General features: G+C 40.1%; 16 protein-coding genes and 4 long non-coding RNA genes across 29 annotated transcripts; 9 read left to right on the top strand and 11 right to left on the bottom strand.

Annotated features, from left to right (window-relative positions):
* Window positions 1-11,607: 11,607 nt before the first annotated feature.
* Window positions 11,608-16,928, top strand: LOC133152066 (ATP-dependent DNA helicase PIF1-like). The gene is made up of 5 exons (XM_061275596.1): window positions 11,608-14,936; window positions 15,021-15,609; window positions 15,697-15,786; window positions 16,065-16,162; window positions 16,246-16,928. The coding sequence occupies exon 1, from the start codon at window positions 11,738-11,740 to the stop codon at window positions 13,454-13,456; it is 1,719 nt and encodes a 572-aa protein (XP_061131580.1). The 5' UTR covers window positions 11,608-11,737; the 3' UTR covers window positions 13,457-14,936; window positions 15,021-15,609; window positions 15,697-15,786; window positions 16,065-16,162; window positions 16,246-16,928.
* A 24,243-nt stretch (window positions 16,929-41,171) lies between these two features.
* Window positions 41,172-46,630, top strand: LOC133152061 (uncharacterized). Its single transcript, XM_061275591.1, has 6 exons — window positions 41,172-41,988; window positions 42,229-45,378; window positions 45,466-45,555; window positions 45,646-45,743; window positions 45,834-45,931; window positions 46,015-46,630. Exons 1-2 carry the CDS (start codon window positions 41,507-41,509, stop codon window positions 43,223-43,225), a joined length of 1,479 nt encoding a protein of 492 aa, XP_061131575.1. The 5' UTR covers window positions 41,172-41,506; the 3' UTR covers window positions 43,226-45,378; window positions 45,466-45,555; window positions 45,646-45,743; window positions 45,834-45,931; window positions 46,015-46,630.
* A 43,743-nt stretch (window positions 46,631-90,373) lies between these two features.
* Window positions 90,374-92,818, top strand: LOC133152072 (uncharacterized). 2 transcript variants are annotated; one of them, XM_061275604.1, is made up of 3 exons: window positions 90,374-90,431; window positions 90,493-90,596; window positions 90,837-92,818. In XM_061275604.1, the coding sequence occupies exons 2-3, from the start codon at window positions 90,514-90,516 to the stop codon at window positions 91,831-91,833; spliced, it is 1,080 nt and encodes a 359-aa protein (XP_061131588.1). In that variant the 5' UTR covers window positions 90,374-90,431; window positions 90,493-90,513; the 3' UTR covers window positions 91,834-92,818. The 2 variants fall into 2 exon arrangements, with proteins under 2 accessions (XP_061131588.1, XP_061131587.1); XM_061275603.1 differs by lacking the exon at window positions 90,374-90,431 and having other exon boundaries at window positions 90,447-90,596.
* Window positions 92,819-93,957: 1,139 nt separating this feature from the next.
* On the top strand, window positions 93,958-94,723 carry LOC133152073 (uncharacterized). 2 transcript variants are annotated; one of them, XR_009714051.1, is made up of 4 exons: window positions 93,958-93,986; window positions 94,074-94,163; window positions 94,447-94,539; window positions 94,623-94,723. It is a non-coding gene; the product is annotated as an uncharacterized LOC133152073 (long non-coding RNA). The 2 variants fall into 2 exon arrangements; XR_009714050.1 differs by lacking the exons at window positions 93,958-93,986; window positions 94,074-94,163 and adding an exon at window positions 94,268-94,351 and having other exon boundaries at window positions 94,442-94,539.
* Window positions 94,724-98,110: 3,387 nt separating this feature from the next.
* LOC133151184 (oocyte zinc finger protein XlCOF8.4-like) lies at window positions 98,111-133,226 on the bottom strand. Its single transcript, XM_061273988.1, has 3 exons — window positions 133,030-133,226; window positions 131,959-132,886; window positions 98,111-98,246 (listed from the first exon to the last, which is right to left on the bottom strand). The coding sequence occupies exons 1-3, from the start codon at window positions 133,133-133,135 to the stop codon at window positions 98,111-98,113; spliced, it is 1,170 nt and encodes a 389-aa protein (XP_061129972.1). The 5' UTR covers window positions 133,136-133,226.
* Window positions 133,227-208,510: 75,284 nt separating this feature from the next.
* On the top strand, window positions 208,511-209,826 carry LOC133151670 (stimulated by retinoic acid gene 6 protein-like). The gene is made up of 3 exons (XM_061274888.1): window positions 208,511-208,670; window positions 208,798-208,941; window positions 209,033-209,826. Exons 1-3 carry the CDS (start codon window positions 208,556-208,558, stop codon window positions 209,281-209,283), a joined length of 510 nt encoding a protein of 169 aa, XP_061130872.1. The 5' UTR covers window positions 208,511-208,555; the 3' UTR covers window positions 209,284-209,826.
* Window positions 209,827-249,849: 40,023 nt separating this feature from the next.
* On the top strand, window positions 249,850-261,742 carry LOC133151176 (multidrug and toxin extrusion protein 1-like). The gene is made up of 10 exons (XM_061273972.1): window positions 249,850-249,877; window positions 249,934-250,115; window positions 250,655-250,763; window positions 251,314-251,389; window positions 252,718-252,787; window positions 252,867-252,999; window positions 253,073-253,112; window positions 253,790-253,844; window positions 253,933-253,999; window positions 261,525-261,742. Exons 1-10 carry the CDS (start codon window positions 249,850-249,852, stop codon window positions 261,740-261,742), a joined length of 978 nt encoding a protein of 325 aa, XP_061129956.1.
* On the top strand, window positions 254,530-259,627 carry LOC133151026 (uncharacterized protein K02A2.6-like). The gene is given in 3 exon segments (XM_061273748.1): window positions 254,530-258,422; window positions 259,105-259,363; window positions 259,584-259,627. Coding segments are annotated over 3 exon segments (4,110 nt in total). The 5' UTR covers window positions 254,530-254,615.
* A 5,718-nt stretch (window positions 261,743-267,460) lies between the features above and the next one.
* LOC133151242 (multidrug and toxin extrusion protein 1-like) lies at window positions 267,461-527,312 on the top strand. Its single transcript, XM_061274104.1, has 16 exons — window positions 267,461-267,703; window positions 267,841-267,942; window positions 292,103-292,171; window positions 292,351-292,499; window positions 293,175-293,217; window positions 293,298-293,342; window positions 293,465-293,562; window positions 293,854-293,951; window positions 294,256-294,437; window positions 295,178-295,286; window positions 516,964-517,039; window positions 518,514-518,583; window positions 518,663-518,795; window positions 518,867-518,961; window positions 519,050-519,116; window positions 527,095-527,312. Exons 1-16 carry the CDS (start codon window positions 267,557-267,559, stop codon window positions 527,310-527,312), a joined length of 1,701 nt encoding a protein of 566 aa, XP_061130088.1. The 5' UTR covers window positions 267,461-267,556.
* LOC133152069 (uncharacterized) lies at window positions 418,588-420,568 on the bottom strand. Of its 3 annotated transcripts, XR_009714048.1 has the most exons (6): window positions 420,041-420,561; window positions 419,368-419,956; window positions 419,191-419,280; window positions 419,003-419,100; window positions 418,815-418,912; window positions 418,588-418,731 (listed from the first exon to the last, which is right to left on the bottom strand). It is a non-coding gene; the product is annotated as an uncharacterized LOC133152069 (long non-coding RNA). The 3 variants fall into 3 exon arrangements; XR_009714046.1 differs by having other exon boundaries at window positions 419,368-420,568; XR_009714047.1 differs by having other exon boundaries at window positions 418,815-418,907; window positions 419,368-420,568.
* LOC133152067 (uncharacterized) lies at window positions 420,599-423,490 on the bottom strand. Of its 4 annotated transcripts, none has more exons than XM_061275597.1 (3): window positions 423,230-423,490; window positions 423,065-423,168; window positions 420,599-422,824 (listed from the first exon to the last, which is right to left on the bottom strand). In XM_061275597.1, exons 2-3 carry the CDS (start codon window positions 423,145-423,147, stop codon window positions 421,828-421,830), a joined length of 1,080 nt encoding a protein of 359 aa, XP_061131581.1. In that variant the 5' UTR covers window positions 423,148-423,168; window positions 423,230-423,490; the 3' UTR covers window positions 420,599-421,827. The 4 variants fall into 4 exon arrangements, with proteins under 4 accessions (XP_061131581.1, XP_061131582.1, XP_061131583.1 ...); XM_061275598.1 differs by having other exon boundaries at window positions 420,600-422,824; window positions 423,065-423,126; window positions 423,230-423,486; XM_061275599.1 differs by having other exon boundaries at window positions 420,607-422,824; window positions 422,961-423,168; window positions 423,230-423,480.
* Window positions 443,613-445,418, bottom strand: LOC133152082 (uncharacterized). 2 transcript variants are annotated; one of them, XR_009714054.1, is made up of 5 exons: window positions 444,394-445,418; window positions 444,217-444,306; window positions 444,029-444,126; window positions 443,841-443,938; window positions 443,613-443,757 (listed from the first exon to the last, which is right to left on the bottom strand). It is a non-coding gene; the product is annotated as an uncharacterized LOC133152082 (long non-coding RNA). The 2 variants fall into 2 exon arrangements; XR_009714055.1 differs by having other exon boundaries at window positions 443,841-443,933.
* On the bottom strand, window positions 446,789-448,410 carry LOC133152081 (uncharacterized). The gene is made up of 3 exons (XM_061275622.1): window positions 447,950-448,410; window positions 447,785-447,888; window positions 446,789-447,544 (listed from the first exon to the last, which is right to left on the bottom strand). The coding sequence occupies exons 1-3, from the start codon at window positions 448,264-448,266 to the stop codon at window positions 447,528-447,530; spliced, it is 438 nt and encodes a 145-aa protein (XP_061131606.1). The 5' UTR covers window positions 448,267-448,410; the 3' UTR covers window positions 446,789-447,527.
* LOC133151025 (uncharacterized) lies at window positions 452,753-455,152 on the bottom strand. The gene is made up of 5 exons (XM_061273747.1): window positions 454,404-455,152; window positions 453,517-454,125; window positions 453,161-453,411; window positions 452,862-453,052; window positions 452,753-452,781 (listed from the first exon to the last, which is right to left on the bottom strand). Exons 2-5 carry the CDS (start codon window positions 453,946-453,948, stop codon window positions 452,753-452,755), a joined length of 903 nt encoding a protein of 300 aa, XP_061129731.1. The 5' UTR covers window positions 453,949-454,125; window positions 454,404-455,152.
* On the bottom strand, window positions 486,561-488,365 carry LOC133152085 (uncharacterized). 2 transcript variants are annotated; one of them, XR_009714056.1, is made up of 5 exons: window positions 487,341-488,365; window positions 487,164-487,253; window positions 486,976-487,073; window positions 486,788-486,885; window positions 486,561-486,704 (listed from the first exon to the last, which is right to left on the bottom strand). It is a non-coding gene; the product is annotated as an uncharacterized LOC133152085 (long non-coding RNA). The 2 variants fall into 2 exon arrangements; XR_009714057.1 differs by having other exon boundaries at window positions 486,788-486,880.
* Window positions 489,736-491,357, bottom strand: LOC133152083 (uncharacterized). The gene is made up of 3 exons (XM_061275623.1): window positions 490,897-491,357; window positions 490,732-490,835; window positions 489,736-490,491 (listed from the first exon to the last, which is right to left on the bottom strand). The coding sequence occupies exons 1-3, from the start codon at window positions 491,211-491,213 to the stop codon at window positions 490,475-490,477; spliced, it is 438 nt and encodes a 145-aa protein (XP_061131607.1). The 5' UTR covers window positions 491,214-491,357; the 3' UTR covers window positions 489,736-490,474.
* On the bottom strand, window positions 495,700-498,099 carry LOC133151024 (uncharacterized). Its single transcript, XM_061273746.1, has 5 exons — window positions 497,351-498,099; window positions 496,464-497,072; window positions 496,108-496,358; window positions 495,809-495,999; window positions 495,700-495,728 (listed from the first exon to the last, which is right to left on the bottom strand). The coding sequence occupies exons 2-5, from the start codon at window positions 496,893-496,895 to the stop codon at window positions 495,700-495,702; spliced, it is 903 nt and encodes a 300-aa protein (XP_061129730.1). The 5' UTR covers window positions 496,896-497,072; window positions 497,351-498,099.
* Window positions 527,313-534,049: 6,737 nt separating the features above from the next.
* Window positions 534,050-565,743, top strand: LOC133151175 (multidrug and toxin extrusion protein 1-like). The gene is made up of 16 exons (XM_061273971.1): window positions 534,050-534,292; window positions 534,430-534,531; window positions 558,717-558,785; window positions 558,965-559,113; window positions 559,789-559,831; window positions 559,912-559,956; window positions 560,079-560,176; window positions 560,468-560,565; window positions 560,870-561,051; window positions 561,792-561,900; window positions 562,162-562,237; window positions 562,347-562,416; window positions 562,490-562,622; window positions 562,716-562,810; window positions 563,382-563,432; window positions 565,657-565,743. Exons 1-16 carry the CDS (start codon window positions 534,146-534,148, stop codon window positions 565,741-565,743), a joined length of 1,554 nt encoding a protein of 517 aa, XP_061129955.1. The 5' UTR covers window positions 534,050-534,145.
* LOC133151023 (uncharacterized) lies at window positions 543,399-547,256 on the bottom strand. Its single transcript, XM_061273745.1, has one exon. It carries the CDS (start codon window positions 547,254-547,256, stop codon window positions 543,459-543,461), a length of 3,798 nt encoding a protein of 1,265 aa, XP_061129729.1. The 3' UTR covers window positions 543,399-543,458.
* Window positions 565,744-570,391: 4,648 nt separating the features above from the next.
* Window positions 570,392-571,066, bottom strand: LOC133151913 (uncharacterized protein K02A2.6-like; the record flags this gene model as incomplete). The annotated part of the gene is made up of 1 exon (XM_061275327.1): window positions 570,392-571,066. A coding segment is annotated over exon 1 (660 nt), but the record flags the coding sequence as incomplete, so codon positions are not given.
* Window positions 571,067-576,716: the final 5,650 nt, after the last annotated feature.

Raw genomic sequence — 576,716 nt, 5'->3', positions numbered from 1 at the left:
CGCATTCAACAAACACATTCATTACATTAACCAGATTCAACCAGCATGAAGGAAGAAGCTTCATTAGCTCAGTCGGAAACACAATGGCAATGTTAACCCGAGCCAGTGTCCTGTAGTGGGTTCGATTCCCACGTTGGGCGTCATAAATTATTTTACCCTTCATTCTTCCCCTTATCATTTTCAACGCTTATCATTTGTACATTTTTTGTAACATTTGTAACATTTCATTTTTAACGCTTATCATTTGTACCTTTTTGTAACATGTATTTGTAACATTTTCCCATTTATTTCACAATTATTTCTTGCCCTTTTCATTCTTCCCGCTCATCATTTTTAACGCTTGACGTTTGTAAATTAACATCTGCCTTCGCCTTCACACGCAATTTCTTCCGAAATTGCAATTCTAGTTGTGTGAAGGCGAAGGCCTTCACACATTGTTATTCTACTTTATTATTATTATTTTTTTTTTTATTCTTATTATTAAACAACTTATTCCTCCCACTTTTTTGACATCTAACTACTCCCACATGCTTCAACCGATTCACCTCGTTCAAACTTTCACACGTTCCAAAAATTCATGGCAAGCTTGCCACCTTTTTTCCCCTTCATAACATTTACCGCTTTTAAGTAATTAGCAAATTTGTGCCTTTTATTTCCCCATTCATTCTTAATGGCAATGTCAACCCGAGCCAGTTTCCTGTAGTGGGTTCGATTCCCACATTGGGCGTCATTAATTATTCTACTCTTTATTCTTCCCGCTTATCATTTTCAACGCTTATCATTTGTAACTAACATTCGCATTCAACATTCATTACATTAAGCAATTTCCACCACTTTGATTACGCATTCGCATTCAACAAACACATTCATTACATTAACCAAATTCAACCGTCACTGAGGTAGAAACTTGATTAGCTCAGTTGGAAACACAATGGCAATGTCAACCTGCGCCAGTTTCCTGTAGTGGGTTCGATTCCCACTTTGGGCGTCATAAATTATTTTACTCTTTATTCTTCCCCCTTATCATTTGTACCTTTTTTGTAACATTTGTAACATTTCATTTTTAACCCTTATCATTTGTACCTTTTTGTAACATGTATTTGTAACATTTTACCATTCATTTCACAATAATTTATTTTCCCTTTCTATTCTTCCCGCTCATCATTTTTAACGCTTAACGTTTGTAAATTAACATCTGCCTTCGCCTTCACACGCAATTTCTTCCGAAATTGCAATTCTAGTTATTATACAACTTATTCCGCTCACTTTTTTGGCGCTTAACTACTTCCACATACTTCAACCGATTCACTCCATTCCACTTTTCACTTATTCCAAATATTCATGGCATGGGTGCTTAGATTTTTTTCCTTCCAAAAATTTTCCGTTTTCACAAAATTCACAAATTTATGGCGAATTTTGCCCCATTCATTCTTAATGGGAGATTCAACATTTCACATTTACGTTGTTCCTGTTTGAAATTCACATAATTCAACACATTCAAATCACATTGGGGACATTCCCAAACTTGCCAAATTCAAAATTTTCACGTTTTCACTTTTAAAATTTGCATAAAATTTTGCAAAATTTCATAAAATTTCGTTTTTCACTTCTAACTTCTACATTTTTCCACCGATTCAACTCGTTCCAACTTTCAACGGTTCATCTTTTGCCTACCTATTCCACAACTTCCCACTTACCAAAAACTTCACATCTTTTATTTTGAAATTCAACAAAAATTCTCTAAAATTTCGTTTTTCTACTCTTATTTCAACATTTTTCAACCGATTCAACCCATTCCAACTTTCAACTGTTCATCATTTTTCTACCTATTCCACAACTTACCAAATACTTCACATCTTTTATTTTGAAATTCACTCCCAATTCCTTTTTCCCTTCTCATTTCTACATTTTTCAACCGATTCAACCCATTCCAACTTTCAACTGTTCATCATTTTTCTACCTATTCCACTACTTCCCACTTATTAAAAACTTCACTTCTTTTATTTTGAAATTCACACCCAATTCCTTTTTCCTTTCTCATTTCGACATTTTTCAACCAATTCGACCCATTCCAACTTTCAACTGTTCATTCTTTTTCTACCTATTCCACAACTTCCCACTTACCAAAAACTTCACATCTTTTATTTTGAAATTCACACCCAATTCCTTTTTCCCTTCTCATTTCTACATTTTTCAACCGATTCAACCCATTCCAACTTTCAACTGTTCATCATTTTTCTACCTATTCCACAACTTCCCAAAAACTTCACATCTTTTATTTTGAAATTCACAATATTCCCTTTTCCTTTCTCATTTCTACATTTTTCAACCGATTCAACCCATTCCAACTTTCAACTGTTCATCATTTTTCTACCTATTCCACAACTTACCAAATACTTCACATCTTTTATTTTGAAATTCACTCCCAATTCCTTTTTCCCTTCTCATTTCTACATTTTTCAACCGATTCAACCCATTCCAACTTTCAACTGTTCATCATTTTTCTACCTATTCCACAACTTCCCACTTATTAAAAACTTCACTTCTTTTATTTTGAAATTCACACCCAATTCCTTTTTCCTTTCTCATTTCTACATTTTTCAACCGATTCAACCCATTCCAACTTTCAACTGTTCATCATTTTTCTACCTATTCCACAACTTCCCACTTATTAAAAACTTCACTTCTTTTATTTTGAAATTCACACCCAATTCCTTTTTCCCTTCTCATTTCGACATTTTTCAACCGATTCAACCCATTCCAATTTTATTCACTTTGTTCACCTTATGCTTACCATATTCACCCCCTTCACCCCCACTTCCACTATGCTTTCCCAATTCAACCCTTGACCCCCACTTCCAGTGTGGCGGCCATCTTGCATTGACCCTGAAGTGACCCAATGAACCCAGAATGAACCAGAGTGCCCCAAATCAAACAGGAAGTGACCACAAATGCACCGGTAGTGACCTCAGCCAAACCGGAAGTGCCCTTAGGCAAACCGGAAGTGCCCCCAAATCAAACCGGAAGTGAGCCCAAATGAACTGGAAGTGGCCTTTTTCCCCGGAAGTGACCTCAGCTACACCGGAAGTCACCTATATTAAACCGGAAGTTACCAAAATAAACCGGAAGTGACCCAAATTACACCGGAAATTCACTAATTTCTACAATAAGTTCCCCAGATAGCTACATTTACGCTAGCTTTTGCCATTTTTGTCTGATTATACCCGTCGCAACATTTTAACCACAAAAGTGAACCTCCCCAAGCCGTTTGTTTTTCGTGACCTTATTTCATTACAAGGTGGCCCAAATAGCTACATTTGCGCTAACTTTTGCAACAGCGCAACAGATGCTCAATTTCATCCCTGCAGACATCTCCAGAGATGCCTGGCTGCCAGCAGCTTGGAAGCAGGAGTGGGAGGCAGCTGGCCCCTCCCTCATGCACCGTTATGTCTGGCAACCAGGGGACAGCGCCATAGGAGGAGATGAACTACCTCGCCAGCAGTGGACCACACTGAACCGCTTAAGAACTGCTGTTGGGCGCTTCAACACGTCTATGCGGCAGTGGGGACTGGCGTACAGTGCGGCATGCGAGTGTGGAGCCCCCGAGCAGACAGCCCACCACATCATCAACACCTGCCCCCTATATAGACCACCCTCAGAGGCCGGCGTCGTCCACCTGGGACCAGAGATGCTGGCGTGGCTCTACGACACCAAGTTGGAGCTCTGACGTAACACGAGAGAGAGAGTATGCCACAAATATATCGAACACAATGGTTTTCATTATTCTTAATCATACTGTAAAATAAATACATTTGTATGTTTAGTAGACAAACAACGCATCTTGACAACGGGAAGTGTTTCAGTGTCGTATGTTGAAAAATCAATGTCTATTTTGGGGTTCAATTGTCGCGTTGGAAAGTTACGTCACCACGCCAACTCTCGCGTGAGTTATAAGCGCTTATCGCGATTGTTGCAGCCCGCGCGCAGTGTTCTGTCACAGACGGCGCGGATCGAGAGAGACCGTTGCTGTGATCGTGTGCCTGTTTGCCAAAAAGTGAGTTATACATTTAAGTGTTACTCCTGTTTACTTTTGTGCCGTTTGTCTGATTCAACATTGTTTCGTGTATGCGCCGTTTGGTTGGTAGCTTCGGCAATGCTTCACATAAGAAGTCGTTTATTTGCTTTATAATCTCAGTGAAGCATCGCCGCTAGCTAGCTAGCTAGCTAGCATTAGCGAAACGTCCACTAGCAACTACCTGGGTTGCAGCTCGGCTCCGGAGTTCAATAGGCGTAAAGAGGGTCAACATAAGAGGCGGTTGCTGTGTCGAATCAAATATTTTATGTCAAACTTTGCTTCTTTAAATAATCGCAATTATATGTATGTACAAGTGTCTTTATTTCATCGGGACTTTTGCGGTGGCGCACGGCGACCCGATATGACGTCATATTGTAGTTTTTTCCCTTCGCGTTTACTTCTAGCCAACAAATCGGCGACTAAATATGACGTCACATTGTAGTTTTGACTCGCGTTTAGTTGGATGCAACAAATATATCGAACACAATGGTTTTCACTATTCTTAGGCATACTGTAATAGAAATAACTTTTTATGTTTAGTAGACAAACAACGCATCTTGACAACCTGTTGTTTCAGTGTCCTATGTTGCAAAATCAATGTACATTTTGGCGTTACATTGTTGCGTAGGACAGTGACGTCACCACGCCTAGTCTCGCGTGAGTTATATCGGCTTATCGCGATTGTTGCGTCCCGCGCGCAGTGGTCAGTCACAGACGGCGGCTATCGACAGAGACTGTTGCTGTGATTGTGTGCGTGTTTGCCAAAAAGTAAGTATAGACATTTAAGTGTTACATTGTTTACGGTTGTGCTGTTAGTGCGCAGTTTGGTTGGTAGCTTCGGCGGTGCTTCACATAGGAAGTAGTTTATTTGGGTTTTTTTCTCAGTGAAGCATCGCCGCTAGCTAGATAGCATTAGCAACTGCCTTTGTTGCAGCTCGGCTCCGGAGTTCAATAGGCGTAAAGAGGTTCAACATCAGAGGCGGTTGCTGTGTCGAATTTAATATTTTATAGCAAACTTTGATTCATTCAATAATCGCAATAATATGTATATAAATAACTTTATTTCATCGGGACTTTTACGGTGGCGCACGACGACCGGATATGACGTCACATTGTAGTCCCACCTCGCGTTTAATTGTTGGCCACACATCGGCGACCAAATATGACGACATATTGTAGTTCTTTTCCCCTCGCGTTTATTTAGATGCCACAAATATGTTTTTAAATCATGAAGGGATTAAAAGTGATCATATGGCATCATGCTGACATTTGAGGCTGTCATGACATTAAATATCATGTCTACATTTACATATAAAGTACACATGTAAATCTAGGTCTCTTTTCTCATGCCAGATGACTCAATTACTTGTACCTGATCTCGTACAAAATAACCATCCAGGAGCAAATGATTAGTTTCTCAATTGTGCGTTTTTTTGTACTGTTGAAATTTGGAATAAAGTCAAATAACATTAATTAAAAAATATGATGATGAATTATCATTATTACTACAATTGTGCATTGTGACTACTGTATCATTAAAAGCTGTTTTTGACTAGTTAGGAAATATTGACTTTCAATCTCGCCACCGTATTTCTCTCAGTATTTGTAATCGTAAAAGACATTCAAAGCATTGTGGAAATGTCACTTAATTATTTGTTTCCCACTTTCTGTTATTTCTTTCCCTGCAGTACATAACTCTACTTCCAAGGTGAGGCATGATTCAGTCAGTCAATTCTATGTTATCATCATTACAAAGTGATTGTATTTCAAGTTCCTGTGATGATAGCTTTGGAATCGTGATTAAATTTGGCTACTGTTTATGTATTTTAGTCAACGGTTTCATTAATTTTGATTACTATGCTTATGTATTATTTTAATAAATAACTTCATCAATTATAATGTAATTTTGCTTTCAGTTCGTTGTAAATCGAAAGTATGACTAATTACATTGTAGCTTATTGATATATGTTTTTTTTTTTCCTGCAGAGCTCTGTGACCTGCGGTTCTGGCACGCTCCGTGGACCTGTATTTCTGAGACGCTCCGTGGCCTGTATTTCTGTGACGCTCCAGGGACCCTGTGGCTGACCCCCTATACCCTCTCTTGTGGCTGCTCTATCTTTTGTCTTCTGTCTTCCTTCTATCTCACATCCATCATAACTTGCCATGCCGAGGAAAGGAAGGCGATCCCAGGCTGTAAAGTTGAGCTGGGAGCGACGTTTAAATCGTCGATGCTCCCCGCCGCCAGTTACATGCAGTGATCCAACCTTACCTACCCGGCATAATGACGTCACAAGTGCAGATTCTGCACGTTTTGAAACTCCTGACACATGTGCCAATACTGCACTTTTTGAACCTACTGCACTTTTTGAACATGGCCTTGAGCCACACTTTGAAACTGACCGCGGTCATGCTCCACGCTCTCAAACTTACGCACGTGGTCATGATCCGCCTTTTGAAACTGACGCACGTGGCCATGATCCACTTTGTCAAACTCCTGCACGTGCCCTTGAAGCACATTTTGAGATTGATCATCACTGTGCCAATATTGCACCATTTGAGACTGATTCCTGTGACACTGGGCCTGACATTCCCGCTGCAGCCACGGCTTCTGTGCAACCTCATTTGGTAACGTATGTGTTGGCATCTCACAGCCAAAATCATCCCAGATATGGAGAATTCAGAAACAGTCAATGTGTGGCTAACTCTGTTACATTTCTGGCTTTCTTGCAGGAGTTAAATCACCTGACCAGCTCTGATCTTGATGCTGTTCTTAATGTTGGCAATGAACTGTATACATGTACTGTTGCTGCACTGAAAGCCCAAGGATGCTTCTTGGACAGATTTCTGACGGCTGATGAACTTCCAGGGATTGTGCGTGGTTTTTCTAAGCAGCATGTCTTAATAAAGAGTCAGTCAATGGGTGGTTTGTTCACCTCGTTCTACGGAGATGAGCTGTTCCTGAACCTTCGTGACAGACTCCGGTGCTTGACCTCAGGGGTCAATTGTGCCCTTCTGATTATGCGGGTAACGTGCATTGCTGTTTTCCGAGACCACCAAGGCAGGTTTGGATTTTTTGATCCCCACTCTAGAGGACGAGATGGCCGCCTTGCTCACAACGGCACAGCGATCATGATGCTCTTCACATGTGTGTCCGACCTGATCGATAAGTTGACGGAGGTTTATACAAGCTTGAGTTGCTCTGGCGATGAGCCGTATGAGCTTGTACCGATCTGCTTTGAACCTGTTGAAGTTCCCGTAAGTAACCATGAGATGGCGCCATGTACACAGTTACCTCCCGTGATGAACATCGATGACGCTGCCGCAAGCAGACCTGTTGCTGAGATTGTCTCATGTGTTGAGACGAGCGAGACTACACCGTGTTCAGGTGAACGTCACTACCACAAAATTGGCGATAAAGACAGTGAAGTGGTTTTCCCAACAGGTAAACAGCTCCCAAATGTGTCAAAAATGACGAAATCTCGTAGGAGAAAGTTCCTACGACAAATAAAAGCACAGGAAAAGTTAAAAGAAAAATCTGAAGTGAGACGTAAAAAACAGGAACTAAAGAGAATGATGAAGAACTCTAAAGAGAAGGAACAGTACAGTCAAAATGCAGGGGTAAGACAAAGGAAATTGGGTTATATTAGGACCCGTTATCAACAGGACAAGCGTTTTTGTTCCAAACAAAAGTCCTATTTTACACAACGTTGTCAGACGGATCATGAGTTTAAGAAGAAAAACCTTTCCCGTTACTCACATCGTTACAGGACAGATGAGTGTTTTATGATGAGACGACGCGCTTACATTACAGAACGTTACCGTGACGATGTTGCGTATAAGAACCGACAGCGTTCTTACATCACAGAACGTTACCGTGATGATGTTGCGTTTCGAAACAGGCAGCGCTATTACATTACACACCGTTATTTAAACAACCCTGAATTCCGATTAAAACATCAGGAAATCATGAGGCGCATAATGAAAACAAAATCTGATTCACTGAGGACCAAAACAATGCGCAGAGTAAGTACACTTTTGAAAAAATACAAAGTCATAAACCGACTATGCAGGGAGCGAAATGACTGTGTGCTTATGAAAGCTGTTGAGCTATTCAAAGCCCAAATTAAGAATGGCCCCACATTTGTCTGCACTGTTTGCCACAGAGCATTGTTTCCCAACCAAGTACGCGCTTGTCAACGTAGATTTTATAAGAAAAACAGACATGTTGTTGCAAGTTGTCTCACGGGACAATTTGTCCATATCTGTGATGATGAATGTCACGCCTCGTGCAGCGTACCAGCTGAAAGAAAACTGGAGTGGATATGTCACACTTGCTTTAGTCACCTCAAAGATGGTAAAATGCCTGCACTTGCTGTTGCGAACAATCTCACACTCTCTGATATTCCAAAGGAACTGTGTGGATTGAACATACTGGAGAGACACCTCATTTCCAAATGCATATCATTTGCCAAAATTGTACCTCTTCCCAAAGGTCAACAACGAGCCATTCGTGGAAATGTGGTGTGCGTGCCATCTGAAGTACAAGAGACGGTCAATGTCTTGCCCAGACTAAGAAGTAAGTCACAGATGTTGAGAGTGAAACTGAAGAGACGGCTTTGCTACAAAGGCCATCAGTTTTTTCAAACCGTCACTTGGTCCAAGCTAATGAGCGCTCTGATGAAACTGCAACAAGTCCATCCACAGTACAGAGACATAACTATTCGCGACGATGCGGACCTTTGCGACCCAACCCTCACTGACGATGAGAGCAGCTCCGATGAAGCGCAAATGAGCGACAGTGAGTACAATGAGGAAGCTCTGGAGGAGATATACCGATTTGAGAGTGATGCTCTGTGTGGGATGAACAGTGACTCACAACATGACAACAGCGGTAACAAACAGCAACAAGAAAATTCGGAAGACGGTGATCAACCAAATGGTGGAGTGATACTTGAATCATGTCTCCAACCCAATGATGTGTCAGAGGAAATTATGAGTTTTACAGAGGGCATTTATTGTGTTGCTCCTGCAGAAAGAAACAACCCAGTAAGCTTTTTCAAGACTCCCAAGCTTGAGGCCATGGCTTTTCCAGTGCAGTTTCCCACTGGTCAAAACACCCTCGATGAAGAGAGAGCAATTAAACTCACACCAAGCAAATATTTCAAAACGCGTCTGTGTTGTGTGGATGAACGCTTTGCTCGAGATACCAACTACTTGTTCTTTGCCCAGTTTGTGACTGAAATTTACCAGGCAACGTCGAGCATGACAATACAGCTGCGCAAAGGTAAGCCTTTTACCAGGGATGGTCGAAGGATAAACAATGCCATGCTTCAGGACAAACGTGAAGTTGAGAAACTGGTGCGCAGCAAAGATGCTGTCCGATTCATGACACCGCTGAGAGGTACGCCGGCCTATTGGGAGAGAACCACCAAAGATCTTTTTGCTATGATCCGGCAGCTGGGCACACCCACGTTCTTTTGCACATTTTCTGCTGCCGAAATGCGTTGGGAAGAGGTCATCACCGCCATCAAAGCGCAACAAGGTGAAGTAGTGAATTTCGCCCAACTTGACTGGGCTACCAAGTGTGAGATCCTACGCAGCAATCCTGTGACGACGATGCGCATGTTTGACAAGCGTGTGGAAGCTCTGTTCAGAGATTTGATCCTCTCTCCGGCGCAACCGATTGGTGAGGTCGTCGACTACTTTTACCGACTGGAGTTTCAACACAGAGGAAGTCCTCACATTCATTGCCTCATTTGGGTTCGAGGTGCCCCTGTATTTGAGGAAGCCACAGATGAAGCCATCTGTCATTTTGTGTCTCGTTACATCTCGGCTGAGCTGCCGGACCCGCAGAAGGAACCGGAATTATACAAAAAGGTCACAGAGGTTCAGATGCACAGCAAAAGTCACTCCAAATCGTGCGTCAAACATCAAGGTGCAAATTGCCGCTTTGGATTCCCCAAACAACCGTGCCATGAAACAATGATTGTCAGACCTGCGCCCGTCGACGACGACAATCGAGATCAACGCAATGACGATCGGTTGGCGTCAAATGCCAAGCTTGTTCCCGTGCTAAGTCTGCTGAATGAGCCTGAAACGTCATCCCTGACTTTGCCGCAGCTACTGGCTAAATGTAAGCTCACCGGTGATGAGTACATGAACTGTTTGCGCATGACGGCCTCGTCCAGTTCTGTCGTGCTTAAGCGAGAACCCAAAGACTGCTGGGTCAACAACTACAACCGCCATTTGCTTCTTGCCTGGGATGGAAACCTGGACATCCAATACATCCTGAATGCCTACTCTTGCATCGCATACATCTGCAGCTACATCAGCAAGGCTGAACACGGTCTGAGCCAATACCTGAAATCGGTCATTGAAAACTCCCGCTGCGCAAATGTCAACGAGAGCGATGAAATGAAGCAAATTATGCAAGCGTACTCCAAGAAAAGAGAAGTGAGTGCTCAGGAATGCGTCGCACGTGCGTGCGGCTTGCATATGAAACAGTCCTCCCGCATGGTGGTATTTGTACAAACGAGTGACAATGCGCTGAAAATGAGTTATCCTCTCTCGCTCCTTGAGGGCAAAACGCAGGAATCTCATGAAGTGTGGATGACTGGCCTGCCGGAAAAATACAAATCCAGACCTCAAACAGAGGAATTCGAAGTCATGTGCTTGGCTGATTTTGCATCAATGTGCAGAATTGTTTATGGCAAACAAGCCAAAGGTAAGAATGTTTTGCCTCTGCTGAACGACATGGGCTTTGTCCAGAAAAGAACAGAAAAACATGCGGTCATCAAATACTGCAAATACTCTGAACAAAAGAATCCGGAGGAATATTACTGCTGCTTGCTCAAGCTGTACCTGCCTCATCGTGCTGATTGCCAATTAAAATCTGAACGCTGTCCTTCCTATCAGTTGTTTCATGATAACGCCTGTGTGCAGTTACCGTATAACGACTCTGTGGAGCGCGTGTGCCAAATTGTCAGAAGGAACAGAGAAAGGTATGAGAAATACAGTCGAGACATTGACAACGCCATCCAAGAGGTGGAGGAGAGTGGGCTCGTCATAAACGAATGGTGCCACCTGGCTCCCGAGAGTGAGTTGCAAAGACTCGAATGCGTTGAGGAAATGAACGCGAGAGATGAACCGAACGACAACGTGGAGGAAAATGTCCCGGACTATAACGTCAGGTCCAAAACAACCCAAATGTCCATCGTGACAGAGCCTGCTGCCATCGATCCCGCGGTGTTACGCGACATGTATCGTAACCTGAACCAAAAGCAAGCGTCCGTCTTCTACAAGGTCAGAGATTGGTGCATAAAACGTGTGTGTAGCTCAAAGCCCATTGAGCAGTTCTTCTACCACATCAACGGTGGCGCCGGGACCGGCAAATCTCATCTCATCAAGTGTATCCACGCTGAGGCTACCAAAATACTGCAGAGACTACCACGACTGGCTGAGGAGGCTGACATTTCCAAGCAAACGGTTGTTCTCGCAGCTTTCACTGGCACGGCGGCGTTCAACATTTCCGGGGCAACGTTGCATTGTCTACTCAAACTGCCGAGAAGTCTCAAACCCCCGTACCACGGGCTGGGCAATAAACTGGACGAAGTCCGAGCCGAGCTGTCCATCGCCGAAATACTCATCATCGATGAGATTTCCATGGTGTCGAAAGACCTCTTCGCCTACGTGAATGCCAGGTTGAAACAAATCAAAGGAATTAATTTACCTTTCGGTGGCATGTCTGTTCTTGCTGTTGGAGATTTCTTTCAGCTCCCTCCCGTGAGACAGTCCAAACCTCTGTGCGTGTACGATCCTACGCGGCTGGACCACTGGCGTGACGACTTCAAAAAGATCACGCTCACCGCCATCATGAGGCAGAAAGACGATGTCGCCTTTGCCGAACTGCTGAACCGACTCCGCGTCAAAGAAAAGTCAGATGAACTGTCGGAAATGGACAGAGCTCTCCTTGCCACGAGGTACACTTCCCCAGAAATGTGTCCAAAGCATATTCTGCATGTTTTTGCCACCAATAAACAGGTGGATGGCCATAACTCTGCGATGCTGGAACTGCTTCATAAGGACATTGTGCAGATTGACGCGGATGACTACAAGAAAGACAAAGGAACTGGCAGAATGGCAAGGCAAGCTTCCCCTGTGCAAGGCGCTAAGAATGAGCTCCCGGACTCCATCAAAGTTGCCCTGGGTGCTCGTGTTATGATCACACGGAACGTTGATGTTCAATCAGGTCTGTGCAACGGGATGTTTGCAAAAGTTGTCAAATTGGTGAACTATCCAAATGAAGCCCGTGTCCAGAAACTTGGGTTGGAACTCGATCATGTGAGTAACAATGCGCGTGCTGCTAACCCCGTGTACATTGACAGACTGGAGGAGAAGCTGAACAAGGCTGGAGTGACGCGCCGACAGTTTCCCATCAAGCTTGCTTTTGCCTGCACGATCCACAAGGTACAAGGCATGACAACGTCACAGGCTGCAGTTTCGCTGAAAGGTGTTTTCGAACACGGCATGGGGTACGTAGCTCTGAGTAGAGTGACTTCGCTCAGTGGTCTGCATATTCTGCATATGGATGAGAGAAGGCTTCATGCAAATCCACAAATCACTGCTGCTCTTGCTGAGATGGCAGAGGATTCTTTGGAGAGCGTCATGCCCCTCCTTCACGTGATGCCGTCGGTAGATCGGGCAAATCACCTGGTTGTCGTCCATCATAACACCGAAGGGCTGTCTTGTCACGTGCAAGATATCGTGTCTCATCACGAACTGCTTTTCGCTGATGTTTTGTGCTTCACAGAGACACACCTCCAAGGATCAGTGGCCGATGGACGTGCTTGCTTGGAAGGCTACACGATGTTTTGCAGGAACCGAAGTGATTCTTACACAAACTGTCCTGACTTGGCGACAAAACGTGGTGGCGGCGTAGGTATTTGTGTCAAAAGTCACATCGCGGCCCAGGAAAAGAAATACGTTCAGGGTGTGACCGACATTGAATTTGTTGTGGTGAAACTTGAAGATCCCCTCAATGTGTTGATTGCTGCCGTTTACAGGCCTCCAGGCAACAGTCTGCGCACTTTTCTGCCAAGCTTGGGAAATCTCTTGCGGTACCTTGAAGTAATGGAGCATCATCAGATCTTGGTATGTGGAGATTTTAATGAAGATATGCTATCTGCCTCATTCAAGCCCATTCTTGATTTGTTCCGCTCGAAAGGCTACACGCAACTCATAGCCACTGCTACCACTGACAAAAACACATTGCTTGACCTCATTTTTGTCTCTCGACCTCAGTGTGCCCTTCATTCAGGTGTCCTGCAAACGTACTACAGCTATCACAATCCTGTTTTCTGTGTTTTGACCAGTGAAAGGTAAGTCACAGCTAAATCAGCATTTTCTAAAACAACAAGGATGGAAATCGAAACGTCAACGGTGTCGTAAGTGTATAATAATAGTGGTGGGATGCGGTGGGTGATTTGTTGACTTGAGGAGAGATGGGATCCAGAGTGGAAGTGCTCATTACTTGACCTCTTTTTCTTTCTCTCGACCTCTGTGCTCTTTATTCAGGTTCCGTGCGAACATACAACAGCTATCACAATCCTGTTTTCTGTGTTTTGACCAGTGAAAGCTAAGTCAAATCTATATCATGTTTTTCAGTAGTTGGAAAAACAACGAGGACAGACGTCGAATGGCGTAAGTGTATAATATTAGTGGTGGGATGTGGTGGGTGATTTGTTGACTAGAGATGAAATGGGATCTGGGGCTCAGAATGGTAAACGTAATGTTGCCATTAGCCTCACAATTTCCACATAGAAAATAACTACCAACCCATGTGGATAGCGATAGCTGGAAAAGCAGCTTTATACTGATAATATAAATTGGTGGCAATGAAATCCACCCCTATTTTGGACACTGAGGTTTGTGCATGATGCTAGCAATAAACCTGTTGCCTGGCTGGCATTACAAATGGAGAAAACATCGAATTGGACAATACTTATCGATGGCAAAGGTTTGCTTGACGCGAGAAACATGCTTCAGAGTGAGTGAAGGGGAGACGGAGAGGAGTGGCCTTTTTAACTTGGATTCACTTTTATCATTTTTAAATGGTCCCAGGCAAATCATAGAAGAGTGATAAATGGAAACAAACCGTGAGTAAAGCCTTACATGAAACTGTCATTAAAAAGTATCATGAGTAAAGGTGGTCATACATGTAAAGACAAGGACAGTTGATGTAGCTGAACTCATGTCTGTGGTGGTAAGTTGAGATGGGCCTGTATGTTGAGATGGAATGGGGGTTGTTGTGGACTCAAGTTCAGTTAAGGGAAGGCCAAGGCTTTTGAAATTTTCTACAAGCCTTCCCTTAACTTGATGTAACTTTTTAAAATTTTAAACTTTTTAGACTTTTTAATTAGCTTTCAAAAAGTCTTCCCTTAACTCAAGTTGATTTAACTTTTTAACTTGTAACATTTTTAACTTTTTAAACTTTTAACTTAAAATGCTCACTTTCTAAATTTTTAACTCTTGTAACATTTTTAACTTTTTAAACTTTTAACTTAAAATGCTCACTTTCTAAATTTTTAACTCTTGTAACATTTTTAACTTTTTAAACTTTTAACTTAAAATGTTTCACTTTCCAAATTTTTAACTTTTGAAACTTTTACATTTTTTAAACTATCTTAGACGAGTTAAGGGGAGACTTTTTAACGTTTTACATGTTTTTATTTCTGATTTTAGTTATAGAAAGGCCTTTTAAACTTTTTTTTTTTAATTGTTTTTCACATTAATTACTTCATTTTTTTATGTATTATATTTTTTCTACGTCATAATCGTGAGGCGACAACAGAAAACAGACGAGGTAAGTTTCTCATCATTAGACATGTTTTATCTTTCTTTCAAAAGACACTAAATGCTGCTATTTCACTCTTCTGTATTTTAACAGTTCATTTTATGTGGCGAAAGCAGCTCATCCACAGTCCACTGACCAAAGACATCCTCTCTTCGGCCATGTACCAGCCAAATGCCGCCTTAAGTCCAGGAAAAGTTTTCTGAAAAGTGTCCCACCCCTCAGAACGCCGAACACAGGCAGTGAAAGAGTCACTCGGCGGGAAGAAAGACTTGACAATCTTCCACCAGAAACTACAATGGAGCTTAAAGCAAGCGAGGCAATGACCCCAGGAGCAGACACCAACTATGTATGCAACGTGGAAATGCCTAAATAGACTAAGATCTGGTGTTGGACGTGCAAAAGTCACTCTCGCCAAATGGGGACATCTGGAGGATCGGAACAGCGAGTGTGACTGTGGCACTGAACCACAGACCATGCAACACCTCCTCATGTGCCCCTGCTGGAACATCCCTGCACAGCATCGAATTTAGCAGAGTTTAACGAGAAGGGACAGAAATGTGTTCAGCTGTGGCTCAACCACATCTAGCCAAGCCTGTAACTAACTGCCTTGTAGCCACGATAAGAAGAAGCTCATCCCAGAATCGAGGCCAGAGGTAGCCATGACATATTACTTTATTGTAATGTAAGTGTAGAAACTCAATGTTTTTTTGATGAGAACCCACCTAACAGACCAAACAGAACTACTTTACAGGCTTTCTTGTCATCACAGAGGGCAACAGTTTCAAGAACACCTGTACAAGGGAGGCCTGCATCATGGAACACAAACTCCCAAACACACATGACTTCTCCTGCTTCTTCTGTGAGTAGCCAAGACGGTAATTTGTCAGGAAGCGCTCTTTAATTTTACCGCTTCTCCTCAACATGAATTGATTAACATATTATGTTGCAGCACAGCGAGAGCCACGCATTTCAAGAAGACTTGTACAAGGGAGGCCTGCATCATGGAACACAAACTCCAAAACACACATGACTTCTCCTGATTCTTCTGTGAGTAGGCAAAGAGGAAATTTGTCAGGAACCACTTTTTAATTTTACCGCTTCTCCTCAACATGAATTGATTATGATATTATGTTGTAGCACAGCGAGAGCCACGCATTTCAAGAAGACTTGTACAAGGGAGGCCTGCATCATGGAACACAAACTCCCAAACACACATGACTTCTCCTGCTTCATCTGTGAGTAGCCAACAAGGAAAATTGTCAGGAAGCACTCTTTAATTTTACCCCTTCTCCTCAACACCTCTTTCATGTTCCTCTAGTATGTTCCTGGGTCTTGCCTGTGGTTCTACATGCATCCAGTCATGCAGACAGAGAACACCTTAGCCTTTAACTGTCGGAAGCTGTCCCTCTGCGAGGCCTCATAGTATAGTCTGTTTTCTGTTCTCATTCATTCATTCATTCATTCATTTATTTATTTATTTATTTATTTATTTATTTATTGATTTATTGATTTATTGATTGATTGATTGATTGATTGATTTATTGGCCTTTCTATATTTCTTTGCCTTAAATTTTGTTTATTAAGTTTTGTGTTTCCAATATGTGCATGTTCATTTCATCACATACAAGTCCAGTCCAATGTATACGTTCTTGTTTGTCATTTTGTATGTTCAGTATTTATTGAGTCAGTTAAACATTTTATCTATTTTTTTTATTATTTATAAGATTTCACGCATTATATATTCCATTCTGCCCAAAACAACTAATATCATGCTGTATTTTGGTTCCAAAAAGCACCATGCAACTGTTTTTTTTCCTTCTTGTTTAGAAGGAAAAGTGTAAAGTGTATGTTGACAACTTATGTTGTGATTTGTCGTATAAAATAACCTGTTTTGAATGACATTATTCATAATTGACATTTATTTAATTCTTTCTTTAATAGAAAATAGGTCTTTTCTGTGTTGATATGAAACTGTAATTAAATACTTATTTTTGATTTTAACTCTGCATGTTCATTCATTACTTTCACACTACTCACTAAATATTTTAATGTGATGTTATCATTATTCATCAGCCAATGCATGCATCAGGGGGGAAGTGGGTTGTTTTTGGGGAAATGAGACAATTATTGAAAGTTTATTAATATATTGTCTTGTGATCATAGTTTATTGTTATGTTGTCTTGTATGTATGTTGTCTTGTATGTACATTCTATAAGTTGATATAGTGTCCATTATTTTATCTTCGCGATTGTACTGATCACGTTGCATTGAAATACTTTGAAAACAAATCGGAAACCTCATAAACCGCGGCGATTATAGTTATTACCATTACTGTAAGGCTATTTTATTACTATCATGATCATATTTTAAATATACTGAAATATCGCCACTCAATCGTATCGTCACGTATCGCGTGATTTTACAGGGACGTCTTTTTCTGTCTCTACTTAAAGTGGACGCTACCATTTTTCACCTTTTAAGGGGGGGGGGCTCTAAAAGCGTTGAGTCCACGTAAATATAAACATGCACATGTTCACTCAATTGTGTAATCATATTTCACACGAATTTAGAGCGATGTGTTCCGGTCTCAGTGTTTTTTTTCTGTATGTACTAAAGTTTTGACGGTACGACTAAAACTTACCCTCTCTTTTCAGATTTCGCTCAGACCTTTCGCGCCGACCTTTCGCGCCGCCGAAAAGTTGGGAGGGACTTTACACGGTCTCATTATCAACTTGAAGACGAGATAGGTAAGTGGAAAGCCGAGATTTCCTCAACTTTATTAAAACCCCTAAGTATATACTTACATTTTAACCAGGATTGTTGCGTTAGTGGGGAAAGTAGCACTTCCCCACTTCTAATTACGATCGTCACAGTTCTATTACTGTACTATTACATGTTATTACTCATTAACTGTACATATAGAAAAAAATAGTCTCCTGTTCTCACGACGGACTTTTGCGGAGTTGTTTCTCGGTGAATTTAGTATGGATTAATTCCATCGGTTGATGAACGTGAACATTATTCGTGACCGAGGCATCCACATCTTTGGTTTGCGTCGAGCAAAAAAAAAAAAGAAAAGAAAGGCCGCCATTACGAAATGCGCATATAGCAAATTAACTTGTAATTATTCATTAACTAGTCAGTCGAAAATACATGTTTCTTCTGCGTTCCTATTTATGACGGAGGATTCCCCATTTTATTGCTCTTGCGTTGAAGTAATGTACACTATCGTCCGCCGTGTGCATTTGCCGACATGTAACAAGATGGATGCGCCACACACATGATGCATGCACTTTGCGTTACAGAGTAAGGACATTTATGGAAAGATACACGACGCGTAATTCATTTATTTCAGACGACACCTCGTAGTCGCCACACGTAAATGGATAAAAATGCTTTACGGTGTTCTTTTATTAAAATCTTTGTTTTAGGTTAGCCCCCCAAAAAATGCACAGGCGCCATTATGAAATGTGCTTCCAAATTTATATAGCAGATGACATTGTAACTGTAAGCACTGATATGTAATGACCGAGTAAGATCAGTAGTATCGAATCATTGCCCAGTGCTACACACCCATGAACTATTGACTTTGTCACGCTGCAGTGACATCTAGTGGATGTTAATCATTGCTGGGAAACGCTTTTTTTTTCAGTATAACATTTAAATAATTGTGTGTTTTTTTTATTGTACGTGGCATTCATTTATTTTATCCTATATTAATATAGCAATGATACCTTGTGGTAGTTAATAAATTCATCGCAAAGTCAGTCAGATGTATTATAATAGTAATTATTAAATGAATAATTTGCCATTTGTCCTCTACTAACTGAACAACTCAATTTCTCTCTTTTTTTTTTTATTTTTCAGAATGGCGACAAAAATGATTCGCGCCAAAGTAGTGGCAATAAGGAGTGCGCTGCGTGCCAAGACCTGGGTTTGTGCATCTGATGGCACCTTGTCTATGCACGGCCAGCACAATAATATAACTGTTGCCCTCTGTGACGGCGAGAAAGCCTATAAAATAGTTCTCTTTGAACACTTGGCTGCCCTCGTCACAGAGGGCAGCAGTTACATTTTTTTAAACTTCGGTGTGGACCAACGGGGGCAAGGGCTCCTCACCAAACCCGCCTCAAAAATTTTCTCGGCGGCGGAAGTCCGAACCAGCCCACAGCTGGAGGAAGAGGCCAGGGCCCTGGTCTACCCCAAGTCAGTGGCATCATCTCCTCAAGAGGTAGTGAATAAACTACCTGAAGAGATGGTGTCACTGGAGGGCATAATAACTGATGTAAGTTACCTGCACCCACAAATGCACATATACACACTTGTATTTGTGTACACCTGTGAAGACATGATGCATGTGCAATAATAATGTACATGCATGCGCATGCACACACAAAATCATTGAAATCCTCTGTGTAGTACTAATGTACCAAAAGTTTTGGGTTTTTTGGCATCGTTAAGGTCGTGTACACAGACACATGACACGCTCATTGTCAAACACAATTATTGTAATTGGGATATCAATTTGGTCCACTTTAGATGCGTCCTATCCGCATGGTGCGCCAGCGAGGGAACCGCCTGGCACCATTTCGACATTTGACGCTCAAAAAAGTAAGTAGCCATTTGCACTTCCCCTGTTGTAGCACTTTGCACACATACTTATACGCATTTTCAAACTACCGCAGGATGAAGCCACTGTCAAAATTGGACTTTGGCGGGAGGCTAACCTCGTAGAGCTGAAGGTAGGGGGTTCCTTCGTGTTCACCCACCTGAGTGCCCAGGCGACCGAGTCGGGAGTCATGCTCCACTCGACAACGTACACGGATGTAAAGGTTAGTAAATGGCTTCATAGCAGTGGAATTGAAAAGGTGCTTGCTTATTGCTTATTGTTCCCTTTTCCAAGATCAACTTATTGTCCCATCGCGCAATTGCAGCGTTCTGCCCGACGCGCAGCCGACCGCGCAACTGCTCCGCGCTGGTCGCATTATTGTGACAGAGCCGTCGCTGAAATTTAGAAAATATTTGTAACGTCTTGATGTACTTTCTCAAATTGAAGTGTACCTCGCTGAGCAGGGAGCCTAATTTGGTCCGATCGCGCGACCGCCCGCAGCGCGTCGGGCGCTCACTGTCGCATTGCTTTAAGAACGTCTTTGTGTTTTAGGATGGCTTTACTGCTCCCACTTGCTTTATTTGGAGGCATGATTAGCCTTTGGGAAACGTTGTTTTCCATTCATAAAAATTAATTACATTTTGATTTTATTCAACAGGCCTGCAAATCCAGCCTCATCATTACCGTCGTTGGTATACTCTATGGGGAAGAGGTGGTGGAGGTTGTGTCGGATTCGGGGGAAGTGACAGTCATCAAACTTGATATCTGGCAAAAAACCTTCAGCCAGCCCCCCCATATCCCACAAGATGGGATGCCCATTACTGTCACCCGTGTGCAGGGTGACGTGACAAAGATTGAATGTGTGAATGAATTAATGAATGCATGAATGAATGAATGAATTGTTCAAAACAATTGAATGTTTGCAATTTATTGAATGCATGAATGAATGGTGATAAATAAATGTTACATGTTCACTTTTCGAACAACAAAGGACACTGATGTGTTTGTTTTATTTATTTGTTAACACTGACTATCTCTTTTATGTAATGCGTTTGTGCATTAGTTTGTGCCCTTCCATTTTCATATGTTTCAGATTCCATTTGGGAAGGTTAGTGGATATAGTTTAGCTTTGAGAGAGCTCTTATTTTACTCAATTAACACACTACAAATGAGCTAACAATATGATATCAAACTGGTTACTTTAAATTTGTACATATAATATTCATAACACTTCTAATTTCTACATTTTTCCACCGATTCAACTTGTTCCAACTTTCAACTGTTCATCTTTTGCCTACCTATTCCACAACTTCCCACTTACCAAAAACGTCACATCTTTTATTTTGAAATTCACACCCAATTCCTTTTCCCCTTCTCATTTCTACATTTTTCAACCGATTCAACCCATTCCAACTTTCAACTGTTCATCATTTTTCTACCTATTCCACAACTTCCCAAAAACTTCACATCTTTTATTTTTAAATTCACACAATTCCCTTTTCCCTTCTCATTTCTACATTTTTCAACCGATTCAACCCATTCCAACTTTCAACTGTTCAGCATTTTTCTACCTATTCCACAACTTCCCACTTACCAAAAAATTCACATCTTTTATTTTGAAATTCACGCCCAATTCCCTTTTCCCTTCTCATTTCTACATTTTTCAACCGATTCAACCCATTCCAACTTTCAACTGTTTATCATTTTTCTACCTATTCCACAACTTCCCACTTACCAAAAAATTCACATCTTTTATTTTGAAATTCACGCCCAATTCCCTTCTCATTTCTACATTTTTCAACCGATTCAACCCATTCCAACTTTCAACTGTTCATCGTTTTTCTACCTATTCCACAACTTCCCACTTACCATTAAGTTAACATCTTTTATTTTGAAATTCACACCCAATTCCTTTTTTCCTTCTCTTTTCTACATTTTTCAACCGATTCAACCCATTCCAACTTTCAACTGTTCATAATTTTTCTACCTATTCCACAACTTACCAAAAACTTCACATCTTTTATTTTGAAATTCACACCTAATTCCTTTTTCCCTTCTCATTTCTACATTTTTCAACCGATTCAACTTGTTTCAACATCATTCTGCAACATTCCTTAAATATTTATTCAACTTCTTCACCTTCACACGCAATTCCTTCAGGAATTGCAAATTCTAGTTAGTGTGAAGGTGAAGACCTTCACACTATTGTTATTCCTGTCCTTTATTGTGTGAAGGCGAAGGCCTTCACACATTGTTATTCTACTTTATTATTATTATTATTTTTATTAAACAACTTATTCCTCCCACTTTTTTGACATCCAACTACTCCCACATGCTTCAACCGATTCACCTCGTTCAAACTTTCACACGTTCCAAAAATTCATGGCACGCTTGCCAGTATTTTTCGCGTTCATAACATTTACCGTTTTTAAGTAATTAGCAAATTTGTGCCTTTTATTTCCCCATTCATTCTTAATGGCAATGTCAACCCGAGCCAGTTTCCTGTAGTGGGTTCGATTCCCACATTGGGCGTCATTAATTATTTTACTCTTTATTCTTCCCGCTTATCATTTTCAACGCTTATCATTTGTAACTAACATTCGCATTCAACATTCATTACATTAAGCAATTTCCACCACTTTGATTACGTATTCGCATTCAACAAACACATTCATTACATTAACCAATTTCAACCGCGAGATAGTAAGGGACTCAATTAGCTCGTGGGAAACACAAGTGATTCCAGTACACGAGCATCATTCCCGAGTGGTATCAAAACCCGCGTCAGTTCGATTCCCACATTGGGCGTCATTATTTATTTTACTCTTTATCCTTCCCGGTTATCATTTTCAACGGTTATCATTTGTAACTTTTGTCATTCGCATTCAACATTCATTACATTAAGCAATTTCCACCACTTTGATTACGCATTCGCATTCAACAAACACATTCATTACATTAACCAGATTCAACCAGCAAGAAGGAAGGATCCTCATTAGCTCAGTCGGAAACACAATGGAAATGTCAACCCGAGCCAGTTTCCTGTAGTGGGTTCAATTCCCACATTGGGAGTCATAAATTATTTTACTCTTTATTCTTCCCCCTTATCATTTTCAACGCTTATCATTTGTACCTTTTTTGTAACATTTGTAACGTTTCATTTTTAACGCTTATCATTTGTACCTTTTTGTAACATGTATTTGTAACATTTTCCCATTTATTTCACAATTATCTATTTTCCCTTTGTATTCTTCCCGCTCATCATTTTTAACGCTTAACGTTTGTAACTTAACATCTGCCTTCGCCTTCACACGCAATTTCTTCCGAAATTGCAATTCTAGTTAGTGTGAAGGTGAAGACCTTCACACTATTGTTATTCCTGTCCTTTATTAGTGTGAAGGTGAAGACCTTCACACTATTGTTATTCCTGTCCTTTATTAGTGTGAAGGTGAAGACCTTCACACTATTGTTATTCCTGTCCTTTATTATTATTATTATTATTCAACTTCCGCTCACTTTTTTGACGCTTAACTACTTCCACATACTTCAACCGATTCACTCCATTCCACTTTTCACTTATTCCAAATATTCATGACACGTCTGCTCACATTTTTCACGTTCCAAATTTTTTCCGTTTTCGCAAAATTCACAAATTTATGGCGAATTTCGCCCCATTCATTCTTAATGGCAGATTCAACATTTCACATTAACGTTGTTCCAGTTTGAAATTCACATCATTCAACACATTCAAATCACATTGGGGACATTCCCAAACTTGCCTAATTCAACATTTTCACGTTTTCATCTTTTATTTTGAAATTCACACCCAATTCCTTTTTCCCTTTTCCCTTCTCATTTCTACATTTTCCAACCGATTCAACCCATTCCAACTTTCAACTGTTCATCTTTTGCCTACCTATTCCACAACTTCCCACTTACCAAAAACTTCACATCTTTTATTTTGAAATTCAACCAAAATTCTCTAAAATTTCGTTTTTCTACTCTAATTTCCACATTTTTCAACCGATTCAACCCATTCCAACTTTCAACTGTTCATCATTTTTCTACCTATTCCACAACTTCCCAAAAACTTCACATCTTTTATTTTGAAATTCACAATATTCCCTTTTCCTTTCTCATTTCTACATTTTTCAACCGATTCAACCCATTCCAACTTTCAACTGTTCATCATTTTTCTACCTATTCCACAACTTCCCACTTACCAAAAACTTCGCGTCTTTTATTTTGAAATTCACACCCATTTCCTTTTTCCCTTCTCATTTCTACATTTTTCAACCGATTCGACCCATTCCAACTTTCAACTGTTCATCTTTTTTTTTCCTATTCCACAACTTACCAAAAACTTCACATCTTTTATTTTGAAATTCACACCCAGTTCCTTTTCCCTTCTCATTTCTACATTTTTCAACCGATTCAACTCGTTTCAACATCATTCTGCAGCATTCCTTAAATATTTATTCAACTTCTTCACCTTCACACGCAATTCCTTCAGGAATTGCAAATTCTAGTTATTATTATTATTAGTGTGAAGGTGAAGACCTTCACACTATTGTTATTCCTGTCCTTTATTATTATTATTCTACTTATTCTGCCCACTTTTTCGGCGCTTAACTACTTCCACATACTTCAACCGATTCACTCCATTCCACTTTTCACTTATTCCAAATATTCATGGCAACACTGCTTAGATTTTTTTCCTTCCAAAAATTTTCCGTTTTCGCAAAATTCACAAATTTACGGCGATTTTTGCCCCATTCATTCTTAATGGCAGATTCAACATTTCACATTTATGTTGTTCCAGTTTGAAATTCACATAATTCAACACATTCAAATCACATTGGGGACATTCCCAAACTTGCCAAATTCAACATTTTCACGTTTTCATCTTTTATTTTGAAATTCACACTCTATTCCTTTTTCCCTTTTCCCTTCTCATTTCTACATTTTTCAACCGATTCAACCCATTCCAACTTTCAACTGTTCATCTTTTCTCTACCTATTCCACAACTTCCCACTTACCAAAAACTTCACATCTTTTATTTTGAAATTCAACCAAAATTCTCTAAAATTTCCTTTTTTCTACTCTAATTTCTACATTTTTCAACCGATTCAACCCATTCCAACTTTCAACTGTTCATAATTTTTCTACCTATTCAACAACTTCCCACTTATCAAAAACTTCACTTCTTTTATTTTGAAATTCACACCCAATTCCTTTTCCCCTTCTCATTTCTACATTTTTCAACCGATCCAACCCATTCCAACTTTCAACTGTTCATCATTTTTCTACCTATTCAACAACTTCCCACTTATCAAAAACTTCACTTCTTTTATTTTGAAATTCACACCCAATTCCTTTTTCCCTTCTCATTTCTACATTTTTCAACCGATTCAACCCATTCCAACTTTCAACTGTTCATCATTTTTCTACCTATTCCACAACTTCCCACTTACCAAAAAATTCACATCTTTTATTTTGAAATTCACTCCCAATTCCTTTTTCCCTTCTCATTTCTACATTTTTCAACTGATTCAACCCATTCCAACTTTCAACTGTTCATCATTTTTCTACCTATTCCACAACTTCCCCCTTACCAAAAACTTCACATCTTTTATTTTGAAATTCACACCCACTTCCTTTTTCCCTTCTCATTTCTACATTTTTCAACCGATTCAACCCATTCCAACTTTCAACTGTTCATCATTCTTCTACCTATTCCACAACTTCCGACTTACCAAAAACTTCACATCTTTTATTTTGAAATTCACACCCAATTCCTTTTTCCCTTCTCATTTCTACATTTTTCAACCGATTCAACCCATTCCAACTTTCAACTGTTCATCATTTTTCTACCTATTCCACAAGTTCCCACTTACCAAAAAATTCACATCTTTTATTTTGAAATTCACGCCCAATTCCTTTTTCCCTTCTCATTTCTACATTTTTCAACCGATTCAACCCATTCCTACTTTCAACTGTTCATCTTTTCTCTACCTATTCAACAACTTCCCACTTACCAAAAACTTCACTTCTTTTATTTTGAAATTCACACCCAATTCCTTTTTCCCTTCTCATTTCTACATTTTTCAACCGATTCAACCCATTCCAACTTTCAACTGTTCATCTTTTTTCTACCTATTCCACAACTTACCAAAAATTTCACATCTTTTATTTTGAAATTCACACCCAATTCCTTTTTCCCTTCTCATTTCTACATTTTTCAACCGATTCAACTCGTTTCAACATCATTCTGCAACATTCCTTAAATATTTATTCAACTTCTTCACCTTCACACGCAATTCCTTCAGGAATTGCAAATTCTAGTTATTATTATTATTATTCAACTTCCGCTCACTTTTTTGACGCTTAACTACTTCCACATACTTCAACCTATTCACTCCATTCCACTTTTCACTTATTCCAAATATTCATGGCACGTCTGCTCACTTTTTTTTCCTTCCAAAAATTTTCCGTTTTCGCAAAATTCACAAATTTACGGCGAATTTTGCCCCATTCATTCTTAATGGCAGATTCAACATTTCACATTTACGTTGTTCCAGTTTGAAATTCACATCATTCAACACATTCAAATCACATTGGGCACATTCCCAAACTTGCCAAATTCAACATTTTCACGTTTTCATCTTTTATTTTGAAATTCACACCCAATTCCTTTTTCCCTTTTCCCTTCTCATTTCTACATTTTTCAACCGATTCAACCCATTCCAACTTTCAACTGTTCATCTTTTCTCTACTTATTCCACAACTTCCCGCTTACCAAAAACTTCACATCTTTTATTTTGAAATTCAACCAAAATTCTCTAAAATTTCCTTTTTTCTACTCTAATTTCTACATTTTTCAACCGATTCAACCCATTCCAACTTTCAACTGTTCATCATTTTTCTACCTATTCAACAACTTCCCACTTACCAAAAACTTCACTTCTTTTATTTTGAAATTCACACCCAATTCCTTTTTCCCTTCTAATTTCTACATTTTTTAACCGATTCAACCCATTCCAACTTTCAACTGTCCATCTTTTTTCTACCTATTCCACAACTTACCAAAAACTTCACATCTTTTATTTTGAAATTCACACCCAATTCACCAATATTTCCTTTTTCCCTTCTCATTTCTACATTTTTCAACCGATTCAACCCATTCCAACTTTCAACTGTTCATCATTTTTCTACCTATTCCACAACTTCCCACTTACCAAAAACTTCACATCTTTTATTTTGAAATTCACACCCAATTCCCTTTTCCCTTCTCATTTCTACATTTTTCAACCCATTCAACCCATTCCAACTTTCAACTGTTCATCATTTTTCTACCTATTCCACAACTTCCCACTTACCAAAAAATTCACATCTTTTATTTTGAAATTCACACCCAATTCCTTTTTCCCTTCTCATTTCTACATTTTTAAACCCATTCAACCCATTCCAACTTTCAACTGTTCATCATTTTTCTACCTATTCCACAACTTCCCACTTACCAAAAAATTCACATCTTTTATTTTGAAATTTACACCCAATTCCTTTTTCCCCTTCTCATTTCTACATTTTTCCACCGATTCAACCCATTCCAACTTTCAACTGTTCATCATTTTTTTACCTATTCCACAACTTCCCACTCACCAAAAACTTCACATCTTTTATTTTGAAATTCACACCCAATTCTCCAATATTTCCTTTTTCCTTTCTCATTTCTACATTTTTCAACCGATTCAACTCGTTTCAACATCATTCGGCTACATTCCTTAAATATTTATTCTACTTCTTCACCTTCACACGCAATTCCTTCAGGAATTGCAAATTCTAGTTATTAGTGTGAAGGTGAAGACCTTCACACTATTGTTATTCCTGTCCTTTATTAGTGTGAAGGTGAAGACCTTCACACTATTGTTATTCCTGTCCTTTATTATTATTATTATTATTCAACATCTTCTGCCCACTTTTTTGACGCTTAACTACTTCCACATACTTCAACCGATTCACTCCATTCCACTTTTCACTTATTCCAAATATTCATGGCACGACTGCTCACATTTTTCTCATTCCAAAAATTTTCCGTTTTCGCATAATTCATAAATTTATGGCGATTTTTGCCCCATTCATTCTTAATGGCAGATTCAACATTTCACATTTACGTTGTTCCAGTTTGAAATTCACATCATTCAACACATTCAAATCACATTGGGGACATTCCCAAACTTCCCAAATTCAAAATTTTCACGTTTTCACTTTTAATATTTGCATAAAATTTTGCAAAATTTCATAAAATTTCCTTTTTCACTTCTAACTTCTACATTTTTCCACCGATTCCACTCGTTCCAACTTCCAACTATTCATCTTTTGCCTACCTATTCCACAACTTCCCACTTACCAAAAACTTCACATCTTTTATTTTGAAATTCAACCAAAATTCTCTAAAATTTCGTTTTTCTACTCTAATTTCTACATTTTTCAACCGATTCAACCCATTCCAACTTTCAACTGTTCATCATTTTTATACCTATTCCACAACTTCCCAAAAACTTCACATCTTTTATTTTGAAATTCACACCCACTTCCTTTTTCCCTTCTCATTTCTACATTTTTCAACCGATTCAACCCATTCCAACTTTCAACTGTTCATCATTTTTCTACCTATTCCACAAATTCCCACTTACCAAAAACTTCACATCTTTTATTTTGAAATTCACTCCCAATTCCTTTTTTCCTTCTCATTTCTACATTTTTCAACCGATTCAACCCATTCCAACTTTCAACTGTTCATCATTTTTCGACCTATTCCACAACTTCCCACTTACCAAAAACTTCACATCTTTTATTTTGGAATTCACACCCACTTCCTTTTTCCCTTCTCATTTCTACATTTTTCAACCGATTCAACCCATTCCAACTTTCAACTGTTCATCACTTTTTCTACCTATTCCACAACTTCCCACTTACCAAAAACTTCACGTCTTTTATTTTGAAATTCACACCCATTTCCTTTTTCCCTTCTCATTTCTACATTTTTCAACCGATTCAACCCATTCCAACTTTCAACTGTTCATCATTTTTTTTCCTATTCCACAACTTACCAAAAACTTCACATCTTTTATTTTGAAATTCACACCCAGTTCCTTTTCCCTTCTCATTTCTACATTTTTCAACCGATTCAACTCGTTTCAACATCATTCTGCAACATTCCTTAAATATTTATTCAACTTCTTCACCTTCACACGCAATTCCTTCAGGAATTGCAAATTCTAGTTATTATTATTATTCAACATCTTCTGCCCACTTTTTTGACGCTTAACTACTTCCACATACTTCAACCGATTCACTCCATTCCACTTTTCACTTATTCCAAATATTCATGGCACGACTGCTCACATTTTTCTCATTCCAAAAATTTTCCGTTTTCGCATAATTCATAAATTTATGGCGATTTTTGCCCCATTCATTCTTAATGGCAGATTCAACATTTCACATTTACGTTGTTCCAGTTTGAAATTCACATCATTCAACACATTCAAATCACATTGGGGACATTCCCAAACTTCCCAAATTCAAAATTTTCACGTTTTCACTTTTAATATTTGCATAAAATTTTGCAAAATTTCATAAAATTTCCTTTTTCACTTCTAACTTCTACATTTTTCCACCGATTCCACTCGTTCCAACTTCCAACTATTCATCTTTTGCCTACCTATTCCACAACTTCCCACTTACCAAAAACTTCACATCTTTTATTTTGAAATTCAACCAAAATTCTCTAAAATTTCGTTTTTCTACTCTAATTTCTACATTTTTCAACCGATTCAACCCATTCCAACTTTCAACTGTTCATCATTTTTATACCTATTCCACAACTTCCCAAAAACTTCACATCTTTTATTTTGAAATTCACACCCACTTCCTTTTTCCCTTCTCATTTCTACATTTTTCAACCGATTCAACCCATTCCAACTTTCAACTGTTCATCATTTTTCTACCTATTCCACAAATTCCCACTTACCAAAAACTTCACATCTTTTATTTTGAAATTCACTCCCAATTCCTTTTTTCCTTCTCATTTCTACATTTTTCAACCGATTCAACCCATTCCAACTTTCAACTGTTCATCATTTTTCGACCTATTCCACAACTTCCCACTTACCAAAAACTTCACATCTTTTATTTTGAAATTCACACCCACTTCCTTTTTCCCTTCTCATTTCTACATTTTTCAACCGATTCAACCCATTCCAACTTTCAACTGTTCATCACTTTTTCTACCTATTCCACAACTTCCCACTTACCAAAAACTTCACGTCTTTTATTTTGAAATTCACACCCATTTCCTTTTTCCCTTCTCATTTCTACATTTTTCAACCGATTCAACCCATTCCAACTTTCAACTGTTCATCATTTTTTTTCCTATTCCACAACTTACCAAAAACTTCACATCTTTTATTTTGAAATTCACACCCAGTTCCTTTTCCCTTCTCATTTCTACATTTTTCAACCGATTCAACTCGTTTCAACATCATTCTGCAACATTCCTTAAATATTTATTCAACTTCTTCACCTTCACACGCAATTCCTTCAGGAATTGCAAATTCTAGTTATTATTATTATTATTATTCAACTTCCGCTCACTTTTTTGACGCTTAACTACTTCCACATACTTCAACCTATTCACTCCATTCCACTTTTCACTTATTCCAAATATTCATGGCACGTCTGCTCACTTTTTTTTCCTTCCAAAAATTTTCCGTTTTCGCAAAATTCACAAATTTACGGCGAATTTTGCCCCATTCATTCTTAATGGCAGATTCAACATTTCACATTTACGTTGTTCCAGTTTGAAATTCACATCATTCAACACATTCAAATCACATTGGGCACATTCCCAAACTTGCCAAATTCAACATTTTCACGTTTTCATCTTTTATTTTGAAATTCACACCCAATTCCTTTTTCCCTTTTCCCTTCTCATTTCTACATTTTTCAACCGATTCAACCCATTCCAACTTTCAACTGTTCATCTTTTCTCTACTTATTCCACAACTTCCCACTTACCAAAAACTTCACATCTTTTATTTTGAAATTCAACCAAAATTCTCTAAAATTTCCTTTTTTCTACTCTAATTTCTACATTTTTCAACCGATTCAACCCATTCCAACTTTCAACTGTTCATCATTTTTCTACCTATTCAACAACTTCCCACTTACCAAAAAATTCACATCTTTTATTTTGAAATTCACACCCAATTCCTTTTTCCTTTCTAATTTCTACATTTTTTAACCGATTCAACCCATTCCAACTTTCAACTGTTCATCTTTTTTCTACCTATTCCACAACTTATCAAAAACTTCACATATTTTATTTTGAAATTCACACCCAATTCCCTTTTCCCTTCTCATTTCTACATTTTTCAACCGATTCAACCCATTCCAACTTTCAACTGTTCATCATTTTTCTACCTATTCCACAACTTCCCACTTACCAAAAACTTCACATCTTTTATTTTGAAATTCACACCCAATTCCCTTTTCCCTTCTCATTTCTACATTTTTCAACCCATTCAACCCATTCCAACTTTCAACTGTTCATCATTTTTCTACCTATTCCACAACTTCCCACTTACCAAAAAATTCACATCTTTTATTTTGAAATTCACACCCAATTCCTTTTTCCCTTCTCATTTCTACATTTTTCAACCCATTCAACCCATTCCAACTTTCAACTGTTCATCATTTTTCTACCTATTCCACAACTTCCCACTTACCAAAAAATGCACATCTTTTATTTTGAAATTCACACCCAATTCCTTTTTCCTTTCTAATTTCTACATTTTTTAACCGATTCAACCCATTCCAACTTTCAACTGTTCATCTTTTTTCTACCTATTCCACAACTTATCAAAAACTTCACATATTTTATTTTGAAATTCACACCCAATTCCCTTTTCCCTTCTCATTTCTACATTTTTCAACCGATTCAACCCATTCCAACTTTCAACTGTTCATCATTTTTCTACCTATTCCACAACTTCCCACTTACCAAAAACTTCACATCTTTTATTTTGAAATTCACACCCAATTCCCTTTTCCCTTCTCATTTCTACATTTTTCAACCCATTCAACCCATTCCAACTTTCAACTGTTCATCATTTTTCTACCTATTCCACAACTTCCCACTTACCAAAAAATTCACATCTTTTATTTTGAAATTCACACCCAATTCCTTTTTCCCTTCTCATTTCTACATTTTTCAACCCATTCAACCCATTCCAACTTTCAACTGTTCATCATTTTTCTACCTATTCCACAACTTCCCACTTACCAAAAAATGCATATCTTTTATTTTGAAATTCACACCCAATTCCTTTTTCCCCTTCTCATTTCTACATTTTTCCACCGATTCAACCCATTCCAACTTTCAACTGTTCATCATTTTTTTACCTATTCCACAACTTCCCACTCACCAAAAACTTCACATCTTTTATTTTGAAATTCACACCCAATTCTCCAATATTTCCTTTTTCCCTTCTCATTTCTACATTTTTCAACCAATTCAACCCATTCCAACTTTATTCACTTTGTTCACCTTATGGTTACCATATTCACCCCCTTCACCACCACTTCCACTATGCTTTCGCAATTCAGCCCTTGACCCCCACTTCCAGTGTAGCGGCCATCTTGGATTGACCCTGAAGTGACCTAATGAACCCAGAATGAACCGAAAGTGCCCGCGGGCAAACTGCGTCCCGTGGTGCAGTTTTTATTGGCCCGCAGCAAATTCTGAAAACATAATTGCATATGGCCCGCACAAGAAGCTTGCACTTCTCGGTTTCACCACTAGATGGAGCCCGCCACCTAAATGAAATCAAGGAAAGAAAATCTTTTACCACGAGTCCCCACAATTGGCTTTCACTATTCTTAGGCATAGTGTAATAGAAATACATTTTTATGTTTAGTAGACAAACAACGCATCTTGACAAGCTTTTTTTTAAGTGTTCTATGTTGCAAAATCAATGTACATTTTGGCGTTAAATTGTTGCGTTGGAAAGTGACGTCACCACGCCTAGTCTCGCGTGAGTTGTATCCGCTTATCGCGATTGTTGCGGCCCGCGCGCAGTGGTCAGTCACAGACGGCGCGTATCGAGAGAGACCGTTGCTGTGATCGTGTGCCTGTTTGCCAAAAAGTGAGTTATACATTTAAGTGTTACTCCTGTTTACTTTTGTGCTGTTTGTCTGATTCCACATTGTTTCGTGTATGCGCCGTTGGGTTGGTAACTCCGGCGATGCTTTACATAAGTCGTTTATTTGGTTTCTTTTCTCAGTGAAGCATTGCCGCTAGCTAGCTAGCTAGCTAGCATTAGCCAAACGTCTTGGTTGCAGCTCGGCTCTGGAGTTCAATAGGCGTAGAGAGGTTCAACATAAGAGGCGGTTGCTGTGTCGAATTACATTTTCTATATCAAACTTTGATTCATTCAATAATCGGAATTATATGTATATAATAAATGGCTTTATTTCATCGGCGCGTTTACGGTGGCGCACGACGACCGGATATGACGCCACACTGTAGTTTTCCCGTGTTTTTAAATCATGAAGGGATTAAAAGTAATCATATGGGATCGTGCTGACATTTCAGGCTGTCATGAGATTAAAAATCATGTATACATTTACATATAAAGTAGACAGGTAAATCTAGGTCTCTTTTCTCATGCCAGATGACAAAATTACTTATACCTGCTCTCGTACAAAAGAAGCATCCAGGACAGGGGTGGGCAAACTACGGCCCGCGGGCCACATCCGGCCCACGGGACCGTTTAATCCGGCCCGCCAACCCTGAACAAATTGTATTATTAAACTTTTTTTTTTTGGTCATTTTGCCTGCAATGACTGCGTTTTCCCAGTAGATGGCGAAGCGCTCGCCTGCGCATTTATTACCGGAAGCCGTGTCAGAAAGCTCGGTGCACACTCACAAGTGCGTGTACGTACATGGCGCACTCGCGCTCTATTTGTATCAGTCCCGAATTTAGAGCGTGGGCTGTGACGACAGCATTCTTGTAATTTGCGCGCTGAGCTTTCAGATGCAGTTTTGCGCTAAAGCCACCCACAAACCTTCCCCTGGAATCCTTCCATTAAAATGAGTGGCCCGAAAAAAAGAAGTGAGTGCCGAATGTTAAAAAAGAGTGGCCAATTTGGCTCGACGGACGCGACGTGACGTTCAGCCACATGAACGTCAACATCAACCCGTCACAGATCAAGGTAAACGGACCAACACCTCGGATCTCGCCTAAGAATTGCCACAACAAATTTTACTCCAGACTATGACGCACTAGCAAAAAAGGGAGACCAACAACACTGTTCCCACTGAAAATGAACGGGAGGCTCTCAAGTTTATTGTAAAAAAATGCATTTTGAATATGATTTGTACACATAGCAGGGATTGAAACTAGCGACCATTCTCATTTTCAAACAATGCAGGATGCTCAAGGACATTGATGCACCACCTATTTGCGACTAATCTTAACCTGTAAAGTTCTTAAGGCTTACTTTAAGGAGGTGTTTCCCGTTTCCTCACCTCTGTTACCAGGTGTTTGCGAGTTAAAACTCTGCTCTGATTTTCAGATACCCCTCACCTTGTTGCTGTTTTGATTACTTTATTTGGATGTATGCTTTCACCGATTCTTCAATATGATATATTTGGTCAGAATGTTTGCCGTTTGATGTGATCTCATAAGATAAACATCTTTCATTAATCTGACCTGCAGGCACTGAAGTGATGGAGATTGTTATTCATAATAACAGTGTCGTATTTTATGAGAATCACTGATAGCAGTTTTTTAGTGAATTATTTTATTTTTTTAATGCTGTTAATAAATGCATTTGTTTTCAAAAAAATTGTTTGGAATATCCATGCTTTACTACCTACTAAAGGCCAAGATCTTTTATGCAATGACCTTTACAGGTCGCTTATATGACTTCACACAACGCCTACGTCCATCTGCTCCTTGTCCGGCCCTCCGGTCCAAATTTAGAACCCAGTTCGGCCCGCGAGTCCAAAAGTTTGCCCACCCCTGATCCAGGAGCAAATGATTAGTTTCTCAATTGTGCGGTTTTTGTACTGTTCAAGTTTGGGATAAAGTCAAATAGCATTCATTAAAAAATAGGATGATGAATTATCATTAGTACTACAGTTGTGCATTGTGACTACTGTATCATTAAAAGCTGTTTTTGACTAGTTAGGAAATATTGACTTTCAATCTCGCCACCGTATTTCTCTCACTATTTGTAATCATAAAAGACATTCAAAGCATTGTGGAAATGTCACTTAATTATTTGTTTCCTGCTTTCTGTTATTTCTTTCCTTGCAGTACATAACTACTTCCAAGGTGAGGCATGATTCAGTCAGTCAATTTTATGTTATCATCATTATAAAGTGATTGTATTTCAAGTTCCTGTGATGATAGCTTTGAAATCGTAATTAAATTTGGCTACTGTTTATGTATTTTAGTCAATGGTTTGTTTAATTTTGATTACTATGCTTATGTATTGTTATTGTGCTTTTGGTTAAGTAGTGAGCACTGAAGTTCAAAACCTGTGTCTTTTCCCATGCTGGATGACAAAATTACTTATACCTGATCTGATACAAAAGAATCATCCAGGAGCAAATTGTTAGTTTAGCATTCTTTTATGTTATAATTGGGGTCACTGCACCATTTACATTTTTACATTGCGGTAACATTGTATACTGTACATTAGACATGCTTCCGCCATAATCAAAGTTTCATTTTCTCCATCTCATAAACTCCAGTGCGAAGGACACCGTCACTGTACATCATTACATTGTGCCATAATATTTTCAACATGTGCTATACCACCCACAAATTCTTTAGTACCACATTCTTCTCACTAATAAGCCTCTTGTATACAAGTTAAAACTACAGTTAAAACAGTTTTGCGTCTGATTTTTCCAATGTTATGTAATGTCTTATTTTAATAAATAACTTCATCAATTATAATGTAATTTTGCTTTCAGTTCGTTGTAAATCGAAAGTATGACTAATTACATTGTATCTTATTGATATATGTTTTTTTTTTTTTTCTTGCAGAGCTCTGTGACCTGCGGTTCTGCCACGCTCCGTGGACCTGTATTTCTGCGACGCTCCGTGGCCCTGTAGTTCTGTGACGCTCCAGGGACCCTGTGGCTGACCCCCTATACCCTCTCTTGTGGCTGCTCTATCTTTTGTCTTCTGTCTTCCTTCTATCTCACATCCATCATAACTTGCTATGCCGAGGAAAGGAAGGCGATCCCAGGCTGTAAAGTTGAGCTGGGAGCGACGTTTAAATCGTCGATGCTCCCCGCCGCCAGTTACATGCAGTGATCCAACCTTACCTACCCGGCATAATGACGTCACAAGTGCAGATTCTGCACGTTTTGAAACTCCTGACACATGTGCCAATACTGCACTTTTTGAACCTACTGCACTTTTTGAACCTGAACATGGCCTTGAGCCACACTTTGAAACTGAACGCGGTCATGCTCCACGCTCTCAAACTTACGAACGTGGTCATGATCCGCCCTTTGAAACTGACGAACGTGGCCATGATCCACTTTGTCAAACTCCTGCACGTGCCCTTGATGCACATTTTGAGATTGATCATCACCGTGCCAATATTGCACAATTTGAGACTGATTCTTGTGACACTGGGCCTGACATTCCCGCTGCAGCCACGGCTTCTGTGCAACCTCATTTGGTAACGTATGTGTTGGCATCTCACAGCCAAAATCATCCCAGATATGGAGAATTCAGAAACAGTCAATGTGTGGCTAACTCTGTTACATTTCTGGCTTTCTTGCAGGAGTTCAATCACCTGACCAGCTCTGACCTTGATGCTGTTCTTAATGTTGGCAATGAACTGTATACATGTACTGTTGCTGCACTGAAAGCCCAAGGATGCTTCTTGGACAGATTTCTGACGGCTGATGAACTTCCAGGGATTGTGCGTGGTTTATCCAAGCAGCATGTCTTAATAAAGAGTCAGTCAATGGGTGGTTTGTTCACCTCTTTCTACGGAGATGAGCTGTTCCTGAACCTTCGTGACAGACTCCGGTGCTTGACCTCAGGGGTCAATTGTGCGCTTCTGATTATGCGGTTAACGTGCATTGCTGTTTTCCGAGACCACCAAGGCAGGTATGGATTTTTTGATCCCCACTCTAGAGGACGAGATGGCCTCCATGCTCTCAACGGCACAGCGATCACGATGCTCTTCACATGTGTGTCCGACCTGATCGATAAGTTGACGGAGGTTTATACAAGCTTGAGTTGCTCTGGCGATGAGCCATATGAGCTTGTACCGATCTGCTTCGAACCTGTTGAAGTTCCCGTAAGTAACCATGAGATGGCGACATGTACACAGATTCCTCCCGTGATGAGCATCGATGACGCTGCCGCAAGCAGACCTGTTGCTGAGATTGTCCCATGTGTTGAGACGAGCGAGACTACACCGTGTTCAGGTGAACGTCACTACCAAGAATTTACCGATAACGACAGTGGAGTGGTTTTCACAACAGGTAAACAGCTGCCAAATGTGGCAAAAATGACGAAATCTAGTAGGAGAAAGTTCCAACGTCGAATAAAAGCACAGGAAAAGTTAAAAGAAAAATCGGAAGTCAGAAGTAAAAAACAGGAATTAAAGAGAATGACGAAGAACTCTAGAGAGAAGGAACAGTACAGGCAAAATACAGAGGTAAGACAAAGGAAATTGGCTTATTTTACACAACGTTGTCAGACGGATCATGAGTTTCAGAAGAAAAACCTTTCCCGTTTCTCACGCCGTTATAGGACAGATGAGTGTTTTACGATGAGACGACGCGCTTACATTACAGAACGTTACCGTGACGATGTTGCGTTTAAGAACCGACAGCGTTCTTACATTAATGAACGTTACCATGACGATGTTGCGTTTAAGAACCGACAGCGTTCTTACATCACAGAACGTTACCGTGACGATGTTGCGTTTAAGAACCGACAGCGTTCTTACATCACAGAACGTTACCGTGACGATGTTGGGTTTAAGAACAGACAGCGTTCTTACATCACAGAACGTTACCGTGACGATGTTGGGTTTAAGAACAGACAGCGTTCTTACATCACAGAACGTTACCGTGATGATGTTGAGTTTCGAAACAGGCAGCGCTATTACATTACACGCCGTTATTCAAACAACCCTGAATTCCGATTAAAACATCAGGAAATCATGAGGCGCATAATGAAAAAAAAATCTGATTCACTGAGGACCAAAACAATGCGCAGAGTAAGTACGCTTTTGAAAAAATACAAAGTCATAAACCGACTATGTAGGGAGCGAAATGACTGTGTGCTTATGAAAGCTGTTGAGCTATTCAAAGCCCAAATTAAGAATGGCCCCACATTTGTCTGCACTGTTTGCCACAGAGCATTGTTTCCCAACCAAGTACGCGCTTGTCAACGTAGATTTTATAAGAAAAACAGACATGTTGTTGCAAGTTGTCTCACGGGACAATTTGTCCATATCTGTGATGATGAATGTCACGCCTCGTGCAGCGTACCAGCTGAAAGAAAACTGGAGTGGATATGTCACACTTGCTTTAGTCACCTCAAAGATGGTAAAATGCCTGCACTTGCTGTTGCGAACAATCTCACACTCTCTGATATTCCAAAGGAACTGTGTGGATTGAACATACTGGAGAGACACCTCATTTCAAAATGCATATCATTTGCCAAAATTGTACCTCTTCCCAAAGGTCAACAACGAGCCATTCGTGGAAATGTGGTGTGCGTGCCATCGGAAGTACAAGAGACGGTCAATGTCTTGCCCAGACTAAGAAGTAAGTCACAGATGTTGAGAGTGAAACTGAAGAGACGGCTTTGCTACAAAGGCCATCAGTTTTTTCAAACCGTCACTTGGTCCAAGCTAATGAGCGCTCTGATGAAACTGCAACAAGTCCATCCACAGTACAGAGACATAACTATTCGCGACGATGCGGACCTTTGCGACCCAACCCTCACTGACGATGAGAGCAGCTCCGATGAAGCGCAAATGAGCGACAGTGAGTACAATGAGGAAGCTCTGGAGGAGATCTACCGATTTGAGAGTGATGCTCTGTGTGGGATGAACAGTGACTCACAACATGACAACAGCGGTAACAAACAGCAACAAGAAAATTCGGAAGACGGTGATCAACCAAATGGTGGAGTGATACTTGAATCATGTCTCCAACCCAATGATGTGTCGGAGGAAATTATGAGTTTTACAGAGGGCATTTATTGTGTTGCTCCTGCAGAAAGAAACAACCCAGTAAGCTTTTTCAAGACTCCCAAGCTTGAGGCCATGGCTTTTCCAGTGCAGTTTCCCACTGGTCAAAACACCCTCGATGAAGAGAGAGCAATAAAACTCACACCAAGCAAATATTTCAAAACCCGTCTGTGTTGTGTGGACGAACGCTTTGCTCGAGATACCAACTACTTGTTCTTTGCCCAATTTGTGACTGAAATTTACCAGGCAACGTCGAGCATGACAATACAGCTGCGCAAAGGTAAGCCTTTTACCAGGGATGGTCGAAGGATAAACAATGCCATGCTTCAGGACAAACGTGAAGTTGAGAAACTGGTGCGCAGCAAAGATGCTGTCCGATTCATGACACCGCTGAGAGGTACGCCGGCCTATTGGGAGAGAACCACCAAAGATCTTTTTGCTATGATCCGACAGCTGGGCACACCCACGTTCTTTTGCACATTTTCTGCTGCCGAAATGCGTTGGGAAGAGGTCATCACCGCCATCAAAGCGCAACAGGGTGAAGTCGTGAATTTCGCCCAACTTGACTGGGCTACCAAGTGTGAGATCCTACGCAGCAATCCTGTGACGACGATGCGCATGTTCGACAAGCGTGTGGAAGCTCTGTTCAGAGATTTGATCCTCTCTCCGGCGCAACCGATTGGTGAGGTCGTCGACTACTTTTACCGACTGGAGTTTCAACACAGAGGAAGTCCTCACATTCATTGCCTCATTTGGGTTCGAGGTGCCCCTGTATTTGAGGAAGCCACAGATGAAGCCATCTGTCATTTTGTGTCTCGCTACATCTCGGCTGAGCTGCCGGACCCGCAGAAGGAACCGGAATTATACAAAAAGGTCACAGAGGTTCAGATGCACAGCAAAAGTCACTCCAAATCGTGCGTCAAACACCATGGTGCAAATTGCCGCTTTGGATTCCCCAAACAACCGTGCCATGAAACAATGATTGTCAGACCTGCGCCCGTCGACGACGACAATCGAGATCAACGCAATGACGATCGGTTGGCGTCGAATGCCAAGCTTGTTCCCGTGCTAAGTCTGCTGAATGAGCCTGAAACGTCATCCCTGACTTTGCCGCAGCTACTGGCTAAATGTAAGCTCACCGGTGACGAGTACATGAACTGTTTGCGCATGACGGCCTCGTCCAGTTCTGTCGTGCTTAAGCGAGAACCCAAAGACTGCTGGGTCAACAACTACAACCGCCATTTGCTTCTTGCCTGGGATGGAAACCTGGACATCCAATACATCCTGAATGCCTACTCTTGCATCGCATACATCTGCAGCTACATCAGCAAGGCTGAACACGGTCTGAGCCAATACCTGAAATCGGTCATTGAAAACTCCCGCTGCGCAAATGTCAACGAGAGCGATGAAATGAAGCAAATTATGCAAGCGTACTCCAAGAAAAGAGAAGTGAGTGCTCAGGAATGCGTCGCACGTGCGTGCGGCTTGCATATGAAACAGTCCTCCCGCATGGTGGTATTTGTACAAACGAGTGACAATGCGCTGAAAATGAGTTATCCTCTCTCGCTCCTTGAGGGCAAAACGCAGGAATCTCATGAAGTGTGGATGACTGGCCTGCCGGAAAAATACAAATCCAGACCTCAAACAGAGGAATTCGAAGTCATGTGCTTGGCTGATTTTGCATCAATGTGCAGAATTGTTTATGGCAAACAAGCCAAAGGTAAGAATGTTTTGCCTCTGCTGAACGACATGGGCTTTGTCCAGAAAAGAACAGAAAAACATGCCGTCATCAAATACTGCAAATACTCTGAACAAAAGAATCCGGAGGAATATTACTGCTGCTTGCTCAAGCTGTACCTGCCTCATCGTGCTGATTGCCAATTAAAATCTGAACGCTGTCCTTCCTATCAGTTGTTTCATGATAACGCCTGTGTGCAGTTACCGTATAACGACTCTGTGGAGCGCGTGTGCCAAATTGTCAGAAGGAACCGAGAAAGGTATGAGAAATACAGTCGAGACATTGACAACGCCATCCAAGAGGTGGAGGAGAGTGGGCTCGTCATAAACGAATGGTGCCACCTGGCTCCCGAGAGTGAGTTGCAAAGACTCGAATGCGTTGAGGAAATGAACGCGAGAGATGAACCGAACGACAACGTGGAGGAAAATGTCCCGGACTATAACGTCAGGTCCAAAACAACGCAAATGTCCATCGTGACAGAGCCTGCTGCCATCGATCCCGCGGTGTTACGCGACATGTACCGTAACCTGAACCAAAAGCAAGCGTCCGTCTTCTACAAGGTCAGAGATTGGTGCATAAAACGTGTGTGTAGCTCAAAGCCCATTGAGCAGTTCTTCTACCACATCAACGGTGGCGCCGGGACCGGCAAATCTCATCTCATCAAGTGTATCCACGCTGACGCTACCAAAATACTGCAGAGACTACCACGACTGGCTGAGGAGGCCGACATTTCCAAGCAAACGGTTGTTCTCGCAGCTTTCACTGGCACGGCGGCGTTCAACATTTCCGGGGCAACGTTGCATTGTCTACTCAAACTGCCGAGAAGTCTCAAACCCCCGTACCACGGGCTGGGCAATAAACTGGACGAAGTCCGAGCCGAGCTGTCCATCGCCGAAATACTCATCATCGATGAGATTTCCATGGTGTCGAAAGACCTCTTCGCCTACGTGAATGCCAGGTTGAAACAAATCAAAGGAATTAATTTACCTTTCGGTGGCATGTCTGTTCTTGCTGTTGGAGATTTCTTTCAGCTCCCTCCCGTGAGACAGTCCAAACCTCTGTGCGTGTACGATCCTACGCGGCTGGACCACTGGCGTGACGACTTCAAAAAGATCACGCTCACCGCCATCATGAGGCAGAAAGACGATGTCGCCTTTGCCGAACTGCTGAACCGACTCCGCGTCAAAGAAAAGTCAGATGAACTGTCGGAAATGGACAGAGCTCTCCTTGCCACGAGGTACACTTCCCCAGAAATGTGTCCAAAGCATATTCTGCATGTTTTTGCCACCAATAAACAGGTGGATGGCCATAACTCTGCGATGCTGGAACTGCTTCATAAGGACATTGTGCAGATTGACGCGGATGACTACAAGAAAGACAAAGGAACTGGCAGAATGGCAAGGCAAGCTTCCCCTGTGCAAGGCGCTAAGAATGAGCTCCCGGACTCCATCAAAGTTGCCCTGGGTGCTCGTGTTATGATCACACGGAACGTTGATGTTCAATCAGGTCTGTGCAACGGGATGTTTGCAAAAGTTGTCAAATTGGTGAACTATCCAAATGAAGCCCGTGTCCAGAAACTTGGGTTGGAACTCGATCATGTGAGTAACACAGCGCGTGCTGCTAACCCCGTGTACATTGACAGACTGGAGGAGAAGCTGAACAAGGCTGGAGTGACGCGCCGACAGTTTCCCATCAAGCTTGCTTTTGCCTGCACGATCCACAAGGTACAAGGCATGACAACGTCACAGGCTGCAGTTTCGCTGAAAGGTGTTTTCGAACACGGCATGGGGTACGTAGCTCTGAGTAGAGTGACTTCGCTCAGTGGTCTGCATATTCTGCATATGGATGAGAGAAGGCTTCATGCAAATCCACAAATCACTGCTGCTCTTGCTGAGATGGCAGAGGATTCTTTGGAGAGCGTCATGCCCCTCCTTCACGTGATGCCGTCGGTAGATCGGGCAAATCACCTGGTTGTCGTCCATCATAACACCGAAGGGCTGTCTTGTCACGTGCAAGATATCGTGTCTCATCACGAACTGCTTTTCGCTGATGTTTTGTGCTTCACAGAGACACACCTCCAAGGATCAGTGGCCGATGGACGTGCTTGCTTGGAAGGCTACACGATGTTTTGCAGGAACCGAAGTGATTCTTACACAAACTGTCCTGACTTGGCGACAAAACGTGGTGGCGGCGTAGGTATTTGTGTCAAAAGTCACATCGCGGCCCAGGAAAAGAAATATGTTCAGGGTGTGACCGACATTGAATTTGTTGTGGTGAAACTTGAAGATCCCCTCAATGTGTTGATTGCTGCCGTTTACAGGCCTCCAGGCAACAGTCTGCGCACTTTTCTGCCAAGCTTGGGAAATCTCTTGCGGTACCTTGAAGTAATGGAGCATCATCAGATCTTGGTATGTGGAGATTTTAATGAAGATATGCTATCTGCCTCATTCAAGCCCATTCTTGATTTGTTCCGCTCGAAAGGCTACACGCAACTCATAGCCACTGCTACCACTGACAAAAACACATTGCTTGACCTCATTTTTGTCTCTCGACCTCAGTGTGCCCTTCATTCAGGTGTCCTGCAAACGTACTACAGCTATCACAATCCTGTTTTCTGTGTTTTGACCAGTGAAAGGTAAGTCACAGCTAAATCAGCATTTTCTAAAACAACAAGGATGGAAATCGAAACGTCAACGGTGTCGTAAGTGTATAATAATAGTGGTGGGATGCGGTGGGTGATTTGTTGACTTGAGGAGAGATGGGATCCAGAGTGGAAGTGCTCATTACTTGACCTCTTTTTCTTTCTCTCGACCTCTGTGCTCTTTATTCAGGTTCCGTGCGAACATACAACAGCTATCACAATCCTGTTTTCTGTGTTTTGACCAGTGAAAGGTAAGTCAAATCTATATCATGTTTTTCAGTAGTTGGAAAAACAACGAGGACAGACGTCGAATGGCGTAAGTGTATAATATTAGTGGTGGGATGTGGTGGGTGATTTGTTGACTAGAGATGAAATGGGATCTGGGGCTCAGAATGGTAAACGTAATGTTGCCATTAGCCTCACAATTTCCACATAGAAAATAACTACCAACCCATGTGGATAGCGATAGCTGGAAAAGCAGCTTTATACTGATAATATAAATTGGTGGCAATGAAATCCACCCCTATTTTGGACACTGAGGTTTGTGCATGATGCTAGCAATAAACCTGTTGCCTGGCTGGCATTACAAATGGAGAAAACATCGAATTGGAAAATACTTATCGATGGCAAAGGTTTGCTTGACGCGAGAAACATGCTTCAGAGTGAGTGAAGGGGAGACGGAGAGGAGTGGCCTTTTTAACTTGGATTCACTTTTATCATTTTTAAATGGTCCCAGGCAAATCATAGAAGAGTGATAAATGGAAACAAACCGTGAGTAAAGCCTTACATGAAACTGTCATTAAAAAGTATCATGAGTAAAGGTGGTCATACATGTAAAGACAAGGACAGTTGATGTAGCTGAACTCATGTCTGTGGTGGTAAGTTGAGGATGGGCCTGTATGTTGAGATGGAATGGGGGTTGTTGTGGACTCAAGTTCAGTTAAGGGAAGGCCAAGGCTTTTGAAATTTTCTACAAGCCTTCCCTTAACTTGATGTAACTTTTTAAAATTTTAAACTTTTTAGACTTTTTAATTAGCTTTCAAAAAGTCTTCCCTTAACTCAAGTTGATTTAACTTTTTAACTTGTAACATTTTTAACTTTTTAAACTTTTAACTTAAAATGCTCACTTTCTAAATTTTTAACTCTTGTAACATTTTTAACTTTTTAAACTTTTAACTTAAAATGCTCACTTTCTAAATTTTTAACTCTTGTAACATTTTTAACTTTTTAAACTTTTAACTTAAAATGTTTCACTTTCCAAATTTTTAACTTTTGAAACTTTTACATTTTTTTAACTATCTTAGACGAGTTAAGGGGAGACTTTTTAACGTTTTACATGTTTTTATTTCTGATTTTAGTTATAGAAAGGCCTTTTAAACTTTTTTTTTAAATTGTTTTTCACATTAATTACTTCATTTTTTTATGTATTATATTTTTTCTACGTCATAATCGTGAGGCGACAACAGAAAACAGACGAGGTAAGTTTCTCATCATTAGACATGTTTTATCTTTCTTTCAAAAGACACTAAATGCTGCTATTTCACTCTTCTGTATTTTAACAGTTCATTTTATGTGGCGAAAGCAGCTCATCCACAGTCCACTGACCAAAGACATCCTCTCTTCGGCCATGTACCAGCCAAATGCCGCCTTAAGTCCAGGAAAAGTTTTCCGAAAAGTGTCCCACCCCTCAGAACGCCGAACACAGGCAGTGAAAGAGTCACTCGGCGGGAAGAAAGACTTGACAATCTTCCACCAGAAACTACAATGGAGCTTAAAGCAAGCGAGGCAATGACCCCAGGAGCAGACACCAACTATGTATGCAACGTGGAAATGCCTAAATAGACTAAGATCTGGTGTTGGACGTGCAAAAGTCACTCTCGCCAAATGGGGACATCTGGAGGATCGGAACAGCGAGTGTGACTGTGGCACTGAACCACAGACCATGCAACACCTCCTCATGTGCCCCTGCTGGAACATCCCTGCACAGCATCGAATTTAGCAGAGTTTAACGAGAAGGGACAGAAATGTGTTCAGCTGTGGCTCAACCACATCTAGCCAAGCCTGTAACTAACTGCCTTGTAGCCACCATAAGAAGAAGCTCATCCCAGAATCGAGGCCAGAGGTAGCCATGACATATTACTTTATTGTAATGTAAGTGTAGAAACTCAATGTTTTTTTGATGAGAACCCACCTAACAGACCAAACAGAACTACTTTACAGGCTTTCTTGTCGTCACAGAGGGCAACAGTTTCAAGAACACCTGTACAAGGGAGGCCTGCATCATGGAACACAAACTCCCAAACACACATGACTTCTCCTGCTTCTTCTGTGAGTAGCCAAGACGGTAATTTGTCAGGAAGCGCCCTTTAATTTTACCGCTTCTCCTCAACATGAATTGATTAACATATTATGTTGCAGCACAGCGAGAGCCACGCATTTCAAGAAGACTTGTACAAGGGAGGCCTGCATCATGGAACACAAACTCCCAAACACACATGACTTCTCCTGATTCTTCTGTGAGTAGGCAAAGAGGAAATTTGTCAGGAACCACTTTTTAATTTTACCGCTTCTCCTCAACATGAATTGATTAACATATTATGTTGTAGCACAGCGAGAGCCACGCATTTCAAGAAGACTTGTACAAGGGAGGCCTGCATCATGGAACACAAACTCCCAAACACACATGACTTCTCCTGCTTCATCTGTGAGTAGCCAACAAGGAAAATTGTCAGGAAGCACTCTTTAATTTTACCCCTTCTCCTCAACACCTCTTTCATGTTCCTCTAGTATGTTCCTGGGTCTTGCCTGTGGTTCTACATGCATCCAGTCATGCAGACAGAGAACACTTTAGCCTTTAACTGTCGGAAGCTGTCCCTCTGCGAGGCCTCATAGTATAGTCTGTTTTCTGTTCTCATTCATTCATTCATTCATTCATTTATTTATTTATTTATTTATTTATTTATTTATGGATTGATTGATTGATTGATTTATTGGCCTTTCTATATTTCTTTGCCTTCAATTTTGTTTATTACGTTTTGTGTTTCCAATATGTGCATGTTCATTTCATCACATACAAGTCCAGTCCAATGTATACGTTCTTGCTTGTCATTTTGTATGTTCAGTATTTATTGAGTCAGTTAAACATTTTATCAATTTTTTTTATTATTTATAAGATTTCACGCATTATATATTCCATTCTGCCCAAAACAACTAATATCATGCTGTATTTTGGTTCCAAAAAGCACCATGCAACTGTTTTTTTTCCTTCTTGTTTAGAAGGAAAAGTGTAAAGTGTATGTTGACAACTTATGTTGTGATTTGTCGTATAAAATAACCTGTTTTGAATGACATTATTCATAATTTACATTTATTTAATTCTTTCTTTAATAGAAAATAGGTCTTTTCTGTGATGATATGAAACTGTAATTAAATACTTCTTTTTTATTTTAACTCTGCATGTTCATTCATTACTTTCACACTACTCACTAAATATTTTAATGTCATGTTATCATTATTCATCAGCCAATGCATGCATCAGGGGGGAAGTGGGTTGTTTTTGGGGAAATGAGACAATTATTGAAAGTTTATTCATATATTGTCTTGTGATCATAGTTTATTGTTATGTTGTCTTGTATGTATGTTGTCTTGTATGTACATTCTATAAGTTGATATAGTGTCCATTATTTTATCTTCGCGATTGTACTGATCACGTTGCATTGAAATACTTTGCAAACAAATCGGAAACCTCATAAACCGTGGCGATTATAGTTATTACCATTACTGTAAGGCTATTTTATTACTATCATGATCATATTTTAAATATACTGAAATATCGCCACTCAATCGTATCGTCACGTATCGCGTGATTTTACTTTTTCTGTCTTTACTTAAAGTGGACGCTACCATTTTTCACCTTTTAAGGGGGGGTGGGGGGGGGCTCGAAAAGCGTTGAGTTCACGTAAATATAAACATGCACATGTTCACTCAATTGTGTAATCATATTTCACACGAATTTAGAGCGATGTGTTCCGGTCTCAGTGTTTTTTTTCTGTATGTACTAAAGTTTTGACGCTACGACTAAAAGTTACCCTCTCTTTTCAGACTTCGCTCAGACCTTTCGCGCCGACCTTTCGCGCCGACGAAAAGTGGGGAGGGATAATGACTTTACACCGTCTCATTATCCACTTGAAGACGAGATAGGTAAGTGGCAACATGAGATTTTGTCACAACGTTATTAAAAACCCTAAGTATATACTTACATTTTAACCAGGATTGTTGCGTTAGTGGGGAAAGTAGCACTTCCCCACTTCTAATTACGATCGTCACAGTTCTATTACTGTGCTATTACATGTTATTACTCATTAACTGTACATATAGAAAAAAATAGTCTCCTGTTCTCACGACGGACTTTTGCGGAGTTGTTTCTCGGTGAATTTAGTATGGATTAATTCCATCGGTTGATGAACGTGAACATTATTCGTGACCGAGGCATCCACATCTTTGGTTTGCGTCGAGCAAAAAAAAAAAGAAAAGAAAGGCCGCCATTAAGAAATGCGCATATAGCAAATTAACTTGTAATTATTCATTAACTAGTCAGTCGAAAATACATGTTTCTTCTGCGTTCCTATTTATGACGGAGGATTCCCCATTTTATTGCTCTTGCGTTGAAGTAATGTACACTATCGTCCGCCGTGTGCATTTGCCGACATGTAACAAGATGGATGCGCCACACACATGATGCATGCACTTTGCGTTACAGAGTAAGGACATTTATGGAAAGATACACGACGCGTAATTCATCTATTTCAGACGACACCTCGTAGTCGCCACACGTAAATGGATAAAAATGGTTTACGGTGTTCTTTTATTAAAATCTTTGTTTTAGGTTAGCCCCCCAAAAAATGCACAGGCGCCATTATGAAATGTGCTTCCAAATTTATATAGCAGATGACATTGTAACTGTAAGCACTGATATGTAATGACCGAGTAAGATCAGTAGTATCGAATCATTGCCCAGTGCTACACACCCATGAACTATTGACTTTGTCACGCTGCAGTGACATCTAGTGGATGTTAATCATTGCTGGGAAACGCTTTCTTTTCAGTATAACATTTAAATAATTGTGTGTTTTTTTTATTGTACGTGGCATTCATTTATTTTATCCTATATTAATATAGCAATGATACCTTGTGGTAGTTAATAAATTCATCGCAAAGTCAGTCAGATGTATTATAATAGTAATTATTAAATGAATAATTTGCCATTTGTCCTCTACTAACTGAACAACTCAATTTCTCTCTTTTTTTTTTATTTTTCAGAATGGCGACAAAAATGATTCGCGCCAAAGTAGTGGCAATAAGGAGTGCGCTGCGTGCCAAGACCTGGGTTTGTGCATCTGATGGCACCTTATCTATGCACGGCCAGCACAATAATGTAACTGTTGCCCTCTGTGACGGCGAGAAAGCCTATAAAATAGTTCTCTTTGAACACTTGGCTGCCCTCGTCACAGAGGGCAGCAGTTACATTTTTTTAAACTTCGGTGTGGACCAACGGGGGCAAGGGCTCCTCACCAAACCCGCCTCAAAAATTTTCTCGGCGGCGGAAGTCCGAACCAGCCCACAGCTGGAGGAAGAGGCCAGGGCCCTGGTCTACCCCAAGTCAGTGGCATCATCTCCTCAAGAGGTAGTGAATAAACTACCTGAAGAGATGGTGTCACTGGAGGGCATAATAACTGATGTAAGTTACCTGCACCCACAAATGCACATATACACACTTGTATTTGTGTACACCTGTGAAGACATGATGCATGTGCAATAATAATGTACATGTATGCGCATGCACACACAAAATCATTGAAATCCTCTGTGTAGTACTAATGTACCAAAAGTTTTGGGTTTTTTGCCATCGTTAAGGTCGTGTACACAGACACATGACACGCTCATTGTCAAACACAATTATTGTAATTGGGATATCAATTTGGTCCACTTTAGATGCGTCCTATCCGCATGGTGCGCCAGCGAGGGAACCACCTGGCACCATTTCGACATTTGACGCTCAAAAAAGTAAGTAGCCATTTGCACTTCCCCTGTTGTAGCACTTTGCACACATACTTATACGCATTTTCAAACTACCGCAGGATGAAGCCACTGTCAAAATTGGACTTTGGCGGGAGGCTAACCTCGTAGAGCTGAAGGTAGGGGGTTCCTTCGTGTTCACCCACCTGAGTGCCCAGGCGACCGAGTCGGGAGTCATGCTCCACTCGACAACGTACACGGATGTAAAGGTTAGTAAATGGCTTCATAGCAGTGGAATTGAAAAGGTGCTTGCTTATTGCTTATTGTTCCCTTTTCCAAGATCAACTTATTGTCCCATCGCGCAATTGCAGCGTTCTGCCCGACGCGCAGCCGACCGCGCAACTGCTCCGCGCTGGTCGCATTATTGTGACAGAGCCGTCGCTGAAATTTAGAAAATATTTGTAACGTCTTCATGTACTTTCTCAAATTGAAGTGTACCTCACTGAGCAGGGAGCCTAATTTGGTCCCATCGCGCGACCGCCCGCAGCGCGTCGGGCGCTCACTGTCGCATTGCTTTAAGAACGTCTTTGTGTTTTAGGATGGCTTTACTGCTCCCACTTGCTTTATTTGGAGGCATGATTAGCCTTTGGGAAACGTTGTTTTCCATTCATAAAAATTAATTACATTTTGATTTTATTCAACAGGCCTGCAAATCCAGCCTCATCATTACCGTCGTTGGTATACTCTATGGGGAAGAGGTGGTGGAGGTTGTGTCGGATTCGGGGGAAGTGACAGTCATCAAACTTGATATCTGGCAAAAAACCTTCAGCCAGCCCCCCCATATCCCACAAGATGGGATTCCCATTACTGTCACCCGTGTGCAGGGTGACGTGACAAAGATCGAATGTGTGAATGAATGCATGCATGAATGAATGTATGAATGTATGTATGTATGTATGTATGTATGTATGTATGTATGTATGTATGTATGTATGTATGTATGTATGTATGAATGTATGTATGTATGAATGAATGAATGAATGAATGAATGAATGAATGATGCATAATTGAATGAATTGTTGAAATTTATTGAATGGTTGAAATTAATTGAATGTGTGATTGAATAAATGTTACATGTTTACTTTTCTAACAACAATTGTTCATCATATTTCTACCTATTCCACAACTTCCCACTTACCAAAAACTTCACATCTTTTATTTTGAAATCCACACCCAATTCGCCAATATTTCATTTTTCCCTTCTCATTTCTACATTTTTCAACCGATTCAACCCATTCCAACTTTCAACTGTTCATCATTTTTCTACCTATTCCACAACTTCCCACTTACCAAAAACTTCACGTCTTTTATTTTGAAATTCACACCCATTTCCTTTTTCCCTTCTCATTTCTACATTTTTCAACCGATTCAACCCATTCCAACTTTCAACTGTTCATCATTTTTTTTCCTATTCCACAACTTACCAAAAATTTCACATCTTTTATTTTGAAATTCACACCCAGTTCCTTTTTCCCTTCTCATTTCTACATTTTTCAACCGATTCAACTCGTTTCAACATCATTCTGCAACATTCCTTAAATATTTATTCAACTTCTTCACCTTCACACGCAATTCCTTCAGGAATTGCAAATTCTAGTTATTATTCTACTTATTCTGCCCACTTTTTCGGCGCTTAACTACTTCCACATACTTCAACCGATTCACTCCATTCCACTTTTCACTTATTCCAAATATTCATGGCAACACTGCTTAGATTTTTTTCCTTCCAAAAATTTTCCGTTTTCACAAAATTCACAAATTTATGGCGAATTTTGCCCCATTCATTCTTAATGGGAGATTCAACATTTCACATTTACGTTGTTCCAGTTTCAAATTCACATAATTCAACACATTCAAATCACATTGGGGACATTCCCAAACTTGCCAAATTCAACATTTTCACGTTTTCATCTTTTATTTTGAAATTCACACCCAATTCCTTTTTCCCTTTTCCCTTCTCATTTCTACATTTTTCAACCGATTCAACCCATTCCAACTTTCAACTGTTCATCATTTTTCTACCTATTCCACAACTTCCCACTTACCAAAAAATTCACATCTTTTATTTTGAAATTCACGCCCAATTCCTTTTTCCCTTCTCATTTCTACATTTTTCAACCGATTCAACCCATTCCAACTTTCAACTGTTTATCATTTTTCTACCTATTCCACAACTTCCCACTTACCAAAAAATTCACATCTTTTATTTTGAAATTCACGCCCAATTCCCTTTTCCCTTCTCATTTCTACATTTTTCAACCGATTCAACCCATTCCAACTTTCAACTGTTCATCATTTTTCTACCTATTCCACAACTTCCCACTTACCAAAAAATTCATATCTTTTATTTTGAAATTCACGCCCAATTCCTTTTCCCCTTCTCATTTCTACATTTTTCAACCGATTCAACCCATTCCAACTTTCAACTGTTCATCATTTTTCTACCTATTCCCCAACTTCCCACTTACCAAAAAATTCACATCTTTTATTTTGAAATTCACGCCCAATTCCTTTTTCCCTTCTCATTTCTACATTTTTCAACCGATTCAACCCATTCCAACTTTCAACTGTTCATCATTTCTTTACCTATTCCACAACTTAACAAAAACTTCACATCTTTTATTTTGAAATTCACACCCATTTCCTTTTTCCTTTCTCATTTCCACATTTTTCAACCGATTCAACTCGTTTCAACGTCATTCTGCAACATTCCTTAAATATTTATTCAACTTCTTCACCTTCACACGCAATTCCTTCAGGAATTGCAAATTCTAGTTATTATTATTCTACTTATTCTGCCCACTTTTTCGGCGCTTAACTACTTCCACATACTTCAACCGATTCACTCCATTCCACTTTTCACTTATTCCAAATATTCATGGCAACACTGCTTAGATTTTTTTCCTTCCAAAAATTTTCCGTTTTCCCAAAATTCACAAATTTATGGCGAATTTTGCCCCATTCATTCTTAATGGCAGATTCAACATTTCACATTTACGTTGTTTCAGTTTCAAATTCACATCATTCAACACATTCAAATCACATTGGGGACATTCCCAAACTTCCCAAATTCAACATTTTCACGTTTTCATCTTTTATTTTGAAATTCACACCCAATTCCTTTTTCCCTTTTCCCTTCTCATTTCCACATTTTTCAACCGATTCAACCCATTCCAACTTTCAACTGTTCATCTTTTCTCTACCTATTCAACAACTTCCCACTTACCAAAAACTTCACTTCTTTTATTTTGAAATTCACACCCAATTCCTTTTTCCCTTCTCATTTCTACATTTTTCAACCGATTCATTCCATTCCAACTTTCAACTGTTCATCATTTTTCTACCTATTCCACAACTTCCCACTTACCAAAAACTTCACATCTTTTATTTTGAAATTCACACCCACTTCCTTTTTCCCTTCTCATTTCTACATTTTTCAACCGATTCAACCCATTTCAACTTTCAACTGTTCATCATTTCTTTACCTATTCCACAACTTAACAAAAACTTCACATCTTTTATTTTGAAATTCACACCCACTTCCTTTTTCCCTTCTCATTTCTACATTTTTCAACCGATTCAACCCATTTCAACTTTCAACTGTTCATCATTTCTTTACCTATTCCACAACTTAACAAAAACTTCACATCTTTTATTTTGAAATTCACTCCCAATTCCTTTTTCCCTTCTCATTTCTACATTTTTCAACCGATTCAACCCATTCCAACTTTCAACTGTTCATCATTTTTCTACCTATTCCACAACTTCCCACTTACCAAAAACTTCACATCTTTTATTTTGAAATTCACGCCCAATTCCTTTTTCCCTTCTCATTTCTACATTTTTCAACCGATTCAACCCATTCCAACTTTCAACTGTTCATCATTTTTCTACCTATTCCACAACTTCCCACTTACCGAAAAATTCACATCTTTTATTTTGAAATTCACGCCCAATTCCTTTTCCCTTCTCATTTCTACATTTTTTAACCGATTCAACCCATTCCAACTTTCAACTGTTCATCATTTTTCTACCTATTCCACAACTTACCAAATAATTCACATCTTTTATTTTGAAATTCACACCCAATTCTCCAATATTTCCTTTTCCCCTTCTCATTTCTACATTTTTCAACCGATTCAACTCGTTTCAACATCATTCTGCAACATTCCTTAAATATTTATTCAACTTCTTCACCTTCACACGCAATTCCTTCAGGAATTGCAAATTCTAGTTATTATTATTATTCTACTTATTCTGCCCACTTTTTCGGCGCTTAACTACTTCCACATACTTCAACCGATTCACTCCATTCCACTTTTCACTTATTCCAAATATTCATGGCAACACTGCTTAGATTTTTTTCCTTCCAAAAATTTTCCGTTTTCACAAAATTCACAAATTTATGGCGAATTTTGCCCCATTCATTCTTAATGGGAGATTCAACATTTCACATTTACGTTGTTCCAGTTTCAAATTCACATAATTCAACACATTCAAATCACATTGGGGACATTCCCAAACTTGCCAAATTCAACATTTTCACGTTTTCATCTTTTATTTTGAAATTCACACCCAATTCCTTTTTCCCTTTTCCCTTCTCATTTCTACATTTTTCAACCGATTCAACCCATTCCAACTTTCAACTGTTCATCATTTTTCTACCTATTCCACAACTTCCCACTTACCAAAAAATTCACATCTTTTATTTTGAAATTCACGCCCAATTCCTTTTTCCCTTCTCATTTCTACATTTTTCAACCGATTCAACCCATTCCAACTTTCAACTGTTTATCATTTTTCTACCTATTCCACAACTTCCCACTTACCAAAAAATTCACATCTTTTATTTTGAAATTCACGCCCAATTCCCTTTTCCCTTCTCATTTCTACATTTTTCAACCGATTCAACCCATTCCAACTTTCAACTGTTCATCATTTTTCTACCTATTCCACAACTTCCCACTTACCAAAAAATTCACATCTTTTATTTTGAAATTCACGCCCAATTCCTTTTTCCCTTCTCATTTCTACATTTTTCAACCGATTCAACCCATTCCAACTTTCAACTGTTTATCATTTTTCTACCTATTCCACAACTTCCCACTTACCAAAAAATTCACATCTTTTATTTTGAAATTCACGCCCAATTCCCTTTTCCCTTCTCATTTCTACATTTTTCAACCGATTCAACCCATTCCAACTTTCAACTGTTCATCATTTTTCTACCTATTCCACAACTTCCCACTTACCAAAAAATTCACATCTTTTATTTTGAAATTCACGCCCAATTCCTTTTTCCCTTCTCATTTCTACATTTTTCAACCGATTCAACCCATTCCAACTTTCAACTGTTCATCATTTTTCTACCTATTCCCCAACTTCCCACTTACCAAAAAATTCACATCTTTTATTTTGAAATTCACGCCCAATTCCTTTTTCCCTTCTCATTTCTACATTTTTCAACCGATTCAACCCATTTCAACTTTCAACTGTTCATCATTTCTTTACCTATTCCACAACTTAACAAAAACTTCACATCTTTTATTTTGAAATTCACACCCATTTCCTTTTTCCTTTCTCATTTCCACATTTTTCAACCGATTCAACTCGTTTCAACGTCATTCTGCAACATTCCTTAAATATTTATTCAACTTCTTCACCTTCACACGCAATTCCTTCAGGAATTGCAAATTCTAGTTAGTGTGAAGGTGAAGACCTTCACACTATTGTTATTCCTGTCCTTTATTAGTGTGAAGGTGAAGACCTTCACACTATTGTTATTCCTGTCCTTTATTATTAGTGTGAAGGTGAAGACCTTCACACTATTGTTATTCCTGTCCTTTATTATTATTAGTGTGAAGGTGAAGACCTTCACACTATTGTTATTCCTGTCCTTTATTATTATTATTATTATTATTCAACTTATTCCGCTCACTTTTTCGGCGCTTAACTACTTCCACATACTTCAACCGATTCACTCCATTCCACTTTTCACTTATTCCAAATATTCATGGCAACACTGCTTAGATTTTTTTCCTTCCAAAAATTTTCCGTTTTCGCAAAATTCCCAAATTTACGGCGAATTTTGCCCCATTCATTCTTAATGGCAGATTCAACATTTCACATTTACGTTGTTCCAGTTTGAAATTCACATCATTCAACACATTCAAATCACATTGGGGACATTCCCAAACTTGCCAAATTCAACATTTTCACGTTTTCATCTTTTATTTTGAAATTCACACCCAATTCCTTTTTCCCTTTTCCCTTCTCATTTCTACATTTTTCAACCGATTCAACCCATTCCAACTTTCAACTGTTCATCTTTTCTCTACCTATTCCACAACTTCCCACTTACCAAAAACTTCACATCTTTTATTTTGAAATTCAACCAAAATTCTCTAAAATTTCCTTTTTTCTACTCTAATTTCTACATTTTTCAACCGATTCAACCCATTCCAACTTTCAACTGTTCATCATTTTTCTACCTATTCAAGAACTTCCAACTTACCAAAAACTTCACTTCTTTTATTTTGAAATTCACACCCAATTCCTTTTTCCCTTCTCATTTCTACATTTTTCAACCGATTCAACCCATTCCAACTTTCAACTGTTCATCATTTTTCTACCTATTCCACAATTTCCCACTTACCAAAAACTTCACGTCTTTTATTTTGAAATTCACACCCATTTCCTTTTTCCCTTCTCATTTCCACATTTTTCAACCGATTCAACCCATTCCAACTTTCAACTGTTCATCATTTTTTTTCCTATTCCACAACTTCCCACTTCCCAAAAACCTCACATGTTTTATTTTGAAATTCACACCCAATTCCTTTTTCCCTTCTCATTTCTACATTTTTCAACCGATTCATCCCATTCCAACTTTCAACTGTTTGTCTTTTGCCTACCTATTCCACAACTTCCCACTTCCCAAAAACTTCACATCTTTTATTTTGAAATTCACACCCAATTCCTTTTTCCCTTCTCATTTCTACATTTTTCTACCGATTCAACCCATTCCAACTTTCAACTGTTCATCATTCTTCTACCTATTCCACAACTTCCCACTTACCAAAAACTTCAGATCTTTTATTTTGAAATTCACACCCAATTCCTTTTTCCCTTCTCATTTCTACATTTTTCAACCGATTCAACCCATTCCAACTTTCAACTGTTCATCATTTTTCTACCTATTCCACAACTTCCCAAAAACTTCACATCTTTTATTTTGAAATTCACACCCAATTCCTTTTTCCCTTCTCATTTCTACATTTTTCAACCGATTCAACTCGTTTCAACATCATTCTTCAACATTCCTTAAATATTTATTCAACTTCTTCACCTTCACACGCAATTCCTTCAGGAATTGCAAATTCTAGTTATTATTATTATTCAACTTATTCCGCTCACTTTTTCGGCGCTTAACTACTTCCACATACTTCAACCGATTCACTCCATTCCACTTTTCACTTATTCCAAATATTCATGGCAACACTGCTTAGATTTTTTTCCTTCCAAAAATTTTCCGTTTTCGCAAAATTCCCAAATTTACGGCGAATTTTGCCCCATTCATTCTTAATGGCAGATTCAACATTTCACATTTACGTTGTTCCAGTTTGAAATTCACATCATTCAACACATTCAAATCACATTGGGGACATTCCCAAACTTGCCAAATTCAACATTTTCACGTTTTCATCTTTTATTTTGAAATTCACACCCAATTCCTTTTTCCCTTTTCCCTTCTCATTTCTACATTTTTCAACCGATTCAACCCATTCCAACTTTCAACTGTTCATCTTTTCTCTACCTATTCCACAACTTCCCACTTACCAAAAACTTCACATCTTTTATTTTGAAATTCAACCAAAATTCTCTAAAATTTCCTTTTTTCTACTCTAATTTCTACATTTTTCAACCGATTCAACCCATTCCAACTTTCAACTGTTCATCATTTTTCTACCTATTCAAGAACTTCCAACTTACCAAAAACTTCACTTCTTTTATTTTGAAATTCACACCCAATTCCTTTTTCCCTTCTCATTTCTACATTTTTCAACCGATTCAACCCATTCCAACTTTCAACTCTTCATCATTTTTCTACCTATTCCACAACTTCCCACTTCCCAAAAACCTCACATCTTTTATTTTGAAATTCACACCCAATTCCTTTTTCCCTTCTCATTTCTACATTTTTCAACCGATTCATCCCATTCCAACTTTCAACTGTTTGTCTTTTGCCTACCTATTCCACAACTTCCCACTTCCCAAAAACTTCACATCTTTTATTTTGAAATTCACACCCAATTCCTTTTTCCCTTCTCATTTCTACATTTTTCAACCGATTCAACCCATTCCAACTTTCAACTGTTCATCCTTTTTCTACCTATTCCACAACTTCCCACTTACCAAAAACTTCACATCTTTTATTTTGAAATTCACACCCAATTCCTTTTTCCCTTCTCATTTCTACATTTTTCTACCGATTCAACCCATTCCAACTTTCAACTGTTCATCATTCTTCTACCTATTCCACAACTTCCCACTTACCAAAAACTTCAGATCTTTTATTTTGAAATTCACACCCAATTCCTTTTTCCCTTCTCATTTCTACATTTTTCAACCGATTCAACCCATTCCAACTTTCAACTGTTCATCATTTTTCTACCTATTCCACAACTTCCCAAAAACTTCACATCTTTTATTTTGAAATTCACACCCAATTCCTTTTTCCCTTCTCATTTCTACATTTTTCAACCGATTCAACTCGTTTCAACATCATTCTTCAACATTCCTTAAATATTTATTCAACTTCTTCACCTTCACACGCAATTCCTTCAGGAATTGCAAATTCTAGTTAGTGTGAAGGTGAAGACCTTCACACTATTGTTATTCCTGTCCTTTATTATTATTATTCTACTTATTCTGCCCACTTTTTCGGCGCTTAACTACTTCCACATTCTTCAACCGATTCACTCCATTCCACTTTTCACTTATTCCAAATATTCATGGCAACACTGCTTAAATTTTTTTCCTTCCAAAAATTATCCGTTTTCCCAAAATTCACAAATTTATGGCGATTTTTGCCCCATTCATTCTTAATGGCAGATTCAACATTTCACATTTACGTTGTTCCAGTTTGAAATTCACACAATTCAACACATTCAAATCACATTGGGGACATTCCCGAACTTGCCAAATTCAAAGTTTTCACGTTTTCACTTTTAAAATTTGCATAAAATTTTGCAAAATTTCATAAAATTTCGTTTTTCACTTCTAACTTCTACATTTTTCCACCGATTCAACTCATTCCAACTTTCAACTATTCATCTTTTGCCTACCTATTCCACAACTTCCTACTTACCAAAAACTTCACCTCTTTTATTTTGAAATTCAACCAAAATTCTCTAAAATTTCCTTTTTCTACTATAATTTCTACATTTTTCAACCGATTCAACCCATTCCAACTTTCAACTGTTCATCCTTTTTCTACCTATTCCACAACTTCCCAAAAACTTCACATCTTTTATTTTGAAATTCACACCCAATTCCTTTTTCCCTTCTCATTTCTACATTTTTCAACCGATTCAACCCATTCCAACTTTCAACTGTTCATCATTTTTCTACCTATTCCACAACTTCCCACTTACCAAAAACTTCACGTCTTTTATTTTGAAATTCACACCCATTTCCTTTTTCCCTTCTCATTTCTACATTTTTCAACCGATTCAACCCATTCCAACTTTCAACTGTTCATCATTTTTTTTCCTATTCCACAACTTACCCAAAATTTCACATCTTTTATTTTGAAATTCACACCCAGTTCCTTTTTCCCTTCTCATTTCTACATTTTTCAACCGATTCAACTCGTTTCAACATCATTCTGCAACATTCCTTAAATATTTATTCAACTTCTTCACCTTCACACGCAATTCCTTCAGGAATTGCAAATTCTAGTTATTATTATTATTCAACATCTTCTGCCCACTTTTTTGACGCTTAACTACTTCCACATACTTCAACCGATTCACTCCATTCCACTTTTCACTTATTCCAAATATTCATGGCACGACTGCTCACATTTTTCTCGTTCCAAAAATTTTCCGTTTTCGCATAATTCATAAATTTATGGCGATTTTTGCCCCATTCATTCTTAATGGCAGATTCAACATTTCACATTTACGTTGTTCCAGTTTGAAATTCACATCATTCAACACATTCAAATCACATTGGGGACATTCCCAAACTTCCCAAATTCAAAATTTTCACGTTTTTACTTTTAATATTTGCATAAAATTTTGCAAAATTTCATAAAATTTCCTTTTTCACTTCTAACTTCTACATTTTTCCACCGATTCAACTCGTTCCAACTTTCAACTATTCATCTTTTGCCTACCTATTCCACAACTTCCCACTTACCAAAAACTTCACATCTTTTATTTTGAAATTCAACCAAAATTCTCTAAAATTTCGTTTTTCTACTCTAATTTCTACATTTTTCAACCGATTCAACCCATTCCAACTTTCAACTGTTCATCATTTTTTTACCTATTCCACAACTTCCCAAAAACTTCACATCTTTTATTTTGAAATTCACACCCACTTCCTTTTTCCCTTCTCATTTCTACATTTTTCAACCGATTCAACCCATTCCAACTTTCAACTGTTCATCATTTTTCTACCTATTCCACAACTTCCCACTTACCAAAAAATTCACATCTTTTATTTTGAAATTCACACCCACTTCCTTTTTCCCTTCTCATTTCTACATTTTTCAACCGATTCAACCCATTCCAACTTTCAACTGTTCATCACTTTTTCTACCTATTCCACAACTTCCCACTTACCAAAAACTTCACGTCTTTTATTTTGAAATTCACACCCATTTCCTTTTTCCCTTCTCATTTCTACATTTTTCAACCGATTCAACCCATTCCAACTTTCAACTGTTCATCAGTTTTTTTCCTATTCCACAACTTACCAAAAACTTCACATCTTTTATTTTGAAATTCACACCCAGTTCCTTTTCCCTTCTCATTTCTACATTTTTCAACCGATTCAACTCGTTTCAACATCATTCTGCAACATTCCTTAAATATTTATTCAACTTCTTCACCTTCACACGCAATTCCTTCAGGAATTGCAAATTCTAGTTATTATTATTAGTGTGAAGGTGAAGACCTTCACACTATTGTTATTCCTGTCCTTTATTATTATTATTATTAGTGTGAAGGTGAAGACCTTCACACTATTGTTATTCCTGTCCTTTATTATTATTATTATTATTATTCAACTTATTCCGCTCACTTTTTCGGCGCTTAACTACTTCCACATACTTCAACCGATTCACTCCATTCCACTTTTCACTTATTCCAAATATTCATGGCAACACTGCTTAGATTTTTTTCCTTCCAAAAATTTTCCGTTTTCGCAAAATTCCCAAATTTACGGCGAATTTTGCCCCATTCATTCTTAATGGCAGATTCAACATTTCACATTTACGTTGTTCCAGTTTGAAATTCACATCATTCAACACATTCAAATCACATTGGGGACATTCCCAAACTTGCCAAATTCAACATTTTCACGTTTTCATCTTTTATTTTGAAATTCACACCCAATTCCTTTTTCCCTTTTCCCTTCTCATTTCTACATTTTTCAACCGATTCAACCCATTCCAACTTTCAACTGTTCATCTTTTCTCTACCTATTCCACAACTTCCCACTTACCAAAAACTTCACATCTTTTATTTTGAAATTCAACCAAAATTCTCTAAAATTTCCTTTTTTCTACTCTAATTTCTACATTTTTCAACCGATTCAACCCATTCCAACTTTCAACTGTTCATCATTTTTCTACCTATTCAAGAACTTCCAACTTACCAAAAACTTCACTTCTTTTATTTTGAAATTCACACCCAATTCCTTTTTCCCTTCTCATTTCTACATTTTTCAACCGATTCAACCCATTCCAACTTTCAACTCTTCATCATTTTTCTACCTATTCCACAACTTCCCACTTCCCAAAAACCTCACATCTTTTATTTTGAAATTCACACCCAATTCCTTTTTCCCTTCTCATTTCTACATTTTTCAACCGATTCATCCCATTCCAACTTTCAACTGTTTGTCTTTTGCCTACCTATTCCACAACTTCCCACTTCCCAAAAACTTCACATCTTTTATTTTGAAATTCACACCCAATTCCTTTTTCCCTTCTCATTTCTACATTTTTCAACCGATTCAACCCATTCCAACTTTCAACTGTTCATCCTTTTTCTACCTATTCCACAACTTCCCACTTACCAAAAACTTCACATCTTTTATTTTGAAATTCACACCCAATTCCTTTTTCCCTTCTCATTTCTACATTTTTCTACCGATTCAACCCATTCCAACTTTCAACTGTTCATCATTCTTCTACCTATTCCACAACTTCCCACTTACCAAAAACTTCAGATCTTTTATTTTGAAATTCACACCCAATTCCTTTTTCCCTTCTCATTTCTACATTTTTCAACCGATTCAACCCATTCCAACTTTCAACTGTTCATCATTTTTCTACCTATTCCACAACTTCCCAAAAACTTCACATCTTTTATTTTGAAATTCACACCCAATTCCTTTTTCCCTTCTCATTTCTACATTTTTCAACCGATTCAACTCGTTTCAACATCATTCTTCAACATTCCTTAAATATTTATTCAACTTCTTCACCTTCACACGCAATTCCTTCAGGAATTGCAAATTCTAGTTATTATTCAACTTATTCCGCTCACTTTTTCGGCGCTTAACTACTTCCACATACTTCAACCGATTCACTCCATTCCACTTTTCACTTATTCCAAATATTCATGGCAACACTGCTTAGATTTTTTTCCTTCCAAAAATTTTCCGTTTTCGCAAAATTCCCAAATTTACGGCGAATTTTGCCCCATTCATTCTTAATGGCAGATTCAACATTTCACATTTACGTTGTTCCAGTTTGAAATTCACATCATTCAACACATTCAAATCACATTGGGGACATTCCCAAACTTGCCAAATTCAACATTTTCACGTTTTCATCTTTTATTTTGAAATTCACACCCAATTCCTTTTTCCCTTTTCCCTTCTCATTTCTACATTTTTCAACCGATTCAACCCATTCCAACTTTCAACTGTTCATCTTTTCTCTACCTATTCCACAACTTCCCACTTACCAAAAACTTCACATCTTTTATTTTGAAATTCAACCAAAATTCTCTAAAATTTCCTTTTTTCTACTCTAATTTCTACATTTTTCAACCGATTCAACCCATTCCAACTTTCAACTGTTCATCATTTTTCTACCTATTCAAGAACTTCCAACTTACCAAAAACTTCACTTCTTTTATTTTGAAATTCACACCCAATTCCTTTTTCCCTTCTCATTTCTACATTTTTCAACCGATTCAACCCATTCCAACTTTCAACTCTTCATCATTTTTCTACCTATTCCACAACTTCCCACTTCCCAAAAACCTCACATCTTTTATTTTGAAATTCACACCCAATTCCTTTTTCCCTTCTCATTTCTACATTTTTCAACCGATTCATCCCATTCCAACTTTCAACTGTTTGTCTTTTGCCTACCTATTCCACAACTTCCCACTTCCCAAAAACTTCACATCTTTTATTTTGAAATTCACACCCAATTCCTTTTTCCCTTCTCATTTCTACATTTTTCAACCGATTCAACCCATTCCAACTTTCAACTGTTCATCCTTTTTCTACCTATTCCACAACTTCCCACTTACCAAAAACTTCACATCTTTTATTTTGAAATTCACACCCAATTCCTTTTTCCCTTCTCATTTCTACATTTTTCTACCGATTCAACCCATTCCAACTTTCAACTGTTCATCATTCTTCTACCTATTCCACAACTTCCCACTTACCAAAAACTTCAGATCTTTTATTTTGAAATTCACACCCAATTCCTTTTTCCCTTCTCATTTCTACATTTTTCAACCGATTCAACCCATTCCAACTTTCAACTGTTCATCATTTTTCTACCTATTCCACAACTTCCCAAAAACTTCACATCTTTTATTTTGAAATTCACACCCAATTCCTTTTTCCCTTCTCATTTCTACATTTTTCAACCGATTCAACTCGTTTCAACATCATTCTTCAACATTCCTTAAATATTTATTCAACTTCTTCACCTTCACACGCAATTCCTTCAGGAATTGCAAATTCTAGTTATTATTCAACTTATTCCGCTCACTTTTTCGGCGCTTAACTACTTCCACATACTTCAACCGATTCACTCCATTCCACTTTTCACTTATTCCAAATATTCATGGCAACACTGCTTAGATTTTTTTCCTTCCAAAAATTTTCCGTTTTCGCAAAATTCCCAAATTTACGGCGAATTTTGCCCCATTCATTCTTAATGGCAGATTCAACATTTCACATTTACGTTGTTCCAGTTTGAAATTCACATCATTCAACACATTCAAATCACATTGGGGACATTCCCAAACTTGCCAAATTCAACATTTTCACGTTTTCATCTTTTATTTTGAAATTCACACCCAATTCCTTTTTCCCTTTTCCCTTCTCATTTCTACATTTTTCAACCGATTCAACCCATTCCAACTTTCAACTGTTCATCTTTTCTCTACCTATTCCACAACTTCCCACTTACCAAAAACTTCACATCTTTTATTTTGAAATTCAACCAAAATTCTCTAAAATTTCCTTTTTTCTACTCTAATTTCTACATTTTTCAACCGATTCAACCCATTCCAACTTTCAACTGTTCATCATTTTTCTACCTATTCAAGAACTTCCAACTTACCAAAAACTTCACTTCTTTTATTTTGAAATTCACACCCAATTCCTTTTTCCCTTCTCATTTCTACATTTTTCAACCGATTCAACCCATTCCAACTTTCAACTCTTCATCATTTTTCTACCTATTCCACAACTTCCCACTTCCCAAAAACCTCACATCTTTTATTTTGAAATTCACACCCAATTCCTTTTTCCCTTCTCATTTCTACATTTTTCAACCGATTCATCCCATTCCAACTTTCAACTGTTTGTCTTTTGCCTACCTATTCCACAACTTCCCACTTCCCAAAAACTTCACATCTTTTATTTTGAAATTCACACCCAATTCCTTTTTCCCTTCTCATTTCTACATTTTTCAACCGATTCAACCCATTCCAACTTTCAACTGTTCATCCTTTTTCTACCTATTCCACAACTTCCCACTTACCAAAAACTTCACATCTTTTATTTTGAAATTCACACCCAATTCCTTTTTCCCTTCTCATTTCTACATTTTTCTACCGATTCAACCCATTCCAACTTTCAACTGTTCATCATTCTTCTACCTATTCCACAACTTCCCACTTACCAAAAACTTCAGATCTTTTATTTTGAAATTCACACCCAATTCCTTTTTCCCTTCTCATTTCTACATTTTTCAACCGATTCAACCCATTCCAACTTTCAACTGTTCATCATTTTTCTACCTATTCCACAACTTCCCAAAAACTTCACATCTTTTATTTTGAAATTCACACCCAATTCCTTTTTCCCTTCTCATTTCTACATTTTTCAACCGATTCAACTCGTTTCAACATCATTCTTCAACATTCCTTAAATATTTATTCAACTTCTTCACCTTCACACGCAATTCCTTCAGGAATTGCAAATTCTAGTTATTATTATATTTTATTCTCCTCACTTTTTTGTCCCGTTTCATCGTCCACATAATTCATCCGATTCACTCCATTCCACTTTTCACGTATTCCAAATATTCAGGAAAGGGTGGCTTCCATTTTTCTCATTCCGAATATTTTCCGATTCCGCAAAATTCCCCAAATTCCGACAAATTTTTCCCCATTCATTCTTAATGGCACATTCGACATTTCACATTTACGTCGTTCCAATTTGAAATTCACATCATTCAGCACATTCTAATCACATTCGGAAGGATTCTCGATATTCCCAAAATTCCCAAATTCGAAAATTTCACGTTTTCACGTTATAAATTCCGACAAATTTTCACAAAATTTCGTTTTTCACCTCTAACTTCTACATTTTTCAACCGATTCAACTCGTTCCAACTTTCAACTGTTCATCTTTTGCCTACCTATTCCACAACGTTCCACTTACCAAAAACTTCACATCTTTTATTTTGAAATTCAACTAAAATTCTCTTAAATTCCGTTTTTCTACTCTAATTTCTACATTTTTCAACCGATTCAACCCATTCCAACTTTCAACTGTTCATCATTTTTCTACCTATTCCACAACTTCCCACTTACCAAAAACTTCACATCTTTTATTTTGAAATTCAACCAAAATTCTCTCAAATTCCGTTTTTGTACTCTAATTTCTACATTTTTCAACCGATTCAACCCATTCCAACTTTGAACTGTTCATCATTTTTCTACCTATTCCACAACTTCCCAAATACTTCACATCTTTTATTTTGAAATTCACACCCAATTCCTTTTTCCCTTCTCATTTCTACATTTTTCAACCGATTCAACCCATTCCAACTTTCAACTGTTCATCATTTTTCTACCTATTCCACAACTTCCCACTTACCAAAAACTTCACATCTTTTATTTTGAAATTCACACCCAATTCCCTTTTCCCTTCTCGATTCTACATTTTTCAACCGATTCAACCCATTCCAACTTTCAACTGTTCATCATTTTTCTACCTATTCCACAACTTCCCAAAAACTTCACATCTTTTATTTTGAAATTCACACTCAATTCCCTTTTCCCTTCTCCTTTCTACATTTTTCAACCGATTCAACCCATTCCAACTTTCAACTGTTCATCATTTTTCTACCTATTCCACAACTTCCCACTTACCAAAAACTTCACATCTTTTATTTTGAAATTCACACCCAATTCCCTTTTCCCTTCTCATTTCTACATTTTTCAACCGATTCAACCCATTCCAACTTTCAACTGTTCATCATTTTTCTACCTATTCCACAACTTCCCACTTACCAAAAACTTCACATCTTTTATTTTGAAATTCACACCCAATTCCCTTTTCCCTTCTCATTTCTACATTTTTCAACCGATTCAACCCATTCCAACTTTCAACTGTTCATCATTTTTCGACCTATTCCACAACTTCCCAAAACCTTCACATCTTTTATTTTGAAATTCACACCCAATTCCTTTTTCCCTTCTCATTTCTACATTTTTCAACCGATTCAACCCATTCCAACTTTCAACTGTTCATCATTTTTCTACCTATTCCACAACTTCCCACTTACCAAAAACTTCACATCTTTTATTTTGAAATTCACACCCAATTCCCTTTTCCCTTCTCATTTCTACATTTTTCAACCGATTCAACCCATTCCAACTTTCAACAGTTCATCATTTGTCTACCTATTCCACAACTTCCCACTTACCAAAAACTTCACATCTTTTATTTTGAAATTCACACTCAATTCCCTTTTCCCTTCTCATTTCTACATTTTTCAACCGATTCAACCCATTCCAACTTTCAACTGTTCATCATTTTTCTACCTATTCCACAACTTCCCACTTACCAAAAACTTCACATCTTTTATTTTGAAATTCACACCCAATTCCCTTTTCCCTTCTCATTTCTACATTTTTCAACCGATTCAACCCATTCCAACTGTTCATCATTTTTCTACCTATTCCACAACTTCCCACTCCTCAAAAACTTCACATCTTTTATTTTGAAATTCACACCCAATTCCCTTTTCCCTTCTCATTTCTACATTTTTCAACCGATTCAACCCATTCCAACTTTCAACTGTTCATCATTTTTCGACCTATTCCACAACTTCCCAAAACCTTCACATCTTTTATTTTGAAATTCACACCCAATTCCTTTTTCCCTTCTCATTTCTACATTTTTCAACCGATTCAACCCATTCCAACTTTCAACTGTTCATCATTTTTCGACCTATTCCACAACTTCCCACTTACCAAAAACTTCACATCTTTTATTTTGAAATTTGCCACAAATTCTCCAAATATTCTACATTTCTCAAGTAATTCAACACGTTTCAACATCGTTCGGCAGCATTCCCCGAAGAAGTTATTCATACATTTCGCCTTCACACGCAATTTCTCCAGAAATTGCAAAATTCTAGTTAGTGTGAAGGTGAAGACCTTCACACTATTGTTATTCCTGTCCTTTATTATTATTATTCTACTTATTCTGCCCACTTTTTCGGCGCTTAACTACTTCCACATACTTCAACCGATTCACTCCATTCCACTTTTCACTTATTCCAAATATTCATGGCAACACTGCTTAGATTTTTTTCCTTCCAAAAATTTTCCGTTTTCGCAAAATTCACAAATTTACGGCGATTTTTGCCCCATTCATTCTTAATGGCAGATTCAACATTTCACATTTATGTTGTTCCAGTTTGAAATTCACATAATTCAACACATTCAAATCACATTGGGGACATTCCCAAACTTGCCAAATTCAACATTTTCACGTTTTCATCTTTTATTTTGAAATTCACACTCTATTCCTTTTTCCCTTTTCCCTTCTCATTTCTACATTTTTCAACCGATTCAACCCATTCCAACTTTCAACTGTTCATCTTTTCTCTACCTATTCCACAACTTCCCACTTACCAAAAACTTCACATCTTTTATTTTGAAATTCAACCAAAATTCTCTAAAATTTCCTTTTTTCTACTCTAATTTCTACATTTTTCAACCGATTCAACCCATTCCAACTTTCAACTGTTCATAATTTTTCTACCTATTCAACAACTTCCCACTTATCAAAAACTTCACTTCTTTTATTTTGAAATTCACACCCAATTCCTTTTCCCCTTCTCATTTCTACATTTTTCAACCGATCCAACCCATTCCAACTTTCAACTGTTCATCATTTTTCTACCTATTCAACAACTTCCCACTTATCAAAAACTTCACTTCTTTTATTTTGAAATTCACACCCAATTCCTTTTTCCCTTCTCATTTCTACATTTTTCAACCGATTCAACCCATTCCAACTTTCAACTGTTCATCATTTTTCTACCTATTCCACAACTTTCCACTTACCAAAAAATTCACATCTTTTATTTTGAAATTCACTCCCAATTCCTTTTTCCCTTCTCATTTCTACATTTTTCAACTGATTCAACCCATTCCAACTTTCAACTGTTCATCATTTTTCTACCTATTCCACAACTTCCCCCTTACCAAAAACTTCACATCTTTTATTTTGAAATTCACACCCACTTCCTTTTTCCCTTCTCATTTCTACATTTTTCAACCGATTCAACCCATTCCAACTTTCAACTGTTCATCATTCTTCTACCTATTCCACAACTTCCGACTTACCAAAAACTTCACATCTTTTATTTTGAAATTCACACCCAATTCCTTTTTCCCTTCTCATTTCTACATTTTTCAACCGATTCAACCCATTCCAACTTTCAACTGTTCATCATTTTTCTACCTATTCCACAAGTTCCCACTTACCAAAAAATTCACATCTTTTATTTTGAAATTCACGCCCAATTCCTTTTTCCCTTCTCATTTCTACATTTTTCAACCGATTCAACCCATTCCTACTTTCAACTGTTCATCTTTTCTCTACCTATTCAACAACTTCCCACTTACCAAAAACTTCACTTCTTTTATTTTGAAATTCACACCCAATTCCTTTTTCCCTTCTCATTTCTACATTTTTCAACCGATTCAACCCATTCCAACTTTCAACTGTTCATCTTTTTTCTACCTATTCCACAACTTACCAAAAATTTCACATCTTTTATTTTGAAATTCACACCCAATTCCTTTTTCCCTTCTCATTTCTACATTTTTCAACCGATTCAACTCGTTTCAACATCATTCTGCAACATTCCTTAAATATTTATTCAACTTCTTCACCTTCACACGCAATTCCTTCAGGAATTGCAAATTCTAGTTATTATTATTATTCAACTTCCGCTCACTTTTTTGACGCTTAACTACTTCCACATACTTCAACCGATTCACTCCATTCCACTTTTCACTTATTCCAAATATTCATGACACGTCTGCTCACATTTTTCACGTTCCAAATTTTTTCCGTTTTCGCAAAATTCACAAATTTATGGCGAATTTCGCCCCATTCATTCTTAATGGCAGATTCAACATTTCACATTAACGTTGTTCCAGTTTGAAATTCACATCATTCAACACATTCAAATCACATTGGGGACATTCCCAAACTTGCCTAATTCAACATTTTCACGTTTTCATCTTTTATTTTGAAATTCACACCCAATTCCTTTTTCCCTTTTCCCTTCTCATTTCTACATTTTTCAACCGATTCAACCCATTCCAACTTTCAACTGTTCATCATTTTTCTACCTATTCCACAACTTCCCAAAAACTTCACATCTTTTATTTTGAAATTCACAATATTCCCTTTTCCTTTCTCATTTCTACATTTTTCAACCGATTCAACCCATTCCAACTTTCAACTGTTCATCATTTTTCTACCTATTCCACAACTTCCCACTTACCAAAAACTTCGCGTCTTTTATTTTGAAATTCACACCCATTTCCTTTTTCCCTTCTCATTTCTACATTTTTCAACCGATTCGACCCATTCCAACTTTCAACTGTTCATCTTTTTTTTTCCTATTCCACAACTTACCAAAAACTTCACATCTTTTATTTTGAAATTCACACCCAGTTCCTTTTCCCTTCTCATTTCTACATTTTTCAACCGATTCAACTCGTTTCAACATCATTCTGCAGCATTCCTTAAATATTTATTCAACTTCTTCACCTTCACACGCAATTCCTTCAGGAATTGCAAATTCTAGTTATTATTCAACTTATTCCGCTCACTTTTTCGGCGCTTAACTACTTCCACATACTTCAACCGATTCACTCCATTCCACTTTTCACTTATTCCAAATATTCATGGCAACACTGCTTAGATTTTTTTCCTTCCAAAAATTTTCCGTTTTCGCAAAATTCCCAAATTTACGGCGAATTTTGCCCCATTCATTCTTAATGGCAGATTCAACATTTCACATTTACGTTGTTCCAGTTTGAAATTCACATCATTCAACACATTCAAATCACATTGGGGACATTCCCAAACTTGCCAAATTCAACATTTTCACGTTTCATCTTTTATTTTGAAATTCACACCCAATTCCCTTTTTCCCTTTTCCCTTCTCATTTCTACATTGTCCAACCGATTCAACCCATTCCAACTTTCAACTGTTCATCTTTTCTCTACCTATTCCACAACTTCCCACTTACCAAAAACTTCACATCTTTTATTTTGAAATTCAACCAAAATTCTCTAAAATTTCTTTTTCTACTCTAATTTCTACATTTTTCAACCAATTCAACCCATTCCAACTTTCAACTGTTCATCATTTTTCTACCTATTCAACAACTTCCCACTTACCAAAAACTTCACTTCTTTTATTTTGAAATTCACACCCAATTCCTTTTTCCCTTCTCATTTCTACATTTTTTAAACCGATTCAACCCATTCCAACTTTCAACTCTTCATCATTTTTCTACCTATTCCACAACTTCCCACTTCCCAAAAACTTCACATCTTTTATTTTGAAATTCACACCCAATTCCTTTTTTCTACTCTAATTTCTACATTTTTCAACCGATTCAACCCATTCCAACTTTCAACTGTTCATCATTTTTCTACCTATTCCACAACTTCCCAAAAACTTCACATCTTTTATTTTGAAATTCACACCCAATTCCTTTTTCCCTTCTCATTTCTATATTTTTCCACCGATTCAACCCATTCCACCTTTCAACTGTTCATCATTTTTTTTACCTATTCCACAATTTCCCAAAAACTTCACATCTTTTATTTTGAAATTCACACCACATTTATTCCCCTTATTCACCTTATGCTTACCACATTCACTCCCATTCACCCCCACTTCCACTATGCTTCCCACATTCACTCCCATTCACCCCCACTTCCACTATGCTTACACAATTCAACCCTTGACCCCCAATTCCAGTGTGGCGGCCATCTTGGATGACCCTGAAGTGCCACCAATGAACCCAGAATGAACCGGAAGTGCCCCAAATCAAACCGAAAGTGACCCCAAATAGACCGGAACTGACCTCAGGTAAACCGGAAGTGACCCCAAATCAAACCGGAAGTGACCCCAAATGTACCAGAAGTGACCTTTTTAGACCGGAAATGACCCCTAATAAACCGGAAGTGACCTCAGACGAACCGGAAGTGACCCAAATTAAACCGGAAGTGACCCAAATAAACCGGAAGTGACCCCAAATAGACCGGAAGTGACCCCAAATAGACCGGAAGTGACCCCAAATAGACCGGAAGTGACCCCAAATAGACCGGAAGTGACCCCAAATCAAACCGGAAGTGACCCCAAATGAACCGGAAGTGACCTTTTTAGACCGGAAATGACCCCTAATAAACCGGAAGTGACCTCAGACGAACCGGAAGTGACCCAAATTAAACCGGAAGTGACCCAAATAAACCGGAAGTGACCCCAAATAGACCGGAAGTGGCCCCAAATAGACCGGAAGTGACCTCTGGTAGACCGGAAGTGACCCCAAATCAAACCGGAAGTGACCCCAAATGAACCGGAAGTGACCTTTTTAGACCGGAAATGACCCCAAATAAACCGGAAGTGACCTCAGCTAAACCGGAAGTGACCTGTTTTAAACCGGAAGTGACCCAAATAAACCGGAAGTGACTCAAACTAGACCGGAAGTGACCCGAATCAAACCGGAAGTGACCTTATTTCAACACTGAGTGGCCCAAATAGCTACATTTGCGCTAACTTTTTCGTTTTTTGTCTGATTTAACCCGTTTCAACATTTTCATGTTTGTGCGTGATATATGTATTGATATGAATCAGACCCAAGACGACAGCTGTTGTTTCAGTCACTTTCTGTATTGAACTGCCGCGCCTCCCCTCATGACGTCACACAACACAGCCTGACATCCCTAACATCTCACCTTCCATAGATGGCAACTTATACATGCAGATCGAAGATAAATTCCCACAACATTTCCCTACCTATTCCTCAACTTCCCAAAAACTTCACGTCTTTTATTTTGAAATTCACACCCAATTCCTTTTTCCCTTCTCATTTCTACATTTTTCAACCGATTCAACCCATTCCAACTTTCAACTGTTCATCATTTTTCTACCTATTCCACAACTTCCCAAAAACTTCACATCTTTTATTTTGAAATTCACACCCAATTCCTTTTTCCCTTCTCATTTCTACATTTTTCCACCGATTCAACCCATTCCAACTTTCAACTGTTCATCATTTTTTTTACCTATTCCACAATTTCCCAAAAACTTCACATCTTTTATTTTGAAATTCACACCCAATTCCTTTTTCCCTTCTCATTTCTACATTTTTCAACCCATTCAACCCATTCCAACTTTATTCACTTTGTTCACCTTATGCTTACCATATTCACCCCCTTCACCACCACTTCCACTATGCTTTCGCAATTCAGCCCGTGACCCCCACTTCCAGTTTAGCGGCCATCTCGGATTGACCCTGAAGTGACCTAATGAACCCACAATGAACCGAAAGTGCCCGCGGGCAAACTGCGTCCCGTGGTGCAGTTTTTATTGGCCCGCAGCAAATTCTGAAAACATAATTGCATATGGCCCGCACAAGAAGCTTGCACTTCTCGGTTTCACCACTAGATGGAGCCCGCCACCTAAATGAAATCAAGGAAAGAAAATCTTTTACCACGAGTCTCCACAAATGGCTGCCACTCCCCCCCCCCCCCCCCGGAAGAGAAGCGAACACGCTGCGTTTGACGTCTCGCGTGAGTTATATCCGCTTATCGCGATTGTTGCAGCCCGCGCACATTCGTCAGTCACAGACGGCGGTTATCTAAACAGACTGTTGCTGTGATTGTGTGCGTGTTTGCCAAAAAGTAAGTATAGACTTTTAAGTGTTACATTGTTTACTGTTGTGCTGATGTCTGATCCCAGATTGTTTCGTGTGTGCGCCGTTTGGTTGGTAGCTTCGGCAATGCTTCACATAAGAAGTCGTTTATTTGCTTTATAATCTCAGTGAAGCATCGCCGCTAGCTAGCTAGCTAGCTAGCATTAGCGAAACGTCCACTAGCAACTACCCGGGTTGAAGCTTGACTCCGGAGTTCAATAGGCGTAAATAGGCGTTCAACATAAGAGGCGGTTGCTGTGTTGAATCAAATATTTTATGTCAAACTTTGCTTATTTAAATAATCGCAATTATATGTATGTACAAGTGTCTTTATTTCATCGGGACTTTTGCGGTGGCGCACGGCGACCCGATATGACGTCATATTGTAGTTTTTTCCCTTCGCGTTTACTTCTAGCCAACAAATCGGCGACTAAATATGACGTCACATTGTAGTTTGGACCCTCGCGTTTAGTTGGATGCAACAAATATATCGAACACAATGCTTTTCACTATTCTTAGGCATACTGTAATAGAAATAACTTTTTATGTTTAGTAGACAAACAACGCATCTTGACAACCTGTTGTTTCAGTGTCCTATGTTGCAAAATCAATGTACATTTTGCCGTTAAATTGTTGCGTAGGGCAGTGACGTCACCACGCCTAGTCTCGCGTGACTTATATCGTCTTATCGCGATTGTTGCGTCCCGCGCGCAGTGGTCAGTCACAGACGGCGGCTATCGACAGAGACTGTTGCTATGATTGTGTGCGTGTTTGTGTAACACCTATGTCGGTTTGGACAGTGCTTACAGTAATTTAGATCATGGACCAATTCTAAGTTCGGCTATATTTGCAGTGGTGATAGAATAAGCGAAATAAATGACCACAGACCAAGGTTTGAATTGAACTGCCGGCTTATTTTAGAAGAGAAAAAATAGAGGAAAATAGTTGACATACAATTTACAACAATAGACATACAATTTACATTTAAACTCAACGTTAGTTGAAGAAAATAAGTTTCCTTTCAGTAAACTTTTCAGGGTAAAGAATTTCAATTAAAACCCGGGTTGTTTTATTAATTCTAAGGTTCAATTGGTTTAGTTACCTCACTTTGTGCTGTTTGAATAATATTCAATACAAGTAAGTAATTCGAAAACAATAGTAAATCTAATTTGAGTTAAGTAAAGCCACTTTTAAATTCCCTCGATTTCACTGGTTTTGTTCACACCAATCAATATTTCAATAACACCATTTCAGCATCATCGTATATATAGTTCACAAAAAAAATTAAAGTGACGAAATGTACAAAACTCAAAACAATTCAGCAAAAGACTGAACGACTTTCGTTATCCAAATGTCTCTATATCCCTTCAGTTTGTTCTCTTGCTTTGTTCCTGAAGAGTCAATCAATCCTTTCCGAAATCCACCTCGGTGTAGCAGTGGGGAAAAAAAAATATGGATAGATCCTACCAGGTTCGATGAACCTCGTCCAGCAAGTGCTCTCCACTCCTGCGTGAGAAAAAATTCAAAGGCCTCTTTGGTGGCTCGCCATCTTGCGACTCGCACAAGAAATCAGCTTCGTTATTAGTTCAGAGGTTTCCGAACCAACTCTCGTGAATCCAGTCCTGTTCCGCACTCAGTGCATCACCAAGGTGAAAAAAGTTTGGAAACAGAAAAATAGGTCCATCAAATACAAAAACTTTATATACCATCAAATACAAAAACTTTATATAATCCTGTGTCACAGTCCCTCTCTCTCTTTAGTTTAACGGACTTACTCCCGTATTACCTTCGTCATCCTCCCTCCCCAAAAAACAACAACAAAACGGCGGGAAAAGGAAAAAAAAGTAGAGTTCGCATTTCTGGTCACATGGGTTATTTTTCCTACGTCATCATGTCCCTTCAAAATAAAAGTGAATGTTCACACTTTTGTCATTTTATCAAATACAACGTTAATAAAATAATAAATTTGTATTGTTTTAATATTTTACATGCTTTTAATCTGTGTTGGTCTGTTTAGAAGATATTTACAATGTACTTTCTTTTGACTGTTTTTATTAACAGGCTCTTATTTTACAAGGCTATGTTTAACAGGCTCTTATTTTACAAGGCTATGTTAACCTGGGTTACACCCTCCCTGCCTAAATCTATGCAAGTCCCTTTGCATAATGCATAGTTTAGAGTACTTTGATCTCATGGTTCTCCTCATGGTTCTCGATGTAATTTGTTACAGATTTGCTTAAGCTCTGGAACAAAGATTGAACTAGGCTCACAAGAGTGGTTCCTAACTGAGGGTAGGTTAACCTTTTGGGTTTCATTCTCTCTCGAGAAGATCTTCTGACAACTTGGTCAGATTCTGGGACAATTTCTTCATTGTCATCTGTCACAGGTTCAGTGTCATTTACTTGAGGTCTTCTTGTCTCCTCATGGTCAGTCTGGTTTAGATCCGGGGGATTTCCCTTTTCACTCAAGTGAGTACTTGATTCTCCTTCCCTTTCAGATGATCTTTCCAGTTCCGGCAATATTTCAGTTTCAATGGAATCCTTTGGAGCATTATCAGACAACATCAAAAGCTCTGGAATTACATCATCATCTGGTTCATTCTGTTCATCAGTAAGATTGGAATGTGGTCTGGGAAGAACTACTTTATATTCCTCAAGGGACCTTGAGATCTCCCGTGGAGGACCCGAAGAGTAGTATAAAGGGTAGTTATCCTCTTCTTCAGAGTTGTAGTCAGGTTCAGGTTCTTCAGAGTCTGGTATTGGATGTTGTCGTGTGATTGGTCGACGGGGCTTCTCTGGGACGGCAGGAGAATTTGCAGGGACAGATGGCAGAAATCCGCATGGCAACAAAAGGTCTCTGTGCAGGGTCCTAGTAGGACCATGTTGATGTTCTGGTCTTACTATATACACAGGTAAGTTGTCCTTTTGACTCACAACCACATGGACCGTGGACTCCCATCTATCAGCCAACTTGTGTTTCCCCCTTATTCTGACATTCTTCACAAGCACACGGTCACCAACAGTTAAGGCAGATTCAGTTACATGTTTGTCATATCTGCTTTTGTTTCGTTCAGCAACTTTAGCAGCATTTGTGCTAGCCAGTTGGTAACTCTCTTGGAGGTGAGATTTGAGAGCTTTGACATACTGTGAATGAGATTGTCCCTGACGTTGGTTCCGAGGAAGATTGAAGGCAAGGTCTATTGGTAGTCGAGGTTGTCTTCCAAACATTAATTCGTACGGTGTAAACCCTGTGCTATCGTGTCTGGTACAGTTATACGCATGCACGAGTGGTTTTACAAAGTCATGCCAATGCCTCTTGTCTTCATCTTTGAGTGTACCTAACATGTTCAGTAAGGTACGATTGAATCGTTCTACAGGGTTTCCCCTGGGATGATAGGGTGAAGTCCTAACCTTTTGTATTCCAGCCAAGTTACACAGTTCTTTGATAGTTTTTGATTCAAAGTCCGCTCCTTGGTCACTATGCAACTTCTCAGGAAAACCATAGTGGATGAAGAAGTTTTCCCACAGGGCCTTCGCTACAGTTCGAGCTTTTTGGTTAGGCGTTGGAGTTGCAACAGCGTACTTTGTAAAGAAGTCTGTGATTACAAGGACATCTTTTGTAGAACTGCGGTCTGGTTCGATCGACAAAAAGTCAATACATACTAATTCCAGGGGTCTGGTAACTTGTATGTTTACCAAGGGTGCGGCCTTCTCTGGCAATGTTTTCCGGCAGACGCACCTCTGACAACTTTTGATCTTTTGCTCTATGTCTGCAGCCATTTTGGGCCAGAAGAATCTGGCTCTGATGAGGTCAAGGGTGCGGTCAAACCCAAGATGGCCCATGTCGTCATGGAGACTTTTCAATGCCATGGGTCTGAGGCTTTCAGGAAGGACAAGTTGATACTGGGTTTCACCAAGTTTCCTCTTCCGGTACAAAACACCATTCTGCAGCTCAAGTTTGTTTAGTTCACGCAGAAAGATGGAAAGTTGTGGAAGTTCTTTCCGTAGCATAGGAGAAGATGTTTCACCCGTTTCAAGCTGGTGTATGATTTCATTGATAGCAGGATCATTTCTTTGACTTTGTCTTAACTCCTCTTCCGAGATGCTTGGAATTACAGGGAGAATGTCACACTGGTGGAAGCTGTCAGGAACAGCATCAGCGGACATGGACAAAGACGTTACAAGTGGATATGTAAGAGCATCGTGGTCCGAGTCGAGAGATTGGAGGACTAGATGTTTGTCACAGATTGCCCTCACTGCATGAGGAGGAACATCAGTGAAAGGATCGGCACCAGGTAAGTGATGTTGGACAAACTGGCGAATTCTCTCTTGTTCTTTTAGGGAAACACGGTCATTTATTGGCTCTGGGTGTGGACGGCGTGATAATCCGTCTGCATCAGCATTTTGATTTCCTGCTCTGTACCGGAGGTTGAACTCGAAGGTAGAGAGGGCAGACAACCAGCGATAACTCGTTGCATCTAACTTAGCGGTGGTCAAAATGTAAGTTAGAGGGTTGCTGTCAGTTATTACAGTGAAAGGACTGCCATAAAGGTAATCACAAAACTTTTCCGTGACAGCCCACTTGAGGGCAAGAAACTCAAGTTTGTGAGCGGGGTAGCGGCTTTCACTTTGTGATAGTCCTCTGCTCGCGTATGCAATTACACGCATCTCTCCACCCTGCTCTTGATAAAGGGCTGCCCCCAGCCCGGTCGTACTTGCATCTGTATGTAATACATACGGCAACCTGGGGTTGGCAAAGGCCAAGACTGGGGCAGAAGTCAGTTTGTTTATTATCGTTTCAAATGCCTGCTGGCAACAGTCTGTCCATCTTTCCCCAAAAGGAGATTTCGGCTGAAAGTACTGGACTTTATTCGACTGCGAGACATTTTTCTTCCTCAGCGGTGGATATCCTGCAGTAAGACTGGTAAGAGGTTTGACAATCTTAGAGAAGTCTTTGATAAATCGCCTGTAGTATCCTGCGAATCCTAAGAAAGAACGTAGCTCTTTCAAATTTTTGGGACTTGGCCATGTTTTTAAAGCGTTAACTTTCTCAGGGTCTGTTTCAACACCATGTTGGGAAACGATGTGGCCCAAGTACTTCACGGATGTTTGGAAAAACATGCATTTTTCAAGGGAAAGTTTTAGGCCATATTCTTTGAGACGATTGAGTACATGGAGAAGTCGGGTTTCATGTTGTTCGAGTGTTTCTGAAAACACTATGAGGTCATCTAGAAAGACAAGGACTTCTTTTAGATTGATGTCACCCATGCATTTCTCCATCAGCCTTTGGAATGTGCTGGGAGCATTTGTAACACCCTGAGGCATCCTGTTAAATTCAAAAAATCCCATCGGGCATGTAAAGGCTGTCTTGTGCTTGTCTGTCTCATCGACTTCGATTTGGTAGTATCCGCTCTTGAGATCAAGGACCGAAAACCATTTCGATCCTGTGAGTGCAGAAAAGGTTTCTTCCAAATTAGGAAGTGCATAGGCGTCTTTGATCGTGTTTAAATTCAGCTTCCGGTAATCGACACAAAGTCTTATATCCCCGTTTTTCTTCCTTACCACAACTATTGGCGAGGAAAACGGTGATTCAGACTCGCGGATTACTCCTGCTTCCATCAGCTCTTGCAAGTGCTGACGTACTGCATCGATGTCTTGTGGTCGTATTGGTCGGGGTCTGTGCTTGAAAGGGGTTTCGTCACTTAGTTTGATTTGGTGCTTGACTTTGTTTGTGCAACCGAAATCTGTGTCATGTCGTGCAAATACTTCTGGCATAGCACTCAGCTTCTGTATGATTCGCTCCTTCCATTCAGCAGAAATGGGAGAATCAGAGAAATTTAAATTTAGCTCTGTGGACTTCAAGTTAGATTTCTGCTTGGTTTGCATCACTTCTTGCACAGCATGAATCTCTGCAATGACACTTTTTGCAGGAATACTTATGTCATGTTCACTTTCATTCCTTAGGACAACTGCAAGCTTTTGTGAGCGGTTTTCTGGAAGGGTAAGTAAACAATTGGTGACTACGACACCACCAGGCAAGGAGGATGAGGAAGGTGACTCGACCACTATCCACTTCCCTGGCGTTGCAGTGTTTACATGGACTACTCCCTCCAAAACTCGACTTTGACCAGCAGGAAGTAATTCAGGTTCTTTTCCCAACAGTGTGACAAGACCAAGACTGCCGTCATCTTTCATTTTGTGTCTCTGTTGTAACACGCTCAAGACCACTCTGTAACCATGTGGGAGGACACGGAGATCTGTATCAGTCAAAGGAAGGTTTTCAAAAAGAGGGTCAAGCGTGTTAGTGCCAATCAGGAGAGAAGACTGGACACTAGAGCGTGTGTCTGGAACAATTAATGCAAGAGAGGACACAGTGAGTTCAGTTCCAAAACAGTCTTTTGGAAAAGTGATATCAACACCAATGTAGCCTGAATAGGGAACATTTTCACCATTTGCAGCTTCGACTTCCAACAGATCTTGTATTGGATGGATTGTCAGGTGTGAGAGATAGCTTTTGTAGAAAGACTGGGACACTGTGGTCACTTGCGATCCGGTATCTAGAAGACAATGGCAGGCGTGTCCATTGATTTGTACTTGAGCAGTGTATTTAGCTCCAATCAGACCTTTAGGAATTTTCACAGTGGTGAAGCGGTTGTGGAAGAATTGTCTTTTGGCTTTTTGTGAATGTTCAGTGGGACTAGTTTCCGTTTCAGCACCCATTTGTCCCGCCATGAGTGCTACTTTTAGTTTAAAGGTGGGGTCTGGTTGTTTTGCTTGTCCCACAGTGACTGTTTCTCTCTCAACTGTTTCTTTTTTTTAGCAACTAAGGATGGGTTTGGCTCACTGGTACATGCCGAGATGATGTGACCATCTTCACCGCACTGGAAGCAGTACCAAGGTTTTGGTCTTTTACTTGCAGCTTGAGGTGGCAAGGGAGCTTGTTCGGGTACTTTGTGTTCAGGGTTTGTCTTGGTATTAGCTGATGGTTGATTAAGTCTTTTCTTGCTTCTTTGTGGCTGTATCTTAGTGATGTGGCTCTGGAGTTCAGCGATTTGTGCTCTCATTTCTTTGAAGATGTCATTTTGTGGAATTTCCGTTGGTTGTCCCTTTTTAAGTTTCAGTTGTGTCAGTTGAGTTTGTAGTTCAGCTATCTGGGTTTGCATTTCAGCAAGATCAGTTTGCATTGGAGGATCTGAGAAGTTTGCGCTAGCAGCAATAGAATGTGCTGTTACTTTTGGTCTGGTTGCAGCAAAATGTTGTTTCATCCTACTCTCCTTTGCAATATGGTTGTCTTCTTCTACTCTCAACTGTAGAAGTAGATTAGTGAATGTAGGTGGTTTGTCTTTCAATTTTCCAAGCTGAAGATCTGTTAACAGGGCATTATTCCAACAGCCGCGGCAGAATTGACGCAGAAGGTGTCGGTCAGCTTCACCGGCTACTACTCCACCTCTGTTCAAGGCTTTGGATAGCGCTGTTTGCAAACGATGGAGATAGTGTGAAGGCTTTTCACCTGGGTCTTGAAATGTGTTGAGAAATTTGGCAAAGAGCTCATCGCCGTCTTCCACTGTGCCAAAAGCTGAGTTCAGCAGTTCAAGATAGGCAGATGGTAAGGCATTAGGCCCAAGAGGTTTCACCAAATTTGCCGCAGGTGATACAAGACTGTCTAAGATCTTCCGTGAACGATGCAAATCAGATAAATCAGGATCTTGCAGTATGAGCTCAACACTGTGACGCCATGTATCAAAATCAACCTCGTGACTGGGATAAGGTATTTTACCTGAAAACTGTCTGAGGCGGAAAGAAGAATTTATCGGTGAGACAGGAGCTTCACTTCGCACTATGTGTTCCACAACAACCTTTTGAACCTCTGGAGGAGTTAAAAAGCGTGCTGGTATGTGAGATGGTTGATCACTTTGTGGTTGGTTAACTGTTACAGGAGAACTGAAGCTTATATTCGGATTAATTGGTTTCGTAGTTTCATCTTGACGTTGGTCAGTGACTTCTGGTGGTCTTTCAACAGTTGTTGTTGGCTCATTCTGGTTCTCTGAGACGGAATTCATATCTTCGGGTGTTTTTGGGTTGCTTACAATCGACTGAGCACATTTGGAAAGGTGTTCATGCAAAACATCTTCGAAAGATTTGCCGCTTATTTTGGCAATTTTCTGCAGTTCACTGAAAAAGCTGTGGGTGGCGCTGTTCGTAACAGTTGATAAATACTCAGTTGACAGAGCTCTGATGTGGTAAGAGACTTCATTGGAGCATTCAAGTGTATGGGGCAGTAAAGGTTCAAGTGCGGTCAAGGCAGCGCCGCTCTCATATTCCACAATGGCATTTCTGTGGTAGGAAGACTGGGGTTCATCTATTTGAATTGTTCTAGCAATCTGCCCGTACCTACTCAGGAAGTCAGTTAATTCTTCATCAACATCAGTGTCAGTGAGCCCACTAACTATAACTGAGTTTGGGATTTTAATATTTTCTTTATCAATGACCTCCATTTTTTTTCCGGCTTGGTCTATTTTAAGGTCTGGGTCAGGTAATATTATTTGAATTAACCACCACTCCTGGCTGGCTCGCCACTTTCTGTAACACCTATGTCGGTTTGGACAGTGCTTACAGTAATTTAGATCATGCACCAATTCTAAGTTCGGCTATATTTGCAGTGGTGATAGAATAAGCGAAATAAATGACCACAGACCAAGGTTTGAATTGAACTGCCGGCTTATTTTAGAAGAGAAAAAATAGAGGAAAATAGTTGACATACAATTTACAACAATAGACATACAATTTACATTTAAACTCAACGTTAGTTGAAGAAAATAAGTTTCCTTTCAGTAAACTTTTCAGGGTAAAGAATTTCAATTAAAACCCGGGTTGTTTTATTAATTCTAAGGTTCAATTGGTTTAGTTACCTCACTTTGTGCTGTTTGAATAATATTCAATACAAGTAAGTAATTCGAAAACAATAGTAAATCTAATTTGAGTTAAGTAAAGCCACTTTTAAATTCCCTCGATTTCACTGGTTTTGTTCACACCAATCAATATTTCAATAACACCATTTCAGCATCATCGTATATATAGTTCACAAAAAAAATTAAAGTGACGAAATGTACAAAACTCAAAACAATTCAGCAAAAGACTGAACGACTTTCGTTATCCAAATGTCTCTATATCCCTTCAGTTTGTTCTCTTGCTTTGTTCCTGAAGAGTCAATCAATCCTTTCCGAAATCCACCTCGGTGTAGCAGTGGGGAAAAAAAAATATGGATAGATCCTACCAGGTTCGATGAACCTCGTCCAGCAAGTGCTCTCCACTCCTGCGTGAGAAAAAATTCAAAGGCCTCTTTGGTGGCTCGCCATCTTGCGACTCGCACAAGAAATCAGCTTCGTTATTAGTTCAGAGGTTTCCGAACCAACTCTCGTGAATCCAGTCCTGTTCCGCACTCAGTGCATCACCAAGGTGAAAAAAGTTTGGAAACAGAAAAATAGGTCCATCAAATACAAAAACTTTATATACCATCAAATACAAAAACTTTATATAATCCTGTGTCACAGTCCCTCTCTCTCTTTAGTTTAACGGACTTACTCCCGTATTACCTTCGTCATCCTCCCTCCCCAAAAAACAACAACAAAACGGCGGGAAAAGGAAAAAAAAGTAGAGTTCGCATTTCTGGTCACATGGGTTATTTTTCCTACGTCATCATGTCCCTTCAAAATAAAAGTGAATGTTCACACTTTTGTCATTTTATCAAATACAACGTTAATAAAATAATAAATTTGTATTGTTTTAATATTTTACATGCTTTTAATCTGTGTTGGTCTGTTTAGAAGATATTTACAATGTACTTTCTTTTGACTGTTTTTATTAACAGGCTCTTATTTTACAAGGCTATGTTTAACAGGCTCTTATTTTACAAGGCTATGTTAACCTGGGTTACATTTGCCAAAAAGTAAGTATAGACATTTAAGTGTTACATTGTTTACGGTTGTGCTTTTAGTGCGCCGTTTGGTTGGTAGCTTCGGCGGTGCTTCACATAGGAAGTAGTTTATTTGGGTTTTTTTCTCAATGAAGCATCGCCGCTAGCTAGATAGCATTAGCAACTGCCTTGGTTGCAGCTCGGCTCCTGAGTTCAATAGGCGTAAAGAGGTTCAACATCAGAGGCGGTTGCTGTGTCGAATTTAATATTTTATAGCAAACTTTGATTCATTCAATAATCGCAATAATATGTATATAAATAACTTTATTTCAGTGGCGCACGGCGACCGGATATGACGTCACATTGTAGTCCCCCCCTCGCGTTTACTTGTTGGCCACACATCGGCGACCAAATATGACGACATATTGTAGTTCTTTTCCCCTCGCGTTTATTTAGATGCCACAAATATGTTTTTAAATCATGAAGGGATTAAAAGTGATCATATGGCATCATGCTGACATTTGAGGCTGTCATGACATTAAATATCATGTCTACATTTACATATAAAGTACACATGTAAATCTAAGTCTCTTTTCTCATGCCAGATGACTCAATTACTTGTACCTGATCTCGTACAAAATAACCATCCAGGAGCAAATGATTAGTTTCTCAATTGTGCGTTTTTTGTACTGTTGAAGTTTGGAAGAAAGTCAAATAACATTAATTACAAAATATGATGATGAATTATCATTAGTACTACAGTTGTGCATTGTCACTACTGTATCATTAAAAGCTGTTTTTGACTAGTTAGGAAATATTGACTTTCAATCTCGCCACCGTATTTCTCTCAGTATTTGTAATCGTAAAAGACATTCAAAGCATTGTGGAAATGTCACTTAATTATTTGTTTCCCACTTTCTGTTATTTCTTTCCCTGCAGTACATAACTCGACTTCCAAGGTGAGGCATGATTCAGTCAGTCAATTCTATGTTATCATCATTACAAAGTGATTGTATTTCAAGTTCCTGTGATGATAGCTTTGGAATCGTGATTAAATTTGGCTACTGTTTATGTATTTTAGTCAACGGTTTCTTTAATTTTGATTACTATGCTTATGTATTATTTTAATAAATAACTTCATCAATTATAATGTAATTTTGCTTTCAGTTCGTTGTCAATCGAAAGTATGACTAATTACATTGTAGCTTATTGATATATGTTGTTTTTTTTCCTGCAGAGCTCTGTGACCTGCGGTTCTGGCACGCTCCGTGGACCTGTATTTCTGAGACGCTCCGTGGCCTGTAGTTCTGTGACGCTCCAGGGACCCTGTGGCTGACCCCCTATACCCTCTCTTGTGGCTGCTCTATCTTTTGTCTTCTGTCTTCCTTCTATCTCACATCCATCATAACTTGCTATGCCGAGGAAAGGAAGGCGATCCCAGGCTGTAAAGTTGAGCTGGGAGCGACGTTTAAATCGTCGATGCTCCCCGCCGCCAGTTACATGCAGTGATCCAACCTTACCTACCCGGCATAATGACGTCACAAGTGCAGATTCTGCACGTTTTGAAACTCCTGACACATGTGCCAATACTGCACTTTTTGAACCTACTGCACTTTTTGAACCTGAACATGGCCTTGAGCCACACTTTGAAACTGACCGCGGTCATGCTCCACGCTCTCAAACTTACGCACGTGGTCATGATCCGCCTTTTGAAACTGACGCACGTGGCCATGATCCACTTTGTCAAACTCCTGCACGTGCCCTTGATGCACAATTTGAGACTGATTCCTGTGACACTGGGCCTGACATTCCCGCTGCAGCCACGGCTTCTGTGCAACCTCATTTGGTAACGTATGTGTTGGCATCTCACAGCCAAAATCATCCCAGATATGGAGAATTCAGAAACAGTCAATGTGTGGCTAACTCTGTTACATTTCTGGCTTTCTTGCAGGAGTTAAATCACCTGACCAGCTCTGATCTTGATGCTGTTCTTAATGTTGGCAATGAACTGTATACATGTACTGTTGCTGCACTGAAAGCCCAAGGATGCTTCTTGGACAGATTTCTGACGGCTGATGAACTTCCAGGGGTTGTGCGTGGTTTATCCAAGCAGCATGTCTTAATAAAGAGTCAGTCAATGGGTGGTTTGTTCACCTCTTTCTACGGAGATGAGCTGTTTCTGAACCTTCGTGACAGACTCCGGTGCTTGACCTCAGGGGTCAATTGTGCGCTTCTGATTATGCGGTTAACGTGCATTGCTGTTTTCCGAGACCGCCAAGGCAGGTATGGTTTTTTTGATCCCCACTCTAGAGGACGAGATGGCCTCCATGATGACAACGGCACAGCGATCATGATGCTCTTCGCATGTGTGTCCGACCTGATCGATAAGTTGACGGGGGTTTATACAAGCTTGAGGTGCTCTGGCGATGAGCCGTATGAGCTTGTACCGATCTGCTTCGAACCTGATGAAGTTCCCGTAAGTAACCATGAGATGGCGCCATGTACACAGATTCCTCCCGTGATGAGCATCGATGACGCTGCCGCAAGCAGACCTGTTGCTGAAATTGTCCCATGTGTTGAGACGAGCGAGACTACACCGTGTTCAGGTGAACATCACTACCAAGAATTTCCCGATAACAGTAAAGTGGTTTTGACAACAGGTAAACAGCTGCCAAATGTGTCAAAAATTGCGAAATCTAGTAGGAGAAAGTTCCTACGACAAATAAAAGCACAGGAAACGTTAAAAGAAAAATCAAAAGTGAGATGTAAAAAACAGGAACTAAAGAGAATGATGAAGAACTCAAAAGAGAAAGAACAGTACAGTCAAAATGCAGAGGTAAGACAAAGGAAATTGGGTTATATTAGGAGCCGTTATCAACAGGACAAGCATTTTTGTGCCAGACAAAAGTCCTATTTTACACAACGTTGTCAGACAGATCATGAGTTTAAGAACAAAAACCTTTCCCGTTTCTCACGTCGTTATAGGACAGATGAGTGTTTTACGATGAGACGACGCGCTTACATTACAGAACGTTACCGTGACGATGTTGCGTTTAAGAACCGACAGCGTTCTTACATCACAGAACGTTATCGTGACGATGTTGGGTTTAGGAACCGACAGCGTTCTTACATCACAGAACGTTACCGTGATGATGTTGAGTTTCGAAACAGGCAGCGCTATTACATTACACGCCGTTATCTAAACAACCCTGAATTCCGATTAAAACATCAGGAAATCATGAGGCGCATAATGAAAACAAAATCTGATTCACTGAGGACCAAAACAATGCGCAGAGTAAGGAAGATTTTACACAAATACAAAGTCATAAACCGACTATGTAGGGAGCGAAATGACTGTGTGCTTATGAAAGCTGTTGAGCTATTCAAAGCCCAAATTAAGAATGGCCCCACATTTGTCTGCACTGTTTGCCACAGAGCATTGTTTCCCAACCAAGTACGCGCTTGTCAACGTAGATTTTATAAGAAAAACAGACATGTTGTTGCAAGTTGTCTCACGGGACAATTTGTCCATATCTGTGATGATGAATGTCACGCCTCGTGCAGCGTACCAGCTGAAAGAAAACTGGAGTGGATATGTCACACTTGCTTTAGTCACCTCAAAGATGGTAAAATGCCTGCACTTGCTGTTGCGAACAATCTCACACTCTCTGATATTCCAAAGGAACTGTGTGGATTGAACATACTGGAGAGACACCTCATTTCCAAATGCATATCATTTGCCAAAATTGTACCTCTTCCCAAAGGTCAACAACGAGCCATTCGTGGAAATGTGGTGTGCGTGCCATCTGAAGTACAAGAGACGGTCAATGTCTTGCCCAGACTAAGAAGTAAGTCACAGATGTTGAGAGTGAAACTGAAGAGACGGCTTTGCTACAAAGGCCATCAGTTTTTTCAAACCGTCACTTGGTCCAAGCTAATGAGCGCTCTGATGAAACTGCAACAAGTCCATCCACAGTACAGAGACATAACTATTCGCGACGATGCGGACCTTTGCGACCCAACCCTCACTGACGATGAGAGCAGCTCCGATGAAGCGCAAATGAGCGACAGTGAGTACAATGAGGAAGCTCTGGAGGAGATATACCGATTTGAGAGTGATGCTCTGTGTGGGATGAACAGTGACTCACAACATGACAACAGCGGTAACAAACAGCAACAAGAAAATTCGGAAGACGGTGATCAACCAAATGGTGGAGTGATACTTGAATCATGTCTCCAACCCAATGATGTGTCAGAGGAAATTACGAGTTTTACAGAGGGCATTTATTGTGTTGCTCCTGCAGAAAGAAACAACCCAGTAAGCTTTTTCAAGACTCCCAAGCTTGAGGCCATGGCTTTTCCAGTGCAGTTTCCCACTGGTCAAAACACCCTCGATGAAGAGAGAGCAATTAAACTCACACCAAGCAAATATTTCAAAACGCGTCTGTGTTGTGTGGATGAACGCTTTGCTCGAGATACCAACTACTTGTTCTTTGCCCAGTTTGTGACTGAAATTTACCAGGCAACGTCGAGCATGACAATACAGCTGCGCAAAGGTAAGCCTTTTACCAGGGATGGTCGAAGGATAAACAATGCCATGCTTCAGGACAAACGTGAAGTTGAGAAACTGGTGCGCAGCAAAGATGCTGTCCGATTCATGACACCGCTGAGAGGTACGCCGGCCTATTGGGAGAGAACCACCAAAGATCTTTTTGCTATGATCCGGCAGCTGGGCACACCCACGTTCTTTTGCACATTTTCTGCTGCCGAAATGCGTTGGGAAGAGGTCATCACCGCCATCAAAGCGCAACAAGGTGAAGTAGTGAATTTCGCCCAACTTGACTGGGCTACCAAGTGTGAGATCCTACGCAGCAATCCTGTGACGACGATGCGCATGTTTGACAAGCGTGTGGAAGCTCTGTTCAGAGATTTGATCCTCTCTCCGGCGCAACCGATTGGTGAGGTCGTCGACTACTTTTACCGACTGGAGTTTCAACACAGAGGAAGTCCTCACATTCATTGCCTCATTTGGGTTCGAGGTGCCCCTGTATTTGAGGAAGCCACAGATGAAGCCATCTGTCATTTTGTGTCTCGCTACATCTCGGCTGAGCTGCCGGACCCGCAGAAGGAACCGGAATTATACAAAAAGGTCACAGAGGTTCAGATGCACAGCAAAAGTCACTCCAAATCGTGCGTCAAACACCAAGGTGCAAATTGCCGCTTTGGATTCCCCAAACAACCGTGCGATGAAACAATGATCGTCAGACCTGCGCCCGTCGACGACGACAATCGAGATCAACGCAATGATGATCGCTTGGCGTCGAATGCCAAGCTTGTTCCCGTGCTAAATCTGCTGAATGAGCCTGAAACGGCATGCCTGACTTTGCCTCAGCTACTGGCTAAATGTAAGCTCACCGGTGACGAGTACATGAACTGTTTGCGCATGACGGCCTCGTCGAGTTCTGTCGTGCTTAAGCGAGAACCGAAAGACTGCTGGGTCAACAACTACAACCGCCATTTGCTTCTTGCCTGGGATGGAAACCTGGACATCCAATACATCCTGAATGCCTACTCTTGCATCGCATACATCTGCAGCTACATCAGCAAGGCTGAACACGGTCTGAGCCAATACCTGAAATCGGTCATTGAAAACTCCCGCTGCGCAAATGTCAACGAGAGCGATGAAATGAAGCAAATTATGCAAGCGTACTCCAAGAAAAGAGAAGTGAGTGCTCAGGAATGCGTCGCACGTGCGTGCGGCTTGCATATGAAACAGTCCTCCCGCATGGTGGTATTTGTACAAACGAGTGACAATGCGCTGAAAATGAGTTATCCTCTCTCGCTCCTTGAGGGCAAAACGCAGGAATCTCATGAAGTGTGGATGACTGGCCTGCCGGAAAAATACAAATCCAGACCTCAAACAGAGGAATTCGAAGTCATGTGCTTGGCTGATTTTGCATCAATGTGCAGAATTGTTTATGGCAAACAAGCCAAAGGTAAGAATGTTTTGCCTCTGCTGAACGACATGGGCTTTGTCCAGAAAAGAACAGAAAAACATGCGGTCATCAAATACTGCAAATACTCTGAACAAAAGAATCCGGAGGAATATTACTGCTGCTTGCTCAAGCTGTACCTGCCTCATCGTGCTGATTGCCAATTAAAATCTGAACGCTGTCCTTCCTATCAGTTGTTTCATGATAACGCCTGTGTGCAGTTACCGTATAACGACTCTGTGGAGCGCGTGTGCCAAATTGTCAGAAGGAACAGAGAAAGGTATGAGAAATACAGTCGAGACATTGACAACGCCATCCAAGAGGTGGAGGAGAGTGGGCTCGTCATAAACGAATGGTGCCACCTGGCTCCCGAGAGTGAGTTGCAAAGACTCGAATGCGTTGAGGAAATGAACGCGAGAGATGAACCGAACGACAACGTGGAGGAAAATGTCCCGGACTATAACGTCAGGTCCAAAACAACGCAAATGTCCATCGTGACAGAGCCTGCTGCCATCGATCCCGCGGTGTTACGCGACATGTACCGTAACCTGAACCAAAAGCAAGCGTCCGTCTTCTACAACGTCAGAGATTGGTGCATAAAACGTGTGTGTAGCTCAAAGCCCATTGAGCAGTTCTTCTACCACATCAATGGTGGCGCCGGGACCGGCAAATCTCATCTCATCAAGTGTATCCACGCTGACGCTACCAAAATACTGCAAAGACTACCACGACTGGCTGAGGAGGCCGACATTTCCAAGCAAACGGTTGTTCTCGCAGCTTTCACTGGCACGGCGGCGTTCAACATTTCCGGGGCAACGTTGCATTGTCTACTCAAACTGCCGAGAAGTCTCAAACCCCCGTACCACGGGCTGGGCAATAAACTGGACGAAGTCCGAGCCGAGCTGTCCATCGCCGAAATACTCATCATCGATGAGATTTCCATGGTGTCGAAAGACCTCTTCGCCTACGTGAATGCCAGGTTGAAACAAATCAAAGGAATTAATTTACCTTTCGGTGGCATGTCTGTTCTTGCTGTTGGAGATTTCTTTCAGCTCCCTCCCGTGAGACAGTCCAAACCTCTGTGCGTGTACGATCCTACGCGGCTGGACCACTGGCGTGACGACTTCAAAAAGATCACGCTCACCGCCATCATGAGGCAGAAAGACGATGTCGCCTTTGCCGAACTGCTGAACTGACTCCGCGTCAAAGAAAAGTCAGATGAACTGTCGGAAATGGACAGAGCTCTCCTTGCCACGAGGTACACTTCCCCAGAAATGTGTCCAAAGCATATTCTGCATGTTTTTGCCACCAATAAACAGGTGGATGGCCATAACTCTGCGATGCTGGAACTGCTTCATAAGGACATTGTGCAGATTGACGCGGATGACTACAAGAAAGACAAAGGAACTGGCAGAATGGCAAGGCAAGCTTCCCCTGTGCAAGGCGCTAAGAATGAGCTCCCGGACTCCATCAAAGTTGCCCTGGGTGCTCGTGTTATGATCACACGGAACGTTGATGTTCAATCAGGTCTGTGCAACGGGATGTTTGCAAAAGTTGTCAAATTGGTGAACTATCCAAATGAAGCCCGTGTCCAGAAACTTGGGTTGGAACTCGATCATGTGAGTAACACAGCGCGTGCTGCTAACCCCGTGTACATTGACAGACTGGAGGAGAAGCTGAACAAGGCTGGAGTGACGCGCCGACAGTTTCCCATCAAGCTTGCTTTTGCCTGCACGATCCACAAGGTACAAGGCATGACAACGTCACAGGCTGCAGTCTCGCTGAAAGGTGTTTTCGAACACGGCATGGGGTACGTAGCTCTGAGTAGAGTGACTTCGCTCAGTGGTCTGCATATTCTGCATATGGATGAGAGAAGGCTTCATGCAAATCCACAAATCACTGCTGCTCTTGCTGAGATGGCAGAGGATTCTTTGGAGAGCGTCATGCCCCTCCTTCACGTGATGCCGTCGGTAGATCGGGCAAATCACCTGGTTGTCGTCCATCATAACACCGAAGGGCTGTCTTGTCACGTGCAAGATATCGTGTCTCATCACGAACTGCTTTTCGCTGATGTTTTGTGCTTCACAGAGACACACCTCCAAGGATCAGTGGCCGATGGACGTGCTTGCTTGGAAGGCTACACGATGTTTTGCAGGAACCGAAGTGATTCTTACACAAACTGTCCTGACTTGGCGACAAAACGTGGTGGCGGCGTAGGTATTTGTGTCAAAAGTCACATCGCGGCCCAGGAAAAGAAATACGTTCAGGGTGTGACCGACATTGAATTTGTTGTGGTGAAACTTGAAGATCCCCTCAATGTGTTGATTGCTGCCGTTTACAGGCCTCCAGGCAACAGTCTGCGCACTTTTCTGCCAAGCTTGGGAAATCTCTTGCGGTACCTTGAAGTAATGGAGCATCATCAGATCTTGGTATGTGGAGATTTTAATGAAGATATGCTATCTGCCTCATTCAAGCCCATTCTTGATTTGTTCCGCTCGAAAGGCTACACGCAACTCATAGCCACTGCTACCACTGACAAAAACACATTGCTTGACCTCATTTTTGTCTCTCGACCTCAGTGTGCCCTTCATTCAGGTGTCCTGCAAACGTACTACAGCTATCACAATCCTGTTTTCTGTGTTTTGACCAGTGAAAGGTAAGTCACAGCTAAATCAGCATTTTCTAAAACAACAAGGATGGAAATCGAAACGTCAACGGTGTCGTAAGTGTATAATAATAGTGGTGGGATGCGGTGGGTGATTTGTTGACTTGAGGAGAGATGGGATCCAGAGTGGAAGTGCTCATTACTTGACCTCTTTTTCTTTCTCTCGACCTCTGTGCTCTTTATTCAGGTTCCGTGCGAACATACAACAGCTATCACAATCCTGTTTTCTGTGTTTTGACCAGTGAAAGGTAAGTCAAATCTATATCATGTTTTTCAGTAGTTGGAAAAACAACGAGGACAGACGTCGAATGGCGTAAGTGTATAATATTAGTGGTGGGATGTGGTGGGTGATTTGTTGACTAGAGATGAAATGGGATCTGGGGCTCAGAATGGTAAACGTAATGTTGCCATTAGCCTCACAATTTCCACATAGAAAATAACTACCAACCCATGTGGATAGCGATAGCTGGAAAAGCAGCTTTATACTGATAATATAAATTGGTGGCAATGAAATCCACCCCTATTTTGGACACTGAGGTTTGTGCATGATGCTAGCAATAAACCTGTTGCCTGGCTGGCATTACAAATGGAGAAAACATCGAATTGGAAAATACTTATCGATGGCAAAGGTTTGCTTGACGCGAGAAACATGCTTCAGAGTGAGTGAAGGGGAGACGGAGAGGAGTGGCCTTTTTAACTTGGATTCACTTTTATCATTTTTAAATGGTCCCAGGCAAATCATAGAAGAGTGATAAATGGAAACAAACCGTGAGTAAAGCCTTACATGAAACTGTCATTAAAAAGTATCATGAGTAAAGGTGGTCATACATGTAAAGACAAGGACAGTTGATGTAGCTGAACTCATGTCTGTGGTGGTAAGTTGAGATGGGCCTGTATGTTGAGATGGAATGGGGGTTGTTGTGGACTCAAGTTCAGTTAAGGGAAGGCCAAGGCTTTTGAAATTCTCTACAAGCCTTCCCTTAACTTGATGTAACTTTTTAAAATTTTAAACTTTTTAGACTTTTTAATTAGCTTTCAAAAAGTCTTCCCTTAACTCAAGTTGATTTAACTTTTTAACTTGTAACATTTTTAACTTTTTAAACTTTTAACTTAAAATGCTCACTTTCTAAATTTTTAACTCTTGTAACATTTTTAACTTTTTAAACTTTTAACTTAAAATGCTCACTTTCTAAATTTTTAACTCTTGTAACATTTTTAACTTTTTAAACTTTTAACTTAAAATGTTTCACTTTCCAAATTTTTAACTTTTGAAACTTTTACATTTTTTAAACTATCTTAGACGAGTTAAGGGGAGACTTTTTAACGTTTTACATGTTTTTATTTCTGATTTTAGTTATAGAAAGGCCTTTTAAACTTTTTTTTTTGAATTGTTTTTCACATTAATTACTTCATTTTTTTATGTATTATATTTTTTCTACGTCATAATCGTGAGGCGACAACAGAAAACAGACGAGGTAAGTTTCTCATCATTAGACATGTTTTATCTTTCTTTCAAAAGACACTAAATGCTGCTATTTCACTCTTCTGTATTTTAACAGTTCATTTTATGTGGCGAAAGCAGCTCATCCACAGTCCACTGACCAAAGACATCCTCTCTTCGGCCATGTACCAGCCAAATGCCGCCTTAAGTCCAGGAAAAGTTTTCTGAAAAGTGTCCCACCCCTCAGAACGCCGAACACAGGCAGTGAAAGAGTCACTCGGCGGGAAGAAAGACTTGACAATCTTCCACCAGAAACTACAATGGAGCTTAAAGCAAGCGAGGCAATGACCCCAGGAGCAGACACCAACTATGTATGCAACGTGGAAATGCCTAAATAGACTAAGATCTGGTGTTGGACGTGCAAAAGTCACTCTCGCCAAATGGGGACATCTGGAGGATCGGAACAGCGAGTGTGACTGTGGCACTGAACCACAGACCATGCAACACCTCCTCATGTGCCCCTGCTGGAACATCCCTGCACAGCATCGAATTTAGCAGAGTTTAACGAGAAGGGACAGAAATGTGTTCAGCTGTGGCTCAACCACATCTAGCCAAGCCTGTAACTAACTGCCTTGTAGCCACGATAAGAAGAAGCTCATCCCAGAATCGATGCCAGAGGTAGCCATGACATATTACTTTATTGTAATGTAAGTGTAGAAACTCAATGTTTTTTTGATGAGAACCCACCTAACAGACCAAACAGAACTACTTTACAGGCTTTCTTGTCGTCACAGAGGGCAACAGTTTCAAGAACACCTGTACAAGGGAGGCCTGCATCATGGAACACAAACTCCCAAACACACATGACTTCTCCTGCTTCTTCTGTGAGTAGCCAAGACGGTAATTTGTCAGGAAGCGCTCTTTAATTTTACCGCTTCTCCTCAACATGAATTGATTAACATATTATGTTGCAGCACAGCGAGATCCACGCATTTCAAGAAGACTTGTACAAGGGAGGCCTGCATCATGGAACACAAACTCCCAAACACACATGACTTCTCCTGATTCTTCTGTGAGTAGGCAAAGAGGAAATTTGTCAGGAACCACTTTTTAATTTTACCGCTTCTCCTCAACATGAATTGATTAACATATTATGTTGTAGCACAGCGAGAGCCACGCATTTCAAGAAGACTTGTACAAGGGAGGCCTGCATCATGGAACACAAACTCCCAAACACACATGACTTCTCCTGCTTCATCTGTGAGTAGCCAACAAGGAAAATTGTCAGGAAGCACTCTTTAATTTTACCCCTTCTCCTCAACACCTCTTTCATGTTCCTCTAGTATGTTCCTGGGTCTTGCCTGTGGTTCTACATGCATCCAGTCATGCAGACAGAGAACACCTTAGCCTTTAACTGTCGGAAGCTGTCCCTCTGCGAGGCCTCATACTATAGTCTGTTTTCTGTTCTCATTCATTCATTCATTTATTTATTTATTTATTTATTTATTTATTTATTTATTTATTTATTTATTTATTGATTGATTGATTGATTGATTGATTGATTGATTGATTGATTGATTGATTGATTGATTGATTGATTTATTGATTTATTGATTGATTGATTGATTTATTGGCCTTTCTATATTTCTTTGCCTTAAATTTTGTTTATTAAGTTTTGTGTTTCCAATATGTGCATGTTCATTTCATCACATACAAGTCCAGTCCAATGTATACGTTCTTGTTTGTCATTTTGTATGTTCAGTATTTATTGAGTCAGTTAAACATTTTATCTATTTTTTTTATTATTTATAAGATTTCACGCATTATATATTCCATTCTGCCCAAAACAACTAATCTCATGCTGTATTTTGGTTCCAAAAAGCACCATGCAACTGTTTTTTTTCCTTCTTGTTTAGAAGGAAAAGTGTAAAGTGTATGTTGACAACTTATGTTGTGATTTGTCGTATAAAATAACCTGTTTTGAATGACATTATTCATAATTGACATTTATTTAATTCTTTCTTTAATAGAAAATAGGTCTTTTCTGTGTTGATATGAAACTGTAATTAAATACTTATTTTTGATTTTAACTCTGCATGTTCATTCATTACTTTCACACTACTCACTAAATATTTTAATGTGATGTTATCATTATTCATCAGCCAATGCATGCATCAGGGGGGAAGTGGGTTGTTTTTGGGGAAATGAGACAATTATTGAAAGTTTATTAATATATTGTCTTGTGATCATAGTTTATTGTTATGTTGTCTTGTATGTATGTTGTCTTGTATGTACATTCTATAAGTTGATATAGTGTCCATTATTTTATCTTCGCGATTGTACTGATCACGTTGCATTGAAATACTTTGAAAACAAATCGGAAACCTCATAAACCGTGGCGATTATAGTTATTACCATTACTGTAAGGCTATTTTATTACTATCATGATCATATTTTAAATATACTGAAATATCGCCACTCAATCGTATCGTCACGTATCGCGTGATTTTACGGGGACGTCTTTTTCTGTCTCTACTTAAAGTGGACGCTACCATTTTTCACCTTTTAAGGGGGGGGGGGCTCTAAAAGCGTTGAGTCCACGTAAATATAAACATGCACATGTTCACTCAATTGTGTAATCATATTTCACACGAATTTAGAGCGATGTGTTCCGGTCTCAGTGTTTTTTTTCTGTATGTACTAAAGTTTTGACGCTACGACTAAAAGTTACCCTCTCTTTTCAGATTTCGCTCAGACCTTTCGCGCCGACCTTTCGCGCCGCCGAAAAGTCGGGAGGGACTTTACACGGTCTCATTATCAACTTGAAGACGAGATAGGTAAGTGGAAAGCCGAGATTTCCTCAACTTAATTTAAACCCCTAAGTATATACTTACATTTTAACCAGGATTGTTGCGTTAGTGGGGAAAGTAGCACTTCCCCACTTCTAATTACGATCGTCACAGTTCTATTACTGTACTATTACATGTTATTACTCATTAACTGTACATATAGAAAAAAATAGTCTCCTGTTCTCACGACGGACTTTTGCGGAGTTGTTTCTCGGTGAATTTAGTATGGATTAATTCCATCGGTTGATGAACGTGAACATTATTCGCGGCACAAGTATTGTATTTTCAGTGACCACATCTTTGGTTTGCGTCGAGCAAAAAAAAAAAAAAAAGGAAGGCCGCCATTACGAAATGCGCATATAGCAAATGAACTTGTAATTATTAATTAACTAGTCAGTCGAAAATACATGTTTGTTTTGCGTTCCTATTTATGACGGAGGATTCCCCATTTTATTGCTCTTGCGTTTAAGTATTATACACTATCGTCCGCCGTGTGCATTTGCCATCTAACAAGATGGACGCATGATGCTTGCACTTTGCGTTACGGAGTAACGACATTTCTGGAAAGATACACGACGCGTAATTCATTTATTTCAGACGACACCTCGTAGTCGCCACACGCAAATGGATAAAAATGGTTTACGGTGTTCTTTTATTAAAATCTTTGTTTTAGGTTAGCCCCCCCAAAAAACGCACAGGCGCCATTATGAAATGTGCTTCCAAATTTATATAGCAGATGACATTGTAACTGTAACCACTGATATGCACTGACCGAGTAAGATCAGTAGTATTCATTGCCCAGCGTTAATTTGTAGCAGTCTTGATATGCTCCACACCAATGAACTATTGACTTTGGCACTCTGCAGTGACATCTGGTGGATGTTAAAATCATTGCTGGCAAACTCTTTCTTTTTTCAGTATAACATTTAAATAATTGTTGTTTTTTTTATTATACGTGGTATCCATTTATTTTTATCCAATTTGAATATGGTAATGATATCTTGTGTCGCTAATAAAATAATCTCAAAGTCAGTCAGATGTATTATAATATTTATTATTAAATGAATAATTTGCCATTTGCCATCTACTAACTAAACAAGTCAATTTATCTCTTTTTTTTCTCTTTCAGAATGGCGACAAAAATGATTGCTGCTAAAGCCGTTGCTATAAGGAGTGCTGTTCGAGCGCGGAGCTGGATTTGTGGTGCGGATGGCACCTTGTCCATGCAAGGACAGCATAATAATGTAACTGTTGCCCTCTGTGACGGCAAGAAAGCCTATCAAGTCGTTCTGTTTGAACACTTGGCAGCCCTTGTCACAGAGGGCAACAGTTACATATTTTTAAACTTTGGTGTCGACGAACGGGGCGTTTTGCTCCTCACTAAACCCGGCTCCAAGATCTTCATCGGGGCGGAAGTGCAGACCAGCCCACAGTTGGAGGAAGAGGCCAGGGCCCTGGTCTACCCCAACTCAGTGTCATCATCTCCGCAGGAAGTAGTGAAAAAACTACCTGACGAGATGGTGTCACTGGATGGCATAATTACAGATGTAAGTCACCTGCACCCACAAATGCACATATACACACATGTATTTGTGTACACCTGTGAAGACATGATGCATGTGCAATAATGTACATGCATGCGTATGCAAAGCCAACCAACCAACCGACCCACCCACCCACCGACCCACACGCACGCACACACACACAATATCATTGAAATCCTCTGTTTAGTACTAAGGTACCAATTTTTTATTTTTTTTTTGTCATCGTTAAGGTTGTGTACACTGACACATGACACGCTCATTGTCAAACATAATTATTCTAATTGTGATATCAATTTGGTTCACTTTAGATGCGTCCAATCCGCATGGTGCGCCAAAGGGGGAACCACCTTGCGCCTTTTCGGCATTTGACACTTAAAAAGGTAAGTAGCCATTTGTACTTCCCCTGTTGTAGCACTTTGCACACATACTTTTTTTAAACTACCGCAGGATGATGCCACTGTCAAAATTGGCCTTTGGCGGGAGGCGAATCTCATGGAGTTGAAAGTAGGGGGTTCCTTCCTCTTCACCCACCTGAGTGCCCGGGTGACCGATTCTGGAGTAATGCTCCACTCCACTATATACACAGATATAACGGTTAGTAAATGGCTTCATAGCAGTGGAATTGAAAAGGTGCTTGCTTATTATTTTTTTTGCTCATTTTTGCAGTTGCAATTGCAGCCTTCCGCCCAGCGCGTAACCGTAGCCCGCTGCCGACCGCGCAACTGCTCCGCGCTGGTTGCATTATTGTGACAGAGTCGTCGCTGAAATTTAGAAATGATTTGTAACGTCCTAATGTACTTTCCAAAATTGAAGTGTACCTCAGTGCGCAGGGAGCTTAATTTGGTCCGATCGCGCAACCGCCCGCAGCGCGCCAGGCGCTCACTGTCGCATTGTCTTTGTGTTTTAGGATGGCTTTACTGCTCCCACTTGCTTTTTTTGGAGGCATGATTAGCCTTTGGTAAACGTTGTTTTCCATTCATAAAAACTAATTTGCTTTTTATTTTATTCAACAGGCCTGCAACTCCAGCCTCATCGTCACGGTCGTTGGTATCCTCTATGGGGAAGAGGTGGTGGAGGTTGTCTCGGATTTGGGAGAAGTCACAAGCATCAAGCTGGATATCTGGCTAAAAACTTTCAGCCAGCCCCCCCATATCCCACAAGATGGGATGCCCATTATTGTCACTCGTGTGCAGGGTGACGTGACTAAGATCGAATGTGTGAATGAATGCATGCATGAATGAATGTATGAATGTATGTATGTATGTATGTATGTATGTATGTATGTATGTATGTATGTATGAATGAATGAATGAATGAATGAATGAATGATGCATAATTGAATGAATTGTTGAAATTTATTGAATGGTTGAAATTAATTGAATGTGTGATTGAATAAATGTTACATGTTTACTTTTCTAACAACAATTGTTCATCATATTTCTACCTATTCCACAACTTCCCACTTACCAAAAACTTCACATCTTTTATTTTGAAATCCACACCCAATTCGCCAATATTTCATTTTTCCCTTCTCATTTCTACATTTTTCAACCGATTCAACCCATTCCAACTTTCAACTGTTCATCATTTTTCTACCTATTCCACAACTTCCCACTTACCAAAACTTCACGTCTTTTATTTTGAAATTCACACCCATTTCCTTTTTCCCTTCTCATTTCTACATTTTTCAACCGATTCAACCCATTCCAACTTTCAACTGTTCATCATTTTTTTTCCTATTCCACAACTTACCAAAAATTTCACATCTTTTATTTTGAAATTCACACCCAGTTCCTTTTTCCCTTCTCATTTCTACATTTTTCAACCGATTCAACTCGTTTCAACATCATTCTGCAACATTCCTTAAATATTTATTCAACTTCTTCACCTTCACACGCAATTCCTTCAGGAATTGCAAATTCTAGTTAGTGTGAAGGTGAAGACCTTCACACTATTGTTATTCCTGTCCTTTATTATTGTGTGAAGGCGAAGGCCTTCACACATTGTTATTCTACTTTATTGTGTGAAGGCGAAGGCCTTCACACATTGTTATTGTGTGAAGGCGAAGGCCTTCACACATTGTTATTCTACTTTATTATTGTGTGAAGGCGAAGGCCTTCACACATTGTTATTCTACTTTATTGTGTGAAGGCGAAGGCCTTCACACATTGTTATTCTACTTTATTGTGTGAAGGCGAAGGCCTTCACACATTAATATTCTACTTTATTATTATTAAACAACTTATTCCTCCCACTTTTTTGACATCCAACTACTCCCACATGCTTCAACCAATTCACCTCGTTCAAACTTTCACACGTTCCAAAAATTCATGGCAACCTTGCCACCTTTTTTTCCCTTCATAACATTTACCGTTTTTAAGTAATTAGCAAATTTGTGCATTTATTTCCCCATTCATTCTTAATGGCAATGTCAACCCGAGCCAGTTTCCTGTAGTGGGTTCGATTCCCACATTGGGCGTCATTAATTATTTTACTCTTTATTCTTCCCGCTTATCATTTTCAACGTTTATCATTTGTAACTAACATTCGCATTCAACATTCATTACATTAAGCAATTTCCACCACTTTGATTACGTATTCACATTCAACAAACACATTCATTACATTAACCAATTTCAACCAGTATGTAGACAGGGACACAATTAGCTCGTGGGAAACACAAGTGATTCCAGTACACGAGCATCTTTCCCGAGTGGTATCAAAACCCGCGTCAGTTCGATTCCCACATTGGGCGTCATTATTTATTTTACTCTTTATCCTTCCCGGTTATCATTTTCAACGGTTATCATTTGTAACTTTTGTCATTCGCATTCAACATTCATTACATTAAGCAATTTCCACCACTTTGATTACGCATTCGCATTCAACAAACACATTCATTACATTAACCAGATTCAACCAGCATGAAGGAAGAAGCCTCATTAGCTCAGTCGGAAACACAATGGCAATGTCAACCCGAGCCCGTGTCCTGTAGTGGGTTCGATTCCCACATTGGGCGTCATAAATTATTTTACCCTTCATTCTTCCCCTTATCATTTTCAACGCTTATCATTTGTACCTTTTTTGTAACATTTGTAACATTTCATTTTTAACGCTTATCATTTGTACCTTTTTGTAACATGTATTTGTAACATTTTCCCATTTATTTCACAATTATTTCTTGCCCTTTTCATTCTTCCCGCTCATCATTTTTAACGCTTGACGTTTGTAAATTAACATCTGCCTTCGCCTTCACACGCAATTTCTTCCGAAATTGCAATTCTAGTTGTGTGAAGGCGAAGGCCTTCACACATTGTTATTGTGTGAAGGCGAAGGCCTTCACACATTGTTATTCTACTTTATTATTGTGTGAAGGCGAAGGCCTTCACACATTGTTATTCTACTTTATTATTATTATTATTTTTATTAAACAACTTATTCCTCCCACTTTTTTGACATCCAACTACTCCCATATGCTTCAACCGATTCACCTCGTTCAACCTTTCACACGTTCCAAAAATTCATGGCAAGCTTGCCAGTATTTTTCGCGTTCATAACATTTACCGTTTTTAAGTAATTAGCAAATTTGTGCCTTTTATTTCCCCATTCATTCTTAATGGCAATGTCAACCCGAGCCAGTTTCCTGTAGTGGGTTCGATTCCCACATTGGGCGTCATTAATTATTTTACTCTTTATTCTTCCCGCTTATCATTTTCAACGCTTATCATTTGTAACTAACATTCGCATTCAACTTTCATTACATTAAGCAATTTCCACCACTTTGATTATGTATTCGCATTCAACAAACACATTCATTACATTAACCAATTTCAACCTCAGCATAGTAAGGGACTCAATTAGCTCGTGGGAAACACAAGTGATTCCAGTACACGAGCATCATTCCCGAGTGGTATCAAAACCCGCGTCAGTTCGATTCCCACATTGGGCGTCATTATTTATTTTACTCTTTATCCTTCCCGGTTATCATTTTCAACGGTTATCATTTGTAACTTTTGTCATTCGCATTCAACATTCATTACATTAAGCAATTTCCACCACTTTAATTACGCATTCGCATTCAACAAACACATTCATTATATTAACCACATTCAACCGTTACTGAGAAAGGAGCCTTATTAGCTCAGTTGGAAACACAATGGCAATGTCAACCCGCGCCAGTTTCCTGTAGTGGGTTCGATTCCCACTTTGGGCGTCATAAATTATTTTGCTCTTTATTCTTCCCCCTTATCATTTGTACCTTTTTTGTAACATTTGTAACATTTCATTTTTGTACATGTGCATTTGTACCTTTTTGTAACATGTGTTTGTAACATTTTCCCATTCATTTCACAATAATTTATTTTCCCTTTCTATTCTTCCCGCTCATCATTTTTAACGCTTAACGTTTGTAAATTAACATCTGCCTTCGCCTTCACACGCAATTTCTTCCGAAATTGCAATTCTAGTTATTGTGTGAAGGCGAAGGCCTTCACACATTGATATTGTACTTTATTATTAAACAACTTATTCCTCCCACTTTTTTGACATCTAACTACTCCCACATGCTTCAACCGATTCACCTCGTTTAAACTTTCACACGTTCCAAAAATTCATGGCAAGCTTGCCAGTATTTTTCGCGTTCATAACATTTACCGTTTCTAAGTAATTAGCAAATTTGTGCCTTTTATTTCCCCATTCATTCTTAATGGCAATGTCAACCCGAGCCAGTTTCCTGTAGTGGGTTCGATTCCCACATTGGGCGTCATTAATTATTTTACTCTTTATTCTTCCCGCTTATCATTTTCAACGCTTATCATTTGTAACTAACATTCGCATTCAACATTCATTACATTAAGCAATTTCCACCACTTTGATTACGTATTCGCATTCAACAAACACATTCATTACATTAACCAATTTCAACCAGTATGTAGACAGGGACACAATTAGCTCGTGGGAAACACAAGTGATTCCAGTACACGAGCATCTTTCCCGAGTGGTATCAAAACCCGCGTCAGTTCGATTCCCACATTGGGCGTCATTATTTATTTTACTCTTTATCCTTCCCGGTTATCATTTTCAACGGTTATCATTTGTAACTTTTGTCATTCGCATTCAACATTCATTACATTAAGCAATTTCCACCACTTTGATTACGCATTCGCATTCAACAAACACATTCATTACATTAACCAGATTCAACCAGCATGAAGGAAGAAGCCTCATTAGCTCAGTCGGAAACACAATGGCAATGTCAACCCGAGCCAGTGTCCTGTAGTGGGTTCGATTCCCACATTGGGCGTCATAAATTATTTTACCCTTCATTCTTCCCCTTATCATTTTCAACGCTTATCATTTGTACCTTTTTTGTAACATTTGTAACATTTCATTTTTAACGCTTATCATTTGTACCTTTTTGTAACATGTATTTGTAACATTTTCCCATTTATTTCACAATTATTTCTTGCCCTTTTCATTCTTCCCGCTCATCATTTTTAACGCTTGACGTTTGTAAATTAACATCTGCCTTCGCCTTCACACGCAATTTCTTCCGAAATTGCAATTCTAGTTATTATTTTTATTAAACAACTTATTCCTCCCACTTTTTTGACATCCAACTACTCCCATATGCTTCAACCGATTCACCTCGTTCAACCTTTCACACGTTCCAAAAATTCATGGCAAGCTTGCCAGTATTTTTCGCGTTCATAACATTTACCGTTTTTAAGTAATTAGCAAATTTGTGCCTTTTATTTCCCCATTCATTCTTAATGGCAATGTCAACCCGAGCCAGTTTCCTGTAGTGGGTTCGATTCCCACATTGGGCGTCATTAATTATTTTACTCTTTATTCTTCCCGCTTATCATTTTCAACGCTTATCATTTGTAACTAACATTCGCATTCAACATTCATTACATTAAGCAATTTCCACCACTTTGATTATGTATTCGCATTCAACAAACACATTCATTACATTAACCAATTTCAACCTCAACATAGTAAGGGACTCAATTAGCTCGTGGGAAACACAAGTGATTCCAGTACACGAGCATCATTCCCGAGTGGTATCAAAACCCGCGTCAGTTCGATTCCCACATTGGGCGTCATTATTTATTTTACTCTTTATCCTTCCCGGTTATCATTTTCAACGGTTATCATTTGTAACTTTTGTCATTCGCATTCAACATTCATTACATTAAGCAATTTCCACCACTTTGATTACGCATTCGCATTCAACAAACACATTCATTACATTAACCACATTCAACCGTTACTGAGAAAGGAGCCTTATTAGCTCAGTTGGAAACACTATGGCAATGTCAACCCGCGCCAGTTTCCTGTAGTGGGTTCGATTCCCACTTTGGGCGTCATAAATTATTTTGCTCTTTATTCTTCCCCCTTATCATTTGTACCTTTTTTGTAACATTTGTAACATTTCATTTTTGTACATGTGCATTTGTACCTTTTTGTAACATGTGTTTGTAACATTTTCCCATTCATTTCACAATAATTTATTTTCCCTTTCTATTCTTCCCGCTCATCATTTTTAACGCTTAACGTTTGTAAATTAACATCTGCCTTCGCCTTCACACGCAATTTCTTCCGAAATTGCAATTCTAGTTCTACTTTATTATTATTAAACAACTTATTCCTCCCACTTTTTTGACATCTAACTACTCCCACATGCTTCAACCGATTCACCTCGTTCAAACTTTCACACGTTCCAAAAATTCATGGCAAGCTTGCCAGTATTTTTCGCGTTCATAACATTTACCGTTTTTAAGTAATTAGCAAATTTGTGCCTTTTATTTCCCCATTCATTCTTAATGGCAATGTCAACCCGAGCCAGTTTCCTGTAGTGGGTTCGATTCCCACATTGGGCGTCAGTAATTATTTTACTCTTTATTCTTCCCGCTTATCATTTTCAACGCTTATCATTTGTAACTAACATTCGCATTCAACATTCATTACATTAAGCAATTTCCACCACTTTGATTACGTATTCGCATTCAACAAACACATTCATTACATTAACCAATTTCAACCAGTATATAGACAGGGACACAATTAGCTCGTGGGAAACACAAGTGATTCCAGTACACGAGCATCTTTCCCGAGTGGTATCAAAACCCGCGTCAGTTCGATTCCCACATTGGGCGTCATTATTTATTTTACTCTTTATCCTTCCCGGTTATCATTTTCAACGGTTATCATTTGTAACTTTTGTCATTCGCATTCAACATTCATTACATTAAGCAATTTCCACCACTTTGATTACGCATTCGCATTCAACAAACACATTCATTACATTAACCAGATTCAACCAGCATGAAGGAAGAAGCCTCATTAGCTCAGTCGGAAACACAATGGCAATGTCAACCCGAGCCAGTGTCCTGTAGTGGGTTCGATTCCCACATTGGGCGTCATAAATTATTTTACCCTTCATTCTTCCCCTTATCATTTTCAACGCTTATCATTTGTACCTTTTTTGTAACATTTGTAACATTTCATTTTTAACGCTTATCATTTGTACCTTTTTGTAACATGTATTTGTAACATTTTCCCATTTATTTCACAATTATTTCTTGCCCTTTTCATTCTTCCCGCTCATCATTTTTAACGCTTGACGTTTGTAAATTAACATCTGCCTTCGCCTTCACACGCAATTTCTTCCGAAATTGCAATTCTAGTTGTGTGAAGGCGAAGGCCTTCACACATTAATATTCTACTTTATTATTATTAAACAACTTATTCCTCCCACTTTTTTGACATCCAACTACTCCCACATGCTTCAACCAATTCACCTCGTTCAAACTTTCACACGTTCCAAAAATTCATGGCAAGCTTGCCACCTTTTTTCTCGTTCATAACATTTACCGTTTTTAAGTAATTAGCAAATTTGTGCCTTTTATTTCCCCATTCATTCTTAATGGCAATGTCAACCCGAGCCAGTTTCCTGTAGTGGGTTCGATTCCCACATTGGGCGTCATTAATTATTTTACTCTTTATTCTTCCCGCTTATCATTTTCAACGCTTATCATTTGTAACTAACATTCGCATTCAACATTCATTACATTAAGCAATTTCCACCACTTTGATTACGTATTCGCATTCAACAAACACATTCATTACATTAACCAATTTCAATCACGACATAGTAAGGGACTCAATTAGCTCGTGGGAAACACAAGTGATTCCAGTACACGAGCATCATTCCCGAGTGGTATCAAAACCCGCGTCAGTTCGATTCCCACATTGGGCGTCATTATTTATTTTACTCTTTATCCTTCCCGGTTATCATTTTCAACGGTTATCATTTGTAACTTTTGTCATTCGCATTCAACATTCATTACATTAAGCAATTTCCACCACTTTGATTACACATTCGCATTCAACAAACACATTCATTACATTAACCAAATTCAACCCCTGCTAAGGAAGGAACCTGATTAGCTCAGTCGGAAACACAATGGCAATAACATCCCGCGCCAGTTTCCTGTAGTGGGTTCGATTCCCACGTTGGGCGTCATAAACTATTTTACTCTTTATTCTTCCCCTTATCATTTTCAACGCTTATCATTTGTACCTTTTTTGTAACATTTGTAACATTTCATTTTTAACGCTTATCATTTGTACCTTTTTGTAACATGTATTTGTAACATTTTCCCATTTATTTCACAATAATTTATTTCCCTTTTATAACATTTGTAAATTAACATCTGCCTTCGCCTTCACACGCAATTTCTTCCGAAATTGCAATTCTAGTTATTATTTTTATTAAACAACTTATTCCTCCCACTTTTTTGACATCCAACTACTCCCACATGCTTCAACCGATTCACCTCGTTCAAACTTTCACACGTTCCAAAAATTCATGGCACGCTTGCCAGTATTTTTCGCGTTCATAACATTTACCGTTTTTAAGTAATTAGCAAATTTGTGCCTTTTATTTCCCCATTCATTCTTAATGGCAATGTCAACCCGAGCCAGTTTCCTGTAGTGGGTTCGATTCCCACATTGGGCGTCATTAATTATTTTACTCTTTATTCTTCCCGCTTATCATTTTCAACGCTTATCATTTGTAACTAACATTCGCATTCAACATTCATTACATTAAGCAATTTCCACCACTTTGATTACGTATTCGCATTCAACAAACACATTCATTACATTAACCAATTTCAACCGCGAGATAGTAAGGGACTCAATTAGCTCGTGGGAAACACAAGTGATTCCAGTACACGAGCATCATTCCCGAGTGGTATCAAAACCCGCGTCAGTTCGATTCCCACATTGGGCGTCATTATTTATTTTACTCTTTATCCTTCCCGGTTATCATTTTCAACGGTTATCATTTGTAACTTTTGTCATTCGCATTCAACATTCATTACATTAAGCAATTTCCACCACTTTGATTACGCATTCGCATTCAACAAACACATTCATTACATTAACCAGATTCAACCAGCAAGAAGGAAGGATCCTCATTAGCTCAGTCGGAAACACAATGGAAATGTCAACCCGAGCCAGTTTCCTGTAGTGGGTTCAATTCCCACATTGGGAGTCATAAATTATTTTACTCTTTATTCTTCCCCCTTATCATTTTCAACGCTTATCATTTGTACCTTTTTTGTAACATTTGTAACGTTTCATTTTTAACGCTTATCATTTGTACCTTTTTGTAACATGTATTTGTAACATTTTCCCATTTATTTCACAATTATCTATTTTCCCTTTGTATTCTTCCCGCTCATCATTTTTAACGCTTAACGTTTGTAACTTAACATCTGCCTTCGCCTTCACACGCAATTTCTTCCGAAATTGCAATTCTAGTTGTGTGAAGGCGAAGGCCTTCACACATTAATATTCTACTTTATTATTATTAAACAACTTATTCCTCCCAGTTTTTTGACATCCAACTACTCCCACATGCTTCAACCAATTCACCTCGTTCAAACTTTCACACGTTCCAAAAATTCATGGCAAGCTTGCCACCTTTTTTCTCGTTCATAACATTTACCGTTTTTAAGTAATTAGCAAATTTGTGCCTTTTATTTCCCCATTCATTCTTAATGGCAATGTCAACCCGAGCCAGTTTCCTGTAGTGGGTTCGATTCCCACATTGGGCGTCATTAATTATTTTACTCTTTATTCTTCCCGCTTATCATTTTCAACGGTTATCATTTGTAACTAACATTCGCATTCAACATTCATTACATTAAGCAATTTCCACCACTTTGATTACGTATTCGCATTCAACAAACACATTCATTACATTAACCAATTTCAATCACGACATAGTAAGGGACTCAATTAGCTCGTGGGAAACACAAGTGATTCCAGTACACGAGCATCATTCCCGAGTGGTATCAAAACCCGCGTCAGTTCGATTCCCACATTGGGGGTCATTATTTATTTTACTCTTTATCCTTCCCGGTTATCATTTTCAACGGTTATCATTTGTAACTTTTGTCATTCGCATTCAACATTCATTACATTAAGCAATTTCCACCACTTTGATTACACATTCGCATTCAACAAACACATTCATTACATTAACCAAATTCAACCCCTGCTAAGGAAGGAACCTGATTAGCTCAGTCGGAAACACAATGGCAATATCATCCCGCACCATTTTCCTGTAGTGGGTTCGATTCCCACGTTGGGCGTCATAAATTGTTTTACTCTTTATTCTTCCCCTTATCATTTTCAACGCTTATCATTTGTACCTTTTTTGTAACATTTGTAACATTTCATTTTTAACGGTTATCATTTGTACCTTTTTGTAACATGTATTTGTAACATTTTCCCATTTATTTCACAATAATTTATTTCCCTTTTATAACATTTGTAAATTAACATCTGCCTTCGCCTTCACACGCAATTTCTTCCGAAATTGCAATTCTAGTTATTATTATTAAACAACTTATTCCTCCCACTTTTTTGACATCTAACTACTCCCACATGCTTCAACCGATTCACCTCGTTCAAACTTTCACACGTTCCGAAAATTCATGGCAAGCTTGCCACCTTTTTTCCCCTACATAACATTTACCGTTTTTAAGTAATTAGCAAATTTGTGCCTTTTATTTCCCCATTCATTCTTAATGGCAATGTCAACCCGAGCCAGTTTCCTGTAGTGGGTTCGATTCCCACATTGGGCGTCATTAATTATTTTACTCTTTATTCTTCCCGCTTATCATTTTCAACGCTTATCATTTGTAACTAACATTCGCATTCAACATTCATTACATTAAGCAATTTTCACCACTTTGATTACGTATTCGCATTCAACAAACACATTCATTACATTAACCAATTTCAACCTCGACATAGTAAGGGACTCAATTAGCTCGTGGGAAACACAAGTGATTCCAGTACACGAGCATCATTCCCGAGTGGTATCAAAACCCGCGTCAGTTCGATTCCCACATTGGGCGTCATTAATTATTTTACTCTTTATCCTTCCCGGTTATCATTTTCAACGGTTATCATTTGTAACTTTTGTCATTCGCATTCAACATTCATTACATTAAGCAATTTCCACCACTTTGATTACGCATTCGCAATTCAACCATCACTAAGAAAGAAGCCTGATTAGCTCAGTCGGAAACACAATGGCAATGTCAACCCGCGCCAGTTTCCTGTAGTGGGTTCGATTCCCACATCGGGCGTCATAAATTATTTTACTCTTTATTCTTCCCCTTATCAATTTCAACGCTTATCATTTGTACCTTTTTTGTAACATTTGTAACATTTCATTTTTAACGTTTATCATTTGTACCTTTTTGTAACATGTATTTGTAACATTTTCCCATTTATTTCACAATAATTTATTTTCCCTTTTCATTCTTCCCGCTTATCATTTTTAACGCTTAACGTTTGTAAATTATTGTGTGAAGGCGAAGGCCTTCACACATTGTTATTCTACTTTATTATTATTGTGTGAAGGCGAAGGCCTTCACACATTGTTATTGTGTGAAGGCGAAGGCCTTCACACATTGTTATTGTGTGAAGGCGAAGGCCTTCACACATTAATATTCTACTTTATTATTATTAAACAACTTATTCCTCCCACTTTTTTGACATCCAACTACTCCCACATGCTTCAACCAATTCACCTCGTTCAAACTTTCACACGTTCCAAAAATTCATGGCAAGCTTGCCACCTTTTTTCTCGTTCATAACATTTACCGTTTTTAAGTAATTAGCAAATTTGTGCCTTTTATTTCCCCATTCATTCTTAATGGCAATGTCAACCCGAGCCAGTTTCCTGTAGTGGGTTCGATTCCCACATTGGGCGTCATTAATTATTTTACTCTTTATTCTTCCCGCTTATCATTTTCAACGCTTATCATTTGTAACTAACATTCGCATTCAACATTCATTACATTAAGCAATTTCCACCACTTTGATTACGTATTCGCATTCAACAAACACATTCATTACATTAACCAATTTCAACCAGTATGTAGACAGGGACACAATTAGCTCGTGGGAAACACAAGTGATTCCAGTACACGAGCATCATTCCCGAGTGGTATCAAAACCCGCGTCAGTTCGATTCCCACATTGGGCGTCATTATTTATTTTACTCTTTATCCTTCCCGGTTATCATTTTCAACGGTTATCATTTGTAACTTTTGTCATTCGCATTCAACATTCATTACATTAAGCAATTTCCACCACTTTGATTACGCATTCGCATTCAACAAACACATTCATTACATTAACCAATTTCAACCATGACTTAGTTAGGACCCTGATTAGCTCAGTTGGAAACACAATGGCAATGTCAACCTGCGCCAGTTTCCTGTAGTGGGTTCGATTCCCACTTTGGGCGTCATAAATTATTTTACTCTTTATTCTTCCCCCTTATCATTTGTACCTTTTTTGTAACATTTGTAACATTTCATTTTTAACGCTTATCATTTGTACCTTTTTGTAACATGTATTTGTAACATTTTACCATTTATTTCACAATAATTTATTTTCCCTTTCTATTCTTCCCGCTCATCATTTTTAACGCTTAACGTTTGTAAATTAACATCTGCCTTCGCCTTCACACGCAATTTCTTCCGAAATTGCAATTCTAGTTCTACTTTATTGTGTGAAGGCGAAGGCCTTCACACATTGTTATTCTACTTTATTATTGTGTGAAGGCGAAGGCCTTCACACATTGTTATTCTACTTTATTATTATTATTATTTTTATTAAACAACTTATTCCTCCCACTTTTTTGACATCTAACTACTCCCACATGCTTCAACCGATTCACCTCGTTCAAACTTTCACACGTTCCAAAAATTCATGGCAAGCTTGCCAGTATTTTTCGCGTTCATAACATTTACCGTTTTTAAGTAATTAGCAAATTTGTGCCTTTTATTTCCCCATTCATTCTTAATGGCAATGTCAACCCGAGCCAGTTTCCTGTAGTGGGTTCGATTCCCACATTGGGCGTCATTAATTATTTTACTCTTTATTCTTCCCGCTTATCATTTTCAACGCTTATCATTTGTAACTAACATTCGCATTCAACATTCATTACATTAAGCAATTTCCACCACTTTGATTACGTATTCGCATTCAACAAACACATTCATTACATTAACCAATTTCAACCAGTATGTAGACAGGGACACAATTAGCTCGTGGGAAACACAAGTGATTCCAGTACACGAGCATCTTTCCCGAGTGGTATCAAAACCCGCGTCAGTTCGATTCCCACATTGGGCGTCATTATTTATTTTACTCTTTATCCTTCCCGGTTATCATTTTCAACGGTTATCATTTGTAACTTTTGTCATTCGCATTCAACATTCATTACATTAAGCAATTTCCACCACTTTGATTACGCATTCGCATTCAACAAACACATTCATTACATTAACCAATTTCAACCATGACTTAGTTAGGACCCTGATTAGCTCAGTTGGAAACACAATGGCAATGTCAACCTGCGCCAGTTCCTGTAGTGGGTTCGATTCCCACTTTGGGCGTCATAAATTATTTTACTCTTTATTCTTCCCCCTTATCATTTGTACCTTTTTTGTAACATTTGTAACATTTCATTTTTAACGCTTATCATTTGTACCTTTTTGTAACATGTATTTGTTACATTTTACCATTTATTTCACAATAATTTATTTTCCCTTTCTATTCTTCCCGCTCATCATTTTTAACGCTTGACGTTTGTAAATTAACATCTGCCTTCGCCTTCACACGCAATTTCTTCCGAAATTGCAATTCTAGTTATTTTTATTAAACAACTTATTCCTCCCACTTTTTTGACATCCAACTACTCCCATATGCTTCAACCGATTCACCTCGTTCAACCTTTCACACGTTCCAAAAATTCATGGCAAGCTTGCCAGTATTTTTCGCGTTCATAACATTTACTGTTTTTAAGTAATTAGCAAATTTGTGCCTTTTATTTCCCCATTCATTCTTAATGGCAATGTCAACCCGAGCCAGTTTCCTGTAGTGGGTTCGATTCCCACATTGGGCGTCATTAATTATTTTACTCTTTATTCTTCCCGCTTATCATTTTCAACGCTTATCATTTGTAACTAACATTCGCATTCAACATTCATTACATTAAGCAATTTCCACCACTTTGATTATGTATTCGCATTCAACAAACACATTCATTACATTAACCAATTTCAACCTCAACATAGTAAGGGACTCAATTAGCTCGTGGGAAACACAAGTGATTCCAGTACACGAGCATCATTCCCGAGTGGTATCAAAACCCGCGTCAGTTCGATTCCCACATTGGGCGTCATTATTTATTTTACTCTTTATCCTTCCCGGTTATCATTTTCAACGGTTATCATTTGTAACTTTTGTCATTCGCATTCAACATTCATTACATTAAGCAATTTCCACCACTTTGATTACGCATTCGCATTCAACAAACACATTCATTACATTAACCACATTCAACCGTTACTGAGAAAGGAGCCTTATTAGCTCAGTTGGAAACACAATGGCAATGTCAACCCGCGCCAGTTTCCTGTAGTGGGTTCGATTCCCACTTTGGGCGTCATAAATTATTTTGCTCTTTATTCTTCCCCCTTATCATTTGTACCTTTTTTGTAACATTTGTAACATTTCATTTTTGTACATGTGCATTTGTACCTTTTTGTAACATGTGTTTGTAACATTTTCCCATTCATTTCACAATAATTTATTTTCCCTTTCTATTCTTCCCGCTCATCATTTTTAACGCTTAACGTTTGTAAATTAACATCTGCCTTCGCCTTCACACGCAATTTCTTCCGAAATTGCAATTCTAGTTATTATTATTTTTATTAAACAACTTATTCCTCCCACTTTTTTGACATCCAACTACTCCCACATGCTTCAACCGATTCACCTCGTTCAAACTTTCACACGTTCCAAAAATTCATGGCACGCTTGCCAGTATTTTTCGCGTTCATAACATTTACCGTTTTTAAGTAATTAGCAAATTTGTGCCTTTTATTTCCCCATTCATTCTTAATGGCAATGTCAACCCGAGCCAGTTTCCTGTAGTGGGTTCGATTCCCACATTGGGCGTCATTAATTATTTTACTCTTTATTCTTCCCGCTTATCATTTTCAACGCTTATCATTTGTAACTAACATTCGCATTCAACATTCATTACATTAAGCAATTTCCACCACTTTGATTACGTATTCGCATTCAACAAACACATTCATTACATTAACCAATTTCAACCGCGAGATAGTAAGGGACTCAATTAGCTCGTGGGAAACACAAGTGATTCCAGTACACGAGCATCATTCCCGAGTGGTATCAAAACCCGCGTCAGTTCGATTCCCACATTGGGCGTCATTATTTATTTTACTCTTTATCCTTCCCGGTTATCATTTTCAACGGTTATCATTTGTAACTTTTGTCATTCGCATTCAACATTCATTACATTAAGCAATTTCCACCACTTTGATTACGCATTCGCATTCAACAAACACATTCATTACATTAACCAGATTCAACCAGCAAGAAGGAAGGATCCTCATTAGCTCAGTCGGAAACACAATGGAAATGTCAACCCGAGCCAGTTTCCTGTAGTGGGTTCAATTCCCACATTGGGAGTCATAAATTATTTTACTCTTTATTCTTCCCCCTTATCATTTTCAACGCTTATCATTTGTACCTTTTTTGTAACATTTGTAACGTTTCATTTTTAACGCTTATCATTTGTACCTTTTTGTAACATGTATTTGTAACATTTTCCCATTTATTTCACAATTATCTATTTTCCCTTTGTATTCTTCCCGCTCATCATTTTTAACGCTTAACGTTTGTAACTTAACATCTGCCTTCGCCTTCACACGCAATTTCTTCCGAAATTGCAATTCTAGTATTCTACTTTATTATTATTAAACAACTTATTCCTCCCACTTTTTTGACATCCAACTACTCCCACATGCTTCAACCAATTCACCTCGTTCAAACTTTCACACGTTCCAAAAATTCATGGCAACCTTGCCACCTTTTTTTCCCTTCATAACATTTACCGTTTTTAAGTAATTAGCAAATTTGTGCATTTATTTCCCCATTCATTCTTAATGGCAATGTCAACCCGAGCCAGTTTCCTGTAGTGGGTTCGATTCCCACATTGGGCGTCATTAATTATTTTACTCTTTATTCTTCCCGCTTATCATTTTCAACGTTTATCATTTGTAACTAACATTCGCATTCAACATTCATTACATTAAGCAATTTCCACCACTTTGATTACGTATTCGCATTCAACAAACACATTCATTACATTAACCAATTTCAACCAGTATGTAGACAGGGACACAATTAGCTCGTGGGAAACACAAGTGATTCCAGTACACGAGCATCTTTCCCGAGTGGTATCAAAACCCGCGTCAGTTCGATTCCCACATTGGGCGTCATTATTTATTTTACTTTTACTTTACTATTTTTTATTTTTTTTGTCATTCGCATTCAACATTCATTACATTAAGCAATTTCCACCACTTTGATTACGCATTCGCATTCAACAAACACATTCATTACATTAACCAAATTCAACCAGCAAGCAGGAAGGATCCTCATTAGCTCAGTCGGAAACTCAATGGAAATGTCAACCCGAGCCAGTTTCCTGTAGTGGGTTCGATTCCCACATTGGGAGTCATAAATTATTTTACTCTTTATTCTTCCCCCTTATCATTTTCAACGCTTATCATTTGTACCTTTTTTGTAACATTTGTAACGTTTCATTTTTAACGCTTATCATTTGTACCTTTTTGTAACATGTATTTGTAACATTTTCCCATTTATTTCACAATTATCTATTTTCCCTTTGTATTCTTCCCGCTCATCATTTTTAACGCTTAACGTTTGTAACTTAACATCTGCCTTCGCCTTCACACGCAATTTCTTCCGAAATTGCAATTCTAGTTATTATTAAACAACTTATTCCTCCCACTTTTTTGACATCTAACTACTCCCACATGCTTCAACCGATTCACCTCGTTCAAACTTTCACACGTTCCAAAAATTCATGGCAAGCTTGCCAGTATTTTTCGCGTTCATAACATTTACCGTTTTTAAGTAATTAGCAAATTTGTGCCTTTTATTTCCCCATTCATTCTTAATGGCAATGTCAACCCGAGCCAGTTTCCTGTAGTGGGTTCGATTCCCACATTGGGCGTCATTAATTATTTTACTCTTTATTCTTCCCGCTTATCATTTTCAACGCTTATCATTTGTAACTAACATTCGCATCCAACATTCATTACATTAAGCAATTTCCACCACTTTGATTACGTATTCGCATTCAACAAACACATTCATTACATTAACCAATTTCAACCAGTATGTAGACAGGGACACAATTAGCTCGTGGGAAACACAAGTGATTCCAGTACACGAGCATCTTTCCCGAGTGGTATCAAAACCCGCGTCAGTTCGATTCCCACATTGGGCGTCATTATTTATTTTACTCTTTATCCTTCCCGGTTATCATTTTCAACGGTTATCATTTGTAACTTTTGTCATTCGCATTCAACATTCATTACATTAAGCAATTTCCACCACTTTGATTACGCATTCGCATTCAACAAACACATTCATTACATTAACCAGATTCAACCAGCATGAAGGAAGAAGCCTCATTAGCTCAGTCGGAAACACAATGGCAATGTCAACCCGAGCCAGTGTCCTGTAGTGGGTTCGATTCCCACATTGGGCGTCATAAATTATTTTACCCTTCATTCTTCCCCTTATCATTTTCAACGCTTATCATTTGTACCTTTTTTGTAACATTTGTAACATTTCATTTTTAACGCTTATCATTTGTACCTTTTTGTAACATGTATTTGTAACATTTTCCCATTTATTTCACAATTATTTCTTGCCCTTTTCATTCTTCCCGCTCATCATTTTTAACGCTTAACGTTTGTAACTTAACATCTGCCTTCGCCTTCACACGCAATTTCTTCCGAAATTGCAATTCTAGTTCTACTTTATTATTATTATTAAACAACTTATTCCTCCCACTTTTTTGACATCTAACTACTCCCACATGCTTCAACCGATTCACCTCGTTCAAACTTTCACACGTTCCAAAAATTCATGGCAAGCTTGCCACCTTTTTTCCCCTTCATAACATTTACCGTTTTTAAGTAATTAGCAAATTTGTGCCTTTTATTTCCCCATTCATTCTTAATGGCAATGTCAACCCGAGCCAGTTTCCTGTAGTGGGTTCGATTCCCACATTGGGCGTCATTAATTATTTTACTCTTTATTCTTCCCGCTTATCATTTTCAACGCTTATCATTTGTAACTAACATTTGCATTCAACATTCATTACATTAAGCAATTTCCACCACTTTGATTACGTATTCGCATTCAACAAACACATTCATTACATTAACCAATTTCAACCACAGCATAGCAAGGGACTCAATTAGCTCGTGGGAAACACAAGTGATTCCAGTACATGAGCATCTTTCCCGAGTGGTATCAAACCCGCGTCAGTTCGATTCCCACATTGGGCGTCATTATTTATTTTACTCTTTATCCTTCCCGGTTATCATTTTCAACGGTTATCATTTGTAACTTTTGTCATTCGCATTCAACATTCATTACATTAAGCAATTTCCACCACTTTGATTACGCATTCGCATTCAACAAACACATTCATTACATTAACCAATTTCAACCATGACTTAGGTAGGACCCTGATTAGCTCAGTTGGAAACACAATGGCAATGTCAACCTGCGCCAGTTTCCTGTAGTGGGTTCGATTCCCACTTTGGGCGTCATAAATTATTTTACTCTTTATTCTTCCCCCTTATCATTTGTAACATTTCATTTTTAACCCTTATCATTTGTACCTTTTTGTAACATGTATTCGTAACATTTTACCATTCATTTCACAATAATTTATTTTCCCTTTCTATTCTTCCCGCTCATCATTTTTAACGCTTAACGTTTGTAAATTAACATCTGCCTTCGCCTTCACACGCAATTTCTTCCGAAATTGCAATTCTAGTTATTAAACAACTTATTCCTCCCACTTTTTTGACATCTAACTACTCCCACATGCTTCAACCGATTCACCTCGTTCAAACTTTCACACGTTCCAAAAATTCATGGCAAGCTTGCCACCTTTTTTCCCCTTCATAACATTTACCGTTTTTAAGTAATTAGCAAATTTGTGCCTTTTATTTCCCCATTCATTCTTAATGGCAATGTCAACCCGAGCCAGTTTCCTGTAGTGGGTTCGATTCCCACATTGGGCGTCATTAATTATTTTACTCTTTATTCTTCCCGCTTATCATTTTCAACGCTTATCATTTGTAACTAACATTTGCATTCAACATTCATTACATTAAGCAATTTCCACCACTTTGATTACGTATTCGCATTCAACAAACACATTCATTACATTAACCAATTTCAACCACAGCATAGCAAGGGACTCAATTAGCTCGTGGGAAACACAAGTGATTCCAGTACATGAGCATCTTTCCCGAGTGGTATCAAAACCCGCGTCAGTTCGATTCCCACATTGGGCATCATTATTTATTTTACTCTTTATCCTTCCCGGTTATCATTTTCAACGGTTATCATTTGTAACTTTTGTCATTCGCATTCAACATTCATTACATTAAGCAATTTCCACCACTTTGATTACGCATTCGCATTCAACAAACACATTCATTACATTAACCAATTTCAACCATGACTTAGGTAGGACCCTGATTAGCTCAGTTGGAAACACAATGGCAATGTCAACCTGCGGCAGTTTCCTGTAGTGGGTTCGATTCCCACTTTGGGCGTCATAAATTATTTTACTCTTTATTCTTCCCCCTTATCATTTGTAACATTTCATTTTTAACCCTTATCATTTGTACCTTTTTGTAACATGTATTTGTAACATTTTACCATTCATTTCACAATAATTTATTTTCCCTTTCTATTCTTCCCGCTCATCATTTTTAACGCTTAACGTTTGTAAATTAACATCTGCCTTCGCCTTCACACGCAATTTCTTCCGAAATTGCAATTCTAGTTCTACTTTATTATTATTGTGTGAAGGCGAAGGCCTTCACACATTGATATTGTACTTTATTATTAAACAACTTATTCCTCCCACTTTTTTGACATCTAACTACTCCCACATGCTTCAACCGATTCACCTCGTTTAAACTTTCACACGTTCCAAAAATTCATGGCAAGCTTGCCAGTATTTTTCCCCTTCATAACATTTACCGTTTTTAAGTAATTAGCAAATTTGTGCCTTTTATTTCCCCATTCATTCTTAATGGCAATGTCAACCCGAGCCAGTTTCCTGTAGTGGGTTCGATTCCCACATTGGGCGTCATTAATTATTTTACTCTTTATTCTTCCCGCTTATCATTTTCAACGCTTATCATTTGTAACTAACATTCGCATTCAACATTCATTACATTAAGCAATTTCCACCACTTTGATTACGTATTCGCATTCAACAAACACATTCATTACATTAACCAATTTCAACCAGTATGTAGACAGGGACACAATTAGCTCGTGGGAAACACAAGTGATTCCAGTACACGAGCATCTTTCCCGAGTGGTATCAAAACCCGCGTCAGTTCGATTCCCACATTGGGCGTCATTATTTATTTTACTCTTTATCCTTCCCGGTTATCATTTTCAACGGTTATCATTTGTAACTTTTGTCATTCGCATTCAACATTCATTACATTAAGCAATTTCCACCACTTTGATTACGCATTCGCATTCAACAAACACATTCATTACATTAACCAGATTCAACCAGCATGAAGGAAGAAGCCTCATTAGCGCAGTCGGAAACACAATGGCAATGTCAACCCGAGCCAGTGTCCTGTAGTGGGTTCGATTCCCACATTGGGCGTCATAAATTATTTTACCCTTCATTCTTCCCCTTATCATTTTCAACGCTTATCATTTGTACCTTTTTTGTAACATTTGTAACATTTCATTTTTAACGCTTATCATTTGTACCTTTTTGTAACATGTATTTGTAACATTTTCCCATTTATTTCACAATTATTTCTTGCCCTTTTCATTCTTCCCGCTCATCATTTTTAACGCTTGACGTTTGTAAATTAACATCTGCCTTCGCCTTCACACGCAATTTCTTCGGAAATTGCAATTCTAGTTAAACAACTTATTCCTCCCACTTTTTTGACATCTAACTACTCCCACATGCTTCAACCGATTCACCTCGTTCAAACTTTCACACGTTCCAAAAATTCATGGCAAGCTTGCCAGTATTTTTCGCGTTCATAACATTTACCGTTTTTAAGTAATTAGCAAATTTGTGCCTTTTATTTCCCCATTCATTCTTAATGGCAATGTCAACCCGAGCCAGTTTCCTGTAGTGGGTTCGATTCCCACATTGGGCGTCATTAATTATTTTACTCTTTATTCTTCCCGCTTATCATTTTCAACGCTTATCATTTGTAACTAACATTCGCATTCAACATTCATTACATTAAGCAATTTCCACCACTTTGATTACGTATTCGCATTCAACAAACACATTCATTACATTAACCAATTTCAACCAGTATGTAGACAGGGACACAATTAGCTCGTGGGAAACACAAGTGATTCCAGTACACGAGCATCTTTCCCGAGTGGTATCAAAACCCGCGTCAGTTCGATTCCCACATTGGGCGTCATTATTTATTTTACTCTTTATCCTTCCCGGTTATCATTTTCAACGGTTATCATTTGTAACTTTTGTCATTCGCATTCAACATTCATTACATTAAGCAATTTCCACCACTTTGATTACGCATTCGCATTCAACAAACACATTCATTACATTAACCAGATTCAACCAGCATGAAGGAAGAAGCCTCATTAGCTCAGTCGGAAACACAATGGCAATGTCAACCCGAGCCAGTGTCCTGTAGTGGGTTCGATTCCCACATTGGGCGTCATAAATTATTTTACCCTTCATTCTTCCCCTTATCATTTTCAACGCTTATCATTTGTACCTTTTTTGTAACATTTGTAACATTTCATTTTTAACGCTTATCATTTGTACCTTTTTGTAACATGTATTTGTAACATTTTCCCATTTATTTCACAATTATTTCTTGCCCTTTTCATTCTTCCCGCTCATCATTTTTAACGCTTGACGTTTGTAAATTAACATCTGCCTTCGCCTTCACACGCAATTTCTTCCGAAATTGCAATTCTAGTTATTAAACAACTTATTCCTCCCACTTTTTTGACATCTAACTACTCCCACATGCTTCAACCGATTCACCTCGTTTAAACTTTCACACGTTCCAAAAATTCATGGCAAGCTTGCCAGTATTTTTCGCGTTCATAACATTTACCGTTTTTAAGTAATTAGCAAATTTGTGCCTTTTATTTCCCCATTCATTCTTAATGGCAATGTCAACCCGAGCCAGTTTCCTGTAGTGGGTTCGATTCCCACATTGGGCGTCATTAATTATTTTACTCTTTATTCTTCCCGCTTATCATTTTCAACGCTTATCATTTGTAACTAACATTCACATTCAACATTCATTACATTAAGCAATTTCCACCACTTTGATTACGTATTCGCATTCAACAAACACATTCATTACATTAACCAATTTCAACGAGTATGGAGACAGGGACACAATTAGCTCGTGGGAAACACAAGTGATTCCAGTACACGAGCATCTTTCCCGAGTGGTATCAAAACCCGCGTCAGTTCGATTCCCACATTGGGCGTCATTATTTATTTTACTCTTTATCCTTCCCGGTTATCATTTTCAACGGTTATCATTTGTAACTTTTGTCATTCGCATTCAACATTCATTACATTAAGCAATTTCCACCACTTTGATTACGCATTCGCATTCAACAAACACATTCATTACATTAACCAGTTTCAACCAGCATGAAGGAAGAAGCCTCATTAGCTCAGTCGGAAACACAATGGCAATGTCAACCCGAGCCAGTGTCCTGTAGTGGGTTCGATTCCCACATTGGGCGTCATAAATTATTTTACCCTTCATTCTTCCCCTTATCATTTTCAACGCTTATCATTTGTACCTTTTTTGTAACATTTGTAACATTTCATTTTTAACGCTTATCATTTGTACCTTTTTGTAACATGTATTTGTAATTATTATTATTAAACAACTTATTCCTCCCACTTTTTTGACATCTAACTACTCCCACATGCTTCAACCGATTCACCTCGTTCAAACTTTCACACGTTCCGAAAATTCATGGCAAGCTTGCCACCTTTTTTCCCCTACATAACATTTACCGTTTTTAAGTAATTAGCAAATTTGTGCCTTTTATTTCCCCATTCATTCTTAATGGCAATGTCAACCCGAGCCAGTTTCCTGTAGTGGGTTCGATTCCCACATTGGGCGTCATTAATTATTTTACTCTTTATTCTTCCCGCTTATCATTTTCAACGCTTATCATTTGTAACTAACATTCGCATTCAACATTCATTACATTAAGCAATTTTCACCACTTTGATTACGTATTCGCATTCAACAAACACATTCATTACATTAACCAATTTCAACCTCGACATAGTAAGGGACTCAATTAGCTCGTGGGAAACACAAGTGATTCCAGTACACGAGCATCATTCCCGAGTGGTATCAAAACCCGCGTCAGTTCGATTCCCACATTGGGCGTCATTAATTATTTTACTCTTTATCCTTCCCGGTTATCATTTTCAACGGTTATCATTTGTAACTTTTGTCATTCGCATTCAACATTCATTACATTAAGCAATTTCCACCACTTTGATTACGCATTCGCAATTCAACCATCACTAAGAAAGAAGCCTGATTAGCTCAGTCGGAAACACAATGGCAATGTCATCCCGCGCCAGTTTCCTGTAGTGGGTTCGATTCCCACATCGGGCGTCATAAATTATTTTACTCTTTATTCTTCCCCTTATCAATTTCAACGCTTATCATTTGTACCTTTTTTGTAACATTTGTAACATTTCATTTTTAACGTTTATCATTTGTACCTTTTTGTAACATGTATTTGTAACATTTTCCCATTTATTTCACAATAATTTATTTTCCCTTTTCATTCTTCCCGCTTATCATTTTTAACGCTTAACGTTTGTAAATTAACATCTGCCTTCGCCTTCACACGCAATTTCTTCCGAAATTGCAATTCTAGTTGTGTGAAGGCGAAGGCCTTCACACATTAATATTCTACTTTATTGTGTGAAGGCGAAGGCCTTCACACATTGTTATTGTGTGAAGGCGAAGGCCTTCACACATTGTTATTCTACTTTATTGTGTGAAGGCGAAGGCCTTCACACATTGTTATTCTACTTTATTGTGTGAAGGCGAAGGCCTTCACACATTGTTATTCTACTTTATTATTATTATTATTTTTATTAAACAACTTATTCCTCCCACTTTTTTGACATCCAACTACTCCCATATGCTTCAACCGATTCACCTCGTTCAACCTTTCACACGTTCCAAAAATTCATGGCAAGCTTGCCAGTATTTTTCGCGTTCATAACATTTACCGTTTTTAAGTAATTAGCAAATTTGTGCCTTTTATTTCCCCATTCATTCTTAATGGCAATGTCAACCCGAGCCAGTTTCCTGTAGTGGGTTCGATTCCCACATTGGGCGTCATTAATTATTTTACTCTTTATTCTTCCCGCTTATCATTTTCAACGCTTATCATTTGTAACTAACATTCGCATTCAACATTCATTACATTAAGCAATTTCCACCACTTTGATTATGTATTCGCATTCAACAAACACATTCATTACATTAACCAATTTCAACCAGTATGTAGACAGGGACACAATTAGCTCGTGGGAAACACAAGTGATTCCAGTACACGAGCATCTTTCCCGAGTGGTATCAAAACCCGCGTCAGTTCGATTCCCACATTGGGCGTCATTATTTATTTTACTCTTTATCCTTCCCGGTTATCATTTTCAACGGTTATCATTTGTAACTTTTGTCATTCGCATTCAACATTCATTACATTAAGCAATTTCCACCACTTTGATTACGCATTCGCATTCAACAAACACATTCATTACATTAACCAGATTCAACCAGCATGAAGGAAGAAGCCTCATTAGCTCAGTCGGAAACACAATGGCAATGTCAACCCGAGCCAGTGTCCTGTAGTGGGTTCGATTCCCACATTGGGCGTCATAAATTATTTTACCCTTCATTCTTCCCCTTATCATTTTCAACGCTTATCATTTGTACCTTTTTTGTAACATTTGTAACATTTCATTTTTAACGCTTATCATTTGTACCTTTTTGTAACATGTATTTGTAACATTTTCCCATTTATTTCACAATTATTTCTTGCCCTTTTCATTCTTCCCGCTCATCATTTTTAACGCTTGACGTTTGTAAATTAACATCTGCCTTCGCCTTCACACGCAATTTCTTCCGAAATTGCAATTCTAGTTATTATTATTATTTTTATTAAACAACTTATTCCTCCCACTTTTTTGACATCCAACTACTCCCACATGCTTCAACCGATTCACCTCGTTCAAACTTTCACACGTTCCAAAAATTCATGGCACGCTTGCCAGTATTTTTCGCGTTCATAACATTTACCGTTTTTAAGTAATTAGCAAATTTGTGCCTTTTATTTCCCCATTCATTCTTAATGGCAATGTCAACCCGAGCCAGTTTCCTGTAGTGGGTTCGATTCCCACATTGGGCGTCATTAATTATTTTACTCTTTATTCTTCCCGCTTATCATTTTCAACGCTTATCATTTGTAACTAACATTCGCATTCAACATTCATTACATTAAGCAATTTCCACCACTTTGATTACGTATTCGCATTCAACAAACACATTCATTACATTAACCAATTTCAACCGCGAGATAGTAAGGGACTCAATTAGCTCGTGGGAAACACAAGTGATTCCAGTACACGAGCATCATTCCCGAGTGGTATCAAAACCCGCGTCAGTTCGATTCCCACATTGGGCGTCATTATTTATTTTACTCTTTATCCTTCCCGGTTATCATTTTCAACGGTTATCATTTGTAACTTTTGTCATTCGCATTCAACATTCATTACATTAAGCAATTTCCACCACTTTGATTACGCATTCGCAATTCAACCATCACTAAGAAAGAAGCCTGATTAGCTCAGTCGGAAACACAATGGCAATGTCAACCCGCGCCAGTTTCCTGTAGTGGGTTCGATTCCCACATCGGGCGTCATCAATTATACACAATAATTTATTTTCCCTTTTCATTCTTCCCGCTTATCATTTTTAACGCTTAACGTTTGTAAATTAACATCTGCCTTCGCCTTCACACGCAATTTCTTCCGAAATTGCAATTCTAGTTATTATTCAACTTATTCCGCTCACTTTTTCGGCGCTTAACTACTTCCACATACTTCAACCGATTCACTCCATTCCACTTTTCACTTATTCCAAATATTCATGGCAACACTGCTTAGATTTTTTTCCTTCCAAAAATTTTCCGTTTTCGCAAAATTCCCAAATTTACGGCGAATTTTGCCCCATTCATTCTTAATGGCAGATTCAACATTTCACATTTACGTTGTTCCAGTTTGAAATTCACATCATTCAACACATTCAAATCACATTGGGGACATTCCCAAACTTGCCAAATTCAACATTTTCACGTTTCATCTTTTATTTTGAAATTCACACCCAATTCCCTTTTTCCCTTTTCCCTTCTCATTTCTACATTGTCCAACCGATTCAACCCATTCCAACTTTCAACTGTTCATCTTTTCTCTACCTATTCCACAACTTCCCACTTACCAAAAACTTCACATCTTTTATTTTGAAATTCAACCAAAATTCTCTAAAATTTCTTTTTCTACTCTAATTTCTACATTTTTCAACCAATTCAACCCATTCCAACTTTCAACTGTTCATCATTTTTCTACCTATTCAACAACTTCCCACTTACCAAAAACTTCACTTCTTTTATTTTGAAATTCACACCCAATTCCTTTTTCCCTTCTCATTTCTACATTTTTTAAACCGATTCAACCCATTCCAACTTTCAACTCTTCATCATTTTTCTACCTATTCCACAACTTCCCACTTCCCAAAAACTTCACATCTTTTATTTTGAAATTCACACCCAATTCCTTTTTTCTACTCTAATTTCTACATTTTTCAACCGATTCAACCCATTCCAACTTTCAACTGTTCATCATTTTTCTACCTATTCCACAACTTCCCAAAAACTTCACATCTTTTATTTTGAAATTCACACCCAATTCCTTTTTCCCTTCTCATTTCTATATTTTTCCACCGATTCAACCCATTCCACCTTTCAACTGTTCATCATTTTTTTTACCTATTCCACAATTTCCCAAAAACTTCACATCTTTTATTTTGAAATTCACACCACATTTATTCCCCTTATTCACCTTATGCTTACCACATTCACTCCCATTCACCCCCACTTCCACTATGCTTCCCACATTCACTCCCATTCACCCCCACTTCCACTATGCTTACACAATTCAACCCTTGACCCCCAATTCCAGTGTGGCGGCCATCTTGGATGACCCTGAAGTGCCACCAATGAACCCAGAATGAACCGGAAGTGCCCCAAATCAAACCGAAAGTGACCCCAAATAGACCGGAAGTGACCTCAGGTAAACCGGAAGTGACCCCAAATCAAACCGGAAGTGACCCCAAATGTACCGGAAGTGACCTTTTTAGACCGGAAATGACCCCTAATAAACCGGAAGTGACCTCAGACGAACCGGAAGTGACCCAAATTAAACCGGAAGTGACCCAAATAAACCGGAAGTGACCCCAAATAGACCGGAAGTGACCCCAAATAGACCGGAAGTGACCTCTGGTAGACCGGAAGTGACCCCAAATCAAACCGGAAGTGACCCCAAATGAACCGGAAGTGACCTTTTTAGACCGGAAATGACCCCAAATAAACCGGAAGTGACCTCAGCCAAACCGGAAGTGACCTGTTTTAAACCGGAAGTGACCCAAATAAACCGGAAGTGACCCAAACTAGACCGGAAGTGACCCGAATCAAACCGGAAGTGACCTTATTTCAACACTGAGTGGCCCAAATAGCTACATTTGCGCTAACTTTTTCGTTTTTTGTCTGATTTAACCCGTTTCAACATTTTTACCCCAAAAGTGAACCTCCTGAGGCCGTTTTTTTTTTGGTTCCAAATTTAGAAAGATTTTGGCGCAATTGCTTTTTTTTTATTTTCCCATTTATTCTCTATGGGGATTCAACATTTGCTCTAATTTCTACATTTTTTAACTGATTCAACCCGTTCCAACTTTCAACTGTACATCTTTTGCCTACCTATTCCACAACTTCCCACTTACCAAAAATTCCAAATTCGAAATTCAACCAAATTCTCCAAAATTTCGTTTTTCTACTCTAATTTCTACATTTATCAACCGATTCAACCCATTCCAACTTTCAACTGTTCATCTTTTGCCTACCTATTCCACAACTTCCCACTTACCAAATATTCCAAAGTTTCAATTTTGAAATTCACCACAAATTCTCCAAATATTCTACATTTCTCAAGTAATTCAACACGTTTCAACATCGTTCGGCAGCATTCCCCGAAAAAGTTATTCATACATTTCGCCTTCACACGCAATTTCTCCAGAAATTGCAAAATTCTAGTTATTATTATTCTCTTTTATTCTCCACACTTTTTTGTCCAGTTTCATCTTCCGCATAATTCATCCGATTCACTCCATTCCACTTTTCACGTATTCCAAATATTCACGACATGAGCGCTTGTATTTTTCTCATTCTGAAAATTTTCCGATTCCGCAAAATTCCCAAAATTCCGACAAATTTTTCCCCATCCATTCTTAATGGCACATTCGACATTTCACAAAATTTCGTGTTTCACCTCTAACTTCTACATTTTTCAACCGATTCAACCCATTCCAACTTTCAACTGTTCATCTTTTGCCTACCTATTCCACAACTTCTCACTTACCAAAAATTCCAAATTTTCAAATTTGAAATTCAACCAAAATTCTCTCAAATTCCGTTATTCCACTCTAATTTCTACATTTTTCAACCGATTCAACCCGTTCCAACTTTCAACTGTTCATCTTTTGCCTACCTATTCCACAACTTCCCACTTACCAAAAATTCCAAATTCTCAAATTTGAAATTCAACCAAAATTCTCTAAAATTTCGTTTTTCTACTCTAATTTCTACATTTTTCGACCGATTCAACCCATTCCAAATGCATTGACCTTATGCTTCCCACATTCACTCCCATTCACCCCCACTTCCACTACGCTTACACATTCAACCCTTGACCCCCAATTCCAGTGTGGCGGCCATCTTGGATTGACCCTCAAGTGCCCCCAATGAACCCAAAATGAACCGGAAGTGCCCCAAATCAAACCGAAAGTGACCCCAAATAGACCGGAAGTGACCTCAGGTAAACCGGAAGTGACCCCAAATCAAACCGGAAGTGACCCCAAATGTACCGGAAGTGACCTTTTTAGACCGGAAATGACCCTTAATAAACCGGAAGTGACCTCAGATGAACCGGAAGTGACCCAAATTAAACCGGAAGTGACCCAAATAAACCGGAAGTGACCCCAAATAGACCGGAAGTGACCTCTGGTAAACCGGAAGTGACCCAAATAAACCGGAAGTGACCCCAAATGAACCGGAAGTGACCTTTTTAGACCGGAAATGGCCCCTAATAAACCGGAAGTGACCTCAGACGAACCGGAAGTGACCCAAATCAAACCGAAAGTGACCCCAAATAGACCGGAAGTGACCTCAGGTAAACCGGAAGTGACCCCAAATCAAACCGGAAGTGACCCCAAATGTACCGGAAGTGACCTTTTTAGACCGGAAATGACCCCTAATAAACCGGAAGTGACCTTAGACGAACCGGAAGTGCCCCAAATTAAACCGGAAGTGACCCAAATAAACCGGAAGTGACCCCAAATAGACCGGAAGTGACCCCAAATAGACCGGAAGTGACCTCTGGTAAACCGGAAGTGACCCCAAATCAAACCGGAAGTGACCCCAAATGAACCGGAAGTGACCTTTTTAGACCGGAAGTGACCCCAAATAAACCGGAAGTGACCTCAGCTAAACCGGAAGTGACCTATATTAAACCGGAAGTGTCCCAAATAAACCGGAAGTGACCCAAATTAGACCGGAAATGACCCGAATCAAGCCGGAAGTGACCTTATTTCAACACTAAGTGCCCTAAATAGCTACATTTGCGCTAACGTCTTCGTTTTTTGTCCGATTTAACCCGTTTCAACATTTTTACCCCAAAAGTGAACCTCCTGAGGCCGTTTTTTTTTTTTTTTTCCAAATTTAGAAAGATTTTGGCGCAATTGCTTTTTTTTATTTTCCCATTCATTCTCTATGGGGATTCAACATTTGCTCTAACTTCTACATTTTTTAACTGATTCAACTCGTTCCAACTTTCAACTGTACATCTTTTGCCTACCTATTCCACAACTTCCCACTTACCAAAAATTCCAAATTCGAAATTCAACCAAATTCTCCAAAATTTCGTTTTTCTACTCTAATTTCTACATTTTTCAACCGATTCAACCCATTCCAACTTTCAGCTGTTCATCTTTTGCCTACCTATTCCACAACTTCCCACTTATCAAATATTCCGAACTTTCAATTTTGAAATTCTCCACAAATTCTCCAAATATTCTACATTTCTCAAGTAATTCAACACGTTTCAACATTCGGCACGTTCGGCAGCATTCCCCGAAAAAGTTATTCATACATTTCGCCTTCACACGCAATTTCTCCAGAAATTGCAAAATTCTAGTTTAATTATATTTTTCCCTCATTTTTTTCTGCTCCAATTTGACGACTTGCACTCATGCTAGCACTACTTTTCCTTCCGCCTGCTGCACCGGCGTGTCCTGCTCTGCTCCCGCCCCCTTTTCTCACAAGCCAAGCCCTCCTCCTCCGCCCCCCCCCCCCCCGTTCCAATCCAAACAAACACAAACAAGCATGGCCACGGCGGCGGCCCAGTCCGAACGCAAGAGAAGTCTGGTTTGGGGATATTATATTTTACTTAATAACAACGAGGCAAAATGTGAAATATGTCACAAAACAATTAAATATTGTGGCAACACCACAAACTTGACAAAACATTTAAGCAAAATTCACCCCACGGTTCATGAAGAGCTGCAGTTGAAACGTGCCGCAGACACTAAGGCAGCGACGGAAAACCCTGCAGCCACACCGAGGCTAAGGTACCAAAGTACCTTAGAAGCAGCGTTTCAGAAAGGCAAGACATATCCAGGTATCAGGTGCTAACCAAAAATCGTAAGCATTTGTGGTTGATGTGCTATTTGAAGCAATAATTACTACGCTTTAGTCAGTCATTTATAAATAAAGTTTTCCCCTTTTCAATTTGTGGTCGAACGCCATACGTTTTATTTGTAACTCCACTTCCTATAAACAACACTAAAGTAGGACAATATTAAATGTAAGTATCCAGTGGCTTTACAAATTGATAGTTTTGCTGCTCATGACGATTAAGCCCTGCATCTCTGTTGGTACCATGTCTCTTTTTAGATTATACTAAAAGACAAAACTTTTTCCCAACAACAGAGAGAGAGAGAGAAAAAAGTAAAGAATAGCTCCTTTTTATTAAAGTTATACTATTAATATGCATCTTCCACTAATGCACTAATGTCTAAAAAGGTTAATAATTCATGTACATGACGTAATACTTTTTTCTACAAAATTCAATAGATGACTCTCCAAGAGCAAGAATGCCACTGCATTTAAATTGTTTTTCTGGCGGGAAATTACACTTCCGGTATCGATATCGGATCGAATATCGGGTATTTTGGGTAGGAAATACTTGGTATCGGATCGATTCCAAAATCATTGGTATCGCCCATCCCTAATTTCAACCACGCGCGGTTTGGTTGTAGTCGCTTTACTTCCTGTTACGTAACGATGATGTCATTTGAGTGAGCTCCCAGACGCCCTCTAGCGGAAGACACTGGGACGTTTTTGTGTTGTTGACCAGCAAAGTTGGAGGCGAATTACACTCACGTAATTGGCTGTACTTTGCAAATATATGTCCCACTCGTACCTGCATAGATGATTTGTAAACTGTCACGCTGAATGCAATAGTTTTAGGAAAATGTTTTTATTGCACCGCCGTTGCCAAGAAAAGCTAAAGAGAAGCAAATGCACAATATTGGCAAAATTACGTTCTTCAAAAATGATTTGAATGTCTTCAAAATAATTCAAATGATCTAGCACAGTTAAATATCAAAGTATTAAATGTTCGAAATGTCCCCCTTCAACATTGCAACGTCACACAAACGTAAGAGCTGATACTATCAAGCCAGGGTTGGTTGGGTTTTAAGGTTGGGTCTGAAACCAGGAAGGAGGTGGTTAGGGTTTGTAGTTTGGGTTGTGGGTTTATGAAAGGGCTGATGCATAAACTCATAAAGTCTGCTCAAATAGAAGCTGAGAACTTCATGGATCATTGCTCATCCCTCCAAAACACCCAAAATTCTTAATAGACACTCTTTGGCAACTGACTGAGCAGGCAACAGGTTTCTCTCCAGTGTGGGCTCCTGTGTGCCTGATTAAGCTTACCCTGAGAGACTGTGTCAGGTCTAAATACCATCAGACATTTATTTACACGCTGGAAACAAAGAGGAGAAGACAACCAGTATTCTTTTGCTTGCGAGGAGAATTAGGTAGAAGGCCCAGTTCACAGTCCTCCACCAATTCTGGACTTCCCCCACCGCTATCTCCTCTTTTTATTTTGGGTTGCCCTGGTTACAAGAGGCGTTGCTACACTAAAAGGGAGGGGAGAGTGTGTCTGTAGCAACGCTGTTTCAGCTAGCTAATAATGTTGTGTGGTGCGAGGCCGCATGGCCTTGGCCGATCCGTGACCCCAGGAATGCAGAGTCTGTTCTTAGATAGTTGGCAGCCTCGTTCCAGGCTGCAATCTCCAAATCTGGATGCCGTGTCTCTGTAAAACAATGCTCTAGACTTTCTTGCTACATTTCACACAATAATAATAATAATAAGTAGATAATCAGATACCTCTCGTGCAAACACTCTAACAAACGTTAAGTAGATGTGAGATAACTTGCATGAAGTCTATTTAAACAAACATTGAGTAAATATGGGATAACTAAACACTGTCTCGGACAAAACAATTAACAGAGAGAGGACTTCTCTTGAACTAACAAGAAACAAAGAACAAAGATGTTCTGTTTCTAACTTGTTAGGGCCTCTCAAAGATAAGACAAGGAAAGGGAGTATAAGGACTCCCCAATGCTAGCCGGCACATATGTTGACTTGAGCGAAGATATGTGACCTTCGGTTCCAGGCCGACCAGCGCTTCAGCAAAATTAATTATTCTAACAGACTGTTTGGCCGAACTGAGCATTAAAAAGGTTTCTCGCCAGTGTGGATTCTTGCATGCTTTTTTAAGTGATGCTTACGACTGAATTTTTGGCCACAAACTGAGCATGAAAAAGGTTTCTCGCCAGTGTAGATTCTTGTGTGCATATTTAAATGTACCCTCTGAGAGAACATTTGGCCACAAACTGAGCATGAAAAAGGTTTCTCGCCAGTGTGGGTCAATGTGTGCCTGTTTAAATGTCCCCTCCGAGAGAACTTTTGGCCACAAACTGAGCATGAAAAAGGTTTCTCGCCAGTGTGGATTCTTGTGTGCATATTTAAATGTACCCTCTGAGAGAACATTTGGCCACAAACTGAGCATGAAAAAGGTTTCTCGCCAGTGTGGATTCTTGTGTGCACATTTAAACCTGCCCGCTGAGAGAACGTTTGGCCACAAACTGAGCATGAAAAAGGTTTCTCGCCAGTGTGGGTTCTTGTGTGCGTATTTAAATGTCCCCCTCTGAGAGAACATTTGGCCACAAACTGAGCATGAAAAAGGTTTCTCGCCAGTGTGGGTCAATGTGTGCATATTTAAATGTACCCTCTGAGAGAACATTTGGCCACAAACTGAGCATGAAAAAGGTTTCTCGCCAGTGTGGATTCTTGTGTGCACATTTAAACCTTCCCGCTGAGAGAACGTTTGGCCACAAACTGAGCATGAAAAAGGTTTCTCGCCAGTGTGGGTTCTTGTGTGCCTATTTAAATGTCCCCTCTGAGAGAACTTTTTGCCACAATCTGAACAGGAAAAGTTTTTCTTTCTTGTGTGCATTCTCATGTGTTGTTTCAAACTACTGGTATGAGCAAAACAAATTCCACAGTGAGAACATTGCCTGTGTTTGTTTTGAGAGTCATCATCATCATCATCAGCAGGAACATGTGACAACCCGTCATCACTATCTGATGGTGGAGCTGCTCGTGATGCCCCACAGTGGTCTCCATCACCTTCTCTGGTCATATGTGGACTTGAGCTGCAGCTTGGAGGCTCCGCCCCTTTGCTCACCTCACGTTGAGCCTCATCTAAACACTTCACAAGTACACCAGTCAATGGCATCTCGCAGGTATCTTCCTCCTCCTTTTTGATGTCGCAGGAGTCCTCTCCGTCCTCTTTCTGACAAGGCCGCTCCGGCTCTTCCTCCTCTTTTTTAGTGCAAAGAAACTTCTGCTCCATTTGTTCATTGAAGTGGTGGACCTCCTTGCCCACATCTTCCTCTTTAATGCGTGTGCGGTCCGGCTCCTCCTGCTTAGGACGAAAAGCTTCACTGATGTCTGCAAAACAAGACAAACACATATAAACAATGAAAGTTACAGTTGAAGAGAAACTGGCAAAAAAACGATACAGGGGCTTTTTCAATCGGCATATCACACATGATTCCGATAGAGTTCATAATAGAGACTAGACGTGTCCTGACCTGCTCTGCGCAACACAACATAAGGCTGCAGCCAAAGATGTTCCAGTCGTCGACGACAGCGGTCCTTTTCTTTCACGTACTTTGCTGCTGTGGTCGTTGCAGACATTTTCCCACTGCAATCACAAAACTGCTTCAATGACGTTTGGCTAACAAAAGTGTCTTCTGGGCAGCGGCAAGCGAGCTATTTGTTGAAGTAATTGAAAAAATAGGTTATCCCGTATTTACGCAACAGTGTTTTGTGTTGTGCTAGACAGTTTAGCAAGAAAATAAACTTAGCAAAAGACCAGTGAGTCGCTCGCATTGTTCTACAACGCCTATGTACCTCAGAATTCCTAACAAAATGAAAATAGCAGGCGCAAATCATGGTCAGGTTAGACCAGGGGTCGGGAACCTTTTTGACTAAGAGAGCCATGAAAGCAAAAAATTGGGAAATTTATTTCAGTGAGAGCCATATAATAAATTTTAAAAGTGAATTCAACTAAATGTCAGTAAAATAAGTCTCTGAATTTATTCTTTTAAATAATGTTGTTATAACACTCACCATTACAGAACAGTTCTTGCCGACAGAGGCATGTCTTGTATCCGTTTGATTATCTTGTCTTTGTTCGGAAGATCATGAAAAAGTTCATTGGCTACATCCAGCATGAACGTTTTAGCATACTCGCCATCTGTGAATGGTTTTCAGTTTCTCACTATTGCTAAAGAACCAGCAAAGCTAGCCGAATTCTAGTCACCTTGCCGGGTCCATACGTGGAGTTGCTGCTGGCTAGCTTGCACCCTGCTCAGAAGCTCTTGGCACGCTTTCTTTCTGCTGTCTCCCGTCGGGTATTTTGATGCAAAGGTAGCGTGGGGCGTGTCGAAGTGCCGCTTTTTCAAAAGGGGGCCTTTACCTGTTTTACCCAGCAACGGCAAACGTGGGCCGGTATCATCCAATTGAAATAATGGACAATTGCTCCTGCAGCCCTGAACAGGACATGCGCAGTGAAAAATCGATGGATGGATTAAAACAAGTGAGAATATTCTGTTTTATCTGCGAGCCATATGCAATCATCAAAAGATCAGCCAGATATCTGGCTCGCGAGCCATAGGTTCCCAACTCCTGGGTTAGACAAACCATATGTGTGTAAATTATATAAACATGACTGCTCAATCACCACACAGAGCTGTGTAACCTTCCAAGACAGACAGACAGACAGACAGACAGACAGACAGACAAGTTATAAATGTCATTAAAACAACTGCCGTTGGCACCGTCATTTATCACTCCGCCTCCGACTCCAGTCCTTGCACACCACACGCACACCCATTCATGAGGATCCTCTGCGCGCACACGCACACACACACCAGCACAAAAGGATGACGCACAACATATAAGAACACAGAGAACGCACTAAGAACACCTTTTGCTCGTATTACTTGTCAGATTTATTCTCTATTTTACTTTTAGAAGCTATTTGTAATTCTTTTCCATTTATTTAGCCAATTTTAACTTCAGTGCTTCTTTATCCTACTTTATCCGTTTAACACAAATATCTCCTGTATATTTAAGCTAATTTCTCTTTAATTTTGGCAGCCAGGTTCCCACTTCATTACATGGAAACCTGATTTGATTTGACTTTGGCCTAGTCATAACTGTCTTTGGTAATTTATGCAGTCACGTGCCATGTGACCGTTTTCCCCGCATTCTATTGGAGGTTGCACAACTCCTCTTCCTCGGCCTCTAAAGCCTTCTCTGTTGGGTATTGCTCACCCTCTCTGGCCTTTCTGTTTTCTGCCTGCATTTTGGTAAAAAGTGTCACTATCCTGGTCTACCAAAAAAGTGTTTTTTGAAGCTTTCATTTGTTTTCGTTTTTGCTTGTCTATTACTACTCTTTCTGCATGGAGGGCGTGATTTATGTATTCCTCCCGCTATGATCTTTAGTTTTGAATTTGTAGCATGTGTTTTCTCTACGTGCTTCTCTACTTTCTCTAGACTTCTCCCTTCTTCTCTACCTCTGTAAATTTTGTTTTTCTCTTGCCTGCCTACTGTTAGGCCCAGTCTCATCATCTTCCTACCTGCAATACAGTGCTTTCTGAGCTCTCTGTCTTTCTCTCTCCCTTTCTCTCTCTCTCCCAAAACACTACATCATCAGATGCCTTCTTTAATTTCTTTAAGATTTATTTATGTTGTTTCGTTTATGGCACCTCTAAGTCCTAATAATTTGGTTGTCCCTCAAATTTATATTTTTTAACCCATTTATCGAAATTTCTAAGTTGGTCGGGATCCTGCCTTTCAATTATTTTCCAATCGTTACATTTTAGAGTATCTCAGATACTTAGTTTTACTCTTCCCGTTCCCCATTTTAATCAATTTGGTCCCAACTGTAAAACCATAGGGGTTTCTAAAGTCGGGTGTTTCCAGTGGGATAACGAAAAGATCCTGTGGTGATTCTCACTTCTACCAGCGTTCTGGTGGCTGGTGGAGAATCCTTGCCTATTGCGTCCACAGAACCACGTTATGTGTTCCCCACTGCTTTAATATGGAATACTATATCTAGTGATGTGTATTCCCATTCACACTCTCATTCACACAGTTTTACGGAATTTTCGGCTTCACGTGGACTCCGCTGACCTTTTTAGACGGACCTCTCCGTCGGGCACTTCTGTCCTTTTATTTAAACGGACCTCTCCGTTTTGTTACCTTTAGACGGACATCTCCGTTTTGTAACTTTTCTTGGACACCTCTGTCCTTTTATTTCAACGGACCTCTCCGTTTTGGTACCTTTAGAACGGACCTCTCCGTTCTGTCCTAGGACTTTTATAGGGCACGACGAGCCCTCGGCCGCACCACTCTTTTAAACAAAAACAAACTCACCCTCTGGTTTTCTTCACCTCTGCACTTCGGATCGCCTTCAACCTCTGGATCCCAGCTGACGAGCAGACAGCCAGCCCTTGAAAAGGATTCTAGGACCTCACCTAGGGAGCCCCTAAAAGGCCATAAATGGGAAAATGTTACAAATACATGTTACAAAAAGGTACAGATGATAAGCGTTAAAAATGAAATGTTACAAATGTTCACGACAAAAGTTACAAATGATAACCGTTGAAAATGATAACCGGGAAGGATAAAGAGTAAAATAAATAATGACGCCCAATGTGGGAATCAGCTGACGCGGGGTTTGATACCACTCGGGAAAGATGCTCGTGTACTGGAATCACTTGTGTTTCCCACGAGCTAATTGAGTCCATTACTATGTAGTGGTTGAAATTTGTTAATGTAAAGAATGTGTTTGTTGAATGCGAATACGTAATCAAAGTGGTGGAAATTGCTTAATGTAATGAATGTTGAATGCGAATGTTAGTTACAAATGATAAGCGTTGAAAATGATAAGCGGGAAGAATAAAGAGTAAAATAATTAATGACGCCCAATGTGGGAATCGAACCCACTACAGGAAACTGGCTCGGGTTGACATTTCTATTAAGAATGAATGGGGAAATAAAAGGCACAAATTTGCTAATTACTTAAAAACGGTAAATGTTATGAACGCGAAAAAAACTGGCAAGCTTGCCATGAATTTTTGGAACGTGTGAAAGTTTGAACGAGGTGAATCGGTTGAAGCATGTGGGAGTAATTAGATGTTAAAAAAGTGGGAGGAATAAGTTGTTTAATAAAAATAACTAGAATTGCAATTTCGGAAGAAATTGCGTGTGAAGGCGAAGGCAGATGTTAATTTAGAAATGTTAAGCGTTAAAAAGTGATGAGAGGGAAGAATGAAAAGGGAAAGAAATAATTCTGAAATAAATGGGAAAATGTTACAAATACATGTTACAAAAAGGTACAAATGATAAGCGTTAAAAATGAAATGTTACAAATGTTACAAAAAAGGTACAAATGATAAGCGTTGAAAATGATAAGGGGAAGGATAAAGAGTAAAATATATAATGACGCCCAATGTGGGAATCGAACTGACGCGGCATTTGATACCACTCGGGAAAGATGCTCATGTACTGGAATCACTTGTGTTTCCCACGAGCTAATTGTGTCCCTGTCTACATACTGGTTGAATTTGGTTAATGTATTAAATGTGTTTGTTGAATGCGAATACGTAATCAAAGTGGTGGAAATTGCTTAATGTAATGAATGTTGAATGCGAATGTTAGTTACAAATGATAAGCGTTAAAAATGATAAGCGGGAAGAATAAAGAGGCCGCACCACTCTTTTAAACAAAAACAAACTCACCCTCTGGTTTTCTTCACCTCTGCACTTCGGATCGCCTTCAACCTCTGGATCCCAGCTGACGAGCAGACAGCCAGCCCTTGAAAAGGATTCTAGGACCTCACCTAGGGAGCCCCTAAAAGGCCATAAATGGGAAAATGTTACAAATACATGTTACAAAAAGGTACAGATGATAAGCGTTAAAAATGAAATGTTACAAATGTTCACGACAAAAGTTACAAATGATAACCGTTGAAAATGATAACCGGGAAGGATAAAGAGTAAAATAAATAATGACGCCCAATGTGGGAATCAGCTGACGCGGGGTTTGATACCACTCGGGAAAGATGCTCGTGTACTGGAATCACTTGTGTTTCCCACGAGCTAATTGAGTCCATTACTATGTAGTGGTTGAAATTTGTTAATGTAAAGAATGTGTTTGTTGAATGCGAATACGTAATCAAAGTGGTGGAAATTGCTTAATGTAATGAATGTTGAATGCGAATGTTAGTTACAAATGATAAGCGTTGAAAATGATAAGCGGGAAGAATAAAGAGTAAAATAATTAATGACGCCCAATGTGGGAATCGAACCCACTACAGGAAACTGGCTCGGGTTGACATTTCTATTAAGAATGAATGGGGAAATAAAAGGCACAAATTTGCTAATTACTTAAAAACGGTAAATGTTATGAACGCGAAAAAAACTGGCAAGCTTGCCATGAATTTTTGGAACGTGTGAAAGTTTGAACGAGGTGAATCGGTTGAAGCATGTGGGAGTAGTTAGATGTTAAAAAAGTGGGAGGAATAAGTTGTTTAATAAAAATAACTAGAATTGCAATTTCGGAAGAAATTGCGTGTGAAGGCGAAGGCAGATGTTAATTTAGAAATGTTAAGCGTTAAAAAGTGATGAGAGGGAAGAATGAAAAGGGAAAGAAATAATTCTGAAATAAATGGGAAAATGTTACAAATACATGTTACAAAAAGGTACAAATGATAAGCGTTAAAAATGAAATGTTACAAATGTTACAAAAAAGGTACAAATGATAAGCGTTGAAAATGATAAGGGGAAGGATAAAGAGTAAAATATATAATGACGCCCAATGTGGGAATCGAACTGACGCGGCATTTGATACCACTCGGGAAAGATGCTCATGTACTGGAATCACTTGTGTTTCCCACGAGCTAATTGTGTCCCTGTCTACATACTGGTTGAATTTGGTTAATGTATTAAATGTGTTTGTTGAATGCGAATACGTAATCAAAGTGGTGGAAATTGCTTAATGTAATGAATGTTGAATGCGAATGTTAGTTACAAATGATAAGCGTTAAAAATGATAAGCGGGAAGAATAAAGAGTAAAATAATCAATGACGCCCAATGTGGGAATCGAACCCACTACAGGAAACTGGCTCGGGTTGACATTGCCATTAAGAATGAATGGGGAAATAAAAGGCACAAATTTGCTAATTACTTAAAAACGGTAAATGTTATGAACGCGAAAAATACTTGCAAGCGTGCCATGAATTTTTGGAACGGGTGAAAGTTTGAACGAGGTGAATCGGTTGAAGCATGTGGGAGTAGTTAGATGTCAAAAAAGTGGGAGGAATAAGTTGTTTAATAATAATAAAGTAGAACTAGAATTGCAATTTCGGAAGAAATTGCGTGTGAAGGCGAAGGCAGATGTTAAGTTACAAACGTTAAGCGTTAAAAATGATGAGCGGGAAGAATACAAAGGGAAAATAGATAATTGTGAAATAAATGGGAAAATGTTACAAATACATGTTACAAAAAGGTACAAATGATAAGCGTTAAAAATGAAACGTTACAAATGTTACAAAAAAGGTACAAATGATAAGCGTTGAAAATGATAAGGGGGAAGAATAAAGAGTAAAATAATTTATGACTCCCAATGTGGGAATTGAACCCACTACAGGAAACTGGCTCGGGTTGACATTTCCATTGTGTTTCCGACTGAGCTAATGAGGATCCTTCCTTCTTGCTGGTTGAATCTGGTTAATGTAATGAATGTGTTTGTTGAATGCGAATGCGTAATCAAAGTGGTGGAAATTGCTTAATGTAATGAATGTTGAATGCGAATGACAAAAGTTACAAATGATAACCGTTGAAAATGATAACCGGGAAGGATAAAGAGTAAAATAAATAATGACGCCCAATGTGGGAATCGAACTGACGCGGGTTTTGATACCACTCGGGAATGATGCTCGTGTACTGGAATCACTTGTGTTTCCCACGAGCTAATTGAGTCCCTTACTATCTCGCGGTTGAAATTGGTTAATGTAATGAATGTGTTTGTTGAATGCGAATACGTAATCAAAGTGGTGGAAATTGCTTAATGTAATGAATGTTGAATGCGAATGTTAGTTACAAATGATAAGCGTTGAAAATGATAAGCGGGAAGAATAAAGAGTAAAATAATTAATGACGCCCAATGTGGGAATCGAACCCACTACAGGAAACTGGCTCGGGTTGACATTGCCATTAAGAATGAATGGGGAAATAAAAGGCACAAATTTGCTAATTACTTAAAAACGGTAAATGTTATGAACGCGAAAAATACTGGCAAGCGTGCCATGAATTTTTGGAACGTGTGAAAGTTTGAACGAGGTGAATCGGTTGAAGCATGTGGGAGTAGTTGGATGTCAAAAAAGTGGGAGGAATAAGTTGTTTAATAAAAATAATAACTAGAATTGCAATTTCGGAAGAAATTGCGTGTGAAGGCGAAGGCAGATGTTAAGTTACAAACGTTAAGCGTTAAAAATGATGAGCGGGAAGAATACAAAGGGAAAATAGATAATTGTGAAATAAATGGGAAAATGTTACAAATACATGTTACAAAAAGGTACAAATGATAAGCGTTAAAAATGAAACGTTACAAATGTTACAAAAAAGGTACAAATGATAAGCGTTGAAAATGATAAGGGGGAAGAATAAAGAGTAAAATAATTTATGACTCCCAATGTGGGAATTGAACCCACTACAGGAAACTGGCTCGGGTTGACATTTCCATTGTGTTTCCGACTGAGCTAATGAGGATCCTTCCTTCTTGCTGGTTGAATCTGGTTAATGTAATGAATGTGTTTGTTGAATGCGAATGCGTAATCAAAGTGGTGGAAATTGCTTAATGTAATGAATGTTGAATGCGAATGACAAAAGTTACAAATGATAACCGTTGAAAATGATAACCGGGAAGGATAAAGAGTAAAATAAATAATGACGCCCAATGTGGGAATCGAACTGACGCGGGTTTTGATACCACTCGGGAATGATGCTCGTGTACTGGAATCACTTGTGTTTCCCACGAGCTAATTGAGTCACTTACTATCTCGCGGTTGAAATTGGTTAATGTAATGAATGTGTTTGTTGAATGCGAATACGTAATCAAAGTGGTGGAAATTGCTTAATGTAATGAATGTTGAATGCGAATGTTAGTTACAAATGATAAGCGTTGAAAATGATAAGCGGGAAGAATAAAGAGTAAAATAATTAATGACGCCCAATGTGGGAATCGAACCCACTACAGGAAACTGGCTCGGGTTGACATTGCCATTAAGAATGAATGGGGAAATAAAAGGCACAAATTTGCTAATTACTTAAAAACGGTAAATGTTATGAACGCGAAAAATACTGGCAAGCGTGCCATGAATTTTTGGAACGTGTGAAAGTTTGAACGAGGTGAATCGGTTGAAGCATGTGGGAGTAGTTGGATGTCAAAAAAGTGGGAGGAATAAGTTGTTTAATAAAAATAATAATAACTAGAATTGCAATTTCGGAAGAAATTGCGTGTGAAGGCGAAGGCAGATGTTAATTTACAAACGTTAAGCGTTAAAAATGATGAGCGGGAAGAATAGAAAGGGAAAATAAATTATTGTGAAATGAATGGGAAAATGTTACAAACACATGTTACAAAAAGGTACAAATGCACATGTACAAAAATGAAATGTTACAAATGTTACAAAAAAGGTACAAATGATAAGGGGGAAGAATAAAGAGCAAAATAATTTATGACGCCCAAAGTGGGAATCGAACCCACTACAGGAAACTGGCGCGGGTTGACATTGCCATTGTGTTTCCAACTGAGCTAATAAGGCTCCTTTCTCAGTAACGGTTGAATGTGGTTAATGTAATGAATGTGTTTGTTGAATGCGAATGCGTAATCAAAGTGGTGGAAATTGCTTAATGTAATGAATGTTGAATGCGAATGACAAAAGTTACAAATGATAACCGTTGAAAATGATAACCGGGAAGGATAAAGAGTAAAATAAATAATGACGCCCAATGTGGGAATCGAACTGACGCGGGTTTTGATACCACTCGGAAATGATGCTCGTGTACTGGAATCACTTGTGTTTCCCACGAGCTAATTGAGTCCCTTACTATGTTGAGGTTGAAATTGGTTAATGTAATGAATGTGTTTGTTGAATGCGAATACATAATCAAAGTGGTGGAAATTGCTTAATGTAATGAATGTTGAATGCGAATGTTAGTTACAAATGATAAGCGTTGAAAATGATAAGCGGGAAGAATAAAGAGTAAAATAATTAATGACGCCCAATGTGGGAATCGAACCCACTACAGGAAACTGGCTCGGGTTGACATTGCCATTAAGAATGAATGGGGAAATAAAAGGCACAAATTTGCTAATTACTTAAAAACGGTAAATGTTATGAACGCGAAAAATACTGGCAAGCTTGCCATGAATTTTTGGAACGTGTGAAAGGTTGAACGAGGTGAATCGGTTGAAGCATATGGGAGTAGTTGGATGTCAAAAAAGTGGGAGGAATAAGTTGTTTAATAAAAACTAGAATTGCAATTTCGGAAGAAATTGCGTGTGAAGGCGAAGGCAGATGTTAATTTACAAACGTCAAGCGTTAAAAATGATGAGCGGGAAGAATGAAAAGGGCAAGAAATAATTGTGAAATAAATGGGAAAATGTTACAAATACATGTTACAAAAAGGTACAAATGATAAGCGTTAAAAATGAAATGTTACAAATGTTACAAAAAAGGTACAAATGATAAGCGTTGAAAATGATAAGGGGAAGAATGAAGGGTAAAATAATTTATGACGCCCAATGTGGGAATCGAACCCACTACAGGACACTGGCTCGGGTTGACATTGCCATTGTGTTTCCGACTGAGCTAATGAGGCTTCTGCCTTCATGCTGGTTGAATCTGGTTAATGTAATGAATGTGTTTGTTGAATGCGAATGCGTAATCAAAGTGGTGGAAATTGCTTAATGTAATGAATGTTGAATGCGAATGACAAAAGTTACAAATGATAACCGTTGAAAATGATAACCGGGAAGGATAAAGAGTAAAATAAATAATGACGCCCAATGTGGGAATCGAACTGACGCGGGTTTTGATACCACTCGGGAAAGATGCTCGTGTACTGGAATCACTTGTGTTTCCCACGAGCTAATTGTGTCCCTGTCTACATACTGGTTGAAATTGGTTAATGTAATGAATGTGTTTGTTGAATGCGAATACGTAATCAAAGTGGTGGAAATTGCTTAATGTAATGAATGTTGAATGCGAATGTTAGTTACAAATGATAAGCGTTGAAAATGATAAGCGGGAAGAATAAAGAGTAAAATAATTAATGACGCCCAATGTGGGAATCGAACCCACTACAGGAAACTGGCTCGGGTTGACATTGCCATTAAGAATGAATGGGGAAATAAAAGGCACAAATTTGCTAATTACTTAAAAACGGTAAATGTTATGAACGCGAAAAATACTGGCAAGCTTGCCATGAATTTTTGGAACGTGTGAAAGTTTAAACGAGGTGAATCGGTTGAAGCATGTGGGAGTAGTTAGATGTCAAAAAAGTGGGAGGAATAAGTTGTTTAATAATAAAGTACAATATCAATGTGTGAAGGCCTTCGCCTTCACACAATAATAATAATAATAAAGTAGAATAACAATGTGTGAAGGCCTTCGCCTTCACACAATAATAAAGTAGAATAACAATGTGTGAAGGCCTTCGCCTTCACACAATAACTAGAATTGCAATTTCGGAAGAAATTGCGTGTGAAGGCGAAGGCAGATGTTAAGTTACAAACGTTGAGCGTTAAAAATGATGAGCGGGAAGAATACAAAGGGAAAATAGATAATTGTGAAATAAATGGGAAAATGTTACAAATACATGTTACAAAAAGGTACAAATGATAAGCGTTAAAAATGAAACGTTACAAATGTTACAAAAAAGGTACAAATGATAAGGGGGAAGAATAAAGAGTAAAATAATTTATGACGCCCAAAGTGGGAATCGAACCCACTACAGGAAACGTTAATTTACAAACGTTAAGCGTTAAAAATGATGAGCGGGAAGAATAGAAAGGGAAAATAAATTATTGTGAAATGAATGGGAAAATGTTACAAACACATGTTACAAAAAGGTACAAATGCACATGTACAAAAATGAAATGTTACAAATGTTACAAAAAAGGTACAAATGATAAGGGGGAAGAATAAAGAGCAAAATAATTTATGACGCCCAAAGTGGGAATCGAACCCACTACAGGAAACTGGCGCAGGTTGACATTGCCATTGTGTTTCCAACTGAGCTAATAAGGCTCCGTTCTCAGTATCGGTTGAATGTGGTTAATGTAATGAATGTGTTTGTTGAATGCGAATGCGTAATCAAAGTGGTGGAAATTGCTTAATGTAATGAATGTTGAATGCGAATGACAAAAGTTACAAATGATAACCGTTGAAAATGATAACCGGGAAGGATAAAGAGTAAAATAAATAATGACGCCCAATGTGGGAATCGAACTGACGCGGGTTTTGATACCACTCGGGAATGATGCTCGTGTACTGGAATCACTTGTGTTTCCCACGAGCTAATTGAGTCCCTTACTATGTTGAGGTTGAAATTGGTTAATGTAATGAATGTGTTTGTTGAATGCGAATACATAATCAAAGTGGTGGAAATTGCTTAATGTAATGAATGTTGAATGCGAATGTTAGTTACAAATGATAAGCGTTGAAAATGATAAGCGGGAAGAATAAAGAGTAAAATAATTAATGACGCCCAATGTGGGAATCGAACCCACTACAGGAAACTGGCTCGGGTTGACATTGCCATTAAGAATGAATGGGGAAATAAAAGGCACAAATTTGCTAATTACTTAAAAACGGTAAATGTTATGAACGCGAAAAATACTGGCAAGCTTGCCATGAATTTTTGGAACGTGTGAAAGGTTGAACGAGGTGAATCGGTTGAAGCATATGGGAGTAGTTGGATGTCAAAAAAGTGGGAGGAATAAGTTGTTTAATAAAAATAATAATAACTAGAATTGCAATTTCGGAAGAAATTGCGTGTGAAGGCGAAGGCAGATGTTAATTTACAAACGTTAAGCGTTAAAAATGATGAGCGGGAAGAATAGAAAGGGAAAATAAATTATTGTGAAATGAATGGGAAAATGTTACAAACACATGTTACAAAAAGGTACAAATGCACATGTACAAAAATGAAATGTTACAAATGTTACAAAAAAGGTACAAATGATAAGGGGGAAGAATAAAGAGCAAAATAATTTATGACGCCCAAAGTGGGAATCGAACCCACTACAGGAAACTGGCGCGGGTTGACATTGCCATTGTGTTTCCAACTGAGCTAATAAGGCTCCTTTCTCAGTAACGGTTGAATGTGGTTAATGTAATGAATGTGTTTGTTGAATGCGAATGCGTAATCAAAGTGGTGGAAATTGCTTAATGTAATGAATGTTGAATGCGAATGACAAAAGTTACAAATGATAACCGTTGAAAATGATAACCGGGAAGGATAAAGAGTAAAATAAATAATGACGCCCAATGTGGGAATCCAACTGACGCGGGTTTTGATACCACTCGGGAATGATGCTCGTGTACTGGAATCACTTGTGTTTCCCACGAGCTAATTGAGTCCCTTACTATGTTGAGGTTGAAATTGGTTAATGTAATGAATGTGTTTGTTGAATGCGAATACATAATCAAAGTGGTGGAAATTGCTTAATGTAATGAATGTTGAATGCGAATGTTAGTTACAAATGATAAGCGTTGAAAATGATAAGCGGGAAGAATAAAGAGTAAAATAATTAATGACGCCCAATGTGGGAATCGAACCCACTACAGGAAACTGGCTCGGGTTGACATTGCCATTAAGAATGAATGGGGAAATAAAAGGCACAAATTTGCTAATTACTTAAAAACGGTAAATGTTATGAACGCGAAAAATACTGGCAAGCTTGCCATGAATTTTTGGAACGTGTGAAAGGTTGAACGAGGTGAATCGGTTGAAGCATATGGGAGTAGTTGGATGTCAAAAAAGTGGGAGGAATAAGTTGTTTAATAAAAATAATAATAATAATAAAGTAGAATAACAATGTGTGAAGGCCTTCGCCTTCACACAACTAGAATTGCAATTTCGGAAGAAATTGCGTGTGAAGGCGAAGGCAGATGTTAATTTACAAACGTCAAGCGTTAAAAATGATGAGCGGGAAGAATAGAAAGGGAAAATAAATTATTGTGAAATAAATGGGAAAATGTTACAAATACATGTTACAAAAAGGTACAAATGATAAGCGTTAAAAATGAAATGTTACAAATGTTACAAAAAAGGTACAAATGATAAGCGTTGAAAATGATAAGGGGAAGGATAAAGAGTAAAATAAATAATGACGCCCAATGTGGGAATCGAACTGACGCGGGTTTTGATACCACTCGGGAAAGATGCTCGTGTACTGGAATCACTTGTGTTTCCCACGAGCTAATTGTGTCCCTGTCTACATACCGGTTGAATTTGGTTAATGTAATGAATGTGTTTGTTGAATGCGAATACGTAATCAAAGTGGTGGAAATTGCTTAATGTAATGAATGTTGAATGCGAATGTTAGTGACAAATGATAAGCGTTGAAAATGATAAGCGGGAAGAATAAAGAGTAAAATAATTAATGACGCCCAATGTGGGAATCGAACCCACTACAGGAAACTGGCTCGGGTTGACATTTCCATTAAGAATGAATGGGGAAATAAAAGGCACAAATTTGCTAATTACTTAAAAACGGTAAATGTCATGAACGCGAAAAATACTGGCAAGCGTGCCATGAATTTTTGGAACGTGTGAAAGTTTGAACGAGGTGAATCGGTTGAAGCATGTGGGAGTAGTTAGATGTTAAAAAAGTGGGAGGAATAAGTTGTTTAATAAAAATAATAACTAGAATTGCAATTTCGGAAGAAATTGCGTGTGAAGGCGAAGGCAGATGTTAAGTTACAAACGTTAAGCGTTAAAAATGATGAGCGGGAAGAATACAAAGGGAAAATAGATAATTGTGAAATAAATGGGAAAATGTTACAAATACATGTTACAAAAAGGTACAAATGATAAGCGTTAAAAATGAAACGTTACAAATGTTACAAAAAAGGTACAAATGATAAGCGTTGAAAATGATAAGGGGGAAGAATAAAGAGTAAAATAATTTATGACTCCCAATGTGGGAATTGAACCCACTACAGGAAACTGGCTCGGGTTGACATTTCCATTGTGTTTCCGACTGAGCTAATGAGGATACTTCCTTCTTGCTGGTTGAATCTGGTTAATGTAATGAATGTGTTTGTTGAATGCGAATGCGTAATCAAAGTGGTGGAAATTGCTTAATGTAATGAATGTTGAATGCGAATGACAAAAGTTACAAATGATAACCGTTGAAAATGATAACCGGGAAGGATAAAGAGTAAAATAAATAATGACGCCCAAAGTGGGAATCGAACTGACGCGGGTTTTGATACCACTCGGGAATGATGCTCGTGTACTGGAATCACTTGTGTTTCCCACGAGCTAATTGAGTCCCTTACTATCTCGCGGTTGAAATTGGTTAATGTAATGAATGTGTTTGTTGAATGCGAATACGTAATCAAAGTGGTGGAAATTGCTTAATGTAATGAATGTTGAATGCGAATGTTAGTTACAAATGATAAGCGTTGAAAATGATAAGCGGGAAGAATAAAGAGTAAAATAATTAATGACGCCCAATGTGGGAATCGAACCCACTACAGGAAACTGGCTCGGGTTGACATTGCCATTAAGAATGAATGGGGAAATAAAAGGCACAAATTTGCTAATTACTTAAAAACGGTAAATGTTATGAACGCGAAAAATACTGGCAAGCGTGCCATGAATTTTTGGAACGTGTGAAAGTTTGAACGAGGTGAATCGGTTGAAGCATGTGGGAGTAGTTGGATGTCAAAAAAGTGGGAGGAATAAGTTGTTTAATAAAAATAATAATAACTAGAATTGCAATTTCGGAAGAAATTGCGTGTGAAGGCGAAGGCAGATGTTAATTTACAAACGTTAAGCGTTAAAAATGATGAGCGGGAAGAATAGAAAGGGAAAATAAATTATTGTCAAATGAATGGTAAAATGTTACAAATACATGTTACAAAAAGGTACAAATGATAAGGGTTAAAAATGAAATGTTACAAATGTTACAAAAAAGGTACAAATGATAAGGGGGAAGAATAAAGAGTAAAATAATTTATGACGCCCAAAGTGGGAATCGAACCCACTACAGGAAACTGGCGCAAGTTGACATTGCCATTGTGTTTCCAACTGAGCTAATCAGGTTCCTACCTCAGTCACGGTTGAATTTGGTTAATGTAATGAATGTGTTTGTTGAATGCGAATGCGTAATCAAAGTAGTGGAAATGGCTTAATGTAATGAATGTTGAATGCGAATGACAAAAGTTACAAATGATAACCGTTGAAAATGATAACCGGGAAGGATAAAGAGTAAAATAAATAATGACGCCAAATGTGGGAATCGAACTGACGCGGGTTTTGATACCACTCGGGAATGATGCTCGTGTACTGGAATCACTTGTGTTTCCCACGAGCTAATTGAGTCCCTTACTATGTAGTGGTTGAAATTGGTTAATGTAATGAATGTGTTTGTTGAATGCGAATACGTAATCAAAGTGGTGGAAATTGCTTAATGTAATGAATGTTGAATGCGAATGTTAGTTACAAATGATAAGCGTTGAAAATGATAAGCGGGAAGAATAAAGAGTAAAATAATTAATGACGCCCAATGTGGGAATCGAACCCACTACAGGAAACTGGCTCGGGTTGACATTGCCATTAAGAATGAATGGGGAAATAAAAGGCACAAATTTGCTAATTACTTAAAAACGGTAAATGTTATGAACACGAAAAATACTGGCAAGCTTGCCATGAATTTTTGGAACGTGTGAAAGTTTAAACGAGGTGAATCGGTTGAAGCATGTGGGAGTAGTTAGATGTCAAAAAAGTGGGAGGAATAAGTTGTTTAATAATAAAGTACAATATCAATGTGTGAAGGCCTTCGCCTTCACACAATAATAAAGTAGAATAACAATGTGTGAAGGCCTTCGCCTTCACACAATAACTAGAATTGCAATTTCGGAAGAAATTGCGTGTGAAGGCGAAGGCAGATGTTAATTTACAAATGTTATAAAAGGGAAATAAATTATTGTGAAATAAATGGGAAAATGTTACAAATACATGTTACAAAAAGGTACAAATGATAAGCGTTAAAAATGAAATGTTACAAATGTTAAAAAAAAGGTACAAATGATAAGCGTTGAAAATGATAAGGGGAAGAATAAAGAGTAAAATAATTTATGACGCCCAACTTGGGAATCGAACCCACTACAGGAAACTGGCGCGGGATGATATTGCCATTGTGTTTCCGACTGAGCTAATCAGGTTCCTTCCTTAGCAGGGGTTGAATTTGGTTAATGTAATGAATGTGTTTGTTGAATGCGAATGTGTAATCAAAGTGGTGGAAATTGCTTAATGTAATGAATGTTGAATGCGAATGACAAAAGTTACAAATGATAACCGTTGAAAATGATAACCGGGAAGGATAAAGAGTAAAATAAATAATGACGCCCAATGTGGGAATCGAACTGACGCGGGTTTTGATACCACTCGGGAATGATGCTCGTGTACTGGAATCACTTGCGTTTCCCACGAGCTAATTGAGTCCCTTACTATGTCGTGATTGAAATTGGTTAATGTAATGAATGTGTTTGTTGAATGCGAATACGTAATCAAAGTGGTGGAAATTGCTTAATGTAATGAATGTTGAATGCGAATGTTAGTTACAAATGATAAGCGTTGAAAATGATAAGCGGGAAGAATAAAGAGTAAAATAATTAATGACGCCCAATGTGGGAATTGAACCCACTACAGGAAACTGGCTCGGGTTGACATTGCCATTAAGAATGAATGGGGAAATAAAAGGCACAAATTTGCTAATTACTTAAAAACGGTAAATGTTATGAACGAGAAAAAAGGTGGCAAGCTTGCCATGAATTTTTGGAACGTGTGAAAGTTTGAACGAGGTGAATTGGTTGAAGCATGTGGGAGTAGTTGGATGTCAAAAAAGTGGGAGGAATAAGTTGTTTAATAATAACTAGAATTGCAATTTCGGAAGAAATTGCGTGTGAAGGCGAAGGCAGATGTTAATTTACAAACGTTAAGCGTTAAAAATGATAAGCGGGAAGAATGAAAAGGGAAAATAAATTATTGTGAAATAAATGGGAAAATGTTACAAATACATGTTACAAAAAGGTACAAATGATAAACGTTAAAAATGAAATGTTACAAATGTTACAAAAAAGGTACAAATGATAAGCGTTGAAATTGATAAGGGGAAGAATAAAGAGTAAAATAATTTATGACGCCCGATGTGGGAATCGAACCCACTACAGGAAACTGGCGCGGGATGACATTGCCATTGTGTTTCCGACTGAGCTAATCAGGCTTCTTTCTTAGTGATGGTTGAATTGCGAATGCGTAATCAAAGTGGTGGAAATTGCTTAATGTAATGAATGTTGAATGCGAATGACAAAAGTTACAAATGATAACCGTTGAAAATGATAACCGGGAAGGATAAAGAGTAAAATAATTAATGACGCCCAATGTGGGAATCGAACTGACGCGGGTTTTGATACCACTCGGGAATGATGCTCGTGTACTGGAATCACTTGTGTTTCCCACGAGCTAATTGAGTCCCTTACTATGTCGAGGTTGAAATTGGTTAATGTAATGAATGTGTTTGTTGAATGCGAATACGTAATCAAAGTGGTGAAAATTGCTTAATGTAATGAATGTTGAATGCGAATGTTAGTTACAAATGATAAGCGTTGAAAATGATAAGCGGGAAGAATAAAGAGTAAAATAATTAATGACGCCCAATGTGGGAATCGAACCCACTACAGGAAACTGGCTCGGGTTGACATTGCCATTAAGAATGAATGGGGAAATAAAAGGCACAAATTTGCTAATTACTTAAAAACGGTAAATGTTATGTAGGGGAAAAAAGGTGGCAAGCTTGCCATGAATTTTCGGAACGTGTGAAAGTTTGAACGAGGTGAATCGGTTGAAGCATGTGGGAGTAGTTAGATGTCAAAAAAGTGGGAGGAATAAGTTGTTTAATAATAACTAGAATTGCAATTTCGGAAGAAATTGCGTGTGAAGGCGAAGGCAGATGTTAAGTTACAAACGTTAAGCGTTAAAAATGATGAGCGGGAAGAATACAAAGGGAAAATAGATAATTGTGAAATAAATGGGAAAATGTTACAAATACATGTTACAAAAAGGTACAAATGATAAGCGTTAAAAATGAAACGTTACAAATGTTACAAAAAAGGTACAAATGATAAGCGTTGAAAATGATAAGGGGGAAGAATAAAGAGTAAAATAATTTATGACTCCCAATGTGGGAATTGAACCCACTACAGGAAACTGGCTCGGGTTGACATTTCCATTGTGTTTCCGACTGAGCTAATGAGGATCCTTCCTTCTTGCTGGTTGAATCTGGTTAATGTAATGAATGTGTTTGTTGAATGCGAATGCGTAATCAAAGTGGTGGAAATTGCTTAATGTAATGAATGTTGAATGCGAATGACAAAAGTTACAAATGATAACCGTTGAAAATGATAACCGGGAAGGATAAAGAGTAAAATAAATAATGACGCCCAATGTGGGAATCGAACTGACGCGGGTTTTGATACCACTCGGGAATGATGCTCGTGTACTGGAATCACTTGTGTTTCCCACGAGCTAATTGAGTCCCTTACTATCTCGCGGTTGAAATTGGTTAATGTAATGAATGTGTTTGTTGAATGCGAATACGTAATCAAAGTGGTGGAAATTGCTTAATGTAATGAATGTTGAATGCGAATGTTAGTTACAAATGATAAGCGTTGAAAATGATAAGCGGGAAGAATAAAGAGTAAAATAATTAATGACGCCCAATGTGGGAATCGAACCCACTACAGGAAACTGGCTCGGGTTGACATTGCCATTAAGAATGAATGGGGAAATAAAAGGCACAAATTTGCTAATTACTTAAAAACGGTAAATGTTATGAACGCGAAAAATACTGGCAAGCGTGCCATGAATTTTTGGAACGTGTGAAAGTTTGAACGAGGTGAATCGGTTGAAGCATGTGGGAGTAGTTGGATGTCAAAAAAGTGGGAGGAATAAGTTGTTTAATAAAAACTAGAATTGCAATTTCGGAAGAAATTGCGTGTGAAGGCGAAGGCAGATGTTAATTTACAAACGTCAAGCGTTAAAAATGATGAGCGGGAAGAATGAAAAGGGCAAGAAATAATTGTGAAATAAATGGGAAAATGTTACAAATACATGTTACAAAAAGGTACAAATGATAAGCGTTAAAAATGAAATGTTACAAATGTTACAAAAAAGGTACAAATGATAAGCGTTGAAAATGATAAGGGGAAGAATGAAGGGTAAAATAATTTATGACGCCCAATGTGGGAATCGAACCCACTACAGGACACTGGCTCGGGTTGACATTGCCATTGTGTTTCCGACTGAGCTAATGAGGCTTCTTCCTTCATGCTGGTTGAATCTGGTTAATGTAATGAATGTGTTTGTTGAATGCGAATGCGTAATCAAAGTGGTGGAAATTGCTTAATGTAATGAATGTTGAATGCGAATGACAAAAGTTACAAATGATAACCGTTGAAAATGATAACCGGGAAGGATAAAGAGTAAAATAAATAATGACGCCCAATGTGGGAATCGAACTGACGCGGGTTTTGATACCACTCGGGAAAGATGCTCGTGTACTGGAATCACTTGTGTTTCCCACGAGCTAATTGTGTCCCTGTCTACATACTGGTTGAAATTGGTTAATGTAATGAATGTGTTTGTTGAATGCGAATACGTAATCAAAGTGGTGGAAATTGCTTAATGTAATGAATGTTGAATGCGAATGTTAGTTACAAATGATAAGCGTTGAAAATGATAAGCGGGAAGAATAAAGAGTAAAATAATTAATGACGCCCAATGTGGGAATCGAACCCACTACAGGAAACTGGCTCGGGTTGACATTGCCATTAAGAATGAATGGGGAAATAAAAGGCACAAATTTGCTAATTACTTAAAAACGGTAAATGTTATGAACGCGAAAAATACTGGCAAGCTTGCCATGAATTTTTGGAACGTGTGAAAGTTTGAACGAGGTGAATCGGTTGAAGCATGTGGGAGTAGTTAGATGTCAAAAAAGTGGGAGGAATAAGTTGTTTAATAATAATAAAGTAGAATAACAATGTGTGAAGGCCTTCGCCTTCACACAATAATAATAATAATAAAGTAGAATAACAATGTGTGAAGGCCTTCGCCTTCACACAATAATAAAGTAGAATAACAATGTGTGAAGGCCTTCGCCTTCACACAACTAGAATTGCAATTTCGGAAGAAATTGCGTGTGAAGCCGAAGGCAGATGTTAATTTACAAACGTTAAGCGTTAAAAATGATGAGCGGGAAGAATAGAAAGGGAAAATAAATTATTGTGAAATGAATGGTAAAATGTTACAAATACATGTTACAAAAAGGTACAAATGATAAGGGTTAAAAATGAAATGTTACAAATGATAAGGGGGAAGAATAAAGAGTAAAATAATTTATGACGCCCAAAGTGGGAATCGAACCCACTACAGGAAACTGGCGCAGGTTGACATTGCCATTGTGTTTCCAACTGAGCTAATCAGGGTCCTACCTAAGTCATGGTTGAAATTGGTTAATGTAATGAATGTGTTTGTTGAATGCGAATGCGTAATCAAAGTGGTGGAAATTGCTTAATGTAATGAATGTTGAATGCGAATGACAAAAGTTACAAATGATAACCGTTGAAAATGATAACCGGGAAGGATAAAGAGTAAAATAAATAATGACGCCCAATGTGGGAATCGAACTGACGCGGGTTTTGATACCACTCGGGAAAGATGCTCATGTACTGGAATCACTTGTGTTTCCCACGAGCTAATTGAGTCCCTTGCTATGCTGTGGTTGAAATTGGTTAATGTAATGAATGTGTTTGTTGAATGCGAATACGTAATCAAAGTGGTGGAAATTGCTTAATGTAATGAATGTTGAATGCAAATGTTAGTTACAAATGATAAGCGTTGAAAATGATAAGCGGGAAGAATAAAGAGTAAAATAATTAATGACGCCCAATGTGGGAATCGAACCCACTACAGGAAACTGGCTCGGGTTGACATTTCCATTAAGAATGAATGGGGAAATAAAAGGCACAAATTTGCTAATTACTTAAAAATGGTAAATGTTATGAAGGGGAAAAAAGGTGGCAAGCTTGCCATGAATTTTTGGAACGTGTGAAAGTTTGAACGAGGTGAATCGGTTGAAGCATGTGGGAGTAGTTAGATGTCAAAAAAGTGGGAGGAATAAGTTGTTTAATAATAATAACTAGAATTGCAATTTCGGAAGAAATTGCGTGTGAAGGCGAAGGCAGATGTTAATTTACAAATGTTATAAAAGGGAAATAAATTATTGTGAAATAAATGGGAAAATGTTACAAATACATGTTACAAAAAGGTACAAATGATAAGCGTTAAAAATGAAATGTTACAAATGTTACAAAAAAGGTACAAATGATAAGCGTTGAAAATGATAAGGGGAAGAATAAAGAGTAAAATAATTTATGACGCCCAACGTGGGAATCGAACCCACTACAGGAAACTGGCGCGGGATGATATTGCCATTGTGTTTCCGACTGAGCTAATCAGGTTCCTTCCTTAGCAGGGGTTGAATTTGGTTAATGTAATGAATGTGTTTGTTGAATGCGAATGTGTAATCAAAGTGGTGGAAATTGCTTAATGTAATGAATGTTGAATGCGAATGACAAAAGTTACAAATGATAACCGTTGAAAATGATAACCGGGAAGGATAAAGAGTAAAATAAATAATGACGCCCAATGTGGGAATCGAACTGACGCGGGTTTTGATACCACTCGGGAATGATGCTCGTGTACTGGAATCACTTGTGTTTCCCACGAGCTAATTGAGTCCCTTACTATGTCGTGATTGAAATTGGTTAATGTAATGAATGTGTTTGTTGAATGCGAATACGTAATCAAAGTGGTGGAAATTGCTTAATGTAATGAATGTTGAATGCGAATGTTAGTTACAAATGATAAGCGTTGAAAATGATAAGCGGGAAGAATAAAGAGTAAAATAATTAATGACGCCCAATGTGGGAATCGAACCCACTACAGGAAACTGGCTCGGGTTGACATTGCCATTAAGAATGAATGGGGAAATAAAAGGCACAAATTTGCTAATTACTTAAAAACGGTAAATGTTATGAACGAGAAAAAAGGTGGCAAGCTTGCCATGAATTTTTGGAACGTGTGAAAGTTTGAACGAGGTGAATTGGTTGAAGCATGTGGGAGTAGTTGGATGTCAAAAAAGTGGGAGGAATAAGTTGTTTAATAATAATAAAGTAGAATATTAATGTGTGAAGGCCTTCGCCTTCACACAATAAAGTAGAATAACAATGTGTGAAGGCCTTCGCCTTCACACAACTAGAATTGCAATTTCGGAAGAAATTGCGTGTGAAGGCGAAGGCAGATGTTAATTTACAAATGTTATAAAAGGGAAATAAATTATTGTGAAATAAATGGGAAAATGTTACAAATACATGTTACAAAAAGGTACAAATGATAAGCGTTAAAAATGAAATGTTACAAATGTTACAAAAAAGGTACAAATGATAAGCGTTGAAAATGATAAGGGGAAGAATAAGGAGTAAAATAATTTATGACGCCCAACGTGGGAATCGAACCCACTACAGGAAACTGGCGCGGGTTGACATTGCCATTGTGTTTCCGACTGAGCTAATCAGGTTCCTTCCTTAGCAGTGGTTGAAATTGGTTAATGTAATGAATGTGTTTGTTGAATGCGAATGCGTAATCAAAGTGGTGGAAATTGCTTAATGTAATGAATGTTGAATGCGAATGACAAAAGTTACAAATGATAACCGTTGAAAATGATAACCGGGAAGGATAAAGAGTAAAATAATTAACGACGCCCAATGTGGGAATCGAACTGACGCGGGTTTTGATACCACTCGGGAATGATGCTCGTGTACTGGAATCACTTGTGTTTCCCACGAGCTAATTGAGTCCCTTACTATGTCGAGGTTGAAATTGGTTAATGTAATGAATGTGTTTGTTGAATGCGAATACGTAATCAAAGTGGTGAAAATTGCTTAATGTAATGAATGTTGAATGTGAATGTTAGTTACAAATGATAAGCGTTGAAAATGATAAGCGGGAAGAATAAAGAGTAAAATAATTAATGACGCCCAATGTGGGAATCGAACCCACTACAGGAAACTGGCTCGGGTTGACATTGCCATTAAGAATGAATGGGGAAATAAAAGGCACAAATTTGCTAATTACTTAAAAACGGTAAATGTTATGTAGGGGAAAAAAGGTGGCAAGCTTGCCATGAATTTTCGGAACGTGTGAAAGTTTGAACGAGGTGAATCGGTTGAAGCATGTGGGAGTAGTTAGATGTCAAAAAAGTGGGAGGAATAAGTTGTTTAATAATAATAATAAAGTAGAATAACAATGTGTGAAGGCCTTCGCCTTCACACAATAAAGTAGAATATTAATGTGTGAAGGCCTTCGCCTTCACACAATAAAGTAGAATAACAATGTGTGAAGGCCTTCGCCTTCACACAACTAGAATTGCAATTTCGGAAGAAATTGCGTGTGAAGGCGAAGGCAGATGTTAATTTAGAAATGTTAAGCGTTAAAAAGTGATGAGAGGGAAGAATGAAAAGGGAAAGAAATAATTCTGAAATAAATGGGAAAATGTTACAAATACATGTTACAAAAAGGTACAAATGATAAGCGTTAAAAATGAAATGTTACAAATGTTACAAAAAAGGTACAAATGATAAGCGTTGAAAATGATAAGGGGAAGGATAAAGTGTAAAATATATAATGACGCCCAATGTGGGAATCGAACTGACGCGGCATTTGATACCACTCGGGAAAGATGCTCATGTACTGGAATCACTTGTGTTTCCCACGAGCTAATTGTGTCCCTGTCTACATACTGGTTGAATTTGGTTAATGTATTAAATGTGTTTGTTGAATGCGAATACGTAATCAAAGTGGTGGAAATTGCTTAATGTAATGAATGTTGAATGCGAATGTTAGTTACAAATGATAAGCGTTAAAAATGATAAGCGGGAAGAATAAAGAGTAAAATAATCAATGACGCCCAATGTGGGAATCGAACCCACTACAGGAAACTGGCTCGGGTTGACATTGCCATTAAGAATGAATGGGGAAATAAAAGGCACAAATTTGCTAATTACTTAAAAACGGTAAATGTTATGAACGCGAAAAATACTTGCAAGCGTGCCATGAATTTTTGGAACGGGTGAAAGTTTGAACGAGGTGAATCGGTTGAAGCATGTGGGAGTAGTTAGATGTCAAAAAAGTGGGAGGAATAAGTTGTTTAATAATAACTAGAATTGCAATTTTGGAAGAAATTGCGTGTGAAGGCGAAGGCAGATGTTAAGTTACAAACGTTAAGCGTTAAAAATGATGAGCGGGAAGAATACAAAGGGAAAATAGATAATTGTGAAATAAATGGGAAAATGTTACAAATACATGTTACAAAAAGGTACAAATGATAAGCGTTAAAAATGAAACGTTACAAATGTTACAAAAAAGGTACAAATGATAAGCGTTGAAAATGATAAGGGGGAAGAATAAAGAGTAAAATAATTTATGACTCCCAATGTGGGAATCGAACCCACTACAGGAAACTGGCTCGGGTTGACATTTCCATTGTGTTTCCGACTGAGCTAATGAGGATCCTTCCTTCTTGCTGGTTGAATTTGGTTAATGTAATGAATGTGTTTGTTGAATGCGAATGCGTAATCAAAGTGGTGGAAATTGCTTAATGTAATGAATGTTGAATGCGAATGACAAAAGTTACAAATGATAACCGTTGAAAATGATAACCGGGAAGGATAAAGAGTAAAATAAATAATGACGCCCAATGTGGGAATCGAACTGGCGCGGGTTTTGATACCACTCGGGAATGATGCTCGTGTACTGGAATCACTTGTGTTTCCCACGAGCTAATTGAGTCCCTTACTATGTCGTGGTTGCAATTGGTTAATGTAATGAATGTGTTTGTTGAATGCGAATACGTAATCAAAGTGGTGGAAATTGCTTAATGTAATGAATGTTGAATGCGAATGTTAGTTACAAATGATAAGCGTTGAAAATGATAAGCGGGAAGAATAAAGAGTAAAATAATTAATGACGCCCAATGTGGGAATCGAACCCACTACAGGAAACTGGCTCGGGTTGACATTGCCATTAAGAATGAATGGCGAAATAAAAGGCACAAATTTGCTAATTACTTAAAAACGGTAAATGTTATGTAGGGGAAAAAAGGTGGCAAGCTTGCCATGAATTTTCGGAACGTGTGAAAGTTTGAACGAGGTGAATCGGTTGAAGCATGTGGGAGTAGTTAGATGTCAAAAAAGTGGGAGGAATAAGTTGTTTAATAATAATAATAAAGTAGAATAACAATGTGTGAAGGCCTTCGCCTTCACACAATAAAGTAGAATATTAATGTGTGAAGGCCTTCGCCTTCACACAATAATTAAGCGTTAAAAATGATGAGCGGGAAGAATAGAAAGGGAAAATAAATTATTGTGAATTAAATGGTAAAATGTTACAAATACATGTTACAAAAAGGTACAAATGATAAGCGTTAAAAATGAAATGTTACAAATGTTACAAAATAGGTACAAATGATAAGGGGGAAGAATAAAGAGTAAAATAATTTATGACGCCCAAAGTGGGAATCGAACCCACTACAGGAAACTGGCGCAGGTTGACATTGCCATTGTGTTTCCAACTGAGCTAATCAGGGTCCTACCTAAGTCATGGTTGAAATTGGTTAATGTAATGAATGTGTTTGTTGAATGCGAATGCGTAATCAAAGTGGTGGAAATTGCTTAATGTAATGAATGTTGAATGCGAATGACAAAAGTTACAAATGATAACCGTTGAAAATGATAACCGGGAAGGATAAAGAGTAAAATAAATAATGACGCCCAATGTGGGAATCGAACTGACGCGGGTTTTGATACCACTCGGGAAAGATGCTCGTGTACTGGAATCACTTGTGTTTCCCACGAGCTAATTGAGTCCCTTACTATGTTGTAGATGAAATTGGTTAATGTAATGAATGTGTTTGTTGAATGCGAATACGTAATCAAAGTGGTGGAAATTGCTTAATGTAATGAATGTTGAATGCGAATGTTAGTTACAAATGATAAGCGTTGAAAATGATAAGCGGGAAGAATAAAGAGTAAAATAATTAATGACGCCCAATGTGGGAATCGAACCCACTACAGGAAACTGGCTCGGGTTGACATTGCCATTAAGAATGAATGGGGAAATAAAAGGCACAAATTTGCTAATTACTTAAAAACGGTAAATGTTATGAACGCGAAAAATACTGGCAAGCGTGCCATGAATTTTTGGAACGTGTGAAAGTTTGAACGAGGTGAATCGGTTGAAGCATGTGGGAGTAGTTGGATGTCAAAAAAGTGGGAGGAATAAGTTGTTTAATAAAAATAATAATAATAACTAGAATTGCAATTTCGGAAGAAATTGCGTGTGAAGGCGAAGGCAGATGTTAATTTACAAATGTTATAAAAGGGAAATAAATTATTGTGAAATAAATGGGAAAATGTTACAAATACATGTTACAAAAAGGTACAAATGATAAGCGTTAAAAATGAAATGTTACAAATGTTACAAAAAAGGTACAAATGATAAGCGTTGAAAATGATCAGGGGAAGAATAAAGAGTAAAATAATTTATGACGCCCAACGTGGGAATCGAACCCACTACAGGAAACTGGCGCGGGATGATATTGCCATTGTGTTTCCGACTGAGCTAATCAGGTTCCTTCCTTAGCAGGGGTTGAATTTGGTTAATGTAATGAATGTGTTTGTTGAATGCGAATGTGTAATCAAAGTGGTGGAAATTGCTTAATGTAATGAATGTTGAATGCGAATGACAAAAGTTACAAATGATAACCGTTGAAAATGATAACCGGGAAGGACAAAGAGTAAAATAAATAATGACGCCCAATGTGGGAATCGAACTGACGCGGGGTTTGACACCACTCGGGAAAGATGCTCGTGTACTGGAATCACTTGTGTTTCCCACGAGCTAATTGAGTCCCTTACTATATTGTGGTTGAAATTGGTTAATGTAATGAATGTGTTTGTTGAATGCGCCTACGTAATCAAAGTGGTGGAAATTGCTTAATGTAATGAATGTTGAATGCGAATGTTAGTTACAAATGATAAGCGTTGAAAATGATAAGCGGGAAGAATAAAGAGTAAAATAATTAATGACGCCCAATGTGGGAATCGAACCCACTACAGGAAACTGGCTCGGGTTGACATTGCCATTAAGAATGAATGGGGAAATAAAAGGCTCAAATTTGCTAATTACTTAAAAACGGTAAATGTTATGAACGAGAAAAAAGGTGGCAAGCTTGCCATGAATTTTTGGAACGTGTGAAAGTTTGAACGAGGTGAATCGGTTGAAGCATGTGGGAGTAGTTAGATGTCAAAAAAGTGGGAGGAATAAGTTGTTTAATAATAATAAAGTAGAATATTAATGTGTGAAGGCCTTCGCCTTCACACAATAAAGTAGAATATTAATGTGTGAAGGCCTTCGCCTTCACACAACTAGAATTGCAATTTCGGAAGAAATTGCGTGTGAAGGCGAAGGCAGATGTTAAGTTACAAACGTTAAGCGTTAAAAATGATGAGCGGGAAGAATACAAAGGGAAAATAGATAATTGTGAAATAAATGGGAAAATGTTACAAATACATGTTACAAAAAGGTACAAATGATAAGCGTTAAAAATGAAACGTTACAAATGTTACAAAAAAGGTACAAATGATAAGCGTTGAAAATGATAAGGGGGAAGAATAAAGAGTAAAATAATTTATGACTCCCAATGTGGGAATCGAACCCACTACAGGAAACTGCCTCGGGTTGACATTTCCATTGAGTTTCCGACTGAGCTAATGAGGATCCTTCCTGCTTGCTGGTTGAATTTGGTTAATGTAATGAATGTGTTTGTTGAATGCGAATGCGTAATCAAAGTGGTGGAAATTGCTTAATGTAATGAATGTTGAATGCGAATGACAAAAAAAATAAAAAATAGTAAAGTAAAAGTAAAATAAATAATGACGCCCAATGTGGGAATCGAACTGACGCGGGTTTTGATATCACTCGGGAAAGATGCTCGTGTTCTGGAATCACTTGTGTTTCCCACGAGCTAATTGTGTCCCTGTCTACATACTGGTTGAAATTGGTTAATGTAATGAATGTGTTTGTTGAATGCGAATACGTAATCAAAGTGGTGGAAATTGCTTAATGTAATGAATGTTGAATGCGAATGTTAGTTACAAATGATAAACGTTGAAAATGATAAGCGGGAAGAATAAAGAGTAAAATAATGAATGACGCCCAATGTGGGAATCGAACCCACTACAGGAAACTGGCTCGGGTTGACATTGCCATTAAGAATGAATGGGGAAATAAATGCACAAATTTGCTAATTACTTAAAAACGGTAAATGTTATGAAGGGAAAAAAAGGTGGCAAGGTTGCCATGAATTTTTGGAACGTGTGAAAGTTTGAACGAGGTGAATTGGTTGAAGCATGTGGGAGTAGTTGGATGTCAAAAAAGTGGGAGGAATAAGTTGTTTAATAATAATAAAGTAGAATATTAATGTGTGAAGGCCTTCGCCTTCACACAATAATAAAGTAGAATAACAATGTGTGAAGGCCTTCGCCTTCACACAATAAAGTAGAATAACAATGTGTGAAGGCCTTCGCCTTCACACAACTAGAATTGCAATTTCGGAAGAAATTGCGTGTGAAGGCGAAGGCAGATGTTAATTTACAAACGTCAAGCGTTAAAAATGATGAGCGGGAAGAATGAAAAGGGCAAGAAATAATTGTGAAATAAATGGGAAAATGTTACAAATACATGTTACAAAAAGGTACAAATGATAAGCGTTAAAAATGAAATGTTACAAATGTTACAAAAAAGGTACAAATGATAAGCGTTGAAAATGATAAGGGGAAGAATGAAGGGTAAAATAATTTATGACGCCCAATGTGGGAATCGAACCCACTACAGGACACTGGCTCGGGTTGACATTGCCATTGTGTTTCCGACTGAGCTAATGAGGCTTCTTCCTTCATGCTGGTTGAATCTGGTTAATGTAATGAATGTGTTTGTTGAATGCGAATGCGTAATCAAAGTGGTGGAAATTGCTTAATGTAATGAATGTTGAATGCGAATGACAAAAGTTACAAATGATAACCGTTGAAAATGATAACCGGGAAGGATAAAGAGTAAAATAAATAATGACGCCCAATGTGGGAATCGAACTGACGCGGGTTTTGATACCACTCGGGAAAGATGCTCGTGTACTGGAATCACTTGTGTTTCCCACGAGCTAATTGTGTCCCTGTCTACATACTGGTTGAAATTGGTTAATGTAATGAATGTGTTTGTTGAATGCGAATACGTAATCAAAGTGGTGGAAATTGCTTAATGTAATGAATGTTGAATGCGAATGTTAGTTACAAATGATAAGCGTTGAAAATGATAAGCGGGAAGAATAAAGAGTAAAATAATTAATGACGCCCAATGTGGGAATCGAACCCACTACAGGAAACTGGCTCGGGTTGACATTGCCATTAAGAATGAATGGGGAAATAAAAGGCACAAATTTGCTAATTACTTAAAAACGGTAAATGTTATGAACGCGAAAAATACTGGCAAGCTTGCCATGAATTTTTGGAACGTGTGAAAGTTTGAACGAGGTGAATCGGTTGAAGCATGTGGGAGTAGTTAGATGTCAAAAAAGTGGGAGGAATAAGTTGTTTAATAACTAGAATTGCAATTTCGGAAGAAATTGCGTGTGAAGGCGAAGGCAGATGTTAATTTACAAATGTTATAAAAGGGAAATAAATTATTGTGAAATAAATGGGAAAATGTTACAAATACATGTTACAAAAAGGTACAAATGATAACCGTTAAAAATGAAATGTTACAAATGTTACAAAAAAGGTACAAATGATAAGCGTTGAAAATGATAAGGGGAAGAATAAAGAGTAAAACAATTTATGACGCCCAACGTGGGAATCGAACCCACTACAGGAAACTGGTGCGGGATGATATTGCCATTGTGTTTCCGACTGAGCTAATCAGGTTCCTTCCTTAGCAGGGGTTGAATTTGGTTAATGTAATGAATGTGTTTGTTGAATGCGAATGTGTAATCAAAGTGGTGGAAATTGCTTAATGTAATGAATGTTGAATGCGAATGACAAAAGTTACAAATGATAACCGTTGAAAATGATAACCGGGAAGGATAAAGAGTAAAATAAATAATGACCCCCAATGTGGGAATCGAACTGACGCGGGTTTTGATACCACTCGGGAATGATGCTCGTGTACTGGAATCACTTGTGTTTCCCACGAGCTAATTGAGTCCCTTACTATGTCGTGATTGAAATTGGTTAATGTAATGAATGTGTTTGTTGAATGCGAATACGTAATCAAAGTGGTGGAAATTGCTTAATGTAATGAATGTTGAATGCGAATGTTAGTTACAAATGATAACCGTTGAAAATGATAAGCGGGAAGAATAAAGAGTAAAATAATTAATGACGCCCAATGTGGGAATCGAACCCACTACAGGAAACTGGCTCGGGTTGACATTGCCATTAAGAATGAATGGGGAAATAAAAGGCACAAATTTGCTAATTACTTAAAAACGGTAAATGTTATGAACGAGAAAAAAGGTGGCAAGCTTGCCATGAATTTTTGGAACGTGTGAAAGTTTGAACGAGGTGAATTGGTTGAAGCATGTGGGAGTAGTTGGATGTCAAAAAACTGGGAGGAATAAGTTGTTTAATAATAATAAAGTAGAATATTAATGTGTGAAGGCCTTCGCCTTCACACAATAACTAGAATTGCAATTTCGGAAGAAATTGCGTGTGAAGGCGAAGGCAGATGTTAAGTTACAAACGTTAAGCGTTAAAAATGATGAGCGGGAAGAATACAAAGGGAAAATAGATAATTGTGAAATAAATGGGAAAATGTTACAAATACATGTTACAAAAAGGTACAAATGATAAGCGTTAAAAATGAAACGTTACAAATGTTACAAAAAAGGTACAAATGATAAGCGTTGAAAATGATAAGGGGGAAGAATAAAGAGTAAAATAATTTATGACTCCCAATGTGGGAATTGAACCCACTACAGGAAACTGGCTCGGGTTGACATTTCCATTGTGTTTCCGACTGAGCTAATGAGGATCCTTCCTTCTTGCTGGTTGAATCTGGTTAATGTAATGAATGTGTTTGTTGAATGCGAATGCGTAATCAAAGTGGTGGAAATTGCTTAATGTAATGAATGTTGAATGCGAATGACAAAAGTTACAAATGATAACCGTTGAAAATGATAACCGGGAAGGATAAAGAGTAAAATAAATAATGACGCCCAATGTGGGAATCGAACTGACGCGGGTTTTGATACCACTCGGGAATGATGCTCGTGTACTGGAATCACTTGTGTTTCCCACGAGCTAATTGAGTCCCTTACTATCTCGCGGTTGAAATTGGTTAATGTAATGAATGTGTTTGTTGAATGCGAATACGTAATCAAAGTGGTGGAAATTGCTTAATGTAATGAATGTTGAATGCGAATGTTAGTTACAAATGATAAGCGTTGAAAATGATAAGCGGGAAGAATAAAGAGTAAAATAATTAATGACGCCCAATGTGGGAATCGAACCCACTACAGGAAACTGGCTCGGGTTGACATTGCCATTAAGAATGAATGGGGAAATAAAAGGCACAAATTTGCTAATTACTTAAAAACGGTAAATGTTATGAACGCGAAAAATACTGGCAAGCGTGCCATGAATTTTTGGAACGTGTGAAAGTTTGAACGAGGTGAATCGGTTGAAGCATGTGGGAGTAGTTGGATGTCAAAAAAGTGGGAGGAATAAGTTGTTTAATAAAAACTAGAATTGCAATTTCGGAAGAAATTGCGTGTGAAGGCGAAGGCAGATGTTAATTTACAAACGTCAAGCGTTAAAAATGATGAGCGGGAAGAATGAAAAGGGCAAGAAATAATTGTGAAATAAATGGGAAAATGTTACAAATACATGTTACAAAAAGGTACAAATGATAAGCGTTAAAAATGAAATGTTACAAATGTTACAAAAAAGGTACAAATGATAAGCGTTGAAAATGATAAGGGGAAGAATGAAGGGTAAAATAATTTATGACGCCCAATGTGGGAATCGAACCCACTACAGGACACTGGCTCGGGTTGACATTGCCATTGTGTTTCCGACTGAGCTAATGAGGCTTCTTCCTTCCTGCTGGTTGAATCTGGTTAATGTAATGAATGTGTTTGTTGAATGCGAATGCGTAATCAAAGTGGTGGAAATTGCTTAATGTAATGAATGTTGAATGCGAATGACAAAAGTTACAAATGATAACCGTTGAAAATGATAACCGGGAAGGATAAAGAGTAAAATAAATAATGACGCCCAATGTTGGAATCGAACTGACGCGGGTTTTGATACCACTCGGGAAAGATGCTCGTGTACTGGAATCACTTGTGTTTCCCACGAGCTAATTGTGTCCCTGTCTACATACTGGTTGACATTGGTTAATGTAATGAATGTGTTTGTTGAATGCGAATACGTAATCAAAGTGGTGGAAATTGCTTAATGTAATGAATGTTGAATGCGAATGTTAGTTACAAATGATAAGCGTTGAAAATGATAAGCGGGAAGAATAAAGAGTAAAATAATTAATGACGCCCAATGTGGGAATCGAACCCACTACAGGAAACTGGCTCGGGTTGACATTGCCATTAAGAATGAATGGGGAAATAAAAGGCACAAATTTGCTAATTACTTAAAAACGGTAAATGTTATGAACGCGAAAAATACTGGCAAGCTTGCCATGAATTTTTGGAACGTGTGAAAGTTTAAACGAGGTGAATCGGTTGAAGCATGTGGGAGTAGTTAGATGTCAAAAAAGTGGGAGGAATAAGTTGTTTAATAATAAAGTACAATATCAATTTGTGAAGGCCTTCGCCTTCACACAATAATAATAACTAGAATTGCAATTTCGGAAGAAATTGCGTGTGAAGGCGAAGGCAGATGTTAATTTACAAACGTTAAGCGTTAAAAATGATGAGCGGGAAGAATACAAAGGGAAAATAGATAATTGTGAAATAAATGGGAAAATGTTACAAATACATGTTACAAAAAGGTACAAATGATAAGCGTTAAAAATGAAACGTTACAAATGTTACAAAAAAGGTACAAATGATAAGCGTTGAAAATGATAAGGGGGAAGAATAAAGAGTAAAATAATTTATGACTCCCAATGTGGGAATCGAACCCACTACAGGAAACTGGCTCGGGTTGACATTTCCATTGAGTTTCCGACTGAGCTAATGAGGATCCTTCCTGCTTGCTGGTTGAATTTGGTTAATGTAATGAATGTGTTTGTTGAATGCGAATGCGTAATCAAAGTGGTGGAAATTGCTTAATGTAATGAATGTTGAATGCGAATGACAAAAAAAATAAAAAATAGTAAAGTAAAAGTAAAATAAATAATGACGCCCAATGTGGGAATCGAACTGACGCGGGTTTTGATACCACTCGGGAAAGATGCTCGTGTACTGGAATCACTTGTGTTTCCCACGAGCTAATTGTGTCCCTGTCTACATACAGGTTGAAATTGGTTAATGTAATGAATGTGTTCGTTGAATGCGAATACGTAATCAAAGTGGTGGAAATTGCTTAATGTAATGAATGTTGAATGCGAATGTTAGTTACAAATGATAAGCGTTGAAAATGATAAGCGGGAAGAATAAAGAGTAAAATAATTAATGACGCCCAATGTGGGAATCGAACCCACTACAGGAAACTGGCTCGGGTTGACATTGCCATTAAGAATGAATGGGGAAATAAAAGGCACAAATTTGCTAATTACTTAAAAACGGTAAATGTTATGAACGCGAAAAATACTGGCAAGCTTGCCATGAATTTTTGGAACGTGTGAAAGTTTGAACGAGGTGAATCGGTTGAAGCATGTGGGAGTAGTTAGATGTCAAAAAAGTGGGAGGAATAAGTTGTTTAATAATAACTAGAATTGCAATTTCGGAAGAAATTGCGTGTGAAGGCGAAGGCAGATGTTAATTTACAAACGTTAAGCGTTAAAAATGATGAGCGGGAAGAATAGAAAGGGAAAATAAATTATTGTGAAATGAATGGGAAAATGTTACAAACACATGTTACAAAAAGGTACAAATGCACATGTACAAAAATGAAATGTTACAAATGTTACAAAAAAGGTACAAATGATAAGGGGGAAGAATAAAGAGCAAAATAATTTATGACGCCCAAAGTGGGAATCGAACCCACTACAGGAAACTGGCGCGGGTTGACATTGCCATTGTGTTTCCAACTGAGCTAATAAGGCTCCTTTCTCAGTAACGGTTGAATGTGGTTAATGTAATGAATGTGTTTGTTGAATGCGAATGCGTAATCAAAGTGGTGGAAATTGCTTAATGTAATGAATGTTGAATGCGAATGACAAAAGTTACAAATGATAACCGTTGAAAATGATAACCGGGAAGGATAAAGAGTAAAATAAATAATGACGCCCAATGTGGGAATCGAACTGACGCGGGTTTTGATACCACTCGGGAATGATGCTCGTGTACTGGAATCACTTGTGTTTCCCACGAGCTAATTGAGTCCCTTACTATCTCGCGGTTGAAATTGGTTAATGTAATGAATGTGTTTGTTGAATGCGAATACGTAATCAAAGTGGTGGAAATTGCTTAATGTAATGAATGTTGAATGCGAATGTTAGTTACAAATGATAAGCGTTGAAAATGATAAGCGGGAAGAATAAAGAGTAAAATAATTAATGACGCCCAATGTGGGAATCGAACCCACTACAGGAAACTGGCTCGGGTTGACATTGCCATTAAGAATGAATGGGGAAATAAAAGGCACAAATTTGCTAATTACTTAAAAACGGTAAATGTTATGAACGCGAAAAATACTGGCAAGCGTGCCATGAATTTTTGGAACGTGTGAAAGTTTGAACGAGGTGAATCGGTTGAAGCATGTGGGAGTAGTTGGATGTCAAAAAAGTGGGAGGAATAAGTTGTTTAATAAAAATAATAATAATAATAAAGTAGAATAACAATGTGTGAAGGCCTTCGCCTTCACACAATAATAAAGTAGAATAACAATGTGTGAAGGCCTTCGCCTTCACACAATAAAGTAGAACTAGAATTGCAATTTCGGAAGAAATTGCGTGTGAAGGCGAAGGCAGATGTTAATTTACAAACGTCAAGCGTTAAAAATGATGAGCGGGAAGAATGAAAAGGGCAAGAAATAATTGTGAAATAAATGGGAAAATGTTACAAATACATGTTACAAAAAGGTACAAATGATAAGCGTTTAAAATGAAATGTTACAAATGTTACAAAAAAGGTACAAATGATAAGCGTTGAAAATGATAAGCGGGAAGAATAAAGAGTAAAATAATTAATGACGCCCAATGTGGGAATCGAACCCACTACAGGAAACTGGCTCGGGTTGACATTGCCATTAAGAATGAATGGGGAAATAAAAGGCACAAATTTGCTAATTACTTAAAAACGGTAAATGTTATGAATGCGAAAAATACTGGCAAGCTTGCCATGAATTTTTGGAACGTGTGAAAGTTTAAACGAGGTGAATCGGTTGAAGCATGTGGGAGTAGTTAGATGTCAAAAAAGTGGGAGGAATAAGTTGTTTAACTAGAATTGCAATTTCGGAAGAAATTGCGTGTGAAGGCGAAGGCAGATGTTAATTTACAAATGTTATAAAAGGGAAATAAATTATTGTGAAATAAATGGGAAAATGTTACAAATACATGTTACAAAAAGGTACAAATGATAAGCGTTAAAAATGAAATGTTACAAATGTTACAAAAAAGGTACAAATGATAAGCGTTGAAAATGATAAGGGGAAGAATAAAGAGTAAAATAATTTATGACGCCCAACGTGGGAATCGAACCCACTACAGGAAACTGGCGCTGGATGATATTGCCATTGTGTTTCCGACTGAGCTAATCAGGTTCCTTCCTTAGCAGGGGTTGAATTTGGTTAATGTAATGAATGTGTTTGTTGAATGCGAATGTGTAATCAAAGTGGTGGAAATTGCTTAATGTAATGAATGTTGAATGCGAATGACAAAAGTTACAAATGATAACCGTTGAAAATGATAACCGGGAAGGATAAAGAGTAAAATAAATAATGACACCCAATGTGGGAATCGAACTGACGCGGGTTTTGATACCACTCGGGAAAGATGCTCGTGTACTGGAATCACTTGTGTTTCCCACGAGCTAATTGTGTCCCTGCCTACATACTGGTTGAATTTGCTTAATGTAATGAATGTGTTTGTTGAATGCGAATACGTAATCAAAGTGGTGGAAATTGCTTGATGTAATGAATGTTGAATGCGAATGTTAGTTACAAATGATAAGCGTTGAAAATGATAAGCGGGAAGAATAAAGAGTAAAATAATTAATGACGCCCAATGTGGGAATCGAACCCACTACAGGAAACTGGCTCGGGTTGACATTGCCATTAAGAATGAATGGGGAAATAAAAGGCACAAATTTGCTAATTACTTAAAAACGGTAAATGTTATGAACGAGAAAAAAGGTGGCAAGCTTGCCATGAATTTTTGGAACGTGTGAAAGTTTGAACGAGGTGAATTGGTTGAAGCATGTGGGAGTAGTTGGATGTCAAAAAAGTGGGAGGAATAAGTTGTTTAATAATAATAAAGTAGAATATTAATGTGTGAAGGCCTTCGCCTTCACACAATAATAAAGTACAATATCAATGTGTGAAGGCCTTCGCCTTCACACAACTAGAATTGCAATTTCGGAAGAAATTGCGTGTGAAGGCGAAGGCAGATGTTAATTTACAAACGTCAAGCGTTAAAAATGATGAGCGGGAAGAATGAAAAGGGCAAGAAATAATTGTGAAATAAATGGGAAAATGTTACAAATACATGTTACAAAAAGGTACAAATGATAAGCGTTAAAAATGAAATGTTACAAATGTTACAAAAAAGGTACAAATGATAAGCGTTGAAAATGATAAGGGGAAGAATGAAGGGTAAAATAATTTATGACGCCCAATGTGGGAATCGAACCCACTACAGGACACTGGCTCGGGTTGACATTGCCATTGTGTTTCCGACTGAGCTAATGAGGCTTCTTCCTTCATGCTGGTTGAATCTGGTTAATGTAATGAATGTGTTTGTTGAATGCGAATGCGTAATCAAAGTGGTGGAAATTGCTTAATGTAATGAATGTTGAATGCGAATGACAAAAGTTACAAATGATAACCGTTGAAAATGATAACCGGGAAGGATAAAGAGTAAAATAAATAATGACGCCCAATGTGGGAATCGAACTGACGCGGGTTTTGATACCACTCGGGAAAGATGCTCGTGTACTGGAATCACTTGTGTTTCCCACGAGCTAATTGTGTCCCTGTCTACATACTGGTTGAAATTGGTTAATGTAATGAATGTGTTTGTTGAATGCGAATACGTAATCAAAGTGGTGGAAATTGCTTAATGTAATGAATGTTGAATGCGAATGTTAGTTACAAATGATAAGCGTTGAAAATGATAAGCGGGAAGAATAAAGAGTAAAATAATTAATGACGCCCAATGTGGGAATCGAACCCACTACAGGAAACTGGCTCGGGTTGACATTGCCATTAAGAATGAATGGGGAAATAAAAGGCACAAATTTGCTAATTACTTAAAAACGGTAAATGTTATGAACGCGAAAAATACTGGCAAGCTTGCCATGAATTTTTGGAACGTGTGAAAGTTTGAACGAGGTGAATCGGTTGAAGCATGTGGGAGTAGTTAGATGTCAAAAAAGTGGGAGGAATAAGTTGTTTAATAATAATAAAGTAGAACTAGAATTGCAATTTCGGAAGAAATTGCGTGTGAAGGCGAAGGCAGATGTTAATTTACAAACGTTAAGCGTTAAAAATGATGAGCGGGAAGAATAGAAAGGGAAAATGAATTATTGTGAAATGAAAGGTAAAATGTTACAAATACATGTTACAAAAAGGTACAAATGATAAGGGTTAAAAATGAAATGTTACAAATGTTACAAAAAAGGTACAAATGATAAGGGGGAAGAATAAAGAGTAAAATAATTTATGACGCCCAAAGTGGGAATCGAACCCACTACAGGAAACTGGCGCAGGTTGACTTTGCCATTGTGTTTCCAACTGAGCTAATCAGGTTCCTCCTCAGTGATGGTTGAATTTGATTAATGTAATGAATGTGTTTGTTGAATGCGAATGCGTAATCAAAGTGGTGGAAATTGCTTAATGTAATGAATGTTGAATGCGAATGACAAAAGTTACAAATGATAACCATTGAAAATGATAACCGGGAAGGACAAAGAGTAAAATAAATAATGACGCCCAATGTGGGAATCGAACTGACGCGGGGTTTGACACCACTCGGGAAAGATGCTCGTGTACTGGAATCACTTGTGTTTCCCACGAGCTAATTGAGTCCCTTACTATATTGTGGTTGAAATTGGTTAATGTAATGAATGTGTTTGTTGAATGCGCCTACGTAATCAAAGTGGTGGAAATTGCTTAATGTAATGAATGTTGAATGCGAATGTTAGTTACAAATGATAAGCGTTGAAAATGATAAGCGGGAAGAATAAAGAGTAAAATAATTAATGACGCCCAATGTGGGAATCGAACCCACTACAGGAAACTGGCTCGGGTTGACATTGCCATTAAGAATGAATGGGGAAATAAAAGGCTCAAATTTGCTAATTACTTAAAAACGGTAAATGTTATGAACGAGAAAAAAGGTGGCAAGCTTGCCATGAATTTTTGGAACGTGTGAAAGTTTGAACGAGGTGAATCGGTTGAAGCATGTGGGAGTAGTTAGATGTCAAAAAAGTGGGAGGAATAAGTTGTTTAATAATAACTAGAATTGCAATTTCGGAAGAAATTGCGTGTGAAGGCGAAGGCAGATGTTAATTTACAAACGTTAAGCGTTAAAAATGATGAGCGGGAAGAATAGAAAGGGAAAATAAATTATTGTGAAATAAATGGGAAAATGTTACAAATACATGTTACAAAAAGGTACAAATGATAAGCGTTAAAAATGAAACGTTACAAATGTTACAAAAAAGGTACAAATGATAAGCGTTGAAAATGATAAGGGGAAGGATAAAGAGTAAAATAAATAATGACGCCCAATGTGGGAATCGAACTGACGCGGGTTTTGATACCACTCGGGAAAGATGCTCGTGTACTGGAATCACTTGTGTTTCCCACGAGCTAATTGTGTCCCTGTCTACATACCGGTTGAATTTGGTTAATGTAATGAATGTGTTTGTTGAATGCGAATACGTAATCAAAGTGGTGGAAATTGCTTAATGTAATGAATGTTGAATGCGAATGTTAGTTACAAATGATAAGCGTTGAAAATGATAAGCGGGAAGAATAAAGAGTAAAATAATTAATGACGCCCAATGTGGGAATCGAACCCACTACAGGAAACTGGCTCGGGTTGACATTTCCATTAAGAATGAATGGGGAAATAAAAGGCACAAATTTGCTAATTACTTAAAAACGGTAAATGTTATGAACGCGAAAAATACTGGCAAGCGTGCCATGAATTTTTGGAACGTGTGAAAGTTTGAACGAGGTGAATCGGTTGAAGCATGTGGGAGTAGTTAGATGTTAAAAAAGTGGGAGGAATAAGTTGTTTAATAAAAATAATAATAATAAAGTAGAATAACAATGTGTGAAGGCCTTCGCCTTCACACAATAAAGTAGAATATTAATGTGTGAAGGCCTTCGCCTTCACACAATAATAAAGTAGAATAACAATGTGTGAAGGCCTTCGCCTTCACACAATAAAGTAGAATAACAATGTGTGAAGGCCTTCGCCTTCACACAATAAAGGACAGGAATAACAATAGTGTGAAGGTCTTCACCTTCACACTAATAATAACTAGAATTGCAATTTCGGAAGAAATTGCGTGTGAAGGCGAAGGCAGATGTTAATTTACAAACGTCAAGCGTTAAAAATGATGAGCGGGAAGAATGAAAAGGGCAAGAAATAATTGTGAAATAAATGGGAAAATGTTACAAATACATGTTACAAAAAGGTACAAATGATAAGCGTTAAAAATGAAATGTTACAAATGTTACAAAAAAGGTACAAATGATAAGCGTTGAAAATGATAAGGGGAAGAATGAAGGGTAAAATAATTTATGACGCCCAATGTGGGAATCTAACCCACTACAGGACACTGGCCCGGGTTGACATTGCCATTGTGTTTCCGACTGAGCTAATGAGGCTTCTTCCTTCATGCTGGTTGAATCTGGTTAATGTAATGAATGTGTTTGTTGAATGCGAATGCGTAATCAAAGTGGTGGAAATTGCTTAATGTAATGAATGTTGAATGCGAATGACAAAAGTTACAAATGATAACCGTTGAAAATGATAACCGGGAAGGATAAAGAGTAAAATAAATAATGACGCCCAATGTGGGAATCGAACTGACGCGGGTTTTGATACCACTCGGGAAAGATGCTCGTGTACTGGAATCACTTGTGTTTCCCACGAGCTAATTGTGTCCCTGTCTACATACAGGTTGAATTTGGTTAATGTAATGAATGTGTTTGTTGAATGCGAATACGTAATCAAAGTGGTGGAAATTGCTTAATGTAATGAATGTTGAATGCGAATGTTAGTTACAAATGATAAGCGTTGAAAATGATAAGCGGGAAGAATAAAGAGTAAAATAATTAATGACGCCCAATGTGGGAATCGAACCCACTACAGGAAACTGGCTCGGGTTGACATTGCCATTAAGAATGAATGGGGAAATAAAAGGCACAAATTTGCTAATTACTTAAAAACGGTAAATGTTATGAACGCGAAAAATACTGGCAAGCGTGCCATGAATTTTTGGAACGTGTGAAAGTTTGAACGAGGTGAATCGGTTGAAGCATGTGGGAGTAGTTAGATGTTAAAAAAGTGGGAGGAATAAGTTGTTTAATAAAAATAACTAGAATTGCAATTTCGGAAGAAATTGCGTGTGAAGGCGAAGGCAGATGTTAATTTACAAACGTTAAGCGTTAAAAATGATGAGCGGGAAGAATAGAAAGGGAAAATAAATTATCGTGAAATAAATGGGAAAATGTTACAAATACATGTTACAAAAAGGTACAAATGATAAGCGTTAAAAATGAAATGTTACAAATGTTACAAAAAAGGTACAAATGATAAGCGTTGAAAATGATAAGGGGAAGGATAAAGAGTAAAATAAATAATGACGCCCAATGTGGGAATCGAACTGACGCGGGTTTTGATACCACTCGGGAAAGATGCTCGTGTACTGGAATCACTTGTGTTTCCCACGAGCTAATTGTGTCCCTGTCTACATACCGGTTGAATTTGGTTAATGTAATGAATGTGTTTGTTGAATGCGAATACGTAATCAAAGTGGTGGAAATTGCTTAATGTAATGAATGTTGAATGCGAATGTTAGTTACAAATGATAAGCGTTGAAAATGATAAGCGGGAAGAATAAAGAGTAAAATAATTAATGACGCCCAATGTGGGAATCGAACCCACTACAGGAAACTGGCTCGGGTTGACATTTCTATTAAGAATGAATGGGGAAATAAAAGGCACAAATTTGCTAATTACTTAAAAACGGTAAATGTTATGAACGCGAAAAATACTGGCAAGCGTGCCATGAATTTTTGGAACGTGTGAAAGTTTGAACGAGGTGAATCGGTTGAAGCATGTGGGAGTAGTTAGATGTTAAAAAAGTGGGAGGAATAAGTTGTTTAATAAAAATAATAACTAGAATTGCAATTTCGGAAGAAATTGCGTGTGAAGGCGAAGGCAGATGTTAATTTACAAACGTCAAGCGTTAAAAATGATGAGCGGGAAGAATGAAAAGGGCAAGAAATAATTGTGAAATAAATGGGAAAATGTTACAAATACATGTTACAAAAAGGTACAAATGATAAGCGTTAAAAATGAAATGTTACAAATGTTACAAAAAAGGTACAAATGATAAGCGTTGAAAATGATAAGGGGAAGAATGAAGGGTAAAATAATTTATGACGCCCAATGTGGGAATCGAACCCACTACAGGACACTGGCTCGGGTTGACATTGCCATTGTGTTTCCGACTGAGCTAATGAGGCTTCTTCCTTCATGCTGGTTGAATCTGGTTAATGTAATGAATGTGTTTGTTGAATGCGAATGCGTAATCAAAGTGGTGGAAATTGCTTAATGTAATGAATGTTGAATGCGAATGACAAAAGTTACAAATGATAACCGTTGAAAATGATAACCGGGAAGGATAAAGAGTAAAATAAATAATGACGCCCAATGTGGGAATCGAACTGACGCGGGTTTTGATACCACTCGGGAAAGATGCTCGTGTACTGGAATCACTTGTGTTTCCCACGAGCTAATTGTGTCCCTGTCTACATACTGGTTGAAATTGGTTAATGTAATGAATGTGTTTGTTGAATGCGAATACGTAATCAAAGTGGTGGAAATTGCTTAATGTAATGAATGTTGAATGCGAATGTTAGTTACAAATGATAAGCGTTGAAAATGATAAGCGGGAAGAATAAAGAGTAAAATAATTAATGACGCCCAATGTGGGAATCGAACCCACTACAGGAAACTGGCTCGGGTTGACATTGCCATTAAGAATGAATGGGGAAATAAAAGGCACAAATTTGCTAATTACTTAAAAACGGTAAATGTTATGAACGCGAAAAATACTGGCAAGCTTGCCATGAATTTTTGGAACGTGTGAAAGTTTGAACGAGGTGAATCGGTTGAAGCATGTGGGAGTAGTTAGATGTCAAAAAAGTGGGAGGAATAAGTTGTTTAATAATAACTAGAATTGCAATTTCGGAAGAAATTGCGTGTGAAGGCGAAGGCAGATGTTAATTTACAAACGTTAAGCGTTAAAAATGATGAGCGGGAAGAATAGAAAGGGAAAATAAATTATTGTGAATTAAATGGTAAAATGTTACAAATACATGTTACAAAAAGGTACAAATGATAAGCGTTAAAAATGAAATGTTACAAATGTTACAAAATAGGTACAAATGATAAGGGGGAAGAATAAAGAGTAAAATAATTTATGACGCCCAAAGTGGGAATCGAACCCACTACAGGAAACTGGCGCAGGTTGACATTGCCATTGTGTTTCCAACTGAGCTAATCAGGGTCCTACCTAAGTCATGGTTGAAATTGGTTAATGTAATGAATGTGTTTGTTGAATGCGAATGCGTAATCAAAGTGGTGGAAATTGCTTAATGTAATGAATGTTGAATGCGAATGACAAAAGTTACAAATGATAACCGTTGAAAATGATAACCGGGAAGGATAAAGAGTAAAATAAATAATGACGCCCAATGTAGGAATCGAACTGACGCGGGTTTTGATACCACTCGGGAAAGATGCTCGTGTACTGGAATCACTTGTGTTTCCCACGAGCTAATTGAGTCCCTTACTATGTTGTAGATGAAATTGGTTAATGTAATGAATGTGTTTGTTGAATGCGAATACGTAATCAAAGTGGTGGAAATTGCTTAATGTAATGAATGTTGAATGCGAATGTTAGTTACAAATGATAAGCGTTGAAAATGATAAGCGGGAAGAATAAAGAGTAAAATAATTAATGACGCCCAATGTGGGAATCGAACCCACTACAGGAAACTGGCTCGGGTTGACATTGCCATTAAGAATGAATGGGGAAATAAAAGGCACAAATTTGCTAATTACTTAAAAACGGTAAATGTTATGAAGGGGAAAAAAGGTGGCAAGCTTGCCATGAATTTTTGGAACGTGTGAAAGTTTGAACGAGGTGAATCGGTTGAAGCATGTGGGAGTAGTTAGATGTCAAAAAAGTGGGAGGAATAAGTTGTTTAATAATAACTAGAATTGCAATTTCGGAAGAAATTGCGTGTGAAGGCGAAGGCAGATGTTAATTTACAAACGTTAAAGCGTTAAAAATGATGAGCGGGAAGAATAGAAAGGGAAAATTAATTATTGTGAAATAAATGGTAAAATGTTACAAATACATGTTACAAAAAGGTACAAATGATAAGCGTTAAAAATGAAATGTTACAAATGTTACAAAAAAGGTACAAATGATAAGGGGGAAGAATAAAGAGTAAAATAATTTATGACGCCCAAAGTGGGAATCGAACCCACTAAAGGAAACTGGCGCAGGTTGACATTGCCATTGTGTTTCCAACTGAGCTAATCGGGGTCCTACCTAAGTCATGGTTGAAATTGGTTAATGTAATGAATGTGTTTGTTGAATGCGAATGCGTAATCAAAGTGGTGGAAATTGCTTAATGTAATGAATGTTGAATGCGAATGACAAAAGTTACAAATGATAACCGTTGAAAACGATAACCGGGAAGGATAAAGAGTAAAATAAATAATGACGCCCAATGTAGGAATCAAACTGACGCGGGTTTTGATACCACTCGGGAAAGATGCTCGTGTACTGGAATCACTTGTGTTTCCCACGAGCTAATTGAGTCCCTTACTATGTTGTAGATGAAATTGGTTAATGTAATGAATGTGTTTGTTGAATGCGAATACGTAATCAAAGTGGTGGAAATTGCTTAATGTAATGAATGTTGAATGCGAATGTTAGTTACAAATGATAAGCGTTGAAAATGATAAGCGGGAAGAATAAAGTGTAAAATAATTAATGACGCCCAATGTGGGAATCGAACTGACGCGGGTTTTGATACCACTCGGGAAAGATGCTCGTGTACTGGAATCACTTGTGTTTCCCACGAGCTAATTGTGTCCCTGTCTACATACTGGTTGAAATTGGTTAATGTAATGAATGTGTTTGTTGAATGCGAATACGTAATCAAAGTGGTGGCAATTGCTTAATGTAATGAATGTTGAATGCGAATGTTAGTTACAAATGATAAGCGTTGAAAATGATAAGCGGGAAGAATAAAGAGTAAAATAATTAATGACACCCAATGTGGGAATCGAACCCACTACAGGAAACTGGCTCGGGTTGACATTGCCATTAAGAATGAATGGGGAAATAAAAGGCACAAATTTGCTAATTACTTAAAAACGGTAAATGTTATGAACGCGAAAAATACTGGCAAGCTTGCCATGAATTTTTGGAACGTGTGAAAGTTTAAACGAGGTGAATCGGTTGAAGCATGTGGGAGTAGTTAGATGTCAAAAAAGTGGGAGGAATAAGTTGTTTAACTAGAATTGCAATTTCGGAAGAAATTGCGTGTGAAGGCGAAGGCAGATGTTAAGTTACAAACGTTAAGCGTTAAAAATGATGAGCGGGAAGAATACAAAGGGAAAATAGATAATTGTGAAATAAATGGGAAAATGTTACAAATACATGTTACAAAAAGGTACAAATGATAAGCGTTAAAAATGAAACGTTACAAATGTTACAAAAAAGGTACAAATGATAAGCGTTGAAAATGATAAGGGGGAAGAATAAAGAGTAAAATAATTTATGACTCCCAATGTGGGAATCGAACCCACTACAGGAAACTGGCTCGGGTTGACATTTCCATTGAGTTTCCGACTGAGCTAATGAGGATCCTTCCTGCTTGCTGGTTGAATTTGGTTAATGTAATGAATGTGTTTGTTGAATGCGAATGCGTAATCAAAGTGGTGGAAATTGCTTAATGTAATGAATGTTGAATGCGAATGACAAAAAAAATAAAAAATAGTAAAGTAAAAGTAAAATAAATAATGACGCCCAATGTGGGAATCGAACTGACGCGGGTTTTGATACCACTCGGGAAAGATGCTCGTGTACTGGAATCACTTGTGTTTCCCACGAGCTAATTGTGTCCCTGTCTACATACTGGTTGAAATTGGTTAATGTAATGAATGTGTTTGTTGAATGCGAATACGTAATCAAAGTGGTGGAAATTGCTTAATGTAATGAATGTTGAATGCGAATGTTAGTTACAAATGATAAACGTTGAAAATGATAAGCGGGAAGAATAAAGAGTAAAATAATTAATGACGCCCAATGTGGGAATCGAACCCACTACAGGAAACTGGCTCGGGTTGACATTGCCATTAAGAATGAATGGGGAAATAAATGCACAAATTTGCTAATTACTTAAAAACGGTAAATGTTATGAAGGGAAAAAAAGGTGGCAAGGTTGCCATGAATTTTTGGAACGTGTGAAAGTTTGAACGAGGTGAATTGGTTGAAGCATGTGGGAGTAGTTGGATGTCAAAAAAGTGGGAGGAATAAGTTGTTTAATAATAATAAAGTAGAATACTAGAATTGCAATTTCGGAAGAAATTGCGTGTGAAGGCGAAGGCAGATGTTAAGTTACAAACGTTAAGCGTTAAAAATGATGAGCGGGAAGAATACAAAGGGAAAATAGATAATTGTGAAATAAATGGGAAAATGTTACAAATACATGTTACAAAAAGGTACAAATGATAAGCGTTAAAAATGAAACGTTACAAATGTTACAAAAAAGGTACAAATGATAAGCGTTGAAAATGATAAGGGGGAAGAATAAAGAGTAAAATAATTTATGACTCCCAATGTGGGAATTGAACCCACTACAGGAAACTGGCTCGGGTTGACATTTCCATTGTGTTTCCGACTGAGCTAATGAGGATCCTTCCTTCTTGCTGGTTGAATCTGGTTAATGTAATGAATGTGTTTGTTGAATGCGAATGCGTAATCAAAGTGGTGGAAATTGCTTAATGTAATGAATGTTGAATGCGAATGACAAAAGTTACAAATGATAACCGTTGAAAATGATAACCGGGAAGGATAAAGAGTAAAATAAATAATGACGCCCAATGTGGGAATCGAACTGACGCGGGTTTTGATACCACTCGGGAATGATGCTCGTGTACTGGAATCACTTGTGTTTCCCACGAGCTAATTGAGTCCCTTACTATCTCGCGGTTGAAATTGGTTAATGTAATGAATGTGTTTGTTGAATGCGAATACGTAATCAAAGTGGTGGAAATTGCTATATGTAATGAATGTTGAATGCGAATGTTAGTTACAAATGATAAGCGTTGAAAATGATAAGCGGGAAGAATAAAGAGTAAAATAATTAATGACGCCCAATGTGGGAATCGAACCCACTACAGGAAACTGGCTCGGGTTGACATTGCCATTAAGAATGAATGGGGAAATAAAAGGCACAAATTTGCTAATTACTTAAAAACGGTAAATGTTATGAACGCGAAAAATACTGGCAAGCGTGCCATGAATTTTTGGAACGTGTGAAAGTTTGAACGAGGTGAATCGGTTGAAGCATGTGGGAGTAGTTGGATGTCAAAAAAGTGGGAGGAATAAGTTGTTTAATAAAAATAATAATAATAATAAAGTAGAATAACAATGTGTGAAGGCCTTCGCCTTCACACAATAATAAAGTACAATATCAATGTGTGAAGGCCTTCGCCTTCACACAACTAGAATTGCAATTTCGGAAGAAATTGCGTGTGAAGGCGAAGGCAGATGTTAAGTTACAAACGTTAAGCGTTAAAAATGATGAGCGGGAAGAATACAAAGGGAAAATAGATAATTGTGAAATAAATGGGAAAATGTTACAAATACATGTTACAAAAAGGTACAAATGATAAGCGTTAAAAATGAAACGTTACAAATGTTACAAAAAAGGTACAAATGATAAGCGTTGAAAATGATAAGGGGGAAGAATAAAGAGTAAAATAATTTATGACTCCCAATGTGGGAATCGAACCCACTACAGGAAACTGGCTCGGGTTGACATTTCCATTGAGTTTCCGACTGAGCTAATGAGGATCCTTCCTGCTTGCTGGTTGAATTTGGTTAATGTAATGAATGTGTTTGTTGAATGCGAATGCGTAATCAAAGTGGTGGAAATTGCTTAATGTAATGAATGTTGAATGCGAATGACAAAAAAAATAAAAAATAGTAAAGTAAAAGTAAAATAAATAATGACGCCCAATGTGGGAATCGAACTGACGCGGGTTTTGATACCACTCGGGAAAGATGCTCGTGTACTGGAATCACTTGTGTTTCCCACGAGCTAATTGTGTCCCTGTCTACATACTGGTTGAAATTGGTTAATGTAATGAATGTGTTTGTTGAATGCGAATACATAATCAAAGTGGTGGAAATTGCTTAATGTAATGAATGTTGAATGCGAATGTTAGTTACAAATGATAAACGTTGAAAATGATAAGCGGGAAGAATAAAGAGTAAAATAATTAATGACGCCCAATGTGGGAATCGAACCCACTACAGGAAACTGGCTCGGGTTGACATTGCCATTAAGAATGAATGGGGAAATAAATGCACAAATTTGCTAATTACTTAAAAACGGTAAATGTTATGAAGGGAAAAAAAGGTGGCAAGGTTGCCATGAATTTTTGGAACGTGTGAAAGTTTGAACGAGGTGAATTGGTTGAAGCATGTGGGAGTAGTTGGATGTCAAAAAGTGGGAGGAATAAGTTGTTTAATAATAATAAAGTAGAATATTAATGTGTGAAGGCCTTCGCCTTCACACAACTAGAATTGCAATTTCGGAAGAAATTGCGTGTGAAGGCGAAGGCAGATGTTAATTTACAAACGTTAAGCGTTAAAAATGATGAGCGGGAAGAATAGAAAGGGAAAATAAATTATTGTAAAATAAATGGTAAAATGTTACAAATACATGTTACAAAAAGGTACAAATGATAACCGTTAAAAATGAAATGTTACAAATGTTACAAAAAAGGTACAAATGATAAGGGGGAAGAATAAAGAGTAAAATAATTTATCATGCCCAAAGTGGGAATCGAACCCACTACAGGAAACTGGCGCGGGTTGCTATTGCCATTGTGTTTCCAACTGAGCTAATCAGGGTCCTACCTAAGTCATGGTTGAAATTGGTTAATGTAATGAATGTGTTTGTTGAATGCGAATGCGTAATCAAAGTGGTGGAAATTGCTTAATGTAATGAATGTTGAATGCGAATGACAAAAGTTACAAATGATAACCGTTGAAAATGATAACCGGGAAGGATAAAGAGTAAAATAAATAATGACGCCCAATGTGGGAATCGAACTGACGCGGGTTTTGATACCACTCGGGAAAGATGCTCATGTACTGGAATCACTTGTGTTTCCCACGAGCTAATTGAGTCCCTTACTATGTTGTAGATGAAATTGGTTAATGTAATGAATGTGTTTGTTGAATGCGAATATGTAATCAAAGTGGTGGAAATTGCTTAATGTAATGAATGTTGAATGCGAATGTTAGTTACAAATGATAAGCGTTGAAAATGATAAGCGGGAAGAATAAAGAGTAAAATAATTAATGACGCCCAATGTGGGAATCGAACCCACTACAGGAAACTGGCTCGGGTTGACATTGCCATTAAGAATGAATGGGGAAATAAAAGGCACAAATTTGCTAATTACTTAAAAACGGTAAATGTTATGAAGGGGAAAAAAGGTGGCAAGCTTGCCATGAATTTTTGGAACGTGTGAAAGTTTGAACGAGGTGAATCGGTTGAAGCATGTGGGAGTAGTTAGATGTCAAAAAAGTGGGAGGAATAAGTTGTTTAATAATAACTAGAATTGCAATTTCGGAAGAAATTGCGTGTGAAGGCGAAGGCAGATGTTAATTTACAAACGTCAAGCGTTAAAAATGATGAGCGGGAAGAATGAAAAGGGCAAGAAATAATTGTGAAATAAATGGGAAAATGTTACAAATACATGTTACAAAAAGGTACAAATGATAAGCGTTAAAAATGAAATGTTACAAATGTTACAAAAAAGGTACAAATGATAAGCGTTGAAAATGATAAGGGGAAGAATGAAGGGTAAAATAATTTATGACGCCCAATGTGGGAATCGAACCCACTACAGGACACTGGCTCAGGTTGACATTGCCATTGTGTTTCCGACTGAGCTAATGAGGCTTCTTCCTTCATGCTGGTTGAATCTGGTTAATGTAATGAATGTGTTTGTTGAATGCGAATGTGTAATCAAAGTGGTGGAAATTGCTTAATGTAATGAATGTTGAATGCGAATGACAAAAGTTACAAATGATAACCGTTGAAAATGATAACCGGGAAGGATAAAGAGTAAAATAAATAATGACGCCCAATGTGGGAATCGAACTGACGCGGGTTTTGATACCACTCGGGAAAGATGCTCGTGTACTGGAATCACTTGTGTTTCCCACGAGCTAATTGTGTCCCTGTCTACATACTGGTTGAAATTGGTTAATGTAATGAATGTGTTTGTTGAATGCGAATACGTAATCAAAGTGGTGGAAATTGCTTAATGTAATGAATGTTGAATGCGAATGTTAGTTACAAATGATAAGCGTTGAAAATGATAAGCGGGAAGAATAAAGAGTAAAATAATTAATGACGCCCAATGTGGGAATCGAACCCACTACAGGAAACTGGCTCGGGTTGACATTGCCATTAAGAATGAATGGGGAAATAAAAGGCACAAATTTGCTAATTACTTAAAAACGGTAAATGTTATGAACGCGAAAAATACTGGCAAGCTTGCCATGAATTTTTGGAACGTGTGAAAGTTTGAACGAGGTGAATCGGTTGAAGCATGTGGGAGTAGTTAGATGTCAAAAAAGTGGGAGGAATAAGTTGTTTAATAATAACTAGAATTGCAATTTCGGAAGAAATTGCGTGTGAAGGCGAAGGCAGATGTTAAGTTACAAACGTTAAGCGTTAAAAATGATGAGCGGGAAGAATACAAAGGGAAAATAGATAATTGTGAAATAAATGGGAAAATGTTACAAATACATGTTACAAAAAGGTACAAATGATAAGCGTTAAAAATGAAACGTTACAAATGTTACAAAAAAGGTACAAATGATAAGCGTTGAAAATGATAAGGGGGAAGAATAAAGAGTAAAATAATTTATGACTCCCAATGTGGGAATCGAACCCACTACAGGAAACTGGCGCGGGTTGACATTTCCATTGTGTTTCCGACTGAGCTAATGAGGATCCTTCCTTCTTGCTGGTTGAATTTGGTTAATGTAATGAATGTGTTTGTTGAATGCGAATGCGTAATCAAAGTGGTGGAAATTGCTTAATGTAATGAATGTTGAATGCGAATGACAAAAGTTACAAATGATAACCGTTGAAAATGATAACCGGGAAGGATAAAGAGTAAAATAAATAATGACGCCCAATGTGGGAATCAAACTGACGCGGGTTTTGATACCACTCGGGAATGAAGCTCGTGTACTGGAATCACTTGTGTTTCCCACGAGCTAATTGAGTCCCTTACTATGTCGTGGTTGAAATTGGTTAATGTAATGAATGTGTTTGTTGAATGCGAATACGTAATCAAAGTGGTGGAAATTGCTTAATGTAATGAATGTTGAATGCGAATGTTAGTTACAAATGATAAGCGTTGAAAATGATAAGCGGGAAGAATAAAGAGTAAAATAATTAATGACGCCCAATGTGGGAATCGAACCCACTACAGGAAACTGGCTCGGGTTGACATTGCCATTAAGAATGAATGGGGAAATAAAAGGCACAAATTTGCTAATTACTTAAAAACGGTAAATGTTATGAACGAGAAAAAAGGTGGCAAGCTTGCCATGAATTTTTGGAACGTGTGAAAGTTTGAACGAGGTGAATTGGTTGAAGCATGTGGGAGTAGTTGGATGTCAAAAAAGTGGGAGGAATAAGTTGTTTAATAATAATAAAGTAGAATATTAATGTGTGAAGGCCTTCGCCTTCACACAATAAAGTAGAATACTAGAATTGCAATTTCGGAAGAAATTGCGTGTGAAGGCGAAGGCAGATGTTAAGTTACAAACGTTAAGCGGTAAAAATGATGAGCGGGAAGAATACAAAGGGAAAATAGATAATTGTGAAATAAATGGGAAAATGTTACAAATACATGTTACAAAAAGGTACAAATGATAAGCGTTAAAAATGAAACGTTACAAATGTTACAAAAAAGGTACAAATGATAAGCGTTGAAAATGATAAGGGGGAAGAATAAAGAGTAAAATAATTTATGACTCCCAATGTGGGAATTGAACCCACTACAGGAAACTGGCTCGGGTTGACATTTCCATTGTGTTTCCGACTGAGCTAATGAGGATCCTTCCTTCTTGCTGGTTGAATCTGGTTAATGTAATGAATGTGTTTGTTGAATGCGAATGCGTAATCAAAGTGGTGGAAATTGCTTAATGTAATGAATGTTGAATGCGAATGACAAAAGTTACAAATGATAACCGTTGAAAATGATAACCGGGAAGGATAAAGAGTAAAATAAATAATGACGCCCAATGTGGGAATCGAACTGACGCGGGTTTTGATACCACTCGGGAATGATGCTCGTGTACTGGAATCACTTGTGTTTCCCACGAGCTAATTGAGTCCCTTACTATCTCGCGGTTGAAATTGGTTAATGTAATGAATGTGTTTGTTGAATGCGAATACGTAATCAAAGTGGTGGAAATTGCTTAATGTAATGAATGTTGAATGCGAATGTTAGTTACAAATGATAAGCGTTGAAAATGATAAGCGGGAAGAATAAAGAGTAAAATAATTAATGACGCCCAATGTGGGAATCGAACCCACTACAGGAAACTGGCTCGGGTTGACATTGCCATTAAGAATGAATGGGGAAATAAAAGGCACAAATTTGCTAATTACTTAAAAACGGTAAATGTTATGAACGCGAAAAATACTGGCAAGCGTGCCATGAATTTTTGGAACGTGTGAAAGTTTGAACGAGGTGAATCGGTTGAAGCATGTGGGAGTAGTTGGATGTCAAAAAAGTGGGAGGAATAAGTTGTTTAATAAAAATAACTAGAATTGCAATTTCGGAAGAAATTGCGTGTGAAGGCGAAGGCAGATGTTAATTTACAAACGTCAAGCGTTAAAAATGATGAGCGGGAAGAATGAAAAGGGCAAGAAATAATTGTGAAATAAATGGGAAAATGTTACAAATACATGTTACAAAAAGGTACAAATGATAAGCGTTAAAAATGAAATGTTACAAATGTTACAAAAAAGGTACAAATGATAAGCGTTGAAAATGATAAGGGGAAGAATGAAGGGTAAAATAATTTATGACGCCCAATGTGGGAATCGAACCCACTACAGGACACTGGCTCGGGTTGACATTGCCATTGTGTTTCCGACTGAGCTAATGAGGCTTCTTCCTTCATGCTGGTTGAATCTGGTTAATGTAATGAATGTGTTTGTTGAATGCGAATGCGTAATCAAAGTGGTGGAAATTGCTTAATGTAATGAATGTTGAATGCGAATGACAAAAGTTACAAATGATAACCGTTGAAAATGATAACCGGGAAGGATAAAGAGTAAAATAAATAATGACGCCCAATGTGGGAATCGAACTGACGCGGGTTTTGATACCACTCGGGAAAGATGCTCGTGTACTGGAATCACTTGTGTTTCCCACGAGCTAATTGTGTCCCTGTCTATATACTGGTTGAAATTGGTTAATGTAATGAATGTGTTTGTTGAATGCGAATACGTAATCAAAGTGGTGGAAATTGCTTAATGTAATGAATGTTGAATGCGAATGTTAGTTACAAATGATAAGCGTTGAAAATGATAAGCGGGAAGAATAAAGAGTAAAATAATTAATGACGCCCAATGTGGGAATCGAACCCACTACAGGAAACTGGCTCGGGTTGACATTGCCATTAAGAATGAATGGGGAAATAAAAGGCACAAATTTGCTAATTACTTAAAAATGGTAAATGTTATGAACGAGAAAAAAGGTGGCAAGCTTGCCATGAATTTTTGGAACGTGTGAAAGTTTGAACAGGGTGAATTGGTAGAAGCATGTGGGAGTAGTTAGATGTCAAAAAAGTGGGAGGAATAAGTTGTTTAATAATAATAATAAAGTAGAATAACAATGTGTGAAGGCCTTCGCCTTCACACAATAAAGTAGAATAACAATGTGTGAAGGCCTTCGCCTTCACACAATAACAATGTGTGAAGGCCTTCGCCTTCACACAACTAGAATTGCAATTTCGGAAGAAATTGCGTGTGAAGGCGAAGGCAGATGTTAATTTAGAAACGTTAAGCGTTAAAAATGATAAGCGGGAAGAATGAAAAGGGAAAATAAATTATTGTGAAATAAATGGGAAAATGTTACAAATACATGTTACAAAAAGGTACAAATGATAAACGTTAAAAATGAAATGTTACAAATGTTACAAAAAAGGTACAAATGATAAGGGGGAAGAATAAAGAGTAAAATAATTTATGACGCCCAAAGTGGGAATCGAACCCACTACGGGAAACTGGCGCAGGTTGACGTTGTCATTGTGTTTCCAACTGAGCTAATCAGGTTCCTACCTCAGTGACGGTTGAATTTGGTTAATGTAATGAATGTGTTTGTTGAATGCGAATGCGTAATCAAAGTGGTGGAAATTGCTTAATGTAATGAATGTTGAATGCGAATGACAAAAGTTACAAATGATAACCGTTGAAAATGATAACCGGGAAGGATAAAGAGTAAAATAAATAATGACGCCCAATGTGGGAATCGAACTGACGCGGGTTTTGATACCACTCGGGAATGATGCTCGTGTACTGGAATCACTTGTGTTTCCCACGAGCTAATTGAGTCCCTTACTATGTAGTGGTTGAAATTGGTTAATGTAATGTATGTGTTTGTTGAATGCGAATACGTAATCAAAGTGGTGGAAATTGCTTAATGTAATGAATGTTGAATGCGAATGTTAGTTACAAATGATAAGCGTTGAAAATGATAAGCGGGAAGAATAAAGATTTAAATAATTAATGACGCCCAATGTGGGAATCGAACCCACTACAGGAAACTGGCTCGGGTTGACATTGCCATTAAGAATGAATGGGGAAATAAAAGGCACAAATTTGCTAATTACTTAAAAACGGTAAATGTTATGAAGGGGAAAAAAGGTGGCAAGCTTGCCATGAATTTTTGGAACGTGTGAAAGTTTGAACGAGGTGAATCGGTTGAAGCATGTGGGAGTAGTTAGATGTCAAAAAAGTGGGAGGAATAAGTTGTTTAATAAAAACAAGCTTGCCATGAATTTTTGGAACGTGTGAAAGTTTAAACGAGGTGAATCGGTTGAAGCATGTGGGAGTAGTTAGATGTCAAAAAAGTGGGAGGAATAAGTTGTTTAATAATAAAGTACAATATCAATGTGTGAAGGCCTTCGCCTTCACACAATAACTAGAATTGCAATTTCGGAAGAAATTGCGTGTGAAGGCGAAGGCAGATGTTAATTTACAAACGTTAAGCGTTAAAAATGATGAGCGGGAAGAATGAAAAGGGCAAGAAATAATTGTGAAATAAATGGGAAAATGTTACAAATACATGTTACAAAAAGGTACAAATGATAAGCGTTAAAAATGAAATGTTACAAATGTTACAAAAAAGGTACAAATGATAAGCGTTGAAAATGATAAGGGGAAGAATGAAGGGTAAAATAATTTATGACGCCCAATATGGGAATCGAACCCACTACAGGACACTGGCTAGGGTTGACATTGCCATTGTGTTTCCGACTGAGCTATTGAGGCTTCTTCCTACATGCTGGTTGAATCTGGTTAATGTAATGAATGTGTTTGTTGCATGCGAATGCGTAATCAAAGTGGTGGAAATTGCTTAATGTAATGAATGTTGAATGCGAATGACAAAAGTTACAAATGATAACCGTTGAAAATGATAACCGTGAAGGATAAAGAGTAAAATAAATAATGACGCCCAATGTGGGAATCGAACTGACGCGGGTTTTGATACCACTCGGGAAAGATGCTCGTGTACTGGAATCACTTGTGTTTCCCACGAGCTAATTGTGTCCCTGTCTACATACTGGTTGAAATTGGTTAATGTAATGAATGTGTTTGTTGAATGCGAATACGTAATCAAAGTGGTGGAAATTGCTTAATGTAATGAATGTTGAATGCGAATGTTAGTTACAAATGATAAGCGTTGAAAATGATAAGCGGGAAGAATAAAGAGTAAAATAATTAATGACGCCCAATGTGGGAATCGAATCCACTACAGGAAACTGGCTCGGGTTGACATTGCCATTAAGAATGAATGGGGAAATAAAAGGCACAAATTTGCTAATTACTTAAAAACGGTAAATGTTATGAACGCGAAAAATACTGGCAAGCTTGCCATGAATTTTTGGAACGTGTGAAAGTTTGAACGAGGTGAATCGGTTGAAGCATGTGGGAGTAGTTAGATGTCAAAAAAGTGGGAGGAATAAGTTGTTTAATAAAAACTAGAATTGCAATTTCGGAAGAAATTGCGTGTGAAGGCGAAGGCAGATGTTAATTTACAAACGTTAAGCGTTAAAAATGATGAGCGGGAAGAATAGAAAGGGAAAATAAATTATTGTGAAATAAATGGGAAAATGTTACAAACACATGTTACAAAAAGGTACAAATGCACATGTACAAAAATGAAATGTTACAAATGTTACAAAAAAGGTACAAATGATAAGGGGGAAGAATAAAGAGCAAAATAATTTATGACGCCCAAAGTGGGAATCGAACCCACTACAGGAAACTGGCGCGGGTTGACATTGCCATTGTGTTTCCAACTGAGCTAATAAGGCTCCTTTCTCAGTAACGGTTGAATGTGGTTAATGTAATGAATGTGTTTGTTGAATGCGAATGCGTAATCAAAGTGGTGGAAATTGCTTAATGTAATGAATGTTGAATGCGAATGACAAAAGTTACAAATGATAACCGTTGAAAATGATAACCGGGAAGGATAAAGAGTAAAATAAATAATGACGCCCAATGTGGGAATCGAACTGACGCGGGTTTTGATACCACTCGGGAATGATGCTCGTGTACTGGAATCACTTGTGTTTCCCACGAGCTAATTGAGTCCCTTACTATGCTGAGGTTGAAATTGGTTAATGTAATGAATGTGTTTGTTGAATGCGAATACATAATCAAAGTGGTGGAAATTGCTTAATGTAATGAATGTTGAATGCGAATGTTAGTTACAAATGATAAGCGTTGAAAATGATAAGCGGGAAGAATAAAGAGTAAAATAATTAATGACGCCCAATGTGGGAATCGAACCCACTACAGGAAACTGGCTCGGGTTGACATTGCCATTAAGAATGAATGGGGAAATAAAAGGCACAAATTTGCTAATTACTTAAAAACGGTAAATGTTATGAACGCGAAAAATACTGGCAAGCTTGCCATGAATTTTTGGAACGTGTGAAAGGTTGAACGAGGTGAATCGGTTGAAGCATATGGGAGTAGTTGGATGTCAAAAAAGTGGGAGGAATAAGTTGTTTAATAAAAATAATAACTAGAATTGCAATTTCGGAAGAAATTGCGTGTGAAGGCGAAGGCAGATGTTAATTTACAAACGTTAAGCGTTAAAAATGATGAGCGGGAAGAATAGAAAGGGAAAATAAATTGTTGTAAAATAAATGGTAAAATGTTACAAATACATGTTACAAAAAGGTACAAATGATAAGCGTTAAAAATGAAATGTTACAAATGTTACAAAAAAGGTACAAATGATAAGGGGGAAGAATAAAGAGTAAAATAATTTATCATGCCCAAAGTGGGAATCGAACCCACTACAGGAAACTGGCGCAGGTTGCCATTGCCATTGTGTTTCCAACTGAGCTAATCAGGGTCCTACCTAAGTCATGGTTGAAATTGGTTAATGTAATGAATGTGTTTGTTGAATGCGAATGCGTAATCAAAGTGGTGGAAATTGCTTAATGTAATGAATGTTGAATGCGAATGACAAAAGTTACAAATGATAACCGTTGAAAATGATAACCGGGAAGGATAAAGAGTAAAATAAATAATGACGCCCAATGTGGGAATCGAACTGACGCGGGTTTTGATACCACTCGGGAAAGATGCTCATGTACTGGAATCACTTGTGTTTCCCACGAGCTAATTGAGTCCCTTACTATGTTGTAGATGAAATTGGTTAATGTAATGAATGTGTTTGTTGAATGCGAATACGTAATCAAAGTGGTGGAAATTGCTTAATGTAATGAATGTTGAATGCGAATGTTAGTTACAAATGATAAGCGTTGAAAATGATAAGCGGGAAGAATAAAGAGTAAAATAATTAATGACGCCCAATGTGGGAATCGAACCCACTACAGGAAACTGGCTCGGGTTGACATTGCCATTAAGAATGAATGGGGAAATAAAAGGCACAAATTTGCTAATTACTTAAAAACGGTAAATGTTATGAAGGGGAAAAAAGGTGGCAAGCTTGCCATGAATTTTTGGAACGTGTGAAAGTTTGAACGAGGTGAATCGGTTGAAGCATGTGGGAGTAGTTAGATGTCAAAAAAGTGGGAGGAATAAGTTGTTTAATAATAATAACTAGAATTGCAATTTCGGAAGAAATTGCGTGTGAAGGCGAAGGCAGATGTTAATTTACAAACGTTAAAGCGTTAAAAATGATGAGCGGGAAGAATAGAAAGGGAAAATAAATTATTGTGAAATAAATGGTAAAATGTTACAAATACATGTTACAAAAAGGTACAAATGATAAGCGTTAAAAATGAAATGTTACAAATGTTACAAAAAAGGTACAAATGACAAGGGGGAAGAATAAAGAGTAAAATAATTTATGACGCCCAAAGTGGGAATCGAACCCACTACAGGAAACTGGCGCAGGTTGACATTGCCATTACGTTTCCAACTGAGCTAATCGGGGTCCTACCTAAGTCATGGTTGAAATTGGTTAATGTAATGAATGTGTTTGTTGAATGCGAATGCGTAATCAAAGTGGTGGAAATTGCTTAATGTAATGAATGTTGAATGCGAATGACAAAAGTTACAAATGATAACCGTTGAAAATGATAACCGGGAAGGATAAAGAGTAAAATAAATAATGACGCCCAATGTAGGAATCAAACTGACGCGGGTTTTGATACCACTCGGGAATGATGCTCGTGTACTGGAATCACTTGTGTTTCCCACGAGCTAATTGAGTCCCTTACTATGTTGAGGTTGAAATTGGTTAATGTAATGAATGTGTTTGTTGAATGCGAATACATAATCAAAGTGGTGGAAATTGCTTAATGTAATGAATGTTGAATGCGAATGTTAGTTACAAATGATAAGCGTTGAAAATGATAAGCGGGAAGAATAAAGAGTAAAATAATTAATGACGCCCAATGTGGGAATCGAACCCACTACAGGAAACTGGCTCGGGTTGACATTGCCATTAAGAATGAATGGGGAAATAAAAGGCACAAATTTGCTAATTACTTAAAAACGGTAAATGTTATGAACGCGAAAAATACTGGCAAGCTTGCCATGAATTTTTGGAACGTGTGAAAGGTTGAACGAGGTGAATCGGTTGAAGCATATGGGAGTAGTTGGATGTCAAAAAAGTGGGAGGAATAAGTTGTTTAATAAAAATAATAATAACTAGAATTGCAATTTCGGAAGAAATTGCGTGTGAAGGCGAAGGCAGATGTTAATTTACAAACGTCAAGCGTTAAAAATGATGAGCGGGAAGAATGAAAAGGGCAAGAAATAATTGTGAAATAAATGGGAAAATGTTACAAATACATGTTACAAAAAGGTACAAATGATAAGCGTTAAAAATGAAATGTTACAAATGTTACAAAAAAGGTACAAATGATAAGCGTTGAAAATGATAAGGGGAAGAATGAAGGGTAAAATAATTTATGACGCCCAATGTGGGAATCGAACCCACTACAGGACACTGGCTCGGGTTGACATTGCCATTGTGTTTCCGACTGAGCTAATGAGGCTTCTTCCTTCATGCTGGTTGAATCTGGTTAATGTAATGAATGTGTTTGTTGAATGCGAATGCGTAATCAAAGTGGTGGAAATTGCTTAATGTAATGAATGTTGAATGCGAATGACAAAAGTTACAAATGATAACCGTTGAAAATGATAACCGGGAAGGATAAAGAGTAAAATAAATAATGACGCCCAATGTGGGAATCGAACTGACGCGGGTTTTGATACCACTCGGGAAAGATGCTCGTGTACTGGAATCACTTGTGTTTCCCACGAGCTAATTGTGTCCCTGTCTACATACTGGTTGAAATTGGTTAATGTAATGAATGTGTTTGTTGAATGCGAATACGTAATCAAAGTGGTGGAAATTGCTTAATGTAATGAATGTTGAATGCGAATGTTAGTTACAAATGATAAGCGTTGAAAATGATAAGCGGGAAGAATAAAGAGTAAAATAATTAATGACGCCCAATGTGGGAATCGAACCCACTACAGGAAACTGGCTCGGGTTGACATTGCCATTAAGAATGAATGGGGAAATAAAAGGCACAAATTTGCTAATTACTTAAAAACGGTAAATGTTATGAACGCGAAAAATACTGGCAAGCTTGCCATGAATTTTTGGAACGTGTGAAAGTTTGAACGAGGTGAATCGGTTGAAGCATGTGGGAGTAGTTAGATGTCAAAAAAGTGGGAGGAATAAGTTGTTTAATAATAACTAGAATTGCAATTTCGGAAGAAATTGCGTGTGAAGGCGAAGGCAGATGTTAATTTACAAATGTTATAAAAGGGAAATAAATTATTGTGAAATAAATGGGAAAATGTTACAAATACATGTTACAAAAAGGTACAAATGATAACCGTTAAAAATGAAATGTTACAAATGTTACAAAAAAGGTACAAATGATAAGCGTTGAAAATGATAAGGGGAAGAATAAAGAGTAAAACAATTTATGACGCCCAACGTGGGAATCGAACCCACTACAGGAAAATGGTGCGGGATGATATTGCCATTGTGTTTCCGACTGAGCTAATCAGGTTCCTTCCTTAGCAGGGGTTGAATTTGGTTAATGTAATGAATGTGTTTGTTGAATGCGAATGTGTAATCAAAGTGGTGGAAATTGCTTAATGTAATGAATGTTGAATGCGAATGACAAAAGTTACAAATGATAACCGTTGAAAATGATAACCGGGAAGGATAAAGAGTAAAATAAATAATGACCCCCAATGTGGGAATCGAACTGACGCGGGTTTTGATACCACTCGGGAATGATGCTCGTGTACTGGAATCACTTGTGTTTCCCACGAGCTAATTGAGTCCCTTACTATGTCGTGATTGAAATTGGTTAATGTAATGAATGTGTTTGTTGAATGCGAATACGTAATCAAAGTGGTGGAAATTGCTTAATGTAATGAATGTTGAATGCGAATGTTAGTTACAAATGATAACCGTTGAAAATGATAAGCGGGAAGAATAAAGAGTAAAATAATTAATGACGCCCAATGTGGGAATCGAACCCACTACAGGAAACTGGCTCGGGTTGACATTGCCATTAAGAATGAATGGGGAAATAAAAGGCACAAATTTGCTAATTACTTAAAAACGGTAAATGTTATGAACGAGAAAAAAGGTGGCAAGCTTGCCATGAATTTTTGGAACGTGTGAAAGTTTGAACGAGGTGAATTGGTTGAAGCATGTGGGAGTAGTTGGATGTCAAAAAACTGGGAGGAATAAGTTGTTTAATAATAATAAAGTAGAATATTAATGTGTGAAGGCCTTCGCCTTCACACAATAATAAAGTAGAATAACAATGTGTGAAGGCCTTCGCCTTCACACAATAATAATAAAGTAGAATAACAATGTGTGAAGGCCTTCGCCTTCACACAATAACTAGAATTGCAATTTCGGAAGAAATTGCGTGTGAAGGCGAAGGCAGATGTTAATTTACAAACGTCAAGCGTTAAAAATGATGAGCGGGAAGAATGAAAAGGGCAAGAAATAATTGTGAAATAAATGGGAAAATGTTACAAATACATGTTACAAAAAGGTACAAATGATAAGCGTTAAAAATGAAATGTTACAAATGTTACAAAAAAGGTACAAATGATAAGCGTTGAAAATGATAAGGGGAAGAATGAAGGGTAAAATAATTTATTACGCCCAATGTGGGAATCGAACCCACTACAGGACACTGGCTCGGGTTGACATTGCCATTGTGTTTCCGACTGAGCTAATGAGGCTTCTTCCTTCATGCTGGTTGAATCTGGTTAATGTAATGAATGTGTTTGTTGAATGCGAATGCGTAATCAAAGTGGTGGAAATTGCTTAATGTAATGAATGTTGAATGCGAATGACAAAAGTTACAAATGATAACCGTTGAAAATGATAACCGGGAAGGATAAAGAGTAAAATAAATAATGACGCCCAATGTGGGAATCGAACTGACGCGGGTTTTGATACCACTCGGGAAAGATGCTCGTGTACTGGAATCACTTGTGTTTCCCACGAGCTAATTGTGTCCCTGTCTACATACTGGTTGAAATTGGTTAATGTAATGAATGTGTTTGTTGAATGCGAATACGTAATCAAAGTGGTGGAAATTGCTTAATGTAATGAATGTTGAATGCGAATGTTAGTTACAAATGATAAGCGTTGAAAATGATAAGCGGGAAGAATAAAGAGTAAAATAATTAATGACGCCCAATGTGGGAATCGAACCCACTACAGGAAACTGGCTCGGGTTGACATTGCCATTAAGAATGAATGGGGAAATAAAAGGCACAAATTTGCTAATTACTTAAAAACGGTAAATGTTATGAACGCGAAAAATACTGGCAAGCTTGCCATGAATTTTTGGAACGTGTGAAAGTTTAAACGAGGTGAATCGGTTGAAGCATGTGGGAGTAGTTAGATGTCAAAAAAGTGGGAGGAATAAGTTGTTTAATAATAAAGTACAATATCAATGTGTGAAGGCCTTCGCCTTCACACAATAAAGTAGAATAACAATGTGTGAAGGCCTTCGCCTTCACACAATAAAGTAGAATATTAATGTGTGAAGGCCTTCGCCTTCACACAATAATAAAGTAGAACTAGAATTGCAATTTCGGAAGAAATTGCGTGTGAAGGCGAAGGCAGATGTTAATTTACAAATGTCAAGCGTTAAAAATGATGAGCGGGAAGAATAGAAAGGGAAAATAAATTATTGTGAAATAAATGGTAAAATGTTACAAATACATGTTACAAAAAGGTACAAATGATAAGCGTTAAAAATGAAATGTTACAAATGTTACAAAAAAGGTACAAATGATAAGGGGGAAGAATAAAGAGTAAAATAATTTATGACGCCCAAAGTGGGAATCGAACCCACTACAGGAACTGGCGCAGGTTGACATTGCCATTGTGTTTCCAACTGAGCTAATCAGGGTCCTAACTAAGTCATGGTTGAAATTGGTTAATGTAATGAATGTGTTTGTTGAATGCGAATGCGTAATCAAAGTGGTGGAAATTGCTTAATGTAATGAATGTTGAATGCGAATGACAAAAGTTACAAATGATAACCGTTGAAAATGATAACCGGGAAGGATAAAGAGTAAAATAAATAATGACGCCCAATGTGGGAATCGAACTGACGCGGGTTTTGATACCACTCGGGAAAGATGCTCGTGTACTGGAATCACTTGTGTTTCCCACGAGCTAATTGTGTCCCTGTCTACATACTGGTTGAAATTGGTTAATGTAATGAATGTGTTTGTTGAATGCGAATACGTAATCAAAGTGGTGGAAATTGCTTAATGTAATGAATGTTGAATGCGAATGTTAGTTACAAATGATAAGCGTTGAAAATGATAAGCGGGAAGAATAAAGAGTAAAATAATTAATGACGCCCAATGTGGGAATCGAACCCACTACAGGAAACTGGCTCGGGTTGACATTGCCATTAAGAATGAATGGGGAAATAAAAGGCACAAATTTGCTAATTACTTAAAAACGGTAAATGTTATGAACGCGAAAAATACTGGCAAGCTTGCCATGAATTTTTGGAACGTGTGAAAGTTTGAACGAGGTGAATCGGTTGAAGCATGTGGGAGTAGTTAGATGTCAAAAAAGTGGGAGGAATAAGTTGTTTAATAAAAATAACTAGAATTGCAATTTCGGAAGAAATTGCGTGTGAAGGCGAAGGCAGATGTTAATTTACAAACGTCAAGCGTTAAAAATGATGAGCGGGAAGAATGAAAAGGGCAAGAAATAATTGTGAAATAAATGGGAAAATGTTACAAATACATGTTACAAAAAGGTACAAATGATAAGCGTTAAAAATGAAATGTTACAAATGTTACAAAAAAGGTACAAATGATAAGCGTTGAAAATGATAAGGGGAAGAATGAAGGGTAAAATAATTTATGACGCCCAATGTGGGAATCGAACCCACTACAGGACACTGGCTCGGGTTGACATTGCCATTGTGTTTCCGACTGAGCTAATGAGGCTTCTTCCTTCATGCTGGTTGAATCTGGTTAATGTAATGAATGTGTTTGTTGAATGCGAATGCGTAATCAAAGTGGTGGAAATTGCTTAATGTAATGAATGTTGAATGCGAATGACAAAAGTTACAAATGATAACCGTTGAAAATGATAACCGGGAAGGATAAAGAGTAAAATAAATAATGACGCCCAATGTGGGAATCGAACTGACGCGGGTTTTGATACCACTCGGGAAAGATGCTCGTGTACTGGAATCACTTGTGTTTCCCACGAGCTAATTGTGTCCCTGTCTACATACTGGTTGAAATTGGTTAATGTAATGAATGTGTTTGTTGAATGCGAATACGTAATCAAAGTGGTGGAAATTGCTTAATGTAATGAATGTTGAATGCGAATGTTAGTTACAAATGATAAGCGTTGAAAATGATAAGCGGGAAGAATAAAGAGTAAAATAATTACTGACGCCCAATGTGGGAATCGAACCCACTACAGGAAACTGGCTCGGGTTGACATTGCCATTAAGAATGAATGGGGAAATAAAAGGCACAAATTTGCTAATTACTTAAAAACGGTAAATGTTATGAACGCGAAAAATACTGGCAAGCTTGCCATGAATTTTTGGAACGTGTGAAAGTTTGAACGAGGTGAATCGGTTGAAGCATGTGGGAGTAGTTAGATGTCAAAAAAGTGGGAGGAATAAGTTGTTTAATAATAATAAAGTAGAATTAAAAATGATGAGCGGGAAGAATGAAAAGGGCAAGAAATAATTGTGAAATAAATGGGAAAATGTTACAAATACATGCTACAAAAAGGTACAAATGATAAGCGTTAAAAATGAAATGTTACAAATGTTACAAAAAAGGTACAAATGATAAGCGTTGAAAATGATAAGGGGAAGAATGAAGGGTAAAATAATTTATGACGCCCAATGTGGGAATCGAACCCACTACAGGACACTGGCTCGGATTGACATTGCCATTGTGTTTCCGACTGAGCTAATGAGGCTTCTTCCTTCATGCTGGTTGAATCTGGTTAATGTAATGAATGTGTTTGTTGAAGGCGAATGCGTAATCAAAGTGGTGGAAATTGCTTAATGTAATGAATGTTGAATGCGAATGACAAAAGTTACAAATGATAACCGTTGAAAATGATAACCGGGAAGGATAAAGAGTAAAATAAATAATGACGCCCAATGTGGGAATCGAACTGACGCGGGTTTTGATACCACTCGGGAAAGATGCTCGTGTACTGGAATCACTTGTGTTTCCCACGAGCTAATTGTGTCCCTGTCTACATACTGGTTGAAATTGGTTAATGTAATTAATGTGTTTGTTGAATGCGAATACGTAATCAAAGTGGTGGAAATTGCTTAATGTAATGAATGTTGAATGCGAATGTTAGTTACAAATGATAAACGTTGAAAATGATAAGCGGGAAGAATAAAGAGTAAAATAATTAATGACGCCCAATGTGGGAATCGAACCCACTACAGGAAACTGGCTCGGGTTGACATTGCCATTAAGAATGAATGGGGAAATAAAAGGCACAAATTCGCTAATTACTTAAAAACGGTAAATGTTATGAACGCGAAAAATACTGGCAAGCTTGCCATGAATTTTTGGAACGTGTGAAAGTTTGAACGAGGTGAATCGGTTGAAGCATGTGGGAGTAGTTAGATGTCAAAAAAGTGGGAGGAATAAGTTGTTTAATAATAAAGTACAATATCAATGTGTGAAGGCCTTCGCCTTCACACAATAACAATGTGTGAAGGCCTTCGCCTTCACACAATAAAGTAGAATAACAATGTGTGAAGGCCTTCGCCTTCACACAATAAAGTAGAATAACAATGTGTGAAGGCCTTCGCCTTCACACAATAAGAATAAAAAAAATAATAATAATAAAGTAGAATAACAATGTGTGAAGGCCTTCGCCTTCACAAAATAACAATGTGTGAAGGCCTTCGCCTTCACACAATAACAATGTGTGAAGGCCTTCGCCTTCACACAATAATAATAATAAAGTAGAATATTAATGTGTGAAGGCCTTCGCCTTCACACAATAAAGTACACTAGAATTGCAATTTCGGAAGAAATTGCGCGTGAAGGCGAAGGCAGATGTTAATTTACAAACGTCAAGCGTTAAAAATGATGAGCGGGAAGAATGAAAAGGGCAAGAAATAATTGTGAAATAAATGGGAAAATGTTACAAATACATGTTACAAAAAGGTACAAATGATAAGCGTTAAAATTGAAATGTTACAAATGTTACAAAAAAGGTACAAATGATAAGCGTTGAAAATGATAAGGGGAAGAATGAAGGGTAAAATAATTTATGACGCCCAATGTGGGAATCGAACCCACTACAGGACACTGGCTCGGGTTGACATTGCCATTGTGTTTCCGACTGAGCTAATGAGGCTTCTTCCTTCATGCTGGTTGAATCTGGTTAATGTAATGAATGTGTTTGTTGAATGCGAATGCGTAATCAAAGTGGTGGAAATTGCTTAATGTAATGAATGTTGAATGCGAATGACAAAAGTTACAAATGATAACCGTTGAAAATGATAACCGGGAAGGATAAAGAGTAAAATAAATAATGACGCCCAATGTGGGAATCGAACTGACGCGGGTTTTGATACCACTCGGGAAAGATGCTCGTGTACTGGAATCACTTGTGTTTCCCACGAGCTAATTGTGTCCCTGTCTACATACTGGTTGAAATTGGTTAATGTAATGAATGTGTTTGTTGAATGCGAATACGTAATCAAAGTGGTGGAAATTGCTTAATGTAATGAATGTTGAATGCGAATGTTAGTTACAAATGATAAGCGTTGAAAATGATAAGCGGGAAGAATAAAGAGTAAAATAATTAATGACGCCCAATGTGGGAATCGAACCCACTACAGGAAACTGGCTCGGGTTGACATTGCCATTAAGAATGAATGGGGAAATAAAAGGCACAAATTTGCTAATTACTTAAAAACGGTAAATGTTATGAACGCGAAAAATACTGGCAAGCTTGCCATGAATTTTTGGAACGTGTGAAAGTTTAAACGAGGTGAATCGGTTGAAGCATGTGGTAGTAGTTAGATGTCAAAAAAGTGGGAGGAATAAGTTGTTTAATAATAAAGTACAATATCAATGTGTGAAGGCCTTCGCCTTCACACAATAAAGTAGAATAACAATGTGTGAAGGCCTTCGCCTTCACACAATAACAATGTGTGAAGGCCTTCGCCTTCACACAATAAAGTAGAATAACAATGTGTGAAGGCCTTCGCCTTCACACAATAAAGTAGAATAACAATGTGTGAAGGCCTTCGCCTTCACACAATAAAGTAGAATAACAATGTGTGAAGGCCTTCGCCTTCACACAACTAGAATTGCAATTTCGGAAGAAATTGCGTGTGAAGGCGAAGGCAGATGTTAAGTTACAAACGTTAAGCGTTAAAAATGATGAGCGGGAAGAATACAAAGGGAAAATAGATAATTGTGAAATAAATGGGAAAATGTTACAAATACATGTTACAAAAAGGTACAAATGATAAGCGTTAAAAATGAAACGTTACAAATGTTACAAAAAAGGTACAAATGATAAGCGTTGAAAATGATAAGGGGGAAGAATAAAGAGTAAAATAATTTATGACTCCCAATGTGGGAATCGAACCCACTACAGGAAACTGGCTCGGGTTGACATTTCCATTGTGTTTCCGACTGAGCTAATGAGGATCCTTCCTTCTTGCTGGTTGGATTTTGTTAATGTAATGAATGTGTTTGTTGAATGCGAATGCGTAATCAACGTGGTGGAAATTGCTTAATGTAATGAATGTTGAATGCGAATGACAAAAGTTACAAATGATAACCGTTGAAAATGATAACCGGGAAGGATAAAGAGTAAAATAAATAATGACGCCCAATGTGGGAATCGAACTGACGCGGGTTTTGATACCACTCGGGAAAGATGCTCGTGTACTGGAATCACTTGTGTTTCCCACGAGCTAATTGTGTCCCTGTCTACAAACTGGTTGAATTTGGTTAATGTAATGAATGTGTTTGTTGAATGCGAATGCGTAATCAAAGTGGTGGAAATTGCTTAATGTAATGAATGTTGAATGCGAATGACAAAAGTTACAAATGATAACCGTTGAAAATGATAACCGGGAAGGATAAAGAGTAAAATAAATAATGATGCCCAATGTGGGAATCGAACTGACGCGGGTTTTGATACCACTCGGGAAAGATGCTCGTGTACTGGAATCACTTGTGTTTCCCACGAGCTAATTGTGTCCCTGTCTACATACTGGTTGAAATTGGTTAATGTAATGAATGTGTTTGTTGAATGCGAATACGTAATCAAAGTGGTGGAAATTGCTTAATGTAATGAATGTTGAATGCGAATGTTAGTTACAAATGATAAGCGTTGAAAATGATAAGCGGGAAGAATAAAGAGTAAAATAATTAATGACGCCCAATGTGGGAATCGAACCCACTACAGGAAACTGGCTCGGGTTGACATTGCCATTAAGAATGAATGGGGAAATAAAAGGCACAAATTTGCTAATTACTTAAAAACGGTAAATGTTATGAACGCGAAAAATACTGGCAAGCGTGCCATGAATTTTTGGAACGTGTGAAAGTTTGAACGAGGTGAATCGGTTGAAGCATGTGGGAGTAGTTAGATGTTAAAAAAGTGGGAGGAATAAGTTGTTTAATAAAAATAACTAGAATTGCAATTTCGGAAGAAATTGCGTGTGAAGGCGAAGGCAGATGTTAATTTAGAAATGTTAAGCGTTAAAAATGATGAGAGGGAAGAATGAAAAGGGAAAGAAATAATTCTGAAATAAATGGGAAAATGTTACAAATACATGTTACAAAAAGGTACAAATGATAAGCGTTAAAAATGAAATGTTACAAATGTTACAAAAAAGGTACAAATGATAAGCGTTGAAAATGATAAGGGGAAGGATAAAGAGTAAAATATATAATGACGCCCAATGTGGGAATCGAACTGACGCGGCATTTGATACCACTCGGGAAAGATGCTCATGTACTGGAATCACTTGTGTTTCCCACGAGCTAATTGTGTCCCTGTCTACATACTGGTTGAATTTGGTTAATGTATTGAATGTGTTTGTTGAATGCGAATACGTAATCAAAGTGGTGGAAATTGCTTAATGTAATGAATGTTGAATGCGAATGTTAGTTACAAATGATAAGCGTTAAAAATGATAAGCGGGAAGAATAAAGAGTAAAATAATCAATGACGCCCAATGTGGGAATCGAACCCACTACAGGAAACTGGCTCGGGTTGACATTGCCATTAAGAATGAATGGGGAAATAAAAGGCACAAATTTGCTAATTACTTAAAAACGGTAAATGTTATGAACGCGAAAAATACTTGCAAGCGTGCCATGAATTTTTGGAACGGGTGAAAGTTTGAACGAGGTGAATCGGTTGAAGCATGTGGGAGTAGTTAGATGTCAAAAAAGTGGGAGGAATAAGTTGTTTAATAACTAGAATTGCAATTTCGGAAGAAATTGCGTGTGAAGGCGAAGGCAGATGTTAATTTACAAACGTTAAGCGTTAAAAATGATGAGCGGGAAGAATAGAAAGGGAAAATAAATTATTGTGAAATAAATGGGAAAATGTTACAAATACATGTTACAAAAAGGTACAAATGATAAGCGTTAAAAATGAAATGTTACAAATGTTACAAAAAAGGTACAAATGATAAGCGTTGAAAATGATAAGGGGAAGGATAAAGAGTAAAATAAATAATGACGCCCAATGTGGGAATCGAACTGACGCGGGTTTTGATACCACTCGGGAAAGATGCTCGTGTACTGGAATCACTTGTGTTTCCCACGAGCTAATTGTGTCCCTGTCTACATACCGGTTGAATTTGGTTAATGTAATGAATGTGTTTGTTGAATGCGAATACGTAATCAAAGTGGTGGAAATTGCTTAATGTAATGAATGTTGAATGCGAATGTTAGTTACAAATGATAAGCGTTGAAAATGATAAGCGGGAAGAATAAAGAGTAAAATAATTAATGACGCCCAATGTGGGAATCGAACCCACTACAGGAAACTGGCTCGGGTTGACATTTCCATTAAGAATGAATGGGGAAATAAAAGGCACAAATTTGCTAATTACTTAAAAACGGTAAATGTTATGAACGCGAAAAATACTGGCAAGCGTGCCATGAATTTTTGGAACGTGTGAAAGTTTGAACGAGGTGAATCGGTTGAAGCATGTGGGAGTAGTTAGATGTTAAAAAAGTGGGAGGAATAAGTTGTTTAATAAAAACTAGAATTGCAATTTCGGAAGAAATTGCGTGTGAAGGCGAAGGCAGATGTTAATTTACAAACGTCAAGCGTTAAAAATGATGAGCGGGAAGAATGAAAAGGGCAAGAAATAATTGTGAAATAAATGGGAAAATGTTACAAATACATGTTACAAAAAGGTACAAATGATAAGCGTTAAAAATGAAATGTTACAAATGTTACAAAAAAGGTACAAATGATAAGCGTTGAAAATGATAAGGGGAAGAATGAAGGGTAAAATAATTTATGACGCCCAATGTGGGAATCGAACCCACTACAGGACACTGGCTCGGGTTGACATTCCCATTGTGTTTCCGACTGAGCTAATGAGGCTTCTTCCTTCATGCTGGTTGAATCTGGTTAATGTAATGAATGTGTTTGTTGAATGCGAATGCGTAATCAAAGTGGTGGAAATTGCTTAATGTAATGAATGTTGAATGCGAATGACAAAAGTTACAAATGATAACCGTTGAAAATGATAACCGGGAAGGATAAAGAGTAAAATAAATAATGACGCCCAATGTGGGAATCGAACTGACGCGGGTTTTGATACCACTCGGGAAAGATGCTCGTGTACTGGAATCACTTGTGTTTCCCACGAGCTAATTGTGTCCCTGTCTACGTACTGGTTGAAATTGGTTAATGTAATGAATGTGTTTGTTGAATGCTAATACGTAATCAAAGTGGTGGAAATTGCTTAATGTAATGAATGTTGAATGCGAATGTTAGTTACAAATGATAAGCGTTGAAAATGATAAGCGGGAAGAATAAAGAGTAAAATAATTAATGATGCCTAATGTGGGAATCGAACCCACTACAGGAAACTGGCTCGGGTTGACATTGCCATTAAGAATGAATGGGGAAATAAAAGGCACAAATTTGCTAATTACTTAAAAACGGTAAATGTTATGAAGGGGAAAAAAGGTGGCAAGCTTGCCATGAATTTTTGGAACGTGTGAAAGTTTGAACGAGGTGAATCGGTTGAAGCATGTGGGAGTAGTTAGATGTCAAAAAAGTGGGAGGAATAAGTTGTTTAATAAAAATAACTAGAATTGCAATTTCGGAAGAAATTGCGTGTGAAGGCGAAGGCAGATGTTAATTTACAAATGTTATAAAAGGGAAATAAATTATTGTGAAATAAATGGGAAAATGTTACAAATACATGTTACAAAAAGGTACAAATGATAAGCGTTAAAAATGAAATGTTACAAATGTTACAAAAAAGGTACAAATGATAAGCGTTGAAAATGATCAGGGGAAGAATAAAGAGTAAAATAATTTATGACGCCCAACGTGGGAATCGAACCCACTACAGGAAACTGGCGCGGGATGATATTGCCATTGTGTTTCCGACTGAGCTAATCAGGTTCCTTCCTTAGCAGGGGTTGAATTTGGTTAATGTAATGAATGTGTTTGTTGAATGCGAATGTGTAATCAAAGTGGTGGAAATTGCTTAATGTAATGAATGTTGAATGCGAATGACAAAAGTTACAAATGATAACCGTTGAAAATGATAACCGGGAAGGATAAAGAGTAAAATAAATAATGACGCCCAATGTGGGAATCGAACTGACGCGGGTTTTGATACCACTCGGGAATGATGCTCGTGTACTGGAATCACTTGTGTTTCCCACGAGCTAATTGAGTCCCTTACTATGTCGTGATTGAAATTGGTTAATGTAATGAATGTGTTTGTTGAATGCGAATACGTAATCAAAGTGGTGGAAATTGCTTAATGTAATGAATGTTGAATGCGAATGTTAGTTACAAATGATAAGCGTTGAAAATGATAAGCGGGAAGAATAAAGAGTAAAATAATTAATGACGCCCAATGTGGGAATCGAACCCACTACAGGAAACTGGCTCGGGTTGACATTGCCATTAAGAATGAATGGGGAAATAAAAGGCACAAATTTGCTAATTACTTAAAAACGGTAAATGTTATGAACGAGAAAAAAGGTGGCAAGCTTGCCATGAATTTTTGGAACGTGTGAAAGTTTGAACGAGGTGAATTGGTTGAAGCATGTGGGAGTAGTTGGATGTCAAAAAAGTGGGAGGAATAAGTTGTTTAATAATAATAAAGTAGAATATTAATGTGTGAAGGCCTTCGCCTTCACACAATAACTAGAATTGCAATTTCGGAAGAAATTGCGTGTGAAGGCGAAGGCAGATGTTAATTTACAAATGTTATAAAAGGGAAATAAATTATTGTGAAATAAATGGGAAAATGTTACAAATACATGTTACAAAAAGGTACAAATGATAAGCGTTAAAAATGAAATGTTACAAATGTTACAAAAAAGGTACAAATGATAAGCGTTGAAAATGATAAGGGGAAGAATAAAGAGTAAAATAATTTATGACGCCCAACGTGGGAATCGAACCCACTACAGGAAACTGGCGCGGGATGATATTGCCATTGTGTTTCCGACTGAGCTAATCAGGTTCCTTCCTTAGCAGGGGTTGAATTTGGTTAATGTAATGAATGTGTTTGTTGAATGCGAATGTGTAATCAAAGTGGTGGAAATTGCTTAATGTAATGAATGTTGAATGCGAATGACAAAAGTTACAAATGATAACCGTTGAAAATGATAACCGGGAAGGATAAAGAGTAAAATAAATAATGACGCCCAATGTGGGAATCGAACTGACGCGGGTTTTGATACCACTCGGGAATGATGCTCGTGTACTGGAATCACTTGTGTTTCCCACGAGCTAATTGAGTCCCTTACTATGTCGTGATTGTAATTGGTTAATGTAATGAATGTGTTTGTTGAATGCGAATACGTAATCAAAGTGGTGGAAATTGCTTAATGTAATGAATGTTGAATGCGAATGTTAGTTACAAATGATAAGCGTTGAAAATGATAAGCGGGAAGAATAAAGAGTAAAATAATTAATGACGCCCAATGTGGGAATCGAACCCACTACAGGAAACTGGCTCGGGTTGACATTGCCATTAAGAATGAATGGGGAAATAAAAGGCACAAATTTGCTAATTACTTAAAAACGGTAAATGTTATGAACGAGAAAAAAGGTGGCAAGCTTGCCATGAATTTTTGGAACGTGTGAAAGTTTGAACGAGGTGAATTGGTTGAAGCATGTGGGAGTAGTTGGATGTCAAAAAAGTGGGAGGAATAAGTTGTTTAATAATAATAAAGTAGAATATTAATGTGTGAAGGCCTTCGCCTTCACACAATAAAGTAGAATAACAATGTGTGAAGGCCTTCGCCTTCACACAATAATAATAATAAAGTAGAATAACAATGTGTGAAGGCCTTCGCCTTCACACAATAATAAAGTAGAACTAGAATTGCAATTTCGGAAGAAATTGCGTGTGAAGGCGAAGGCAGATGTTAATTTAGAAATGTTAAGCGTTAAAAATGATGAGAGGGAAGAATGAAAAGGGAAAGAAATAATTCTGAAATAAATGGGAAAATGTTACAAATACATGTTACAAAAAGGTACAAATGATAAGCGTTAAAAATGAAATGTTACAAATGTTACAAAAAAGGTACAAATGATAAGCGTTGAAAATGATAAGGGGAAGGATAAAGAGTAAAATATATAATGACGCCCAATGTGGGAATCGAACTGACGCGGCATTTGATACCACTCGGGAAAGATGCTCATGTACTGGAATCACTTGTGTTTCCCACGAGCTAATTGTGTCCCTGTCTACATACTGGTTGAATTTGGTTAATGTATTGAATGTGTTTGTTGAATGCGAATACGTAATCAAAGTGGTGGAAATTGCTTAATGTAATGAATGTTGAATGCGAATGTTAGTTACAAATGATAAGCGTTAAAAATGATAAGCGGGAAGAATAAAGAGTAAAATAATCAATGACGCCCAATGTGGGAATCGAACCCACTACAGGAAACTGGCTCGGGTTGACATTGCCATTAAGAATGAATGGGGAAATAAAAGGCACAAATTTGCTAATTACTTAAAAACGGTAAATGTTATGAACGCGAAAAATACTTGCAAGCGTGCAATAATAAAGTACAGGAATAACAATAGTGTGAAGGTCTTCACCTTCACACTAATAATAATAAAGGACAGGAATAACAATAGTGTGAAGGTCTTCACCTTCACACTAATAAAGGACAGGAATAACAATAGTGTGAAGGTCTTCACCTTCACACTAATAATAATAATAATAATAATAATAAAGGACAGGAATAACAATAGTGTGAAGGTCTTCACCTTCACACTAATAATAGAGAATGGTGTAGAATAACATATGTGTGAAGGCCTTCGCCTTCACACAATAATAATAATAATAGAGAATGGTGTAGAATAACATATGTGTGAAGGCCTTCGCCTTCACACAATAATAGAGAATGGTGTAGAATAACATATGTGTGAAGGCCTTCGCCTTCACACAATAATAATAGAGAATGGTGTAGAATAACATATGTGTGAAGGCCTTCGCCTTCACACAATAATAGAGAATGGTGTAGAATAACATATGTGTGAAGGCCTTCGCCTTCACACAATAATAAAGTGAATGGAGTAGAATAACATATGTGTGAAGGCCTTCGCCTTCACACAATAATAGAGAATGGTGTAGAATAACATATGTGTGAAGGCCTTCGCCTTCACACAATAATAATAGAGAATGGTGTAGAATAACATATGTGTGAAGGCCTTCGCCTTCACACAATAATAATAATAAAGGACAGGAATAACAATAGTGTGAAGGTCTTCACCTTCACACTAATAAAGTGAATGGAGTAGAATAACATATGTGTGAAGGCCTTCGCCTTCACACAATAATAAAGTGAAAAAAGTAGAATAACATATGTGTGAAGGCCTTCGCCTTCACACAATAATAGAGAATGGTGTAGAATAACATATGTGTGAAGGCCTTCGCCTTCACACAATAATAATAATAAAGTGAATGGAGTAGAATAACATATGTGTGAAGGCCTTCGCCTTCACACAATAATAATAAAGTAAATGGAGTAGAATAACATATGTGTGAAGGCCTTCGCCTTCACACAATAATAAAGTGAATGGAGTAGAATGAATGTTGTCCCTTCTTTTTTGCCTTCAGAAAAGCATTCCACTGCTTCAACTACTTTTTCTTTTTCTATAACGTGATCATGGGCATAAGCAACTGCATCATGAGACTGCTGATCAGCATTGTGCTGGGAACATGGCTGGTGTCCCGCATCGACCGCACAATAATGCAGCGAGGCTATGAAACCATGGATGCGGGTGATTTTAATACTATATGATGGTTGAATCAGTTACTTAAGACCACTTAAAGGGGACAAAATTGTATTTTTAGTGCATTTCTCCACAAAGAACTGTGTGCAAATCTAACTATTGGTGCATTTCCCAGGTTATAGTACGTGGATTGGGATGATCTTTGCTGACCACTATCATAACAGTCCAGTTATGGTGTGCTTCTGCCAGCTGCTTGTCTCCACCACCCTGGACAAACATAGACTGGCGACATACTCCACATTAAACAACACACCATCTGGTTTGTAAACTGCATTCAACAGGAACTGCAAGAAATCAAATTCTGCTGATGTGGTTTTTCCTGTTGCTCATATTTTTGTTCTGCTTTCCAGAGTATTCTGTAAACAGTCGAGCCAGGAGACGTTGGACATTGTCATACACCCTCTTGAGGAACCCCCATCTTATTCTGCACAGGAAGCAGCATCTCTCCTCTTTGGGGGTTTTGGATGTGTCTTCTTCGCTTCAATCGGACACAATATTGCAAGCTTGGGTCATGGCTTCACAAACACAAAGGACCAAGGCAGCGTCGGTGCACTTAGCAGTGAGCACTGAGACACAAACGCCGGACTACGAGCATGCATAACTTACATACACACTGATACATATTTTGTGACAGATTGGAGGTCTTATCAAAATGCACTTGTGATTTGATAAGTTGATAAAAATTGAATTGCACTTTGTTTACACTTTAGTTTGTAATTATGGTAGAGTTTCATCTTCTTAAAATTATTTCTAAATAAATCCATGCACATTTATTTGTACAGGTTTGCTGAACTCCTGTGATATTTTTTAACAGAAGAGTTAAGTATCTGTTCTATCATCAAGATTGAGTAATGCCCAAAATTTTAAAATGTGGCAGAAGGGAGGAACACATCTTTATTCCATGACTTTCTGCCAGTAACTGTGGCTATATACAACTCTTCACAGCAGCAAAGACATCACAAAAGACAAATGTTTGACCCCTAACTGTTGCTTGCTGGGTGAGAGGCCTGAAAGAAAGTCATAAAGAAAAAGTGTGAAGTTAAAGATATAACTTAATTCATTGCTGAACTGGTCATTATGGGACTGTTGCATTTTAGTACATAAATCTGTCCATATTTTCCCTTGTTTTATCAATATAGCACATGCAGTGTGTAAAAAAGGCCCCCCTTGTGGACGCCAAGTATGACACCCTTTACTGTGACTTTCTCTCTCCCTGCTGATGACGCATCGCTTCAACTAACGTTCAGCCAATCAGCGTACAGTTTGGGCTTGCGATATTACGCTGTAGTAATTCTACCGAAGACCCCGCTCTAACAGCGCCGATCCAGTGATCCAACCTCGTACTCACAGCTGTCCGTTTTATGTGCGTCTTTGGCAAAACCACACACACACTTACACAAACCCTACATACCTGCAAACCTATGTTACAATAAACCAGCTGTGAAGCAAGAAAGAAATCGAGGGAAGACATCTGTGTGATTCTGACCGGTCACCCGATGCGAGCTCTACTCAACGATCCAGTATAATATATCATAGGAAGCCAGCCCTTCCGCACAAAGTGGTCCTTCGAGCCGGATCCAGAGCCCGCAGCGGAATAAGATGTTTACCCCATTACAGAATGATCCCAATGCGCGGAGTCAGAGGCAAAGATCCCTCCCCACGTACTTGCAGGATTACGATCTATCTGATCTCCCAACCAGCTCACAAACTCAGAAGCCTTATTCACTACAGTCTAGACACCATCTAGAGGAAGAGGAGTCATCATCATCGGCGGTCACTCGGAACGAGTATGACGGTCTTCTTTTCAGGGTCGTCTACTTGTGGGTCCGCAGGTGGGCGTAGAGGCCGATCCGGGATCCACATATTTTTGTGCAGTGTGGGCAGGGGAAAGTGGTGGTGGGTTGTGGTCGTGCTGGAGCCAGTTTTTGTCTTTCCTTTCGGAGTTGTCGTTTGGTTTCTGCGACACGGCGGAGTTCCTTTTCGTGATGTGCTGCACCTTCTTGCACCGCTGCCCTCCAGCAGTTCCTGTTCAAGGCGATGCGCTCCCAGTCCCGAGATGTTATTTGGAATTTCTTGAGATTGGTCTTGAGGTTGTCCTTAAAACGTTTCTTTTGCCCGCCCGGGGCTCGCGGACCTCTCTCCAGCTGGGAGTATAACATCTGTTTGGGGAGGCGGGTGTCAGCCATGCGGATGAGATGTCCTGTCCATCGGAGTTGGTGCTGCATTATTAAGGTGGTGATGCTCGGTATCCTGGCTTCCTCCAGAACGCTGATGTTTGTGCGTCTGTCCTCCCATTTGATCCGGAGTATTTTCCTCAAGGTTCTCTGGTGGTGTTGTTCAAGAGCTCTTAGGTGCCTGCTGTAGGTTGTCCATGACTCTGCCCCGTAAAGTAAGGTGGGGAGAACCACAGCTTTGTAAACCAGGAGCTTGGTGTCAACCCGGAGGTCTCGGTCTTCGAAGACTCTTTTCCGGAGTCTGGCATACGCTCCACTGGCACAGCTCAGGCGATGGTTGACCTCGGAGTCAATGTCCGCTTTGGAGGAGAGAAAACAGCCGAGGTAGGGGAAATGGTGAACATAATCAAGTGCAGTGTTGTCCACATTTATGATGGGCGGAGTAGATGGCTGGTTGGGTGGGGGTTGATGTAGCACCTGGGTCTTCTTGATGTTCACGGTCAGACCCAGGGCTCTGTATGCCTTAGCAAAGGAGTTCAGGATGCCCTGGAGGTCTTCTGCAGAGTGTGCTGCTATGACATTATCGTCTGCATACTGGAGCTCCACGACCGTGGTGGTTCTGATCTTGGTTTTGGCTTTGAACCTGTTAAGGTTGAAGAGCCTGCCATCAGTCCTGTACCATATTGGGATTCCGTGTGGTAGTTCTTTGTTGATGAGGTGGAGTATGGCGGCAATGAAGACAGAGAACAGGGTGGGTGCAATAATGCATCCCTGTTTGACCCCTGTCTCTACAGTGAAAGGCTCAGTCAAGGAGCTGTTATTGAGCACTGTGGCTGTCATTCCGTCATGTAATAAACGCAGTATTCTGACGTATTTGTCCGGGCAACCATACCTCAGAAGGATGCTCCATAGGGCCTGGCGATCCACCGTGTCAAAGGCTTTTGTAAGGTCTATGAAAGCCATGAACAAAGGCTGTTTATGCTCACGGCATTTCTCCTGGAGTTGGCGTGCTGTAAAAATCATGTCTGCAGTGCCTCTAGATGGGCGAAAACCGCACTGCGATTCTGGGAGAATTTCCTCAGACAGTGGCAGTAGGCGATTGGCAAGAACACGAGCAAGTACTTTGCCAACTGTTGAAAGGAGCGAGATGCCCCTATAGTTTCCGCAATCCGCTTTGTCCCCTTTCTTGAAAATGGTCACTATCAGAGCATCCCTGTGCTCCGAGGGGAGTACTTCTTTTTCCCAGACCTTCAGAAAGAGGGAATGGAGGTGGCGCTGGAGCTCTAGTCCACCTTCCTTTAGGACCTCAGCTGGGATCCCATCTGGCCCAGAGGCCTTGTTGTTCTTCAGGCTCCTGATGGCATCTTGGACCTCTACTAAAGTGGGAGGTTCACCCATGTCTTCCCTGATGGGACTCTGAGGGATGTGACTGAGGAAATCTGACTGAGTTGTGCTGTCACGGTTGAGGAGTTCCTGAAAGTGCTCTCTCCACCGGTTGTTTATGGACTCATTGTCCTTCAACAGCTCCTGCCCGTCTTTAGAGCGTAGGGGGTTTTGGCCGCGATGGCTTGGGCCGTAGACAGCCTTAGTAGCGCTGAAAAAGCCTCTGGTGTCACCAGAGTCTGCCAAACTCTGGATTTCCAGTGCCCTTTCTGTCCACCAGGAGTTTTTAATCTGTCTCACCCGGCTCTGGACGTCAGCCTTGGCTTTGGAGTGGGCCTGTCTCTTTGCTGTGCAGGTGATCTCATTTTGCCAGACACGAAAGGTTTCCCTTTTCTTGGAGATGAGCTGTTCTATCTCTGTGTCGTTCTCATCAAACCAGTCCTGATGCTTTCTGGCCTTGTACCCGAGAGTGGCACGGCAGGTGTCGAGGATGGAAGACTTGAGCAGGCTCCAGTGTTTTTCGATGTCCTCAGGGTATTCCTGAATGAGGCTTTCTCCAAGAGAGGCCTGAAACAGCTGCAGGGTGGCAGTGTTGTTCAGGGCCTCGAGGTTTAGTCTCTGCCGGCTCAGCTTCTTTTGGAGTCTCCTCTTCCTCTTGAGTCTGATGGACATCGTGGATCGTATCAGGCGGTGATCTGTCCAGCAGGCCTCTGAATCCATCATGGCTTTTGTGATGGTCACGTCGCGCTGATCCCTGGCTCTGACAATGACATAGTCAATAAGATGCCATTGTTTAGAGCGAGGGTGTCTCCATGAACCCTTGAGTTTGTTCTTCTGGCGAAAGATGGTATTCGTGATGGTAAGGTCATATTGAGCACATTTGCTAAGAAGCAAAACCCCGTTGGAGTTGATGTTTCCAATGCCTTCCTTTCCAATGGTGCCCTTCCAGAGGTGGTGGTCCCGGCCCACTCTGGCATTGAAATCTCCCAGTATAATAATCTTGTCCTCTTTGGGGATTTTTGACAATACATCATCCAGACAGGCATAGAAGGCCTCTTTTTTGTCCTCATCGGAAGCAAGGGTAGGTGCATAAGCACTAAGAACTGTTGCCGTCTGGTTGTTGACCAGCACCAGACGGAGGGTCATCAGGCGCTCACTGATTCCCACAGGGAGTTCAGAGAGCTGACTGATCAGTTGGTTCTTGATGGCAAAACCAACCCCATGGATCCTAGGCTCATCTGTGGCCTTTCCTTTCCAAAAGAAAGTGTATCCACCCTTTTCCTCCTTCAGATGACCTTCCTCTGCCCGCCGGGTTTCTGAAAGAGCAGCTATGTCAATCCGGCATCTTCTCAGTTCCCTGGCAATGATGGCGGTTCTCCTCTCCGGCCTATCACTGGTTACACTGTCCATTAGTGTGCGCACATTCCATGCTCCAAAATTCATGTTTTTGTGGTTTCGACCGCATATTGGTGATCCCTCTGAACGCGGTAATCCAGTCGGGAGGTTTGAGGCAGGCTATGTTTAGGGCACCTTTTCTAGCCCCTTCCCCATCAGGGGTGAGCAGAGTGGATCCTAAAAAGGGCTGCTCAGTCGTGGATGCAGCTACCGAAGAGCTCTATCTGCCTCGGTCCAGGAGCCCAACGATCATCTAACATCCACCGCCTGATGTGCCAGCTTGTGACTAGGGGCTTCCAGACTTCACAATCCTGCCCCCGTTGCCACTTACTGGTCGCCACAGGACTTCAATCCGGGATGTAAGGTGGATTCCCTGAAAAAGACGCCTGTGCGTGACTTTGTTTAAAGTGGGGAGACTGGTGCACAGACAGTCACCACACTGTCCTTGACAGATCGGGGTCAGAGTCCAGTGGCAAGGAGACCAAGACGACTGGTGACCCTTTTCTGCTGCAGCCTTCATCCGCCTTCCCAGCCGTTGTGACGCCACCCCTCAGGTCAGCCATCATCCTCCGCCTGGTCCACCGTTGAGGTCTTCACTATTTACCCATAGCTGGAGCTGTTTACCCACAGCCGGGACAGTGGTTGATGGGCAGTAGGGCGTGTCCACACACCGGTGGGCCTACATGCCACATCTCTGGGGCCCACTGCTGCTCCGAGATCCTGCACAACTTAGCCTGGGACCGCAAGGTGCCAGTTACCGTGTGTGGCCACGAGGAGGCGTGTGCAAGTCTTGGCAATGGAGAGGCTGTGTACCGGCTGAGGAGACTTACACACTCGGCTCCTCTTTTCACCCCCGGAAACAGAGGGCTAGCCGGTGGCGGTAGCTGAAAGCAGAAAAGTGGCAAGCAGAGGCAGCATGCAGCATGCACAAACTACAGGCACTACTACTCCAACACTACTGCACTGACGCATCACACGCCCTGTGCGCTGATGGAACACACACACACTGCGCGGAGTCAGAGGCAAAGATCCCTCCCCACGTACTTGCAGGATTACGATCTATCTGATCTCCCAACCAGCTCACAAACTCAGAAGCCTTATTCACTACAGTCTAGACACCATCTAGAGGAAGAGGAGTACAGTGAACCTGATTCACACTCTACAACCCCGAATGGTCAGCTGTCCCACAGCCCAGTGCGTCGGTCAGTCACTGACACAAGGGATTCTTCCGCAGATGAGTGGAGACGGGAGCGCCAGATGCTTCAGCGTGAAAGGGATTATCTCCTAGTATCCTTAGAGAAATTGAAAGTACAGAACGAACAGCTCAGAGACAAAATGGAGTCCAGCAGTTCCTGTCCAGAGCCACGTCCGGTGACTAGAGATAGACTGTACAGAGAAGGGCTGGACAATGGGGGTGTCTCATCAAGGTACCAGACGTTAGTCCACTATCGGGACAGAGACAGGAGATCTAGAAGAGAGACACCACCAAGACCACCCTCTGGAAGGCAGTATGACCCCCGCAGGGATACAAAGGGCTATAGGGAATCATACAGGTACGACTCCTCGTCTCCTGAACACTATCCTGAGCCAGTGCTCTACAAGCATCAGTCCCCGCGACGCAGATATGAGTCCAGTAAAGAGCGCTACAGCTATGAGCAAACAAGCCGTCACCGCTCACCCGAGCGCCATCATCGCTACAGAGGCTCTCGTTATTCTCCAGACCAGCGTGAGAGACGCAGCCCATCTCCACCTTGGCACAACTACAAACACCGCCGCCCAGTGACTCCCCCTGGGGGACAGGAAAGAACCTACAAGGGTCCTACTCCAACAATTCCAAACTTTAGCCTCCCTAACCCAAGAGAGTTTGCGAGACTCCGCATTGCCCTTGACAATCTTCTTCCCAGAGATGCCACTGAACGTTTTAAGTTCCAGATTCTAGTGGACCATCTGAAGCTGGAAGAAGCCTTGCTGGTTGCAGATTCCTACAGCAATTCCGACTATCCCTTTTCTGACACCATGGCAGCTTTAAACCAGCAGTATGGCCAGCCACACCAACTCGCCCTTCAGCGTATTGCTGAACTGATGGATGGCCCCAACATCCCGAGTGGTGATGTCAAATCATTCAGGTTATTTGCCCTGAATATCCGATCCCTGGTAAGCATGTTGGAGCAGCTTGGTTTAAAGGGACAAGTTGAGCTAGACTGTGGTTCTCATGTCACCCGTCTACTAGGCAAGCTACCGCACGACTTGAGGTCCAGTTTCAGACGTTATATTCATCCGCTCCGCATTCCAATCCCCACTCTCCTGGATTTAGCAGATTGGTTGGAGTATGAGCTTCAGATCCAGGAGGACATTGCACAATACCGCAACAGGAAGGACACTGGCCCCAAAAGGAAAGACAAAGACTGTAGGAGTAACTGGAAGCCGTCACCAAAGACCTCAGTCCTCATGCTGGCTGCGGAACCCAAACACGACGAAGAGACTGCCAAATCTGCTCCAATCAGCCAGGTACCAAAGAGGTTCTGTGCATTCTGTGACAACGACAAGCACACCTTGAATAACTGCACAAACTTCAAGATCCTATCTGCCACCCAGAAGAGTAACTGGGTTCAAGACAACAATCGATGTTGGCGGTGCGGCAGAGAACACAGATCAGCTGAATGTGATCTAAAAATGGGCTGTAAAACATGCAACCGCAGACACCTCCTCGTCCTCCATGAGGTTAATGAGAGAAGTCCAGTCAAGACAAGTAAAGCGGAGAAGAAATCGGACCAGGCTAAACCCAACGAGAGCAAACCCTCAGCAGCACCAACATCAGAACAAGTGCAGTTCATCGGCAAGCCACCACAGGGCCCACGCGTACTTCTCAAGATCAGCAAAGTTATCCTCCGCTTTGGTGATCAAGCTTTGGAGACCTACGCCGTACTGGATGATGGTTCAGAACGCACCTTGCTCCTTCAGCCAGCAGCACAACACCTTGGTATCGAGGGTCAACCTGAAGTCCTGCCGCTGCGCACAGTCAGGCAAGAGCTGCAGATGCTTCATGGGGTGGCTGTTTCCTTTACCATCTCTCCAGCCAGTTCCCCAGCTATGGTGTTCAACATCCAGAGAGCCTTCACTGCACCCGCTCTGGGACTTGGCCAGCACACGTACCCAGTCAAAGCACTGCAGAGTAAATACAGGCATTTGAAGCAACTGCCTATCCCATCGTTCACAGACATCGCCCCACTGCTGCTTATTGGCTCAGACCACCCCCACTTGGTGACTCCAGTTGAACCAGTCATCTTCGGTCCTCCCGGTGCACCAGTTGCGGTCCGTACCAGGCTTGGATGGACCCTCCAAGGTCCGACCCACAACTTGAAACAATACCTCGCTGAACAGCGCTGCCTTTTCACCTCCTTTGGAGCCCCACCAGCAGACATCTATCAGCACGTTGAGAGATTATGGCAACTGGACGTCCTTCTGTGGCGCAATGAAAAGGCCAGCACAAGGTCTCGGCAGGACAAAGAAGCCCTTGAATGCTTGGATAAACACACTGTGCGCATAGAAGTTGATGGTGTTCACCGTTACGCCACTCCCCTCCTCCGTGTGAAAAACTTTCCCAACCTGTGTGCACCAAAGGAGACAGTGCTTCCCCTGCTCAGGAACACTGAACGAAGACTGGCAAAGACACCCGACATAGCTCAAGTCTACAACGCTGAAATCCACAGGCTCGAACAAGCTGGCTATGTGAAAAAACTACCACAGGGCACAGAGAACACCTCGAGCAGCTGGTATATTCCCCACCATCTGGTCGAGCACAACGGCAAACACAGAGTGGTTTTTAATTGTTCTTTCCACTACGATGGGGTTGATCTCAACAAACTCCTAGTTCCCGGTCCAACCCTTGGCCCACCTCTCCTCTCAGTTATCCTGCGATTCAGAGAACATTGTGTGGCATTCAGCAGTGACATAAGAGGGATGTTCCACCAGGTCAGGCTTCTTCCGCAAGACCAGCCGCTCCTCTGCTTCTTATGGAGAGACCTCAAGCGTGACGAACAGCCCGCCATCTACCAGTGGAAAGTGCTTCCCTTCGGGACGACCTGTAGCCCCTGCTGCGCTACATATGCCCTGCAGAGACATGTCACCGACCACACTCAACCCACCGATGCAGTCCAAGACTCCGTATTGAGGCACTTCTATGTGGACAACTGTCTTCAAAGTGTGTCTTCAGCTAAAGAAGCCAAGTCAATCATCGGCAAGTTGCAGACTCTGCTTGCTGAAGGGGGCTTTGAGCTACGTCAATGGGCCAGCACTCACCCCGAAACCATCCATCAACTTCCTGCCGAGATCAGATCAGTCAGTGCCGAGAAGTGGATCACCCAAGGTCACCCAGGATCAGAAGAGTCAGCACTGGGCCTGCAGTGGGACTGTCAGAAGGACACACTGTCGTTCAAATGTCGAGCCACCGTAACTACAGGAAATCCCGTCACTATGCGTTCAATTTACAAGGTACTGGCGAGCCAGTATGACCCTCTCGGCTTCCTTGTACCTTACACCACAAGAGCCAAGGTCGTCATCCAGCACTTGTGGGATAAAAAGCGTGACTGGGATGACCCTTCTCTCCCTGATCATCTGCTTGCCGCATGGAGAGAGTGGGAGGAGGAATTACAGCACCTACAGAGTATAGCCCTTCCAAGATGTTACACTAGCACAGAGTTGGACTCTTCTACCTGCAAGCATGAAGTGCATGTGTTCTGCGATGCCTCAGAGCAAGCCTACGGCTCCGTGGCATACCTCAGAACTGAGAACCCTTGTGGCGTAGTTCAGGTGGCCTTCATCACTGCAAGATCCAGAGTTGCTCCAAAGAAGCAGCAGTCAATTCCACGTTTGGAGTTGTGCGCCGCCCTGACTGGAGCGCAGATGGCACAACTCCTCAAATCTGAACTCACACTTCCCATTCAGCGTGTGGTGCTCTGGGCTGATTCTACCACCGTGCTCACATGGCTCCAGTCAGAGTCATGTAGATTCAAAGTATTTGTCGGCACACGGGTGGCAGAGATTCAAGATCTCACAAAGGGTGATACCTGGCGCTATGTAGAGTCCGCAGAGAACCCTGCAGATGACATCACGCGTGGCAAGCCTCTCCACACCTTAACTACGGATAGCCGCTGGGGCCAAGGTCCGACGTTCCTGTGGGGCAACGCAGACAAATGGCCACAAGCCCCTCAGCTCCAAACTGGGCCAGAGCAGAGCGAAGAACTCAAGAAACCTCCATTCTGTGGCCTCGCTACTGCTACACCTAGTCAGGTACCTGACGCAACACAGTTCTCATCTTTCAGAAATCTCCTGGTGTCTACAAGTCAGACTCTGCACGGGGCGGCTTCAGGCGATGCCACCGCTGATGACTACCACCAAGCCCAGCTGTCTCTGCTACAACAGGTACAACTGGACAGTTTTCCCACTGATTATGCCCAGCTACAATCAGGAAAATCTATCCCCAAGAGCAGCCGTCTTCTCACCCTGGCCCCTGAGTTCGACCACACTGACAAGCTCATACGTGTGGGCGGTCGTCTGCGTCACAGCAACCAGCTCGAATCAGAAACTGTGCACCCAATAGTGCTTGATGGCAAACACCCTATCACCCATCTGCTCATTCAGGAGTACGATGATCGTTTGCATCATCCTGGTCCAGAGAGGGTATTTTCGGAAATGCGCCGGAAGTACTGGATTCCAGGCGGCCGAGAAGCCATCCGCCGCTTCCAGCGCAAGTGCCCAGGGTGTCAGAAATGGCGTGGAAAGCCACAGATCCCTAAGATGGCGGACCTACCACCTCCCAGAGTCCGGCTTTTCAAGCCTGCATTCTACTCAACAGGAGTGGACTGCTTCGGCCCATACACTGTGAAGATTGGTAGGAGAAGTGAGAAGCGCTGGGGAGTAATCTTCAAATGCATGACCATCCGGGCAGTACATATTGATCTCCTCTCCAGTCTATCCGCAGACTCTTTCCTCATGGCCCTGAGACGATTCATCGCTCGAAGGGGAAAACCTTTTGAGCTGATCTCAGACCAAGGGACTAATTTCAGAGGTGGTGAACGAGAGCTACGCGAAGCATTCACTGAACTTACACCAGACCTTCAAGCTCAACTTGCTTCTCAGCAAATCTCTTGGCGGTTCAATCCACCTAATGCCCCCCACTTTGGTGGTTGCTGGGAGCGTGAGATACGCTCTGTGAAGCAAGCTCTTCAGGTCACACTCGGAGCACAGCTTGTAACTGAAGAAGTCCTGAGAACTCTGCTAGTAGAGATTGAAGGGATTCTGAACGCCAAACCATTAGGCTACACTTCTGCTGATATAGCCGATCCCGATCCAGTGACCCCCAACTCCTTGCTCATTGGTCGTCCAGATGCCTCTCTCCCACAGGTGGTGTACCCAGCTTCCGAGACCCTGAGCAGCAAGCGTTGGCGCCATTGCCAACAGTTGGCCGACCACTTCTGGAAGCGGTTCATCCGATTCTACCTGCCCAGTCTCCAGGTCCGGCAAAAGTGGAACGCAGAAAACCCAGACCTGCAAATCGGCCAGACGGTTCTCATCCTTGACCCTCAACTTCCTCGCTCACTGTGGCCAGTGGGCAAAGTGACCAGCATCATCCCAAGCCTTGACGGTAAGGTGCGAGCTGCCGAAGTGAAGGTCAGAGAGAGAACATACACCCGTCCTGTGGCTCGACTCATCCCTCTTCCAGAGCTGCCGGACAACTAACTACAGGACTTGAGATGGAGCCTTTTCTTCTTATGCAGATTTCCTACTGAAATCTGGGGGTGGCTGTAAAAAAGGCCCCCCTTGTGGACGCCAAGTATGACACCCTTTACTGTGACTTTCTCTCTCCCTGCTGATGACGCATCGCTTCAACTAACGTTCAGCCAATCAGCGTACAGTTTGGGCTTGCGATATTACGCTGTAGTAATTCTACCGAAGACCCCGCTCTAACAGCGCCGATCCAGTGATCCAACCTCGTACTCACAGCTGTCCGTTTTATGTGCGTCTTTGGCAAAACCACACACACACTTACACAAACCCTACATACCTGCAAACCTATGTTACAATAAACCAGCTGTGAAGCAAGAAAGAAATCGAGGGAAGACATCTGTGTGATTCTGACCGGTCACCCGATGCGAGCTCTACTCAACGATCCAGTATAATATATCATAGGAAGCCAGCCCTTCCGCACACAGTGCATTGTGGTTATGAGTATAAAAGTGAACAATTTGGTGGGGCTGTGACAGGTTTTTAATGTCTTATATGTTTTGTTTATTTTCCCTGAACCCATTAACTTTTATAAACTGAATTCTTCAGCCTGTGCGTGTTATTTTATTTTTAATTTTTTAAATTTAACTGAAGCAGATAAATACATATATGGTAATCAAATTGAGGGATTTTGAAGTGAACCTAATTAGCGCACACACGTCTGATTTCTACTAAACTTACATGCCATTTATTTATCATAAATAATCTAATGAGTGATCTAAAACTGTAATTTCACTAAGTATTAGTATTAGCAAACTTCCGGTTGAGGCCATGTTGACGAGAACACGCCTAAGGGAAGAAAAAAAAACAACGCACTAATTAGTCTGTGGCAACGCTCGACAGTGAAAAGTTAGCACATTGGCAACGACAGGTAATTTTGACTCCAAAATATCTCTTAGTATTCTAGTTTGAACGCAGAAACAATGAATTATAATCGTAACGTTTCTCGTAATCGAGAAAAGTAGTTTTCCATCATTTGCTGCAGATGGCTAATGTTAGCTGCTACTGCATAAGCGGCAGCTGTCAGACACATGCATGTACTTTTCGTGAGATAATTTAATCGTAAATTGTTTAACGCATTTTTTTATTCGATACGAGTAGTAAAATAGTATCGAAATTAAAACATCTCAAAAATATTAATTTCAACTCAAGTGGAGCGAACTCGCGTGTTAAGGGGGGGAAAAAAATCGTGTTTGGAATATTGCAATGAGCTTTACTCTGCCACAGCACATTGATTAGGAGGTCTCAACTAGTTTCCCGCAGCACACCTCATCATCACTTAAGACACTGGTCTAACTTTCTCCTCGTTCTCATCCAAAACAGGATGTCAGACAGCGAATCCATCAAGAAAATGTTGCGGTCTGTACTCCAGTCTAGCAAGGATGGCGTGAGTATTCTCAATCTGCAATCGGAGTACCGCTCACTCTGTGGAGAGACCATCCCTCTGAGGAAACTGGGCTTCACCAATTTGGAGGATTATCTCAGAAGCATACCCTCTGTGGTGCGGATGGACTACCGCAATGCAGACGTAAGAACTTGGTTTTAATCATTAGGAGTGCCTAATGGCAAGTATCTTCGGGTTTGTCTATGGCGAGGATTAGATCATGTCAACAAATGATACTGTATGGTTCAAACACTGTGTATTTACCGTGTTTGCATAAAGTGGATTTTCTTAACCAAGGTGAAATTAACAATTTTAATGGATTTTGATTTTGTCAATTTAGATCAATGGTTCCCAAACTACCCTAAAGAGACACATAAGGAAACAAACACCTCTTTCTTGATATTTGGTATGCTGCAATTTGAAAAGAGAAAGGTTACATAGAATGGTAAATAAACATTCCACCAGTAACCTTCATTGTCTCACACTTATTAATGGGATGGATGTGCTTGGTGTAGGGACATAAGCTTCTCAACATCAGGCTGGAACTCACTAAGAAGAAGTCGTAGATCCCCGCGGTCAGTAATTTTCAGTCGGTTTCTTTCCTTTTACCTTTCCAGTTAAAAGCTAAATTCAAACAGATACAATTATATTCCGTATGGACCTGCAGCTGCGCTTTGTTCTCATCTTGCATTGTAAGTAATAAAACAGCATATGTGTTTCACAGAAAGATACATGTGTCACCTACCATCTTCTTTACAGTTGAGATGCTTTGCTGCAGTATGCAGTGAGACAGCACACATTGCCCAGCTGGTGGCGCGACAGAAGAGCGCCAAGAAATCAGGGTGCTCCCAATTCGTTAACTGCAGGATGAGACGCAAAGATTCCGAGCCTTACATGAATCGTGGTAAGATATTCTTAGAATGCATAAAAAAGTGCCAATTCAAGTCTCCCTGTACTTATTTAAATACCCCTTATATAAAGTCCAGTAGATGCAAGTTTTCTCTTCAATGCCCACCTACTTTAAAGAGTCTCATTTGCTCTAAATCAGGGGTTATGTCCACTATTGTAACCAAAAATCAACTCGGGGACCACTGCTTTGGAATATTATTTCGTTTTGCACTGAAGGAGGATAGAACTATATTTATTTGCAATTGTATGTCTATTTTGGGAATCTCAGCTCCATTTGACATAATTTGGATGGGTAAATGATTCAGAAAATTAGTTGGAAAATACATCAAGTCTAAATAATACATTTTATTTTCAACAATGTTACAATTATTTTCTGTTTCCAATTTTGCGGACCACCTGCAATACCGCCACTGACCACTACAAGACCGCAGACCACTGGTTGAAAATCCTTGTTCTAAATGTAAATTTTGTGTGCATTTAGGGTGGCCAATGTCTTCTCTACGGCAGCCTTCAGCTGGTGGCGCATTCAGGCCAGCCAACCGCTTTCAACTCCACGGTGGCTACAGAGGCTTCAGTGCTTCTGGCGATGTCAGGTACAGGAACATATTTTAGGGCTAACTACATTCAAGAGTTTTGGGAGGGGATTTGTGTATGTTATTTGGCATAATTGAGGTTTTTAGTCTTTTTTATAATTAATACCTAAATGTTCTCCTCAATTGTCAGGCTAGCGAGCCAGTGCTTTTCTCCACCAATAGCACACAGACAACCTGCCCCTCAGCCATCTGTGAAACAATCTGCTGTCCCAAACAGGTAATGATATACGTAGAAAGAGTCCTGCATCAACCTTATTGATCTGTGGTCATGTCATAGCACATTTTCTTTATGTAATCAGATTAGGCTACTGATGAGGGCACTGTGTAGTTTTACTTTAGAGTAAAATAGCATTTGCTTTAAAATCTGGTGAGAATTGCATGAGTGAGTTTTTCATTTTTCTTTAGATTATGTAAATTGGTTGGGAAAACATGACAATGAAATACATGTCCATTTTGTAGGGCCAAGAATTTAGTGATTCCGCAGAAAATGAAAGGTTAGTACAAGCATATGGAAGTTTATCTGTGCCATCGGATTTTGAATTCGAATTTGTAGCACTGAATTTTTTTACATCCAATTTTTAACACTGAATTTTTTTTTGCATCCAAATCAGACTTTGAATTTTAAAAGCCATCGAATTTCTAGCACTGAATTTTTTTTTCCCAAGACATTTTTTTCAATGTCTCAAAAAATTCTGTGTAAAAAAATTCAATGTCTTAAAAAATTCAGTGTAAAAAAATTCGACATCTCAAAAAATTCAATGTAAAAAAATTCAATGTCTAAAAAAATTCAGTGGTCATGTGACGTCGAAACAGGAACGTCGTGAAGTTCAAAGGTGAGCTCCGGTCAGAGCTCAGGATGGCCCAAAACACAAATAGTAACGCTTCGGTGAGTGTACTCTTTATTTACCTTTTGTGTTCGTAAAAGTCAGTATTTTATTTACCGGACACCTTAACAGAATTTGTTGAACAATGTCTACACAGGGAACTTTTAATGAAGTGGTGTTCCTTAAAAGTTTGCTAGCTATGAGCTAGCGTTATGTTAGCATGGTTACCATGGTAACATGGCGCTCGGTACTGCGCTCTTTAGTACTCTGTTCCGATGTTATGATGTGGCTGGCAAGAAATGTCTGACTCACCGTTTGTTTTACAGCAAACTACTACTAGGTGATTCACTTTACCAAGTTGTACCAAGTTATTTTCTCTGAAACATAAAAGATGGTGGGTGGTCTGTAATACTGCAAATACAAGGAGTTGTATCAGTCTGCAAGAGAAAAGTATTATTTCCTCATTCACTAGAGGATTGAAGCATAATAAATGTATTAAAATGGAATTATTCTTTTTCTATGTTACTCTTCAAGCTTTTAGATGAAGAATCTTGTGTTCTATCCTCTCTGTCTTATTAATAATAACAGGTAATAGGACGTGTCACAAGGCAAATTAAGCAGCTGAGACGAGGTCTTAAAGAAACCCCAATGTGGACACTGTTGACCCAAAGACCAGACACAGTGGCTTTGCTTTTTCCTGAAGAGGGAGCAGGAAATTTCAGCCCTGAGGTTAACTGTTTTCAATCTTGTTATTTCTGTTTTCCTACATACATAGACATCATGGCTACCAACCAGTGATATTTGATCAAAAATGATATGCGATTTTAAGTTAGAAAAATTACCAAAATCTTTTTCATGCTATTTTTTTTTTCTTTTTTTCAATGTAGGTGCTTCTTCATCGACTCACATGGCCTTGTGAGGATAGTGACGATTGTTCAGTTGACACCAAATGCCGCATATCGGAGTGGGGACCCTTTGTTAAGCTGGCCACCCCGAGCATGCTCATACTTTGTCTGGAATGGTGGCTATTTGAAGTAGGAGGATTCATTGCTGGTATAATTAGTGAAATAGAGCTGGGAGCCCAGTCCGTTACATATCAGCTCACAGTTGTAGCTTACATGGTAAGTGAAACAAATTCATCTAAACTTGATCAGCATCATAAGCACAGGCAGCCAGCCACACAACAAATGAATGCCTGCAATACCACAATAAAAGTATCTTACAGTGGTGGACACAAATAATAATAAATAATAATGGGGACATCCAGACTGCCCAAAATAAATGGGGAAGAAAGTGTCGTGGAACAAAAACTAGAAGGTGCTAGGCTAACTGTTGGCTTATTTAGAAACTACTTTCTAGAAAATGACATGGAAGAAATGCATGCAAACAAGCTACACAACCAGTTTCTGGTCTGGCCACAATCAGAGTGTTTGGCTTGGCGTATCAGCTGTATGCTGTATAATCATTGAAACAAATAATATTTTAAAGCATTTCTCAGAAGAAAGTGAAAGAGGTAAACCTCTGATAACCAAATAAAAAAATAAATGATGATTTGCATTCATCTCACAAATCTCGTGTTGGCCACAACCTGATCTTAACAGTTTTATTTGATGGAATCCTAAATAATGCATAATTGTTTCTATACATTCTACCTTTGCAGTTCCCACTTGGAATTTCTGCAGCTGTTAGTGTTCGAGTAGGGAATGCGCTTGGTGCAGGAAACATTGAGCAAGCCAAGCTGTCAAGCAAAGTTTCCATCATCTGTGCATGTAAGAAAATGTTTGTATGTATGTTTGTAAACTGGAAATGATATCGGTAAATTTTACATTTGCTAATCAGCAAGGATAAGGCCATAAAAACACTGCTTAATTGGAGTTTGGACACAAACCACATGGCATGTAGTAATAGGCAAGTAGTGAAATGGATAACAGAAATGTCGGAATAAGAAACAAATTGTGCATCAAATTTGTGTGTCATTACTAGAATTGCAAATTGTCTTCACTTTTAATATCTTTTTTTTTAAATATTTGACCAGTTTTTACTCGTCTGATTTGAAAACGAGTTATTTGACAATTTGTTTTGTAGCTTTTACTGTATATAATATGAGATGCTCATACATTTATTTGGGTTGACAGTCATAATGGCCCTCCGAAAGTAGTTATGACTACAATGCGGCCCGCGAAAAAAACGAGTTTGACACCCCTGGTCTATACCCTCCCACCACCACTACCTTTGTGACAGTTATTTTCATTTTTGTCATCCTTGATCTGGTGACTGAAATGTAAACATCTATTGCTCTTACTCTGTTTCCCATTGCAGTTATTGTGGCCTTTTTTGTTGGTCTTACCATCACCCTTGCCAAAAGTGTCATTGGCTACATTTTCACCTCAGACCTGTGAGTTATACTGTTACATATTAGTAACTTTGGCGCTCGTAATACGTGCCACACCGAGGAACTGTCTTTAAAGAATACAGTAGTTCACATTAAAAAGCTATCAGAACATGTAAATGAATTACTTAATTATAATCAAGTAAATTAAAACATGTAAATGAATTACTTAATTATAATCTAGTAAATTAAAACAACAGTCATTTGTTGTGGGGGAAAAAAGTGAATAAATCTAAAGTTGTTATTGAGATTAAAAACGTGTTTACAGTGATCCCTCGCCACTTCGCGCTTCACCTTTTGCGAATGCGCTACTTTACGGGTTTATAAGTAACGGGCAAATACACACGTGCCTCTGAGCAATGTGCATCACTGTGGACGTGACTGAGTTCAAGTGCAGGAGACGGCAGCCGGCCACGTGCAGAAGGAATCGGAGCACGTGACAATATCACGTGTTTGTTCTTTTATTTACTGTAAAGGTACCATATATGTACAGAACAGTGTGGGAATAGTTATTAAGGGAATGGGAACGGTTTATGTAGCGTAAAAGTATTGAGGAGCCTTTAATATATGTATATGACCACAATGCAACAGGAGATTCATCCGCAACCAACTCACTTTGGTTTCGTTATGCGTGATGTCCCCTGGGTTAGCGTAATGTGGTATTTCTGAAGGCAGACACTTTCTAAATGACTTCCATTACACCTGTGCTCCCTAGCAACCAACATTACGTGTTGAAAATTTCAATATGGTGTTTAATTTTCTAAATAATCCATATATCGTTTCTACTTTGCGGATTTTAGTTTTTTGCAGGTGGTTCTGGAATGCATCTTCAGCAAAAACCGAGTGCTCACTGTATTATGTTGTTATTACGACTAACACTTATTTACAATAACATATTTTCGTAAAGTGCTAAATCTAATTCAAATGCAATTGCATTTAATGCACCCCATTGACAGTGAATAATAAAGGAATGTGAGTTCTCAATGAACTATCAAACCAATTAAACTCAAAATTTTAAAATAGAAAAATATTACTATATAAGTGAATAAAATTAAGATGTAATCTGATGTGATTGTAGATCAAAATTTAAAATCACGCATAATTAATACCATGCTGTGCAAGTGGGAACAAATTACAATGAAAAACAATGAGTTCACAAATTCAAACTATAGCTTGTGAAGAAAGCGTACATATTACATTACATTACGTACATATTATTAGCCATAAATTATTACAGGAATATTTTTACATGTCAGCACCTCACACAGCTACTTGCTTTTCTTTTGCTAGAATTTTCATGTTGTATCTCATCATATTTGTCTCATAACCTTCAGAGAAATTTTGAAACGGGTTGCTGAAATCTTGATTGTTTTCGTCTTCTTGCATCATTCTGACGCTGTTGCGGTAAGAAAAAAAAATCCTATCTGACATTTTAGGAGAAGTTTTAAATGTGCTTCGTGTGAACTTGCAACAATCACTGCAGGGCGTGTGCGGAGGTGTCATCCGAGGAGTTGGGAAACAAAAGGTTGGTGCTCTTTGTAACCTGGTGGGACACTACTTCATTGGCTTTCCCATTGGCTTGGCCTTAACCTTTGCGGCAAAATTGAACATCCTAGGTAAGACCTGCATGTTCTGGAATCAAAATGTGTCATGTGAGTTTCAGAAACGCTGCTGTTGTTTCTTCAACAGGGCTTTGGATAGGTCTTACTCTCTGTGTCTTCATGCAGGCTACTTCAGGGCTCGAAACTAACGATTGCCCGATTGCCCGGGGCAAGTAGCGATGGCAGACGGGCAAGTAGAATTTTTCCTCACTTGCCCGAACTTGCCCTGCCATAATACCATGTTTTCAAGCTGTAAAAAGACGATTTTGTGCATAATTTCTCGCAACTTCTGCCGCTTCTGGTCCGACATTTTGTTTTCTAGGGAGCGGTTAGTTTCTCGTGTAAGTGTGCAATACATTGATAACGGCAAAGCGCTTCGTAATTAAATGCATGCTCCCTCACCCGTCCCTGGCTCTTCTGCGCCTGCGCACCAGCAGAGCTTGTTTCCGGTTGGCGGATGCCTTTTGGGCGAGGGAGGAGGGGCAGAGGGCCAGGAGGGCAGAATACATGGAAAGGCAGAGGGCCAGGAGGGACTGAATGAATTTTGGTACTACAGTAGACTAGTGTGGTTTAATTGCATCAAAAGTTCTACACTGTATTAAAACAGGCTGCAGGCACAATATGATGGAATAAAAACATATGAAGGCAAAACTTATAGTGTTGTCTTTTTTATTGCAAAAATGTGTCGGGCAAGTAAAAATCCACTCCAAAAAAATTCGGGCAAGTAAAATTTTGTTTCGGGCAAGTAAAATTTTCTCCAACTTGCCCGCGGGCAACTTGGGCAAAAAATAAGCTTCGAGCCCTGTACTTTCTTACTCGTTTATCTATACAAACTAGATTGGAGTAAGGCTGCCGAAAAGGTGAGTTAGTCAATTCTCTGAAAACACAAATGTGACTTTATGAAGTCAAGTGATTTGCATTGTAACATTTTTTAATGCCTTCAATCAGGCTAAAATTAGAGCCGGGGTCCAGGTCCCCTATGACGACACGGTCAAGACAGAAGATTGCAAGTTCGGTAAGTTCAGGCGTACAAATTGTAATGATATGTGGTTGCAGACGATCACCCACAGAGGGCTGTATAGCCTCAAGGGAACTCTGTAGGACGCAAAGTATGCACAGGTAGTAGAAGAAGAGTGTTAGCACGAGACTACGCGAGTGATTAAATAAACAACTAGCTGAAGCGCGTATAAAGTTCAACTGAAGCCTTATTTAAGGAGCATAAGAACTTTACATGGTACCAGGAGTGGTGTTAAAAAAAAAAAAAAAGAAGAAGCAAAATGTGGTGTATTGATTTGGTAATGTTGGTTGGTATAAGTATTATTTCAGTGCTTATTTGCTGCCAATGTGATACTTCTACTTTTGCCCAGTAGAGGGCGCACTCGCCTAGAGTTGACTACTGAGGATTGATGTTAGACAGAAGAAGTTGTACAAGAGAGAAACCTGTGCTTGTACTGTGTGTGCCGTTCTATTAAAAAGCCCTCTAAACTTGGAGAGTGTGCGCGTCATTACGGCCACGATATAACATATTTTTGGCGACGAGGATAAACAAAGTTTTGAAGAAAGGCCGAGTTGTTCGGACGGCAAGGACTTAAAAGGGGAGGAGTACCAAGTACCGTGAAAGTTTGTAAAAGATGGCGACCATTGGCACTCTGGCGGCGTTTGATGCGAAAAATCAAAGCTGGGAAGAATACTGTGAAATAATGGATCAGTTTTTTGAGGCCAATGAGATTGGTGATGGGGATAAGCAGAGAGCTATTCTCCTCAGTGTTGTCGGCGCATCTACATACAGTTTAATGCGGAATCTCCTTAGTCCAAATAAACCAAAAGAGACTTACGGCGAGCTGGTGGCACGACTAAAAAACCACTTCGACCCAAAGCCAAGTGAAATCGTCCAGAGGTACAAGTTTGATTCTCGCAGTCGTAAGCCAAATGAGTCGGTGATGGAGTACGTAGCGGAGCTGCGGAGGCTGGCCCAGGACTGTAATTATGGCAACACCTTGGAGCAAAAGTTGAGAGACAGGATCGTTTGTGGAATAAATGATGATCGGATTCAAAGAAGACTCCTGGCAGAAGCAGATCTAACGTGTGAGAAGGCTTTGTCCATTGCAGTTGCGGCAGAAACAGCAACTAAAAATGCGCAAGACCTGCAGAATCCGTGCACCACTGCGAAGTGCTTCAGAGTAAACAAAGGCCCGCAGCAGCGAGGTGCGTTCAAGTGCGGAAATGTTCAGGAGTGCTATCGTTGCAAAGGACAACACAACGCTGCAGAATGTAAGTTTAAACAAGAAAAATGTCATGCATGTGGAAAAGTGGGTCATATTGCCAGAGCCTGCAGAAATAAAAGCAAACAAAAGAGATATGTAGTAAATCCTACAGCTAAAAAGGAGCAGTCTCGTTCAAGTTATCGGTCACATAACGTTCAAGAGCGACCAGAGGACAGTGATACAGATAGTTCAGAAGAAGATTCCTTTCCTTTACAAAATATAAAGTTTAAGCTTGGACGTATGAGTGAAATATACCTGAGAAAAGTTGATCCGTATACAGAGAGCATGAAACTAAATGGGAAGAGAGTTCAGTTTGAGATTGACACGGGTTGCAGTCTCACAGTAATGAGTGAGAAGACATTCCTAACAACATGGAGAACCAACATGACTCCTTGTATTAAACCAGTACGACTCAAGTTGGAGACATACACTGGGGATCGAGTTGAAGTTGTGGGAGCAGCTCAAGTCCAAGTCAAGTACAAAAAGCAAAGAGCTAAACTGCCCCTAGTGGTTGTGAAAGGAGATGGTCCCTCATTACTAGGCAGATGCTGGCTAGAGGACATTCAGCTGAATTGGAAAGAAATAAAAGCCAGACACAAAGAAAGACAAGTACATCAGATACACACAGACCAGAAAACAGTGGAAACAAAAGTGACCTTACAAGAAGTACTGTGCAAACATGATGAAGTTTTCAAGGAGGAGCTGGGCACTTTAAAGGGCACCAAAGCCACTATTCATGTGAAGGGAAATGCTGTTCCGCGCTTCTTCCGTCCAAGGTCTATTCCTTATGCCATGAGAGCAAAAGTGGATGAGGAAATTGACAGACTGTTAAAAGAAGACATTATCACACCAGTTAAGTACTCAGAATGGGCAGCACCAGTGGTACCTATCCTGAAACCAGTGGGCACAGTCAGATTATGTGGAGATTATAAACTAACTGTAAACACCGTGTCATCCCTTGAGCAGTATCCGATACCCAGAGTTGAGGATTTGTTCAATGCACTTGCAAAGGGTAAGCAGTTCTCTAAGTTAGACATGAGTCATGCTTATCAACAGATACTTATGGATGAGGACTCCAAGAAATACCTCACCGTGAATCCGCACAGGGGATTGTTCACCTACAACAGGCTTCCATTCGCTGTGGCCTCTGCCCCGGCCATATTTCAGAGAACGATGGAGAGTCTTTTATGTGGGATTCCTCTAGTAGCTGTGTATCTAGATGATATATTGGTAAGTGGCATGGACCAATCTGATCACCTAAAAAACCTGGACTCTGTGCTAAACAGATTGAAAGAAGCGGGACTACGCCTTAGGAGAAACAAGTGTACGTTCCTTCAAGATGAAGTGGAGTACTTGGGCGACAAAGTCGATGCACAAGGATTACACCCCACTGCCCAAAAGGTCAAAGCAATCCAAGATGCTCCTGCCCCAGCAAATGTTTCAGAGCTGAAATCATTCTTGGGATTGTTAAACTACTACAACAAGTTTCTTCCAAACCTGGCAACCCTGTTGGCACCATTACATGAGTTGTTGAGACATGATGTTCGTTGGAAATGGGACAAAGAACAAGAAGAGGCATTCCAAAAGGCAAAGGACTTGCTTAACACTTCAGATGTTCTTGTACGCTACTCAGCTGACCGTGAGTTGGTTTTGTCGTGTGATGCTTCCCCTTACGGAGTGGGGGCAGTATTATCACATATCATGGAAAATGGAAGTGAGAGACCAATTGGATTCGTGCCCCGTACCTTACAACCTGCTGAGACAAGATACTAACAGTTGGATAAAGAAGGTCTTGCGGTCATGTTTGGGATTGAAAAGTTTCATAAATATGTATATGGTCGAAACTTTACCATTTACACGGATCACAAGCCATTGATTTATCTGTTCAACGAGAAGAAGCCAATTCCTCAAATGGGATCACCTAGAGTGCAGCGGTGGGCTGTGAAGTTGAGTGCATACAAATACAACATTGTCTACAAACCAGGCAAACATCATGCTAATGCAGATGCCTTGAGCAGGATGCCAGTTCCTGTCAAGTTAAGGAAAGAAAGCTTCGCCTTCACACAATAAAGTAGAATAACAATGTGTGAAGGCCTTCGCCTTCACACAATAAAGTAGAATATCAATGTGTGAAGGCCTTCGCCTTCACACAATAATAAAGTAGAATAACAATGTGTGAAGGCCTTCGCCTTCACACAATAAAGTAGAATATCAATGTGTGAAGGCCTTCGCCTTCACACAATAAAAAAAAAATAATAATAAAGTAGAATAACAATGTGTGAAGGCCTTCGCCTTCACACAATAAAGTAGAATAACAATGTGTGAAGGCCTTCGCCTTCACACAATAATAATAATAAAGTACAATAACAATGTGTGAAGGCCTTCGCCTTCACACAATAATAAAGTACAGTAACAATGTGTGAAGGCCTTCGCCTTCACACAATAAAGTACAATAACAATGTGTGAAGGCCTTCGCCTTCACACAATAAAGTAGAATAACAATGTGTGAAGGCCTTCGCCTTCACACAATAATAAAGTAGAATAACAATGTGTGAAGGCCTTCGCCTTCACACAGTAAAAAAAATAATAATAATAAAGTAGAATAACAATGTGTGAAGGCCTTCGCCTTCACACAATAACAATGTGTGAAGGCCTTCGCCTTCACACAATAACAATGTGTGAAGGCCTTCGCCTTCACACAATAACAATGTGTGAAGGCCTTCGCCTTCACACAATAACAATGTGTGAAGGCCTTCGCCTTCACACAATAATAAAGTAGAATAACAATGTGTGAAGGCCTTCGCCTTCACACAGTAAAAAAAATAATAATAATAAAGTAGAATAACAATGTGTGAAGGCCTTCGCCTTCACACAATAACAATGTGTGAAGGCCTTCGCCTTCACACAATAACAATGTGTGAAGGCGAAGGCCTTCACACAATAACAATGTGTGAAGGCCTTCGCCTTCACACAATAACAATGTGTGAAGGCCTTCGCCTTCACACAATAAAGTAGAATAACAATGTGTGAAGGCCTTCGCCTTCACACAATAATAATAATAAAGTAGAATAACAATGTGTGAAGGCCTTCGCCTTCACACAATAATAAAGGACAGGAATAACAATAGTGTGAAGGTCTTCACCTTCACACTAATAATAAAGGACAGGAATAACAATAGTGTGAAGGTCTTCACCTTCACACTAATAATAATAAAGTGAATGGAGTAGAATAACATATGTGTGAAGGCCTTCGCCTTCACACAATTAGAATTTCACTGGATGAGCATAACCGCATCCTAGTTAATAGTTTCAAAAAGGATTTATACATTTATTCTCATTTTTTTAAGTCATAAAAACCTGATATTTGATCACGGGTGTGTAGACTTATATCCACTGCATCATATATATCAGAACATTATCTCTTTTCTTTGCGTTCCTCTTCTTTTAGTCTGACCATCGGTCTGGTGGTAGCCATGGTGATCCTCCAGATAGCTTTGGTACAGATTTTTTTTCTCCAGGACAAAATTTCTCCTGATGATAAACAAAAACCTCTGGCTCTCAATAATAGGTGGGTATAGATATTTTAATATTGCAAATATAATATGAGAGAAGAGTTGTGATGTAAAAAGTACAAGGACTCGAAATAGTGGTCGTGGTTGTAAACCTGACATCTGGAATTTGTCATGTATGTGTCAATTGCTGAAATCAGCATTGAATATATCTCAACTACAATATCTACATGTAATGAAACATGGGAATATGAATCACCTAAAATATGAATGTTGTCCCTTCTTTTTTGCCTTCAGAAAAGCATTCCACTGCTTCAACTACTTTTTCTTTTTCTATAACGTGATCATGGGCATAAGCAACTGCATCATGAGACTGCTTAGTTTGTAATTATGGTAGAGTTTCATCTTCTTAAAATTATTTCTAAATAAATCCATGCACATTTATTTGTACAGGTTTGCTGAACTCCTGTGATATTTTTTAACAGAAGAGTTAAGTATCTGTTCTATCATCAAGATTGAGTAATGCCCAAAATTTTAAAATGTGGCAGAAGGGAGGAACACATCTTTATTCCATGACTTTCTGCCAGTAACTGTGGCTATATACAACTCTTCACAGCAGCAAAGACATCACAAAAGACAAATGTTTGACCCCTAACTGTTGCTTGCTGGGTGAGAGGCCTGAAAGAAAGTCATAAAGAAAAAGTGTGAAGTTAAAGATATAACTTAATTCATTGCTGAACTGGTCATTATGGGACTGTTGCATTTTAGTACATAAATCTGTCCATATTTTCCCTTGTTTTATCAATATAGCACATGCAGTGTGTAAAAAAGGCCCCCCTTGTGGACGCCAAGTATGACACCCTTTACTGTGACTTTCTCTCTCCCTGCTGATGACGCATCGCTTCAACTAACGTTCAGCCAATCAGCGTACAGTTTGGGCTTGCGATATTACGCTGTAGTAATTCTACCGAAGACCCCGCTCTAACAGCGCCGATCCAGTGATCCAACCTCGTACTCACAGCTGTCCGTTTTATGTGCGTCTTTGGCAAAACCACACACACACTTACACAAACCCTACATACCTGCAAACCTATGTTACAATAAACCAGCTGTGAAGCAAGAAAGAAATCGAGGGAAGACATCTGTGTGATTCTGACCGGTCACCCGATGCGAGCTCTACTCAACGATCCAGTATAATATATCATAGGAAGCCAGCCCTTCCGCACAAAGTGGTCCTTCGAGCCGGATCCAGAGCCCGCAGCGGAATAAGATGTTTACCCCATTACAGAATGATCCCAATGCGCGGAGTCAGAGGCAAAGATCCCTCCCCACGTACTTGCAGGATTACGATCTATCTGATCTCCCAACCAGCTCACAAACTCAGAAGCCTTATTCACTACAGTCTAGACACCATCTAGAGGAAGAGGAGTCATCATCATCGGCGGTCACTCGGAACGAGTATGACGGTCTTCTTTTCAGGGTCGTCTACTTGTGGGTCCGCAGGTGGGCGTAGAGGCCGATCCGGGATCCACATATTTTTGTGCAGTGTGGGCAGGGGAAAGTGGTGGTGGGTTGTGGTCGTGCTGGAGCCAGTTTTTGTCTTTCCTTTCGGAGTTGTCGTTTGGTTTCTGCGACACGGCGGAGTTCCTTTTCGTGATGTGCTGCACCTTCTTGCACCGCTGCCCTCCAGCAGTTCCTGTTCAAGGCGATGCGCTCCCAGTCCCGAGATGTTATTTGGAATTTCTTGAGATTGGTCTTGAGGTTGTCCTTAAAACGTTTCTTTTGCCCGCCCGGGGCTCGCGGACCTCTCTCCAGCTGGGAGTATAACATCTGTTTGGGGAGGCGGGTGTCAGCCATGCGGATGAGATGTCCTGTCCATCGGAGTTGGTGCTGCATTATTAAGGTGGTGATGCTCGGTATCCTGGCTTCCTCCAGAACGCTGATGTTTGTGCGTCTGTCCTCCCATTTGATCCGGAGTATTTTCCTGGTGGTGTTGTTCAAGAGCTCTTAGGTGCCTGCTGTAGGTTGTCCATGACTCTGCCCCGTAAAGTAAGGTGGGGAGAACCACAGCTTTGTAAACCAGGAGCTTGGTGTCAACCCGGAGGTCTCGGTCTTCGAAGACTCTTTTCCGGAGTCTGGCATACGCTCCACTGGCACAGCTCAGGCGATGGTTGACCTCGGAGTCAATGTCCGCTTTGGAGGAGAGAAAACAGCCGAGGTAGGGGAAATGGTGAACATAATCAAGTGCAGTGTTGTCCACATTTATGATGGGCGGAGTAGATGGCTGGTTGGGTGGGGGTTGATGTAGCACCTGGGTCTTCTTGATGTTCACGGTCAGACCCAGGGCTCTGTATGCCTTAGCAAAGGAGTTCAGGATGCCCTGGAGGTCTTCTGCAGAGTGTGCTGCTATGACATTATCGTCTGCATACTGGAGCTCCACGACCGTGGTGGTTCTGATCTTGGTTTTGGCTTTGAACCTGTTAAGGTTGAAGAGCCTGCCATCAGTCCTGTACCATATTGGGATTCCGTGTGGTAGTTCTTTGTTGATGAGGTGGAGTATGGCGGCAATGAAGACAGAGAACAGGGTGGGTGCAATAATGCATCCCTGTTTGACCCCTGTCTCTACAGTGAAAGGCTCAGTCAAGGAGCTGTTATTGAGCACTGTGGCTGTCATTCCGTCATGTAATAAACGCAGTATTCTGACGTATTTGTCCGGGCAACCATACCTCAGAAGGATGCTCCATAGGGCCTGGCGATCCACCGTGTCAAAGGCTTTTGTAAGGTCTATGAAAGCCATGAACAAAGGCTGTTTATGCTCACGGCATTTCTCCTGGAGTTGGCGTGCTGTAAAAATCATGTCTGCAGTGCCTCTAGATGGGCGAAAACCGCACTGCGATTCTGGGAGAATTTCCTCAGACAGTGGCAGTAGGCGATTGGCAAGAACACGAGCAAGTACTTTGCCAACTGTTGAAAGGAGCGAGATGCCCCTATAGTTTCCGCAATCCGCTTTGTCCCCTTTCTTGAAAATGGTCACTATCAGAGCATCCCTGTGCTCCGAGGGGAGTACTTCTTTTTCCCAGACCTTCAGAAAGAGGGAATGGAGGTGGCGCTGGAGCTCTAGTCCACCTTCCTTTAGGACCTCAGCTGGGATCCCATCTGGCCCAGAGGCCTTGTTGTTCTTCAGGCTCCTGATGGCATCTTGGACCTCTACTAAAGTGGGAGGTTCACCCATGTCTTCCCTGATGGGACTCTGAGGGATGTGACTGAGGAAATCTGACTGAGTTGTGCTGTCACGGTTGAGGAGTTCCTGAAAGTGCTCTCTCCACCGGTTGTTTATGGACTCATTGTCCTTCAACAGCTCCTGCCCGTCTTTAGAGCGTAGGGGGTTTTGGCCGCGATGGCTTGGGCCGTAGACAGCCTTAGTAGCGCTGAAAAAGCCTCTGGTGTCACCAGAGTCTGCCAAACTCTGGATTTCCAGTGCCCTTTCTGTCCACCAGGAGTTTTTAATCTGTCTCACCCGGCTCTGGACGTCAGCCTTGGCTTTGGAGTGGGCCTGTCTCTTTGCTGTGCAGGTGATCTCATTTTGCCAGACACGAAAGGTTTCCCTTTTCTTGGAGATGAGCTGTTCTATCTCTGTGTCGTTCTCATCAAACCAGTCCTGATGCTTTCTGGCCTTGTACCCGAGAGTGGCACGGCAGGTGTCGAGGATGGAAGACTTGAGCAGGCTCCAGTGTTTTTCGATGTCCTCAGGGTATTCCTGAATGAGGCTTTCTCCAAGAGAGGCCTGAAACAGCTGCAGGGTGGCAGTGTTGTTCAGGGCCTCGAGGTTTAGTCTCTGCCGGCTCAGCTTCTTTTGGAGTCTCCTCTTCCTCTTGAGTCTGATGGACATCGTGGATCGTATCAGGCGGTGATCTGTCCAGCAGGCCTCTGAATCCATCATGGCTTTTGTGATGGTCACGTCGCGCTGATCCCTGGCTCTGACAATGACATAGTCAATAAGATGCCATTGTTTAGAGCGAGGGTGTCTCCATGAACCCTTGAGTTTGTTCTTCTGGCGAAAGATGGTATTCGTGATGGTAAGGTCATATTGAGCACATTTGCTAAGAAGCAAAACCCCGTTGGAGTTGATGTTTCCAATGCCTTCCTTTCCAATGGTGCCCTTCCAGAGGTGGTGGTCCCGGCCCACTCTGGCATTGAAATCTCCCAGTATAATAATCTTGTCCTCTTTGGGGATTTTTGACAATACATCATCCAGACAGGCATAGAAGGCCTCTTTTTTGTCCTCATCGGAAGCAAGGGTAGGTGCATAAGCACTAAGAACTGTTGCCGTCTGGTTGTTGACCAGCACCAGACGGAGGGTCATCAGGCGCTCACTGATTCCCACAGGGAGTTCAGAGAGCTGACTGATCAGTTGGTTCTTGATGGCAAAACCAACCCCATGGATCCTAGGCTCATCTGTGGCCTTTCCTTTCCAAAAGAAAGTGTATCCACCCTTTTCCTCCTTCAGATGACCTTCCTCTGCCCGCCGGGTTTCTGAAAGAGCAGCTATGTCAATCCGGCATCTTCTCAGTTCCCTGGCAATGATGGCGGTTCTCCTCTCCGGCCTATCACTGGTTACACTGTCCATTAGTGTGCGCACATTCCATGCTCCAAAATTCATGTTTTTGTGGTTTCGACCGCATATTGGTGATCCCTCTGAACGCGGTAATCCAGTCGGGAGGTTTGAGGCAGGCTATGTTTAGGGCACCTTTTCTAGCCCCTTCCCCATCAGGGGTGAGCAGAGTGGATCCTAAAAAGGGCTGCTCAGTCGTGGATGCAGCTACCGAAGAGCTCTATCTGCCTCGGTCCAGGAGCCCAACGATCATCTAACATCCACCGCCTGATGTGCCAGCTTGTGACTAGGGGCTTCCAGACTTCACAATCCTGCCCCCGTTGCCACTTACTGGTCGCCACAGGACTTCAATCCGGGATGTAAGGTGGATTCCCTGAAAAAGACGCCTGTGCGTGACTTTGTTTAAAGTGGGGAGACTGGTGCACAGACAGTCACCACACTGTCCTTGACAGATCGGGGTCAGAGTCCAGTGGCAAGGAGACCAAGACGACTGGTGACCCTTTTCTGCTGCAGCCTTCATCCGCCTTCCCAGCCGTTGTGACGCCACCCCTCAGGTCAGCCATCATCCTCCGCCTGGTCCACTGTTGAGGTCTTCACTATTTACCCATAGCTGGAGCTGTTTACCCACAGCCGGGACAGTGGTTGATGGGCAGTAGGGCGTGTCCACACACCGGTGGGCCTACATGCCACATCTCTGGGGCCCACTGCTGCTCCGAGATCCTGCACAACTTAGCCTGGGACCGCAAGGTGCCAGTTACCGTGTGTGGCCACGAGGAGGCGTGTGCAAGTCTTGGCAATGGAGAGGCTGTGTACCGGCTGAGGAGACTTACACACTCGGCTCCTCTTTTCACCCCCGGAAACAGAGGGCTAGCCGGTGGCGGTAGCTGAAAGCAGAAAAGTGGCAAGCAGAGGCAGCATGCAGCATGCACAAACTACAGGCACTACTACTCCAACACTACTGCACTGACGCATCACACGCCCTGTGCGCTGATGGAACACACACACACTGCGCGGAGTCAGAGGCAAAGATCCCTCCCCACGTACTTGCAGGATTACGATCTATCTGATCTCCCAACCAGCTCACAAACTCAGAAGCCTTATTCACTACAGTCTAGACACCATCTAGAGGAAGAGGAGTACAGTGAACCTGATTCACACTCTACAACCCCGAATGGTCAGCTGTCCCACAGCCCAGTGCGTCGGTCAGTCACTGACACAAGGGATTCTTCCGCAGATGAGTGGAGACGGGAGCGCCAGATGCTTCAGCGTGAAAGGGATTATCTCCTAGTATCCTTAGAGAAATTGAAAGTACAGAACGAACAGCTCAGAGACAAAATGGAGTCCAGCAGTTCCTGTCCAGAGCCACGTCCGGTGACTAGAGATAGACTGTACAGAGAAGGGCTGGACAATGGGGGTGTCTCATCAAGGTACCAGACGTTAGTCCACTATCGGGACAGAGACAGGAGATCTAGAAGAGAGACACCACCAAGACCACCCTCTGGAAGGCAGTATGACCCCCGCAGGGATACAAAGGGCTATAGGGAATCATACAGGTACGACTCCTCGTCTCCTGAACACTATCCTGAGCCAGTGCTCTACAAGCATCAGTCCCCGCGACGCAGATATGAGTCCAGTAAAGAGCGCTACAGCTATGAGCAAACAAGCCGTCACCGCTCACCCGAGCGCCATCATCGCTACAGAGGCTCTCGTTATTCTCCAGACCAGCGTGAGAGACGCAGCCCATCTCCACCTTGGCACAACTACAAACACCGCCGCCCAGTGACTCCCCCTGGGGGACAGGAAAGAACCTACAAGGGTCCTACTCCAACAATTCCAAACTTTAGCCTCCCTAACCCAAGAGAGTTTGCGAGACTCCGCATTGCCCTTGACAATCTTCTTCCCAGAGATGCCACTGAACGTTTTAAGTTCCAGATTCTAGTGGACCATCTGAAGCTGGAAGAAGCCTTGCTGGTTGCAGATTCCTACAGCAATTCCGACTATCCCTTTTCTGACACCATGGCAGCTTTAAACCAGCAGTATGGCCAGCCACACCAACTCGCCCTTCAGCGTATTGCTGAACTGATGGATGGCCCCAACATCCCGAGTGGTGATGTCAAATCATTCAGGTTATTTGCCCTGAATATCCGATCCCTGGTAAGCATGTTGGAGCAGCTTGGTTTAAAGGGACAAGTTGAGCTAGACTGTGGTTCTCATGTCACCCGTCTACTAGGCAAGCTACCGCACGACTTGAGGTCCAGTTTCAGACGTTATATTCATCCGCTCCGCATTCCAATCCCCACTCTCCTGGATTTAGCAGATTGGTTGGAGTATGAGCTTCAGATCCAGGAGGACATTGCACAATACCGCAACAGGAAGGACACTGGCCCCAAAAGGAAAGACAAAGACTGTAGGAGTAACTGGAAGCCGTCACCAAAGACCTCAGTCCTCATGCTGGCTGCGGAACCCAAACACGACGAAGAGACTGCCAAATCTGCTCCAATCAGCCAGGTACCAAAGAGGTTCTGTGCATTCTGTGACAACGACAAGCACACCTTGAATAACTGCACAAACTTCAAGATCCTATCTGCCACCCAGAAGAGTAACTGGGTTCAAGACAACAATCGATGTTGGCGGTGCGGCAGAGAACACAGATCAGCTGAATGTGATCTAAAAATGGGCTGTAAAACATGCAACCGCAGACACCTCCTCGTCCTCCATGAGGTTAATGAGAGAAGTCCAGTCAAGACAAGTAAAGCGGAGAAGAAATCGGACCAGGCTAAACCCAACGAGAGCAAACCCTCAGCAGCACCAACATCAGAACAAGTGCAGTTCATCGGCAAGCCACCACAGGGCCCACGCGTACTTCTCAAGATCAGCAAAGTTATCCTCCGCTTTGGTGATCAAGCTTTGGAGACCTACGCCGTACTGGATGATGGTTCAGAACGCACCTTGCTCCTTCAGCCAGCAGCACAACACCTTGGTATCGAGGGTCAACCTGAAGTCCTGCCGCTGCGCACAGTCAGGCAAGAGCTGCAGATGCTTCATGGGGTGGCTGTTTCCTTTACCATCTCTCCAGCCAGTTCCCCAGCTATGGTGTTCAACATCCAGAGAGCCTTCACTGCACCCGCTCTGGGACTTGGCCAGCACACGTACCCAGTCAAAGCACTGCAGAGTAAATACAGGCATTTGAAGCAACTGCCTATCCCATCGTTCACAGACATCGCCCCACTGCTGCTTATTGGCTCAGACCACCCCCACTTGGTGACTCCAGTTGAACCAGTCATCTTCGGTCCTCCCGGTGCACCAGTTGCGGTCCGTACCAGGCTTGGATGGACCCTCCAAGGTCCGACCCACAACTTGAAACAATACCTCGCTGAACAGCGCTGCCTTTTCACCTCCTTTGGAGCCCCACCAGCAGACATCTATCAGCACGTTGAGAGATTATGGCAACTGGACGTCCTTCTGTGGCGCAATGAAAAGGCCAGCACAAGGTCTCGGCAGGACAAAGAAGCCCTTGAATGCTTGGATAAACACACTGTGCGCATAGAAGTTGATGGTGTTCACCGTTACGCCACTCCCCTCCTCCGTGTGAAAAACTTTCCCAACCTGTGTGCACCAAAGGAGACAGTGCTTCCCCTGCTCAGGAACACTGAACGAAGACTGGCAAAGACACCCGACATAGCTCAAGTCTACAACGCTGAAATCCACAGGCTCGAACAAGCTGGCTATGTGAAAAAACTACCACAGGGCACAGAGAACACCTCGAGCAGCTGGTATATTCCCCACCATCTGGTCGAGCACAACGGCAAACACAGAGTGGTTTTTAATTGTTCTTTCCACTACGATGGGGTTGATCTCAACAAACTCCTAGTTCCCGGTCCAACCCTTGGCCCACCTCTCCTCTCAGTTATCCTGCGATTCAGAGAACATTGTGTGGCATTCAGCAGTGACATAAGAGGGATGTTCCACCAGGTCAGGCTTCTTCCGCAAGACCAGCCGCTCCTCTGCTTCTTATGGAGAGACCTCAAGCGTGACGAACAGCCCGCCATCTACCAGTGGAAAGTGCTTCCCTTCGGGACGACCTGTAGCCCCTGCTGCGCTACATATGCCCTGCAGAGACATGTCACCGACCACACTCAACCCACCGATGCAGTCCAAGACTCCGTATTGAGGCACTTCTATGTGGACAACTGTCTTCAAAGTGTGTCTTCAGCTAAAGAAGCCAAGTCAATCATCGGCAAGTTGCAGACTCTGCTTGCTGAAGGGGGCTTTGAGCTACGTCAATGGGCCAGCACTCACCCCGAAACCATCCATCAACTTCCTGCCGAGATCAGATCAGTCAGTGCCGAGAAGTGGATCACCCAAGGTCACCCAGGATCAGAAGAGTCAGCACTGGGCCTGCAGTGGGACTGTCAGAAGGACACACTGTCGTTCAAATGTCGAGCCACCGTAACTACAGGAAATCCCGTCACTATGCGTTCAATTTACAAGGTACTGGCGAGCCAGTATGACCCTCTCGGCTTCCTTGTACCTTACACCACAAGAGCCAAGGTCGTCATCCAGCACTTGTGGGATAAAAAGCGTGACTGGGATGACCCTTCTCTCCCTGATCATCTGCTTGCCGCATGGAGAGAGTGGGAGGAGGAATTACAGCACCTACAGAGTATAGCCCTTCCAAGATGTTACACTAGCACAGAGTTGGACTCTTCTACCTGCAAGCATGAAGTGCATGTGTTCTGCGATGCCTCAGAGCAAGCCTACGGCTCCGTGGCATACCTCAGAACTGAGAACCCTTGTGGCGTAGTTCAGGTGGCCTTCATCACTGCAAGATCCAGAGTTGCTCCAAAGAAGCAGCAGTCAATTCCACGTTTGGAGTTGTGCGCCGCCCTGACTGGAGCGCAGATGGCACAACTCCTCAAATCTGAACTCACACTTCCCATTCAGCGTGTGGTGCTCTGGGCTGATTCTACCACCGTGCTCACATGGCTCCAGTCAGAGTCATGTAGATTCAAAGTATTTGTCGGCACACGGGTGGCAGAGATTCAAGATCTCACAAAGGGTGATACCTGGCGCTATGTAGAGTCCGCAGAGAACCCTGCAGATGACATCACGCGTGGCAAGCCTCTCCACACCTTAACTACGGATAGCCGCTGGGGCCAAGGTCCGACGTTCCTGTGGGGCAACGCAGACAAATGGCCACAAGCCCCTCAGCTCCAAACTGGGCCAGAGCAGAGCGAAGAACTCAAGAAACCTCCATTCTGTGGCCTCGCTACTGCTACACCTAGTCAGGTACCTGACGCAACACAGTTCTCATCTTTCAGAAATCTCCTGGTGTCTACAAGTCAGACTCTGCACGGGGCGGCTTCAGGCGATGCCACCGCTGATGACTACCACCAAGCCCAGCTGTCTCTGCTACAACAGGTACAACTGGACAGTTTTCCCACTGATTATGCCCAGCTACAATCAGGAAAATCTATCCCCAAGAGCAGCCGTCTTCTCACCCTGGCCCCTGAGTTCGACCACACTGACAAGCTCATACGTGTGGGCGGTCGTCTGCGTCACAGCAACCAGCTCGAATCAGAAACTGTGCACCCAATAGTGCTTGATGGCAAACACCCTATCACCCATCTGCTCATTCAGGAGTACGATGATCGTTTGCATCATCCTGGTCCAGAGAGGGTATTTTCGGAAATGCGCCGGAAGTACTGGATTCCAGGCGGCCGAGAAGCCATCCGCCGCTTCCAGCGCAAGTGCCCAGGGTGTCAGAAATGGCGTGGAAAGCCACAGATCCCTAAGATGGCGGACCTACCACCTCCCAGAGTCCGGCTTTTCAAGCCTGCATTCTACTCAACAGGAGTGGACTGCTTCGGCCCATACACTGTGAAGATTGGTAGGAGAAGTGAGAAGCGCTGGGGAGTAATCTTCAAATGCATGACCATCCGGGCAGTACATATTGATCTCCTCTCCAGTCTATCCGCAGACTCTTTCCTCATGGCCCTGAGACGATTCATCGCTCGAAGGGGAAAACCTTTTGAGCTGATCTCAGACCAAGGGACTAATTTCAGAGGTGGTGAACGAGAGCTACGCGAAGCATTCACTGAACTTACACCAGACCTTCAAGCTCAACTTGCTTCTCAGCAAATCTCTTGGCGGTTCAATCCACCTAATGCCCCCCACTTTGGTGGTTGCTGGGAGCGTGAGATACGCTCTGTGAAGCAAGCTCTTCAGGTCACACTCGGAGCACAGCTTGTAACTGAAGAAGTCCTGAGAACTCTGCTAGTAGAGATTGAAGGGATTCTGAACGCCAAACCATTAGGCTACACTTCTGCTGATATAGCCGATCCCGATCCAGTGACCCCCAACTCCTTGCTCATTGGTCGTCCAGATGCCTCTCTCCCACAGGTGGTGTACCCAGCTTCCGAGACCCTGAGCAGCAAGCGTTGGCGCCATTGCCAACAGTTGGCCGACCACTTCTGGAAGCGGTTCATCCGATTCTACCTGCCCAGTCTCCAGGTCCGGCAAAAGTGGAACGCAGAAAACCCAGACCTGCAAATCGGCCAGACGGTTCTCATCCTTGACCCTCAACTTCCTCGCTCACTGTGGCCAGTGGGCAAAGTGACCAGCATCATCCCAAGCCTTGACGGTAAGGTGCGAGCTGCCGAAGTGAAGGTCAGAGAGAGAACATACACCCGTCCTGTGGCTCGACTCATCCCTCTTCCAGAGCTGCCGGACAACTAACTACAGGACTTGAGATGGAGCCTTTTCTTCTTATGCAGATTTCCTACTGAAATCTGGGGGCGGCTGTAAAAAAGGCCCCCCTTGTGGACGCCAAGTATGACACCCTTTACTGTGACTTTCTCTCTCCCTGCTGATGACGCATCGCTTCAACTAACGTTCAGCCAATCAGCGTACAGTTTGGGCTTGCGATATTACGCTGTAGTAATTCTACCGAAGACCCCGCTCTAACAGCGCCGATCCAGTGATCCAACCTCGTACTCACAGCTGTCCGTTTTATGTGCGTCTTTGGCAAAACCACACACACACTTACACAAACCCTACATACCTGCAAACCTATGTTACAATAAACCAGCTGTGAAGCAAGAAAGAAATCGAGGGAAGACATCTGTGTGATTCTGACCGGTCACCCGATGCGAGCTCTACTCAACGATCCAGTATAATATATCATAGGAAGCCAGCCCTTCCGCACACAGTGCATTGTGGTTATGAGTATAAAAGTGAACAATTTGGTGGGGCTGTGACAGGTTTTTAATGTCTTATATGTTTTGTTTATTTTCCCTGAACCCATTAACTTTTATAAACTGAATTCTTCAGCCTGTGCGTGTTATTTTATTTTTAATTTTTTAAATTTAACTGAAGCAGATAAATACATATATGGTAATCAAATTGAGGGATTTTGAAGTGAACCTAATTAGCGCACACACGTCTGATTTCTACTAAACTTACATGCCATTTATTTATCATAAATAATCTAATGAGTGATCTAAAACTGTAATTTCACTAAGTATTAGTATTAGCAAACTTCCGGTTGAGGCCATGTTGACGAGAACACGCCTAAGGGAAGAAAAAAAAACAACGCACTAATTAGTCTGTGGCAACGCTCGACAGTGAAAAGTTAGCACATTGGCAACGACAGGTAATTTTGACTCCAAAATATCTCTTAGTATTCTAGTTTGAACGCAGAAACAATGAATTATAATCGTAACGTTTCTCGTAATCGAGAAAAGTAGTTTTCCATCATTTGCTGCAGATGGCTAATGTTAGCTGCTACTGCATAAGCGGCAGCTGTCAGACACATGCATGTACTTTTCGTGAGATAATTTAATCGTAAATTGTTTAACGCATTTTTTTATTCGATACGAGTAGTAAAATAGTATCGAAATTAAAACATCTCAAAAATATTAATTTCAACTCAAGTGGAGCGAACTCGCGTGTTAAGGGGGGGAAAAAAATCGTGTTTGGAATATTGCAATGAGCTTTACTCTGCCACAGCACATTGATTAGGAGGTCTCAACTAGTTTCCCGCAGCACACCTCATCATCACTTAAGACACTGGTCTAACTTTCTCCTCGTTCTCATCCAAAACAGGATGTCAGACAGCGAATCCATCAAGAAAATGTTGCGGTCTGTACTCCAGTCTAGCAAGGATGGCGTGAGTATTCTCAATCTGCAATCGGAGTACCGCTCACTCTGTGGAGAGACCATCCCTCTGAGGAAACTGGGCTTCACCAATTTGGAGGATTATCTCAGAAGCATACCCTCTGTGGTGCGGATGGACTACCGCAATGCAGACGTAAGAACTTGGTTTTAATCATTAGGAGTGCCTAATGGCAAGTATCTTCGGGTTTGTCTATGGCGAGGATTAGATCATGTCAACAAATGATACTGTATGGTTCAAACACTGTGTATTTACCGTGTTTGCATAAAGTGGATTTTCTTAACCAAGGTGAAATTAACAATTTTAATGGATTTTGATTTTGTCAATTTAGATCAATGGTTCCCAAACTACCCTAAAGAGACACATAAGGAAACAAACACCTCTTTCTTGATATTTGGTATGCTGCAATTTGAAAAGAGAAAGGTTACATAGAATGGTAAATAAACATTCCACCAGTAACCTTCATTGTCTCACACTTATTAATGGGATGGATGTGCTTGGTGTAGGGACATAAGCTTCTCAACATCAGGCTGGAACTCACTAAGAAGAAGTCGTAGATCCCCGCGGTCAGTAATTTTCAGTCGGTTTCTTTCCTTTTACCTTTCCAGTTAAAAGCTAAATTCAAACAGATACAATTATATTCCGTATGGACCTGCAGCTGCGCTTTGTTCTCATCTTGCATTGTAAGTAATAAAACAGCATATGTGTTTCACAGAAAGATACATGTGTCACCTACCATCTTCTTTACAGTTGAGATGCTTTGCTGCAGTATGCAGTGAGACAGCACACATTGCCCAGCTGGTGGCGCGACAGAAGAGCGCCAAGAAATCAGGGTGCTCCCAATTCGTTAACTGCAGGATGAGACGCAAAGATTCCGAGCCTTACATGAATCGTGGTAAGATATTCTTAGAATGCATAAAAAAGTGCCAATTCAAGTCTCCCTGTACTTATTTAAATACCCCTTATATAAAGTCCAGTAGATGCAAGTTTTCTCTTCAATGCCCACCTACTTTAAAGAGTCTCATTTGCTCTAAATCAGGGGTTATGTCCACTATTGTAACCAAAAATCAACTCGGGGACCACTGCTTTGGAATATTATTTCGTTTTGCACTGAAGGAGGATAGAACTATATTTATTTGCAATTGTATGTCTATTTTGGGAATCTCAGCTCCATTTGACATAATTTGGATGGGTAAATGATTCAGAAAATTAGTTGGAAAATACATCAAGTCTAAATAATACATTTTATTTTCAACAATGTTACAATTATTTTCTGTTTCCAATTTTGCGGACCACCTGCAATACCGCCACTGACCACTACAAGACCGCAGACCACTGGTTGAAAATCCTTGTTCTAAATGTAAATTTTGTGTGCATTTAGGGTGGCCAATGTCTTCTCTACGGCAGCCTTCAGCTGGTGGCGCATTCAGGCCAGCCAACCGCTTTCAACTCCACGGTGGCTACAGAGGCTTCAGTGCTTCTGGCGATGTCAGGTACAGGAACATATTTTAGGGCTAACTACATTCAAGAGTTTTGGGAGGGGATTTGTGTATGTTATTTGGCATAATTGAGGTTTTTAGTCTTTTTTATAATTAATACCTAAATGTTCTCCTCAATTGTCAGGCTAGCGAGCCAGTGCTTTTCTCCACCAATAGCACACAGACAACCTGCCCCTCAGCCATCTGTGAAACAATCTGCTGTCCCAAACAGGTAATGATATACGTAGAAAGAGTCCTGCATCAACCTTATTGATCTGTGGTCATGTCATAGCACATTTTCTTTATGTAATCAGATTAGGCTACTGATGAGGGCACTGTGTAGTTTTACTTTAGAGTAAAATAGCATTTGCTTTAAAATCTGGTGAGAATTGCATGAGTGAGTTTTTCATTTTTCTTTAGATTATGTAAATTGGTTGGGAAAACATGACAATGAAATACATGTCCATTTTGTAGGGCCAAGAATTTAGTGATTCCGCAGAAAATGAAAGGTTAGTACAAGCATATGGAAGTTTATCTGTGCCATCGGATTTTGAATTCGAATTTGTAGCACTGAATTTTTTTACATCCAATTTTTAACACTGAATTTTTTTTTGCATCCAAATCAGACTTTGAATTTTAAAAGCCATCGAATTTCTAGCACTGAATTTTTTTTTCCCAAGACATTTTTTTCAATGTCTCAAAAAATTCTGTGTAAAAAAATTCAATGTCTTAAAAAATTCAGTGTAAAAAAATTCGACATCTCAAAAAATTCAATGTAAAAAAATTCAATGTCTAAAAAAATTCAGTGGTCATGTGACGTCGAAACAGGAACGTCGTGAAGTTCAAAGGTGAGCTCCGGTCAGAGCTCAGGATGGCCCAAAACACAAATAGTAACGCTTCGGTGAGTGTACTCTTTATTTACCTTTTGTGTTCGTAAAAGTCAGTATTTTATTTACCGGACACCTTAACAGAATTTGTTGAACAATGTCTACACAGGGAACTTTTAATGAAGTGGTGTTCCTTAAAAGTTTGCTAGCTATGAGCTAGCGTTATGTTAGCATGGTTACCATGGTAACATGGCGCTCGGTACTGCGCTCTTTAGTACTCTGTTCCGATGTTATGATGTGGCTGGCAAGAAATGTCTGACTCACCGTTTGTTTTACAGCAAACTACTACTAGGTGATTCACTTTACCAAGTTGTACCAAGTTATTTTCTCTGAAACATAAAAGATGGTGGGTGGTCTGTAATACTGCAAATACAAGGAGTTGTATCAGTCTGCAAGAGAAAAGTATTATTTCCTCATTCACTAGAGGATTGAAGCATAATAAATGTATTAAAATGGAATTATTCTTTTTCTATGTTACTCTTCAAGCTTTTAGATGAAGAATCTTGTGTTCTATCCTCTCTGTCTTATTAATAATAACAGGTAATAGGACGTGTCACAAGGCAAATTAAGCAGCTGAGACGAGGTCTTAAAGAAACCCCAATGTGGACACTGTTGACCCAAAGACCAGACACAGTGGCTTTGCTTTTTCCTGAAGAGGGAGCAGGAAATTTCAGCCCTGAGGTTAACTGTTTTCAATCTTGTTATTTCTGTTTTCCTACATACATAGACATCATGGCTACCAACCAGTGATATTTGATCAAAAATGATATGCGATTTTAAGTTAGAAAAATTACCAAAATCTTTTTCATGCTATTTTTTTTTTCTTTTTTTCAATGTAGGTGCTTCTTCATCGACTCACATGGCCTTGTGAGGATAGTGACGATTGTTCAGTTGACACCAAATGCCGCATATCGGAGTGGGGACCCTTTGTTAAGCTGGCCACCCCGAGCATGCTCATACTTTGTCTGGAATGGTGGCTATTTGAAGTAGGAGGATTCATTGCTGGTATAATTAGTGAAATAGAGCTGGGAGCCCAGTCCGTTACATATCAGCTCACAGTTGTAGCTTACATGGTAAGTGAAACAAATTCATCTAAACTTGATCAGCATCATAAGCACAGGCAGCCAGCCACACAACAAATGAATGCCTGCAATACCACAATAAAAGTATCTTACAGTGGTGGACACAAATAATAATAAATAATAATGGGGACATCCAGACTGCCCAAAATAAATGGGGAAGAAAGTGTCGTGGAACAAAAACTAGAAGGTGCTAGGCTAACTGTTGGCTTATTTAGAAACTACTTTCTAGAAAATGACATGGAAGAAATGCATGCAAACAAGCTACACAACCAGTTTCTGGTCTGGCCACAATCAGAGTGTTTGGCTTGGCGTATCAGCTGTATGCTGTATAATCATTGAAACAAATAATATTTTAAAGCATTTCTCAGAAGAAAGTGAAAGAGGTAAACCTCTGATAACCAAATAAAAAAATAAATGATGATTTGCATTCATCTCACAAATCTCGTGTTGGCCACAACCTGATCTTAACAGTTTTATTTGATGGAATCCTAAATAATGCATAATTGTTTCTATACATTCTACCTTTGCAGTTCCCACTTGGAATTTCTGCAGCTGTTAGTGTTCGAGTAGGGAATGCGCTTGGTGCAGGAAACATTGAGCAAGCCAAGCTGTCAAGCAAAGTTTCCATCATCTGTGCATGTAAGAAAATGTTTGTATGTATGTTTGTAAACTGGAAATGATATCGGTAAATTTTACATTTGCTAATCAGCAAGGATAAGGCCATAAAAACACTGCTTAATTGGAGTTTGGACACAAACCACATGGCATGTAGTAATAGGCAAGTAGTGAAATGGATAACAGAAATGTCGGAATAAGAAACAAATTGTGCATCAAATTTGTGTGTCATTACTAGAATTGCAAATTGTCTTCACTTTTAATATCTTTTTTTTTAAATATTTGACCAGTTTTTACTCGTCTGATTTGAAAACGAGTTATTTGACAATTTGTTTTGTAGCTTTTACTGTATATAATATGAGATGCTCATACATTTATTTGGGTTGACAGTCATAATGGCCCTCCGAAAGTAGTTATGACTACAATGCGGCCCGCGAAAAAAACGAGTTTGACACCCCTGGTCTATACCCTCCCACCACCACTACCTTTGTGACAGTTATTTTCATTTTTGTCATCCTTGATCTGGTGACTGAAATGTAAACATCTATTGCTCTTACTCTGTTTCCCATTGCAGTTATTGTGGCCTTTTTTGTTGGTCTTACCATCACCCTTGCCAAAAGTGTCATTGGCTACATTTTCACCTCAGACCTGTGAGTTATACTGTTACATATTAGTAACTTTGGCGCTCGTAATACGTGCCACACCGAGGAACTGTCTTTAAAGAATACAGTAGTTCACATTAAAAAGCTATCAGAACATGTAAATGAATTACTTAATTATAATCAAGTAAATTAAAACATGTAAATGAATTACTTAATTATAATCTAGTAAATTAAAACAACAGTCATTTGTTGTGGGGGAAAAAAGTGAATAAATCTAAAGTTGTTATTGAGATTAAAAACGTGTTTACAGTGATCCCTCGCCACTTCGCGCTTCACCTTTTGCGAATGCGCTACTTTACGGGTTTATAAGTAACGGGCAAATACACACGTGCCTCTGAGCAATGTGCATCACTGTGGACGTGACTGAGTTCAAGTGCAGGAGACGGCAGCCGGCCACGTGCAGAAGGAATCGGAGCACGTGACAATATCACGTGTTTGTTCTTTTATTTACTGTAAAGGTACCATATATGTACAGAACAGTGTGGGAATAGTTATTAAGGGAATGGGAACGGTTTATGTAGCGTAAAAGTATTGAGGAGCCTTTAATATATGTATATGACCACAATGCAACAGGAGATTCATCCGCAACCAACTCACTTTGGTTTCGTTATGCGTGATGTCCCCTGGGTTAGCGTAATGTGGTATTTCTGAAGGCAGACACTTTCTAAATGACTTCCATTACACCTGTGCTCCCTAGCAACCAACATTACGTGTTGAAAATTTCAATATGGTGTTTAATTTTCTAAATAATCCATATATCGTTTCTACTTTGCGGATTTTAGTTTTTTGCAGGTGGTTCTGGAATGCATCTTCAGCAAAAACCGAGTGCTCACTGTATTATGTTGTTATTACGACTAACACTTATTTACAATAACATATTTTCGTAAAGTGCTAAATCTAATTCAAATGCAATTGCATTTAATGCACCCCATTGACAGTGAATAATAAAGGAATGTGAGTTCTCAATGAACTATCAAACCAATTAAACTCAAAATTTTAAAATAGAAAAATATTACTATATAAGTGAATAAAATTAAGATGTAATCTGATGTGATTGTAGATCAAAATTTAAAATCACGCATAATTAATACCATGCTGTGCAAGTGGGAACAAATTACAATGAAAAACAATGAGTTCACAAATTCAAACTATAGCTTGTGAAGAAAGCGTACATATTACATTACATTACGTACATATTATTAGCCATAAATTATTACAGGAATATTTTTACATGTCAGCACCTCACACAGCTACTTGCTTTTCTTTTGCTAGAATTTTCATGTTGTATCTCATCATATTTGTCTCATAACCTTCAGAGAAATTTTGAAACGGGTTGCTGAAATCTTGATTGTTTTCGTCTTCTTGCATCATTCTGACGCTGTTGCGGTAAGAAAAAAAAATCCTATCTGACATTTTAGGAGAAGTTTTAAATGTGCTTCGTGTGAACTTGCAACAATCACTGCAGGGCGTGTGCGGAGGTGTCATCCGAGGAGTTGGGAAACAAAAGGTTGGTGCTCTTTGTAACCTGGTGGGACACTACTTCATTGGCTTTCCCATTGGCTTGGCCTTAACCTTTGCGGCAAAATTGAACATCCTAGGTAAGACCTGCATGTTCTGGAATCAAAATGTGTCATGTGAGTTTCAGAAACGCTGCTGTTGTTTCTTCAACAGGGCTTTGGATAGGTCTTACTCTCTGTGTCTTCATGCAGGCTACTTCAGGGCTCGAAACTAACGATTGCCCGATTGCCCGGGGCAAGTAGCGATGGCAGACGGGCAAGTAGAATTTTTCCTCACTTGCCCGAACTTGCCCTGCCATAATACCATGTTTTCAAGCTGTAAAAAGACGATTTTGTGCATAATTTCTCGCAACTTCTGCCGCTTCTGGTCCGACATTTTGTTTTCTAGGGAGCGGTTAGTTTCTCGTGTAAGTGTGCAATACATTGATAACGGCAAAGCGCTTCGTAATTAAATGCATGCTCCCTCACCCGTCCCTGGCTCTTCTGCGCCTGCGCACCAGCAGAGCTTGTTTCCGGTTGGCGGATGCCTTTTGGGCGAGGGAGGAGGGGCAGAGGGCCAGGAGGGCAGAATACATGGAAAGGCAGAGGGCCAGGAGGGACTGAATGAATTTTGGTACTACAGTAGACTAGTGTGGTTTAATTGCATCAAAAGTTCTACACTGTATTAAAACAGGCTGCAGGCACAATATGATGGAATAAAAACATATGAAGGCAAAACTTATAGTGTTGTCTTTTTTATTGCAAAAATGTGTCGGGCAAGTAAAAATCCACTCCAAAAAAATTCGGGCAAGTAAAATTTTGTTTCGGGCAAGTAAAATTTTCTCCAACTTGCCCGCGGGCAACTTGGGCAAAAAATAAGCTTCGAGCCCTGTACTTTCTTACTCGTTTATCTATACAAACTAGATTGGAGTAAGGCTGCCGAAAAGGTGAGTTAGTCAATTCTCTGAAAACACAAATGTGACTTTATGAAGTCAAGTGATTTGCATTGTAACATTTTTTAATGCCTTCAATCAGGCTAAAATTAGAGCCGGGGTCCAGGTCCCCTATGACGACACGGTCAAGACAGAAGATTGCAAGTTCGGTAAGTTCAGGCGTACAAATTGTAATGATATGTGGTTGCAGACGATCACCCACAGAGGGCTGTATAGCCTCAAGGGAACTCTGTAGGACGCAAAGTATGCACAGGTAGTAGAAGAAGAGTGTTAGCACGAGACTACGCGAGTGATTAAATAAACAACTAGCTGAAGCGCGTATAAAGTTCAACTGAAGCCTTATTTAAGGAGCATAAGAACTTTACATGGTACCAGGAGTGGTGTTAAAAAAAAAAAAAAAGAAGAAGCAAAATGTGGTGTATTGATTTGGTAATGTTGGTTGGTATAAGTATTATTTCAGTGCTTATTTGCTGCCAATGTGATACTTCTACTTTTGCCCAGTAGAGGGCGCACTCGCCTAGAGTTGACTACTGAGGATTGATGTTAGACAGAAGAAGTTGTACAAGAGAGAAACCTGTGCTTGTACTGTGTGTGCCGTTCTATTAAAAAGCCCTCTAAACTTGGAGAGTGTGCGCGTCATTACGGCCACGATATAACATATTTTTGGCGACGAGGATAAACAAAGTTTTGAAGAAAGGCCGAGTTGTTCGGACGGCAAGGACTTAAAAGGGGAGGAGTACCAAGTACCGTGAAAGTTTGTAAAAGATGGCGACCATTGGCACTCTGGCGGCGTTTGATGCGAAAAATCAAAGCTGGGAAGAATACTGTGAAATAATGGATCAGTTTTTTGAGGCCAATGAGATTGGTGATGGGGATAAGCAGAGAGCTATTCTCCTCAGTGTTGTCGGCGCATCTACATACAGTTTAATGCGGAATCTCCTTAGTCCAAATAAACCAAAAGAGACTTACGGCGAGCTGGTGGCACGACTAAAAAACCACTTCGACCCAAAGCCAAGTGAAATCGTCCAGAGGTACAAGTTTGATTCTCGCAGTCGTAAGCCAAATGAGTCGGTGATGGAGTACGTAGCGGAGCTGCGGAGGCTGGCCCAGGACTGTAATTATGGCAACACCTTGGAGCAAAAGTTGAGAGACAGGATCGTTTGTGGAATAAATGATGATCGGATTCAAAGAAGACTCCTGGCAGAAGCAGATCTAACGTGTGAGAAGGCTTTGTCCATTGCAGTTGCGGCAGAAACAGCAACTAAAAATGCGCAAGACCTGCAGAATCCGTGCACCACTGCGAAGTGCTTCAGAGTAAACAAAGGCCCGCAGCAGCGAGGTGCGTTCAAGTGCGGAAATGTTCAGGAGTGCTATCGTTGCAAAGGACAACACAACGCTGCAGAATGTAAGTTTAAACAAGAAAAATGTCATGCATGTGGAAAAGTGGGTCATATTGCCAGAGCCTGCAGAAATAAAAGCAAACAAAAGAGATATGTAGTAAATCCTACAGCTAAAAAGGAGCAGTCTCGTTCAAGTTATCGGTCACATAACGTTCAAGAGCGACCAGAGGACAGTGATACAGATAGTTCAGAAGAAGATTCCTTTCCTTTACAAAATATAAAGTTTAAGCTTGGACGTATGAGTGAAATATACCTGAGAAAAGTTGATCCGTATACAGAGAGCATGAAACTAAATGGGAAGAGAGTTCAGTTTGAGATTGACACGGGTTGCAGTCTCACAGTAATGAGTGAGAAGACATTCCTAACAACATGGAGAACCAACATGACTCCTTGTATTAAACCAGTACGACTCAAGTTGGAGACATACACTGGGGATCGAGTTGAAGTTGTGGGAGCAGCTCAAGTCCAAGTCAAGTACAAAAAGCAAAGAGCTAAACTGCCCCTAGTGGTTGTGAAAGGAGATGGTCCCTCATTACTAGGCAGATGCTGGCTAGAGGACATTCAGCTGAATTGGAAAGAAATAAAAGCCAGACACAAAGAAAGACAAGTACATCAGATACACACAGACCAGAAAACAGTGGAAACAAAAGTGACCTTACAAGAAGTACTGTGCAAACATGATGAAGTTTTCAAGGAGGAGCTGGGCACTTTAAAGGGCACCAAAGCCACTATTCATGTGAAGGGAAATGCTGTTCCGCGCTTCTTCCGTCCAAGGTCTATTCCTTATGCCATGAGAGCAAAAGTGGATGAGGAAATTGACAGACTGTTAAAAGAAGACATTATCACACCAGTTAAGTACTCAGAATGGGCAGCACCAGTGGTACCTATCCTGAAACCAGTGGGCACAGTCAGATTATGTGGAGATTATAAACTAACTGTAAACACCGTGTCATCCCTTGAGCAGTATCCGATACCCAGAGTTGAGGATTTGTTCAATGCACTTGCAAAGGGTAAGCAGTTCTCTAAGTTAGACATGAGTCATGCTTATCAACAGATACTTATGGATGAGGACTCCAAGAAATACCTCACCGTGAATCCGCACAGGGGATTGTTCACCTACAACAGGCTTCCATTCGCTGTGGCCTCTGCCCCGGCCATATTTCAGAGAACGATGGAGAGTCTTTTATGTGGGATTCCTCTAGTAGCTGTGTATCTAGATGATATATTGGTAAGTGGCATGGACCAATCTGATCACCTAAAAAACCTGGACTCTGTGCTAAACAGATTGAAAGAAGCGGGACTACGCCTTAGGAGAAACAAGTGTACGTTCCTTCAAGATGAAGTGGAGTACTTGGGCGACAAAGTCGATGCACAAGGATTACACCCCACTGCCCAAAAGGTCAAAGCAATCCAAGATGCTCCTGCCCCAGCAAATGTTTCAGAGCTGAAATCATTCTTGGGATTGTTAAACTACTACAACAAGTTTCTTCCAAACCTGGCAACCCTGTTGGCACCATTACATGAGTTGTTGAGACATGATGTTCGTTGGAAATGGGACAAAGAACAAGAAGAGGCATTCCAAAAGGCAAAGGACTTGCTTAACACTTCAGATGTTCTTGTACGCTACTCAGCTGACCGTGAGTTGGTTTTGTCGTGTGATGCTTCCCCTTACGGAGTGGGGGCAGTATTATCACATATCATGGAAAATGGAAGTGAGAGACCAATTGGATTTGTGCCCCGTACCTTACAACCTGCTGAGACAAGATACTAACAGTTGGATAAAGAAGGTCTTGCGGTCATGTTTGGGATTGAAAAGTTTCATAAATATGTATATGGTCGAAACTTTACCATTTACACGGATCACAAGCCATTGATTTATCTGTTCAACGAGAAGAAGCCAATTCCTCAAATGGGATCACCTAGAGTGCAGCGGTGGGCTGTGAAGTTGAGTGCATACAAATACAACATTGTCTACAAACCAGGCAAACATCATGCTAATGCAGATGCCTTGAGCAGGATGCCAGTTCCTGTCAAGTTAAGGAAAGAGGAGAGTACTGAGCAAGTACTTATGATGGACATGTTGGATGAGACATTGATAGATGCAAAGCAGATAAAGAGCTGGACGGCAAAAGACACTGTTTTATCACAAGTTCATGAATACATCCTGAAAGGGTGGCCCACAGAAACCGATCCAAATCTGAAAGCTTTCCACCAGAGAAAATTGGAGCTCGGTGTTAGAGATGGCCGCGTTCTCTGGGGAGCTCGAGTGGTCATCCCTGCCAAAGGAAGAGATAGGATGTTAAAAATGTTACATCAAACTCACACAGGAATGACTCAAATGAAAGGTTTGGCAAGATCATACATGTGGTGGCCTGGAATGGATCAGGATGTAGAGAGAACGGTTCAAGCATGTCACGAATGTCAGGCACATCAAAAAGCACCTGCTTCTGCTCCTCTACACCCGTGGGAATGGCCTGAATCGCCATGGTCAAGGATTCATGTGGACTATGCAGGACCTTTTCTAGGAGAAATGTTTCTCGTAATTGTGGATGCACATTCAAAGTGGTTGGATGTTTACCCTACAAAAACATGCACATCCTTAGTCACAATTGAGAAACTCAGACAGAGCTTTAGTAATTTTGGAATACCAAAAATGCTGGTGTCCGACAATGGAACTTGCTTCACAAGTGCTGAGTTTGAAGCGTTCATGAAGCAAAATGGTATCAGTCATGTGAGATCCGCTCCTTTTCACCCATCCTCAAATGGACTCGCAGAGAGAGCAGTTCAAACTTTTAAAGAGGGGATGAAGAAGATGAAAGAAGGGACAATACAAACAAGGTTATCAAGATTCTTGTTTAGCTACCGGATCACACCTCACGCAACAACAGGCTTATCACCTGCCGAACTCATGATGTCACGCAGACTAAGGTCCGCCCTGGATTTGGTTGTTCCGGATATGAAAACCAAAGTGCAACAAAAGCAACTTAAACAGAAAGAAAATCATGACACACGGAGTAAGCAGAGAGGGTTTACGTCAGGAGAGGACGTACTCATCAGGAACTATTCCTATGGACCGAAATGGATTCCTGGAGTTATCCAAAACACTTCAGGACCCCTTTCCTATACCGTTAGTGCTGGTACTGGTCAAGTTGTGAAAAGGCATGTAGATCAGGTAAGAGCAAGATTATCCAATCTCGAGACAAAGGTTGAGAAGGAGAAAAGCTTAGTATTTTTTCCAGAGACTATTGCAAAGATTCCACTACCGGAAATAAATAAACCACAGATGTTAGAACTGAGTTCTAATTCAGAGAAGGTGTCAGAGTTACTACCTGCTACCAATACCCAGGATGAAAAGGTTGTACCACCACAGACAGAGTTGAGACGTTCTAGTAGAGAGAGACATACCCCTGTTCACCGCAAAGACTTTGTTCCTTCAAGTAGAATGTTATTGGAAAAAAAAAAAAAGGCATACTGAGTTACATTAAGGGATTTTTCTGTTTGTGTTTTATTGAGTGTATAACACATGTTGTTTTTGCTTAAATGTGGGGGAGATGTGGTGTATTGATTTGGTAATGTTGGTTGGTATAAGTATTATTTCAGTGCTTATTTGCTGCCAATGTGATACTTCTACTTTTGCCCAGTAGAGGGCGCACTCGCCTAGAGTTGACTACTGAGGATTGATGTTAGACAGAAGAAGTTGTACAAGAGAGAAACCTGTGCTTGTACTGTGTGTGCCGTTCTATTAAAAAGTCCTCTAAACTTGGAGAGTGTGCGCGTCATTACGGCCACGATAGAACACAAAACAATGGATGCAGTAAAACCACCAGGTCAGTTAAAACTAACTGGAAACGTAGATGCAAGTTGGAGGACAGCAGTTCCTGCTGTACATCGCCGCGGTCGGAGTGGATCGAAGAGCGGAGGGAAGAAAAATAGCAATGCTGCTCACCATCGCCGGCCCAGAGGCAATAGAAGTCTTCAACACCTTTGTGTTTGCTCAACCCGAAGACGGAGAGAACTTTGAAGAGGTCTTAAAGAAATTTGACGAGCATTGCATGTCAAAGAAGAATGAAACGTACGAGAGATACGTATTCCGCTCACGTGTGCAGCGCCAGGGTGAGTCATTTGATAATTTTCTCACCGACCTAAAGATCAAAGCTCAGTCCTGTAATTTTGGAGAACTCAGAGACTCTATGATAAGAGAGCAAATAGTTTTTGGAACAAATGAAAAGAAGCTCCGGGAGAAAATGTTGAGGGAGACAGACCTCACACTTAGCGGTGCCTTAAAAATATGTCAAGCCAGTGAGCTTGCACGACAACAGGTACTGACTTTCAGGGAGCCTGCTCACGGAGCTGCGCACCAAGATAACGAGGATGTGAACGCTGTGTTTGTGAAAGGAAAGCCATTAGTATAAAGTTCAACTGAAGCCTTATTTAAGGAGCATAAGAACTTTACACAAATAGCCATCTTTATTTTGATGATTTAACAAACAAAACACTTTACTATATATATATATATATATATATATATATATATATATATATATATATTTTTTTTTTTTCTTTCGGTATGGCGCCGTAAGTGGCTGCCTCCCAGCAGTGTTCTCTCTTTTCCTCTTTATTTCTTTCTTTTCTCCCTTTTCTTTTTGTCCATTCGGCAATGCTGGTGCCTTCTACCGCACCTCGGTATCTCTTCGGATCGGATATTTTGTATTATTTTTTTTCTTCCTGGGACCGGGATCATCGGTCGAGACCGGCGTAACTCTACGGCGGCTTCCTGCTTATCCGGGCAGTGATGACCGGGTCCCTCGCCTTGGCCTTGCAGCCGCAACCCCTGTGGGGAGTCCGCTCCCTCGTGCTCGTCGGAACCAACGACTTTCGCCATGCTGGCCCCGTGGTGACCATCTGCACGTGCACCCGACTGGGTGCCCAGAACGCTGCTCACACGTTTGCCTGCTTTGTGATGTTTTTCACCGATTCACGACCACGGTCCATTGGGCGCCGTTGAACTGGACTGCCCCTACACCTGTCTATGGACCCCGTGGAGGCTATTTAGTGTGTTTTGGGATGTTCTCTTGTATTGAGGGGTGCTGGTTGGCCATAGTTACTTTTTTTCCTTTGTCTTTAGCTTTGTTTTGCTTTGATGGCTTTTATCTTGAGCACTTTCTGGCTTTCTTTGTGGCGCCGTTGTGTGGCAGCCTTATGAGAGCCTGTTGAGTTGCGCTCATGCCATTTGTGCGTCTTTTGTATACCCACTCTGTGGTATGAATACTGCTGGGGCCTGAATTTCCCCACCCCTGGGGATCAATAAATATACAATCAATCAATCAATATATATACACACACATACATACACACACACAATACACAGTGGTACATTTTCTGGGCGTGCTGGAGCTTATTCCAGCTGTGTGTGTGTGTGTATCGATCGATCGATCGAACGATTGATCGATCGTATTTTCCGAACTATAAGGCGCACTTAAAAACCAAAAATTTTCTCATTATGACTCATTTCTCATTATAACTATTTAATAACACCATAGATTGCCCATTGATGTGAATGCGAGCGCGGATGGTTGTTCGTCTCTGTGTGCCCTGCGGTTGAATGGCAACCAGTTCAGGGTGTCCCCTGCCTACTGCCCGATGACGGCTAGGATAGGCTCCAGCACACCCGTGACCCCCGTGGGGATAAAGCAGTACAGAAAATAAATGGATGGATGGATGGATGGATGGATGGATGGATGGATGGATGGATGGATGGATGGATGGATGGATGGATGGATGGATATACTATATATGTATAACCTAATCTTTGGAGCACACAGGTATTTTTTACCTGATGTAACCAAAATGTTACCACTTAAACCAGATGGCTGAAAAATATAAAATATTATTTGGGCGCCAATGAATACCACAAGGTAGAAAGTAGGTCGGCAAACAATACTAAAAATATAAATAAATAATACTAAATAAAAATAATAAATATAAATATAATATAATATAAAATATAATAAATATAATAATAAATATTTTCAACATGGAGCTGAATACAGACATTCCGAGGTGACAAAGTTCAATTCACCATTAAGTTGCAACTGCAAATACTCAGATGTTGGCCAGAAACTGTGTCAGTATCTTGAGTGCCATTTCCGTATATGGAGCCGTTGCAATGCAATATATCGTATTATGAGTATTTTGTCTCTGGTCGAGTACAAAGTGAAGCCAATATTTTTGTCTGTTAAGTGTTCAAACTATAGTTGTGTTTTTGAATCTTCAGAGTCAAACACCAACCAGGACCCAGTTACTTGTCCTACATCCAGGTGTGAGAGCGCTTCAGAGGGCCAACAGCTTCCAGATCAACCTAAAACTCCAACTACCAATGTTCTCACAGTAAAACAGCTGCTTTTGAAGCGTAGCTTGATTTTACTTATCTTTGTTGCCATCTTAGCAGCCGGAATTATCGTCCGTCACTTCCTTGACAAACTGCTGCAATGAGCCTCGTGTTGGTTTGTAACGGACAGTCATTAAGTGAACACTGGAGGACTCAATAGTTGCTTCTAATATCAACTCATCTCTTATGTCATGAGTAAATCATCACGATCAAACCCACGACCATAAACGTGTCAATAATGTATGTAAATGCAATCACTTTGCATTGTGTTTGGTGTTTATTCAGCAATAGTGTTCATTCTGCACCTTGATATGGGCCAATGATTGCAAGACTGAAAACTAGGTGCAGGCAGAGCGTGCACAAAAGTGGAGCTTAAACAAAACAAAGCATTGACTGAAGAATACACTCCACCTGAGAAAGAAAAGACAATCAAGCTCTGTGAGTGGGAACAGCAGTTGAACTCTAAACGGCAACACAAGGAGACAAGTCTTGATTAAATTTTGTCAGATGAGAAACAGGGATAAACTTGGGTTGCTTATTTAATGGATGAGACAGTTATGGTGATAGCAAATGGGCTCCTATTGTAAAAATGTTTTTTATACATATTTCTAATATGTAATATGCATTGTATGTATTACAGATGTGGCAGATTCAATTCGTGACAACTTATTGTGCAATTAAATTTTTAACATTGTATTTTACATCAGAAAGATTTTATTCTCATAATAATTTTATTCAATTAAATCCAGATTACTGTAGATGCTGTTGTTGGTTTAAAAAGGCTCTTCTCTGAGATTTTCCCCCCAATGTGTCAATTTAACATATTCAGCCTGACCACCTGTTTGCTGTGAAATCTTGCAATAATGACAATACATAAATAATTCAGACAAATTCAGTCACATCCATGTGCCCCTTCCTTTTGTAATTAGTTTGTAGTTGAAAAATCTTGCATGCATACAGATTTTCTTTGGCATACCATGATTCTCCATGCAGAATGCGCAAAATTTAACTAATTTATTGTCCTAAAATCTGGGGTGCGCATTATGCATGGTACAACAATTTTTTAAGAAAATCTCCCTTGAAATAAAACATGAAATCACACCTTTCTTCTTGTTAGTTGTCAATCGCGCATCGCATTCAGCCATCCTGCCCAACACACTTAGTCAGTAAAATTCATAATTGACGACACATCGTTTGATGCGATGGTGCAATCCTTGATGGTGTGTTATTGTCAAATATTGTTTGTTTTTTAATCTCCATCGCAGACCGGATATCATACAGAGGCCGCCATGACAGTATGCGCAGAACGGATGCACAAGACACTTCAGCTATATAAAGAGCGAGAGTTTAGTTCTTGACCTATTAGTTTCAATTCACAGTTTAATTAGCAGTTTCAATCAGCAAATAACAAAATGCGTATTACAGGTAATATTTTATTTCACAACACTTTGCCTTGTTCCTTTCTTCTCTGCTCTTCACTTCCAACACGCTCCATACGAACACAATGCTCTCGTATCAGACGCTTGCTCGATCACCTGCTCGTTTGCTGTCACAATGTACCCTACACAAATCCGAAACATTTCTTCACTATCGAGTTTGCTAGCGCATGCGCAGTGATACTGACCGGCAGAATAACATCCGGTTGTTCCCGAAGATGATCTTTTTTCTGAAATCATTTTACGTTTACGGACTTGAGTAAGAGTCAAAATTTGAGTGCGTATTATACATGGGTACAGGCTTTTTTCCAGCATCGACATGCCATTTTTAGGGTGCGTATTATGCACGGGGGCGTATTTTGCATGGAAAATCACGGTAATTGCAGTCCAAAAGAAAGACAAGCAACCAAAACTAATTGCATGGACTGACGAGCTCTTGCTAAGAATGAACAATGTTCTTGAGATGTAAATATTTTTGCATATAAAATCTTTTCTGCTCAATCAGGGGAACTGAAAGTATGTTATAGAAATTGTGAAAATACATACAGTAGTTTTTTATGAAAAGGTGTTTTACTGACATTTATGTAGTGCATAACGGCCTGCTGAGCAAAACTGTAACTAGTTCGGCATGTACTCAATTCAAGTAGCTGAACTGAAAACATTGTAGATAGTCACATCACTGCCATATATATATATATACACTACCGTTCAAAAGTTTGGGGTCACAAAATTGTTTGGGTGACCCCAAACTTTTGACCGGTAGTGTAAATATTATTATAATAAAATATTGTGAATTAAATATTATAAATTATATCTTATATTTGTATAAGATTATATATAATCTATGAATATAAATGTACATATATATTATAAGATTTTTTACACAGAAGATTATATATATAATCTATAAATAATTATCTAAATAAATATATACACTACCGTTCAGAAGTTTGGGGTCACCCAAACAATTTTGTGACCCCAAACTTTTGAACGGTAGTGTATATATATATATATATATATATATATATATATATATATATATATATATATATATATATATATATAACGAACAACCATCCACACTCGCACCTAGGGGCAATTTGGAGTGCTCAATTGGCCTACCAAGCAGGTTTTTGGGATGTGGGAGGAAACCGTAGGTACCGGGAAAAAATGCAAACTCACACAGGGAGGGCCGAAGGTGGAATCAAACCCTCTGAACTGTTAGGCAGACGTGCTAACTAGTACACACACACACAGGCACGCACACACACACAGTTTTACATAATCCACATGGCGTAATTGTCATATTTCATTCATCCATTTTTCAAACCTCTTCTCCTCTAAAGGGTAGCAGACGTGCTGGAGCCTATTCCAGTTGGCTTCAGGCGGTAGACGTGGGACAACCTGAATCAGTCGCTAGCCAATCGCAGAGCACACATGGATTTGCACTCACACGCACACCTACGGGCAATTTGGAGTTCACAATCTGCCTACTACACGTTTTTGGAATGAGGGAAAAAACGGAGTTCCCGGAGGAAACCCACGCAGGCATGAGGAGAACATGCAAACTCCAGAACTCCAGACTGGAGCTGGAACCGAACTCACCACCTCTGCATTGTAACCAGTGTTCCACCATGTCAATATTGTCATATTTCAATGTCATAAAAAAGACACACACATTTTTAGCACACATTTTATTGATGTAACAAAAGACTCAAAAGCAAAATGTTGTGCTTCTCATTTAGAACATAAACAACAGAGGCAACAAGAAAGTTTTCCCTTAACTGTTCAGAACGTGTGTTTCCTGTTAAAAAAAAGCGCAGGTCTTTTTATACCTTGTAATTACAATAAGTAAACATTCTGTGATGTTGCACAACAGGTTTTCTTGCCAGGAGGTTGCGGCCCGTATATAAACGTTTCATCAGGCAGCAGTATCTCAGTCTGTAGAGGCTTGGGCTTTGGGGCTGGAAGACATTTACAGGAACTAAAATGTAGATGAGGCAACTGTCGTTGGAGTTGTCAACCAACTTACCGATTGTGCGCTTTCTACTACAGCCTAAACAACACAACAACAGTTCCATGTCTGCAGGTAAGACACTAAGTTTTGCTTGAATTGAAAACTTTACGATGGGGTAGCGCTGTGAAGACACCTTAGCTCAGTGGTGGGCAAACTACGGCCCGCCAACCCTGAATAAATTGTATTATTAAAATTTTTTGGGGTCATTTTGCCTGCAATGACTGCGTTTCCCCAGTAGATGGAGAACCAATCGCCTGGGCATTTACTACCGGAAGCCGTGTCAGAAAGCTCGGTGCACACTCACAAGTGCGTGTACGTACTCCAGGCTATGACGCACTAGCAAAAAAGGGAGACCAACAACACTGTTCCCACTGAAAATGAAGGGGAGGCTCTCAAGTTTGTTGTAAAAAATGCATTTTGAATATGATTTTTACACATAGCAGGGACCAGCGACCATTCTCACTTTCAAACAATGCAGGATGCTCAAGGACATTGATGCACCACCTGTTTGCGACTAATCTTAACCTGTAAAGTTCTTAAGGCTTACTTTAAGGAAGTGTTTCCCGTTTCCTCACCTCTGTTAGCAGGTGTTTGTGAATTAAAACTCTGCTCTGATTTTCAGATACCCCTCACCGTGTTGGCGTTTTGATTACTTTATTTGGATGTATGCTTTCACCGATTCTTCAAGATGCTATATTTGGTCAGTATGTTTGCCGTTTGATGTGATCTCATAAGCTAAACATCTTTCATTAATCTGACCTGCAGGCACTGAAGTGATGGAGACTGTTATTCATAATAACAGTGTCGTATTTTATGAGAATCACTGATAGCAGTTTATTAGTGTTTTTTTTAATTTTTTTTTTGTTTTCAAAACACTTGTTTGGAATATCCATGCTTTACTACCTACTAAAGGCCAAAATCTTTTATGCAATGACCTTTACAGGTCGCTTATATTACTTCACACAAACACTACGTCCATCTGCTCCTGGTTCGGCCCTCCGGTCCAAATTTAGAACCCAGTTCGGCCCGCGAGTCAAAAACTTTGCCCACCCCTGCCTTAGCTCATCCAAAAATAGTGGTTGCATGGCAAGGTTAGTTGAAAATTAATCAAACGTGCGACTGCAGAATGTTTAACACTGAAAATGAAAAAAAGATCAAATGCAATTGAAAATGTTACCTTAAATTATAAACAAACAAGCAAATACACACACTTCACTTGTAAATCACATCGTGAAGTTTGCAGACGACACAACGGTAGTGGGCCTCATCAGTGAAAACGACGACCTGGACTACAGAGAGGAGGTGGAGCAGTTGGTGGGCAGGTGCAGAGACAATGGCCTGCACTGAATGTGGAGAAGACGAAGGAGATCATCGTCGACTTCAGGAAGAACCAGCCTCACCACGCTCCAGTGATCATCAACAGCTCAGCTGTGGAGGTGGTCAGCAGCACTAAATTCCTGGGGGTCCACATCACAGACGAACTCACCTGGACTGGGAACACCACGACACTGGTCAAGAGGGCACAGAAGCGCTTGTACTTCCTGCGGAGGATGAGGAGAGCCCACCTGCCCCCACCCATCATGAGGACGTTCTACCGAAGCACCATAGAGAGCATTCTGACAAGCTGTCTCTCGGTGTGGTGTGGGGGTTGCAGCGCCTCCGATTGGAAGAACGTAAGGAGAGTGGTGAGGACAGCAGAGAGGATCATCGGGGCTCCTCTTCCCTCCATTCAGGACTTGTCATCCCCGCGCTGCGTGTCCTGAGCCCGAAATATTATCAGTGACCCATCACACCCCCACCAAGGACTGTTCTCCCTGCTACCCTCTGGGAAGAGGTTTCGCAGCATCCGCTGCTGGTCCACCAGGTTCTGCAACAGTTTTTTCCTTACTGTCGATTTTGTAAATACTGTTTTTGTTTCCTGCACTGTGTACATACTTTATCACTGCTGCGCTTTATACTTATCTTATTTCATGTTTATATAGAAATGTCACTTTTTATTCAGCCGAAATATCATTTCATTGTTGAGAGCCGTATGCAACGAAATTTCGTTTTGTGTGCACCAAGTGTTTATAAAATGACAATAAAGTCTGTCTAAGTCTGAGTCTAAATGGTGTCCTCCTCATTACTCTGTCTGGAAGCTGGGCAGCCAAGACACAAGCTATATAATGAAGATATATTTTTGGGAAATAAATTTAGACAATTTAATGTAAGTTGAAAATGCAGGTCAGTGCTTCTGAGTGTGTTTAGGGCAGCAGAGAAAACCTTGTAGGCTGTGACTGCACAACTACTGGTTTTAATTCTTATGGGATTATGCTGTCCTCCAAGTTAACGCCCTTTCCCTCACCCTCCCTTCCACTGGTTCAGTCACAGCAAGATCAAGTAACTTGCATCACTGGCGCACAAATGCACAGAAGATTAACTTCAAATGAGCCTTAATATCTCCTTCTCTGCCCACTATAAGCATCATGGTTGAGCCTTCCGAAGAGGCTAGGCAAGATTCAGAGGCGAATGGAGCCTCTTCTCGCGGCATGTGGTTGGGACGCATTAGAGGAATCATCCCGTCCAGTTACCGCACCGAAGTGATTCTCCTTTTGAAGCTGGCAGGACCTGTGGTAAGATCCCAAGATGAAATGACTGACAAAGCTTCATTTGGCTCAAATTGTGTAATTGTATATGTATGTGTGTGTATATTTGATCAATCTTAATACTGGTGATAACCCATTTACCACTTTGTTTGTAACTACTCCAGGTCCTTTCCCAGATGATGATCTTCATGATCAGTATCATCAGCATGGTGTTTTGCGGTCATCTAGGGAAAACACAATTGGCAGCTGTATCACTGGCAATTGCGGTGAGGACATTTGCCCCATTGTTATTTCCAATAGTACATTGACACATTTAACTTGCCTGACAAATGTTACTTTCAGAAAAAAAATCAATGCATTTTTTTTTATTGCTGTTGTGTTTTTTTACCTTAAAGTGCTCTGTAATTTGTCACGCAAATCAACGTTGGGAGGGGGACTGGTCAAAGCAATAATTTTGCTCATTTTGATTGAGCATGTGCAGCATGACTCAAGTGTGTCAGTTTGTGGGACTTTTGAAATGTTTGCTAGGGTTTTCAAACTGTGAAGTGGCTTGTTTAAAGCTGGAAAACATTGGGTAAATAGACTGTTGGCCATAATTATAGTTCTCAAAATGAATTACTTTTATCACTTTTAACCTAAGGCACAGAGTTCATCATGCATCAGGCATAGATGAAATGACGTCATAACATTTGCTTGCCACTGTAAAATAAGACATTGTATTCCAAATTTATGAGCAACGGCGTATTAAATGTTGATAACATTTTCTTGCCGCTGTAAAACAAGATCATTGTATTCCAAATCTATGAGCAACAGCGTATTAAATGTTCATAAAATGATCTTAGAATGATGTAATTGGCAAGATAATGTATATATTTACCCAACAAGTCAAAGACAAATTGACCAAGCAAATTTGTCTGCAATAGCCACATGATCTAAAATAATGAATTATCAGACAAAATTTAGATTTTGTTGGAAAGACAAGATTGACTCAACAGTGAGATGTGTTTGTTTCTGTGTGTATTTTGCACGTTCTTCCGAAGTGGTTCTTTACTACCCAGATGTTCTGTGAGCCAGCCTCAAGGGTTCAGGGGAGGTCAAAGAACAAACGCAGTCTGTTTTGTCCACACCACTTGTATGATTTGTGACAATAAGAAAACAACACTCCCATCCTTTTGACGTATCTAAATTGTTTTAAAACATAGTAGCAAAAAAAAGGTAGCTGACTGATACAAAAATATGTGAGGGTGGTAATTTCCAAAGTGAAGCAGAGCATTCCTGAACTTATTGCTGAAAGGCAACAGCAAAAGTTACATTATTATGTTTTTTGGTTTTTTTTGTTGTAGAATGCCAGTTGAGGAGAAGCAGCTGTGGTTGAATTCCAAGTTGTGACAGGGCTTTGACATTCTGAATTTGGATTTGCCACCTCTAGTTTTAGTCAACAAAAACTGGTGACATTTTGAGTCAGAGATACTATGAAAAATCATATTTAACGAGCTGAAATAGATGGTAAAACTTTGCTTCTCTGACTTAATTGTTGGGTAAATAGTGATCTCACCAGCGAGAGTTATAGACAAACTGTTCAATAACAAATTAATGTGTTTGTTTTATTACAATATTTGTACAGCGTGTATAACATATACAGTATACACAGACATAATATACTATAAAAAAATATTTATTTCATAACCTCTGTTTTCAAATGAGCAGGATAAGTGCTATGCATTTATCGATGAGTAAAACTGATTGAAACGACCATGGAGTAATATCAAAATAAATACATTTTAAATCAACCCCAAAGGCTTCTGTATGAAACTCAGTGCCAAAGACAAAAACAAAGGACATTCTCACTATAATTATTATTAGTTTTGGTTAGTTTGGGGAAATGTAAAGAGTAAGTTGTTAATTTTTTGTTTTTATAAAAGCATTTTCATTTTTATTTTATTCCGTTAACAACACTCCCATCCTTTTGACGTATCTAAATTGTTTTCAAAAATAGTAGCAAAAAAAAAGTAGCTAACTGATACAAAAATATGTGAGGGTGGTGAGGTAAATTTTGGATTCTATGCGTCACTGTATGTCACCTTAAATGGCGACCTTGCAGCAGTGAGAAGACCCTAAGCTATTTTTGCGGTACAGAGACGATCTAGTTTCAGCAATGTGTAGGTACTTAGAATATGGAAGGGCCATTCGTCCGTGACCAGGAAGACCTTTGTCCATGCACTTTTAAGGGCATCGGAAGTAACCAGTAGAGTGAGACTCGGACCGCAGCTGTTGTCTTACGAGGTACAAATGATGGGGGAGAACAGATAGAGAGGGGAAACAGCGCGAAGGACAAGGGAAGAGAGCGCGAAGAGCGAGGGGCGCGCAAGGCGCAATGGGCAAGAGCAAGAAGAGCGAGGGCTTTTTGGGGGCGAACATCTGTGCTGTCGAGAGCTGAAACATCTTGGCTTTTGGGGCCACTCAAACTTTTGGAGAGACATCACTTTGACATCGGTTGAATAAAATCTTTTCCCAATCAGCCGTGTGTCACCGAAGTGCTTCCTTACCCGGACCAGCCATCGTCCACTGAGTGTTTTTTTGGAGACCAGCGAAACAACAAAGACCATTCACCACATTTTTGGCGTCACGAACAGGATTCGTGTTCCCCCGGGGAATTCCTGCCCGCTTCCTGAGCGAGAATCCAGCGGTCGACCAGCGGCTGTCATTAAGGTGAGATGCTTCGCCCACAGTTGCCGCGATATGCTCGATTCTTGGACAGGTGGGGGGTTGGCCCCTTGAGGGGGGCAGTTACAACCGAATCTGATGTGGCCATGAGCTGTCCCGGGAGTAAGTTGTCTCTCCCAGTCAAAAGTTGTCATAATTCGACTTTCGAGGGGGGAGTGGCCCCAAATAGAAGCAGCAAAGGAAAAATAAAATAAAAAATAGAAAAATAAATAAAAAATAAGAAATAAAAAGTGAACAGTAACTTAAAACTTAATGGGGAATGTGCACAGTGGAGTGAGTGACATGTCTGGTGAGAATGATGAATGATGAAAAAGAAAAAAGCCCGAAGTAGTGTGGCTCGTGACGGGACAGGTTGTCAGGGACATCGCTGTTGACCGTCACAATAAAAGAATGGTAGAAAGTCCCATAAAACGTGGACTTTAGTTTGGTGACAGATCCGATGGAGGATAGAAATTTTAGCTGTGTGAATGAGGCGAAAACACAGATACGATTGAACACTGTTGCGACAGGAAACGACCCGCCCCAGATGTAGTTCCTGGAAAAGCCGAGACACTGCAGTCGCACTCAGTGGCCGTACGGGCCAAGTGCGCACCTGTGGAGAGTTTCGGTGGCCGGGTTAGTCTCCGTCAAAAGTCCAACAAAAAAGGGAGGCTTGCGCTGACCGCGTTTGGCAAATAGGAAAAGTGCGCAGCCTTGGCATCCGTAACTGTGAGCATGAATGTGGAAGTGACCCGGTCAGACCCTTTTTTAAGGGTGCCGAAGTGGTCCGGTCAGACCCAGTTATGGGTGCCGAGATCCGGTCAGATTTTAAGGGTACCGAGGAAAATAAAGCGCGCGTAAGCCACGTCGTTTGGACACTGATCGAATTAGAGGTGTGTGTGGGTTACAAGGCTCCTCGATTTAAACGCTGGTGCAAGAAAATGGCAGAGTAAACTCGGTGGGCTGTCATTTTTGAATACAGAGGTAGCTGGTGCGTTATCGCGGCAACGGTCCGATCCCGATTTGTCGAGGCGCACTGTAATAGCATGCACGTCTGTCAAAGTTTGATAAATTTGAGCCGGCGACAAAACCGCTATTGGACGAAGGTTTTGTGCGGCTGCTGTGTGAAAATGGAAAACGTGGAAAAGAGGCCTCTGGGGGGTTTAGTAGTGATATAACAAGTAATTTGTGTGCACACTTAAGTTAAATTCTGCAGAATAAAGGGGAGATATACAGCGCTATTAGGAACGAAACGACACAAAAGTTAAGTAAGACGTGCGTATTTGTCAGTGCATCTGCTCTGATGACAGTTAAAACGACCAAACTGCTCAGCAGCAGTTGGGAAGAAGCAAAATGTGGACTGGATTCGAATCCCGTTGTATGTCTTCTGTGTCCGTGTGTAATCTTTGTGAACTCTGTCAGCTAAATGTTGTCTGTTTGAGCTTGCGCGCGATGGGACACTTGAAGTGTATGTGGGGGCCCCGTAAGTAAGTGTGTATGTGCGTGCGTGCGTGTCCGGGAGTGAGTGTGTGTGCGTGCGTGCTCGTGAGTGCGTGCGTGCGTGTGTGTGGTTATGCTCATGAGCGCGCATGGGTGTGAGCGTGTGCTTGTAGAAGCAGCAAAAGGAACGGATAAGGATGGTGTGCTCTCGTTGCTTTGGGCGCGTGCCCACCTGCGCTGCACGCGCGGGGAGAGGGATCCGGCCCCCTGGGCGGCAGGGTGGCCAACCTGTACCTGCCCACTGTGTTTCAGGCTGGCCCCTCCCCGCGCGGGTGACGTCGGGGCGGTGCGAATGGCTGGAGTTGTGCCCATTTTAGGGGCCTGCGTGGCCAGCAGCGAAAGGAACTATGACAAAATGATGGAAGACGGAATGCTGAAGGAGCAAAAGAATGCATGACCAACTGGAGAAATAGGAGCATGCGTGTGTTAACCAATACGACACCAATATAGATGTATCTAAAGAAAAACATGCTGGGACGACAGCAAGCGGTGGCAGAAGAGTGTGGCCCCCTCATAAATAATGGGGGACCCCTCTAAGGCCAGCTGACGCTCCTTTTAGCATTCTGAGAGGAATAGGAAATTGGATCTGACGAAAAGCTCAACTTAGTAATTTAAATTGCTGAAAGGATGACAAAATTGAAAACAAATTATTGATACTCGTTTCTTTGGGGCTCTCCTCAATACTTCAGATTTTCGGTTACATAAAAAACCTGAGACGGCGGATACATCCGTTGTCTCCAGGAGGACATAGAGACACAGCATGAATTTAGGATTAATGTTTAACAGCCGTCTAACAGGTGGAGTAGGAGCATGCGAGAGCTAACCACTACAACACAAATATAGGTGAATTGAGTGTCTAAAGAAAACTCAACCGGTCAACACTAATTTATGAGAGCAAGAGCGGTATCAAGTCCTCACTTGCACAGCAGCAGCTGGAATTAAAGGAATTCTCTGGATTTAGACATAGGACTGAATTGTATGCATGGAGAGCCTGCTCGTAAATTGCGTTGGCCCGACAAGGCTGACCATTGCCCACTGTAACAAGACGCACAGGTCAGAAGCAGCAAGTTCAAAATAGAGGAGGAGATGCCAACGAGGAGAGATTGGATTCGGTAGTAATTTGTTGGTTCTTTTAATACTCTTGTAAAAGTATGCTCGGTACAAATAAATTAGCGATAGGAGCATTTTAGAAGTCCAAAAGCAAGAAACTCAAATGAAAATCACATTCTAGATTCGAGTAATGGAGCCTAACTGGAGCATGGGAAAAGTGAACAGCTGAGAAATGGCCTTCGATGTAGTGGCGGAGAATTAAAAATTCAAGATAGTCCAGTAATATCGGTAAGTGAGCATAACACCACTAATACTGAGGTCAAACCAGAGAGGATGCAATGTTTGGAACATGACTTAATTATGAATAATGTACATTCTGTACGCAAAATTGGGAAACCTTATCTGAAATTGAAGGCTCAAATCAGCAAAGGTGAAAAGATGATAGAGAGGATTGCATAAAATCAAAGGCAGGAAAACAAACAATAGAATGTAGCCTGAAATTAGGATGAGCTTCTGGAAATCACAGTATAATTGAGAGAAATCACAGTTAAGACTTGAAATTTTAAGTTTGGGGTAATCTGCCACTTTAAAATTGTTCAAATAAGGTCCATCACAATACAGCCGAGAACTCATGAAGGAAAGGCGACGTTTTTCTCAAGTATATTAAATTGTTGTTAATAGGAGAATTGGAAGTTTGATTAACAAAAGGTACTAGGTAATTAATGGCTAATTGGAAGACGATATTTAAGTTTGGTGTCCCAGTCTGTCTTTTCCAGTATCCAGCAGTGACCCTGAAACTCGATCCCGAGACTCCACCGACAGCTGAGAACAACAAGAAAACGGTGCATGGCTCTGAGGCACCTTTGACCTTTTGCAAGAGTTAAGAAGGACTATATTTGTGCTTGGGGGGAGCACAACGCTCCGGAGGAAAACGACATCCTCTGAGGCGAGAGTGAAGAAACTTACAAGATGTGAATGGACTCAGTTGAAAATGGACTCATCCGAGAGTGAGGAATGAGTTGGCTCTGAGGCTACAACTAAAGACAACAACTTGACAATGAGGTGCGGCGAAAGACCCATGAGACATGAAATGTGCAACAAGCGAACTGGACTCCTTGCTGGGGCGTAATCAATACTTGGTGGGGCTTGGGTCAAAGTGAATGGAAGCTTGCTTGGGCACTGAACTTGACACAACTGAGGAGTCTTGATAAAAGATAAATAAATAAATCAGGAACAAAAGGTGTAGTGTTACAGAAAAAGTAAAAGCATCATAATCAGAGGATAAATTTGGATAAAACAGATAGGCTAAATTGTATGAAATAAGAGTAGGATCACATTTAGTCCATCCAGCTTAACAATTAGACATAGAGTCATTGACAAATTGGAGATGAAAATAGGACATTAGCACCCAATAGGATGCAGTCAAGAGGTGGCTAGATTGTACAATGGACCTGATTATTATTAATTAATAAAATTAGAAGTTAATTACACCTCACGGGGAATTCTGGTGTCAGAAAGTCAGATAAGTTCAAGGAATAACAGCCATGGAAACTTTTGACAGTTAAGAATAATGCGGCATAAGAGTCACACAAAATGACAGTTAACGAGATGACAAACGTGATAGGACTCAAATAACAAATGCATTGACAACACCATAGGGGAGTAGACTGTCGGAGGGACCCTTTCGAGTATCCAGCGATTCGATCAGAATGATTGATTAGGATAAAATTATTTAAGGACCATCTGAGGCTGCTTCTTTTCCCATGCTCACCCTTGGACAGGCTCAGTAGTAGAAATAACTAAATTTTTTAGGAATTTAATTGACAGTTTTACGGTAAAAGTGAGGTACGATTGTATGAAATATTTAATCGAGAAGAACATCCAGAAATGAAGTGTTACCTTCAATATTCACTGATTGCCTACTCACTTACACATACTAAATTTGTTTGGTGTGGAATGAGAGCTGAGCGATGAAGGCGACTGAATTGGCACTTGTGTGGTTAAGAATGTGTATGTGTGTCTGGGACAGGGTGAAAGGCCAAAGTATTCTGGAGTTGGGGTGAAAGGGTCACAGTTGAGGGTAGGATTCCTCTCACATGAGACTGGAACACCCAGGTTTGATGAGTGATGAGTTATAACCTTAACCAACAGCTGATGGTTAATCAGAGGCACCATGAACAACAAAATAGTTCATGGAGAAGGCCCATTTCAGCAACACGAATGGACAAGACAGGACTAATATCAAACACTAGGACAATGGACGATATGACATGACAGACTTGGACTCATGGGACGACTGACTATGTGGATGACAACCAAACATTTGAAACTTAAGCTTGCTTGTGGCAAGTGCAAGCTTTGCTTTGTTTCTGTGCGTCACTTGACTTATTGCAGCATCAACCACCAGCCAAGGAGCAGATTGCTGGCTGTTTTATAACTTGTAATAATTTTGCAGGTTGGCGATTGCAGTCTTGGAGAGTTTATATTGAATTCACGTGAAAATGTTAACCCTAACCTTTTTGATTTTTGTGATGATTGAGGATTTTCAGGACAGAATCCCCGGGCGCCATGATTCGTTGTGTGTCTATGTTTATTTTGATACTCGACGCCTGTGTACTTTTTGTGTGCACAAGGGTCCGCTGTCAGCAGGGCTGTATGCTCACTGGCAGGTGTGCGAGGATTGTTGTTTTGTTGCCGAGTGTGGGGTGAACTGAATTTTCAGGAACTTGGGGATGACGGTTCTGGATGAGTGAAAGGTTCGACAAACTGGCTGCAGGACGTATGATGATGCGGTAGGACGTTTTGCCGGTTCCTTTTTGAATGCCTGATGACACATTGAGTGAATGTGTCAGAGGGGGGAGTTACATTTAAATGAGTAAGTAGATATAAAAGCTATTTGTGACATTCAATGTTTTTTCGGATTCAATTATTTTTGAGGCTTTAACAGGACGTGCCAGAATTCAACAGGCAATGATGGAAGGAGCAGAAGAAGCATCTCGAAAGGAAAGGAGTTAATGGGAGACAACAATCTGCAATGGATGCAAAGCGTGGTAACAATCTAGCGACAGTAACGGTTAAAGTGTCAACGGAAAAGCACGAATGATGACAAATCATACAGCTAATAGGGATTAGACTGCAGCGCAATAGACAAATGTTTGGAAGGTAACTAAATAAAATAGGAAACTGGACCAGAAACAAGGAATAGGGAAAATTTCTTAACAAATGAATGCATTAAAGCTGCTATTAAAGGGAAAGTATTTAAGAACACATTTTAAGAGGGTTAATTTGCATAACAAATGTTAAAAAGAGTTGAATAGTTAAATCATTTTGGGAAGATTACAGGTCCATTCAAAAGGGCGACTGATTTGAACAGTAAGGTGACTTGAAGGGGAGACAAAGATAATGTACATAAACAAATTGGGTGAACAAAACTGATGGAACTGATACTGTAGCGTCTTGAGGAAACGCGTAGCTAAACCACCAGCAAAGAACCCAGGAGACTGTACTAGCTTGTAATTTTCTTTACTGAGCGGTGAAAACTGCAACAGACGTTACATAGTGTCAGCGAATGGCTGGTGAGAACATGAAAATAAAGTGCGCTCATCCAATAAAGTTAACAAAATAATAGCAAAATATCAGCGTAAACATTAAGATTAAAACGACACACGACTTACGGCATTGCCTCGTTAATGACTCACAGCAGATGGCAACAGATGTAAGTCTGACCGCATTCCACAACATGGCTACTTCATAACATCCTGTAGACGGCTCAGCGAAACCGGAAGTAGCGCTTCACGACAACATTTTTACAACATTGTAACCATATGAAATTATTTATACAGCCTTAAAGGCAACACACTCCCTGCCTGGCCCGTAGGGGGCACTATAAGCTTAACTAAGCCTTGAAAGAATCAGTCCTTGGGGAGGAGGAGGATGATTTCCGTCACTGGTCGCATAAATGTCTTAATGTTGCCTTGGTCACTGACTTCAACTTCGACCCTTCTTACACAATTGTCCTTTCCATGGAATGTTGCAGTGACCCGGGCCATAGGCCAGCTGTTGCGTGTGACCTGCTTGTCTTTGAGCAAAACAAGGTCACCGACTTGCAGATTTCTTCTAGATTGAGTCCATTTCTGTCTCTTTTGTAGTAAGGGCAGGTACTCCCTCCTCCAACGCGTCCAAAACTGGTTGGCAAGAGCCTGAACTTGCCTCCATTGCTTAGTGTACAAGTCCTTCTCCAAGAATTCTCCAGGAGGTGGTAGAAGGCACGATCTCTGTGTGAGGAGCATTGACGGAGACAGAATGAATGGATTGTCTGGATCCGAAGAAACTGGGAGAAGTGGCCTTGCATTTATGATGGCTGTAACTTCCGCCATGAGAGTGCACAACACTTCGTGAGTTAGTTCAACCTTGTTTTGAAGCAGCATGGAGTCCAGAATTCTTCGAGCCACACCAATCATGCGCTCCCAGGCGCCTCCCATGTGGGAGGCATGAGGTGGATTGAATTCCCAGATGCACCCTTGGTCACATAGATACTGTTGCACCGTACTGTCCATTCCTAGCTCCTTGGATGCCCCAATGAAGTTTGTACCTCGATCAGATAAAAGACTTTTGGCGGGACCCCTCAGAGCAAAGAAGCGTCTCAGGGCGTTTACACAGCTGGATGTGTCCAGGGATTCGATCACCTCAATATGTACAGCTCTCGAACTCATGCAGCTAAACATGATGGCCCAGCGCTTGTTTTGGGCTTGTCCACCTCTAGTACGCCTGGTAGTTATTGTCCATGGCCCGAAAACATCAAGGCCCACATAAGTAAAAGGAGGACACATTTTCAGGCGTTCAGACGGCAGATCTGCCATGCGTTGTTCTTCCTGTTTTCCACGTAGTTTGCGGCAAATAATGCATTTGTGGATCACAGAGTTGACAAGTCTTTTGCCACCTATAAGCCAAAGCCCAGCAGCCCTTATTGCGCCTTCTGTCAGGTGGCGACCCTGGTGTTTTACTTGCTCATGGTGGTGACGAGTGAGCAGGAGAGAAATGTGAGAGTCCTTGGGAATGATTATTGGGTTCTTTTCAAAGTTCTCAAAATCAGAGTGCTTGATTCGGCCTCCGACAACTATAAGGCCATCATCCAGGATTGGGCTGAGTTTTTGTAGAGGGCTTTGTGTGGGAATTGGTTTTCCAGCTTGAAGAGCCAACAGTTCTTTTCCAAACGTTGCTCGTTGTGTCTCCTTGAGAATGATGTGTTTAGCGCGAGTCATTTCGTCCAGTGTTTGAGGTAAGTGACATTTGTGCCATCCTTTGCATTTTCTGTTTGGATTACTGCCATTGAATGATTTTGCGATGTGAATGAGGAAAGCTATCGCTCTGACCAATGACTTGAAGGTAGAGAAGCGTTGGAAGCCTTTACATGTGAGTACTTGAAGGTTAGTCGCCAGTGTTTTAACTTGTAGCCTTAATTCGCAATCTTTTTCTGGATCAATTAACTCAAACTTCCCACTTGCTTGGTTTGTTTCTGCAGATGAACGATAGATGAAGGATGGTCCGGTGAACCATATTGTTTTTGCCAGTTGAGATGGTGTGAGTGATCGTGAAGCATGATCTGCAGGGTTTTCCTCTGTGCGCACATAATGCCACTGTTCTGGTTTGGAGGACTGACGAATACGCTGCACTCTGTTGTGGACATATGTGGAGAATCTTTTTGACTCGTTGCAGATGTAGCCGAGAACTACTTTACTGTCTGTGTAAAAATGAACTCCATCCAGCTGTTGGTCTAACTCCTCCTGAATTAGATCGGCCATCTCGACTGCCAAGACGGCGGCGCACAGTTCAAGCCTTGGTATAGTGGGTTCTGATTGAGGAGCAAGTCTTGCCTTGCCCATAATGAATCCTACCTCAACCTTGTCATCTTGTTGGACTGCTTTCAGGTAGGCTACAGCACCGATTGCTTTGGTTGAAGCATCTGAAAATAAATACAGTTCGTTGCGTTCTGCTTGCCTGAGAGAAGTTGATGTGTAGGTTCTTGGGACGTGAAGCTCTTTAAGATCTTTTAGGGAATCTCTCCAACTTTCCCATTTGTTTTGCTTGTTCTCCGGAAGAGGTGCATCCCATTCTGAACACTCTGATGATAGTTCACGGAGTAGCGCTCTTCCTTGGATAGTGACAGGTGCCAACAGACCCAGAGGGTCAAAGATGCTGTTAACAGAGGACAAAACACCTCGGCGAGTGAATGGTTTAATTGCAGTGGCCACTGAGAAGGTGAAAGTGTCTGTCATTATTTCCCAAATGAGACCTAGGCTTCGTTGTGACTGAGTTTCTTCACCTTCCAGATCTAGGCCTTTAATGATTGTTGCACAATCGTCAGGACAAAAGGCTTCTGTGACTGCTCGAGAATTAGAGACAAACTTGTGCAGACGAAGATTGGACTCAGCAAGAGCGGCTTTTGTTCTTTGGAGCAAGTCAATTGCTTCGGCTGGAGAAGGCACAGAGATCAAGCCATCGTCAACGTAAAAATGCCTTTCCACAAACTCGACTGTGTCGGTGCCATAGTCCTTTGCCCCTTCCTGGATGGCTTTGCGCAATCCATAAACGGCTACTGCAGGTGATGGCGAGTTTCCAAATACATGGACCTTCATTCGATATTCGATGACCTCCTTATTTACATCATTGTCCTTATGCCGCAGAAAACGGAGATAGTTCCGGTGGTCATCACGCACCAGGAAACAATGAAACATTTGCTGTATGTCTGCCATAATGGCAACTGCCTCTTTCCGAAATCGTAGGAGGACCCCAAGCAAACTGTTGTTCAAATCAGGCCCGGAGAGAAGGACGCTGTTGAGGGAGACGCCGGAATACTGGGCACTGCAATCAAAAACAACTCTGATCTTATTGGGCTTTTGTGGGTGATAAACCCCGAAAGTTGGAAGATACCAGCACTCTTCACCTTGTTTCAGTGGAGGAGCCACTTCAGCATGACCATTGGAGAAAATGCCTTGCATGAACTCGACGTATTGCTCTTGCATTTGAGGTTTTCTCTGTAAGTTTCTTTTGAGAGACAAAAACCGACTGACTGCAAGCTCCCTGTTGTTTGGCATCTGTTGGCGAGGTTCTTTGAAGGGAAGGGGTGCTACCCAATTATTCTTGTCATCTCTATACATTCCTTTGTCCATAATCTCCAAGAAGAGAATGTCCTCGATAGATGGAGCTGGTTTGTTGTCGTTTTCTGTGCGATTGAATACTGTTTTTCCGAGAGTTTGTTCAGGTGCCTTATCCTGTCTTTTAGTGCGTGGCATTGCTGTGAGTTGCAGAAAGTTGTCACAGAGTCCGAAAACTGTTGGACGGCCATTTTCGAGAATCGTCGTCTTGAACGTGTTGACCGTGTGTTTATGAACCTTGCCCCGCCCGGCACACCTCTCCAACTACGACCCACCCTAAATCTAGCCGTTGGGCAAACGGAGAATGATGAGGCCCATTGAGTTGCTCTCTAACCTTGTGTGCACGTAAGATGTCTCGACCTAGCAACAGGAGAATTTCAGCCTGAGGATCTAACTCAGGAATGCATTTGGCTATGAGACGAAGATGAGGCTGGTGCAGCACAGCGCTTGGAGTTGGGATTTCACTCCTATTGTTGGGAATGTCTGGACATTCAATAAGAGGAGGTAGTGGGATGATGACTGATTCATCAAGCGACTCGATCAGGAAACCTTCAGCCATCTTGCCCTGTGTTTCAACAAGGCCGGAGCATGTTCTTAAGTTGTAGCAGAAAGGCTTAGTTTTAATATTAAAAAGTTCAAAGAACTCAGGCCTAGCTAAGGAACGATTGCTCTGGTCGTCCAGGATTACGTAAGCTTTAACTGCACTGTCTTTTTCACCCTTTGGATACACCCTGGCGAGACATATTTTCGAACATGAGCGACCCCATTGACCTTGGGCACACACCTCGGTACAGCTTGATGTTACATCGACATTGTCGGGTTGTTTTTCTCCCTCCCCGCCGTCCTCTTGAGCAGGTGAAGGAGCCTTGTTTTGAGGTGGAGGACCTGGATGCATGACGGTGTCGTGGCGTGTGCTGTCACATTCAGTGCACTTTACTGTAGATTTACAGTCCTTAGCGAGATGAGTGTCTGAAGAGCAGCATTTAAAACATATTCCTCTCTCTTTGAGGAAGGCCTTTCTTTCCTCCAATGGTTTGTACCTGAATGTCCTGCATTTCTTTAGTGGATGTGGCTTACTGTGCAGTGGGCAGTTGTTGTTTATGTCGTTGTTTGTAGTTGTAATGTTTGTTTTGTGCACAGCGATAGGTCTGGGTGAGTTAAAGCTCTTAGGGTTGGATCTTTCTTGTTTAATGTACGTTTGACTATTTTGTTGGGTGAAACTTGGGTCATTGCGTTTCTTTGCCTCTTTGCAGATAAAAGCACAAAAGTAATGAAAGGGTGGGAAACAACCATTATGATCTTCTTTGTAGTTAGAACCGTGAGTCATCCACCTATCTTGGAGTGGGTACGGGAGCTTGTCGACTATTGGACCTATTCCTCGTGAAGTGTCCAGATACGACAAACCAGGAAGATAGCCGTCTTCCTTGGCTCCTTGAATCTCTTGGAGGAGATCCCCTAGTTCGCGCAGTTTGACGTTGTCCTTTGTTGTTAATCTTGGAAAGCTATCCAATCGCTGAAAGAGTGACTTTTCGATCATTTCGGGGGCTGCATAACACTCACAAAGCCTCTCCCATGCTCTCTTTAGGGCTGCACTGGGGTTGTTGACGTGTACTGAGCGTATGCGCTTCACCTGACTACTAGATTCCTTTCCCAGCCATTTGGTCATGAGATCTAACTCTTGAGTCGGTGTCAGGTGGACTTCAGCTATAGCACCACTGAATGAAGAGTACCATGCTCTGAAGTTCTCTGGCCTATCGTCATATTGATAGAGGCCAGATGTGATCAGGTCTCGACGTGCCATATATTGGGCAAACGGCTCAGCTGGGTGAGGTAAGCTCGCTGCATTATTGTAATGAGGCATGAATGGGGATGCGTGTGGACTAAGAGAGTTCTTTGCTTGTTCTACTTTTGGTTTTGTCCCAAGTTTGGTTTGAATTGGCAAAGCTGTCTTCTTGAACGTGGACTTTGGCCTAATGCTGACAGGTGGTGGCTCAAAAGCATCTTCCTCAGATGGATCCCATGTTACTAATGAGTTATCTGAGGCCTTGTGTTGCGTTGGTGTAGCTGATACTTGTACGATTGGAGGTCGAATTTTGCTTTGTGATTGCACATAGTAATTTGTTCTTTCTCTTTTTACACTGTCCAATAAAGAATTTCTGCTCTCATGTTCATCTTGTATTGCCTCTGCATTTTCTAGCACTTCAGCCTCTGCTTCTGCAGCATGAGCTTCTCTTTGCCATGCTAACACTTCTAGCGCTGTGTCAATTTTCATTTTTTGTAGTTCACTTTCAGCCTTTTCCACTTTTAGCTCTGCTTCTTTATTTGCAAACGACGCTCTCACCTTTGCTGCTTCTGCTTTAGCTCGGGCACGAGCAGCGCTTCCTACGGATGAGCATGTGCTGCCGGTTTGACTTGTCGCAGATTTATTTCTTGCTGCCATTTTGACCACGATGACACATCAGATGCTGCCTTTTCACTGTAGCGTCTTGAGGAAATGCGTAGCTAAACCACCAGCAAAGAACCCAGGAGACTGTACTAGCTTGTAATTTTCTTTACTGAGCGGTGAAAACTGCAACAGAGGTTACATAGTGTCAGCGACAATGGCTGGTGAGAACATGACATTGAGTGAATTTCAATTGAACATGAATGATGTGAACATGAAAATAAAGTGCGCACATCCAATAAAGTTAACAAAATAATAGCAAAATATCAGCGTAAACATTAAGATTAAAACGACACACGACTTACGGCATTGCCTCGTTAATGAATCACAGCAGATGGCAACAGATGTAAGTCTGACCGCATTCCACAACATGGCTACTTCATAACATCCTGTAGACGGCTCAGCGAAACCGGAAGTAGCGCGGCGAAACCGGAAGTAGCGCTTCACGACAATATTTTTCAATTTAAACTATGAATTATCTATTATTACAAGATCGAAAGGATTACTTAATTTATTAAAACATTTTTACAACATTGTAACCATATAAAATTATTTATACAGCCTTAAAGGCAACACACCGTAAGTTCCGGACTATAAGCCGCGCCTTTTTTCCAAAATTTTGAACCCTGCGGTTTATAGTCAGGTGCGGCTTATATAAGGATTTTTCTTCGTGATTTTTGTGATGACTTGATCACTTTTATACACTGCGGTATCTTGAAGAAAAAAACAACAACAAAAATACTATTTTGAAACACTACTATGGCTGCTGCTTATTCTGGCTGTGTTGCTTGTGACTATTATGAGCTTTAGTAGGAATGCACGCTAGGTGACCTGCGTCCAAGGGCTCTAAACCCTTCGTCACAGGCAATGTTTAGAAAGACATGTTAAAGTATGTTATTAAAACTTTAAAAATGCTTTCTGTGAACGGTCTTTCTTTGTAAAAAAAGCGTGTGTGCACGTGCGGCTTATAGTCCGGTGCGGCTTATATAAGAAAAAAACTTAAATATCCCCCAATTTTAGCTGGTGCGGCTTATAGTCCGGTGCGGTTTATAGTTGAGTCCATTATTTCTTAAAGCCTCTGTTCTTATCAGCAATCTTCCTCGTTCTGTCTTTTGAATCCATGGCCCGTCACTCACACACCTGTTTGTTTACAACTCGCCTGTGCTGTGTCGCTTGCTATGATGCAATTTTGCTCCATTCTGAAATTCGGTATTTTTAATATACCGTAGTTTTCGGACTATAAGTCGCTCCGGAGTATAAGTCGCACCAGCCCTAAAATGCCCAAAAATGTAAAAAAAAAACATATATAAGTCGCTCCGGAGTACAAGTCGCATTTTGGGGGGCAATTTATTCGACAAAATCCAACACCAAGAACAGACATGAACGAGCAACAACAGGCTAAATGATACGGTATGCTAACGTGACAAACACAAACAAGGAGCTGAGAACGGGCCTGACGTAACATTCAGTTATTTAAAAAAAACTATTAATAACACGTTTATAAAACCATCTGTGTCACTCCAATTCATTAAATCCATCGATCGTCCTTTGTCAACAATGCCGTGTGCCGCGCCGCAGTTCAAATTATTCCACAGGCCCATACAACGATATATAAACTATATTTTAAGTAACTATCACATAAACAACAATATTATCAAACCATTTGTGTCACTCCAAATCATTAAATCCATCGATCAAATGTCTCGTCCTTTATGTCATCCTGGTGACAGAAGACATGTCCAGAGGATATGGCGCTTTAAAGTGTTAATTACTTTATTTGATTTTTTCTCTCTATTTTTCATGTTTTGAATATGTTCAAGATAAAGATATCAAAGCATGTGAAGTAATCAACTATACTAAAAATGTGAAGTGGTCAACTATACTTGTAAGTAAGTGATGTGTTAATGAAATAATAATAATAATTAATAAAAATTTGTGAAAAAAAACACATGTCGCTCCTGAGTATAAGTCGCCCCCCCCCCCCCTCCCAAACTCTGAAAATAAACGCGATTTATAGTCCGAAAATTACGGTATTTACAACGACATACATTTTCTACAGCATAAGAATGTTTGTGTCATGATTACCATCTAAAAACCATATTTAAAAAAAACAAACACATTTTTCCATTTTCACACATTTTTGCAAGAGCTCCAGGGAGCCGCAAGGTGTGTGCTAAAGAGCCGCACGCGTCTCCGGAGCCGCAGGTTGCCGAACCCTGGGCTAACCAGTCGACCAATGTGCTACCCAATTTGAAGTCATTTAGCTCATTTTCACTGCTTTTTTGCTAACGTTTTAGGTGGTATTGTTCCTTTTTTTTTTTTTATTTAAAGTTATAGAACAGGGGTTGAAAATTGGGAAATTTGAAAATCGTGTCTTTTAAGATGCGTGGACATAAGCGTTGGCGTTCATCATGCCAGCATTGAGTTCTACGAGGCCAGTGTGTCTTATTTAAGACACTAGCTGCCAGTGAACATGCAAATCTTTCCCACTGAGGTGTTTTGGATGCTGTTTTATCTGCAGATTTCTTACCTATTTAGCAAACAATGTTTGCACTTTAATTTCCATGTTGAAACGAACTTTTTAATGGAATTGTTTGTATCCTACGGTTTTGGGTTGTTTGCCAAAAGGTTTGTTTGTTTGCACAAAGTCGTACTGCTTTGGCAGCCGCTGCTTGTTGCACAAAAATATGTTTCAGTATAATATTTTGTAAATCTATCCTCCAAATTGTAAAACTATTGTAAATGTATCCTCTTAGAATATTTTGAGGACATATATGATCTGATTGGTTGTGATCCCTGATTAGTGCCCCTCGTACCCAGCCGACCCATCAGTGCAGGGGGAGTGGCTTCATCAGTGATTGGTTTCAGATGTGCCACCAGGTGCACTGATTGAACCTCCTATTTAGAAAGGACTCTGTGCATTCAGGCTGGCTGTTTGTGTCGTGTGAGTTATGTTGCAGAGTCAATTTGTCTCCATAATTGCTTGGGTGTGTTTGTGCTGGTGCCCTTACTTTGTGTCAGGGTCCATAAACTTCTTAACACAATAAAGCATTCCAATCTAATGATGGCAAAATGAAGCTTAAGCCATGAACCATTTCAGAAAAATGAATGAAGAAGTTGTGATTCATGTCTTGAGACTTCGTATGCTCATTAGGGACACCTACTATTTCTAGCAATTGTGTGGAAATCTTTGATAGCCAAAAAAGGAACAGGCTAACCGCGGCTGTACCGCAGGGATTGCTTTTATGGCAGACAGTCGTTCCCTATGCTCATCTAGAATAGAAATGCTTCTCTTTGCTCTTGTCTGTAAAGAGCCACACAGGCAACTCTGTCACAGGCCACTCCATTTTAACAATGGAAATTTTACCAGCCTTTTTGTCTTCTTTTTGAAGCGTTTACAATGTCCTAAGTTCTTTTAGTCTTAACGTTATTGGCGAAATTTTATGACAGTTTTGTTCCTTCATTTTAGCTTTTTCTGATGTAATTCATCTAGATAGAAATTTAGAAAAAAATAAAGACATCATAAAAACACGTCCCAAACTCGCATGAGTGGGGAATTCAGTTGGATTCTGTCAGAATGTGAATTATGCTGGGGTGAAAATATGAATATTTTGCTGTGGGAATATGGAAACTATGTCCCTAGGTAAATCGAATGACCTTATCAACGATATAGATCATCATCATTGAATGATTATTATATACATTGTTTATCGCAGGCGTGACGTGGGCAAATCGAAACTCTCATCTCCCTGGTTCCACTGTTTTATATGTATTTGGCGCTAGCCATGATGTTCAGTTGAAATAAACTACAGTAACGTCAACCCTGGTGTGATCATTGACGCACTCGAGAGCAAACTATTACATGGTGTCAGGAATAAGATGAGCCTTCTCTCCGGCGAGATTTTGTCTTTTCTTTACCGTGCACGTGTAGTGCTTGTTTATTACGTTCCGTTTTGTTCGCGTTGGCTACCATAACGCCAACAAGCTGCTCTTCTTCCCTGTAATGGCGGAGGTATTTTGCAGGCCTGACCCCCTCATTTTCAACAAGAACATCACCGAAAATTGGCGTGTTTTTGAAAGGAAATATGATGTCTTTATTGCCGCGGCACAGCCAAGACCAAGCTTACATCCTCCTCAACATCGCTGAAACAGTGGCCATCGAGCGGGAGCGTTCTTTTGTCTATGCCCCAAAGGTGTGGGTTTCTGACAGTGAAGAATGGTTCAGGATTGTCACTAACGCTGAGTCCAGAGAGGATCCGGTGTGTCTTAAAATAAAGTTTGTTGAAATCGGCAACCCACAAAATAACAGGATGATGACAAACACAGGTTTCAGAAGAAACCAGAAGCAAGATGAGACAATCGAATAGTTTATTAGAAATTTGAGGATCAAACTCATTGAAAGGAAAGGAAAGTTGATACAGGGGCAAAATGCAATCTGATACCACTGAAGAATCACAGAAGAGTGACAAATGGATGACAACTAATCAAGCAAGGGAAAACAGTCAACCTCATCTTTTGTGGAGGCACCAGACATCAAATGTAGCCTTGGTGTCCACCAGGTCACCATGGAAAGCAACACTGACTTCAGCTTACAAGTACTAGCTCAGTACAAGGACCTTCTCAGCAATGAGCAGGGAGAACTTCCTGTCACGTACTCCATGAAGCTGGATCCCAATGTGTAGCCTGTGGTCCGCCCTGCCCGCCGCGTCCCTATTGCAATGTGCGAGAGAGTAAGGGGCGAACATGAGCTCATGCAGTGCATTGACGTCATAATACCAGTCACAGTGCCAACCGACTGGGTCTCATCCATGGTAGCGACACACAAGGACAAGAACAAAATCAGGCTGTGTCAATTCTGAAAGTGCTGAGAAAGATGAGGGATTTGTCACTATGGACATAAACGACAAACACGTTGAAATGAAAGTAGACACGGGTGCAAAATGCAATGTGATATCACTAAAGACTCACAGAAGCGCCGTCTTCAACACGGTGTTGAAGATGCTCCACCACCCAATGCGCAGCGTGGAAGAAGTTGCAGCACAGATGTTGAGAGCAACAGTATTCTCTGTTTTTGGATGCCAAGAATTCTTTCTGGCAGATAATAATGATAATGATGATAACTATAAAATGCAATTCCTGGAGAAATTGCATGTGAAGGCAAAGAAGTTAAATAAATACTTGGGGAATGCTGCAGAATGATGTGTAAAGTTGGAACGGGTTGAATCGGTTGAAAAATGTAGAAACTAGAAGTGAAATATGAAATTTTGTAAGATTTTGCGCAAATTTTATATGTTGAAACGTGAGATATTTGAATTTGGCAATTTTGGGAATGTCCTCAGTATGATTTGAATGTGCTGAATGATGTGAATTTCAAACTGGAAGGATGTAAATGAGTTAGAATGGGTTGAATCGGTTGAAAAATATAGAAATGAGAAGTGAAAGGGAATTTTGCAAGATTTTGCGCAAATTGTAAACGTGAAAACGTAATTTTTTTTAATTTGGCAAGTTTGGGAATGTCCCCAATGTGATTTGAATGTGTTGAATGATGATTTGAATTGTCAGGTCTAAGTACCATAAGACATTATTTTATATACTGAAAGAAGAGGAGAAGACAACCAGTATTCCTTTTCCTCGCGAGAAGAATTGCGTGGAAGGCCCAGAACATAGGCATCACAAAGCGGAATAGTTTTGCAAAAACAGACCCCAGGCCACGCCCATATTGGACTGGGGCCCTTTGAAAGCCTTGGATTGACCCCCCTACTTGCGTTTCGTAATAATCGACAAATCGATACAAATCGGGGTGTGTGGTTTTTATTATCTCAATCTAAAATGCAAAATGAGGATACTTTTCCCGTATTCAAAGCCGACAGGTGTGTTTTGATCTGTTTGAAGACTAACTGAAATGGTCTCTATGAGATCTGCACACGTTTAAATAGTACGCAGGATTAAAGGTCTTATTTATAACATCTTCAAAATTCCCCTTGATGGGGAGATGGCGCAGCATCGGCGCGTAAGCGTCACCGACGGTCTGGTGTTGAACAATATCTGTATAAACAAATAGTAAATATAAACCGGCTTTTTTATCAGCTGGATGTTGTCCATCGACGCCTTCCGGTTTGAGCTGGAGCCAATGTTCCGGATTCATTCCAACAATACGCTAGGGGGCTCTTGAACATAACTTTTGAACTTTCTTCGCCTGCAAACAAATATCTCCGTATATGCTGGTCAAACTGAATGCCAATCTTTTTCGTACTGGCTTTAGTTAATAGAGTTTGAATTTCAGAGGCTAACTATTCATGATTGTTGTAAACCCCTCCTCGAATTTTAGGCGTGTGTTGAACCTCGGAATAACCTTGTAAAGTCTCATCTCGTGAGATAAGGGGTTTTGGCTGTTTGAGATAAAAATTCCGGACACCTTCCCGATTTTTTTAGCATATGCCTAATTTCAGAATCACCTTGTAAAGATTCATCTTTACTAAAAGGTTTCGACTGTTTGAGGTAGAAATCCCGTATTTTCTCAGGAACGTCAAAAACTGAGTTGATGTATGAAATCTCACATAAGCCGACCTCCCATGATCCTTTTAAATCTATGTTTACGCTAATTCCACTTTAAATTCTGAAAGCGTGTTGTCAGGAAAGATGTGCATGCTAGCATTTGAGGCTAATGTTACGTAGAATTTTTTCTGTACATCACCCATCTTGAGATTTTAACAGAATGACCATCCTATCAGTTTTTAAATGTCTTTAACGCTATTTGCAGGCACCCAGCTGTCAAATTTGGTTGGCCAGCCAACCCAGTGGACGAGTAACTCCTTCTTGCCTGGCACAGTGCGTGATTTAAGAATTTTCTGTATCCGGAAAATCTTATTTTTTTTTATTTTTACTTTTTGTAATTCTGCTTCATAAAAAGTGCCTTCTATGAGCACACCGTCCAAGTCTGATATATTATGGACAGGCGGGACACGGTGGAGTCGTTGTGTTATCCTGAATATGTCGTCCGTGAAACTCTGCAAATAACCTTTCTCAAAGATCCCCCTTAGTTTGGAAAGGCGGACTGTGTTGCCTGGAGCGAACCGGAACTTGATTCCCCGTCGGAAGGGGTTTTTGTCATACAGGTTGGTGAAAACAACGTTGCGATTTTCCTCGTTTACAGCATTGGGTCTCATTCTAATACTGGTATGAAAACTATCATTGTAGCTGGTAATAAAATCCTGAATTACATCTACGTATCGTTGTGTGTTCTTTGCTGTAAAATAACGCCACATTCGTGATTACAGTGTTTTGTTAATGCGTTCAACCGTCTGCGCTTTTGTATCGGAAGACGTCGCGAAATGTAAAATATTATGCTGTCTCAATAATTCCTGGAAATGTTTGTTAAAACATTCTTTCCCCTTATCTGTCTGCAGTCGTGGTGGTATCCCGCTAACTGTTAAGATATCTTCAAACCCCCGGGACACATGTGGAGCTGATTTGGAACACATCAATTGTGGTCAGTAAATATTTGAATCCGTCATTGTGATTGAGCATGTGCAGCATGACTCAAGTGTGTCAGTTTGTGGGACTTTTGAAATGTTTGCTAGGGTTTTCAAACTGTGAAGTGGCTTGTTTAAAGCTGGAAAACATTGGGTAAATAGACTGTTGGCCATAATTATAGTTCTCAAAATGAATTACTTTTATCACTTTTAACCTAAGGCACAGAGTTCATCATGCATCAGGCATAGATGAAATGACGTCATAACATTTGCTTGCCACTGTAAAATAAGACATTGTATTCCAAATTTATGAGCAACGGCGTATTAAATGTTGATAACATTTTCTTGCCGCTGTAAAACAAGATCATTGTATTCCAAATCTATGAGCAACAGCGTATTAAATGTTCATAAAATGATCTTAGAATGATGTAATTGGCAAGATAATGTATATATTTACCCAACAAGTCAAAGACAAATTGACCAAGCAAATTTGTCTGCAATAGCCACATGATCTAAAATAATGAATTATCAGACAAAATTTAGATTTTGTTGGAAAGACAAGATTGACTCAACAGTGAGATGTGTTTGTTTCTGTGTGTATTTTGCACGTTCTTCCGAAGTGGTTCTTTACTACCCAGATGTTCTGTGAGCCAGCCTCAAGGGTTCAGGGGAGGTCAAAGAACAAACACAGTCTGTTTTGTCCACACCACTTGTATGATTTGTGACAATAAGAAAACAACACTCCCATCCTTTTGACGTATCTAAATTGTTTTAAAACATAGTAGCAAAAAGGTAGCTGACTGATACAAAAATATGTGAGGGTGGTCATTTCCAAAGTGAAGCAGAGCATTCCTGAACTTATTGCTGAAAGGCAACAGCAGAAGTTACATTATAATGTTTTTTGTTTTTTTTTTGTTGTAGAATGCCAGTTGAGGAGAAGCAGCTGTGGTTGAATTCCAAGTTGTGACAGGGCTTTGACATTCTGAATTTGGATTTGCCACCTCTAGTTTTAGTCAACAAAAACTGGTGACATTTTGAGTCAGAGATACGATGAAAAATCATATTTAACGAGCTGAAATAGATGGTAAAACTTTGCTTCTCTGACTTAATTGTTGGGTAAATAGTGATCTCACCAGTGAGAGTTATAGACAAACTGTTCAATAACAAATTAATGTGTTTGTTTTATTACAATATTTGTACAGCGTGTATAACATATACAGTATACACAGACATAATATACTATAAAAAAATATTAATTTCATAACCTCTGTTTTCAAATGAGCAGGATAAGTGCTATGCATTTATCGATGAGTAAAACTGATTGAAACGACCATGGAGTAATATCAAAATAAATACATTTTAAATCAACCCCAAAGGCTTCTGTATGAAACTCAGTGCCAAAGACAAAAACAAAGGACATTCTCACTATAATTATTATTAGTTTTGGTTAGTTTGGGGAAATGTAAAGAGTAAGTTGTTAATTTTTTGTTTTTATAAAACCATTTTTGTTTTATTCCGTTAACAACACTCCCATCCTTTTGACGTATCTAAATTGTTTTCAAAAATAGTAGCAAAAAAAAAGTAGCTAACTGATACAAAAATATGTGAGGGTGGTAATTTCCAAAGTGAATCAGAGCATTCCTGAACTTATTGCTGAAAGGCAACAGCAGAAGTTACATTTTTGCGTGTGTGTGTTTTTTTTTTATTGTAGTAAGAAGTAAGTTGTTATTTTTTTGTTCCGTAAACAAAATGTTTCATCAATTTTAGTCTTAGTTATTTAGTTAGTAAAATAACTTTGCCTGGCAGATTGTAGGCTCTTTTCTATAGTTGGCCGTTGTAATTAAAGATATAAGCTAATGTGTAGTACTTCAATGCAAAGGGTGACACTGGGAATCCCACAATTAAGAGGTAGTGCTTTTTGAATGCCAGAAGTTTTGATTATTTTTCCATGAGATGGTGCCTTGGTGACAGGAAATTTACTATGGAAAAACATTGTAAATTAGCTTATTTGAGAGGGACGTTTGACTGAATGCTGTGCTCAAACCTCTGTGTCAAAGAAATATCGTAATACGCCATGTCTTTATTAATGCTTCTTTAATTGCAGGTGGTTAATGCGACTGGCATTGCCGTTGGGACTGGCTTGTCATTGACTTGTGACACCCTTATACCTCAGGTAGTGCCCTCAAGAAAGGTTGCACTTTTGTGAAACAAAGCCTCTTTGGGCTCACTCTCAGCTCCACTTCAAAACAGTTCAACCTTGGATTTTATCAAGATTTCTTCCATCTATCAAAACTACAGTATTCATTAGTGGGCTTCCGGTGTTGCTATTTATTTGATTCTGCTCTTGTGTAGACCTTTGGAAGTGGAAACCCGAAGCGTGTGAGGGTGATCCTTCAGAGAGGGGTTCTGATTATCCTTCTAGCGTGTTTCCCCTGCTGGGCTGTTCTCATCAATACTGAAAATTTTTTACTTGCCGTTAAACAGAGCCATGAGGTTGCCAGGTAAGTCGCGTTTTAATCCTCCCATCACCTTCAGCATTTTTTTTTTATTCATTTTTATTATTATTTTTTATTAGTTAACTATTGGTATAATAAATACATAAAGAAGGTAATGCATCCATCAGACTATTATTACTCATATCATTTAGTGGTCAAGCGATTAAAATATTTAATAATCAGGATTAATCTCTTTTTTATTGTTCACTCATTGTTAATCACACATTGTATATATTGTAAAAAAAATCCCTTGAGTTTTAGCAAAGTGTATTACCATTAACATGAAGAAGAGGTTTGATTTTCTTATGCAGACTCATTTTTTATTTAATTGGATTCAGTTTATAAAAAGTCACACAAACTCAAAATTTGGGCAATATAAAAAAATACAACATGCATTCAGCATGTAAGCATCCATCTCCATGCATGATTATGCACCACAGCGGTGCACACAGTTCTTTGGCCTGAGCCAAAGTTGACAGCAGAGTTCAGTGTTTTACTTCAATAAATATCATTGGTGACGTTTGTCCGAGCGTGTCTGCAATATAATGGGTAGAATTTTGAAACCGAGATACCTTACAATATCGTGACATCCTAAACATTACTTTAATATAATAATGCATGGGATCTATATTTTAATGTCTACATACCGCAATTTCATGTGACGTTTTGTGTGCTTCACAGTCTGGCACAAGTGTATGTGAAGATCGTCATGCCTTTTCTGCCAGTGAGTTCACTTTTGTCTCTGTCCATAAGTTATGTAGACTGCTTCTGTCATGTAGTAAGATTATGATTTTTCTCCATCAGGCGACATTTATGTACCAGCTGCTGGGAAGATATCTTCAGAACCAGGTGCTGTGTAGCAATACAATATTTTTTAAATGAAAGTTAATAATAGACATAATACATTTCAAGAGCCTGCGTGCGCGTGTGTGTGCGTCCGTTGTTTTGTTTTTGTTTTGTTTGTTTTGCAGGGAATTATTTGGCCTCAAGTCGTAACCGGTGTAATTGGAAACATTTTAAACGCATTCATCAATTATGTTTTCCTCCATCCTCTGCAACTGGGAGTTCCGTAAGTTTCCCAGAATATATATATTTTTTATTTACAAAAATACAGATCTTGTATGTTTTGCAAATACGTTGCAGATCAACTTTCAATTAGTGTAATATTTACTCCGTATCATTAACATGCAGAGGTGTTTATATTTTTATGCTGATATTAATTCCCACAATGCAATGCACACTCTACTTGCCTAAATGTGTTTTGAAGGTATTTTTATTTCAGTGTTACTACTCTTACTGCTCTTAACCACTCTAATTTCATACCTGTGTTTAAAACATTCTATGTTTGTGTTTGTTAAAGTGGGTCTGCCGGAGCAAATTTTATCTCACAGTGTTTTCTTTCCATCGCCCTACTGGCCTATATTTGGTGGAAGGGGTTACACAAACCCACATGGGGAGGTCAGTTGCCTTCTAACTTTCAATGCAATGATGAATGGATAAGTGTATGCATCTTATTAAGTTATAATAGTACACTACCTGTACAGTGTACAGTATTTATAGTTACTCCTACAGTTAGTGTCGTATGTGATGATGTTTCAACTAAATTGTTAATGACTGTAGCTCTACATGGAGATGGGCAGATTAAATGATGGAGGCAGTCACGATGGTCAAAAGTAGTGGTTTCACATCATATAATCAAATGTAACACTTCAAGTCTCATTAAAACACAGATTTGTTGATGACTTATATTTTTGATCCTCAGGCTGGTCACGTGAGTGTCTCGAGGAGTGGGGACCCTTTGTCAAGCTGGCCATGCCAAGCATGCTCATGTTTTGCCTTGAGTGGTGGGCATTTGAACTGGGAGGATGTCTTGCTGGCATGATTAGTGAAGTTGAGTTGGGAGCTCAATCTGCGGTCTATAACCTGACTCTTGTGGCTTTGGTGGTAAGTCAAATGGAATTCATGTCATTCAGTGGTGGCCAACTCAATTAGGATTAAAAGTCAGACTGTGTTTCTTGAACCTAAACATTATCTTTGTAAAAAGAGATATTGTGAAGATTTTGTATCCACAACAAATAAATTTGCTGGTCTGTGGATTTAGCTATGGGACGTATCGTAAATTTTAAACCATTGCTAAATAGCGCTGATCTTTTCTGATCTCGGTTTAGACGGTAGGAGACTCAACTATTTTTTGCAATCATTTTTAGGTTTGGAGAGCAGAATTCTCCGTTTCGCTGCACAAAATATACAATTCTATAAAGCAGAAGTCCCAACCACCAGCAACCCTGTCTGTGATTATCTTCTAAAGTGGAACATGCGCCTTCATTCAGCCACTGAGAACTAAGCCAAGTCGAGAACGGAGCAGGCTAACAGGGATACCGTATCTTTCCAATAAATACTATAAGCCAGTCAATCAAAATTTAGGACCAATTTTGAAATATAGGAGCTATCTGCTCAGTTCTTTTCCTTCCAATTTCCAAGATGGCTGTGCAGATGAAACCAGGCTTCACAATATTAATATATAAAATATTAATCATTGAAAAATTGACCGACTGACAGAAAAAAAGCTAGCCAAAGAGTCGCATGTGTTTTATAGAGCGTTATGTTGGCCACTCTGATCTACATTATGGAATTTTGAATGACTCAAAAGTGTTTCTGATTCTATACATTTTTGACTTTTTCAGTTCCCCATTGGAATGGCAACTGCAGCTAGTGTCCATGTAGGGAAAGCTCTTGTTGAAGGAAACAGTGTGCAAGCCAAGTTGTCTTGTAAAGTTTCCATCATCTGTACATGTAAGGGCAAAAACACAGACGAACAAGACAGCTTACGGCCAAACTATTCAGCCCACTGGTTGTCACTGCAATAAAAAGAGAACAAGCCAGTGACGTGGAATGACATCTGTCTCATGGCCCCTCAAATGAGCTGATTTGCCATCCATGCCAAAAATTATGCTGTAAAATGAATTTGGAGAGGGTTAAATGCAAAAACATTCATGGATCACGATGAGTTACCATTTCATGAATTTTATTCAGTTTGTCTCTTTCCCATTGTAGCTGCAGTCGACCTTTGTTTTGGACTTATCCTTACACTATCCAGAAATGTAGTTGGCTACATTTTCACCACAGATCCGTGAGTCATCTCACCTTCACTTGATAATATAACAAATTTGCCACACGCTTACCTTGACATTAACATTGTATTGTATTTTGGTTTTTTTCCAACTTTATCTTTCCTTCAGAAACATTTTAAAGAGGACTGCTGATGTCATGGTTGTTTTTTGGGTCATGCATCTTGCTCATGCTATTGCGGTGAGAAAATTAATTTCATGGGAAAGTGATCAATGTTGACGTCTGAAAGAATTAATTGCAATTCTCATCAAAGACTGTGAGTGGAGGTGTTTTTCGAGGAGTTGGAAAACAAAAGGTCGGTGCTGTGTCCAACCTGGTTGGACACTACTTCATTGGCTTTCCAATAGGTGTGTCTTTATTGTTTAAGACACAATTGGGCGTTGTAGGTAAGAAACAAGCATAATCGTGTTTTACATTACACAATCATCCCAACAGTGTGACTCATGAGATTCTGTTTGCTTCTGTTGATTCTTGAACAGGACTTTGGACTGGTCTTACGATCTGTGTGGTACTGCGGGCCATTTCCTTCGTGACATATTTGTGCCGTCTTGATTGGAGAAAGGCTGCCGATGATGTGAATAACTAATTTGCTGGAAAACACAAACATGGCATGCAATTTAAATGATTTTAATTTTGACATATTTGTGTATCTCTGGTCAGGCTCAAAGGAAAGCAGGTGTTCGGGACAATGTTGAAGACACTGTGGAAATGGTAGACTGCGAGCCAGGCAAGTCCACGTTTAGAATAATGCAGATTATCACCATGTTGCAATTACGTAATATACTTGGCTTGAACATGCACATACTGATGGTTCTCTGGTTTTAACAACAGATATCAGTAACATCAAAAACCTCAGTAAGACAACTGGGCAATAAATGATATTAATGATTATAATTATGATCATTAATATCATTTATAAGTGACCTCAAACTTTTGAATGCATGGTTTAGACAACATGAAAGTGGATACAGTGATTTGGAGGTCAAATTTGTCAAAACTGCCAGTAAGTGCAACATACTTGGATGAGAAGCTACATTATTGTGATATTATTTGCCCATCAGTCAATACATCACGCTTTTAATTCGTTTCTAGACTCTACTGCAGTGGTTCCTGCTCCTTCACCCAGATGTGAGAGTACTGGTCAGGCTCAAAGGAGAGCAGGTGTTCAGGTCAAGGTTGAAGCCACTGTGGAAATGGTAGACTGCGAGCCAGGCAAGACCACGTTTAGAATAATGCAGATTATCACCATGTTGCAATTACGTAATATACTTGGCTTGAACATGCACATACTGATGGTTCTCTGGTTTTAACAACAGATATCAGTAACACCAAAAACCTCAGTAAGACAACTGGGCAATAAATGATATTAATTATTATAATTATGATCATTAATATCATTTATAAGTGACCTCAAACTTTTGAATGCATGGTTTAGACAACATGAAAGTGGATACAGTGATTTGGAGGTCAAATTTGTCAAAACTGCCAGTAAGTGCAACATACTTGGATGAGAAGTTACATTATTGTGATATTATTTGCCCATCAGTCAATACATCACGCTTTCAATTCGTTTCTAGACTCTACTGCAGCGGTTCCTGCTCCTTCACCCAGATGTGAGAGTACTGGTCAGGCTCAAAGGAGAGCAGGTGTTCAGGTCAAGGTTGAAGACACTGTGGAAATGGTAGTCTGCGAGCCAGGCAAGACCACGTTTAGAATAATGCAGATTATCACCATGTTGCAATTACCGTTTTTTTCCGTGTATAGTGCGCCCCCATGTATAGTACGCACCCCTAAAAATGGCATGCTGATGCTGGAAAAAAGCTTGTACCCATGTATAATACGCACCCAATTTTTATGAATTTTTTTTTAAAAAAGATTTAATTTTTTTTTTTTTAAGTCCCAATGATCGTCACACACGCAGGGAGGCAATGGGTCCCATTTTTATAGTCTTTGGTATGGTCTTAACTAGGCTGGATGTATTTTTTTTTGTTGGCGTTGATTTCTCCGACTGCCCGTAAACGCACCACCGCGCTCCGTGCGCATGGAGCGTGTTTGAAGTGAACAGCAGAGAAGAAAGGAACAAGGCAAAGTGTTAAATAAAATATTACCTGTAATACGGATTTAGGTAGAGAACTGAACTCTCGCTCTTTATATAGCTGACGTGTCTTGCTCATCCGTTCTGCGCATCTGTAATGGCGGCCTCCGTATGATATCCGGTTTGCGTGTGTGCGAGAGCGAGAGAGCGAGAGAGAGAGCGCGCGAGAAAACGCTCAACCGTAGCGCGCCGCCGACCGCCCAACTGCACCGGGCTGGTCGATTATTGTGACAGAGCCGTCGCTGAAATTTAGAAGATATTTTTAAAGTCCTGATGTACTTTCTAAAATTTAAGTGGACCTCAGTGCGCACTGCGCAGGGAGCTTAATTTGGTGCGGTCGCGCAACCGCAGCGCGCCGGGCGCTCACTGTCGCATTGCTTAAAGAGCGCCTTTGTGTTTTAGGATGAACAGCAGAGACCAAATGAACAAGGCAAAGTGCTGTGAAATAAAATATTACCTGTAATACGCATTTTGTTATTTGCTGATTGAAACTGCTAATTAAACTGTGAATTGAAACTAATAGGAAGAAAACAACTCTCGCTCTTTATATAGCTGACGTGTCTTGCGCATTCGTTCTGTGCATTTTATTTCACAACACTTTGCCTTGTTCCTTTCTTCTCTGCTGTTCACTTCAAACACGCTCCATGCGACCGCAATGCTCTCGTATCAGACGCTTGCTCGATCACCTGCTCGTTTGCTGTCCCGTGCGCGCACGAAGCGCGGTGGTGCGTTTACGGGCAGTCGGAGAAATCAACGCCAACAAAAAAAATTACATCCAGCCTAGTTAAGACCATACCAAAGACTATAAAAATGGGACCCATTGCCTCCCTGCGTGTGTGACGATCATTGGGACTTAAAAAAAAAAAAAAAAAAATTAAAAAAAAAAAATTTTTTTTTTTTTTTTTTTTTGTACCCATGTATAATGCGCACCCCAGATTTTAGGACAATAAATTAGTTAAATTTTGCGCACTATACACGGAAAAAAACGGTACGTAATATACTTGGCTTGAACATGCACATACTGATGGTTCTCTGGTTTTAACAACAGATATCAGTAACATCAAAAACATCAGTAAGACAACTGGGCAATAAATGATATTAATTATTATAATTATGATCATTAATATCATTCACATATAAGTGACCTCAAACTTTTGAATGCATGGTTTAGACAACGTGAAAGTGGATACAGTGATTTGGAGGTCAAATTTGTCAAAACTGCCAATAAGTGCAACATACTTGGATGAGAAGCTACATTATTGTGATATTATTTGCCCATCAGTCAATACATCACGCTTTTAATTCGTTTCTAGACTCTACTGCAGTGGTTCCTGCTCCTTCACCCAGATGTGAGAGTACTGCAGAGGACCAACAGATTCCAGACCAGCATGAAACTGCAGTCACCACACTGAAACAACTGCTTTTGAAGCGTGGCTTAATTTTACTTATCTGTCTTGCCATCTTGGCAGCCGGAATTATCGCCAGGCACTTCCGTGTCTGAGGATTGAAGTGAGTCTCGGCAACAAAATTGGGTTTACTGTTTATGGCTTTTTAACAAGCTCCATGTTGTTATCAGTTCACCGTTTTAAACCTGTGCACATTGAAGCATTTGGATTGTATTCAGATATGCTCTACTGAAGTGCATGCATTCTTCATGCCAAAAAGGCAACATAATACTTGTACTGCACATATTTTGTTGTAACACTAGCAGTATATTCTCTTCTGTGTCATGTCCTACACTAACGTTGTCAGTTCTTGTTTTTCTCTTGTATATTGTCTGCCCTCCCTCAAAAGTGAACTGCTAAAAATGTAATTGGTTCTCCAAATGAAAGACAAAGTGTTCTTTCACTGCTTCCATTCAAAGTACTTACTATACAGCATTACTGCCATTTCCATCAATTTAAGTAGGAAATGCCATAGATCAGGGGTGTCAAGCTCATTTTTGTCGCGGGCCACATTGTAGTCATCGTTTCCCTCGGAGGGCCATAATAACGGTCAACCCAAATAAATGAACGCCTCATATTATATACAGTATAAGCTACAAAACAAACTGACAAATATGTTTTTTCAAATCAGACGAGTGGAAACTTTTTTTAAAAGTTAAAACAATTTGCAATTTTAGTACGACATAAATTCAATGCAGTTTGTCTTCGCGGGCCACAGAAAATGATGCAGTGGGCCACATCTGCCCCCCGGGCCTTGAGTTTGACACCTATGGCATAGATGGACTAACTGAGCTAATTCATTCTTGAGTCACTTGAAAACGGTAAAATTTAAGATGTTGGCTCACTTGCTACAGCCGGTCTAGTAACTGAAGGGTCGCTGGTTTGAATCTCAGCTCTGAATGAGCAATGTTGACGTGCCTTTGGTCAAGAAACTCAACCCTAAGTTACTCCAAGTGGAAATTTTGTGGTGTACGTGAAAAAAGTTACGATTTTTGCTGTTGTGGACGTGGCCATCAACAGGTACACTCAATATTTTTTTAAGAACATAGATGTACACAGCTTCATCTCAACTCAAATGAAGATCCATGAAAAATGTGTCAATGCCACACAAGGAAACCAACCAATTTACCAATTATTTACAAATGATCAATTAATCCCTTTCCAATTCGAGGTCATCATTTGGAAGGTAGATAACTGACAAAGAACTACAATCAGCATGTGTCATAGAGTTTTAGTAGAGGTTTCTCAACGGGCACATATCACCAAGATGAAATAAATCCACAGAATCAGAATGTGTTCACAATGCCACTCAGACCCTATCCTTACTGGGAACAACAATAATAGTTGCAGTGACCTTATCAAAGCTATTTAATTACGCAGCAACACGCCAAACACATTAAGTCAGGGTACATGGGCCGTGTGGGTGACTCTAAGCGCACCTGCTGCCGAACATGTGAAGGTTAAGGAATACGATTCAGAGTAAACATGGCAACATAAACCAACTTTCAATTTGACAAACACTCACAAATGACTTAACATATCAAAATGTTTGTTGCATTCACATACTTCAAGGTCAATCTATTACAGAAATCAAAGCATTAGAGCAGTATTGACAATAGTCAACGGACTGAAGCGTCACTTTACATGTATTTAGCAGCAGAATTAGGGTAAGTAAACAAATAAACAAGTAAATAAGTAAACAGCAGATTTTTTGTGAATGAATAAATAAAAAATAAAAAAATAACTTCAATAGGGCATTAGGTTCGGTTAATCCTCAACGAAATAATGCACAAAATTTGTAGTAGTGGTAAGCTAGTCGGCCTCATTGTCAAAAGGTTCTGGCATCAAATCTGAAGCCCTCCTATATGGAGTTTTCATGCTTTGCTCTTACTAGTGTGGCTTTTCTCAGGGTACTCTTCACCGTTTACTAATTGAAATTCATTCATCCATTTTCATTTCATTTATAACACTGCCTATCCTGTTCAGGGGTGCCAGAGGCGCTGGAGCCTATCCCAACTGATATGGGGCGAAAGGCAGATTACACCCTGAAATTGTCGCAGGGCACATATGGAGACGAACAACCATTCACACCCACATGCACACTGCTTTGAGTCATGTTGATACCAAGAATGATCCACAGTTGCCACATCCAATATTCTGGATCAAATCATTTTTAGACAAAAATCTGTAGACTGTTTTTCTCTGCCTCCTTTACTCGTGTATTTATTTGTTTTGCTCAGGGGAAATTGTTTACGCAAAAGTCAGTCTAAACAGGGCAAAGGGCTGGACTGAAATCAAAGAATCTGAAACAATAAATCCCTCTGACTTCATTCAGCACCGCTGCAATAATAATTTCCACCTTGACCTAGATTTGACCCCCATTCTTTCAAGTGTGTTGTAAACGGACCTGTTTTGTCTGGAAAGCCTGCAAAGAGTCTGTTGATTCAGTACATTGTCAACATTGCTTTTTCCTATTTTCATTGCCTTTGCTTGCTGTTTGATTGAACTCTGCATTGTGAAGAGTAGCAGTTTTGAATTTTGCAGATTTGAATATGGCTCCTTTTATCAGCACATTATTCTCTGTACCTTGACTTTTTGTCAGGTTGTAATCATTCAAGTGAAGCGAGCATGAACTTTTACTTCTTACCCTTGGGACAAAAAATTGTTTTCTACTGGCATGATTTGTAAATCAGTTCATTTGTGTTTGTATAGGAAACGTGTGCACCCTTGTGGAGCCATTATCAGGGGTTGTCAAGGATTTTCCCCCAAAACATTGAATTATGAATATAAAAAAACTGACTTTTGTAGTTTTAACGTTTAGTAAATATTTGGGGAAGAACACGTTTCCTGCAGGTGGAGGGTACACAAAATGAACAAATTCAGATGGTCCGATTGGGGTCAACAAAGATGTCGATGCATGTTGTGGCAGCGTTACCACCATCATGACCACCAGACCAAATGAAAGGAAGGAGGCGATTAATTAGCTGATAGTTTAAAGTGTCTAGCATCTTTGCTGGTTGCTGAAGCAAAATCCTAATCTAAACAAAATCCCTTATAAATTAGATCCTGTCGGGGTAACGTTTTCATTTATGTCATGTTTGTCATCAGATCAGCAATTTCTACTCTCTGCTATTTCTCGTTAATTTCATCTGGCACCAGCAAGCTCTTTCCCTCATTGAGTTTTGATTCTTGAATTTTCTCCAAGGTTTCTCTTGCAGCTGTGGCTGATGGCCCTGCCCTGATATGTACCACTGGTGTCTTTTTATCCTCCCCTGCCACCTACTTGCTGGTCTGTTTAGTCTGTAACTTCCACCATACCCATAGACCTGCATTCCAGTACTATTCCAGTGTTCATTGCGGTGAACGCAACCACCTGATTCTGCATTTTTTATTTTAATCTATTCCCTTGCTTTGCATTCAGCCTGACAGTGTACCATATATCTATACATCTTCAGGGGGTTTGCCACTGAACCATGTTGCAACGACATGTTGAGTCTTCGTAGCTGGAATGCACCCGTGCAGTGAGTAATCACTGCAATCCATCTCTCAAAATATCCACACTCTCTCCTTTGTTATCCTCCAATTACTTTATCTGAGGCCATTGGCTATTTTCTTAATGGTTGTGCCCTATTTTTATTTATTTTTTCAGTACAAATAACACAGTACAACATATTGTATGCGCAGTTGGAGTTTTATATCCATCTGTTTTCTTATGATATGTGTATGCCTGCCTATATGCAGTCGTCAGGCAACACTTAATTGCTTTGTTCGTGTTATATCGTGGCCGTAATGACACGCACACTCTCCAAGTTTAGAGGACTTTTTAATAGGACGGCACACACAGTACAAGCACATATTTCTCTTGTACAACTTCTTCTGTCTAACATCAATCCTCAGTAGTCAACTCTAAGGCGAGTGCGCCCCCTACTGGGTAAAAGTAGAAGTATCACATTGGCAGAAAATAAGCACTGAAATAATACTTATACCAACCAACATTACCAAATCAATACACCACATCTCCCCCACATTTAAGCAAAAACATGTGTTATACACTCAATAAAACATAAACAGAAAAATTACTTAATGTAACTCAGTATGACTTTTTTTTTCTTTTTTTTTCTAATAACATTCTACTTTAAGGAACAAAGTCTTTGAGGTGAACAGGGGTATGTCTCTCTCTACTAGAACGTCTCAACTCTGTCTGTGGTGGTACAACCTTTTCATCCTGGGTATTGGTAGCAGGTAGTAACTCTGACACCTTCTCTGAATTACAACTCAGTTCTAACATCTGTGGTTTATTTATTTCCGGTAGTGGAATCTTTGCAATAGTCTCTGGAAAAAATACTAAGCTTTTCTCCTTCTCAACCTTTGTCTCGAGATTGGATAATCTTGCTCTTACTTGATCTACATGCCTTTTCACAACTTGACCAGTACCAACACTAACGGTATAGGAAAGCGGCCCTGAAGTGTTTTGGATAACACCAGGAATCCATTTCGGTCCATAGGAATAGTTCCTGATGAGTACGTCCTCTCCTGACGTAAACCCTCTCTGTTTACTCCGTGTGTCATGATTTTCTTTCTGTTTAAGTTGCTTTTGTTGCACTTTGGTTTTAATATCCGGAACAACCAAATCCAGGGCGGACCTTAGTCTGCGTGACATCATGAGTTCGGCAGGTGATAAGCCTGTTGTTGCGTGAGGTGTGATCCGGTAGCTAAACAAGAATCTTGATAACCTTGTTTGTATTGTCCCTTCTTTCATCTTCTTCATCCCCTCTTTAAAAGTTTGAACTGGTCTCTCTGCGAGTCCATTTGAGGATGGGTGAAAAGGAGCGGATCTCACATGACTGATACCATTTTGCTTCATGAACGCTTCAAACTCAGCACTTGTGAAGCAAGTTCCATTGTCGGACACCAGCATTTTTGGTATTCCAAAATAACTGAAGCTCTGTCTGAGTTTCTCGATTGTGACTAAGGATGTGCATGTTTTTGTAGGGTAAACATCCAACCACTTTGAATGTGCATCCACAATTACGAGAAACATTTCTCCTAGAAAAGGTCCTGCATAGTCCACATGAATCCTTGACCATGGTGATTCAGGCCATTCCCACGGGTGTAGAGGAGCAGAAGCAGGCGCTTTTTGATGTGCCTGACATTCGTGACATGCTCGAACCGTTCTCTCTACATCCTGATCCATTCCAGGCCACCACATGTATGATCTTGCCAAACCTTTCATTTTAGTCATTCCTGTGTGAGTTTGATGTAACATTTCTAACATCCTATCTCTTCCAGGGATGACCACTCGAGCTCCCCAGAGAACGCAGCCATCTCTAACACCGAGCTCCAATTTTCTCTGGTGGAAAGTGTGGTGAATTCTCTTCGATGGTCAGCTGGTCTTCCAAACAAGATGGTGAAAAAGTGGCTGGCTTGGGGAAGGAAAACTTCAGTCACACATGGCTGATTGGGGAAAGATTTTATTCAACCGATGTCAGAGAGAAGTGTCTCGCGCCCTAGCCAAGATGTCGAGTCCCTTTGTCTACTCTCGTCCTAAACCTTATACCCTTGCGCTTCCCTCCACGCGGGAGCGCCCAGATGGGGCTGTTGGCTGACCTATGACCCCGCCGTTGCCCCCCCATCTCTACATCCTGTGTATCTTAGCAGTTGTTAATGGAAGCCAGATGTGTCTGGCGCCAATGAGTCTACCTTCCTGGACCAAGCCCCAAACAATCCCACACGAACCTGACCCGAACATGACCCGGTCATACTTAGGCTTACTAGTGAGATGAACATTGCATGATATCATAATAATAATACACTACATATTCCCCCCTGCCGGGGCACCAACGGCAACAACGGCAACACGAAAAGACATCGGTACATCCAAAAACCTTCCCCCAACCATTTTATGGTTTTCGTCTACAATTTGGACCTATTTGTCTCATCCTAAATCATGCTCAAGGCATGCTATTTAAGGTTACATTAACTAGGAAAGCTCAACCTAATTTAATAGCAAATTCCTCCCTGACAGCAATCTGAGGCCTCTCAGGAACCACATTTGACCAAGATCGAATCCCCCAACCCCATTAACTGATAGACGCCGTCCGCACACCCCCCTTCGGTAATATATCACCAACGCCATCAATTTGGAGAGGAAAAGTTTGCTGTGGCCCGTTAGAAGCCCCAAAAAGTTGCCGGACCGCCGTCGAAAAACCCCCGCCAATCTAATGACGAGGAAAAAGAGGGAGGCCCATTCTACACCCCCGGAACCGCCTCTCACCTGGCGAGAGTCAGGTGAAGGGAGCTCCGGCACACACCACATTTCACAAAGCGTAGCATGAGCCCTAAACACAGCAACAAGCAGAACCATGACCCTCAAATACAGATCGCTCAACATGCAACGTCGTATCGTAAACATGCCACGGGGTAAGCAAATGAGGTCACATAATAAAGTAAATCACATGGCAAAAAACAACGAGGTAACACAGTGAGGTATATAAAAACGAATCGTCAAAGCATGCAAGAACATTAAACCCGTCGTTGCGCTGCCCCCCTTGCATGCACAAGTACGTGCAGATATGAAATCCAGTCCACTGAGCCGTCAGTGGGAAATAGCACTAGTAGTAGACGGCACTGTCCCGGGCCGGCTGTCCGTTCAGTGTCCTCCTGTTGCTTATGATGGCCGTTGAATCCCGTGCAAGGCCCCGGTCTGCAGCCAGGCGACCTATGACAAGCTAAAGCTACTGTCTGTATCGAGTGACTTTAACAGTGCGAACATGTGGAGTCATAATGTCAAAGGTAGCAGCCCAGGCCGGACGTCCTTCCGGCCCCGACGGCCACCGCTGGCAGGGCAACACAACCCGATAGCTCCAGTGTTTCCAGCCCCCTCAAATAATTATTTGGCGGTGATGGGGCAACGAGGAGAAAGCTGTGCCAATCGTCTCATCGAAATCTCATCAGAACGCCCGAGGGCTCCCGACACCTACCCCTCGTTCCCAGAGGCCCACGCGGTCCCTGAAACAAACAAACAAACAAACAAACAAGCAAGCACTCCAGGACTCATTCCCCTCATTTCTCGTCGTGCCGACAGCGTTGCCAGATCCCCCCAGTCACAATGTAACTTCTACCTGGTCCTGGTAGCCTTTCCTGTCACAGATGTCACTGTCTCGATCACACTGTCATCTTTCTGAAGCCCCGTCAGTCATGTCACTTCAGCCGCTCTTTTTCCCGTCCAAATACTATTTGTCACCCCCAAATTCCTTCTTCAGTTTAAAGATGCGTAGCATTCTCAAACCGGTATCCCTCACAATACTGTAGTTTCCTAGATCTGTACCTTTATGTATCCGCGCCTTATGTTTGAGCCACCTCACTGTTCAAACCAGTTATCATTCTGAAACAACGCTCACGTAATCTTTCCAAAACGGTACAGCCACTCAAATCCTCTCCGTATTCGTTATGCAAACTACTCGTCCTAAAATGTATAATTAAACATTTGCCCTGTAATAGCAGCTTTAATGCAGTCACGCGTTCAGAAATTTCCCCCTTCCTTGTCTCTGGCCCCGTCGTCCTCTGACATTCAATGACCTTCCAAACTTTTGTCGTGTACTGTGCCACTGTCCACTCCCTAATCATTGTATGATTTGTCCTTCGTACTTTGTCATTGAAAAACCTTAAACCTTATTGTCACTAAATTGTTACCACGCTTCGCATCCATTCCAGGCTGTTGTCCCCCGTTAACTCCCTTTCTTTCAAGATGCTTCTTCCGCTCCTTCCGTCACTGCTAGTTGAATTCTGGCGTGTCCTGTTAAAGCTTAAAAACAAGTGAATTTGGAGAAAAACTTTGTATATCACAATTACAAATTGCAACCTACTCACCCCTTTCTGTTTTACCACTCCCCCCTTTTGACACATTCACCCAATGTGTCATTACGTATCAAAAGGAACCTGCAAAGCGTCCCCTCTCATCACCACACTCATTGTAGCTGGGCCCACGGAACCTCTAGCTTCCATCTGGGCCCCGGGACCGTCACCCCAAGTCTCTGAAACTTGACTGTCCACCACACACTCGGCAACACACACAAAACTCAGCGCACTCCTGTCAGTGAGCTTATAGCCCTGCTGACAGCGGACATTTGTACACACAAAAACAGACATCAAGTATCAAAACATAAACAGTCATAAAATGAATCCTGGCGCTCGGGGATCCTGTCCTGAAAACCATGTAATCAACAAGTTCATTATAAAAACCAAAAGGGCAAGGGTTAACATATTCTTGTAAATTCAACACAAACGTTCCACGAACGCAATCGACAACCTGCAAGAACGAAAGCAAGTTACGCCAGCAACGCGCAATCCGCTCCTTGGCTGGCGGCCGTTGCTGCTGCTGCAAAAAATCAAGTCACACAGAAAAACATAGCAGAGCTCGCTCATGTCGCAAGCAAGCTCAAGCGTCAAACATTTGGTCACTGTCCACCTAGTCCGTCACCCCGTCGGGTGAGCTCAAGGTCGTCACACGTCAAATCGTCCAAAGTCTTGATGTCCAATACTAGTTCTGTCTTGTCTGACCATATCACTGAAACGGGCCTTCTCCATTGAACCGTTTGGTTGTCGATGGTGCCCCTGATTGATCATTGAACCGTGGTTCCGATCAGAACTCATCACTTACCAGTTCCAGTCCCTCCGATCTGTACCACCCCTTCAGGTGAGAGGAATTTTATCCTCAATGGCAAACACATCACCCCAACTTCAGACCTCTCTGGCCAATCATACTGCGCACACACAGCCGTAGATGATCACATGCGCACTCACCCATCCACACACTCACAGACACACTCATCCGTCTCTATCACTCAGCTCTCCCCCCAAACCAAGCAAAGTTAGTGTGTTAGTGTGTAGGCAAATATTGACTCCTAATACGTAGTGACTCTTCACATTCGGACATACTCGTCAACATGACCTATTGTAAAATCTCCAATTAAATTTTCCATAAACTCGCCCGTCAGATTCATAAAAAATTGTCATATATGTCTATCTGAGGGACTAACTGTGGGGCCGGCGTTTTGAGGGAGCCTCCATAACCTCAGATTGGTCCTACAAACTCGATCTCTATTACTTATCTTAATTAAATTCAATAAAGATGGGTCAGACTATTCTCTCTGGCTTTTTACGTCATCATTTGGCTCTCCCCCTTTTTTCCCGTTGTCTTGCTCAAAACTGTTTCTCAGTCTGCTTCTCTTTATTGCCCCTCTTGGCGAGTTTCACTCCCCCCCTTTTTTTTTTCTTTCTTCTTCTTCCTAAAACCTCTGCCTGTCACACCATCCAACACCTCTCCCTACTTCCTTGTGGTCGCCTATCACCACTCCTTTCATCCACTCACTCGCGCGGTCTGCGCCCCTTCTGCAAAGCTGCAGCTCCACACAGGGAGCGCCGAGCCTTCTCCCTCGAATGAGCAGTTTTTAATGTAATTTACGTCATTGCTGTCCAGATCTTCTATCCTCAATCTCCCTCGCTGTCAATTCCTGTTAAAATGCCAAAATACTCCCGTTCCTACTTGCTCTAATCTGATCTCTGACAATGGAGTTGTCCCTTATCAAACCTTCGAATATCTATGTCCTCCTATTATCTTCGCCTCCACCTCTTAGTAGTTCTTTTGGCAGAATCTCCTATTGGTAACCCTACAGCGGACTGTTTAGCATATAATCCCTTACTCCGCTCTCCTGCTTCTACATTGCCGTGTGGGTGCAGTTGAATTTGAGCCCTATCTCAGTCATTATCTTGTTACCTGTGGCCTTGTGCGACTCCTATGCATGAATGTGTGAAAGTCAAAAATTTAACGGATCCAACTTTAGGACTACCCAACCTCCACTATGGCGCAACAAACTTCTATCGTATTGAGCAGGTACCTCGAGCGTCCTAGCTTCCTCTTGACTGAATCCACTTTAGTCTAGATGTCCCGTTCTAAAATCTATCTAACTCGATTTCTACTTATGTGTGGTGAGCCAAAACATCAGATCTCGCTCTTGTTTCTCACCGTTTTAGCCTATTTGTTTTATTCAACTCTGTTCAATCTCTGACCATGATGCTTCTCTCTGTAGCTCTACGCATTATTCAAATTTTTATCAAATCTCCTCAGTTCTGTCAAACCCAGTGCACAATGAAGCTCCTGTCCACTCTACCCCAAGCCCCACGAAGTTTAGCACCGCCACGGCAAGGAGTGCGATTTGGCCGTCTGACATTTCAAGTCCATATCTTTTGCCGCACCTCACCCTCTCAAGATGGTGTTCTTTTGTTGTTGCTTCAGAGCCAACACATCCATCACTCTCGAATGAGTCCATTGTTCCTCCACTTCTCACTGTCTTTTCTCGTCCCCGAGGATGTCGTCTTTTCCCCGGAGTGTACTTGCCCCCTCCAAGCACAACAACAGTCTTTCTTTGTCTTTGCCAAAGGTCAAAGGTGCCTCAAAGCCAGGCACCGTTTTGTAGTCGTCCACGGCTGCAGGCGGAATCTCGGGATCGAGTTTTCAGGGATCCTGGCACTGAGAGTGACAGACTGGGACATCAAACTTGTAAGACTATCTCCAAATGTAGCTGCTGCCCTCCATTCACTAGTAACGTTTGTTTACCAAAAGTCGAATTCTCCTAGTAACAGCAATGTCGTCTTTATATTGTAAGTCCTGCAACTCATCCTATTGTCGAGCTAGGTTTTGTCTATAGTTCCAATTTAATGGGACAGTACATTGTGTCTTCAGTATCATTATTCAAAATTAACTCAGAGGTCTGCGTCCCACAACTAGCCCTGATCTATGTTTTGATCTCTCACGCGTTATTACCTGTGTCATGCTTGCTCAAAAATGCGACTTAGAATATGGTGCTGTGAATTTCCAATCTGCCCGATCAAAGTGGATCCCGCTTCTCAGCTCTCCTTTCTCATGCCCCTGTTAGCCTGCAATTGTTCAAATCAAAAATGTTATTTTCTTTTAACTCTCTTTCTGTTGAACCTCTAAATCTCTCGTGTTGCTAACCCATCTACTCCAGGAAACGATTTAAAGAAAGGACAAACGAATTACTCCCAATATCTCCTCATTATTGACGAGTTAGCCCCCCTTTCTTCTCTCACTCCCTCTTTCTATCTGTCTCTGGGTTTTGACTACATCAGCACCTTATGGCACGTCTCGTGTAGGACCTCGACCACACAACCATCAGGAGAACACTTTATGGTGCAGTTCAATCTCCGCAGGGTATCTCGGCCTAGGAGGGCAGTGGGGGTACGGTCCGATACCAAAACTGGTATGTTTGTCATTTGATCTTTCCAGCAGAGCTGTACTGGTCTTGTGGAAGGGATCAGCTGTTTTATAATCTCGAACCCTATTGCCCGTACAAAATGACCGGACATGGGGGGATGAATAGCGTCTTCAGGCCGGACGCAAGTGAAAGTCGGTCTGCTGTCAACCATTGCCGTCAACGGTTGATTGTTTACTTTCACTGTTATTGTTGGCTCTCGTTCCGGACCTGACACTACCAGCTGACATCCCCCCTTGGGCCCACCGGGCACCTCTAGAATCCAGGTTCCGGGCCCCCGAAAGGGTTCATCGGGCCCTGGGGTCTTGGGGGATGGCGGCTGAACTCCCCTCCTAAGCTTCCTCTGGTGGGCATGCTGCAGTTGCGGGCCCAGTGTCCTACTTGGCCACAGTTATAGCAAGCGTCAGACCTCTGTCCCGGGCCGCCTGTGGGTTTCGACTTTCCTGCCTTTCCCCTGGCTCCACGCACTCTGGTGCCCCAGAAGTGCGTTTGGTTGCGCCCCCATTGGGGTGCTAGACTGACGGGCACTGCCATGGCCACCAGCGGTGGTTGGCCAGCGGTCAGCGGGGGTTGCAATAAAATTTGTTGGGGTGGGGTTTGTCCCACTACCATCACTGGCAGAATTGTGGTTGCTCGGGTTGATCCTTGCTCACGGCCAAACGGTGTCCCTGGCATTTTGGACGGCACTTTTTTCAACTCTAACTTTTGCAACTGTTCCTCTAGATCAGGGGTCTCAAACTCAATTTACCCGGGGGCCGCTGGACGTAGATTCTGGGTGAGGCTGGGCCGCAGCAGGTTTTTCACAAGAAAAGCTCTTACAAAAACATTCCAGTGTTATCAAAAGTCTTTGTTTATTCATCCTTTTTTGTCTTAGAAAATTTAAATAAATTAACAACTCATAAGTTAAAAAAAAATCAGTAAGAAATAAAATAACAATAATAATTCAGCAGATATAGAAGACTGAATAAACCAAATATAGTTGCTGACTAGAGAAATGTAATTATTATTCAGATTCAAATATCTGTATTAACAGCTCTTTAACCTGTAACTTTCTGAACATGAATGGAACATTGAACATAAACTGTTATGAACATGGCTTCTTCTGCCTACTTCTTACTGCGAGAGACCTGGCAGCGCTTCCTCTTGCATAGCCGAGCCACATTTGGCTTAAGGGAGGAGGCAGTCGAGACCCTCAGTAGGGCTTGAAGATGCTCATCTGTTAGTCTGGACCTGTACTTGGACTTATTGAAGTTCAAGGTAGAGAAGAGCTTTTCACACAAGTATGTGCTGCCAAAAAGACACATGATCCGCTTGAACATTCGGGAAAGCTCAGGGAAGCTGGGGGGCAATTCTCTCAAAAATTGCCCAAGCTTGTCTGCTTTCCCACTCACCTCCCTGAACTTGGCTTTGAGTTCAGAGTTGCACTGCAGGTCAATGAGCTCCATTTGAAGCACAGGGGGGGCATCTTGCACATCAAAGCAGAAGGGGTCTGCAAAAATTTGAAATGTGGCTCTGTGCGTCTTGAAGTCTGCAAATCTCTGTTTAAATTCCTCTTCTAGCTTTAAAATGGCATCCACATACTTCTCACTACTGAATGGTGTGCCTGAATCAATGAGTGCTTTGCATGTTGGGAAATGGCAAAGGTTTGTCTGAGAAAGATGGGCTTTCCATAACATGAGTTTTGTAGAGAATGCTCTCACGTTGTCATAGGCAGCACTGACAAGTTGCCCCTGGCCTTGCAACTTCTTGTTCAGTACATTAAGCTCATGTGTAATATCAACAAGAAAAGCCAAGTCCATGAGCCATTTGGGGTCACTTAGCACGGGAACAGCAACCCCATCTTTCTCCATGAAGTCTTTCACTTCCGCTCTCAACTCAAAAAATCTCTTCAATATGCTTCCCCTGCTGAGCCAACGTACCTCGGTGAAGTAGAGCACATCCCCATATTCTGACTCCATTTCCTCTAAAAAAGCACGGAACCTTCTGTGCTTTAAGCCCCTGGATCTGATGTAGTTGATACATTTCACAACGACAGACATAACATTGTCAAACTTCAGGCATTTGCTGCAAAGGGCCTGCTGATGGATAATGCAGTGCAGAGCAATGGCCTCCTCCACACTCTCCTCTTCCAATTTTTTTTTAACGAGTGCCACCAGTCCATTTTTCCTCCCTGTCATTGATGGCGCTCCATCAGTTGTTATTCCAACAAACCTCTTCCATGATAAACCGGCATTCTCAATGGCATCACATAGCTGGTGAAATATCTCCTGAGCGGTGGTCTGGCCATGCATTGGAATAACTGAGAGCAGCTCCTCTATGACTTCAAAATTGTCATCAACACCACGGACATAGATGGCAAGCTGGGCAGTGTCGGTGATGTCTGTGGTCTCATCAAGAGCGACTGAGTATACACTGAAACATTTTGCTTTTTCACACAGTTGATCATAAACGTCACTTGACAGATCAGTAATGCGCTCTGCCACAGTGTTGGCAGAAAGGCTGATGTTGCTAAACTGACTTTGTTTTTCTGGACAGACAATACTTGCAGCCTGTAATATGCAGTTTTTGACAAATTCACCTTCTGTGAATGGCTTTCCTGCTTTAGCAATCATTTCGCTAACAACATAGCTAGCTTCGACTGCTGCATCATTCTCTTTGGTTGCTTTCTTAAAGAAATCCTGTTGCCTCAGTAGACCTGTTTTAACATTAACAACCCGGTTGGCTCTCTCATCTCCCTGGCATTTCTCATACTCCTCAGCATGTCTAGTTGTGTAATGACGTCTCAAGTTGTATTCTTTGTGCACTGCAACTTTCTCTGTGCAAATAAGACACGTCGGGATGCCCCTGTGCTCAACAAAGAAATATTGCACTTCCCACTTCTCTTGAAATTGTCTGTGCTCATCACCAACCTTTCTCTTCACTGCAGGCTTTGAACAAGACATGTTTGGGGCTTTTGTAATATTATTTAGTTGTACTTGATGTCACTGTCGCGTTTCAGTTTCGGTGTTTTTCGGCGCTTCCGCATCCGGTCACATTGCCGCGCGTTCGCAATCATAGACATAATAAAAGGGTAGACCCCGCTGGGGATGCTGCGCGGCGAGAAATGCGGCCGCCATCTTGGTCAGATGACCAATCGCTAATTCTGTTGTCACAAGCCTGAGCTACGGGAGCCCACAGGTGTTAAAAATATAAAACCCCCAGATGCATGTGAGAAAAAATGCGCGGGCCGCATTAACACAAAGATTTTATTTCAGGCAGGGGGCCGCAAAACATTGTCCTGAGGGCCGCAATTGGCCCGCGGGCCGCGAGTTTGAGACCCCTGCTCTAGATCCTCTTGCTCTCTTGATTCCACGCTCCATTCTAACTCCTCCAAGCATTGTTCTTTTCTGGCTTCGATGCTCCTTAAAGCGGTCCTTCTCCAGTCCTCCATGGCAACTAGGGTGGAGCCTCGCCTTTGCGGGCTCCTCGGCACAGCGCCCTCGGACAAGGGGGGGGGGGGGGTCAGCGTATCAATGTTGACGCCACGGGCTGGCCAGGCCCGCGCGACTCGCCGGCCCCTACCTTTGCCGATGTAGCACCATTCCGCGCCTTGGAGCACCCAGGGCCCCCTCCTTTCTTGCGACATGCTCTGACGCACACACACCGAGCGCGCACACAACCGCACATGCACACACCCATCCGCGCGCACGCACGCCCGCTCAATACACACCGCGCGCACGCAGAGCTCACACACTCACACGCATCCGCACGCACGCGCACCCCATACACCAAGCGCGCACACAGCTCAGACGAACGACAACTGACAGAAACTTCACAGACGTTACGCACGAACATAGAACACAGACAAAGGGATTCGAATCCATCTCTCATGTAGCTTCTCACTAACCGCTTTCATGCGGTTTGGTCATTCTGTGTCTTCTTACCGTGCGCAGGTGCACTTACAAACAAGCCCTTTGCACTTCTTGTCTTTGTTTCCCCTAAGAGCGCTTTGCATTTCCCCTTATACTGCAGATTTTTAACTTCAGTGTGCACACAAATTACTTTTCTTACATGGTATACCAAAATTAAACCCCCTGAGGCCTCTTTTTCCACGTTTTCCAATTTCTATCGGCTCCGCACTCCTCCGCTCTGCCAATTGCGGTCTGCTGCAAGCCGTAAATTTTATCAGACTTTGACAGGAGTGTGTGCTATTACAGTGCGCCTCGCCAATCGGAATCGGACCGTGACGACTTGGGTACAACCGCAGCGCACCGGTTCGCCCCGGTAAGTTGCCCGAAGAGTATCTCTCTAAGCGGCTAACGCACCAGCTGTCAGCCGGGGGAACCTTGCAACCCGCACAAACTCCTAATCTGATCAGTGCTCAAATAACGTGGTCTGCGCGCATCATCCTTCTCGGCACCCTGGTCCCAGACCCAGCCGGTAATTTTCCCACATTCGTTCACACGGTTACGGATGCCAAGGCTGCCCATTCCTCCGCTTTGCCAATTGCGGTCTGCAGCACGCTGTTAGGGATGTCAGGTTGTGTTGTGTGACGTCATGAGGGGAGGCGCGGCAGTTCAATACAGAAAGTGACTGAAACAACAGCTGTCGTCTTGGGTCTGATTCATATCAATACATATATCACGCACAAACATGGTGTCAGAAGTGGCTGGACGGCGCTGTGCTTCGCTGCGGGGCCAGTGAAAGACGGTGAGGAGAGACAGACGGACAGAAGGCAAAGACGAGCGAAACGGCGGTTAGCGGCCTGCTAGGCTAACGACACCACCCGCCATGGCAACGAATATACCACCGCCGGAGGAGATGAAGATGAGCGGCGACCTGGCGAGCAATTGGGACAATTTCAGAGGGGAATTTGAAGACTATCTACTGGCAACGGGATTATCAGAGAAAGAGCAACCAGTGCAAGCAGCAACCCTACGGAGAGTAATGGGTAATGAATGTCGTCACATTTACAAGCATAACTTGGGTCTCACGGTGGACCAAGGGAAGGATGTTAAAGTTATTCTTGATGCTTTAGAGGAGTACTTCAAACCAGCTAGAAACGTCATATTTGAGAGATTTGTTTTTGGAACCTGCAAGCAAGATGAAGGGGAGCCCATTGATGTGTTTGTGACGAAACTGAGGGAGAAAGCTGCTTCGTGCGAGTATGGACAACTCAAAGAGGACTTGATCAGAGACAGACTGGTGCTGGGTGTGATTGATGAAAGTGTGCGCCGCCGGCTGCTCAGACAAAAAGATCTCACACTGGCATCGGCCATAGACATATGCAGAACGGCGGAGATGACAGACACGAGGATACAAGCAATCACGCAGGACAGGCCTCCGGAGACAGTGCACAAAATGGATGGCCCGCGGCCACGTCCCCCGCCCAGGCAGGAGCGTCCGGACGGAATCCGGAATCAGACACCTAACACATATGACAGCGCTATGTGCAGATTCTGCGGCATCACGCACAGGCGTGGGCGTGATTTTTGCCCAGCCTTTGGAAAGAACTGTAGGAGCTGTGGGACCGCAAATCATTTTGCCAAGGTTTGCATGAAGAGGGGCCAAGCCACAAGACAGCTTCACGCGGCAGACGGTGAAGTTCCCGAGGACATGGACAGGTCTGACATGGGAGCACACATTTACACAATGGAGAGCATAGGGGCAGTTCAGGGGCGAGGGAAGAAATGGTTTGTTAACTTGAAAATGCATGGTGGGTTTCAGAGGTGCCAGATAGATTCGGGGGCCACATGTGATGTCATGAGCATAAAAGACATGAGAAGACTTGACCCTGGGGCAAAGCTACTACCTAGCCAGACCAGGCTAGTATTGTATTCAGGCCAATCCATGCAATCCGCGGGCATATTCCACACAAAGTGCGTAGTGAGGGGTAGGGTACACAGACTGCGGTTCGAAATAGTGAGAAGTGGGCAGAGACCTCTGTTGTCAGGCGAAACGAGTGTGCGGCTAGGATTGGTGCACTTCACCATCCCAGAAGAACTTCTTATGGTGAGACACAGCAGCTCAGGGCCATTGACCAGACAGCAGCTTGTACTGACGTACGCAGATGTTTTCAACGATCCAGTTGAGTCACTCCCAGGGGATGTTCATTTTGTGCTAGATAGTAATGTACCCCCGGTGCAGGCTTCCCCACGCAACGTCCCGGTGGCCTTCAGGGAGGCAGTCAAGGCCCAGTTAGATAGGTATGAGGCTGATGGCCACCTGACGTCAGTGTCTGAGCCTACTGAGTGGATTAGCAACATGGTGATTGTTGGAGCCAATTTAGTTACCTTAGATTAAATTCTTACTTTTGTTTAAGATTCGCTGGCCTTGGGCCATGGACCGTTATTTGACAAAGCATTTGGTCACCTGATCAGTCACCTGATCAGGGAAATAAATAGGCTGCTCCCACTTGGTAGTTAGTCTCAGTTAGACAAGGAAGGAAGACAGTAGTGACATAGTTTTTTACCGCTAAAAAGCCCGCTTCAAGCTACTTCAAGTTTGCCCCAGGCTTGTAGCTCTTGGAATTTAGGAACCAAACTTTAGTTTACTTCTTTGAACCCTTTATGTTGAAACCTTAGTTGATTTACAAACGATTTGGATTTGTACCTGTGTGCCACCTGTTTGCCTGCCTGCCATTCCCTCTCCCCCCTATCCTTGCTTGGCCTACCACCTTTGCCTGCCTGCCATTGCCTCTCTCCCTCGGCCTGCCTGCCTGCCATCGCCTCTCTACATCGGCCTGCATGCCTGCTTGCCTCCATTTGGACATTCTACCTCCACCTTCAAAAGGGTATGAGCAACAGCTGTACACAGTGTTTTAAGATAAGCGTGTGATAAGAACTATACAACATCTAACCTTTGAAACTGACACTCACAAATAAGTAAAAAACTTTCATGAAGTGCTTAAAACATGGAAACCCAACTTGAAATAGGATTTGTTTGACAATGGGATGTGGATTTATTTGAATTGTGTGTAGCCACACACTTGGACATACTGGATTTTGGAACACATCCTTGCATTTAAGTGGAATTTCCGGTGTTATCATCACTTCAATTGAAATTGTTGGAAGATGTCTCGGTCTGGGTCACCTGAAGTTGAAGTTGCTCGTTCTCACACAGAGGATGTTAATGTGCAAATCATGGCTGAACAGCTGTTGAGGCAGCACATTGCAACCCGAAAGGGAAAACTGAGTTTTTGCACAAGAAAACAAAATGAGTTAAAGCAATTTATGGATAATGCCAGCGTTGCTGATATAGACAAAGGCATTAAAGATCTTATTGATGCACTGGATGAATTTGACAAAGCTCATGTGTTGGTGCAAGACATGTTGGCTGGTTACGAAAGGCAAGAAGATCATGCCCAATGGTATGAACCAAAAAAGAAGTCTTTCTTATATTTTCTTGAAAATGCACAGACATTCAAAGGCAGTCTGTCTCAGCCATTACCTGTTATCACCCCTATGGACAGTGCTTCTAACACATCCAGAAAGTCAGGGAGTTCTTCTAAGTCAGGGGCATCATCACTGTCATCAGCTCGCGTAAAGATTGAAGCAGAAAAGGCAGCTCTTCTGGAACGTGCTGCTGGGCTAAAGAAAAAACACGCTCTTGAGCTGCAAAGGATGCAACTCCAAGGTGAAATAGAACAGAGCGCCATAGAAATTGACATTGCTGCAGCAAATGCAAAGGTGAAGGTTTTGGAGAATTACGAAAAACAAATAGAAATAAAAGGAGGCTCTGTTTGTCGATCAGAACCCACGGATATCATGAATTCTTACCTGGAGGCGCATGGAAAGGAAACTTATATAGAACCGGAGATTTCAATTGAATATGCAAATATACACACTGTCCCCAAGACTCCTCTTCAAATGCTTACAGCACAAAGACAAACCCAATTCCCCTATCAATTACCTTCTAAGCAACCTCAGACTATAGCTGCCACCTCCATAACAGCCGGTGTAGCAGCCCCTTCCATTCCTACGGCTGCTGCTTCCACTCCCAATACGGTAGCAGCTACCTCTGCTCCCACTGTGGTAGTAGCCACCCCTGCCCCCACGACAGCAGCAGCAAGTCTAACCTCACACTCTGCACAGCCAATTACGAATAGCGGTTTAAGTCATCATCATCATCATCATCGGTTTAAAGTCCGTGTTCCAGGCGCCGCTGGGTTGGACTCGATTCTCAGTATGGCTTTCTTCCACCGGGGACAGTCCATGGCCATCTCGTGGTTGAGAGTCCTATACCAAGAAAATTTTTGGAGCAAAACTTTTTTACAGCCGGATGCCCTTCCTGACACCAACCCAAGGGGAAATTGATTTTCTGTAGGGGTTGACTCCCTTAGCCCATTCCTCTCCCGAGGAGCCCACTGGGCAGTGGTACTATTTAACCCATAGTTGGGGGCTGGTTCGTGGGCACCAGGGCGTGTCCGCACACCGGTGGGCCTGCGTGCCGCACGTCTAGGGGCCAAACCTCCTCCGAGTCCCTTGTAGTTTAGCCTGGGTCCGTGTTGTACCCAGTTACCATGTGTCGCCGCGTGGAGGCACTACATAGGGCTTGCTGTTAGAGAGGCTTTGTACTGGCAGGGAGAGACTTACGCACTCGGCTCTCCCGTTCGCATACTGCTAGCCAGCGGTGAGGGTTGACAGTGAGAAGTGACATGCACTGGGCACTCCACCAACACACTAGACGCATCATAACAACCCGACTTGGTCTTATGAAGTCAGACACACTATGAAGTCAGACACACTATGAAGTCAGACACACTATGAAGTCAGACACACAAAGTGTTAAGTGACATTGCAAACCTCTTTATGCAGCAACAGCGGTTATCTTTGCTTCCCACTAGGGATATACCTGTTTTTGATGGGGAACCTTTGAACTTTAGGCCTTTTATGCTAGCGTTCGTGCATGGAATTGAAAATAAGGCTATAAGTAATCAAGACCGCTTGTATTACCTGGAGCAATACACTTCTGGCCAATCAAAGGAACTGGTGAGAAGCTGTTTGCATATGAGTGCAGGTGATGGGTATGCAGAGGCTAAACGATTGCTGGAGTACCATTACGGCGACAAGATAAAGCTTACTAATGCATACATGGAGAAAGCCATGAACTGGAGCACCATTAAGGCAGAAGACGGAAAGGCATTGTACAGTTATGCACTCTTCCTTCGAGCATGCTGCAACCTGTCTCGGAGTCTGCAGGATATGGAGGAGCTTAGTCTACCCTCTAACCTGAGGCTTCTTGTCTCAAAGCTTCCTATTAGGTTGAGGGAAAGATGGCGGTCAAGAGCATTTGACATCATGGAGCAGAGACAAACCAAGGCTACCTTTTCTGACCTGGTTACCTTTATTGAAAGACACGCCAGGATCATGCAAGATCCTCTCTTTGGTGACATCCAACAGCCACTTTCTACAAAGAAGTTCCTGCAACCTAAACCTACGTCAGATTCAAAGCTTCCATTTAAAACCAAAGGTAGTTTTGTAACTGCTGTGGCAAATACTTCCGCCTCGGCCAAAAATGATGTCCCCAAGCAACAATCTGCTAATAACAAGTCTCCTGTTACAAGCAGTTGTGCGATTTGTAATGAAACGCATTCATTGACTTCATGTAAAGAGTTGCTCTCTAAGACACATGAAGAGCGTGTTGATATTTTGAAGAGAAAAGGTGTCTGTTTTGGCTGTTTGGTAAAGGGCCACTTGAGCAAAGATTGTAAACGGCGCCTTACTTGTTCTGTGTGTTCTAAAAGGCATCCAGACATACTGCATATTCAAAGGACAGCTGATGGAATCACAGACCACAAGGGGAACCCCAGTGGATCTGAGACGGCAATAAATAGTGGATTGGTCTCACTGGAAAATGGAAACATTGGATCCAGTGACGATCACTGCACCTTAGCTATTGTACCCGTTCAAGTGAAGCTGAGTAAGTCCAACCATGTTGTCCAGACGTATGCATTCCTTGATCCAGGCAGCTCCGCCACATTTTGCACTGAGAGTCTCCGACGACGTCTAAATGCAAGAGGAAGAAATCACAGGATCCTTTTGCGAACTATGGGTCAAGAGAAACCCACCGACAGCATCGTCGTCAGCGGCTTAGAAGTAAGCAGTCTGGAATGGAAATTGTTCTATGGACTGCCTGATGTTTACACACAGAAAGAAATCCCAGTCAGCAAAGGCCACATACCAAAGCAGAAGGATGTGAAGAAATGGCCACACTTGAAGGATGTATTTCTGCCTACCATTGATGCTGACATCGATCTCTTGATTGGAACAAATGTGCCCAAACTCATGGAGCCATGGAGGGTGATTAATAGTAACGGCAATGGACCTTTTGCAACCAAAACCCTGCTGGGCTGGGTTGTCAGTGGTCTCCTCCATGATGAGCACACAAGTCTGAGTAAGCAAGGCAAGACATATGTTTACACCAATAGGATTTCTGTGGAAATTGTACGTGACCTTCTGGTGCAGCAACTCAACCATGACTTTCCGGAGAGTACATATGAAAAGGAAGAAATGTCTCAAGAGGATCTGAGATTTCTAAACATAATGAACACCTCAGTCAAAGTACAAGATGGACACTACCAATTGCCGCTGCCATTTAAAGGACATCCCAGAATGCCCAACAACCGTATGATGGCAGCACAGAGGGCTGAGCCTTTGAGGCGCAAGTTTGGAAGGAACACCATTTTTTGGGAAGAATACACATTGTTCATGAATACCATGGTGAAATGTGGACATGCTGAACTCGTCCCAAACCAGGAAGAGCCACAGAATGGCAAAGGCTGGTACATACCCCACCATGGAGTACGTCATCCCAAAAAAGGAAACTTGCGAGTGGTTTTTGATTGCTCCGCATCTTACCAAGGAACATCTCTCAACAATGAACTCTTGAAGGGCCCAAATCTTGCAAACTCCTTAATTGGTGTCCTGCTACGTTTCTGCCACGGGAATGTAGCCATACTGGCAGATGTGGAGAAGATGTATCATCAGGTAAAGATACCACCAGAGCATGTTGACTTTTTGCGCTTCTTGTGGTGGGAGGATGGCAACACGTCTCAGCCTCTCATGCAATACAGGATGACAGTGCACATCTTTGGCGCAACATCATCAGCCAGTTGTGCCAGTTATGCCTTAAAGAGGACAGCTGAGGATAACAAAGGAAGCTTTTCAGCTGAAGCAGTGAACACAGTCCTCAACAACTTCTATGTTGATGATTTGCTGAAGTCTGTGGATACAGAGACCGATGCCATTCAACTGTGCAAGGAGTTGAAAGCTCTGTGTGCAGCAGGAGGTTTCAATCTCACCAAGTGGTCCAGTAACAGCCGAAACGGCTTGGTCCACATTCCTGAATGTGAAAGGGCTAAGGGAGTGAAGGACTTGGACCTAGACCTGGACGACCTGCCACTAGAAAGGACCCTTGGTGTGCACTGGAGTGCAGAAGATGATGTCTTCAAATTCCATGTGGCTCTCAAAGAGCAACCATGCACCAGGCGAGGCATCCTGTCCACGGTTAGTTCAATCTATGACCCGCTAGGATTTCTTGCCCCAGTGACTTTCCCAGCAAAACATCTGTTGCAGGAACTTTGCAAGCTGAACCTTACCTGGGACGAAGACATACCGAACACTCATGCACAATCCTGGAAACGTTGGCTGCATAGCCTTCGGACTCTTACAGCCTTCAACATCACCCGCAGTTTCAAACCAAAGAACTTTGGAAAAGTTGAACATGCACAATTGCACCACTTTTGCGATGCAAGTGAAGTAGGATATGGCATGGTGACGTATCTGAGGTTGGTCAGCAGTAAGGAGCAGGTACATGTGAAGTTTGTGATAGGGAAATCAAGAGTGGCACCGTTGAAATTTATGACAATCCCACGTCTGGAGCTGACTGCTGCAGTGCTGGCAGTTCGTGTAGAAGGGATGCTCGTAGAGGAATTAAAAATGGACTTGGAACCAGCCGTGTTTTGGACAGACAGTACGACAGTGTTGAAATACATAAAGAATGACAATAGACGATTTCACACATTTGTTGCAAATCGTGTAAATACAATCAGAAGCAGGTCTGATGTATTACAGTGGAAACACATTCCTGGAAAATTGAACCCAGCAGACTATGCATCCCGCGGATTAAACACTGCAGACTTTCTGAAAGGCAACAACTGGATCAATGGTCCCAAATTCCTGAAAGACTTAACCCAGCACTGGCCCAACGTACCTGTCGACCTTGCTATTCCTCCAGATGACTCAGAATTGAGAAGAGAAGTTCAAGTACATGCCACGTTAGCCAGTACCCATGATCCAACTAGTGTGTTGCTGAATTACTTCTCCACTTGGAATAAACTCAGAAGAGCCGTTGCCTGGTTCCTGAAGCTGAGGAGTTTGCTCACACAATGTGTTCTCAAAAGAAAGGGGGCCTCAAAGGCAGACATGGCTGGCCCTAAGACACTCTCTGTTCAAGACCTGGAAGAGGCAGAAGAAGCCATTGTGAAGTTCTGCCAAAATCAAGGATTTCCACAGGAGATGGCATGCTTGCACAACGGAAGGAATGTCAACCGGAAAAGCTCCATCTTCAGACTGGACCCAGTCCTTGACCATGGCTTATTGAGGGTTGGTGGTCGCCTGAGCAGGATGGCTATGCCAGAGGTACCGAAACATCCAGCTATCTTGCCTAAAAGGCATCACGTTTCTGAGCTTCTGCTTCAACACATTCATCAGCAAGTTGGCCATTGTGGCAGAAATCACATCTTGGCAAGTTTAAGGCAAAAATATTGGATTCCTTGTGCAAATTCTCTTGCAAGGGAAATTGTGAACAATTGTGTCCCCTGCAGGCGGAACTTTGCACGTGCAGGTGAACAAAAGATGGCCGATCTGCCAATTGATCGTTTGACCCCTGACCTCCCTCCATTCTCACATGTTGGAGTGGATTACTTTGGACCAATAGAGGTGAGAAGAGGGCGTGGCATGGCAAAACGTTATGGCGTGCTATTTACTTGCCTGACTACTAGAGCAGTCCATTTGGAAGTAGCACACTCATTGGATACAGACTCTTGCGTGAATGCGTTTAGGCGCTTCATAGCCAGAAGAGGCCAAGTGAAAGAATTAAGGTCGGACAATGGAACTAACTTGATCTCTGCTGAAAAGGAGCTACGGGAAGCACTGAAACGATGGAACATGGATCAAATTGAGCGTAGTCTTATCCAGAAAGGTGTCAAGTGGACGTTCAATCCTCCAGCTGGTGCACACCATGGAGGCATCTGGGAGCGCATAATAAGAATGGTGAAAAGGATATTATCCTCCATCACAAACCAGCAGTCTTTGAATGATGAAGGTTTAGTAACAGTAATGTGCGAGGTTGAATCCATCCTGAACAGCCGTCCTTTGACAACCGTTTCCAGTGACCCTAATGACTTGGAACCACTGACGCCTAATCACCTACTGCAGCTAAAGGTCCAGCCCGTGCTTCCACCAGGAACATTCAAACAGGAAGACTTGTACGCCCGAAGGCGATGGCGGCAAACACAGTATATCGCAGATCTTTTCTGGACACGGTGGATACGGGAATATGTTCCACTCATGCAAGAACGATCCAAATGGTCCCGCATCAGGCCCAACTTTGGTGTGGGAGACATTGTTGTGATAGCTGATCCTACAGCACCGCGAGGCTCATGGGTGATCGGAAGAGTAATCGAAGCCATAGCAGATTACAAGGGCCTTGTTCGTTCTGTGAGACTGCAAACGAGAACCAACCAGCTCTTACGGCCCATCAGCAAGATCTACCTGTTGGTAAAAGCCAACAACCAACATTGAACAAAGACTGCGCATGTGCTTACATTTGCATCACATTCATACACTGATACTTGCACACATTTGTAGTATAAGTGGACGTAAAATTTAAAATTAGAATTAAGAAATTAACATTGTTTATTTTTTGAAAATTGCCCCCATTGTGAATATTTTGTTATAGCCACACGTGGTAGCTATAAGGGGCCGGATATGTTGGAGCCAATTTAGTTACCTTAGATTAAATTCTTACTTTTGTTTAAGATTCGCTGGCCTTGGGCCATGGACCGTTATTTGACAAAGCATTTGGTCACCTGATCAGTCACCTGATCAGGGAAATAAATAGGCTGCTCCCACTTGGTAGTTAGTCTCAGTTAGACAAGGAAGGGAGACAGTAGTGACATAGTTTTTTACCGCTAAAAAGCCCGCTTCAAGCTACTTCAAGTTTGCCCCAGGCTTGTAGCTCTTGGAATTTAGGAACCAAACTTTAGTTTACTTCTTTGAACCCTTTATGTTGAAACCTTAGTTGATTTACAAACGATTTGGATTTGTACCTGTGTGCCACCTGTTTGCCTGCCTGCCATTCCCTCTCCCCCCTATCCTTGCTTGGCCTACCACCTTTGCCTGCCTGCCATTGCCTCTCTCCCTCGGCCTGCCTGCCTGCCATCGCCTCTCTACATCGGCCTGCATGCCTGCTTGCCTCCATTTGGACATTCTACCTCCACCTTCAAAAGGGTATGAGCAACAGCTGTACACAGTGTTTTAAGATAAGCGTGTGATAAGAACTATACAACATCTAACCTTTGAAACTGACACTCACAGTGATTGTCAGGCAGGCAGAAAAGTTGAGAATTTGCATAGATCCCAAGTCATTAAATCAGGCTCTAAAGAGGTCCCACTACATTATGCCGACGCTTGAAGATGTGTTGCACAAGCTGCCCAGGGCCCGCATCTTTACACTAGTAGATGCAAGAGATGCCTTCCTACAGTGCAGATTAGACGAGGAGAGCAGTTATACCACCACGTTCTGGACGCCGTGGGGCAGGAAGCGGTGGTTAAAGCTGCCGTTTGGAGTGTCTGTGGCCCCTGAGATTTACCAGCGGAAGCAGCATGAGCTACTGGCAGGGTTAGATGGGGTGGAACCTATAGCGGACGACATTTTGATTGTGGGGTGTGGGGGGACAGATGAGATAGCCACACGGGACCATGATGCAAAGCTGTTAGCGCTCATGCAAAGATGCAGGGAGGTAAAGCTGAGACTGAGTTTAAAGAAACTAGTGTTCAGGGTCAGAGAGGTCAACTTTCACGGACACATCCTATCAGCGGAGGGCCTTAGAGCAGACCCGGAGAAAATCAGAGCGGTCCGGGACATGCCACACCCCGTGGACGCCAAGGCCGTGCAGCGATTCATTGGGTTTGTGACCTACCTCGCAAGGTTCATGCCACGCCTGTCTGAGGTGTGTGAGCCACTACGGAGATTGTTGGACAAAGATGTCCCATGGCATTGGCTGCCAAAACACGACGCAGCGGTCGAGGAGATTAAGCGACTCGTCACGTCGGCCCCGATCCTGCGATACTACGATGTGACCAAGCCAGTCACCATACAGAGTGACGCGAGTCAGAAGGGACTTGGCTGTTGCCTGCTGCAGGAGAATCAACCGGTAAGCTTTGCTTCGCGGGCACTTACTCAGACGGAGCAGAACTATGCACAAATCGAAAAGGAATGTCTGAGCATAGTGTTCGCGTGTCAGCGATTTCATTACTATTTGTATGGGCGGGGGGAGATCACAGCTGAAACCGACCACAAGCCACTCATCTCCATTTTCACCAAGCCACTCCTCTCAGCGCCCAAACGACTCCAGAGCATGCTGCTCACACTACAGGGATACAATCTGAAGGTGGTGTACAAGCCAGGGCCCGACATGCACCTCAGTGACACCTTGAGTAGGGCCACGGCTTCGCCGCAGGGGCCTGGCTCGAGATATTCGAAACAGACTGTTTGCTGCATGCAGGAAGCACAAGTGGACGCTGAACAGATAAATCAGGCTGAGCATCTGAACGTCACCAGCCAACGGCTGAGGCAGATAAAATTGCACACAGTGAGTGATGGGAGTCTTCAGCTGTTGCAGGAGGTGGTGCTCCGTGGTTGGCCAGATCGCCGGGAGGACACTCCACTGGCAATCAGAGAGTACTGGTCCATCAGGGACGAGATCAGCGCACAGGATGGAGTGCTTTTCAAGAGTCAGCGAGTTATAGTGCCCAAATCATTGCGTGCTGAAATGTTGAAACGCATCCATGCCAGCCATGTGGGAGGAGATGCCTGTTACAGACAGGCCAGAGACACGCTATACTGGCCCAACATGCACGGTGAGATCGTGGACTATGTGAGCCAGTGCTCAGCCTGCAACGAATACGCACACGGACAGCAGCGGGAGACGATGATGTCCCATGCACTCCCTACTCGACCATGGCAGATCCTCAGCATGGATCTGTTCACGCAGGCTGGCAAGGACTTTCTGATCATGGTTGATCATTATTCGGATTTCTGGGAAGTAGAGTTGCTCCCAGATCTTTCGGCTGAGACCACGGTGCTGAGGTGCAAGGCCCAGTTTGCACGGCACGGTCAGCCTGATCGGGTAATTACGGACTGTGGTGCCCAGTTCGACTGCGAGGCGTTCAGGAGGTTTGCGAGAGACTGGGACTTTGACCATGTCAAATCCTCTCCCAGGTACCCAAGGTCGAATGGGAAGGCTGAGTCAGCCGTGAAGATTGTCAAGAGCCTGTGCAGGAGGGCAGCAAGGGCGGGGACCGACCCTTGGCTGGCCATCTTGCAGTGGAGGAACACGCCTACGGAAGGCATGCTGAGCAGCCCCGCGCAGAGGTTGATGTCTCGCAGACTGAGGACGCCACTCCCGGTTGCTGACACACTTTTGGAGCCGAGTGTGGTGGGGGGGGTCCCAGACCGGCTGCGAGTGAAACACCAGACAGCCAAACTCTGGTATGACAAATCGGCCAGAGATCTGCCCGAGTTGTGTATCGGACAGGACATAAGGATGAAGCCCCTGCCTGGGGACAGGACGGGCAGGTGGCGAAGAGGAGTATGCTTACGGCTGGTGGGCCCCAGGTCATACCTGGTGGACGTCGAGGGGACACTGTACCGCCGTAACAGGGTGGATCTGCGACCTGCGGAGAGCAGCGCCGCAATGCCGGGGCAGCACGGGGTGCAGCACATCAGCCCACCAGCTGACAAACCCGGGGATCCACCTGGCACCGCGATCGACACTACGGGCGACACTGACACAGTCGCCCAGGAGGTCGCACTGCAGGAGCAGAGTGACGTCCGCCAGCCTCAGAATGGATCGCCTCCACATACACCTGTGCCAGGGCGCAGGACGGCCAGTGGCAGGATTATAAGAGCGCCGAAGAGACTGGACTTGTGAGCTGTGTGGGTACTGAGGGGCCTCGCGGTCAATTGGGTTGTTGTTGAATGTGTAAACAAGAAAAAACGAAGAAACAAAAAAAAAAAAAAAAAAAAACAGAAAAGGGTTATATGTTGTACACTGCTCTTTGAAATGTGAGTTACATGTACACTGTTCTTTGACATGTGAGTTAGGAGGTGTTTAAGTGTTCGCTGATACGTAAAGTCAAGTGGGGGGAAATGTTGTGGGAATTTATCTTCGATCTGCATGTATAGTTGCCATCTATGGAAGGTGAGATGTTAGGGATGTCAGGTTGTGTTGTGTGACGTCATGAGGGGAGGCGCGGCAGTTCAATACAGAAAGTGACTGAAACAACAGCTGTCGTCTTGGGTCTGATTCATATCAATACATATATCACGCACAAACACACGCCTCCCTTTTTCGTGCGACCTATTTATAGAGACAAATGCCCCCACCGAACATCTCAACCACATTGAGTGTGATCTCAACTACATTGCGTGTGATCTCAACGTCCCAGCACGACCCCGGGAATTGTGCCTCCGGTGGCTTGGTGGTGCCCGTCTCTTGTCGCACACAGTGTTCAATCGTACCTGTGTTTCCGCCTCAATCACACAGCTAAAATTTCCATCCTCCATCGGATCTGTAGCCAAACCAAAGTCCACGTTTTATGGGACTTTCTATTATTATTCTCTCGCGACAGCCGATCAGTAATGCCTAAGACATCCTGTCCTGTTTCACGTGCCCTCTCTCGGAGCATTTTCTTTCTCATTCATCATTCACACCAGACATGTCACTCATACTGTTGTGCACATTCCCCATTAAGTTCTATGCTATTTTCCCATTTTTATTTGCCTTTTTTCTTTTTTCTATTTTTATTGAACATTTTCATTTTTCTATTGGGGCTACACCCCCCTTTCAAAATCCACATCTCGTCGACATCCAGCTAGGGGAGACCAATCCCCCCCCCCTTTTTGCCAGCCACTGGCACACCAGGCCCGTTAACTGTCCCGCTTAGGAGCCACTCCATCCCCCCCCACACCAGGCACGAGCACATTGCGATACTGTGAGTGAAAGCTTCTCACCTCAAACTCAGCCTGCCGGCCGGACGCTCAATTCTCGCACCCGGGCGGGCGAGGGCTCCCCGAAGGACAAGAGTACAGTTCGTGACGCCAAAATTGTGGTGAATTCTCTTCGATGGTCAGCTGGTCTTCCAAACAAGATGGTGAAAAAGTGGCTGGCTTGGGGAAGGAAAACTTCAGTCACACATGGCTGATTGGGGAAAGATTGTATTCAACCGATGTCAGAGAGAAGTGTCTCGCGCCCTAGCCAAGATGTCGAGTCCCTTTGTCTACTCTCGTCCTAAACCTTATACCCTTGCGCTTCCCTCCACGCGGGAGCGCCCAGATGGGGCTGTTGGCTGACCTATGACCCCGCCGTTGCCCCCCCATCTCTACATCCTGTGTATCTTAGCAGTTGTTAATGGAAGCCAGATGTGTCTGGCGCCAATGAGTCTACCTTCCTGGACCAAGCCCCAAACAATCCCACACGAACCTGACCCGAACATGACCCGGTCATACTTAGGCTTACTAGTGAGATGAACATTGCATGATATCATAATAATAATACACTACAAAAGCTTTCAGATTTGGATCGGTTTCTGTGGGCCACCCTTTCAGGATGTATTCATGAACTTGTGATAAAACAGTGTCTTTTGCCGTCCAGCTCTTTATCTGCTTTGCATCTATCAATGTCCCATCCTACATGTCCATCATAAGTACTTGCTCAGTACTCTCCTCTTTCCTTAACTTGACAGGAACTGGCATCCTGCTCAAGGCATCTGCATTTGCATGATGTTTGCCTGGTTTGTAGACAATGTTGTATTTGTATGCACTCAACTTCACAGCCCACCGCTGCACTCTAGGTGATCCCATTTGAGGAATTGGCTTCTTCTCATTGAAAAGATAAATCAATGGCTTGTGATCCGTGTAAATGGTAAAGTTTCGACCATATATATATTTATGAAACTTTTCAATCCCAAACATGACCGCAAGACCTTCTTTATCCAACTGTGAGTATCTTGTCTCAGCAGGTTGTAAGGTACGGGACACAAATCCAATTGGTCTCTCACTTCCATTTTCCATGATATGTGATAATACTGCCCCCACTCCGTAAGGGGAAGCATCACATGACAAAACCAACTCACGGTCAGCTGAGTAGTGTACAAGAACATCTGAAGTGTTAAGCAAGTCCTTTGCCTTTTGGAATGCCTCTTCTTGTTCTTTGTCCCATTTCCAACGAACATCATGTCTCAACAACTCATGTAATGGTGCCAACAGGGTTGCCAGGTTTGGAAGAAACTTGTTGTAGTAGTTTAACAATCCCAAGAATGATTTCAGCTCTGAAACATTTGCTGGGGCAGGAGCATCTTGGATTGCTTTGACCTTTTGGGCAATGGGGTGTAATCCTTGTGCATCGACTTTGTAGCCCAAGTACTCCACTTCATCTTGAAGGAACGTACACTTGTTTCTCCTAAAGCGTAGTCCCGCTTCTTTCAATCTGTTTAGCACAGAGTCTAGGTTTTTTAGGTGATCAGATTGGTCCATGCCACTTACCAATATATCATCTAGATACACAGCTACTAGAGGAATCCCACATAAAAGACTCTCCATCGTTCTCTGAAATATGGCCGGGGCAGAGGCCACACCGAATGGAAGCCTGTTGTAGGTGAACAATCCCCTGTGCGTATTCACGGTGAGGTATTTCTTGGAGTCCTCATCCATAAGTATCTGTTGATAAGCATGACTCATGTCTAACTTAGAGAACTGCTTACCCTGTGCAAGTGCATTGAACAAATCCTCAACTCTGGGTATCGGATACTGCTCAAGGGATGACACGGTGTTTACAGTTAGTTTATAATCTCCACATAATCTGACTGTGCCCACTGGTTTCAGGATAGGTACCACTGGTGCTGCCCATTCTGAGTACTTAACTGGTGTGATAATGTCTTCTTTTAACGGTCTGTCAATTTCCTCATCCACTTTTGCTCTCATGGCATAAGGAATAGACCTTGGACGGAAGAAGCGCGGAACAGCATTTCCCTTCACATGAATAGTGGCTTTGGTGCCCTTTAAAGTGCCCAGCTCCTCCTTGAAAACTTCATCATGTTTGCACAGTACGTCTTGTAAGGTCACTTTTGTTTCCACTGTTTTCTGGTCTGTGTGTATCTGATGTACTTGTCTTCCTTTGTGTCTGGCTTTTATTTCTTTCCAATTCAGCTAAATGTCCTCTAGCCAGCATCTGCCTAGTAATGAGGGACCATCTCCTTTCACAACCACTAGGGGCAGTTTAGCTCTTTGCTTTTTGTACTTGACTTGGACTTGAGCTGCTCCCACAACTTCAACTCGATCCCCAGTGTATGTCTCCAACTTGAGTCGTACTGGTTTAATACAAGGAGTCTTGTTGGTTCTCCATGTTGTTAGGAATGTCTTCTCACTCATTACTGTGAGACTGCAACCTGTGTCAATCTCAAACTGAACTCTCTTCCCATTTAGTTTCATGCTCTCTGTATACGGATCAACTTTTCTCAGGTATATTTCACTCATGCGTCCAAGCTTAAACTTTATATTTTGTAAAGGAAAGGAGTCTTCTTCTGAACTATCTGTATCACTGTCCTCTGGTCGCTCTTGAACGTTATGTGACCGATAACTTGAACGAGACTGCTCCTTTTTAGCTGTAGGATTTACTACATATCTCTTTTGTTTGCTTTTATTTCTGCAGGCTCTGGCAATATGACCCACTTTTCCACATGCATGACATTTTTCTTGTTTAAACTTACATTCTGCAGCGTTGTGTTGTCCTTTGCAACGATAGCACTCCTGAACATTTCCGCACTTGAACGCACCTCGCTGCTGCGGGCCTTTGTGTACTTTGAAGCACTTCGCAGTGGTGCACGGATTCTGCAGGTCTTGCGCATTTTTAGTTGCTGTTTCTGCCGCAACTGCAATGGACAAAGCCTTCTCACACGTTAGATCTGCTTCTGCCAGGAGTCTTCTTTGAATCCGATCATTATTTATTCCACAAACGATCCTGTCTCTCAACTTTTGCTCCAAGGTGTTGCCATAATTACAGTCCTGGGCCAGCCTCCGCAGCTCCGCTACGTACTCCATCACCGACTCATTTGGCTTACGACTGCGAGAATCAAACTTGTACCTCTGGACGATTTCACTTGGCTTTGGGTCGAAGTGGTTTTTTAGTAGTGCCACCAGCTCGCCGTAAGTCTTCTCTTTTGGTTTATTTGGACTAAGGAGATTCCGCATTAAACTGTATGTAGATGCGCCGACAACACTGAGGAGAATAGCTCTCTGCTTATCCCCATCATCAATCTCATTGGCCTCAAAAAACGGATCCATTATTTCACAGTATTCTTCCCAGCTTTGATTTTTCGCATCAAACGCCGCCAGAGTGCCAATGGTCGCCATCTTTTACAAACTTTCACGGTACTTGGTACTCCTTCCTTTTTAAGTCCTTGTCGTCCGAACAACTCGTCCTTTCTTCAAAACTTTGTTTATCCTCGTCGCCAAAAATATGTTATCGTGGCCGTAATGACGCGCACACTCCCCAAGTTTAGAGGACATTTTAATAGGACGGCACACACAGTACAAGCACATGTTTCTCTCTTGTACAACTTCTTCTGTCTAACATCAATCCTCAGTAGTCAACTCTAAGGCGAGTGCGCCCTCTACTGGGTAAAAGTAGAAGTATCACATAGGCAGAAAAAAAGCACTGAAATAATACTTATACCAACCAACATTACCAAATCAATACACCACAGTTCGGATCAACAATTTCCGTTAATTGTGCTTCTATTGGGTGTGGAGAGGGATGTCTATTGATGATCCCCCTGAAGTATTCTGTTCAGCGGTCTTATTATTCTCGGTCGATGTTTATTTTATGTATTGTGCAATGACAAAAACGTTTCTATTCTACTTTTGTTCGTGTGATTGACTGGCACAGGAACTGATGAGTTGCGACCCATGAGATATTATCCAAGTAAATGAACGAGCAAAGAGTAAGAGATTCTATGGATTATAAAGCCAAAGGCAGCAGAGTGACTGGCAAACTGGCATGTTTACCCACTGAAAGTATGAGGCAGCGTGCCCTCACAGCCCGGCACAACCCCCGTCATCATGGAATGGTGTCACGTTCCATTTACCTAGGAAGTCAGATCGCTGTCATCGTATTGACGTCAATATCGAGTTGCACATTTATTCACATCAACATTTATTCACAGAGAACAGGACTCCAGTTCTTAAAATAAAAAAAGAAAATTAAGTGTTAGAAATTAATATGTATTGATATATGTTACATGTTGAGATTAATGTGTTAATTTATGAACGTGTATTTGCTAGTTTATACACACACACACACACGCACACACACACACACACACACACACACTTGCTGTCATGAATGAATGAATGAATGAATGAATTAATGAATGAATGAATGTTAAACGTTGTTGTAAAATGTCCAAATGTTCTGCTTTTATTATCCATGCATATAAAATTACTCACGTGTGACTGGTGTTAAATGTAACAAATAAAAGCAAAAAGTAGCCTGATGAGTATGCAGTAAGGTAAAAAGTACGGGGGAAAGAACTAATCAAGGACATTGGTACACAGTTAGTTATTCAATTGTTTCAATCATGCAACTCAAACTAATCTAGGGAAAATTATGGAATCACTTAATTCTGAGGAGAAAATTATGACATTATGGAAAAACAACAACAAATGAATTTTTTTTATATATAAGAGCTTGCAGTCTTATTGTGATATTATTTGCCCATCAGTCAATACATCACGCTTTTAATTCGTTTCTAGACTCTACTGCAGTGGTTCCTGCTCCTTCACCCAGATGTGAGAGTACTGCAGAGGACCAACAGATTCCAGACCAGCATGAAACTGCAGATGTTCTCACACTGAAACAACTGCTTTTGAAGCGTGGCTTGATTTTACTTATCTGTGTTGCCATCTTGGCAGCCGGAATTATCATTAGGCACGTCCTTGTCTGAGGATTGAAGTGAGTCTCGGCTTGGTTTATATTTGAGAGTTATCAGGTGACCGTGTTACTGGATGACTCGAGCATTGTGGAAGAGCCAAGTTTCTGATCATATACCACTTCTAATTAACATGAGCTTTATCGTTGTGATCATACTCAATATCATAAATCACTGTATCATCAAAGTCAAAGTCTGCTTTATTGTCAACATCTTCACATGCCGAGACACACACAGAGATCGAAATTACGTTTTCCCTATCCCACGGTGACAAGACATATTACACGATAGACATACAAGTAAACGACGCAATATCAAAAACAAGAAGGCACAAACAATAAATGATAAGAGTAACAATGAATAATAAATAAATAGATAACACAACGAATAAAAGCCAGTGTGCATACAACGTGCTCAGCGTGATGCTGGCGGAGACATTGTCGCCAACACGTACTACCTGAGGCCTCTGACAGAGAAAGTCCAGTAGGGCCATTGTAAAGGGGTGAAAATCGCGAGGAGGAGGAATCTGTGTCTACATCCGTGACGAATGGCGCCGACACGTCACCGCCACCTTCTAACAATCCCTACACCTCCAATCAGAGAGTGATCATCTTACCAGCTACTGCTTCGTCTTTTCGCCAGGAATCCCTCTTGTCGCTCCTCCTCGATGGGTCACTCAGACCATCACAAACTCCATCCATCTTACCCACCACTACCGCCCACAGCCTGCTGACCACCCCCACGCTCTTTGTGTAAGCTCAGTCGTTTCCTAATTTTCTTCCCATAATTGTGTCATTGCAAACATGTGCCCAAGCCACTTACTTCATTCAGAATCAGAATCAGATCAGATTTAGCTTTATTGCCAGACTCTGTTCCAGAGAAGCATGCCCTGTGACCACCACACAACCCTCGCCAGCAATGCACGCTCGGCGACCGTCGCCCGACCACACCGCGGTGTTGCGTGCGCCGCGGCCGTCCTCCAACCCTGCTCCAGCTGCCCAAGCCTCCAAGACCCTTCTCTGGACGCACAAGCCTCCAACCCTCTCTCCAGCGACACAAGCCCTGCGGCTACCCTCTGACCTCGCTGAGGGGGCACAAGCTGTGTCGCCGTCCTTCTACCCTCCTCAGGCTGTGCAACCCTTTCCGCCGCCCTCTGAATCAGCATTAGTTTCTTGATTTCTTTAATTTTTTGTCACTTCTCGCTGCTGTTTGTTTTCTGTTCTAGCCATTCCGGTTTTCTTGTGTTTGTTTAATTGCTTTGGTTCTTGTTCTGGACTTGGGGCTTCAGGGTGACCGGTCGTTTATCGATGTAGCCGTTGCTATACAGTAGCTGATCCTTTATGCTTTGTCCTTTTTGTCTTAATCCTTTATGCTATGTCCTTTATGTGTTCATTCTGTCAGAATTCCTTGCCGTATCAGTTGCTATGCAGGTGCTGTGCTTTGTTCTTTCATTATGTCACCGTTATTCTGTCATAGGGCTGACGTCTCACAGTATATGAGATTGTGTTACTCTGACAAGTGATTTTATACTATCACTTGTCAGAGTAACACGATCTCATATACTGTGAGACATCAGGCCTATGACAGAATAACGGTCTAAATTTTAGATACTGCTTTCATCAAGATATCGGATTTTCAACAGTATTCTTGACCAAGCTAGGGACTAAATCATTATGACTGTCCATTTTCTGCACTGTCGATTTGAAATGTTTTTTTTAAATATAGGAGTGGAAATTGAGACATGTTTTGTGTATCAGATTCACTGATTAGGACAAAATAATTGACAGATTAATCTGTTATTAAAATAATATGTTGCAGCCCGCAAAATACATTTTTCCTCCATCTGAGGGGCTTGCGGGACAACTGCACTAGTTTGTGTATTTGAATGTTCGGAATAAAAGTTGTCAATCAATCGATCAATCAATAATAGTCATGAAAATTTAAGCTGCAGTTAGAGCTGATCAATGTGATGACATATACTGCCTTCCAGAATTATTGTCACTCCTGGCTAGTAATCTTTGATAAAATTTTATGTGACTAAATTTGAAAAAAGTGGACAATCCAACCTTTAATTCAAAGGCATTTATTCAGTGTGAAAAAAAATCTGAATTGATAAATAATTATTTACATCAAATCAAGTCTGCCACAATTCTAAGTATCCCTGATGTTAATACATTTTACAATCCCCATTTGTTGACAAAAGAGCACCTAATTTCCTGTAACGTCTCACAAGATGGGACAACACAGAGAAACAAATCTCAATCAATCTTCATCCTCCAAATCATCCAGCGACCTGGTTTTACATTAAACTCTTGAGCTCACTTGACGATCTTTCAATGGGGTTGAGGTCTGGAGATTGAGATGGCCATGGGATGAGCTTGATTTTGTGACTGATGAAGTAGCCATAAGGTGGCGCAAATCCCTCGACTTGTTCTCTATCTCGCAGCTATTCCATGCTGGAAGCTAATTGTTACTTAGCAACTTTTCCTGTCGCACAATCGGCATTTGTCAAATTACAATATATAATTCAAAATCGAGCTTTCCATGACCACACTTAGAATGAGTGCAGTTGTAAGCTGAACTTATAGACACTCCAAGTCGCCAGCACAAGTCAGCAACTGTTCTGTCACGCAGGTTTCATCAACGGAGCATGAAAGCGGTTAATTGAATCAAAACGTTATGAGTTTCATTTTCAAGATGCACAAGTTCTTGGTACTTCCTCTTGAGCACGCAAGAGAAAAGATGCTTGAGAGTCTGGGGGGATCTCCATTTGACAGTTGCCCTCTTTATGTGCCCCGTGACTGTCACCAGTCCGGTCCAAGATATTTTCTGCCTTTGTGCCAAAGATACCTTGCCCTTTTCAATAACATATTTCTGAAACTGCCAATTTTAAAAAAAAATCTCTACCCGTGTCCAAATTCACAGGCTGGATCTTCCGAAGGCCGCAGTTTCTGCAGCATGTCACTTTTCGGCATGACTCGACCCCACTTGGTGTTCAAACACACATCAAGCCTGTCCAAATTCTTCACAGTTTATGCATTCATGAAGGCTACGTAAGGAGGAACCTTAGAAGATATCAAAAGATCCAGCCTGCAAGTTGTCTTTCTAGAATTTGGAAACCATGTCTTCCCGGAACTGACATTATGCACCTGAAAAATGCAGCCTGTATATCTCCTGTATTTTGCATCTCACTCACATGTTGTTGTTTCCTTCTCCGAGAGACTTTGTGTGCCTGCTGCCAATGGCAGTAACAGCGCACTGAGAGCTGCTCGGTGATCAGGAAGCTCCTCACACACACGTTCTATAACGACGCTGACAGCGAGCAAACGTTCCTTTAGGCGCCGCGTAGCTGCTTCCACCGATCCAGATGAGGATGATGGTCGATACTTTCCATCTGTCACCTCTTGGAGTTTCTTGGCCTTGCTCTGAAATTCCATCAGATGAGCTTGGTCCTAGAGAGGAGTGTTAGGATACGGATTTTAGCTATTGATCTGACTCCAAATTGTGATCAATACTTAACACAAAAATTGCCATGTTCTAATCCACACACTGGCGCACCTAACAATTTTGCGAGTTCGTTCTGTCAAAGAGAAGACCAGTAGATCAATAAGACCGAATTTACCAATTGTTTAATCTTGACAAAGCAAGCTAATACAGGCGCCTGGGTCTTTGGGTCCTTAACACAAAAACTCGTGTGCCTTCGTGACCAGAAAGACGACACATTCTTCCGGGTTGCCCAGTTTTAAAGAAACACAATATGAATATTCAAACATGCAAAAGATTGTGTGGTGATTGGTCAATGGTCTGTGGTCATCTCCTCCTCGTTTGGGTTTTCCCCTGCTCAGCACAGGTGTCTGGACCACAAAGACGAGTTGTTTTTCGCGTTCCCATCGGCCTTGAGATATGCTCCCTTTCTGGACCTCCTGTTCCACAATACTTTGAAGAAAACAAATTCATGTAGCCTGCACATTCCTTTCCACTTATTAAGCGACCACACTACTACTAGAAATTATATTGATATGGTTATATGTGTCTAACGGAGCCTTAATCAAATGTGTTTGCAAACTGCCGAAAGTACATTTCCCTTTAGGAGGTAGAAAAGAAACTATGTGAATATGGTGGTTTTGGTGAGAATAGATGGCTCAAGCTGATGTTGTCCTGCTGTGGAAAAAATATATAAATTTCCCAACTTTCATTTAACCAAGGCACACGGTGTATTTGTAGCTTCTGCCATCTTGTGGAAGATAATTATTATTTGCAGTCAATCATTTTTAGACTAATGAATTTCACATAGCACACCACAGATATTTTCACAGCTAGGAAACATTGCTCATTTGCAACAACAGTTTTTGTAGAGATTAGCTGTCTGGCTATTGAACCTGCACAGTCTCAGGTTGAACCTGACTATGTTAAAAGAGGAAAATATATGAAAAAAAAATTGTTTGTTGCATCATACCCTGCTTTTGGCATCCTGAATGTTTGCAAGATCAGCCTCAAGGACACCACTGATGCCAGACAGGTCCATCAGCTGCTGTTTGTGATGTGCGACAATGTTGTTCAGATTCACCCAGCTCTCCTGGTGTTCTTTAATCTCCTGGTCCCACTCTTTGACCATCTTAAAAACGTCAGTTAACGTCAGGTAACAAACAGCACAAGAACAACAAAACAAAAACAAAGGTAACATAAATCGTGCAAACAGACAACCTTTTGCGCTTCTTTTATTTTGCGCCGCAAGCCATCATTGATGAGATTTAGCTCGCCCTTTGTAATTTGCTTTTTAGCGCTCCCGGTCAGGGCATCATTGCGCTCGATGATGTTTCCTCTCTTTTCCACGGCCGCGACACTCTCCCTCACGAGCTGCTCCCGCTGCTTCATCAGCTGGTTGAGCTGCCGCTGTTAAGTACATAAAAGAACACATTTTGTTGACACAGATGCAGAAATTTACAATGAAATGAAACACCAAAACAAAGCATTTTTAATTGGAGAAATGTAATTTCTTTTCAAAGTCAAAGCATACAGTACCGTGGTATATATTTTATCACTATCAAATGAAGCATACGTTACTAAAACCACTGTGTTCAAAGAACAAAACAAGCAAAATCATTAATTCCACATACAAAACAAAAACGTAATAATAAATATTTCCGGCAAATAAGTGTGACTTACAGAGACACGTTAAGAAATGTGCGGCAGGTACAGTCTCCCATTGTTAAGAAAGGCCTCGAGATACCCATGCAATTTGTAACAACATATCTTGCAAGCAGTCCTCCTACTTTGTTGCGGAAATGGTAAGAGTGTGGTAGTGCATTAGTATTTATTTTACCATATTGAGTCCATCATACTTACATTTGTGTTTGCATTCCTTTCTAAGACTGATTACGGAAATATTTTCCATTTGAAACGTTGCGTTTATACGACACCTATAGCGCAGCAGAATTTTGAAGCAGCTTATGATCAGACAAAGTGACCTAATGCTGGAGCCTACGAAAATATGTCGCGTTTGACGTAACGTTAAACCTTTTGTGTTTTAGCATCGACATATGACAGCTATGTTTAGTCATAAACTTTAGATAACACAATCGAAACGCTTCGTCCTTTCTTTCTCTGCTGCGAATATGCGTAATTTACGTCACACGTGAGTAATTTTATATGCATGGATAATAAAAGCAGAACATTTGGACATTTTACAACAACGTTTAACATTCATTCATTCATTCATTCATTCATTCATTCATTCATTCGTTCATTCATTCATTCATTCATGACAGCAAGTGTGTGTGTGTGTGTGTGTGTATAAACTAGCAAATACACGTTCATAAATTAACACATTAATCTAATCTCAACATGTAACATATATCAATACATATTAATTTCTAACACTTAATTTTCTTTTTTTTATTTTAAGAACTGGAGTCCTGTTCTCTGTGAATAAATGTTGATGTGAATAAATGTGCAACTCGATATTGACGTTGTGGTGAATGGTCTTTGTTGTTTCGCTGGTCTCCAAAAAAACACTCAGTGGACGATGGCTGGTCCGGGTAAGGAAGCACTTCGGTGACACACGGCTGATTGGGAAAAGATTTATTCAACCGATGTCAAAGTGATGTCTCTCCAAAAGTTAGGGTGGCCCCAAGAGCAAAGATGTTTCAGCTCTTGACAGCACAGATGTTCGCCCCAAAAAGGCCCTCGCGCTTCTTGCTCTTGCCCCTTGCGCCCCTGCGCCTTGCGCGCCCCTTGCTCTTCGCGCTCTCGTTTCCTCTATCTGTTCTCCCCCATCATTTGTACCTCGTAAGACAACAGCTGCGGTCCGAGTCTCACTCTACTGGTTACTTCCGATGCCCTTAAAAGTGCATGGACAAAGGTCTTCCTGGTCACGGACGAATGGCCCTTCCATATTCTAAGCACCTACACATTGCTGAAACTAGATCTTCTCTGTACCGCAAAAATAGCTTAGGGTCTTCTCACTGCTGCAAGGTCGCCATTTAAGGTGACATACAGTGACGCATAAAATCCAAAATTTACCTCATTCCCCCCTCCGGGACTTTATAAATGTCCCGAAAACGGTCCAAAAAGAGATGACATTGGTAAACATCCAAAAATCTTCACCCAACCAAATTTTCTGATCACGTCTACAATTTGGCCTATACCTGCACAGCCTATATCACGCTCGAGGCATGCTACTTAAGGTTATTTTAACTAGGAAAGCTCAAACTACTTTGGTATCCAATTGCTCCCTGACAGCAATCTGAGGCCTCTCAGGAACCACAAATAAAGAAAATTGAAGTCCACATTATTCAAATGACGATAACCACCCCCCTTAGGTAATATCTCAATACCGTCGATAAGTAATGAAGCAATGAATTTGGCGTGGTCCGTTAGAAACCTCAAAAAGTTGCCGGTCCTCCCTCAAGAAAAAACCCTGCCAGTCTAATGACACGGAAAAAGAGGGAGGCCCTTTCTAACATCCTCAGTGATTCCTTCCACCTGGCGTCAGCCAGGTACAAGGAGTCTTGGCACATATCACAATCCACAAAACAGTATGAGCTCACAAAACAGAAGGAAAAGAAATGACAAGTTCACCGACCGCTAAACAGTCAAACTGCATTGTCAATGTTAACATGTGAAAAGTTAAATGAATAAGATAAAGTAATTGCAGCATGTAGTCATCAGATAAAGTACTGATTGATAAAATATTGACGCAATATCACAGCATACTGAAACGTTGAAGCGCCCTCAGTGTTGCCCCCCTTGCATATGTAAGTGCCTGTCGATGCAAAGTCCAGTCCACTGAATGCTCAGTAGTGACTTTGCCCCGGGATTACTGCTCAGGGCCTGCCGTCCATCCAAAATCTTTATGTCCACTCCACCGTCCTCAGAGTCTCTTTCCAGGCCCCGGTCAGCGTCCACGGGATCTGCAATAATCGGGAGCCACTGCCAGTATTTAACGATGACAACAGCACAAAACCTTGAGTTGCAATGAAAAAAGCAGCTATGCCCAGCGTAGGCCGGAAGTCCGCCCGGCCCCCTTCGGTCACCCCCAGTAGACGACATCTCCATAACCCGTCGTCTGCAAACTAAATCTTCTCTTTTGGGGTTGATTGGGGCACGGGGACGACTGGTGGTCGTCGTCTCATCGAAGTGCTCAGTAGAACCTCCGAGCGTTCTCGGCATCTACTCCTATGATCCAGAGGCCCACGTGATTCCTGAAACAAACAAACAAACAAACAAACAAACAAACAAACAAACAAACAAACAAACAAACAAACAAACAAACAAACACTCCCCCTAGGAGTTATGAATAATCCCCCTTATTTCTCGTCGTGTTGTCAGTCTCGCAAGATCCGTCCTGTAGCAGAGTAACTTCTGCCTGTTCAAGTTAGTCTTTCCTGCTGCAGCTGTCCCTGTCTGAAGTCCTGTCAATCAGTCTTTGCAATTGCTTTTCCCAGTTCAAATCTTAATTTTTACTCCAAATTTTCCTCTTTGATTCCAATTTTTCTCAGTATTCTCAAATGGGCATCAGTCCTGTCAGTTTTGTTCACCTAATTTGTTTATGTACATTATCTTTGTCTCCCCTTCAAGTCATCTTACTGTTCAAATCAGTCGCCCTTTTGAATGAACCTGTAATCTTCCCAAAATGATTTAACTATTCAACTCTTTTCAACATTTGTTATGCAAATTAACCCTCTTAAAATGCGTTCTTAAATACTTTCCCTTCATTAGCAGCTTTAATGCATTCATATGTTAAGAAATTATCCCTATTGCTTGTTTCTGGTCCAGTTTCCTATTTTATTTAATTACCTTTGAAACATTTGTTGTCTATTGGGCTGCAGTCTAATCCCTATTAGCTGTATGAGTTGTCATCATTCGTGCTTTTCCGTTGAAACACTTTAACCGTTACTGTCGCTAGATTGTTACCACGCTTTGCATCCATTCCAGATTGTTGTCTCCCAGTAACTCCTTTCCTTTCGAGCTGCTTCTTCTGCTCCTTCCATCACTGCCTGTTGAATTCTGGCATGTCCTGTTAAAGCCTCAAAAATAATTGAATCCGAAAAAACATTGAATGTCACAAATAGCTTTTATATCTACTTACTCATTTAAATGTAACTCCCCCCTCTGACACATTCACTCAATGTGTCATCAGGCATTCAAAAAGGAACCGCCAAAACGTTCTACCGCATCATCATACGTCCTGCAGCCAGTTTGTCGAACCTTTCACTCATCCAGAACCGTCATCCCCAAGTTTCTGAAAATTGACTGTTCACCCCACACTCGGCAACAAAACAACAATCATCGCACTCCTGCCAGTGAGCATACAGCCCTGCTGACAGCGGACCCTTGCGCTCACAAAAAGTACACAGGCATCGAGTATCAAAATAAAACATAGACACACAACGAATCATGGCGCCCGGGGATTCTGTCCTGAAAATCCTCAATCATCACAAAAATCAAAAGGGTTAGGGTTAACATTTTCACGTGAATTCAATATAAACTCTCCAAGACTGCAATCGCCAACCTGCAAAATTATTACAAGTTATAAAACAGCCAGCAATCTGCTCCTTGGCTGGTGGTTGATGCTGCAATAAGTCAAGTGACACACAGAAACAAAGCAAAGCTTACACTTGCCACAAGCAAGCTTAAGTTTCAAATGTTTGGTTGTCATCCACATAGTCAGTCATCCCGTCGGGTGAGTCCAAGTCTGTCACGTCATATCGTCCATTGTCCTAGTGTTTGATATTAGTCCTGTCTTGGCCATTCGTGTTGCTGAAATGGGCCTTCTCCATGAACTATTTTGTTGTTCGTGGTGCCTCTGAGTAACCATCAGCTGTTGGTTAAGGTTACAACTCATCACTCATCAAACTTGGGTGTTCCAGTCTCATGTGAGAGGAATCTTACCCTCAACTGTGACCCTTTCACCCCAACTCCAAAATACTTTGGCCTTTCACCCTGTCCCAGACACACATACACATTCTTAACCACACAAGTGCCAATTCAGTCACCTTCATCGCTCAGCTCTCATTCCACACCAAACAAATTTAGTATGTGTAAGTGAGTAGGCAATCAGTGAATATTGAAGGTAACACTTCATTTCTGGATGTTCTTCTCGATTAAATATTTCATACAATCGTACCTCACTTTTACCGTAAAACTGTCAATTAAATGCCTAAAAAATTCAGTTATTTCTACTGCTGAGCCTGTCCAAGGGTGAGCATGGGGAAAGAAGCAGCCTCAGATGGTCCTTAAATAATTTTATCCTAATCAATCATTCTGATCGAACCGCTGGGTAAAGATACTCAAAAGGGTCCCTCCGACAGTCTACTCCCCTATGGTGTTTTCACTTTGCCTTGTCAATGCATTTGTTATTTGAGTCCTATCACGTTTGTCATCTCGTTAACTGTCATTTTGTGTGACTCTTATGCCGCATTATTCTTAACTGTCAAAAGTTTCCATGGCTGTTATTCCTTGAACTTATCGGACTTTCTGACACCAGAATTCCCCGTGAGGTGTAATTAACTTCTAATTTTATTAATTAATAATAATCAGGTCCATTGTACAATCTAGCCACCTCTTGACTGCATCCTATTGGGTCCTAATGTCCTATTTCCATCTCCAATTTGTCAATGACTCTATGTCTAATTGTTAAGTTGGATGGACTAAATGTGATCCTACTCTTTATTTCGTACAATTTAGCCTATCTGTTTTATTCAAATTTATCCTCTGATTATGATGTTTTTCCTTTTTCTGTAACACTACACCTTTTGTTCCTGATTTATTTATTTATCTTTTATCAAGACTCCTCAGTTGTGTCAAGTTCAGTGCCCAAGCAAGCTTCCATTCACTTTGACCCAAGCCCACCAAGTATTGATTAGGCCCCAGCAAGGAGTCCAGTTCGCTTGTTGCACATTTCAGGTCTCATGGTTCTTTCGCCGCACCTCATTTTCAAGTTGTTGTCTTTAGTTGTAGCCTCAGAGCCAACTCATTCCTCACTCTCGGATGAGTCCATTTTCAACTGAGTCCATTCACATCTTGTAAGTTTCTTCACTCTCGCCTCAGAGGATGTCGTTTTCCTCCGGAGCGTTGTGCTCCCCCCAAGCACAGATATAGTCCTTTTTTTTTTTTTGCTCTAGTAAAAGGTCAAAGGTGCCTCAGAGCCATGCACCGTTTTCTTGTTGTTCTCAGCTGTCGGTGGAGTCTCGGGATAGAGTTTCAGGGTCACTGCTGGATACTGGAAAAGACAGACTGGGAAACCAAACTTAGATATCGTCTTCCAATTAGCCATTAATTACCTAGTACCTTTTGTTAATCAAACTTCCAATTCTCCTATTAACAAGAATTTAATATATTTGAGAAAAACGTTGCCTTTCCTTCATGAGCTCTCGGCTGTATTGTGATGGACCTTATTTGAACAATTTTAAAGTGGCAGATTACCCCAAACTTAAAATTTCAAGTCTTAACTGTGATTTCTCTCAATTATACTGTGATTTCCAGAAGCTCATCCTAATTTCAGGCTACATTCTATTGTTTGTTTTCCTGCCTTTGATTTTATGCAATCCTCTCTATCATCTTTTCACCTTTCCTGATTTGAGCCTTCAATTTCAGACAAAGTTTCCCAATTTTGCGTACAGAATGTACATTATTCATAATTAAGTCATGTTCCAAACATTGCATTCTCTGGTTTGACCTCAGTATTATTGGTGTTATGCTCACTTACCGATATTACTGGACTATCTTGAATTTTTAATTCTCCGCCACTACATCGAAGGCCATTTCTCAGCTGTTCACTTTTCCCATGCTCCAGTTAGGCTCCATTATTCGAATCTAGAATGTGATTTTCATTTGAGTTTCTTACTTTTGGACTTCTAAAATGGTCCTATCGCTAATTTATTTGTACCGAGCATATTTTTACAAGAATATTAAAAGAACCAACCGATTACTACCAAATCCAATCTCTCCTCGTTGGCATCTCCTCCTCTATTTTGAACTTGCTGCTTTTGACCTGTACGTCTTGTTACAGTGGGCACTGGTCAGCCTTGTCGGGCCAACGCAATTTACGAGCAGGCTCTCCATGCATACAATTCAGTCCTATGTCTAAATCCAGAAAATTCCTTTAATTCCAGCTGCTGCTGTGGCCCTCACTTGATACCTCTCTTGCTCTCATAAATTAGTGTTGACCGGTTGAGTTTTCTTTAGACACTCAAATCACCTATATTTGTGTTGTAGTGGTTAGCCCTCGCATGCTCCTACTCCACCTGTTAGACGGCTGTTAAACATTAATTCTAAGTTCATGCTGTGTCTCTATGTCCTCCTGGAGACAACGGATGTATCCGCCGTCTCAGGTTTTTTATGTAACGAGAAAATCAGAAGTATTGAGGAGAGCCCCAAAGAAACGAGTATCAATAATTTGTTTTCAATTTTGTCATCCTTTCAGCAATTTAAATTAATAAGTTGAGCTTTTCGTCAGATCCAATTTCCTATTCCTCTCAGAATGCTAAAAGGAGCGTCAGCTGGCCTTAGAGGGGTCCCCCATTATTTACGAGGGGGCCACACTCTTCTGCCACCGCTCGCTGTCGTCCCAGCATGTTTTTCTTTAGATACATCTATATTGGTGTCGTATTGGTTAACACACGCATGCTCCTATTTCTCCAGTTGGTCATGCATTCCTTTGCTCCTTCAGTATTCCGTCTTCCATCATTTTGTCATAGTTCCTTTCGCTGCTGGCCACGCAGGCCCCTAAAATGGGCACAACTCCAGCCGTTCGCACCGCCCCGACGTCACCCGCGCGGGAAGGGGCCAGCCTGAAACACAGTGGGCAGGTACAGGTTGGCCACCCTGCCGCCCAGGGGGCCGGATCCCCCTCCCCGCGCGTGCAGCGCAGGCGGGCACGCGCCCCAAAGCAACGAGAGCACACCATCCTATCCATTCCTTTTGCTGCTTCTACAAGCACGCGCTCACACCCATGCGCGCTCATGAGCATAACCACACACACGCACGCACAAGCACGCACGCACACACACCCATTTACGCACGCACACACGCACGCACACACGCATACACACACACACGCACACTTACGGGGCCCAACAAATACACACTTCAAGCGTCCATTCATTCAGAAGCTCAAACAGACAACATTAAGCTGACAGAGTTCACAAAAACTACACACGGACACAGAAGACGTACAACGGGATTCGAATCCATTCCACATTTTGCTTCTTTCCAACTGCCGCTGAGCAGTTTGGTCATTTTAACTGTCGTCAGAGCAGATGCACTGACAAATACGCACGTCTTACTTAACTTTTTGTTTCGTTCCTAATAGCGCTGTATATCTCCCCTTTATTCTGCAGAATTTAACTTAAGTGTGCACACAAATTACTTGTTATATCACTACTAAACCCCCCAGAGTAGGGATGGGCGGATCGATACCAAAATATCGATATATCGATCCAGGCTGCTTATTTTTGAGTATCGATCTCCCTAGCTAAAATATCGATACTTACAATTATTTAATTATATTTTTCCTCATTTTTTTTCTGCTCCAATTTGACGACTTTTCTCACAAGCCAAGCCCTCCTCCTCCGCCCTCCTCCCGTTCCAATCCAAACAAACACAAACAAGCATGGCCACGGCGGCGGCCCAGTCCGAACGCAAGAGAAGTCTGGTTTGGGGATATTATATTTTACTTAATAACAACGAGGCAAAATGTGAAATATGTCACAAAACAATTAAATATTGTGGCAACACCACAAACTTGACAAAACATTTAAGCAAAATTCACCCCACGGTTCATGAAGAGCTGCAGTTGAAACGTGCCGCAGACACTAAGGCAGCGACGGAAAACCCTGCAGCCACACCGAGGCTAAGGTACCAAAGTACCTTAGAAGCAGCGTTTCAGAAAGGCAAGACATATCCAGGTATCAGGTGCTAACCAAAAATCGTAAGCATTTGTGGTTGATGTGCTATTTGAAGCAATAATTACTACGCTTTAGTCAGTCATTTATAAATAAAGTTTTCCCCTTTTCAATTTGTGGTCGAACGCCATACGTTTTATTTGTAACTCCACTTCCTATAAACAACACTAAAGTATTACAATATTAAATGTAAGTATCCAGTGGCTTTACAAATTGATAGTTTTACTGCTCATGACGATTAAGCCCTGCATCTCTGTTGGTACCATGTCTCTTTTTAGATTATACTAAAAGACAAAACTTTTTCCCAACAACAGAGAGAGAGAGAGAAAAAAGTAAAGAATAGCTCCTTTTTATTAAAGTTATACTATTAATATGCATCTTCCACTAATGCACTAATGTCTAAAAAGGTTAGTAATACATGTACATGACGTAATACTTTTTTCTACAAAATTCAATAGATGACTCTCCAAGAGCAAGAATGCCACTGCATTTAAATTGTTTTTTTGGCGGGAAATTACACTTCCGGGATCGATATCGGATCGAATATCGGGTATTTTGGGTAGGAAATACTTGGTATCGGATCGATTCAAAAATCATTGGTATCGCCCATCCCTACCCCAGAGGCCTCTTTTCCACGTTTTCCATTTTCACACAGCAGCCGCACAAAACCTTCGTCCAATAGCGGTTTTGTCGCCGGCTCAAATTTATCAAACTTTGACAGACGTGCATGCTATTACAGTGCGCCTCGACAAATCGGGATCGGACCGTTGCCGCGATAACGCACCAGCTACCTCGGTATTCAAAAATGACAGCCCACCGAGTTTACTCTGCCATTTTCTTGCACCAGCGTTTAAATCGAGGAGCCTTGTAACCCCCACACACTTCTAATTCGATCAGTGTCCAAACGACGTGGCTTACGCGCGCTTTATTTTCCTCGGTACCCTTAAAATCTGACCGGATCTCGGCACCCATAACTGGGTCTGACCGGACCACTTCGGCACCCTTAAAAAGGGTCTGACCGGGTCACTTCCACATTCATGCTCACAGTTACGGATGCCAAGGCTGCGCACTTTTCCTATTAGCCAAACTCGGTCAGCGCAAGCCTCCCTTTTTTGTTGGACTTTTGACGGAGACTAACCCGGCCACCGAAACTCTCAACAGGTGCGCACTTGGCCCGTACGGCCACTGAGTGCGACTGCGTTGTCTCGGCTTTTCCAGGAACTACATCTGGGGCGGGTCGTTTCCTGTCGCAACAGTGTTCAATCGTATCTGTGTTTTCGCCTCATTCACACAGCTAAAATTTCTATCCTCCATCGGATCTGTCGCCAAACTCAAGTCCACGTTTTATGGGACTTTCTACTATTCTTTTATTGTGACGGTCAACAGCGATGTCCCTGACAACCTGTCTCGTCACGAGCCACACTACTTCGGGCTTCTTTCTTTTTCATCATTCATCATTCTCACCAGACATGTCACTCACTCCGCCGTGCACATTCCCCATTAAGTTTTAAGTTACTGTTCACTTTTTATTTCTTATTTATTTTTCTATTTTTTATTTTATTTTTCCTTTGCTGCTTCTATTTGGGGGCCACTCCCCCTTCGAAAGTCGAATTATGACGACTTTTGACTGGGAGAGACAACTTACTCCCGGGACAGCTCATGGCCACATCAGATTCGGTTGTAACTGCCCCCCTCAAGGGGCCAACCCCCCCACCTTTCCAAGAATCGAGCATATCGCGGCGACTGTGGGCGAAGCATCTCACCTTAATGACAGCCGCTGGCCGACCGCTGGATTCTCGCTCAGGAAGCGGGCAGGAATTCCCCGGGGGAACACGAATCCTGTTCGTGACGCCAAAAATGTGGTGAATGGTCTTTGTTGTTTTGCTGGTCTCCAAAAAAACACTCAGTGGACGATGGCTGGTCCGGGCAAGGAAGCACTTCGGTGACACACGGCTGATTGGGAAAAGATTTATTCAACCGATGTCAAAGTGATGTCTCTCCAAAAGTTAGGGTGGCCCCAAGAGCAAAGATGTTTCAGCTCTTGACAGCACAGATGTTCGCCCCAAAAAGGCCCTCGCGCTTCTTGCTCTTGCCCCTTGCGCCCCTGCGCCTTGCGCGCCCCTTGCTCTTCGCGCTCTCGTTTCCTCTATCTGTTCTCCCCCATCATTTGTACCTCTCACTCTACTGGTTACTTCCGATGCCCTTAAAAGTGCATGGACAAAGGTCTTCCTGGTCACGGACGAATGGCCCTTCCATATTCTAAGTACCTACACATTGCTGAAACTAGATCTTCTCTGTACCGCAAAAATAACTTAGGGTCTTCTCACTGCTGCAAGGTCGCCATTTAAGGTGACATACAGTGACGCATAGAATCCAAAATTTACCTCACTAGCTAATAATGTTGTGTGGTGTGAGGCCGCATGGCCTTGGCCGATCCGTGACCCCAGGGAGGCAGAGTCTGTTCTTAGGTGGATGGCAGCCTCGTTCCCGGCTGCAATCTCCAAACCTGGATGCCGTGTCCCTGTAAAACAATACTCTAGACTTTCTTGCTACATTTCACACAATAATAATAATGAGTAAATAATCAGATACCTCTCGTGCATACACTCCAACAAACGTTAAGTAGATGTGAGATAACTTGCATGAAGTCTACTTAAACAAACATTGAGTAAATATGGGATAACTAAACAACTGTCTCGGACAAAAACGATTAAAAGAGAAAGAACTTCTCTTGAACTAACAAAGAACAAAGGTGTTCTGTTCATAACTGGTGAGGGCCTCTCACAAATAAGAAAAGGATGGGAGTATAAGGACTCCCTAAGGCTAGCTGGCAGATATGTTGGCTTGAGCGAAGATATGTGACCTCCGGTTTCAGGCCGACCAGCGCTTCAGCAAAACTAATTATTCTAACAGCCATATGTGTCAAACTCAAGGCCCGGGGGACAGATACGGCCCGCTACATCATTTTACGTGGCCCCAAAAACAAATTCTGCATCGGTTTCATGTGTTAATACTAAAATTACAAAATGTCTTCACTATTAAAGAAATACAGGTATTGCTAGAATTTTTTTACCATTGATCTTTTAAAAATATTTGAACAGTTTTAGTCTCCAGTTTCAAACCTATTTAGTCATCAGTTTGTTGTGTAGCTTATACTCGCGTTGATAATAATAATAAATAAATATTAATAAATATTGGCCCTCCAAAGGAAACTATGACTAAAATGCGGCCCGTGACAAAAATGAGTTTGAGACCCCTGATCTAGGCAGTAAGACATGTGCTCATGTGCACACTCACCACACAATGAAAACAAGCATGTAGTGCATATACTATGCGCATATCGGCCATATTGTGCCCAAACATTGACCTTCTATGACGTTAATTGCTGAAGAAATTATTCAGCTCCAAAGGGACTGTTTTCATATGTGAGGAGAATTTCCTTATGCTCATGGCGGCGAGGGTTTGAAAGTAGGGGTGTAAATCGCGGGTTTTGTCACGATACGATATAATATCGATATAAAGAACTACGATACGATATTTGCCGATATCTTAAAGCCTGCTGCGATTCATTCACGATATATCGCGATATAGTGCTCTACGATCGATTTTTTTTTTTTTTAATAAAAAATATAGAACAATATCCTGATTTATAACAATTCATACGCAAAATCAACAAGGTACTGCAAACTCTTTATTTAGGAAATGACAAGAGTATTGTAGTATACAAATTGCTTACTTTAACACTGAACTTTGATGTCGTGTTTTTTCTTTAAATGTGCGGCGAGATTTGTGCTCCCTGAATATTTGATCACCGCATGGCAGGATTTACAAACTGCACGTGTCTTGTCCGTTGAGCCATCTTTTCTTTGGAATCAAAGTGCTTCCAAACGAATGACTTGAAGCCTAAAGGGGAGCAAATTTCCTCGTCTTTTTGGACACTAGCCATAGCAGCAGCCCAGGAGCCGCGTACTAGTTGTCCCCTCCCCTTTCACGTGCGTGATCTGCTCACAACACAACAACGCCGGGCGCACTGCTCCCGAAAAGAGGAAGCAAGCAACAATGAACTGGATTTCAAAATAAAGTCGCGTCTAATGTCCGAGGTCAAACACGGCGATATAAATCGATGTTTACCTTTAGCATCGATGCCGATAAATCGCAGAGCATTATATCGATTAATCGATGTGTATCGATGTATCGTTACACCCCTATTTGAAAGCGGCAATGACAAATAATTTCATTAGATTTTTAATCATTTGCTTTTATTTGATCAATGACCATCAAAATCCGTTGAAATGACTTGGCAGCACGTGTGGGCCGTGGTTGCTCAGCAATGGCGGATCAACACTCAATCTTAGCATATCATTGAAAAAAGTAATAGTCATGCTTTCTGGAATTTTTTCAGTGATATTTACTTGTCTCTCATAAAACAGCTGTCTTTACTTGAGGGAAGTATGTAAAGAAGCATTTCATAGCAAGAAAAACTCTTACTGATATAATGTACTTAAAGTAAACTCGATATGCTTCAGTGATAGTTTTGACATGCGCAGTCGTGCCACTTTTTGACATGCGCAGTCGTGCCACCTTTTGACATGCGCACTCCTTTCCCAAGAGCACATGTCTGGTCAAAGAAGGCAACGTGAATCGCGGTTAGCAGTTTTGTTCCCAAGTAAGTCTTGGTATATCTTCTGAGTTTGCATGTGAATCAAAGTGTTTGAAAGGACACAAATTGTGTAGTAAAGTCTTGAATGCACCTTTTGTAGTCACATAACAATGATTAATACGTCGTCCGTTTTAAGCTATATGTATTGCTAATGCTAATCGTCTTTCTTTTTTACAGAAATAACTTGCTATATGAGTTGAATATGATTAAACAAGTTATATATTCACTAATTCGGTCGATTTGGAGTGCGTCCTCGTCGCCGCTTGCATGTTTTTATGAACAAAAAAACGTTAGCTATAGTATGTTGAAATTAACGGTGATTTTTAACCGCGGTCTACCCAGTCTCCCTGCGTGGTCGGAAAATCGGCCGGGGCAGCGGGCTTAGGACTGCTGACCTGATTCTGCAAACTCAATTTAACAATTTAGCTATTTATCATATCAGTTGAAAACACAAATTAGTCTGATGAATTGCTCAGCCCTCGACTTAAGTTACTGCTTAGCTTCATGTTATATAGTAAATAAATAGTACATACATGGGTAAACTTAGTTGACATGAGCATAAATGTGTAATTTTCTGTGGCATGATAATATAAGGCGGCTCGGTGGCGCACTGGGTAGCACGTCCGCCTCACAGTTAGGAGGGTGCGGGTTCGATTCCACCTCCGGCCCTCCCTGTGTGGAGTTTGCATGTTCTCCCCGGGCCCGCGTGGGTTTCCTCCGGGCACTCCGGTTTCCTCCCACATCCCAAAAACATGCTTGGTAGGCCGATTGAGCACTCCAAATTGTCCCTAGGTGTGAGTGCGAGTGCGTATGGTTGTTTGTCTCTGTGTGCCCTGCGATTGGCTGGCAACCGGTTCAGGGTGTCCCCCGCCTACTGCCCGATGACGGCTGGGATAGGCTCCAGCACGCCCGCGACCCCCGTGGGGACTAAGCGGTACAGAAAATGGATGGATGGATGATAATATAAATATTTTTAAACAATTTCTTCTTTGGAATGGAGCAGTGGTAAAGGACATTTTAGCTTTATATAACACACAACAAACCGCTCAAAATGGTCTTTCCAAAGTTTGGTACAATTTTGATGATATTTCTTTTTTCAATTAAGTTTTCTCTTTTTTTCCTAGATTGCCTAACAACAAAAATGGCTCCTATGCAGTGGAAATGTAAGTTTTGTCAGTCTTTCTGTCAAAAAAGAGGGCAGCTGCTTAGACACTATAGACCAGGGGTCTCAAACTCAATTTACCCGGGGGCCGCTGGACGTAGATTCTGGGTGAGGCTGGGCCGCAGCAGGTTTTTCACAAGAAAAGCTCTTACAAAAACATTCCAGTGTTATCAAAAGTCTTTGTTTATTCATCCTTTTTTGTCTTAGAAAATTTAAATAAATTAACAACTCATAAGTTAAAAAAAAAATCAGTAAGAAATAAAATAACAATAATAATTCAGCAGATATAGAAGACTGAATAAACCAAATATAGTTGCTGACTAGAGAAATGTAATTATTATTCAGATTCAAATATCTGTATTAACAGCTCTTTAACCTGTAACTTTCTGAACATGAATGGAACATTGAACATAAACTGTTATGAACATGGCTTCTTCTGCCTACTTCTTACTGCTAGAGACCTGGCAGCGCTTCCTCTTGCATAGCCGAGCCACATTTGGCTTAAGGGAGGAGGATGTCGAGACCCTCAGTAGGGCTTGAAGATGCTCATCTGTTAGTCTGGACCTGTACTTGGACTTATTGAAGTTCAAGGTAGAGAAGAGCTTTTCACACAAGTATGTGCTGCCAAAAAGACACATGATCCGCTTGAACATTCGGGAAAGCTCAGGGAAGCTGGGGGGCAATTCTCTCAAAAATTGCCCAAGCTTGTCTGCTTTCCCACTCACCTCCCTGAACTTGGCTTTGAGTTCAGAGTTGCACTGCAGGTCAATGAGCTCCATTTGAAGCACAGGGGGGGCATCTTGCACATCAAAGCAGAAGGGGTCTGCAAAAATTTGAAATGTGGCTCTGTGCGTCTTGAAGTCTGCAAATCTCTGTTTAAATTCCTCTTCTAGCTTTAAAATGGCATCCACATACTTCTCACTACTGAATGGTGTGCCTGAATCAATGAGTGCTTTGCATGTTGGGAAATGGCAAAGGTTTGTCTGAGAAAGATGGGCTTTCCATAACATGAGTTTTGTAGAGAATGCTCTCACGTTGTCATAGGCAGCACTGACAAGTTGCCCCTGGCCTTGCAACTTCTTGTTCAGTACATTAAGCTCATGTGTAATATCAACAAGAAAAGCCAAGTCCATGAGCCATTTGGGGTCACTTAGCACGGGAACAGCAACCCCATCTTTCTCCATGAAGTCTTTCACTTCCGCTCTCAACTCAAAAAATCTCTTCAATATGCTTCCCCTGCTGAGCCAACGTACCTCGGTGAAGTAGAGCACATCCCCATATTCTGACTCCATTTCCTCTAAAAAAGCACGGAACCTTCTGTGCTTTAAGCCCTTGGATCTGATGTAGTTGATACATTTCACAACGACAGACATACCATTGTCAAACTTCAGGCATTTGCTGCAAAGGGCCTGCTGATGGATAATGCAGTGCAGAGCAATGGCCTCCTCCACACTCTCCTCTTCCAATTTTTTTTTAACGAGTGCCACCAGTCCATTTTTCCTCCCTGTCATTGATGGCGCTCCATCAGTTGTTATTCCAACAAACCTCTTCCATGATAAACCGGCATTCTCAATGGCATCACATAGCTGGTGAAATATCTCCTGAGCGGTGGTCTGGCCATGCATTGGGATAACTGAGAGCAGCTCCTCTATGACTTCAAAATTGTCATCAACACCACGGACATAGATGGCAAGCTGGGCAGTGTCGGTGATGTCTGTGGTCTCATCAAGAGCGACTGAGTATACACTGAAACATTTTGCTTTTTCACACAGTTGATCATAAACGTCACTTGACAGATCAGTAATGCGCTCTGCCACAGTGTTGGCAGAAAGGCTGATGTTGCTAAACTGACTTTGTTTTTCTGGACAGACAATACTTGCAGCCTGTAATATGCAGTTTTTGACAAATTCACCTTCTGTGAATGGCTTTCCTGCTTTAGCAATCATCTCGCTAACCACATAGCTAGCTTCGACTGCTGCATCATTCTCTTTGGTTGCTTTCTTAAAGAAATCCTGTTGCCTCAGTAGACCTGTTTTAAGATTAACAACCCGGTTGGCTCTCTCATCTCCATGGCATTTCTCATACTCCTCAGCATGTCTAGTTGTGTAATGACGTCTCAAGTTGTATTCTTTGTGCACTGCAACTTTCTCTGTGCAAATAAGACACGTCGGGATGCCCCTGTGCTCAACAAAGAAATATTGCACTTCCCACTTCTCTTGAAATTGTCTGTGCTCATCACCAACCTTTCTCTTCACTGCAGGCTTTGAACAAGACATGTTTGGGGCTTTTGTAATATTATTTAGTTGTACTTGATGTCACTGTCGCGTTTCAGTTTCGGTGTTTTTCGGCGCTTCCGCATCCGGTCACATTGCCGCGCGTTCGCAATCATAGACATAATAAAAGGGTAGACCCCGCTGGGGGTGCTGCGCGGCGAGAAATGCGGCCGCCATCTTGGTCAGATGACCAATCGCTAATTCTGTTGTCACGAGCCTGAGCTACGGGAGCCCACAGGTGTTAAAAATATAAAAACCCCAGATGCATGTGAGAAAAGATGCGCGGGCCGCATTAACACAAAGATTTTATTTCAGGCAGGGGGCCGCAAAACATTGTCCTGAGGGCCGCAATTGGCCCGCGGGCCGCGAGTTTGAGACCCCTGCTATAGCCTAAAGCATGGTGGATACACAAGAACAACTCAATTACCATGCCTTCATGAAGGATGCATCTGCACTTTCAAATCTTTTAATGCACTTAAGGTGCATCTGTCAAGATCACATTCTGACATCAGTAACAGTGCAGTTGGAACTGTCTCAACAAATGTATTTCACTGTCAACATTGCGATTTTGTGGAGCCCTGCACAGAGCAAGACTTCTTTACACATTTACGTACACACATACGTATGAACCAGAAGATTAAATGTCCATTCAAGAATTGTTCATTTGAAACAAGTGTTTATGCAACATTTAATGCTCACATGAGCAATAAACACAGAGAAAGACATGGACAAAGCCATTTAGACTACAAACCAGGAGTTGTAGTTGTTGCTGAGGCTATGGAGAATGCTTTCCATTCAGAAATGACAGATGAAACAAATGAATGCGAGTATGAAGACTTCAGTGAAAATTATGACAGTGATTCTGACTTGGAGCAACAGCTTCAGCATAATTTGGCTGGTCTTTTTCTCAGAATGCGAACTATGCTCAACATTTCAGAAAAAGCTATAGAAGATGTATTCTATCAAATCAACCAAATAACAAATTTGTCCAAACCATTGTTGGCATCTGCCATTAAGGGAATACTTGGAAAACACAACATTGACCTGTCATTGGCTAAAGAAATACTTGATGCAATATCTGAGAGCAATGTCATCCTCAAACACACTGAAAAAAGAGGCCTGCTATAATTATACTGCACTTTAATTTAAACAGTTTTGCTAATTTCTGAATACTGATTGTTTTTTTGTTTGTTTTTTTTAATGCATTTTAACACCCCTTTTCTTATTAGGGGATATTTTTGATGTTTTTAGTTTTTTTTGTTTAGTTTAGTTATGTTTATCTCGTTCTACTGTGTTGACTCAGAATTATTCGTATTTCATTTTTTTGCTGCTTTGTCAGTTAAGGTTTGGGTTGTTTTAATAAAGGATCTGCTTCCTTATAAATCTTCAGTTGTCTTTACTGTGTTTTTTCAAGGCAATCGGTTTCCTAGAATTTTATAAGAAGGTAGAACTTATTAGTGCAGTCACATCAACTTGGTAATCTCAGAAGTGAAAACTTGAATTATAAAAGAAATCAATACTGGTATGTTAGTTTACTACACTGGAAATTGTAGAGTTGCTTACACTTAGTTATAAGTATAGAATAATAGAAATGTTCAATTAAATGCTACTGTTTTGGTGGTTCACAGTACTGCAAATTAGAGAGTTACCAACACTTTATTACAAGTATGCAGTACTAAATGCATTCCATTAAACAGCACTTGATGATAAGTATTCAGTAATGGAAACATTTAACTTAATGTTACTACAATAAGTTAACTCTACTAGAGATTCTTGAATTATCAACACTTGAAAAACATTTACTAAACTAGAATTTTGCAATTTCTGGAGAAATTGCGTGTGAAGGCGAAATGTATGAATAACTTTTTCGGGGAATGCTGCCGAACGATGTTGAAACGTGTTGAATTACTTGAGAAATGTAGAATATTTGGAGAATTTGTGGTGAATTTCAAAATGGAAAGTTTGGAATATTTGGTAAGTGGGAAGTTGTGGAATAGGTAGGCAAAAGATGAACAGTTGAAAGTTGGAATGGGTTGAAAAATGTAGAAATTAGAGTAAAAAAACAAAATTTTGGAGAATTTGGTTGAATTTCAAATTTCGAATTTTTGGTAAGTGGGAAGTTGTGGAATAGGTAGGCAAAAGATGTACAGTTGAAAGTTGGAACGGGTTGAATCAGTTAAAAAATGTAGAAGTTAGAGCAAATGTTGAATCCCCATAGAGAATGAATGGGAAAATAAAAAAAAGCAATTGCGCCAAAATCTTTCTAAATTCCGAACAAAACAAAAAAAAACAGCCTCAGGAGGTTCACTTTTGGGGTAAAAATGTTGAAACGGGTTAAATCGGACAAAAAACGAAGACGTTAGCGCAAATGTAGCTATTTGGGGCACTTAGTGTTAAAATAAGGTCACTTACGGCTTGCTTCGGGTCATTTCCGGTCTAATTTGGGTCACTTCCGGTTTATTTGGGACACTTCCGGTTTAATATAGGTCTTTTCCGGTTTAGCTGAGGTCACTTCCGGTTTATTTGGGGTCACTTCCGGTCTAAAAAGGTCACTTCCGGTTCATTTAGGGTCACTTCCGGTTTGATTTGGGGTCACTTCCGGTTTACCAGAGGTCACTTCCGGTCTATTTGGGGTCACTTCCGGTCTATTTGGGGTCACTTCCGGTTTATTTGGGTCACTTCCGGTTTAATTTGGGTCACTTCCGGTTCGTCTGAGGTCACTTCCGGTTTATTAGGGGTCATTTCCGGTCTAAAAAGGTCACTTCCGGTACATTTGGGGTCACTTCCGGTTTGATTTGGGGTCACTTCCGGTTTACCTGAGGTCACTTCCGGTCTATTTGGGGTCACTTTCGGTTTGATTTGGGGCACTTCCGGTTAATTCTGGGTTCATTGGTGGCACTTCAGGGTCATCCAAGATGGCCGCCACACTGGAATTGGGGGTCAAGGGTTGAATTGTGTAAGCGTAGTGGAAGTGGGGGTGAATGGGAGTGAATGTGGGAAGCATAAGGTGAATGCATTTGGAATGGGTTGAATCGGTCGAAAAATGTAGAAATTAGAGTAGAAAAACGAAATTTTAGAGAATTTTGGTTGAATTTCAAATTTGAGAATTTGGAATTTTTGGTAATTGGGAAGTTGTGGAATAGGTAGGCAAAAGATGAACAGTTGAAAGTTGGAACGGGTTGAATCGGTTGAAAAATGTAGAAATTAGAGTGGAATAACGGAATTTGAGAGAATTTTGGTTGAATTTCAAATTTGAAAATTTGGAATTTTTGGTAAGTGGGAAGTTGTGGAATAGGTAGGCAAAAGATGAACAGTTGAAAGTTGGAATGGGTTGAATCGGTTGAAAAATGTAGAAGTTAGAGGTGAAAAACGAAATTTTGTGAAATGTCGAATGTGCCATTAAGAATGGATGGGGAAAAATTTATCGGAATTTTGGGAATTTTGCGGAATCGGAAAATTTTCGGAATGAGAAAAATACAAGCGCTCATGTCGTGAATATTTGGAATACGTGAAAAGTGGAATGGAGTGAATCGGATGAATTTTGTGGAAGAAGAAGCGGGACAAAAAAGTGGCGGGAATAAAATAGAATAATAATAATAACTAGAATTTTGCAATTTCTGGAGAAATTGCGTGTGAAGGCGAAATGTATGAATAACTTTTTCGGGGAATGCTGCCGAACGATGTTGAAACGTGTTGAATTACTTGAGAAATGTAGAATATTTGGAGAATTTGTGGTGAATTTCAAAATTGAAAGTTTGGAATATTTGGTAAGTGGGAAGTTGTGGAATAGGTAGGCAAAAGATGAACAGTTGAAAGTTGGAATGGGTTGAATCGGTTGAAAAATGTAGAAGTTAGAGTAGAAAAACGAAATTTTGGAGAATTTGGTTGAATTTTAAATTTGGAATTGTTGGTAAGTGGGAAGTTGTGGAATAGGTAGGCAAAAGATGAACAGTTGAAAGTTGGAACGGGTTGAATCAGTTAAAAAATGTAGAAGTTAGAGCAAATGTTGAATCCCCATAGAGAATGAATGGGAAAATAAAAAAAAGCAATTGCGCCAAAATCTTTCTAAATTTGGAACAAAACCCAAAGAAACGGCCTCAGGAGGTTCACTTTTGGGGTAAAAATGTTGAAACGGGTTAAATCGGACAAAAAACGAAGACGTTAGCGCAAATGTAGCTATTTGGGGCACTTAGTGTTGAAATAAGGTCACTTCCGGCTTGATTCGGGTCATTTCCGGTCTAATTTGGGTCACTTCCGGTTTATTTGGGTCACTTCCGGTTTAAAACAGGTCACTTCCGGTTTAGCTGAGGTCACTTCCGGTTTATTTGGGGTCATTTCCGGTCGAAAAAGGTCACTTCCGGTTCATTTGGGGTCACTTCCGGTTTGATTTGGGGTCACTTCCGGTTTACCAGAGGTCACTTCCGGTCTATTTGGGGTCACTTCCGGTCTATTTGGGGTCACTTCCGGTTTATTTGGGTCACTTCCGGTTTAATTTGGGTCACTTCCGGTTCGTCTGAGGTCACTTCCTGTTTATTAGGGGTCATTTCCGGTCTAAAAAGGTCACTTCCGGTACATTTGGGGTCACTTCCGGTTTGATTTGGGGTCACTTCCGGTTTACCTTAGGTCACTTCCGGTCTATTTGGGGTCACTTTCGGTTTGATTTGGGGCACTTCCGGTTCATTTTGGGTTCATTGGGGGCACTTGAGGGTCAATCCAAGATGGCCGCCACACTGGAATTGGGGGTCAAGGGTTGAATGTGTAAGCGTAGTGGAAGTGGGGGTGAATGGGAGTGAATGTGGGAAGCATAAGGTGAATGCATTTGGAATGGGTTGAATCGGTCGAAAAATGTAGAAATTAGAGTAGAAAGACGAAAATTTAGAGAATTTTGGTTGAATTTCAAATTTGAGAATTTGGAATTTTTGGTAAGTGGGAAGTTGTGGAATAGGTAGGCAAAAGATGAACAGTTGAAAGTTGGAATGGGTTGAATCGGTTGAAAAATGTAGAAACTAGAGTGGAATAACGGAATTAGAGAGAATTTTGGTTGAATTTCAAATGTGAAAATTTGGAATTTTTAGTAAATGGGAAGTTGTGGAATAGGTAGGCAAAAGATGAACAGTTGAAAGTTGGAATGGGTTGAATCGGTTGAAAAATGTAGAAGTTAGAGGTGAAAAACGAAATTTTGTGAAATGTCGAATGTGCCATTAAGAATGGATGGGGAAAAATTTGTCGGAATTTTGGGAATTTTGCGGAATCGGAAAATTTTCGGAATGAGAAAAATACAAGCGCTCATGTCGTGAATATTTGGAATACGTGAAAAGTGGAATGGAGTGAATCGGATGAATTATGTGAAAGATGAAACGGGACAAAAAAGTGGCGGGAATAAAATAGAATAATAACTAGAATTTGCAATTCCTGAAGGAATTGCGTGTGAAGGTGAAGAAGTTGAATAAATATTTAAGGAATGTTGCAGAATGACGTTGAAACGAGTTGAATCGGTTGAAAAATGTGGAAATGAGAAAGGAAAAAGGAAATGGGTGTGAATTTCAAAATAAAAGATGTGAAGTTTTTGTTAAGTTGTGGAATAGGTAAAGAAATGATGAACAGTTGAAAGTTGGAATGGGTTGAATCGGTTGAAAAATGTAGAAATGAGAAGGGAAAAAGGAATTGGGCGTGAATTTCAAAATAAAAGATGTGAATTTTTTGGTAAGTGGGAAGTTGGGGAATAGGTAGAAAAATGATGAACAGTTGAAAGTTGGAATGGGTTGAATCGGTTGAAAAATGTAGAAATGAGAAGGGAAAAAGGAATTGTGCGTGAATTTCAAAATAAAAGATGTGAATTTTTTGGTAAGTGGGAAGTTGTGGAATAGGTAGAAAAATGATGAACAGTTGAAAGTTGGAATGGGTTGAATCGGTTGAAAAATGTAGAAATGAGAAGGGAAAAGGGAATTGGGCGTGAATTTCAAAATAAAAGATGTGAATTTTTTGGTAAGTGGGAAGTTGTGGAATAGGTAGAAAAATGATAAACAGTTGAAAGTTGGAATGGGTTGAATCGGTTGAAAAATGTAGAAATGAGAAGGGAAAAAGGAATTGGGCGTGAATTTCAAAATAAAAGATGTGAATTTTTTGGTAAGTGGGAAGTTGTGGAATAGGTAGAAAAATGATGAAGAGTTGAAAGTTGGAATGGGTTGAATCGGTTGAAAAATGTAGAAATGAGAAGGGAAAAAGGAATTGGGTGTGAATTTCAAAATAAAAGAAGTGAAGTTTTTGGTAAGTGGGAAGTTGTTGAATAGGTAGAAAAATGATGAACAGTTGAAAGTTGGAATGGGTTGAATCGGTTGAAAAATGTAGAAATTAGAGTAGAAAAAAGGAAATTTTAGAGAATTTTGGTTGAATTTCAAAATAAAAGATGTGAAGTTTTTGGTAAGTGGGAAGTTGTGGAATAGGTAGAGAAAAGATGAACAGTTGAAAGTTGGAATGGGTTGAATCGGTTGGACAATGTAGAAATGAGAAGGGAAAAGGGAAAAAGGAATTGGGTGTGAATTTCAAAATAAAAGATGAAACGTGAAAATGTTGAATTTGGCAAGTTTGGGAATGTCCCCAATGTGATTTGAATGTGTTGAATGATGTGAATTTCAAACTGGAACAACGTAAATGTGAAATGTTGAATCTGCCATTAAGAATGAATGGGGCAAAATTCGCCGTAAATTTGGGAATTTTGCGAAAACGGAAAATTTTTGGAAGGAAAAAAATCTAAGCAGTGTTGCCATGAATATTTGGAATAAGTGAAAAGTGGAATGGAGTGAATCGGTTGAAGTATGTGGAAGTAGTTAAGCGCCGAAAAAGTGAGCGGAATAAGTTGAATAATAACTAGAATTTGCAATTCCTGAAGGAATTGCGTGTGAAGGTGAAGAAGTTGAATAAATATTTAAGGAATGTTGAAGAATGATGTTGAAACGAGTTGAATCGGTTGAAAAATGTAGAAATGAGAAGGGAAAAAGGAATTGGGTGTGAATTTCAAAATAAAAGATGTGAAGTTTTTGGGAAGTTGTGGAATAGGTAGAAAAATGATGAACAGTTGAAAGTTGGAATGGGTTGAATCGGTTGAAAAATGTAGAAATGAGAAGGGAAAAAGGAATTGGGTGTGAATTTCAAAATAAAAGATCTGAAGTTTTTGGTAAGTGGGAAGTTGTGGAATAGGTAGAAGAATGATGAACAGTTGAAAGTTGGAATGGGTTGAATCGGTAGAAAAATGTAGAAATGAGAAGGGAAAAAGGAATTGGGTGTGAATTTCAAAATAAAAGATGTGAAGTTTTTGGTAAGTGGGAAGTTGTGGAATAGGTAGAAAAAGGATGAACAGTTGAAAGTTGGAATGGGTTGAATCGGTTGAAAAATGTAGAAATGAGAAGGGAAAAAGGAATTGGGTGTGAATTTCAAAATAAAAGATGTGAAGTTTTTGGGAAGTGGGAAGTTGTGGAATAGGTAGGCAAAAGACAAACAGTTGAAAGTTGGAATGGGATGAATCGGTTGAAAAATGTAGAAATGAGAAGGGAAAAAGGAATTGGGTGTGAATTTCAAAATAAAAGATGTGAGGTTTTTGGGAAGTGGGAAGTTGTGGAATAGGTAGAAAAATGATGAAGAGTTGAAAGTTGGAATGGGTTGAATCGGTTGAAAAATGTAGAAATGAGAAGGGAAAAAGGAATTGGGTGTGAATTTCAAAATAAAAGAAGTGAAGTTTTTGGTAAGTTGGAAGTTCTTGAATAGGTAGAAAAATGATGAACAGTTGAAAGTTGGAATGGGTTGAATCGGTTGAAAAATGTAGAAATTAGAGTAGAAAAAAGGAAATTTTAGAGAATTTTGGTTGAATTTCAAAATAAAAGATGTGAAGTTTTTGGTAAGTGGGAAGTTGTGGAATAGGTAGAGAAAAGATGAACAGTTGAAAGTTGGAATGGGTTGAATCGGTTGAAAAATGTAGAAATGAGAAGGGAAAAGGGAAAAAGGAATTGGGTGTGAATTTCAAAATAAAAGATGAAAACGTGAAAATGTTGAATTTGGCAAGTTTGGGAATGTCCCCAATGTGATTTGAATGTGTTGAATGATGTGAATTTCAAACTGGAACAACGTAAATGTGAAATGTTGAATCTGCCATTAAGAATGAATGGGGCAAAATTCGCCGTAAATTTGGGAATTTTGCGAAAACGGAAAATTTTTGGAAGGAAAAAAATCTAAGCAGTGTTGCCATGAATATTTGGAATAAGTGAAAAGTGGAATGGAGTGAATCGGTTGAAGTATGTGGAAGTAGTTAAGCGCCGAAAAAGTGAGCGGAATAAGTTGAATAATAACTAGAATTTGCAATTCCTGAAGGAATTGCGTGTGAAGGTGAAGAAGTTGAATAAATATTTAAGGAATGTTGAAGAATGATGTTGAAACGAGTTGAATCGGTTGAAAAATGTAGAAATGAGAAGGGAAAAAGGAATTGGGTGTGAATTTCAAAATAAAAGATGTGAAGTTTTTGGGAAGTTGTGGAATAGGTAGAAAAATGATGAACAGTTGAAAGTTGGAATGGGTTGAATCGGTTGAAAAATGTAGAAATGAGAAGGGAAAAAGGAATTGGGTGTGAATTTCAAAATAAAAGATCTGAAGTTTTTGGTAAGTGGGAAGTTGTGGAATAGGTAGAAGAATGATGAACAGTTGAAAGTTGGAATGGGTTGAATCGGTAGAAAAATGTAGAAATGAGAAGGGAAAAAGGAATTGGGTGTGAATTTCAAAATAAAAGATGTGAAGTTTTTGGGAAGTGGGAAGTTGTGGAATAGGTAGGCAAAAGACAAACAGTTGAAAGTTGGAATGGGATGAATCGGTTGAAAAATGTAGAAATGAGAAGGGAAAAAGGAATTGGGTGTGAATTTCAAAATAAAACATGTGAGGTTTTTGGGAAGTGGGAAGTTGTGGAATAGGAAAAAAAATGATGAACAGTTGAAAGTTGGAATGGGTTGAATCGGTTGAAAAATGTGGAAATGAGAAGGGAAAAAGGAAATGGGTGTGAATTTCAAAATAAAAGACGTGAAGTTTTTGGTAAGTGGGAAATTGTGGAATAGGTAGAAAAATGATGAACAGTTGAAAGTTGGAATGGGTTGAATCGGTTGAAAAATGTAGAAATGAGAAGGGAAAAAGGAATTGGGTGTGAATTTCAAAATAAAAGAAGTGAAGTTTTTGGTAAGTTGGAAGTTCTTGAATAGGTAGAAAAATGATGAACAGTTGAAAGTTGGAATGGGTTGAATCGGTTGAAAAATGTAGAAATTAGAGTAGAAAAAAGGAAATTTTAGAGAATTTTGGTTGAATTTCAAAATAAAAGATGTGAAGTTTTTGGTAAGTGGGAAGTTGTGGAATAGGTAGAGAAAAGATGAACAGTTGAAAGTTGGAATGGGTTGAATCGGTTGAAAAATGTAGAAATGAGAAGGGAAAAGGGAAAAAGGAATTGGGTGTGAATTTCAAAATAAAAGATGAAAACGTGAAAATGTTGAATTTGGCAAGTTTGGGAATGTCCCCAATGTGATTTGAATGTGTTGAATGATGTGAATTTCAAACTGGAACAACGTAAATGTGAAATGTTGAATCTGCCATTAAGAATGAATGGGGCAAAATTCGCCGTAAATTTGGGAATTTTGCGAAAACGGAAAATTTTTGGAAGGAAAAAAATCTAAGCAGTGTTGCCATGAATATTTGGAATAAGTGAAAAGTGGAATGGAGTGAATCGGTTGAAGTATGTGGAAGTAGTTAAGCGCCGAAAAAGTGAGCGGAATAAGTTGAATAATAATAATAATAATAATAAAGGACAGGAATAACAATAGTGTGAAGGTCTTCACCTTCACACTAATAATAATAATAACTAGAATTTGCAATTCCTGAAGGAATTGCGTGTGAAGGTGAAGAAGTTGAATAAATATTTAAGGAATGTTGCAGAATGATGTTGAAACGAGTTGAATCGGTTGAAAAATGTAGAAATGAGAAGGGAAAAAGGAATTGGGTGTGAATTTCAAAATAAAAGATGTGAAATTTTTGGTAAGTTGTGGAATAGGTAGAAAAAAGATGAACAGTTGAAAGTTGGAATGGGTTGAATCGGTTGAAAAATGTAGAAATGAGAAGGGAAAAAGGAATTGGGTGTGAATTTCAAAATAAAAGATGTGAAGTTTTTGGTAAGTCGGAAGTTGTGGAATAGGTAGAAGAATGATGAACAGTTGAAAGTTGGAATGGGTTGAATCGGTTGAAAAATGTAGAAATGAGAAGGGAAAAAGGAAGTGGGTGTGAATTTCAAAATAAAAGATGTGAAGTTTTTGGTAAGGGGGAAGTTGTGGAATAGGTAGAAAAATGATGAACAGTTGAAAGTTGGAATGGGTTGAATCAGTTGAAAAATGTAGAAATGAGAAGGGAAAAAGGAATTGGGAGTGAATTTCAAAATAAAAGATGTGAATTTTTTGGTAAGTGGGAAGTTGTGGAATAGGTAGAAAAATGATGAACAGTTGAAAGTTGGAATGGGTTGAATCGGTTGAAAAATGTAGAAATTAGAGTAGAAAAACGAAATTTTAGAGAATTTTTGTTGAATTTCAAAATAAAAGATGTGAAGTTTTTGGTAAGTGGGAAGTTGTGGAATAGGTAGGCAAAAGATGACTAGTTGGAAGTTGGAACGAGTGGAATCGGTGGAAAAATGTAGAAGTTAGAAGTGAAAAAGGAAATTTTATGAAATTTTGCAAAATTTTATGCAAATATTAAAAGTGAAAACGTGAAAATTTTGAATTTGGGAAGTTTGGGAATGTCCCCAATGTGATTTGAATGTGTTGAATGATGTGAATTTCAAACTGGAACAACGTAAATGTGAAATGTTGAATCTGCCATTAAGAATGAATGGGGCAAAAATCGCCATAAATTTATGAATTATGCGAAAACGGAAAATTTTTGGAACGAGAAAAATGTGAGCAGTCGTGCCATGAATATTTGGAATAAGTGAAAAGTGGAATGGAGTGAATCGGTTGAAGTATGTGGAAGTAGTTAAGCGTCAAAAAAGTGGGCAGAAGATGTTGAATAATAACTAGAATTTGCAATTCCTGAAGGAATTGCGTGTGAAGGTGAAGAAGTTGAATAAATATTTAAGGAATGTTGAAGAATGATGTTGAAACGAGTTGAATCGGTTGAAAAATGTAGAAATGAGAAGGGAAAAAGGAATTGGGTGTGAATTTCAAAATAAAAGATGTGAAGTTTTTGGGAAGTTGTGGAATAGGTAGAAAAATGATGAACAGTTGAAAGTTGGAATGGGTTGAATCGGTTGAAAAATGTAGAAATGAGAAGGGAAAAAGGAATTGGGTGTGAATTTCAAAATAAAAGATCTGAAGTTTTTGGTAAGTGGGAAGTTGTGGAATAGGTAGAAGAATGATGAACAGTTGAAAGTTGGAATGGGTTGAATCGGTAGAAAAATGTAGAAATGAGAAGGGAAAAAGGAATTGGGTGTGAATTTCAAAATAAAAGATGTGAAGTTTTTGGTAAGTGGGAAGTTGTGGAATAGGTAGAAAAAGGATGAACAGTTGAAAGTTGGAATGGGTTGAATCGGTTGAAAAATGTAGAAATGAGAAGGGAAAAAGGAATTGGGTGTGAATTTCAAAATAAAAGATGTGAAGTTTTTGGGAAGTGGGAAGTTGTGGAATAGGTAGGCAAAAGACAAACAGTTGAAAGTTGGAATGGGATGAATCGGTTGAAAAATGTAGAAATGAGAAGGGAAAAAGGAATTGGGTGTGAATTTCAAAATAAAAGATGTGAGGTTTTTGGGAAGTGGGAAGTTGTGGAATAGGTAGAAAAATGATGAAGAGTTGAAAGTTGGAATGGGTTGAATCGGTTGAAAAATGTAGAAATGAGAAGGGAAAAAGGAATTGGGTGTGAATTTCAAAATAAAAGAAGTGAAGTTTTTGGTAAGTTGGAAGTTCTTGAATAGGTAGAAAAATGATGAACAGTTGAAAGTTGGAATGGGTTGAATCGGTTGAAAAATGTAGAAATTAGAGTAGAAAAAAGGAAATTTTAGAGAATTTTGGTTGAATTTCAAAATAAAAGATGTGAAGTTTTTGGTAAGTGGGAAGTTGTGGAATAGGTAGAGAAAAGATGAACAGTTGAAAGTTGGAATGGGTTGAATCGGTTGAAAAATGTAGAAATGAGAAGGGAAAAGGGAAAAAGGAATTGGGTGTGAATTTCAAAATAAAAGATGAAAACGTGAAAATGTTGAATTTGGCAAGTTTGGGAATGTCCCCAATGTGATTTGAATGTGTTGAATGATGTGAATTTCAAACTGGAACAACGTAAATGTGAAATGTTGAATCTGCCATTAAGAATGAATGGGGCAAAATTCGCCGTAAATTTGGGAATTTTGCGAAAACGGAAAATTTTTGGAAGGAAAAAAATCTAAGCAGTGTTGCCATGAATATTTGGAATAAGTGAAAAGTGGAATGGAGTGAATCGGTTGAAGTATGTGGAAGTAGTTAAGCGCCGAAAAAGTGAGCGGAATAAGTTGAATAATAATAATAATAATAATAAAGGACAGGAATAACAATAGTGTGAAGGTCTTCACCTTCACACTAATAAAGGACAGGAATAACAATAGTGTGAAGGTCTTCACCTTCACACTAATAATAAAGGACAGGAATAACAATAGTGTGAAGGTCTTCACCTTCACACTAATAATAGAGAATGGTGTAGAATAACATATGTGTGAAGGCCTTCGCCTTCACACAACTAGAATTTTGCAATTTCTGGAGAAATTGCGTGTGAAGGCGAAATGTATGAATAACTTCTTCGGGGAATGCTGCCGAACGATGTTGAAACGTGTTGAATTACTTGAGAAATGTAGAATATTTCGAGAATTTGTGGTGAATTTCAAAATAAAAGATGTGAAGTTTTTGGTAAGTGGGAAGTTGTGGAATAGGTAGAAAAATGATGAACAGTTGAAAGTTGGAATGGGTTGAATCGGTTGAAAAATGTAGAAATGAGAAGGGAAAAGGGAATTGGGTGTGAATTTCAAAATAAAAGATGTGAAGTTTTTGGTAAGTGGGAAGTTGTGGAATAGGTAGAAAAATGATGAACGGTTGAAAGTTGGAATGGGTTGAATCGGTTGAAAAATGTAGAAATGAGAAGGGAAAAAGGAATTGGGTGTGAATTTCAAAATAAAAGATGTGAAGTATTTGGGAAGTTGTGGAATAGGTAGAAAAATGATGAACAGTTGAAAGTTGGAATGGGTTGAATCGGTTGAAAAATGTAGAAATTAGAGTACAAAAACGGAATTTGAGAGAATTTTGGTTGAATTTCAAAATAAAAGATGTGAAGTTTTTGGTAAGTGGGAAGTTGTGGAATAGGTAGAAAAATGATGAACGGTTGAAAGTTGGAATGGGTTGAATCGGTTGAAAAATGTAGAAATGAGAAGGGAAAAGGAAATTGGGTGTGAATTTCAAAATAAAAGATGTGAAGTTTTTGGTTAGTGGGAAGTTGTGGAATAGGTGGAAATATGATGAACAGTTGAAAGTTGGAATGGGTTGAATCGGTTGAAAAATGTAGAAATGAGAAGGGAAAAGGAATTGGGTGTGAATTTCAAAATAAAAGATGTGAAGCTTTTGGTAAGTGGGAAGTTGTGGAATCGGTAGAAAAATGATGAACAGTTGAAAGTTGGAATGGGTTGAATCGGTTGAAAAATGTAGAAATTAGAGTAGAAAAACGAAATTTTAGAGAATTTTGGTTGAATTTCAAAATAAAAGATGTGAAGTGGGAAGTTGTGGAATAGGTAGGCAAAAGATGAACAGTTGAAAGTTGGAATGGGTTGAATCGGTTGAAAATTGTAGAAATTAGAGGTGAAAAACGAAATTTTGTGAAATGTCGAATGTGCCATTAAGAATGAATGGGGAAAAATTTGTCGGAATTTTGGGAATTTTGCGAAAACGGAAAATCTTCGGAACAAGAAAAATACAAGCGCTCACGTCGAGAATATTTGGAATACGTCAAAAGTGGAATGGAGTGAATCGGATGAAAAATGTGGAAGAAGAAGCGGGACAAGGAATAAAATATAATAATAATAATAAAGTGAATGGAGTAGAATAACATATGTGTGAAGGCCTTCGCCTTCACACAATAATAATAATAGAGAATGGTGTAGAATAACATATGTGTGAAGGCCTTCGCCTTCACACAACTAGAATTTTGCAATTTCTGGAGAAATTGCGTGTGAAGGCGAAATGTATGAATAACTTCTTCGGGGAATGCCGCCGAATGATGTTGAAACGTGTTGAATTACTTGAGAAATGTAGAATATTTGGTGAATTTGTGGTGAATTTCAAAATTGAAAGTTTGGAATATTTGGTAAGTGGGAATTTGTGGAATAGGTAGGCAAAAGATGAACAGTTGAAAGTTGGAATGGGTTGAATCGGTTGAAAAATGTAGAAATTAGAGTAGAAAAACGAAATTTTGGAGAATTTGGTTGAATTTCGAATTTGGAATTTTTGGTAAGTGGGAAGTTGTGGAATAGGTAGGCAAAAGATGTACAGTTGAAAGTTGGAACGGGTTGAATCAGTTAAAAAATGTAGAAGTTAGAGCAAATGTTGAATCCCCATAGAGAATGTATGGGAAAATAAAAAAAAGCAATTGCGCCAAAATCTTTCTAAATTTGGAACAAAACAAAAAAAACGCCCTCAGGAGATTCACTTTTGGGGTAAAAATGTTGAAACGGGTTAAATCAGACAAAAAACGAAAAAGTTAGCGCAAATGTAGCTATTTGGGCCACTCAGTGTTGAAATAAGGTCACTTCCGGTTTGATTCGGGTCACTTCCGGTCTAGTTTGGGTCACTTCCGGTTTATTTGGGTCACTTCCGGTTTAAAACAGGTCACTTCCGGTTTAGCTGAGGTCACTTCCGGTTTATTTGGGGTCATTTCTGGTCTAAAAAGGTCACTTCCGGTTCATTTGGGGTCACTTCCGGTTTGATTTGGGGTCACTTCCGGTTTACCAGAGGTCACTTCCGGTCTATTTGGGGTCTCTTCCGGTCTATTTGGGGTCACTTCCGGTTTATTTGGGTCACTTCCGGTTTAATTTGGGTCACTTCCGGTTCGTCTGAGGTCACTTCCGGTTTATTAGGGGTCATTTCCGGTCTAAAAAGGTCACTTCCGGTACATTTGGGGTCACTTCCGGTTTGATTTGGGGTCACTTCCGGTTTACCTGAGGTCACTTCCGGTCTATTTGGGGTCACTTTCGGTTTGATTTGGGGCACTTCCGGTTCATTCTGGGTTCATTGGTGGCACTTCAGGGTCATCCAAGATGGCCGCCACACTGGAATTGGGGGTCAAGGGTTGAATTGTGTGAGCATAGTGGAAGTGGGGGTGAATGGGAGTGAATGTGGTAAGCATAAGATGAGTAAAGAGAATAAATGTGGAATGGGTTGAATCGGTCGAAAAATGTAGAAATTAGAGTGGAAAAACGAAATTTTGGAGAATTTGGTTGAATTTCAAATGTGAAAGTTCGGAATTTTTGGTAAGTGGGAAGTTGTGGAATAGGTAGGCAAAAGATGAACAGTTGAAAGTTGGAATGGGTTGAATCGGTTGAAAAATGTAGAAATTAGAGTGGAAAAACTGAATTTTGGAGAATTTTGGTTGAATTTCAAATTTGAAAATTTGGAATTTTTGGTAAGTGCGAAGTTGTGGAATAGGTAGGCAAAAGATGAACAGTTGAAAGTTGGAATGGGTTGAATCGGTTGAAAAATGTAGAAATTAGAGTAGAAAAACAGAATTTGAGAGAATTTTGGTTGAATTTCAAATTTGAAAATTTGGAATTTTTGGTAAGTGGGAAGTTGTGGAATAGGTAGGCAAAAGATGAACAGTTGAAAGTTGGAATGGGTTGAATCGGTTGAAAAATGTAGAAGTTAGAGGTGAAAAACGAAATTTTGTGAAATGTCGAATGTGCCATTAAGAATGGATGGGGAAAAATTTGTCGGAATTTTGGGAATTTTGCGGAATCGGAAAATTTTCGGAACGATAAAAATGGAAGCGCTCATCGCGTGAATATTTGGAATACGTGGAAAGTGGAATGGAGTGAATCGGATGAATTATGTGGAAGATGAAAGTGGACAAAAAAGTGTGGAGAATAAAAGAGAATAATAATAATAATAACTAGAATTTTGCAATTTCTGGAGAAATTGCGTGTGAAGGCGAAATGTATGAATAACTTCTTCGGGGAATGCTGCCGAACGATGTTGAAACGTGTTGAATTACTTGAGAAATGTAGAATATTTGGAGAATTTGTGGCGAATTTCAAAATAAAAGATGTGAAGTTTTTGGTAAGTGGGAAGTTGTGGAATAGGTCGAAAAATGATGAACAGTTGAAAGTTGGAATGGGTTGAATTGGTTGAAAAATGTAGAAATGAGAAGGGAAAAAGGAATTGGGTGTGAATTTCAAAATAAAAGATGTGAAGGTTTTGGGAAGTTGTGGAATAGGTCGAAAAATGATGAACAGTTGAAAGTTGGAATGGGTTGAATCGGTTGAAAAATGTAGAAATGAGAAGGGAAAAGGGAATTGGGTGTGAATTTCAAAATAAAAGATGTGAAGTTTTTGGTAAGTGGGAAGTTGTGGAATAGGTCGAAAAATGATGAACAGTTGAAAGTTGGAATGGGTTGAATCGGTTGAAAAATGTAGAAATGAGAAGGGAAAAGGGAATTGGGTGTGAATTTCAAAATAAAAGATGTGAAGTTTTTGGTAAGTGGGAAGTTGTGGAATAGGTAGAAAAATGATGAACAGTTGAAAGTTGGAATGGGTTGAATCGGTTGAAAAATGTAGAAATGAGAAGGGAAAAGGGAATTAGGTGTGAATTTCAAAATAAAAGAATTGAAGTATTTGGTAAGTGGGAAGTTGTGGAATAGGTAGAAAAATGATGAACAGTTGAAAGTTGGAATGGGTTGAATCGGTTGAAAAATGTAGAAATGAGAAGGGAAAAAGGAATTGGGTGTGAATTTCAAAATAAAACATGTGAAGTTTTTGGGAAGTTGTGGAATAGGTAGAAACATGATGAACAGTTGAAAGTTGGAATGGGTTGAATCGGTTGAAAAATGTAGAAATTAGAGTACAAAAACGGAATTTGAGAGAATCTTGGTTGAATTTCAAAATAAAAGATGTGAAATTTTTGGTAAGTGGGAAGTTGTGGAATAGGTAGAAAAATGATGAACAGTTGAAAGTTGGAATGGGTTGAATCGGTTGAAAAATGTAGAAATGAGAAGGGAAAAGGGAATTGGGTGTGAATTTCAAAATAAAAGATGTGAAGTTTTTGGTAAATGGGAAGTTGTGGAATAGGTCGAAAAATGATGAACAGTTGAAAGTTGGAATGGGTTGAATCGGTTGAAAAATGTAGAAATGAGAAGGGAAAGGGAATTGGGTGTGAATTTCAAAATAAAAGATGTGAAGCTTTTGGTAAGTGGGAAGTTGTGGAATCGGTAGAAAAATAATGAACAGTTGAAAGTTGGAATGGGTTGAATCGGTTGAAAAATGTAGAAATTAGAGTAGAAAAACGAAATTTTAGAGAATTTTGGTTGAATTTCAAAATAAAAGATGTGAAGTTTTTGGTAAGTGGGACGTTGTGGAATAGGTAGGCAAAGGATGAACAGTTGAAAGTTTGAACGAGTTGAATCGGTTGAAAAATGTAGAAGTTAGAGGTGAAAAACGAAATTTTGTGAAAATTTGTCGGAATTTTTAACGTGAAAACGTGAAATTTTCGAATTTGGGAATTTTGGGAATGTCGAGAATCCTTCCGAATGTGATTAGAATGTGTTGAATGATGTGAATTTGAAATTGGAACGACGTAAATGTGAAATGTAGAATGTGCCATTAAGAATGAATGGGGAAAAATTTGTCGGAATTTTGGGAATTTTGCGGAATCGGTAAATTTTCGGAACGAGAAAAATGGAAGCGCTCGTCGCGTGAATATTTGGAATACGTGAAAAGTGGAATGGAGTGAATCGGATGAATTATGTGGAAGATGAAACGTGTCGAAAAAGTGTGGAGAATAAAATAGAAGAATAATAATAATAACTAGAATTTGCAATTCCTGAAGGAATTGCGTGTGAAGGTGAAGAAGTTGAATAAATATTTAAGGAATGTTGCAGAATGATGTTGAAACGAGTTGAATCGGTTGAAAAATGTAGAAATGAGAAGGGAAAAGGAACTGGGTGTGAATTTCAAAATAAAAGATGTGAAGTTTTTGGTAAGTTGTGGAATAGGAAAAAAAATGATGAACAGTTGAAAGTTGGAATGGGTTGAATCGGTTGAAAAATGTAGAAATGAGAAGGGAAAAAGGAAATGGGTGTGAATTTCAAAATAAAAGACGTGAAGTTTTTGGTAAGTGGGAAGTTGTGGAATAGGTAGAAAAAGTGATGAACAGTTGAAAGTTGGAATGGGTTGAATCGGTTGAAAAATGTAGAAATGAGAAGGGAAAAAGGAAGTGGGTGTGAATTTCAAAATAAAAGATGTGAAGTTTTTGGTAAGTGGGAAGTTGTGGAATAGGTCGAAAAATGATGAACAGTTGAAAGTTGGAATGGGTTGAATCGGTTGAAAAATGTAGAAATGAGAAGGAAAAAAGGAATTGGGAGTGAATTTCAAAATAAAAGATGTGAAGTTTTTGGTAAGTGGGAATTTGTGGAATAGGTAGAAAAATGATGAACAGTTGAAAGTTGGAATGGGTTGAATCGGTTGAAAAATGTAGAAATGAGAAGGGAAAAAGGAAGTGGGTGTGAATTTCAAAATAAAAGATGTGAAGTTTTTGGGAAGTTGTGGAATAGGTATAAAAATGATGAACAGTTGAAAGTTGGAATGGGTTGAATCGGTTGAAAAATGTAGAAATTAGAGTAGAAAAACGAAATTTTAGAGAATTTTGGTTGAATTTCAAAATAAAAGATGTGAAGTTTTTGGTAAGTGGGAAGTTGTGGAATAGGTAGGCAAAAGATGAATAGTTGGAAGTTGGAACGAGTGGAATCGGTGGAAAAATGTAGAAGTTAGAAGTGAAAAAGGAAATTTTATGAAATTTTGCAAAATTTTATGCAAATATTAAAAGTGAAAACGTGAAAATTTTGAATTTGGGAAGTTTGGGAATGTCCCCAATGTGATTTGAATGTGTTGAATGATGTGAATTTCAAACTGGAACAACGTAAATGTGAAATGTTGAATCTGCCATTAAGAATGAATGGGGCAAAAATCGCCATAAATTTATGAATTATGCGAAAACGGAAAATTTTTGGAATGAGAAAAATGTGAGCAGTCGTGCCATGAATATTTGGAATAAGTGAAAAGTGGAATGGAGTGAATCGGTTGAAGTATGTGGAAGTAGTTAAGCGTCAAAAAAGTGGGCAGAAGATGTTGAATAATAATAATAATAATAAAGGACAGGAATAACAATAGTGTGAAGGTCTTCACCTTCACACTAACTAGAATTTGCAATTCCTGAAGGAATTGCGTGTGAAGGTGAAGAAGTTGAATAAATATTGAAGGAATGCTGCAGAATTATGTTGAAACGAGTTGAATCGGTTGAAAAATGTGGAAATGAGAAGGGAAAAAGGAAATGGGTGTGAATTTCAAAATAAAAGATGTGAAGTTTTTGTTAAGTTGTGGAATAGGTAAAGAAATGATGAACAGTTGAAAGTTGGAATGGGTTGAATCGGTTGAAAAATGTAGAAATGAGAAGGGAAAAAGGAATTGGTTGTGAATTTCAAAATAAAAGAAGTGAAGTTTTTGGTAAGTGGGAAGTTGTTGAATAGGTAGAGAAAAGATGAACAGTTGAAAGTTGGAATGGGTTGAATCGGTTGAAAAATGTAGAAATTAGAGTAGAAAAAAGGAAATTTTAGAGAATTTTGGTTGAATTTCAAAATAAAAGATGTGAAGTTTTTGGTAAGTGGGAAGTTGTGGAATAGGTAGAGAAAAGATGAACAGTTGAAAGTTGGAATGGGTTGAATCGGTTGAAAAATGTAGAAATGAAAAGGGAAAAGGGAAAAAGGAATTGTGTGTGAATTTCAAAATAAAAGATGAAAACGTGAAAACGTTGAATTTGGCAAGTTTGGGAATGTCCCCAATGTGATTTGAATGTGTTGAATTATGTGAATTTCAAACTGGAAGAACGTAAATGTGAAATGTTGAATCTGCCATTAAGAATGAATGGGGCGAAAATCGCCGTAAATTTGTGAATTTTGCGAAAACGGAAAATTTTTGGAACGAGAAAAATGTGAGCGCCCATGCCATGAATATTTGGAATAAGTGAAAAGTGGAATGGAGTGAATCGGTTGAAGTATGTGGAAGTAGTTAAGCACCAAAAAAGTGGGCAGAATAAGTAGAATAATAATAATAATAACTAGAATTTGCAATTCCTGAAGGAATTGCGTGTGAAGGTGAAGAAGTTGAATAAATATTTAAGGAATGCTGCAGAATGATGTTGAAACGAGTTGAATCGGTTGAAAAATGTAGAAATGAGAAGGGAAAAGGAACTGGGTGTGAATTTCAAAATAAAAGATGTGAAGTTTTTGGTAAGTTGTGGAATAGGAAAAAAAAAGATGAACAGTTGAAAGTTGGAATGGGTCGAATCGGTTGAAAAATGTAGAAATGAGAAGGGAAAAAGGAAATGGGTGTGAATTTCAAAATAAAAGACGCGAAGTTTTTGGTAAGTGGGAAGTTGTGGAATAGGTAGAAAAATGATGAACAGTTGAAAGTTGGAATGGGTTGAATCGGTTGAAAAATGTAGAAATGAGAAAGGAAAAGGGAATATTGTGAATTTCAAAATAAAAGATGTGAAGTTTTTGGGAAGTTGTGGAATAGGTAGAAAAATGATGAACAGTTGAAAGTTGGAATGGGTTGAATCGGTTGAAAAATGTGGAAATTAGAGTAGAAAAACGAAATTTTAGAGAATTTTGGTTGAATTTCAAAATAAAAGATGTGAAGTTTTTGGTAAGTGGGAAGTTGTGGAATAGGTAGGCAAAAGATGAACAGTTGAAAGTTGGAATGGGTTGAATCGGTTGGAAAATGTAGAAATGAGAAGGGAAAAGGGAAAAAGGAATTGGGTGTGAATTTCAAAATAAAAGATGAAAACGTGAAAATGTTGAATTAGGCAAGTTTGGGAATGTCCCCAATGTGATTTGAATGTGTTGAATGATGTGAATTTCAAACTGGAACAACGTTAATGTGAAATGTTGAATCTGCCATTAAGAATGAATGGGGCGAAATTCGCCATAAATTTGTGAATTTTGCGAAAACGGAAAAAATTTGGAACGTGAAAAATGTGAGCAGACGTGTCATGAATATTTGGAATAAGTGAAAAGTGGAATGGAGTGAATCGGTTGAAGTATGTGGAAGTAGTTAAGCGTCAAAAAAGTGAGCGGAAGTTGAATAATAATAATAACTAGAATTTGCAATTCCTGAAGGAATTGCGTGTGAAGGTGAAGAAGTTGAATAAATATTTAAGGAATGTTGCAGAATGATGTTGAAACGAGTTGAATCGGTTGAAAAATGTAGAAATGAAAAGGGAAAAGGAACTGGGTGTGAATTTCAAAATAAAAGATGTGAAGTTTTTGGTAAGTTGTGGAATAGGAAAAAAATGATGAACAGTTGAAAGTTGGAATGGGTTGAATCGGTTGAAAAATGTAGAAATGAGAAGGGAAAAAGGAAATGGGTGTGAATTTCAAAATAAAAGATGTGAAGTTTTTGGGAAGTGGGAAGTTGTGGAATAGGTAGAAAAAGTGATGAACAGTTGAAAGTTGGAATGGGTTGAATCGGTTGAAAAATGTAGAAATGAGAAGGGAAAAAGGAATTGGGTGTGAATTTCAAAATAAAAGATGTGAAGTTTTTGGGAAGTGGGAAGTTGTGGAATAGGTATAAAAATGATGAACAGTTGAAAGTTGGAATGGGTTGAATCGGTTGAAAAATGTAGAAATTAGAGTAGAAAAACGAAATTTTAGAGAATTTTGGTTGAATTTCAAAATAAAAGATGTGAAGTTTTTGGTAAGTGGGAAGTTGTGGAATAGGTAGGCAAAAGATGAATAGTTGAAAGTTGGAACGAGTTGAATCGGTGGAAAAATGTAGAAGTTAGAAGTGAAAAACGAAATTTTATGAAATTTTGCAAAATTTTATGCAAATATTAAAAGTGAAAACGTGAAAATTTTGAATTTGGGAAGTTTGGGAATGTCCCCAATGTGATTTGAATGTGTTGAATGATGTGAATTTCAAACTGGAACAACGTAAATGTGAAATGTTGAATCTGCCATTAAGAATGAATGGGGCAAAAATCGCCATAAATTTATGAATTATGCGAAAACGGAAAATTTTTGGAACGAGAAAAATGTGAGCAGTCGTGCCATGAATATTTGGAATAAGTGAAAAGTGGAATGGAGTGAATCGGTTGAAGTATGTGGAAGTAGTTAAGCGTCAAAAAAGTGGGCAGAAGATGTTGAATAATAATAAAGGACAGGAATAACAATAGTGTGAAGGTCTTCACCTTCACACTAATAACTAGAATTTTGCAATTTCTGGAGAAATTGCGTGTGAAGGCGAAATGTATGAATAACTTTTTCGGGGAATGCTGCCGAACGATGTTGAAACGTGTTGAATTACTTGAGAAATGTAGAATATTTGGAGAATTTGTGGTGAATTTCAAAATTGAAAGTTTGGAATATTTGGTAAGTGGGAAGTTGTGGAATAGGTAGGCAAAAGATGAACAGTTGAAAGTTGGAATGGGTTGAATCGGTTGAAAAATGTAGAAGTTAGAGAAGAAAAACGAAATTTTGGAGAATTTGGTTGAATTTTAAATTTGGAATTGTTGGTAAGTGGGAAGTTGTGGAATAGGTAGGCAAAAGATGAACAGTTGAAAGTTGGAACGGGTTGAATCAGTTAAAAAATGTAGAAGTTAGAGCAAATGTTGAATCCCCATAGAGAATGAATGGGAAAATAAAAAAAAGCAATTGCGCCAAAATCTTTCTAAATTTGGAACAAAACCCAAAGAAACGGCCTCAGGAGGTTCACTTTTGGGGTAAAAATGTTGAAACGGGTTAAATCGGACAAAAAACGAAGACGTTAGCGCAAATGTAGCTATTTGGGGCACTTAGTGTTGAAATAAGGTCACTTCCGGCTTGATTCGGGTCATTTCCGGTCTAATTTGGGTCACTTCCGGTTTATTTGGGTCACTTCCGGTTTAAAACAGGTCACTTCCGGTTTAGCTGAGGTCACTTCCGGTTTATTTGGGGTCATTTCCGGTCGAAAAAGGTCACTTCCGGTTCATTTGGGGTCACTTCCGGTTTGATTTGGGGTCACTTCCGGTTTACCAGAGGTCACTTCCGGTCTATTTGGGGTCACTTCCGGTCTATTTGGGGTCACTTCCGGTTTATTTGGGTCACTTCCGGTTTAATTTGGGTCACTTCCGGTTCGTCTGAGGTCACTTCCTGTTTATTAGGGGTCATTTCCGGTCTAAAAAGGTCACTTCCGGTACATTTGGGGTCACTTCCGGTTTGATTTGGGGTCACTTCCGGTTTACCTGAGGTCACTTCCGGTCTATTTGGGGTCACTTTCGGTTTGATTTGGGCCACTTCCGGTTCATTTTGGGTTCATTGGGGGCACTTGAGGGTCAATCCAAGATGGCCGCCACACTGGAATTGGGGGTCAAGGGTTGAATGTGTAAGCGTAGTGGAAGTGGGGGTGAATGGGAGTGAATGTGGGAAGCATAAGGTGAATGCATTTGGAATGGGTTGAATCGGTCGAAAAATGTAGAAATTAGAGTAGAAAAACGAAATTTTAGAGAATTTTGGTTGAATTTCAAATTTGAGAATTTGGAATTTTTGGTAAGTGGGAAGTTGTGGAATAGGTAGGCAAAAGATGAACAGTTGAAAGTTGGAATGGGTTGAATCGGTTGAAAAATGTAGAAATTAGAGTGGAATAACGGAATTTGAGAGAATTTTGGTTGAATTTCAAATTTGAAAATTTGGAATTTTTGGTAAGTGGGAAGTTGGGGAATAGGTAGGCAAAAGATGAACAGTTGAAAGTTGGAATGGGTTGAATCGGTTGAAAAATGTAGAAGTTAGAGGTGAAAAACCAAATTTTGTGAAATGTCGAATGTGCCATTAAGAATGGATGGGGAAAAATTTGTCGGAATTTTGGGAATTTTGCGGAATCGGAAAATTTTCGGAATGAGAAAAATACAAGCCACCCTTTCCTGAATATTTGGAATACGTGAAAAGTGGAATGGAGTGAATCGGATGAATTATGTGAAAGATGAAACGGGACAAAAAAGTGAGGAGAATAAAATATAATAATAATAATAATAACTAGAATTTTGCAATTTCTGGAGAAATTGCGTGTGAAGGCGAAATGTATGAATAACTTTTTCGGGGAATGCTGCCGAACGATGTTGAAACGTGTTGAATTACTTGAGAAATGTAGAATATTTGGAGAATTTGTGGTGAATTTCAAAATTGAAAGTTTGGAATATTTGGTAAGTGGGAAGTTGTCGAATAGGTAGGAAAAAGATGAACAGTTGAAAGTTGGAATGGGTTGAATCGGTTGAAAAATGTAGAAATTAGAGTAGAAAAACGAAATTTTGGAGAATTTGGTTGAATTTCGAATTTGGAATTTTTGGTAAGTGGGAAGTTGTGGAATAGGTAGGCAAAAGATGTACAGTTGAAAGTTGGAACGGGTTGAATCAGTTAAAAAATGTAGAAGTTAGAGCAAATGTTGAATCCCCATAGAGAATGAATGGGAAAATAAAAAAAAGCAATTACGCCAAAATCTTTCTAAATTTGGAACAAAACAAAAAAAACGGCCTCAGGAGATTCACTTTTGGGGTAAAAATGTTGAAAGGGGTTAAATCAGACAAAAAACGAAAAAGTTAGCGCAAATGTAGGTATTTGGGCCACTCAGTGTTGAAATAAGGTCACTTCCGGTTTGATTCGGGTCACTTCCGGTCTAGTTTGGGTCACTTCCGGTTTATTCGGGTCACTTCCGGTTTAAAACAGGTCACTTCCGGTTTAGCTGAGGTCACTTCCGGTTTATTTGGGGTCATTTCCGGTCTAATAAGGTCACTTCCGGTTCATTTGGGGTCACTTCCGGTTTGATTTGGTGTCACTTCCGGTTTACCAGAGGTCACTTCCGGTCTATTTGGGGTCACTTCCGGTTTATTTGGGTCACTTCCGGTTTAATTTGGGTCACTTCCGGTTCGTCTGAGGTCACTTCCGGTTTATTAGGGGTCATTTCCGGTCTAAAAAGGTCACTTCCGGTACATTTGGGGTCACTTCCGGTTTGATTTGGGGTCACTTCCGGTTTACCTGAGGTCACTTCCGGTCTATTTGGGGTCACTTTCGGTTTGATTTGGGGCACTTCCGGTTCATTTTGGGTTCATTGGGGGCACTTGAGGGTCAATCCAAGATGGCCGCCACACTGGAATTGGGGGTCAAGGGTTGAATGTGTAAGCATAGTGGAAGTGGGGGTGAATGGGAGTGAATGTGGGAAGCATAAGGTGAATGCATTTGGAATGGTTTGAATCGGTCGAAAAATGTAGAAATTAGAGTAGAAAAACGAAATTTTAGAGAATTTTGGTTGAATTTCAAATTTGAGAATTTGGAATTTTTGGTAAGTGGGAAGTTGTGGAATAGGTAGGCAAAAGATGAACAGTTGAAAGTTGGAACGGGTTGAATCGGTTGAAAAATGTAGAAATTAGAGTGGAATAACAGAATTAGAGAGAATTTTGGTTGAATTTCAAATTTGAAAATTTGGAATTTTTGGTAAGTGGGAAGTTGTGGAATAGGTAGGCAAAAGATGAACAGTTGAAAGTTGGAATGGGTTGAATCGGTTGAAAAATGTAGAAGTTAGAGGTGAAAAACGAAATTTTGTGAAATGTCGAATGTGCCATTAAGAATGGATGGGGAAAAATTTGTCGGAATTTTGGGAATTTTGCGGAATCGGAAAATTTTCGGAATGAGAAAAATACAAGCCACCCTTTCCTGAATATTTGGAATACGTGAAAAGTGGAATGGAGTGAATCGGATGAATTATGTGAAAGATGAAACGGGACAAAAAAGTGAGGAGAATAAAATATAATAATAATAATAATAATAATAATAAAGTGAATGGAGTAGAATAACATATGTGTGAAGGCCTTCGCCTTCACACAACTAGAATTTTGCAATTTCTGGAGAAATTGCGTGTGAAGGCGAAATGTATGAATAACTTTTTCGGGGAATGCTGCCGAACGATGTTGAAACGTGTTGAATTACTTGAGAAATGTAGAATATTTGGAGAATTTGTCGTGAATTTCAAAATTGAAAGTTTGGAATATTTGGTAAGTGGGAAGTTGTCGAATAGGTAGGCAAAAGATGAACAGTTGAAAGTTGGAATGGGTTGAATCGGTTGAAAAATGTAGAAATTAGAGTAGAAAAACGAAACTTTGGAGAATTTGGTTGAATTTCGAATTTGGAATTTTTGGTAAGTGGGAAGTTGTGGAATAGGTAGGCAAAAGATGTACGGTTGAAAGTTGGAACGGGTTGAATCAGTTAAAAAATGTAGAAGTTAGAGCAAATGTTGAATCCCCATAGAGAATGAATGGGAAAATAAAAAAAAGCAATTGCGCCAAAATCTTTCTAAATTTGGAACAAAACAAAAAAAACGGCCTCAGGAGATTCACTTTTGGGGTAAAAATGTTGAAAGGGGTTAAATCAGACAAAAAACGAAAAAGTTAGCGCAAATGTAGCTATTTGGGCCACTCAGTGTTGAAATAAGGTCACTTCCGGTTTGATTCGGGTCACTTCCGGTCTAGTTTGGGTCACTTCCGGTTTATTTGGGTCACTTCCGGTTTAAAACAGGTCACTTCCGGTTTAGCTGAGGTCACTTCCGGTTTATTTTGGGTCATTTCCGGTCTAAAAAGGTCACTTCCGGTTCATTTGGGGTCACTTCCGGTTTGATTTGGGGTCACTTCCGGTTTACCAGAGGTCACTTCCGGTCTATTTGGGGTCACTTCCGGTTTATTTGGTTCACTTCCGGTTTAATTTGGGTCACTTCCGGTTCGTCTGAGGTCACTTCCGGTTTATTAGGGGTCATTTCCGGTCTAAAAAGGTCACTTCCGGTACATTTGGGGTCACTTCCGGTTTGATTTGGGGTCACTTCCGGTTTACCTGAGGTCACTTCCGGTCTTTTTGGGGTCACTTTCGGTTTGATTTGGGGCACTTCCGGTTCATTTTGGGTTCATTGGGGGCACTTGAGGGTCAATCCAAGATGGCCGCCACACTGGAATTGGGGGTCAAGGGTTGAATGTGTAAGCGTAGTGGAAGTGGGGGTGAATGGGAGTGAATGTGGGAAGCATAAGGTGAATGCATTTGGAATGGGTTGAATCGGTCAAAAAATGTAGAAATTAGAGTAGAAAAACGAAATTTTAGAGAATTTTGGTTGAATTTCAAATTTGAGAATTTGGAATTTTTGGTAAGTGGGAAGTTGTGGAATAGGTAGGCAAAAGATGAACAGTTGAAAGTTGGAATGGGTTGAATCGGTTGAAAAATGTAGAAATTAGAGTGGAATAACGGAATTTGAGAGAATTTTGGTTGAATTTCAAATTTGAAAATTTGGAATTTTTGGTAAGTGGGAAGTTGAGGAATAGGTAGGCAAAAGATGAACAGTTGAAAGTTGGAATGGGTTGAATCGGTTGAAAAATGTAGAAGTTAGAGGTGAAAAACGAAATTTTGTGAAATGTCGAATGTGCCATTAAGAATGGATGGGGAAAAATTTGTCGGAATTTTGGGAATTTTGCGGAATCGGAAAATTTTCGGAATGAGAAAAATACAAGCGCTCATGTCGTGAATATTTGGAATACGTGAAAAGTGGAATGGAGTGAATCGGATGAATTTTGTGGAAGAAGAAGCGGGACAAAAAAGTGGCGGGAATAAAATAGAATAATAATAATAACTAGAATTTGCAATTCCTGAAGGAATTGCGTGTGAAGGTGAAGAAGTTGAATAAATATTTAAGGAATGTTGCAGAATGATGTTGAAACGAGTTGAATCGGTTGAAAAATGTAGAAATGAGAAGGGAAAAAGGAATTGGGTGTGAATTTCAAAATAAAAGATGTGAAATTTTTGGTAAGTTGTGGAATAGGTAGAAAAAAGATGAACAGTTGAAAGTTGGAATGGGTTGAATCGGTTGAAAAATGTAGAAATGAGAAGGGAAAAAGGAATTGGGTGTGAATTTCAAAATAAAAGAAGTGAAGTTTTTGGTAAGTGGGAAGTTGTTGAATAGGTAGAGAAAAGATGAACAGTTGAAAGTAGGAATGGGTTGAATCGGTTGAAAAATGTAGAAATGAGAAGGGAAAAAGGAATTGGGCGTGAATTTCAAAATAAAAGATGTGAATTTTTTGGTAAGTGGGAACTTGTGGAATAGGTAGAAAAATGATGAACAGTTGAAAGTTGGAATGGGTTGAATCGGTTGAAAAATGTAGAAATGAGAAGGGAAAAAGGAATTGGGTGTGAATTTCAAAATAAAAGATGTGAAGTTTTTGGTAAGTCGGAAGTTGTGGAATAGGTAGAAGAATGATGAACAGTTGAAAGTTGGAATGGGTTGAATCGGTTGAAAAATGTAGAAATGAGAAGGGAAAAAGGAAGTGGGTGTGAATTTCAAAATAAAAGATGTGAAGTTTTTGGTAAGGGGGAAGTTGTGGAATAGGTAGAAAAATGATGAACAGTTGAAAGTTGGAATGGGTTGAATCAGTTGAAAAATGTAGAAATGAGAAGGGAAAAAGGAATTGGGAGTGAATTTCAAAATAAAAGATGTGAATTTTTTGGTAAGTGGGAAGTTGTGGAATAGGTAGAAAAATGATGAACAGTTGAAAGTTGGAATGGGTTGAATCGGTTGAAAAATGTAGAAATGAGAAGGGAAAAAGGAATTGGGTGTGAATTTCAAAATAAAAGAAGTGAAGTTTTTGATAAGTGGGAAGTTGTTGAATAGGTAGAAAAATGATGAACAGTTGAAAGTTGGAATGGGTTGGATCGGTTGAAAAATGTAGAAATGAGAAGGGGAAAAGGAATTGGGTGTGAATTTCAAAATAAAAGAAGTGAAGTTTTTGATAAGTGGGAAGTTGTTGAATAGGTAGAAAAATTATGAACAGTTGAAAGTTGGAATGGGTTGAATCGGTTGAAAAATGTAGAAATTAGAGTAGAAAAAAGGAAATTTTAGAGAATTTTGGTTGAATTTCAAAATAAAAGATGTGAAGTTTTTGGTAAGTGGGAAGTTGTGGAATAGGTAGAGAAAAGATGAACAGTTGAAAGTTGGAATGGGTTGAATCGGTTGAAAAATGTAGAAATGAGAAGGGAAAAGGGAAAAAGGAATAGAGTGTGAATTTCAAAATAAAAGATGAAAACGTGAAAATGTTGAATTTGGCAAGTTTGGGAATGTCCCCAATGTGATTTGAATGTGTTGAATTATGTGAATTTCAAACTGGAACAACATAAATGTGAAATGTTGAATCTGCCATTAAGAATGAATGGGGCAAAAATCGCCGTAAATTTGTGAATTTTGCGAAAACGGAAAATTTTTGGAAGGAAAAAAATCTAAGCAGTGTTGCCATGAATATTTGGAATAAGTGAAAAGTGGAATGGAGTGAATCGGTTGAAGTATGTGGAAGTAGTTAAGCGCCGAAAAAGTGGGCAGAATAAGTAGAATAATAATAACTAGAATTTGCAATTCCTGAAGGAATTGCGTGTGAAGGTGAAGAAGTTGAATAAATATTTAAGGAATGTTGCAGAATGATGTTGAAACGAGTTGAATCGGTTGAAAAATGTAGAAATGAGAAGGGAAAAGGAACTGGGTGTGAATTTCAAAATAAAAGATGTGAAGTTTTTGGTAAGTTGTGGAATAGGAAAAAAAATGATGAACAGTTGAAAGTTGGAATGGGTTGAATCGGTTGAAAAATGTAGAAATGAGAAGGGAAAAAGGAAATGGGTGTGAATTTCAAAATAAAAGACGTGAAGTTTTTGGTAAGTGGGAAGTTGTGGAATAGGTAGAAAAAGTGATGAACAGTTGAAAGTTGGAATGGGTTGAATCGGTTGAAAAATGTAGAAATGAGAAGGGAAAAAGGAAGTGGGTGTGAATTCCAAAATAAAAGATGTGAAGTTTTTGGTAAGTGGGAAGTTGTGGAATAGGTCGAAAAATGATGAACAGTTGAAAGTTGGAATGGGTTGAATCGGTTGAAAAATGTAGAAATGAGAAGGAAAAAAGGAATTGGGAGTGAATTTCAAAATAAAAGATGTGAAGTTTTTGGTAAGTGGGAATTTGTGGAATAGGTAGAAAAATGATGAACAGTTGAAAGTTGGAATGGGTTGAATCGGTTGAAAAATGTAGAAATGAGAAGGGAAAAAGGAAGTGGGTGTGAATTTCAAAATAAAAGATGTGAAGTTTTTGGGAAGTTGTGGAATAGGTATAAAAATGATGAACAGTTGAAAGTTGGAATGGGTTGAATCGGTTGAAAAATGTAGAAATTAGAGTAGAAAAACGAAATTTTAGAGAATTTTGGTTGAATTTCAAAATAAAAGATGTGAAGTTTTTGGTAAGTGGGAAGTTGTGGAATAGGTAGGCAAAAGATGAATAGTTGGAAGTTGGAACGAGTGGAATCGGTGGAAAAATGTAGAAGTTAGAAGTGAAAAAGGAAATTTTATGAAATTTTGCAAAATTTTATGCAAATATTAAAAGTGAAAACGTGAAAATTTTGAATTTGGGAAGTTTGGGAATGTCCCCAATGTGATTTGAATGTGTTGAATGATGTGAATTTCAAACTGGAACAACGTAAATGTGAAATGTTGAATCTGCCATTAAGAATGAATGGGGCAAAAATCGCCATAAATTTATGAATTATGCGAAAACGGAAAATTTTTGGAATGAGAAAAATGTGAGCAGTCGTGCCATGAATATTTGGAATAAGTGAAAAGTGGAATGGAGTGAATCGGTTGAAGTATGTGGAAGTAGTTAAGCGTCAAAAAAGTGGGCAGAAGATGTTGAATAATAATAATAACTAGAATTTGCAATTCCTGAAGGAATTGCGTGTGAAGGTGAAGAAGTTGAATAAATATTTAAGGAATGTTGCAGAATGATGTTGAAACGAGTTGAATCGGTTGAAAAATGTAGAAATGAGAAGGGAAAAGGAACTGGGTGTGAATTTCAAAATAAAAGATGTGAAGTTTTTGGTAAGTTGTGGAATAGGAAAAAAAAATGATGAACAGTTGAAAGTTGGAATGGGTTGAATCGGTTGAAAAATGTAGAAATGAGAAGGGAAAAAGGAAATGGGTGTGAATTTCAAAATAAAAGACGTGAAGTTTTTGGTAAGTGGGAAGTTGTGGAATAGGTAGAAAAAGTGATGAACAGTTGAAAGTTGGAATGGGTTGAATCGGTTGAAAAATGTAGAAATGAGAAGGGAAAAAGGAAGTGGGTGTGAATTTCAAAATAAAAGATGTGAAGTTTTTGGTAAGTGGGAAGTTGTGGAATAGGTCGAAAAATGATGAACAGTTGAAAGTTGGAATGGGTTGAATCGGTTGAAAAATGTAGAAATGAGAAGGAAAAAAGGAATTGGGAGTGAATTTCAAAATAAAAGATGTGAAGTTTTTGGTAAGTGGGAATTTGTGGAATAGGTAGAAAAATGATGAACAGTTGAAAGTTGGAATGGGTTGAATCGGTTGAAAAATGTAGAAATGAGAAGGGAAAAAGGAAGTGGGTGTGAATTTCAAAATAAAAGATGTGACGTTTTTGGGAAGTTGTGGAATAGGTATAAAAATGATGAACAGTTGAAAGTTGGAATGGGTTGAATCGGTTGAAAAATGTAGAAATTAGAGTAGAAAAACGAAATTTTAGAGAATTTTGGTTGAATTTCAAAATAAAAGATGTGAAGTTTTTGGTAAGTGGGAAGTTGTGGAATAGGTAGGCAAAAGATGAATAGTTGGAAGTTGGAACGAGTGGAATCGGTGGAAAAATGTAGAAGTTAGAAGTGAAAAAGGAAATTTTATGAAATTTTGCAAAATTTTATGCAAATATTAAAAGTGAAAACGTGAAAATTTTGAATTTGGGAAGTTTGGGAATGTCCCCAATGTGATTTGAATGTGTTGAATGATGTGAATTTCAAACTGGAACAACGTAAATGTGAAATGTTGAATCTGCCATTAAGAATGAATGGGGCAAAAATCGCCATAAATTTATGAATTATGCGAAAACGGAAAATTTTTGGAATGAGAAAAATGTGAGCAGTCGTGCCATGAATATTTGGAATAAGTGAAAAGGGGAATGGAGTGAATCGGTTGAAGTATGTGGAAGTAGTTAAGCGTCAAAAAAGTGGGCAGAAGATGTTGAATAATAATAATAACTAGAATTTGCAATTCCTGAAGGAATTGCGTGTGAAGGTGAAGAAGTTGAATAAATATTTAAGGAATGTTGCAGAATGATGTTGAAACGAGTTGAATCGGTTGAAAAATGTAGAAATGAGAAGGGAAAAGGAACTGGGTGTGAATTTCAAAATAAAAGATGTGAAGTTTTTGGTAAGTTGTGGAATAGGAAAAAAAATGATGAACAGTTGAAAGTTGGAATGGGTTGAATCGGTTGAAAAATGTAGAAATGAGAAGGGAAAAAGGAAATGGGTGTGAATTTCAAAATAAAAGACGTGAAGTTTTTGGTAAGTGGGAAGTTGTGGAATAGGTAGAAAAAGTGATGAACAGTTGAAAGTTGGAATGGGTTGAATCGGTTGAAAAATGTAGAAATGAGAAGGGAAAAAGGAAGTGGGTGTGAATTTCAAAATAAAAGATGTGAAGTTTTTGGTAAGTGGGAAGTTGTGGAATAGGTCGAAAAATGATGAACAGTTGAAAGTTGGAATGGGTTGAATCGGTTGAAAAATGTAGAAATGAGAAGGAAAAAAGGAATTGGGAGTGAATTTCAAAATAAAAGATGTGAAGTTTTTGGTAAGTGGGAATTTGTGGAATAGGTAGAAAAATGATGAACAGTTGAAAGTTGGAATGGGTTGAATCGGTTGAAAAATGTAGAAATGAGAAGGGAAAAAGGAAGTGGGTGTGAATTTCAAAATAAAAGATGTGAAGTTTTTGGGAAGTTGTGGAATAGGTATAAAAATGATGAACAGTTGAAAGTTGGAATGGGTTGAATCGGTTGAAAAATGTAGAAATTAGAGTAGAAAAACGAAATTTTAGAGAATTTTGGTTGAATTTCAAAATAAAAGATGTGAAGTTTTTGGTAAGTGGGAAGTTGTGGAATAGGTAGGCAAAAGATGAATAGTTGGAAGTTGGAACGAGTGGAATCGGTGGAAAAATGTAGAAGTTAGAAGTGAAAAAGGAAATTTTATGAAATTTTGCAAAATTTTATGCAAATATTAAAAGTGAAAACGTGAAAATTTTGAATTTGGGAAGTTTGGGAATGTCCCCAATGTGATTTGAATGTGTTGAATGATGTGAATTTCAAACTGGAACAACGTAAATGTGAAATGTTGAATCTGCCATTAAGAATGAATGGGGCAAAAATCGCCATAAATTTATGAATTATGCGAAAACGGAAAATTTTTGGAATGAGAAAAATGTGAGCAGTCGTGCCATGAATATTTGGAATAAGTGAAAAGTGGAATGGAGTGAATCGGTTGAAGTATGTGGAAGTAGTTAAGCGTCAAAAAAGTGGGCAGAAGATGTTGAATAATAATAATAACTAGAATTTGCAATTCCTGAAGGAATTGCGTGTGAAGGTGAAGAAGTTGAATAAATATTTAAGGAATGTTGCAGAATGATGTTGAAACGAGTTGAATCGGTTGAAAAATGTAGAAATGAAAAGGGAAAAGGAACTGGGTGTGAATTTCAAAATAAAAGATGTGAAGTTTTTGGTAAGTTGTGGAATAGGAAAAAAATGATGAACAGTTGAAAGTTGGAATGGGTTGAATCGGTTGAAAAATGTAGAAATGAGAAGGGAAAAAGGAAATGGGTGTGAATTTCAAAATAAAAGATGTGAAGTTTTTGGGAAGTGGGAAGTTGTGGAATAGGTAGAAAAAGTGATGAACAGTTGAAAGTTGGAATGGGTTGAATCGGTTGAAAAATGTAGAAATGAGAAGGGAAAAAGGAATTGGGTGTGAATTTCAAAATAAAAGATGTGAAGTTTTTGGGAAGTGGGAAGTTGTGGAATAGGTATAAAAATGATGAACAGTTGAAAGTTGGAATGGGTTGAATCGGTTGAAAAATGTAGAAATTAGAGTAGAAAAACGAAATTTTAGAGAATTTTGGTTGAATTTCAAAATAAAAGATGTGAAGTTTTTGGTAAGTGGGAAGTTGTGGAATAGGTAGGCAAAAGATGAATAGTTGAAAGTTGGAACGAGTTGAATCGGTGGAAAAATGTAGAAGTTAGAAGTGAAAAACGAAATTTTATGAAATTTTGCAAAATTTTATGCAAATATTAAAAGTGAAAACGTGAAAATTTTGAATTTGGGAAGTTTGGGAATGTCCCCAATGTGATTTGAATGTGTTGAATGATGTGAATTTCAAACTGGAACAACGTAAATGTGAAATGTTGAATCTGCCATTAAGAATGAATGGGGCAAAAATCGCCATAAATTTATGAATTATGCGAAAACGGAAAATTTTTGGAACGAGAAAAATGTGAGCAGTCGTGCCATGAATATTTGGAATAAGTGAAAAGTGGAATGGAGTGAATCGGTTGAAGTATGTGGAAGTAGTTAAGCGTCAAAAAAGTGGGCAGAAGATGTTGAATAATAATAAAGGACAGGAATAACAATAGTGTGAAGGTCTTCACCTTCACACTAATAATAAAGGACAGGAATAACAATAGTGTGAAGGTCTTCACCTTCACACTAATAAAGGACAGGAATAACAATAGTGTGAAGGTCTTCACCTTCACACTAATAATAATAAAGGACAGGAATAACAATAGTGTGAAGGTCTTCACCTTCACACTAATAATAATAGAGAATGGTGTAGAATAACATATGTGTGAAGGCCTTCGCCTTCACACAACTAGAATTTTGCAATTTCTGGAGAAATTGCGTGTGAAGGCGAAATGTATGAATAACTTTTTCGGGGAATGCTGCCGAACGATGTTGAAACGTGTTGAATTACTTGAGAAATGTAGAATATTTGGAGAATTTGTGGTGAATTTCAAAATTGAAAGTTTGGAATATTTGGTAAGTGGGAAGTTGTGGAATAGGTAGGCAAAAGATGAACAGTTGAAAGTTGGAATGGGTTGAAAAATGTAGAAATTAGAGTAAAAAAACGAAATTTTGGAGAATTTGGTTGAATTTCAAATTTCGAATTTTTGGTAAGTGGGAAGTTGTGGAATAGGTAGGCAAAAGATGTACAGTTGAAAGTTGGAACGGGTTGAATCAGTTAAAAAATGTAGAAGTTAGAGCAAATGTTGAATCCCCATAGAGAATGAATGGGAAAATAAAAAAAGCAATTGCGCCAAAATCTTTCTAAATTTGGAACAAAACAAAAAAAACGGCCTCAGGAGGTTCACTTTTGGGGTAAAAATGTTGAAACGGGTTAAATCGGACAAAAAACGAAGACGTTAGCGCAAATGTAGCTATTTGGGGCACTTAGTGTTGAAATAAGGTCACTTCCGGCTTGATTCGGGTCATTTCCGGTCTAATTTGGGTCACTTCCGGTTTATTTGGGTCACTTCCGGTTTAAAACAGGTCACTTCCGGTTTAGCGGAGGTCACTTCCGGTTTATTTGGGGTCATTTCCGGTCTAAAAAGGTCACTTCCGGTTCATTTTGGGTCACTTCCGGTTTGATTTGGGGTCACTTCCGGTTGACCAGAGGTCACTTCCGGTCTATTTGGGGTCACTTCCGGTCTATTTGGGGTCACTTCCGGTTTATTTTGGTCACTTCCGGTTTAATTTGGGTCACTTCCGGTTCGTCTGAGGTCACTTCCGGTTTATTAGGGGTCATTTCCGGTCTAAAAAGGTCACTTCCGGTTTGATTTGGGGTCACTTCCGGTTGACCAGAGGTCACTTCCGGTCTATTTGGGGTCACTTCCGGTCTATTTGGGGTCACTTCCGGTTTATTTTGGTCACTTCCGGTTTAATTTGGGTCACTTCCGGTTCGTCTGAGGTCACTTCCGGTTTATTAGGGGTCATTTCCGGTCTAAAAAGGTCACTTCCGGTCTATTTGGGGTCACTTCCGGTTTGATTTGGGGTCACTTCCGGTTTACCTGAGGTCACTTCCGGTCTATTTGGGGTCACTTTCGGTTTGATTTGGGGCACTTCCGGTTCATTCTGGGTTCATTGGTGGCACTTCAGGGTCATCCAAGATGGCCGCCACACTGGAATTGGGGGTCAAGGGTTGAATTGTGTAAGCGTAGTGGAAGTGTGGGTGAATGGGAGTGAATGTGGGAAGCATAGTGGAAGTTGGGGTGAATGGGAGTGAATGTGGTAAGCATAAGGTGAATAAGGGGAATAAATGTGGAATGGGTTGAATCGGTTGAAAAATGTAGAAATTAGAGTAGAAAAACGAAATTTTAGAGAATTTTGGTTGAATTTCAAATTTGAGAATTTGGAATTTTTGGTAAGTGGGAAGTTGTGGAATAGGTAGGCAAAAGATGAACAGTTGAAAGTTGGAATGGTTTGAATCGGTTGAAAAATGTAGAAATTAGAGTGGAAAAACGGAATTTTAGAGAATTTTGGTTGAATTTCAAATTTGAGAATTTGGAATTTTTGGTAAGTGAGAAGTTGTGGAATAGGTAGGCAAAAGATGAACAGTTGAAAGTTGGAATGGGTCTAATCGGTTGAAAAATGTAGAAATTAGAGTGGAAAAACGGAATTTTAGAGAATTTTGGTTGAATTTCAAATTTGAAAATTTGGAATTTTTTGTAAGTGGGAAGTTGTGGAATAGGTAGGCAAAAGATGAACAGTTGAAAGTTGGAATGGGTTGAATCGGTTGAAAAATGTAGAAATTAGAGGTGAAAAACGAAATTTTGTGAAATGTCGAATGTGCCATTAAGAATGGATGGGGAAAAATTTGTCGGAATTCTGGGAATTTTGCGGAATCGGAAAATTTTCGGAACGAGAAAAATGGAAGCGCTCGTCGCGTGAATATTTGGAATACGTGAAAAGTGGAATGGAGTGAATCGGATGAATTATGCGGAAGATGAAACGTGTCAAAAAAGTGTGGAGAATAAAATAGAAGAATAACTAGAATTTTGCAATTTCTGGAGAAATTGCGTGTGAAGGCGAAATGTATGAATAACTTCTTCGGGGAATGCTGCCGAACGATGTTGAAACGTGTTGAATTACTTGAGAAATGTAGAATATTTGGAGAATTTGTGGCGAATTTCAAAATAAAAGATGTGAAGTTTTTGGTAAGTGGGAAGTTGTGGAATAGGTCGAAAAATGATGAACAGTTGAAAGTTGGAATGGGTTGAATTGGTTGAAAAATGTAGAAATGAGAAGGGAAAAAGGAATTGGGTGTGAATTTCAAAATAAAAGATGTGAAGGTTTTGGGAAGTTGTGGAATAGGTCGAAAAATGATGAACAGTTGAAAGTTGGAATGGGTTGAATCGGTTGAAAAATGTAGAAATGAGAAGGGAAAAGGGAATTGGGTGTGAATTTCAAAATAAAAGATGTGAAGTTTTTGGTAAGTGGGAAGTTGTGGAATAGGTCGAAAAATGATGAACAGTTGAAAGTTGGAATGGGTTGAATCGGTTGAAAAATGTAGAAATGAGAAGGGAAAAGGGAATTGGGTGTGAATTTCAAAATAAAAGATGTGAAGTTTTTGGTAAGTGGGAAGTTGTGGAATAGGTAGAAAAATGATGAACAGTTGAAAGTTGGAATGGGTTGAATCGGTTGAAAAATGTAGAAATTAGAGTAGAAAAACGAAATTTTAGAGAATTTTGGTTGAATTTCAAAATAAAAGATGTGAAGTTTTTGGTAAGTGGGACGTTGTGGAATAGGTAGGCAAAGGATGAACAGTTGAAAGTTTGAACGAGTTGAATCGGTTGAAAAATGTAGAAGTTAGAGGTGAAAAACGAAATTTTGTGAAAATTTGTCGGAATTTTTAACGTGAAAACGTGAAATTTTCGAATTTGGGAATTTTGGGAATGTCGAGAATCCTTCCGAATGTGATTAGAATGTGTTGAATGATGTGAATTTGAAATTGGAACGACGTAAATGTGAAATGTAGAATGTGCCATTAAGAATGAATGGGGAAAAATTTGTCGGAATTTTGGGAATTTTGCGGAATCGGTAAATTTTCGGAACGAGAAAAATGGAAGCGCTCGTCGCGTGAATATTTGGAATACGTGAAAAGTGGAATGGAGTGAATCGGATGAATTATGTGGAAGATGAAACGTGTCGAAAAAGTGTGGAGAATAAAATAGAAGAATAATAATAACTAGAATTTGCAATTCCTGAAGGAATTGCGTGTGAAGGTGAAGAAGTTGAATAAATATTTAAGGAATGTTGCAGAATGATGTTGAAACGAGTTGAATCGGTTGAAAAATGTAGAAATGAGAAGGGAAAAAGGAATTGGGTGTGAATTTCAAAATAAAAGATGTGAAATTTTTGGTAAGTTGTGGAATAGGTAGAAAAAAGATGAACAGTTGAAAGTTGGAATGGGTTGAATCGGTTGAAAAATGTAGAAATGAGAAGGGAAAAAGGAATTGGGTGTGAATTTCAAAATAAAAGAAGTGAAGTTTTTGGTAAGTGGGAAGTTGTTGAATAGGTAGAGAAAAGATGAACAGTTGAAAGTAGGAATGGGTTGAATCGGTTGAAAAATGTAGAAATGAGAAGGGAAAAAGGAATTGGGCGTGAATTTCAAAATAAAAGATGTGAATTTTTTGGTAAGTGGGAACTTGTGGAATAGGTAGAAAAATGATGAACAGTTGAAAGTTGGAATGGGTTGAATCGGTTGAAAAATGTAGAAATGAGAAGGGAAAAAGGAATTGGGTGTGAATTTCAAAATAAAAGATGTGAAGTTTTTGGTAAGTCGGAAGTTGTGGAATAGGTAGAAGAATGATGAACAGTTGAAAGTTGGAATGGGTTGAATCGGTTGAAAAATGTAGAAATGAGAAGGGAAAAAGGAAGTGGGTGTGAATTTCAAAATAAAAGATGTGAAGTTTTTGGTAAGGGGGAAGTTGTGGAATAGGTAGAAAAATGATGAACAGTTGAAAGTTGGAATGGGTTGAATCAGTTGAAAAATGTAGAAATGAGAAGGGAAAAAGGAATTGGGAGTGAATTTCAAAATAAAAGATGTGAATTTTTTGGTAAGTGGGAAGTTGTGGAATAGGTAGAAAAATGATGAACAGTTGAAAGTTGGAATGGGTTGAATCGGTTGAAAAATGTAGAAATGAGAAGGGAAAAAGGAATTGGGTGTGAATTTCAAAATAAAAGAAGTGAAGTTTTTGATAAGTGGGAAGTTGTTGAATAGGTAGAAAAATGATGAACAGTTGAAAGTTGGAATGGGTTGGATCGGTTGAAAAATGTAGAAATGAGAAGGGGAAAAGGAATTGGGTGTGAATTTCAAAATAAAAGAAGTGAAGTTTTTGATAAGTGGGAAGTTGTTGAATAGGTAGAAAAATTATGAACAGTTGAAAGTTGGAATGGGTTGAATCGGTTGAAAAATGTAGAAATTAGAGTAGAAAAAAGGAAATTTTAGAGAATTTTGGTTGAATTTCAAAATAAAAGATGTGAAGTTTTTGGTAAGTGGGAAGTTGTGGAATAGGTAGAGAAAAGATGAACAGTTGAAAGTTGGAATGGGTTGAATCGGTTGAAAAATGTAGAAATGAGAAGGGAAAAGGGAAAAAGGAATAGAGTGTGAATTTCAAAATAAAAGATGAAAACGTGAAAATGTTGAATTTGGCAAGTTTGGGAATGTCCCCAATGTGATTTGAATGTGTTGAATTATGTGAATTTCAAACTGGAACAACATAAATGTGAAATGTTGAATCTGCCATTAAGAATGAATGGGGCAAAAATCGCCGTAAATTTGTGAATTTTGCGAAAACGGAAAATTTTTGGAAGGAAAAAAATCTAAGCAGTGTTGCCATGAATATTTGGAATAAGTGAAAAGTGGAATGGAGTGAATCGGTTGAAGTATGTGGAAGTAGTTAAGCGCCGAAAAAGTGGGCAGAATAAGTAGAATAATAATAATAAAGGACAGGAATAACAATAGTGTGAAGGTCTTCACCTTCACACTAATAACTAGAATTTGCAATTCCTGAAGGAATTGCGTGTGAAGGTGAAGAAGTTGAATAAATATTTAAGGAATGCTGCAGAATGATGTTGAAACGAGTTGAATCGGTTGAAAAATGTAGAAATGAGAAGGGAAAAGGAACTGGGTGTGAATTTCAAAATAAAAGATGTGAAGTTTTTGGTAAGTTGTGGAATAGGAAAAAAAAAGATGAACAGTTGAAAGTTGGAATGGGTCGAATCGGTTGAAAAATGTAGAAATGAGAAGGGGAAAAGGAAATGGGTGTGAATTTCAAAATAAAAGACGCGAAGTTTTTGGTAAGTGGGAAGTTGTGGAATAGGTAGAAAAATGATGAACAGTTGAAAGTTGGAATGGGTTGAATCGGTTGAAAAATGTAGAAATGAGAAAGGAAAAGGGAATATTGTGAATTTCAAAATAAAAGATGTGAAGTTTTTGGGAAGTTGTGGAATAGGTAGAAAAATGATGAACAGTTGAAAGTTGGAATGGGTTGAATCGGTTGAAAAATGTGGAAATTAGAGTAGAAAAACGAATTTTTAGAGAATTTTGGTTGAATTTCAAAATAAAAGATGTGAAGTTTTCGGTAAGTGGGAAGTTGTGGAATAGGTAGGCAAAAGATGAACAGTTGAAAGTTGGAATGGGTTGAATCGGTTGAAAAATGTAGAAATGAGAAGGGAAAAGGGAAAAAGGAATTGGGTGTGAATTTCAAAATAAAAGGTGAAAACGTGAAAATGTTGAATTAGGCAAGTTTGGGAATGTCCCCAATGTGATTTGAATGTGTTGAATGATGTGAATTTCAAACTGGAACAACGTTAATGTGAAATGTTGAATCTGCCATTAAGAATGAATGGGGCGAAATTCGCCATAAATTTGTGAATTTTGCGAAAACGGAAAAATTTTTGAACGAAAAAAATCTAAGCAGCCGTGCCATGAATATTTGGAATAAGTGAAAAGTGGAACGGAGTGAATCGGTTGAAGTATGTGGAACTAGTTAAGCGTCAAAAAAGTGAGCGGAAGATGTAGAATAATAATAATAATAAAGTACAGGAATAACAATAGTGTGAAGGTCTTCACCTTCACACTAACTAGAATTTGCAATTCCTGAAGGAATTGCGTGTGAAGGTGAAGAAGTTGAATAAATATTTAAGGAATGCTGCAGAATGATGTTGAAACGAGTTGAATCGGTTGAAAAATGTAGAAATGAGAAGGGAAAAGGAACTGGGTGTGAATTTCAAAATAAAAGATGTGAAGTTTTTGGTAAGTTGTGGAATAGGAAAAAAAAAGATGAACAGTTGAAAGTTGGAATGGGTCGAATCGGTTGAAAAATGTAGAAATGAGAAGGGGAAAAGGAAATGGGTGTGAATTTCAAAATAAAAGACGCGAAGTTTTTGGTAAGTGGGAAGTTGTGGAATAGGTAGAAAAATGATGAACAGTTGAAAGTTGGAATGGGTTGAATCGGTTGAAAAATGTAGAAATGAGAAAGGAAAAGGGAATATTGTGAATTTCAAAATAAAAGATGTGAAGTTTTTGGGAAGTTGTGGAATAGGTAGAAAAATGATGAACAGTTGAAAGTTGGAATGGGTTGAATCGGTTGAAAAATGTGGAAATTAGAGTAGAAAAACGAATTTTTAGAGAATTTTGGTTGAATTTCAAAATAAAAGATGTGAAGTTTTCGGTAAGTGGGAAGTTGTGGAATAGGTAGGCAAAAGATGAACAGTTGAAAGTTGGAATGGGTTGAATCGGTTGAAAAATGTAGAAATGAGAAGGGAAAAGGGAAAAAGGAATTGGGTGTGAATTTCAAAATAAAAGGTGAAAACGTGAAAATGTTGAATTAGGCAAGTTTGGGAATGTCCCCAATGTGATTTGAATGTGTTGAATGATGTGAATTTCAAACTGGAACAACGTTAATGTGAAATGTTGAATCTGCCATTAAGAATGAATGGGGCGAAATTCGCCATAAATTTGTGAATTTTGCGAAAACGGAAAAATTTTTGAACGAAAAAAATCTAAGCAGCCGTGCCATGAATATTTGGAATAAGTGAAAAGTGGAACGGAGTGAATCGGTTGAAGTATGTGGAACTAGTTAAGCGTCAAAAAAGTGAGCGGAAGATGTAGAATAATAATAATAACTAGAATTTGCAATTCCTGAAGGAATTGCGTGTGAAGGTGAAGAAGTTGAATAAATATTTAAGGAATGTTGCAGAATGATGTTGAAACGAGTTGAATCGGTTGAAAAATGTAGAAATGAGAAGGGAAAAGGAACTGGGTGTGAATTTCAAAATAAAAGATGTGAAGTTTTTGGTAAGTTGTGGAATAGGAAAAAAACTGATGAACAGTTGAAAGTTGGAATGGGTTGAATCGGTTGAAAAATGTAGAAATGAGAAGGGAAAAAGGAAATGGGTGTGAATTTCAAAATAAAAGACGTGAAGTTTTTGGTAAGTGGGAAGTTGTGGAATAGGTAGAAAAAGTGATGAACAGTTGAAAGTTGGAATGGGTTGAATCGGTTGAAAAATGTAGAAATGAGAAGGGAAAAAGGAAGTGGGTGTGAATTTCAAAATAAAAGATGTGAAGTTTTTGGTAAGTGGGAAGTTGTGGAATAGGTAGAAAAATGATGAACAGTTGAAAGTTGGAATGGGTTGAATCGGTTGAAAAATGTAGAAATGAGAAGGAAAAAAGGAATTGGGAGTGAATTTCAAAATAAAAGATGTGAAGTTTTTGGTAAGTTGTGGAATAGGTAGAAAAAAGATGAACAGTTGAAAGTTGGAATGGGTTGAATCGGTTAAAAAATGTAGAAATTAGAAGGGAAAAAGGAATTGGGTGTGAATTTCAAAATAAAAGAAGTGAAGTTTTTGGTAAGTGGGAAGTTGTTGAATAGGTAGAAAAATGATGAACAGTTGAAAGTTGGAATGGGTTGAATCGGTTGAAAAATGTAGAAATTAGAGTAGAAAAAAGGAAATTTTAGAGAATTTTGGTTGAATTTCAAAATAAAAGATGTGAAGTTTTTGGTAAGTGGGAAGTTGTGGAATAAGTAGAGAAAAGATGAACAGTTGAAAGTTGGAATGGGTTGAATCGGTTGAAAAATGTAGAAATGAGAAGGGAAAAGGGAAAAAGGAATTGGGTGTGAATTTCAAAATAAAAGATGAAAACGTGAAAATGTTGAATTTGGCAAGTTTGGGAATGTGCCCAATGTGATTTGAATGTGTTGAATGATGTGAATTTCAAACTGGAACAACGTAAATGTGAAATGTTGAATCTGCCATTAAGAATGAATGGGGCAAAATTCGCCGTAAATTTGTGAATTTTGCGAAAACGGAAAATTTTTGGAAGGAAAAAAAAGTGAGCAGACGTGCCATGAATATTTGGAATAAGTGAAAAGTGGAATGGAGTGAATAGGTTGAAGTATGTGGAAGTAGTTAAGCGTCAAAAAAGTGAGCGGAAGTTGAATAATAATAATAATAATAATAATAATAAAGGACAGGAATAACAATAGTGTGAAGGTCTTCACCTTCACACTAATAAAGTACAGGAATAACAATAGTGTGAAGGTCTTCACCTTCACACTAACTAGAATTTGCAATTCCTGAAGGAATTGCGTGTGAAGGTGAAGAAGTTGAATAAATATTTAAGGAATGTTGCAGAATGATGTTGAAACGAGTTGAATCGGTTGAAAAATGTAGAAATGAGAAGGGGAAAAGGAAATATTGGAGAATTGGGTGTGAATTTCAAAATAAAAGATGTGAATTATTTGGGAAGTTGTGGAATAGGTAGGCAAAAGATAAACAGTTGAAAGTTGGAATGGGATGAATCGGTTGAAAAATGTAGAAATGAGAAGGGAAAAAGGAATTGGGTGTGAATTTCAAAATAAAAGATGTGAGGTTTTTGGGAAGTGGGAAGTTGTGGAATAGGTAGAAAAATGATGAAGAGTTGAAAGTTGGAATGGGTTGAATCGGTTGAAAAATGTAGAAATGAGAAGGGAAAAAGGAATTGGGTGTGAATTTCAAAATAAAAGAAGTGAAGTTTTTGGTAAGTTGGAAGTTCTTGAATAGGTAGAAAAATGATGAACAGTTGAAAGTTGGAATGGGTTGAATCGGTTGAAAAATGTAGAAATTAGAGTAGAAAAAAGGAAATTTTAGAGAATTTTGGTTGAATTTCAAAATAAAAGATGTGAAGTTTTTGGTAAGTGGGAAGTTGTGGAATAGGTAGAGAAAAGATGAACAGTTGAAAGTTGGAATGGGTTGAATCGGTTGAAAAATGTAGAAATGAGAAGGGAAAAGGGAAAAAGGAATTGGGTGTGAATTTCAAAATAAAAGATGAAAACGTGAAAATGTTGAATTTGGCAAGTTTGGGAATGTCCCCAATGTGATTTGAATGTGTTGAATGATGTGAATTTCAAACTGGAAGAACGTAAATGTGAAATGTTGAATCTCCCATTAAGAATGAATGGGGCAAAATTCGCCGTAAATTTGGGAATTTTGCGAAAACGGAAAATTTTTGGAAGGAAAAAAATCTAAGCAGTGTTGCCATGAATATTTGGAATAAGTGAAAAGTGGAATGGAGTGAATCGGTTGAAGTATGTGGAAGTAGTTAAGCGCCGAAAAAGTGAGCGGAATAAGTTGAATAATAATAATAAAGGACAGGAATAACAATAGTGTGAAGGTCTTCACCTTCACACTAATAATAGAGAATGGTGTAGAATAACATATGTGTGAAGGCCTTCGCCTTCACACAATAACTAGAATTTTGCAATTTCTGGAGAAATTGCGTGTGAAGGCGAAATGTATGAATAACTTCTTCGGGGAATGCTGCCGAACGATGTTGAAACGTGTTGAATGACTTGAGAAATGTAGAATATTTGGAGAATTTGTGGCGAATTTCAAAATAAAAGATGTGAAGTTTTTGGTAAGTGGGAAGTTGTGGAATAGGTCGAAAAATGATGAACAGTTGAAAGTTGGAATGGGTTGAATCGGTTGAAAAATGTAGAAATGAGAAGGGAAAAAGGAATTGGGTGTGAATTTCAAAATAAAAGATGTGAAGGTTTTGGGAAGTTGTGGAATAGGTCGAAAAATGATGAACAGTTGAAAGTTGGAATGGGTTGAATCGGTTGAAAAATGTAGAAATGAGAAGGGAAAAGGGAATTGGGTGTGAATTTCAAAATAAAAGATGTGAAGTTTTTGGTAAGTTGTGGAATAGGTAGAAAAATGATGAACAGTTGAAAGTTGGAATGGGTTGAATCGGTTGAAAAATGTAGAAATGAGAACGGAAAAGGGAATTGGGTGTGAATTTCAAAATAAAAGATGTGAAGTTTTTGGTAAGTGGGAAGTTGTGGAATAGGTCGAAAAATGACGAACAGTTGAAAGTTGGAATGGGTTGAATCGGTTGAAAAATGTAGAAATGAGTAGGGAAAAGGGAATTGAGTGTGAATTTCAAAATAAAAGATGTGAAGTTTTTGGTAAGTGGGAAGTTGTGGAATAGGTAGAAAAATGATGAACAGTTGAAAGTTGGAATGGGTTGAATCGGTTGAAAAATGTAGAAATGAGAAGGGAAAAGGGAATTGGGTGTGAATTTCAAAATAAAAGATGTGAAGTTTTTGGTAAGTGGGAAGTTGTGGAATAGGTAGAAAAATGATGAACAGTTGAAAGTTGGAATGGGTTGAATCGGTTGAAAAATGTAGAAATGAGAAGGGAAAAAGGAATAGGGTGTGAATTTCAAAATAAAAGATGTGAAGTATTTGGGAAGTTGTGGAATAGGTAGAAAAATGATGAACAGTTGAAAGTTGGAATGGGCTGAATCGGTTGAAAAATGTAGAAATTAGAGTACAAAAACGGAATTTGAGAGAATTTTGGTTGAATTTCAAAATAAAAGATGTGAAGTTTTTGGTAAGTGGGAAGTTGTGGAATAGGTAGAAAAATGATGAACAGTTGAAAGTTGGAATGGGTTGAATCGGTTGAAAAATGTAGAAATGAGAAGGGAAAAGGAAATTGGGTGTGAATTTCAAAATAAAAGATGTGAAGTTTTTGGTAAGTGGGAAGTTGTGGAATAGGTAGAAAAATGATGAACAGTTGAAAGTTGGAATGGGTTGAATCGGTTGAAAAATGTAGAAATGAGAAGGGAAAAGGAATTGGGTGTGAATTTCAAAATAAAAGATGTGAAGCTTTCGGTAAGTGGGAAGTTGTGGAATCGGTAGAAAAATATTGAACAGTTGAAAGTTGGAATGGGTTGAATCGGTTGAAAAATGTAGAAATTAGAGTAGAAAAACGAAATTTTAGAGAATTTTGGTTGAATTTCAAAATAAAAGATGTGAAGTTTTTTGTAAGTGGGACGTTGTGGAATAGGTAGGCAAAAGATGAACAGTTGAAAGTTGGAACGAGTTGAATCGGTTGAAAAATGTAGAAGTTAGAGCTGAAAAACGGAATTTTGTGAAAATTTGTCGGAATTTTTAACGTGAAAACGTGAAATTTTCGAATTTGGGAATTTTGGGAATGTCGAGAATCCCTCCGAATGTGATTAGAATGTGCTGAATGATGTGAATTTCAAATTGGAACGACGTAAATGTGAAATGTCGAATGTGCCATTAAGAATGAATGGGGAAAAATTTGTCGGAATTTGGGGAATTTTGCGGAAACGGAAAATTTTCGGAACGAGAAAAATACAAGCGCTCATCGCGTGAATATTTGGAATACGTGAAAAGTGGAATGGAGTGAATCGGATGAATTGTGTGGAAGATGAAACGTGTCGAAAAAGTGTGGAGAAACGTAGAGAATAATAATAATAACTAGAATTTTGCAATTTCTGGAGAAATTGCGTGTGAAGGCGAAATGTATGAATAACTTTTTCGGGGAATGCTGCCGAACGATGTTGAAACGTGTTCAATTACTTGAGAAATGTAGAATATTTGGAGAATTTGTGGTGAATTTCAAAATTGAAAGTTTGGAATATTTGGTAAGTGGGAAGTTGTCGAATAGGTAGGAAAAAGATGAACAGTTGAAAGTTGGAATGGGTTGAATCGGTTGAAAAATGTAGAAATTAGAGTAGAAAAACGAAATTTTGGAGAATTTGGTTGAATTTCGAATTTGGAATTTTTGGTAAGTGGGAAGTTGTGGAATAGGTAGGCAAAAGATGTACAGTTGAAAGTTGGAACGGGTTGAATCAGTTAAAAAATGTAGAAGTTAGAGCAAATGTTGAATCCCCATAGAGAATGAATGGGAAAATAAAAAAAAGCAATTGCGCCAAAATCTTTCTAAATTTGGAACAAAACAAAAAAAACGGCCTCAGGAGATTCACTTTTGGGGTAAAAATGTTGAAAGGGGTTAAATCAGACAAAAAACGAAAAAGTTAGCGCAAATGTAGGTATTTGGGCCACTCAGTGTTGAAATAAGGTCACTTCCGGTTTGATTCGGGTCACTTCCGGTCTAGTTTGGGTCACTTCCGGTTTATTCGGGTCACTTCCGGTTTAAAACAGGTCACTTCCGGTTTAGCTGAGGTCACTTCCGGTTTATTTGGGGTCATTTCCGGTCTAATAAGGTCACTTCCGGTTCATTTGGGGTCACTTCCGGTTTGATTTGGTGTCACTTCCGGTTTACCAGAGGTCACTTCCGGTCTATTTGGGGTCACTTCCGGTTTATTTGGGTCACTTCCGGTTTAATTTGGGTCACTTCCGGTTCGTCTGAGGTCACTTCCGGTTTATTAGGGGTCATTTCCGGTCTAAAAAGGTCACTTCCGGTACATTTGGGGTCACTTCCGGTTTGATTTGGGGTCACTTCCGGTTTACCTGAGGTCACTTCCGGTCTATTTGGGGTCACTTTCGGTTTGATTTGGGGCACTTCCGGTTCATTTTGGGTTCATTGGGGGCACTTGAGGGTCAATCCAAGATGGCCGCCACACTGGAATTGGGGGTCAAGGGTTGAATGTGTAAGCATAGTGGAAGTGGGGGTGAATGGGAGTGAATGTGGGAAGCATAAGGTGAATGCATTTGGAATGGTTTGAATCGGTCGAAAAATGTAGAAATTAGAGTAGAAAAACGAAATTTTAGAGAATTTTGGTTGAATTTCAAATTTGAGAATTTGGAATTTTTGGTAAGTGGGAAGTTGTGGAATAGGTAGGCAAAAGATGAACAGTTGAAAGTTGGAACGGGTTGAATCGGTTGAAAAATGTAGAAATTAGAGTGGAATAACAGAATTAGAGAGAATTTTGGTTGAATTTCAAATTTGAAAATTTGGAATTTTTGGTAAGTGGGAAGTTGTGGAATAGGTAGGCAAAAGATGAACAGTTGAAAGTTGGAATGGGTTGAATCGGTTGAAAAATGTAGAAGTTAGAGGTGAAAAACGAAATTTTGTGAAATGTCGAATGTGCCATTAAGAATGGATGGGGAAAAATTTGTCGGAATTTTGGGAATTTTGCGGAATCGGAAAATTTTCGGAATGAGAAAAATACAAGCCACCCTTTCCTGAATATTTGGAATACGTGAAAAGTGGAATGGAGTGAATCGGATGAATTATGTGAAAGATGAAACGGGACAAAAAAGTGAGGAGAATAAAATATAATAATAACTAGAATTTTGCAATTTCTGGAGAAATTGCGTGTGAAGGCGAAATGTATGAATAACTTTTTCGGGGAATGCTGCCGAACGATGTTGAAACGTGTTGAATTACTTGAGAAATGTAGAATATTTGGAGAATTTGTGGTGAATTTCAAAATTGAAAGTTTGGAATATTTGGTAAGTGGGAAGTTGTGGAATAGGTAGGCAGAAGATGAACAGCTGAAAGTTGGAATGGGTTGAATCGGTTGAAAAATGTAGAAATTAGAGTAGAAAAACGAAATTTTGGAGAATTTGGTTGAATTTCGAATTTGGAATTTTTGGTAAGTGGGAAGTTGTGGAATAGGCAGGCAAAAGATGTACAGTTGAAAGTTGGAACGGGTTGAATCAGTTGAAAAATATAGAAGTTAGAGCAAATGTTGAATCCCCATAGAGAATGAATGGGAAAATAAAAAAAGCAATTGCGCCAAAATCTTTCTAAATTTGGAAAAAAAACAAAAAACGGCCTCAAGAGGTTCACTTTTGGGGTAAAAATGTTGAAACGGGTTAAATCGGACAAAAAACGAAAAAGTTAGCAATTGTAGCTATTTGGGGCACTTAGTGTTGAAATAAGGTCACTTCCGGTTTGATTCGGGTCATTTCCGGTCTAATTTGGGTCACTTCCGGTTTATTTGGGTCACTTCCGGTTTAAAACAGGTCACTTCCGGTTTAGCTGAGGTCACTTCTGGTTTATTTGGGGTCACTTCCGGTCTAAAAAGGTCACTTCCGGTTCATTTGTGGTCACTTCCGGTTTGATTTAGGGTCACTTCCGGTTTACCAGAGGTCACTTCCGGTCTATTTGGGGTCACTTCCGGTCTATTTGGGGTCACTTCCGGTTTATTTGGGTCACTTCCGGTTTAATTTGGGTCACTTCCGGTTCGTCTGAGGTCACTTCCGGTTTATTAGGGGTCATTTCCGGTCTAAAAAGGTCACTTCCGGTACATTTGGGGTCACTTCCGGTTTGATTTGGGGTCACTTCCGGTTTACCTGAGGTCACTTCCGGTCTATTTGGGGTCACTTTCGGTTTGATTTGGGGCACTTCCGGTTCATTCTGGGTTCATTGGTGGCACTTCAGGGTCATCCAAGATGGCCGCCACACTGGAATTGGGGGTCAAGGGTTGAATTGTGTAAGCATAGTGGAAGTGGGGGTGAATGGGAGTGAATGTGGTAAGCATAAGATGAATAAAGGGAATAAATGTGGAATGGGTTGAATCGGTCGAAAAATGTAGAAATTAGAGTGGAAAAACGAAATTTTGGAGAATTTGGTTGAATTTCAAATGTGAAAGTTCGGAATTTTTGGTAAGTGGGAAGTTGTGGAATAGGTAGGCAAAAGATGAACAGTTGAAAGTTGGAATGGGTTGAATCGGTTGAAAAATGTAGAAATTAGAGTGGAAAAACTGAATTTTGGAGAATTTTGGTTGAATTTCAAATTTGAAAATTTGGAATTTTTGGTAAGTGGGAAGTTGTGGAATAGGTAGGCAAAAGATGAACAGTTGAAAGTTGGAATGGGTTGAATCGGTTGAAAAATGTAGAAATTAGAGTAGAAAAACAGAATTTGAGAGAATTTTGGTTGAATTTCAAATTTGAAAATTTGGAATTTTTGGTAAGTGGGAAGTTGTGGAATAGGTAGGCAAAAGATGAACAGTTGAAAGTTGGAATGGGTTGAATCGGTTGAAAAATGTAGAAGTTAGAGGTGAAAAACGAAATTTTGTGAAATGTGGAATGTGCCATTAAGAATGGATGGGGAAAAATTTGTCGGAATTTTGGGAATTTTGCGGAATCGGAAAATTTTCGGAATGAGAAAAATACAAGCGCTCATGTCGTGAATATTTGGAATACGTGAAAAGTGGAATGGAGTGAATCGGATGAATTTTGTGGAAGAAGAAGCGGGACAAAAAAGTGGCGGGAATAAAATAGAATAATAATAATAATAACTAGAATTTGCAATTCCTGAAGGAATTGCGTGTGAAGGTGAAGAAGTTGAATAAATATTTAAGGAATGTTGAAGAATGATGTTGAAACGAGTTGAATCGGTTGAAAAATGTAGAAATGAGAAGGGAAAAAGGAATTGGGTGTGAATTTCAAAATAAAAGATGTGAAGTTTTTGGGAAGTTGTGGAATAGGTAGAAAAATGATGAACAGTTGAAAGTTGGAATGGGTTGAATCGGTTGAAAAATGTAGAAATGAGAAGGGAAAAAGGAATTGGGTGTGAATTTCAAAATAAAAGATCTGAAGTTTTTGGTAAGTGGGAAGTTGTGGAATAGGTAGAAGAATGATGAACAGTTGAAAGTTGGAATGGGTTGAATCGGTAGAAAAATGTAGAAATGAGAAGGGAAAAAGGAATTGGGTGTGAATTTCAAAATAAAAGATGTGAAGTTTTTGGGAAGTGGGAAGTTGTGGAATAGGTAGGCAAAAGACAAACAGTTGAAAGTTGGAATGGGATGAATCGGTTGAAAAATGTAGAAATGAGAAGGGAAAAAGGAATTGGGTGTGAATTTCAAAATAAAACATGTGAGGTTTTTGGGAAGTGGGAAGTTGTGGAATAGGAAAAAAAATGATGAACAGTTGAAAGTTGGAATGGGTTGAATCGGTTGAAAAATGTGGAAATGAGAAGGGAAAAAGGAAATGGGTGTGAATTTCAAAATAAAAGACGTGAAGTTTTTGGTAAGTGGGAAATTGTGGAATAGGTAGAAAAATGATGAACAGTTGAAAGTTGGAATGGGTTGAATCGGTTGAAAAATGTAGAAATGAGAAGGGAAAAAGGAATTGGGTGTGAATTTCAAAATAAAAGAAGTGAAGTTTTTGGTAAGTTGGAAGTTCTTGAATAGGTAGAAAAATGATGAACAGTTGAAAGTTGGAATGGGTTGAATCGGTTGAAAAATGTAGAAATTAGAGTAGAAAAAAGGAAATTTTAGAGAATTTTGGTTGAATTTCAAAATAAAAGATGTGAAGTTTTTGGTAAGTGGGAAGTTGTGGAATAGGTAGAGAAAAGATGAACAGTTGAAAGTTGGAATGGGTTGAATCGGTTGAAAAATGTAGAAATGAGAAGGGAAAAGGGAAAAAGGAATTGGGTGTGAATTTCAAAATAAAAGATGAAAACGTGAAAATGTTGAATTTGGCAAGTTTGGGAATGTCCCCAATGTGATTTGAATGTGTTGAATGATGTGAATTTCAAACTGGAACAACGTAAATGTGAAATGTTGAATCTGCCATTAAGAATGAATGGGGCAAAATTCGCCGTAAATTTGGGAATTTTGCGAAAACGGAAAATTTTTGGAAGGAAAAAAATCTAAGCAGTGTTGCCATGAATATTTGGAATAAGTGAAAAGTGGAATGGAGTGAATCGGTTGAAGTATGTGGAAGTAGTTAAGCGCCGAAAAAGTGAGCGGAATAAGTTGAATAATAATAATAAGGAATAAGTGAAAAGTGGAATGGAGTGAATCGGTTGAAGTATGTGGAAGTAGTTAAGCGCCGAAAAAGTGAGCGGAATAAGTTGAATAATAATAATAATAATAATAAAGGACAGGAATAACAATAGTGTGAAGGTCTTCACCTTCACACTAATAATAAAGTAAATGGAGTAGAATAACATATGTGTGAAGGCCTTCGCCTTCACACAATAATAATAACTAGAATTTGCAATTCCTGAAGGAATTGCGTGTGAAGGTGAAGAAGTTGAATAAATATTTAAGGAATGTTGCAGAATGACGTTGAAACGAGTTGAATCGGTTGAAAAATGTGGAAATGAGAAAGGAAAAAGGAAATGGGTGTGAATTTCAAAATAAAAGATGTGAAGTTTTTGTTAAGTTGTGGAATAGGTAAAGAAATGATGAACAGTTGAAAGTTGGAATGGGTTGAATCGGTTGAAAAATGTAGAAATGAGAAGGGAAAAAGGAATTGGGCGTGAATTTCAAAATAAAAGATGTGAATTTTTTGGTAAGTGGGAAGTTGGGGAATAGGTAGAAAAATTATGAACAGTTGAAAGTTGGAATGGGTTGAATCGGTTGAAAAATGTAGAAATGAGAAGGGAAAAAGGAATTGTGCGTGAATTTCAAAATAAAAGATGTGAATTTTTTGGTAAGTGGGAAGTTGTGGAATAGGTAGAGAAAAGATGAACAGTTGAAAGTTGGAATGGGTTGAATCGGTTGGACAATGTAGAAATGAGAAGGGAAAAGGGAAAAAGGAATTGGGTGTGAATTTCAAAATAAAAGATGAAACGTGAAAATGTTGAATTTGGCAAGTTTGGGAATGTCCCCAATGTGATTTGAATGTGTTGAATGATGTGAATTTCAAACTGGAACAACGTAAATGTGAAATGTTGAATCTGCCATTAAGAATGAATGGGGCAAAATTCGCCGTAAATTTGGGAATTTTGCGAAAACGGAAAATTTTTGGAAGGAAAAAAATCTAAGCAGTGTTGCCATGAATATTTGGAATAAGTGAAAAGTGGAATGGAGTGAATCGGTTGAAGTATGTGGAAGTAGTTAAGCGCCGAAAAAGTGAGCGGAATAAGTTGAATAATAATAATAACTAGAATTTGCAATTCCTGAAGGAATTGCGTGTGAAGGTGAAGAAGTTGAATAAATATTTAAGGAATGTTGCAGAATGACGTTGAAACGAGTTGAATCGGTTGAAAAATGTGGAAATGAGAAAGGAAAAAGGAAATGGGTGTGAATTTCAAAATAAAAGATGTGAAGTTTTTGTTAAGTTGTGGAATAGGTAAAGAAATGATGAACAGTTGAAAGTTGGAATGGGTTGAATCGGTTGAAAAATGTAGAAATGAGAAGGGAAAAAGGAATTGGGCGTGAATTTCAAAATAAAAGATGTGAATTTTTTGGTAAGTGGGAAGTTGGGGAATAGGTAGAAAAATTATGAACAGTTGAAAGTTGGAATGGGTTGAATCGGTTGAAAAATGTAGAAATGAGAAGGGAAAAAGGAATTGTGCGTGAATTTCAAAATAAAAGATGTGAATTTTTTGGTAAGTGGGAAGTTGTGGAATAGGTAGAGAAAAGATGAACAGTTGAAAGTTGGAATGGGTTGAATCGGTTGGACAATGTAGAAATGAGAAGGGAAAAGGGAAAAAGGAATTGGGTGTGAATTTCAAAATAAAAGATGAAACGTGAAAATGTTGAATTTGGCAAGTTTGGGAATGTCCCCAATGTGATTTGAATGTGTTGAATGATGTGAATTTCAAACTGGAACAACGTAAATGTGAAATGTTGAATCTGCCATTAAGAATGAATGGGGCAAAATTCGCCGTAAATTTGGGAATTTTGCGAAAACGGAAAATTTTTGGAAGGAAAAAAATCTAAGCAGTGTTGCCATGAATATTTGGAATAAGTGAAAAGTGGAATGGAGTGAATCGGTTGAAGTATGTGGAAGTAGTTAAGCGCCGAAAAAGTGAGCGGAATAAGTTGAATAATAATAATAATAATAATAAAGGACAGGAATAACAATAGTGTGAAGGTCTTCACCTTCACACTAATAATAATAAAGGACAGGAATAACAATAGTGTGAAGGTCTTCACCTTCACACTAACTAGAATTTGCAATTCCTGAAGGAATTGCGTGTGAAGGTGAAGAAGTTGAATAAATATTTAAGGAATGTTGAAGAATGATGTTGAAACGAGTTGAATCGGTTGAAAAATGTAGAAATGAGAAGGGAAAAAGGAATTGGGTGTGAATTTCAAAATAAAAGATGTGAAGTTTTTGGGAAGTTGTGGAATAGGTAGAAAAATGATGAACAGTTGAAAGTTGGAATGGGTTGAATCGGTTGAAAAATGTAGAAATGAGAAGGGAAAAAGGAATTGGGTGTGAATTTCAAAATAAAAGATCTGAAGTTTTTGGTAAGTGGGAAGTTGTGGAATAGGTAGAAGAATGATGAACAGTTGAAAGTTGGAATGGGTTGAATCGGTAGAAAAATGTAGAAATGAGAAGGGAAAAAGGAATTGGGTGTGAATTTCAAAATAAAAGATGTGAAGTTTTTGGTAAGTGGGAAGTTGTGGAATAGGTAGAAAAAGGATGAACAGTTGAAAGTTGGAATGGGTTGAATCGGTTGAAAAATGTAGAAATGAGAAGGGAAAAAGGAATTGGGTGTGAATTTCAAAATAAAAGATGTGAAGTTTTTGGGAAGTGGGAAGTTGTGGAATAGGTAGGCAAAAGACAAACAGTTGAAAGTTGGAATGGGATGAATCGGTTGAAAAATGTAGAAATGAGAAGGGAAAAAGGAATTGGGTGTGAATTTCAAAATAAAAGATGTGAGGTTTTTGGGAAGTGGGAAGTTGTGGAATAGGTAGAAAAATGATGAAGAGTTGAAAGTTGGAATGGGTTGAATCGGTTGAAAAATGTAGAAATGAGAAGGGAAAAAGGAATTGGGTGTGAATTTCAAAATAAAAGAAGTGAAGTTTTTGGTAAGTTGGAAGTTCTTGAATAGGTAGAAAAATGATGAACAGTTGAAAGTTGGAATGGGTTGAATCGGTTGAAAAATGTAGAAATTAGAGTAGAAAAAAGGAAATTTTAGAGAATTTTGGTTGAATTTCAAAATAAAAGATGTGAAGTTTTTGGTAAGTGGGAAGTTGTGGAATAGGTAGAGAAAAGATGAACAGTTGAAAGTTGGAATGGGTTGAATCGGTTGAAAAATGTAGAAATGAGAAGGGAAAAGGGAAAAAGGAATTGGGTGTGAATTTCAAAATAAAAGATGAAAACGTGAAAATGTTGAATTTGGCAAGTTTGGGAATGTCCCCAATGTGATTTGAATGTGTTGAATGATGTGAATTTCAAACTGGAACAACGTAAATGTGAAATGTTGAATCTGCCATTAAGAATGAATGGGGCAAAATTCGCCGTAAATTTGGGAATTTTGCGAAAACGGAAAATTTTTGGAAGGAAAAAAATCTAAGCAGTGTTGCCATGAATATTTGGAATAAGTGAAAAGTGGAATGGAGTGAATCGGTTGAAGTATGTGGAAGTAGTTAAGCGCCGAAAAAGTGAGCGGAATAAGTTGAATAATAATAATAATAACTAGAATTTGCAATTCCTGAAGGAATTGCGTGTGAAGGTGAAGAAGTTGAATAAATATTTAAGGAATGTTGCAGAATGATGTTGAAACGAGTTGAATCGGTTGAAAAATGTAGAAATGAGAAGGGAAAAAGGAACTGGGTGTGAATTTCAAAATAAAAGATGTGAAATTTTGGGTAAGTTGTGGAATAGGAAAAAAAATGATGAACAGTTGAAAGTTGGAATGGGTTGAATCGGTTGAAAAATGTAGAAATGAGAAGGGAAAAAGGAAATGGGTGTGAATTTCAAAATAAAAGACGTGAAGTTTTTGGTAAGTGGGAAGTTGTGGAATAGGTAGAAAAATGATGAACAGTTGAAAGTTGGAATGGGTTGAATCGGTTGAAAAATGTAGAAATGAGAAGGGAAAAAGGAATTGGGTGTGAATTTCAAAATAAAAGATGTGAAGTTTTTGGGAAGTTGTGGAATAGGTAGAAAAAGGATGAACAGTTGAAAGTTGGAATGGGTTGAATCGGTTGAAAAATGTAGAAATTATAGTAGAAAAAGGAAATTTTAGAGAATTTTGGTTGAATTTCAAAATAAAAGAGGTGAAGTTTTTGGTAAGTAGGAAGTTGTGGAATAGGTAGGCAAAAGATGAATAGTTGAAAGTTGGAATGAGTTGAATCGGTGGAAAAATGTAGAAGTTAGAAGTGAAAAACGAAATTTTATGAAATTTTGCAAAATTTTATGCAAATTTTAAAAGTGAAAACGTGAAAACTTTGAATTTGGCAAGTTCGGGAATGTCCCCAATGTGATTTGAATGTGTTGAATTGTGTGAATTTCAAACTGGAACAACGTAAATGTGAAATGTTGAATCTGCCATTAAGAATGAATGGGGCAAAAATCGCCATAAATTTGTGAATTTTGGGAAAACGGATAATTTTTGGAAGGAAAAAAATTTAAGCAGTGTTGCCATGAATATTTGGAATAAGTGAAAAGTGGAATGGAGTGAATCGGTTGAAGAATGTGGAAGTAGTTAAGCGCCGAAAAAGTGGGCAGAATAAGTAGAATAATAATAATAAAGGACAGGAATAACAATAGTGTGAAGGTCTTCACCTTCACACTAACTAGAATTTGCAATTCCTGAAGGAATTGCGTGTGAAGGTGAAGAAGTTGAATAAATATTTAAGGAATGTTGAAGAATGATGTTGAAACGAGTTGAATCGGTTGAAAAATGTAGAAATGAGAAGGGAAAAAGGAATTGGGTGTGAATTTCAAAATAAAAGATGTGAAGTTTTTGGGAAGTTGTGGAATAGGTAGAAAAATGATGAACAGTTGAAAGTTGGAATGGGTTGAATCGGTTGAAAAATGTAGAAATGAGAAGGGAAAAAGGAATTGGGTGTGAATTTCAAAATAAAAGATCTGAAGTTTTTGGTAAGTGGGAAGTTGTGGAATAGGTAGAAGAATGATGAACAGTTGAAAGTTGGAATGGGTTGAATCGGTAGAAAAATGTAGAAATGAGAAGGGAAAAAGGAATTGGGTGTGAATTTCAAAATAAAAGATGTGAAGTTTTTGGGAAGTGGGAAGTTGTGGAATAGGTAGGCAAAAGACAAACAGTTGAAAGTTGGAATGGGATGAATCGGTTGAAAAATGTAGAAATGAGAAGGGAAAAAGGAATTGGGTGTGAATTTCAAAATAAAACATGTGAGGTTTTTGGGAAGTGGGAAGTTGTGGAATAGGAAAAAAAATGATGAACAGTTGAAAGTTGGAATGGGTTGAATCGGTTGAAAAATGTGGAAATGAGAAGGGAAAAAGGAAATGGGTGTGAATTTCAAAATAAAAGACGTGAAGTTTTTGGTAAGTGGGAAATTGTGGAATAGGTAGAAAAATGATGAACAGTTGAAAGTTGGAATGGGTTGAATCGGTTGAAAAATGTAGAAATGAGAAGGGAAAAAGGAATTGGGTGTGAATTTCAAAATAAAAGAAGTGAAGTTTTTGGTAAGTTGGAAGTTCTTGAATAGGTAGAAAAATGATGAACAGTTGAAAGTTGGAATGGGTTGAATCGGTTGAAAAATGTAGAAATTAGAGTAGAAAAAAGGAAATTTTAGAGAATTTTGGTTGAATTTCAAAATAAAAGATGTGAAGTTTTTGGTAAGTGGGAAGTTGTGGAATAGGTAGAGAAAAGATGAACAGTTGAAAGTTGGAATGGGTTGAATCGGTTGAAAAATGTAGAAATGAGAAGGGAAAAGGGAAAAAGGAATTGGGTGTGAATTTCAAAATAAAAGATGAAAACGTGAAAATGTTGAATTTGGCAAGTTTGGGAATGTCCCCAATGTGATTTGAATGTGTTGAATGATGTGAATTTCAAACTGGAACAACGTAAATGTGAAATGTTGAATCTGCCATTAAGAATGAATGGGGCAAAATTCGCCGTAAATTTGGGAATTTTGCGAAAACGGAAAATTTTTGGAAGGAAAAAAATCTAAGCAGTGTTGCCATGAATATTTGGAATAAGTGAAAAGTGGAATGGAGTGAATCGGTTGAAGTATGTGGAAGTAGTTAAGCGCCGAAAAAGTGAGCGGAATAAGTTGAATAATAATAATAATAATAATAAAGGACAGGAATAACAATAGTGTGAAGGTCTTCACCTTCACACTAATAAAGGACAGGAATAACAATAGTGTGAAGGTCTTCACCTTCACACTAATAATAATAAAGTGAATGGAGTAGAATAACATATGTGTGAAGGCCTTCGCCTTCACACAATAACTAGAATTTGCAATTCCTGAAGGAATTGCGTGTGAAGGTGAAGAAGTTGAATAAATATTTAAGGAATGTTGCAGAATGATGTTGAAACGAGTTGAATCGGTTGAAAAATGTAGAAATGAGAAGGGAAAAAGGAACTGGGTGTGAATTTCAAAATAAAAGATGTGAAATTTTTGGTAAGTTGTGGAATAGGAAATAAAATGATGAACAGTTGAAAGTTGGAATGGGTTGAATCGGTTGAAAAATGTAGAAATGAGAAGGGAAAAAGGAAATGGGTGTGAATTTCAAAATAAAAGACGTGAAGTTTTTGGTAAGTGGGAAGTTGTGGAATAGGTAGAAAAATGATGAACAGTTGAAAGTTGGAATGGGTTGAATCGGTTGAAAAATGTAGAAATGAGAAGGGAAAAATGAAATATTGGCGAATTGGGTGTGGATTTCAAAATAAAAGATGTGAAGTTTTTGGTAAGTGGGAAGTTGTGGAATAGGTAGAAATATGATGAACAATTGTTGTTAGAAAAGTAAACATGTAACATTTATTCAATCACACATTCAATTAATTTCAACCATTCAATAAATTTCAACAATTCATTCAATTATGCATCATTCATTCATTCATTCATTCATACATACATACATACATACATACATACATACATACATACATACATACATACATTCATACATTCATTCATGCATGCATTCATTCACACATTCGATCTTAGTCACGTCACCCTGCACACGAGTGACAATAATGGGCATCCCATCTTGTGGGATATGGGGGGGCTGGCTGAAAGTTTTTAGCCAGATATCCAGCTTGATGCTTGTGACTTCTCCCAAATCCGAGACAACCTCCACCACCTCTTCCCCATAGAGTATACCAACGACGGTAATGATGAGGCTGGATTTGCAGGCCTGTTGAATAAAATCAAAATGTAATTAATTTTTATGAATGGAAAACAACGTTTCCCAAAGGCTAATCATGCCTCCAAATAAAGCAAGTGGGAGCAGTAAAGCCATCCTAAAACACAAAGACAATGCGACAGTGAGCGCCTGGCGCGCTGCGGGCGGTTGCGCGATCGGACCAAATTAAGCTCCCTGCGCACTGAGGTACACTTCAATTTTGGAAAGTACATCAGGACGTTACAAATCATTTCTAAATTTCAGCGACGACTCTGTCACAATAATGCAACCAGCGCGGAGCAGTTGCGCGGTCGGCAGCGGGCTACGGTTACGCGCTGGGCGGAAGGCTGCAATTGCAACTGCAAAAATGAGCAAAAAAAATAATAAGCAAGCACCTTTTCAATTCCACTGCTATGAAGCCATTTACTAACCGTTATATCTGTGTATATAGTGGAGTGGAGCATTACTCCAGAATCGGTCACCCGGGCACTCAGGTGGGTGAAGAGGAAGGAACCCCCTACTTTCAACTCCATGAGATTCGCCTCCCGCCAAAGGCCAATTTTGACAGTGGCATCATCCTGCGGTAGTTTAAAAAAAGTATGTGTGCAAAGTGCTACAACAGGGGAAGTACAAATGGCTACTTACCTTTTTAAGTGTCAAATGCCGAAAAGGCGCAAGGTGGTTCCCCCTTTGGCGCACCATGCGGATTGGACGCATCTAAAGTGAACCAAATTGATATCACAATTAGAATAATTATGTTTGACAATGAGCGTGTCATGTGTCAGTGTACACAACCTTAACGATGACAAAAAAAAAAAAAAAAAAATTGGTACCTTAGTACTAAACAGAGGATTTCAATGATATTGTGTGTGTGTGCGTGCGTGTGGGTCGGTGGGTGGGTGGGTCGGTTGGTTGGCTTTGCATACGCATGCATGTACATTATTGCACATGCATCATGTCTTCACAGGTGTACACAAATACATGTGTGTATATGTGCATTTGTGGGTGCAGGTGACTTACATCTGTAATTATGCCATCCAGTGACACCATCTCTTCAGGTAGTTTTTTCACTACTTCTTGAGGAGATGATGCCACTGAGTTGGGGTAGACCAGGGCCCTGGCCTCTTCCTCCAACTGTGGGCTGGTCTGCACTTCCGCCCCGATGAAGATCTTGGAGCCGGGTTTAGTGAGGAGCAAAACGCCCCGTTCGTCAAAACCAAAGTTTAAAAATATGTAACTGTTGCCCTCTGTGACAAGGGCTGCCAAGTGTTCAAACAGAACGACTTGATAGGCTTTCTTGCCGTCACAGAGGGCAACAGTTACATTATTATGCTGTCCTTGCATGGACAAGGTGCCATCCGCACCACAAATCCAGCTCCGCGCTCGAACAGCACTCCTTATAGCAACGGCTTTAGCAGCAATCATTTTTGTCGCCATTCTGAAAGAGAAAAAAAAGAGATAAATTGACTTGTTTAGTTAGTAGATGGCAAATGGCAAATTATTCATTTAATAATAAATATTATAATACATCTGACTGACTTTGAGATTATTTTATTAGCGACACAAGATATCATTACCATATTCAAATTGGATAAAAATAAATGGATACCACGTATAATAAAAACAACAACAATTATTTAAATGTTATACTGAAAAAAGAAAGAGTTTGCCAGCAATGATTTTAACATCCACCAGATGTCACTGCAGAGTGCCAAAGTCAATAGTTCATTGGTGTGGAGCATATCAAGACTGCTACAAATTAACACTGGGCAATGAATACTACTGATCTTACTCGGTCAGTGCATATCAGTGGTTACAGTTACAATGTCATCTGCTATATAAATTTGGAAGCACATTTCATAATGGCGCCTGTGCGTTTTTTGGGGGGGCTAACCTAAAACAAAGATTTTAATAAAAGAACACCGTAAACCATTTTTATCCATTTGCGTGTGGCGACTACGAGGTGTCGTCTGAAATAAATGAATTACGCGTCGTGTATCTTTCCAGAAATGTCGTTACTCCGTAACGCAAAGTGCAAGCATCATGCGTCCATCTTGTTAGATGGCAAATGCACACGGCGGACGATAGTGTATAATACTTAAACGCAAGAGCAATAAAATGGGGAATCCTCCGTCATAAATAGGAACGCAAAACAAACATGTATTTTCGACTGACTAGTTAATTAATAATTACAAGTTCATTTGCTATATGCGCATTTCGTAATGGCGGCCTTTTTTTTTTTTTTTTTTTTTTTTTTTGCTCGACGCAAACCAAAGATGTGGTCACTGAAAATACAATACTTGTGCCGCGAATAATGTTCACGTTCATCAACCGATGGAATTAATCCATACTAAATTCACCGAGAAACAACTCCGCAAAAGTCCGTCGTGAGAACAGGAGACTATTTTTTTCTATATGTACAGTTAATGAGTAATAACATGTAATAGTACAGTAATAGAACTGTGACGATCGTAATTAGAAGTGGGGAAGTGCTACTTTCCCCACTAACGCAACAATCCTGGTTAAAATGTAAGTATATACTCAGGGGTTTTAATACAGTTGTGAGGAAATCTCGGCTTTCCACTTACCTATCTCGTCTTCAAGTTGATAATGAGACCGTGTAAAGTCCCTCCCCACTTTTCGGCGGCGCGAAAGGTCGGCGCGAAAGGTCTGAGCGAAGTCTGAAAAGAGAGGGTAAGTTTTAGTCGTACCGTCAAAACTTTAGTACATACAGAAAAAAAACACTGAGACCGGAACACATCGCTCTAAATTCGTGTGAAATATGATTACACAATTGAGTGAACATGTGCATGTTTATATTTACGTGGACTCAACGCTTTTAGAGCCCCCCCCCTTAAAAGGTGAAAAATGGTAGCGTCCACTTTAAGTAGAGACAGAAAAAGACGTCCCTGTAAAATCACGCGATACGTGACGATACGATTGAGTGGCGATATTTCAGTATATTTAAAATATGATCATGATAGTAATAAAATAGCCTTACAGTAATGGTAATAACTATAATCGCCGCGGTTTACGAGGTTTCCGATTTGTTTTCAAAGTATTTCAATGCAACGTGATCAGTACAATCGCGAAGATAAAATAATGGACACTATATCAACTTATAGAATGTACATACAAGACAACATACATACAAGACAACATAACAATAAACTATGATCACAAGACAATATATTAATAAACTTTCAATAATTGTCTCATTTCCCCAAAAACAACCCACTTCCCCCCTGATGCATGCATTGGCTGATGAATAATGATAACATCACATTAAAATATTTAGTGAGTAGTGTGAAAGTAATGAATGAACATGCAGAGTTAAAATCAAAAATAAGTATTTAATTACAGTTTCATATCAACACAGAAAAGACCTATTTTCTATTAAAGAAAGAATTAAATAAATGTCAATTATGAATAATGTCATTCAAAACAGGTTATTTTATACGACAAATCACAACATAAGTTGTCAACATACACTTTACACTTTTCCTTCTAAACAAGAAGGAAAAAAAACAGTTGCATGGTGCTTTTTGGAACCAAAATACAGCATGATATTAGTTGTTTTGGGCAGAATGGAATATATAATGCGTGAAATCTTATAAATAATAAAAAAAATAGATAAAATGTTTAACTGACTCAATAAATACTGAACATACAAAATGACAAACAAGAACGTATACATTGGACTGGACTTGTATGTGATGAAATGAACATGCACATATTGGAAACACAAAACTTAATAAACAAAATTTAAGGCAAAGAAATATAGAAAGGCCAATAAATCAATCAATCAATCAATCAATAAATCAATAAATCAATAAATCAATCAATCAATCAATCAATCAATCAATCAATCAATCAATCAATCAATCAATGAATGAATGAATGAATGAATGAATGAATGAATGAATGAATGAATGAATGAGAACAGAAAACAGACTATACTATGAGGCCTCGCAGAGGGACAGCTTCCGACAGTTAAAGGCTAAGGTGTTCTCTGTCTGCATGACTGGATGCATGTAGAACCACAGGCAAGACCCAGGAACATACTAGAGGAACATGAAAGAGGTGTTGAGGAGAAGGGGTAAAATTAAAGAGTGCTTCCTGACAATTTTCCTTGTTGGCTACTCACAGATGAAGCAGGAGAAGTCATGTGTGTTTGGGAGTTTGTGTTCCATGATGCAGGCCTCCCTTGTACAAGTCTTCTTGAAATGCGTGGCTCTCGCTGTGCTACAACATAATATCATAATCAATTCATGTTGAGGAGAAGCGGTAAAATTAAAAAGTGGTTCCTGACAAATTTCCTCTTTGCCTACTCACAGAAGAATCAGGAGAAGTCATGTGTGTTTGGGAGTTTGTGTTCCATGATGCAGGCCTCCCTTGTACAAGTCTTCTTGAAATGCGTGGCTCTCGCTGTGCTGCAACATAATATGTTAATCAATTCATGTTGAGGAGAAGCGGTAAAATTAAAGAGCGCTTCCTGACAAATTACCGTCTTGGCTACTCACAGAAGAAGCAGGAGAAGTCATGTGTGTTTGGGAGTTTGTGTTCCATGATGCAGGCCTCCCTTGTACAGGTGTTCTTGAAACTGTTGCCCTCTGTGACGACAAGAAAGCCTGTAAAGTAGTTCTGTTTGGTCTGTTAGGTGGGTTCTCATCAAAAAAACATTGAGTTTCTACACTTACATTACAATAAAGTAATATGTCATGGCTACCTCTGGCCTCGATTCTGGGATGAGCTTCTTCTTATCGTGGCTACAAGGCAGTTAGTTACAGGCTTGGCTAGATGTGGTTGAGCCACAGCTGAACACATTTCTGTCCCTTCTCGTTAAACTCTGCTAAATTCGATGCTGTGCAGGGATGTTCCAGCAGGGGCACATGAGGAGGTGTTGCATGGTCTGTGGTTCAGTGCCACAGTCACACTCGCTGTTCCGATCCTCCAGATGTCCCCATTTGGCGAGAGTGACTTTTGCACGTCCAACACCAGATCTTAGTCTATTTAGGCATTTCCACGTTGCATACATAGTTGGTGTCTGCTCCTGGGGTCATTGCCTCGCTTGCTTTAAGCTCCATTGTAGTTTCTGGTGGAAGATTGTCAAGTCTTTCTTCCCGCCGAGTGACTCTTTCACTGCCTGTGTTCGGCGTTCTGAGGGGTGGGACACTTTTCAGAAAACTTTTCCTGGACTTAAGGCGGCATTTGGCTGGTACATGGCCGAAGAGAGGATGACTTTGGTCAGTGGACTGTGGATGAGCTGCTTTCGCCACATAAAATGAACTGTTAAAATACAGAAGAGTGAAATAGCAGCATTTAGTGTCTTTTGAAAGAAAGATAAAACATGTCTAATGATGAGAAACTTACCTCGTCTGTTTTCTGTTGTCGCCTCACGATTATGACGTAGAAAAAATATAATACATAAAAAAATGAAGTAATTAATGTGAAAAACAATTCAAAAAAAAAAGTTTAAAAGGCCTTTCTATAACTAAAATCAGAAATAAAAACATGTAAAACGTTAAAAAGTCTCCCCTTAACTCGTCTAAGATAGTTTAAAAAATGTAAAAGTTTCAAAAGTTAAAAATTTGGAAAGTGAAACATTTTAAGTTAAAAGTTTAAAAAGTTAAAAATGTTACAAGAGTTAAAAATTTAGAAAGTGAGCATTTTAAGTTAAAAGTTTAAAAAGTTAAAAATGTTACAAGAGTTAAAAATTTAGAAAGTGAGCATTTTAAGTTAAAAGTTTAAAAAGTTAAAAATGTTACAAGTTAAAAAGTTAAATCAACTTGAGTTAAGGGAAGACTTTTTGAAAGCTAATTAAAAAGTCTAAAAAGTTTAAAATTTTAAAAAGTTACATCAAGTTAAGGGAAGGCTTGTAGAAAATTTCAAAAGCCTTGGCCTTCCCTTAACTCAGTGCTTCTCAAATAGTGGGGCGCGCCCCCCTTGGGGGGCGCGGTGCTATTCCTGGGGGGGCGCGTGTGACCCTGGGGAACAGGCTTTTTTTTTGGCAGTACTAGAATAAAGTGTAATTGCGCGTCTGCTACAGCAGGGGGCAGTGGCGCTCTCATTGTTACTTCTGTCACGTTTGCGACAGTGCAACATTTTACGACTTACAAGACAAGTTAGGATAGTCACGGTGGGGAGGGGGGGCGCGAATAGATTTCTTCTTGCTAGGGGGGGGGCGTAACAGAAAATAATTGAGAAGCACTGCCTTAACTGAACTTGAGTCCACAACAACCCCCATTCCATCTCAACATACAGGCCCATCTCAACTTACCACCACAGACATGAGTTCAGCTACATCAACTGTCCTTGTCTTTACATGTATGACCACCTTTACTCATGATACTTTTTAATGACAGTTTCATGTAAGGCTTTACTCACGGTTTGTTTCCATTTATCACTCTTCTATGATTTGCCTGGGACCATTTAAAAATGATAAAAGTGAATCCAAGTTAAAAAGGCCACTCCTCTCCGTCTCCCCTTCACTCACTCTGAAGCATGTTTCTCGCGTCAAGCAAACCTTTGCCATCGATAAGTATTGTCCAATTCGATGTTTTCTCCATTTGTAATGCCAGCCAGGCAACAGGTTTATTGCTAGCATCATGCACAAACCTCAGTGTCCAAAATAGGGGTGGATTTCATTGCCACCAATTTATATTATCAGTATAAAGCTGCTTTTCCAGCTATCGCTATCCACATGGGTTGGTAGTTATTTTCTATGTGGAAATTGTGAGGCTAATGGCAACATTACGTTTACCATTCTGAGCCCCAGATCCCATTTCATCTCTAGTCAACAAATCACCCACCACATCCCACCACTAATATTATACACTTACGCCATTCGACGTCTGTCCTCGTTGTTTTTCCAACTACTGAAAAACATGATATAGATTTGACTTACCTTTCACTGGTCAAAACACAGAAAACAGGATTGTGATAGCTGTTGTATGTTCGCACGGAACCTGAATAAAGAGCACAGAGGTCGAGAGAAAGAAAAAGAGGTCAAGTAATGAGCACTTCCACTCTGGATCCCATCTCTCCTCAAGTCAACAAATCACCCACCGCATCCCACCACTATTATTATACACTTACGACACCGTTGACGTTTCGATTTCCATCCTTGTTGTTTTAGAAAATGCTGATTTAGCTGTGACTTACCTTTCACTGGTCAAAACACAGAAAACAGGATTGTGATAGCTGTAGTACGTTTGCAGGACACCTGAATGAAGGGCACACTGAGGTCGAGAGACAAAAATGAGGTCAAGCAATGTGTTTTTGTCAGTGGTAGCAGTGGCTATGAGTTGCGTGTAGCCTTTCGAGCGGAACAAATCAAGAATGGGCTTGAATGAGGCAGATAGCATATCTTCATTAAAATCTCCACATACCAAGATCTGATGATGCTCCATTACTTCAAGGTACCGCAAGAGATTTCCCAAGCTTGGCAGAAAAGTGCGCAGACTGTTGCCTGGAGGCCTGTAAACGGCAGCAATCAACACATTGAGGGGATCTTCAAGTTTCACCACAACAAATTCAATGTCGGTCACACCCTGAACGTATTTCTTTTCCTGGGCCGCGATGTGACTTTTGACACAAATACCTACGCCGCCACCACGTTTTGTCGCCAAGTCAGGACAGTTTGTGTAAGAATCACTTCGGTTCCTGCAAAACATCGTGTAGCCTTCCAAGCAAGCACGTCCATCGGCCACTGATCCTTGGAGGTGTGTCTCTGTGAAGCACAAAACATCAGCGAAAAGCAGTTCGTGATGAGACACGATATCTTGCACGTGACAAGACAGCCCTTCGGTGTTATGATGGACGACAACCAGGTGATTTGCCCGATCTACCGACGGCATCACGTGAAGGAGGGGCATGACGCTCTCCAAAGAATCCTCTGCCATCTCAGCAAGAGCAGCAGTGATTTGTGGATTTGCATGAAGCCTTCTCTCATCCATATGCAGAATATGCAGACCACTGAGCGAAGTCACTCTACTCAGAGCTACGTACCCCATGCCGTGTTCGAAAACACCTTTCAGCGAAACTGCAGCCTGTGACGTTGTCATGCCTTGTACCTTGTGGATCGTGCAGGCAAAAGCAAGCTTGATGGGAAACTGTCGGCGCGTCACTCCAGCCTTGTTCAGCTTCTCCTCCAGTCTGTCAATGTACACGGGGTTAGCAGCACGCGCATTGTTACTCACATGATCGAGTTCCAACCCAAGTTTCTGGACACGGGCTTCATTTGGATAGTTCACCAATTTGACAACTTTTGCAAACATTCCGTTGCACAGACCTGATTGAACATCAACGTTCCGTGTGATCATAACACGAGCACCCAGGGCAACTTTGATGGAGTCCGGGAGCTCATTCTTAGCGCCTTGCACAGGGGAAGCTTGCCTTGCCATTCTGCCAGTTCCTTTGTCTTTCTTGTAGTCATCCGCGTCAATCTGCACAATGTCCTTATGAAGCAGTTCCAGCATCGCAGAGTTATGGCCATCCACCTGTTTATTGGTGGCAAAAACATGCAGAATATGCTTTGGACACATTTCTGGGGAAGTGTACCTCGTGGCAAGGAGAGCTCTGTCCATTTCCGACAGTTCATCTGACTTTTCTTTGACGCGGAGTCGGTTCAGCAGTTCGGCAAAGGCGACATCGTCTTTCTGCCTCATGATGGCGGTGAGCGTGATCTTTTTGAAGTCGTCACGCCAGTGGTCCAGCCGCGTAGGATCGTACACGCACAGAGGTTTGGACTGTCTCACGGGAGGGAGCTGAAAGAAATCTCCAACAGCAAGAACAGACATGCCACCGAAAGGTAAATTAATTCCTTTGATTTGTTTCAACCTGGCATTCACGTAGGCGAAGAGGTCTTTCGACACCATGGAAATCTCATCGATGATGAGTATTTCGGCGATGGACGGCTCGGCTCGGACTTCGTCCAGTTTATTGCCCAGCCCGTGGTACGGGGGTTTGAGACTTCTCGGCAGTTTGAGTAGACAATGCAACGTTGCCCCGGAAATGTTGAACGCCGCCGTGCCAGTGAAAGCTGCGAGAACAACCGTTTGCTTGGAAATGTCGGCCTCCTCAGCCAGTCGTGGTAGTCTCTGCAGTATTTTGGTAGCGTCAGCGTGGATACACTTGATGAGATGAGATTTGCCGGTCCCGGCGCCACCGTTGATGTGGTAGAAGAACTGCTCAATGGGCTTTGAGCTACACACACGTTTTATGCACCAATCTCTGACCTTGTAGAAGACGGACGCTTGCTTTTGGTTCAGGTTACGGTACATGTCGCGTAACACCGCGGGATCGATGGCAGCAGGCTCTGTCACGATGGACATTTGCGTTGTTTTGGACCTGACGTTATAGTCCGGGACATTTTCCTCCACGTTGTCGTTCGGTTCATCTCTCGCGTTCATTTCCTCAACGCATTCGAGTCTTTGCAACTCACTCTCGGGAGCCAGGTGGCACCATTCGTTTATGACGAGCCCACTCTCCTCCACCTCTTGGATGGCGTTGTCAATGTCTCGACTGTATTTCTCATACCTTTCTCTGTTCCTTCTGACAATTTGGCACACGCGCTCCACAGAGTCGTTATACGGTAACTGCACACAGGCGTTATCATGAAACAACTGATAGGAAGGACAGCGTTCAGATTTTAATTGGCAATCAGCACGATGAGGCAGGTACAGCTTGAGCAAGCAGCAGTAATATTCCTCCGGATTCTTTTGTTCAGAGTATTTGCAGTATTTGATGACCGCATGTTTTTCTGTTCTTTTCTGGACAAAGCCCATGTCGTTCAGCAGAGGCAAAACATTCTTACCTTTGGCTTGTTTGCCATAAACAATTCTGCACATTGATGCAAAATCAGCCAAGCACATGACTTCGAATTCCTCTGTTTGAGGTCTGGATTTGTATTTTTCCGGCAGGCCAGTCATCCACACTTCATGAGATTCCTGCGTTTTGCCCTCAAGGAGCGAGAGAGGATAACTCATTTTCAGCGCATTGTCACTCGTTTGTACAAATACCACCATGCGGGAGGACTGTTTCATATGCAAGCCGCACGCGCGTGCGACGCATTCCTGAGCACTCACTTCTCTTTTCTTGGAGTACGCTTGCATAATTTGCTTCATTTCATCGCTCTCGTTGACATTTGCGCAGCGGGAGTTTTCAATGACCGATTTCAGGTATTGGCTCAGACCGTGTTCAGCCTTGCTGATGTAGCTGCAGATGTATGCGATGCAAGAGTAGGCATTCAGGATGTATTGGATGTCCAGGTTTCCATCCCAGGCAAGAAGCAAATGGCGGTTGTAGTTGTTGACCCAGCAGTCTTTCGGTTCTCGCTTAAGCACGACAGAACTCGACGAGGCCGTCATGCGCAAACAGTTCATGTACTCGTCACCGGTGAGCTTACATTTAGCCAGTAGCTGAGGCAAAGTCAGGCATGCCGTTTCAGGCTCATTCAGCAGATTTAGCACGGGAACAAGCTTGGCATTCGACGCCAAGCGATCATCATTGCGTTGATCTCGATTGTCGTTGTCGACGGGCGCAGGTCTGACGATCATTGTTTCATCGCACGGTTGTTTGGGGAATCCAAAGCGGCAATTTGCACCTTGGTGTTTGACGCACGATTTGGAGTGACTTTTGCTGTGCATCTGAACCTCTGTGACCTTTTTGTACAATTCCGGTTCCTTCTGCGGGTCCGGCAGCTCGGCCGAGATGTAGCGAGACACAAAATGACAGATGGCTCCATCCGTGGCTTCCTCAAATACAGGGGCACCTCGAACCCATATGAGGCAATGAATGTGAGGACTTCCTCTGTGTTGAAACTCCAGTCGGTAAAAGTAGTCGACGACCTCACCAATCGGTTGCGCCGGAGAGAGGATCAAATCTCTGAACAGAGCTTCCACACGCTTGTCGAACATGCGCATCGTCGTCACAGGATTGCTGCGTAGGATCTCACACTTGGTAGCCCAGTCAAGTTGGGCGAAATTCACTACTTCACCTTGTTGCGCTTTGATGGCGGTGATGACCTCTTCCCAACGCATTTCGGCAGCAGAAAATGTGCAAAAGAACGTGGGTGTGCCCAGCTGCCGGATCATAGCAAAAAGATCTTTGGTGGTTCTCTCCCAATAGGCCGGCGTACCTCTCAGCGGTGTCATGAATCGGACAGCATCTTTGCTGCGCACCAGTTTCTCAACTTCACGTTTGTCCTGAAGCATGGCATTGTTTATCCTTCGACCATCCCTGGTAAAAGGCTTACCTTTGCGCAGCTGTATTGTCATGCTCGACGTTGCCTGGTAAATTTCAGTCACAAACTGGGCAAAGAACAAGTAGTTGGTATCTCGAGCAAAGCGTTCATCCACACAACACAGACGCGTTTTGAAATATTTGCTTGGTGTGAGTTTAATTGCTCTCTCTTCATCGAGGGTGTTTTGACCAGTGGGAAACTGCACTGGAAAAGCCATGGCCTCAAGCTTGGGAGTCTTGAAAAAGCTTACTGGGTTGTTTCTTTCTGCAGGAGCAACACAATAAATGCCCTCTGTAAAACTCATAATTTCCTCTGACACATCATTGGGTTGGAGACATGATTCAAGTATCACTCCACCATTTGGTTGATCACCGTCTTCCACATTTTCTTGTTGCTGTTTGTTACCACTGTTGTCATGTTGTGAGTCACTGTTCATCCCACACAGAGCATCACTCTCAAATCTGTATATCTCCTCCAGAGCTTCCACATTGTACTCACTGTCGCTCATTTGCGCTTCATCGGAGCTGCTCTCATCGTCAGTGAGGGTTGGGTCGCAAAGGTCCGCATCGTCGCGAATAGTTATGTCTCTGTACTGTGGATGGACTTGTTGCAGTTTCATCAGAGCGCTCATTAGCTTGGACCAAGTGACGGTTTGAAAAAACTGATGGCCTTTGTAGCAAAGCCGTCTCTTCAGTTTCACTCTCAACATCTGTGACTTACTTCTTAGTCTGGGCAAGACATTGACCGTCTCTTGTACTTCCGATGGCACGCACACCACATTTCCACGAATGGCTCGTTGTTGACCTTTGGGAAGAGGTACAATTTTGGCAAATGATATGCATTTGGAAATGAGGTGTCTCTCCAGTATGTTCAATCCACACAGTTCCTTTGGAATATCAGAGAGTGTCAGATTGTTCGCAACAGCAAGTGCAGGCATTTTACCATCTTTGAGGTGACTAAAGCAAGTGTGACATATCCACTCCAGTTTTCTTTCAGCTGGTACGCTGCACGAGGGCTGACATTCATCATCACAGATATGGACAAATTGTCCCGTGAGACAACTTGCAACAACATGTCTGTTTTTCTTATAAAATCTACGTTGACAAGCGCGTACTTGGTTCGGAAACAATGCTCTGTGGCAAACAGTGCAGACAAATGTGGGGCCATTCTTAATTTGGGCTTTGAATACATCAACAGCTTTCATAAGCACACAGTCATTTCGCTCCCTACACAGTCGGTTTATGACTTTGTATTTTTTCAAAAGCGTACTTACTCTGCGCATTGTTTTGGTCCTCAGTGAATCAGATTTTGTTTTCATTATGCGCCTCATGATTTCCTGATGTTTTAATCGGAATTCAGGGTTGTTTAAATAACGGCGTGTAATGTAATATCGCTGCCTGTTTCGAAACTCAACATCATCACGGTAACGTTCTGTGATGTAAGAACGCTGTCTGTTCTTAAACCCAACATCGTCACGGTAACGTTCTGTGATGTAAGAACGCTGTCGGTTCTTAAACGCAACATCGTCACGGTAACGTTGTGTAATGTAAGCGCGTCGTCTCATCGTAAAACACTCATCTGTCCTATAACGACGTGAGAAACGGGTACGGTTTTTCTTCTTAAACTCAGGATCTGTCTGACAACGTTGTGTAAAATAGGACTTTTGTTTGGCACAAAAACGCTTGTCCTGTTGATAACGGGTCCTAATATAACCCAATTTCCTTTGTCTTACCTCTGCATTTTGACTGTACTGTTCCTTCTGTTTAGAGTTTTTCATCATTCTCTTTAGTTCCTGTTTTTTACGTCTTACTTCAGATTTTTCTTTTGTTTCCTGTGCTTTTATTTGTCGTAGGAACTTTCTCCTACTAGATTTCGCAATTTTTGACACATTTGGCAGCTGTTTACCTGTTGTCAAAACCACTTCACCGTTATCGGGAAATTCTTGGTAGTGATGTTCACCTGAACACGGTGTAGTCTCGCTCGTCTCAACACGTGGGACAATTTCAGCAACAGGTCTGCTTGCGGCAGCGTCATCGATGCTCATCACGGGAGGAATCTGTGTACATGGCGCCATCTCATGGTTACTTACGGGAACTTCAACAGGTTCGAAGCAGATCGGTACAAGCTCATATGGCTCATCGCCAGAGCACCTCAAGCTTGTATAAACCTTCGTCAACTTATCGATCAGGTCGGACACACATGTGAAGAGCATCATGATCGCTGTGCCGTTGTCATCATGGAGGCCGTCTCGTCCTCTAGAGTGGGGATCAAAAAAACCATACCTGCCTTGGTGGTCTCGGAAAACAGCAATGCACGTTAACCGCATAATCAGAAGCGCACAATTGACCCCTGAGGTCAAGCACCGGAGTCTGTCACGAAGGTTCAGGAACAGCTCATCTCCGTAGAAAGAGGTGAACAAACCACCCATTGACTGACTCTTTATTAAGACATGCTGCTTAGAAAAACCACGCACAACCCCTGGAAGTTCATCAGCCGTCAGAAATCTGTCCAAGAAGCATCCTTGGGCTTTCAGTGCAGCAACAGTACATGTATACAGTTCATTGCCAACATTAAGAACAGCATCAAGATCAGAGCTGGTCAGGTGATTTAACTCCTGCAAGAAAGCCAGAAATGTAACAGAGTTAGCCACACATTGACTGTTTCTGAATTCTCCATATCTGGGATGATTTTGGCTGTGAGATGCCAACACATACGTTACCAAATGAGGTTGCACAGAAGCCGTGGCTGCAGCGGGAATGTCAGGCCCAGTGTCACAGGAATCAGTCTCAAATTGTGCATCAAGGGCACGTGCAGGAGTTTGACAAAGTGGATCATGGCCACGTGCGTCAGTTTCAAAAGGCGGATCATGACCACGTGCGTAAGTTTGAGAGCGTGGAGCATGACCGCGTTCAGTTTCAAAGTGTGGCTCAAGGCCATGTTCAGGTTCAAAAAGTGCAGTAGGTTCAAAAAGTGCAGTATTGGCACATGTGTCAGGAGTTTCAAAACGTGCAGAATCTGCACTTGTGACGTCATTATGCCGGGTAGGTAAGGTTGGATCACTGCATGTAACTGGCGGCGGGGAGCATCGACGATTTAAACGTCGCTCCCAGCTCAACTTTACAGCCTGGGATCGCCTTCCTTTCCTCGGCATGGCAAGTTATGATGGATGTGAGATAGAAGGAAGACAGAAGACAAAAGATAGAGCAGCCACAAAGAGGGTATAGGGGGTCAGCCACAGGGTCCCTGGAGCGTCACAGAACTACAGGCCACGGAGCGTCTCAGAAATACAGGTCCACGGAGCGTGCCAGAACCGCAGGTCACAGAGCTCTGCAGGAAAAAAAACAACATATATCAATAAGGTACAATGTAATTAGTCATACTTTCGATTTACAACGAACTGAAAGCAAAATTACATTAGAATTGATGAAGTTATTTATTAAAATAAGACATTACATAACATTGGAAAAATCAGACGCAAAACTGTTTTAACTGTAGTTTTAACTTGTATACAAGAGGCTTAATAGTGAGAAGAATGTGGTACTAAAGAATTTGTGGGTGGTATATCACATCTTGAAAATATTATGGCACAATGTAATGATGTACAGTGACGGTGTCCTTCGCACTGGAGTTTATGAGATGGAGAAAATGAAACTTTGATTATGGCGGAAGCATGTCAGTATACAATGTTACCGCAATGTAAAAATGTAAATGGTACAGTGACCCCAATTATAACATAAAAGAATGCTAAACTAACAATTTGCTCCTGGATGATTCTTTTGTATCAGATCAGGTATAAGTAATTTTGTCATCCAGCATGGGAAAAGACACAGGTTTTGAACTTCAGTGCTCACTACTTAACCAAAAGCACAATAACAATACATAAGCATAGTAATCAAAATTAAACAAACCATTGACTAAAATACGTAAACAGTAGCCAAATTTAATCACGATTTCAAAGCTATCATCACAGGAACTTGAAATACAATCACTTTATAATGATGATAACATAAAATTGACTGACTGAATCATGCCTCACCTTGGAAGTAGTTATGTACTGCAAGGAAAGAAATAACAGAAAGCAGGAAACAAATAATTAACTGACATTTCCACAATGCTTTGAATGTCTTTTATGATTACAAATAGTGAGAGAAATACGGTGGCGAGATTGAAAGTCAATATTTCCTAACTAGTCAAAAACAGCTTTTAATGATACAGTAGTCACAATGCACAACTGTAGTACTAATGATAATTCATCATCCTATTTTTTAATGAATGCAATTTGACTTTATCCCAAACTTGAACAGTACAAAAAACGCACAATTGAGAAACTAATCATTTGCTCCTGGATGCTTCTTTTGTACGAGAGCAGGTATAAGTAATTTTGTCATCTGGCATGAGAAAAGAGACCTAGATTTACATGTCTACTTTATATGTAAATGTATACATGATTTTTAATCTCATGACAGCCTGAAATGTCAGCACGATGCCATATGATTACTTTTAATCCCGTCATAATTTAAAACCATATATTTGTGGCATGTAAATAAACGCGAAGGAAAAAAACTACAATATGACGTCATTTTTGGTCGGCGATTTGTAGCATACAAGTAAACGCGAGGCGGGAAAACTACAATGTGACGTCATATCCGGTCGTCGTGCGCCACCGTAAACGCGCCGACGAAATAAAGACATTTATTGCGATTATATAATGAATCAAAGTTTGATATAGAAAATGTAATTCGACACAGCAACCGCCTCTTATGTTGAAGCTCTTTACGCCTATTGAACTCCGGAGCCGAGCTGCAACGAAGACGTTTCGCTAATGCTAGCTAGCTAGCTAGCGGCAATGCTTCACTGAGAAAAGAAACCAAATAAACGACTTATGTAAAGCATCGCCGAAGCTACCAACCCAACGGCGCATACACGAAACAATGTGGAATCAGACAAACAGCACAAAAGTAAACAGGAGTAACACTTAAATGTATAACTCACTTTTTGGCAAACAGCCACACGATCACAGCAACGGTCTCTCTCGATACGCGCCGTCTGTGACTGACCACTGCGCGCGGGCCGCAACAATCGCGATAAGCGGATATAACTCACGCGAGACTAGGCGTGGTGACGTCACTTTCCAAAGCAACAATTTAACGCCAAAATGTACATTGATTTTGCAACATAGGACACTGAAACAACAGGTTGTCAAGATGCTTTGTTTGTCTACTAAACATAAAAATTTATTTCTATTACAGTATGCCTAAGAATAGTGAAAACGCGACGGTCAAAACTACAATGTGACGTCATATTTAGTCGCCGATTTGTTGGCTACAAGTAAACGCGAGGGGGAAAAAACTACAATATGACGTCATATCGGGTCGCCGTGCGCCACCGCAAAAGTCCCGATTAAATAAAGACACTTGTATACATATTATTGCGATTATTTAAAGAATCAAAGTTTGACATAAAATATTTGATTCGACACAGCAACCGCCTCTTATGTTGAATCTCTTTACGCCTATTGAACTCCGGAGCCGAGCTACAAGGTAGTTGCTAGTGGACGTTTCGCTAATGCTAGCTAGCGGCGATGCTTCACTGAGATTATAAAGCAAATAAACGACTTCTTATGTGAAGCATTACCAACCAAACGGCGCACACACGAAACAGTCTGGGATCAGACATCAGCACAACAGTAAACAATGTAACACTTAAAAGTCTATACTTACTTTTTGGCAAACACGCACACAATCACAGCAACAATCTCTTTCGGTAACCGCCGTCTGTGACTGAGCACTGTGCGCGGCCTGCAACAATCGCGATAAGCGGATCTAACTCACGCGAGACGTCAAACGCAGCGTGTTCGCTTCTCTTCCGGGGGTGGGGGGGTGGTGGTGTAGGGGCAGCCATTTGTGGGGACTCGTGGTAAAAGATTTTCTTTGCTTGATTTCATTTGTGTGGCGGGCTCCATCTAGTGGTGAAACTGAGAAGTGCAACAGCGTTGAGCTCAAGCTTCTTGTGCGGGCCATATGCATGTTTTCAGAATTTGCTGCGGGCCAATAAAAACTGCACCACGGGACGCAGTTTGCCCGCGGGCACTTTCGGTTCATTCTGGGTTCATTAGGTCACTTCAGGGTCAATCCAAGATGGCCGCTACACTGGAAGTGGGGGTCAAGGGCTGAATTGCGAAAGCATAGTAGAAGTGGTGGTGAAGGGGGTGAATATGGTAAGCATAAGGTGAACAAAGTGAATAAAGTTTGAATGGGTTGATTCGGTTGAAAAATGTAGAAATGAGAAGGGAAAAAGGAAATATTGGAGAATTGGGTGTGAATTTCAAAATAAAAGATGTGAATTTTTTGGTAAGTTGTGGAATAGGTAGAAAAAGGATGAACAGTTGAAAGTTGGAATGGGTTGAATCGGTTGAAAAATGTAGAAATGAGAAGGGAAAAAGGAAATATTGGAGAATTGGGTGTGAATTTCAAAATAAAAAATGTGAAGTTTTTGGTAAGTTGTGGAATAGGTAGAAAAAGGATGAACAGTTGAAAGTTGGAATGGGTTGAATCGGTTGAAAAATGTAGAAATGAGAAGGGAAAAAGGAATTATTGGAGAATTGGGTGTGAATTTCAAAATAAAAGATGTGAAGTTTTTGGTAAGTTGTGGAATAGGTAGAAAAAGGATGAACAGTTGAAAGTTGGAATGGGTCGAATCGGTTGAAAAATGTAGAAATGAGAAGGGAAAAAGGAATTATTGGAGAATTGGGTGTGAATTTTAAAATAAAAGATGTGAAGTTTTTGGTAAGTTGTGGAATAGGTAGAAAAAGGATGAACAGTTGAAAGTTGGAATGGGTTGAATCGGTTGAAAAATGTAGAAATGAGAAGGGAAAAAGGAAGTAGGTGTGAATTTCAAAATAAAATATGTGAAGTTTTTGGTAAGTTGTGGAATAGGTAGAAAAATGATGAACAGTTGAAAGTTGGAATGGGTTGAATCGGTTGAAAAATGTAGAAATGAGAAGGGAAAAAGAAAATATTGGTGAATTGGGTGTGAATTTCAAAATAAAAGATGTGAAGTTTTTGGTAAGTTGTGGAATAGGAAAAAAAATGATGAACAGTTGAAAGTTGGAATGGGTTGAATGGGTTGAAAAATGTAGAAATGAGAACGGAAAAAGGAAATGGGTGTGAATTTAGAAATAAAAGACGTGAAGTTTGTGGTAAGTGGGAAGTTGTGGAATAGGTAGAAAAAAGATGAACAGTTGAAAGTTGGAATGGGTTGAATCGGTTGAAAAATTTAGAAATGAGAAGGGAAAAAGGAATTGGGTGTGAATTTCAAAACAAAAGATGTGAAGTTTTTGGTAAGTGGGAAGTTGTGGAATAGGTAGAAAAATGATGAACAGTTGAAAGTTGGAATGGGTTGAATCGGTTGAAAAATGTAGAAATGAGAAGGGAAAAAGGAATTGGGAGTGAATTTCAAAATAAAAGATTTGAAGTTTTTGGTAAGTGGGAAGTTGTGGAATAGGTAGAAGAATGATGAACAGTTGAAAGTTGGAATGGGTTGAATCGGTTGAAAAATGTAGAAATGAGAAGGGAAAAAGTTATTGGGCGTGAATTTCAAAATAAAAGACGTGAAGTTTTTGGTAAGTGGGAAGTTGTGGAATAGGTAGAAAAATGATGAACAGTTGAAAGTTGGAATGGGTTGAATCGGTTGAAAAATGTAGAAATGAGAAGGGAAAAAGGAATTGGGTGTGAATTTCAAAATAAAAGATGTGAAGTTTTTGGTAAGTGGGAAGTTGTGGAATAGGTAGAAGAATGATGAACAATTGAAAGTTGGAATGGGTTGAATCGGTTGAAAAATGTAGAAATGAGAAGGGAAAAAGGAAGTGGGTGTGAATTTCAAAATAAAAGATGTGAAGTTTTTGGTAAGGGGGAAGTTGTGGAATAGGTAGAAAAATGATGAACAGTTGAAAGTTGGAATGGGTTGAATCAGTTGAAAAATGTAGAAATGAGAAGGGAAAAAGGAATTGGGAGTGAATTTCAAAATAAAAGATGTGAATTTTTTGGTAAGTGGGAAGTTGTGGAATAGGTAGAAAAATGATGAACAGTTGAAAGTTGGAATGGGTTGAATCGGTTGAAAATGTAGAAAGGAGAAGGGAAAAAGGAATTGGGTGTGAATTTCAAAATAAAAGAAGTGAAGTTTTTGATAAGTGGGAAGTTGTTGAATAGGTAGAAAAATGATGAACAGTTGAAAGTTGGAATGGGTTGAATCGGTTGAAAAATGTAGAAATGAGAAGGGAAAAAGGAATTGGGTGTGAATTTCAAAATAAAAGAAGTGAAGTTTTTGATAAGTGGGAAGTTGTTGAATAGGTAGAAAAATTATGAACAGTTGAAAGTTGGAATGGGTTGAATCGGTTGAAAAATGTAGAAATTAGAGTAGAAAAAAGGAAATTTTAGAGAATTTTGGTTGAATTTCAAAATAAAAGATGTGAAGTTTTTGGTAAGTGGGAAGTTGTGGAATAGGTAGAGAAAAGATGAACAGTTGAAAGTTGGAATGGGTTGAATCGGTTGAAAAATGTAGAAATGAGAAGGGAAAAGGGAAAAAGGAATAGAGTGTGAATTTCAAAATAAAAGATGAAAACGTGAAAATGTTGAATTTGGCAAGTTTGGGAATGTCCCCAATGTGATTTGAATGTGTTGAATTATGTGAATTTCAAACTGGAACAACATAAATGTGAAATGTTGAATCTGCCATTAAGAATGAATGGGGCAAAAATCGCCGTAAATTTGTGAATTTTGCGAAAACGGAAAATTTTTGGAAGGAAAAAAATCTAAGCAGTGTTGCCATGAATATTTGGAATAAGTGAAAAGTGGAATGGAGTGAATCGGTTGAAGTATGTGGAAGTAGTTAAGCGCCGAAAAAGTGGGCAGAATAAGTAGAATAATAATAATAAAGGACAGGAATAACAATAGTGTGAAGGTCTTCACCTTCACACTAACTAGAATTTTGCAATTTCTGGAGAAATTGCGTGTGAAGGCGAAATGTATGAATAACTTTTTCGGGGAATGCTGCCGAACGATGTTGAAACGTGTTGAATTACTTGAGAAATGTAGAATATTTGGAGAATTTGTGGTGAATTTCAAAATTGAAAGTTTGGAATATTTGGTAAGTGGGAAGTTGTGGAATAGGTAGGCAAAAGATGAACAGTTGAAAGTTGGAATGGGTTGAATCGGTTGAAAAATGTAGAAATTAGAGTAGAAAAACGAAGTTTTGGAGAATTTGGTTGAATTTCGAATTTGGAATTTTTGGTAAGTGGGAAGTTGTGGAATAGGTAGGCAAAAGATGTACAGTTGAAAGTTGGAACGGGTTGAATCAGTTGAAAAATGTAGAAGTTAGAGCAAATGTTGAATCCCCATAGAGAATGAATGGGAAAATAAAAAAAAGCAATTGCGCCAAAATCTTTCTAAATTTGGAACAAAACCAAAAAAAACGGCCTCAGGAGGTTCACTTTTGGGGTAAAAATGTTGAAACGGGTTAAATCGGACAAAAAACGAAGACGTTAGCGCAAATGTAGCTATTTGGGGCACTTAGTGTTGAAATAAGGTCACTTCCGGTCTATTTGGGGTCACTTCCGGTCTGATTTGGGTCACTTCCGGTTTATTTGGGTCACTTCCGGTTTAAAACTGGTCACTTCCGGTTTAGCTGAGGTCACTTCCGGTTTATTTGGGGTCACTTCCGGTCTAAAACGGTCACTTCCGGTTCATTTGGGGTCACTTCCGGTTTGATTTGGGGTCACTTCCGGTTTACCAGAGGTCACTTCCGGTCTATATGGGGTCACTTCCGGTCTATTTGGGGTCACTTCCGGTTTATTTGGGTCACTTCCGGTTGAATTTGGGTCACTTCCGGTTCGTCTGATGTCACTTCCGGTTTATTAGGGGTCATTTCCGGTCTAAAAGGGTCACTTCCGGTACATTTGGGGTCACTTCCGGTTTGATTTGGGGTCACTTCCGGTTTACCTGAGGTCACTTCCGGTCTATTTGGGGTCACTTTCGGTTTGATTTGGGGCACTTCCGGTTCATTCTGGGTTCATTGGTGGCACTTCAGGGTCATCCAAGATGGCCGCCACACTGGAATTGGGGGTCAAGGGTTGAATGTGTAAGCGTAGTGGAAGTGGGGGTGAATGGGATTGAATGTGGGAAGCATAAGGTGAATACATTTGGAATGGGTTGAATCGGTCGTAAAATGTAGAAATGAGAGTAGAAAAACGGAATTTTTGAGAATTTGGTTGAATTTCAAATTTGAAAATGTGGAATTTTTGGTAAGTGGGAAGTTGTGGAATAGGTAGGCAAAAGATGAACAGTTGAAAGTTGGAATGGGTTGAATCGGTTGAAAAATGTAGAAATTAGAGTGGAAAAACAGAATTTTGGAGAATTTTGGTTGAATTTCAAATTTGAAAATGTGGAATTTTTGGTAAGTGGGAAGTTGTGGAATAGGTAGGGAAAAGATGAACAGTTGAAAGTTGGAACGGGTTGAATCGGTTGAAAAATGTAGAAATTAGAGTGGAATAACGGAATTTGAGAGAATTTTGGTTGAATTTCAAATTTGAAAATTTGGAATTTTTGGTAAGTGGGAAGTTGTGGAATAGGTAGGCAAAAGATGAACAGTTGAAAGTTGGAATGGGTTGAATCGGTTGAAAAATGTAGAAGTTAGAGGTGAAAAACGAAATTTTGTGAAATGTGGAATGTGCCATTAAGAATGGATGGGGGAAAATTTGTCGGAATTTTGGGAATTTTGCGGAATCGGAAAATTTTCGGAATGAGAAAAATACAAGCGCTCATGTCGTGAATATTTGGAATACGTGAAAAGTGGAATGGAGTGAATCGGATGAATTTTGTGGAAGAAGAAGCGGGACAAAAAAGTGGCGGGAATAAAATAGAATAATAATAATAACTAGAATTTGCAATTCCTGAAGGAATTGCGTGTGAAGGTGAAGAAGTTGAATAAATATTTAAGGAATGCTGCAGAATGATGTTGAAACGAGTTGAATCGGTTGAAAAATGTAGAAATGAGAAGGGAAAAGGAACTGGGTGTGAATTTCAAAATAAAAGATGTGAAGTTTTTGGTAAGTTGTGGAATAGGAAAAAAAAAGATGAACAGTTGAAAGTTGGAATGGGTCGAATCGGTTGAAAAATGTAGAAATGAGAAGGGGAAAAGGAAATGGGTGTGAATTTCAAAATAAAAGACGCGAAGTTTTTGGTAAGTGGGAAGTTGTGGAATAGGTAGAAAAATGATGAACAGTTGAAAGTTGGAATGGGTTGAATCGGTTGAAAAATGTAGAAATGAGAAAGGAAAAGGGAATATTGTGAATTTCAAAATAAAAGATGTGAAGTTTTTGGGAAGTTGTGGAATAGGTAGAAAAATGATGAACAGTTGAAAGTTGGAATGGGTTGAATCGGTTGAAAAATGTGGAAATTAGAGTAGAAAAACGAATTTTTAGAGAATTTTGGTTGAATTTCAAAATAAAAGATGTGAAGTTTTCGGTAAGTGGGAAGTTGTGGAATAGGTAGGCAAAAGATGAACAGTTGAAAGTTGGAATGGGTTGAATCGGTTGAAAAATGTAGAAATGAGAAGGGAAAAGGGAAAAAGGAATTGGGTGTGAATTTCAAAATAAAAGGTGAAAACGTGAAAATGTTGAATTAGGCAAGTTTGGGAATGTCCCCAATGTGATTTGGATGTGTTGAATGATGTGAATTTCAAACTGGAACAACGTTAATGTGAAATGTTGAATCTGCCATTAAGAATGAATGGGGCGAAATTCGCCATAAATTTGTGAATTTTGCGAAAACGGAAAAATTTTTGAACGAAAAAAATCTAAGCAGCCGTGCCATGAATATTTGGAATAAGTGAAAAGTGGAACGGAGTGAATCGGTTGAAGTATGTGGAACTAGTTAAGCGTCAAAAAAGTGAGCGGAAGATGTAGAATAATAATAACTAGAATTTGCAATTCCTGAAGGAATTGCGTGTGAAGGTGAAGAAGTTGAATAAATATTGAAGGAATGCTGCAGAATGATGTTGAAACGAGTTGAATCGGTTGAAAAATGTGGAAATGAGAAGGGAAAAAGGAAATGGGTGTGAATTTCAAAATAAAAGATGTGAAGTTTTTGTTAAGTTGTGGAATAGGTAAAGAAATGATGAACAGTTGAAAGTTGGAATGGGTTGAATCGGTTGAAAAATGTAGAAATGAGAAGGGAAAAAGGAATTGGTTGTGAATTTCAAAATAAAAGAAGTGAAGTTTTTGGTAAGTGGGAAGTTGTTGAATAGGTAGAGAAAAGATGAACAGTTGAAAGTTGGAATGGGTTGAATCGGTTGAAAAATGTAGAAATTAGAGTAGAAAAAAGGAAATTTTAGAGAATTTTGGTTGAATTTCAAAATAAAAGATGTGAAGTTTTTGGTAAGTGGGAAGTTGTGGAATAGGTAGAGAAAAGATGAACAGTTGAAAGTTGGAATGGGTTGAATCGGTTGAAAAATGTAGAAATGAAAAGGGAAAAGGGAAAAAGGAATTGTGTGTGAATTTCAAAATAAAAGATGAAAACGTGAAAACGTTGAATTTGGCAAGTTTGGGAATGTCCCCAATGTGATTTGAATGTGTTGAATTATGTGAATTTCAAACTGGAAGAACGTAAATGTTAAATGTTGAATCTGCCATTAAGAATGAATGGGGCGAAAATCGCCGTAAATTTGTGAATTTTGCGAAAACGGAAAATTTTTGGAACGAGAAAAATGTGAGCGCCCATGCCATGAATATTTGGAATAAGTGAAAAGTGGAATGGAGTGAATCGGTTGAAGTATGTGGAAGTAGTTAAGCACCAAAAAAGTGGGCAGAATAAGTAGAATAATAATAATAACTAGAATTTGCAATTCCTGAAGGAATTGCGTGTGAAGGTGAAGAAGTTGAATAAATATTTAAGGAATGTTGCAGAATGATGTTGAAACGAGTTGAATCGGTTGAAAAATGTAGAAATGAGAAGGGAAAAAGGAACTGGGTGTGAATTTCAAAATAAAAGATGTGAAATTTTTGGTAAGTTGTGGAATAGGAAATAAAATGATGAACAGTTGAAAGTTGGAATGGGTTGAATCGGTTGAAAAATGTAGAAATGAGAAGGGAAAAAGGAAATGGGTGTGAATTTCAAAATAAAAGACGTGAAGTTTTTGGTAAGTGGGAAGTTGTGGAATAGGTAGAAAAATGATGAACAGTTGAAAGTTGGAATGGGTTGAATCGGTTGAAAAATGTAGAAATGAGAAGGGAAAAATGAAATATTGGCGAATTGGGTGTGGATTTCAAAATAAAAGATGTGAAGTTTTTGGTAAGTGGGAAGTTGTGGAATAGGTAGAAATATGATGAACAATTGTTGTTAGAAAAGTAAACATGTAACATTTATTCAATCACACATTCAATTAATTTCAACCATTCAATAAATTTCAACAATTCATTCAATTATGCATCATTCATTCATTCATTCATTCATACATACATACATACATACATACATACATACATACATACATACATACATACATTCATACATTCATTCATGCATGCATTCATTCACACATTCGATCTTAGTCACGTCACCCTGCACACGAGTGACAATAATGGGCATCCCATCTTGTGGGATATGGGGGGGCTGGCTGAAAGTTTTTAGCCAGATATCCAGCTTGATGCTTGTGACTTCTCCCAAATCCGAGACAACCTCCACCACCTCTTCCCCATAGAGTATACCAACGACGGTAATGATGAGGCTGGATTTGCAGGCCTGTTGAATAAAATCAAAATGTAATTAATTTTTATGAATGGAAAACAACGTTTCCCAAAGGCTAATCATGCCTCCAAATAAAGCAAGTGGGAGCAGTAAAGCCATCCTAAAACACAAAGACAATGCGACAGTGAGCGCCTGGCGCGCTGCGGGCGGTTGCGCGATCGGACCAAATTAAGCTCCCTGCGCACTGAGGTACACTTCAATTTTGGAAAGTACATCAGGACGTTACAAATCATTTCTAAATTTCAGCGACGACTCTGTCACAATAATGCAACCAGCGCGGAGCAGTTGCGCGGTCGGCAGCGGGCTACGGTTACGCGCTGGGCGGAAGGCTGCAATTGCAACTGCAAAAATGAGCAAAAAAAATAATAAGCAAGCACCTTTTCAATTCCACTGCTATGAAGCCATTTACTAACCGTTATATCTGTGTATATAGTGGAGTGGAGCATTACTCCAGAATCGGTCACCCGGGCACTCAGGTGGGTGAAGAGGAAGGAACCCCCTACTTTCAACTCCATGAGATTCGCCTCCCGCCAAAGGCCAATTTTGACAGTGGCATCATCCTGCGGTAGTTTAAAAAAAGTATGTGTGCAAAGTGCTACAACAGGGGAAGTACAAATGGCTACTTACCTTTTTAAGTGTCAAATGCCGAAAAGGCGCAAGGTGGTTCCCCCTTTGGCGCACCATGCGGATTGGACGCATCTAAAGTGAACCAAATTGATATCACAATTAGAATAATTATGTTTGACAATGAGCGTGTCATGTGTCAGTGTACACAACCTTAACGATGACAAAAAAAAAAAAAAAAAAATTGGTACCTTAGTACTAAACAGAGGATTTCAATGATATTGTGTGTGTGTGCGTGCGTGTGGGTCGGTGGGTGGGTGGGTCGGTTGGTTGGCTTTGCATACGCATGCATGTACATTATTGCACATGCATCATGTCTTCACAGGTGTACACAAATACATGTGTGTATATGTGCATTTGTGGGTGCAGGTGACTTACATCTGTAATTATGCCATCCAGTGACACCATCTCTTCAGGTAGTTTTTTCACTACTTCTTGAGGAGATGATGCCACTGAGTTGGGGTAGACCAGGGCCCTGGCCTCTTCCTCCAACTGTGGGCTGGTCTGCACTTCCGCCCCGATGAAGATCTTGGAGCCGGGTTTAGTGAGGAGCAAAACGCCCCGTTCGTCAAAACCAAAGTTTAAAAATATGTAACTGTTGCCCTCTGTGACAAGGGCTGCCAAGTGTTCAAACAGAACGACTTGATAGGCTTTCTTGCCGTCACAGAGGGCAACAGTTACATTATTATGCTGTCCTTGCATGGACAAGGTGCCATCCGCACCACAAATCCAGCTCCGCGCTCGAACAGCACTCCTTATAGCAACGGCTTTAGCAGCAATCATTTTTGTCGCCATTCTGAAAGAGAAAAAAAAGAGATAAATTGACTTGTTTAGTTAGTAGATGGCAAATGGCAAATTATTCATTTAATAATAAATATTATAATACATCTGACTGACTTTGAGATTATTTTATTAGCGACACAAGATATCATTACCATATTCAAATTGGATAAAAATAAATGGATACCACGTATAATAAAAACAACAACAATTATTTAAATGTTATACTGAAAAAAGAAAGAGTTTGCCAGCAATGATTTTAACATCCACCAGATGTCACTGCAGAGTGCCAAAGTCAATAGTTCATTGGTGTGGAGCATATCAAGACTGCTACAAATTAACACTGGGCAATGAATACTACTGATCTTACTCGGTCAGTGCATATCAGTGGTTACAGTTACAATGTCATCTGCTATATAAATTTGGAAGCACATTTCATAATGGCGCCTGTGCGTTTTTTGGGGGGGCTAACCTAAAACAAAGATTTTAATAAAAGAACACCGTAAACCATTTTTATCCATTTGCGTGTGGCGACTACGAGGTGTCGTCTGAAATAAATGAATTACGCGTCGTGTATCTTTCCAGAAATGTCGTTACTCCGTAACGCAAAGTGCAAGCATCATGCGTCCATCTTGTTAGATGGCAAATGCACACGGCGGACGATAGTGTATAATACTTAAACGCAAGAGCAATAAAATGGGGAATCCTCCGTCATAAATAGGAACGCAAAACAAACATGTATTTTCGACTGACTAGTTAATTAATAATTACAAGTTCATTTGCTATATGCGCATTTCGTAATGGCGGCCTTTTTTTTTTTTTTTTTTTTTTTTTTTGCTCGACGCAAACCAAAGATGTGGTCACTGAAAATACAATACTTGTGCCGCGAATAATGTTCACGTTCATCAACCGATGGAATTAATCCATACTAAATTCACCGAGAAACAACTCCGCAAAAGTCCGTCGTGAGAACAGGAGACTATTTTTTTCTATATGTACAGTTAATGAGTAATAACATGTAATAGTACAGTAATAGAACTGTGACGATCGTAATTAGAAGTGGGGAAGTGCTACTTTCCCCACTAACGCAACAATCCTGGTTAAAATGTAAGTATATACTCAGGGGTTTTAATACAGTTGTGAGGAAATCTCGGCTTTCCACTTACCTATCTCGTCTTCAAGTTGATAATGAGACCGTGTAAAGTCCCTCCCCACTTTTCGGCGGCGCGAAAGGTCGGCGCGAAAGGTCTGAGCGAAGTCTGAAAAGAGAGGGTAAGTTTTAGTCGTACCGTCAAAACTTTAGTACATACAGAAAAAAAACACTGAGACCGGAACACATCGCTCTAAATTCGTGTGAAATATGATTACACAATTGAGTGAACATGTGCATGTTTATATTTACGTGGACTCAACGCTTTTAGAGCCCCCCCCCTTAAAAGGTGAAAAATGGTAGCGTCCACTTTAAGTAGAGACAGAAAAAGACGTCCCTGTAAAATCACGCGATACGTGACGATACGATTGAGTGGCGATATTTCAGTATATTTAAAATATGATCATGATAGTAATAAAATAGCCTTACAGTAATGGTAATAACTATAATCGCCGCGGTTTACGAGGTTTCCGATTTGTTTTCAAAGTATTTCAATGCAACGTGATCAGTACAATCGCGAAGATAAAATAATGGACACTATATCAACTTATAGAATGTACATACAAGACAACATACATACAAGACAACATAACAATAAACTATGATCACAAGACAATATATTAATAAACTTTCAATAATTGTCTCATTTCCCCAAAAACAACCCACTTCCCCCCTGATGCATGCATTGGCTGATGAATAATGATAACATCACATTAAAATATTTAGTGAGTAGTGTGAAAGTAATGAATGAACATGCAGAGTTAAAATCAAAAATAAGTATTTAATTACAGTTTCATATCAACACAGAAAAGACCTATTTTCTATTAAAGAAAGAATTAAATAAATGTCAATTATGAATAATGTCATTCAAAACAGGTTATTTTATACGACAAATCACAACATAAGTTGTCAACATACACTTTACACTTTTCCTTCTAAACAAGAAGGAAAAAAAACAGTTGCATGGTGCTTTTTGGAACCAAAATACAGCATGATATTAGTTGTTTTGGGCAGAATGGAATATATAATGCGTGAAATCTTATAAATAATAAAAAAAATAGATAAAATGTTTAACTGACTCAATAAATACTGAACATACAAAATGACAAACAAGAACGTATACATTGGACTGGACTTGTATGTGATGAAATGAACATGCACATATTGGAAACACAAAACTTAATAAACAAAATTTAAGGCAAAGAAATATAGAAAGGCCAATAAATCAATCAATCAATCAATCAATAAATCAATAAATCAATAAATCAATCAATCAATCAATCAATCAATCAATCAATCAATCAATCAATCAATCAATGAATGAATGAATGAATGAATGAATGAATGAATGAATGAATGAATGAATGAGAACAGAAAACAGACTATACTATGAGGCCTCGCAGAGGGACAGCTTCCGACAGTTAAAGGCTAAGGTGTTCTCTGTCTGCATGACTGGATGCATGTAGAACCACAGGCAAGACCCAGGAACATACTAGAGGAACATGAAAGAGGTGTTGAGGAGAAGGGGTAAAATTAAAGAGTGCTTCCTGACAATTTTCCTTGTTGGCTACTCACAGATGAAGCAGGAGAAGTCATGTGTGTTTGGGAGTTTGTGTTCCATGATGCAGGCCTCCCTTGTACAAGTCTTCTTGAAATGCGTGGCTCTCGCTGTGCTACAACATAATATGTTAATCAATTCATGTTGAGGAGAAGCGGTAAAATTAAAAAGTGGTTCCTGACAAATTTCCTCTTTGCCTACTCACAGAAGAATCAGGAGAAGTCATGTGTGTTTGGGAGTTTGTGTTCCATGATGCAGGCCTCCCTTGTACAAGTCTTCTTGAAATGCGTGGCTCTCGCTGTGCTGCAACATAATATGTTAATCAATTCATGTTGAGGAGAAGCGGTAAAATTAAAGAGCGCTTCCTGACAAATTACCGTCTTGGCTACTCACAGAAGAAGCAGGAGAAGTCATGTGTGTTTGGGAGTTTGTGTTCCATGATGCAGGCCTCCCTTGTACAGGTGTTCTTGAAACTGTTGCCCTCTGTGACGACAAGAAAGCCTGTAAAGTAGTTCTGTTTGGTCTGTTAGGTGGGTTCTCATCAAAAAAACATTGAGTTTCTACACTTACATTACAATAAAGTAATATGTCATGGCTACCTCTGGCCTCGATTCTGGGATGAGCTTCTTCTTATGGTGGCTACAAGGCAGTTAGTTACAGGCTTGGCTAGATGTGGTTGAGCCACAGCTGAACACATTTCTGTCCCTTCTCGTTAAACTCTGCTAAATTCGATGCTGTGCAGGGATGTTCCAGCAGGGGCACATGAGGAGGTGTTGCATGGTCTGTGGTTCAGTGCCACAGTCACACTCGCTGTTCCGATCCTCCAGATGTCCCCATTTGGCGAGAGTGACTTTTGCACGTCCAACACCAGATCTTAGTCTATTTAGGCATTTCCACGTTGCATACATAGTTGGTGTCTGCTCCTGGGGTCATTGCCTCGCTTGCTTTAAGCTCCATTGTAGTTTCTGGTGGAAGATTGTCAAGTCTTTCTTCCCGCCGAGTGACTCTTTCACTGCCTGTGTTCGGCGTTCTGAGGGGTGGGACACTTTTCGGAAAACTTTTCCTGGACTTAAGGCGGCATTTGGCTGGTACATGGCCGAAGAGAGGATGTCTTTGGTCAGTGGACTGTGGATGAGCTGCTTTCGCCACATAAAATGAACTGTTAAAATACAGAAGAGTGAAATAGCAGCATTTAGTGTCTTTTGAAAGAAAGATAAAACATGTCTAATGATGAGAAACTTACTTCGTCTGTTTTCTGTTGTCGCCTCACGATTATGACGTAGAAAAAATATAATACATAAAAAAATGAAGTAATTAATGTGAAAAACAATTCAAAAAAAAAAGTTTAAAAGGCCTTTCTATAACTAAAATCAGAAATAAAAACACGTAAAACGTTAAAAAGTCTCCCCTTAACTCGTCTAAGATAGTTTAAAAAATGTAAAAGTTTCAAAAGTTAAAAATTTGGAAAGTGAAACATTTTAAGTTAAAAGTTTAAAAAGTTAAAAATGTTACAAGAGTTAAAAATTTAGAAAGTGAGCATTTTAAGTTAAACGTTTAAAAAGTTAAAAATGTTACAAGAGTTAAAAATTTAGAAAGTGAGCATTTTAAGTTAAAAGTTTAAAAAGTTAAAAATGTTACAAGTTAAAAAGGTAAATCAACTTGAGTTAAGGGAAGACTTTTTGAAAGCTAATTAAAAAGTCTAAAAAGTTTAAAATTTTAAAAAGTTACATCAAGTTAAGGGAAGGCTTGTAGAAAATTTCAAAAGCCTTGGCCTTCCCTTAACTGAACTTGAGTCCACAACAACCCCCATTCCATCTCAACATACAGGCCCATCCTCAACTTACCACCACAGACATGAGTTCAGCTACATCAACTGTCCTTGTCTTTACATGTATGACCACCTTTACTCATGATACTTTTTAATGACAGTTTCATGTAAGGCTTTACTCACGGTTTGTTTCCATTTATCACTCTTCTATGATTTGCCTGGGACCATTTAAAAATGATAAAAGTGAATCCAAGTTAAAAAGGCCACTCCTCTCCGTCTCCCCTTCACTCACTCTGAAGCATGTTTCTCGCGTCAAGCAAACCTTTGCCATCGATAAGTATTTTCCAATTCGATGTTTTCTCCATTTGTAATGCCAGCCAGGCAACAGGTTTATTGCTAGCATCATGCACAAACCTCAGTGTCCAAAATAGGGGTGGGTTTCATTGCCACCAATTTATATTATCAGTATAAAGCTGCTTTTCCAGCTATCGCTATCCACATGGGTTGGTAGTTATTTTCTATGTGGAAATTGTGAGGCTAACGGCAACATTACGTTTACCATTCTGAGCCCCAGATCCCATTTCATCTCTAGTCAACAAATCACCCACCACATCCCACCACTAATATTATACACTTACGCCATTCGACGTCTGTCCTCGTTGTTTTTCCAACTACTGAAAAACATGATATAGATTTGACTTACCTTTCACTGGTCAAAACACAGAAAACAGGATTGTGATAGCTGTTGTATGTTCGCACGGAACCTGAATAAAGAGCACAGAGGTCGAGAGAAAGAAAAAGAGGTCAAGTAATGAGCACTTCCACTCTGGATCCCATCTCTCCTCAAGTCAACAAATCACCCACCGCATCCCACCACTATTATTATACACTTACGACACCGTTGACGTTTCGATTTCCATCCTTGTTGTTTTAGAAAATGCTGATTTAGCTGTGACTTACCTTTCACTGGTCAAAACACAGAAAACAGGATTGTGATAGCTGTAGTACGTTTGCAGGACACCTGAATGAAGGGCACACTGAGGTCGAGAGACAAAAATGAGGTCAAGCAATGTGTTTTTGTCAGTGGTAGCAGTGGCTATGAGTTGCGTGTAGCCTTTCGAGCGGAACAAATCAAGAATGGGCTTGAATGAGGCAGATAGCATATCTTCATTAAAATCTCCACATACCAAGATCTGATGATGCTCCATTACCTCAAGGTACCGCAAGAGATTTCCCAAGCTTGGCAGAAAAGTGCGCAGACTGTTGCCTGGAGGCCTGTAAACGGCAGCAATCAACACATTGAGGGGATCTTCAAGTTTCACCACAACAAATTCAATGTCGGTCACACCCTGAACGTATTTCTTTTCCTGGGCCGCGATGTGACTTTTGACACAAATACCTACGCCGCCACCACGTTTTGTCGCCAAGTCAGGACAGTTTGTGTAAGAATCACTTCGGTTCCTGCAAAACATCGTGTAGCCTTCCAAGCAAGCACGTCCATCGGCCACTGATCCTTGGAGGTGTGTCTCTGTGAAGCACAAAACATCAGCGAAAAGCAGTTCGTGATGAGACACGATATCTTGCACGTGACAAGACAGCCCTTCGGTGTTATGATGGACGACAACCAGGTGATTTGCCCGATCTACCGACGGCATCACGTGAAGGAGGGGCATGACGCTCTCCAAAGAATCCTCTGCCATCTCAGCAAGAGCAGCAGTGATTTGTGGATTTGCATGAAGCCTTCTCTCATCCATATGCAGAATATGCAGACCACTGAGCGAAGTCACTCTACTCAGAGCTACGTACCCCATGCCGTGTTCGAAAACACCTTTCAGCGAAACTGCAGCCTGTGACGTTGTCATGCCTTGTACCTTGTGGATCGTGCAGGCAAAAGCAAGCTTGATGGGAAACTGTCGGCGCGTCACTCCAGCCTTGTTCAGCTTCTCCTCCAGTCTGTCAATGTACACGGGGTTAGCAGCACGCGCTGTGTTACTCACATGATCGAGTTCCAACCCAAGTTTCTGGACACGGGCTTCATTTGGATAGTTCACCAATTTGACAACTTTTGCAAACATCCCGTTGCACAGACCTGATTGAACATCAACGTTCCGTGTGATCATAACACGAGCACCCAGGGCAACTTTGATGGAGTCCGGGAGCTCATTCTTAGCGCCTTGCACAGGGGAAGCTTGCCTTGCCATTCTGCCAGTTCCTTTGTCTTTCTTGTAGTCATCCGCGTCAATCTGCACAATGTCCTTATGAAGCAGTTCCAGCATCGCAGAGTTATGGCCATCCACCTGTTTATTGGTGGCAAAAACATGCAGAATATGCTTTGGACACATTTCTGGGGAAGTGTACCTCGTGGCAAGGAGAGCTCTGTCCATTTCCGACAGTTCATCTGACTTTTCTTTGACGCGGAGTCGGTTCAGCAGTTCGGCAAAGGCGACATCGTCTTTCTGCCTCATGATGGCGGTGAGCGTGATCTTTTTGAAGTCGTCACGCCAGTGGTCCAGCCGCGTAGGATCGTACACGCACAGAGGTTTGGACTGTCTCACGGGAGGGAGCTGAAAGAAATCTCCAACAGCAAGAACAGACATGCCACCGAAAGGTAAATTAATTCCTTTGATTTGTTTCAACCTGGCATTCACGTAGGCGAAGAGGTCTTTCGACACCATGGAAATCTCATCGATGATGAGTATTTCGGCGATGGACAGCTCGGCTCGGACTTCGTCCAGTTTATTGCCCAGCCCGTGGTACGGGGGTTTGAGACTTCTCGGCAGTTTGAGTAGACAATGCAACGTTGCCCCGGAAATGTTGAACGCCGCCGTGCCAGTGAAAGCTGCGAGAACAACCGTTTGCTTGGAAATGTCGGCCTCCTCAGCCAGTCGTGGTAGTCTCTGAAGTATTTTGGTAGCGTCAGCGTGGATACACTTGATGAGATGAGATTTGCCGGTCCCGGCGCCACCGTTGATGTGGTAGAAGAACTGCTCAATGGGCTTTGAGCTACACACACGTTTTATGCACCAATCTCTGACCTTGTAGAAGACGGACGCTTGCTTTTGGTTCAGGTTACGATACATGTCGCGTAACACCGCGGGATCGATGGCAGCAGGCTCTGTCACGATGGACATTTGCGTTGTTTTGGACCTGACGTTATAGTCCGGGACATTTTCCTCCACGTTGTCGTTCGGTTCATCTCTCGCGTTCATTTCCTCAACGCATTCGAGTCTTTGCAACTCACTCTCGGGAGCCAGGTGGCACCATTCGTTTATGACGAGCCCACTCTCCTCCACCTCTTGGATGGCGTTGTCAATGTCTCGACTGTATTTCTCATACCTTTCTCTGTTCCTTCTGACAATTTGGCACACGCGCTCCACAGAGTCGTTATACGGTAACTGGACACAGGCGTTATCATGAAACAACTGATAGGAAGGACAGCGTTCAGATTTTAATTGGCAATCAGCACGATGAGGCAGGTACAGCTTGAGCAAGCAGCAGTAATATTCCTCCGGATTCTTTTGTTCAGAGTATTTGCAGTATTTGATGACGGCATGTTTTTCTGTTCTTTTCTGGACAAAGCCCATGTCGTTGAGCAGAGGCAAAACATTCTTACCTTTTGCTTGTTTGCCATAAACAATTCTGCACGTTGATGCAAAATCAGCCAAGCACATGACTTCGAATTCCTCAGTTTGAGGTCTGGATTTGTATTTTTCCGGCAGGCCAGTCATCCACACTTCATGAGATTCCTGCGTTTTGCCCTCAAGGAGCGAGAGAGGATAACTCATTTTCAGCGCATTGTCACTCGTTTGTACAAATACCACCATGCGGGAGGACTGTTTCATATGCAAGCCGCACGCGCGTGCGACGCATTCCTGAGCACTCACTTCTCTTTTCTTGGAGTACGCTTGCATAATTTGCTTCATTTCATCGCTCTCGTTGACATTTGCGCAGCGGGAGTTTTCAATGACCGATTTGAGGTATTGGCTCAGACCGTGTTCAGCCTTGCTGATGTAGCTGCAGATGTATGCTATGCAAGAGTAGGCATTCAGGATGTATTGGATGTCCAGGTTTCCATCCCAGGCAAGAAGCAAATGGCGGTTGTAGTTGTTGACCCAGCAGTCTTTCGGTTCTCGCTTAAGCACGACAGAACTCGACGAGGCCGTCATGCGCAAACAGTTCATGTACTCGTCACCGGTGAGCTTACATTTAGCCAGTAGCTGAGGCAAAGTCAGGGATGCCGTTTCAGGCTCATTCAGCAGATTTAGCACGGGAACAAGCTTGGCATTCGACGCCAAGCGATCGTCATTGCGTTGATCTCGATTGTCGTCGTCGACGGGCGCAGGTCTGACGATCATTGTTTCATCGCACGGTTGTTTGGGGAATCCAAAGCGGCAATTTGCACCTTGGTGTTTGACGCACGATTTGGAGTGACTTTTGCTGTGCATCTGAACCTCTGTGACCTTTTTGTACAATTCCGGTTCCTTCTGCGGGTCCGGCAGCTCGGCCGAGATGTAGCGAGACACAAAATGACAGATGGCTCCATCCGTGGCTTCCTCAAATACAGGGGCACCTCGAACCCATATGAGGCAATGAATGTGAGGACTTCCTCTGTGTTGAAACTCCAGTCGGTAAAAGTAGTCGACGACCTCACCAATCGGTTGCGCCGGAGAGAGGATCAAATCTCTGAACAGAGCTTCCACACGCTTGTCGAACATGCGCATCGTCGTCACAGGATTGCTGCGTAGGATCTCACACTTGGTAGCCCAGTCAAGTTGGGCGAAATCCACTACTTCACCTTGTTGCGCTTTGATGGCGGTGATGACCTCTTCCCAACGCATTTCGGCAGCAGAAAATGTGCAAAAGAACGTGGGTGTGCCCAGCTGCCGGATCATAGCAAAAAGATCTTTGGTGGTTTTCTCCCAATAGGCCGGCGTACCTCTCAGCGGTGTCATGAATCGGACAGCATCTTTGCTGCGCACCAGTTTCTCAACTTCACGTTTGTCCTGAAGCATGGCATTGTTTATCCTTCGACCATCCCTGGTAAAAGGCTTACCTTTGCGCAGCTGTATTGTCATGCTCGACGTCGCCTGGTAAATTTCAGTCACAAACTGGGCAAAGAACAAGTAGTTGGTATCTCGAGCAAAGCGTTCATCCACGCAACACAGACGGGTTTTGAAATATTTGCTTGGTGTGAGTTTTATTGCTCTCTCTTCATCGAGGGTGTTTTGACCAGTGGGAAACTGCACCGGAAAAGCCATGGCCTCAAGCTTGGGAGTCCTGAAAAAACTTACTGGGTTGTTTCTTTCTGCAGGAGCAACACAATAAATGCCCTCTGTAAAACTCATAATTTCCTCTGACACATCATTGGGTTGGAGACATGATTCAAGTATCACTCCACCATTTGTTTGATCACCGTCTTCCGAATTTTCTTGTTGCTGTTTGTTACCACTGTTGTCATGTTGAGAGTCACTGTTCATCCCACACAGAGCATCACTTTCAAATCTGTACATCTCCTCCAGAGCTTCCTCATTGTACTCACTGTCGCTCATTTGCGCTTCATCGGAGCTGCTCTCATCGTCAGTGAGGGTTGGGTCGCAAAGGTCCGCATCGTCGCGAATGGTTATGTCTCTGTACTGTGGATGGACTTGTTTCAGTTTTATCAGAGCGCTCATTAGCTTGGACCAAGTGACGGTTTGAAACAACTGATGGCCTTTGTAGCTAAGCCGTCTCTTCAGTTTCACTCTCAACATCTGTGACCTACTTCTTAGTCTGGGCAAGACATTGACCGTCTCTTGTACTTCCGATGGCACGCACACCACATTTCCACGAATGGCTCGTTGTTGACCTTTGGGAAGAGGTACAATTTTGGCAAATGATATGCATTTGGAAATGAGATGTCTCTCCAGTATGTTCAATCCACACAGTTCCTTTGGAATATCAGAGAGTGTGAGATTGTTGGCAACAGCAAGTGCAGGCATTTTACCATCTTTGAGGTGACTATAGCAAGTGTGACATATCCACTCCAGTTTTCTTTCAGCTGGTACGCTGCACGAGGCCTGACATTCATCATCACAGATATGGACAAATTGTCCCGTGAGACAACTTGCAACAACATGTCTGTTTTTCTTATAAAATCTACGTTGACAAGCGCGTACTTGGTTCGGAAACAATGCTCTGTGGCAAACAGTGCAGACAAATGTGGGGCCATTCTTAATTTGGGCTTTGAATAGCTCAACAGCTTTCATAAGCACACAGTCATTTCGCTCCCTACATAGTCGGTTTATGACTTTGTATTTGTGTAAAATCTTCTTTACTCTGCGCATTGTTTTGGTCCTCAGTGAATCAGATTTTGTTTTCATTATGCGCCTCATGATTTCCTGATGTTTTAATCGGAATTCAGGGTTGTTTAAATAACGGCGTGTAATGTAAGAACGCTGTCTGTTTCGAAACACAACATCATCACGGTAATGTTCTGTCATGTAAGAACGCTGTCTGTTCTTAAACCCAACATCGTCACGGTAACGTTCTGTGATGTAAGAACGCTGTCGGTTCTTAAACGCAACATCGTCACGGTAACGTTCTGTGATGTAAGAACGCTGTCGGTTCTTAAACGCAACATCGTTACGGTAACGTTCTGTGATGTAAGAACGCTGTCGGTTCTTAAATCCAACATCGTCACGGTAACGTTCTGTGATGTAAGAACGCTGTCGGTTCTTAAACGCAACATCGTCACGGTAACGTTCTGTAATGTAAGCGCGTCGTCTCATCGTAAAACACTCATCTGTCCTATAACGACGTGAGAAACGGGAAAGGTTTTTGTTCTTAAACTCATGATCTGTCTGACAACGTTGTGTAAAATAGGACTTTTGTCTGGCACAAAAATGCTTGTCCTGTTGATAACGGCTCCTAATATAACCCAATTTCCTTTGTCTTACCTCTGCATTTTGACTGTACTGTTCTTTCTCTTTAGAGTTCTTCATCATTCTCTTTAGTTCTTGTTTTTTACATCTCACTTTTGAATTTTCTTTTAACGTTTCCTGTGCTTTTATTTGTCGTAGGAACTTTCTCCTACTAGATTTCGCAATTTTTGACACATTTGGCAGCTGTTTACCTGTTGTCAAAACCACTTCACTGTTATCGGGAAATTCTTGGTAGTGATGTTCACCTGAGCACGGTGTAGTCTCGCTCGTCTCAACACATGGGACAATTTCAGCAACAGGTCTGCTTGCGGCAGCGTCATCGATGCTCATCACGGGAGGAATCTGTGTACATGGCGCCATCTCATGGTCACTTACGGGAACGTCAACAGGTTCGAAGCAGATCGGTACAAGCTCATATGGCTCATCGCCAGAGCACCTCAAGCTTGTATAAACCTCCGTCAACTTATCGATCAGGTCGGACACACATGTGAAGAGCATCATGATCGCTGTGCCGTTGTCATCATGGACGCCATCTCGTCCTCTAGAGTGGGGATCAAAAAAACCATACCTGCCTTGGTGGTCTCGGAAAACAGCAATGCACGTTAACCGCATAATCAGAAGCGCACAATTGACCCCTGAGGTCATGCACCGGAGTCTGTCACAAAGGTTCAGGAACAGCTCATCTCCGTAGAAAGAGGTGAACAAACCACCCATTGACTGACTCTTTATTAAGACATGCTGCTTAGAAAAACCACGCACAACCCCTGGAAGTTCATCAGCCGTCAGAAATCTGTCCAAGAAGCATCCTTGGGCTTTCAGTGCAGCAACAGTACATGTATACAGTTCATTGCCAACATTAAGAACAGCATCAAGGTCAGAGCTGGTCAGGTGATTTAACTCCTGCAAGAAAGCCAGAAATGTAACAGAGTTAGCCACACATTGACTGTTTCTGAATTCTCCATATCTCGGATGAGCTTGGCTGTGAGATGCCAACACATACGTTACCAAATGAGGTTGCACAGAAGCCGTGGCTGCAGCGGGAATGTCAGGCCCAGTGTCACAGGAATCAGTCTCAAATTGTGCATCAAGGGCACGTGCAGGAGTTTGACAAAGTGGATCATGGCCACGTGCGTCAGTTTCAAAAGGCGGATCATGACCACGTGCGTAAGTTTGAGAGCGTGGAGCATGACCGCGGTCAGTTTCAAAGAGTGGCTCAAGGCCATGTTCAGGTTCAAAAAGTGCAGTAGGTTCAAAAAGTGCAGTATTGGCACATGTGTCAGGAGTTTCAAAACGTGCAGAATCTGCACTTGTGACGTCATTATGCCGGGTAGGTAAGGTTGGATCACTGCATGTAACTGGCGGCGGGGAGCATCGACGATTTAAACGTCGCTCCCAGCTCAACTTTACAGCCTGGGATCGCCTTCCTTTCCTCGGCATAGCAAGTTATGATGGATGTGAGATAGAAGGAAGACAGAAGACAAAAGATAGAGCAGCCACAAGAGAGGGTATAGGGGGTCAGCCACAGGGTCCCTGGAGCGTCACAGAACTACAGGCCACGGAGCGTCTCAGAAAAACAGGTCCACGGAGCGTGCCAGAACCGCAGGTCACAGAGCTCTGCAGGAAAAAAAACAACATATATCAATAAGCTACAATGTAATTAGTCATACTTTCGATTGACAACGAACTGAAAGCAAAATTACATTATAATTGATGAAGTTATTTATTAAAATAATACATAAGCATAGTAATCAAAATTAAAGAAACCGTTGACTAAAATACATAAACAGTAGCCAAATTTAATCACGATTCCAAAGCTATCATCACAGGAACTTGAAATACAATCACTTTGTAATGATGATAACATAGAATTGACTGAATGAATCATGCCTCACCTTGGAAGTCGAGTTATGTACTGCAGGGAAAGAAATAACAGAAAGTGGGAAACAAATAATTAAGTGACATTTCCACAATGCTTTGAATGTCTTTTACGATTACAAATACTGAGAGAAATACGGTGGCGAGATTGAAAGTCAATATTTCCTAACTAGTCAAAAACAGCTTTTAATGATACAGTAGTGACAATGCACAACTGTAGTACTAATGATAATTCATCATCATATTTTGTAATTAATGTTATTTGACTTTCTTCCAAACTTCAACAGTACAAAAAACGCACAATTGAGAAACTAATCATTTGCTCCTGGATGGTTATTTTGTACGACATCAGGTACAAGTAATTGAGTCATCTGGCATGAGAAAAGAGACTTAGATTTACATGTGTACTTTCTTTGTAAATGTAGACATGATATTTAATGTCATGACAGCCTCAAATGTCAGCATGATGCCATATGATCACTTTTAATCCCTTCATGATTTAAAAACATATTTGTGGCATCTAAATAAACGCGAGGGGAAAAGAACTACAATATGTCGTCATATTTGGTCGCCGATGTGTGGCCAACAAGTAAACGCGAGGGGGGACTACAATGTGACGTCATATCCGGTCGCCGTGCGCCACCGTAAAAGTCCCGATGAAATAAAGTTATTTATATACATATTATTGCGATTATTGAATGAATCAAAGTTTGCTATAAAATATTAAATTCGACACAGCAACCGCCTCTGATGTTGAACCTCTTTACGCCTATTGAACTCAGGAGCCGAGCTGCAACCAAGGCAGTTGCTAATGCTATCTAGCTAGCGGCGATGCTTCATTGCGAAAAAACCCAAATAAACTACTTCCTATGTGAAGCACCGCCGAAGCTACCAACCAAACGGCGCACTAACAGCACAACCGTAAACAATGTAACACTTAAATGTCTATACTTACTTTTTGGCAAACACGCACACAATCACAGCAACAGTCTCTGTCGATAGCCGCCGTCTGTGACTGACCACTGCACGCGGGACGCAACAATCGCGATAAGACGATATAAGTCACGCGAGACTAGGCGTAGTGACGTCACTGCCCTACGCAACAATTTAACGGCAAAATGTACATTGATTTTGCAACATAGGACACTGAAACAACAGGTTGTCAAGATGCGTTGTTTGTCTACTAAACATAAAAAGTTATTTCTATTACAGTATGCCTAAGAATAGTGAAAAGCATTGTGTTCGATATATTTGTTGCATCCAACTAAACGCGAGGGTCCAAACTACAATGTGACGTCATATTTAGTCGCCGATTTGTTGGCTACAAGTAAACGCGAGGAGAAAAAAAACTACAATATGACGTCATATCGGGTCGCCGTGCGCCACCGCAAAAGTCCCGATGAAATAAAGACACTTGTATCCATATTATTGCGATTATTTAAACAATCAAAGTTTGACAGAAAATATTTGATTCGACACAGCATGTTGAACCTCTTTACGCCTATTGAACTCCGGAGCCGAGCTGCAATCCAGGTAGTTGCTAGTGGACGTTTCGCTAATGCTAGCTAGCTAGCGGCGATGCTTCACTGAGATTATAAAGCAAATAAACGACTTCTTATGTGAAGCATTGCCGAAGCTACCAACCAAACGGCGCACACACGAAACAGTCTGGGATCAGACATCAGCACAACAGTAAACAATGTAACACTTAAAAGTCTATACTTACTTTTTGGCAAACACGCACAAAATCACAGCAACAGTCTCTTTCGATAACCGCCGTCTGTGACTGACCACTGCGCGCGGGCTGCAACAATCGCGATAAGCGGATATAACTCACGCGAGAAGTCAAACGCAGCGTGTTCGCTTCTCTTCCGGGGGAGGGGGCGGGAGGGGTTAGGGGCAGCCATTTGTGGGGACTCGTGGTAAAAGATTTTCTTTGCTTGATTTCATTTGTGTGGCGGGCTCCATCTAGTGGTAAAAATGAGAAGTGCAACAGCGTTGAGCTCAAGCTTCTTGTGCGGGCCATATGCAATTATGTTTTCAGAATTTGCTGCGGGCCAATAAAAACTGCACCACGGGACGCAGACACTTTCGGTTCATTCTGGGTTCATTAGGTCACTTCAGGGTCAATCCAAGATGGCCGCTACACTGGAAGTGGGGGTCAAGGGCTGAATTGCGAAAGCATAGTGGAAGTGGTGGTGAAGGGGGTGAATATGGTAAGCATAAGGTGAACAAAGTGAATAAAGTTTGAATGGGTTGATTCGGTTGAAAAATGTAGAAATGAGAAGGGAAAAAGGAAATATTGGAGAATTGGGTGTGAATCTCAAAATAAAAGATGTGAATTTTTTGTTAAGTTGGGGAATAGGTAGAAAAATGATGAACAGTTGAAAGTTGGAATGGGTTGAATCGGTTGAAAAATGTAGAAATGAGAAGGGCAAAAGGAAATATTGGAGAATTGGGTGTGAATTTCAAAATAAAAGATGTGAAGTTTTTGGTAAGTTGTGTAATAGGTAGAAAAATGATGAACAGTTGAAAGTTGGAATGGGTTGAATCGGTTGAAAAATGTAGAAATGAGAAGGGAAAAAGGAAATATTGGAGAATTGGGTGTGAATTTCAAAATAAAAGATGTGAAGTTTTTGGTAAGTTGTGGAATAGGTAGAAAAAGGATGAACAGTTGAAAGTTGGAAGGAGTTGAATCGGTTGAAAAATGTAGAAATGAGAAGGGAAAAAGGAAGTAGGTGTGAATTTCAAAATAAAAGATGTGAAGTTTTTGGGAAGTTGTGGAATAGGTAGAAAAATGATGAACAGTTGAAAGTTGGAATGGGTTGAATCGGTTGAAAAATGTAGAAATGAGAAGGGAAAAAGGAAATATTGGTGAATTGGGTGTGAATTTCAAAATAAAAGACGTGAAGTTTTTGGTAAGTGGGAAGTTGTGGAATAGGTAGAAAAATGATGAACAGTTGAAAGTTGGAATGGGTTGAATGGGTTGAAAAATGTAGAAATGAGAACAGAAAAAGGAAATGGGTGTGAATTTCAGAATAAAAGATGTGAAGTTTTTGGTAAGTTGTGGAATAGGTAGAAAAAGGATGAACAGTTGAAAGTTGGAATGAGTTGAATCGGTTGAAAAATGTGGAAATGAGAAAGGAAAAAGGAAATGGGTGTGAATTTCAAAATAAAAGATGTGAAGTTTTTGTTAAGTTGTGGAATAGGTAAAGAAATGATGAACAGTTGAAAGTTGGAATGGGTTGAATCGGTTGAAAAATGTAGAAATGAGAAGGGAAAAAGGAATTGGGCGTGAATTTCAAAATAAAAGATGTGAATTTTTTGGTAAGTGGGAAGTTGGGGAATAGGTAGAAAAATGATGAACAGTTGAAAGTTGGAATGGGTTGAATCGGTTGAAAAATGTAGAAATGAGAAGGGAAAAAGGAATTGTGCGTGAATTTCAAAATAAAAGATGTGAATTTTTTGGTAAGTGGGAAGTTGTGGAATAGGTAGAAAAATGATGAACAGTTGAAAGTTGGAATGGGTTGAATCGGTTGAAAAATGTAGAAATGAGAAGGGAAAAGGGAATTGGGCGTGAATTTCAAAATAAAAGATGTGAAGTTTTTGGTAAGTGGGAAGTTGTGGAATAGGTAGAAAAATTATGAACAGTTGAAAGTTGGAATGGGTTGAATCGGTTGAAAAATGTAGAAATTAGAGTAGAAAAAAGGAAATTTTAGAGAATTTTGGTTGAATTTCAAAATAAAAGATGTGAAGTTTTTGGTAAGTGGGAAGTTGTGTAATAGGTAGAGAAAAGATGAACAGTTGAAAGTTGGAATGGGTTGAATCGGTTGAAAAATGTAGAAATGAGAAGGGAAAAGGGAAAAAGGAATAGAGTGTGAATTTCAAAATAAAAGATGAAAACGTGAAAATGTTGAATTTGGCAAGTTTGGGAATGTCCCCAATGTGATTTGAATGTGTTGAATTATGTGAATTTCAAACTGGAACAACATAAATGTGAAATGTTGAATCTGCCATTAAGAATGAATGGGGCAAAAATCGCCGTAAATTTGTGAATTTTGCGAAAACGGAAAATTTTTGGAAGGAAAAAAATCTAAGCAGTGTTGCCATGAATATTTGGAATAAGTGAAAAGTGGAATGGAGTGAATCGGTTGAAGTATGTGGAAGTAGTTAAGCGCCGAAAAAGTGAGCGGAATAAGTTGAATAATAATAATAACTAGAATTTGCAATTCCTGAAGGAATTGCGTGTGAAGGTGAAGAAGTTGAATAAATATTTAAGGAATGTTGAAGAATGATGTTGAAACGAGTTGAATCGGTTGAAAAATGTAGAAATGAGAAGGGAAAAAGGAATTGGGTGTGAATTTCAAAATAAAAGATGTGAAGTTTTTGGGAAGTTGTGGAATAGGTAGAAAAATGATGAACAGTTGAAAGTTGGAATGGGTTGAATCGGTTGAAAAATGTAGAAATGAGAAGGGAAAAAGGAATTGGGTGTGAATTTCAAAATAAAAGATCTGAAGTTTTTGGTAAGTGGGAAGTTGTGGAATAGGTAGAAGAATGATGAACAGTTGAAAGTTGGAATGGGTTGAATCGGTAGAAAAATGTAGAAATGAGAAGGGAAAAAGGAATTGGGTGTGAATTTCAAAATAAAAGATGTGAAGTTTTTGGTAAGTGGGAAGTTGTGGAATAGGTAGAAAAAGGATGAACAGTTGAAAGTTGGAATGGGTTGAATCGGTTGAAAAATGTAGAAATGAGAAGGGAAAAAGGAATTGGGTGTGAATTTCAAAATAAAAGATGTGAAGTTTTTGGGAAGTGGGAAGTTGTGGAATAGGTAGGCAAAAGACAAACAGTTGAAAGTTGGAATGGGATGAATCGGTTGAAAAATGTAGAAATGAGAAGGGAAAAAGGAATTGGGTGTGAATTTCAAAATAAAAGATGTGAGGTTTTTGGGAAGTGGGAAGTTGTGGAATAGGTAGAAAAATGATGAAGAGTTGAAAGTTGGAATGGGTTGAATCGGTTGAAAAATGTAGAAATGAGAAGGGAAAAAGGAATTGGGTGTGAATTTCAAAATAAAAGAAGTGAAGTTTTTGGTAAGTTGGAAGTTCTTGAATAGGTAGAAAAATGATGAACAGTTGAAAGTTGGAATGGGTTGAATCGGTTGAAAAATGTAGAAATTAGAGTAGAAAAAAGGAAATTTTAGAGAATTTTGGTTGAATTTCAAAATAAAAGATGTGAAGTTTTTGGTAAGTGGGAAGTTGTGGAATAGGTAGAGAAAAGATGAACAGTTGAAAGTTGGAATGGGTTGAATCGGTTGAAAAATGTAGAAATGAGAAGGGAAAAGGGAAAAAGGAATTGGGTGTGAATTTCAAAATAAAAGATGAAAACGTGAAAATGTTGAATTTGGCAAGTTTGGGAATGTCCCCAATGTGATTTGAATGTGTTGAATGATGTGAATTTCAAACTGGAACAACGTAAATGTGAAATGTTGAATCTGCCATTAAGAATGAATGGGGCAAAATTCGCCGTAAATTTGGGAATTTTGCGAAAACGGAAAATTTTTGGAAGGAAAAAAATCTAAGCAGTGTTGCCATGAATATTTGGAATAAGTGAAAAGTGGAATGGAGTGAATCGGTTGAAGTATGTGGAAGTAGTTAAGCGCCGAAAAAGTGAGCGGAATAAGTTGAATAATAATAATAATAACTAGAATTTGCAATTCCTGAAGGAATTGCGTGTGAAGGTGAAGAAGTTGAATAAATATTTAAGGAATGTTGCAGAATGATGTTGAAACGAGTTGAATCGGTTGAAAAATGTAGAAATGAGAAGGGAAAAGGAACTGGGTGTGAATTTCAAAATAAAAGATGTGAAGTTTTTGGTAAGTTGTGGAATAGGAAAAAAAATGATGAACAGTTGAAAGTTGGAATGGGTTGAATCGGTTGAAAAATGTAGAAATGAGAAGGGAAAAAGGAAATGGGTGTGAATTTCAAAATAAAAGACGTGAAGTTTTTGGTAAGTGGGAAGTTGTGGAATAGGTAGAAAAAGTGATGAACAGTTGAAAGTTGGAATGGGTTGAATCGGTTGAAAAATGTAGAAATGAGAAGGGAAAAAGGAAGTGGGTGTGAATTTCAAAATAAAAGATGTGAAGTTTTTGGTAAGTGGGAAGTTGTGGAATAGGTCGAAAAATGATGAACAGTTGAAAGTTGGAATGGGTTGAATCGGTTGAAAAATGTAGAAATGAGAAGGAAAAAAGGAATTGGGAGTGAATTTCAAAATAAAAGATGTGAAGTTTTTGGTAAGTGGGAATTTGTGGAATAGGTAGAAAAATGATGAACAGTTGAAAGTTGGAATGGGTTGAATCGGTTGAAAAATGTAGAAATGAGAAGGGAAAAAGGAAGTGGGTGTGAATTTCAAAATAAAAGATGTGAAGTTTTTGGGAAGTTGTGGAATAGGTATAAAAATGATGAACAGTTGAAAGTTGGAATGGGTTGAATCGGTTGAAAAATGTAGAAATTAGAGTAGAAAAACGAAATTTTAGAGAATTTTGGTTGAATTTCAAAATAAAAGATGTGAAGTTTTTGGTAAGTGGGAAGTTGTGGAATAGGTAGGCAAAAGATGAATAGTTGGAAGTTGGAACGAGTGGAATCGGTGGAAAAATGTAGAAGTTAGAAGTGAAAAAGGAAATTTTATGAAATTTTGCAAAATTTTATGCAAATATTAAAAGTGAAAACGTGAAAATTTTGAATTTGGGAAGTTTGGGAATGTCCCCAATGTGATTTGAATGTGTTGAATGATGTGAATTTCAAACTGGAACAACGTAAATGTGAAATGTTGAATCTGCCATTAAGAATGAATGGGGCAAAAATCGCCATAAATTTATGAATTATGCGAAAACGGAAAATTTTTGGAATGAGAAAAATGTGAGCAGTCGTGCCATGAATATTTGGAATAAGTGAAAAGTGGAATGGAGTGAATCGGTTGAAGTATGTGGAAGTAGTTAAGCGTCAAAAAAGTGGGCAGAAGATGTTGAATAATAATAATAATAATAAAGGACAGGAATAACAATAGTGTGAAGGTCTTCACCTTCACACTAATAACTAGAATTTGCAATTCCTGAAGGAATTGCGTGTGAAGGTGAAGAAGTTGAATAAATATTTAAGGAATGTTGCAGAATGATGTTGAAACGAGTTGAATCGGTTGAAAAATGTAGAAATGAGAAGGGAAAAAGGAATTGGGTGTGAATTTCAAAATAAAAGATGTGAAATTTTTGGTAAGTTGTGGAATAGGTAGAAAAAAGATGAACAGTTGAAAGTTGGAATGGGTTGAATCGGTTGAAAAATGTAGAAATGAGAAGGGAAAAAGGAATTGGGTGTGAATTTCAAAATAAAAGAAGTGAAGTTTTTGGTAAGTGGGAAGTTGTTGAATAGGTAGAGAAAAGATGAACAGTTGAAAGTAGGAATGGGTTGAATCGGTTGAAAAATGTAGAAATGAGAAGGGAAAAAGGAATTGGGCGTGAATTTCAAAATAAAAGATGTGAATTTTTTGGTAAGTGGGAACTTGTGGAATAGGTAGAAAAATGATGAACAGTTGAAAGTTGGAATGGGTTGAATCGGTTGAAAAATGTAGAAATGAGAAGGGAAAAAGGAATTGGGTGTGAATTTCAAAATAAAAGATGTGAAGTTTTTGGTAAGTCGGAAGTTGTGGAATAGGTAGAAGAATGATGAACAGTTGAAAGTTGGAATGGGTTGAATCGGTTGAAAAATGTAGAAATGAGAAGGGAAAAAGGAAGTGGGTGTGAATTTCAAAATAAAAGATGTGAAGTTTTTGGTAAGGGGGAAGTTGTGGAATAGGTAGAAAAATGATGAACAGTTGAAAGTTGGAATGGGTTGAATCAGTTGAAAAATGTAGAAATGAGAAGGGAAAAAGGAATTGGGAGTGAATTTCAAAATAAAAGATGTGAATTTTTTGGTAAGTGGGAAGTTGTGGAATAGGTAGAAAAATGATGAACAGTTGAAAGTTGGAATGGGTTGAATCGGTTGAAAAATGTAGAAATGAGAAGGGAAAAAGGAATTGGGTGTGAATTTCAAAATAAAAGAAGTGAAGTTTTTGATAAGTGGGAAGTTGTTGAATAGGTAGAAAAATGATGAACAGTTGAAAGTTGGAATGGGTTGGATCGGTTGAAAAATGTAGAAATGAGAAGGGGAAAAGGAATTGGGTGTGAATTTCAAAATAAAAGAAGTGAAGTTTTTGATAAGTGGGAAGTTGTTGAATAGGTAGAAAAATTATGAACAGTTGAAAGTTGGAATGGGTTGAATCGGTTGAAAAATGTAGAAATTAGAGTAGAAAAAAGGAAATTTTAGAGAATTTTGGTTGAATTTCAAAATAAAAGATGTGAAGTTTTTGGTAAGTGGGAAGTTGTGGAATAGGTAGAGAAAAGATGAACAGTTGAAAGTTGGAATGGGTTGAATCGGTTGAAAAATGTAGAAATGAGAAGGGAAAAGGGAAAAAGGAATAGAGTGTGAATTTCAAAATAAAAGATGAAAACGTGAAAATGTTGAATTTGGCAAGTTTGGGAATGTCCCCAATGTGATTTGAATGTGTTGAATTATGTGAATTTCAAACTGGAACAACATAAATGTGAAATGTTGAATCTGCCATTAAGAATGAATGGGGCAAAAATCGCCGTAAATTTGTGAATTTTGCGAAAACGGAAAATTTTTGGAAGGAAAAAAATCTAAGCAGTGTTGCCATGAATATTTGGAATAAGTGAAAAGTGGAATGGAGTGAATCGGTTGAAGTATGTGGAAGTAGTTAAGCGCCGAAAAAGTGGGCAGAATAAGTAGAATAATAATAATAAAGGACAGGAATAACAATAGTGTGAAGGTCTTCACCTTCACACTAATAATAATAAAGGACAGGAATAACAATAGTGTGAAGGTCTTCACCTTCACACTAATAATAAAGTACAGGAATAACAATAGTGTGAAGGTCTTCACCTTCACACTAACTAGAATTTTGCAATTTCTGGAGAAATTGCGTGTGAAGGCGAAATGTATGAATAACTTTTTCGGGGAATGCTGCCGAACGATGTTGAAACGTGTTCAATTACTTGAGAAATGTAGAATATTTGGAGAATTTGTGGTGAATTTCAAAATTGAAAGTTTGGAATATTTGGTAAGTGGGAAGTTGTCGAATAGGTAGGAAAAAGATGAACAGTTGAAAGTTGGAATGGGTTGAATCGGTTGAAAAATGTAGAAATTAGAGTAGAAAAACGAAATTTTGGAGAATTTGGTTGAATTTCGAATTTGGAATTTTTGGTAAGTGGGAAGTTGTGGAATAGGTAGGCAAAAGATGTACAGTTGAAAGTTGGAACGGGTTGAATCAGTTAAAAAATGTAGAAGTTAGAGCAAATGTTGAATCCCCATAGAGAATGAATGGGAAAATAAAAAAAAGCAATTGCGCCAAAATCTTTCTAAATTTGGAACAAAACAAAAAAAACGGCCTCAGGAGATTCACTTTTGGGGTAAAAATGTTGAAAGGGGTTAAATCAGACAAAAAACGAAAAAGTTAGCGCAAATGTAGGTATTTGGGCCACTCAGTGTTGAAATAAGGTCACTTCCGGTTTGATTCGGGTCACTTCCGGTCTAGTTTGGGTCACTTCCGGTTTATTCGGGTCACTTCCGGTTTAAAACAGGTCACTTCCGGTTTAGCTGAGGTCACTTCCGGTTTATTTGGGGTCATTTCCGGTCTAATAAGGTCACTTCCGGTTCATTTGGGGTCACTTCCGGTTTGATTTGGTGTCACTTCCGGTTTACCAGAGGTCACTTCTGGTCTATTTGGGGTCACTTCCGGTTTATTTGGGTCACTTCCGGTTTAATTTGGGTCACTTCCGGTTCGTCTGAGGTCACTTCCGGTTTATTAGGGGTCATTTCCGGTCTAAAAAGGTCACTTCCGGTACATTTGGGGTCACTTCCGGTTTGATTTGGGGTCACTTCCGGTTTACCTGAGGTCACTTCCGGTCTATTTGGGGTCACTTTCGGTTTGATTTGGGGCACTTCCGGTTCATTTTGGGTTCATTGGGGGCACTTGAGGGTCAATCCAAGATGGCCGCCACACTGGAATTGGGGGTCAAGGGTTGAATGTGTAAGCATAGTGGAAGTGGGGGTGAATGGGAGTGAATGTGGGAAGCATAAGGTGAATGCATTTGGAATGGTTTGAATCGGTCGAAAAATGTAGAAATTAGAGTAGAAAAACGAAATTTTAGAGAATTTTGGTTGAATTTCAAATTTGAGAATTTGGAATTTTTGGTAAGTGGGAAGTTGTGGAATAGGTAGGCAAAAGATGAACAGTTGAAAGTTGGAACGGGTTGAATCGGTTGAAAAATGTAGAAATTAGAGTGGAATAACAGAATTAGAGAGAATTTTGGTTGAATTTCAAATTTGAAAATTTGGAATTTTTGGTAAGTGGGAAGTTGTGGAATAGGTAGGCAAAAGATGAACAGTTGAAAGTTGGAATGGGTTGAATCGGTTGAAAAATGTAGAAGTTAGAGGTGAAAAACGAAATTTTGTGAAATGTCGAATGTGCCATTAAGAATGGATGGGGAAAAATTTGTCGGAATTTTGGGAATTTTGCGGAATCGGAAAATTTTCGGAATGAGAAAAATACAAGCCACCCTTTCCTGAATATTTGGAATACGTGAAAAGTGGAATGGAGTGAATCGGATGAATTATGTGAAAGATGAAACGGGACAAAAAAGTGAGGAGAATAAAATATAATAATAACTAGAATTTTGCAATTTCTGGAGAAATTGCGTGTGAAGGCGAAATGTATGAATAACTTTTTCGGGGAATGCTGCCGAACGATGTTGAAACGTGTTGAATTACTTGAGAAATGTAGAATATTTGGAGAATTTGTGGTGAATTTCAAAATTGAAAGTTTGGAATATTTGGTAAGTGGGAAGTTGTGGAATAGGTAGGCAGAAGATGAACAGCTGAAAGTTGGAATGGGTTGAATCGGTTGAAAAATGTAGAAATTAGAGTAGAAAAACGAAATTTTGGAGAATTTGGTTGAATTTCGAATTTGGAATTTTTGGTAAGTGGGAAGTTGTGGAATAGGCAGGCAAAAGATGTACAGTTGAAAGTTGGAACGGGTTGAATCAGTTGAAAAATATAGAAGTTAGAGCAAATGTTGAATCCCCATAGAGAATGAATGGGAAAATAAAAAAAGCAATTGCGCCAAAATCTTTCTAAATTTGGAAAAAAAACAAAAAACGGCCTCAAGAGGTTCACTTTTGGGGTAAAAATGTTGAAACGGGTTAAATCGGACAAAAAACGAAAAAGTTAGCAATTGTAGCTATTTGGGGCACTTAGTGTTGAAATAAGGTCACTTCCGGTTTGATTCGGGTCATTTCCGGTCTAATTTGGGTCACTTCCGGTTTATTTGGGTCACTTCCGGTTTAAAACAGGTCACTTCCGGTTTAGCTGAGGTCACTTCTGGTTTATTTGGGGTCACTTCCGGTCTAAAAAGGTCACTTCCGGTTCATTTGTGGTCACTTCCGGTTTGATTTAGGGTCACTTCCGGTTTACCAGAGGTCACTTCCGGTCTATTTGGGGTCACTTCCGGTCTATTTGGGGTCACTTCCGGTTTATTTGGGTCACTTCCGGTTTAATTTGGGTCACTTCCGGTTCGTCTGAGGTCACTTCCGGTTTATTAGGGGTCATTTCCGGTCTAAAAAGGTCACTTCCGGTACATTTGGGGTCACTTCCGGTTTGATTTGGGGTCACTTCCGGTTTACCTGAGGTCACTTCCGGTCTATTTGGGGTCACTTTCGGTTTGATTTGGGGCACTTCCGGTTCATTCTGGGTTCATTGGTGGCACTTCAGGGTCATCCAAGATGGCCGCCACACTGGAATTGGGGGTCAAGGGTTGAATTGTGTAAGCATAGTGGAAGTGGGGGTGAATGGGAGTGAATGTGGTAAGCATAAGATGAATAAAGGGAATAAATGTGGAATGGGTTGAATCGGTCGAAAAATGTAGAAATTAGAGTGGAAAAACGAAATTTTGGAGAATTTGGTTGAATTTCAAATGTGAAAGTTCGGAATTTTTGGTAAGTGGGAAGTTGTGGAATAGGTAGGCAAAAGATGAACAGTTGAAAGTTGGAATGGGTTGAATCGGTTGAAAAATGTAGAAATTAGAGTGGAAAAACTGAATTTTGGAGAATTTTGGTTGAATTTCAAATTTGAAAATTTGGAATTTTTGGTAAGTGGGAAGTTGTGGAATAGGTAGGCAAAAGATGAACAGTTGAAAGTTGGAATGGGTTGAATCGGTTGAAAAATGTAGAAATTAGAGTAGAAAAACAGAATTTGAGAGAATTTTGGTTGAATTTCAAATTTGAAAATTTGGAATTTTTGGTAAGTGGGAAGTTGTGGAATAGGTAGGCAAAAGATGAACAGTTGAAAGTTGGAATGGGTTGAATCGGTTGAAAAATGTAGAAGTTAGAGGTGAAAAACGAAATTTTGTGAAATGTGGAATGTGCCATTAAGAATGGATGGGGAAAAATTTGTCGGAATTTTGGGAATTTTGCGGAATCGGAAAATTTTCGGAATGAGAAAAATACAAGCGCTCATGTCGTGAATATTTGGAATACGTGAAAAGTGGAATGGAGTGAATCGGATGAATTTTGTGGAAGAAGAAGCGGGACAAAAAAGTGGCGGGAATAAAATAGAATAATAATAATAACTAGAATTTTGCAATTTCTGGAGAAATTGCGTGTGAAGGCGAAATGTATGAATAACTTTTTCGGGGAATGCTGCCGAACGATGTTGAAACGTGTTGAATTACTTGAGAAATGTAGAATATTTGGAGAATTTGTGGTGAATTTCAAAATTGGAAGTTTGGAATATTTGGTAAGTGGGAAGTTGTGGAATAGGTAGGCAAAATATGAACAGTTGAAAGTTGAAATGGGTTGAATCTGTTGAAAAATGCAGAAATTAGAGTAGAAAAACGAAATTTTGGAGAATTTGGTTGAATTTCGAATTTGGAATTTTTGGTAAGTGGGAAGTTGTGGAATAGGTAGGCAAAAGATGTACAGTTGAAAGTTGGAACGGGTTGAATCAGTTAAAAAATGTAGAAGTTAGAGCAAATGTTGAATCACCATAGAGAGAATGAATGGGAAAATAAAAAAAAGCAATTGCGCCAAAATCTTTCTAAATTTGGAACAAAACAAAAAAAACGGCCTCAGGAGGTTCACTTTTGGGGTAAAAATGTTGAAACGGGTTAAATCGGACAAAAAACGAAGACGTTAGCGCAAATGTAGCTATTTGGGGCACTTAGTGTTGAAATAAGGTCACTTCCGGCTTGATTCGGGTCATTTCCGGTCTAATTTGGGTCACTTCCGGTTTATTTGGGTCACTTCCGGTTTAAAACAGGTCACTTCCGGTTTAGCTGAGGTCACTTCCGGTTTATTTGGGGTCATTTCCGGTCTAAAAAGGTCACTTCCGGTTCATTTGGGGTCACTTCTGGTTTGATTTGGGGTCACTTCCGGTTTACCAGAGGTCACTTCCGGTCTATTTGGGGCCACTTCCGGTCTATTTGGGGTCACTTCCGGTTTATTTGGGTCACTTCCGGTTTAATTTGGGTCACTTCCGGTTCGTCTGAGGTCACTTCCGGTTTATTAGGGGTCATTTCCGGTCTAAAAAGGTCACTTCCGGTACATTTGGGGTCACTTCCGGTTTGATTTGGGGTCACTTCCGGTTTACCTGAGGTCACTTCCGGTCTATTTGGGGTCACTTTCGGTTTGATTTGGGGCACTTCCGGTTCATTCTGGGTTCATTGGTGGCACTTCAGGGTCATCCAAGATGGCCGCCACACTGGAATTGGGGGTCAAGGGTTGAATTGTGTAAGCATAGTGGAAGTGGGGGTGAATGGGAGTGAATGTGGTAAGCATAAGATGAATAAAGGGAATAAATGTGGAATGGGTTGAATCGGTCGAAAAATGTAGAAATTAGAGTGGAAAAACGAAATTTTGGAGAATTTGGTTGAATTTCAAATGTGAAAGTTCGGAATTTTTGGTAAGTGGGAAGTTGTGGAATAGGTAGGCAAAAGATGAACAGTTGAAAGTTGGAATGGGTTGAATCGGTTGAAAAATGTAGAAATTAGAGTGGAAAAACTGAATTTTGGAGAATTTTGGTTGAATTTCAAATTTGAAAATTTGGAATTTTTGGTAAGTGGGAAGTTGTGGAATAGGTAGGCAAAAGATGAACAGTTGAAAGTTGGAATGGGTTGAATCGGTTGAAAAATGTAGAAATTAGAGTAGAAAAACAGAATTTGAGAGAATTTTGGTTGAATTTCAAATTTGAAAATTTGGAATTTTTGGTAAGTGGGAAGTTGTGGAATAGGTAGGCAAAAGATGAACAGTTGAAAGTTGGAATGGGTTGAATCGGTTGAAAAATGTAGAAGTTAGAGGTGAAAAACGACATTTTGTGAAATGTGGAATGTGCCATTAAGAATGGATGGGGAAAAATTTGTCGGAATTTTGGGAATTTTGCGGAATCGGAAAATTTTCGGAATGAGAAAAATACAAGCGCTCATGTCGTGAATATTTGGAATACGTGAAAAGTGGAATGGAGTGAATCGGATGAATTTTGTGGAAGAAGAAGCGGGACAAAAAAGTGGCGGGAATAAAATAGAATAATAACTAGAATTTTGCAATTTCTGGAGAAATTGCGTGTGAAGGCGAAATGTATGAATAACTTTTTCGGGGAATGCTGCCGAACGATGTTGAAACGTGTTGAATTACTTGAGAAATGTAGAATATTTGGAGAATTTGTGGTGAATTTCAAAATTGAAAGTTTGGAATATTTGGTAAGTGGGAAGTTGTGGAATAGGTAGGCAAAAGATGAACAGTTGAAAGTTGGAATGGGTTGAATCGGTAGAAAAATGTAGAAGTTAGAGTAGAAAAAGGAAATTTTGGAGAATTTGGTTGAATTTTAAATTTGGAATTGTTGGTAAGTGGGAAGTTGTGGAATAGGTAGGCAAAAGATGAACAGTTGAAAGTTGGAACGGGTTGAATCAGTTAAAAAATGTAGAAGTTAGAGCAAATGTTGAATCCCCATAGAGAATGAATGGGAAAATAAAAAAAAGCAATTGCGCCAAAATCTTTCTAAATTTGGAACAAAACCAAAAAAAACGGCCTCAGGAGGTTCACTTTTGGGGTAAAAATGTTGAAACGGGTTAAATCGGACAAAAAACGAAGACGTTAGCGCAAATGTAGCTATTTGGGGCACTTAGTGTTGAAATAAGGTCACTTCCGGCTTGATTCGGGTCACTTCCGGTCTAGTTTGGGTCACTTCCGGTTTATTTGGGTCACTTCCGGTTTAAAACAGGTCACTTCCGGTTTAGCTGAGGTCACTTCCGGTTTATTTGGGGTCATTTCTGGTCTAAAAAGGTCACTTCCGGTTCATTTGGGGTCACTTCCGGTTTGATTTGGGGTCACTTCCGGTTTACCAGAGGTCACTTCCGGTCTATTTGGGGTAACTTCCGGTCTATTTGGCGTCACTTCCGGTTTATTTGGGTCACTTCCGGTTTAATTTGGGTCACTTCCGGTTCGTCTGAGGTCACTTCCTGTTTATTAGGGGTCATTTCCGGTCTAAAAAGGTCACTTCCGGTACGTTTGGGGTCACTTCCGGTTTGATTTGGGGTCACTTCCGGTTTACCTGAGGTCACTTCCGGTCTATTTGGGGTCACTTTCGGTTTGATTTGGGGCACTTCCGGTTCATTTTGGGTTCATTGGGGGCACTTGAGGGTCAATCCAAGATGGCCGCCACACTGGAATTGGGGGTCAAGGGTTGAATGTGTAAGCGTAGTGGAAGTGGGGGTGAATGGGAGTGAATGTGGTAAGCATAAGATGAATAAAGGGAATAAATGTGGAATGGGTTGAATCGGTCGAAAAATGTAGAAATTAGAGTGGAAAAACGAAATTTTGGAGAATTTGGTTGAATTTCAAATGTGAAAGTTCGGAATTTTTGGTAAGTGGGAAGTTGTGGAATAGGTAGGCAAAAGATGAACAGTTGAAAGTTGGAATGGGTTGAATCGGTTGAAAAATGTAGAAATTAGAGTGGAAAAACTGAATTTTGGAGAATTTTGGTTGAATTTCAAATTTGAAAATTTGGAATTTTTGGTAAGTGGGAAGTTGTGGAATAGGTAGGCAAAAGATGAACAGTTGAAAGTTGGAATGGGTTGAATCGGTTGAAAAATGTAGAAATTAGATTAGAAAAACGGAATTTGAGAGAATTTTGGTTGAATTTCAAATTTGAAAATTTGGAATTTTTGGTAAGTGGGAAGTTGTGGAATAGGTAGGCAAAAGATGAACAGTTGAAAGTTGGAATGGGTTGAATCGGTTGAAAAATGTAGAAATTAGATTAGAAAAACGGAATTTGAGAGAATTTTGGTTGAATTTCAAATTTGAAAATTTGGAATTTTTGGTAAGTGGGAAGTTGTGGAATAGGTAGGCAAAAGATGAACAGTTGAAAGTTGGAATGGGTTGAATCGGTTGAAAAATGTAGAAGTTAGAGGTGAAAAACGAAATTTTGTGAAATGTCGAATGTGCCATTAAGAATGGATGGGGAAAAATTTGTCGGAATTTTGGGAATTTTGCGGAATCGGAAAATTTTCGGAACGAGAAAAATGGAAGCGCTCATCGCGTGAATATTTGGAATACGTGGAAAGTGGAATGGAGTGAATCGGATGAATTATGTGGAAGATGAAAGTGGACAAAAAAGTGTGGAGAATAAAAGAGAATAATAATAATAATAACTAGAATTTTGCAATTTCTGGAGAAATTGCGTGTGAAGGCGAAATGTATGAATAACTTTTTCGGGGAATGCTGCCGAACGATGTTGAAACGTGTTGAATTACTTGAGAAATGTAGAATATTTGGAGAATTTGTGGTGAATTTCAAAATTGAAAGTTTGGAATATTTGGTAAGTGGGAAGTTGTGGAATAGGTAGGCAGAAGATGAACAGCTGAAAGTTGGAATGGGTTGAATCGGTTGAAAAATGTAGAAATTAGAGTAGAAAAACGAAATTTTGGAGAATTTGGTTGAATTTCGAATTTGGAATTTTTGGTAAGTGGGAAGTTGTGGAATAGGCAGGCAAAAGATGTACAGTTGAAAGTTGGAACGGGTTGAATCAGTTGAAAAATATAGAAGTTAGAGCAAATGTTGAATCCCCATAGAGAATGAATGGGAAAATAAAAAAAGCAATTGCGCCAAAATCTTTCTAAATTTGGAAAAAAAACAAAAAACGGCCTCAAGAGGTTCACTTTTGGGGTAAAAATGTTGAAACGGGTTAAATCGGACAAAAAACGAAAAAGTTAGCAATTGTAGCTATTTGGGGCACTTAGTGTTGAAATAAGGTCACTTCCGGTTTGATTCGGGTCATTTCCGGTCTAATTTGGGTCACTTCCGGTTTATTTGGGTCACTTCCGGTTTAAAACAGGTCACTTCCGGTTTAGCTGAGGTCACTTCTGGTTTATTTGGGGTCACTTCCGGTCTAAAAAGGTCACTTCCGGTTCATTTGTGGTCACTTCCGGTTTGATTTGGGGTCACTTCCGGTTTACCAGAGGTCACTTCCGGTCTATTTGGGGTCACTTCCGGTCTATTTGGGGTCACTTCCGGTTTATTTGGGTCACTTCCGGTTTAATTTGGGTCACTTCCGGTTCGTCTGAGGTCACTTCCGGTTTATTAGGGGTCATTTCCGGTCTAAAAAGGTCACTTCCGGTACATTTGGGGTCACTTCCGGTTTGATTTGGGGTCACTTCCGGTTTACCTGAGGTCACTTCCGGTCTATTTGGGGTCACTTTCGGTTTGATTTGGGGCACTTCCGGTTCATTCTGGGTTCATTGGTGGCACTTCAGGGTCATCCAAGATGGCCGCCACACTGGAATTGGGGGTCAAGGGTTGAATTGTGTAAGCATAGTGGAAGTGGGGGTGAATGGGAGTGAATGTGGTAAGCATAAGATGAATAAAGGGAATAAATGTGGAATGGGTTGAATCGGTCGAAAAATGTAGAAATTAGAGTGGAAAAACGAAATTTTGGAGAATTTGGTTGAATTTCAAATGTGAAAGTTCGGAATTTTTGGTAAGTGGGAAGTTGTGGAATAGGTAGGCAAAAGATGAACAGTTGAAAGTTGGAATGGGTTGAATCGGTTGAAAAATGTAGAAATTAGAGTGGAAAAACTGAATTTTGGAGAATTTTGGTTGAATTTCAAATTTGAAAATTTGGAATTTTTGGTAAGTGGGAAGTTGTGGAATAGGTAGGCAAAAGATGAACAGTTGAAAGTTGGAATGGGTTGAATCGGTTGAAAAATGTAGAAATTAGAGTAGAAAAACAGAATTTGAGAGAATTTTGGTTGAATTTCAAATTTGAAAATTTGGAATTTTTGGTAAGTGGGAAGTTGTGGAATAGGTAGGCAAAAGATGAACAGTTGAAAGTTGGAATGGGTTGAATCGGTTGAAAAATGTAGAAGTTAGAGGTGAAAAACGAAATTTTGTGAAATGTGGAATGTGCCATTAAGAATGGATGGGGAAAAATTTGTCGGAATTTTGGGAATTTTGCGGAATCGGAAAATTTTCGGAATGAGAAAAATACAAGCGCTCATGTCGTGAATATTTGGAATACGTGAAAAGTGGAATGGAGTGAATCGGATGAATTTTGTGGAAGAAGAAGCGGGACAAAAAAGTGGCGGGAATAAAATAGAATAATAATAATAATAAAGTAAATGGAGTAGAATAACATATGTGTGAAGGCCTTCGCCTTCACACAATAATAATAAAGTAAATGGAGTAGAATAACATATGTGTGAAGGCCTTCGCCTTCACACAATAATAATAACTAGAATTTGCAATTCCTGAAGGAATTGCGTGTGAAGGTGAAGAAGTTGAATAAATATTTAAGGAATGTTGCAGAATGACGTTGAAACGAGTTGAATCGGTTGAAAAATGTGGAAATGAGAAAGGAAAAAGGAAATGGGTGTGAATTTCAAAATAAAAGATGTGAAGTTTTTGTTAAGTTGTGGAATAGGTAAAGAAATGATGAACAGTTGAAAGTTGGAATGGGTTGAATCGGTTGAAAAATGTAGAAATGAGAAGGGAAAAAGGAATTGGGCGTGAATTTCAAAATAAAAGATGTGAATTTTTTGGTAAGTGGGAAGTTGGGGAATAGGTAGAAAAATTATGAACAGTTGAAAGTTGGAATGGGTTGAATCGGTTGAAAAATGTAGAAATGAGAAGGGAAAAAGGAATTGTGCGTGAATTTCAAAATAAAAGATGTGAATTTTTTGGTAAGTGGGAAGTTGTGGAATAGGTAGAGAAAAGATGAACAGTTGAAAGTTGGAATGGGTTGAATCGGTTGGACAATGTAGAAATGAGAAGGGAAAAGGGAAAAAGGAATTGGGTGTGAATTTCAAAATAAAAGATGAAACGTGAAAATGTTGAATTTGGCAAGTTTGGGAATGTCCCCAATGTGATTTGAATGTGTTGAATGATGTGAATTTCAAACTGGAACAACGTAAATGTGAAATGTTGAATCTGCCATTAAGAATGAATGGGGCAAAATTCGCCGTAAATTTGGGAATTTTGCGAAAACGGAAAATTTTTGGAAGGAAAAAAATCTAAGCAGTGTTGCCATGAATATTTGGAATAAGTGAAAAGTGGAATGGAGTGAATCGGTTGAAGTATGTGGAAGTAGTTAAGCGCCGAAAAAGTGAGCGGAATAAGTTGAATAATAATAATAACTAGAATTTGCAATTCCTGAAGGAATTGCGTGTGAAGGTGAAGAAGTTGAATAAATATTTAAGGAATGTTGCAGAATGACGTTGAAACGAGTTGAATCGGTTGAAAAATGTGGAAATGAGAAAGGAAAAAGGAAATGGGTGTGAATTTCAAAATAAAAGATGTGAAGTTTTTGTTAAGTTGTGGAATAGGTAAAGAAATGATGAACAGTTGAAAGTTGGAATGGGTTGAATCGGTTGAAAAATGTAGAAATGAGAAGGGAAAAAGGAATTGGGCGTGAATTTCAAAATAAAAGATGTGAATTTTTTGGTAAGTGGGAAGTTGGGGAATAGGTAGAAAAATTATGAACAGTTGAAAGTTGGAATGGGTTGAATCGGTTGAAAAATGTAGAAATGAGAAGGGAAAAAGGAATTGTGCGTGAATTTCAAAATAAAAGATGTGAATTTTTTGGTAAGTGGGAAGTTGTGGAATAGGTAGAGAAAAGATGAACAGTTGAAAGTTGGAATGGGTTGAATCGGTTGGACAATGTAGAAATGAGAAGGGAAAAGGGAAAAAGGAATTGGGTGTGAATTTCAAAATAAAAGATGAAACGTGAAAATGTTGAATTTGGCAAGTTTGGGAATGTCCCCAATGTGATTTGAATGTGTTGAATGATGTGAATTTCAAACTGGAACAACGTAAATGTGAAATGTTGAATCTGCCATTAAGAATGAATGGGGCAAAATTCGCCGTAAATTTGGGAATTTTGCGAAAACGGAAAATTTTTGGAAGGAAAAAAATCTAAGCAGTGTTGCCATGAATATTTGGAATAAGTGAAAAGTGGAATGGAGTGAATCGGTTGAAGTATGTGGAAGTAGTTAAGCGCCGAAAAAGTGAGCGGAATAAGTTGAATAATAATAATAATAACTAGAATTTGCAATTCCTGAAGGAATTGCGTGTGAAGGTGAAGAAGTTGAATAAATATTTAAGGAATGTTGCAGAATGATGTTGAAACGAGTTGAATCGGTTGAAAAATGTAGAAATGAGAAGGGAAAAGGAACTGGGTGTGAATTTCAAAATAAAAGATGTGAAGTTTTTGGTAAGTTGTGGAATAGGAAAAAAAATGATGAACAGTTGAAAGTTGGAATGGGTTGAATCGGTTGAAAAATGTAGAAATGAGAAGGGAAAAAGGAAATGGGTGTGAATTTCAAAATAAAAGACGTGAAGTTTTTGGTAAGTGGGAAGTTGTGGAATAGGTAGAAAAAGTGATGAACAGTTGAAAGTTGGAATGGGTTGAATCGGTTGAAAAATGTAGAAATGAGAAGGGAAAAAGGAAGTGGGTGTGAATTTCAAAATAAAAGATGTGAAGTTTTTGGTAAGTGGGAAGTTGTGGAATAGGTCGAAAAATGATGAACAGTTGAAAGTTGGAATGGGTTGAATCGGTTGAAAAATGTAGAAATGAGAAGGAAAAAAGGAATTGGGAGTGAATTTCAAAATAAAAGATGTGAAGTTTTTGGTAAGTGGGAATTTGTGGAATAGGTAGAAAAATGATGAACAGTTGAAAGTTGGAATGGGTTGAATCGGTTGAAAAATGTAGAAATGAGAAGGGAAAAAGGAAGTGGGTGTGAATTTCAAAATAAAAGATGTGAAGTTTTTGGGAAGTTGTGGAATAGGTATAAAAATGATGAACAGTTGAAAGTTGGAATGGGTTGAATCGGTTGAAAAATGTAGAAATTAGAGTAGAAAAACGAAATTTTAGAGAATTTTGGTTGAATTTCAAAATAAAAGATGTGAAGTTTTTGGTAAGTGGGAAGTTGTGGAATAGGTAGGCAAAAGATGAATAGTTGGAAGTTGGAACGAGTGGAATCGGTGGAAAAATGTAGAAGTTAGAAGTGAAAAAGGAAATTTTATGAAATTTTGCAAAATTTTATGCAAATATTAAAAGTGAAAACGTGAAAATTTTGAATTTGGGAAGTTTGGGAATGTCCCCAATGTGATTTGAATGTGTTGAATGATGTGAATTTCAAACTGGAACAACGTAAATGTGAAATGTTGAATCTGCCATTAAGAATGAATGGGGCAAAAATCGCCATAAATTTATGAATTATGCGAAAACGGAAAATTTTTGGAATGAGAAAAATGTGAGCAGTCGTGCCATGAATATTTGGAATAAGTGAAAAGTGGAATGGAGTGAATCGGTTGAAGTATGTGGAAGTAGTTAAGCGTCAAAAAAGTGGGCAGAAGATGTTGAATAATAATAATAATAATAAAGGACAGGAATAACAATAGTGTGAAGGTCTTCACCTTCACACTAATAATAAAGGACAGGAATAACAATAGTGTGAAGGTCTTCACCTTCACACTAATAATAATAAAGGACAGGAATAACAATAGTGTGAAGGTCTTCACCTTCACACTAACTAGAATTTGCAATTCCTGAAGGAATTGCGTGTGAAGGTGAAGAAGTTGAATAAATATTTAAGGAATGTTGAAGAATGATGTTGAAACGAGTTGAATCGGTTGAAAAATGTAGAAATGAGAAGGGAAAAAGGAATTGGGTGTGAATTTCAAAATAAAAGATGTGAAGTTTTTGGGAAGTTGTGGAATAGGTAGAAAAATGATGAACAGTTGAAAGTTGGAATGGGTTGAATCGGTTGAAAAATGTAGAAATGAGAAGGGAAAAAGGAATTGGGTGTGAATTTCAAAATAAAAGATCTGAAGTTTTTGGTAAGTGGGAAGTTGTGGAATAGGTAGAAGAATGATGAACAGTTGAAAGTTGGAATGGGTTGAATCGGTAGAAAAATGTAGAAATGAGAAGGGAAAAAGGAATTGGGTGTGAATTTCAAAATAAAAGATGTGAAGTTTTTGGTAAGTGGGAAGTTGTGGAATAGGTAGAAAAAGGATGAACAGTTGAAAGTTGGAATGGGTTGAATCGGTTGAAAAATGTAGAAATGAGAAGGGAAAAAGGAATTGGGTGTGAATTTCAAAATAAAAGATGTGAAGTTTTTGGGAAGTGGGAAGTTGTGGAATAGGTAGGCAAAAGACAAACAGTTGAAAGTTGGAATGGGATGAATCGGTTGAAAAATGTAGAAATGAGAAGGGAAAAAGGAATTGGGTGTGAATTTCAAAATAAAAGATGTGAGGTTTTTGGGAAGTGGGAAGTTGTGGAATAGGTAGAAAAATGATGAAGAGTTGAAAGTTGGAATGGGTTGAATCGGTTGAAAAATGTAGAAATGAGAAGGGAAAAAGGAATTGGGTGTGAATTTCAAAATAAAAGAAGTGAAGTTTTTGGTAAGTTGGAAGTTCTTGAATAGGTAGAAAAATGATGAACAGTTGAAAGTTGGAATGGGTTGAATCGGTTGAAAAATGTAGAAATTAGAGTAGAAAAAAGGAAATTTTAGAGAATTTTGGTTGAATTTCAAAATAAAAGATGTGAAGTTTTTGGTAAGTGGGAAGTTGTGGAATAGGTAGAGAAAAGATGAACAGTTGAAAGTTGGAATGGGTTGAATCGGTTGAAAAATGTAGAAATGAGAAGGGAAAAGGGAAAAAGGAATTGGGTGTGAATTTCAAAATAAAAGATGAAAACGTGAAAATGTTGAATTTGGCAAGTTTGGGAATGTCCCCAATGTGATTTGAATGTGTTGAATGATGTGAATTTCAAACTGGAACAACGTAAATGTGAAATGTTGAATCTGCCATTAAGAATGAATGGGGCAAAATTCGCCGTAAATTTGGGAATTTTGCGAAAACGGAAAATTTTTGGAAGGAAAAAAATCTAAGCAGTGTTGCCATGAATATTTGGAATAAGTGAAAAGTGGAATGGAGTGAATCGGTTGAAGTATGTGGAAGTAGTTAAGCGCCGAAAAAGTGAGCGGAATAAGTTGAATAATAATAATAATAACTAGAATTTGCAATTCCTGAAGGAATTGCGTGTGAAGGTGAAGAAGTTGAATAAATATTTAAGGAATGTTGCAGAATGATGTTGAAACGAGTTGAATCGGTTGAAAAATGTAGAAATGAGAAGGGAAAAAGGAACTGGGTGTGAATTTCAAAATAAAAGATGTGAAATTTTGGGTAAGTTGTGGAATAGGAAAAAAAATGATGAACAGTTGAAAGTTGGAATGGGTTGAATCGGTTGAAAAATGTAGAAATGAGAAGGGAAAAAGGAAATGGGTGTGAATTTCAAAATAAAAGACGTGAAGTTTTTGGTAAGTGGGAAGTTGTGGAATAGGTAGAAAAATGATGAACAGTTGAAAGTTGGAATGGGTTGAATCGGTTGAAAAATGTAGAAATGAGAAGGGAAAAAGGAATTGGGTGTGAATTTCAAAATAAAAGATGTGAAGTTTTTGGGAAGTTGTGGAATAGGTAGAAAAAGGATGAACAGTTGAAAGTTGGAATGGGTTGAATCGGTTGAAAAATGTAGAAATTATAGTAGAAAAAGGAAATTTTAGAGAATTTTGGTTGAATTTCAAAATAAAAGAGGTGAAGTTTTTGGTAAGTAGGAAGTTGTGGAATAGGTAGGCAAAAGATGAATAGTTGAAAGTTGGAATGAGTTGAATCGGTGGAAAAATGTAGAAGTTAGAAGTGAAAAACGAAATTTTATGAAATTTTGCAAAATTTTATGCAAATTTTAAAAGTGAAAACGTGAAAACTTTGAATTTGGCAAGTTCGGGAATGTCCCCAATGTGATTTGAATGTGTTGAATTGTGTGAATTTCAAACTGGAACAACGTAAATGTGAAATGTTGAATCTGCCATTAAGAATGAATGGGGCAAAAATCGCCATAAATTTGTGAATTTTGGGAAAACGGATAATTTTTGGAAGGAAAAAAATTTAAGCAGTGTTGCCATGAATATTTGGAATAAGTGAAAAGTGGAATGGAGTGAATCGGTTGAAGAATGTGGAAGTAGTTAAGCGCCGAAAAAGTGGGCAGAATAAGTAGAATAATAATAATAAAGGACAGGAATAACAATAGTGTGAAGGTCTTCACCTTCACACTAACTAGAATTTGCAATTCCTGAAGGAATTGCGTGTGAAGGTGAAGAAGTTGAATAAATATTTAAGGAATGTTGAAGAATGATGTTGAAACGAGTTGAATCGGTTGAAAAATGTAGAAATGAGAAGGGAAAAAGGAATTGGGTGTGAATTTCAAAATAAAAGATGTGAAGTTTTTGGGAAGTTGTGGAATAGGTAGAAAAATGATGAACAGTTGAAAGTTGGAATGGGTTGAATCGGTTGAAAAATGTAGAAATGAGAAGGGAAAAAGGAATTGGGTGTGAATTTCAAAATAAAAGATCTGAAGTTTTTGGTAAGTGGGAAGTTGTGGAATAGGTAGAAGAATGATGAACAGTTGAAAGTTGGAATGGGTTGAATCGGTAGAAAAATGTAGAAATGAGAAGGGAAAAAGGAATTGGGTGTGAATTTCAAAATAAAAGATGTGAAGTTTTTGGGAAGTGGGAAGTTGTGGAATAGGTAGGCAAAAGACAAACAGTTGAAAGTTGGAATGGGATGAATCGGTTGAAAAATGTAGAAATGAGAAGGGAAAAAGGAATTGGGTGTGAATTTCAAAATAAAACATGTGAGGTTTTTGGGAAGTGGGAAGTTGTGGAATAGGAAAAAAAATGATGAACAGTTGAAAGTTGGAATGGGTTGAATCGGTTGAAAAATGTGGAAATGAGAAGGGAAAAAGGAAATGGGTGTGAATTTCAAAATAAAAGACGTGAAGTTTTTGGTAAGTGGGAAATTGTGGAATAGGTAGAAAAATGATGAACAGTTGAAAGTTGGAATGGGTTGAATCGGTTGAAAAATGTAGAAATGAGAAGGGAAAAAGGAATTGGGTGTGAATTTCAAAATAAAAGAAGTGAAGTTTTTGGTAAGTTGGAAGTTCTTGAATAGGTAGAAAAATGATGAACAGTTGAAAGTTGGAATGGGTTGAATCGGTTGAAAAATGTAGAAATTAGAGTAGAAAAAAGGAAATTTTAGAGAATTTTGGTTGAATTTCAAAATAAAAGATGTGAAGTTTTTGGTAAGTGGGAAGTTGTGGAATAGGTAGAGAAAAGATGAACAGTTGAAAGTTGGAATGGGTTGAATCGGTTGAAAAATGTAGAAATGAGAAGGGAAAAGGGAAAAAGGAATTGGGTGTGAATTTCAAAATAAAAGATGAAAACGTGAAAATGTTGAATTTGGCAAGTTTGGGAATGTCCCCAATGTGATTTGAATGTGTTGAATGATGTGAATTTCAAACTGGAACAACGTAAATGTGAAATGTTGAATCTGCCATTAAGAATGAATGGGGCAAAATTCGCCGTAAATTTGGGAATTTTGCGAAAACGGAAAATTTTTGGAAGGAAAAAAATCTAAGCAGTGTTGCCATGAATATTTGGAATAAGTGAAAAGTGGAATGGAGTGAATCGGTTGAAGTATGTGGAAGTAGTTAAGCGCCGAAAAAGTGAGCGGAATAAGTTGAATAATAACTAGAATTTGCAATTCCTGAAGGAATTGCGTGTGAAGGTGAAGAAGTTGAATAAATATTTAAGGAATGTTGCAGAATGACGTTGAAACGAGTTGAATCGGTTGAAAAATGTGGAAATGAGAAAGGAAAAAGGAAATGGGTGTGAATTTCAAAATAAAAGATGTGAAGTTTTTGTTAAGTTGTGGAATAGGTAAAGAAATGATGAACAGTTGAAAGTTGGAATGGGTTGAATCGGTTGAAAAATGTAGAAATGAGAAGGGAAAAAGGAATTGGGCGTGAATTTCAAAATAAAAGATGTGAATTTTTTGGTAAGTGGGAAGTTGGGGAATAGGTAGAAAAATTATGAACAGTTGAAAGTTGGAATGGGTTGAATCGGTTGAAAAATGTAGAAATGAGAAGGGAAAAAGGAATTGTGCGTGAATTTCAAAATAAAAGATGTGAATTTTTTGGTAAGTGGGAAGTTGTGGAATAGGTAGAGAAAAGATGAACAGTTGAAAGTTGGAATGGGTTGAATCGGTTGGACAATGTAGAAATGAGAAGGGAAAAGGGAAAAAGGAATTGGGTGTGAATTTCAAAATAAAAGATGAAACGTGAAAATGTTGAATTTGGCAAGTTTGGGAATGTCCCCAATGTGATTTGAATGTGTTGAATGATGTGAATTTCAAACTGGAACAACGTAAATGTGAAATGTTGAATCTGCCATTAAGAATGAATGGGGCAAAATTCGCCGTAAATTTGGGAATTTTGCGAAAACGGAAAATTTTTGGAAGGAAAAAAATCTAAGCAGTGTTGCCATGAATATTTGGAATAAGTGAAAAGTGGAATGGAGTGAATCGGTTGAAGTATGTGGAAGTAGTTAAGCGCCGAAAAAGTGAGCGGAATAAGTTGAATAATAATAATAATAATAATAAAGGACAGGAATAACAATAGTGTGAAGGTCTTCACCTTCACACTAATAATAATAATAATAAAGGACAGGAATAACAATAGTGTGAAGGTCTTCACCTTCACACTAATAAAGGACAGGAATAACAATAGTGTGAAGGTCTTCACCTTCACACTAATAATAATAAAGTGAATGGAGTAGAATAACATATGTGTGAAGGCCTTCGCCTTCACACAATAACTAGAATTTGCAATTCCTGAAGGAATTGCGTGTGAAGGTGAAGAAGTTGAATAAATATTTAAGGAATGTTGCAGAATGATGTTGAAACGAGTTGAATCGGTTGAAAAATGTAGAAATGAGAAGGGAAAAAGGAACTGGGTGTGAATTTCAAAATAAAAGATGTGAAATTTTTGGTAAGTTGTGGAATAGGAAATAAAATGATGAACAGTTGAAAGTTGGAATGGGTTGAATCGGTTGAAAAATGTAGAAATGAGAAGGGAAAAAGGAAATGGGTGTGAATTTCAAAATAAAAGACGTGAAGTTTTTGGTAAGTGGGAAGTTGTGGAATAGGTAGAAAAATGATGAACAGTTGAAAGTTGGAATGGGTTGAATCGGTTGAAAAATGTAGAAATGAGAAGGGAAAAATGAAATATTGGCGAATTGGGTGTGGATTTCAAAATAAAAGATGTGAAGTTTTTGGTAAGTGGGAAGTTGTGGAATAGGTAGAAATATGATGAACAATTGTTGTTAGAAAAGTAAACATGTAACATTTATTCAATCACACATTCAATTAATTTCAACCATTCAATAAATTTCAACAATTCATTCAATTATGCATCATTCATTCATTCATTCATTCATACATACATACATACATACATACATACATACATACATACATACATACATACATTCATACATTCATTCATGCATGCATTCATTCACACATTCGATCTTAGTCACGTCACCCTGCACACGAGTGACAATAATGGGCATCCCATCTTGTGGGATATGGGGGGGCTGGCTGAAAGTTTTTAGCCAGATATCCAGCTTGATGCTTGTGACTTCTCCCAAATCCGAGACAACCTCCACCACCTCTTCCCCATAGAGTATACCAACGACGGTAATGATGAGGCTGGATTTGCAGGCCTGTTGAATAAAATCAAAATGTAATTAATTTTTATGAATGGAAAACAACGTTTCCCAAAGGCTAATCATGCCTCCAAATAAAGCAAGTGGGAGCAGTAAAGCCATCCTAAAACACAAAGACAATGCGACAGTGAGCGCCTGGCGCGCTGCGGGCGGTTGCGCGATCGGACCAAATTAAGCTCCCTGCGCACTGAGGTACACTTCAATTTTGGAAAGTACATCAGGACGTTACAAATCATTTCTAAATTTCAGCGACGACTCTGTCACAATAATGCAACCAGCGCGGAGCAGTTGCGCGGTCGGCAGCGGGCTACGGTTACGCGCTGGGCGGAAGGCTGCAATTGCAACTGCAAAAATGAGCAAAAAAAATAATAAGCAAGCACCTTTTCAATTCCACTGCTATGAAGCCATTTACTAACCGTTATATCTGTGTATATAGTGGAGTGGAGCATTACTCCAGAATCGGTCACCCGGGCACTCAGGTGGGTGAAGAGGAAGGAACCCCCTACTTTCAACTCCATGAGATTCGCCTCCCGCCAAAGGCCAATTTTGACAGTGGCATCATCCTGCGGTAGTTTAAAAAAAGTATGTGTGCAAAGTGCTACAACAGGGGAAGTACAAATGGCTACTTACCTTTTTAAGTGTCAAATGCCGAAAAGGCGCAAGGTGGTTCCCCCTTTGGCGCACCATGCGGATTGGACGCATCTAAAGTGAACCAAATTGATATCACAATTAGAATAATTATGTTTGACAATGAGCGTGTCATGTGTCAGTGTACACAACCTTAACGATGACAAAAAAAAAAAAAAAAAAATTGGTACCTTAGTACTAAACAGAGGATTTCAATGATATTGTGTGTGTGTGCGTGCGTGTGGGTCGGTGGGTGGGTGGGTCGGTTGGTTGGCTTTGCATACGCATGCATGTACATTATTGCACATGCATCATGTCTTCACAGGTGTACACAAATACATGTGTGTATATGTGCATTTGTGGGTGCAGGTGACTTACATCTGTAATTATGCCATCCAGTGACACCATCTCTTCAGGTAGTTTTTTCACTACTTCTTGAGGAGATGATGCCACTGAGTTGGGGTAGACCAGGGCCCTGGCCTCTTCCTCCAACTGTGGGCTGGTCTGCACTTCCGCCCCGATGAAGATCTTGGAGCCGGGTTTAGTGAGGAGCAAAACGCCCCGTTCGTCAAAACCAAAGTTTAAAAATATGTAACTGTTGCCCTCTGTGACAAGGGCTGCCAAGTGTTCAAACAGAACGACTTGATAGGCTTTCTTGCCGTCACAGAGGGCAACAGTTACATTATTATGCTGTCCTTGCATGGACAAGGTGCCATCCGCACCACAAATCCAGCTCCGCGCTCGAACAGCACTCCTTATAGCAACGGCTTTAGCAGCAATCATTTTTGTCGCCATTCTGAAAGAGAAAAAAAAGAGATAAATTGACTTGTTTAGTTAGTAGATGGCAAATGGCAAATTATTCATTTAATAATAAATATTATAATACATCTGACTGACTTTGAGATTATTTTATTAGCGACACAAGATATCATTACCATATTCAAATTGGATAAAAATAAATGGATACCACGTATAATAAAAACAACAACAATTATTTAAATGTTATACTGAAAAAAGAAAGAGTTTGCCAGCAATGATTTTAACATCCACCAGATGTCACTGCAGAGTGCCAAAGTCAATAGTTCATTGGTGTGGAGCATATCAAGACTGCTACAAATTAACACTGGGCAATGAATACTACTGATCTTACTCGGTCAGTGCATATCAGTGGTTACAGTTACAATGTCATCTGCTATATAAATTTGGAAGCACATTTCATAATGGCGCCTGTGCGTTTTTTGGGGGGGCTAACCTAAAACAAAGATTTTAATAAAAGAACACCGTAAACCATTTTTATCCATTTGCGTGTGGCGACTACGAGGTGTCGTCTGAAATAAATGAATTACGCGTCGTGTATCTTTCCAGAAATGTCGTTACTCCGTAACGCAAAGTGCAAGCATCATGCGTCCATCTTGTTAGATGGCAAATGCACACGGCGGACGATAGTGTATAATACTTAAACGCAAGAGCAATAAAATGGGGAATCCTCCGTCATAAATAGGAACGCAAAACAAACATGTATTTTCGACTGACTAGTTAATTAATAATTACAAGTTCATTTGCTATATGCGCATTTCGTAATGGCGGCCTTTTTTTTTTTTTTTTTTTTTTTTTTTGCTCGACGCAAACCAAAGATGTGGTCACTGAAAATACAATACTTGTGCCGCGAATAATGTTCACGTTCATCAACCGATGGAATTAATCCATACTAAATTCACCGAGAAACAACTCCGCAAAAGTCCGTCGTGAGAACAGGAGACTATTTTTTTCTATATGTACAGTTAATGAGTAATAACATGTAATAGTACAGTAATAGAACTGTGACGATCGTAATTAGAAGTGGGGAAGTGCTACTTTCCCCACTAACGCAACAATCCTGGTTAAAATGTAAGTATATACTCAGGGGTTTTAATACAGTTGTGAGGAAATCTCGGCTTTCCACTTACCTATCTCGTCTTCAAGTTGATAATGAGACCGTGTAAAGTCCCTCCCCACTTTTCGGCGGCGCGAAAGGTCGGCGCGAAAGGTCTGAGCGAAGTCTGAAAAGAGAGGGTAAGTTTTAGTCGTACCGTCAAAACTTTAGTACATACAGAAAAAAAACACTGAGACCGGAACACATCGCTCTAAATTCGTGTGAAATATGATTACACAATTGAGTGAACATGTGCATGTTTATATTTACGTGGACTCAACGCTTTTAGAGCCCCCCCCCTTAAAAGGTGAAAAATGGTAGCGTCCACTTTAAGTAGAGACAGAAAAAGACGTCCCTGTAAAATCACGCGATACGTGACGATACGATTGAGTGGCGATATTTCAGTATATTTAAAATATGATCATGATAGTAATAAAATAGCCTTACAGTAATGGTAATAACTATAATCGCCGCGGTTTACGAGGTTTCCGATTTGTTTTCAAAGTATTTCAATGCAACGTGATCAGTACAATCGCGAAGATAAAATAATGGACACTATATCAACTTATAGAATGTACATACAAGACAACATACATACAAGACAACATAACAATAAACTATGATCACAAGACAATATATTAATAAACTTTCAATAATTGTCTCATTTCCCCAAAAACAACCCACTTCCCCCCTGATGCATGCATTGGCTGATGAATAATGATAACATCACATTAAAATATTTAGTGAGTAGTGTGAAAGTAATGAATGAACATGCAGAGTTAAAATCAAAAATAAGTATTTAATTACAGTTTCATATCAACACAGAAAAGACCTATTTTCTATTAAAGAAAGAATTAAATAAATGTCAATTATGAATAATGTCATTCAAAACAGGTTATTTTATACGACAAATCACAACATAAGTTGTCAACATACACTTTACACTTTTCCTTCTAAACAAGAAGGAAAAAAAACAGTTGCATGGTGCTTTTTGGAACCAAAATACAGCATGATATTAGTTGTTTTGGGCAGAATGGAATATATAATGCGTGAAATCTTATAAATAATAAAAAAAATAGATAAAATGTTTAACTGACTCAATAAATACTGAACATACAAAATGACAAACAAGAACGTATACATTGGACTGGACTTGTATGTGATGAAATGAACATGCACATATTGGAAACACAAAACTTAATAAACAAAATTTAAGGCAAAGAAATATAGAAAGGCCAATAAATCAATCAATCAATCAATCAATAAATCAATAAATCAATAAATCAATCAATCAATCAATCAATCAATCAATCAATCAATCAATCAATCAATCAATGAATGAATGAATGAATGAATGAATGAATGAATGAATGAATGAATGAATGAGAACAGAAAACAGACTATACTATGAGGCCTCGCAGAGGGACAGCTTCCGACAGTTAAAGGCTAAGGTGTTCTCTGTCTGCATGACTGGATGCATGTAGAACCACAGGCAAGACCCAGGAACATACTAGAGGAACATGAAAGAGGTGTTGAGGAGAAGGGGTAAAATTAAAGAGTGCTTCCTGACAATTTTCCTTGTTGGCTACTCACAGATGAAGCAGGAGAAGTCATGTGTGTTTGGGAGTTTGTGTTCCATGATGCAGGCCTCCCTTGTACAAGTCTTCTTGAAATGCGTGGCTCTCGCTGTGCTACAACATAATATGTTAATCAATTCATGTTGAGGAGAAGCGGTAAAATTAAAAAGTGGTTCCTGACAAATTTCCTCTTTGCCTACTCACAGAAGAATCAGGAGAAGTCATGTGTGTTTGGGAGTTTGTGTTCCATGATGCAGGCCTCCCTTGTACAAGTCTTCTTGAAATGCGTGGCTCTCGCTGTGCTGCAACATAATATGTTAATCAATTCATGTTGAGGAGAAGCGGTAAAATTAAAGAGCGCTTCCTGACAAATTACCGTCTTGGCTACTCACAGAAGAAGCAGGAGAAGTCATGTGTGTTTGGGAGTTTGTGTTCCATGATGCAGGCCTCCCTTGTACAGGTGTTCTTGAAACTGTTGCCCTCTGTGACGACAAGAAAGCCTGTAAAGTAGTTCTGTTTGGTCTGTTAGGTGGGTTCTCATCAAAAAAACATTGAGTTTCTACACTTACATTACAATAAAGTAATATGTCATGGCTACCTCTGGCCTCGATTCTGGGATGAGCTTCTTCTTATGGTGGCTACAAGGCAGTTAGTTACAGGCTTGGCTAGATGTGGTTGAGCCACAGCTGAACACATTTCTGTCCCTTCTCGTTAAACTCTGCTAAATTCGATGCTGTGCAGGGATGTTCCAGCAGGGGCACATGAGGAGGTGTTGCATGGTCTGTGGTTCAGTGCCACAGTCACACTCGCTGTTCCGATCCTCCAGATGTCCCCATTTGGCGAGAGTGACTTTTGCACGTCCAACACCAGATCTTAGTCTATTTAGGCATTTCCACGTTGCATACATAGTTGGTGTCTGCTCCTGGGGTCATTGCCTCGCTTGCTTTAAGCTCCATTGTAGTTTCTGGTGGAAGATTGTCAAGTCTTTCTTCCCGCCGAGTGACTCTTTCACTGCCTGTGTTCGGCGTTCTGAGGGGTGGGACACTTTTCGGAAAACTTTTCCTGGACTTAAGGCGGCATTTGGCTGGTACATGGCCGAAGAGAGGATGTCTTTGGTCAGTGGACTGTGGATGAGCTGCTTTCGCCACATAAAATGAACTGTTAAAATACAGAAGAGTGAAATAGCAGCATTTAGTGTCTTTTGAAAGAAAGATAAAACATGTCTAATGATGAGAAACTTACTTCGTCTGTTTTCTGTTGTCGCCTCACGATTATGACGTAGAAAAAATATAATACATAAAAAAATGAAGTAATTAATGTGAAAAACAATTCAAAAAAAAAAGTTTAAAAGGCCTTTCTATAACTAAAATCAGAAATAAAAACACGTAAAACGTTAAAAAGTCTCCCCTTAACTCGTCTAAGATAGTTTAAAAAATGTAAAAGTTTCAAAAGTTAAAAATTTGGAAAGTGAAACATTTTAAGTTAAAAGTTTAAAAAGTTAAAAATGTTACAAGAGTTAAAAATTTAGAAAGTGAGCATTTTAAGTTAAACGTTTAAAAAGTTAAAAATGTTACAAGAGTTAAAAATTTAGAAAGTGAGCATTTTAAGTTAAAAGTTTAAAAAGTTAAAAATGTTACAAGTTAAAAAGGTAAATCAACTTGAGTTAAGGGAAGACTTTTTGAAAGCTAATTAAAAAGTCTAAAAAGTTTAAAATTTTAAAAAGTTACATCAAGTTAAGGGAAGGCTTGTAGAAAATTTCAAAAGCCTTGGCCTTCCCTTAACTGAACTTGAGTCCACAACAACCCCCATTCCATCTCAACATACAGGCCCATCCTCAACTTACCACCACAGACATGAGTTCAGCTACATCAACTGTCCTTGTCTTTACATGTATGACCACCTTTACTCATGATACTTTTTAATGACAGTTTCATGTAAGGCTTTACTCACGGTTTGTTTCCATTTATCACTCTTCTATGATTTGCCTGGGACCATTTAAAAATGATAAAAGTGAATCCAAGTTAAAAAGGCCACTCCTCTCCGTCTCCCCTTCACTCACTCTGAAGCATGTTTCTCGCGTCAAGCAAACCTTTGCCATCGATAAGTATTTTCCAATTCGATGTTTTCTCCATTTGTAATGCCAGCCAGGCAACAGGTTTATTGCTAGCATCATGCACAAACCTCAGTGTCCAAAATAGGGGTGGGTTTCATTGCCACCAATTTATATTATCAGTATAAAGCTGCTTTTCCAGCTATCGCTATCCACATGGGTTGGTAGTTATTTTCTATGTGGAAATTGTGAGGCTAACGGCAACATTACGTTTACCATTCTGAGCCCCAGATCCCATTTCATCTCTAGTCAACAAATCACCCACCACATCCCACCACTAATATTATACACTTACGCCATTCGACGTCTGTCCTCGTTGTTTTTCCAACTACTGAAAAACATGATATAGATTTGACTTACCTTTCACTGGTCAAAACACAGAAAACAGGATTGTGATAGCTGTTGTATGTTCGCACGGAACCTGAATAAAGAGCACAGAGGTCGAGAGAAAGAAAAAGAGGTCAAGTAATGAGCACTTCCACTCTGGATCCCATCTCTCCTCAAGTCAACAAATCACCCACCGCATCCCACCACTATTATTATACACTTACGACACCGTTGACGTTTCGATTTCCATCCTTGTTGTTTTAGAAAATGCTGATTTAGCTGTGACTTACCTTTCACTGGTCAAAACACAGAAAACAGGATTGTGATAGCTGTAGTACGTTTGCAGGACACCTGAATGAAGGGCACACTGAGGTCGAGAGACAAAAATGAGGTCAAGCAATGTGTTTTTGTCAGTGGTAGCAGTGGCTATGAGTTGCGTGTAGCCTTTCGAGCGGAACAAATCAAGAATGGGCTTGAATGAGGCAGATAGCATATCTTCATTAAAATCTCCACATACCAAGATCTGATGATGCTCCATTACCTCAAGGTACCGCAAGAGATTTCCCAAGCTTGGCAGAAAAGTGCGCAGACTGTTGCCTGGAGGCCTGTAAACGGCAGCAATCAACACATTGAGGGGATCTTCAAGTTTCACCACAACAAATTCAATGTCGGTCACACCCTGAACGTATTTCTTTTCCTGGGCCGCGATGTGACTTTTGACACAAATACCTACGCCGCCACCACGTTTTGTCGCCAAGTCAGGACAGTTTGTGTAAGAATCACTTCGGTTCCTGCAAAACATCGTGTAGCCTTCCAAGCAAGCACGTCCATCGGCCACTGATCCTTGGAGGTGTGTCTCTGTGAAGCACAAAACATCAGCGAAAAGCAGTTCGTGATGAGACACGATATCTTGCACGTGACAAGACAGCCCTTCGGTGTTATGATGGACGACAACCAGGTGATTTGCCCGATCTACCGACGGCATCACGTGAAGGAGGGGCATGACGCTCTCCAAAGAATCCTCTGCCATCTCAGCAAGAGCAGCAGTGATTTGTGGATTTGCATGAAGCCTTCTCTCATCCATATGCAGAATATGCAGACCACTGAGCGAAGTCACTCTACTCAGAGCTACGTACCCCATGCCGTGTTCGAAAACACCTTTCAGCGAAACTGCAGCCTGTGACGTTGTCATGCCTTGTACCTTGTGGATCGTGCAGGCAAAAGCAAGCTTGATGGGAAACTGTCGGCGCGTCACTCCAGCCTTGTTCAGCTTCTCCTCCAGTCTGTCAATGTACACGGGGTTAGCAGCACGCGCTGTGTTACTCACATGATCGAGTTCCAACCCAAGTTTCTGGACACGGGCTTCATTTGGATAGTTCACCAATTTGACAACTTTTGCAAACATCCCGTTGCACAGACCTGATTGAACATCAACGTTCCGTGTGATCATAACACGAGCACCCAGGGCAACTTTGATGGAGTCCGGGAGCTCATTCTTAGCGCCTTGCACAGGGGAAGCTTGCCTTGCCATTCTGCCAGTTCCTTTGTCTTTCTTGTAGTCATCCGCGTCAATCTGCACAATGTCCTTATGAAGCAGTTCCAGCATCGCAGAGTTATGGCCATCCACCTGTTTATTGGTGGCAAAAACATGCAGAATATGCTTTGGACACATTTCTGGGGAAGTGTACCTCGTGGCAAGGAGAGCTCTGTCCATTTCCGACAGTTCATCTGACTTTTCTTTGACGCGGAGTCGGTTCAGCAGTTCGGCAAAGGCGACATCGTCTTTCTGCCTCATGATGGCGGTGAGCGTGATCTTTTTGAAGTCGTCACGCCAGTGGTCCAGCCGCGTAGGATCGTACACGCACAGAGGTTTGGACTGTCTCACGGGAGGGAGCTGAAAGAAATCTCCAACAGCAAGAACAGACATGCCACCGAAAGGTAAATTAATTCCTTTGATTTGTTTCAACCTGGCATTCACGTAGGCGAAGAGGTCTTTCGACACCATGGAAATCTCATCGATGATGAGTATTTCGGCGATGGACAGCTCGGCTCGGACTTCGTCCAGTTTATTGCCCAGCCCGTGGTACGGGGGTTTGAGACTTCTCGGCAGTTTGAGTAGACAATGCAACGTTGCCCCGGAAATGTTGAACGCCGCCGTGCCAGTGAAAGCTGCGAGAACAACCGTTTGCTTGGAAATGTCGGCCTCCTCAGCCAGTCGTGGTAGTCTCTGAAGTATTTTGGTAGCGTCAGCGTGGATACACTTGATGAGATGAGATTTGCCGGTCCCGGCGCCACCGTTGATGTGGTAGAAGAACTGCTCAATGGGCTTTGAGCTACACACACGTTTTATGCACCAATCTCTGACCTTGTAGAAGACGGACGCTTGCTTTTGGTTCAGGTTACGATACATGTCGCGTAACACCGCGGGATCGATGGCAGCAGGCTCTGTCACGATGGACATTTGCGTTGTTTTGGACCTGACGTTATAGTCCGGGACATTTTCCTCCACGTTGTCGTTCGGTTCATCTCTCGCGTTCATTTCCTCAACGCATTCGAGTCTTTGCAACTCACTCTCGGGAGCCAGGTGGCACCATTCGTTTATGACGAGCCCACTCTCCTCCACCTCTTGGATGGCGTTGTCAATGTCTCGACTGTATTTCTCATACCTTTCTCTGTTCCTTCTGACAATTTGGCACACGCGCTCCACAGAGTCGTTATACGGTAACTGGACACAGGCGTTATCATGAAACAACTGATAGGAAGGACAGCGTTCAGATTTTAATTGGCAATCAGCACGATGAGGCAGGTACAGCTTGAGCAAGCAGCAGTAATATTCCTCCGGATTCTTTTGTTCAGAGTATTTGCAGTATTTGATGACGGCATGTTTTTCTGTTCTTTTCTGGACAAAGCCCATGTCGTTGAGCAGAGGCAAAACATTCTTACCTTTTGCTTGTTTGCCATAAACAATTCTGCACGTTGATGCAAAATCAGCCAAGCACATGACTTCGAATTCCTCAGTTTGAGGTCTGGATTTGTATTTTTCCGGCAGGCCAGTCATCCACACTTCATGAGATTCCTGCGTTTTGCCCTCAAGGAGCGAGAGAGGATAACTCATTTTCAGCGCATTGTCACTCGTTTGTACAAATACCACCATGCGGGAGGACTGTTTCATATGCAAGCCGCACGCGCGTGCGACGCATTCCTGAGCACTCACTTCTCTTTTCTTGGAGTACGCTTGCATAATTTGCTTCATTTCATCGCTCTCGTTGACATTTGCGCAGCGGGAGTTTTCAATGACCGATTTGAGGTATTGGCTCAGACCGTGTTCAGCCTTGCTGATGTAGCTGCAGATGTATGCTATGCAAGAGTAGGCATTCAGGATGTATTGGATGTCCAGGTTTCCATCCCAGGCAAGAAGCAAATGGCGGTTGTAGTTGTTGACCCAGCAGTCTTTCGGTTCTCGCTTAAGCACGACAGAACTCGACGAGGCCGTCATGCGCAAACAGTTCATGTACTCGTCACCGGTGAGCTTACATTTAGCCAGTAGCTGAGGCAAAGTCAGGGATGCCGTTTCAGGCTCATTCAGCAGATTTAGCACGGGAACAAGCTTGGCATTCGACGCCAAGCGATCGTCATTGCGTTGATCTCGATTGTCGTCGTCGACGGGCGCAGGTCTGACGATCATTGTTTCATCGCACGGTTGTTTGGGGAATCCAAAGCGGCAATTTGCACCTTGGTGTTTGACGCACGATTTGGAGTGACTTTTGCTGTGCATCTGAACCTCTGTGACCTTTTTGTACAATTCCGGTTCCTTCTGCGGGTCCGGCAGCTCGGCCGAGATGTAGCGAGACACAAAATGACAGATGGCTCCATCCGTGGCTTCCTCAAATACAGGGGCACCTCGAACCCATATGAGGCAATGAATGTGAGGACTTCCTCTGTGTTGAAACTCCAGTCGGTAAAAGTAGTCGACGACCTCACCAATCGGTTGCGCCGGAGAGAGGATCAAATCTCTGAACAGAGCTTCCACACGCTTGTCGAACATGCGCATCGTCGTCACAGGATTGCTGCGTAGGATCTCACACTTGGTAGCCCAGTCAAGTTGGGCGAAATCCACTACTTCACCTTGTTGCGCTTTGATGGCGGTGATGACCTCTTCCCAACGCATTTCGGCAGCAGAAAATGTGCAAAAGAACGTGGGTGTGCCCAGCTGCCGGATCATAGCAAAAAGATCTTTGGTGGTTTTCTCCCAATAGGCCGGCGTACCTCTCAGCGGTGTCATGAATCGGACAGCATCTTTGCTGCGCACCAGTTTCTCAACTTCACGTTTGTCCTGAAGCATGGCATTGTTTATCCTTCGACCATCCCTGGTAAAAGGCTTACCTTTGCGCAGCTGTATTGTCATGCTCGACGTCGCCTGGTAAATTTCAGTCACAAACTGGGCAAAGAACAAGTAGTTGGTATCTCGAGCAAAGCGTTCATCCACGCAACACAGACGGGTTTTGAAATATTTGCTTGGTGTGAGTTTTATTGCTCTCTCTTCATCGAGGGTGTTTTGACCAGTGGGAAACTGCACCGGAAAAGCCATGGCCTCAAGCTTGGGAGTCCTGAAAAAACTTACTGGGTTGTTTCTTTCTGCAGGAGCAACACAATAAATGCCCTCTGTAAAACTCATAATTTCCTCTGACACATCATTGGGTTGGAGACATGATTCAAGTATCACTCCACCATTTGTTTGATCACCGTCTTCCGAATTTTCTTGTTGCTGTTTGTTACCACTGTTGTCATGTTGAGAGTCACTGTTCATCCCACACAGAGCATCACTTTCAAATCTGTACATCTCCTCCAGAGCTTCCTCATTGTACTCACTGTCGCTCATTTGCGCTTCATCGGAGCTGCTCTCATCGTCAGTGAGGGTTGGGTCGCAAAGGTCCGCATCGTCGCGAATGGTTATGTCTCTGTACTGTGGATGGACTTGTTTCAGTTTTATCAGAGCGCTCATTAGCTTGGACCAAGTGACGGTTTGAAACAACTGATGGCCTTTGTAGCTAAGCCGTCTCTTCAGTTTCACTCTCAACATCTGTGACCTACTTCTTAGTCTGGGCAAGACATTGACCGTCTCTTGTACTTCCGATGGCACGCACACCACATTTCCACGAATGGCTCGTTGTTGACCTTTGGGAAGAGGTACAATTTTGGCAAATGATATGCATTTGGAAATGAGATGTCTCTCCAGTATGTTCAATCCACACAGTTCCTTTGGAATATCAGAGAGTGTGAGATTGTTGGCAACAGCAAGTGCAGGCATTTTACCATCTTTGAGGTGACTATAGCAAGTGTGACATATCCACTCCAGTTTTCTTTCAGCTGGTACGCTGCACGAGGCCTGACATTCATCATCACAGATATGGACAAATTGTCCCGTGAGACAACTTGCAACAACATGTCTGTTTTTCTTATAAAATCTACGTTGACAAGCGCGTACTTGGTTCGGAAACAATGCTCTGTGGCAAACAGTGCAGACAAATGTGGGGCCATTCTTAATTTGGGCTTTGAATAGCTCAACAGCTTTCATAAGCACACAGTCATTTCGCTCCCTACATAGTCGGTTTATGACTTTGTATTTGTGTAAAATCTTCTTTACTCTGCGCATTGTTTTGGTCCTCAGTGAATCAGATTTTGTTTTCATTATGCGCCTCATGATTTCCTGATGTTTTAATCGGAATTCAGGGTTGTTTAAATAACGGCGTGTAATGTAAGAACGCTGTCTGTTTCGAAACACAACATCATCACGGTAATGTTCTGTCATGTAAGAACGCTGTCTGTTCTTAAACCCAACATCGTCACGGTAACGTTCTGTGATGTAAGAACGCTGTCGGTTCTTAAACGCAACATCGTCACGGTAACGTTCTGTGATGTAAGAACGCTGTCGGTTCTTAAACGCAACATCGTTACGGTAACGTTCTGTGATGTAAGAACGCTGTCGGTTCTTAAATCCAACATCGTCACGGTAACGTTCTGTGATGTAAGAACGCTGTCGGTTCTTAAACGCAACATCGTCACGGTAACGTTCTGTAATGTAAGCGCGTCGTCTCATCGTAAAACACTCATCTGTCCTATAACGACGTGAGAAACGGGAAAGGTTTTTGTTCTTAAACTCATGATCTGTCTGACAACGTTGTGTAAAATAGGACTTTTGTCTGGCACAAAAATGCTTGTCCTGTTGATAACGGCTCCTAATATAACCCAATTTCCTTTGTCTTACCTCTGCATTTTGACTGTACTGTTCTTTCTCTTTAGAGTTCTTCATCATTCTCTTTAGTTCTTGTTTTTTACATCTCACTTTTGAATTTTCTTTTAACGTTTCCTGTGCTTTTATTTGTCGTAGGAACTTTCTCCTACTAGATTTCGCAATTTTTGACACATTTGGCAGCTGTTTACCTGTTGTCAAAACCACTTCACTGTTATCGGGAAATTCTTGGTAGTGATGTTCACCTGAGCACGGTGTAGTCTCGCTCGTCTCAACACATGGGACAATTTCAGCAACAGGTCTGCTTGCGGCAGCGTCATCGATGCTCATCACGGGAGGAATCTGTGTACATGGCGCCATCTCATGGTCACTTACGGGAACGTCAACAGGTTCGAAGCAGATCGGTACAAGCTCATATGGCTCATCGCCAGAGCACCTCAAGCTTGTATAAACCTCCGTCAACTTATCGATCAGGTCGGACACACATGTGAAGAGCATCATGATCGCTGTGCCGTTGTCATCATGGACGCCATCTCGTCCTCTAGAGTGGGGATCAAAAAAACCATACCTGCCTTGGTGGTCTCGGAAAACAGCAATGCACGTTAACCGCATAATCAGAAGCGCACAATTGACCCCTGAGGTCATGCACCGGAGTCTGTCACAAAGGTTCAGGAACAGCTCATCTCCGTAGAAAGAGGTGAACAAACCACCCATTGACTGACTCTTTATTAAGACATGCTGCTTAGAAAAACCACGCACAACCCCTGGAAGTTCATCAGCCGTCAGAAATCTGTCCAAGAAGCATCCTTGGGCTTTCAGTGCAGCAACAGTACATGTATACAGTTCATTGCCAACATTAAGAACAGCATCAAGGTCAGAGCTGGTCAGGTGATTTAACTCCTGCAAGAAAGCCAGAAATGTAACAGAGTTAGCCACACATTGACTGTTTCTGAATTCTCCATATCTCGGATGAGCTTGGCTGTGAGATGCCAACACATACGTTACCAAATGAGGTTGCACAGAAGCCGTGGCTGCAGCGGGAATGTCAGGCCCAGTGTCACAGGAATCAGTCTCAAATTGTGCATCAAGGGCACGTGCAGGAGTTTGACAAAGTGGATCATGGCCACGTGCGTCAGTTTCAAAAGGCGGATCATGACCACGTGCGTAAGTTTGAGAGCGTGGAGCATGACCGCGGTCAGTTTCAAAGAGTGGCTCAAGGCCATGTTCAGGTTCAAAAAGTGCAGTAGGTTCAAAAAGTGCAGTATTGGCACATGTGTCAGGAGTTTCAAAACGTGCAGAATCTGCACTTGTGACGTCATTATGCCGGGTAGGTAAGGTTGGATCACTGCATGTAACTGGCGGCGGGGAGCATCGACGATTTAAACGTCGCTCCCAGCTCAACTTTACAGCCTGGGATCGCCTTCCTTTCCTCGGCATAGCAAGTTATGATGGATGTGAGATAGAAGGAAGACAGAAGACAAAAGATAGAGCAGCCACAAGAGAGGGTATAGGGGGTCAGCCACAGGGTCCCTGGAGCGTCACAGAACTACAGGCCACGGAGCGTCTCAGAAAAACAGGTCCACGGAGCGTGCCAGAACCGCAGGTCACAGAGCTCTGCAGGAAAAAAAACAACATATATCAATAAGCTACAATGTAATTAGTCATACTTTCGATTGACAACGAACTGAAAGCAAAATTACATTATAATTGATGAAGTTATTTATTAAAATAATACATAAGCATAGTAATCAAAATTAAAGAAACCGTTGACTAAAATACATAAACAGTAGCCAAATTTAATCACGATTCCAAAGCTATCATCACAGGAACTTGAAATACAATCACTTTGTAATGATGATAACATAGAATTGACTGAATGAATCATGCCTCACCTTGGAAGTCGAGTTATGTACTGCAGGGAAAGAAATAACAGAAAGTGGGAAACAAATAATTAAGTGACATTTCCACAATGCTTTGAATGTCTTTTACGATTACAAATACTGAGAGAAATACGGTGGCGAGATTGAAAGTCAATATTTCCTAACTAGTCAAAAACAGCTTTTAATGATACAGTAGTGACAATGCACAACTGTAGTACTAATGATAATTCATCATCATATTTTGTAATTAATGTTATTTGACTTTCTTCCAAACTTCAACAGTACAAAAAACGCACAATTGAGAAACTAATCATTTGCTCCTGGATGGTTATTTTGTACGACATCAGGTACAAGTAATTGAGTCATCTGGCATGAGAAAAGAGACTTAGATTTACATGTGTACTTTCTTTGTAAATGTAGACATGATATTTAATGTCATGACAGCCTCAAATGTCAGCATGATGCCATATGATCACTTTTAATCCCTTCATGATTTAAAAACATATTTGTGGCATCTAAATAAACGCGAGGGGAAAAGAACTACAATATGTCGTCATATTTGGTCGCCGATGTGTGGCCAACAAGTAAACGCGAGGGGGGACTACAATGTGACGTCATATCCGGTCGCCGTGCGCCACCGTAAAAGTCCCGATGAAATAAAGTTATTTATATACATATTATTGCGATTATTGAATGAATCAAAGTTTGCTATAAAATATTAAATTCGACACAGCAACCGCCTCTGATGTTGAACCTCTTTACGCCTATTGAACTCAGGAGCCGAGCTGCAACCAAGGCAGTTGCTAATGCTATCTAGCTAGCGGCGATGCTTCATTGCGAAAAAACCCAAATAAACTACTTCCTATGTGAAGCACCGCCGAAGCTACCAACCAAACGGCGCACTAACAGCACAACCGTAAACAATGTAACACTTAAATGTCTATACTTACTTTTTGGCAAACACGCACACAATCACAGCAACAGTCTCTGTCGATAGCCGCCGTCTGTGACTGACCACTGCACGCGGGACGCAACAATCGCGATAAGACGATATAAGTCACGCGAGACTAGGCGTAGTGACGTCACTGCCCTACGCAACAATTTAACGGCAAAATGTACATTGATTTTGCAACATAGGACACTGAAACAACAGGTTGTCAAGATGCGTTGTTTGTCTACTAAACATAAAAAGTTATTTCTATTACAGTATGCCTAAGAATAGTGAAAAGCATTGTGTTCGATATATTTGTTGCATCCAACTAAACGCGAGGGTCCAAACTACAATGTGACGTCATATTTAGTCGCCGATTTGTTGGCTACAAGTAAACGCGAGGAGAAAAAAAACTACAATATGACGTCATATCGGGTCGCCGTGCGCCACCGCAAAAGTCCCGATGAAATAAAGACACTTGTATCCATATTATTGCGATTATTTAAACAATCAAAGTTTGACAGAAAATATTTGATTCGACACAGCATGTTGAACCTCTTTACGCCTATTGAACTCCGGAGCCGAGCTGCAATCCAGGTAGTTGCTAGTGGACGTTTCGCTAATGCTAGCTAGCTAGCGGCGATGCTTCACTGAGATTATAAAGCAAATAAACGACTTCTTATGTGAAGCATTGCCGAAGCTACCAACCAAACGGCGCACACACGAAACAGTCTGGGATCAGACATCAGCACAACAGTAAACAATGTAACACTTAAAAGTCTATACTTACTTTTTGGCAAACACGCACAAAATCACAGCAACAGTCTCTTTCGATAACCGCCGTCTGTGACTGACCACTGCGCGCGGGCTGCAACAATCGCGATAAGCGGATATAACTCACGCGAGAAGTCAAACGCAGCGTGTTCGCTTCTCTTCCGGGGGAGGGGGCGGGAGGGGTTAGGGGCAGCCATTTGTGGGGACTCGTGGTAAAAGATTTTCTTTGCTTGATTTCATTTGTGTGGCGGGCTCCATCTAGTGGTAAAAATGAGAAGTGCAACAGCGTTGAGCTCAAGCTTCTTGTGCGGGCCATATGCAATTATGTTTTCAGAATTTGCTGCGGGCCAATAAAAACTGCACCACGGGACGCAGACACTTTCGGTTCATTCTGGGTTCATTAGGTCACTTCAGGGTCAATCCAAGATGGCCGCTACACTGGAAGTGGGGGTCAAGGGCTGAATTGCGAAAGCATAGTGGAAGTGGTGGTGAAGGGGGTGAATATGGTAAGCATAAGGTGAACAAAGTGAATAAAGTTTGAATGGGTTGATTCGGTTGAAAAATGTAGAAATGAGAAGGGAAAAAGGAAATATTGGAGAATTGGGTGTGAATCTCAAAATAAAAGATGTGAATTTTTTGTTAAGTTGGGGAATAGGTAGAAAAATGATGAACAGTTGAAAGTTGGAATGGGTTGAATCGGTTGAAAAATGTAGAAATGAGAAGGGCAAAAGGAAATATTGGAGAATTGGGTGTGAATTTCAAAATAAAAGATGTGAAGTTTTTGGTAAGTTGTGTAATAGGTAGAAAAATGATGAACAGTTGAAAGTTGGAATGGGTTGAATCGGTTGAAAAATGTAGAAATGAGAAGGGAAAAAGGAAATATTGGAGAATTGGGTGTGAATTTCAAAATAAAAGATGTGAAGTTTTTGGTAAGTTGTGGAATAGGTAGAAAAAGGATGAACAGTTGAAAGTTGGAAGGAGTTGAATCGGTTGAAAAATGTAGAAATGAGAAGGGAAAAAGGAAGTAGGTGTGAATTTCAAAATAAAAGATGTGAAGTTTTTGGGAAGTTGTGGAATAGGTAGAAAAATGATGAACAGTTGAAAGTTGGAATGGGTTGAATCGGTTGAAAAATGTAGAAATGAGAAGGGAAAAAGGAAATATTGGTGAATTGGGTGTGAATTTCAAAATAAAAGACGTGAAGTTTTTGGTAAGTGGGAAGTTGTGGAATAGGTAGAAAAATGATGAACAGTTGAAAGTTGGAATGGGTTGAATGGGTTGAAAAATGTAGAAATGAGAACAGAAAAAGGAAATGGGTGTGAATTTCAGAATAAAAGATGTGAAGTTTTTGGTAAGTTGTGGAATAGGTAGAAAAAGGATGAACAGTTGAAAGTTGGAATGAGTTGAATCGGTTGAAAAATGTGGAAATGAGAAAGGAAAAAGGAAATGGGTGTGAATTTCAAAATAAAAGATGTGAAGTTTTTGTTAAGTTGTGGAATAGGTAAAGAAATGATGAACAGTTGAAAGTTGGAATGGGTTGAATCGGTTGAAAAATGTAGAAATGAGAAGGGAAAAAGGAATTGGGCGTGAATTTCAAAATAAAAGATGTGAATTTTTTGGTAAGTGGGAAGTTGGGGAATAGGTAGAAAAATGATGAACAGTTGAAAGTTGGAATGGGTTGAATCGGTTGAAAAATGTAGAAATGAGAAGGGAAAAAGGAATTGTGCGTGAATTTCAAAATAAAAGATGTGAATTTTTTGGTAAGTGGGAAGTTGTGGAATAGGTAGAAAAATGATGAACAGTTGAAAGTTGGAATGGGTTGAATCGGTTGAAAAATGTAGAAATGAGAAGGGAAAAGGGAATTGGGCGTGAATTTCAAAATAAAAGATGTGAAGTTTTTGGTAAGTGGGAAGTTGTGGAATAGGTAGAAAAATTATGAACAGTTGAAAGTTGGAATGGGTTGAATCGGTTGAAAAATGTAGAAATTAGAGTAGAAAAAAGGAAATTTTAGAGAATTTTGGTTGAATTTCAAAATAAAAGATGTGAAGTTTTTGGTAAGTGGGAAGTTGTGTAATAGGTAGAGAAAAGATGAACAGTTGAAAGTTGGAATGGGTTGAATCGGTTGAAAAATGTAGAAATGAGAAGGGAAAAGGGAAAAAGGAATAGAGTGTGAATTTCAAAATAAAAGATGAAAACGTGAAAATGTTGAATTTGGCAAGTTTGGGAATGTCCCCAATGTGATTTGAATGTGTTGAATTATGTGAATTTCAAACTGGAACAACATAAATGTGAAATGTTGAATCTGCCATTAAGAATGAATGGGGCAAAAATCGCCGTAAATTTGTGAATTTTGCGAAAACGGAAAATTTTTGGAAGGAAAAAAATCTAAGCAGTGTTGCCATGAATATTTGGAATAAGTGAAAAGTGGAATGGAGTGAATCGGTTGAAGTATGTGGAAGTAGTTAAGCGCCGAAAAAGTGAGCGGAATAAGTTGAATAATAATAATAACTAGAATTTGCAATTCCTGAAGGAATTGCGTGTGAAGGTGAAGAAGTTGAATAAATATTTAAGGAATGTTGAAGAATGATGTTGAAACGAGTTGAATCGGTTGAAAAATGTAGAAATGAGAAGGGAAAAAGGAATTGGGTGTGAATTTCAAAATAAAAGATGTGAAGTTTTTGGGAAGTTGTGGAATAGGTAGAAAAATGATGAACAGTTGAAAGTTGGAATGGGTTGAATCGGTTGAAAAATGTAGAAATGAGAAGGGAAAAAGGAATTGGGTGTGAATTTCAAAATAAAAGATCTGAAGTTTTTGGTAAGTGGGAAGTTGTGGAATAGGTAGAAGAATGATGAACAGTTGAAAGTTGGAATGGGTTGAATCGGTAGAAAAATGTAGAAATGAGAAGGGAAAAAGGAATTGGGTGTGAATTTCAAAATAAAAGATGTGAAGTTTTTGGTAAGTGGGAAGTTGTGGAATAGGTAGAAAAAGGATGAACAGTTGAAAGTTGGAATGGGTTGAATCGGTTGAAAAATGTAGAAATGAGAAGGGAAAAAGGAATTGGGTGTGAATTTCAAAATAAAAGATGTGAAGTTTTTGGGAAGTGGGAAGTTGTGGAATAGGTAGGCAAAAGACAAACAGTTGAAAGTTGGAATGGGATGAATCGGTTGAAAAATGTAGAAATGAGAAGGGAAAAAGGAATTGGGTGTGAATTTCAAAATAAAAGATGTGAGGTTTTTGGGAAGTGGGAAGTTGTGGAATAGGTAGAAAAATGATGAAGAGTTGAAAGTTGGAATGGGTTGAATCGGTTGAAAAATGTAGAAATGAGAAGGGAAAAAGGAATTGGGTGTGAATTTCAAAATAAAAGAAGTGAAGTTTTTGGTAAGTTGGAAGTTCTTGAATAGGTAGAAAAATGATGAACAGTTGAAAGTTGGAATGGGTTGAATCGGTTGAAAAATGTAGAAATTAGAGTAGAAAAAAGGAAATTTTAGAGAATTTTGGTTGAATTTCAAAATAAAAGATGTGAAGTTTTTGGTAAGTGGGAAGTTGTGGAATAGGTAGAGAAAAGATGAACAGTTGAAAGTTGGAATGGGTTGAATCGGTTGAAAAATGTAGAAATGAGAAGGGAAAAGGGAAAAAGGAATTGGGTGTGAATTTCAAAATAAAAGATGAAAACGTGAAAATGTTGAATTTGGCAAGTTTGGGAATGTCCCCAATGTGATTTGAATGTGTTGAATGATGTGAATTTCAAACTGGAACAACGTAAATGTGAAATGTTGAATCTGCCATTAAGAATGAATGGGGCAAAATTCGCCGTAAATTTGGGAATTTTGCGAAAACGGAAAATTTTTGGAAGGAAAAAAATCTAAGCAGTGTTGCCATGAATATTTGGAATAAGTGAAAAGTGGAATGGAGTGAATCGGTTGAAGTATGTGGAAGTAGTTAAGCGCCGAAAAAGTGAGCGGAATAAGTTGAATAATAATAATAATAACTAGAATTTGCAATTCCTGAAGGAATTGCGTGTGAAGGTGAAGAAGTTGAATAAATATTTAAGGAATGTTGCAGAATGATGTTGAAACGAGTTGAATCGGTTGAAAAATGTAGAAATGAGAAGGGAAAAGGAACTGGGTGTGAATTTCAAAATAAAAGATGTGAAGTTTTTGGTAAGTTGTGGAATAGGAAAAAAAATGATGAACAGTTGAAAGTTGGAATGGGTTGAATCGGTTGAAAAATGTAGAAATGAGAAGGGAAAAAGGAAATGGGTGTGAATTTCAAAATAAAAGACGTGAAGTTTTTGGTAAGTGGGAAGTTGTGGAATAGGTAGAAAAAGTGATGAACAGTTGAAAGTTGGAATGGGTTGAATCGGTTGAAAAATGTAGAAATGAGAAGGGAAAAAGGAAGTGGGTGTGAATTTCAAAATAAAAGATGTGAAGTTTTTGGTAAGTGGGAAGTTGTGGAATAGGTCGAAAAATGATGAACAGTTGAAAGTTGGAATGGGTTGAATCGGTTGAAAAATGTAGAAATGAGAAGGAAAAAAGGAATTGGGAGTGAATTTCAAAATAAAAGATGTGAAGTTTTTGGTAAGTGGGAATTTGTGGAATAGGTAGAAAAATGATGAACAGTTGAAAGTTGGAATGGGTTGAATCGGTTGAAAAATGTAGAAATGAGAAGGGAAAAAGGAAGTGGGTGTGAATTTCAAAATAAAAGATGTGAAGTTTTTGGGAAGTTGTGGAATAGGTATAAAAATGATGAACAGTTGAAAGTTGGAATGGGTTGAATCGGTTGAAAAATGTAGAAATTAGAGTAGAAAAACGAAATTTTAGAGAATTTTGGTTGAATTTCAAAATAAAAGATGTGAAGTTTTTGGTAAGTGGGAAGTTGTGGAATAGGTAGGCAAAAGATGAATAGTTGGAAGTTGGAACGAGTGGAATCGGTGGAAAAATGTAGAAGTTAGAAGTGAAAAAGGAAATTTTATGAAATTTTGCAAAATTTTATGCAAATATTAAAAGTGAAAACGTGAAAATTTTGAATTTGGGAAGTTTGGGAATGTCCCCAATGTGATTTGAATGTGTTGAATGATGTGAATTTCAAACTGGAACAACGTAAATGTGAAATGTTGAATCTGCCATTAAGAATGAATGGGGCAAAAATCGCCATAAATTTATGAATTATGCGAAAACGGAAAATTTTTGGAATGAGAAAAATGTGAGCAGTCGTGCCATGAATATTTGGAATAAGTGAAAAGTGGAATGGAGTGAATCGGTTGAAGTATGTGGAAGTAGTTAAGCGTCAAAAAAGTGGGCAGAAGATGTTGAATAATAATAATAATAACTAGAATTTGCAATTCCTGAAGGAATTGCGTGTGAAGGTGAAGAAGTTGAATAAATATTTAAGGAATGTTGCAGAATGATGTTGAATCGGTTGAAAAATGTAGAAATGAGAAGGGAAAAGGAACTGGGTGTGAATTTCAAAATAAAAGATGTGAAGTTTTTGGTAAGTTGTGGAATAGGAAAAAAAATGATGAACAGTTGAAAGTTGGAATGGGTTGAATCGGTTGAAAAATGTAGAAATGAGAAGGGAAAAAGGAAATGGGTGTGAATTTCAAAATAAAAGACGTGAAGTTTTTGGTAAGTGGGAAGTTGTGGAATAGGTAGAAAAAGTGATGAACAGTTGAAAGTTGGAATGGGTTGAATCGGTTGAAAAATGTAGAAATGAGAAGGGAAAAAGGAAGTGGGTGTGAATTTCAAAATAAAAGATGTGAAGCTTTTGGTAAGTGGGAAGTTGTGGAATAGGTAGAAAAATGATGAACAGTTGAAAGTTGGAATGGGTTGAATCGGTTGAAAAAGATAGAAATGAGAAGGAAAAAAGGAATTGGGAGTGAATTTCAAAATAAAAGATGTGAAGTTTTTGGTAAGTGGGAATTTGTGGAATAGGTAGAAAAATGATGAACAGTTGAAAGTTGGAATGGGTTGAATCGGTTGAAAAATGTAGAAATGAGAAGGGAAAAAGGAAGTGGGTGTGAATTTCAAAATAAAAGATGTGAAGTTTTTGGGAAGTTGTGGAATAGGTATAAAAATGATGAACAGTTGAAAGTTGGAATGGGTTGAATCGGTTGAAAAATGTAGAAATTAGAGTAGAAAAATGAAATTTTAGAGAATTTTGGTTGAATTTCAAAATAAAAGATGTGAAGTTTTTGGTAAGTGGGAAGTTGTGGAATAGGTAGGCAAAAGATGAATAGTTGAAAGTTGGAACGAGTTGAATCGGTGGAAAAATGTAGAAGTTAGAGGTGAAAAAGGAAATTTTATGAAATTTTGCAAAATTTTATGCAAATATTAAAAGTGAAAACGTGAAAATTTTGAATTTGGGAAGTTTGGGAATGTCCCCAATGTGATTTGAATGTGTTGAATGATGTGAATTTCAAACTGGAACAACGTAAATGTGAAATGTTGAATCTGCCATTAAGAATGAATGGGGCAAAAATCGCCATAAATTTATGAATTATGCGAAAACGGAAAATTTTTGGAACGAGAAAAATGTGAGCAGTCGTGCCATGAATATTTGGAATAAGTGAAAAGTGGAATGGAGTGAATAGGTTGAAGTATGTGGAAGTAGTTAAGCGTCAAAAAAGTGGGCAGAAGATGTTGAATAATAATAATAATAACTAGAATTTGCAATTCCTGAAGGAATTGCGTGTGAAGGTGAAGAAGTTGAATAAATATTTAAGGAATGTTGCAGAATGATGTTGAAACGAGTTGAATCGGTTGAAAAATGTAGAAATGAGAAGGGAAAAGGAACTGGGTGTGAATTTCAAAATAAAAGATGTGAAGTTTTTGGTAAGTTGTGGAATAGGAAAAAAAATGATGAACAGTTGAAAGTTGGAATGGGTTGAATCGGTTGAAAAATGTAGAAATGAGAAGGGAAAAAGGAAATGGGTGTGAATTTCAAAATAAAAGACGTGAAGTTTTTGGTAAGTGGGAAGTTGTGGAATAGGTAGAAAAAGTGATGAACAGTTGAAAGTTGGAATGGGTTGAATCGGTTGAAAAATGTAGAAATGAGAAGGGAAAAAGGAAGTGGGTGTGAATTTCAAAATAAAAGATGTGAAGTTTTTGGTAAGTGGGAAGTTGTGGAATAGGTCGAAAAATGATGAACAGTTGAAAGTTGGAATGGGTTGAATCGGTTGAAAAATGTAGAAATGAGAAGGAAAAAAGGAATTGGGAGTGAATTTCAAAATAAAAGATGTGAAGTTTTTGGTAAGTGGGAATTTGTGGAATAGGTAGAAAAATGATGAACAGTTGAAAGTTGGAATGGGTTGAATCGGTTGAAAAATGTAGAAATGAGAAGGGAAAAAGGAAGTGGGTGTGAATTTCAAAATAAAAGATGTGAAGTTTTTGGGAAGTTGTGGAATAGGTATAAAAATGATGAACAGTTGAAAGTTGGAATGGGTTGAATCGGTTGAAAAATGTAGAAATTAGAGTAGAAAAACGAAATTTTAGAGAATTTTGGTTGAATTTCAAAATAAAAGATGTGAAGTTTTTGGTAAGTGGGAAGTTGTGGAATAGGTAGGCAAAAGATGAATAGTTGGAAGTTGGAACGAGTGGAATCGGTGGAAAAATGTAGAAGTTAGAAGTGAAAAAGGAAATTTTATGAAATTTTGCAAAATTTTATGCAAATATTAAAAGTGAAAACGTGAAAATTTTGAATTTGGGAAGTTTGGGAATGTCCCCAATGTGATTTGAATGTGTTGAATGATGTGAATTTCAAACTGGAACAACGTAAATGTGAAATGTTGAATCTGCCATTAAGAATGAATGGGGCAAAAATCGCCATAAATTTATGAATTATGCGAAAACGGAAAATTTTTGGAATGAGAAAAATGTGAGCAGTCGTGCCATGAATATTTGGAATAAGTGAAAAGTGGAATGGAGTGAATCGGTTGAAGTATGTGGAAGTAGTTAAGCGTCAAAAAAGTGGGCAGAAGATGTTGAATAATAATAATAATAATAAAGGACAGGAATAACAATAGTGTGAAGGTCTTCACCTTCACACTAATAAAGGACAGGAATAACAATAGTGTGAAGGTCTTCACCTTCACACTAATAAAGGACAGGAATAACAATAGTGTGAAGGTCTTCACCTTCACACTAATAATAAAGGACAGGAATAACAATAGTGTGAAGGTCTTCACCTTCACACTAATAATAATAAAGGACAGGAATAACAATAGTGTGAAGGTCTTCACCTTCACACTAATAAAGGACAGGAATAACAATAGTGTGAAGGTCTTCACCTTCACACTAATAATAATAATAATAAAGGACAGGAATAACAATAGTGTGAAGGTCTTCACCTTCACACTAATAAAGGACAGGAATAACAATAGTGTGAAGGTCTTCACCTTCACACTAATAAAGGACAGGAATAACAATAGTGTGAAGGTCTTCACCTTCACACTAATAATAATAATAATAAAGGACAGGAATAACAATAGTGTGAAGGTCTTCACCTTCACACTAATAATAAAGGACAGGAATAACAATAGTGTGAAGGTCTTCACCTTCACACTAATAATAAAGGACAGGAATAACAATAGTGTGAAGGTCTTCACCTTCACACTAATAATAATAATAGAGAATGGTGTAGAATAACATATGTGTGAAGGCCTTCGCCTTCACACAATAAAGTAAATGGAGTAGAATAACATATGTGTGAAGGCCTTCGCCTTCACACAATAATAAAGTGAATGGAGTAGAATAACATATGTGTGAAGGCCTTCGCCTTCACACAATAAAGTAAATGGAGTAGAATAACATATGTGTGAAGGCCTTCGCCTTCACACAATTAGCTTGAGTGTTTCAAGGCAATCGGTTTCCTAGATCTGTTCAAGTAAAGCCCACTTATTATTTTTTTCAGTGTGCACTTGGGGTTGCTATGGAAGCCGTTTTGGATGTGGTGGGGATCAGTCGAAGCTTTGGATTTTGCATGGGGTCTCTTCGTGGTCTGACTACTCTTGAGTCGCAGAAAATAGCAACGTTAAACTTCAAAACTCTCATTTAAACGATTTAAATGATGAGAGGCATTGGAACTAATGTAACAATCACTCTTTTTTTGAAAATGTATAAAATTAAAAGTACAGATACTGGTGTTAAATGTAACAAATAAAACCAACTGGTGTTAAATGCTAGGTGGCCGCTGTTACTTTTTTTCCTTTGTCTTTTAGCTTTGATTTGCTTTGATGGCTTTTATCTTGTGCACTTTCTGACTTTCTTTGTGGCGCCGTTGTGTGGCGGCCTTATGAGAGCCTATTGAGTTGCGCTCATGCCATCTGTGTGTCTTTTGTATACCCACTCTGTGGTATGGATACTGCTGGGGCCTGAATTTCCCCACCCCTGGGGATCAATAAATATTCAATCAATCAATCAATCAATCAAATGTAACAAATAAAAGCAAAAAGTAGCCTGATGAGTATGCAGTAAGGTAAAAAGTACGGGGGAAAGAACTAATCAAGGACATTGGTACACAGTTAGTTATTCAATTGTTTCAATCATGCAACTCAAACTAATCTAGGGAAAATTATGGAATCACTTAATTCTGAGGAGAAAATTATGAAATTATGGAAAAACAACAACAAATGAATTTTTTTTATATATAAGAGCTTGCAGTCTTATTGTGATATTATTTGCCCATCAGTCAATACATCACGCTTTTAATTTGTTTCTAGACTCTACTGCAGTTGTTCCTGCTCCTTCACCCAGATGTGAGAGTACTGGTCAGGCTCAAAGGAGAGCAGGTGTTAAGGTCAAGGTTGAAGCCACTGTGGAAATGGTAGACTGCGAGCCAGGCAAGACCACGTTTAGAATAATGCAGATTATCACCATGTTGCAATTACGTAATATACTTGGCTTGAACATGCACATACTGATGGTTCTCTGGTTTTAACAACAGATATCAGTAACACCAAAAACATCAGTAAGACAACTGGGCAATAAATGATATTAATGATTATAATTATGATCATTAATATCATTTATAAGTGACCTCAAATTTTTGAATGCATGGTTTAGACAACATGAAAGTGGATACAGTGATTTGGAGGTCAAATTTGTCAAAATTGCCAGTAAGTGCAACATACTTGGATGAGAAGCTACATTATTGTGATATTATTTGCCCATCAGTCAATACATCACGCTTTTAATTCGTTTCTAGACTCTACTGCAGTGGTTCCTGCTCCTTCACCCAGATGTGAGAGTACTGGTCAGGCTCAAAGGAGAGCAGGTGTTAAGGTCAAGGTTGTAGCCACTGTGGAAATGGTAGACTGCGAGCCAGGCAAGACCACGTTTAGAATAATGCAGATTATCACCATGTTGCAATTACGTAATATACTTGGCTTGAACATGCACATACTGATGGTTCTCTGGTTTTAACAACAGATATCAGTAACACCAAAAACCTCAGTAAGACAACTGGGCAATAAATGATATTAATTATTATAATTATGATCATTAATATCATTTATAAGTGACCTCAAACTTTTGAATGCATGGTTTAGACAACATGAAAGTGGATACAGTGATTTGGAGGTCAAATTTGTCAAAACTGCCAGTAAGTGCAACATACTTGGATGAGAAGCTACATTATTGTGATATTATTTGCCCATCAGTCAATACATCACGCTTTTAATTCGTTTCTAGACTCTACTGCAGTGGTTCCTGCTCCTTCACCCAGATGTGAGAGTACTGCAGAGGACCAACAGATTCCAGACCAGCATGAAACTGCAGATGTTCTCACACTGAAACAACTGCTTTTGAAGCGTGGCTTGATTTTACTTATCTGTGTTGCCATCTTGGCAGCCGGAATTATCATTAGGCACGTCCTTGTCTGAGGATTGAAGTGAGTCTCGGCTTGGTTTATATTTGAGAGTTATCAGGTGACCGTGTTACTGGATGACTCGAGCATTGTGGAAGAGCCAAGTTTCTGATCATATACCACTTCTAATTAACATGAGCTTTATCGTTGTGATCATACTCAATATCATAAATCACTGTATCATCAAAGTCAAAGTCTGCTTTATTGTCAACATCTTCACATGCCGAGACACACACAGAGATCGAAATTACGTTTTCCCTATCCCACGGTGACAAGACATATTACACGATAGACATACAAGTAAACGACGCAATATCAAAAACAAGAAGGCACAAACAATAAATGATAAGAGTAACAATAAATAAATAGATAACACAACGAATAAAAGCCAGTGTGCATACAACGTGCTCAGCGTGATGCTGGCGGAGACATTGTCGCCAACACGTACTACCTGAGGCCTCTGACAGAGAAAGTCCAGTAGGGCCATTGTAAAGGGGTGAAAATCGCGAGGAGGAGGAATCTGTGTCTACATCCGTGACGAATGGTGCCGACACGTCACCGCCACCTTCTAACAATCCCTACACCTCCAATCAGAGAGTGATCATCTTACCAGCTACTGCTTCGTCTTTTCGCCAGGAATCCCTCTTGTCGCTCCTCCTTGATGGGTCACTCAGACCATCACAAACTCCATCCATCTTACCCACCACTACCGCCCACAGCCTGCTGACCACCCCCACGCTCTTTGTGTAAGCTCAGTCGTTTCCTAATTTTCTTCCCATAATTGTGTCATTGCAAACATGTGCCCAAGCCACTTACTTCATTCAGAATCAGAATCAGATCAGATTTAGCTTTATTGCCAGACTCTGTTCCAGAGAAAGCATGCCCTGTGACCACCACACAACCCTCGCCAGCAATGCACGCTCGGCGACCGTCGCCCGACCACACCGCGGTGTTGCGTGCGCCGCGGCCGTCCTCCAACCCTGCTCCAGCTGCCCAAGCCTCCAAGACCCTTCTCTGGACGCACAAGCCTCCAACCCTCTCTCCAGCGACACAAGCCCTGCGGCTACCCTCTGACCTCGCTGAGGGGGCACAAGCTGTGTCGCCGTCCTTCTACCCTCCTCAGGCTGTGCAACCCTTTCCGCCGCCCTCTGAATCAGCATTAGTTTCTTGATTTCTTTAATTCTTTGTCACTTCTCGCTGCTGTTTGTTTTCTGTTCCAGCCATTCCGGTTTTCTTGTGTTTGTTTAATTGCTTTGGTTCTTGTTCTGGACTTGGGGTTTTAGGGTGACCGGTCATTTATCGATGTAGCGCTTGCTATACAGTAGCTGATGCTTTGTCCTTTTTGTCTTAATCCTTTATGTGTTCATTCTGTCAGAATTCCTTGCCGTATCAGTTGCTGTGCAGGTGCTGTGCTTTGTTCTTTTATTATGTCACCGTTATTCTGTCATAGGCCTGATGTCTCACAGTATATGAGATCGTGTTACTCTGACAAGTGATAGTATAAAAGTAATTGTTTTAAAACTACTCAAATTATAAAAGTATTTATATACTAATTTATTTAGTACTTTGACTTGTGCCCCAAATTTTTTCAAGTTTTTCAAGTTACAGGTTGATTTTTTTGCTTTGAACTGCAAACCAAAATTTGAGGGACACGAGATCATCAAATCTGCCACTGCTTGAGTAAAGTGAAACGCTATTCAAGTAGTCTAATATATTTGCTAAGAGGGCAACAGTTGCTAATCCACTTGCTAAAAGAAGCACTTGAATGGAGTAATGATTCCACCAGAATAATGTTAAATTTGGATGACATTGTCGCCACTGGAACAGAACAATGGCCCCCAGGAAACAAATACCGTTTTTTTTCCATGTATAATGCGCAAAATTTAACTAATTTATTGTCCTAAAATCTGGGGTGAACATTATACATAGGTACAAAAAAAAAGAAAACAATTATCATTATTATTTTTTTTTTTTTTAAATCCGGATATCATACGGAGGCCGCCATTACAGAAGCGCTTTCTTCTCTGCTGCTCACTTCAAACACGTGCCATACGAACACAATGCTCTCGTATCAGACGCTTGCTAGATCACCTGCTCGTTTGCTGTCACAATGTACCCTACACAAATCCGAAACATTTCTTCGCTATTGAGTATGCTAGCGCATGCGCAGTGATACTGACCGGCAGAATAAGATCCGGTTGTTCCCAAAGATGATCTTATTTCTGAGATAATTTTACGTTCACAGACTTAAGTAGGAGTCAAAATTTGGGTGCGTATTATACATGGGTACAGGCTTTTTTCCAGCATCAACATGCCATTTTAGGGTGCGTATTATACATGGGGGCGCATTATACATGGAAAAAATCGGTACTCCCTTTAGGGCTCAAGTCTGTCATATTTCACCGAGCTGGAGAAGGATAAAGTGCATTCTCTGCAATGGATACAATGTCCTACGCCTTCCAACCACATATGTAGTAGTTTACTTTACAGCTGGTTCATTAAAGGGTTGACATTTCCTCAAATTCTCCACTATGAACGAATGTAAAAAACAATATCAGAAAAACTGCAATCAGTTTCATAAAATCATTCAACCCGCTCGCTTATAAGGCTTCAACATGTCCCACACACATTCATATAGGGCTGAAAGGATTCATCAAGTATTTTGAATTATTTGATTAAAAAAATGCATCGATTACATTTACTCTGCCTCGACGATTCGTTTGTCCCAACTCAGCTGCGTAAACGTGCGCCCCGAACTATGTACACGCAGAGTATGTTTCTGCGTATGTTTCAGTATACGTTTTAATTTACTCGGGTATTTTATGTTTGCACTTTTAATGGCCGTGTTAAGAGCTTTTACAATGTTACAATGATGGCTGTGCAGAAAAAATACATACAAGAGTACAAAATCCTGAGTAATGTCTTAATAAGACAAAAGCATGTTTTATCTGATTAATCGATGTAAGTAATCGCTCGATAACTAGAATACAAAACTAATCGATAGATGCACCCCCAGATTCATATAAAGTCTGCCATGCTTGGTATTTCAGATTTCTATTTCAAATTGATGTATTTAATCCAGAAGACCAATTTGCCAAGCACAAATCAATGTAGTTAGAGTGTGGGGAAAAAATGGGCAGCCATTACTTTAGAAATACAGTGAAACAAGTGACAATATTTATTGTATTCGTTTTTCTCCTCCAGATCATTTCCCAGATGATGATCTTCATGATCAGCATCGTCAGCATGGTGTTCTGTGGTCATTTGGGAAAAGTAGAACTTGCAGCTGTATCATTATCAATTGCAGTAAGTCATTTTTTTCACAATTATCTGTGATTAATACATACAGGTTATGTCCACAAATCCACCAACATTTTGGTAGTTTTCTGTCATTCAGGCGAGGAAAAGCATTCATTCACTGGCTTTCAAGTACATCTCAAAGTTGCTCCACTATCTAAAAGTTGGTCTACGATATAACATAAAATACCACACGGTTGATCAGAAGTGGATTAATACCATGTGAAGAGCTCCTTCAGAGTAAGCCAGGGCCAAAATAACAAACACGTCTAGCTTTCACAAATTCATCAATCCAGCCATCTATTTTCCGTACCACTCGTCCCCCCAAGGGTCGAGGGCGTGCTGGAGCCTATCCCAACAGTCTTCACAAATTCAATTAACCAAAAAACTACACCAGGGGTTTTCAACTGGTTATGTCCAAGGGACCACCAATATAACCAAGAAGCAACTTGGGGACCAGTGCTTTGGCAGAATGTTATTTCATTTTGCACCAAAAGAGGATAGGCCTACACAGGCTATTTATTTCCATCTGTATGTTTATTTTGGCAATCTCAGCTATATTTGACGTAGTTTAAATGGGTAAATGATTCACAAAATTAGCTGGGGAAAAAATTCAAGTCTAAATTGACTTGACGATTGAACCCACCACCTTCTTGGTTGAAGTCTATCACTCTATAACCAAGCCCTTGTAACTTCACTTGGGAAGGGAGAAACCTGTTCAAATATGCTACACTTGGTGAAAACCCAAGAAGACAGAAAAAGTAAATGGATGCTGCCATGAATGGCGCTGCCAAACCCTACTGAGAGCAAAATATGCCTTGCTCAAGGACACTTTGACATGATCACCGGGCTTGAAGATAGAACCCAGCACCACCAGGTTTGGAGACTTTCACTCTACGACTGAGCCACGTGATAAATAGGCAGTCAGGAATCACCATTGGATGGAAAATGTTGATGGCTAAGAATTTGAAAATGGGAGTGGGTACTTATTTTCACGAGCCGACTTATTCTAATAGCGCTTCTATTAGCGTTAGTAACCCCCTGTAACTTTGCTTGGGGAGGGGGCAACCTGTTCAAAGTCAGTTGATTGATCACGAAATTATCTGAAAAATTAATCAAGTCAAAATAATGCATCAATTTCATTTAAAAAAATGTTGCAATTATTTTCCATCTCCAATTTTGCGGACCACCTGCAATACCGCCGCGAACCACTAGAGGGCCACGAACCACCGATTGACAATCCCTGATCTACACTATTCAAGGGCTAGACAATAACAAGAAACTCAAGGTGACGGTGACAAGGAGGGACATGTCAAAGAGGCCAGTCTTGACACTGACAGCAGCATAATTTGAAGCTCGCCATTCAGTAGAGCCCACAACACACATTCTTCTTCCAGCAGCCAATGTGCAGGGTTGTTACAGCAAAGCAATTGTCCAATGATGTGCAGAGATCAATTACGGGCACATAAAACACATATACACACACAAACAAGGAGATGAGGTCTCACTCCAGTTTCCAACCAAGAGCGCCACTCCTCCTTCAGGTGAGGGGATGGGTCCCCCAACAGTTATTTTTTTATGTAAACCCAAAAAACACAAAACACAAAAAAAACAAAAACAAAAAAAAAATTAAATGTTGAAAAAATAATCTACGAATTTGTAAGCCTGTGTTGCCACTGATTATGTAGGGGTCCACCATAATAGAGGAAAGGTTACAAGATATAGAGGAAAATAGTTTATAAGCCCCCCCCCCCCCCCTATATTTATTATTATTATTTTTGTTTAATCAATCGAGGGGTCTGTGCGGCCACCAGTTACTGATCCCTAGCATACTGCATACTGTAAAATAGAGACTTCGGTCAACTACTTAACCAAAATTTAAAAAAAATAGAGGATAGGAAAAAGGAAAGGTGGAAAAAAAGGAAGAAAGGATACATTAGTATTTTTTTGTCACGCTAAGATCATTCTAAACAATCAGACAAGCGATTCCATGATCATTCTGAGAAGTGGACCAAGTTAAATGGGAAAATTGATTTCTGTATTTGCACAATCCTCAGCATATTTTTTCATGGCATGGAGAACTCTTATCCTCTGTTACGTATGTATCTACTGAATGTCAAAATGACTGTTGTGAAAAAGGTCACAGTAAACATTTTACTGTGTTTTACTGTAAAATAACATATTATTGACAATGCTGCTTTAATTGCAGGTGGTTAATGTGACCGGTTTATCCATTGGAACCGGGCTATCCTTAACTTGTGATACCCTCATATCTCAGGTAGTGTCCTCAACTTCTTGCACTTCTACCTTATTTATATTAGTGATATTGAAACACAAACCACTCTGACTGGGCTCTCAGATTGTATGGGTTCCAACTAAAACAGTTAAACAATAATATATTGTATCAAGTTAGTTTACATTTCATGAATCTAAACAAATCATTAGTGTGATGTTAGTGTTTCCTAACACTGCCTATTTGATTCTGCCTTTGGGTAGACCTATGGGAGCGGAAACCTGAAGCGTGTGGGGGTGATCCTTCAGAGGGGGATTCTGATTCTACTGCTGGCTTGTTTCCCCTGCTGGGCTGTTCTCATCAACACTGAACCTATTCTAATCGTAGCCAAACAGAGCCGAGAGGTTGCCAGGTCAGTCACTTTTCAATCTGCAGCATCTTGGTTACAATAATTTTGGAAAGAGCCTATTGTTCATAATAATAATGACAATAATATTAATAATTGTTGTTGTTGTTCTTATCATTACATTTTATCAAATCAGTCAGACTCTTGGATACTCTATAAACCAATGCTTCACTGTGTTTCATGGCTTCTTTCAGCTGCTTAATGCCCATTTGAATTATTGTAAAAGTAATAGTTAGTAGTAGTAGTAATGGAAGTTAACAAAATAAATATAATACATATATTGTATGCTGTAATGTACAATGTAATACATATGTTCGTGTATGTTTCCAACCCAAATTTTTACATGGCTATTTGTGTGTTGCATAGTCTGTCACAACTTTATGTGAAGATCTCCATGCCTGCTCTGCCGGTGAGTTCACATTCATCTTGGTTTGCATGAGTTATAGCACTAGACATTATGTGCTTCTATCATGTAAGATTATGATTTCCCCCTTCAGGCGGCATTTATGTACCAGCTGCAAGGGAGATATCTTCAAAATCAGGTTCCGTAAAGCGAGGCACACAAGTTCATAATATACATGTAAATAACATGTTTGCGAGTAAAAAACTGGAAATGATATCGGTAAATTTTACATTTGCTAAGCAGCAAGGATAAGGCCATAAAAACACTGCTTAATTGGAGATTGGCCACAAAGCACATGGCATGTAGTAATAGGCAAGTAATGAAATGGATAACAGAAATGTCTGAATAAGAAACAAATTGTGCATCAAATTCATGTGTCATTACTAGAATTGCAAATTGTCTTCACTTTTAATATCTTTTTTTTAAATATTTGCCCAGTTTTTACTCGTATGATTTGAAAACGAGTTATTTGACAGTTTGTTTTGTAGCTTTTACTGTATATAATATGAGGTGCTCATACAATTATTTGGGTTGACAGTCATAATGGCCCTCCGAAAGAAGCTATGACTACAATGCGGCCCGCGAAAAAAACGAGTTTGACACCCCTGGTCTATACCCTCCCACCACCACTACCTTTGTGACAGTTATTTTCATTTTTGTCATCCTTGATCTGGTAACTGAAGTGTAAACATCTATTGCTCTTACTCTGTTTCCCATTGCAGTTATCGTGGCCTTTTTTGTTGGTCTTACCATCACCCTTGCCAAAAGTGTCATTGGCTACATTTTCACCTCAGACCTGTGAGTTATACTGTTACATATTAGTAACTTTGGCGCTCGTAATACGTGCCACACCGAGGAACTGTCTTTAAAGAATACAGTAGTTCACATTAAAAAGCTATCAGAACATGTAAATGAATTACTTAATTATAACCTAGTAAGTTAAAACAACAGTCATTTGTTGTGGGGGAAAAAAGTGAATAAAACTAAAGTTGTTATAGAGATTAAAAACGTGTTTACAGTGATCCCTCGCCACTTTGCGCTTCTCCTTTTGCAAATGCGCTACTTCACGGGTTTATAAGTAACGGGCAAATACACACGTGCCTCTGAGCAATGTGCATCACTGTGGACGTGACTGAGTTCAAGCGCAGGAGGCGGCAGCCGGCCACATGCAGAAACTGGTGCAGAAGGAATCGGAGCATGTGACAATATCACGTGTCTGTTCTTTTATTTACCGTAATTTCCGGACTATAAGTCGCACCGGAGTATAAGTCGCACCAGCCATAAAATGCCCAAAAAAGTGAAAAAAAACCATATATATGTATATAAGTCGTTCCTGAGTATAAGTCGCCCCCCCACCCAAACTATGAAAAAAAACGCGACTTATAGTCCGAAAATTACGGTACTGTAAAGGTACAATATATGTACAGAACAGTGTGGGAATAGTTATTAAGGGAATGGGAACGGTTTATGTAGCGTAAAAGTATTGAGGAGCCTTTAATATATGTATATGACCATAATGCAACAGGAGATTCATCCGCAACCGACTCACTTTGGTTTCGCTATGCGTGATGTCCCCTGGGTTAGCATAATGTGGTATTTCTGAAGGCAGACACTTTCTAAATGACTTCCATTACACCTGTGCTCCCTAGCAACCAACTAAAACATTACGTGTTGAAAATTTCAATATGGTGTTTAATTTTCTAAATAATCCATATATTGTTTCTACTTTGCGGATTTTAGTTTTTTGCAGATGGTTCTGGAATGCATCTCCAGCAAAAAATGAGTGCTCACTGTATTATGTTTTTGTTACGACTAACACTTATTTACAATAACATATTCTCGCAAAGTGCTAAATCTAATTCAAATGCAATTGCATTTAATGCACCCCATTGACAGTGAATAATAAAGGAATGAGAGTTCTCAATGAACTATCAAACCAGTTAAACTCAAAATTTTAAAATAGAAAAATATTACTTTATAAGTGAATAAAATTAAGATGTAATCTGATGTGATTGTAGATCAAAATTTAAAATCACGCATAATTAATACCATGCTGTGCAAGTGGGAACAAATTACAATCAAAAACAATGAGTTCACAAATTCAGACTATAGCTTGTGAAGAAAGCGTACATATTACATTACATTACGTACATATTATTACCCATAAATTATTTGGAATATTTTTACATGTCAGCACCTCACAGAGCTACTTGCTTTTCTTTTGCTAGAATTTTCATGTTGTATCTCATCATATTTGTCTCATAACCTTCAGAGAAATTTTGAAACGGGTTGCTGAAATCTTGATTGTTTTCGTCTTCTTGCATCTTTCTGACGCTGTTGCGGTAAGAAAAGAAAATCCTATCTGACATTTTAGGAAAAGTTTTAAATGTGCTTTGTGTGAACTTCCAACAATCACCGCAGGGTGCGTGTGGAGGTGTCATCCGAGGAGTTGGGAAACAAAAGGTTGGTGCTCTTTGTAACCTGGTGGGACACTACTTCATTGGCTTTCCCATTGGCTTGGCCTTAACCTTTGCGGCAAAATTGAACATCCTAGGTAAGACCTGCATGTTCTGGAATCAAAATGTGTCATGAGTTTCAGAAACGCTGGTGTTGTTTCTTCAATAGGGCTTTGGATAGGTCTTACTCTCTGTGTCTTCATGCAGGCTACTTTCTTACTGTTTTATCTATACAAACTAGATTGGAGTAAGGCTGCCGAAAAGGTGGGTTACTCAATTCTCTGAAAACACAAATGTGACTTTTTGAAATTAAGTGATTTGCATTGTAACATTTTTTAATGCCTTCAATCAGGCTAAAATTAGAGCCGGGGTCCAGGTCCCCTATGACGACACGGTCAAGACAGAAGATTGCAAGTTCGGTAAGTTCAGGCGTACAAATAGCCATCTTTATTTTGAGGATTTAACAAACAAAACACTTTACAGTACTATATATGTGTGTATATATATATATATATATATAAGTGTGTGTGTTCCATCAGCGCACAGGGCGTGTGATGCGTCAGTGCAGTAGTGTTGGAGTAGTAGTGCCTGTAGTTTGTGCATGCTGCATGCTGCCTCTGCTTGCCACTTTTCTGCTTTCAGCTACCGCCACCGGCTAGCCCTCTGTTTCCGGGGGTGAAAAGAGGAGCCGAGTGTGTAAGTCTCCTCAGCCGGTACACAGCCTCTCCATTGCCAAGACTTGCACACGCCTCCTCGTGGCCACACACGGTAACTGGCACCTTGCGGTCCCAGGCTAAGTTGTGCAGGATCTCGGAGCAGCAGTGGGCCCCAGAGATGTGGCATGTAGGCCCACCGGTGTGTGGACACGCCCTACTGCCCATCAACCACTGTCCCGGCTGTGGGTAAACAGCTCCAGCTATGGGTAAATAGTGAAGACCTCAACGGTGGACCAGGCGGAGGATGATGGCTGACCTGAGGGGTGGCGTCACAACGGCTGGGAAGGCGGATGAAGGCTGCAGCAGAAAAGGGTCACCAGTCGTCTTGGTCTCCTTGCCACTGGACTCTGACCCCGATCTGTCAAGGACAGTGTGGTGACTGTCTGTGCACCAGTCTCCCCACTTTAAACAAAGTCACGCACAGGCGTCTTTTTCAGGGAATCCACCTTACATCCCGGATTAAAGTCCTGTGGCGACCAGTAAGTGGCAACGGGGGCAGGATTGTGAAGTCTGGAAGCCCCTAGTCACAAGCTGGCACATCAGGCGGTGGATGTTAGATGATCGTTGGGCTCCTGGACCGAGGCAGATAGAGCTCTTCGGTAGCTGCATCCACGACTGAGCAGCCCTTTTTAGGATCCACTCTGCTCACCCCTGATGGGGAAGGGGCTAGAAAAGGTGCCCTAAACATAGCCTGCCTCAAACCTCCCGACTGGATTACCGCGTTCAGAGGGATCACCAATATGCGGTCGAAACCACAAAAACATGAATTTTGGAGCATGGAATGTGCGCACACTAATGGACAGTGTAACCAGTGATAGGCCGGAGAGGAGAACCGCCATCATTGCCAGGGAACTGAGAAGATGCCGGATTGACATAGCTGCTCTTTCAGAAACCCGGCGGGCAGAGGAAGGTCATCTGAAGGAGGAAAAGGGTGGATACACTTTCTTTTGGAAAGGAAAGGCCACAGATGAGCCTAGGATCCATGGGGTTGGTTTTGCCATCAAGAACCAACTGATCAGTCAGCTCTCTGAACTCCCTGTGGGAATCAGTGAGCGCCTGATGACCCTCCGTCTGGTGCTGGTCAACAACCAGACGGCAACAGTTCTTAGTGCTTATGCACCTACCCTTGCTTCCGATGAGGACAAAAAAGAGGCCTTCTATGCCTGTCTGGATGATGTATTGTCAAAAATCCCCAAAGAGGACAAGATTATTATACTGGGAGATTTCAATGCCAGAGTGGGCCGGGACCACCACCTCTGGAAGGGCACCATTGGAAAGGAAGGCATTGGAAACATCAACTCCAACGGGGTTTTGCTTCTTAGCAAATGTGCTCAATATGACCTTACCATCACGAATACCATCTTTCGCCAGAAGAACAAACTCAAGGGTTCATGGAGACACCCTCGCTCTAAACAATGGCATCTTATTGACTATGTCATTGTCAGAGCCAGGGATCAGCGCGACGTGACCATCACAAAAGCCATGATGGATTCAGAGGCCTGCTGGACAGATCACCGCCTGATACGATCCACGATGTCCATCAGACTCAAGAGGAAGAGGAGACTCCAAAAGAAGCTGAGCCGGCAGAGACTAAACCTCGAGGCCCTGAACAACACTGCCGCCCTGCAGCTGTTTCAGGCCTCTCTTGGAGAAAGCCTCATTCAGGAATACCCTGAGGACATCGAAAAACACTGGAGCCTGCTCAAGTCTTCCATCCTCGACACCTGCCGTGCCACTCTCGGGTACAAGGCCAGAAAGCATCAGGACTGGTTTGATGAGAACGACACAGAGATAGAACAGCTCATCTCCAAGAAAAGGGAAACATTTCGTGTCTGGCAAAATGACATCACCTGCACAGCAAAGAGACAGGCCCACTCCAAAGCCAAGGCTGACGTCCAGAGCCGGGTGAGACAGATTAAAAACTCCTGGTGGACAGAAAGGGCACTGGAAATCCAGAGTTTGGCAGACTCTGGTGACACCAGAGGCTTTTTCAGCGCTACTAAGGCTGTCTACGGCCCAAGCCATCGCGGCCAAAACCCCCTACGCTCTAAAGACGGGCAGGAGCTGTTGAAGGACAATGAGTCCATAAACAACCGGTGGAGAGAGCACTTTGAAGAACTCCTCAACCGTGACAGCACAACTCAGTCAGATTTCCTCAGTCACATCCCTCAGAGTCCCATCAGGGAAGACATGGGTGAACCTCCCACTTTAGTAGAGGTCCAAGATGCCATCAGGAGCCTGAAGAACAACAAGGCCTCTGGGCCAGATGGGATCCCAGCTGAGGTCCTAAAGGAAGGTGGACTAGAGCTCCAGCGCCACCTCCATTCCCTCTTTCTGAAGGTCTGGGAAAAAGAAGTACTCCCCTCGGAGCACAGGGATGCTCTGATAGTGACCATTTTCAAGAAAGGGGACAAAGCGGATTGCGGAAACTATAGGGGCATCTCGCTCCTTTCAACAGTTGGCAAAGTACTTGCTCGTGTTCTTGCCAATCGCCTACTGCCACTGTCTGAGGAAATTCTCCCAGAATCGCAGTGCGGTTTTCGCCCATCTAGAGGCACTGCAGACATGATTTTTACAGCACGCCAACTCCAGGAGAAATGCCGTGAGCATAAACAGCCTTTGTTCATGGCTTTCATAGACCTTACAAAAGCCTTTGACACGGTGGATCGCCAGGCCCTATGGAGCATCCTTCTGAGGTATGGTTGCCCGGACAAATACGTCAGAATACTGCGTTTATTACATGACGGAATGACAGCCACAGTGCTCAATAACAGCTCCTTGACTGAGCCTTTCACTGTAGAGACAGGGGTCAAACAGGGATGCATTATTGCACCCACCCTGTTCTCTGTCTTCATTGCCGCCATACTCCACCTCATCAACAAAGAACTCCCACACGGAATCCCAATATGGTACAGGACTGATGGCAGGCTCTTCAACCTTAACAGGTTCAAAGCCAAAACCAAGATCAGAACCACCACGGTCGTGGAGCTCCAGTATGCAGACGATAATGCCATAGCAGCACACTCTGCAGAAGACCTCCAGGGCATCCTGAACTCCTTTGCTAAGGCATACAGAGCCCTGGGTCTGACCGTGAACATCAAGAAGACCCAGGTGCTACATCAACCCCCACCCAACCAGCCATCTACTCCGCCCATCATAAATGTGGACAACACTGCACTTGAATATGTTCACCATTTCCCCTACCTCGGCTGTTTTCTCTCCTCCAAAGCGGACATTGACTCCGAGGTCAACCATCGCCTGAGCTGTGCCAGTGGAGCGTATGCCAGACTCCGGAAAAGAGTCTTCGAAGACCGAGACCTCCGGGTTGACACCAAGCTCCTGGTTTACAAAGCTGTGGTTCTCCCCACCTTACTTTACGGGGCAGAGTCATGGACAACCTACAGCAGGCACCTAAGAGCTCTTGAACAACACCACCAGAGAACCTTGAGGAAAATACTCCGGATCAAATGGGAGGACAGACGCACAAACATCAGCGTTCTGGAGGAAGCCAGGATACCGAGCATCACCACCTTAATAATGCAGCACCAACTCCGATGGACAGGACATCTCATCCGCATGGCTGACACCCGCCTCCCCAAACAGATGTTATACTCCCAGCTGGAGAGAGGTCCGCGAGCCCCGGGCGGGCAAAAGAAACGTTTTAAGGACAACCTCAAGACCAATCTCAAGAAATTCCAAATAACATCTCGGGACTGGGAGCGCATCGCCTTGAACAGGAACTGCTGGAGGGCAGCGGTGCAAGAAGGTGCAGCACATCACGAAAAGGAACTCCGCCGTGTCGCAGAAACCAAACGACAACTCCGAAAGGAAAGACAAAAACTGGCTCCAGCACGACCACAACCCACCACCACTTTCCCCTGCCCACACTGCACAAAAATATGTGGATCCCGGATCGGCCTCTACGCCCACCTGCGGACCCACAAGTAGACGACCCTGAAAAGAAGACCGTCATACTCGTTCCGAGTGACCGCCGATGATGATGATGATGATATATATATATATATATATATATATATATATATATATATATATATATATATCATCATCATCATCATCGGCATCACAGTCTCGAAAGACCATAGATTTCTTGTGTCTGGAGGTTAGATGTTCTTTGCACAGCGTCTGCTGTGGCTGGTGAGTCCTATCCGTGAGAGGCAGACACGGCCACAGATGTTACAGATGTGGGCCAGACCCGGTGGCGGTGGGGGCATGGTGGCTTGCTGCCTCCTCAATTTCCTTTTCGTTTCTCGGTGTTGAGCCAGGGTGATTTCGTAGGTCTGCAGCCCGTTTTGGAGAGCCTGTTGCCATTTGTGACGATCCTGGGCGACGTCTTCCCAGATGGCTGGGTTGATGTTGAAGGATTTGAGGTCTTGTTTGCAGACATCCTTGTAGCGGAGCAGTGGGCGGCCCACTTGCCTTTTGCCTGATTTTAGCTCTGCATATAAGACGTCCTTTGGCATACATACGACCATCTTCCATCCGACGGACATGGCCCAGCCAACGGAGACGCCGCTGCTTCAGCAGGGAGAGCATAGTGGGGAGCTGTGCACTCTCCAGGACTGCACTGTCTGTGATCCTGTCCCGCCAGGTGATGCCCAGTATGCGTCTCAGGCAACGCAGATGGAAAGAGTTTAGCCTTCTCTCTTGATGTGCATAAAGAGTCCAGGCTTCGCTGCCATACAAGAGTGTACTGACGACACAGGCCCTGTACACTTGCACCTTTGTATGGATGGTGAGCTTGCTGTTCTGCCATACTCTGGGTGTCAGTTTTCCAAAGGTAGAAGCTGCTTTCCCAATCCGGCTGCTGACCTCGGCATCGAGTGATAAATTGCAGGTGATGGTAGACCCAAGATAGATAAAGCTGCTTACAGCTTCCAGTGTGTAGTTGTTGATGGTGATGGAGGGTGGGACAGTAGTCCCCTGGCCCATTGTCTTGGTTTTGTTTAGGCTGATGGTGAGGTTGAAGTCCTGACATGCTTGGCTGAACCGGTCTAGAAGAGTCTGCAGGTGTTCCCTAGTGTGTGTTGCCAATACTGCATCATCAGCAAACAACATGTCCCGAATGGTGAGTGGTCTGACCTTGGTTTTTGCTCTCAGTCGGGATAGGTTGAATAGCTTGCCGTCTGTCCTGGTGTGTAAGTAAACTCCTTCAGTTGATGTTCCGAAGGCTTGGCGCAGGAGGAGAGAGAAGAATATCCCAAACAGAGTGGGTGCCAAAACGCATCCCTGTTTGACACCACAGCGGATGTTAAAGGACTCAGAAGTGTACCCATCGTACTGAACAGTACCTTTCATGTCAGTGTGGAAGGACTGGAGGATGCTGAGGAGTTTTGGCGGGCAACCTATCCGTTCCACCATTTGGAAAAGGCCGCTCCTGCTCACCAGGTCAAAAGCCTTGGTAAGGTCAACGAAGGCCATGTAGAGAGGTTTATGTTGTTCTCTGCACTTCTCCTGCAGCTGTCTCAGGGTGAAGATCATGTCCAGAGTTGATCTTCCTGCTCTGAACCCTGCCTGTGACTCTGGGTAGAGCATCTCTGCGAGGACTTGGAGTCTGTTTAGTACAACTCGAGCAAAGAGCTTACCGGTAATGCTGAGTAGGGAGATGCCACGGTAGTTGTTACAGTCACTCCTGTCTCCCTTGTTTTTGTACAAGGTGACGATGTTAGCATTTCTCATGTCCTGTGGGACAGAGCCTTCTTTCCAGCACAGGCATAAAAGCTTGTGCAGTCTATGCAGAAGAGCAGGCTTCCCACACTTGAGGACTTCGGCTGTTATCCCATCGGTGCCTGGAGCTTTTCCGCTGGGCAGGCTGTTAATTGCTTTGCTTAGCTCCTCAGTTGTTGGTTCCATGTCGAGCTCTTCCATAACAGGTAGGTGCCCTACATGCCTGAGGGCTGCATCAGAGACACTGTTGTCCTTGGCATAGAGCTCTGAGTAGTGTTCCACCCAGCGGTCCAGCTGCTTAGAGCGTTCAGCGATGGTTTCTCCCGAAACTGATTTCAATGGGACAATTTTGCGGGGTGATGGTCCAAGTGCCTTTTTGATGCCATCGAACATGAGTCTGATGTTGCCTGTGTCAGCAGCTACTTGAATGTTGCTGCAGAGCTGTAGCCAATAGTCGTTGGCACAACGTCTAGCGGCTTGTTGGAGTTTCCCCCTAGAAGATCGGAGGGTCTGTAGAGTTTTGGTGTTTGGTGTGCGCTTGTAATTTGTGAGTGCGACGCGTTTTTCTTCAAGAATTGGTGCCAATGTTGTTAAATTGGCATTGAACCAGTCATTTGGTTTTCCCTGCTTTATGCCAAAGACCGACAGAGCCGTGCTGTGTATGGCATCCCTCAAGCCATCCCAGTACCGCTGAGCGGAGCTGGACTGGGGTGGGCCGTGGAGGGAGACTTCTAAGGCACAGAGGAAGGCTGTAGCTTTGGTTGGGTCGGTTGTTTTGCTGCTGTCGATGCGTGGCGCTCCCTTTGATTTGGATCTGTGTAGTTTTTTTGCCTGTAGCTTGACTCTACAGAGCACAAGGGAGTGGTCTGTGTCGCAGACTGCACTGTGGAGACTGCGTGTTTGAAGGATGCCTCCATATATATATATATATATTTATGTATTTATATATACACACACAAACACAGTGGTACATTTTCTGGGCGTGCTGGAGCTTATTCCTGCTGTGTGTGTGTGTCTATCTATCTATCTATCTATCTATCTATCTATCTATCTATCTATCTATCTATCTATCTATCTATCTATCTATCTATCTATCTATCTATCTATCTATCTATCTATCTATCTATCTATCTATCTATCTATCTATCTATCTATCTATCGTATTTTCCGAACTATAAGGCGCACTTAAAAACCCAATATTTTCTCATTTATGACTCATTTCTCATTATAACTATTTAATAACACCATAGATTGCCCATAGATGTGAGTGCGAGCACGGATGGTTGTTCGTCTCTGTGTGCCCTGCGGTTGAATGTTAACCAGTTCAGGGTGTCCCCTGCCTACTGCCCGATGACTGCTGGGATAGGCTCCATCACACCCGTGACCCCCGTGGGGATAAAGCAGTACAGAAAATAAATGGATGGATGGATGGATGGATGGATGGATGGATGGATGGATGGATGGATGGATGGATGGATGGATGGATGGATGGATGGATGGATGGATATATATACTATATATAACCTAATCTTTGGAGCACACAGGTATTTTTTACCTGATGTAACCAAAATTTTACCACTTAAACCAGATGGCTGAAAAATATAAAATATTATTTGGGCGCCAATGAATACCACAAGGTAGAAAGTAGGTCGGCAAACAATACTAAAAATATAAATAAATAATACTAAATAAAAATAATAAATATAAATATAATATAATATAAAATATAATAAATATAATAATAAATATTTTCAACATGGAGCTGAATACAGACATTCCGAGGTGACAAAGTTCAATTCACCATTAAGTTGCAACTGCAAATACTCAGATGTTGGCCAGAAACTGTGTCAGTATCTTGAGTGCCATTTCCGTATATGGAGCCGTTGCAATGCAATATATCGTATTATGAGTATTTTGTCTCTGGTCGAGTACAAAGTGAAGCCAATATTTTTGTCTGTTAAGTGTTCAAACTATAGTTGTGTTTTTGAATCTTCAGAGTCAAACACCAACCAGGACCCAGTTACTTGTCCTACATCCAGGTGTGAGAGCGCTTCAGAGGGCCAACAGCTTCCAGATCAACCTAAAACTCCAACTACCAATGTTCTCACAGTAAAACAGCTGCTTTTGAAGCGTAGCTTGATTTTACTTATCTTTGTTGCCATCTTAGCAGCCGGAATTATCGTCCGTCACTTCCTTGACAAACTGCTGCAATGAGCCTCGTGTTGGTTTGTAACGGACAGTCATTAAGTGAACACTGGAGGACTCAATAGTTGCTTCTAATATCAACTCATCTCTTATGTCATGAGTAAATCATCACGATCAAACCCACGACCATAAACGTGTCAATAATGTATGTAAATGCAATCACTTTGCATTGTGTTTGGTGTTTATTCAGCAATAGTGTTCATTCTGCACCTTGATATGGGCCAATGATTGCAAGACTGAAAACTAGGTGCAGGCAGAGCGTGCACAAAAGTGGAGCTTAAACAAAACAAAGCATTGACTGAAGAATACACTCCACCTGAGAAAGAAAAGACAATCAAGCTCTGTGAGTGGGAACAGCAGTTGAACTCTAAACGGCAACACAAGGAGACAAGTCTTGATTAAATTTTGTCAGATGAGAAACAGGGATAAACTTGGGTTGCTTATTTAATGGATGAGACAGTTATGGTGATAGCAAATGGGCTCCTATTGTAAAAATGTTTTTTTATACATATTTCTAATATGTAATATGCATTGTATGTATTACAGATGTGGCAGATTCAATTCGTGACAACTTATTGTGCAATTAAATTTTTAACATTGTATTTTACATCAGAAAGATTTTATTCTCATAATAATTTTATTCAATTAAATCCAGATTACTGTAGATCAGGGGTGTCAAAGTCAAATGGACGGAGGGCCAAATAAAAAATTTAGCTACAAGCCGAGGGCCGGACTGTTCATTGAAAAATTTTTAAATGACGCATATAGTCTAGTGAACCTAATTGAACCTACTGAAAACCTAACAAATATATTCCAATATGATCAGATAAATAAAGCAATATTTTCTTATGGCTCTGTCAGTAATCTTTAATTTTCAACAGACACAAAAGACAAATTTCCTTTATATAAAAATCCCCATAACATGAACATTAAATGAAAGAAACCGGTATTCAAGGCACCAGTAGCCTATATTTTCTATTTTAGCAAAAGTGGGCTAAATTTACTTCAAAGAAAAAAACAATAATAGCAATTTTCTATCATCCACTCAACTGAAATATTTTTAAAATATAATTGGATTGAAATACAATAAAATAAAGTGCAAAAATTTATTAATCAAAAACAACACTTTGTTTAAGGAGAAGTAACATGCAGTGAAAACAAATATTAAACTTTAACTTTTAAACTTGAACTGAGTAAAAAGGCCTCGTTTTAATTCCTCTGCCTTTTGTAGCCTTTGTTCCATGTCCATATTCTTGTTTTTGTCCGCGTGTTTCGTTTCATAATGTCGTCTCAGATTATACTCTTTCAGTACCGCCACACTTTCTCCACACAGAAGACACACAGGTTTTCCAGCTACCTCCGTGAACATATACTCCGACTCCCACCTTGTTTGAAACCCCCGGTTCTCAGTGTCCACCTTCCGTTTTGCCATTTTTGATGGGTATCTGAAAGTTAATTTTACTGTGATGCTGACGACTGCTGTGCCAATAAATATTGAAATGAAGCAGCCTACTGCTTGGTGCGTCACCGTTGCATTGTGGGAAATGTAGTATTGGTGCGTGTAAAAGATCTGCGGGCTGCCGGCTTGCTGCGGTCTGCGGGCCGGTTCTAATAATAAATCAAGATCATCCCAGGGGCCGTAAAAAACCTTCCCGCGGGCCGGATGTGGCCCGCGGGCCTTGACTCTGACATATGTGCTGTAGATGCTGTTGTTGGTTTAAAAAGGCTCTTCTCTGAGATTTCCCCCCCAATGTGTCAATTTAACATATTCAGCCTGACCACCTGTTTGCTGTGAAATCTTGCAATAATGACAATACATAAATAATTCAGACAAATTCAGTCACATCCATGTGCCCCTTCCTTTTGTAATTAGTTTGTAGTTGAAAAATCTTGCATGCATACAGATTTTCTTTGGCATACCATGATTCTCCATGCAGAATGCGCAAAATTTAACTAATTTATTGTCCTAAAATCTGGGGTGCGCATTATGCATGGTACAACAATTTTTTAAGAAAATCTCCCTTGAAATAAAACTTGAAATCACACCTTTCTTCTTGTTAGTTGTCAATCGCGCATCGCATTCAGCCATCCTGCCCAACACACTTAGTCAGTAAAATTCATAATTGACGACACATCGTTTGATGCGATGGTGCAATCCTTGATGGTGTGTTATTGTCAAATATTGTTTGTTTTTTAATCTCCATCGCAGACCGGATATCATACAGAGGCCGCCATGACAGTATGCGCAGAACGGATGCACAAGACACTTCAGCTATATAAAGAGCGAGAGTTTAGTTCTTGACCTATTAGTTTCAATTCACAGTTTAATTAGCAGTTTCAATCAGCAAATAACAAAATGCGTATTACAGGTAATATTTTATTTCACAACACTTTGCCTTGTTCCTTTCTTCTCTGCTCTTCACTTCCAACACGCTCCATACGAACACAATGCTCTCGTATCAGACGCTTGCTCGATCACCTGCTCGTTTGCTGTCACAATGTACCCTACACAAATCCGAAACATTTCTTCACTATCGAGTTTGCTAGCGCATGCGCAGTGATACTGACCGGCAGAATAACATCCGGTTGTTCCCGAAGATGATCTTTTTTCTGAAATCATTTTACGTTTACGGACTTGAGTAGGAGTCAAAATTTGAGTGCGTATTATACATGGGTACAGGCTTTTTTCCAGCATCGACATGCCATTTTTAGGGTGCGTATTATGCACGGGGGCGTATTTTGCATGGAAAATCACGGTAATTGCAGTCCAAAAGAAAGACAAGCAACCAAAACTAATTGCATGGACTGACGAGCTCTTGCTAAGAATGAACAATGTTCTTGAGATGTAAATATTTTTGCATATAAAATCTTTTCTGCTCAATCAGGGGAACTGAAAGTATGTTATAGAAATTGTGAAAATACATACAGTAGTTTTTTATGAAAAGGTGTTTTACTGACATTTATGTAGTGCATAACGGCCTGCTGAGCAAAACTGTAACTAGTTCGGCATGTACTCAATTCAAGTAGCTGAACTGAAAACATTGTAGATAGTCACATCACTGCCATATATATATATATACACTACCGTTCAAAAGTTTGGGGTCACAAAATTGTTTGGGTGACCCCAAACTTTTGACCGGTAGTGTAAATATTATTATAATAAAATATTGTGAATTAAATATTATAAATTATATCTTATATTTGTATAAGATTATATATAATCTATGAATATAAATGTACATATATATTATAAGATTTTTTACACAGAAGATTATATATATAATCTATAAATAATTATCTAAATAAATATATACACTACCGTTCAGAAGTTTGGGGTCACCCAAACAATTTTGTGACCCCAAACTTTTGAACGGTAGTGTATATATATATATATATATATATATATATATATATATATATATATAACGAACAACCATCCACACTCGCACCTAGGGGCAATTTGGAGTGCTCAATTGGCCTACCAAGCAGGTTTTTGGGATGTGGGAGGAAACCGTAGGTACCGGGAAAAAATGCAAACTCACACAGGGAGGGCCGAAGGTGGAATCAAACCCTCTGAACTGTTAGGCAGACGTGCTAACTAGTACACACACACACAGGCACGCACACACACACAGTTTTACATAATCCACATGGCGTAATTGTCATATTTCATTCATCCATTTTTCAAACCTCTTCTCCTCTAAAGGGTAGCAGACGTGCTGGAGCCTATTCCAGTTGGCTTCAGGCGGTAGACGTGGGACAACCTGAATCAGTCGCTAGCCAATCGCAGAGCACACATGGATTTGCACTCACACGCACACCTACGGGCAATTTGGAGTTCACAATCTGCCTACTACACGTTTTTGGAATGAGGGAAAAAACGGAGTTCCCGGAGGAAACCCACGCAGGCATGAGGAGAACATGCAAACTCCAGAACTCCAGACTGGAGCTGGAACCGAACTCACCACCTCTGCATTGTAACCAGTGTTCCACCATGTCAATATTGTCATATTTCAATGTCATAAAAAAGACACACACATTTTTAGCACACATTTTATTGATGTAACAAAAGACTCAAAAGCAAAATGTTGTGCTTCTCATTTAGAACATAAACAACAGAGGCAACAAGAAAGTTTTCCCTTAACTGTTCAGAACGTGTGTTTCCTGTTAAAAAAAAGCGCAGGTCTTTTTATACCTTGTAATTACAATAAGTAAACATTCTGTGATGTTGCACAACAGGTTTTCTTGCCAGGAGGTTGCGGCCCGTATATAAACGTTTCATCAGGCAGCAGTATCTCAGTCTGTAGAGGCTTGGGCTTTGGGGCTGGAAGACATTTACAGGAACTAAAATGTAGATGAGGCAACTGTCGTTGGAGTTGTCAACCAACTTACCGATTGTGCGCTTTCTACTACAGCCTAAACAACACAACAACAGTTCCATGTCTGCAGGTAAGACACTAAGTTTTGCTTGAATTGAAAACTTTACGATGGGGTAGCGCTGTGAAGACACCTTAGCTCAGTGGTGGGCAAACTACGGCCCGCCAACCCTGAATAAATTGTATTATTAAAATTTTTTGGGGTCATTTTGCCTGCAATGACTGCGTTTCCCCAGTAGATGGAGAACCAATCGCCTGGGCATTTACTACCGGAAGCCGTGTCAGAAAGCTCGGTGCACACTCACAAGTGCGTGTACGTACTCCAGGCTATGACGCACTAGCAAAAAAGGGAGACCAACAACACTGTTCCCACTGAAAATGAAGGGGAGGCTCTCAAGTTTGTTGTAAAAAATGCATTTTGAATATGATTTTTACACATAGCAGGGACCAGCGACCATTCTCACTTTCAAACAATGCAGGATGCTCAAGGACATTGATGCACCACCTGTTTGCGACTAATCTTAACCTGTAAAGTTCTTAAGGCTTACTTTAAGGAAGTGTTTCCCGTTTCCTCACCTCTGTTAGCAGGTGTTTGTGAATTAAAACTCTGCTCTGATTTTCAGATACCCCTCACCGTGTTGGCGTTTTGATTACTTTATTTGGATGTATGCTTTCACCGATTCTTCAAGATGCTATATTTGGTCAGTATGTTTGCCGTTTGATGTGATCTCATAAGCTAAACATCTTTCATTAATCTGACCTGCAGGCACTGAAGTGATGGAGACTGTTATTCATAATAACAGTGTCGTATTTTATGAGAATCACTGATAGCAGTTTATTAGTGTTTTTTTTAATTTTTTTTTTGTTTTCAAAACACTTGTTTGGAATATCCATGCTTTACTACCTACTAAAGGCCAAAATCTTTTATGCAATGACCTTTACAGGTCGCTTATATTACTTCACACAAACACTACGTCCATCTGCTCCTGGTTCGGCCCTCCGGTCCAAATTTAGAACCCAGTTCGGCCCGCGAGTCAAAAACTTTGCCCACCCCTGCCTTAGCTCATCCAAAAATAGTGGTTGCATGGCAAGGTTAGTTGAAAATTAATCAAACGTGCGACTGCAGAATGTTTAACACTGAAAATGAAAAAAAGATCAAATGCAATTGAAAATGTTACCTTAAATTATAAACAAACAAGCAAATACACACACTTCACTTGTAAATCACATCGTGAAGTTTGCAGACGACACAACGGTAGTGGGCCTCATCAGTGAAAACGACGACCTGGACTACAGAGAGGAGGTGGAGCAGTTGGTGGGCAGGTGCAGAGACAATGGCCTGCACTGAATGTGGAGAAGACGAAGGAGATCATCGTCGACTTCAGGAAGAACCAGCCTCACCACGCTCCAGTGATCATCAACAGCTCAGCTGTGGAGGTGGTCAGCAGCACTAAATTCCTGGGGGTCCACATCACAGACGAACTCACCTGGACTGGGAACACCACGACACTGGTCAAGAGGGCACAGAAGCGCTTGTACTTCCTGCGGAGGATGAGGAGAGCCCACCTGCCCCCACCCATCATGAGGACGTTCTACCGAAGCACCATAGAGAGCATTCTGACAAGCTGTCTCTCGGTGTGGTGTGGGGGTTGCAGCGCCTCCGATTGGAAGAACGTAAGGAGAGTGGTGAGGACAGCAGAGAGGATCATCGGGGCTCCTCTTCCCTCCATTCAGGACTTGTCATCCCCGCGCTGCGTGTCCTGAGCCCGAAATATTATCAGTGACCCATCACACCCCCACCAAGGACTGTTCTCCCTGCTACCCTCTGGGAAGAGGTTTCGCAGCATCCGCTGCTGGTCCACCAGGTTCTGCAACAGTTTTTTCCTTACTGTCGATTTTGTAAATACTGTTTTTGTTTCCTGCACTGTGTACATACTTTATCACTGCTGCGCTTTATACTTATCTTATTTCATGTTTATATAGAAATGTCACTTTTTATTCAGCCGAAATATCATTTCATTGTTGAGAGCCGTATGCAACGAAATTTCGTTTTGTGTGCACCAAGTGTTTATAAAATGACAATAAAGTCTGTCTAAGTCTGAGTCTAAATGGTGTCCTCCTCATTACTCTGTCTGGAAGCTGGGCAGCCAAGACACAAGCTATATAATGAAGATATATTTTTGGGAAATAAATTTAGACAATTTAATGTAAGTTGAAAATGCAGGTCAGTGCTTCTGAGTGTGTTTAGGGCAGCAGAGAAAACCTTGTAGGCTGTGACTGCACAACTACTGGTTTTAATTCTTATGGGATTATGCTGTCCTCCAAGTTAACGCCCTTTCCCTCACCCTCCCTTCCACTGGTTCAGTCACAGCAAGATCAAGTAACTTGCATCACTGGCGCACAAATGCACAGAAGATTAACTTCAAATGAGCCTTAATATCTCCTTCTCTGCCCACTATAAGCATCATGGTTGAGCCTTCCGAAGAGGCTAGGCAAGATTCAGAGGCGAATGGAGCCTCTTCTCGCGGCATGTGGTTGGGACGCATTAGAGGAATCATCCCGTCCAGTTACCGCACCGAAGTGATTCTCCTTTTGAAGCTGGCAGGACCTGTGGTAAGATCCCAAGATGAAATGACTGACAAAGCTTCATTTGGCTCAAATTGTGTAATTGTATATGTATGTGTGTGTATATTTGATCAATCTTAATACTGGTGATAACCCATTTACCACTTTGTTTGTAACTACTCCAGGTCCTTTCCCAGATGATGATCTTCATGATCAGTATCATCAGCATGGTGTTTTGCGGTCATCTAGGGAAAACACAATTGGCAGCTGTATCACTGGCAATTGCGGTGAGGACATTTGCCCCATTGTTATTTCCAATAGTACATTGACACATTTAACTTGCCTGACAAATGTTACTTTCAGAAAAAAAATCAATGCATTTTTTTTTATTGCTGTTGTGTTTTTTTACCTTAAAGTGCTCTGTAATTTGTCACGCAAATCAACGTTGGGAGGGGGACTGGTCAAAGCAATAATTTTGCTCATTTTGATTGAGCATGTGCAGCATGACTCAAGTGTGTCAGTTTGTGGGACTTTTGAAATGTTTGCTAGGGTTTTCAAACTGTGAAGTGGCTTGTTTAAAGCTGGAAAACATTGGGTAAATAGACTGTTGGCCATAATTATAGTTCTCAAAATGAATTACTTTTATCACTTTTAACCTAAGGCACAGAGTTCATCATGCATCAGGCATAGATGAAATGACGTCATAACATTTGCTTGCCACTGTAAAATAAGACATTGTATTCCAAATTTATGAGCAACGGCGTATTAAATGTTGATAACATTTTCTTGCCGCTGTAAAACAAGATCATTGTATTCCAAATCTATGAGCAACAGCGTATTAAATGTTCATAAAATGATCTTAGAATGATGTAATTGGCAAGATAATGTATATATTTACCCAACAAGTCAAAGACAAATTGACCAAGCAAATTTGTCTGCAATAGCCACATGATCTAAAATAATGAATTATCAGACAAAATTTAGATTTTGTTGGAAAGACAAGATTGACTCAACAGTGAGATGTGTTTGTTTCTGTGTGTATTTTGCACGTTCTTCCGAAGTGGTTCTTTACTACCCAGATGTTCTGTGAGCCAGCCTCAAGGGTTCAGGGGAGGTCAAAGAACAAACGCAGTCTGTTTTGTCCACACCACTTGTATGATTTGTGACAATAAGAAAACAACACTCCCATCCTTTTGACGTATCTAAATTGTTTTAAAACATAGTAGCAAAAAAAAGGTAGCTGACTGATACAAAAATATGTGAGGGTGGTAATTTCCAAAGTGAAGCAGAGCATTCCTGAACTTATTGCTGAAAGGCAACAGCAAAAGTTACATTATTATGTTTTTTGGTTTTTTTTGTTGTAGAATGCCAGTTGAGGAGAAGCAGCTGTGGTTGAATTCCAAGTTGTGACAGGGCTTTGACATTCTGAATTTGGATTTGCCACCTCTAGTTTTAGTCAACAAAAACTGGTGACATTTTGAGTCAGAGATACTATGAAAAATCATATTTAACGAGCTGAAATAGATGGTAAAACTTTGCTTCTCTGACTTAATTGTTGGGTAAATAGTGATCTCACCAGCGAGAGTTATAGACAAACTGTTCAATAACAAATTAATGTGTTTGTTTTATTACAATATTTGTACAGCGTGTATAACATATACAGTATACACAGACATAATATACTATAAAAAAATATTTATTTCATAACCTCTGTTTTCAAATGAGCAGGATAAGTGCTATGCATTTATCGATGAGTAAAACTGATTGAAACGACCATGGAGTAATATCAAAATAAATACATTTTAAATCAACCCCAAAGGCTTCTGTGTGAAACTCAGTGCCAAAGACAAAAACAAAGGACATTCTCACTATAATTATTAGTTTTGGTTAGTTTGGGGAAATGTAAAGAGTAAGTTGTTAATTTTTTGTTTTTATAAAAGCATTTTCATTTTTATTTTATTCCGTTAACAACACTCCCATCCTTTTGACGTATCTAAATTGTTTTCAAAAATAGTAGCAAAAAAAAAGTAGCTAACTGATACAAAAATATGTGAGGGTGGTGAGGTAAATTTTGGATTCTATGCGTCACTGTATGTCACCTTAAATGGCGACCTTGCAGCAGTGAGAAGACCCTAAGCTATTTTTGCGGTACAGAGAAGATCTAGTTTCAGCAATGTGTAGGTACTTAGAATATGGAAGGGCCATTCGTCCGTGACCAGGAAGACCTTTGTCCATGCACTTTTAAGGGCATCGGAAGTAACCAGTAGAGTGAGACTCGGACCGCAGCTGTTGTCTTACGAGGTACAAATGATGGGGGAGAACAGATAGAGAGGGGAAACAGCGCGAAGGACAAGGGAAGAGAGCGCGAAGAGCGAGGGGCGCGCAAGGCGCAATGGGCAAGAGCAAGAAGAGCGAGGGCTTTTTGGGGGCGAACATCTGTGCTGTCGAGAGCTGAAACATCTTGGCTTTTGGGGCCACTCAAACTTTTGGAGAGACATCACTTTGACATCGGTTGAATAAAATCTTTTCCCAATCAGCCGTGTGTCACCGAAGTGCTTCCTTACCCGGACCAGCCATCGTCCACTGAGTGTTTTTTTGGAGACCAGCGAAACAACAAAGACCATTCACCACATTTTTGGCGTCACGAACAGGATTCGTGTTCCCCCGGGGAATTCCTGCCCGCTTCCTGAGCGAGAATCCAGCGGTCGACCAGCGGCTGTCATTAAGGTGAGATGCTTCGCCCACAGTTGCCGCGATATGCTCGATTCTTGGACAGGTGGGGGGTTGGCCCCTTGAGGGGGGCAGTTACAACCGAATCTGATGTGGCCATGAGCTGTCCCGGGAGTAAGTTGTCTCTCCCAGTCAAAAGTTGTCATAATTCGACTTTCGAGGGGGGAGTGGCCCCAAATAGAAGCAGCAAAGGAAAAATAAAATAAAAAATAGAAAAATAAATAAAAAATAAGAAATAAAAAGTGAACAGTAACTTAAAACTTAATGGGGAATGTGCACAGTGGAGTGAGTGACATGTCTGGTGAGAATGATGAATGATGAAAAAGAAAAAAGCCCGAAGTAGTGTGGCTCGTGACGGGACAGGTTGTCAGGGACATCGCTGTTGACCGTCACAATAAAAGAATGGTAGAAAGTCCCATAAAACGTGGACTTTAGTTTGGTGACAGATCCGATGGAGGATAGAAATTTTAGCTGTGTGAATGAGGCGAAAACACAGATACGATTGAACACTGTTGCGACAGGAAACGACCCGCCCCAGATGTAGTTCCTGGAAAAGCCGAGACACTGCAGTCGCACTCAGTGGCCGTACGGGCCAAGTGCGCACCTGTGGAGAGTTTCGGTGGCCGGGTTAGTCTCCGTCAAAAGTCCAACAAAAAAGGGAGGCTTGCGCTGACCGCGTTTGGCAAATAGGAAAAGTGCGCAGCCTTGGCATCCGTAACTGTGAGCATGAATGTGGAAGTGACCCGGTCAGACCCTTTTTTAAGGGTGCCGAAGTGGTCCGGTCAGACCCAGTTATGGGTGCCGAGATCCGGTCAGATTTTAAGGGTACCGAGGAAAATAAAGCGCGCGTAAGCCACGTCGTTTGGACACTGATCGAATTAGAGGTGTGTGTGGGTTACAAGGCTCCTCGATTTAAACGCTGGTGCAAGAAAATGGCAGAGTAAACTCGGTGGGCTGTCATTTTTGAATACAGAGGTAGCTGGTGCGTTATCGCGGCAACGGTCCGATCCCGATTTGTCGAGGCGCACTGTAATAGCATGCACGTCTGTCAAAGTTTGATAAATTTGAGCCGGCGACAAAACCGCTATTGGACGAAGGTTTTGTGCGGCTGCTGTGTGAAAATGGAAAACGTGGAAAAGAGGCCTCTGGGGGGTTTAGTAGTGATATAACAAGTAATTTGTGTGCACACTTAAGTTAAATTCTGCAGAATAAAGGGGAGATATACAGCGCTATTAGGAACGAAACGAAACGACACAAAAGTTAAGTAAGACGTGCGTATTTGTCAGTGCATCTGCTCTGATGACAGTTAAAACGACCAAACTGCTCAGCAGCAGTTGGGAAGAAGCAAAATGTGGACTGGATTCGAATCCCGTTGTATGTCTTCTGTGTCCGTGTGTAATCTTTGTGAACTCTGTCAGCTAAATGTTGTCTGTTTGAGCTTGCGCGCGATGGGACACTTGAAGTGTATGTGGGGGCCCCGTAAGTAAGTGTGTATGTGCGTGCGTGCGTGCGTGCGTGTCCGGGAGTGAGTGTGTGTGCGTGCGTGCTCGTGAGTGCGTGCGTGCGTGTGTGTGGTTATGCTCATGAGCGCGCATGGGTGTGAGCGTGTGCTTGTAGAAGCAGCAAAAGGAACGGATAAGGATGGTGTGCTCTCGTTGCTTTGGGCGCGTGCCCACCTGCGCTGCACGCGCGGGGAGAGGGATCCGGCCCCCTGGGCGGCAGGGTGGCCAACCTGTACCTGCCCACTGTGTTTCAGGCTGGCCCCTCCCCGCGCGGGTGACGTCGGGGCGGTGCGAATGGCTGGAGTTGTGCCCATTTTAGGGGCCTGCGTGGCCAGCAGCGAAAGGAACTATGACAAAATGATGGAAGACGGAATGCTGAAGGAGCAAAAGAATGCATGACCAACTGGAGAAATAGGAGCATGCGTGTGTTAACCAATACGACACCAATATAGATGTATCTAAAGAAAAACATGCTGGGACGACAGCAAGCGGTGGCAGAAGAGTGTGGCCCCCTCATAAATAATGGGGGACCCCTCTAAGGCCAGCTGACGCTCCTTTTAGCATTCTGAGAGGAATAGGAAATTGGATCTGACGAAAAGCTCAACTTAGTAATTTAAATTGCTGAAAGGATGACAAAATTGAAAACAAATTATTGATACTCGTTTCTTTGGGGCTCTCCTCAATACTTCAGATTTTCGGTTACATAAAAAACCTGAGACGGCGGATACATCCGTTGTCTCCAGGAGGACATAGAGACACAGCATGAATTTAGGATTAATGTTTAACAGCCGTCTAACAGGTGGAGTAGGAGCATGCGAGAGCTAACCACTACAACACAAATATAGGTGAATTGAGTGTCTAAAGAAAACTCAACCGGTCAACACTAATTTATGAGAGCAAGAGCGGTATCAAGTCCTCACTTGCACAGCAGCAGCTGGAATTAAAGGAATTCTCTGGATTTAGACATAGGACTGAATTGTATGTATGGAGAGCCTGCTCGTAAATTGCGTTGGCCCGACAAGGCTGACCATTGCCCACTGTAACAAGACGCACAGGTCAGAAGCAGCAAGTTCAAAATAGAGGAGGAGATGCCAACGAGGAGAGATTGGATTCGGTAGTAATTTGTTGGTTCTTTTAATACTCTTGTAAAAGTATGCTCGGTACAAATAAATTAGCGATAGGAGCATTTTAGAAGTCCAAAAGCAAGAAACTCAAATGAAAATCACATTCTAGATTCGAGTAATGGAGCCTAACTGGAGCATGGGAAAAGTGAACAGCTGAGAAATGGCCTTCGATGTAGTGGCGGAGAATTAAAAATTCAAGATAGTCCAGTAATATCGGTAAGTGAGCATAACACCACTAATACTGAGGTCAAACCAGAGAGGATGCAATGTTTGGAACATGACTTAATTATGAATAATGTACATTCTGTACGCAAAATTGGGAAACCTTATCTGAAATTGAAGGCTCAAATCAGCAAAGGTGAAAAGATGATAGAGAGGATTGCATAAAATCAAAGGCAGGAAAACAAACAATAGAATGTAGCCTGAAATTAGGATGAGCTTCTGGAAATCACAGTATAATTGAGAGAAGTCACAGTTAAGACTTGAAATTTTAAGTTTGGGGTAATCTGCCACTTTAAAATTGTTCAAATAAGGTCCATCACAATACAGCCGAGAACTCATGAAGGAAAGGCGACGTTTTTCTCAAGTATATTAAATTGTTGTTAATAGGAGAATTGGAAGTTTGATTAACAAAAGGTACTAGGTAATTAATGGCTAATTGGAAGACGATATTTAAGTTTGGTGTCCCAGTCTGTCTTTTCCAGTATCCAGCAGTGACCCTGAAACTCGATCCCGAGACTCCACCGACAGCTGAGAACAACAAGAAAACGGTGCATGGCTCTGAGGCACCTTTGACCTTTTGCAAGAGCAAAGAAGGACTATATTTGTGCTTGGGGGGAGCACAACGCTCCGGAGGAAAACGACATCCTCTGAGGCGAGAGTGAAGAAACTTACAAGATGTGAATGGACTCAGTTGAAAATGGACTCATCCGAGAGTGAGGAATGAGTTGGCTCTGAGGCTACAACTAAAGACAACAACTTGACAATGAGGTGCGGCGAAAGACCCATGAGACATGAAATGTGCAACAAGCGAACTGGACTCCTTGCTGGGGCGTAATCAATACTTGGTGGGGCTTGGGTCAAAGTGAATGGAAGCTTGCTTGGGCACTGAACTTGACACAACTGAGGAGTCTTGATAAAAGATAAATAAATAAATCAGGAACAAAAGGTGTAGTGTTACAGAAAAAGTAAAAGCATCATAATCAGAGGATAAATTTGGATAAAACAGATAGGCTAAATTGTATGAAATAAGAGTAGGATCACATTTAGTCCATCCAGCTTAACAATTAGACATAGAGTCATTGACAAATTGGAGATGAAAATAGGACATTAGCACCCAATAGGATGCAGTCAAGAGGTGGCTAGATTGTACAATGGACCTGATTATTATTAATTAATAAAATTAGAAGTTAATTACACCTCACGGGGAATTCTGGTGTCAGAAAGTCAGATAAGTTCAAGGAATAACAGCCATGGAAACTTTTGACAGTTAAGAATAATGCGGCATAAGAGTCACACAAAATGACAGTTAACGAGATGACAAACGTGATAGGACTCAAATAACAAATGCATTGACAAGGCAAAGTGAAAACACCATAGGGGAGTAGACTGTCGGAGGGACCCTTTCGAGTATCTTTACCCAGCGATTCGATCAGAATGATTGATTAGGATAAAATTATTTAAGGACCATCTGAGGCTGCTTCTTTTCCCATGCTCACCCTTGGACAGGCTCAGTAGTAGAAATAACTAAATTTTTTAGGAATTTAATTGACAGTTTTACGGTAAAAGTGAGGTACGATTGTATGAAATATTTAATCGAGAAGAACATCCAGAAATGAAGTGTTACCTTCAATATTCACTGATTGCCTACTCACTTACACATACTAAATTTGTTTGGTGTGGAATGAGAGCTGAGCGATGAAGGCGACTGAATTGGCACTTGTGTGGTTAAGAATGTGTATGTGTGTCTGGGACAGGGTGAAAGGCCAAAGTATTCTGGAGTTGGGGTGAAAGGGTCACAGTTGAGGGTAGGATTCCTCTCACATGAGACTGGAACACCCAGGTTTGATGAGTGATGAGTTATAACCTTAACCAACAGCTGATGGTTAATCAGAGGCACCATGAACAACAAAATAGTTCATGGAGAAGGCCCATTTCAGCAACACGAATGGACAAGACAGGACTAATATCAAACACTAGGACAATGGACGATATGACATGACAGACTTGGACTCATGGGACGACTGACTATGTGGATGACAACCAAACATTTGAAACTTAAGCTTGCTTGTGGCAAGTGCAAGCTTTGCTTTGTTTCTGTGCGTCACTTGACTTATTGCAGCATCAACCACCAGCCAAGGAGCAGATTGCTGGCTGTTTTATAACTTGTAATAATTTTGCAGGTTGGCGATTGCAGTCTTGGAGAGTTTATATTGAATTCACGTGAAAATGTTAACCCTAACCTTTTTGATTTTTGTGATGATTGAGGATTTTCAGGACAGAATCCCCGGGCGCCATGATTCGTTGTGTGTCTATGTTTATTTTGATACTCGACGCCTGTGTACTTTTTGTGTGCACAAGGGTCCGCTGTCAGCAGGGCTGTATGCTCACTGGCAGGTGTGCGAGGATTGTTGTTTTGTTGCCGAGTGTGGGGTGAACTGAATTTTCAGGAACTTGGGGATGACGGTTCTGGATGAGTGAAAGGTTCGACAAACTGGCTGCAGGACGTATGATGATGCGGTAGGACGTTTTGCCGGTTCCTTTTTGAATGCCTGATGACACATTGAGTGAATGTGTCAGAGGGGGGAGTTACATTTAAATGAGTAAGTAGATATAAAAGCTATTTGTGACATTCAATGTTTTTTCGGATTCAATTATTTTTGAGGCTTTAACAGGACGTGCCAGAATTCAACAGGCAGTGATGGAAGGAGCAGAAGAAGCATCTCGAAAGGAAAGGAGTTAATGGGAGACAACAATCTGCAATGGATGCAAAGCGTGGTAACAATCTAGCGACAGTAACGGTTAAAGTGTCAACGGAAAAGCACGAATGATGACAAATCATACAGCTAATAGGGATTAGACTGCAGCGCAATAGACAAATGTTTGGAAGGTAACTAAATAAAATAGGAAACTGGACCAGAAACAAGGAATAGGGAAAATTTCTTAACAAATGAATGCATTAAAGCTGCTATTAAAGGGAAAGTATTTAAGAACACATTTTAAGAGGGTTAATTTGCATAACAAATGTTAAAAAGAGTTGAATAGTTAAATCATTTTGGGAAGATTACAGGTCCATTCAAAAGGGCGACTGATTTGAACAGTAAGGTGACTTGAAGGGGAGACAAAGATAATGTACATAAACAAATTGGGTGAACAAAACTGATGGAACTGATACTGTAGCGTCTTGAGGAAACGCGTAGCTAAACCACCAGCAAAGAACCCAGGAGACTGTACTAGCTTGTAATTTTCTTTACTGAGCGGTGAAAACTGCAACAGACGTTACATAGTGTCAGCGAATGGCTGGTGAGAACATGAAAATAAAGTGCGCTCATCCAATAAAGTTAACAAAATAATAGCAAAATATCAGCGTAAACATTAAGATTAAAACGACACACGACTTACGGCATTGCCTCGTTAATGACTCACAGCAGATGGCAACAGATGTAAGTCTGACCGCATTCCACAACATGGCTACTTCATAACATCCTGTAGACGGCTCAGCGAAACCGGAAGTAGCGCTTCACGACAACATTTTTACAACATTGTAACCATATGAAATTATTTATACAGCCTTAAAGGCAACACACTCCCTGCCTGGCCCGTAGGGGGCACTATAAGCTTAACTAAGCCTTGAAAGAATCAGTCCTTGGGGAGGAGGAGGATGATTTCCGTCACTGGTCGCATAAATGTCTTAATGTTGCCTTGGTCACTGACTTCAACTTCGACCCTTCTTACACAATTGTCCTTTCCATGGAATGTTGCAGTGACCCGGGCCATAGGCCAGCTGTTGCGTGTGACCTGCTTGTCTTTGAGCAAAACAAGGTCACCGACTTGCAGATTTCTTCTAGATTGAGTCCATTTCTGTCTCTTTTGTAGTAAGGGCAGGTACTCCCTCCTCCAACGCGTCCAAAACTGGTTGGCAAGAGCCTGAACTTGCCTCCATTGCTTAGTGTACAAGTCCTTCTCCAAGAATTCTCCAGGAGGTGGTAGAAGGCACGATCTCTGTGTGAGGAGCATTGACGGAGACAGAATGAATGGATTGTCTGGATCCGAAGAAACTGGGAGAAGTGGCCTTGCATTTATGATGGCTGTAACTTCCGCCATGAGAGTGCACAACACTTCGTGAGTTAGTTCAACCTTGTTTTGAAGCAGCATGGAGTCCAGAATTCTTCGAGCCACACCAATCATGCGCTCCCAGGCGCCTCCCATGTGGGAGGCATGAGGTGGATTGAATTCCCAGATGCACCCTTGGTCACATAGATACTGTTGCACCGTACTGTCCATTCCTAGCTCCTTGGATGCCCCAATGAAGTTTGTACCTCGATCAGATAAAAGACTTTTGGCGGGACCCCTCAGAGCAAAGAAGCGTCTCAGGGCGTTTACACAGCTGGATGTGTCCAGGGATTCGATCACCTCAATATGTACAGCTCTCGAACTCATGCAGCTAAACATGATGGCCCAGCGCTTGTTTTGGGCTTGTCCACCTCTAGTACGCCTGGTAGTTATTGTCCATGGCCCGAAAACATCAAGGCCCACATAAGTAAAAGGAGGACACATTTTCAGGCGTTCAGACGGCAGATCTGCCATGCGTTGTTCTTCCTGTTTTCCACGTAGTTTGCGGCAAATAATGCATTTGTGGATCACAGAGTTGACAAGTCTTTTGCCACCTATAAGCCAAAGCCCAGCAGCCCTTATTGCGCCTTCTGTCAGGTGGCGACCCTGGTGTTTTACTTGCTCATGGTGGTGACGAGTGAGCAGGAGAGAAATGTGAGAGTCCTTGGGAATGATTATTGGGTTCTTTTCAAAGTTCTCAAAATCAGAGTGCTTGATTCGGCCTCCGACAACTATAAGGCCATCATCCAGGATTGGGCTGAGTTTTTGTAGAGGGCTTTGTGTGGGAATTGGTTTTCCAGCTTGAAGAGCCAACAGTTCTTTTCCAAACGTTGCTCGTTGTGTCTCCTTGAGAATGATGTGTTTAGCGCGAGTCATTTCGTCCAGTGTTTGAGGTAAGTGACATTTGTGCCATCCTTTGCATTTTCTGTTTGGATTACTGCCATTGAATGATTTTGCGATGTGAATGAGGAAAGCTATCGCTCTGACCAATGACTTGAAGGTAGAGAAGCGTTGGAAGCCTTTACATGTGAGTACTTGAAGGTTAGTCGCCAGTGTTTTAACTTGTAGCCTTAATTCGCAATCTTTTTCTGGATCAATTAACTCAAACTTCCCACTTGCTTGGTTTGTTTCTGCAGATGAACGATAGATGAAGGATGGTCCGGTGAACCATATTGTTTTTGCCAGTTGAGATGGTGTGAGTGATCGTGAAGCATGATCTGCAGGGTTTTCCTCTGTGCGCACATAATGCCACTGTTCTGGTTTGGAGGACTGACGAATACGCTGCACTCTGTTGTGGACATATGTGGAGAATCTTTTTGACTCGTTGCAGATGTAGCCGAGAACTACTTTACTGTCTGTGTAAAAATGAACTCCATCCAGCTGTTGGTCTAACTCCTCCTGAATTAGATCGGCCATCTCGACTGCCAAGACGGCGGCGCACAGTTCAAGCCTTGGTATAGTGGGTTCTGATTGAGGAGCAAGTCTTGCCTTGCCCATAATGAATCCTACCTCAACCTTGTCATCTTGTTGGACTGCTTTCAGGTAGGCTACAGCACCGATTGCTTTGGTTGAAGCATCTGAAAATAAATACAGTTCGTTGCGTTCTGCTTGCCTGAGAGAAGTTGATGTGTAGGTTCTTGGGACGTGAAGCTCTTTAAGATCTTTTAGGGAATCTCTCCAACTTTCCCATTTGTTTTGCTTGTTCTCCGGAAGAGGTGCATCCCATTCTGAACACTCTGATGATAGTTCACGGAGTAGCGCTCTTCCTTGGATAGTGACAGGTGCCAACAGACCCAGAGGGTCAAAGATGCTGTTAACAGAGGACAAAACACCTCGGCGAGTGAATGGTTTAATTGCAGTGGCCACTGAGAAGGTGAAAGTGTCTGTCATTATTTCCCAAATGAGACCTAGGCTTCGTTGTGACTGAGTTTCTTCACCTTCCAGATCTAGGCCTTTAATGATTGTTGCACAATCGTCAGGACAAAAGGCTTCTGTGACTGCTCGAGAATTAGAGACAAACTTGTGCAGACGAAGATTGGACTCAGCAAGAGCGGCTTTTGTTCTTTGGAGCAAGTCAATTGCTTCGGCTGGAGAAGGCACAGAGATCAAGCCATCGTCAACGTAAAAATGCCTTTCCACAAACTCGACTGTGTCGGTGCCATAGTCCTTTGCCCCTTCCTGGATGGCTTTGCGCAATCCATAAACGGCTACTGCAGGTGATGGCGAGTTTCCAAATACATGGACCTTCATTCGATATTCGATGACCTCCTTATTTACATCATTGTCCTTATGCCGCAGAAAACGGAGATAGTTCCGGTGGTCATCACGCACCAGGAAACAATGAAACATTTGCTGTATGTCTGCCATAATGGCAACTGCCTCTTTCCGAAATCGTAGGAGGACCCCAAGCAAACTGTTGTTCAAATCAGGCCCGGAGAGAAGGACGCTGTTGAGGGAGACGCCGGAATACTGGGCACTGCAATCAAAAACAACTCTGATCTTATTGGGCTTTTGTGGGTGATAAACCCCGAAAGTTGGAAGATACCAGCACTCTTCACCTTGTTTCAGTGGAGGAGCCACTTCAGCATGACCATTGGAGAAAATGCCTTGCATGAACTCGACGTATTGCTCTTGCATTTGAGGTTTTCTCTGTAAGTTTCTTTTGAGAGACAAAAACCGACTGACTGCAAGCTCCCTGTTGTTTGGCATCTGTTGGCGAGGTTCTTTGAAGGGAAGGGGTGCTACCCAATTATTCTTGTCATCTCTATACATTCCTTTGTCCATAATCTCCAAGAAGAGAATGTCCTCGATAGATGGAGCTGGTTTGTTGTCGTTTTCTGTGCGATTGAATACTGTTTTTCCGAGAGTTTGTTCAGGTGCCTTATCCTGTCTTTTAGTGCGTGGCATTGCTGTGAGTTGCAGAAAGTTGTCACAGAGTCCGAAAACTGTTGGACGGCCATTTTCGAGAATCGTCGTCTTGAACGTGTTGACCGTGTGTTTATGAACCTTGCCCCGGCACACCTCTCCAACTACGACCCACCCTAAATCTAGCCGTTGGGCAAACGGAGAATGATGAGGCCCATTGAGTTGCTCTCTAACCTTGTGTGCACGTAAGATGTCTCGACCTAGCAACAGGAGAATTTCAGCCTGAGGATCTAACTCAGGAATGCATTTGGCTATGAGACGAAGATGAGGCTGGTGCAGCACAGCGCTTGGAGTTGGGATTTCACTCCTATTGTTGGGAATGTCTGGACATTCAATAAGAGGAGGTAGTGGGATGATGACTGATTCATCAAGCGACTCGATCAGGAAACCTTCAGCCATCTTGCCCTGTGTTTCAACAAGGCCGGAGCATGTTCTTAAGTTGTAGCAGAAAGGCTTAGTTTTAATATTAAAAAGTTCAAAGAACTCAGGCCTAGCTAAGGAACGATTGCTCTGGTCGTCCAGGATTACGTAAGCTTTAACTGCACTGTCTTTTTCACCCTTTGGATACACCCTGGCGAGACATATTTTCGAACATGAGCGACCCCATTGACCTTGGGCACACACCTCGGTACAGCTTGATGTTACATCGACATTGTCGGGTTGTTTTTCTCCCTCCCCGCCGTCCTCTTGAGCAGGTGAAGGAGCCTTGTTTTGAGGTGGAGGACCTGGATGCATGACGGTGTCGTGGCGTGTGCTGTCACATTCAGTGCACTTTACTGTAGATTTACAGTCCTTAGCGAGATGAGTGTCTGAAGAGCAGCATTTAAAACATATTCCTCTCTCTTTGAGGAAGGCCTTTCTTTCCTCCAATGGTTTGTACCTGAATGTCCTGCATTTCTTTAGTGGATGTGGCTTACTGTGCAGTGGGCAGTTGTTGTTTATGTCGTTGTTTGTAGTTGTAATGTTTGTTTTGTGCACAGCGATAGGTCTGGGTGAGTTAAAGCTCTTAGGGTTGGATCTTTCTTGTTTAATGTACGTTTGACTATTTTGTTGGGTGAAACTTGGGTCATTGCGTTTCTTTGCCTCTTTGCAGATAAAAGCACAAAAGTAATGAAAGGGTGGGAAACAACCATTATGATCTTCTTTGTAGTTAGAACCGTGAGTCATCCACCTATCTTGGAGTGGGTACGGGAGCTTGTCGACTATTGGACCTATTCCTCGTGAAGTGTCCAGATACGACAAACCAGGAAGATAGCCGTCTTCCTTGGCTCCTTGAATCTCTTGGAGGAGATCCCCTAGTTCGCGCAGTTTGACATTGTCCTTTGTTGTTAATCTTGGAAAGCTATCCAATCGCTGAAAGAGTGACTTTTCGATCATTTCGGGGGCTGCATAACACTCACAAAGCCTCTCCCATGCTCTCTTTAGGGCTGCACTGGGGTTGTTGACGTGTACTGAGCGTATGCGCTTCACCTGACTACTAGATTCCTTTCCCAGCCATTTGGTCATGAGATCTAACTCTTGAGTCGGTGTCAGGTGGACTTCAGCTATAGCACCACTGAATGAAGAGTACCATGCTCTGAAGTTCTCTGGCCTATCGTCATATTGATAGAGGCCAGATGTGATCAGGTCTCGACGTGCCATATATTGGGCAAACGGCTCAGCTGGGTGAGGTAAGCTCGCTGCATTATTGTAATGAGGCATGAATGGGGATGCGTGTGGACTAAGAGAGTTCTTTGCTTGTTCTACTTTTGGTTTTGTCCCAAGTTTGGTTTGAATTGGCAAAGCTGTCTTCTTGAACGTGGACTTTGGCCTAATGCTGACAGGTGGTGGCTCAAAAGCATCTTCCTCAGATGGATCCCATGTTACTAATGAGTTATCTGAGGCCTTGTGTTGCGTTGGTGTAGCTGATACTTGTACGATTGGAGGTCGAATTTTGCTTTGTGATTGCACATAGTAATTTGTTCTTTCTCTTTTTACACTGTCCAATAAAGAATTTCTGCTCTCATGTTCATCTTGTATTGCCTCTGCATTTTCTAGCACTTCAGCCTCTGCTTCTGCAGCATGAGCTTCTCTTTGCCATGCTAACACTTCTAGCGCTGTGTCAATTTTCATTTTTTGTAGTTCACTTTCAGCCTTTTCCACTTTTAGCTCTGCTTCTTTATTTGCAAACGACGCTCTCACCTTTGCTGCTTCTGCTTTAGCTCGGGCACGAGCAGCGCTTCCTACGGATGAGCATGTGCTGCCGGTTTGACTTGTCGCAGATTTATTTCTTGCTGCCATTTTGACCACGATGACACATCAGATGCTGCCTTTTCACTGTAGCGTCTTGAGGAAATGCGTAGCTAAACCACCAGCAAAGAACCCAGGAGACTGTACTAGCTTGTAATTTTCTTTACTGAGCGGTGAAAACTGCAACAGAGGTTACATAGTGTCAGCGACAATGGCTGGTGAGAACATGACATTGAGTGAATTTCAATTGAACATGAATGATGTGAACATGAAAATAAAGTGCGCACATCCAATAAAGTTAACAAAATAATAGCAAAATATCAGCGTAAACATTAAGATTAAAACGACACACGACTTACGGCATTGCCTCGTTAATGAATCACAGCAGATGGCAACAGATGTAAGTCTGACCGCATTCCACAACATGGCTACTTCATAACATCCTGTAGACGGCTCAGCGAAACCGGAAGTAGCGCGGCGAAACCGGAAGTAGCGCTTCACGACAATATTTTTCAATTTAAACTATGAATTATCTATTATTACAAGATCGAAAGGATTACTTAATTTATTAAAACATTTTTACAACATTGTAACCATATAAAATTATTTATACAGCCTTAAAGGCAACACACCGTAAGTTCCGGACTATAAGCCGCGCCTTTTTTCCAAAATTTTGAACCCTGCGGTTTATAGTCAGGTGCGGCTTATATAAGGATTTTTCTTCGTGATTTTTGTGATGACTTGATCACTTTTATACACTGCGGTATCTTGAAGAAAAAAACAACAACAAAAATACTATTTTGAAACACTACTATGGCTGCTGCTTATTCTGGCTGTGTTGCTTGTGACTATTATGAGCTTTAGTAGGAATGCACGCTAGGTGACCTGCGTCCAAGGGCTCTAAACCCTTCGTCACAGGCAATGTTTAGAAAGACATGTTAAAGTATGTTATTAAAACTTTAAAAATGCTTTCTGTGAACGGTCTTTCTTTGTAAAAAAAGCGTGTGTGCACGTGCGGCTTATAGTCCGGTGCGGCTTATATAAGAAAAAAACTTAAATATCCCCCAATTTTAGCTGGTGCGGCTTATAGTCCGGTGCGGTTTATAGTTGAGTCCATTATTTCTTAAAGCCTCTGTTCTTATCAGCAATCTTCCTCGTTCTGTCTTTTGAATCCATGGCCCGTCACTCACACACCTGTTTGTTTACAACTCGCCTGTGCTGTGTCGCTTGCTATGATGCAATTTTGCTCCATTCTGAAATTCGGTATTTTTAATATACCGTAGTTTTCGGACTATAAGTCGCTCCGGAGTATAAGTCGCACCAGCCCTAAAATGCCCAAAAATGTAAAAAAAAAACATATATAAGTCGCTCCGGAGTACAAGTCGCATTTTGGGGGGCAATTTATTCGACAAAATCCAACACCAAGAACAGACATGAACGAGCAACAACAGGCTAAATGATACGGTATGCTAACGTGACAAACACAAACAAGGAGCTGAGAACGGGCCTGACGTAACATTCAGTTATTTAAAAAAAACTATTAATAACACGTTTATAAAACCATCTGTGTCACTCCAATTCATTAAATCCATCGATCGTCCTTTGTCAACAATGCCGTGTGCCGCGCCGCAGTTCAAATTATTCCACAGGCCCATACAACGATATATAAACTATATTTTAAGTAACTATCACATAAACAACAATATTATCAAACCATTTGTGTCACTCCAAATCATTAAATCCATCGATCAAATGTCTCGTCCTTTATGTCATCCTGGTGACAGAAGACATGTCCAGAGGATATGGCGCTTTAAAGTGTTAATTACTTTATTTGATTTTTTCTCTCTATTTTTCATGTTTTGAATATGTTCAAGATAAAGATATCAAAGCATGTGAAGTAATCAACTATACTAAAAATGTGAAGTGGTCAACTATACTTGTAAGTAAGTGATGTGTTAATGAAATAATAATAATAATTAATAAAAATTTGTGAAAAAAAACACATGTCGCTCCTGAGTATAAGTCGCCCCCCCCCCCCCTCCCAAACTCTGAAAATAAACGCGATTTATAGTCCGAAAATTACGGTATTTACAACGACATACATTTTCTACAGCATAAGAATGTTTGTGTCATGATTACCATCTAAAAACCATATTTAAAAAAAACAAACACATTTTTCCATTTTCACACATTTTTGCAAGAGCTCCAGGGAGCCGCAAGGTGTGTGCTAAAGAGCCGCACGCGTCTCCGGAGCCGCAGGTTGCCGAACCCTGGGCTAACCAGTCGACCAATGTGCTACCCAATTTGAAGTCATTTAGCTCATTTTCACTGCTTTTTTGCTAACGTTTTAGGTGGTATTGTTCCTTTTTTTTTTTTTATTTAAAGTTATAGAACAGGGGTTGAAAATTGGGAAATTTGAAAATCGTGTCTTTTAAGATGCGTGGACATAAGCGTTGGCGTTCATCATGCCAGCATTGAGTTCTACGAGGCCAGTGTGTCTTATTTAAGACACTAGCTGCCAGTGAACATGCAAATCTTTCCCACTGAGGTGTTTTGGATGCTGTTTTATCTGCAGATTTCTTACCTATTTAGCAAACAATGTTTGCACTTTAATTTCCATGTTGAAACGAACTTTTTAATGGAATTGTTTGTATCCTACGGTTTTGGGTTGTTTGCCAAAAGGTTTGTTTGTTTGCACAAAGTCGTACTGCTTTGGCAGCCGCTGCTTGTTGCACAAAAATATGTTTCAGTATAATATTTTGTAAATCTATCCTCCAAATTGTAAAACTATTGTAAATGTATCCTCTTAGAATATTTTGAGGACATATATGATCTGATTGGTTGTGATCCCTGATTAGTGCCCCTCGTACCCAGCCGACCCATCAGTGCAGGGGGAGTGGCTTCATCAGTGATTGGTTTCAGATGTGCCACCAGGTGCACTGATTGAACCTCCTATTTAGAAAGGACTCTGTGCATTCAGGCTGGCTGTTTGTGTCGTGTGAGTTATGTTGCAGAGTCAATTTGTCTCCATAATTGCTTGGGTGTGTTTGTGCTGGTGCCCTTACTTTGTGTCAGGGTCCATAAACTTCTTAACACAATAAAGCATTCCAATCTAATGATGGCAAAATGAAGCTTAAGCCATGAACCATTTCAGAAAAATGAATGAAGAAGTTGTGATTCATGTCTTGAGACTTCGTATGCTCATTAGGGACACCTACTATTTCTAGCAATTGTGTGGAAATCTTTGATAGCCAAAAAAGGAACAGGCTAACCGCGGCTGTACCGCAGGGATTGCTTTTATGGCAGACAGTCGTTCCCTATGCTCATCTAGAATAGAAATGCTTCTCTTTGCTCTTGTCTGTAAAGAGCCACACAGGCAACTCTGTCACAGGCCACTCCATTTTAACAATGGAAATTTTACCAGCCTTTTTGTCTTCTTTTTGAAGCGTTTACAATGTCCTAAGTTCTTTTAGTCTTAACGTTATTGGCGAAATTTTATGACAGTTTTGTTCCTTCATTTTAGCTTTTTCTGATGTAATTCATCTAGATAGAAATTTAGAAAAAAATAAAGACATCATAAAAACACGTCCCAAACTCGCATGAGTGGGGAATTCAGTTGGATTCTGTCAGAATGTGAATTATGCTGGGGTGAAAATATGAATATTTTGCTGTGGGAATATGGAAACTATGTCCCTAGGTAAATCGAATGACCTTATCAACGATATAGATCATCATCATTGAATGATTATTATATACATTGTTTATCGCAGGCGTGACGTGGGCAAATCGAAACTCTCATCTCCCTGGTTCCACTGTTTTATATGTATTTGGCGCTAGCCATGATGTTCAGTTGAAATAAACTACAGTAACGTCAACCCTGGTGTGATCATTGACGCACTCGAGAGCAAACTATTACATGGTGTCAGGAATAAGATGAGCCTTCTCTCCGGCGAGATTTTGTCTTTTCTTTACCGTGCACGTGTAGTGCTTGTTTATTACGTTCCGTTTTGTTCGCGTTGGCTACCATAACGCCAACAAGCTGCTCTTCTTCCCTGTAATGGCGGAGGTATTTTGCAGGCCTGACCCCCTCATTTTCAACAAGAACATCACCGAAAATTGGCGTGTTTTTGAAAGGAAATATGATGTCTTTATTGCCGCGGCACAGCCAAGACCAAGCTTACATCCTCCTCAACATCGCTGAAACAGTGGCCATCGAGCGGGAGCGTTCTTTTGTCTATGCCCCAAAGGTGTGGGTTTCTGACAGTGAAGAATGGTTCAGGATTGTCACTAACGCTGAGTCCAGAGAGGATCCGGTGTGTCTTAAAATAAAGTTTGTTGAAATCGGCAACCCACAAAATAACAGGATGATGACAAACACAGGTTTCAGAAGAAACCAGAAGCAAGATGAGACAATCGAATAGTTTATTAGAAATTTGAGGATCAAACTCATTGAAAGGAAAGGAAAGTTGATACAGGGGCAAAATGCAATCTGATACCACTGAAGAATCACAGAAGAGTGACAAATGGATGACAACTAATCAAGCAAGGGAAAACAGTCAACCTCATCTTTTGTGGAGGCACCAGACATCAAATGTAGCCTTGGTGTCCACCAGGTCACCATGGAAAGCAACACTGACTTCAGCTTACAAGTACTAGCTCAGTACAAGGACCTTCTCAGCAATGAGCAGGGAGAACTTCCTGTCACGTACTCCATGAAGCTGGATCCCAATGTGTAGCCTGTGGTCCGCCCTGCCCGCCGCGTCCCTATTGCAATGTGCGAGAGAGTAAGGGGCGAACATGAGCTCATGCAGTGCATTGACGTCATAATACCAGTCACAGTGCCAACCGACTGGGTCTCATCCATGGTAGCGACACACAAGGACAAGAACAAAATCAGGCTGTGTCAATTCTGAAAGTGCTGAGAAAGATGAGGGATTTGTCACTATGGACATAAACGACAAACACGTTGAAATGAAAGTAGACACGGGTGCAAAATGCAATGTGATATCACTAAAGACTCACAGAAGCGCCGTCTTCAACACGGTGTTGAAGATGCTCCACCACCCAATGCGCAGCGTGGAAGAAGTTGCAGCACAGATGTTGAGAGCAACAGTATTCTCTGTTTTTGGATGCCAAGAATTCTTTCTGGCAGATAATAATGATAATGATGATAACTATAAAATGCAATTCCTGGAGAAATTGCATGTGAAGGCAAAGAAGTTAAATAAATACTTGGGGAATGCTGCAGAATGATGTGTAAAGTTGGAACGGGTTGAATCGGTTGAAAAATGTAGAAACTAGAAGTGAAATATGAAATTTTGTAAGATTTTGCGCAAATTTTATATGTTGAAACGTGAGATATTTGAATTTGGCAATTTTGGGAATGTCCTCAGTATGATTTGAATGTGCTGAATGATGTGAATTTCAAACTGGAAGGATGTAAATGAGTTAGAATGGGTTGAATCGGTTGAAAAATATAGAAATGAGAAGTGAAAGGGAATTTTGCAAGATTTTGCGCAAATTGTAAACGTGAAAACGTAATTTTTTTTAATTTGGCAAGTTTGGGAATGTCCCCAATGTGATTTGAATGTGTTGAATGATGATTTGAATTGTCAGGTCTAAGTACCATAAGACATTATTTTATATACTGAAAGAAGAGGAGAAGACAACCAGTATTCCTTTTCCTCGCGAGAAGAATTGCGTGGAAGGCCCAGAACATAGGCATCACAAAGCGGAATAGTTTTGCAAAAACAGACCCCAGGCCACGCCCATATTGGACTGGGGCCCTTTGAAAGCCTTGGATTGACCCCCCTACTTGCGTTTCGTAATAATCGACAAATCGATACAAATCGGGGTGTGTGGTTTTTATTATCTCAATCTAAAATGCAAAATGAGGATACTTTTCCCGTATTCAAAGCCGACAGGTGTGTTTTGATCTGTTTGAAGACTAACTGAAATGGTCTCTATGAGATCTGCACACGTTTAAATAGTACGCAGGATTAAAGGTCTTATTTATAACATCTTCAAAATTCCCCTTGATGGGGAGATGGCGCAGCATCGGCGCGTAAGCGTCACCGACGGTCTGGTGTTGAACAATATCTGTATAAACAAATAGTAAATATAAACCGGCTTTTTTATCAGCTGGATGTTGTCCATCGACGCCTTCCGGTTTGAGCTGGAGCCAATGTTCCGGATTCATTCCAACAATACGCTAGGGGGCTCTTGAACATAACTTTTGAACTTTCTTCGCCTGCAAACAAATATCTCCGTATATGCTGGTCAAACTGAATGCCAATCTTTTTCGTACTGGCTTTAGTTAATAGAGTTTGAATTTCAGAGGCTAACTATTCATGATTGTTGTAAACCCCTCCTCGAATTTTAGGCGTGTGTTGAACCTCGGAATAACCTTGTAAAGTCTCATCTCGTGAGATAAGGGGTTTTGGCTGTTTGAGATAAAAATTCCGGACACCTTCCCGATTTTTTTAGCATATGCCTAATTTCAGAATCACCTTGTAAAGATTCATCTTTACTAAAAGGTTTCGACTGTTTGAGGTAGAAATCCCGTATTTTCTCAGGAACGTCAAAAACTGAGTTGATGTATGAAATCTCACATAAGCCGACCTCCCATGATCCTTTTAAATCTATGTTTACGCTAATTCCACTTTAAATTCTGAAAGCGTGTTGTCAGGAAAGATGTGCATGCTAGCATTTGAGGCTAATGTTACGTAGAATTTTTTCTGTACATCACCCATCTTGAGATTTTAACAGAATGACCATCCTATCAGTTTTTAAATGTCTTTAACGCTATTTGCAGGCACCCAGCTGTCAAATTTGGTTGGCCAGCCAACCCAGTGGACGAGTAACTCCTTCTTGCCTGGCACAGTGCGTGATTTAAGAATTTTCTGTATCCGGAAAATCTTATTTTTTTTTATTTTTACTTTTTGTAATTCTGCTTCATAAAAAGTGCCTTCTATGAGCACACCGTCCAAGTCTGATATATTATGGACAGGCGGGACACGGTGGAGTCGTTGTGTTATCCTGAATATGTCGTCCGTGAAACTCTGCAAATAACCTTTCTCAAAGATCCCCCTTAGTTTGGAAAGGCGGACTGTGTTGCCTGGAGCGAACCGGAACTTGATTCCCCGTCGGAAGGGGTTTTTGTCATACAGGTTGGTGAAAACAACGTTGCGATTTTCCTCGTTTACAGCATTGGGTCTCATTCTAATACTGGTATGAAAACTATCATTGTAGCTGGTAATAAAATCCTGAATTACATCTACGTATCGTTGTGTGTTCTTTGCTGTAAAATAACGCCACATTCGTGATTACAGTGTTTTGTTAATGCGTTCAACCGTCTGCGCTTTTGTATCGGAAGACGTCGCGAAATGTAAAATATTATGCTGTCTCAATAATTCCTGGAAATGTTTGTTAAAACATTCTTTCCCCTTATCTGTCTGCAGTCGTGGTGGTATCCCGCTAACTGTTAAGATATCTTCAAACCCCCGGGACACATGTGGAGCTGATTTGGAACACATCAATTGTGGTCAGTAAATATTTGAATCCGTCATTGTGATTGAGCATGTGCAGCATGACTCAAGTGTGTCAGTTTGTGGGACTTTTGAAATGTTTGCTAGGGTTTTCAAACTGTGAAGTGGCTTGTTTAAAGCTGGAAAACATTGGGTAAATAGACTGTTGGCCATAATTATAGTTCTCAAAATGAATTACTTTTATCACTTTTAACCTAAGGCACAGAGTTCATCATGCATCAGGCATAGATGAAATGACGTCATAACATTTGCTTGCCACTGTAAAATAAGACATTGTATTCCAAATTTATGAGCAACGGCGTATTAAATGTTGATAACATTTTCTTGCCGCTGTAAAACAAGATCATTGTATTCCAAATCTATGAGCAACAGCGTATTAAATGTTCATAAAATGATCTTAGAATGATGTAATTGGCAAGATAATGTATATATTTACCCAACAAGTCAAAGACAAATTGACCAAGCAAATTTGTCTGCAATAGCCACATGATCTAAAATAATGAATTATCAGACAAAATTTAGATTTTGTTGGAAAGACAAGATTGACTCAACAGTGAGATGTGTTTGTTTCTGTGTGTATTTTGCACGTTCTTCCGAAGTGGTTCTTTACTACCCAGATGTTCTGTGAGCCAGCCTCAAGGGTTCAGGGGAGGTCAAAGAACAAACACAGTCTGTTTTGTCCACACCACTTGTATGATTTGTGACAATAAGAAAACAACACTCCCATCCTTTTGACGTATCTAAATTGTTTTAAAACATAGTAGCAAAAAGGTAGCTGACTGATACAAAAATATGTGAGGGTGGTCATTTCCAAAGTGAAGCAGAGCATTCCTGAACTTATTGCTGAAAGGCAACAGCAGAAGTTACATTATAATGTTTTTTGTTTTTTTTTTGTTGTAGAATGCCAGTTGAGGAGAAGCAGCTGTGGTTGAATTCCAAGTTGTGACAGGGCTTTGACATTCTGAATTTGGATTTGCCACCTCTAGTTTTAGTCAACAAAAACTGGTGACATTTTGAGTCAGAGATACGATGAAAAATCATATTTAACGAGCTGAAATAGATGGTAAAACTTTGCTTCTCTGACTTAATTGTTGGGTAAATAGTGATCTCACCAGTGAGAGTTATAGACAAACTGTTCAATAACAAATTAATGTGTTTGTTTTATTACAATATTTGTACAGCGTGTATAACATATACAGTATACACAGACATAATATACTATAAAAAAATATTAATTTCATAACCTCTGTTTTCAAATGAGCAGGATAAGTGCTATGCATTTATCGATGAGTAAAACTGATTGAAACGACCATGGAGTAATATCAAAATAAATACATTTTAAATCAACCCCAAAGGCTTCTGTATGAAACTCAGTGCCAAAGACAAAAACAAAGGACATTCTCACTATAATTATTATTAGTTTTGGTTAGTTTGGGGAAATGTAAAGAGTAAGTTGTTAATTTTTTGTTTTTATAAAACCATTTTTGTTTTATTCCGTTAACAACACTCCCATCCTTTTGACGTATCTAAATTGTTTTCAAAAATAGTAGCAAAAAAAAAGTAGCTAACTGATACAAAAATATGTGAGGGTGGTAATTTCCAAAGTGAATCAGAGCATTCCTGAACTTATTGCTGAAAGGCAACAGCAGAAGTTACATTTTTGCGTGTGTGTGTTTTTTTTTTATTGTAGTAAGAAGTAAGTTGTTATTTTTTTGTTCCGTAAACAAAATGTTTCATCAATTTTAGTCTTAGTTATTTAGTTAGTAAAATAACTTTGCCTGGCAGATTGTAGGCTCTTTTCTATAGTTGGCCGTTGTAATTAAAGATATAAGCTAATGTGTAGTACTTCAATGCAAAGGGTGACACTGGGAATCCCACAATTAAGAGGTAGTGCTTTTTGAATGCCAGAAGTTTTGATTATTTTTCCATGAGATGGTGCCTTGGTGACAGGAAATTTACTATGGAAAAACATTGTAAATTAGCTTATTTGAGAGGGACGTTTGACTGAATGCTGTGCTCAAACCTCTGTGTCAAAGAAATATCGTAATACGCCATGTCTTTATTAATGCTTCTTTAATTGCAGGTGGTTAATGCGACTGGCATTGCCGTTGGGACTGGCTTGTCATTGACTTGTGACACCCTTATACCTCAGGTAGTGCCCTCAAGAAAGGTTGCACTTTTGTGAAACAAAGCCTCTTTGGGCTCACTCTCAGCTCCACTTCAAAACAGTTCAACCTTGGATTTTATCAAGATTTCTTCCATCTATCAAAACTACAGTATTCATTAGTGGGCTTCCGGTGTTGCTATTTATTTGATTCTGCTCTTGTGTAGACCTTTGGAAGTGGAAACCCGAAGCGTGTGAGGGTGATCCTTCAGAGAGGGGTTCTGATTATCCTTCTAGCGTGTTTCCCCTGCTGGGCTGTTCTCATCAATACTGAAAATTTTTTACTTGCCGTTAAACAGAGCCATGAGGTTGCCAGGTAAGTCGCGTTTTAATCCTCCCATCACCTTCAGCATTTTTTTTTTATTCATTTTTATTATTATTTTTTATTAGTTAACTATTGGTATAATAAATACATAAAGAAGGTAATGCATCCATCAGACTATTATTACTCATATCATTTAGTGGTCAAGCGATTAAAATATTTAATAATCAGGATTAATCTCTTTTTTATTGTTCACTCATTGTTAATCACACATTGTATATATTGTAAAAAAAATCCCTTGAGTTTTAGCAAAGTGTATTACCATTAACATGAAGAAGAGGTTTGATTTTCTTATGCAGACTCATTTTTTATTTAATTGGATTCAGTTTATAAAAAGTCACACAAACTCAAAATTTGGGCAATATAAAAAAATACAACATGCATTCAGCATGTAAGCATCCATCTCCATGCATGATTATGCACCACAGCGGTGCACACAGTTCTTTGGCCTGAGCCAAAGTTGACAGCAGAGTTCAGTGTTTTACTTCAATAAATATCATTGGTGACGTTTGTCCGAGCGTGTCTGCAATATAATGGGTAGAATTTTGAAACCGAGATACCTTACAATATCGTGACATCCTAAACATTACTTTAATATAATAATGCATGGGATCTATATTTTAATGTCTACATACCGCAATTTCATGTGACGTTTTGTGTGCTTCACAGTCTGGCACAAGTGTATGTGAAGATCGTCATGCCTTTTCTGCCAGTGAGTTCACTTTTGTCTCTGTCCATAAGTTATGTAGACTGCTTCTGTCATGTAGTAAGATTATGATTTTTCTCCATCAGGCGACATTTATGTACCAGCTGCTGGGAAGATATCTTCAGAACCAGGTGCTGTGTAGCAATACAATATTTTTTAAATGAAAGTTAATAATAGACATAATACATTTCAAGAGCCTGCGTGCGCGTGTGTGTGCGTCCGTTGTTTTGTTTTTGTTTTGTTTGTTTTGCAGGGAATTATTTGGCCTCAAGTCGTAACCGGTGTAATTGGAAACATTTTAAACGCATTCATCAATTATGTTTTCCTCCATCCTCTGCAACTGGGAGTTCCGTAAGTTTCCCAGAATATATATATTTTTTATTTACAAAAATACAGATCTTGTATGTTTTGCAAATACGTTGCAGATCAACTTTCAATTAGTGTAATATTTACTCCGTATCATTAACATGCAGAGGTGTTTATATTTTTATGCTGATATTAATTCCCACAATGCAATGCACACTCTACTTGCCTAAATGTGTTTTGAAGGTATTTTTATTTCAGTGTTACTACTCTTACTGTTCTTAACCACTCTAATTTCATACCTGTGTTTAAAACATTCTATGTTTGTGTTTGTTAAAGTGGGTCTGCCGGAGCAAATTTTATCTCACAGTGTTTTCTTTCCATCGCCCTACTGGCCTATATTTGGTGGAAGGGGTTACACAAACCCACATGGGGAGGTCAGTTGCCTTCTAACTTTCAATGCAATGATGAATGGATAAGTGTATGCATCTTATTAAGTTATAATAGTACACTACCTGTACAGTGTACAGTATTTATAGTTACTCCTACAGTTAGTGTCGTATGTGATGATGTTTCAACTAAATTGTTAATGACTGTAGCTCTACATGGAGATGGGCAGATTAAATGATGGAGGCAGTCACGATGGTCAAAAGTAGTGGTTTCACATCATATAATCAAATGTAACACTTCAAGTCTCATTAAAACACAGATTTGTTGATGACTTATATTTTTGATCCTCAGGCTGGTCACGTGAGTGTCTCGAGGAGTGGGGACCCTTTGTCAAGCTGGCCATGCCAAGCATGCTCATGTTTTGCCTTGAGTGGTGGGCATTTGAACTGGGAGGATGTCTTGCTGGCATGATTAGTGAAGTTGAGTTGGGAGCTCAATCTGCGGTCTATAACCTGACTCTTGTGGCTTTGGTGGTAAGTCAAATGGAATTCATGTCATTCAGTGGTGGCCAACTCAATTAGGATTAAAAGTCAGACTGTGTTTCTTGAACCTAAACATTATCTTTGTAAAAAGAGATATTGTGAAGATTTTGTATCCACAACAAATAAATTTGCTGGTCTGTGGATTTAGCTATGGGACGTATCGTAAATTTTAAACCATTGCTAAATAGCGCTGATCTTTTCTGATCTCGGTTTAGACGGTAGGAGACTCAACTATTTTTTGCAATCATTTTTAGGTTTGGAGAGCAGAATTCTCCGTTTCGCTGCACAAAATATACAATTCTATAAAGCAGAAGTCCCAACCACCAGCAACCCTGTCTGTGATTATCTTCTAAAGTGGAACATGCGCCTTCATTCAGCCACTGAGAACTAAGCCAAGTCGAGAACGGAGCAGGCTAACAGGGATACCGTATCTTTCCAATAAATACTATAAGCCAGTCAATCAAAATTTAGGACCAATTTTGAAATATAGGAGCTATCTGCTCAGTTCTTTTCCTTCCAATTTCCAAGATGGCTGTGCAGATGAAACCAGGCTTCACAATATTAATATATAAAATATTAATCATTGAAAAATTGACCGACTGACAGAAAAAAAGCTAGCCAAAGAGTCGCATGTGTTTTATAGAGCGTTATGTTGGCCACTCTGATCTACATTATGGAATTTTGAATGACTCAAAAGTGTTTCTGATTCTATACATTTTTGACTTTTTCAGTTCCCCATTGGAATGGCAACTGCAGCTAGTGTCCATGTAGGGAAAGCTCTTGTTGAAGGAAACAGTGTGCAAGCCAAGTTGTCTTGTAAAGTTTCCATCATCTGTACATGTAAGGGCAAAAACACAGACGAACAAGACAGCTTACGGCCAAACTATTCAGCCCACTGGTTGTCACTGCAATAAAAAGAGAACAAGCCAGTGACGTGGAATGACATCTGTCTCATGGCCCCTCAAATGAGCTGATTTGCCATCCATGCCAAAAATTATGCTGTAAAATGAATTTGGAGAGGGTTAAATGCAAAAACATTCATGGATCACGATGAGTTACCATTTCATGAATTTTATTCAGTTTGTCTCTTTCCCATTGTAGCTGCAGTCGACCTTTGTTTTGGACTTATCCTTACACTATCCAGAAATGTAGTTGGCTACATTTTCACCACAGATCCGTGAGTCATCTCACCTTCACTTGATAATATAACAAATTTGCCACACGCTTACCTTGACATTAACATTGTATTGTATTTTGGTTTTTTTCCAACTTTATCTTTCCTTCAGAAACATTTTAAAGAGGACTGCTGATGTCATGGTTGTTTTTTGGGTCATGCATCTTGCTCATGCTATTGCGGTGAGAAAATTAATTTCATGGGAAAGTGATCAATGTTGACGTCTGAAAGAATTAATTGCAATTCTCATCAAAGACTGTGAGTGGAGGTGTTTTTCGAGGAGTTGGAAAACAAAAGGTCGGTGCTGTGTCCAACCTGGTTGGACACTACTTCATTGGCTTTCCAATAGGTGTGTCTTTATTGTTTAAGACACAATTGGGCGTTGTAGGTAAGAAACAAGCATAATCGTGTTTTACATTACACAATCATCCCAACAGTGTGACTCATGAGATTCTGTTTGCTTCTGTTGATTCTTGAACAGGACTTTGGACTGGTCTTACGATCTGTGTGGTACTGCGGGCCATTTCCTTCGTGACATATTTGTGCCGTCTTGATTGGAGAAAGGCTGCCGATGATGTGAATAACTAATTTGCTGGAAAACACAAACATGGCATGCAATTTAAATGATTTTAATTTTGACATATTTGTGTATCTCTGGTCAGGCTCAAAGGAAAGCAGGTGTTCGGGACAATGTTGAAGACACTGTGGAAATGGTAGACTGCGAGCCAGGCAAGTCCACGTTTAGAATAATGCAGATTATCACCATGTTGCAATTACGTAATATACTTGGCTTGAACATGCACATACTGATGGTTCTCTGGTTTTAACAACAGATATCAGTAACATCAAAAACCTCAGTAAGACAACTGGGCAATAAATGATATTAATGATTATAATTATGATCATTAATATCATTTATAAGTGACCTCAAACTTTTGAATGCATGGTTTAGACAACATGAAAGTGGATACAGTGATTTGGAGGTCAAATTTGTCAAAACTGCCAGTAAGTGCAACATACTTGGATGAGAAGCTACATTATTGTGATATTATTTGCCCATCAGTCAATACATCACGCTTTTAATTCGTTTCTAGACTCTACTGCAGTGGTTCCTGCTCCTTCACCCAGATGTGAGAGTACTGGTCAGGCTCAAAGGAGAGCAGGTGTTCAGGTCAAGGTTGAAGCCACTGTGGAAATGGTAGACTGCGAGCCAGGCAAGACCACGTTTAGAATAATGCAGATTATCACCATGTTGCAATTACGTAATATACTTGGCTTGAACATGCACATACTGATGGTTCTCTGGTTTTAACAACAGATATCAGTAACACCAAAAACCTCAGTAAGACAACTGGGCAATAAATGATATTAATTATTATAATTATGATCATTAATATCATTTATAAGTGACCTCAAACTTTTGAATGCATGGTTTAGACAACATGAAAGTGGATACAGTGATTTGGAGGTCAAATTTGTCAAAACTGCCAGTAAGTGCAACATACTTGGATGAGAAGTTACATTATTGTGATATTATTTGCCCATCAGTCAATACATCACGCTTTCAATTCGTTTCTAGACTCTACTGCAGCGGTTCCTGCTCCTTCACCCAGATGTGAGAGTACTGGTCAGGCTCAAAGGAGAGCAGGTGTTCAGGTCAAGGTTGAAGACACTGTGGAAATGGTAGTCTGCGAGCCAGGCAAGACCACGTTTAGAATAATGCAGATTATCACCATGTTGCAATTACCGTTTTTTTCCGTGTATAGTGCGCCCCCATGTATAGTACGCACCCCTAAAAATGGCATGCTGATGCTGGAAAAAAGCTTGTACCCATGTATAATACGCACCCAATTTTTATGAATTTTTTTTTAAAAAAGATTTAATTTTTTTTTTTTTAAGTCCCAATGATCGTCACACACGCAGGGAGGCAATGGGTCCCATTTTTATAGTCTTTGGTATGGTCTTAACTAGGCTGGATGTATTTTTTTTTGTTGGCGTTGATTTCTCCGACTGCCCGTAAACGCACCACCGCGCTCCGTGCGCATGGAGCGTGTTTGAAGTGAACAGCAGAGAAGAAAGGAACAAGGCAAAGTGTTAAATAAAATATTACCTGTAATACGGATTTAGGTAGAGAACTGAACTCTCGCTCTTTATATAGCTGACGTGTCTTGCTCATCCGTTCTGCGCATCTGTAATGGCGGCCTCCGTATGATATCCGGTTTGCGTGTGTGCGAGAGCGAGAGAGCGAGAGAGAGAGCACGCGAGAAAACGCTCAACCGTAGCGCGCCGCCGACCGCCCAACTGCACCGGGCTGGTCGATTATTGTGACAGAGCCGTCGCTGAAATTTAGAAGATATTTTTAAAGTCCTGATGTACTTTCTAAAATTTAAGTGGACCTCAGTGCGCACTGCGCAGGGAGCTTAATTTGGTGCGGTCGCGCAACCGCAGCGCGCCGGGCGCTCACTGTCGCATTGCTTAAAGAGCGCCTTTGTGTTTTAGGATGAACAGCAGAGACCAAATGAACAAGGCAAAGTGCTGTGAAATAAAATATTACCTGTAATACGCATTTTGTTATTTGCTGATTGAAACTGCTAATTAAACTGTGAATTGAAACTAATAGGAAGAAAACAACTCTCGCTCTTTATATAGCTGACGTGTCTTGCGCATTCGTTCTGTGCATTTTATTTCACAACACTTTGCCTTGTTCCTTTCTTCTCTGCTGTTCACTTCAAACACGCTCCATGCGACCGCAATGCTCTCGTATCAGACGCTTGCTCGATCACCTGCTCGTTTGCTGTCCCGTGCGCGCACGAAGCGCGGTGGTGCGTTTACGGGCAGTCGGAGAAATCAACGCCAACAAAAAAAATTACATCCAGCCTAGTTAAGACCATACCAAAGACTATAAAAATGGGACCCATTGCCTCCCTGCGTGTGTGACGATCATTGGGACTTAAAAAAAAAAATAAAAAAATTAAAAAAAAAAAATTTTTTTTTTTTTTTTTTTTTGTACCCATGTATAATGCGCACCCCAGATTTTAGGACAATAAATTAGTTAAATTTTGCGCACTATACACGGAAAAAAACGGTACGTAATATACTTGGCTTGAACATGCACATACTGATGGTTCTCTGGTTTTAACAACAGATATCAGTAACATCAAAAACATCAGTAAGACAACTGGGCAATAAATGATATTAATTATTATAATTATGATCATTAATATCATTCACATATAAGTGACCTCAAACTTTTGAATGCATGGTTTAGACAACGTGAAAGTGGATACAGTGATTTGGAGGTCAAATTTGTCAAAACTGCCAATAAGTGCAACATACTTGGATGAGAAGCTACATTATTGTGATATTATTTGCCCATCAGTCAATACATCACGCTTTTAATTCGTTTCTAGACTCTACTGCAGTGGTTCCTGCTCCTTCACCCAGATGTGAGAGTACTGCAGAGGACCAACAGATTCCAGACCAGCATGAAACTGCAGTCACCACACTGAAACAACTGCTTTTGAAGCGTGGCTTAATTTTACTTATCTGTCTTGCCATCTTGGCAGCCGGAATTATCGCCAGGCACTTCCGTGTCTGAGGATTGAAGTGAGTCTCGGCAACAAAATTGGGTTTACTGTTTATGGCTTTTTAACAAGCTCCATGTTGTTATCAGTTCACCGTTTTAAACCTGTGCACATTGAAGCATTTGGATTGTATTCAGATATGCTCTACTGAAGTGCATGCATTCTTCATGCCAAAAAGGCAACATAATACTTGTACTGCACATATTTTGTTGTAACACTAGCAGTATATTCTCTTCTGTGTCATGTCCTACACTAACGTTGTCAGTTCTTGTTTTTCTCTTGTATATTGTCTGCCCTCCCTCAAAAGTGAACTGCTAAAAATGTAATTGGTTCTCCAAATGAAAGACAAAGTGTTCTTTCACTGCTTCCATTCAAAGTACTTACTATACAGCATTACTGCCATTTCCATCAATTTAAGTAGGAAATGCCATAGATCAGGGGTGTCAAGCTCATTTTTGTCGCGGGCCACATTGTAGTCATCGTTTCCCTCGGAGGGCCATAATAACGGTCAACCCAAATAAATGAACGCCTCATATTATATACAGTATAAGCTACAAAACAAACTGACAAATATGTTTTTTCAAATCAGACGAGTGGAAACTTTTTTTAAAAGTTAAAACAATTTGCAATTTTAGTACGACATAAATTCAATGCAGTTTGTCTTCGCGGGCCACAGAAAATGATGCAGTGGGCCACATCTGCCCCCCGGGCCTTGAGTTTGACACCTATGGCATAGATGGACTAACTGAGCTAATTCATTCTTGAGTCACTTGAAAACGGTAAAATTTAAGATGTTGGCTCACTTGCTACAGCCGGTCTAGTAACTGAAGGGTCGCTGGTTTGAATCTCAGCTCTGAATGAGCAATGTTGACGTGCCTTTGGTCAAGAAACTCAACCCTAAGTTACTCCAAGTGGAAATTTTGTGGTGTACGTGAAAAAAGTTACGATTTTTGCTGTTGTGGACGTGGCCATCAACAGGTACACTCAATATTTTTTTAAGAACATAGATGTACACAGCTTCATCTCAACTCAAATGAAGATCCATGAAAAATGTGTCAATGCCACACAAGGAAACCAACCAATTTACCAATTATTTACAAATGATCAATTAATCCCTTTCCAATTCGAGGTCATCATTTGGAAGGTAGATAACTGACAAAGAACTACAATCAGCATGTGTCATAGAGTTTTAGTAGAGGTTTCTCAACGGGCACATATCACCAAGATGAAATAAATCCACAGAATCAGAATGTGTTCACAATGCCACTCAGACCCTATCCTTACTGGGAACAACAATAATAGTTGCAGTGACCTTATCAAAGCTATTTAATTACGCAGCAACACGCCAAACACATTAAGTCAGGGTACATGGGCCGTGTGGGTGACTCTAAGCGCACCTGCTGCCGAACATGTGAAGGTTAAGGAATACGATTCAGAGTAAACATGGCAACATAAACCAACTTTCAATTTGACAAACACTCACAAATGACTTAACATATCAAAATGTTTGTTGCATTCACATACTTCAAGGTCAATCTATTACAGAAATCAAAGCATTAGAGCAGTATTGACAATAGTCAACGGACTGAAGCGTCACTTTACATGTATTTAGCAGCAGAATTAGGGTAAGTAAACAAATAAACAAGTAAATAAGTAAACAGCAGATTTTTTGTGAATGAATAAATAAAAAATAAAAAAATAACTTCAATAGGGCATTAGGTTCGGTTAATCCTCAACGAAATAATGCACAAAATTTGTAGTAGTGGTAAGCTAGTCGGCCTCATTGTCAAAAGGTTCTGGCATCAAATCTGAAGCCCTCCTATATGGAGTTTTCATGCTTTGCTCTTACTAGTGTGGCTTTTCTCAGGGTACTCTTCACCGTTTACTAATTGAAATTCATTCATCCATTTTCATTTCATTTATAACACTGCCTATCCTGTTCAGGGGTGCCAGAGGCGCTGGAGCCTATCCCAACTGATATGGGGCGAAAGGCAGATTACACCCTGAAATTGTCGCAGGGCACATATGGAGACGAACAACCATTCACACCCACATGCACACTGCTTTGAGTCATGTTGATACCAAGAATGATCCACAGTTGCCACATCCAATATTCTGGATCAAATCATTTTTAGACAAAAATCTGTAGACTGTTTTTCTCTGCCTCCTTTACTCGTGTATTTATTTGTTTTGCTCAGGGGAAATTGTTTACGCAAAAGTCAGTCTAAACAGGGCAAAGGGCTGGACTGAAATCAAAGAATCTGAAACAATAAATCCCTCTGACTTCATTCAGCACCGCTGCAATAATAATTTCCACCTTGACCTAGATTTGACCCCCATTCTTTCAAGTGTGTTGTAAACGGACCTGTTTTGTCTGGAAAGCCTGCAAAGAGTCTGTTGATTCAGTACATTGTCAACATTGCTTTTTCCTATTTTCATTGCCTTTGCTTGCTGTTTGATTGAACTCTGCATTGTGAAGAGTAGCAGTTTTGAATTTTGCAGATTTGAATATGGCTCCTTTTATCAGCACATTATTCTCTGTACCTTGACTTTTTGTCAGGTTGTAATCATTCAAGTGAAGCGAGCATGAACTTTTACTTCTTACCCTTGGGACAAAAAATTGTTTTCTACTGGCATGATTTGTAAATCAGTTCATTTGTGTTTGTATAGGAAACGTGTGCACCCTTGTGGAGCCATTATCAGGGGTTGTCAAGGATTTTCCCCCAAAACATTGAATTATGAATATAAAAAAACTGACTTTTGTAGTTTTAACGTTTAGTAAATATTTGGGGAAGAACACGTTTCCTGCAGGTGGAGGGTACACAAAATGAACAAATTCAGATGGTCCGATTGGGGTCAACAAAGATGTCGATGCATGTTGTGGCAGCGTTACCACCATCATGACCACCAGACCAAATGAAAGGAAGGAGGCGATTAATTAGCTGATAGTTTAAAGTGTCTAGCATCTTTGCTGGTTGCTGAAGCAAAATCCTAATCTAAACAAAATCCCTTATAAATTAGATCCTGTCGGGGTAACGTTTTCATTTATGTCATGTTTGTCATCAGATCAGCAATTTCTACTCTCTGCTATTTCTCGTTAATTTCATCTGGCACCAGCAAGCTCTTTCCCTCATTGAGTTTTGATTCTTGAATTTTCTCCAAGGTTTCTCTTGCAGCTGTGGCTGATGGCCCTGCCCTGATATGTACCACTGGTGTCTTTTTATCCTCCCCTGCCACCTACTTGCTGGTCTGTTTAGTCTGTAACTTCCACCATACCCATAGACCTGCATTCCAGTACTATTCCAGTGTTCATTGCGGTGAACGCAACCACCTGATTCTGCATTTTTTATTTTAATCTATTCCCTTGCTTTGCATTCAGCCTGACAGTGTACCATATATCTATACATCTTCAGGGGGTTTGCCACTGAACCATGTTGCAACGACATGTTGAGTCTTCGTAGCTGGAATGCACCCGTGCAGTGAGTAATCACTGCAATCCATCTCTCAAAATATCCACACTCTCTCCTTTGTTATCCTCCAATTACTTTATCTGAGGCCATTGGCTATTTTCTTAATGGTTGTGCCCTATTTTTATTTATTTTTTCAGTACAAATAACACAGTACAACATATTGTATGCGCAGTTGGAGTTTTATATCCATCTGTTTTCTTATGATATGTGTATGCCTGCCTATATGCAGTCGTCAGGCAACACTTAATTGCTTTGTTCGTGTTATATCGTGGCCGTAATGACACGCACACTCTCCAAGTTTAGAGGACTTTTTAATAGGACGGCACACACAGTACAAGCACATATTTCTCTTGTACAACTTCTTCTGTCTAACATCAATCCTCAGTAGTCAACTCTAAGGCGAGTGCGCCCCCTACTGGGTAAAAGTAGAAGTATCACATTGGCAGAAAATAAGCACTGAAATAATACTTATACCAACCAACATTACCAAATCAATACACCACATCTCCCCCACATTTAAGCAAAAACATGTGTTATACACTCAATAAAACATAAACAGAAAAATTACTTAATGTAACTCAGTATGACTTTTTTTTTCTTTTTTTTTCTAATAACATTCTACTTTAAGGAACAAAGTCTTTGAGGTGAACAGGGGTATGTCTCTCTCTACTAGAACGTCTCAACTCTGTCTGTGGTGGTACAACCTTTTCATCCTGGGTATTGGTAGCAGGTAGTAACTCTGACACCTTCTCTGAATTACAACTCAGTTCTAACATCTGTGGTTTATTTATTTCCGGTAGTGGAATCTTTGCAATAGTCTCTGGAAAAAATACTAAGCTTTTCTCCTTCTCAACCTTTGTCTCGAGATTGGATAATCTTGCTCTTACTTGATCTACATGCCTTTTCACAACTTGACCAGTACCAACACTAACGGTATAGGAAAGCGGCCCTGAAGTGTTTTGGATAACACCAGGAATCCATTTCGGTCCATAGGAATAGTTCCTGATGAGTACGTCCTCTCCTGACGTAAACCCTCTCTGTTTACTCCGTGTGTCATGATTTTCTTTCTGTTTAAGTTGCTTTTGTTGCACTTTGGTTTTAATATCCGGAACAACCAAATCCAGGGCGGACCTTAGTCTGCGTGACATCATGAGTTCGGCAGGTGATAAGCCTGTTGTTGCGTGAGGTGTGATCCGGTAGCTAAACAAGAATCTTGATAACCTTGTTTGTATTGTCCCTTCTTTCATCTTCTTCATCCCCTCTTTAAAAGTTTGAACTGGTCTCTCTGCGAGTCCATTTGAGGATGGGTGAAAAGGAGCGGATCTCACATGACTGATACCATTTTGCTTCATGAACGCTTCAAACTCAGCACTTGTGAAGCAAGTTCCATTGTCGGACACCAGCATTTTTGGTATTCCAAAATAACTGAAGCTCTGTCTGAGTTTCTCGATTGTGACTAAGGATCTGCATGTTTTTGTAGGGTAAACATCCAACCACTTTGAATGTGCATCCACAATTACGAGAAACATTTCTCCTAGAAAAGGTCCTGCATAGTCCACATGAATCCTTGACCATGGTGATTCAGGCCATTCCCACGGGTGTAGAGGAGCAGAAGCAGGCGCTTTTTGATGTGCCTGACATTCGTGACATGCTCGAACCGTTCTCTCTACATCCTGATCCATTCCAGGCCACCACATGTATGATCTTGCCAAACCTTTCATTTTAGTCATTCCTGTGTGAGTTTGATGTAACATTTCTAACATCCTATCTCTTCCAGGGATGACCACTCGAGCTCCCCAGAGAACGCAGCCATCTCTAACACCGAGCTCCAATTTTCTCTGGTGGAAAGTGTGGTGAATTCTCTTCGATGGTCAGCTGGTCTTCCAAACAAGATGGTGAAAAAGTGGCTGGCTTGGGGAAGGAAAACTTCAGTCACACATGGCTGATTGGGGAAAGATTTTATTCAACCGATGTCAGAGAGAAGTGTCTCGCGCCCTAGCCAAGATGTCGAGTCCCTTTGTCTACTCTCGTCCTAAACCTTATACCCTTGCGCTTCCCTCCACGCGGGAGCGCCCAGATGGGGCTGTTGGCTGACCTATGACCCCGCCGTTGCCCCCCCATCTCTACATCCTGTGTATCTTAGCAGTTGTTAATGGAAGCCAGATGTGTCTGGCGCCAATGAGTCTACCTTCCTGGACCAAGCCCCAAACAATCCCACACGAACCTGACCCGAACATGACCCGGTCATACTTAGGCTTACTAGTGAGATGAACATTGCATGATATCATAATAATAATACACTACATATTCCCCCCTGCCGGGGCACCAACGGCAACAACGGCAACACGAAAAGACATCGGTACATCCAAAAACCTTCCCCCAACCATTTTATGGTTTTCGTCTACAATTTGGACCTATTTGTCTCATCCTAAATCATGCTCAAGGCATGCTATTTAAGGTTACATTAACTAGGAAAGCTCAACCTAATTTAATAGCAAATTCCTCCCTGACAGCAATCTGAGGCCTCTCAGGAACCACATTTGACCAAGATCGAATCCCCCAACCCCATTAACTGATAGACGCCGTCCGCACACCCCCCTTCGGTAATATATCACCAACGCCATCAATTTGGAGAGGAAAAGTTTGCTGTGGCCCGTTAGAAGCCCCAAAAAGTTGCCGGACCGCCGTCGAAAAACCCCCGCCAATCTAATGACGAGGAAAAAGAGGGAGGCCCATTCTACACCCCCGGAACCGCCTCTCACCTGGCGAGAGTCAGGTGAAGGGAGCTCCGGCACACACCACATTTCACAAAGCGTAGCATGAGCCCTAAACACAGCAACAAGCAGAACCATGACCCTCAAATACAGATCGCTCAACATGCAACGTCGTATCGTAAACATGCCACGGGGTAAGCAAATGAGGTCACATAATAAAGTAAATCACATGGCAAAAAACAACGAGGTAACACAGTGAGGTATATAAAAACGAATCGTCAAAGCATGCAAGAACATTAAACCCGTCGTTGCGCTGCCCCCCTTGCATGCACAAGTACGTGCAGATATGAAATCCAGTCCACTGAGCCGTCAGTGGGAAATAGCACTAGTAGTAGACGGCACTGTCCCGGGCCGGCTGTCCGTTCAGTGTCCTCCTGTTGCTTATGATGGCCGTTGAATCCCGTGCAAGGCCCCGGTCTGCAGCCAGGCGACCTATGACAAGCTAAAGCTACTGTCTGTATCGAGTGACTTTAACAGTGCGAACATGTGGAGTCATAATGTCAAAGGTAGCAGCCCAGGCCGGACGTCCTTCCGGCCCCGACGGCCACCGCTGGCAGGGCAACACAACCCGATAGCTCCAGTGTTTCCAGCCCCCTCAAATAATTATTTGGCGGTGATGGGGCAACGAGGAGAAAGCTGTGCCAATCGTCTCATCGAAATCTCATCAGAACGCCCGAGGGCTCCCGACACCTACCCCTCGTTCCCAGAGGCCCACGCGGTCCCTGAAACAAACAAACAAACAAACAAACAAGCAAGCACTCCAGGACTCATTCCCCTCATTTCTCGTCGTGCCGACAGCGTTGCCAGATCCCCCCAGTCACAATGTAACTTCTACCTGGTCCTGGTAGCCTTTCCTGTCACAGATGTCACTGTCTCGATCACACTGTCATCTTTCTGAAGCCCCGTCAGTCATGTCACTTCAGCCGCTCTTTTTCCCGTCCAAATACTATTTGTCACCCCCAAATTCCTTCTTCAGTTTAAAGATGCGTAGCATTCTCAAACCGGTATCCCTCACAATACTGTAGTTTCCTAGATCTGTACCTTTATGTATCCGCGCCTTATGTTTGAGCCACCTCACTGTTCAAACCAGTTATCATTCTGAAACAACGCTCACGTAATCTTTCCAAAACGGTACAGCCACTCAAATCCTCTCCGTATTCGTTATGCAAACTACTCGTCCTAAAATGTATAATTAAACATTTGCCCTGTAATAGCAGCTTTAATGCAGTCACGCGTTCAGAAATTTCCCCCTTCCTTGTCTCTGGCCCCGTCGTCCTCTGACATTCAATGACCTTCCAAACTTTTGTCGTGTACTGTGCCACTGTCCACTCCCTAATCATTGTATGATTTGTCCTTCGTACTTTGTCATTGAAAAACCTTAAACCTTATTGTCACTAAATTGTTACCACGCTTCGCATCCATTCCAGGCTGTTGTCCCCCGTTAACTCCCTTTCTTTCAAGATGCTTCTTCCGCTCCTTCCGTCACTGCTAGTTGAATTCTGGCGTGTCCTGTTAAAGCTTAAAAACAAGTGAATTTGGAGAAAAACTTTGTATATCACAATTACAAATTGCAACCTACTCACCCCTTTCTGTTTTACCACTCCCCCCTTTTGACACATTCACCCAATGTGTCATTACGTATCAAAAGGAACCTGCAAAGCGTCCCCTCTCATCACCACACTCATTGTAGCTGGGCCCACGGAACCTCTAGCTTCCATCTGGGCCCCGGGACCGTCACCCCAAGTCTCTGAAACTTGACTGTCCACCACACACTCGGCAACACACACAAAACTCAGCGCACTCCTGTCAGTGAGCTTATAGCCCTGCTGACAGCGGACATTTGTACACACAAAAACAGACATCAAGTATCAAAACATAAACAGTCATAAAATGAATCCTGGCGCTCGGGGATCCTGTCCTGAAAACCATGTAATCAACAAGTTCATTATAAAAACCAAAAGGGCAAGGGTTAACATATTCTTGTAAATTCAACACAAACGTTCCACGAACGCAATCGACAACCTGCAAGAACGAAAGCAAGTTACGCCAGCAACGCGCAATCCGCTCCTTGGCTGGCGGCCGTTGCTGCTGCTGCAAAAAATCAAGTCACACAGAAAAACATAGCAGAGCTCGCTCATGTCGCAAGCAAGCTCAAGCGTCAAACATTTGGTCACTGTCCACCTAGTCCGTCACCCCGTCGGGTGAGCTCAAGGTCGTCACACGTCAAATCGTCCAAAGTCTTGATGTCCAATACTAGTTCTGTCTTGTCTGACCATATCACTGAAACGGGCCTTCTCCATTGAACCGTTTGGTTGTCGATGGTGCCCCTGATTGATCATTGAACCGTGGTTCCGATCAGAACTCATCACTTACCAGTTCCAGTCCCTCCGATCTGTACCACCCCTTCAGGTGAGAGGAATTTTATCCTCAATGGCAAACACATCACCCCAACTTCAGACCTCTCTGGCCAATCATACTGCGCACACACAGCCGTAGATGATCACATGCGCACTCACCCATCCACACACTCACAGACACACTCATCCGTCTCTATCACTCAGCTCTCCCCCCAAACCAAGCAAAGTTAGTGTGTTAGTGTGTAGGCAAATATTGACTCCTAATACGTAGTGACTCTTCACATTCGGACATACTCGTCAACATGACCTATTGTAAAATCTCCAATTAAATTTTCCATAAACTCGCCCGTCAGATTCATAAAAAATTGTCATATATGTCTATCTGAGGGACTAACTGTGGGGCCGGCATTTTGAGGGAGCCTCCATAACCTCAGATTGGTCCTACAAACTCGATCTCTATTACTTATCTTAATTAAATTCAATAAAGATGGGTCAGACTATTCTCTCTGGCTTTTTACGTCATCATTTGGCTCTCCCCCTTTTTTCCCGTTGTCTTGCTCAAAACTGTTTCTCAGTCTGCTTCTCTTTATTGCCCCTCTTGGCGAGTTTCACTCCCCCCCTTTTTTTTTTCTTTCTTCTTCTTCCTAAAACCTCTGCCTGTCACACCATCCAACACCTCTCCCTACTTCCTTGTGGTCGCCTATCACCACTCCTTTCATCCACTCACTCGCGCGGTCTGCGCCCCTTCTGCAAAGCTGCAGCTCCACACAGGGAGCGCCGAGCCTTCTCCCTCGAATGAGCAGTTTTTAATGTAATTTACGTCATTGCTGTCCAGATCTTCTATCCTCAATCTCCCTCGCTGTCAATTCCTGTTAAAATGCCAAAATACTCCCGTTCCTACTTGCTCTAATCTGATCTCTGACAATGGAGTTGTCCCTTATCAAACCTTCGAATATCTATGTCCTCCTATTATCTTCGCCTCCACCTCTTAGTAGTTCTTTTGGCAGAATCTCCTATTGGTAACCCTACAGCGGACTGTTTAGCATATAATCCCTTACTCCGCTCTCCTGCTTCTACATTGCCGTGTGGGTGCAGTTGAATTTGAGCCCTATCTCAGTCATTATCTTGTTACCTGTGGCCTTGTGCGACTCCTATGCATGAATGTGTGAAAGTCAAAAATTTAACGGATCCAACTTTAGGACTACCCAACCTCCACTATGGCGCAACAAACTTCTATCGTATTGAGCAGGTACCTCGAGCGTCCTAGCTTCCTCTTGACTGAATCCACTTTAGTCTAGATGTCCCGTTCTAAAATCTATCTAACTCGATTTCTACTTATGTGTGGTGAGCCAAAACATCAGATCTCGCTCTTGTTTCTCACCGTTTTAGCCTATTTGTTTTATTCAACTCTGTTCAATCTCTGACCATGATGCTTCTCTCTGTAGCTCTACGCATTATTCAAATTTTTATCAAATCTCCTCAGTTCTGTCAAACCCAGTGCACAATGAAGCTCCTGTCCACTCTACCCCAAGCCCCACGAAGTTTAGCACCGCCACGGCAAGGAGTGCGATTTGGCCGTCTGACATTTCAAGTCCATATCTTTTGCCGCACCTCACCCTCTCAAGATGGTGTTCTTTTGTTGTTGCTTCAGAGCCAACACATCCATCACTCTCGAATGAGTCCATTGTTCCTCCACTTCTCACTGTCTTTTCTCGTCCCCGAGGATGTCGTCTTTTCCCCGGAGTGTACTTGCCCCCTCCAAGCACAACAACAGTCTTTCTTTGTCTTTGCCAAAGGTCAAAGGTGCCTCAAAGCCAGGCACCGTTTTGTAGTCGTCCACGGCTGCAGGCGGAATCTCGGGATCGAGTTTTCAGGGATCCTGGCACTGAGAGTGACAGACTGGGACATCAAACTTGTAAGACTATCTCCAAATGTAGCTGCTGCCCTCCATTCACTAGTAACGTTTGTTTACCAAAAGTCGAATTCTCCTAGTAACAGCAATGTCGTCTTTATATTGTAAGTCCTGCAACTCATCCTATTGTCGAGCTAGGTTTTGTCTATAGTTCCAATTTAATGGGACAGTACATTGTGTCTTCAGTATCATTATTCAAAATTAACTCAGAGGTCTGCGTCCCACAACTAGCCCTGATCTATGTTTTGATCTCTCACGCGTTATTACCTGTGTCATGCTTGCTCAAAAATGCGACTTAGAATATGGTGCTGTGAATTTCCAATCTGCCCGATCAAAGTGGATCCCGCTTCTCAGCTCTCCTTTCTCATGCCCCTGTTAGCCTGCA

This window comes from Syngnathus typhle, linkage group LG3 (genome assembly GCF_033458585.1).
Source record: "Syngnathus typhle isolate RoL2023-S1 ecotype Sweden linkage group LG3, RoL_Styp_1.0, whole genome shotgun sequence".
Classification (NCBI taxonomy): Eukaryota; Metazoa; Chordata; class Actinopteri; order Syngnathiformes; family Syngnathidae; genus Syngnathus; species Syngnathus typhle.
This window is presented reverse-complemented; position numbering and strand designations above follow the sequence as displayed.

Coding starts and splice junctions, on each gene's coding strand:
- LOC133151176 (XM_061273972.1), top strand. CDS start 249,850: ATGCTATTTTTTTTTTCTTTTTTTCAAT. Junction 250,116..250,654: donor TCACAGTTGTAGCTTACATG/GTAAGTGAAACA, acceptor CTACCTTTGCAG/TTCCCACTTGGAATTTCTGC. Junction 250,764..251,313: donor AGTTTCCATCATCTGTGCAT/GTAAGAAAATGT, acceptor TTCCCATTGCAG/TTATTGTGGCCTTTTTTGTT.
- LOC133151175 (XM_061273971.1), top strand. CDS start 534,146: ATGGTTGAGCCTTCCGAAGAGGCTAGGCAAGATTCAGAGGCGAATGGA. Junction 561,901..562,161: donor AGTTTCCATCATCTGTACAT/GTAAGGGCAAAA, acceptor TTCCCATTGTAG/CTGCAGTCGACCTTTGTTTT. Junction 562,238..562,346: donor TACATTTTCACCACAGATCC/GTGAGTCATCTC, acceptor TCTTTCCTTCAG/AAACATTTTAAAGAGGACTG.
- LOC133151023 (XM_061273745.1), bottom strand. CDS start 547,256: ATGGCTGAAGGTTTCCTGATCGAGTCGCTTGATGAATCAGTCATCATC.
- LOC133151025 (XM_061273747.1), bottom strand. CDS start 453,948: ATGCCGAGGAAAGGAAGGCGATCCCAGGCTGTAAAGTTGAGCTGGGAG. Junction 453,412..453,516: donor CTTCTGTGCAACCTCATTTG/GTAACGTATGTG, acceptor GCTTTCTTGCAG/GAGTTAAATCACCTGACCAG. Junction 453,053..453,160: donor AACCTTTGTGACAGACTCCG/GTGCATGACCTC, acceptor TCCCCACTCTAG/AGGACGAGATGGCGTCCATG.
- LOC133152061 (XM_061275591.1), top strand. CDS start 41,507: ATGGTGTCGAAAGACCTCTTCGCCTACGTGAATGCCAGGTTGAAACAA. Junction 41,989..42,228: donor GGAACTGGCAGAATGGCAAG/GCAAGCTTCCCC, acceptor GTACATTGACAG/ACTGGAGGAGAAGCTGAACA.
- LOC133152067 (XM_061275597.1), bottom strand. CDS start 423,147: ATGCTGGAACTGCTTCATAAGGACATTGTGCAGATTGACGCGGATGAC. Junction 422,825..423,064: donor GGAACTGGCAGAATGGCAAG/GCAAGCTTCCCC, acceptor GTACATTGACAG/ACTGGAGGAGAAGCTGAACA.
- LOC133152081 (XM_061275622.1), bottom strand. CDS start 448,266: ATGGTGTCGAAAGACCTCTTCGCCTACGTGAATGCCAGGTTGAAACAA. Junction 447,889..447,949: donor AGAGCTCTCCTTGCCACGAG/GTACACTTCCCC, acceptor ACCAATAAACAG/GTGGATGGCCATAACTCTGC.
- LOC133152072 (XM_061275603.1), top strand. CDS start 90,448: ATGTGTCCAAAGCATATTCTGCATGTTTTTGCCACCAATAAACAGGTG. Junction 90,597..90,836: donor GGAACTGGCAGAATGGCAAG/GCAAGCTTCCCC, acceptor GTACATTGACAG/ACTGGAGGAGAAGCTGAACA.
- LOC133151184 (XM_061273988.1), bottom strand. CDS start 133,135: ATGTCTGCAACGACCACAGCAGCAAAGTACGTGAAAGAAAAGGACCGC. Junction 132,887..133,029: donor TGTTGTGTTGCGCAGAGCAG/GTCAGGACACGT, acceptor CTTGTTTTGCAG/ACATCAGTGAAGCTTTTCGT. Junction 98,247..131,958: donor GCACACAAGAATCCACACTG/GCGAGAAACCTT, acceptor CTGTGTATATAG/TGGAGTGGAGCATTACTCCA.
- LOC133152066 (XM_061275596.1), top strand. CDS start 11,738: ATGGTGTCGAAAGACCTCTTCGCCTACGTGAATGCCAGGTTGAAACAA.
- LOC133151024 (XM_061273746.1), bottom strand. CDS start 496,895: ATGCCGAGGAAAGGAAGGCGATCCCAGGCTGTAAAGTTGAGCTGGGAG. Junction 496,359..496,463: donor CTTCTGTGCAACCTCATTTG/GTAACGTATGTG, acceptor GCTTTCTTGCAG/GAGTTAAATCACCTGACCAG. Junction 496,000..496,107: donor AACCTTTGTGACAGACTCCG/GTGCATGACCTC, acceptor TCCCCACTCTAG/AGGACGAGATGGCGTCCATG.
- LOC133152083 (XM_061275623.1), bottom strand. CDS start 491,213: ATGGTGTCGAAAGACCTCTTCGCCTACGTGAATGCCAGGTTGAAACAA. Junction 490,836..490,896: donor AGAGCTCTCCTTGCCACGAG/GTACACTTCCCC, acceptor ACCAATAAACAG/GTGGATGGCCATAACTCTGC.
- LOC133151242 (XM_061274104.1), top strand. CDS start 267,557: ATGGTTGAGCCTTCCGAAGAGGCTAGGCAAGATTCAGAGGCGAATGGA. Junction 294,438..295,177: donor TGACTCTTGTGGCTTTGGTG/GTAAGTCAAATG, acceptor TGACTTTTTCAG/TTCCCCATTGGAATGGCAAC. Junction 518,796..518,866: donor GGCAAAATTGAACATCCTAG/GTAAGACCTGCA, acceptor TTTCTTCAATAG/GGCTTTGGATAGGTCTTACT.
- LOC133151670 (XM_061274888.1), top strand. CDS start 208,556: ATGGGCATAAGCAACTGCATCATGAGACTGCTGATCAGCATTGTGCTG. Junction 208,671..208,797: donor CTATGAAACCATGGATGCGG/GTGATTTTAATA, acceptor TGCATTTCCCAG/GTTATAGTACGTGGATTGGG. Junction 208,942..209,032: donor ATTAAACAACACACCATCTG/GTTTGTAAACTG, acceptor TCTGCTTTCCAG/AGTATTCTGTAAACAGTCGA.